The sequence below is a fragment of the Lepisosteus oculatus genome, chromosome 4 (genome assembly GCF_040954835.1).
Source record: "Lepisosteus oculatus isolate fLepOcu1 chromosome 4, fLepOcu1.hap2, whole genome shotgun sequence".
Classification (NCBI taxonomy): Eukaryota; Metazoa; Chordata; class Actinopteri; order Semionotiformes; family Lepisosteidae; genus Lepisosteus; species Lepisosteus oculatus.
Window position 1 is genome coordinate 58,470,223 of NC_090699.1, and position 462,059 is coordinate 58,932,281.

Sequence of the window (462,059 nt, forward strand, 5' to 3'; positions counted from 1 at the left end):
GGCAAAATACTTTCTCATGGCATCAGTCTTCTGTCAATGAGTTCACAGGTCTTTCTTGTAATTTATTAAAAAGGGGAAATCTTTAAAACGTATTTGTAGTGCAAGTTTCCTATTAATCATGTTTGTTGCTACTAAAATCGAGATTCCATTACCAAAGCTTATTTTCAGTAATGCCACCTAGTGCAGACACAGTATTATCACTTCTTTTTGTAATTTTGTAATGGACTGAAAAATGAAGGGCTGAAGTGTAGCACCCACATTCTATACTAGCTGGCCAACAACACTGCAGGTCAAGTAAGGAGGAAATGAGGGGGAACTTTAGAAAGGCCAGATTGAACAACATCAAAGTGGAATTTAGCAGGACACCAGGGTTAACTAACGATACAATGTCATGGATTCATGGGGACAGGACACTGTCATTCAATAGCGAGGCACACCCTCACTGCTGCTGCTGTTGTTGTTGTTGTTTTAAGTCCAATGTAAAATATGCCATGCACCTACTGAATCAGCTTTCCATCTCTTTATTGGTAGCCTAATGGACTTATTCATAGTTCATAAGCACAACCCCCACACATTGGCTGAAAAAGCTCAGCATTGTTTTCAGGATGTCTCTGCTCTGGCTGAAAGACTGCCTTTATATACTATGGAGTACAGAGGAAAACAGGCTTTGTGAAAATGATATATTGCCCTGTGTGCAGTATAGAGCATGTACTCTATACAGAGACCCTCAGCTGTCACGCTGAAATATAAAGCTGTAGTTTTCATGCCTCTGCTGACTTTGTTTCTGTGCTTTCATGTCAAAGCCATTTTACCAATGCCATTCCACTGTCCTTAGGAGTCTAGGGGCTTTCCCCTGAGACATTCTGTCGCCCTCCCAAGTCTATGAATTTCACAGGCTTTTGTGCACTATCACATTACACCATTGTGGAGAATGGGGGTTAAATGGTGCAGTTCCACACCACTAAGCTGTACAGGTTACTCAGGGATTAGGGAAATTCCATTGATTGTCCATTAATGTGTATCATTTGGGTTTCGATTAATCTGCATAAATATTTAATTACTTTTCCATTTCAAGGGCTTTAAGAGCTTGTGTTGGTTTGACACAAACTATGCTGGTCAATGCAGCTTCTTACCACTTCCTGAAACTGCACTACAGCCGCATAAAGGAAGAGTACCACCCAAGGGAACAGCCCCCGTATCATGCCATTAATCTCCCACGCATATGGTAGGAAAAAGCAATTCCAGTTACCAGGTGTGAAACACTCTGAATTAAAGTAAACAAGACTGTCTCTAGTTTGTCATCAAAAAGGAAAATACTGTAGCTATGAAATAACTATTAATCATTGTACAACCTCTTTTCAGGCTGCTAGAGGATGGAAGTTTAGTCCACAAAAATCAAACACTATTTTGTGTTTGATACTTTTAAATAGTAGGAGATTCAACTAATATTGTTTTTTCTTCTGATGTACAGTATGTGTCTTGGTAACCTTACTATTTATTTCCTTTAACGGTAGAACTTTTAAGGTTGGTCCAGACTTTAGGAACTTTTAAGTTGCAACTCAAGAGAATTGTTCTATATAAAGAAAATGTTTACAAATGGTTAAGCTACTTCTAAATGGTCATTTTTACCTATTCATTAGCCCGCACTATGTGTTCGTAATCCTATTTTGTCTCCCTGATGAATAGATAAACCAACTTCACATTTGAAATCCTTTAACAAATTAAATGTGATCTCAGATCACTGTCCATCTTCGTGTTTTTCATGTTAGAATTATTGTAAGCAAACAAAATAAGCATTTACACATTTGTTTATTTTATATAAATTGACTTTTGGAAGAAAAGGCTGGGCCTGGTTGCTAACAGGGTTTGAGACTTCAAAAGAAAATCAGATCATGCAAATTATATGACCTCTTTGCAATAAATGGCAAAGTAAAACTACTATAGAACAGTGAAAGATAGCAAGATGGCTATACATTTAATAGCCATCTCGCTAATTCAAGTGAGATGACAAGATCCCAAGTAATACGCCTGCATATAAGAAAGGTTTCTCTCTCCCCTAACAATGTTTTAGCTTTTGCCGTTTAGACTTGTTTACATGAACCCTTCCCGAACTTCATTGTTCTGAATAAAAAGCTTCTTCCACTCACTGTGACAATAATTACTAAACCACTGGATATTGTTGCAAGACTGGACAGAACTCCACTTTTGATCAGCATTTTGGGCATTACTGTTTTACTTCTGGATCAATAAGCCATTTACTTGCATAAAATGAATGAAAAATAAATCAAATCATTAATCTCTACAAATCTGAGAGGATGATTAAATAATACAGCTTGACCAACACTAGATATTCAACACATTGGTGTCTTACTCTAATGGCTTGGTCAGGAAATTATTAAAATACTTTTGATTCAATTAACTTACTGTATACTCCAGCATTTGCTCAAGGTTTCTATTTGGTCTAATGTAGCAATTGTAATGAAAATCAGGCACATTATAATAATAGCCACAATTATTCTCTTTTTAACATTTAGGAGAGAGTAACACAGTTTTCCAGTCTTACAGAGACATAAGTCTATGTGCAAAGTATATTATTTTTAAGAAGTACCTACATTATTGAGTTCTTATAATTAGCTCCTGCTTTATATAACTTGGGCAGCTTTTGAGTGGTCAAAAACATCAATGAATAAAACTGTTAATTAGCATTTAAAACATTAGTTATTTTACCATTTTAAAGTGTCTTAATCTAGATAGTAATTCAAGCAGGTAGCTGCATCAGCATGCATAGGTTGCAAAGGAACAATTGAAGGTTTATTCCATGCTGAAAAGAGAAGAAAAGAAACAATGTTTCAGCTGTGGAGCCTTCATCAGGTGTGAAGACTCCACAGCCAAAACATATTTCTTTTCTTCTTTTTTCAGCATGGAATAAACCTTTACGTATTAATTTATCTAGAGAGTGTGCATTACTTGTAAGTGAAATTAATTTGCAATTTAGAATACAAGATCAGCCTTTTTTTGAAGATCAATGGTAATTCAGTACAATTGTTTGGTACTGACCCCTGGCTGCAGAAATTTGTTCTGTGAAATGAATTAAAGGACACCTTTTAATTTGACATAATTTTGATGAAATACAGATGTGGATTTTACAAAGGTTAGCAAAGTTAATACGTACTTGGTGTCATTCAGAAGGAACACACCTCGCATTAATAAAATATCTACAGTATGTGACAACAGAAGACTACAAGCTTTATATGTATATAAATAAAATGTATATGTATAATGTACCAAAAGGCAAATTGCTACTTAATAAAGAAATGAAGTCTAAATACAAAACAATAAAATAAATACAAAACAATAAAAGGTAAATTATTAACATTAGAGACATTCAGCATTACAGAAAGATTGCAATAGTGCCAAGGGATCAGCAAAGTCAGTCTGAGGCATTTGTAAAAGGAAAAATCTGACGAAATGGAAGCTCTTCACTCAAGCTTTTAAGCCTATTGCTTCTCCAAATACAGAATACTTAGAACGGTTAATTATATAGAAAAGAAAAGGTCCCTATTGGCATTGGTGGTGCCTACAGTAAATGTTGTAGAGAAAAGATTGTTTATTTAGGATATTCTATTCCAATGGCAGGACATTAAGGCCATTGAAAAACTTTACTCTGTATTGCTATACAGTTTATATTTAGCTACAGAGGTTTTACATTATTGTCACATTTGTACTAAAGGCCAGTACACATCCTAATAAACAAATTCACACAGAGAACATCTTATATCATTAGTGTCAATGTATTGCATAAGGTACTGAGGGTTCTCTAGAGACAACCAGTAAGAGTAACAGATTTAATCTAGTTGTTTGTGATTGCACCACATTGTATAAAGGTTTTCCCACTAAGTTCTATATCTGCAAAACCAGCAAATTGTTCAGTATAATTAATTTCAAGGACAGGCATTCCTGAAGAATTGATAACTGACCAGGGCACAAGCATTATGTCAGGTCTTCTACATCAACTTACCAACTAATAAGTATTAAAGCTTTGTGAAGTAATACCTGGCATCCTAGGGCAGATAGCTTTGTTGTGCAATTCAATCAGACACTGAAAAAATATTCTGTTTGCTTCAGAAACTGGTAAAAACTGGGATGGGTGGTTGCCTATTTTTTACTTGCATCCAATATTGATCCAAGGGACAGACATACTGTATGCCCAGCTAATGTTCTCTCTTACCAGAACAATCTTGATCAGGAGCATGTGAGTCCTGTGTTGTCAGTGTTACAGGCCTCTGCTTGTTTCAGTTTCAAATAGTTACAAACAGGATCGTGATTGGTTGGACCTGAAAAACTGGGAGGGGCAATGTTTTGTGTTTAAATGTGCCTTGTCACATGTTACTTGCTATGTGTCTGTGTGTGTGTGGGGGGTTCTATTATAGTTCTACAATAGTATGTAGTCTAAAATAATGTAGAGAAAAGAAGCATCAGGCACAACACCTTTCACTCAGCTATAGATGGATAATGTTCTTAACAAATGCAAAGTGATATTCAGGAATATCAAAATACAGACGTCTGTACAAGTTGAAAATCAGGTCAATCACAGGTTTATCTCCCTAAAACCCAAAACCAGCTTCTCTCAAGTTTTTCATTACATACTCTGTGGAAAACACTGATCGGTGGGTTTCAGTTTCACCAGGTTTTGATATTTTGAATGCTTCATTTCTTTCTAATAAATAAAATGCCACTTTTATAATACAAAAGTGTAATTACTTCCTTTAACCCACCTGCAGATAGTGTATCCTCCCCACACACTGCTCACATGATCAATCTATAGGATAATATGCAGGCACAACAGCTATGATATGACTAATCATGCCACCTATTAAAAAACACTGATGAACAAATTGTAAAGGTCACTTGCATTGTGTCAGTTATGAGCAATGAAATACAAGTCTTTGAACTCCATGGCACTCACCAGCACTGAGAAGCACAGATATCTCGGAGAGTGTCAGAGCAACCTATGAGTTTTGAGGTTGGAACCATAGTATAGAACCACAACAGATTCTGGAATTGTGGTTACCGGCTCAAATGTATCAGAGCCCACACTAGGTCTGCGCTGAGGAATACAACAGTATAAAGCTTTACAGCTGTCACACATGGAGACATTAGAAATACACATTTCTTCTCACCAGCTACTGTAAGTGTGGATATATAATAGTGTACTAACTTTATCTTAACTAATTACAAAGCACAAAACCTATTATTTGGCAGGGCTGTTATTATGGATTGCTTGTCAACGTCAAAGAGTTGAAACTCTTGGTAGTTTTGTCTGGGTTCACAGATTTGTTCTATTTATAACCTATGGGATCATAGTGATCAACTGATTGAGATCAACAATTTCACAAATACAAACACCCTGCACATACAGTACCTATACTGCTCCCTACTGTGGGTACAGTCCTAGAAAAATACTTTGAATCCCAATTTTGTTAAAATACCGCATACTACTTGAGAAGGAACAAGCAGTCAAAGATGCAATGGCATACACTTTGTCATCTTACATTACTTTGATTGGTGATGAACATAAAATGTCTAATTTGGGAACTGTTCATTCTATTCTGCTAAGGCACTTTTTTTTAAAGAACATGAGCACAATCACATAATTAAAAGTCCCTCTTTATAGGATGTCCGCATAAAATAATAATAAAGATGCGATGGAACAGATGAACAGAACCTGTAGCTAAATCTCTTCATTGTCAGAATGAAAGACTTCAATTAGTGCTTTCATGTCAGACTTCAAAAGCAAAGTGCCTTACTTTGGTTGATGCTTGTTGCACTTGACAGAAACTGAACAATATCCCCTCATAGGGTGAGCTATAGAAACCTTAATAAAAACTACACTAAACATTTTTGCAGCCTTCGTTGTCTTCTTACACACAAACACCTAAATCAATTAAGTGTTATGTCAATCAGAGGAAGGAGAGAAAAAAAGGCAGAGGTGGTTTAATCCTTGATTAAAAAAACACAATTAGAGATGGGTAGGAAAAAGTCAAGCTACACCTTTTAATGGATACTTTATAAACATGTATTAAGTATAATTGCACAGCATGCTGGAGACATGCCATGAGTTGCTCTTCTAGAAGTGTTGTAATTGGAAAGTGTTTAAAAATAAACCTTTTATGTCATGCTACCAAATGAAATATAGGTTAATTACATAAAATAACTTTCCAATGACTTTGCTGGAACCCTACACACTTAAATCATCTGGAAATACATGTACAGTCTTATAAACAAATCTTAGAAGAACAATACATCCTTCCATTATCAGAAAGTCTCTTTTACCTGGTAAGTACTATTTGAAATAATATAAAGTCTATTTGGAATGAAAATAAGTGGATTATGTACTTTGTCAGAACAAACATTTTTAAAAGTTCACCTGTCATTGCCAAATGAGAGCTACTGTATGGCGCTAAATATCACCTGTCATTGAAAAACGAGAGCTAGGGTGGTGTAGATTTCCGCTTTTCAGAGGTCAAGCAGAACTGACAACAGTAGACATTTAGTTTCTGTATTGCAAAATTTGATGGATATGTAAGTAGAATGTCTAATCTGGTATATGAAAAAGTCAATGATCATGCTTAAATACTGTAGGTGGGACATACAAAACAGCTGGATTCATAGTTTACGTTTACAAATGCTAAATGGCCACTGTAGAGCAACACGGTGATATAGTTTTACCCTAGAATACTCATACTGCAATATGTATATAATACAAATAAGAAGCATGGCAGTTAGCACAAGCAGTCTCACAGCCCCAGAGTGACAAGCCTTTGGATCCTGTGGAGTTTGCATGTTCATGGATTTTCACCAGGTGCTGCATGTTGGGTTTAACTGGTCATTCCAAACTGCTCTCCAAGACTCGCAGAAACAGAGGAGCATGATAACAAATGTACTTACACTGGATTCGTTGACCTACAGTTCTGATTCTTATATATATATATATTAAAGGAGATACTAAAAAGTAATCAGTGGCTTTTATTCTTCAAAAGCAGTGTGTCATCCGGAAGAAAAATAAAAAAACCCAGATATAGGAGAAAGCAGAAAAGCAATGTTCAGTATACTTCATCATCACGCTACACGTCTACAGAAAAGCAGACGTTAATCGCCTGTCTGTGTTATACTGACATCAAGTGGTAAGAGTGAAGCAGTAAAGACGTTAAGTGTTTTCTAATTTCCTTATATTAACCGAAGAAGCTGAATTAAAAGGTTGTAAAATTAAAACGTAAATGTATGGGAAATAAAAATATGAGACAACGAATGTTTTACCATATGTTTCATTAAGTTTTTTCCTTTATGCGCACGTATCGCGTTTATGAAAATCGCCTCTTCATACTTTATAAGATTTCATACTTTATACATCCAGATGTCGCAAAACGCTGAAGATGAAACATTTCCTCTTACAGTTAAGTTCCTATTTAGTCAGAAGTGCTTGCATATTCTAAAATCAATCAGCTATCAGATAAAGACTGCTAATAAAATTCAACCTACTGTATACTAAAAAATGAAATGACTTAATCAGTTTAATACTCATCCAAGAGTATATATCCAAAATATATCCAAGAATTGCCTGATAACTCGCTTTCTAGTCAGCAGGAAATAGAATGCACTAGCATAAGCTATGCAATACATTTCAAAAAGCTCGGACGGCTTTTAACAAATCGTTTAAAAATGAAAAACTCGTGTAGCTTAGAGGGAAATTATAACATTATAACAATTAAAACATTGAATGCGTCTCTTACAAAAAAATCAAAAGGTTTATCAGTTTGAATATATTTTTTCCCCCAGTAATTCCCCAGTTGGAACACTGCGAACTCAGCATTTTATCTGCAAAAAGTTGATGGCTTGTCACGCATTACCTTAAATATTCTTTGTCTAGAACAGTTGTTAAATTTTATTCAGCAAACCTTAATGTACAGAGGGCACCTCTTCAATTTTATAGGTCTTTGGAGCTAAAGCTACACTCAAAGAGCAATACAGTACATGTGAGTGGACTGAATTGTCATTGCTAGATCTTAAATTCTCTGTGCACACGTGTATATCTGTATTATACTTCCTAGACCGAATTGCACTTAAGATTTAAAAGACCAGTTTCGAAGTTCTAGCCCATCTCTTGCTTACACCGACAATTTTTCTGATCAGTCCTCAAATGCGTATTTCTGCAATTTCGCTTCTTTTTGAAAATCATTCCAAACTGAGGCTATTAATGTTATGGCACCGTAGGTACTGGATAAAACGCAGACAAATGCAGTGTATTAACAAAACATATAATATTTGAATACCCACCTGATGCACCGGCAAATGTCTCGAGTTAAAATAAAGCGCTACTCTTTAATCTGGCAACAGCAAATACCAAATGAAACGTTAAATTATTGGTGTACTCAAATACAATATTGCGTATTTCGAACACACCCGAGCGTGCAAATTTGTTTTAAGCTTTCAACCTAATTGTACAATTAGTGCAAATGCTTGTACGAAAGTTTTTCCCCCGTTCTTTACCCTTTCTTGGGTCTTCTAACTGGCGTTTTACCATCAATGCGCATTAATCGGAGAATGCAATAACTCAGCTGAAGACTGCAGCTGGAGATCGTTAGAAAAGAAGTGCGCAGCTGCAAATCTCAGTCTAATTAAGAGGGACAACGCACATTCAATTATCCGCAGGATGACAGCTCCGGACTCGCCACGGCAGAATTTGAAGCACTCTTAAAATAGCTCGCCTTTCCCTGCATTTTCAAAGCGTTGACAGCAAAGTGCCAAAAAAGCAAATGCCTGTGTAAATATTCGCATTTTTTTAGCTCGTCACTGACAGGAAACGGGAAACCAAATTCCATTATGAAAACCTCTAGTAACCCCTGGCAGCTTGTTGCAATTTCAGGCGATTCATGTATTTAAGCGCAAGTCGGAATTTTTTTAAAATAAAGGATGTTGCGTTTTCCGAGCTCACAGATTTCATACTGTACACGAAGTGTTACCCGTGCATGTTTCTTAATTATTCCCGTATACAACTACCATGCACCTTAGTTAAGAAATTATGCAAGAGGAGATCAGATTGTACAGAGTATTCTCAGTGCGATGAATCAGAATTAAATAACTTCATAGCCACTAATACTGTATGCCCAAAGCTTCCTACAGCTATTTTATATTTACATCTGTTTTCAGGTCCTGGATAGCGATTTTTTTTAGATTGTATAGATAACCTTAAACATTCAATGCACAGAGCTCTGAAAAGCATTTACCTTCTCCCAATTAAGCAACGGATTGATTTCAACAAGGAAGAGCTCCAACATAACCCAGAGGATCAGTGCAGTGGATAATTGCTAAGATACTACAAGTAATGAATTTACAAATCCCACCCATGCACACTTTGTACCTATCTCTCTGCATATTTGTCTTGCTTTTTATCCCACCTGTATGCAAACCATCAGTTAATAACATTGGTGGCTGTGAACCCTTCTAGGAGACCCCTGGACTCACCCCAGCTGAGTCATTCATCTCCAAGGATGATAAATGTAATTGCTTGATTTTGTTTTCTGCCTGCAGTCCTTGCTTTCAATAATACACTAAAGTATATCATTTCCATAACTTCACAGTCTTTCCTTAACTTAATTAACATGTTGGCTGCATTATTTTTTATTTATCTATGATCAATGATGATCAGAGGTAGAAATCATAGAGTAATTCAATTTTGCTTCTTGCTTATGTCTAATTGTTTCCACTTAATACTCCTGAATGAGGGGTGTGCTGAAATTCAGGAATTGACACAAGACTGATAGCAATCACAAACCCTGATCCGAAACAAGATTTAAAACCACACCTATAATAGAAAAATGAAAGCAACTGACCTTTGATTAAGAGCTTGGTCAGAGGAGACATCTGCCCCACACAACCAGGGTTGATCTGAGTTGATTTACATGAGTAAACATTACTTTAATTCCTTTATTTCAATAAGTTATCATCTACAAGGATGACCTGAAGACCCATTTAATTCCTGGAACAATATGAATGAGGCACCACGATCAAGAGCCCACCTGAGATTTGAACCCACCACCCTCTTATTCAGACAATGCAATACACAGCTATACAAATGGGGGTGTTTTTAGGGAGATAAATCAACACTTTCATTCAACTATAACGACCTTTAAGCATTGGCATTATAGAACAATTAAGTGGGACATCAGAAAGAAATACTTAAGAAGAAACTAAAATTGTTGTCTGGCTAGGGACACCCAGATTCGTAAAATGTGACCACACTAAATGTAACACTTGGTTCACATAACCAAGATCTTTCAAAATGACACAGACAGGACTTTTAAAATGTTTTTTGTACTAAAAAGTGGATTGTGCCACATAACTATATTGCATATGTTTATTTATATTGTATGCCAGACGTAAAAAAAACCCATTTGCAAGACAGTGAAGACCAAAGAAATGGTCAGATCAAACAGTTCATGTTCTGATCAAACACGTACATTGGTAAGCAGCCAACAATGGCTGAACGTCAAACATAATACCTAATCATTACTAAAATAAAGAGAAAGTGAAATTGGAACAGGGCACATTTTTTACTGACACTATTTCATACATCATACATAGGTAAAAGAAAAAAAACAGTACTGTCTTTGCTTTACAAAGGATTCCACTCTTTTATAAAAGCATAAGGAAAAAAAGTGTGCTTATGAAAGCATTCACTCATTAAAAAATGCACAACAGCACAAGTCGACATGGTACAAGAGACTACAGAGTCTCTTCCATGCAAGTCACTTAACGGAAAATGGTTTGTCTTCAAGACTAAAACAACACTTCACAATTGGCAATAGCTTCTTCTGACAGTTCCTTTTTTTCCTGGAGAGGTTCTAAGTATTTACCTCACAGCATTGTAGTGAAGAAACAGGAGTCCGCTTGTGACATCTGATTTACGCAACCAATATTTTTCATCAACTGTCAGGACATATTTATCCTTTCTTCATAGTCAGCAAAAGGTGGTAAATCGTAAAATATCTGTTGACTTAAAAAAATATGGTTACATACAATGGCCCCCCAAAAATATAACAAAGCATTAAAAAAAATAAAAACAACAAAGGCCCCCTTTAAGTCATGAGCAGCTGGTTTAAAAAATAGATACATATTCATTGAAGTTTAACAGTTCTTTTACATAAATTAAGACTGTACTGATCCTAGTTCGTGAGCCTTGCCCGTTTTAAGAATGCAGCAAGTAGGGCACAAACTAACAAAGCACAAATTCTCATTAGTATTCATGGACGAGATTTTTAGTGTACTAAGTAGAAAAGGACAACAGGTGTTATTCACCCACAGGAAAGAGACTGAGCAGCATGGTCTTAAGTAGTACATCCAAAACAGTCTCAGGGATCCGCACACAGTCCAGGATCTTAATCCAAAGAGCACCTTGTCACTTCTAAAAGTTCAATATTAGACACAAATTAATTGATCTTGCACCTAGTAAATCAAAATGTGCAATGCTCTAAGTGCGTCTCCTGGTTTGTGTAAAAAAACAAATCAGCAGATTGAGCACTGCTAAAGAGACTTGGCAGAAAAAGGCTACAATCTTAACTGAAGACAGTCTACCCTCTGCCCTCTACCTTTTTTATTTTGTTTTTCTGGATGTGTTTCTAGAATAACCAAAACAAAACCTCCTGTATGGTAGATAACATTAGTACTGCCAAGACCTAAATTCTGTCAAAAGGACTGTGATGCTTACGGGGAAATAAAAAATACTTTCAGACAATAATCAATTCTGGCAAAACATTTCTTCCTGAAGCCACTGAAATGTATCCATTAAACTGGATCACAGAAACACCTGCACAAATCCTGCATAAGATACTTAAAAGAAGTTTAACGTTGTAAAGAAGTACAAGTAGTTCGACCTCCTGGAATAGTTTTCAATCATAAAACAATGAGGAAACTGAAATGCTAACACTTTATTAATAGAATGTAGAGTTAATTCAATTTATTTTTTAAAATACCTTGGTCAGTTTGTAAAATGTCATTTTTTTCCTGTTGCCTACAATCCCTCTCCCACCTCCATTCATTCGTGTTTCACAAAATGTAGCAGCACTTCCATTTCCCTACTCTCTCACAAAAGAAACCAGCTGCGCTTTTCAGCTCTTTAAAAACCTGTAGTCAGTCCTTGGTTCTTTGACACTACAAAAACGGCTTTAAGCGGAGTCTCTGACTATTACAACAACTAGATGCTCCTCTTCCAACTTTCCCAAAGTCCTCAGGGCTGCGTGGAGGTACTGCTGGGAGAATTCGCAGGGAGGAAAAGCGTACAACATCCCTGTGAAATCGCGGTCCTTAGGTCCTCCTAAAGGTAAACCAATCACTCCGGCTGCCTGTTTATTCCTGAGGTAGGTGACTAAGTTTCGGAGCAAGCGTCTCTGCAGTCCAGGCTCTGGGGGAGGCGCGTCCTTGTCGAGGGGACCCTGAACCGCAAGCAGCACTGCATAGCCATCCGGGACGCCCTGCTTGATGCGGCGAGTCACCTCGTCCAGTTTGGGCTGGTCCAGCCGCAAGCGCTGGGCGATCTTCAGCTGGCTGATTTTTCCGCCCGTGGCGTGGTCTTTCAGGAGGACGTTGAGGATCCCCGAACCGCCTTCCAGGAGGTGCATATTGGTGGGGAAGCAGCTGTTTTTGAGCACCAGGGAGCCGCGCCACGCCTCCGGCAGGGTCTGGGCGAATTCAGAAAGGGTGTTGGGCTTTTTGGTCTCGGATTTGGGCTCCTCCGCTCTGGACTCCTGCTCGCCGTCACTGGTCCGGTGGTTGCGCTCCGGCTGTTCCGCTTCTTTCTTTTTGTTCAGCGGGGGCTCGTCCTGGGAAGGCCTGTCCTCGGCTGACGAGTGACGGCTCCCATCGGGAGTGGAGCTTCCCCGGTCCTGGGCCTCCGCCGCCGGATCGGAGGGCCTGCGACTGCTCTTGTCGGGGCTGCGGTCAGGAGACGCCCCCCCGCCCTGGATTTTGAGGCGCCCCCGGTCCTCAAGGGGCCGCTCGCTGGACAGGCTCCTGCGCTTGCGGCGCTCCTCCCATGTTTTGCCGAGGGCCCGCTCGACATCCCGCTCCCCTGCCCAGCGCTCCCGGCTGCGACTGCGTGCCCGGCCCCTGCCGAAGCCGTCCAAGTTGTTGCGGCGGTCCAGGCTCTTCGAAGGGCTGGTCCAGTCCCTGTCCGGGAAAGCCCTCTCCCGTTCCCGCTCAGCAAAGAGCGCGTGAGGTGGCGTCCGGTCTCGCGCCCTCAGGTCTCGCTCCAGGCTCCGGTGCCGGCCATAGCTGTCTGGGAGGAGGTCGTAGTGAACTGGCAGAGGGACTGGAGGCTGGTACTGCTGAGGGTAGCTCCGGGTCTCCTCGGCTTTGGCAAAATCAACTCGGAGCCTCCTGTCCGGACCCCCCAGGGGAAATCCACGCATCTGGGCGCAGGCGGCCTGCGCGGCGTCCAGGCTCTCATACTGGATGTACGCAAAGCTGTCGCCCTTCACGTAATCAATAGTCCGAATGCTGCCAAAGCGGTCAAACTCCCTGGCCAGGGCTGCTAGAGACGTACTGGGACCTAGACCCCCTACCCAAAGCCGGGTGGTGGGGTTAGCTTTGCCGTAGCCGATTTTCACAGGGTTCCGGCCGATGACTCGGCCTGACATGGCTACCTTGGCCCGGTGGGCCATGTCCAAGTTCTGGAATTTAAGAAAGGCGTAGGCACCCCCCTGACCACGAGCTGGCCGCTTAATCACCACCTCCTCAATGATCCCGTATTTTTCAAACCCCCTTCTCAGCTCACCCTCTGATACATTATGGTCCAAGTTGCCAATAAACAAGTTCCTTGTCGCCCTTTGATCATCTTCAGGCATTAAATCCTCTTCAGGCAGCTGGTATGTGTAAGATCGCCCCCTTTCATCAAACATGCTATAATAGTCTAGAGCCCTTTCCCTTTCTCTGCTCAGCCCGAGTCCATCCACTGCATAATGCCTTGGTCTGGGCTCTCTGACGTTGCTAGCCCCTGGAGACAAGGACCTCTGTCTGTACTGATAGCTGCCATGCACAGGCACGTAGCCCACTTCTGGGGGAGTGCAGCTCCGCCTTCTTGGATAAACAGGCTCAACTTTAAGCGGCCGGTCGTAAAGCACTAACCTGCCTTTCGCATGCCTGGCTTCCTTGGCGTCCTCGGGATGCCTGAAATTCACATAAGCGATCCGTCCAAGCTCCGGTGTGTGGGAAAGTTTGATGCTGACGTCTCCAAACTTTTTAAACTCGTGGAAAAGCCCGTCCTCCACATGCTCATCCGAGAGCTGGGAGCCTAAGTTACTGATGAGCAAAGTCTTGTATTCCAAACTACTGCCTCCTCTACCCCCACTCAGAATCACGTCAGCGGCCACTTTGCTCTTGGGGAGGGCAGCTGTAGTCCGGAGAGGGGGGCGGCTATTAAGCCCGAGGTCATGATGATGCTGTCGGTGGTGCAAATCAGCAGTACCGCGGTCCTCTCTAACTCTGGGTTTTTCTCTCTCTCTGCTCCGGCTGCGGGCCTGATGTTTGTGATAATTTCTGCTCTCAGAGATCAGAGCAGAAAGAGGCGGCGCTTGGCCATCTTCTCTCCGACTGCCCTCTCGGTCCCGATCTCTCTCCCTGATCCGTTTGGCTGTAGCTCTTGCAGGACTGGAGTCCCGCTCGGCCTGTCTCTTCATGGTTTTTTTTCAAATGATGTTCAAACTTTTTTTGTGTGCCCTCCCGAAAATCGGTTTCTTAAGCTCCTTACTCCGTTTATTAAAATGCAACGCGCACGAAAAAAATATATATTTTTAAAAAACACTTAAATTATATACTAGGCAAATGCATTCATTTAGACTAAAAAAATATAAAAATTAAAAACAAATCAGCATCAGTGAGCCTGCACCTCACCGGCCATCTTGGACAAAAGGAATGTGCGCGCTCCGCCGGTGGGAGGAGCTGGCGTCGACGCTGCCGGGGAAAGTTGCCATGACATCACACGCCACCCCCATCATGTGACAGGGGAAATGGAAGTGTGCGGTAATGTGGACAGGTTTTGCACCTCGGGTCATTTCGGAAAACATTTCAATAAATATATTACGCAGAAAGTTATTGCACTAAAGGAGCCTGCCATTTTTAAATTAAATGTACGTTTACTTTTCTATAGACTACGTTAAATTATTTTTTGGCAAACGTCTCAATGGGTAAGATGTAATATCTTCAGTGCTATAATGAAATTCAAGAAATTATTATGCTTGAGGGGTAATTTAAATATATATATATGGTCAAGAGTAACTTTATCTACTGATACATGTTTTTCTGTAATTTATCTGTTTATCGAGAGAAATGGATGACGTCGGTCGTCTCGACATAAAAAAATAAAATGATGCTAGACAAAATAATATTTGATATCATAAAGATGTATTTCGGTCTACGTTTAGTAGTGAAATGTTTTGGTATTTTCTGAGGATTTCATAAGGTGAATTTAAGAAACTTTAATAGTGAACGTTCTTCGGGATTAAAAATTACAAATATTCATTAACGTGTGTTTTGAAACACCAGCATATGTTAGGAGTACAACAAAGATACCGTGCCGTGGAAATAACATGGTACTGTATGTTGCTTTGTAACACTGCTTGCTTAAACCATATGCATGTTACCTTTCAAAAATACCAAATGTGACCGCTGTCCATTTGTCAAAACAGCTTATATTAACAGGTGAATGTGCACGACACGTGTGCATATAGCAATAGAAAACACTGCCAGTCTATTGAAAATGTCACAAAATTGTTAATAAAAATTATTTGCGCAGTATTTTTAAAGTTTATTGAAAACGGATTTATCCACTAAATTTCTTGTAATTCTGTAATTTCCGGTGAAACAGTAATCAAAACAATAATTTACTGATATATGAGTATTTGTATTGTATATCATTAATTTAATACATGTAATGCCAAACATTGGTAGCTGTTGCATTCAAAGCTCTAAAAAAAGTGCATTTAAAAGCTTTTTACAGTTTTCTCCAAGTATAACAGTAAAAGACTTCACTCTGCAACCTTTTAAATAGTGTAAAATAACTGATCTACTGAAACACTGCTGTACTGGAGTTCTTTTGTGTTCATGTTTGTCTGTTTCTATTGTATTGTTCATAAAACAAATTGGGGATAAAACACTTTGAATTGAGATTAGTGAAAAATGGGCAACACTTTTTTTTTACAAAGTCAGAATCTATCTAGAATCTCATGAACAGATTATAGTAAAAATGTGTTTCCAGTGTACAGAAAAATGCAGAATGATCTGTAGCAAATATACATGGCTGTATAGTCTACTCTACACAATGGTAAATTAGTAACGCAGACAGAAACGGAGTTTAGTTAATAGGTTTGTTTTATGAAAATAATATGTTCATATTCTATGTATATACTTTTTGCATTTTCTCTGCAGTGCAGAAAACACCAGTTTACACACTTTTTTTATGATGATTTTTTAAATGACTACAAATCCAGGTTTTCATATGTATCCAAAAAATATATCTCCAAATATGGCAAAACCTGATTTGACTTATTTACAAGGCAAAAAAATGGTTTCAGTTTTCTTACCATTTAACTTTATGCCTCAGCAATATTTCATTTAAACCATTAAAATGTGTATGGTAATAAATATTAGCAGTTAATTCAGAGCAACTTCACCTTCTGTGAAATGCCATAACCTTGTAAGTAGTTTTTATGTACCTTATATACAGTATGCTTAAATTAGGATTGTCAAGATGACAGCAACTCATAACCATTCTCTACATTTTCACTTTTTATGTGTACAGAAAAAATCAAATGTATGCATATGTATGGAAAAAATATGGGAAGGTTTTTTATTAATGCAACTAATTCAGCATGTTACACCCATCATCTGGGAACAGCACTGGCGCGTAGTAAAGAACAGAGGGACCTTCATGGTTCTTCTGCACACGTATAGTCTAATTCACTGTATGATCCATCTCTCGAGTATTTTAAAGATTCTGTGCACAAACATTGTCCAACTCTTAACTGGACTGTTTCCGAAGATCTGCTGATTTGGGGCTTCTTACTCAGCCGAAGGCCAAGTCCCAAATAACGTATGATGTGGTATACACCAGAAAGCTCCATCTATGGAATTCACTGCACAAATCCATTATAAATGCTATAACTGCTGACAACTTCTAACCTAAAGACCTATTTTTAATGTATCATTTAATTATACCGTGGGTTTCGCAAAGTCAATTTGCTGGTCTACTTCTCTCACTTAATTAGTTTGTATGTTATGCTCCAACAAATTAAGCTTCCATAACAAGTGTTATTTTCTTCACTTCTCTCATTTCTTGTGTTTTTATACTGTAGGTCATCCAAGCCCAATTTCACAAGCCACACACACTATAATCTCATTCAGTAAAAGCAGTATACAGTATGTATATTTCCAAGCATATGTACAGCTGCTATCACATTACAGTAGAATTCAAGTTTCTTTGCAGCTTATATGAAGCAGAATCTGAAAACCTGTTGAAACTGGCGGGGAAAAAAAAAATACAGAACATCATAAAATAGAGACGATTTCAAAATGAGCTACACACATTGAAATGTGAGAAATTTCAAAGATTTTATGGACACCACTAAACAAGGGTTCTTTGTCCTTTTTCTTTTTTAATAAAAATCTTGCACATATTCCATATACAAGCAAGGAGTCAAAACAAAGATGAAGAACCAGTTTTTGCTTCAATTCCAAATAGAAGATACCTTTGTCATAATAAATTATAAAAAAGCCTATCCCTTTCACTCAAAACTATGGGAATGTACAGTCTGTCAGGTGGTCCATGTACCCCAAAATCTCTCATCCTCATCTGGAGGCAGGGGCATCAGAGATCTGTCCGTGCTTTGGCAGCATGCGGGGCATACTTGGGCATCAGCTCGTTGATTTTGCGGATGAAGTCTGATTTCTCGGCACACCCTTTACACGTCTCGCCCCACTCCTCCAGAATCTTCTTCAGGTCCTTCACTTTCAGCTTCTTCAGGTCGACTGTGCTCAAGTCCACCTGTTTATCTAGATAAACCCAGAAAGCAAGGGTCAAAGATATTATCGGTAGACCCCCAAAGAAAATCTCTCAGAAGAATGCAACATTTGTGCTTTTCCAAACAAGGCTTTTTTTATCCAGTGGTTTTAACTTTTAATGCCATTGTGAATGCAGGAATACTTTATCTGATCTATTTTCCACTTAGGAGGTTGGCTTATAGGGCTTATCTATGACAAACATATTCCTGTACTAAAACCTCACAAAATGTTTAGTATGGATCCAACTTATACCTCCGTTTTATTCAGTTGCATTCCAATGATTCACAAACTATTCAATTCATGTGCATCTTAGAGGCTTAAGGTAAAAGGTAGGATCACATATAGGAAAACTACAGTGTCATCTACACAAATGCTGCAAAGTAATCTGACTGCTATAAAAGTCAGGCAATTTGCATTTACTGTTTAGATTTAAATTATTCATAGTTTTGAGTGTATGATCAAAGAAACAAAAGAACATGGCAAGAGATTCACGGATATGCTCCAATTCCAAACAATTCAAACCATAAGGAGCACAGCTTTACTATTATGTAATTGCTAGAAATCAAAGGAAAACAAAAGCCCACAGTTTATTACAACACCAATTCCATGTGCTACCATCCTAGATTCATGTTCTTACCGTATCTGAGTTCACAGATCTGGCTGTCTTTTTTCTTCAGCTTCTCACAGATTTTTTCCACAGGGACATGATAGCTCAGAGGCTTGGAAACCTCATTGATGATTTTTGTGGCTGCATCACTTGTGGCTCCAATGTAGTAACACTAGAAAAACCCCCAAACAGGCAAGGTGTCAGCATTCAAATGGGTTCCAATACCTTTGTACGTACAGAGGTTTGCACCAACGTTCGAGTCCTTTGTGCAAGTTTTTGTAATGTTTGATACTGTATGTGAGGGAAGTTCTCAATCTCATGAAAACATTTTGGTTGTATAAAGGAGGCTTCTCAAACATAATGGAAAAACAACAGTAATGACAAAACACAAAATGTACTATTTTTCTTTGTCTGCTTATCCATCTGGATGGGGCAGCCTTAGAAATCGACACCCATTTCCACCATCCAAACATTGTTCAACAATACATCGCTGCACTCAGTAATTTCTTCAACAGTACCATATTTGGTCTCAGAAATGTTTAAGAATAGCCTTAGCATAACTTTTAACTTACCAGCCGGTTCTCTTTTCCCTTGGCCTCATTACATGTTTTCATCAATGCCTTCTCAATAGCTGCACTTGTGAATTCTGCATCGGTATCTTTCAGAGACTGGTAAAACCTCCCCAGGAAGTTGACGCACACTGTAGATTAAAAAGCAGTTTAGCATTAACCTCCATCGCTGGCAGGAATCACTTCTCTTCTATCAAGCTTAGATTCTGTATTCACGTGTTAAAAAGGCATCACAATCATGAGGCACATTCCACCTGAGTGCAATCCAGCATCCCACATGGTTTATTTTAACAGATTAACTGTACTAAACATGATCAAATTCCAGTTACACCTTAAAAAGCTAACAGACTCATATCCAGATATCACAAGTGTCTGTCTGTTTAAAACACTGCACCTGTATTGTTTTAGAGTACTGAAGTATAAATACTGTAAAAAGTTTTAATGGCCTTCGGTTTTTGCAATCCCTTTTTTTAGGGTTTTAAAAGTTTAAAACAGTCCAGGAACAGGCCTATATATTTTCGCTAATTTTTAATGAAACTCACTGCTGTCTAGAAACAAAGTTTGCTTACTTACATGGAGGTAAATATGGAAAGCATGAAAATGAGGTACTCGTTATTTAGAATACAAATCATTTGACGTGTATCCATGCATCCAAAGGCCCATACCAGTACAAAGCCCAAAGCACCAAATGAGTTGTGTAAGACATTCTAATGCACCTCTAACTGAAAATCTACCTTTAAAATGTTCAGGGATTAGGCCCTCAGAGACAGGAATTACTCAACCTCACCTATACTCATGTCTGATGTACTGTATATCTTTAAGTTTGATGACAGCATACATCATATCTTAAAATGGACAACAGTACATCACTGAAAGGGGGTTTACAGTGGAAGAGGTTAACATTCTGTATTAGACATTAGTTTTTATTGCCAATTTTTAGTGCTAAGACTGTCTAAACCCTCCCCATTTAGCTCAAACTTGCCTATTCAAAATATCCCCAAGGACTTCAAAATGGTCATTTGCAAGTTCTACAAGATCATGAACAAAATTAATGGGGTGTAAATGGCAGGACTCGTATTGATAAACAATAGTAAGTATTATCTTTAAAGTTTGTCAGTAGTTTGAAAAATGCTTTGGCATCCTGCTAAATTCTTCACTGGCACTGTAATGTTTTAGTAAGATAATCCTATACAGTACAGTCCCCTGGCATTACAAGAGTAGGCTAATTTTGGATTGAATAGAATCTAGTTATCCTGGTGATCCTGATTTAAGTGAAAACATTTTTTCTATTCGTGATTTTTCTTAATACACGTGGCTTCAGCATGTACGGAATATAACGCAATTTCAAGTATATCAATGTGTAGTTAATGCAAACAAATTATGTCAGCTTGAATTAAAAACTGTGCAACATAGCGTACAAACTGTCCCCGAGAGGAAACAACTAATGGAAACAAAAGTATAGATCCAGTCCATACTGTATACACATTTGAAGGGAAAGTCGTGACAGTGCTACTGTGGTTACATAATGACCTTTTGCTGCTTTGATTGTATTCGGGTAGGTGTGTGGCATTCTGAAATGGACTGCAGTTGATACTTTAGTTTTACAATGCGTTTCAGGTCTGTTAACCTAGGCTCCCGACCCATTGGACATACTGTACGTACCTAGCCTTTACAAAACACTGAAGCTGAACCGATAGTTGCCAGAAACGGCATAAGAGACATTTACAATTCCATACAACGTTCAAAAACAGGACCTGAAGTAAACATGGACAAGAGCATCACTATCACATAACTACGTTAGGCCCAACTGAGTTTCAGTCATTTAACGACTCGGATCATTAAAAACACACACTCACCTTCGCATTCCCCTTCCTTTAAAGCCTCACTACTGCTCGGCACTAGTACAAGCGCAAAAGCCACCGAAAGACCACTTAAACATAGCATCTTAACCGTTAGTTGTGTGCCACACAACTTTAAATGTCGCCTTTCCTCTCGATTAACTCCCCAATTCACAGCCGGTTTTCATCTGACACGCACAGCTCTCATTCAACAAAGCTTCCTCGTCAAAACCCCGCCCAAGGAGTAGCACCATTGGCTACGTTTGGATACATTCTCCACCCTTCTTTCCACTTTGTGCTTTTCGATTGGTTTAGCAGTACGGCTGCTCCACGAACTACATCTTGATTGGATGGTCTGGATGGATTCCGGGGGGCCAGAGTCCAGTTGGCGACCTCCTATTGGACAAAAAAACGATTCTCTTTTCGAGCGTAATGACGCAATCAAGCGTATATATCCGAGGCGTTGGTTACAACGGGTTGCTACTCACATAAAGAAGATCTCGTTATAGATTTTAAAAAATTATTCTTTTACATATAGTTTCACTGAACGAGTTTAAAGTAGGATATTTTGGAAAATTCCAGGCAATATTAATATTCCTCCTAGGCTCTTTGTTTAGGTGGAGTTCTTGTGGTCATATTTCCGTTAGTTTTATGGTGATATGGTGACGGTGTTGGACTGCTAGTGCCTTGGTATATACTGTAGCAGTGCACTGTCCTCTCCTGTTAAAAGCAAGAAAAGCAAGAAATGTCTGTGCGGTATATCTTTTTGATTTCTCCCATAGCAGCTCTTGAAATCTTGACTATAAATAATACAAGTAACATATACGTGCTCTCTGCTAATTTTGATTTTGGGGATGCACCATGACATATGTTGCCATTTTTCTTAATTATTACAACGTTGTTATGTCAGAATTACTCACGTGTCCTTTATGGTGCTTTACCTATTGTGTAGAATAAAATACACAGGTAAAGGTACCGTTATGTTTTCAGAAAACCAGCTTAACCTGTTGAAAATACCAAAAGAAGAATGGCGTAAAAACTTCAAAGGTGTCTGCTTTTTAGCAGTGGGTTCCACTACTTTTCAATAGCTGGTGATTTATACTAAAGACTCCCAAGTTCAGTCCTGTAGGTTTTCAATTTTAGCATTTATTAATGTTAGATTGAACTAATTATTTTACGTGGAGTAGTTGAACGGCTTGTCAGCTTTCCAGGTGCTATCTTTTTCAGATAAAAACACATAAAACCTTCAGAAAAGTAACTGGGATCACTGCCCTTCTTCACCATGATAAATATCTTAATTTGTGACATTTCATGTACACCAGGGAAATAAGGAAAATGCTGTTTTCCAGACCCATCTTAATACTGCAAGCCTCCGTTATTTCTACAACCAGATGGAAGAGTGCACTTTTATTTATATATTTCAGGATGATTTTTAAAATAGCTTGTGTAGAACATTCTAGAACCATTTCATGCTACCTTTCCCTACCCTGCTTTTCTTTTTTTAGCATACACATAATCATTCATTCATCTATCCATCCATTTTGTAACCATTGATCCAATTCTGGTTTGCGGGGGAGTCTAACCCCAAAAGCAACAGGCACAAAGCAGGACGCACCCTGGAGAGGACAGGGCAGACAGACACAGACAAGGACACGCCAATACTCACAGCAGGGTCAACATTCCTAGAAGCCTATTGACCTATCAGTCTGTCTTTGGACCATGGGAGGAAATCCATGTGAACATGGAAAAAACTTACAAAGTCTATACAGATAGTACCCCAGTTCTGGAACTGATTCGGCCCACTCGCTCTGGTTAATGATGAGGCACATTTATGAGAGTCCCTGACTTCAGTATTTATTTCTGTGTGTCTGTGTGAGCCGTGCGATAAGCTGGTGTCTGAACCAAGGTGTATTCTGCCATGTGCCCATTGCTTATCGGGATAGGCTCCAGCTCCTCGGTGACCCTGTACTGGATAAGGTGGTTAGAAAATCGATGGAAGGATCTATTAACCGTTAACATTAACATTAATGGATCTATTAATGGATCTACTAGCCATTAACATGCCTTGTGTGCATTAACTGAAAAACGACTTGGACCACCAGGTTAAATAAACTGGCATCTTACTGCCAATATACTGAAATTGCCCTGTGTTTTACACAGTACACATTACCTGCTGTATAAATGGAGGTGTCAGCCTTCAGCATGACTGTTTGCACCAGAGTCCTGCAAGATGAACAATGTCAAGCTCTGGGATATAAATACATTTGTGTTTGCTCTTTTTTTTTCATTAGTGTTATATTGTAGCTGTATCATTACTATATCAAGACTTTCCTTTTTGATATGGCTAGAGCCAAGTTTGAAAATGTTCACTAGCTTGGGCGAGATTTAGAATGGACAAGAATTTTGAGATGACCATTCATTAAAAACAGCTTTTAAACTCAGAGTCATCTTCATTAAATCTTACAATAACAAAAGGATACAGAACTGAGTCGATAAAACAAATCTTTAATGTTAGACATTGTTAATGAATTCCACGTCACAGCAGTTAAGTGAGTAGGAAAAAAAAACTATGTATTTACAACTAAAATCCACACCACAGTTTATTCATGCTAGCACGATATATACAAGAAAGTACCTTTTAGAACACTTGTACAAATTTTTTTGTTGTTTTCAAACTTGTCCTGCTGTTAAGATTTGTCTTAAACGCAAACACACAAAAAACAGTAGTGATTAGGCCTTTCAAATAGTCACAGAATTTGCGGAGTTAAAGTTTTTAGTTTTAAAAACACATTTACATCATAAAGTACAAGGCAGACAATTAATCACAATCTATACATGGTTTGCCCTTTTCAACCTTTATAAATACACAGCATTCAGAAGGAATATTTACACGGAGAGAAGCAAGACAGGTAGGGTTCTTATCAGGACTGCAATGATTCTGAAAGGGTTTTCACAATACTGGTGTTCTATATTTACAATACATTTGGAAATGTCTCATCTCATCTGGGTGAAATCTCACTAAGTCCTCATATTTTGTAGATGCATTATCTTCATCAGAATGTAACCTTCAGTCCTCTTTCAATGAAACAATCTACCCAGCTCACCCATTTCAATACTGTAACATACATTGTCAATCCTGTTTTATTCACTGTATATAATTCAGAATCTGTCTGATTTCACAGACTACTGAAGTGTCTTCAGTATATAATTAACAATACAGTACCTGGATTGTTTTAAATTATTTACTAATCAAAACAATGTGGCAACTATTCACTTTTCCCCAGATGAGTAGTTTCCCAAAGAAACATGGTTCATGGCCTCATTAATACTGCAAAAGCATTTTGTTCTTAGATCTTATGCATATAAAATTAATTTTAATCCTTAAACCAGGTATTAGTAATGGTTTTGAAAATGACTAACTACAGTACTAACTTGTTGATAAAAAGCGAAGATCAGCGCATTTAACTTTATGTTTGTCCCTTATTAAAACAGTAACTATTTAGATTCTACTTATAAACCTAAAATATAAGTAGAAATATATGTTAAATATAACTATTATGGCATATGAGATGAGAGATTTATATGGTTATATTATATTTATGGATATTGCACAGTGGTTGCCTGGAAAAAAAAAACTCCATAGAGAGCTATTCCAGTTTATGTGCGATTTTACCTCAGTAATCTGAATGTTCATACAGTTACTTATGTCTATGCTGATTTGCTTTGTATTGAGATAACATAGTTATCAAGTTATAGTTAAGTATGATGATTTGACCACATTTTATTTCCTACAGTACCTATTTCTCTGCCTGTTCTGTCATCCATCTCCTCCTAAAGTCAAGCTTTCAACATATTTACAGTAACTGGGTAAACATTAACCAGCTCCAGCTAGGATATTCCATAATTACACTATGTCTCTAAGACGTTGTAAATGTTTAATGTAAAATCAAAGGTTTTTCTTTCATAATATGAAGCTATCTTCCAAAAATAGTAAGGAGTCACATTAATAAATATTATTTAAGAAACTGAATTCAAAAGATTTTGAGGTTAAAATATAAAATTGCTGCTTTGGTTTCCTAACCAGCAGTTATCTAGGCTGAATCACTCCATTAAAAGTGATTTGTAAATAGATACAACTGTGTGACTTTGCATAGGTTTACTATATATGTCTTGGTAATAGTTATAGAATCTTGAACAAAAAACTATTTTTTTCACAAAACCTGTAAAACAGGTAAAGTTCTCCTGAGACATGTTCCTAAAAGGGGTTCAACTAAATACAATGCAATCAATGCAAACAAATTAATTTCCTGTTTTTGTATTATATTTTACCAATTCTGCAAGCAAATGCTGTTTCAAGTACGAGAAATACAGTATGTATGTCATCAGCTACTTGAAATTAACATTTTAAGGGGAAATAAGAAAGATTATGTGGAAAAGATTTTCTATCCCTATACTTGTTATTGTTGATGGGTCCATATTTGTAAAAGAACATCATAGCCTGCTCGCATTTGTTGACTCAACTGACATTAGCACACTTTTAAAAATTACATCACTCTTCACTTCATTCAGTACTATCTTCTTTAGAAATAATGGTGAGCACAAGGTATAAAGCTTAACTCAAGCAATGATACAAAAACAAACAGAAAAACTAACAATCAGGATTAAAATGTTTTTTGTATTCAAAATTATTTTTTTCATACAAATGAAAATATATTAAAAGCAAAATGTATACATCTAATTCTAGGGCTAATATTTTAACAATGGAAAACATACTTAAAAAAACTAAATACAACATTTTGAGTAGCAAGCCCTATTAGTTTTCCTCTAAAGAACAGCTCAAAGTGTTTCTACCCTCTTTTACTGTAATCTATCATCATTCAACTTTTCTCGGCCCCCTGTAGAGTCCCTATTCAGTCTATCCTCTCCTTTTAGAACTGATGAAGGAAGATATTGTTAAAAGCACTAGAAATTTGTGAATTGTCTACATGCTTCTGATAAATAAATAAGATGTGCATCAATTCATTATGATTACTGTTATAAGGTATGTTTAAGTGATCTATTAAGACTTCAGTTTGTCTCTTAATCTTAGCCAGCTTGTGACTAAATTTGTTGCCAGAGAAAATGTACTTTTATATTGAAAATCTGTATAGTTAGGTACATGTGGGAAGGAGGTGGTTGTTCCTAAGCATCCCAATATATTAAACAGCCCTTCAATAAATCTTTATTTAATATTGATGTTTGTTATTAATATCATTAAAGCCTTCAAGACTGAATAATGCATTTAAAAATACAGCTCTGAAATATAATGGACTCTGACATTTAACATATACCACTGATTTTACTGAACTGAAGTTACAGATGTACATATCATATTCAATTGCTTGCCTTTTACAAACTGTTGAATCTTCAAGTGTTCAGTTGGAGAAGAAGCATACAACTAGGGATTTCCACTGTTTTGTAATGTAGGGTAAAAATTAATATAAAGAACATCTGTTCAAGCCAATTTTAACCCTTCTTATACAGACATTATGGTATATACACCACCTTCAAAAAATATCAGTATCCTGTGCCCTCGAATCTGACCAAAATTTGCTAGCAAAAAATGGGCCACAAATATTGAAATTCTGAACTGTAGAAAAATATTGCTCTGACATCTTCAGATGACACAGGTACACAAACCCTAGAACAAGTGAAATTTCAATAGCTTTTCAAAGCTAGAATAAAGCCCCCAAAGTAGTCTTAAGACTTATCATCCATTCAAAGTTAACTTTTCATCTTCACATAATAAATAATCACTCCTCCTTTGAAAAAAAAATGTTTCTTATATACTGTATATATCAGGAAAAATATTTACACAAACCACAGGCCTGTAAAAAACATGTGTCATACAGCGCCTGAAGATGTGGCCTTGTCATATTGTTGATGGAGAAACATTATTCCCCTGTACTGTCAATGAATATGCATAGCCACTTGCACAACACGCCACCTTAACAAACACTGAAGGAAGCATGATGAGTAATTAGTATTTAAAAGTTCATTTAAAGAGCTTAATGGCATCAAGCAGCAGTTCATAGCATTAGCAGATTTATGAATGACATAAGTCCTTCCTCCAAGATGTAAATCAGATGGTCTGTTGTTACTGAATGGCATTTGCCCAGAGTATCTCTTATCAATATTTAACAGTTAAAAAATGTGTAATGAACACAGACAGAATATCAAAATTTGTATTTCTTCATAATTCTTTCCCTTAAACCTCAGTACGTTGTGCTGGACAGGAAAACCATAGATGGGTGTGGAGGGCATTAGTCACATTTTTGCACAAACAGAAAAAAAATGCATGCTCACAAAATCATTATACAAAAAATAGAAAAAAAAAGATATTTACGGCAGTATATATTTCTTATTCCTTAAATGAAATTCATTCACAAAGTACCTTTTGCCTTAAGCCAGTGTACCTTATCAGTGTACCTTTATACTGTAGCAGCTTAAAAGGGTTGCCTTAAGTCTTGCATAAACCATACATCCTCCTCAGTCCCTGGTATACATATATTTCTTTTCCTGTGGATGCCTAGATTTGTAATTGTATTACAAAAAATATACCATTACTTTTATGCATCACCAACAAAGAGATACCCCCTTGTCACCATAAAAAAAGAACACCAACTTGCTAATATACAAGGGAATCTAACCATAAAGCCTCTTTTTATATTTTACTTAAAAGTATCCCTTAAATGTAGTGCTATTAAATTATGTAAAACACCTTTGGTGGTGGGATAATCTCTTGTTTTGCAGCATGGCAGTAAGAAGCTATAAGTCATGATAATCAAATTCTGGAAACTGCTTAGTTTTGAGTGAGGAGATGACACTTCTGAAGAGATGTCCTCTAAGAATCTCAAAATGTACATTTTATAATTGTCAACACAATACAAAATAGAGTTGGAAATTGTCACTCACCTATGGTGTCTTAAGACCTACATTTCATTGTCAGATATGTTAGGTAAATGGAATTCATTTAACTTGTTCCAATCTTTCAAAATAAAATAAAATTGCCTGCTTAAATGAAAAACATTTTCTAAATATATTTAAGAAAAGCAAAGTTTTTAGCACTTCTGCCTGAATGACATCAATGTCACAATCTTACCGCCATTTTGGCATGCATGTGAATACTTAACAATACTGTAATTTAAATTTATTGTAAAGAAAATAGACATCAGCGGGTGAGCTTATTCTCTTATAACGTCTAAGAGTACATTATTTTACATATGCACTTCAGAGCGTATGCAACATATCACTGGATTTGTGTTCTTGAAAGATGAGGTAATTGAAATTTCTCATAGAGGAACATGTTTCAGAAATGTTTCTTTAAACGCAAGAATTAAATCATGATCTTCCTATTGTCTTTATATAATTATATTTCATGGGCTTATTCACATTCATTGTCTTGTTGCTTCAAATATACTGAATAAAAAAATAACTGTCAAGAAGATTTTTTGGTGTTCCAGAATGAAGTGCTTAAAGTGCAGATCTCCAGAACAGAACATGTGGAAACTAAATGGCAGCTAACATATCGTAGCGCTTCGGGGTTCACGTGGGTATGCGCTCTTGCCCTGCCGCCTCAGGTCGGCCCCCCACCGAAGCCGGGACTCCGGCGTCACTCAACAGGGACCTGGCCACTTGAGCTAAAGGGAAATCTCCCCTCAGCCCGGCAGCTATTCACAGGGAAGGGCGGCGACGTCACCGCGCTGGTAAGCCAGCTCGCACAACCTGCAATGGTGGCCGTATGCGTTACAATATCAATATCTGTTTTCTTTAGCTATCAAAAAAAAGCTATCTTGGTTATGAAGACGTAACCAAGGTAGCCCTTTGTTTTGTATTCCCTCACATAACTGCCCTCGGAATCACTCTCAAAAGAAACATTCAATATTTTAACATTTCACAGTTCCTTTCATTCATGACATTATTGTATTTTTTGATCAACTGCACAGAATATAAGAGACTGATAATTGATTACTCAGTGCTTGCAGTTCCAAACCATTAATGACAAATCTTTGACCCTTCAGGATATTACATTGGTGACAGCTTTCATCTTTTCGAGACCAAATTAAAATATACAATGTAGTTGATCTTTGACTTTTTTTTAAATGATTCAATTTTGACACTTAAAAATAACACTGAGTTACTTTCTATATCCTCATTCCAAGTTCTGAAGAAAGCACCAAATAATAGATAGCCAATCAGATCACTGAAGAACACAGATGTTGATTTCTTATCAAATTCACTAAGCCACTTAATCCGTTTAATCCAATGCACAGTTTTTTTTCTAAGAAAGAAAAAATAACCAAATTAAAAACTTGAATCCAAAACTGGAGACATTCACCTGACTTTTTTTTTTTACAAGAAAACATATTTATCTCTTCCAAAAAAATAATTTAGGTGGCCTTCTGGGATCAATAGGCCTAGTGAATTTCTCGAAGAGCCTAACTTACAACATAATTGTGCCAGAGTGCTTGAAGGATTCTGGCGAGCTCTCCAAAACGTGAAGGTGTGAGCGCAGGACAGAGGAAATCCATCACCATCGGAAACTTCCTCTCTAACCCCCATACGTATACAAACCTACAGGCCTACTCCTCACTAATGCCGTGCTCCCAGGCCACCTTGGCCTGCTCCTCCTTGTTGGTGAGGAGAGGCTGGGAGATCTTGCGGGGCATGGGCCTGGGCCGAATGTCCTCCTCGGGGATGCACCCCTCTCTTAGGTAGGGCTTGGGGGGCAGTGCTGGAGGATCGTGGTGGTGGTGATGGCCCTCCTGGGGGTTGACACCACCGGGCGCGGAATGGCTGCGGCAAGGGGGGGGCTTGATGGACTCGAGGACGTCGGGCTCAGAGATGCTGTAGCGGACGGGCAGGTAGGGTGACTCCACATCCTCGTCGGTGGTCCAGGCCTGGCTGGGCACTGAATCCAGAGTATCAGTACGGGCAGGTGGCTCCGAGGACTGGCCGAAGTTGCTCTCACTCAGGGAGGACACGCCGCTGCTGGCGCTACCAGACAAAGTAGAATTACTGCCATCCAGGCCGGACTGTGGGCTGGTGGGTGAGGCAGGTATGGGGTGCAAGGGAGACTATAAGACATTAAAAACACAAAAAATAGCCAATCATCTTCAATCAATCCTATTACAAATGAAAGCTCCTCTCTACCCCTGGTGATAAAATGGACAATTATATGCAAGTCAGTTTGTTTCTTTTCATGTCTCTTTTAAATAATGTTTTGAAGGCCTTATAATATTTGTTGCATTACATTTTGAACAACATATTTACTCAGATATACAAAACCAGTTTTAAAACATCATTTCTCCTGTAGTCTGCATCATCTTTTTGCAAAGTATACTGTATGAGTGTCAGTAACATTTAGAATGCATCTAATGCCAGACTTACAACTTTTATATACAGTACCAATGCTACTTAAGGTGTATGTCTAAAGCCAGGTCCGTATTTTGCCAATTTTAGATTGTATGTTAAATATATTTTTAAAAGACTTGGGTTATAAAAACAGAAAATATTAATTGTATGTATGGTAATGGTGTTTAATATATCACTATTAAGCCTCTCTTATCCAATTAAAAATGACTGTCTGTAGGGCATGGCTCAACAGGGTATAATTGGAGGGCAAAGGAAAAGAAGAAAAAAAAACATCTTCCCTCTCTCGTGTTGATCCTAATATTTTAAAACTTTGGAAAAGGGAATTTTATTCATGGAGAAACAACAGTGGTTCAAATATAAGTGTTACACAGCTAACAGGGAGGCAAATTTAAAGCAGAATGACATCAAAACACTAGCACTAGAAAGAGAGTCACTTGACTGAATGCCAGTACCTAGTGAAAAAATGCAAACCAAGATACTGCATATTGCTCATTTTTTACTTTGGCCAATACAAGGTTGAGATTCCTGCATAGGGATTTTATGTTTTTTAAAAGCAGGTGGTTACACCACCTACAAAGAATGGGCAAAGAATGTGGATGGGCTGAAACAAGACATTCAGAGATCTGTGAGCAACACAAAACAGAATGTAAGGTACCACATTAACAAAACAGGAGAGAGAAGCAGCTGCTTTCTTGTAATTGTTAATTGCCAAAACCATAAACAGAAAAAAATGGAAACAACATAAAAAACCCAACACTGCTGTTTTTCTCTTTAGTGTATGAAAGCCACTACAGTGCCAGTATGTTACAGTATGTTTATTCTATATGGCTGTTTTTCTATTTTCTCATGGGTTTAATGCACTACCTCCATGTGACAACTCTGCTTTAGTGGTCTCAAAAAAAATATTCTTCCCAGAAAATTAACCATTCATAGCCATTCTTTTCTACATTTTCTTCAGTTTTTTACAGTTCCCTGGGATTTAATTGGTTATTGGTCCATTTACGTATTCTTGGAACAAATCTTATGTAAATATTCTTTCTAAAACTGCTGTTCCTCTCCTTGTTCATCAAAGGTGATTCAAGAAAACCTGTTTCTTATTCTTGAAACTGCCTGAGTGACACCCAGTTCTCCTACGGTTCATTTCAATAAACTGGATTGCCTTTAACACTGGCATCTGACTGTTGTTTTACATGAAAACATCGACAGATTTACCATCCTGAAGCTGCGTATTTGTAGTCCCGCTGACATTAAAGATCTGATCTTTATAACTTAATACTTAATACTTATTCATAATGAATAAAGACGTGAAAATAGTAGCTTATAGTGGCAGCAAAAGTGGTTTTGCATTGCCACTGTCATTGCTGACGTTGAGTAACGTCCCAAAACACTAAGTATCAAAAAAGAAACTCATTTTGCTCTACTGATGATATCAGGTACATTAAAGCATGAGTAAAGCTACTGAAATGTGACGTCATCTGTCAAGCACTGGGCACATGTGAGAGCAGGTAAGTGATGATCTGACAGGACAGCGGGGGTCTGCACAAGGGTGTCACTGCATGAGAGAGGGTACCTTTCTTAAAGAGCGCGCGGGGAGAGCTGGAGGGAGATCGCTGATCTGGTGGTGGAAAGCATCAAAGTGCATCGAGAAGTGCCCTAAAGGGGGAAAACACAGCAGGACAAAACAAGGATTGGAAAAAAAACACAAACTAACAAACTCTGGAGAAGGACCTTTAATGATCTGTCGGTAATGAGTGCCATCAGCTAAGGGGGACAGCGGAAAAGGACTGTGGCAGGTGAGCACAGAATGAGAGTCCTCCCAACTGCCCAGTTGAAAGAAGAGTGGACACAACACAGGGAGCTACCACACAACAGGGAGGTCTGCACTGTGAGAAGCCTAAAGGGACTACCATTATATAAGGTCAAATCAACTACAGATCAGTATCTTGCATTGAATCAACTCTTTAGTATGTATGTTTCTTGCTATTACAAACAGAATGTCCTATCATTTTATGAAATTTTACAATATTATATATATATATCATATCCCCATTACTCTTATGTTTTTTGGGATGCTTCTGGCCATTTTAAAATGTTTAAAATAACAAGTGAGGAGACCCGAGTGGTGAGCAAGTTGTTTTTTCAAAGTTGAAAGGCATGAGGTGTCATCCAACTTGGTACAAGGTTAAGGCAAAAGCAGCTAAGATCCAGGTCCAATCAATTCAATTCAGAACTGACTCCTGTTTTACACAGACTGCTGAACACACCCGCTGACGTGTTGAGATTGTAGGAAGGTGTTGGGCCGTCCAGTGTAAAAGATAAGACTGACGTACTGTGATGAATGTAAAACCCACAGAGTTAGGCTTAAACCACTTCCAGTAAAAGCAGGTGAGGAGAGTAGCCCACGCCAGCTGTCCTGGGCTGCTTGGGCTGAGGATCTTACCAGGAGGAACGCTACGCGGGGGGACTGGTGGCACCATGTGACTCCCCACATGGGCTGACAGGAAGGGCAGGGCCTCCCGGGTCCCGCTGTCCAGACTCCAGCTGCTGGGAGCTGTGGGAACTGCTGCAAAATACAACGTAATATCCTCGTAATTAACCTTTATCCAAAGCAACTTATAACCTGTTAAAACACTGTAAAATATAGACCAAATACAAGACCAATATGTACTTTATGTCAGACTAACTAACTGTAAGCACTGTGTTTCATATGTTTTGGGAATGTCCAGTTATCCACAACTTCAGGACTCATGTCTGTACAATGCTGGGCAAACTAATTGGTATACATTTCAAACCAGATCCTTGCTGATGTTTGTTCAATGATGATTATTCAGTTAACCTTATTATAATTTGGACAATGCTGCTCTTTTGTGGCTTCAAAGCAGTAAAAAAAACAATTCTACAACTCTGAATAAGCCCTGATATTTTGCCAGATAAATGCTGGATACTCACATTTCAATATATTGCAGACTTAGAATGTACAAAGCTAGAATTAATACAATCCAAACTTGGGAAAGGATTTCCACAGCTATTAGAAATATACTTGATTTTTAAAACAGTAAAGTCATACTGTTTATAGTGTATTCTAAGTTACTGTGTATTTAAACTAGCAAAACAAGAGCTCTGGGTAAACCTGTATGACTGTGTTGGTATTGAAATGCAAATTATGATGTGGAAGTTTGTATATATTTGTTTTGTTTTTTGTTTTTATTAGTCTATTTGGAAAAATTAAATAAAAATGTTGATCACAAAAATACTAAAAAATGTGATACGCACACCTAAATACCATAAAGTCACATAAGTGAAATTAGTGAAGTCAAGTAGTTAATATTATATATTAAGTAGTTAAGCACAGAACTGTTGGCAGAACACAATCTAAACAGAGTGCTAACCATATAGGAATTCTACTATTTTAAACAGTAACAACAAATAAAGGCCACCTGAGACAGAAATACACAAGAGCAGAAAACATTAGTGCGGGGATTGTACTTAAAAAGAAAAAAAAAGATTTTTCCTGTGTTAAAGGAATTCCTGGAAAAAGCTGAATGTAGCGGATTAACAATAATGCCAGAAAGCTCTTTATGTAGAAGCATTTAAATGATCATACACTGTACCAGTTACCCTGTTAATGGACAAGAAAAAAGGCAAAGAAAATAATAAAAAAGTACCCTTTTCTGCTACTGAAAGGTTGGGGTCACTGCAGGGTTTGCAAGGGCCAATCACCTGCTGAAGAAGGGCACGCTGGAAATTTGTAGGCTGGAAAATATTGAAAATATGATTAGATACAAAGTGAGAATTCTAGTCTAGATGAACAGATCAAATATGCACAAATGAGCAAGGAGTTTACAAAAACAAGAACACAGGCCTATCAGTGCATCTTTATATATTACCAAATTGAAGAAGAGCCACAGATTCATCTAGAAAGTTTCAGTTTATAGTTATTCAAATTCTGGAAGGCTCCATTGCCTTAAATATGCTTAAGTCTCACCATACAAAAAAAAGCAAAACCCAAGGGATTGTCCAGATGAGATTTAATTTTTGTAGAAGTGTGTTTGCTCACCAAAACTGCTAGCCTGACTGGAACAATATCTTTCATCCAGTCAATGCCAGAACAAATTACAGATTTTAATGGACATCGTGGGGGCATTTTGCACATTTGGTTAGTAGGAAATGGAATGACAAGCAAAATGGAGGAAGCAAGGTATAACAAAAACATCCACACAGGGCCTCACATGTAACATGCTGTCAGCTGTTTTATCTTGATGGATTTCATTATCCTTTTTGGGGACTGATGGCTCTTTTCTGGAAAAACATACGCACACACAGAGAATGGCAAATCTACGGCTGCTCAAAATCATTGTCTCACTGTGTAATAAAAGGTGCCTGGTTTTCCCTTCGGATGCTCCCACTGTACCTGTCCGTTCTCAGTCATGGTGGGGTACATGGCACTGCTGGGCCGCTCGCGGTGGGGGGGCAGCAGCATCAGCATCTCCCGGTTATGTCTGTATTTGTCTGGAAGTGAGGGGGAGCCTGGGGTAAAGAACAGCAATTAAGGCTCAACCTCAGTGAATTATGGGTCTAGCAAAAATAGGAGTGGGCTTCCAAAACCACCTCACTGAGAGAGCCATCGGCATCTGGAACAAAAGATCCAGACACACTGCTGAAGCTGACTCCCTAGAATCCCTCCAGAATGGGCTTGAAGATGGCTTGGATGGATAAGGCGCCTTCAACTAAGCAACATGAGCCAAGGAGTCACCTCTTCTGTGCCTCAAATGTGTTTTAGAAACAGGCGTTGGAGATTTGAGTGAAGTCTATTACAAAGTTGAAGAATTAAGTATGGAAGTTAACGTATTAAGAGACATTTAAACTATATGTATTTTTCTCTCCTAACACTCGTTCGTTTTATCAGGAAACAGTTAAAATGTTCGGGTGAATTAACCAATTTAAGACAGGGGGAACCAGTACTGTATGTACAGTATGTCTGCTTCTATGTAGATGTAGATATTTTTGCCAGAACATGACTTCTCATGTGTGAGGAATTTATTGAGCCTGGGTGCCAGACTATGGCACATCCCTGTGTTGAGCCACATACAGGGTAATGCTGGGTTGTTACCTCTTGCACTGGAAGGGGCGGAGTTTATCATCTGTGATGGGGCAGAGTGGGTTGAGCTCAGGCTAGAGGAGGAAGGGCTTGGCTGGGAGACAAAATAAGGAATAGAGATTAGCAAACTGAGAATTATTTTCAGCAACATTCATGGCCCCACAGCGTGAATTTGAAAGGACATAAGAGTCAAGAAAGTGTGCTTATCGGACATTCCTGTATGGCAGAGATTAAGGCAAACGATGGCTTCGATATGCAGTGGAAATCTTGAATTTCCATTTGAAAACACAATTTTGAAACTGTAATATGATCACACTGCATTCATTTTCTTCCTTAATCATGAACTAGTTTCTACAAGGGCAGTCTGTGTGAGGAGGTACGTAATATTTCCATCCATGAATCTGATTTCTCCCTGCGTCTGGTGAGGGTGTATGTCGGCACCTGCATGCGGTAGAGGTCTTCAGGAGTCTCTCCCGCCATCCCATCCGTCAGGATGACCAGGTTCCCTGTCTCACTGGATGTGTGGGAGGACAGGGAAGACGAAGAGTGCCGGATTGACCCTATCAAGTTCAGTGGGCTACAGGCAGGAAGATTCGGGAAGTGAGAGAGAAGGAGACAAAGTATGGAACAGATACCACCCTTAATTACTGTATTTAAAAGCAAAGTACATACAGTATTTTCCTGAAAGTTTAGCGCTATATCTTCAAATACTGATGGACATTGAAGCATTTTTTTGTATAATCTTTTTTTGGCATATTATACTAAGCCCAATTTGCATTTGGGACATTCTACAGTATATCAGCAGGTTCTTACAATAGGAGATATTGTGTTACCAGTACAACTACAAGTACTACTGCTACTGTACAGTATATCTCTCTACTAGGGGCAGTTCCATACCATTGGATGATGTTCACAGATCCTACAGTATATACAGTATGTCATATTTGTAACTAATCTATAGATTAATATATGTTAATGAATCGTTTCAGGTTGCTCATTTTCAGCATATTGGAAATCGATTTTTCAATGGTTTTACTATAATTGAAAGAACCCTATATTTGACTTAATTTAGAAATGTATGTGTATTAAGAGAAAATGCACAGATTTAAGTAAATTAGAAAATTATTTTATTTTTACATTATTCTAGAAAAATATCTGGAGTTTATTTTAGGTGATATTTTTTACTGGCACAATGCTGTCAATAAATTACTCCAACAAAGGGCAAGATAACTGCAGAGCAGAGTTCTGGGGAAGGACTCACCTGTGTCTGTGCACTAGTTTGATGCTCTCTGGGCTCATTGGGCTGTGGGAGGCCAGGATTCCTCGGGGAGTACTGTTTCCAGAGCAAGCAGGACTCAGCTTGTCCAGGCCAGGTAGGCCCTGCAGGGCAACATAAAAACACTACTCTGAATATTCACATTATTCCACTCACAGACACTCCAGGGACAGAACTGATGGCCAAAAGCACAACGTTTGTAACTGACAGCACAACTTACATGGCAAAGGCTGCTTCTCATCATCTGAAACTGATCTATCAGCTTCTTATGAAGGGGACGCATTTCTGGGTGCACAAGCTTCTCGTGGACTGCCAGTCCCACTCCCAGGATGTGAACCTAATATAGTCAAAAGACCCTTCCTTTAATAATCAGAATGGCCTGTAGAAGACCTGCAGTAGTTATGTGTACAAAATAAAGTAATTACAGCTAGTGATGCACAGTGATCCACACTGGAGTCTAAAGAGAGACTCTTTCAATACTCCAAAATCATTGAAATCTCTGGAAGGAAAAGAAACTAGTGCAAAACGGGTTTGTGAAAAGCAAATGAGGAATGTGAGAAATATACAATTTTCCTACCAACATAAAAACTGCTCTAGCATTTCAAAGCAAAAAAATTTAAAAGACGAGCAAGGCTGTTAACATTCTGAAATGGAATGGATATAAAAGACACAATTACCTGTTCCTGCATGAGGTCTTTGAGCTGTGTGATCTTCTCCGTGTCCTCAGGGTGACTGGTTATGTACTCCTTATCGAAGAAAGCCTGAGAAAACATCAATTAACTCAGCGAAGCATAAATTACCAAACCCCAAGTGCAAATTAAATCATTATTAAATCCTGCTCTGTTGACCAACTGGGACAATTGTTATTCCACAAAATAAATAAAATAAAAATGTTCCAAATATGTGAAAAGCCTCAGCTTGCATTTTTTTTCACACACTCTATCTCACTTGCTTCATCTTAGAACCAAAACAAGTCTGTGTCTTGTTCAACCTGACTAAGCCTTTCAATGCTGTCTGTACTCTTGTGAACAATTAGCTACAATGGCCTTTTTTCCTCTCATCCTCCTTAATATCACCATAGTACATCAAATGAATTCTGGTTTTACTCCTTGTTCCTAAGTATGCCCCATCGTGGATGCTTTCTTTCAATCACACCACATCCACTATGTGTCAAAGAAATCAAAGGATTTGTCAATATGTAAAAAGAATCAAGTAGTATAAAGGATCTTCCTTGATTATGTGTGTAAACTCAGCAATGTACATCCATTTTTCTCCACCGTGGTCTTGTCCGACCAGTCTGCCTGTACTGTAAGTGCTGAAAAAGATGTTCAGCTGAGCTCACCTCTTGGTAGCGGGCAATGCCCCCGTTGACTGCAGCATCGATCACCCCATTGAGACACATACTGAGTAGGTTGATGTTGCCGTGGAGCTGCTTGTGCTGGTACTGGCTAATCAGGGTGCGAAGCTCATGGTTTTTATTTTCTACCACGTAGATGGCATTCTCCAGAGGACTGACCTCCACCTGAAATGCATGGTTCACCACACAGTGCGGACAAAACTGTTAGAATGAAGAAGGGCAGAAAACGTCTCTCTTGAGTGAAACTCCTGATTTGTCTTCCCCTGTTTTAATTTCTAACACATTAAGTCATTTTTTTTAGAAACACACTATCTGTACTTGTGCACACAGGCTTGGCAGTAAGACTGATGAGGTAGTTATGACAATTCAATATTCTTGTTTTCTAACGGATAATATTAGGACACATATCATGGCATACTGTAGCAGCAAGGGTTCTAAGCATTCTGAAAATATATATACAGTATGAAGCCAAAGGTACCGTATAAATACACCTCTCCTTGAGGATGTGCTTGTGCTTGCTGCACATACCTCAATCAAATAAAAACTAGACAGATATAAATATAAATGCAAGATCACACATTGCAATGATGCAGCTTAAATGTATGTCCTCCATATCAGCAGCAACTGTGAGTTAAAACAACGAAAAGCTTAAGACATTTATTTATGAGTAACAAGTAGTGGCTGATTTAATGCTCACTAGTTAAAGGGAAAAACAAAAAAAAACAAGTTTTGGCTATTCAGTTTTTTTCTTTCATGTTTCTTCTAAGACTGGAATTAACCTCGGATTGATCCTTTGCAACTTGTATGCCAATGCAGCTTCCCACTTGAACCACTGATAATACGAACAGCTTTCAACAGTCTGTAAATAAAAACCCCATGTCCAGCACTTTAAACTGGAAGTGATTACTAGTACAACACGTCAAATGCATTATGCTGGGGATATGCACAAGCTGATTATTCGTATCAGACAAATCCAGATACTCTCGAGAAATCTTGGCAATTGAAAGCGTCTTTCAATAAGTATCAATAAGTGTGAATTAAAACATTGCAGGCTTTATCCAGAACATTACAGACAAAATCCTTTTGTCTATAAATGGATAGAAAAGACATGATTGCAGTGTGAATTCAAAAGGAGTAATCTCCTTAAATCCGGCGAGAATACTGAACAAATTACTTTTCTTTTGTTCTTTTGTTGCAAATCAGTCTTTCAGGAGTGCCAGATAAATGGTGGTCACCATTTTCAATGCTGAATATTCACATTCATCCTTTCACACTCATTTTTTAGTCGCTGTGCTTCATTCCAATGGAAACAAGTGGTAGCAGGGAAAGGTCTAATAAGGTGTCTATGTGACTTGTACCAAGTTCATGAGCAAACTGGGATTGTTCTAAGTGTTTTAAACAGGTCCTATACCAGAGGGCTTTACTGGTTTGTTCCACTCACCACCTCTCTCTTCTCAACCTCAAACCACCGGGAAATTCCTGGGAGCGGGTGGGTGAGAATCAGAGTGGTCCGCTCAATCCACAAGCTCTGAAATCACACAGGAGCAGGTCAGTCGCTCAACAATGCTTCTTCATCAGATTTCCCCCCCTTCCAAACATTAATATAACACTAATCTGCAAACAATAATATCGACGTGGTTGAGATTACACCACTTTTACGGTTTTTGATTTTGTAAAATAATCACCTAGCAGGATAATAGAAATCAAATCTGGTATTGCACAAACTCCACTTCACAGTCTAAGTCACCATGTAGATCAAATTTAAAAAACCTTAGTCTTTGAGTGCTAAATTCCACATAGAATTGTCATTCATTGACCAAATGCCTCTGGGGACAGGGATATGCAAATCCTTTGGGCATAATCACACAGCTTAATGAACAATATAATATTCCTATTAATTTCCTATACATATGAAGAAATTGTCCTGCAATTACAATTAACAAATACAATGATACATACTGTACATAAGAAAAAAATCCAATGCCTATTGCAGTTATGTACTTTGATGGACAAAAGGTAGTTCATCCCAATGCTATGCAAGGCATGGATGATGTCTTAACAACTGTATATATTGTAGTTAAACAACAAAAGTATCATATATTGCTTACAGTACGTCCTTAAAAGAATGTAAATATATTAACGTGGGTCTCTAACAGTCCCTGGTTTGAAATGTTTTGTAGTCTTGATGATTTAAGCGCAGTAGATACTGCACCATGTGAGATCTCTAGTCCTGCCAACCAGCAGCCTGCAAGTGTGAAGGCTGCTTTCCGAGGTACAGACCTTAAACTCGTTGTCTCTGTCTTTGGGGCCCTTGTGGAAAGGCCGGTCATAGCGGAAGCGGCGCACATTGTTGACACGGTAGAAACTCTTGATGCGATCAGGAACTCGGTCCATCTGGAGCACGTCCACACTCTCTGGGATCGGGGTCACCGCATAGATCTGTAGATCTGAAGCCTATGGTCAAGGCAACTAGCATCAGAGTCACAAACTCCAGAGAGCACCAATGACAGACCAGGCGATATCACCTTGTCCCAATAATGAATGTCATAATCCTGTTTTCACACAAAATCTCTTGTCTCGTGGTACAAAAATATTGGAATAAACAGGGTCTTTTGTGGCAGACTCTGCTTTGTTCTCTCCTATGCATATACTATAATGTACTCATTCTTTAAAAGGGCCTTGTATTTGTTTCAGTACAAGTCTGTTTCACCCACAACTGCCCCTAAAGTGTACATTAGGATTTACAAGACATTTGCTATGTCTCTGCAAATTTCAGTGGATCAAAATGGATAAATGCCTAACTCAGCAATTAAAATTCAAATAAATTTCTTTTTATAGCAGAAATGATGTCAAGCTTTCAGCCTTCCTATAAATCAGGCAGCTTATAAGAAAATGGGCCAAAAAGGATACACTGAGCATCACACTGCAGAATGGCTTCATCGGGCTGATTGGGGTGCTGCATTGCAATAGCCTGTGGGAATTCTCCCAACATCCTCTGCTGGAAAGCTTCAAGCCGCTCATAGTCATGTCCCCGGCAAACAAACTCCTTGTTCTGTACCAAGAAGAAATGGAGAATGAGGCAGAGAATTTAGCTTGATCACATATTGTAATTTAGGCTTGGGAAACTTAGACTTTTACAGTCATTTGAAAGTTCCAGCTGGTGCTTCATTAAGTGACACTCAGCAGCGGGGTCAGTCTGAGTTTAGATTCAAAACCCTGCATTACATGGAGAGAAGCTAAAGTTACCCATCCCTACTGCAATATGTCTAGCCCCACCCTTCCTTTAATTTTTTTCTATTTAAATTTGAGTCCAGTCATTCTGACACCATGTAAACTGCTTTGAAAGCATTTACAGTATCTGACTGTATTAACCAGGTCTTAACTGTGATGTTTGGTGTGTAAATAACCAAACCAGTGCTAGCTCTCAAACATGATGGGGTCATGGGGTTGTGTTCACTCACCCGGAGGAAGAAGGGGAATTTTCTGCCATAAAAGCCAACCCTGAAGAACTCGGGCTCAAGGCGCTGCTGCTCCATAATATTGTCATAGTAGGCAGCTTCCATTTTCTGTTTTTGGAAAAAAAGCGAAAACAGTTTCAGCTGTGAAATAAATATTTAATTTCAAATTTCATACAGCAAAATTGTAAGATAGTAAGATAGGCACATTCAAGTAACCTAATTGTCAATATTGCAGGGCTACAGTACCTAACGAAGAAGTTCAAGTAGGTAGCTGCGTGGGCACACATAGGCTGCAAAGGAACAAGTTAAGGTTTATTCCATGCTGAAAAGAAAAGAACACACATGAAGAAGGCTCCACAGCCACAATGTTGTGTCTCTTTTCTTTTCAGCATGGAATAAACCTTTAACTGTTCCTTTGCTACCTAATGCAGGTTTTGCCCATTCCATTCCAGAACTGTGCTACAAACAACTCCTTGATAATTATTTTATTTCATCAGGATCAATGTAGCAAGTAATGACTTCTGGAATGCAACAGTTTGAAAGGGCCATTTACTGAAAAGTCCAACCACTGAGGACAGCAGCATTCCATGTCGGAATTCTCCCAAAAAATGGGATTGTAAGCACATGCTTAAAGAGGCTTTTTTTTAGATATATCATAATATCAGTAGTTCTTCTTCATCTTTGAAAACATCATTACAAATAACACTTCAGTTAAGTTATGATTTTGCAAGTCTATCGCAACTAGCTATGGTATCGCTTACCCGAATCCAGCTGAGACTCTGGTAGTCATACAGTGCTTCATACTGGAATGCCAGCTCCCGGCACAAGGGGATTCCATATTCCCAGCACTGCATGAAACACAGGGAGTACAAGTCACTCTGGGTTTCCTCACCCGTTAACCGATTCATAAGTCTCATCAGCACAAAAGTAAGCTGGCTACCTGTACATGACCTCATTTTATTCAGTGCAGTCCAAAGAAAATGATAAGAAATTAAGTCTTAACTGAATTATATTATCAGTCCAAACTAGGTTTCAGTGTAGATCTAATTAAAAATAACCATTTAATAAATAACCAAAGTAAAGAAATGATGACATGATAATGTCCTTGCTAGTAATTTGAAATCATGAATGCTGTAAACACAATGCTGTGGCTATAACATGCTTGTAGATTCTGTACAATACACTTTATCTTAAACTTATGATTCAGTCTATAACTTACAGCTCTTGTTTAACCATTTCCTTTGACAAAAAGGCATTAAAGGCATTAAATGGAACAGCCCAATTTTGACAGTCATGAAACCTAATGTGATGTTATCCATAAAAGTAATGGGAGAGTCTGTGGTAAATACCAATGGGTTTACAGTGCCAAAAAGTCAAGTTGGCTTGCCTTTTCAGTTGTAGAGAAACACATTGCAAAGGCTGGTGCTTTAGTACAGAGGTTGTTCTTCGCCTCAGTAGTTCTGACAGTTTTACTGCATAAGTTGCTTTCCTTTAACCTCATTTCCACTCTTCAGTAAATAAATTCTATAAGGTTGGAGTCTGCCCATGCTTCAAACCTAGAACAATACCTCTCATGTCATTCCCTGTATCACTTTTCTGTGAGCTGATGAAAAGATCTTACAATCTTACACTCCCTGTTGTACTGTTCTTTACATCAAAGACCTCATCAAAGTGGAAAAGCTGAAAAATCTTTTTCTCTCAAAATTGAATACAAAAATAATAAATATGACAAGTTTTTACAGACATTTATGGACTTTAAGTTGAAGCTGTGATGATTATGGGTGCTATAAACTCTTCATTTAAAGTGGAAAACCTAAAGGACAGCACTTTTTGGTGTGATCTTATAATTGTTATTAGAGATCTCATAAACAGTGGTGCAGTGGTTGAGATTGCTGCCTTGCTGTGCTGGGGCCATGGGTTCAATTCCTGGTGTGCTATCTGCATGCAGTTTATATAATCTCCCTGTGTTCACATTTTGCGGTTTCCTCCCACAGTCCGAAAACATGCTGGTTGGTTTAATAAGCTTCCCAGTTTAATAAGCTGGGAAACTTGTCCCTGGAGTGAGTGTTCGTTTGTGTCTGTGTGTGCCATATGGATTGTCTGCCTTGCACACTTTGCCTGCCGGGGGTAGGCTCTGGCTCCCCTGCAACCCTGCAGTGGGTAAAGTGTTTAGCAAATTAGGGAATGGATGGATTCTACACATGGTTCAAGTGACCCTTCCAGTTTGAGTTTCCAGTATGAAGGAAAAAGAGGAAGGTGGAGAAGCTGTAGACTACATAGGCCTGTCGTGAGGTACTGTACCTTGCCCTTGTTGAAGTAGTGGATGACTTTTCGGCAGAGGCCCTCCTTGCGCTGCCACTCGCTCTGGGCCGGGTAGTGCAGGAACTCCCGCAGAGGCCGGTCCTCCCAGTGGAGCAGCTCCCAGTACAGCAGAAGAGTGAAGGCAGCCTCTGAACAGGACAACACCGCCAGGCAAGGCAGCAAAGGGAGGGGGAGAATGATTGAGAAGGAAAAAACGTTTTAGTGGGACATACGGAAAAAGATGAGGTCGAAGAGAGGAAGACAGAGGGTAAAAAGGAGAGAATGAGGGAAAGTGGAAAAAAGAGAGAGAAAAAGTAATAATGGGACAGAGAGACATAAGGTTTGAAAAAAGGATGAATTGGGTGGGAAGGTAAAGATGAGAAATGGACAGAGAGTGAAACCAGTAAAATGCAAGAAAGGAAAACAGAGTGTACGTGAAAAATGGATGGAAGAAAAGGAGAATGGATGGTGGCAAGAAAAAAAAAGAAATAAAGGCAGGGTAATAGAAGGGAGAGAGAATGGAAAAAGAGACAGAAAATACACACAAAGAGTAGAGAAAGACAGAAAGGGTTTTTCATCCACAATGAGTGCAGATTTTAAGGATTGTGAAGAATTACACCTCTGTCCTCTCTTACCTGTGTAGTTTTCTGCTTGCAGGTGCATATCACACAGCTTGTGGATATAGCGAATGTACATCTCTTCCTTATTGATCTCTGATTTGTAGAAGTTCTGGAAAGAAAATGAGGGTGCCTGATTTATTCTCAAGGCCTCTTAGGGTGATTCTGTAGTTTAAACACATATTGACAGCAATAATTCCAAGTAGGCCAACTGAGAAGTGTAGAATATATGGGATAAAGTCTTAAACAGGTAACAAAATATGTTTCTTTGACAAGGGTAGACTTTCTATAGGCACTGCATATGTGAGAACCTAGTTCCTTCAAGACATCTACCAGCTAGATGGAAGACCATTCAGGAGGGAAACCATTGGATACTCTACCCAGATGATTTAAGTATTTAAATATACACACATTTAACAAAATACATTTTTATGTAATATGAAAGGGTTATAAATAATTTTAACATTCAAAAACATACACCTAATTTCTTCCATTTGTTAGAATTTATTACATCTGCTTATTTTTAGTATTTATTAAGTAAGTGAGAGTATTACAGAACTGTCCTACTCAGATTTAAACAAAATATGAAATGCTTTTTCTAGACTAATCTCTATGAAAAGGTATAAGAATGTTTCAGGACAGAGGTTATTAATATTCAAGTGAAAAAATAAGAAGTTGGTAAAACCGTGAGTCTGAAATTGTTTTAATAGTCTCTGTAGGCTGCTTGTAATGCAGAGAACTGAGCAGATAGAAATGCTAATGAACGATTCCTTCCAGCTATTATAGGGAGTATTTGCAACACATGGATGCATGGTAACTGTGATGAAGTTATACTGTATAGTAGCATTTCTAAAACTACACAAGCGATGACAAACGGAAGTACAAGAGATCTTACCAGCAGGCTGACGGTACACCCAATTTTTTTGTTTTCAGTTTCATCCCCTTTCATGCAGTCCCTGTGGAGTTTGAATAGAATTGGAATTCATTTTTTTTAGTTCATACACACTTCACCTATATCTGTTGAATTTGCCCATATTCATATTCACCCACTTATGAGCTACCAATAACAAAGCTTCCATGGACAATATTAGCTGGCTTCCCCAAAGATTGCTTACTTACTCTCAATAAAATCTTTGATCGCGTATCTTCCTTGGAAAAGGGTATATAACCAGTTTCAACTTCTATTCAAATACTACATCTTATATCACAACATATTTAGTAAGGTTTCTAATACAGATTAACTCCATCTTTAAATGGAACAATATACATATTTATCATAAGTATACTGCATTTATTCCTAGACAAATGGTAACGTAATTCTCTAAAACTTGACTGTTTCTTAACATTTTTTTGTTGCTTATGTGTTAATGTGATTCAAAAGATACAAAGCTGAAATTTATGTACTAAAATAAAACATTTAAAAGGAAGCATAAATAAGCAATCAGGCTCTGTCAGAGTTCCAAAGAATGTGGGTAACATATGATTTGTTTGACAAAAAGTGACATTTCTTAAATTTCCCTTTAGGATTAAGCAGGTGTAAATTTAATATAGTGAATGCTTTACAATAGGGATCAATGTCACTAAATCGTAGTGCTATTAAATCTTTTCATTTATCCTCAAATCTTTAGCCACTGTTAAGTCACAGATTTATTACACTGGAGTACAGAGAACCTGACTAAAAATAAAATCTCATTAAAATCACCTTATTATTATGTCTGAAGGTTCTAGTGTACTTTAAATGCGGTTTGACCCACCTGTAGTCAAGGAGACGCTCCATGAGGCGAGTTACCGAGGTAACAAAAGAAATGCCAGTTTCCCTCCAGGTCTCCTGTTCGATTTTCTCCAAGAGGCTGGCGGAAAAAAATAGAAACAAGAAATAAACGTCTTTGTACATAAAACAAATAAGGCTCTCAGCTTAACCAAGACATGAAGAAATACATTTAAGATACCCAGACTGAAAGTTGTCGTCTTACCTAGGGTAAGGCCCAAATAGCTGGGTTCTATTTCCACGCAGCAGAAGGTAAAGCAAAAACAAGGAAGTTATGAAAGCAGAAGTGGAAAACAGATTAATACTCTTACAACAGAGGATACTGTGAATATTGGTGAGCACTGGATGACAGTGCTGTAGTCAGGCCTGCAGACAATGATTGTTTAACAACACCCTTACACTTGAACTATTGGTGTACAGATTGTTAGAAACTAATTAATCTAATGCAACTAAAGGGTAAAACAAGCATTTGTGGATTATACCATGACATGGCTAACGGTCTCTCGGATTGTGGTCTATCATTGATAGACTGTACTGTCTTGATAGGATGCCAAGGTGCAGTGCACTGACATAACCCACTCTCTACTGATGGCACAAAGGCATCGTTCTATTGATAAGTGTGGTACATTGGTTCCTTTCTACGTTTTTCTAGGTTTGATTTTTTACCAGGTTAGGTTTGACACTCAACAAGTTAAATCACCTCATTACCTGCATCCTATCAATTCTTTATGCAAATTCAAAAAAGGTCAAAGTAACTCGATGGTATCATGGTAAGTTGTGAATAATCAATTCATTAAAATTATATAAAAACATTATATTAATAACCAAATTCGGGATATTTTGTTATCTGAAAAACATGCATGCATGCAGTCCTTCTTTTTATTATACCATAATGAAAAATCAAAACATATAGATGTGAATATTTAAATTTTCTAAAATACTGATGAAATGTTATTTGGTAACAAGGTGAAATTTTTTTCTGTAAAAAATAGGCTGGTCTCTTGAAACCATAAACATACTGAAGAAACTGAAACCTTAATAATAACTTCCAGCTTAAGTTTTGGAAAATCATAGGGTCTGGTTACTATTCCAACTAAACGCTCAGCTACTTCATTAATCAACTTGTTTGAATGGATTAAGCAGAATTTCACTCATATCTCTTACACTTAATGCCATGTAAAACCTCAAGGGATCTTTTCACTCTAAAATGCAAGAGCAACTGGAATCTCCTTCACTCCATTTTTAATGCCTTTAATATTTAGTATGCAGAAATCTATTGAAATCAGTTTTATCTGTATTTTAATCAGACACCTGCTATTGTACTGTACATGACATCTCAGAGATATCTGAATCAACTTGTTTGAATGGATTAAGCAGAATTTCACTCATATCTCTTACACTTAATGCCATGTAAAACCTCAAGAGATCTTTTCACTCTAAAATGCAAGAGCAACTGGAATCTCCTTCACTCCATTTTTAATGCCTTTAATATTTAGTATGCAGAAATCTATTGAAATCAGTTTTATCTGTATTTTAATCAGACACCTGCTATTGTACTGTACATGACATCTCAGAGATATCTGAAAGATGTGGATAACACCATCAGGAATAGCCACTGTGCCATAGGTGGAAGCATTTTGGTAATGGCCACTCAAACACTATTCATGGTAATTACAAACACTGACCATGGCTGGACTAGGTTTATAAAGACTGCAGCCATGTCACCCTGCAACTCACAACTGACAGCCCAATTAAGCTAAGCAGGTGTGAGCCCGGTCAGTATCTGGATGTGAGACCTCCTGGGAGGTGTTAGTGGGGCCAGCAGGGGGTGCTCACTCTGTGGTCTGTGTGGGACCTAATACTCCAGTATAGTGACGGGGACACTAAAATGTAAAAAGGTGCTCCTCCTAATAATCCCCATCTATTAATTGGCTTCATCACTCTGTTCTCCTCCCCACAAATAGCTGATGTGTGGTGAGCATTCTGGCGCACTATGGCTGCCGTCACATCATCCAGGTGGTAGTGTGTTTCCCCATTACCTGTAAAGCACTTTGAGTGGAGTGTCCAGAAAAGCACTATATAAGTGTAAGGAATTATTATTTTAATACCTCCTGTAATTTGAGGCACTGTGGGAAATATACCTTGTGCGTGTCCTCCCAGTGTTCTTTGAAAATGGTCATTTTCATCAGAACTAAACTAATTTCAAACCTTCGCTGGACTGTATTGTGACTCCTCGAATCCCTACAAATAAAACTTGAAACAGTGAATGTAACCCTGGGCTTGTTCCAAGGCTTTGCTTACAGCAGACTGAAGAGCTCGCGGTAGTTCTCATCTCCTTTGCCTTCTGACACCAGGCTGTCCAGCTTATCAATCAGTTCTGCCTCCACCTGCAGACACAGCAAATGCACGGACCAATGAAAACACACATTTAAACAAAGACTGAACAGCCCAATCAGGGACTACAGTAGTTACACTGATAAAACACACAGCACTATAAATTAATCATGCTCTTAAAAACTGCTGACTCATGTAGTCTTGCTTGTTTTTTTTTCCTTTTTAATAGCTATAAGATATACAGCCAGAAGAAAGAAGTCAAAAGAAAAACTATTTGCATTATTTGGAACCTAACCTTTTTGCTATAGGAAGAAAGAATAATACCACTATTTAAAATGATGTTTAAAATATAATGAAATCTTATTTTGCTAATGAACGTTTTACCAAACATTTCACAAAAGTCCCTGCAACGCAAAAGCAGTTAGGGCTGAAAAATTATTTAAATTCTGGAGTGAATGGTAGGTGGTAAGAGAGCTCCAAAATGGCTGCCACATTCTACCCAGGTGTAGCTGCACTTCTGTGAAAGGACATATTGGGCCTTAGTATGAAACCGTCTGGAATTGTCTGGGATTTGTGATGAAAGGTGTTTGTACAGTAGCTACAGTATGTTGGCATTTTTTATTTTTGAGTAGGCACACTAAACCTGGCACAACATATTGTGAAAGCTAACTAGATAACACAACAAAAGGGAAAGTTGCGAAAGTTCACAAAACATCTTGCCAGTGCTAATTTTTCTTCAAACAGAAAAAAGAACAAAAAGGCCGCATGGCTCACTTGTTTGAAGTTGCCGTTCTTCCTCTGCTCCCAATCCATCATATCATGAAAGATAGGAATCATGATGTTGCGAACCTCATTCTGTGGTACCAGTGTGACACCCAGGAAGGGTCCAATCATGCCCGGGATGAAGTGGACTTTGTTTTCACCTGCTTGGACAGATCCGTAGCTGTTTAATTATTTGAAGCTTAAGCATATTAAGGATGTCAAAATACATTAAAAAAACACTTGTTGCAAATCTATGTATCCATTTTCTAACTGCTTCATCCAAGTCAGGGTTGCGAGGTCTCAGCTAGCAATGGGTGCAAGGCAGGGTACACCCTGGATGGGACACTAGTCCATTGCAGTGGAATACACAAGGAAGTACTTAAAAAAGTAAGTTTTAAATCCAGATTATTATTTTACTGAAACACCATGATGAATTAATGTTAAATATTTCTGTATGACACACTTCATAGCTGGAATCCGTAGATGGTAGCAAATGCAACATAGGCAGGCATATGAACATTCCATGCTTTTTTATCAAATGCAGAACTTTGATTTCAAAGAGGTTATGTATAGTGTCAATGCATCCCCTAAAACTTATTCCAGCAGTGTAGAACTCTAAGCTAGTACCAATCACATTTTCTTCATACTGTATAAATAGAAAGCTAATTCATTTTAATTGAAAAAGTTTAATTCAGTAGAATCTCCTCATTATCTGAAGTTGTTGCTTGTGAAAATATAAAATCAATATTACAGTAATTCTATTCAGTTTTTAATAATTAAATGCAGAGTATTAAATAAATGTTTCACGATTAAAGCTGTTTTCTCCTTAATATGCTTGCATTCCTTTTAAAAAGACCTCACATCTGCACTTGTAGTTTAATCTGATAATTGTTACAGAAAACAAGCTGCTGCACAAACCTGTCAAGGTAAAAATGAGTTGAGGACCTGTGTTGGATACAATCGAACGGAGAAGTGGACATACGGTATTACCATAAAGACTCGTTTGATGGCACTGTTGCTCAGCTTTTGGTGCGGTTATGTTTATACTTCTCTACCCAGTGTGATTTCTACTTCCTTTGATGTGTTACTGTGCTAACAGTAAAGCAAAGCACAGTAAGACTATCACACATGAAAGGGAATTCTTCAACATTTTTTCAATTGTTTGTCAGAGGCCACTTATACAGTACCAATAACAAGTCATTAAAAAATCCAAAACATACAACTTCATTAGTACTTTCCTAGAACATATTGCTGGAAAACATAACAGTATGTTATTACAATGTTTAAGAGTCTTATAGTTCTAATTTAAGAATGTATATTTAGAATTCAGATTGCAATGGAATATACTTCAAAGGAATTCCAAAGTGGGCTGGGTGTGTTAATACTGTACTCCCATATATTTTAAACATGTCTAATATATTAGACAAGAAATATATAATATTAATTAGTGCTGTTGTTTTCCAGTGTGCATTTGTTGAAAAATCAAGTATCACTGACAAATCTGTTTTCTGACAGTGATATAAACTGTAAAAACATAATAATTGTTTAGATATGTGAGCATATAACTCTTTCAGATATGTGTGTTGTATTAAACAAAAATTGTAAAGTTCTATTATATAAAACAATTTAAAAAAGATAAGAAAATAATGAGTAAACTAAGGCAGTGTTTTGTTTAAAAACATTAAGCAGTTCAGGACAATCAGCAGGTCTGTTGTATTTCAGAGAGATGACCTTCACTTAGAGCTGTGAGATTCTTCACTTAAATTGTCTCACCAAGATTCTGCCACATGCTGAACAGTTCGTATGCCATCATCACTCTCATGTCACCATACCTGTCAGGGTAAGAGAGGATGTATAATAATAATAATAATAATAATAATAATAATAATAATAATAATAATAATAATAATAATACATTAACACATTTAGCCACAACCTGACTTTACTACACTAGCTACTAGAAACTAAGTTTCAATGGTAGAAGCTGGGAACTGATTAATTATTGTACCATAAACAGGAAAAAGAAAGATTTATCTTAACTATACCTCATCTTTACTACTTTGCTAATTCAGCGTTAGAAAATCAGGATATAAAAACAAACAACGCAAGGTCACATTTGCATCATAATGCTGTTTACGTATGCAAATGCACTCACATATTTTAGGCTAAAGATAATTTAATTAGGTGACACACTAATTTTTACATGTGTTTGTGTTAAGGTGATAAAGGAGTTGGCCTGTCTTGTGAGCAAAAGTTCATTTCAGGATTTAGCAGGGGCAGCGAAAGTGTCCTGGAAATGTCTGGCACAGGTGATGCTGCTACCAGTCTTGATTTGAAGCCTTCCTGACAGAGGAATGATGTCAAACTGCAACCTTGGAGTGCTCCAAGGAAGGTGCTGTGATACACTGTTTCCTACAGCCCATACGCTGCCTTGATCAGCCTGGGCCAAAACCCCAGGGGGTTCCTCTCTTTCCTGTGTCGCCCATTAATCTCCTGTCTCCTTTTGCTCTTGTGTGGCTGGTGGAATGTGAGAACCAGCAAGCTAATGCGGTGAACAATGGCCTCCCGTAATAAAATCTGGCATCTGTCCCTTGGCTACATGTCATGAGCCAATCAGAGAGCTGGCTCAAAGCCTCCCTGATTGTCCTGATACAGAATGAACACCCACAGGCTTTGAAAATTGCTCCTTCCTAATGCACCAAAATTAATTTCCCCAGAATCCTCTATTAGAATCACAGCTAGTATGAAAGATATGTGCATTTGTCATAATCAGAAAAGCTGATCACATTTTTATTTAAAACAGGTTTATTTTAAGCAGAGGAATGCACGTTTTTCTACTTTCATCCACTGACATCAAGACTCAATGAACAAAAAGTAAAAAGAAACCAAGAAAATCACCTTGAAACTACAATTAATAGGTGAATGCAGTCAAACATCTGAAAAAGGCTAATCTTGTAATCAAAGCTTGTGATGCAAGATCAGAAATGAAACACAATGAAACCATGACTGGTTGAAAAACACTTTACACTCATGATCACATTTAAAATCATCTGACCCAAACAGATGGCAGATCGAATCCCATGTATAAGATGATGGTTTTAAAACTAATTAATTATGATCAAGATGCCAAAGCCTGGAGGCCCAGGCCTAGATAAATTTTAAAGTCAAAATCTGAAGAAAAAAATATGTACAGATGGACTAGGAATGAGGCGAAAATTGGTCAGATTTTCTCGCTGCATCCCTTGGCTGCAAAACTAAGGTTATCCTGGGAAAAGCTTACTCATTTCCAGTTAGTCTCTGGTGGGCATGACTGACATAAAGAAGACAATGGAAAGTCAAGACGCCAGAGTCTTACTTGTCCAGGACTTTCTTCCTCTTGGCTGGTGTTAGGGTCTCCAGCTGTAGACTAGGCTGGTTAATGTACAGAACAGCCAGGCTGAAATACGAGTTCCATACCTATCAAAGTAGTCAGGACCACAGGGTTAGGGATTCAGTTTTGCAACTTTTCTCAGCTGTATCTGCTATAGACAGCAATTTTCTAATGAAGTGGGAGACATATAGAATTCATCGACATTACTAAAAAAAATACATTTCTAATCATCTCTCCCTGAAGATATACTTTTTTTAATTAAGTAACAATGAATGTACAGTACTCACCTTAATGATAAGCTCAAAAGATTCTTATTTGTTAACTAGGTCAACAGCAATTGCTAGGTATAATAGTCTCTGTGCTTTACTATTTACTGGTTCTCCTTATAGTACTATGATACATAATAATATACTGTATATAACAGGATTTTAGATTCAGCGCTAACTTTGCCATCAGAAATGTCTGTAAACTTTAATGTTAGTCTGTGTGTCAGTTAGACTACTGGTTAACAAGATCTTAAACTAGCCAACAGCATCTTAGAATACTTTAAAAAAAACACAGCTGAATACCTTATTATAACCTGCAATTTGGTTGATGAAGAACAATTTGATCCAAAGTGAGATGGTGGGGGTTAACGCTGACTACAAATCATACATTAATTCAAACACTCAGGTTTCAAACTCGTACAAGGCTCAATGAAGCCAAAACAAATTTTACAGATTTATTTCTACTCATGAAGAAGCCATAGCGTAACACAGTACTTTTAGAAATCTCAGCATATTGAGATGACTAATTTAGACTCTTACTTTTGAGCCACAAGCAGTGAAAATCTAGCTTTGTTCTCATCCCTAATTTAGATAGGAAATATTTCATAGCTAGTGCAAGGTGCATCACAGCATTGTATCCTAGCTCCAGTTTTAATCTAAAAGCTGAACCACATACCTTGAAATCAAAGTCTGCTTCAGTGAAGTTTTTGTGTAGTGCTGGAGAGAGGTACTGGACAGTTGTGACAATGATACTGCAGACAAAAAACAAGGGGTAGAAAAAAATATATACAGATTCAGGAGTTAGAGTAGAGATAATTTGAGATCGAGTGGCTAACGTTTCCTGCCATGCCTATCTAAGTTTAAATAAAGTGAGCGTGCAACCCTTTCCAAATGGGAAAAATTGTTTTAGACACATCAGGCAAGTGATTAATCTCACATACTAAAATGATGAGACTCCCAAGATTATAATAATAAGCCGCCTTGTGTTTAAGAAGAATTATGAAGGATAGATCACATTGGAACATTGCTGCGATCAAATGTCTGCTGCACAAGCTGTACATATTTGCTCGTACGTCACATTACATTAGTCATTACTGTGACTAGTAAGCGGGAAGTGCTGTATTATGTCACAATTTGTCAAGTCTCACACTCACCCGTGGCAAGACCAGGGGTGTGTGGCAATATGGCGATTTACAGTACTTTCACAACAGTCAAGATTTTGGGCTTGATTTGAAATTTTGTAAAATGTTTTCTATACTGTCAATGAATGTATTTTGTTACCAAGATATAGTTATCGGTCTGAGAAACTGTGACTACATTTTGTTTTATACACAATTTCTTTCTAATGATAAAAAAGCAATACAAATTTAATGTGAATATTATGTACTCATTTTCTGAGTTAACTTAATAATACCACAGCACCTAAAATTTGTCCCTTGCCCTGTAACTAGAATCTGATACTCTATATCAAGAACACGAGAAATAAACACAAGTAAGTTAAAATAAGCTTCCCTGTAGAATGGCAGAACAATTTGTTTTAACCCACAGTACTTTCAAACCCATGGTTAGAATAGATGTATTCTGAATGAGTGCCTGTAAACATTCACTGTAAACATTCCTAAAAGCTGGGACTCTCTTCCTATATAAATTTTCCTGATAGGACTGACTTACTTGCTTGTCAGGAGTCGCATCACCATCCAGTCTCGTGGAAATATGCTTAGCTTCATTAAGTTGCGAAACACACAGAATATCTTCAGTAAGAACTCCTGAAAGCGAAAACATGTACAGTGTGTATGTAAAGTTGCCTTATAATAATATAATGCCTTATAATTGAAGCCTTATAATAAACCCAGTATACTCAGCTCACAACTACATTACTTTCACAATTATTTAATCAGCATTTTATATTCTCTGCAGTTTACCCTCCCAACTCTGCTTGTTAAGCTGATTCTTATTGAAAGGAATGGTTTCTATGCATCTTTAAGAACACCAAATACTCCCACTTTTCAGTACAATCATAACATTTTGAAAGGACCTGCCTATTGTTAGAGCAGTCATAGTTGGACTTGCAGTTACGTAAGTTCTGAAAACATGACTGGAAATAAAAAACATAGGCCTAAAGCTAAAGAGTGTCAAATTTTATCAGGATCTAGATCACCTTGAGTCTGGTTACAATTTGGATGGGGCGCATTTAAGAAACATTCACTTGATAGTGGTTAAAATCATAGCTGATCAGTGGGGAGTACTCTTCCAGATCAATGCTACCCCATGGTGACAGTTGGAACTTTATTGTTGAGGGTACAACATCAATTAATTCAGAATACACACTGATTACTGCCTCACCCCAAGCAGTTTAAAGCATAGCTATTGGTTTAGCCGGGCTAGAAATGCAGCACTTAGAAATGCACTTCAGTATGGAATGGGCTATGTACTGTATAGTGTAGATTGCAAGTACTCACCTTCAGTTCCTCTTTGCTCTGGAAGTTGTCCAAAAGGTGTTGGAAATGGATATCTGACATCTGACGCAATAAGGAAAGGAGGCAAGAAACATACTCTCCCTGCCAATTACAGTAAAAGCAAAACAGAAATGTGTCAGTCATAATAAAAGACATTGTCCACAGTAACCACATTTTGGAGTTGGAGGGAGTAGGGGTTTTGAAATGGTTGAAATGTTGGTGGTGGCTTTAAATAAATAGAACTACACCTAGGAAGAGATCAACTTGAAGACATCCAACAACATGAAGCCATCTCTGTCCCTATTTACTACTATTACTTACTAGCTTTAACTGGTTTTGATGGCTGTTATGCTCTTTTTTGTTTCTGACACATTTCCACATTATAAAAACAACTTTTAACATCATGACAGGTATCTTCTATTCCCCTAAAATAACATGATTCTGGTATATTTCTATAGATATATTAAACATTTTTTCTTTTTTTTTCAAAATGGTTTTGAAACTAAAATGAAACAACCTTTTTATCAGAACATGTTTTTCTCAAGGAGTTATGTAAAGTAATCAAAATTAATCAGCATGGAGAATGAGATGATTTATACTAGCATGATAGTTCTCCCATTATCGGTAGCTAGTTTCTATAGTATGGAATTATATCCAGCAGGAGAATCAATTTTTAGCTTTTTCTGTAACTTCATCTTCATTTCTAGGTTCAATGTCAGAAATAGTGTTTACATTAGAGTGTCCAACCCTGCCCTTGGAGAGACCCAGTCCACCAAGTTGTATAGTCTTAAAAATCCTTAACTTCTTAAGGTCTGGGACAATTTCATTATTATTTATTAAAGAGGTGGCCCATTCATTGAAGTATCATCTGGAATGGAAACTTAAAATATATTTTAAGTCTGAAGGACCAGTGTTCTCTTCACAGGAATATTAATTGCTTAATTGATTGATTGTTTAAACAAGTGTTCATAATCTTTAAACAACAGGTGAGTTAGGGTGACCAATTCAGCGAATAACTTGATTGGTGCTCTCTAGTTCCAAGATAGGAGACCCCTGGGCTAGAGTTTACTAGTCTGTACATTGATGAACTGTAATATGCATGAACATGAATGAAAATGGATGTACTGTACCTGTATAATATAAGATATTTAAAGATATCTTAAATATATCTTATAATATATTTTAATATACTAAAATAGGTATTTTATGTTTTATTCATGAAACCTAATTTTGAAATTTATTTGAATTGTTGTAGACCTAGAAGCATGCACAAGTTCATTATAATAAAATGATAAGAATCATCTGTCATTGTAATGCTGACATTTTTAATATTTTCCTTGTCTCTACAGCAGTATAAGTTGCTATGCAACTAAAAGCAACCTGTTTATTTTTTATGAGATTGAGTCTTGAATGGTTTGCATTGGGCCATATCAATACGAAACCAAGCACAAACATGTCAAACGATTATATAATCATCAGCATGAGCACCTGTGTGCAAAATGCTCAAAATCAAACAATTAGATACTCTGGTGTCAAACATTATCCAGATGGGATAACTAAATTGTTCAAGATCACAACAAAGGACCTGAACCTATAACCTTACAGTTAAGGTTTTCTTATTGAAGTATAGCTTAATGTAGGCTGCTCATTTTAATACTGCAGCATTATGTACAATAGAAGAAAAAATATCTATCGGCAGTCAATCTGAGTATGCTTTTGTTGATGGTTTTTCATTTAGAAAATACACCTTTCAACAGATAATGACTTTTATAAATTGAATGGGAGTTTTTCATTTTCTTTTTGGTAGTAAGGTCAACTGATGACCGCAGTTAGGAAGCACTGGCCTGGACAATGACAGCTGGGCAGCAAAGGGCTGGCAGGGGATGAGGAAGCAAGCAGGAGAGCCATGCAGGACGCTGTAGTGGTGGCTGTGAGGTGGTGAGGGCAAGAAGGGGTTCCACGGGAGAAGAGAAGAAGAAGAACTGGATTGTTAGTTACTAACAGTGATCTCAGCCGTGCACTGCGGGCAGCGCTGGCCTCTTACCGCCTCCTGAGACTGAGATTTACTCATGATGGTGAGCAGAGTTTGGAGGAGAACATCCAGGAGGCTCTCCACCATCATCTCCACCTCCTCCTGAACAGATGTCTCCTACAAGACACATACAGAGGGGGGGGGTTGTGACGTGGGCCTTTACACAGGTCCCCACGCTTCTGACACAGACACCCTGACCCAAGCACGCTTCAACTCTCATCACAGCCACACAAAATCACTGTCCTCACAGTACTCCCACACCTGACTCAAGAACCACTTCAATACTTGAAATCACTATTGGATGACTAATAGACATTTCATAAGCATGAATGTATGCAGACCTTTTTCGTGATCTTGAGGCTGGTATTATGAGGTATTTCAGTTTATTGCTTGAAAAGTTCAATGCCACAAAGAAGGAGCTGAAAGCATGATGAAGGACTGCTTGGGGATGTTCCAGATTATACCAGGATAAAATCAGATTATACCTGTCTCAGTGTGCACAATTTGTCTTATAATTTGGCACTGCCTGAGTGCCAGTGTTAGAATATAACTATCTCTAGGCACAAGTTAGATAATGGAACACTATATCTGAGTTATTTTATGCTGATGAAATATTATAGCTTTGCAACTATGTTGATGTATGTTACTGTATTTGTTATTTCAGCCAATGTGATGTTTTGTATTCAATATAATATTAGACTATATAATATAAAATAGACTCACTTTGTTTTTTGCTAAGTATTCAACTTGATTGTTAACATTTTTAAAGCACAGGAGTAGAATTGTATCTTCCTATGTGAAGAATATTCCTTTAGAGAGCAAATATAAAAATTAAAATCAAATTCAAAAAGACCTTTGAAGAACTGACTTCAACTCTGGTATTGTGTCAGTAAAATGTGAGCCTAATACAAGAAGAATCTCATCTCAGTGAAAGCTTTTTTCTTGTCTTAAGTTACTTAAGCACATTATACTCAAGCTACTATAAAGTGAGGTCTATTTTGAGTCCCCAAAACCTATTAAACTAATTTCTTGCCTTGCAAGCCTGCAGAAAGAATAGACAGATGAATAAAATCTAAAAAGCACTAGAATCTGAATTGAGTTCCTGAAGCCCAGCTTCTGGCCTGTGGGCAGTAAAAATAGATTATGGCATTTTTATTAGGTTTTGACTTTGACCACTAAGGTTTTAATCTGATAATGCGAAACAGTTAAGTTTGCCAAGTGATGTGATGAGTGCTATATTCTTGGAAAAAACTCATTCAGCACATAGAACTGTTTTTCACACCTGAGTAACACAATAACTTCAAATTGATACAGGTTAAATCACAATTTTATTTTTCTTCTTAAATGTGTTTTTATAGTAAATATTTGTAAACTGAATTTGACCACTGTCTTGTGATACACAAATAAGTTTTGACTGTACTTGAATGGACAATTTTAATCAATACAAAATGGAAATGAGTGATCATCTTTACCCCCATGTTGCAGCATTTCCTTTCTGGTTTGAGGGCTGTCTTCCAGGACAATAATGTCAACATCCACACAACACATGTGTGGCCACATGTCTTGGCCTTCGCAATCACCAAACCCGAACTCGATCAAGAATGTATGGGATACTACTGAACAATGGATAACAGTGTTTTCTAACTATATCAAGTTATAGTGAATGGTACATCCCTCCTGCAGATTTTCAGACGCTGGCAGACTCTGTGCCATGCCACAGGCTATACTGGTTACACATGGTATCCCAGAACCATGTGAAGTGTCTTTACATTGCTTTGTCCACCATGTCTACATGACAGCATAATGATACAAAATGATACAGCATAATAATAAATAATAATAATAACAGTTGATTATTTGTATTCTTGGTGCCTTGAACAAAAAATGATTCTTAGAAATGTTGGAAAGATGAGGCCCAAAAAGCAGAATACATTGGGATGCTGATACAAATCAGGACATCACAATTTGTGTCAATTTGGGATACGCCCAGTGATAAACTGTCCATACCGGCACCTATCTGTCTCCAATCCCAAGAGGCAGGCATCTCGACTCAGAAACCTGGCTGAAGGTCACCTGTCAATAAGCCCTTGACAGGGTGTGGATTAGCCACCAATGAGGAACCTGCTGTGTGGGAAGAACGCTACAACTGATGATGTCACAACCACTGAGGATGACACGAATTAAAAAGCTCTGCACAGCTCAGGGAATTTTTCTGCCTCTGTTGCTCCCTCTCTTTATACTCCCAGGAACATGACAGGAAAAAGAATCACTGAGACCACTGTTCTCCGACCTGCAAGTGAATCATCTTAGCTTCAAGTAAACTGCCAGATGCAGAGAGACCCGTGTAAACTAGAATTCTTAATATCAATAATATTACTTACATTTGTGCATTTCTATCCACTTCTACAGTGCAACACCCACCTGGGTAATGTGCAGTGCCCGTTATACAACAACAGACTCACTGCACAGCAGATCGGGCAGAGACGTGAGAAATTACTTTACAAACTGAACGTAGGAGTAATTTTTCAATGGTCCAGAGTGTGCAAGCCAGGAAAACATGATAAATACTCCTACACTTTCCTTTAATGAACTGTGCCATGGGACCTTTAAAGACCATAGAATATGCTGGAAATTCCAGTCCAGAGAAATGTGCCGCCTCACTCATCACCACCACTTACCAGTGAACTGGTCTTGATGATGGAGAAGATGCTGCTCAGGATGCCGGAGCATATGAGCAGCTCCTTCTGCTGCCGGAGGTGCAGGTGGATGTGATGTAGCACCACAGGGAGCAGAATTCTTCGCGACTCTGTAAGACAGAGAACAGCACACAGTGACACCAGCCTCAACATATTACCATATTTACCTAGGTACACAACTGCACTGACGACTATCATAAAAATACCTCACATATCCAAAGATATCTAATGTAGGAGAGAACTAATGAATGTTAATTAATGCCAAAGTGAAACCAGGTAGTTGCTCTTTGCTTAGCTGAGTACAAAGTGAGTAAAATATTGAGTAAGATAGATCTATATGGATTCTACAGTATATGCATTCTGCACAGGTTTGAATATATAGTTTACACTGGTTATCATCATGCAACACCAAACAGCAAGGATTTTTTTTATTAATTTATCTTTTTAAACGTTCACTTCTTGTACTCTTTGGTCTGTCTGCCATTTAAAAAAGTTAATAAAATATAGTGTTCTTTTAAACTAAAATGAATAAATTGAGCAATGCATGTTTAATGCCAATGTTTTATAAAGTAATTGACTTGTGAGGAGAGTTGACTTGTGATGAGACAAGCTCAAAACACTTTATTATAATCTGTAATATTTACAGAGGGAGTTTCAAAGGATTTTGCTACAGAGCAGAGTCTGCTTTTCATTGAAGGAAACTATAAAAATATACCAGTCAAAGTGGAGAGAAATAATTAGACTGGAATGCAGGAATAAAATGAATGTTTTTCAATTCTACACATTTCAAAATGAGCTGTACCTGGAGAGAAATATACTAAAGCACAGTTTTCACGAAGTGCAGTGCTTTGAAAATTCTCCTGTGAATCTTTGAGCTATTATGTGGTGGTGTTGCAATAGTGTATTTTTAAATATGGTGATTAGGCATATTATTGCTTAACAGTAACAATTTAAATATTATATTATTGCTTTACTTGTAATTAAGGTTAAACAGAAAAAGAATTAATGACCATACTATTCAAATACCAACATAAAACATCCACACTTAGTTTAGTGGACAAAGAAATCCCTGACTTTGTTCACAGGTGAAGTCAATACTCATTCACATGTTACTGAATGTAGTTCATACATGTTACTTACAATATCTTCAGTAAATGTATCACAGCTCTACATGTACTATGTTTACTCTGTGGTCTGTGTGCATTTTCCAAGTCACTCTAGAAATGACCAAGGCAAAAGTAAAAGTCTTCTTTTATGTGTAAAGTAAGATGTCAACGTGAATAAATCTTCCGCCCCTGAAGCCTGAGGTACCTGGGAAAGAGAAGAGTCGGCTGTCCACGGTTCGAGCAATTGATTGCAGCTTGACCACATCCATGGACTGTCCAATGTGCACAGTACTAGGCATACTCCCGAGAGTCCCTCTCACAAACTCTGCCACCTCTTGCACAGTGAACATCTGCAGTAGCTCATCGAAGATGGCTGGGAAAGAGTTAAGAAGTGCAGCCTGGAGGGGAAGAATGAAAAGAAGAGGCAAGCTATTGGGCTGGTATATGCCATGTTCTATATCCAATATTCTGCACACCTCAGGGTGTTATAGGACTGTTGGGCCATTGGCCGCATTTCATAATTAACAGAGCAAGAAGATATTTCTACCATGAAGACTCTTAATGCACTGATGAACAAATGAACATTATATATAATAGATTAGGTCCCATATGGGTGAATGGTATATAAGCAAATGGAGAGTTTCACTCATTTTTTCAAATGGTTATTGCAGGAAATCCCCTGTCTGGATACCTGTGGTTAATTTTAAATGGTTCACCCGAAGCCATTAATTTTTAGCACCAATTTAAAAAAAGCAACCATATTTTTACTCTTCTGAAAGGGTAAAACTTTGATTACATGTGTTTCCTCTTGGGTTTTAACACCAGGAAAGAAGAGTCAGGAACTTTCATGAAGAAACTGTATTATCAACTGTGTTGCTTTCTGGTTTATTGTTTTCACAAGAACAAGGTCCACTACCATACTGCTACTACATAGGCCCCAAAGAACTGTTGACAGTTATATCCTGTATCTTTACTAACAAATGCATATATCAGAGATTTTCTGTGACATATCAGCTCCTAAACATTTCTAAATTCTCTCCATTGGCTTCTGTAGTACTTGTTCAAATACAATATATTTTAAAAATACCTCTTTTACATCTATAAAACAATCAATAACTAATTCATTTAATTTCTCCAGAAGGACATAATGGGTCTGATCCCAGCTATAACTTTGATTGTGAGCAATGTACTGGTTAGTTCGAAATATCTTCTTGCATTTGACCGCAGTCCCTTCCTGAATGGCCCTCAGTCAAATAACACAGTCCATTCCCATTGCGGTTATGTAGTTCTCCACCACTGCATCTCGCAGGATGCAGTGAGCTTTTGGAATGACATGAGAAGTGGGAAAAGATTCTGAAGGTTAAACAAACGGAACACAAAAAAAAAGCGTGTGGTTAGATATTTGTTTTGGAGGTAGGGGGTTGGTGGTTCGGGAGTGCTGAATGGTGGGAGGTAAATTTTGCATAGAGGACGCCCTTGCGTTTACCGGGGTGCAACACAAGGGGGCACTGTTACTTACTGAGAGAGGCGAAGGCCGAGGAGCGCTGCCGCTCCAGGGCTGTATGCAGCTCACTGCTCCACTCGCCTGTCCTGGCGGAGGCTGGGGGCCCTGAGACAGATTGTGGGAGGACAGCGGGGGGGAGGGGGAGTCAAAAATAAATAAGGGGTCACAAAAAAGGTCAAGGGGGCAAATAAATATATTAAGAAACTAAAAAAAAATAAAACACCAACTTCGTAGAAACAGAGAATGGTTACAAATGAAAATAAAAAGAATTTGAGGGAAAACAAGGATGAAATAAAAACAAAAAACTCCACCATCTGCCCCATTGTACAGACGGAATTGAGATTCACAGGTTTGATTCATGTGCTTTTGTGAGGTACACATGTTTGGAAATTCATTCAGGGAAATGAATTTGTTCTTTTGTTCTGTTTTTTTTATTTGCTGTTCCAGGAAATCCTCTGGAGGCTGGTATGGTATGACACAAGTTCTCAGGTCCAAAAAACATCAGAAAAAGAAGAAAATAAAAATACTCTGGCAAAATTAAAATAAAGACCTGCAAAGGAATTTCTATTGATAATTGTACCACCATTTGCTTTACTTGAGAAAAAAATGTGAAAAATATCAAGTCATTTAATTCCACACCTTTATGCAATCAATACTTATTTTGTGGAACTGAAAGTGGTATTCCATTATCAAGAGTAGCAATACTTCTGTTAAACCAACATAGCACACCACATATCCACACCTATTTCAAATTTGCTGTGTTGTACATCTAAACAAGTATAAAATAAATACAGAGGCAGGGCAACTGACAAAAGAATCCATCAAGAGCAAATATTTCTTTGGAAGTAATGGAGCTATTGTTTTATAATTGTCCATGTTTTAATGATTCATTACTGAAAAAAGTAATCAGTCAGGTGTCAGGTGAACTTGTTATGGCATAAAAGGGGGGTCTGAAGCAGTTATTCAGCAATTACTATAACTGGCAGTAGTGTGCTTCCAAAGATCATGCAGAGCATGGAATATCTATAGTAAATATGTTCTATGTACAGTAAAAGCTTGCCCATGCATCATCTATCCAATCATATTTTTGCTGAATGAATGGGTGTAAAATTTATTTTACAGTAATGAAGCACTCACCTTTCAAGCTAATTGTTTGAGCTTGACATCAACACATGCCAATCGCTTACTCAATACGACCAGAGGTTGGGGAGCTTGTTCATTTTATGTAACAACTCTCAGTTAATTAGCTGCTTATTTTGTGTACGTGCATAGAATAAAATTAAAGATGTCTTGAATTAATTGCAGTGGAAGAAATGTCTTTTTAGCTTTTTTAAAAGCAAGGGGAGGGAGCCATGAAAATTCTGCTTTTTCTGAAAGATATTTATTTGGCAAATCTTAATGTACTGAGACTGCGTAATTGGTTCTAAGGTCAAGCAACATGTTTTTGTAAATAAACTCTTGTTTTGGACAGCTAAGGCCTAATAAGCAAATTAACACAGGGTTAGATATAAACACTGGTGACTTATTTCAATATTTTGAAAAGTAACAAGACATTTTATACTCAACCCACCCTAATAAATGGTCAATGAATATTAAATAATGAGTTTAAGAATAATTTTAAGAAAGCAACAGCTTAAGGCCAAACAAAACACTACATTCAGTCAATTTACAGTGGCAAATTGTATTTAAGGCATTTATTTTTAACTTGATGGATTTATAAAGCTCCTTTACCTATTTGTTTTTAATTAAGGCTACAAACTACCTGAAAACAGTCAGTACGCTGACAGTGAAAGCAGGAGATGATCTTCTCCATGTGAATTCTCTGGATACGTCTGGCTCAGCACAAACTACTATATATAGGATTTGTTAATGTTTTACAATAGTTTGAAAAAAAAAGCTTGTCCAGAGGGTATATCTGGAAAACAAGTTTCCATCTGTCCCTAGATTGTCAGACCCTTACAAAGCCACAGGGAAGTTAACAGACCACTGACCTTAAATTCTGAGGATATCTTTACACTATTCCTAAATACAACACTTTGTACTGCTGTCAGGAGGCACTTGCAAACATCCTCTATCCCTGAGGTCTAGATGAGTCGAGATGAACTTAAGAGATCATGGACTAGTTGCTAATTTAGGCCTTAAGACCCATATAAAATACAGCATACAATTTAATCTCTGACAGGCCTATTCTCTTTAATATCTCATAACTGGATTAATCCCATTCACTGATAGTCCTGGGGTTGTGCCTACAGTACGTCTTTCTAAGCAGAATTAAATAGCTGAATTGATGTTTTTTTGGTCTACCCCTATTAATTGTCTTAGTTTGCTCTACATCCTGTAAATAAACTTTTATGCAGCTACAGTATCCTTAATATATTACGACATATGCACACCCGGAGGCCTTTTACACAATGTAATAAACATTATTATTTTCCTGGAGAAATTCATGGGCCTCACTTCTTACTGTACTGTTCACTTCCTGTACTGTATGCACAACTTAATACAAATGCTGGAAAGAATATCTAGGGAACCAGCACAGGAAAGAGCTACAGTATAATTATTTAAAAGTATAAAATACACACCTGAACTAATGTAATATAATTTTACATCCCAAATTACAGAATGAGTTTAGCAGTTATACAGTTAGTCCAATGTTTCTTGCATTTTGCATTTGCTTGCATAAACAAAGATTGCATTTATCTTCTAATTCATACAGAAGTACAAAATGAGTCTCTACTGCCTACAGCACACAAAAGTACATTACTTTAGAACAAAGGTATTCTCGGAAAGGCAAAGGAAAGTTTTTAATTTACTTCTTTAGGTTTACTTTATGTTGTAGGCTCAACTGTATGGGCAGAGAGAATTGTGTTGTGATTCAGCACAAATTAACACAGCAATGTTATTCCATATGCACCAAATGATTACATGTAGTATTTTCTGAGTACACATACTCATCTCTCCAGGAAATTTATACCACAAGAGCGAGCTGCAATATTCAGCTGCTATAGAGATGTAAAAAATCAACTAATTACAATAGCTCTGTATAAGGGGAAAAAGACAAGCCTGTATAGTGTCTTAATCAAATACCTTGTAAAATATTAGCTTCTTATGTAAATAAGGTATTTCACCCTTTTAAAATTCCAAATATACTACTGTCATACTAGATATGTGCATACTAGTCGTTCTATGAGTATAAAACCACACTAAACTCCATCTATCCATCTGCAGCTGTGTTTCCCTTCTGGGATGTTCTCCTCTTATGTAGCTTCCCTTCTATTTACATTGTCATTATCTAATAAGAAGTGACAATGCTTTCAGAACTACCATCTACATGTACTGTATGCTAGATGCTCAAGGCTTTTTACTGATGCAACATTTTTTCTCTTATAACAGATTAGGTGAGCTATCCTTTTTTTACTGTTATTAAAGATGTTAATAATGACGAAGATTATTTTAAAGATTTTAACATGATACATTTTTCAGAAAAGCCAGGAACACAATTTCCTGTTAGATTTGTCTGTAATGAAAGTATTGCTTCTGCCTCTGTAAACTATACATTTCTTATTGTATAAATACACTTGTGGTGTACAGTACTTATACATTTTTAGAAATCCTCCCACACTGCAGAAAAAAGCCTATCAATAAAAAACAACTTTTAAGGATTCTGTCAGTATTTGTTTTTGTTGTGTCAACTGATCTTACAATTATTGTAACAGTTGTTACAGGTGCAGTAGCAGTTGTTACAAATGAGTACTGGAAATACCACTCATTGTGGTAAATACCACAATTTTAACTGCAAAATATTTAACTTTAAAAACATTAGGTGTCAGGTTCAAGCACTCAGTTTTTTACCATGACTGCTGTACAACTGCTGAAAACACATTCCTTTTGTGTCTACAATGCTGATTAGGAGCAGGTGGTATCCTGTCTGAATTTATTTAATTTTCATTAAATAAGGCAGTTTGTTAATACCACCCTGCTCCTTTTCTAGCAAAACTAGTGTCACTTTTAGCATTTTTAAATCACATTTTCGAGACACGAATATTGAGTCTTGCAGCACTTGCTCACAGGGTTCATATAATCCTTCAGGACCATCCTTTTGGGAAATTTTGAGCAACACAGATCATTGTCATCACATCTCCCAGCCAACCAATTCTCACTCCCTTAAGCAGTTCCAAGTAAATATATTAACAGACTGACCACATAGAACTGTACAATATAATCATCATATATATGCAAGACAAGTGAGTTTTCTTCCAGACAATATTCAAGAAGCGGAATTCAGTCTCTTATTTTCTAGAGTTAATTCTAGTGTTGTCGGGAGTGGGATGTGGTTGGGGATAGTGCAGCACAGGCAGAAAACGAGGAGAGCTATGAAAGCACACACACACTTACCTGTGTGAAAATGAGTGTCTCTGAGCTTCGGCTGTCCAGGCTCAGAACAAAGCGGATGGACTGGAAAAGCTCCTGGATGCTGGCACGAAACTGCTCCTCCTCCAAACCACAGGTGGCTCTGGAGTACAGGATGCGCGACTGAATGATGAATTTGAACAGGTACTCCAGAGCCTGAGGCAGAGGAAAGCAAAATATCACCACAAGTGCATTGGTGCCAAATTAAATCAAAATCACTGCATAATAATTTTTAAATAAGATTATTTTTGAGGTTTATCTGGTGGCTGGCTCCAACTACAGTAAATGTACCCATCTGCCTCTGTACATACTGTAACTGATGAAACTGCCTTTAAAAAAAAAATGGAAGAAAACATTGTAATGTTTTACTTGAATGTTGCATAATGGCTAGATAATCCCTTCATAACTGCTATACAAGTTGTTACAATCACATAATGTGTTATAGGGACATTTGCAAATGACATAACTGGTGTATAAGAGATCATGGCATTTGTTTAAGCATTATTTAGAGCATTTAGTACAATGTGATGCTAAAACACATGCCATGACCTCTTACTCAAAGGAATGCAATGATCCTGAAAAAAGACAATCCCTGAGTGGTTTTTGGTTTTTGCAAGGCAAGTGAGACTGGAGTATGGAAAGGGCACGCAGAACATTAATCAGAGGGATTTGTGCTGCATTTTGCCCTATTTACAGCCTACAAACAGTCCTTTGTAGGAATGAGGAAACCACCGGGGATGAGTGGGTTTTCTGCTGTACCTGCGCTGCTTAGCGTCCTGCGTGTTTGTGTCTGTTTGCTTTGGCACAGGAGGGGAAAGAGCCAACAAGGATGGCGTAGTGGCATGGAAGTCAGCATTACTTCCTCACTGTTCTTAGGCTCTGGGTTTGATTCCAGCCTGGGGTGCTTTCTGTCTGGAATTATCTTAGTATATCAATTCTGCTCTTGGCTCTTCAATAAGCAATAAGATGGATCTACAGTAGTTTTGCTGATCTCACGGCAGCTAACAACTATGGTGCTATATTGAGAACCTCTGTACTCCCTTCCCTGGTGTCCTGCTATTATGTATAGTATTTTTACATGCACTGCATTTTCTTGCACTGCATTTTCACTGCCAGAACTGATATGAAGATAAACTATCCAATTTGTTTACTTTTTTACTTGCGGACTTTACTATCCTCAAGTTGTTCCATGACGCTAACGTAACTCTGTTGCCTTTAGAAGGTATCTCAGTGGTCAGAAACTGTATGATGACATTAATTCTGTGGAGTCAATTTAATGTTGTAGGTTTTTCCTCGCAAAAATAAACACATTTTTTATAATTGTTTGACATCTGCAAGTTTACTAAACTTTTTCATTTCAGGTTTTCTCTGTATGGTGACAGAAAAAGCAGAACATTTGTGTAAATCAGAGAGGAAATGGACAAATGTCATTGTTGGACTGAGAAACATAGCCGCCAACAATAGCTCATGCTACAAAGAACTGACTGACCTAGAAATCTTCAATATTAGTGGGACATAGCCTTGTTCCCAACATACCCTCATGGCCTCCTGGATGTGGTCCTGGCGGATAACCTCAGCAGAGCGATCCATATACCACTTCAGACAGCGGATCAGCTCTCTACGCACAGGACAAAGGAAAAATCAGCACAGACCTGGGAATCTCAGCATAGGATAAACCATCATTCACAGGTTCTCTGTTTTATAAATTCCCACTTTACTGTTATTAATATTTATTAAAATTATATAGCTAACAAATTTGAAATGAACTCATTTGGAATCATTGTTGCAATGTTGCAAAGCTTAACCTGGCGTCCGAATTCAAGACCTACCCTGGTAGAGTTCTGCTAAATGTGCACCACCACTAGGGGAATGAATCATGGTCATACAGTAGTCACCAAGTGTCATAGACTTCAACAAGCAATGTCTACTTCACTGAGCTCAAAAAGCACTTGAAGAGAGTGCAATTTCACTTGCTATGACATTGGAGAGTCCCTGCACCCTTTACTTTGGCCACTTTACAGACCACTGAAAACAACAAATAAGAGAACACAGAAAACTACTAGTTAAGAACGTTTGTTACCAACATCATTTGAGCACACTTGGCATGGGGCAAAATTATATTGCATTGCCATGCACAGAATAAGAGGCTAAGAGTTGTTCATATCCACTTTCCGGCTGGTGCGGAGGGTTAATTCAGTGGTTCTTAACATGGAGTACATGCAACTTTGGTGGTACGAGATGCCCTGTCTGGGGGTGTGAGAAATGTCAGAATATTTTAGAAGGTCATTCACCAAAAAACACAAATTAAGCACAGGCACATAAGTACAGTACTTTGTTTCATCAAACCTTGGTATTTTATGGTAAATGTAAAAAAAAGTTAGGGTGTAATTTTTTACACGTTCTTAATTGTACTGTGAAATTATACTAATAAATATATAATTTTATCTCTATCATTTTATAGTTATGATATACAGTATCTTAGGATTAAAGAATTTACCTACTTCCACAATTTAAGCTAAGGGATGCAATAACATATTTTGAGTACCAAAGGGTTGGCCGGCTGCAGTAAAGGTTAAGAACCACTGATTTAATTCTTAATACTGAACTGAACAGGGGACTGATGCTTTTGACGGTTTGATATCTGTTTCAGCTACGTAGTGTCCTCTGAACAAATGTCATTTACAGACCGTTTCCAATTACTGGTTCATTTTTCTTATTTCTCATACTATAATTCAAATCTCACGCAAAATGCAGTAATAAGAAACAAATGGAAGAAAGAAATGAGCTCGGTCATGACATGTATCCATTTAATTTTAATGCAATTGCCATTCGAAAAAGGCTTCTCTAAAAGCTCAAAAAAGTAACTAGTGATAATAACTTACATCACTTCTGGTCAGAGCAATACTGCAACTGATAGAAGATTTGTAAAATAAATTTTCTGCCCCTAGTAAATGCTGCACTGTAAGAAATCACTTGTTTTGTATCCTAATGCAAGTACTTACTTATAAGCCAGAGCTCCAGCAAAGTGCTTCTGGATGTAAGTGTCCATGACAGGCCGGAAATGATAGTATTTACTGTCCCGTAGCAAATTTATGATGAACACCTGGTACATCGAAAGACACATAAGACTTCAGGTCAGATCACCATCAGTTTTGGGATATACTGTAAATAGTTTGAGATGAAAGGCCTGGATTTTATCGTAGTACCCAGTGGGGTCTGAGGTTGTCACTTCCCATCACCTCTCTACTCCTTCCCTTCCTATCTTTGAGAGGAGGGTACAGTACACATGAGTAGAACATACACTGCCCTAGAAACAAAATGACACAGAACAGCAAAGTGGTGCTTTGTTGACAGGTGCGCCATGGTTAACGAAATAACTAAATCAATGATGGACGAGGCACTCCTAAAGCAGCGTATACCAGTCAATCACCCATGCCTTCAAGATCATGGTCTCAGACGTGTGAAGGCAAGTCACTACAGTAAGTGACAAAGTCAGTCATGAATGCCATGTTCGTGTTACCCTGTTGAATCTTTGGTTGCTAGGCAGTGTTCTAGCTGTTGAACCACCTGAAGGCCATAACAAAAGTGTGAGATCTGATCCATCTGTCATGTGCTGGCATCGTTAAGCACAGACGCTGTGGGCATTTACAACCACTGACTTTGTGGTGGGCCTCGTAACGTCTTAGCGCCGCTCTAATCACGTTTCTGTGAAATCTGAGGTGGTGTGAAACTGTTTATTGTATCAGGAATGAATGGCATATGATAGTAAGTGGAACAATATAAAACCACAAACACTATTAGGGAGGGTAAACAGCTCAAAGCTGCTCAAAACGTTCTCAAAACTGGCCATTAGATACTGGATAAACAAAATGTCGTCTGTTCAACATCTTGTTTAAGCTTTTGGGTCCTACTACACCAATCATGTAAGAATCCTATCTCAAGTTAACAAAGTTAGCATTAATTTAGCAAATACTGTATAAGTGGTAAATATGAAATCATTTAGCTGTATCATTAAGCTAAAACGACCCACATATCTTTATAAGCTAAAAGAAAAGAATAAGTAATAGGTTTCTTCCATGCTGAAAAGAGAAGAAAGAAAACATAACGTTTCAGCTGTGGAGCTTTCTTGGGGTGTAAGAAAACCCCAAAGAAGGCTCTATAGCCAAAATGTTGTGTTTTCTTTCATCTCTTTTCAGCATGGAATAAACCTATTACTTGTTCCTTTGCAGCCTATGCATGCTGACACAGCTACCCACCTGAACTAAAAGAAAAGAATGCCTAGTTAAGAACTAATAAGCCATTACTAAAAAAATGTATCCAAACAGATGAGGCCGTATGCAAAATAGATCTAGGCTGAAATTTGTTCATACTGTAAGAATATCAAAGACAGTGCTCCGATTATATCAATGAATCATTGATATGAACTGTGCATCTGTTTAAATTCTAAACTGTCACTTTAGGTTCTGAAAATAAATATAATATACAATGAATGTAAAAAATAACTGCACACAAGCTTTCATGCATAAGATTAAACTAATTAATCTGAATTTACAATCAAACAGGTACTGCTCTAGCAGTCGAAACAATGTGGCTAACTTCATTTTAAAGTAATTTTTATAAAGGTCTTTGAAAACTTGAAAGGAGTATGGTTATAAACTCCTCTCTAATTACTTTCAACTATAGATTCAGTTAAAAACTACCTGTACAGTATATACAGTACCTTGCAATGTAAAACAATATTCTCAACACAGAACAAAGACTATTTTAATTATTTTGTCACTGAATTATTCAAAACATTAAATATTGAAACATGCTTCAAAACTGTGATTTCTTCTTTCGAAAATAAAACTCCTGCCTTCTAAATATTAAATTGTTTCTTACCAATGATTGAAACACAAGTGGACCATATTTGTCAGTGTTGTCATCCAGAATGGAAAACAATGTGTCTAAAATATCTTGTAGAAACTAAAATAAAAAAGGAAAACACATGAAAACATTTTTTAGCGACATTTCATTTTTTTCAGCAGGAGAAGAAATTTCTATCCTTTGTTATACTGACAATTTCAAAGAAAATTATTAGTGGCCACGTCTTATTTTGCCAAAGAAGTATGCTGTTGTTAAATAAAGCATGCAGGAGATGTCGACCATCTGCAAAAACTAACTGCAGTTTAATTTTACTCCATCATTATAATTTCAAGTTAACCCCTCCAGGTGGGAACTGAATACTGAAAGAAGCTTCTCACTTTAACAATCTCTTCACCACTGACGAGCCGCAGGCGACCCAGGATGTCCATCACTCTGTCTGGGTGAGCCTTCCACTTCAGCAAGGCCAGGAGATCCACTGAAGAAAGAGATACTCGGTCACTGCAAGCAAAGGCTAGGATATCTACCTGTGGGACAGTTCTAGCTCAACATTTATCTCCTCCAACAGAAACCCAATGTGCGGGAGTCTCTAGCAATTACCATTCTGTGTAAGTTTGGTGGAGGACAGCTGTGTGGTGATCCAGAGTGTCTCCTTGGTGCTGCGCTGGAAGATGAGGCTGGAAGGGATGTTGGGACAACCATTGAAGTCCTCTTTACAGCAGGGCAGGCCCAGGTAGAGAGCATGGTTACTGAAGGTGGTGTTCTCGTCACACTGTCAACACCAAAACAAGCCCATTCAAAAACTGACCACTGGCAAGGCTCAAAAGAGGTCTTATACACAGCCCTGTTTCAATAAAACAAGCATGCTTGATAGATATTATATGCATAATTGTGACTAAATGGGAGAAAGAATTATGTGCATATGGAGACTCATTCATTTAATATGGCAGGACTTTGTACTTTATGTATTAATTGCTTGATAACTGACCACAGTACTGAAACCCATCCAGTGGTATACAACATAGGCTTTGCCAGAGGTACTGTATTCCAGCTTTTGTGCTCTAACCTTTTTCTATTGTCAGTTCTTTTAGGTTTAGGCTTCTTATGATTCAAATACTTGTAGTTTTAATTGCTTTGAAGTGGGTTTGAGTCTTGTCTTGTAAAAGATAGTCACCAAGGCAAATAAGGATTGATTACCAGTAGGGATACCAATAAAAAAATGCTATATTAATGAGGTTACGCAAAATGTCTCATATGATCAGAATACATTACTATTTTCATCTGCTGGAGCCACAGCAGAAATATTTCTAATAATGAAGCTACTAATACTATTTCTATCTCTAATATTGGATATTCCTAATACTACACAAAAGTAGCATGCACTGAGTTACCAAAGTGAATCTAACTCACTTAAGTTGCAAAATATGTCAATTAGACTTTCAAGACTGTGTATGATTTACTGTTAAATTTACATGCTCCACTTCATATGCAGGAAAGTAAAACAAAAAAAAAATGTTACCAAAAGCATGTAACAATAGAGAGGTCCTGAGATCAAATATCTCAAAACAATCCTTTTTCTTTTTCAGAGCCTGAATTCAAACGATTTGGTGGCAGAGTGTTTTGATGTTAAAAGCAAAGACCACTACTAGTACATCAACCTTTCAAGAAATCTGTGTGCTGCATTAACTGTTTTATATACTCCTTTACAAAACAGAATCTAACATAGACATCATAAAGCAAACCAGACACTTTGTTCTAATTAAACCTTGCATTTCCACTGTCCTTATAATCAAAGTAATCTTCACTATTTATGCTCACCTTGTAGACATAAAGCTCATGGCTTTCATCTGACAGAGTTGTGCCATCCTCTCTCATCAAGGGCGTGAAGGCAAATCCAAACAGCTTCTTCTCTCCCTTGTCTTTCGCTATGACAAGCACAAATAAATGTAATTTAAAAGGATGAAAAACTCTTTGATTGCTGACTTACAAATACAGTGTAACTCACTTCAAGTAGATCCCAAAAAATACTTGACATTAGAAAATGATTACTGGAGGTCCCTTACTTTTTAGAATTCCAAGATAAATCCTAGAATAGTTAAGGATTTACATGGAATAAAATGAGGAAAAACAGAGAAGCTCAAACAACTCCAGTGCTGAGTGCTAACATGAAGGACTGAAAATGAATCGCAGACTAACATGACCAAACAGTAAATAAAAAACTTTGTCTCATTTTTTTCATATATTGTTTTTGTTGTTCACAGTTTTGTCTGACAGAAAACCAAAGACAAGGGTTTACATCTCCATGCATGTGTCAAATATTTTCCAAGTAAAGCATGCTTCTGTTTTCCAGATTTTCACTGTGGTTTGTTATTTTTCCCTACACCTCCAATCAGACAGAAAAGTAAGGTAAAGAGCACAGGGGCCCCACTTGAGCAGTGTCTGAACTCGAAGCGCAGGTGAGACCCACGGAACCGATCGACGGGGATAGGCAACTTGATGACCTCGCTCCAGCGGGGGCTGTTGTTGTGGTAGAGCACAAAGGATCGGTGTTCACTCATACTGGGCTCCCCTGACCCCAGACTGATACAGTCCTGACACAGGGCGAGAGAGAAATCAACAATGTAGGTAGGCGTCAATATTTATTTCGGGGAGATAAAAGGAAATCTTACCAGCGGACAAACGTTTACATTCTTACATATGCATAAAATATTGCACGTCTTTGTCATGCAAAGCTCGGCAAGCTCTATAATTCAATCTGCCTCTTTCAAATGAACATGGCTCCAACAATAACATTTTGCAGATCTATTGAAGTGTCACATAGCCTTTCACCAGGCTGTCAATTATTGCATTGTAACAAAATCTTGAATATGTCCATTGACATTTAAAGATAAATAGAAATACTAAGACTAATGAATAAGATATGAAATAATGGAAGTCCATGACAATACAAAGAGCAATCATAAATTCCCTCAACTTGATCTGTCATTTTGAAGTAAAATATGCCTTCATTTTAGTGTAAAATATGAAAGGTTTCAGACAAACATTGATGCTTCATATCATGAAAGTGGTAAACCACAATGAACAGAGGTTCCTGTGAGGCAGGAGAGAGGCCACAATATCAAGGGCAATAATGGATAAACATTAATCAATATTAACATGTAGCTGACCTTACAGTAAAATTAGAGGACATAAGCTTATTCTTAGACCCACTCACTTATTTATTTAAATTGTTAAGTGAGTACACTATGACTGGAGTCCTGAACATAACTTGCAAAAATAACAATTTAAACATCTCTTACTTTAAGTATTTCTCCATCTGCGTAAAGGACGTACACTGTGATCTCGACGTTCTTCTGAACACTCTTCCCCCCTCTCTCAAAGTCACCTCGCTCCAAGGTCAGGTAAAGGTCATTTCGAATGTCACCTAGACAACAGTGACAAATTACTGTATGTGAGACAGGTCTCACCTCCATGGGAAATGAGAGTTTATCAATGAAAATATTGCATGCCACCAAAGACTTGATCCTGTTACTTTTTTTTAACGCAAATAATAAACAGAGCATTGACATTGGCCATCACTTCGATGAAGCGTAGAACGAAAGCATTGCAGAGCCAGGTGCAATGGGTATTAAGAGTGACTCTAGGCCTTGTGTGATTCAACAGAGAAATCCACCACATCAAATGGCCGGGCCTTCTGTTATAGGATAATTCAACATTATTCAGGTTTTAAAGTTTAGTCTAAACTTTCTTAATTAGTGATCCCTGTTACAAATACAAACACAGAAATGTAAAAGTTGTGTATTAAATCACAAATTGTTTTTAATTGTAATATGGAATATGAAAATAAACATGGATACTGAGAATCTAGGAAGTACTGAAAACTTATAATTCTGTGAGAGAGGAAAGCTGAGGTCCAGTATATGTGTATATAATGTTCATAGTAATAGGTTTTTTCCATGCTGAAAAAAAAGAAGAAAGAAAACAACGTTTTGGCCGAAGAAGGCTCCACGGCCAAAACATTGTGTTTTCTTTCTTCTTTTTTTCAGCATGGAATAAACCTATTACTTGTTCCTTTATAATGTTCATAGTTTACAATACATTGTGCTACAGTATGTATAGATCCCTGCCATATTAACATGGGATACATTGCTGCAGAAATAGTATAACCTTGTCAACAGTGTGGGACACACACACCTGTATCTAGCAATATGACTTTAATAGTTTTGCAGGATTTGATGCAAAACCATTTATCATAAGAGAGGTGAACATATAAAAAATATAAAAATGAGTCTGAAATTGAACTGCTGAGTAGCAGAGGCTGTTTTGCTACTGGTTGCAAGAGGGCTACAATAACCTTCTATTCAAGAGTACCCAAAGTGCATTGTTGAACTGTTTTTTAACGTCCCTCATAAAACTGAATCTAACCTACAATATGCATCATAAGGCAAACCAAGATGAGATGGTGAGATAATGTCAGATGATCAAAGTAATGGCTGATATTTTTCCAGATATGCCAGCATTATGGGTAGAATGCTCATTTCTGTTTGGCAGAGCTCTGTAAATCTTAAACTAAGGCAAATAAAAATAAAAAGAGTGTAAATATAGAGGCAATGTTAGAAGCTGGTGATTTAGTTCATGGGAACATGAGCTGTGTTTATCCAATCTTCTCCAGGGACTAAGACGAAAACCGAGAAGAATAACAGAAAAGATTCAAGTGGAGTGGTATTTTAAAAGAATTAATTTACTCATTAATTATTTACCCCAGGCAACCACTTTGGAGCACATCCAATTAATTGTAAAGGTCACTGTCATCCTTCTGGTGCACAGTCTGAAATCCCTTACTTGTGCACTCTGTCAACAAGCCCTAATTATGATCATGTTCAATACAGCCCACTGAAGAATTTCTTTAAACACCTGTTAAACCAAGTGAATTATTTCTGCACTGAAGCACCATGTTATTTTTGTTTTCCCTCAAATGGAAAAAAGTAATAATTAAACAGGCCTCTTCTGATGGAGTATGAGCATTAAGTATCAAAATATAAGGTACTTCTTTATTTACTCCTCAGATCAAATTAGTTTCTTACCTTTACTGAACTGCAGGGGATGTAATCTATTCAATGAGCTATGCTGTAAATTCCATGTCACAACATTTACAAACAATCGCAAGTTATATCCTTTGTGAAGCCTCATGGGGCTGAGTCCTCAAGGGGTGGTGCCTTCACTGTGGACTTCTGCATTTTTTCTGAATCACGGGTGGTTTGACAGGACCACAGCAATCACTGAAGCAGTATCAGCTCCAAGGAAGATAAATAGAGCGCCGAGCAGAGAAGGAGACATTGTTGACAAGGAGCTGTATCCTAGGAGGAGCCCTGTCAGATCTCCCAGCCTTTAACCAACACAGACCCAAATATGTTCCTCGTTTGAAGTTTTGCTACAAAACCCATTATTATCCCCCAGCCTGGAGAAGAACCAGCACTGGGGTTATTTTTTCCCATTGAGTAGGCTGTTATTTTTCCCCTCAGCAGGGTTGTTATGAATGATTATTTTTACCAGAGGACAAGACTTGCATAAATAAAACCCTTATTTTTCTATACAAATCTTGTGTGTGGGTTGTGTGTCCATCTTCGGGGCCCACCTACAACCTGCCCCATTGTGGGTTGGTGCATGCAGCATATATTCTATGAATTCTAACAGCTACCACACCTCTATGTAAATGTACATTACCTAAAAGCATCAAAACTCTAAGCACCAAAGAAGCATCTACTCACTTTTTAATTAAATTATTTATCTTTATTTCCCCAACAGGCATACTGTCCAATCCACAGTAAGTGATTCAGGTGGGCCTACTGTTTGCCAACAGGGAAAACTGTTGACTGTTTTTACTGCACCTATTCTTTTTTCATTTTCTTTTACATCCTTTTGGGAAACAAGTCATAATTTTGAGCTATTAAAACAATATGCCAACTGAACCCAGCTACACTTACAATACACTTATAATAATTTACAGTATGATTTATTTATGTCAGTAGGTATTATGCCGTCACAAGTTGTAACATGACCTTAGACCTATTATCCATGTTAGAATCAGGATTATGAACATTTCTGACTGACACAGTTTTCTCTGATGTATACTGCATTGTTAACAATATGTCTGGAATATCTTAGATCAGTGTTTCTAACTGACCTTTTTGGACTGAAGATCCCTTTTCCGGCCAAGCTGTATCGTTGTGCCTTTTATTTATACTGACATAAAAGCAAACTGATATATAGTAATTGTCAATGTATTAAAATATGAAAAATTATGCAATGGTTTAGCAATAAGTTTACCTTGCTTTGCCTATGATTACTCATAGGCCATCCTTTGAAAATGAGATGATTCTATCAATCTCAGTGGCATTTCCTATAGTATGTCCAAAGCATGTTATTTGATTCTGCAAGGATCTGCTATATCTGTGAAGCTCCTGCTGCTTTTTATTTAAACCTTGTTTATAAGGTAACTGACTTCATAACTGTAATAGCAGAGTTTCCATTTGACTTTTTCCAATTGCAACATGCAACACTTTGAAAAAGGTTAGAAAACTGAAAGACTTATGTATGTACTGTGTATATTTCTACAGAAACAGCCCACCTGTTAGAAAGGTTTTACAATGGGACAATGTATCTCATCTATCACACAAATTGTACATTTTGCAAAAAAAAACAAGATTTGGTTTTATTTCTTTATTTCAAATGTTCTTTGCTCTTTGAATAGAGGCATATTACCTGAAATCTCCATGTTGCTGGAGAACATGATTCAAATAGGTCTTTAGACCACTGGAGCATAATGTTGGAATGTGTGAAGCAACATTAATTAGTTAATGGACATAGATAAGGCTCCAGGAGTGCTTTGCTCAGAGGTATGTTTAGATCTGCGAACAGCAATTGAACAGCAAATATAACCCTACCTAAGGTAGTTGTGATTTCAAATTCAAAACACTGCTTCCACATACTGTACCTACAATAAACTGAATGATCTTTTTTGCTTTTATGGAAATACAGATACATATCATCTTACTTTCAAATATAAGAAAATGTTTGGGGTCACTGTCCTCTCATTCATTGATACCATTCATGTACATTAATGCAATATAACATGACCAAGATACACATATTTCTAGTTACCAACAGCACAGACATCAACAATAATCCATCCATCTCTTTATCAGACATTTTAGAGTGAAAGCTCTACAGCATAACTAGAAATAGTATTGGAAATAGAGTTATAATACATATATTCATTCTAATATTCACATATTCTACATGTATAATAAGTACTTTAATTTTTCAGCTCAGTTGCTTCAGAAACTGCAAAAAAAGTTTTTGTCTGAGTCAATTATCTTTTTTATATAGCTAGTTTCTGCTTTGTAATGTACAGTATGTCTCTAATGCATCTGTTCCATCCCAGAGTAAAACAAATTAAAAACACTCACTTGCTTTTCTGGACTCAGTTTGGGATTTTCACCCAAGTGTGATTAGTGTCAGAATTTTTAAGATGCAAATGTGCACTGGACAAAACCGAAGTGTTCTTCAACAAACCCAGTTTCCTTTGATACCATCATTAATATGAAGATCTTGCTCGCTGTATCACCTGAAAGTACACAGCCACCACCACACTCATTCAAGGCCCCTCAGGACAATTCCGGATCACCCAGACAGCATGTTGTACCTCCAGCAACCTTATTTACTGTATCTCTTGCAGTAAATGCCCAGCCATCTACATTGGAGAAACAGGAAGGAGACTCGGAGACCGCTTCAGAGAACACGTCAGGGCTGTGAAGATTAAAGATCTCTCCAAGCCCATTGTTTCTCATTTCACCTCTGACGGCCACGACCACACTAATCTCTCCGTCTGTGTTCTCAAAGACGGTTTTCCGAACTCATACATCAGAAAGACCACCGAAACTAAAATTATTCTGCAGTTAGGATCACACATTCTCCCTTCCCTTAACGACAGATTACTGTTCTTTTAAATTTTCTCCATTCATTGGAAGTTTCATTTCACACCTCTCTGCACCCATTCTGACTTCACACCTCTTGATTGGCCTCTCTTTCTGTCCCCTGCTCCCGCCTCTCACTCCTCCTCCCTCCCAACCTTTGTTCTCCCGCTACTTTACCTTTGCCTACTGCCCTGTCTCTCTCACACCTGAAGAAGGCTCCATGGCCGAAACGTTGTGTTCTCTTTCTTCTTTTTTTCAGCATGGAATAAACCTATTACTCGTTAGTATGAAGAAGGTGAGTTTGGGGTGTTACATAAGATAGCCCTCATGCTGTTCTGGTACTGGTACAAGAAAGAGTAGCTCAATAACAAGCAAGCCAGAACCTCCTGTAGCTGTAATGTTTCAGTGAAGAATTCAGCTTGGAAACAAAATCAAACAAACTGTTGCTTTTCTATTAGAAACAAGGAACATTTCAAATGATACCTTCAGTTTAATCAACAAAACAACTTGAAATTCAAAGTCTCAAAAGGCAAAAATTCTGAGATGCAGTCAATGTGGAAAGTTCTGATATTGTAATTCATACCCCAAAATATTTTTAAACCTCAAACCTTATAAATTATTTCCTAATACTATACTGGGCTGGCAGTCCAAAACTATAAGAAAAAGAAGTTTATAAATATTATTTGGTCAGTGTGCTGACTACAATAACATCATAAAAATAGATCCCTAAACACAGAAATACAAGACACAATTACAAAAAACCTTGAATTCTAGCAGTTCGGTTCAAAGTGACATTTTGTTTGTAATTTATAAGTATTGAAATTAATGAGAAAGCTGGGATAAGTACAGTTGATAACATGCTGCATAACAGTGTCGCTGGCAACGTATTCATGTACATCTCATTGGCAATAAAAGAGAAGAAGCAGTTCTACTAACACAAGGCATAAGGCCATAGGTGGAGTGAGAAAGCATTGCAATCTTTGTGTGAGAAGTGACTATATTGATTCTACTAGGATTGTACTGGATTAAGGGCCATTACCACACATCACAGCTTCAGGCATATGATTAAAGGTTTTCTGAAGGGGTTATTCAAAGTAAACCACCATGATGTTAAAGTGTTTCTGTAAGGCTGACCAAAGCATCAGTTTCACTGCATTGGCTCATTCCATGCAGACAAATCACTGTAGAGGTATAAAGAGGAACGAGCTGACACAGAGCGAGCGAGCCAGAGACAGGCACAGGCACTTACACCCAACTATCTTCATTTCTGCACCATGGAGACAGACAGAGTGGACAGTGGACAATAGAGGCACCAGGAGAATCAAGAAAGAGAAACAAAGATCACTGACAGGTTGTAGATAGGGATCCCCAAACCAATACTTTACTACATGAAATCCAGTTTCTAAAAGGCTGGAAAACTCAGGTTTGATAATATTAACTTTATTCTAAATATCTATGGACACCTTACCAAACATTTTAGTATATGAAGAGCCCCATTTAAAAAATAAATCTAGGACAAGTGGGGATTGGCAACACCCGCAGGTTTGAGAGGCACTAAGACAAATGTTTTAAAACAGAAACTGGAGTTTTCACATGCAGAGAAAACCGGGCTTATCTAATATTGAAGGAAAGGGAGAAAGTTAAGGATAGTGAACAGAATATTGATCAAGCCAAAGCTAAATAAAAATCCAGTAACCCCAATGAAGAAATGTTAGGAACAGTGACAGCATGCCAGTGCAGTTCAAGTCCTGAGTTAGGGGATTAATCAAGTGTACCATGCTGTAGAAAGCCAGATTGCCTACAAGCATCACCCAGCTTCCTGCCTACTCGCAGTTTTGCCTTTTTGGAATTTTGAAAAACCAAACAGGAAGAGGGCTCATCAAACTGGAGAACCTTAATTTGCTCTGCACTACAAACAAATTGACTGTGGTTAAGGTTCCTAAAATCTGAAGCAAATTAAAACTTAATAACAGTAACTTGATGCCCAAGTGCATCACAAATACACTCAGTTAACATTATATTGTATGGGAGCTAACCACAGGGAATGGAATTTGAAATAGTAGCCCAGTGAAATAGTACCAGCCAGCTGCATCAGGATGTGGTAATGACCTTTTTACTGTTCCCCTCAGTATGAGAAAGCCAGGGGCTGCTAAGGCACAACAAAATCATAATCCATACAGGAGCACATACTGGCAGACAGTTGGGGCAGCAAAACGTTATTTCAGTCAAACATCCTAAAATTAATTTGACAGCAGTCCAAACTGCTAGGATGGTCCACAATATATTTTTTATATATTTTTAGCTACCTGGCTTCAGATTTTATAAACTTACTTTAAGTGGTTGGTAGGGGTGATTGTGAAAGTTTTCTAAAGCTGAATTGCTGAACTGGAGAGGTTATTACTGTTTATACATTGACTCCACATTTTTTTATAATGGAATTTTCTCAAAACACAGTTTAAAAACTCTTAACACTATTAATATCTGCTAAGCTTCTTCAACTTCTTGTTAAGCTTTTCATTCAAACACGGATCAAAACTTTCATTACTTTTTATGAGGGTTAGTAATTATAATATGAGGTACATTTTATTTAAGTGAGCATTCTAATTATAAGAATTCCATTGTTAAATATTAAGAAAAGCAGTGTTTTCTATACATTTCATACCATAAGCCAAACAGCATGCAATCATGGCGAAGTGGAGTAAAGCACACATAGATTAAGATACTGTACTTGTGGGGACTACCTTACAACAAACATTCTGTTTTTATCTATTTTACTGCATAATACTAATATTTTCGACACTTGAAGATGTTAAAGACAATCTTCTTCATAAAAATACACTGTGGAGATGTCCCCATGTGGCCTACTTATCAGGAGACGCTATCTGGGGATCATCAAATTCTGTTGCCATATTTTTGTATATGTAAATTCTGTAAATTGTAAATTCTTTGTAGCCATATGTCCCCTAACACACAGCAGAAAAGTGGTTAAAATACACTCATGCCAGCAGGCAGTCAAACAGCAGCCCTAACACCACCCCCGAGCCAAAGATCCTATTTCTCTTTCTTACCAGGCATGATGACGTCAGGGAAGCCCAGTTTGCGGGTAATCGCCACACCTCTGTTGAAGATCATGGGGTTCTCTCTTCTTATCTGCTCCATCTCCCCTCGCAGTAACTGTAGGGAGATGATAAGGCCTAGGGAGGGTGAAAGAAGGTTTTAGCACAAGTCAAACCTGAGACATCTACAGGCCTCAATGATTCTTAATTGTTGGCAATTGTGGCTTACCACTACCTTCACCTAAAACATACAAAATTAAGCTACTTCTGGCTCTCTGTCTGTTAATTTATCTATGAGCTCATGCTTTTCACAATATTGTGCAGACCAGAGTGAACAATGCAATTCTTGAGACAGGTGCATTTTCATATGCCCAGATTAGTTAGAATTGTGTCCCAGAACATACTGTAGCATTTTAAGAAAATGGCAAACAATATGACAAAAAATGTTCTCATAGTTTATAGTCATTTGTTATTAGAGTAGTCAAGATTTTATCATTTTTCATGTGGGTGTAAATTTTAACCAGAATACTATACTTAGCATTAGGTATCAGCAGTAAATGCCTTATATTCATTAATCGTAAATTACTGCCCTTAGTCCATGAAGATTCATTGGATAAGTCACACTTAAGACAATTACAGACCAATCCTGCAGGTCTCAGGTAAAAAAAAAAAATCAGGTAAAATATTTATTTTTTCATGAAAAACACCTACACATTTCAACTGCTAATGTTCTTGTTGATTAAAGAGATGGTGTTTAAGAATAAAAATGTTACAACTGTATGATCTAAATAATTTTATACTGTGTAATTTCTTTTCTTACATGTGCTGCGTCAATTGTTTGAGCAAAATTCCCTTAGTGATCATAACTAACCAAGCAGCTGGAAACTTAGAGAACAGCTATAAAAAACAAATACGTCAGCTGAATGACCACATACAGTGTACAAATGCTGCCCACAGTTTATTTAAGCTTTATTATAATTGTTTGCTCTGTGTCATATCATCAGCTGCTTCCATTTGTATTACTTGATAAAGAATGCACAGATGAAATTAGGTTTCTGACTGTGATCATCAAACAGCAACAAAATGGAAGTCTTGACAGCTTAAGCACTCCCCACTGCATTTTTTCCTCTTTCCTGTAGTTCTGATAGCTGACTGCAGAAAGAACACTGACTCTTTTTAGATACCTACAGAGAGAAGCTTTGCTTCATTGCGGTGTTTCTCACAGGGGAGAGCACATTCACAGAGGCATTGGATTTCTACTGAGTTCCGCTACCAGCAGAGGAGAAGGAAGTGTGTCTCCTGGCAGTTATTAAATGAGACAGCCAAGCTTTATGTTGTGTTCATTTGTGCAGTCTGCGTAGCATCTTCCTAACTACAAAAAGCATTGCAAGAAAATGCAGTTATTTGCATTCAAACTGCATTTCAGTGCCTTTGATCCTACTGAAAACTGGAGGCTGGAGAATGACTCTTACTATTGCATTATATTGCTGATATTTCTTTGTCAGTATATGTAAAGCCATATTCATAAAATATTTACAACCTATATCTGTACTTTTGCAGATATTATGGGGCCCCCATACTCAAGATTTTTGATCACGTGTTCTTTTATTTTAAAAACTGATTTATTTTAATGTTGGAGTTATGTATATTTTTTTAATATACATAATATACATACAAACATAAAAACTGGATATTGCATATAAAACATGAACATATCCAACATTATACTGTACATGACTGAAGACAAGTTCATGTTTATTTGCTGTTTAAAGCAGTATCTGTAATAATGAGGTACTAGCTGGAACAAATCTGAATGTGGAAGAGGTGGTCTAAGGACAGTTTTAAAAACTGTAAAAATATGCAACACAATGAAGATGTATGTGCTATACAAACCTTTCTGCATGATAATGTCAGAGTCCTTTTTTGGATTTTCTTTTTTTATTAAGCTCTAGTTATTTTGATTATTTTTGGCAGAAACTGACAGATAATACAAAAGGAATTAAAAGAATTGGAATTCCTATGTAAAAATATCTCTTCAGCATTGAAATTGGTTTTTTACCTATTAATTTTTCTTTGTAATATGATAAAGTGTCCGTGGGTAACCCATTGAAAGCCTGGAACATTCTCTGCAGACTGGGATACTAGAAGACTTAGAATCGCAAACGTAAAACGAGTCATAGATTCTATAGTGCAAACAACACCAAGGTATGGGAAAAGTCTTTAACAACCAATTATTTAACATTATTAGAGTTTTGTTATACCTATTCAGCTTTAACTGAGGAAACTTATTTGTTACAACTGTCATCTTCCGTATAATGCAGTGCACACCATCTAAATCTCCTGCTTCTAGTCAGCAGCAGAATCTCTGATCTCAGCCCATTTAGCCCTGTGGCCTTCTGAAGTGCTTTACTGCAGCCCTGGGATCACATACATTTTTAAAGTCAATTAGATGGATATCCATCTGTGTGTTTAACTGATGTGACTTCAATTGTGCGTCAGTTTAATGCCCTCAGCAGTGAAGACGCATGACAGATCAGCTGGGATGGGATCCGAATGGAATATTTATGTTTCCTCTCTTTATATTTGAACATAAAGCTCAAAGAAGTGCAGGTGGGCAGACCTGTCCTTTGTAATCAAGGCAGGCCTCTCAAAATAAAATGTGGCAGCAACTAAATCTTACATCTATGTTGGATATGGAGATAAGTACAAAACAATAACTTGATCTGTGACAAAATTATCTGAAAATAGCTTTGATATTTGTAGTAAGCATCTTACACTTGGGTGAAGCCGACTGCAAAAAGCGTATGTTTGCATCCCGTGTTTCTACAGAATACATAAAGCAGTTTAAAACATGAAAGAGTTAGAAGACATTGTCTGTCCCTTTTATGTGAATAGGTTATCACTAATAATGCACTGCTCATTAGTATGTATGTAAGAAATTATAACAACAATTACAAGACAAAAGGAAACTAGGGATAAATACTGTAGGTTGTGTTGCTTTTTTTTTCTCATCGTCAGTAGTTAATGCTGTTAACTACTGTCTGTTAATTATATTTGCAGGTATTTCCCGCCTTCCTATGACATGTCTATATATAGCAGACAGTTGGATCAGCCTTGAAAATAATAGTTATGCAGAACACCGCTGTAGAATTAATTGGGTCTGCATAAACCTGTCAAATGGAATTACTCAATGGTCACATCATTTTCTCTTCACTGTCTGCTGTGGCAGTTGGTTACTGACCAGAGCAAGTTTGATAATACTGTCTCTGAGTTCGAGAATAACAGTCACTCTAGCAACCAAACAAAATAGATGGGCTGAATGACCTTCTTTCAATAGTAACCATTTTTATTGACATGTTTTCCTCTTCATTGCTCAAATGTTTCATATCTCATTTAAACGAGTCAACAATTTTAGTGTTATCACTACCTATCAACAATTGATTTTAAAAAGTTCATCTTGTTTTATGTTTTTGCAAATATCCCTGATTCTATTTTCATACTTTCACTACTGCTATTAGAACAGTGTTATTTATGAAGCATCATGTACAGTATATCACACCTTCAATACAGTTCACTCAGACAATGACTCCAATCTGTTGTCCTCTCCAAAATACACACACTTACTAATCAGACATTTCAAATATATTATCGGCAATAAGTGCTGCTAAGAAATTCAATGATTACTAATAATGATTAATTACTAATAATATGAAAATAGCTTGATATTTTGTTAACTGGGAAAATATTTTTATATTGATTTTAAATACTGTATACAGTATTTACAGTAGGAGGTGTGTGTTCTTAAACAGCTTATGTCATACACATAAAGGTTCTCCTAACCTAACGCAATGCAATGAAAGTTACCGTAATTGGTGCTGGGTGCTGTGTACTTGGTGCTTGATTTTCTGATGATGTTTTCATGGATCTGGTACCATTCATTTTCATTATTACAGCTGAAATGAGAAGAAATATAATTTAGTGGTGAACAATACTCTAGTCAGTATTAGGCTGCATAGTAATAGAAAAAGATATTCCCAATAAAGTTGTTTTCTTCCTCTCCTGATTAATATCTCTATCTATTGCATTACACCTAAGACCCAGTATGTCAATAGAAAGGAAATCAAGATTCTCTGATTCTGACTATTTGAAAGGCCAGGTAGCAGCCAAACAGAAAATACATCTGAGGCTTTCATGTTACCTTTTCAGATGGATCTAAATTCTAGTATTCATTTTTTTCATGCTACAGTATACCAAATTGTGTAACTCTAGCATGCTCGGAACAAGAAAAAACAGATCAAGTATTCAATTACATGCCATGTCCTGTTATATTAATTTATCCTTACTCAAAAGACAACCTATGCCTGAGGGTCTCAGAATAAGTCCAAAATAACTTTTTCAGAATACCGCACTGCTCATTTATGGTTTTCTAGGATTTTAGAGGTGGGCCTGCAGTTCATGACCAGAAATTGTGTTGGGTGAATTAATTATGCATCGTGATTCCTAAGTACATGTAGTTTCTTACAAAGGCTAATCATTACATTCTGTTCATCTTTGCCCTTTGCATTCAAGCAGTTTCCAAGCAACGGATTCCTCCTTATGTAAAGTAATGACAACATCTGCGACACATACTAGCTTTATATAAGCAGGAAAATAAACAGCAGTATTTATATTATAGTATGCTCTGGATAAATCAAACATGACAAATACATTTCTGTCGTATTACTGGTAAAAAAAACGCACACACACAGATTAGAAGTACAAAACTGCTTCCATTAACAACAAACACATCACAAGCATTTGCAGTTAAGGTAGACACATTACTAAATGGCAGTCGAAAGAAAACAAGGTCAGTCCTCTTAGCAGTGCTGAAAAGGGAAATTTCCATTTTCAAGAAGTTAAATGGTCTTTGTGCAGAGCCCTGCCTTGTGGATTGTAGTACATCAGCATGGACTGGTCTTTATTAAACTATGTTGCTTTTGGTGAATCATCATGAAACAAGTTCCAACTTTTTTTACCATTACATATGTAGACAGCATCATCATTTTGGGAAATGATTGAAAAGTATAGTTCAAAAAGTACAGTACATCAGAGTGCAATTGACATTGACATTTAGTAGGTAAATGGAGCACTATGAAATAAAGGGGCCACATACATTCAACTTAAAAGAGGACATATTATAAGGTTTATTAAACATATTGGCTTTGCTTATATCACAAGTTCACATACTGTAGCTAGGATGTACAAAATGTAGCTTGTGATTCATAAAGATTTAAAGATGACAATAATTGCTTACTAGTACTGTATATTGCTTAAATGTGATGACAATACAAATGGACAAATTTGGATTTTCTCAAGAACAAAGTATTAAGTTCTTCTCACAATGCAATATACTGTACAAAGCAATGGTACAATACAGTATATAGTAATATCTCCACATTTGTATCATAGATGAGGGTGAGACATTTTGAAAAATAAATCAGTGGGCAAATAAAAAAAATGAAACCTCCAAAATCAACAAACATAAAGAATGATAATAATAATGAATGAAAAGATGAAGAAGCCAATTTGGCACCTAAAGCTAGCTGCTGGTCCTGTAGTCCAGAATCACAGACAGTTTTTCTGTTTTTCACAAACTGAAAGACTGGTATTACTATATACATGCAGCTTTAATATTAAGCCTTTTGCACATTGTTTGCACATCGTTGTTTATTGTTGCATAATTATTATGAGGGAATACATCAATACATCAATACATCAATCCAGAAGGTTTCTTAGTGTTTACAGATGATACAATCAGAACTGTGTTCATAAAAATGAAAAAAAAAGTTCTTCCTATATATGTTCTTGTACAAATATACAGTACAGTATGTAATTGGAACATAGCTATCAGGAAAACAGTAATTTATCTTTTCACTGCCAAATTGTCCAATGATCTAGATATTCAGTGAATACCCATGTAAGAAAAACAAACCCATACTTAGAATAAAAATGGGAAAAGGAAGAAAAGTATTTTCCTAAGGGTAGATCCTTGGAGCTTTGAAATTCTAAAATTTGCAGCAATTATCAAAACCAACAGGCAAAAAACATGTAAAAGGCATAAAAGATAATTGGCTTCCTTAAGGAAATGATGTTGTTTTAGACTGGCATTCACAGCTAAGGAATGACAGTGGCCTGGCTGTTAATGAATTACTTTATGTACCCATTGCTACAAAACAACACAGCATGGGCTTCTAATTGTATAATTGTGAAATCTTGGTAATGCGTATTGTGATGAGGTTTTTCAAAGTGTTTCAGGGCCCCCTACTGTCTTATCAAAGCCATTTTCTCACGGCATTGTACACGAAGGCCATGAAACGAATGCTTGTTTGGAAGTGTGACTCATTGATCTGAAATGCAAACAAATAGTTTTTAATTTTATTCAGAGTCCCTGCCTTCAACTGTCTTGTAGTGATCCATGTAGAGACCATCAAGTCTTGATTAAGCTCATTCTTCTCACTTTCTCATTTTTAACCATGATATCCAAGAAGGCAACATACAAACAGCTGTATGAAGGGGTCTGGTAGGATCCCAGGAATCCATTAGTGAAGCTGTTCATCTGCACAACTAAATGGCTGTGGAGTGCTACCTTTTAATAGTACTGCTAGAAACGTTACAGACATTCTTTTCTAAGAGAGCATTTAGAGAACCTTTTGCAGCATTCTCATTCAAGGTCTAATGTTTAATCACTGCCATCCAGAAAAGCCTCTTGAATGGCACACCATTTTTACTTCATACTGCAAATGAGTTGGTCATTATTACTACCAATCTACTGGAAATAATTTGGAGGAGGAATATAATTGCCTCCTGTCTGAATATACAGTAGGTATTTTTGTATAACTAATGTTTTTTTTGTTTTTTTGTTTTCTAAATGCCATAATGAATTGTATTGCATCATGAATTTAAAAAAAATGAAGTAACTGAGAAGTTGTTGAGTTACAAAAGCATTCCTAATACATATCTTCCGAGTACAACTGTTTAGCTTCACTTTTTTTTAAATTTAAGACATACTAATATTTATACTTTTCATGCTGACTTTTCAGTCCAGATCACTGGTATAACAGCATGCTTTTGGTTATTTTCATTAAAAAATAAAGTAGGATTATCACATTGTAGTTTGGCCTTTGAGATCTCACAAGCTAAGCAAGGCTGGGAATGGTTAGTAGTGGGATGGGAGGTCTCTAAGAAAAGAAAACAGGCTGCTGTTATCAGTGGTGTAGGTGGACCAGTAGTTTTCTGGAGGAGGTACCTTCCTTTGCTGGTGAGCAGGAGTGTCCAGGCTAAATTGCACCTTGAGTTTGCACCATCTGGCCAAGAGCCTGAGTGTAAATCCCCCCTTAATTCAATTGGGGAAGTAATTTCTCATTTATTCATGTGAGCTGCTCTGTAATGAGGTTTGCAGGGTGCATAATTGCATAAAGGTTATGACACCCCGCTGGGTTATACTCTTCAGTAGTGGTTAAGTGAAACCCTCCTACTGTATATGTAAAGACCTTTGCGTTCCATCTATCCATTTTCTAAGTGCTTTAATTCAATTCAGGGTCGTGAGAGAGCCAGAGCCTATCCTGACAAGCAATGGGAGTAAGGTGGGATACACCCTGGGTGGAATGGCATTTCACTGCAAGGCACAATCAGACACAAACACAAACTGACCATGGTACTACCAGGTCCACAATTAAAACCAGACCCCCAGCACTGTGAGGCAGCAATGTTAACCACTATTAATAATAATAATAATAATAATAATAATAATAATAATAATAATAATAATTCAGGTGGGTAGCTGCGTCAGCATGCGTAGGCTGCAAAGGAACAAGTAATAGGTTTATTCCATGCTGAAAAAAAGAAGAAAGAGAACACAACGTTTCGGCCGTGGAGCAAGGCTCCACGGCCGAAACGTTGTGTTCTCTTTCTTCTTTTTTTCAGCATGGAATAAACCTATTACTTGTTCCTTTGCATAATAATAATAATACTTGCTTACACTTATATAGCACTTTTCTGGGCACTCCACTCAAAGCGCTTTACAGGTTATGGGGACTCCCCTCCACTACCACCAATGTGCAGCATCCACCTGGATGATGCGACGGCAGCCATAGTGCGCCAGAACGCTCACCACACATCAGCTATCAGTGGGGAGGAGAGCAGAGTAATGAAGCCAATTCATAGAGAGGGATTGTTAGGAGGCCATGATTGATAAAGGCCGATGGGAAATTTGGCCAGGACGCCGGGGTTACACCCCTACACTTTTCGAGAAATGCCCTGGGATTTTTAATGACCACAGAGTCAGGACCTGGGTTTTACGTCTCATCCGAAGGGTGGCGCCTGTTTACAGTATAGTGTCCCCATCACTACACTGGGGCATTAGGACCCACATGAGCCACAGGGTGATGCTCCCTGCTGGCCCCAGTAACACCTCTTCCAGCAGGAATCTTAGTTTTTCCCAGGAGGTCTCCCATCCAGGTACTGACCAGGCTCACACCTGCTTAGGTTCAGTGGGTTGCCAGTTGTGAGTTGCAGGGTGATATGGCTGCTCAAGTTTAGCTTCACTATTAGCACTGTTCTTATGAAAATGCACGGATATTATTTAACAACCTGCCAAGGTAGTTTATAATAACTTGAGTTTTGAGGAGCCAAATGGTTTTACCATTTCCAATTTTCAATTTTTCATCACTGCTATGCTATCTACCAAATTATCACCTCTTACATATTCACTTTAACCTCACCATTCATAAAATGCAGGTGCTACAACAAACACCAAGATTCTAAAAGAATTCTGAATCAAATTTATTCCTGATTGTTAAAAAACATACTGCAGCATCTACAGTATGTGCTGGAAGAGGGCGTTAGCCTTGAATAAGATTATTACTGCTATGTGGATAAGTGAAAACTATAGGCAGTCTCATTAATATTACTTCATGAACCTCCAAACTGTGTCAGATTAGCAGCTGACAACTTATTTCATTGGTGATGCATCATAACTTTAAATGGTTTATGTGAGCTTACGGTGTTACAAAGTGAAAGATTTACAGAGGTGATGTAATTTAATCAGTAATGTATTAAATAATAGATGTAGAAATTTGTTCAATGGAGAGGTCAAAGATGTTTTCTGGTGTTGTGATGCTTTTTTGATTAAGCTTGTGAAGCTAGGAGTCTCTGTGCTTCTGACTGCATGATAGAGCACAATATTGTGTTTACTGAATCCAATTTTAACAACACAGGAACACAAATTCAAGGTATGTGCACTCACAGCTTCAGTCAATGATGACAAACAATGCTGAAAATATCGGGTATTCCAGAGGATCCTTTAGTACAAGGATGTAACAAACCCCTTGTTTATAATACGGAATTACTATGGAGTAATTTATGTTTTATTTAGACTGTTTCCACGTTCACTGTTATTCAAATTAATTATTTTTGGTAGGCACCTGTTTCTATTTTTTGTCTTTTTTGTATGAATAACATGATAATTCTACTTCAGGAGTTTTTTTTTCTATGACTACAAGACCTATGTTCCTTGCCATGATGAAAATACACAAGAAAAAATGGAGGTCAATTGGTGGATGAGACTGTATATAAGGCACATTTACTCAAATGTGTAACATCTGAGTCATGTTCTCTAGGGTGTTGTAGCAGTTTAATAGCAATCAAAAAGATATACTTCCACTAGGTGTCCTCCTTCTTCAGCCTATATGACAAAGGTCATGGGCATTGTCTACTCTGTGCGCTAAAAAGCGAAACGTTGTGTGATCACTGCCATCACACTCTGTTGTCTGGGTACGTTGCTAGGAGGATGGTTTCCCCAGCTGTTTGTCTCAAAGAACTAGGAACAGGGCCCTCTTTCTCAGTGTCATCTGCAGTATGCACAATAAACAGCGGATTAGCAACAGTTCAATTCAACAAGAGGCAAACTAGTCTGGACTGCCTTACAGTGTCTAACATCTTCCCTCAGAAAATGCCAGTACACAATGGGCAAAAAAATGCCAAGTACTGTATACTTACAGTACAATGCTACATAGCAAATTCAAAATAAAACTCTGGTTTCCTACAGTAAAATTAATAATATTTCAGTGCAGCACCATCAATGGTAAAACAAAGGAATTCTGGTTGCTGCTGCTTTTGAGCTCTGCTACCAAATTCAGCCTAAGAAACTGCATTGCCTCTACAGTAATTCTTGGTCTAATGTGGGTTGGATTTCCTTTCTAGCTGACTTCACTAACATGGATATATTATTACAGCCCTTTCCTCCAAACCTCAAAACACCTTCTGAGTATTAGTTACACCTTACTGGAATCTGAGAACCTCTTGCAACCACAGTCTAGCAAATTCAGTCTCCTGGGAGAAATTTCAGAACTAGAGAAAACCTAGGAAAAGGAAGCAGGTTATTGTACTGTACAACCATTCACACAGAGGAAGTGCACATACACTCAAGATCTCTTTAAAGGATTTGCACATCACAGGGCTCTGGAAATCTGCAAAGAAGCAACAGCATGTTTTATAGCAATTTTTATATGTTATATTAGAAACTAGCTGTACTGGATGATACATCTAGGAAGGCCACTAAAACACTGATTTTTCTCTTTGCGCATGACATACACTGAATATGACATTCTGTATATTCTAGAAATGGCTATGTACAACTCCGTCTGATCCTGGTTCATTCTCCATATAACAGAAAACCATTTCTCCGCATAATTCTATTTTCTGTTATTAAAAATCATATTTTTGTATTTTGTGGAGACAGCCTTGGCCCAGTTTCCGTATAACACATTACAAGTTATAACAATTATCAGTCCACACAAAAATGAAGTAATATCTGGTTTTGAAGAATGAGGAGATACAGTAGCACACAGCTTAAAGATAGCAAGATCTCAAATAGCAGTGTTCAGAACTAATCTGGAAGCTGGTGAGAGTCAAATAACAAGAAAAATAAAACATAAAACTATTAAAGAATTTGATTTAGAGCTTATGGATACAATCTGAAGTCAATTATCAAATGGCCGGATGAAGGCGAACTTAAAGCAATCGTTTGAGGTTAGCTAATTCCAGTCACAGTAAAGGTTAAGATTTATTTTGGGACATAAAATAATGCTTTACCACATACTGTAGAAGGTAAAGGTAATTGCAGTATACTTTTAGATTTCAATCGATAGGGATCTGAAACACTGATTTTGAAATTACAAGGTTCTTGAGATGGGCTGACAGAATAAATGGTTTTCTGCTAAAAAATGAACATGAAAAAGTGGTAGACAAAGACATCAAAATATTTTAATGGCTTCATTTTCAGATTAAAAGCATAACTTCTGCATCTATTCTCGCTTGCATGGAGGACAACCCATCCACTAATGACAGAAATGTTTGAATTTAAAAGTCATCAGCCATATCATAATAATTCAATACTAATGGTTTAGTTTTTGTGAATTGACTGTGTATGAACCTGTTGTGCATGGATCTCACATCAATGAAATTGAAGTTAAACCTCAAGGAGAAACCAAAGTAGTTTTTGTATTTAAAACTGTGAGTATTTGCAAAAGCTGTAGTAAATTATTTTAATTCAGCCTGCAGATTCACCTGGGTTGTATTTGCTATTTGCTTTACCTTGCAAGTGAAGACATATTTGTTAGAGTAAATCAAAGAATACGGTTGACAATATGCTTAACAAAGAAATATATTTTCACTTTTTAATTAACTAGGTCTAGATGTTCCATGTAACCCTTTATAGCAATATGAAACATTTTAATTATTTATATTTCATATATTAAAGCTTTTGTATTTAACATACAGTATTTAAGTACTTTTTATTTAAGATATTTAAGCTTTTGTTTTAATATTATAACAATTTGTACATTGATAACAACAATAATATATATATATATATAATTTGCTTGTTCCCTGAAGGTATTTTATACATTTATAAATTACACATGATTCACAGAACAGGTCGATGTTTCAGCAGAAAAAAAACAGAAGGTAATACTGTATGACATGAGCAGACTTAACATTTGCAGTAACAAATATCCTAATGTATTCATCCTTCTGCTGCAGTCAATTAAAATATTCAATAAAATGTAACAGGTCTTTTAATATAGCTAAAATAAAACGATACAGTACAACACAGTCATGAAAAGCAAATGCGTAATGATGCAGAAATGCATCATCTGCACAAAATGTATAACAGGATACCAAATCATTAAAAACCTTACAAACATGGTGGGTTGGGGAGGCCGTTGTGAGGGCCAGTCCTCACACAGACTAAAAGGCTTAGCTGAGTTGCATTCATCTGGTGCCAGAGACACTCACGTGTAAACTTTGAGGACAAAGTCTTTTTCCTCCTTGAGCTCGGAGATGGACTGCAGCACATCAGTCATGCTCAGCACCGCGCAGCCATAGGGGCGCCGATACTGCACGTGGGGAGGCCCTTTCTTGGAGTCATTGAGCAGCATCCGCCCTGCAACCACAAACATAGAGGATGACTTTCTTCCCCCAGGGGCCCTGGGCTTAGTGCTTCCGCACAGATGCAGTCTAAAGACAGTGCGATTTCCCAATGCTAGTTAAGAAGTCTGGAATTACGACACAAACGTGGAGTAAATCTTACTCATTTCATTAGTACTGCATTATATTGAATAATTTAATGCTTTTAACCTCTAGATTAAAAAGCATTTAGCTCTACTTATTTTTAAAGATTAAAGTCTGACAAATAAGTCCACTGAATTATTTGGGTTTTTGAACAATTATATCTTTTAGCGGACTGATTGAATCTACAAGCTTTAGCTTCAGCTTTTTTTTCATCAAAAATTGATGATAGTATAAACTATTCATACTCATCCGTAAGTCCTTTACTAACCCTGGAAATTGCCCATGCCTTACAAATATTGATTAGAGCTACCATTGTATAGTTAATGCATTCAAATTATCAGCTACTAAATCATTTACATTGTATAATTACTTATATATCTGGTATATTTTCGACCATAATATTTGGGTGCTTTTTAGTCTACCACCAATAAATGTACATATGTTTACAACTGTATTCATTTTCTATCAATTTACAGTGCAAAATGTACTGTTTACGTAATTTTCTTTTCGATAAGACAAAAATCTCCAGGGCGTTTTGTGTTTGGATTGTGATTCAAGAGTTACTGTAGATCTTTAAGATTTATGTCACATTGCAGTGACTATCTAATGCAAGCAGCTCATAAGGTTAAAACAGTCTGATTTACAATACGTACAGTGCCTTGCGAAAGTATTCGGCCCCCTTGAACTTTTCAACCTTTTGCCACATTTCAGGCTTCAAACATAAAGATATAATTTTTTTATTTTATGTGAAGAATCACCAACAAGTGGGACACAATTGTGAAGTGGAACGAAATCTATTGGATTTTTGAAACTTTTTTAACTAATAAAAAAATGAAAAGTGGGGCGTGCAAAATTATTCGGCCCCTTTACTTTCAGTGCAGCAAACTCACTCCAGAAGTTCAGCGAGGATCTCTGAATGATCCAATGTTGTCCTAAATGACTGATGGTGATAAATAGAATCCACCTGTGTGTAATCAAGTCTCTGTATAAATGCACCTGCTCTGTGATAGTCTCAAGGTTCTGTTGAAAGCGCAGAGAGCATCATGAAGACCAAGGAACACACCAGGCAGGTCCGTAATACTGTTGTGGAGAAGTTTAAAGCCGGATTTGGATACAAAAAGATTTCCCAAGCTTCAAACATCCCAAGAAGCACTGTGCAAGCGATCATCTTGAAATGGAAGGAGTATCAGACCACTGCAAATCTACCAAGACCTGGCCGTCCCTCTAAACTTTCAGCTCAGACAAGGAGAAGACTGATCAGAGATGCAGCCAAGAGGCCCATGATCACTCTGGATGAACTGCAGAGAACTACAGCTGAGGTGGGAGAGTCTGTCCATAGGACAACAATCAGTCTTACACTGCACAAATCTGGCCTTTATGGAAGAGTGGCAAGAAGAAAGCCATTTCTCAAAGATATCCATAAAAAGTCTTGTCTAAAGTTTGCCACAAGCCACCTGGGAGACACCCCAAACATGTGGAAGAAGGTGCTCTGGTCAGATGAAACCAAAATCGAACTTTTTGGCCACAATGCAAAACGATATGTTTGGCGTAAAAGCAACACAGCTCATCACCCTCAACACACCATCCCCACTGTCAAACATGGTGGTGGCAGCATCATGGTTTGGGCCTGCTTTTCTTCAGCAGGGACAGGGAAGATGGTTAAAATTGAGGGGAAGATGGATGCAGCCAAATACAGGACCATTCTGGATGAAAACCTGTTGGAGTCTGCAAAAGACCTGAAACTGGGACGGAGATTTATCTTCCAACAAGACAATGATCCCAAACATACAGCAAAATCTACAAAGGAATGGTTCACAAATAAACGTATCCAGGTGTTTGAATGGCCAAGTCAAAGTCCAGACCTGAATCCAATCGAGAATCTGTGGAAAGAGCTGAAAACTGCTGTTCACAAACGCTCTCCATCCAACCTCACTGAGCTCGAGCTGTTTTGCAAGGAAGAATGGGCAAGAATTTCAGTCTCTCGATGTGCAAAACTGATAGAGACATACCCCAAGCGACTTGCAGCTGTAATCGCAGCAAAAGGTGGCTCTACAAAGTATTAACGCAAGGGGGCCGAATAATTTTGCACGCCCCACTTTTCATTTTTTTATTAGTTAAAAAAGTTTCAAAAATCCAATAGATTTCGTTCCACTTCACAATTGTGTCCCACTTGTTGGTGATTCTTCACATAAAATAAAAAAAATTATATCTTTATGTTTGAAGCCTGAAATGTGGCAAAAGGTTGAAAAGTTCAAGGGGGCCGAATACTTTCGCAAGGCACTGTACATGAAGCAGCAAGAAGAACCTAATTTAATTATGTCTCTGTTGAACAGGCTTTATTTTATTAGATAACAACAAACCCATACAAACTCCACAGGAGACTATATGAAATCCCCACGGTAGCCATCTAAAAACAAACACTCTAACAAACCTGGATGATCCAAAGAAAGCTAGAACAGATGGTCACCATAAAAGACATACTCCTGTTTATTCTGCTGGATTTAACACCATTGTCTCATTTTGTTCCAGTAATAATATTGCACTATATTGGAATTTATTTTATCCAAACTATACCAATATATTTGATATACTTATTAAGTGAATCTGTGTAACTGTTTCTAGATTTAGGAATCCAAAGAAGCCCACTTCTGAGTGCTGTATCTCTGCATGTTTTTCATTTAGGCAAATTAGAATTCTCTCTAATGAGCTATTAGAATTAACACTGACAGTCTTAGTTTTACATCTGAAATTAAACTTGCACAAGGGTCCCCCACAGAGAGAAGAATATTAGTTTCTTTTCCAGCTTTGCAATCGCTTGAGCAATAAAGAACAGTACCATCTCACTGCTTTCTGCAATACAGCTGTGTTCTGACAGGGTTCTGATTAAACTATCGTTTCATATAGCAACTAATCAATTATGAAAAGCAATCAATCAGCCAACCGCAAGCCAGTGGCTTCAGTAAGTTGGAAAATATCAAATATAATTCAAAGAAGCCTATTACTCCCCATAACATTAAGGGAACATCATGATTCCCTTCATCAGAGAAAAAAGTAAACACGTTCATTGAAAATTTAATACAAAAAAATGTCTGGTTTCAACTGTGTAAGATACTTATCAATATTTTCACAGTGCAATCCACCTTGGAGAACAAAGTACACTTATCGCTTGAGGGAGGACTACAAATTGCTGTGTAATCCAAGTGAAATTAAACTCTGTCAGTTATGGAGGATGATAAGTCCATTAAACAGTAAGTGCCTACTCTCCTGAAAGTTTCAATAATTCAGGTAACCATTTCACAATGTCAGAAGATATCCATGAAAGGGATCCTTTCACAGGTAAAGACTGACAAAAAAAAAACAAATTTGTTCCTGTCAATGAATAGACGATAATATTTCACCTTACCTATTCTGATTACATGAGAAACTATATACAGATCCCTTTTCATGTCCTTGTTGCTTAGGTCCTATGAAACAAACATAAAAACAATTTGTTAGTTATTATTCTCCAGGCAGTGCATCATTATGATCTCTGCTTCATGTTTTCTAAGTTGTTTACCTCTTTGGGTGGAGCGCTGGAAATGTGACTTCATTTACTAAATACAAAGGTTTGGAATTGCCTTTATTGAACTTATCTAGTGATAGAGCTGAAGCCTCTTTTTCTGTATTTTGCAAGGGTACAGGCTTAGAGATAACAACTTGAACAAAACAAAAAGAGGAAAACATAGCAGACTGAAACATATCCACATTGGGTTGCACTGCATTCTACATCGTGCACACACAGTCATTCAGAAATAAAATATTTAAATCATGGACATGAACAATTTGCAAGAACAAGATGAAGTCCCTATTTCTGAGAATTATCTTTTAATCCAGCTGGGCTTTGTTCACTTGCTCCTACTGGAAGTGAAATTAATACCACAATTACAGTATGTTTCACTATTATTTAGCACCCACCCTTATCAAAGGTAATTTATAGTCTTAATACAGTTTAACATTAAGTGTAAGTACAAAGGCAACAATACTGCAATCAAGTGCAATGAAATTAATAACGTGACAATTATAGTATTATAAATCGAGCACAAAAATGCAGGAAGCGTAAAACAAATTTAAAAGAAAAAAACATGAGCTGTAAATCCATGTCATGAGCTGAGAATCACTGCTACTGCTACTAATAAAAAAGAATAGGACTGGAAATTATTCTTGAAATTCCTACAGAGAAAAAACAGTTACCGTGAAGAGGGCACACAGACGGTCCACTTTCTCTGGATTTTTCGGTCCTCCATTCTTGTTCAGTCTCACCATAAACTTTTCACTGTGAAAATACAGTTAAACATTTCAACATTTACTGCTGTTGCTGCTTTATAATATACAGGTATATTATATAGATAAAATAGCCATGTTTAATCATCACCGGAACTACAATGAAAAACGTTTGCATATTTAAACAGTTTATTTACAATATGGAAACATTTGGTTTACTGAACTGTAAAGTAAGCCTTACCAATTGGACATCCATGTCAAAATAATAGAAGCAGCTTTAACTTTTTGTTTTGTCAAAATTACAGTACTGTTGTAAAAAAATGACAATACAAACTTTTCTCTGTACTAAATGTATATTCCTATCTAATCCACAAATGTTGATTTGATTTATTGTTTTTTAGGATGTGCAAAGAAATTAAAATTGTCATGCACAACGAGTCTTTCTTAGACAATTACAAACCATAGTCTGACTGAACGCAATACATTGGATATATGTTTTTGAAAAGCAAAACCATTTTTAGGAAAGCCCCCAGATTCAAGACTTACAGTAAGGCTGAATGTTTTTTTTCCATAATGCAGGAGACATAATCATTTCGTGATATACATGAAGAGCAATGCCATGAAAATGAGTATAATGAGGGTATGAAAGCATTTTGCACTCTTAAAGATGGCAGCCTTTGAATGGGATTTGGATGTGAAAACCAATTAAGACTTTTCCAAGCCTCGCTGAAGGAGAAGCAGTGTGCATGATACAGTAAGAGATGAGGGTTTAGGTGCTAGATATGGGATGCCCTGGTGCCCGTGGCATGAAGTAGCTGTCATCACAAAATGACGATGTGTGGTGGATCAAGCTGTGTCTCTGCCAGCAGTGGGCACACTGCCCGCTTTCTTCACTGTGCGTGCTCGAGACAATTGAGGCCCCAGTAGGGAGAGTACATGCTGGTCCAGTAATTAGAAGTCAGACAGAAGTTCTGCTTTAATGAAAAAAAAAGCTGGATTCTATTTGGCTTAACAAGATCTAATTAGGAGGACACAAAAGGGAGACGGCTGTAACAGAGGAGGAGAAGTGGGCGCCAGTTCCTCCCACACAGCAGCCAAAGACAGTCTGGATGTATTAAGGTAAGCACTGGCAGAAAGCCCATCCAAGGCAGCATTAATCAGTTTTTAAATGTGCTGGAAAGTGCTGCTCATACATTACTAGTATGAAGGGAAACACATGAAACAAACTTATTGTGGGAGGCAATATTCCTGTTGCCGATTCTGTTATGCATAAGTATGATTTTGCAAAACTAAACCTGGCTTTTGCTGATGTAATTATGTATCACATAGCAGCATAAACATTTTCATAACAGGGCTATATCTTGTATAAATGATGGCCTGGCTGACAAAACACAAGTTGATTTCAAAGATGTATCGGGAATTTGTCAAGATTCAGCTTTCCAAAATGTATCTTAACAACTGGTTGTGTTATTCAAACTTCACCCTGTTACTGCCAACTGTGCCACTTTCTTTATAATCCCAAAAATATTTTTCCAGTTGATTTGATAAAGACTAATTTTTAAATTCTACACAAATATATTCATCAGATGGAAGTTAAAAGCCTTCGGATTTTAAACATATATATATATCTTAATGGGAACTTCAAAGTCTTTTTGGAGCCAAGACCTAATTATGCCACAAAAATGATTTTAAAAATAAGTCAAATACCATTATTCATGGTGATAGTCACAAAAATTCAATTATATTTACAAATCTTTTTTATAATGTGAAACAGCCTTCAATGTATTTCCTTTGCATTTAAATCAGAAACTATGCTAATATTTTCACAGAGCAAAGAAGCAATAAATTACTTTGCCAAAAACATTACTAACTTATTATGAACATCTCATATACCAAATACTGTACTGTACATCAATTCTAAAGAGACATCAGCAGAACACTCTCTGGAACGCATCTCAAATGAGTCAAATGCATCTTTGAGCAGAGGTGATACAATGTGTTCTACTGACACTTGCGAGTTTTTAGTGTAGGTAACTAAATTCATGAGATTCTACATTGCTCATATGGACAGCCTTCAAAACTGAGGTTTACAGTACAACATTTTACATTTACTTCTTTTTAAGATCTGCTTACTATGAAACTGTTCTTATTTCTCATGATTTCAATATAATGAACACAATAATTTAAAAAGTAAAAAAGTATGCATTCATAATAGTCAGTTTCTAAAAGCAATTTGAATATCTATATTTACTTCAAGAATGTGTAGGTCCCCAGAATTCTAACTTCCTAAAACAGAGTCAAATCCTACCTTCTAGAGTGTAATTATGGGCAGCTTCAGCAATTGACGAGGAATTATCATATCACTTAGAAAAAAAGGTCACAGTGTTTTTGTTAACAATCTGGCCCTCCTGCCTGAAACAATCTGTGGTGATGCTGGAGGGCTTGTTGATTTTCTGTCTCCCAAAGAGAGGTTAATATGTCCGGATGTGGGGCTCCCAGGATCAGCAGGGGAACCGGCTGAGTGTTATTGGTGGGAGGGTGACATGAGGATCCCTTAGTTTTTCAGTCCCACGCTGAACACTCGGGGCCCTAACAGCTTCAAGCTGAAAATCTGCCACTCACGACTCAATTATTTTATTACTAAAATCCTACTTTCCCAATGATAAATTGTGTCCAGATGAGTTTTGTTAATCACAGACAGACTTGGAATTTTGACAATTTTCTATATTACTTTCTTAAAGCACTTGTTCCAACATTTGTTTCTAGCCTCTGCTATCGCTCTTTTAAAGTGATAATGTATCCCATGATCTTTAAAAGCTGAAAACACGAGTTTTGTGCAAATCAGCAACCCTGCTCTTCTCCAACTCCTTGAAAAATGACTTGCCTGCAAACCCAGGAGATGTTCCTAATTCCATTATTCATGAAAAGAATATTAAAGTGCTTTATTTAATATAAAACAAAGAATCATCTACAGTATTTGGGAAGTCCTTCTGGCATGAATGTTAATTTTCAGCAGAAAAAGTACAAAACTTTACTACCCAAAATACATTATACTCCAAATCCCCTTGTCAAGACTTACAGTATATTAAGTTACCAAAGAGGATTTGTGTCTTTTATACATTGAGTTTATAAACAAATGAAATAAAGGAGTTTTGGAACCAGTAGAGAAAGAGCATTTTTGTGGTGTACTGTATACAAGGTTTAAATGATTTTAAAAATAATTTCAGACAAGTAAAAACTGTAACATCATTTTTTAAACCTTCTGCATCACAAGACCTTTTCATTATTGTATTGTAACACACTATATGGAGTATATTAATAATACTGGCCATATACAATTTCTTGTATTAGGAATTTCTCTTTTAGCATGCCCCAACTTGCTCTCCATGAGACACACAGATATAGACAGGGAGAGAAGCTTGGGGTCAGAGTGCTGGGTTAGCCATTTTGTACGGCACCCCTGGAGCAGTTGGGGTTATGGGCCTTGCTCGGGGGCCCAATGGAGTAAGATTCCTCTGCCGGCCGCGGGATACGAACCAGCAACCCTCCAGCCACAGGAGAAGATCCTTAGCCACAAAGCCACCGCACTGCCCCCATATCAACATGGAGTTTGTATGTTCTCCCTGTGTTTGCATGGGCATTTCCTCCCACAGTCTGAAGACATACTGGTAGGTAAATGGCCTTCTTGTGTGTAATTGTGTCTGTGTGTGCCCTGCCCATTGCTTGCCAGGATATACTCTGGGCCACTGTAACACTGAACTCAATAAAGCAGTTAGAAAATGTATGGATTATAACCTAATGACTGTATCTTTTAATAAGAGAATGAAACCTCTTGCCTTGTGGGTATTATTGCTATTAATTCAATGTGACCAGCAGGGATATTGCTTGCAAAGACTAAGTGTTCCGAATTGTCTTGGGATAACCAATGTAATAAAACTTTCCAAATCACAGATAAAAACTTGACAAATGGGGTGGTGGTCTTATGTTTCCAGAAAAAGGTATAAAACAAAAATATATCCGTCTAAATTATAAAACGAAAAGCATTTCAGAAACAATGTCATACAGTATATGCACATTCTTCATCCTTGAGCTGACAAACTCAGATATTGAAATACTGACATTTGGTCTTTGTTTCATAAAAAAATGTGTTTCTTTTACAAACAGCAAAAAAATACCACTGCAAATCTGGAAAAACATGACTCACACAACTAATTTAAGACCACCTCCACATTACTCGGTTGTTCTCTAATGCTAATTAGGTCCTTCATTCCTTCCAGAGGAAGCGAAGTGCTGAATACTCCGTGTGTTGGATTGAATTAGGCTGCATGGCTATCATTGACACTATGGGCACCAGCACTGCTGTGAGTTCAATCAGGGCCTCAGTAGCAGCATTGCTTGTGAAGAGATTGTACAGAGGTCCTTGTGTCATGTTTCAGTTTCTGTGGTTGTCCTTGCTTTTGTATGCAAGAGAGAAAGCGTCATTTATCCTCGTCTGGCAAATAGAAAGTCTACCTAATGCTTTTTTCAGATTCAGACTGTTTGGCATTGATGTCTAGGAGTAATCATTGCAAATACTTGTACTGTACATTAATGTGGATTGCTTGCCCTACATGAAGGATATTTGTGTATAGGGAGAACCCCAAAACCTAGCAATGGCCATTGCACCTGGCCCCTTCCAAAACAATGTTTTTCCAAAACATTAACATTTTCATATCACTCAACAGACAGGCTATTATTTGTATAGTATTATGCACTGCGGTGTTTTAAAGTAATTTAATTTGAATACTGTAACTCAACTTCTTGTTTTACTATAATATCATCATATGCAAGTAACATGCATCACAACAATAGCTGACTACTGAAAAACACATCACAGTTTAATACTTAATCTAAATTTAAATATAATTCCAACAAATGTGAAAAAATAATTTTTTTCACTATTATATACATTTAAAGAAAACTACAAAATTAACATAAAACCAGATTTTGTACATTTAAACTGACTTCGGTGTGGGCTCACCCTACAGGGGGCAGTACTGAAACTAACGGTGGTGGGGAAAAAGAACGAAAAAGATGTTTTCACTGAAGCAGTACAAAGGAAAACTTTGCTGTAATGCCCACTATTACAGACACATGGTGCTGAAGAACAGCTCCCAGCAGCTGTTCCGCCCCACCTGCTCTGCTAGGAATTCAGCTAGAGCCTCGTGCTTTATAAAGCTGCTGTACTGGTCGGGAGCCAGACAGTGTGCCAGTAAGAGGGGGCTTACTACTGAGCTGTGCGTTGCTGCAGGGCTTCACGTCGCTATAGCAACACAAATTATCTGCTGACAAAAATAATACAAATCAAACCAATTTATTGTACCTTTTGCAGCCTACTACAGGCCATGGTTAGAGTAAGATTAATGTGGGAGATGTGGTCATTAATGCCAGCTCATATTCAAGGGGCACCACAGGAGCTACACACTTTGCTTGAGGTAGAAAATCCCCTGGGTGAGGAAATAGAGATGTTTGCTTTAAGTTGCCCAGTAATGCACGACTCTAGTATCATGCTGCTTCCAGGGGATGGAAGTGTGGGATGAGAATGAGGAGGCAGATACCAAGAATACCAAGGTACTTTTGTAGAAGGAAGATGGGACAGCGATACATGATACTAGTGCAATGCTAATACACATTTCAGACAGAGCTGTGCTCACTGCAGACGTCGTAAAAAAGGCAAAATTATTCACATGAAAAGGACAATTGCAAATTGGTGGTTGAAAGATTAGAATTGCAATCTCCCTTTTGTTTCACTTCTCACTCGGTTACTATAATTACCTCTTTGGTATAACTACACTGTATGCCTTCATATAAAGCTGTTTTCCAAGATACACTGAGGATCACAAAAATGTACAATTACAACTACATCAGATTCACAAAGCTATCAGGAACATGACCAAAAACTAAACAGGTGTATGAACATTTTAAAGAGGTCTGGCCTTTGTGTAGTAGAAGCATTAATTATCTAATGATTCATTCTTAGACTCACTTATTTTAGTCAATAATATTCAAGCAACAATACATTGAAGCTACACATCCCACAGTATTATGTGGATTTATCAGTTTTCTTAGTTTTAACAAATGATTTAGTACTGTGAAACATAATGAAAGGAGCTATTAATAATGTTATCTTAGTTTTTCTCAAGAACACAGACATTAAACATCAAACCAGGCACTTAGAAAATTAACATTTTAAAACATTTTTTTCATCTGAAGAAACCAGCAGAAGGGGAAACTTGATTTGTTTTGGAAATGCAGATACTGTATGAAGACTAATAAACAAAATTCAAGCATTCCTAACAAAGTTAAAGTCCCATACACTTTCTTCTCAACATTATACTTGAAGTAGTTATTTTGTACAATTTTGTACATTTTAGAACAGACTTTTGGTTGGCCTCATTATCACTAATAAAGCACAAAAGGACACTGTCTAAAACAAATAACAGAAATAATCACCATGGTTATAGGTACTTTCACATTAGAGAAATTTCACATTAGGTAAAGGTCAAATGGATTTTAACTTGACACCATATTTTTTTCATTCCCAGGAATGAACATAGCATGACTCAATCAAAGCCCATTTCAGTAACTGTTGCCTGTTGAGATAACATTTTTTTCTTACCACAAGGTATTTCCATAGCAACCACATTTCAGCCCAGAGCTGAAAATGAAGTAAGTTATTACTACTTCAACAATTCTGAAGATATCCTGTCTTGAGTCAATCAGTGCGAATCTATTTGTTGAATCTAATTCCTTCTCTGCAAACAGAGAAAAAAGAACTAGAGAATTATTTTTATTTTACAATTTTTTAAACTATTTGACCCTTTCTCTGGTGGCATTTCCACCAGATGTTGAGATATCGTATCAGCTCACATGGTCCATACTCATTTCAATGCTTACTGTAAATTACAATAAACCAAAATCATCAAATCATCCCAGAGAACAATTCCGTTCTCAAACTTGGAACACCAGCTTCTAGTACAGCTGTGTGAAGAATGTGCTGTTTCCAAAGAAGAGACGTTACAAGATTTTTCTGAGGTTGAAAGGGCCTAAAGCTACCCACAGAGAGAAGAAATCCTCTCATAGGTAACACAGTAGGCTTAAAACAGCATACATAAACAAAGCAACGCAACCTCTAATCCCTGCTGCGGAGCTGGCATTTTGTCAAAAATTTTATGACTTTTATTTGGACTGCCTCTAAAAATTCCTGCTATTGACAAGGGATACATTTCTTCAGGCAGATAACATTTCTATATTCCCCACTCCATCTTTCAACCTTGAACTTCAGTAAACAACCTGTCATTCAGATGTTCAAACCATAAAGATATACAAGTGTCTCAAAATGATCATATATATATTTGTCTATCAGTTATGACACCAGTAAATATCAGGTACAATACTATTCTATCACTCCTTTCTGTTGTTTTTTCTATAGTCCCTACCATGTTTTCTCTATAGATAAACATGGTAGGGACTATCAAGATAGAGCAGATTTGACCAAATAAAACTAAAAACCTTTTTCTTCTGGAAGAATTGTAGTTCCAAATCATACAGACCTATCAGCCATATCATACGCCAGCAGCCATATCACTCTGCAACTCACAGATGGGAACCCACTGAAGCTAAGCAGGTTTGAGCCTGGTCTGTACCTGGATAGGAGACCTCCTGGGAAAAACTAAGGTTGTTGAAGGAAGAGGTTTTAGTGGGGCCTGCAGGGGGCGCTCACCCTAATAATAGCGCTCACCACTCTATCTAATACCCCAGTATAGTGACGGGGACACTATACTGTAAACAGGTGCCGTCCTTCGGATGAGACGTAAAACCTAAGTCCTGATTCTCTGTGGTCATTAAAAATCCCAAGGTGTTTCTCGAAAAGAGAAGGGGTGTAACCCTGGCGTCCTGGCCAAATTTCCCATTGGCCCTTACCAATCATGGCCTAATAATCCCCCTCAATGAATTGGCTTCATTACTCTGCTCTCCTCCCCACTGATAGCTGATGTGTGGTGAGCGTTCTGGCGCATTATGGCTGCCGTCGCATCATCCAGGTGGATGCTGCACATTGGTGGTAGTGGAGGGGAGTCCCCATTACCTGTAAAGCTTTTTGAGTGGAGTGTCCAGAAAAAGCACTATATACAGTAAGTGTAAGCAATTATTATTATTATTATTATCACTAGCAGTCTGTTTCAAGGGCTTATGATTTTCAGTATTAACCAGTAAAGAGAGATAATTCTCACTAAATAATTAGGTATGAAAACAGGTTATACAATAAACACCTGAGAAACACCACAATGAGCTATTCAATTTACACTCCAATGTGGTTTTGAAAGTATATTTTCATATATGCAATCTGAAAACATTAACCTAGGACCCCATTAATATTGTAATGTTTACGTCATCTGACCAAAAGCAATATGCACACTGAGGATTTGAAATCTCAGAAGAAGAAAAATCACTAGACATACAAACCCTATAAGAACAGACCCATAATTACAGATTTAACTGTGGACAGCAGCAAAGTAAAGAAGATACTAGTTCACTTGTATCATTGAGCTACCATAAACATTGTGCTTCAAATCTGCCATAGTACCAGAGTTAATGAGTACCTACACTTCTAAATGCATGAAAACCTTAAATATGGAATATGGGAAGTGTTTTCATTACATTGTATAGGCATATTGGAGTGAAAAATGGAAAATGTTTTTTCATTTGTTTCATTCAAAATCGGTAACTGTATTATAGTAATTTTGTTTGAAAATAAATGTACTGAAATGATTACTTGAAAGGAATGTGTGATGTCAAGAAGAGATGCAGCATACCAGTATAACAAAATATTGAACTTGAAAATAGCTTTAACGAATATTATAGTAGATTTTACACTAGACATATTGTAACTCTCAAAAATGTAGATTGTGTGAACATCTTATTACAATAAAAAAACTGTAATAACTGAATATAAATTTCAAGGTACTGTATCTGTATAAACACGTAAAATAGCTAAAAACCTGATACTGTTCATTTTGAAACATCATTAAAAATATTAGAACCTTTCCAAAAATTTTACTGTATCTTGCCTCAATGCATCCCACTGAGATTTGTTATCAGTATAAGTGAAAAGTACTTAGGTAATAAAGTGAAAGATTAAGAAACAATAAGCTCAAACAGCATGCAGGCACCAGCTAAAGGTGTTTCACAGCTGATCTTTCACACTGAGTGGAACTGAGTAATGCAACTGAAATATTTGCACATTAGCATTCATGCCAGCGTGTTTTGATGTTGCTGCTGCTGAATTTCCAATGTACAGATACAGAACACAAAGAACAGCAAAATGACTAATGATGTTAACAAGCCAGAAATGAATACAAGCAAAGCAGTGAGGAGTTTACTGCTGTTTTACAAATTTCTAAATTAATTCTGGCAGTAAGAGACAAGTTGTGGTCTATTTTTCACATGATTATAATGTTGAGGGTTGACAACAAGGTGCCTGGACACTAGAAATGGTTTTACTGATTATTTTCAGTTGAATCCCAGGTTCATGAGGTTAGAGAATGATTGTGACAATCCTTTGTGGGTTTGTGTGCCTGCAGAAATTCCTAAAAACATGAAGATACACTCTAAAGCTGACCAAGGAACTCCACAGAGAACTGTCGTGATGGAACATGGAGAGTCATGAGCATAAAGGGAAGGTAATGAGTCCTTTCTCTCAACAGAAGTCAATTTCCCCTTTTGCACCTCAGATGAAGATGCATACAACAGGCTGTAATTATCCGCCGTGGCTAACTACACAGATATTCGCCTAACCAGTAACAAAATCCTTGCTTGTCACAAATGTGGCCTTCTGAATCTGATGAACCCCATTATGAGACATTACCTTTATTACCTTTCCTGTGTTTCAGCAGACATTTCTTGTGGAAATTTAAATTTTTCAATAAAGCAAATCCCTTTTCATGCTACATACAGTATATTGATAACGCTCCAAAACAAGATTGACAATAATTGTTCAAGCTTATTTTTGCAAACTAGCTTATGTCTAGTACTATCAGTGTCTCACAAGAAAACATTATTGACAATGTTTTCTGGATATGCATTGTTCATTGCTACCAGAAGTATGTTAATTTTGATATTCTTAATTGTTCTTAATAATTCTTAAATGCTTGTACAATTCTTAATAGTTTTTGCGCCCTTGCAATTAAAGCGTACTAGATACTGAGACGGGTTTGCAGCACTGCATTTGTGAAAGGTTTCTCCTCGCCTCAAAATGGGTTTTACTGGCTAGCAATTCAGACTGTCACGTGACTGAAATTATTAGACATAATATACGAAGTGGAAAAGAGGGCCCCTGGCCTGTGAAGAATGGAAGTACAGGTAGGCGCACAGTGATAGAACACAGAGAACCCACTCATCAGTCCTATGTGTCAACATCTGTTCACACCTTTGGCAGTTTCAGATATTACAGCAACCTGACTAATATAACACTAATCATGTTCTGCAAGCCTTCAAATTTAAAAAAAAACTACAGAAACCCCAGAAATACTTTATTTACTTTGTTGGAGCTACCAACAGGTTTGACAAGAATTAATAATGTGCTGGAACATAAGCAACAACAATAACAGGAGAATGAAAGGTGCAATATTTCAAGTGCTTTTTAAAAGCATGAGCTTTGTTTAATGTCTTAATACCTAGTCAGTTTTTTGACAATTTACATTTATATGAATGGGTTACTTTTTCCTGTTTGGTGAACTACATTTCTGCTTATATCCTCACCCTGTCCTTTGCATGATAAAACACTACTGTACAGTACTGTATATCAGTGAAAAAAAAAGCTGTTTAGGTTTCTAAAGCAATTACCACTCAGGTACAATATTCTAATCAGGTACAATTTAACCCTGGTGCCAGGATTTAAAAACACCTACTGTCTTTTCCCTGAATGGGAAAAATGTGTATACTGCAATCTTTTAATTTTATTTCAAATTTTGTTTATGCCTAAAAATGTAGGCCTCTCCCTACAGCAGTCAGACAGATTCTCAGTGTTTATGACAGGTAAGTGTTGTCAGTACCTGATCTGCTTGCCCTCCCTGACGTCATACAGCGAGAAGAAGACATCAGTGTCCTCTCCGATGGTGTTATAGGTGAAGCTCTTCAGACTGAGGAAGAGGTGGTGAGGCACGGGGATGCGGCACGCCTCACCATGACGTTGACGCACACTGTCTCCCTGTTCCAAAGAATAAAAGAGTAATGTCACATCTCCACAGCATGGCAAATAATTTTTCTATCCATTAAACTGCTGTTGATCTGTAAAGAACCTAAAGTGGTTTCTGGAATGTATAAAACATCCATTATTGCCAACACCAATGCCAGCCTTACATTTGTTTTAACTTAAAAAAAAGTTAAGGCTGAAAAGAGAACCTCATCACAGTAGCGTGTAGCCATTTGTCAGTACACAGTGGAAACGTTGTGCATTTAATTTACCATGTTCATTAGAAACCAAGATAAATTAATATTTCAAAAATCTATATTAATGATGTACAAGACACATTCCAGAATACAAAAAGCACAGAAGACAGTCATAGTCAGTGCTGTAGTGTATTTATTGGCAAATTGCACTGGGAACCTTATGCTTGTGTAGCATGTTCTGTTTAAATCAGAGATGTCAAAGACTGGTCAGGATGTGGAGGCTTGTTTTTTATACACTGAACTCACCTGTGATGTGCTTTGCTGGACACTGTGCCGACTGGACAAATGCTGCAAAACACAAACCCAAAGAAGCTGTTTTAGTCTAGTTCATCAAGCATAGTATCAATTGCATGCAATAAAGTACATAGCTAAATGAAACAATAGATCAGACTTACATTTTTACATTTAAAATAACTGAAAAGTTCAAACTTTGAATATAACAACTTTGGAGTTATATTACAAATGCTGATAGTTAAAAAGACTGCAGCTGCATTCTGATACTCCATGTTGATCCAAGCTTCTGTGTGATCAAAACAACACTGTGACCTCTGACAAGTGTGACCCTGTTGCTCCCTTGGAATCAATCCTAGCATTCTCTTGCCAAGTAATACTGTAACAAATGATAACATAGAGGAAAAGTGGTGGTAATGACAAACTGCAGAGATTACCTGTGCATTCGGTTCAGTGGGAGGCTGGACTCTTCTTTCTGAATTATTAGACACTGCTAGTCTCATTACACAAAATCTGTCTGCTCCCTTGCAAAACTTACTGAATCATATAATTGTACAGTAAGAGCTTACTTCACAGTAGACCTGCCTAGACCATTTTCTTTAAACGTGTCTAATTGTTCTCTATGATTGGTTCAAGTCATTGTCACTCATATTCACATATCAATAATAGTTTTAATTTTTGGCCTTTTGCATATCACTATGTGTAAATAAAATCATAAACTGACTAGATGTAAGTGTATATATGAGGAAGCTTTGAATGAAATTCCAAACACAAGCAGCTCTGAACTAATGAATTTCAGAGAAACATGTAAGCTTGAAATACAGTAACAAATGGCACAGCATATCCAAACTGGAAATCACAACATGAACATAACACCACAGCCACACTTTAATTATTTTAAAAACACTGAGATGTCTTCATTATGACATTTCAAAAAGTTACAGTGGCTGTAGCTTCATCTATTTTTAAGACATTAAATAATGGAATGGACATTTCATATCCAAGAAAAAGCATTTATCTAACCTGAGCTGCCCCTTGGAACTATCAATTTCAATTCAGAGAAATGGGACAGTGCAGAGTAGGTAAGGTGAGCTGTCTCCTGCTACCTGGGGCCTATGGAGTTATGGCTTACTTTCAATTCCACAGAGCCACGCAATTGGTTATGTTGACAAATGCGGCAGACTGTATTCCCACCAATGTGATTAATTGGAATTCTGCCCTTTTTCCCATAACAGGACCTGTTAACAGGCTCTCAATCCTCATCTGCAGGACAGAAAAATGTAGCTTTTCAGAGAGGGGTCATATACTAATCTTTCTAGCTTGAGCATAAAGTTCCCTGTGCAATTTGTTAAAGCATATGAGTTTAGATTTCCAAATCCACCATTGTCAGTTTTTGATTGCTCAATATTCATTTCATCTCGTGTTCCTTTCACTTATATAGTACTGTATAATCTTAAAGCACTTGGAAAAATAATGCAGCCCTCACTTCATGTAATTGTTCAATTATAATTCAAACTAATCATTTTCTTACAAAATTACAATTAGGATGGGTTGTCACGATGTCGCTGTGTGATGAGCGTTAATGTATAAAGCAACATGTACAAAGACATACTGGTGAGTTATTTTGCTTCTGGTAAAACTGACCCTGGTGTGAGTGTGTGTGGATGTGTTTGTGGATGCGATGGACAGGTGTATGTTGCTTGCCAGAATAGGCTCTGGTTCCCCCATGACCGTGAATTGGAAGAAGTGATCAGATAATGAGTGGGTGAATTACACATAGGAAACACAGCAGAAAACAATTTAAGACTAGCTGGGAGACTGTGTCTAGAAATGCAAGGTGTGGCCTAGTCAAGTTGTTTTACTCTACATGAGAGATATCGAAGCTGTCTGGTGTGACTTTTTCAAAAGTCAAGAATAAATTAACAATTCAACTTTGTTTAGATGTGAATACTGTACATGTCTGATGGACCTACTATCACAGCAATACATTCTACTATTACTTGTATCTCTTTCTGATCCTTCTCACCCTCTACTCACTAAGTACTCACACCTGAAATAGTCATGACAATAATATGCTATACATTATCATCTCTCCTCTTTCGTGCCTGCGTTCTCTCTTATAACTTTTTTTCTTTGTTCTCTGGAGGACCCAGTTCCCTGTGACACCGGGATGGCTCCATCCCTGGTCACCTTTCAGCTCATAAAAAATGCTTTGTGACCACAAACTATATTTCCTTTAGCATTAAAACAAAAGACTCAGACCCACCTAATAATTTCATGCTATATCCAGGAAACATTATAAACATTCGTTTTTAAATGTCTTTGATACTTCATGTGTTTTAATTAAGGGATTCCATTCGGCAAGGGACTCATAAATACTTGTATTTCTTCTACAGTATCTGACCAGTGAGAATTTTAAACTGCTCCATTTGGCCCAAGAAAGATACATGAATACTGAAGCCAGAGTGGTCTCACATGAACCTTAAACCAAGAGTAGACAAGAAAGTGAAATAGTGTTTTTGGAAGCAATCATGATTTGGAAGCATCTAAACAGAGAGAGAGAGAGGACAAAATGAGATCCAGAAATGGGCAGATGGAATTCTTAAGGCATCTTTGGCAAAAAAATCAAAGTAACCAGCCAGGAACAACACAAAAGTGGGCCAGCAGCGACTTTAGCTTTGGCCAGAGTAGCTGGTTTCAAGATCTCCTTTAAAAGTGTTTGTAATGGACATGTACACTTCATGTTAGAAATCAGCAAAGGTAATGTTCAATCTCAAAACTCTAGGCTATTGGCACACACTTCATTTTTTTATTCCTTGTATTTCCCATTTGTGAACAAGCATTTTGACACTGAAAACAAAGTACTTCCTGCAAGGTAAGAATAAAATATTGATACTTTGTAAAACAAAAATAAATCCAACATACTGTAAGGGAAAAAGGGCACATGTATCTGACCACAGCAACACAAACAAAACTTGTCAAACAAAATATCATTTTTGCAAGTTACATAGAACATTACATAGAAGATTTAGTCCTAAGTAAGAAGGGTGACATCTTCTCTGTATCGTTAGTATGAGAAAAAGAAGAATGTGGGAAAACTATATTAGCAATACTGAGTTAACCTGCAGCTAAGGTGTGAGCTTAACCAGCCCAATTATATAGTAACAAAAAGAGATACAAAATGGTGGAAGGGCTTTTGAAGTTGACAGGTGCGCATGGCTAGCATGTAGACTTTTCATCAGCTGTTCCCTAGCTGGGATAGCAGCAGGTGAGGGCAAGCTCTGGGCTTGTTTCCAGTAGCACGCAGAGGGTCTGATGAAGGTAGAGGGTACCCTCACTGGGAGGGGGACAGGCTGAGAAATAACAGGCTGTTCTTTGCCAGGCACCATACTGCTGGCTGCTGACTGGCAGTCTGCTACCCACAGGAGTGGACAGGCATTGGAAGTAAAGATGTGAGAGCGGAGCAGTACTCATTTATGTTCACGGTGCCATTGTCAGCACAGGGATCACTATTATGTGTTGTAGTGGGGTATATTAATGTTTAAATGTACACATCACAATCCAAATTAATCCAGAACACCAGACACTATAAGCAGAACTGTCTTTGTGATCCACTTCAGTTTTTATGAGCTCTGTAAGTTCAATATCAAATCAGAAAAATCAATAAATTCATAGAAAATTAATATATATATAATTGTATTTTAAATGAACAGTATTAGTCAATCAATGCACATTTGCTCACATTATAACAACTTTGAAATATTCTTCTTGGTTTATATAAAAGCCTATTGGCTCTATTCCCAATATGGAACAAACTATTATGCAACAGTCATGGTAATGACATAAGAAATACTATGCAGACAATTAAAAAAAAGGTTTAGTCTAGTTTAGGAAATTTGGAATTCCCAAAAGAATCTGAGCTTTGTTGTCTGGACTACTGCTCTCATAAACAATTCAGTCTTTCTGAAAATACCATTGATGTGATCCCAGAGTCATCCCAGACACGCTTGGATTCAATGTCAACCACAAATACTAAAAGAAAGATCAGGACAATACTGGAACATGTAAACCACATGCACACAGAAAAAAAGCTCTATTATCAGAAACTGGCGTATCAAATTTAAAAAATACATTGCTTTTGTAGCTGTGTTGAGATTGACCAATGTATTGCACGATAACCTTTTTGCTTCTGTAATCAGAAATAATAATGTTGTAACATTTACTTCAGACTCCTAGGAGTACAAGCAGTCTGTTTCCTAGGGGTCTAAAATCCTGCTAGCACAGAGCTGTACTGAGTGGGATTTTAAATTGAAAGCAATTCTTTCTATATAACAAATATTGGCATTTATGATTCAACCTCTTCTTATAATCCTACTGTATATGGAAAATCTCAACATCTATATTTAATAACAAATATTGACATTTCCTTAGTTAGTATCTTTTTTATGGAATTTTAACCAGGACAAAATACATCAAGATAAAGAACCAAGGTTTCCCCTACATTACAACCCCAAGATAACCCTTTCCACATACCCTAAATCACAGAGCCTAAGAACTATGGCAAAATGTAATAAAGGTGCAGGCAGTCATCTTAACAATAAAACCAAAACCAAAATAAAAAATAAGAAAACTATCAATTCTTTCTGGACTTCTATACATTGCCATTTTAGCTATGAATAAGAATGTGAAATGTAATCAAGAACTCCATTTAAAATCGGTTATTTAGTTTTCTTCTGAGTGTGTCTCCCGATTCCAATGTTTTAAAGACCTAAATATGGATGACACTTGATGTCTTCATACTGAAATTGCGCACTATAATTCTAAAGACATTTCTTCTCTAGTGCTTTTTTGGACGAGGACAAAGATACAGAAAAGTACTTATGGACATGGAAGATTTTGTTTTAATCTGGAAGCAAACCAACTGTAAAGGTCTTAACTGTACTTTATGTGTCTGTTATATTTTGTAGCCTGCAGGAGTTTGATAAGTTTTTTCCTCGCAAAAAGAAGAATGTCTGAATTTTTTTGAGATAGCACAGAACATTCTGACGCCCACAAATATAACACCTACAGAAGGCTTTAGTTATTATAGGATTTTGAAGGCATTCACAGAGGGAAGTAATTTGCTGCAGACTGGGTAAGATATATTTTAGGTGGTATCTAATGTGTTTCTTCTTGTGTGTGAATTTTTTAAAAAGACTGCTCCATATGTTGATGAGTGTATGTGTTCATAAATTAACATAAGATTCATTCCTACTGATCTGATGCAGATACAAATACTACAGCAGAAGAAATGTAATGAAAGAAGTCTCGCAAAGTGATGCACAGGTTGAAGTTCACTTAAAACTTTTGCTACTAAAGGTTTTAAGTGCTTTATATTTTTGCAGAATGAGCCTTATTAGGGGGTCACTTGACATGTTTTATAGTTCCTTACTGGCCTTCTGTGATAATCCAAAGCAAGTTTAAATACCTTCTCACACTTTAAAAAAAATACATGGAGTAGCCTGATCTTATAAAGCCATTATTTTTCCAATCCATGTATGATCAATCAACACCGATCTGCTAGAAGTTCCTATACTACTCAAATATTAGGCAACAAGAGTCTCAATGTCTAAGAATGAAATCCCCACAAATTAGAAAAGAGAACTTTATTCTTTACCCATGGTTTAATGTAAATCTGCTATGTGATACTTGAGTAGGATAAATAGTAAATACCTGCAAAGCTGATTGAATATTTAATTACTTAAAAAAAAAACATTTGCAACAAAGGAAACCAAATCAAGCGTCTACACATTTCTCTTTCTGTAAAACCTGCCTTTCTTTTCCAGAGATTTTTGGTGACAGACTGTTTCAGGGTACACAGTATGTCTCGATAACAATGTCTATGAGAGGGCAACAAAAACTACTATCTGTCATTGGCCTCACACCTAACAAATAAAATCAGCAAACAGCTTTTTATTTTTCCCTGCCAAAGCTGAAAAACGGTGCCAAGCTCTGACCGCTATCATGAGGAAAGTAATGATAATTTTGGCTTTGGACAGGAATTTTTTGTAACAAACGTTTAAAGGCTAAATGATCTTTCTGTGCCAGTCCATTTTAGCCACCTTTTCAGATGGCGAAAACAACGTGGAAAAGGAAGTACGGAATTAAGCAAAAGTATGGTTGTGTACAAACATAAGCATCAGAGAGCGCTGCATTATTATATACAATATAAAAAGCTTACTGATTTGTGTCAACAGTACTTTTGTTTCGTTTCTGGTGCTGAAGGCGCACCTGATTTCGAGAGCTTTCTAATCTGCTGAAATCAAAGCTAACTGCTTTAAAACGTCAAAGAGTCTCAATACAATCCCTGTAATACTTTTAAAGTAAATGCCCAGGAGTTATAAAGAGAATTCTGAAGCATTATGATACATGAAAAAAATAAAACATTACAATAATGTAAAATACAACAGCATATTGAGGTAAAGGTGCAATGGCTTCAAGATTGGATACTAATGATGCAAAATTAATTTATGAAAACTAAGACAGTGTAGTGAAAAACCTTCATCTTTTTCATCTATAGAGTCACAGGTGTGTGCAAAGGCACTTTATCACCCAGAGCTTGTAAAATGAAATTGATAATGGAATTATAACTTCTTTAAAGTCTAAGAAATTTTATCTTGCTCATTTAGAAATTATAATGCAAATCTAACACAGTGATTTTTATTTTGATATTTTATTATTTATTTTTTACTTTGATTCTTGCTTGTACTCTCTACGTCTGCTATATTACTTTTCTGTGTTGGCCATTATTTAATGGCTTTTTACCCTGCACGGAGATAAGACTGCACCATAAAAAAGCTAAAAATGGTTGACTGATTTCTCTCTTGACTCTTCCCACTGGTCTGTACATATGCCAGCCTGATTTCTGGAGAGTAGGAGGGACGGAGTACTGTAGGCAGGAGCGATCAGCAGTTGCTGTTCTCCTTAGCAGTTTTATTTTGGAGAGGGAAAGCTCTGCTGTTAAAATGTATATTTAGTCCCATCAAGACCACGTGTTCTTTCAGTGAGGTAGATGGAGCAGGTGGTTCTAATTGTGTGGCACTCATTTGATTGTTGCTTCATCTCTAAATAACAGTTACTGTGCCAAAGTCCAGAGCTTCTCCAAAAAGAGTGCCTCCATGAACTGTGTTACCCTTTTTTCTTCCAGGAGCAATTGGCAACAGCAGGACAGCTCTCTGGAACACAAAGTATAATTCAGGCAAAATATGTCTGAAAGGCTTAGCTAAACCTCTTTTCATTTTTCTCGTACTCTAGGGACCTATTCTCCTTCATTCCAAGGCCTTCGTTATTGTTGGTAATGAAACTAGACTGCATAACACATTTATTTGCTCTGCATGTGATTAGAAAACAAAAATATAAAATTGTTTAAAAAGATTAAAATGAATTGTTAATTTTACTATTTACATGTTGGCTTAACACAAGCCACTTTGCTTGTGTGCTGCTGTATACAGTACATTACAAAATGTATTATAAAATGTATTATACCCATTTATGATGATACTACATGCAATGCAGGATAGAAATGTTTAATATACAGTAGGGACCAAAAGGACTAAGGAGGTTATGCCTGTTTAAGTGTTCTTAAAATAGTACATACATTTAAAATAACAAAATGATCTAATCACACTTCATAGAAATAACAAACCATCTGCATAGATTTGAGGTACTGAAGGCTTTGCTCCAATGATCAATTAATTAGCCAACTGGTAGCACTAGCTGACTAGTGATGTCTGAGCTACTATAAAGGACTCTGCCTTTGTTCTGAGAGAGATGAAAGGCCACAAGGGTTCCTGACTATTACACTCAAACTGGGAACCTAAGGAGTTTCAAGGAAGCACCTGAATATGAAAACAAGACCTGAAATGAGAAAAAAAACAACACAAATCCTGATGGATATAACAATATTTTTGTTTAATTGTTTGGCCCTCAATAGTACAGTATATTTCTTTTTCTTTGATAACAAAAAATAATGATTTCAGTCAAACCCTAATCTCCATGATTTCCTGGTACAGACTCCTTTAGTCCCAATTTATAAGTAGAAAAGCAGGTACCAAATTATGGTCTTCAAGGACCATAGTCCTGCAGGTTAAGTACAGTAGATCTCTATAATCTCCAGTTTCTCAAGAACAAGGAAAGACTTCCACTTGTTCAGTTAAGCAAATAATGAGTTCAATTAGATAATTAAGGGCCAAGGTGGAAAAATACTAGAAACATTCTTGTCCTTTCCTTGCACCCTTGAGCAGAAGGGATTATACAGTATATAACTGAAATTTACCATGTCTTTCTTTGGGTAATCAGGGAATGTAATTCATATTAATTACATCCTTAATGCATTGCTTTCTTTTGAAAGCTCATTTCCCACACTAATAAAAAACAACCAATATACAGCAAACAGAGGCTGATATGAGGTTGACATGAAATGCCCTGTGCCAATATAGACAACCTACTGTACGCTGTCCTGGGCCTATACTAACATGGAATGGGGATGGATGATAATGTGCCCTCAATGCTGCAATGGCCTCACTGAATGTATACACAGCAAATGAGAAATGGTGGGTTCTGAGGGCAGGATCCCTGTATCCACGCTAATTAAATATTTCATTGAAATGCCATCCAAATTACATTTGAGGCTGAAGATAAATTGTGAGATATTTAAAGTCAACAGCTCCAGACTGTAACAGTGCTAGTAACTGTAGCAAGTCATGCAAATGTCTTCAAAAAGATGAGTGAGATGACACCATCTGAAAGCTACAGAAAAGTGTTGCCAAATACTTGGAAGAGATCAAAAAAGCATTGGACCCATACTGTCCCAAAACAGGTCCCTGCTCATAATATTACAGCATAGCTTTGCGACCTAAGACATAAAACTTCTGAGATTCATCTGTTGGCCATTACTAATACTACCCTGTACTACAGCATGGTTCAAGCATAGAAATCCAGCAGCAATTGAAACAAAATTATGGAATAAATTAACAAGGCAGTGAATACTGCAACGTGCACTGTACTAGTGTACTGTTGCTCAGTTGTTACTTGCCTTCTGGCAAGGATTGGTAACATATTTGAAGTCCACTGGTACTCATTTCATCTGTGATCCCAATTATTGAACTAATGATTTGGATAAGAAGTGAAATCACCTGTTCTCAGGTCTTGATCAGCTGCTAACTGACAATTACATGTAAAGCCCTCAGGACAGGAATGGTTTACCCTTCCTTTATACAAATTTTTAAGAGAAGGGATTGCAGTAGCAATGGTAGTCATATTAACATCGTTTTGAGATTTCAGTTAAACTACAAAAAAAAATGAGGTTGTTCTATACCTCAAATAACTCAGTCCTACTCAATTCTGAAGCTGCACTGAAAAGCTCATCAAGTCAAATCTGAGGAGAATCATATTTTCATATTTTCACTTCAGGTGAAATGACCTATTACTGCAACTGTTTTTTTTTTCCTCAAAGAAGATGACTTTGCAGCAGTCTCTGTATGTTTTACACACCATTTAAAGAATTTGAGAAATTCCCAATGCAGTCTAGCAGAGTGCTGCTTCTTCAAGTCTACGCATAGAACATAATTAAAGATAAGCTGTGTTATTCCCCTGCGTGACATTGCCTTCTTAGATTCAGCTCTGATGTGCAGTAAGAAAAGCTTTTACAGGTAGAGCTTACTCCACTGTTAAACTGTTTTCAAAGTCTGCGTGGTTACATTGTAAAGGCTTTGTGCTCACTCAGCAGGTTGAGGAAAGGGAAAAGACAGCTCTGACAGTAGATGTGACAGGCCTTTCGGCAATATGAGAAAGCAAAAATGTGAGCTCAACTCTCTTAATCTCCCGAGGTATGGCGTTATTTCCATCTCTGCACTTCACTGACACTTGCAAATGGTGAAAACTCGTACAGCTGACATCAATAAAAGAGACCGATACGACAAATTAAAATAAAGAAAAACATTTAATGATGATCTAAACACAAAACTGTATCCACTAATCTCAAAGGAAATTTTACTCATTTCACTGATCTCAAAGGAAATTGTCCCTATTTCATCAAGAATTGTATAACTATTACTGGAATTTCTAAATACATGTATCACAGCTTTACAAATCCCTAAGATTGTTTTCATAATTATAGAAGCAGAGTTATAAATGTCATTTTGTTGGAATTATATAAATTATAGAAACAATAACAACAAAGCTGTGTACTGAAATGTATGACAGTTCAGCTTGCATGTCTTGCAACAGAACAGTCTTAAAATTTCTAATTGTGTACTTGTCTCACAATGCTGCTGATAATAAAAACATACATAAATCAGGATATGATAGTCTTTCACTTACATATAAAGAGCATAGGAAGTAAAAATATGCAAAGTTTTAAAGTTTCTGGTGACTACTGCTAGAGAGAAAAACAGTGCAGAAAACTGAAAGGAAATAAAAAAATGCAGATTTTCAGATTTATCCAACTGAATGTTAGGTTAAAACAGTGAGCCCCTCAAAATGCATTATACTATGAGTACCACAAGAATCCTGAGATATTCATCTCTGCTCGTTTCTGGGAAGCTGGACAAATGTCACCGTTTTCATTAAAATGCCATAAACTAATTTCCAATAGCAGAGAACAAAAACTTGCAAATTGATAAACATTGTAGTTAGGGATATACCTTCCATTGAAGGCCAAGAAGGACTGATGGTTGCTAAGCAACCCTTAAAGCGTCATTAGAAATCCTTAAAGATGTGCCATTTCATTTCTCTGTTATTGTCAGAAGTCACAGAACGGCCATTGTCTGCTGCCAGTTTTTGACACTAGCAATATTTACAAAAGAGCTCTAAAGGGACTCAAAACTATATTACCTTAAACAATTGCCATGTATGTACAGTACAAAGCAATAATTTAACCAAAAATATTGCTTAAATGTCTCTATCTTAAGCAGATTTTATCAATCCAATGTCTTGATTAAAAGTAGTACTGTACATTACATTTATAACGTTTTATGGCAATATCAAGCTTGATGCATTATTTTGACTACTATTAAGTACAGTAAAGGGAATATAAGACACTTTTAAATTTCCATTTCAGCCTCATCTAAATATTCTTTGTCTTCATCTCAATCCACCGCAGACATGCAGAGAGACCGATGGTTTTTTCAAAGGTCACAACTTGGTATCAATCACTGTTACCAGCTCCACTTACCATTTTATAAAGGTCTGAGACACTGATCTGGTCGGCATCCACCATCTCGAACTCCTTTCGTGGAACAAGATCGAGGCCTAGGTGCCTGTCAGAGACAGAGAAAAATATTTCGATCATTGTGATAAGATTGAAATAACTTGCATGGCTGTGGCCAATCCCAGATGGACACATCAATGTGTGACAATAAAAGTGATTTCTCCCACCTGTTGCTGAAGCTCAACATTCTGAATCACATGTTGCTTTGGTTAGTATTAGGATAAAGCATCTATCATGCTGCCAACATTATGCTATTTAGATCACCACCTACACAACAGGATTGCCTTTTCAAACACACATCAACACCTGTCTCTTCTCACCCTGCTGGGGTGTAACTTACTTGACCTCCTATGCTGTGTCAATTTTTTGGCCAACAATTTTACAGTAAGTTTCCATACAATAAAAATTAAAGTAATGCAAGCAAATGCGAACAGCTGTGATTAGTATAGAATGTACAGGGACTTGGCACAGAGAACTAAAAGGGCAAATAGAAGTTGGCAGATGTTCAGCTGTTCTTCTTTTGTCAGTGGAAACAGGTGCATGTTGTCTAGTTATAAGGTTCTGTGCCTTGTATGCTAGTGCTGTATGTCACAAAACAGTACACACACATAATCTTTTAACAAACTGGACAGTTCCTTTGAATTAATCTGTTTTCAGCTACTATTTCAACAGTATCCAAAAGAATCACGACTTTGGTTACTACAGACACTGCATTTATTTAGCAGCAATTAAACAACCAGCACATTAACATAGGGTGGGTCAAGGCAAATTAATTCATGTAATGATGAAAAGTGCTAATGAGAACTAAATTACCAGAAACATGAAAAAACAAATGAATTTAATCAAACAAAATAACACCCACAGGTATGTTTGGACATTTGTGTGTCCTGGTGTGGGTTAATTCACTTGTGTTAAAACCAAACTACAGAATTAGAGATGCCAATTGGATATGCACATTGACACAAACATTCCAAGAAATGCAACGTCAACAAGCAGGTTCAACTTGAAAGAATATCCATGTATCAAGCTGTGCCAGCATCTAATGCGTGGTTTAATATTACTCCAGTTTGTACAGTAGGTAAGTCATACATACAGTAGTTTGCAGTGTAACATCAGAAAAAAGGCAGAAAAGGGTAATTTGTGGGCAGCATGTGCAGGATTCTTTTGCAAGGTATTTATGTCCCACAGCCGGCAGAGGAATCCTACTCCGTTGGGCTCCTGAGCAAGGCCCTTAACACCAACTGCTCCAGGGGCGCTGTACAATGGCAGACCCTGTGCTCTGACCCCAGGCTCTCTCCCTGTCTGTGTGTCTGTGTGTCTCATGGAGAGCAAGCTGGGGTATGTGAAAAGATAATTCCTAATGCAAGAAATTGTAAAGGGTTAATAAAGTAATGTTATATTATTATACTCATCTTTAGCTTTTCATATTACCCCAAATTTAAGGGGATTTATATATATTGAGTCAATACCTGTATATATAACACCAGTTTCACATCAAAGAAACAGCATACAGCAGTTCAATGCAATTAATACAGTTTTTATAAATATAATCTTAAGTAGTCAAAAGCATGCAACGAGCTAAAGGATTATCACAAACTAAAGTCTTACATCCCAGTCTTTTAGGTACAGTAACAACACAAATAAAAACTCTCGTCCAAAGCAGCATGTGTCCAAAACACTCCAAACCACTTGAATTGCATACGTCATCCCTCTCAGCTGCACCTGTGGAAGCTGTGGAAAAGTTAAATTAGCCAAGAGGCGCACTAGCTATATGTAACCAACACACCTTCAGCCAATCATTCCTGCACATCAGCAGTACGGCTAGTTAAAAAAATGGCCCCTTGTGGTCATTCTGGGGAACACTTACTCTGAGTTAAATATGGAGATCGGGTTACTGCTACTGTACATTACATCTCAGAGTTTATTTCTAATAGTGTTAAGAGTGTTCATAATTCCAAATGTTTCTGATTTTATGTGGAGCTTTCCTTTTCCAAAGTGAAGGATCTTACCTACATTTAAAATATACCCTTTATTAAGTTACAGCTTTTTTTGAAAATATTACCATTTGCCTACAGTATACCTAAACCTCTGTGAAGAATACACCAGTAATTCCCTGGATTGTCAAAGAATCCACCTAACTTGTGAGGTGAGGTGATGAAGGGAGCAGTGAATCTATGCTTCTGGGACATTACACACTGACCGGAAAGCAACTCACTACTCCCATAACTGCTCCTTGAGTTATAACCTTTTTAAGTTAACATTTCTGGGTTTTCTTCTGGGCTTACAATTGCCGAAGGCATTCATTCATTATCACATTCTGAGATTCATTCAGCTAAGTATCTGCATGCCTCTGCTTCTCATGCTAAATGGGTACAATGGGAAATATTTAGCTTTTGGATCATTATAAAGTTTGTTGCAGACGACACTCAAGCTATTTTTAGTTTTAGGTAAAACAGCAGAGGATATGAACAAAAATCTCGTTATGCACAGGCATTTATGGTACTTAAAAACAGTTTCAGTGTTAATTTGAAAATTTCAGAGTGATTTAAAAATGGTGTTACCAGCTCTGTGTAATATAAATGGTACTCTTAAAACACAGGAGACAAATTACTTTTAAATGCTTCCTTTATTTCAAGGGGCCATTGGGTGTCCCTTAGAATCGATTAGAAACTTTAAGCTATAAGGAAATGGATGTGTCAGCAATCAGTCTGCATTGATTTAACCATTCCAAGACAAAGAACAATTACTGTTCTCCCTCTAGACTAAAACGCAGGGATTTTAACTGTTATTCAAAATGAGGGAGTACAACCGAAACAGAACTAACGAATCTTTAAGATATTGTTCTCTTCATCCAGCTTCTAATTGAATACATTTTAGATCCTGGGTTGGTATTCAATATTTGGATGAAATGCATCATATGTGAAATGGCCACTGTTGGAATCTTTGTACAAAAACAAGTATTTATTAAGACAGGCCTGCAATATTGTAACATTTTTTATATGTTAAGTGTTAAGTTAAACACTGTTACAGTACTATTGCTGTTGTTACTATTATTGATTATGGTAACAAGGTGTGATTACTAAGACAGCATCACTCTGAAAAGACTCTATCTGAGGAATAACAGAGTCCAGAATTTAAATATTTATGAACATTGTTTGTTTTGTATGTTGAACTGACTGAACTGGGTTTGTCTCAGTGTGACACAGACTCCTACTGCTCTGGGAGTCTAAGATGGCCTCTTTAGTTGAATACATCGGTAGCTTTTTCCAAATTCATAGCTGAAATACTCATTTTTGCTGTCTCTTCCTTTTCTGATATTTGGGAGGAGGCCGAAGGTTATCCATCCAGATGCAACACATCTTCGAAAAGTTTTTTAATATATATATTTAGTTCTCAGTTACATCTCCACACATCTGTTTGGCACAATGGACATTCGTACATTTTTTAAGGACCAAATACTGAGAAGATGAGGTCAGCGCAATGCTGGAAGGGTAACAGCACACTGTAAGGCTTCACATTTAATACATTTTAACCATACCCACAGTGAGCAATGCCAACCCAGACTAAATAAACATGTTCTGCTGGGTTTCTTCCTAGGAGTGCTCACATTAATTAGCATCTTTTCAAACACAGTACAATCTGACATCCAAGGCGTTGCTTTAATTGATTGGAAGATTTATTAGAAGTTATTTATTCTCCTACTGAGTGTCTAGAAATGTATTTTTATTTTTTTTAAACTAGTTACCTCCATGCTACTGTTACTGTACCTCACCTAGCAAATTAACTTTGTTGTCACTTCTTTTGTAAGAAGCTTTAGTGAACTAAATTGTCACACAATGAAAATATAACAATTCAAATTAATGTAGTAATAAAAAGCTCACTGGTAAATGTTTTTTGCCTTGTGTGGAAGATTCTCTGTAGTGATAAAGTGGTGCACCCACATGGGTGATGCATAGTAGCCATTATGAACCAGCAGGCACACAATACAGCACCGTAGATTACATTAGACAGATTAGGCAGTGCAATGAAATGAAATCCTAAGAGAACCAGCAGCTGACAGATGTTTCTATTGCCTTAATTCTTCATAATCCTGCTTGATGGTGTTCAACTGGAAATAATTTACACAGAACTCAACTCCTCCAAGATATATCTTGATCTAAGAAGTACAAAGATTTCATGAATTATGAATTTACCATATCCTTGTGTAGAGATACCACTCCCTAATAAACAGACACAAACAGACCTGCACATAAAAAGTAACTAATCAGCATTGCTCAGCTGGCTGTTGTAAAGTGAAACACCACTATGACTATAATTTTAAATACACAACAGATTAAGCATTTTTAATGTACACACTATAGGTTTTTTGTCTTTGACATCCCATGAGACTTCAAACACTTTAAGTAATATCTTCCATCTAATAAATCATGGAACTCCCAGAATTCCAAAAGGACACATCAGTCTGATGATAGAAATTCTGGCAGCTCTCAAAGCAGTCAAGAAAACCTTATTGCTACTAATTTGAAGACATATTCGCTGTATAGTGGTTTGTTCATTGGGAGTCAGGAAAACACAAAACAGACTTGACTAATTACCTAGGGAGAAGATTAAATAGGGAAATTGAGCAGCAATTATGCTCCTGACCTGAGGAAAGCTGGGTGTCTATACCTCCTACAAATTTTGATAAAGTGAAGTCTGTGCTGACAGTTAATCCAATACCTAATAACTCTTACTAATAACTGGAGCTGCTGTGCAATGTCTTTTATTTCCCCAGACACAAGCATCCTATTTTGTTGTCTCATCTTCTTTATTTATAAGGAGATCTATACGATTAAAGCATCAGCAGTGAATACATAGTATGAGCAGGAATTACAAGGCAGTGCTACCTCCACAGAAATGATCAGATCAACTCACAGAATGGACTGCGTCAAGTTCAGCAATGGGCAAACAGATAAGAAGCCTGCACTGCTTCTGTAGTTAGACTTTTTATGTATATTGATATGAAATCAAAACACTGACTGAAACAGTTTATAATTGTCAAAATATGCAGATATCTGAATGTCTAATTTTAGTACTGCACTGGTTCCTGGAAAAAACGGAAACCAAGCTGTTTCTAGGTAGCTGTGAAATGAAATTTTATTTCAAGAAAGTGATAAAATGTTGTTTTAAGGCAAACAAAACAGATGATCCTCATCCAATGCCAATATTGTTCTTTTCTTAACTGCTACAAATATGGAGTTTTTTGAGAGTCATAAGCAGGCTTGCAATTACAGAAATCATGCTAATGAGAGAATAAGATAAACCTGAGATTATTATGAGTTTCTAAAATATCTGTGAAAAACTGTTGACATTAGAACAATTACAAGATAGTCTTTAAAAGATTTAAAAAATCTCGGGGGCAATAACAGAAAAAGCACATTAAGCTTTTTAAGAGTCTCATCTTCACTGCAGCCCTCTGCGACTCTCCTGATGACTCATCCTCTGAATAAAGCGGTGACAACTAAAACAGTGAAAACAGGAAGTCATATGCTGTGTGTGTCAGTGCAGTTTGCCAAAACTGCCTCACTGATGCATTCTAATCTCTGAGCTATGGGTCTAGATGCCTTAGCTTTACCTAATGAATTTGTACTGCCCAATCCAGAAGCAACAGAACAGCACCGTACAGGACAACTCTAACAGTACTAAAGATACTAAAGGCAAGTATATAATTGCAAGCCATTCAAGAGTGAAAAAACAAAAAAGCGTGAAAAGGTTACTTCTACAATTAGAGAGAGAGAGGAAGATTATAGATCTGGAGTAGTAGATTATATCTTTGAGCATCAAAGTCTGTTATTTTTGCTTATATAGATAAATGTCTGTCTATGGTTCTGTAGTAAAATGAATCTTGTTAAAATAACGTTGATCAGTGTTGTAGGAACCAAAAACAGATAATTTTGAAACTGTGAGAAGAGCATCTAGTAGAACAAATACTGTAGGTAAGAGAAAATTAAAATTGTGTGTTCAAATAATATTACCCTGAGTAATGTAATGTAAAACTGAAACAAATATATACTTGCAGTATGGCTCCTGCTAAGAAAAGCAAAATCTGGGGCTTCCACTAATCTGCATGTTCATAATTTGAGAATACTGATAACAGACATGTTGATTGCCTCTGATTTAAATAGCCTTCACCCTTCATGTAAGGCTATTCTTCTTTAACAAGCGACATCAGCTGACATAGCTGACATTACTGACAGAGTGCGCAGGCCTCTCTATCCTGCCATTTTCCCACCGGTGAGCAACAACAAAGTGGCGTACAGACACTCACTCATTGCCCCAGTCCAGCCGCACAGTGATATGCCTCTTCACGTCTCGAATCTGATCCTGGGTCAGGTGACCCGAGAGCAGCTGCCTGCGGAGGTCAATCAGCTCATTCATCACGTGGCGCAGCTTGTAGAAAAGGTCCACCTTGTGCTTCTGTATTGAAAGGAAAGAAACAAAACAATATTGTGTAGCTCAGCAGCAAACCCCTTACTGTATGTGCTATATAGCCTTTTCATAGTGCATAATAATTATCATCCATTTCTGACTTTCTGAATTTGTATTCTGTCCTTTATGGAAGATGCAGTTTAGGTAAATAAATCAGTTCAATACAGCCATAGATAATGAAGTCCTGTTTCACATTTATTATTTATGTAACTACTATAACTTTGCAATAACAAGGTTAATAATATACAATAATATTTTCATGTCACTACTGCTAAAATGATGGAATATTAGTTATGTATTTGGTATCCACTTATTTCTATCCTAAAAATTATGTACATTGTAGTAATAGAAAGTAATGAAAAAGCCCAAAGCAATGGGGCTTCCCTGTCATGCATTAACTCTATTAACTCTGTCAATCAAGTGTCTGAATGCCACTCCATTTCATGAGGGAAAAAGAAGTGAAACAAAGCATGGAATTTTAAAAGCCTTCCACATCACCACCTACAAATTATGTACAAATAAGATAGTTTGTGTCTTAAAATTCAATCTATTCTGTCCAAAAACATGTAACATACCGTATTTAAGACAAGAGTATTCTTAACTGATTAAGAACTTAATGTTTAAATAGATTACAAACTTACATTACTACTTTCATTTATCAGTGAACAAACCAAATATATAATATGCAGGCCAACATATACTTAATGTGCAAAAACCAAGGCAAACAACAACAGCAAACAAGATATTATAGAATGTAAAGAGTTTTTTTTATCTGTCAAGTCATAAAAAGGTACAGTAACATACTGTACAAGGAGAGGTTATTTGCCTCTTTTCTGCTAAGTTTAAGCCACACAACATTTACATTCATTTCAACTTAGTTTATTCTGTCCATTTTGTGTGTCAGTGAAAATAAAAACATATCTCTGCATACAAAGAAATAAAACAAAATCTAATTTTATGCAGACAGCTGCAAAATATTTGATTTGTCAAGGATAAAATAGCTGTGTAGGGCAATTCTGTGTTCAGTGAAGATGTCCAGGCTATTGTAAGAGTACTGTCTAAAGTGGTAAATCCAGTTTCCAAAAGATGTTGAAACAATGCCATTGAAGCACAGAAGTAAAGAAGTGTCCAGAATCAAGCTTTATAAACTTTGAGAAACTGTTGGTAAACACATCTAAATGCATCTGATGTGGAATTAAACTATGTTATCCCTTACCCAAAGCCTGGACGTCTGTATAGCTGTTATAGAACTGATGTAGTACTTGGGTGACTGAAATGACCCTTGGTCTCCAAGATCATAAAAGGCAGATAATGTCTCTCTCTAGTCTGAAACCATAGTTTCATGGTTAAAGAAAATGATCAAATAGCAAACTGTATATCAAGACAGTCACCTTCTTTCATTGATTGAAGTAATGGTAGTTTTCAAATTTCATCTTAAAAATCTCCTTTTAAATTTTTCAATTGATGTTGGTGTTCGTAATGAGTGATGCAGTCAACTGCTGTCTATATGAACAAATACCCCCACTTCAGGATAGCAATATACTGTATAGTAGCGTCACCTTTTTATCAGTATTACCTGGAATCATATTTCAAAGTAGTCTGCCAAAATGGAAAGATGGAATAACAGCATCATTGCCTATTAATGATGTTTAACATTTTTATAATGTTCTTTTGAATAGCGTGCAAACGAAGATGATAATTTGTCTATATGAACATAAAGCACATTTATTAATGACTGATAGCTAAAACAAATACAACAGCATTTTACTGATATACTTTGTGACTGTTATAGTAGGTCTGTATGAAGTACTGTACAAGAAAAGATTATACTGTATACAGTATATGTTTTCTACTGTATTATACATAACATTCAGGAGGAGAATGAAACCAAGATAGAATATTTAGAAAAAAAAACTAATTTTAATGAACAATATTGTCAATACCCCAGATTAATTAGGAAATAGAAACCAAACAGGTTTATATATTTTCTCATATTCTATTGTTCTAACTCCTTTTTGGTTGTGGAGCATTCTTCCTTTGTTTCAGGCATCAGTTTGCAATGCCAAAGCATATGAAAATGCATTATAACAAATGTGCATTTCAGGCTATTGCGTTTATTTAATTTAATAAAAGCGACTTCTCTTTGTGCTTTGCTAAGAAGTCACCCCCTTCCCTGAAAAGAGCTTTAGTGAGTTTAAAAAAGACCATCCCAATAAATCAGAGGTAAAACATCTTTGATGGGATTCAGAATTCAATTTGGGCATGTTTTTAGGCTGATTTCTAGACGTTTGACTGCATATTTGTCACATTATACATCTAACAATATCTGGAGACTTGCAGAAATGGTGAAGGAAATGTTAGACGTTAATAGTTTGAGGCCCTGCAGACCTTCTGAAACAGAATTAACAAGCCCATTAAAAATGTTATGATGGATCCAAAGTAGTGTGTGTAGTATTATGCATCATTTAAAAAACCTCCACACAAGGATGATCAGGGCTTTTATCAAGATAACTCCCTAAAGGACCTGATATTCGTGTAGCTTAATTTCAATAATTTACAAAAAAAAATCTTCCTTTCTGTATTTTAATTATGGGGGGTAATTATAAAATTTAAGATTCATAGAATCATAGATCTGTGCAGGCTCAATCTGACCATAGGGAAAATGTATTTGTTCTGAATATAAAACTGCAGGGAATAAATCATGTTAATATTGGGTATGGTGACCTACATGATGAAATTTCGCAGCGGCTTTGGTTAATTTTCATTAAAAAATATTTAGCTTTCTGCTGGATGCTCACATTATCAGAAATTTTAATAAAAGTCTGACTAATTGTCCCTGAATAAAACTCAGTTTGTAATTGACACAATCATTTAACACATACTGTAACAAGCCTCTTTCAATAAAGCTTCACAGTGTATGTGAACAGACACATCTTATCCATGTATATTAAAGACCATATTCATCAACCACAATAAGGTGCATCTTAAGGAATAAAAATAAAAGAAAATAAGACAATGGGTTCTTTATTATTTTCCTGAATATGTAAAATGTGAAAAGATAAGATAAGATAATATGCATACAGTATGTTGTTTGCTGAACCACTCAAACCTTATGCCATTACATAAAACATGAACTACTGTATGGTGTTATGAAAAATGGTATGAGCTGAGATACTTCTTATGAAAGCTGCCTTTCAGCACAAGTGTTTTCTTCTCATCATGGAGGCATTCCTAGATAACAAAATAAAATCCGAAGGACACCAATACCAAAACATTTTAGCACAAGGCAAAATTTATTTGCTTTGTCAGAGGAAGAAAGATAAAGATTAAGCACAAAAACGGCATTGGCTCTACTTCATCTTTCCTGTTCAGGCTTCTGGTCATGTTTTCAGCCTGTGAAAGCTTACAATATTTAGAATTTCCAAATTACAGCAAAAATAGATTTTTTATTAGATGTTAATAATAGACATTATGTTATTTACTGCCATAAAGGGATTTATTTTTAATATGTCCCATGTTTTATGACTAATCAATTTCATGGCACATTACATTTTCATATTTTTAGAAAACTCAAAATCAGAATCTTACTAATAAAATCGTGTTTTGCAGTATTTTGTCTACTTCAAAAAACAATATAGCCAGTCTTCAACCTGCATGGTGTCTATTTCACAACTTATTTTCAATTGCACATTATTATAAATTACTCTTATGTTAAGAGATGTGCTGATTATTGACATGCTCCCTAAGATAAGGCACATACTCCTATGCCAATATTTTCATAGCAGACATAGCAGGGCAGTTACTGATTTTTGCAATTTATCCATCTTATTTCTATTTACAAGTGTATATACTAGAGAGAAACATTTGGTATTCACAGACGGGGGACTAACATGCAATTTTTCACACACAGTTACAGGTGACTATGGGGTAAAAAGGGTATTTAGATTGATACTAAGACAATTAGTTCTTGATCATGAAAAGGACCAATAGAGGTAACCATTCAATTCAATTCAATTCAATTCAACTTTATTGTCATTAAACTTACACAGGTGCATAGTATAATGAAAAGTGTTTCTCATTAGTCACTCAGGTGCAGTATATAAATAGGACAGAAGATAAGACAGTAGACAGTAACACAATAGCAATAACAGTAACATGTAATAACATAACATAAATAACATGTAATCAAGTAATCAAAACTGTGCAAAATTCCGCAAACAGAGAAAATATAACAGTACAAAAACAGTGCAAGGTAATTCTTGGAACAGTGCAAAAATAGTATGATTAATAGTATGGTGGTACCATACAGTACTACCTACAATTATATACTCTGACCCGCCTTACTGCTTAACTCTCCACAGCTGTCATCTTTCATTGTGTTATAGTGCTTATTCTGACTAATGGCCTACGTAACTGGTACGTTTGAAGGACTCAGAAAATAATAGTCAAATATTGTAAGTTGAATTGTTTTTGTAAAAGATATTTCCATTGTTTTGAATTTCATTTTAAGCCACATTACACTTCACCTAGCAATTTATACAATAGTTCACCTGCCTCCAGACAAAAATGAATAAGAATTACAAGCATGTGCAATGTAACAGTACCATTGTGTTAATGATACTTGAAAACAAGCATATACTGCACAGTGCTGTTCAAGTATGCATGTGTTCCAGAAATGGACAAGGAATCATGTCCAATGCCCTGAAATCTATTTCAGTCTGTTGGGTATCCATCATGGATTTTCCTCTCTGCTCACCGCACAAAAACTCAAATACATCCTGAGAACAGTCTGCTGATTCATTTTCACTATTGTCACTGAAGAAATAAACTGTGGGTGTCAGAAAGAACACGGTGTGAGTCATAAACAAAGGAATTAAGGTTCTAGGATTTCTGATAATAAAACACTGCAGATGCTGAAAGCATAAACGTTTGTAACTGAAAGGTACGGTATACAACAATTGAAGATTAAGATTGTATCAGGGTGCCTACTGGAAACGGCAAAGAAAAACAGTGTATTGAAGTACAAAAAATGCAGGATTACCCCCTTTAATTGTGAAAAACCATAGTTTTCCACAATTTAAACAAATCAATAATTCAAAATCGGCTGTCCATGGTTTCAACATCTTCTATCATGCTTTACTATACTGAACCATGAGGAAATCATAGTTTAATATTGTTACCTGATTTCAGAAACCTTCGTCATACTATGGTATTCCAATGATTCTGCCCATGGCCCAGTTTAGTAAATTTTTGGTAAAACCATGCTAACAAAGTCAAATCCGGGGAAGCAATGAGGACCCCCTGGTATTACTGCAGCTTTTCAGAAACAACCCTACTGGAGGATATTCACAAGATTTATTCTTTTCTTTTTCAATTAATGAACCATACATTTTAAGCTGTGTTCTTATTGTACGTAACACTACTTCAAATCAGTCATTAGCACTTCTAAATAAATCCCTGGTAATTGCAGTCCCTTTGAAAAAGAAATTAAAAAGGCCATTGTTTTCTGCGTGTTCCCATAGCTTGAAATTGAACTCAGAACTTCTCCCTCAAGTAACCAGAGCTCTTACAGAAAAGGATGAGAGCATTTCTGCAGGCTGTATAGCAGGGCCTGAGGGCCACACATCATCCACAGGCCATGCTTTGGGCAATTTAGATATTATCCTTTTACTGTTTCCTGAGGCTGCCTGGAATTGCACCCAATATTCGCTAATGTTATCACATAGTTATACTTATTAAATATACAGTTTATGTGGAAGATTTTCACCAAGGCCAAGGAGTATCCTTGCATGAATGTTAATTATGAACACAGTCAAAAATTAAATGAAATGTCAAATCATAAATCAAACATTAAACACCTTTTGACTGGAAATTACTTGCTAACAGCAACTTTGTACACTGCCAAATCTTTAGAAACTGATGTCTGTCATTCTTCATCCACTTAGATATTCATTTGATGAGGGCAGCTTTGTGTCGTTACATACTGGACAGTATTTATTTCTGAGAACTCTGTATATTTTAAATGAGTCAATTCAGGCAAGTCACTGGTAGTCAGCATTGTTTGTCCTCTGATTTTCTTAAGAGGCTTAATATCCATATCGACAAGGTCAGAATGTATGAATTTGTTTTGGGACAACAGAGCATGAATGAAGAGTTAATTAAATTATACAGTAAGTAAGACAAGACTAATGCAAAATAAAGTAACAGGAAGTCTTATAAACAGTTAAAATCACTTTCTGCTTTTTCCAATTTCCAAGAATGACAAGAGGATAGTTAGCTTTCTGGCAGAGTGCCTGAGTATTTAAGACACTTTTTAAAATTAAAACAGAGAAGCTTTCTGTAATAATTCAGATACAGACCCCCTGAGTTAAACTTCGCATTTCAAGGAATTTAGCCTACTTTTACTGAGTGGGCAGAGAGATTGCATTCAGCTACCTATAATGCACTGCTACAGTTCATGGACCCTGGTATACAGTAATTATTTAAATAAAAAATTGCTTCAGGAATCCTCCTCTTTGTAATTATCTATTTCAGATACTTGGTTAAATGATGTTGGTAGAATATTAAAAACAAAAAATTTAAGTGATTAAATGTGCTTCATTCACATTGTGATGAACAATGTTGCCTTACAGGAGGTAAGGATGCACAGTTTTGAAATTGAAATAGGTTTACTTTGAAAGATTTCTCACTATCATATTTTAATGTGTAACTTGTGTGAACTAACAACAAACCTTGCAATGACGTCTATGAAACTATGTGGCCTATCAGAATCCACTCAGAAATTCTGGAAATAATACAGTACTACTATATATAGTCGGGCATCTGTCACTGTCAAACACTTGCAGAATATTTTTCTTTCAGTCCAAGTTTACCAAGAAGTTTTGCAGCATGGAAGTTTTATTCTTATGACTAAGAAACACAACATCTAAAAACAGAATTTCATCTAGCCATAGGTTCAGTATTTATGTTTGTGAAGGCTGTTACAGAATATTAAAGAAGCCACAAAATGCTGAATTACATAATGCACAGAGAAATTGAAACAACACAACACAACAAGTTCATTAGATTCCAATTCCTACAGCAGGGGTGCAGTGTGGGCTAGGAGGAAATGAACTATGTGTCAACGGATTGTACAATAAATATCAGTGCAGTTTCATTTTTGGAGAGGCAACAACAAGCAGGACCACTATGTTCAAAGACAGAAGTGGTGTTCATAGGCCCTATAATTATGCAAGACTGTGAGCAAAGCCTTCCTCATACACACAGCTGAACAGCTCCCCAGAACCATGAATCATGTGACTTTAGGCCTTTCCTTGCCAGAGTTGTACAAAATAAATACATAAGACAAAAGATGGCAATAAGCAAGCTTAAAACAAATTTAAGTTTAATCTCAGCAATAAAGACGGTGCCATTTCTTTTCTTGATAAATATTTTATTTGATATTGTATTATAAAAGGTGCAAAGGAAGGACATTTAAGCCATTTTCCTAACATTTTCCTAAAATCATGTGGATGTAATGAACTGGAGCCGAGTAATCCTAGTTACGAGCACCATTTTATATAATCTATCTTATATTTAGTTATCCTATTTACTAGCACAATAAAGCATCTCATTTTTTAATCATCACAAAAAATGGATATGATTTATCAGATTTGGTCAAGATGTTTGCTGTCATTTAATTTTAGGATTTATTATCTTGCATATAAAAAACACAAATGATTGTCCTCAGTAATTAGTCATGTTTGCTTGACCCAGTGCAGGCATCAAACTGAAATACATTTTTTGAAGTTTTGTATGTAACTAGTGAAGAAAGGTTGTTAATATACTGTACACTGTGACCTTCCTAACACACCACATGGAGGCAGTCTGACGTTACATTGAAGAGAAGAGATTTCACCACCTACAATTCTCTTGGGCTTTCCTGAGATCTCCTGTCTACTCCACACCCACCACAGAAACGGTTGTTCTTGAGATGTGATCTTTAAAATTGGAGTTGGTAGCGCAACAGATGAAAAAGCAGCCAACACCTCTGAAGCTGGTTCTTCTGAAACACAGCCAGCCAGGGATTATGTGTAGTGGTTACCAAAGGGCACTACCCCAGATGAAAGGCCCCTCTGAGCAGGCAGAGATGCCAGACAAAGACATCCTTACCTCTGAAATGGGCTTTCAACTGGAGGCAGAAGTAGGGTGTCTCTTTTCGGTTATGCAGGCAGATGTAATAAGATGTAAGATGTAATAACATATTCAGACCTACTGTATATAGTGATGCATATAATATACAGCAATTGTAATTCCTATATACTGTACTCATCTAGTACTGTACAGTATGTACTGTAAGCACAAGCCAGACTTTATGAAAGTGATTTACAAGGAAATACTATTTGTGATTAGAAATACAAGGGGTTTCACAAATTCCAATGAATTGCCTGAGAAATGAATTAGCAGTATACTGCACATCAAGTGTTCATAAAAAAGGATCTGGCTAGTTTAGTAAACCATGCACTACACAGAAGACTTTTGAACTGAAACTCTTCTGCACTTCCTAAATAATTAGTTTTTTGCTGAACTTTTATACTTTTTCCTACACTGTACTATTAAAATTATCCAAAATAATGAACAAAGAAATTTTACTACCATAACAATGCTCAACTCCAAGCAAAGTGGTCCTTAGTTTAAGTATTGGGCATCTATTCAAAAACACTCTTCTTGATAATGTATAACACTTAGTGATAAGATACAACTGCATTTGAATCTCCTCCAGCTTGTGCTTGTTGCTGTATTATACAGTATGTGTAACCTTTTAAGCCTTGTTAAGGTTACTTATTTGAATATATCCTGATGACATCCTGGCAAAGCCTTGTGTGTGCTGAAATGTAGATGTGTTCTAATAAACATTATTTTGGAGTACAGAATCTTTGAGTTAAATGCCAAGGACAGGGAAGTGTGATTCTATTAACAGAAGATAAATTTCACCTCTGTTGGTCTTATACTGGTTATTAGTTTGACACTTACACAATCTTGGGTTTTAAGTGTTTCCAGGAAGTGCAAAAGCAATACATATGTCCAGTGTCCAGTGATTGAGGCTGCCACACTGGGAATCCAGATGAATATTTTATGAAGGGACAAAGTGGCTCCTGGGTGCAAACCTCATCCCTATATAATTAATTGCTATGGCAGAGCCAGGTGACATTTGTCCCTTCAGGTGATAGTGGCTGTAATAACAGTGAGCACAGATCAGATAAGAGATGTAGGTCAAGTTTGTAGCTTTTGTTTCAGGACAGAATTTCTGAGGTCCTTTAAATGAAGAATCAGGCACAACATCTGAAAGGTAAAGAGTGCACTTTTATTTACAGTGTAAGGTTGGTCAGTCACTCAGTCACTTTCTTCCCTCTAGCGCAGTTTGCTCAGACAGCAGATGTTGACTGAATCTGGAAGCCTCAGTTTCCTAGTAAAAACTAGGACTTAAAAAAAATGTCACCCAACCAATTATCTTATACCAATTGGTCAGGTGATTGAGGATGGCATGTCATTCCCCACAGCTTCCTGGGAATGTAGTTTAAACAGGAACTTTCAAATTGTCTGAATTACCTTTCTCTCACACTCCCCATGATACTGTACATAATAAACATTGTTCATTGTTGTTTGCATCAATTCTGGCATATCACACAAGAATTTCCAATATCAATTTGTTTGGTGTCCACTCTGTTTAAAGATTAAAAACATAATAAACTAACAATAAACTAAACAGTCCACAGACTTCTTTTGCAACCAAACCTTTTTAAAACAAACATCTGCAATTCTGAACAACTCACAGCAATTTATTGAGGAACAATTGTAATATCTGTGAAATCTTAGAAACAAGTATGGACCACATAAAAAGAACTGTCCAAAGACATAGTTACAATATTATGTAATACCTATTACATATTTATTACTTATAGTGTATAACTCAACATTTTGACTGGACTTTCAAGCTCCAAGCTTATTCCATTTTTTTCTTTTTGTAACTTTCAAACTATAATGCATGTCATGAAATACAGGACTACAAGCACTTTAATACAATTTGTATGCAGGCTATATTCAGTTCTCTTGTAGTAATGAAGCTTAGCTTTTGAAAAAAATGGAAGAAACTCAGAATAAATGTCAAAAGGGGAAACATGAGTCAGTTTAGCACATCCCGTCAGGAATGGTTGTGACTTCTTAAAATCTGGGAACCAGGACACTGAAAGCTTTGACAGCCCCTCTCACAAATGAGAATACACAGCAGGCGGCATGCTGTATTAGCTGCTGAACAGATGTTAAAGCAACATGGCAAAACACTGTGCCTCTACTCTGGAGCCAAGCTACCCTGTATAGTACTCTCAGTCAAATGGAGGTCAGAAAAAATGATTTCGAACAAAAACTTTCAAAATCCAAGGATAGCAGGCTTTCATTAATGCACAGAGTGGTGATGGGTTTTAGATTGCAGAACTCCAAGATCTGTGCAGTTTGAGTGGAATAGCCTGCAGCAATAAGGTGATTTGTTGAGTTAATGTGAATATGTGGCAACATTGATATGCAAGATCACATCATAAACTGTAAAGAAATCAAAAGCCTTGACTAACAATAAAAATAGTATTTAATTGATTAAATCTTAAATATTAAAAAATTGCCAAATTCTTCCAGAACAAGATAAATAATTGTTCTGAATGATAAGAAAAAATGCCATAACACAACATTTTTCATTCTACTTGAATTTCCTTCTCTTTCAATTGTCGGATAGTGTATGAATTTCCTTAATAAGGGAGGAAAATACTGTATATGTATATATATATCTCTAAGAGGTCTCAGAGTATAATGAGTCTGTTACAGTGACATTATTCCCAGGGTTGTGAAGTGTATGAATGGTTCCTGTGAGGGGTTTGGCCCCTTGCCACTGCAAGTTTGATGCTCTTTTTCAATTGTGTCTGACAGTTCCAACCTAACATCCAGCAGCTTGGTAAACAAACTTACTTAAATAAGCACAAAGATGTATTGAGAAACATACCAAACAGAAAAAAAGAGAAATTACCACAGACTTGTTTCTTGACCAGGAAGACCTGTATTTCAAGGATCTGAGCTTATGTTCTTCAAAAATCTTTCAAATAAACGTGACAAAGTATATTCCTATCATTTTATAATTTCATTTCATTTTTAATTTTAATTCAATAAAAATCATTATTTACACATTTACTCAGTGAAATCTCATGCAGCCATTCCACCTGTACAAATGATACAAGGGAAAGGCATTAGGCGCTACAAATCTTAACGCCATTTCCAGCAAAATGTACTGCGTCAATACCAGGCTACACAAAGAGCAAGGTCATGCTCCCTATTCTGATTAAAATTATTACAATAGATTGAAGAATCTTTTCTTTGCAGTTACCACCTGATACATTATCATAGGTAAAAGCTGATGAAGCGCATCCACATTCCAGAGATATTTAACAACACGCCAAAAAACGTCTGCTTTTAAAGCAGGTAACAAAATTTTAGGGCTCTGTAAAAGCTAAATGTCTGTATGCCACTCTTAAATCAGAGTAACAACTCACAAAGGAACTGTGAGTTTCAGTAAAATCAAAATGAACTAAGAGCTTGATGTTCAAAATGAACACAAATAATCTTTACACGCAAAATAAATGTAACGGGTTGATCTGATAATTACATCTGATGCAACACATTAAATTACAACAGAATCACAAGAAAATCAGAACAGCACAGAGTGATTTCTACAGGAACATGAAACCTGCAAAATTAGAAAAACCTGTTGATTATGTATCATTTTCAATTTTTTTAAATTCAAATAAAAAAATATTTTCCTTTTTCTCTTATATTTCTACAGGACAATGTAATTAATGGGGGTCTGGAGGTACTGTATGGCACTGGAATATATAATTTAAATGGGATCTCTATAAATAGCTTAAGGCTAAGCAGACACCTTAATAGATATCAAGGCGCTTTCACAGAATTGTTTACCAGTGGGATTTCAGTAGACAGGCTGGATTTGTAATGGAGACTTATACTGATGTAATAGACTTTGTTTTAAAGAGTACATTGGTCTCAGGAGAGACAAGGAATTCTACAGAGAGAAGTGCTATACAGTACTTTCTACAAGCTGTGTCACATATTGGCCACATGATTAGCCATTCTAGCCAGTCTGGGTTCTGACACTCAGTGTCTAAGAAACACAGGGGTGTTTGGTCCTTATATTACCCTTCTTCTTAGGTATTTTAATAAAGGATGAAATATCATTCCCCCAGGAAAATTAAGTTAGTTATTTATCACACCTGGCACGTCTGGATTTGGATGTTCTCAGGGAACATGAGATAAAATTACCTGTGTTTCATCATCCTATCCGTAAGGTAGCTTCATACTAATGGTGACAGATTTCTGTTTTAGTTCACTATGCGATATACTGTACAACATGCCGAAATAATGTACTGTATAGGATGTAAACCACACTGTATTGCTCAAACAGTATCATCAAACCTTCTTCTAACACAAGTTAATCTGCCCAAGAGGCATAGTCCAGAGTTCTAACTCATTTGAAAATAAGCACTGCCTACTGAAAGAGCAAACTTGGACTTTTCATCTGCCAAGGATACAAGAATCAAATCAGAACCATGGACAGTTCTCAGTCGTTCTCGGTGTAGCTCTTTAAAAAAGCAAACATACAAATGCTAACTTACAAAAGCAAGATAAGAACATAGTTTGAAAAATAAAATAATAAACAATAGACAAAATGTTCTGCTATATCTTTCCTGGTGATTTAGCATTATATTTTCAAAAACACAACAGTACTCTTTCATCTTTGACACTGATGAATGTTAAAACTCTGATTAATTTTGCTTTGTACATTTGTACAAAGAATGTACAAAGAATGTATCTTAACAAAATACATATTTTTGCCCTCTCAAAACAAAAATAAATCTTACCACTCACTCCTTCAGAACTCATAAATGATGTTTTTTAGAACAATATATTTACCCCTCAGGGGTTAAACATATTAATCTCGCTATAAGTATCTCATTATGAGAGTGCATGACAATAAAATTTTAATCTATAGCTAACAAGCAAACATAGAAATTCAGTTCATTTTCCAGAGGAAAAGAACTTTGCAAACCCAACAGTGCCTAGTTTAATTCATGCCAAAAAATATCTGCAGTGTGTGACAGAAAAAACATCGATCGTTTCATTATGGTGGCTGGCCCAAGAGATCTGGTGCTGTAGTGGCCTTGATGAATACCTTCATAACAGCAGCACAGGGTCAGCCTTGCACACTGAAACTTCCACTGAGAACATGGATTCAATTCAAAATGAAGGATCGGCAGGGGCTGAGGGGTGTTACCAAAAAAGTATTCTTAAACTGGCACCGCTGGCTATCAGCTAGTGTCACCCTGATGATAAAAATCAAACATACCATATTGACATAATCTTCAATTTCAACATTAAAATCCAAAAACTATGTAAGACTAGTCAATGTGGTCAAACCTTTCAAACGGGAAAATATTTACTAGACACTTTCTGTACCCTGATGTCTAGATTTAAAGAAGGGGATCCAGGGTTCAGCAGAAATATTAAATCGGTAAACCTTCACACACAATGCAATTTGATATTTAAGCCTTGTCTACTTTCATGTCTTTAAACCAACACGTAAAGTATATGAAAATAGCTGTGTATAGAGAATGTGATTTTTTTTATGATAATGGTTATGTAATCTAAATTATACAAATGATAGAAAACATTCTGAGATGAAACATATATTCGAATATTCCAAGGACATCATGAAAAAACCTTTTCTTTTAAAACTTTTAAGTCTTAAGATATGGATATGCTCTTGAGAAAAAAAATCCTTTAGATATTTTAAATAACATTTTCTATCACAACAATAAAAAGGTATCTGCTTGAAAAACTGTAAATGGGTAACCTTGCACAAATACCTGTAGATTTGTACTGTACAGTATTAATGAGCAAAAATAAGTTTAAAACATACAAATTTTGACGTCTGTAAAAACTAATGGTCATGTAAATGACAAAACAATTAAAAGAAGAGACGTTTACAAAAGAAGGATAAACACTGTTTAATATGTCCTTGTTACGACCCCTAGTGTCTAGGGGTAAATAATTCTTTTGGAAGCAGGTGGGTTTTGGTGAGGGACTAGGAAGCGTGATAACAAGGGTAAGGAACTAGAGTGGTGCCAAAGAAAAGAAAATAACAAACAAAATGGAGCTGGCTAGGACAGTGAGGGAAAGCTAACCTGACTGCGAAAGAAAACCCGAAACACACAGTCTTCGGCATCTTCAACACCCTAACTCACCTCCCCAGACTACCCAAAACCATACAAGACAAATGGCACTCACCCGTACTAAACTAGTGTTACTAATACAAAGTCAACTAAGTGTGTAAAGTGTACCCAACAACCTAAACTAACCTTATATACAAAAGTTCACACAAAAACACAAGTGAACCAGGAATCCAAATAAGGGAAAACAAGAGCAATCAACAGGAACTGGGTATAAAAGAACACAAAAGTTGAACATGTAACACATTAGGGCATGGTAATGACAAAATAAGGATAAACACACAAACAAACGAAAGTACAAAGAAACTAACAGAAAACCAACAAAACAACAAAGCTGAAACAACAACCAAAAGCGAAGCGAAGCGAAGCGAACGATAACCAAAACCAAGCGGGACCGAAGTCAAACGAAAGGCCTGTTCCTTCAGAAAACCTCCATGTTATATGTTGAATAAGATGTGTTCTGATTGGCTGAGAGCTAATTGATGATGACATCATAATGAAACAGTGGTGTGATGGTGGGCCAATGGGGGAGGGAGAACAATCAAGGGTCAGCAGAAGTTCCTTCTTCAGGAATTATATCTTAAGTTACAACAGACATCCTATTGCAGAACACATAGTGAGCAATACTGTAGTTGTCACACAAAAAAAGACCAAAAAAATCAAACAAAGCACAGTCAAGCCTCCAGTTCCCCTGCTTTGTTTCTGCTGCCGAGTGGGTGTTTAGCACCATCAGATTTTACCCAGAGGCGTATGATGTACTGGACTGTTCATTTAGAGCTCCAGCAATGTCTAAGTAGTGAGAAACCCCAAATGAAGAACAACTTAATGTAGAGGATGGAGATACGTTATAATAGATTCAGACCCCAAGGTTTTTATTAAATACGTTGCTTCAAGGATGAAATTGCCCAGAGTATGGCAGAACAGGATCTTGTATATGGTTTAATTAAAGAGTCACTGCCAGGAATAAATGTCCTGTTTGTCAGAGTTTTTACCATGGATGTTTTCAAGGACAGATCAGAGTTGAAATATTCTGGTTATATAGCATCACTGTATCAAAGCTAGATGTGGAGGCTGTGGAGATATTGGAAGACTTAATCAAGATTATACTGAACATTATTGCAGCTGTTGAAGTAAGTCACACTTTACAGTAGAGTTGGTAACTTAATCACACTGGGAGCAGCAATCTGAAGATGACAGTCAAATCCATAACTGCTCGTGTCTTGGTAATCTTATTAGTAAAAGGCCAGTATAAAAAAGTAAGATTTAGCTAATACATTTTTTAAAGAAAGACTTAATCAATTTCTAAATATAATAGTTGAAATGTGAAGCTTATGTCATGCAAAGTAGCTCTAAATTAATTCACAGACAAGGACTGATGTGAGTCTAACAAAATCCATTTTCCTAGTCTTTCAGTTAATTTGCTTCTTCATCACTCAAGCTAGTAAAGGATACAGCACATACAGCACCTGCACATTTATACTGCTGACAACAGAAATTAATACCTTTGATGGGAAACCAAATGACAAAGTATGGTCAAGAGGCACCATTCGTAGACAACCAACAGAAAACAAAAACATAATCTGAATACATGTGCTCCAGAGCTTATCTAAAAACAGGTAAGAGTATTTCCTATTTCCTACTGTACAATTCCTCATCAGATGTCTTTTATTCTTAATGACCAGAAACCAATTAAAACACTACGTAAGATTCACTAAAGACTGTCTTGATCAAATCTTCTTAATGTACTTCCTTGAAATATTCAATTAAACAAAACAGGAGGCACTGCAGAAGGAGGCCCTGCACAGAAATGGTCTTGTGTCTCTTGAACAAACGTGTTTGAGCTGCTGTTTTGTTCAGAATTGTTTCTCTGTGATTTATAAGAAAAATCTGGATGGGTTTCTTGTACTGATGAACTGTAAGTAACCAAAAGAACAAGACTAGCCAAATACCCTACTCTATTTTGACCAGTTTTGTTTTGTTAAGTCCTTCTTAGTCCTATTCATGTATCTAAACTAATTTCTGTGAATCATATATACTGCATTAAAAAAGAAATATAACCATACTATTGTAAAACAATTCCCAAAATAATGCTTCTGTAATAGTTGAAGTGAGCTGAAAAATGTCCACGTTTGATTGACTGGCTGACATAAAATAAATCAGACGAGTTCCCTATCAGACATGTGGCCAGCTGACCACAAAAAAAGGAAACCATGAAAAAAAACCTCCTCACAGCTTCACCACAATATTGTTTCAGAATTCTTGCAATGCTTTTTCATTTCCCTGCTGCTGTCTCCCTTGGCAGTTACACTTATCCGAGTGACAGGCAATCTGGGTGATAGCTCACTTGAGCTAACCATATACTGTAGGTTCCCAAGCATCCAGTTGCTCTTGTAGCATGATTCAGAATGTTTCAGAGCCTGCCTTCCTTCCCTTCTACAATCTGACAATGGAGTGGGCATGTACGTTTTGCTTTCAGGTCTACAGTTTACGTATGGCAATCCAGGAGAAAAAGACGACTTACTGTATGAAAAAGTTAAAGTTTACAAAGTGTGAATTGTGTACATAAAAAATATGAGAAGAATAGTAACCAGTACCACTGCTGTTTGATGAACAAGAAATCCTGCACAAATCCTGTTATTCTATTAAGTGCGTCCCTCAGAAGAGAAAGCTTCTAGTTAAGAATTTCAGGTACAAACATTTTGAAAAGAACGTCTTCTGTCCAAGGTGACTAAACCCACTTGGCTTTCATGTTTTAATACTTTCAATATAAATTAACTTAGTTCCTTTGTGAAAATATAATTTGTTGCTGGATTTGAGGCTTGTATTCAAACTGCCATTCCAGACACACAACCAAGAGTCAAAGGGCAATAATGACAATCCTGGGAAGTGGCACTACTTGAATAGACTTATCTTATCCTGTGAGACTGTTAAAGAGTGTGACCAACAAGCACGTTTTTCTAAGTATGTTATTTTTCTAAAGTACAAAACCTAATGAATTAGGATGATTAAGTGCAGAACTAATAGTGACACCGCAGATGAAATTCCAAAAAGTTCAAAGGGCCCTATTTTAAATCAAGACAATTGAGGTACTTGATTTCAAGCTAATTTATCAACATCTCACTGAGCTACAGGATCACGGAATAAGAGACATCTTAAAAAAATATAATGCTTTATTAATTTCCTACAAAATGTGAGAGGATCACATTTTACAAACCTTTTATCTATACTTGATTTTGAAAAGCCTAAACATGAAATATAAATATTATGCAGACCTTTCTTTCTCATGGGTACCAATTTTTTTCTGATAATATGCTAGTTTACTTTATTTGGACTTCCAAACGAATCACCTTGCCAAGAGTGTAACTTCATCAGCATTTGCCCTTGATTTGCACATTTCTCACTGTAGGAGACCTGCCTTAATTTCTCTGACACCCCTACTGGGCACATAAACCAGCTCTAATTAAACCCTCAGAAAGTGCTAAATAATTCAGTTAGAGCTTCCATGGATCAACCAGGGAAATCTACAGGATACCTTAAAGCACTTATCTGCCCTGCAAAAACACAAAGTCCAGCCTTTCTATTTTATTTAAGCACAGAGACTCTGAGTATCTATGATCACAGCAGTTTACATAAATCAAAGTCCTGGTATGATGCAATTTAATTTTGTTTCAGTCTGTCTTTCTAAGTGTTTTTAACCACAGAACATCACTGTTATAAAGTAATACTGGTTCATTACAACAGTAATTGCTTAGAACTGTATTATGTTTTAGCATTAGAAGGTAAGAAGGCAGGTAGATGCAGAATGACTTGTAATCTTATAAAATAGAGTGACAGTAAAGCTCTTATTTCAATGGATTAACAACATGAGGACATGGCAGAAATGATCACACTTATTGCAGCTTAAGGCTTCTATTTCTCAGCTTCTTTTATCCAGTCATTTCGACTTAGTGCATTACAATGCACTAAGAAGGCAGATTACACATTTTACAGAAGGCACCACTGCTAGCTAAAATATTTATCTTCTTAAAAATGAATCTGAATGACAAAATAACCAATTTATAAAGACTGTGTGTTTTTCTGCTAATATTTCATTTATGGTAATATAAGGAATACAGTATGTAAAAAAATCAGAATTAAAGGTTCATTAGTGGTTTATTGAGTAAAAATGTTCACTATTCATTTCATAATACAGACATGATGAGTTTAAGCCTGGGTCATGTCATGAGCAGGAATTCTCAAGCGACAGTGCAGCTTCTCAGGAACAAGTAGGTTTGCAGTGATGTCATCAAACAACAAATCACTTCTCCAATCAGCACCAACCCCCCTATCAGGCACTATGAAGCCGACAGCACGTCAAATGATTAATGACTCTAATGAGTCATTAGAAGGAGAATGTTTTCCCATTCTCATTCTGTCTGTGCAGCACAGATGTCATATGAGCTAAAGCATAAAGAATTTAGAGATTTATGGAGATTCTGAACAGCATGAGTATAAATTACAATCATTTAATAAATGTAAGGAGCAATGTAAGAGATATAGGAGCAAAGCACACATGTACAGTTTGCTGTGGGTGCTTTAATATCGCTCTGATTATATTGCACAAGTACTCTGTGTTACATTGTGGAAAATCATTCTGTCATTCTTCCAAGGGTAAAATGTCAGTAATATGGGGGGTGAGGTCCTGAAGTATATTTCTATTTAATTGCCAGGTTTACAAGAGCTTGCTCTTATAAAACAGCTGAAAGATATAAAAACACAAATGCGATGTTCCCAGTGTTATTTTAGTATCCCTTGCTTTTTTTAATTTTATACTGCTCAACAGCTTTGTCAACCAAATCAAGAATGCAGATCAGTAATGTTTGCTGATTTGACTGATGGAATGCTTTTGGAAGAACTGGGATAGAAGAAAATTAAGCAAATGTGAGCAATTTTACCAAATTGCAGTCATTTCACAGTGACAATTAAAAATGAACTCATTTACAACAGGAGACGTCCATTTGCTTCTGCAATTTTAATGAGCTACTGTAAGGCAATTTCACTTTCGTGCAGAAGGAATAAAAAAAGGATTCCTGATCACTTTGATAATTGCAAGAAGTGTTTGGGTGATGCAAATGCAATCAGCTCAGTTGGCCAGGATATAGAAACTTTCTTTCAGCTAATGGCCTTTTCCCTAACTTTTCAGTTGCAAAGTTAGGATGACACAAACTACCAAAAATCAGAAAAAAATAAATATGCCAAAAACAAAATTAAGAATCTGAAGAGAATAAATGTGAGCTCCATAAAAACAGAAGAGAAAATAATAATTACTGATAAAATTATTTAAGTGAACAGGGGTACACTTGAGAAAGTAAACCAGTATTTTAAAGAAAATTAAAACCTTTTGTATACTAAAATATCCAAGCCTACTTTACATATACTAATTCAGTAATATATATAGAGGTAATTTTTGGTATTTATAGAATGTAAAGTATACAGGTATATCAAACATTGTCTAAACATTTTTATTTAGTTCATATTTTCTCTACCATTTCAAGGTGGGGTAAAATGTACTTTAATCTTTTCAGAACAGAACAGAGTTAAAATTGCATCTCAATATGCATAAGACTGATACATGGATTATAGGCAGCTGTTAATTTAAAGTTCACAGTCATGGTTCTCTAAAAGTTCAGGTAATTTTACTAGAGAATGACTTCACTTTTTGTACACCAGTATTCAGCTAAAAGTATTAAACTTAAAATCACCAAGCCCGGTGTTGAACATTTAGCTACATGAACTTAGTGTAGGCAGGTTATCATGACCCAGACTCTGAGGAGTAGCATCTCCAGGCATAATGTGATGCCTTCTGCAAAAGGCTAACAAAATAAAAAGAACATTTCAAAAGAACTCCCCATAAAAGAAAGGGCAACAAGAGGGAAAAAATGCAAAGACAGATTGTCTTTCTATATGATTCATGAACACAGGGGATTTTAACTAAATCAGTCTCCCAAATGCACTTGTCCTTTGTGGAAAATATTTTTTTTTCCCTACGGATCAAAGAGAGAGAAAAAAATTATATCCTTTACCCATGGCTGAGAGATTGGAACAAAAAAAACAGACATAATAATATTAAAAATGTCAAAGAAACTTCAGGACATGCACAGTTGTCTGTGTCACTATGAGTCTTTGAACATTCATGTTCAATTATTGTAGTCCCACAATGGTGTGAATGCGAAAGCAGAGGGTATGCTCGGCAGCAAAATGCTTTTGTTGATGTCTGTTAATTCATGTAGTTAGCATATTTTCAGTACGTATAGACCGGACACATCTCTTAATTTTGGTTCTTGCTGATTTATAATTCTAGTCTATACAGCTTACACAACAATGCATATCTGTACTAAAGTAGCTCTAGTAGGGAGCTGCATCAGCATGCATAGGCTGCAAAGAACAAGTAATGGTTTATTCCATGCTGAAAAGAGAAGAAGGCTCCACTGCTGAAACGTTGTGTTTCTTTTCTTCTCTTTTAAGCATGGAATACACCTTTACTTGTTTCTTTGCATGTCCGTACTAACATTAAATATAGATAGCTGGATTTCTGCACAGAGTTAGAGTAGATTGCATAAAGACAGAAATGCTCATGTGTTCACTGCAATTTTGTCTGGTAACTGCATTACAGTTTATTAAAAATGCACACAATTGCAGAAAAATTAAAATCTTCTATAATGACCACTTATTGTTTCATAAACACATTCATGGTTTCATAAGATTGCATTGTAATTGGTATTTGAACCTTGAGGTCTGTAGCACACTCCTAGTACCATGCCATTTTAATGTATTTTTAAAATATAACCCAAATCGATACTGAGCCCCTTAATTCATCTAGGTTAATATCCAGTACATTCTTTTTGATATACAGTATAGTGCTATAGTGTAACTCTACCTCTTCCATCTTTTATCTCTCACCTGAATGTTGTGTTAAATGTTTTTGAATCTTCCAAAAACCAATGAAAATGAAGCCTTATTCAGCACACCATGACCTCAGCCAAGCACTGTGTTCACACAATAGTGTTTTTGTTCACAATTGCCCGGTGCAGACAGCATCCGCAAGAACACCAGTGATTTGGCCTCTTAGGCCACTCTCTGACCTGTTAGCCATGTATTTTAATTTGTTTCATAGGGAAAGTCTGATGCTTATGTGATTGTTGTTTGTCTCAACGTGATGGTACCCTGGAATCTGCTGCTTTGTATGTGCCCATGTCCTGTACAGAGTAAACGTATTGGCTGATGCAATGTCAGGTGGCCGTATGATAAAAGACTGCTGTACCCCTCTTTCCCTGGTAACCTGGGACCAACCTCTTTGTCTCAGCTTCTCCTTTCTGGTGCTCTGTCAATGTGGGGTGCATACTGTACTTCACTGTTTTGCATTTAATTACAAACGTACAATATATAGCTCTATTGAACTACTGTACCAATGTACAATACTGGACAACAGCAACTGTACATAAGATATTACACTCAACTCTAATGAAGAAGAGGCCCTGACTCTTCTGTTTTTCATTAAGATGAACAATTTTTCCGCTACTGTCTGAATCACTGTGAACAGCTGGATCACTGCTCTCCATTTAACCCATCAGTTTTCCCCAGAAAACATGCTGTTTGTCAAGGCTTCCTTTTTAAAAGGAAGCTATTACGTTTGCATCACACCCGGCTGGGTTCTTTTTCTGTCTCCCTGATAATTATTACCCAAAGCCTCACAACAGCCTCATTTTATCATGTAAAATATTTAGGACAACAAGAGAAAGATGTTTGAGACTTTGGGATAAAAGATTAAAATGCAGAAAATGTAAAACTAAAAGAATTCCCGATGTTCTGCACTTGTTTTCCTGGGGTAGAAAATACCAGGAAAACTGATTTTCAAAACCAAGTAGCTAATGGTACAGTCAATATATACTTCCTAATTTATGGTAGTACCTAAACCTAAAATATTTCTACAACTAATTACAATACAACCTTCAGGCTGGCCACATATCAATTTAATAATTGATTTACGATGTAATATCTTCACTGTAGTTTTACCTGGAGCATGGTTAATGAGAAGTAGCATTACAGTTCTAGTTACAGCCATTAGTGCTGTTGTGACAGTACTGTGGTGTTTTTTAGATCAAATGAAAGGAAGATAAATATTATCAAATAATTTTTGCCTTTGGCAGAGAGTATGAAATGAAAAAATATTAGTTAGGAAAGAAAAATGCAGTACAAGGCCAGATTTAGCAAGGCCTTTCCAAGTAGAGTAAAAGTCTTTACTCCTCATTTTAAAATAAAGATGTGATTTGTTTTAGAAACAGGAACACACACTTAGAACACTGGTAGATCTTACTTTAAGGAAATAGATGTGTTGTCTCTACAAAATCACTGACAATCAAATCAAGGCATATCACTTTTTTGCAACCTTTGATTTAAGTATATAGTGTATGTTACTTCTGAACAATCTGGTCAAAACTAAATACCAGTGAAAAATGACAAAATGTGGAAAAGTCTTATTGCATTTTGGGCATCTTTCAGCATAAGTGTTCTGTAGAGCAAATTATTGCTCACCAACACAGTACTCCATGAGAACTGCATTAGGACTGCGGCGGTTTTTGTTTACAGACAGGCACAGTCCAACTGATCATTATATGCACTTCTTTGAGAAGTCTATGATGGACTAAGAAAATTAGTAATTAATGTGTTAAATGTGATCAAAACATGAGCCTAAGATCAGCAGCTGTAGAGAGGTTAAAAGCATTTAATCTTTTGTGATGAAATGGGGATAAAACTGTCACAGTTGTTTATTATTATTATTATTATTTTTATTATTATTTTTATTATTATTATTATTATTATTATTATTATTATTATTATTATTATTATAACACTATCATTAAAGAATACTGAACAGGGTAAAAAAAGGAACTTTCATAATGATTTTGAAAACTAAAACTTCTATCCCAGAGTGAAACTAGTAATGTTTTTAGGTTAGCTATTCACCTGAATTCAACACCAGCTTCTTTGTAATGTTAGCCATTTTGATTATGAGTATAATATGAGGATATGACACTAAAGTTACAGTCCTTCCATAAGGGACATACTGTTAAACCACAAAAGCACAACATGAGAAGTACAGTAGCCTGCCTCCTATAGCCACATACAGTAGCTGTGCTTGTTCACTTTTCAACAACAACAGCAAAAGGCTTGGAAAGAAGCATGCAATTCAGCAGGGACATCTTTTGTAGTAACTACAAATATAAACCTTTGTCCCACTGACTTAAGGTTAAGTGAAAATCAACATAAAGCCAATCTAAGACCAAAGACCATACTGAAACACTGTTCCAGGTGGTTGATGGCCTCCCTGAACAAAGTGAATCAAGAATCTCAATTACGTTTACAGGCATAAAATGAAATTCACTTACAGTGACTACATCTGATCTAAAGCTAGCTATTCTTTTATTCCTAATAAGACATTGCTACCTCAATTACCCAGCTGGAACACTGAGACCATTGCATTATCAGGCTGCCTGTGAGGCAAAGCAATAATCCAGTGCCAGGTCATGGCAGGCAAGACTGAAGTCCAGAAGAGGCCTGGTAAAGAAATGACACATCACTTACAGTACGTGTACCATGATTTATCTCCACAAAAAATATTAAAGTAAAACACAGAAGTGCATTGTACTTTTTTTTTAACCTAAGGCAGTTTTTTCTTTAATATTCTTCATCTTCAATCAAAAGTATGCCATAAAAGAGTAAGTACTTACAGTTTAAAATCGATTAGTTTCCTTTCTTTCTTTAAGTGCCCCAGCTGGTTACCCATAAACATCAGCCTCTACCTGACGTGGAAAATAATGGCTTGTCAAATTGCTCTCGGTCCTTTTTAATTCCACTGGATTCTCTCTCTTATTAGGATTTCCTTCTATTATGTATGAAATCAAAACCAGCTACGCAGACCATGCTAAAACCTCTCATTTACATCCCATCTGTTTCATTTTAAACAGGGAACAAACTGCAAGCAGCTTGCCTCTTGTTTTTTTTCCCTAAACTCCTATTTTTTTCTGTCTACAGTAGTTACCTAACTACCATTGCATGAAGCTTTCACCAGCCCACACACTCTTCCTCCCTCGCTGTGTCAAAAGCAGAACTGCAGAAGCAGAGGGAAGACATCATTGGTCGGCCAGGGTGCCAGTTATTCAACGTGCTAAACATGCCCACAAACATGCCATACACTTCTCTGCCTCTGCGTGTCAACCAAAGGAGGATGCCAAGGCACCAAAAAAAGGTATTTCCAACTGCAGTAGCACATAGCTTTGAATTGCAATCTTATCTTTATTGACCTATAAATATTGGCAAATGGCCACCCTGAACTTCTCCTTTATCCTATATCAAAGAATATTAAATAGTGCAACTGAAGTGTGATTTGTATGCAGGTGTCCTGAAAAAAACAAAGCTATGCAGGACAGATCTACAAAAAAATCTATGATTCTCTCCTGACATTGAACATTTAATCTAGAGATCAAACCTTAAAATCAATGGTAAAATCCTTGAGAATGTTTGTACCTCACCCTGAGAAAACGCTTTTATCATTGTTGAAGTTGTTTTTTCATTCAAGTAACTTTGCTGTTTTACTAACAAAACAAAATAGATTTCAATGTATAAGTTCTATAAAGTCAAGGACAGCCATGAATGACCAGAGAGAGGACCACTAAGCATTTTCTAATCTTCATCTTCTTACATACAGTACAGCACTGAAGATTTTTCAGGAGGAACATTTGAATCTACTCTTTCTTTGCAGAACAGTTTAATTCCTGTCTCTTCATTTCAACAGAGAAATGTATATACTGTAAGCAAATTTAAGAGGATTGATTGAGCAGTATGGAAAAAGGGCAATGTTCTTTTTGGGGTGGGATTTGGGGATAAAAAGTCACACACAACTTCCAAAAATTAACAGTACTCGGTAAAAAAAACACCCCATGAAATGTGCTACTTGAATCAGTATTTTCTGGGATTAGGATCTTTTTATAATTCTTAATTATTAAAAATTGCACTGTAGAATGTTATAAGGCAAACAAATAGCACACTTTAACAATAAAAAGGAGAAAAGAGAGCAGTTGACATGAATACTTAGTAAGAATTAATATTTATGTTTTATGATACAGTAACCAGCAGGCTTGGTACTTTATATACAGCACTGTGCAAAGCACCATTTTTATGTATGAACAGAATGTAAAATATTTTATAGTTTCCTTTTATGTAAGAGAACAAATGTTATGCTCCAGGCATAACAGTAGGTCAGGATTTAGAGAAAAGTATTAGCAAATTACAGAGACAACTTTATGGTGAGTTAAAAATCAGATTAGGAACAGAACTAATACCTTACCCTGCATCCCCATGTTCCCTGACAGATTCAATTTACCATTTATATTTTAACATAGCAGATTTATAACAGAAGTGTTTTCGAAACTGTGGAGCACGTGAAACTGTTCATTGAAAGAATCTTCTAGGTTGCTTTTACAGAACACTGTGTTTCTGAGGAACATTGTGCTGCAGCAACAGGGAAAAGAACATCTGCAACAGATGAGTCACAGTAAATGATTCACACTATACTAGTAATTTTGCAGCAAATATACAGTACAGTGGCAAGAAATAATGCCTGTGTCCGGGAAAGCCTTATCTAAAATAAAATGAATCAATTTAGTCAATTAAATGAGATAATTAACACTGCAAAATAATCAGGCTTTTTGTGGATTTTTCAAAACAGAATCATGAAGCATTACTAGCTTAAAAAATGGTGCTCTTGATTTGTACAAAAAAGAGCAGTGTTATGTTAGAGTGGAGTTATTAACTATCACAATACAATACTTGGAAGCCTTATTATGTCACATCCAAGGCATCGACATGACAGGCAATTTAATTGCCATTTAATTATCCTTCTGTGTGGATATATGAATATTACAAGAAATTTGTCATGAATAAAACATTTCAAAAGGTGAAGCCCTCCTTGCATGATCTCTTTGTCTGCAAATGGATTCCCTTTGCTTGTCTAAAATAAGCTGCTGTAGTGAATTTTGAGATTTGAAAGTGCATGAAAGTGTAGGGGATTTCTAATGACTGCTTTTGCTGGAGCCTGATCAGCCAACAACAATCAGTAAGACGCACAATTAAATGAACAAGCAAAGCAAAGATACAGGGATGTGAAGCAAGCTGAGGATCCGTGTGGTGAAAGGGTTCTGGTAGGGCAGCCATTCATTTGTGGACTGTGTTGGTTGGTGTGTCTTCTCAGCTGGACAACCTCCAAAGCCTTTTCTTTACAATTCATTACGGCACCACTAGTTGCCTAGCAACCTTAAAAATCAGTACAAAGCATGAAAGTGAAAATTCCAATCCCCAGCAGAACAGCAAGGCTGTTCATATGTTTGTCTTTATCTACAGTATATATGGAGATTTGTTCTTTCTTCATGCCTTAATGCAGCTTTTTTTAATCAGAGGAAACCAGCACTGAGGACTGCATTCTCGAGCGCAGCAGCAATTCCCTCTATGTACTTTGTATTCTCAGTAATATTCAAAGATGGTTATCACAGGAAATGCATGATGTTCAGTGAGAATCTGCATCAAGGAAAGCAAGGTATAATGTGAGACTGATCTATGCTCTAGGGATTGAGTGGATCAACTCTCAGTTCTTCCTAGAAACTATCAAGCCATACTTACGTATTCACATTTGCTACTTGCAGCTCTGCAATTTTCAACTCTGTCTTCTTCAAAATCTGTCAGCTACAGAACGTTTCTCAGCTGCTCCACTGTTCTAGTCTATATGGTACTGTACTTGCCAAGCACAAAACATTATCAAACAACGAAAATCCAGACAGTGTACCGGAAAAAATCTGCTTGAAATCTGAAATGTATAAAACACAGCATGAACAGATCCACAACAAAATCCTATTCAACTGAACTCAAATAATTTGTCTTTTGAAATGATTCCAGTAAACAAATTAGAAAACAACCATACAAATATCTACATTACAGGAAGATAACCTCTCCTGGTGCCAATCATTCTAATATCTTAGATTTACTAAATTTCAGATTTTCAGATTTTTTTTCCTCCATAAATATAGATTGGAAAAATAAATCCTAACTAAGGAATAACTCTTACTATAAAGTTGTTTTTTTCCCAGTTTATTTTTGCATGCTTTTGGGTTTAAAGGTTTCTCAAATAGTATTGCGAAACCTTTAAACCCAAAAAGCTCTAAAACAAGTGCACTAAATTCACTTGTCAATACAGTGGTATGTTTCACTTGGAGAGCAGCACTGAAAGACATTTATACTGAAAATACTGAAAGTATTTTTATCATTGGATTAGTAAAGTGCAGCAGGAGAGCTGGATGTTGCAGAGTGCTGCAGCACAATGCAGTATTCAAGTGTGTAGGAGGCTCATCCTTACAAGCTGAAATAATCTGTGGGAAAAGTACGCAGGCCGAGAGCCATTGAGGACCACTTTCCACTAAAGCACACCAAAAGCCAAACCATGGGAGAGGTGGGTGGAACTTTCCTCTCTGCTTTAAGTTAAATACACAGGTCATACAGTACCTACATGCTCATAATGACAGTTCTACATGCAACTACAGTATATAAACCCCTAGAGAAAGTAAAAGAATAAGGCAGTCCAAATGAACAGCAAAACATTTAGAAATATTCTGAATTCTAAATGTTCACAATTCCAGAATACCAATATTATACCATAGACAAACAGCCAGGTCATTCTCAGTAGCCTGGCAAATCAAAATGTAATATGCAGCAGTATCTTTAGAATGTGAACAATAAAAAGTAAAACAACATACTGATGGAAAATGCTATACTATTAAAATCACTACTTGATCTATGAAGTCAACATAGATCATTACAATCATTAACTCTGGTGAATCCTTCTCCTGTGCTCACTGCCGTTAAGGAAAGAGCTATGGTCTGAATTTAACTGATATCACTCAAAACAATTCTAACTTGGAAGAAATAAGTAAAAACAAAACAAAGAAAGTGACTGTTGTTAACAAATAACTATTTTGCTATATGAACAGATTTATACTGAAAATTAACACAGTGTACACATGGTGAACACAGCACTTTACACAATACACAATGTAATGCAGCAAACCATGGGTGAACACTGAACTACAATATTTAAAATGAAATCAGATTACTGTAAGTTTACAATAATAATCAGGCTATGAAAACAATCCACGGCCTTCGCTTGCACTGCTCGATTTATGCTCTGCATGTAGAAGCAACCTGCCAGTGATATTGCAGTGTAACAGCGTCACTGTCTCTCTGACTGAGAAAGATTTTTTAAATCTACTACAATAAGACTGGCCATTGTGTCTGTTAAATTCACTTAATATGTTTGAGCTTTGTGGCGTGTGGGTGTGTGTGGGAGAGAGGGAATGAGTGTGAGGAGAAAAGAAACAGATGGAATGTAGAACGGAACTGCAGGCTGAGAATCTGGCAAGGGAGAAAGAAAGAAAACAGTAAATATGAGATACGTAGAAGGACATGATTCTTTGGAATTTTCTAAATGATAACTTGAAGTGAAATCCTGAAGGCTTGTTAATTGATATTAAATAAGTCAGCATCTACTGACTTTTTAAAAGACCATTTGCTATGTAATAAAAAGGGAGATTGCAAGCAAAGAAATATCCTCTTCTCTAATTTTCAGTTCTCGATAATCTTACTTTCCAAATACTTTAACATTAGTGACTAATAGCCAAGAATAAAGTATTTTTTCTGTTCTTACCTGAATTCCAACACAGATTTTGATAAGTGCTGCAAGTGTGGCTAAGCCACAATCTGCGTGAGAAGTCTTAAAAGGGTTGCCATGGTTTTTAAACTGTAACAGAAAACAGGAGGCTGCCACTCTGGTTTGACTACCCGACAGCATTAGGATCCCATTAACAGAAATGCTGATCCAAATTACCGGAGACCATGCCTTATTAAGCAAAGGTGCAGGGTATTAATGCCCATACAAATTTCTTTTTGATGCCAATTATTGTGTCCTGGACACACATTATAAGCTAATAAAGCCAGCACTACTGCAGCCGTCAAAAGAAATGTTTTTTTTTTCCAAGAACAAGACCTGTAGCTTCTTTTGTTTCCTTTTTTAACACATGCAGTTTCAATTAGACAAAGGCACAATTGTGGGCCAAAGCATGAACATTAAGCCTACTTCTAAAATAAAGGACAAGATTGGCACACATTTCTAAGGAAATACATGTTAAAATTGTATGCTTTAGAAAATTATTGGCCTATTAAACAGCACTAAGTAGTAATTATTAGATAGTTGCATGGACCATTAAAATGAACTTTCAGGAAGAGATATTGTTGTATGTTAAATATTTATTCGCTTTTCTTTGCCTATCATGTTCAAGAGACAAATGCTTGCCAAAAATCAAAGTAAAAACCATTAGAATCTAAACAGTTTGCTAAGACTGAGTGGTGGCTGATATAAAACAAGTAGGTTAGCAGAAAGTAAAAATGTTTGTGGAAGATACAAATGTTTCAAGGAAGGTTCTGTCTTTTGTCACTTCATAAAACTGACTTGGTTGAACATTCCACTGTCAACTTTCAGACCAAGTAAAAAAGTTTAAAAATATATATAAAAGCTAAAGGCTCTTCCTATTATAGAGTCTAGATTTAGTTTAAAAGAAAAATGTTTAACTAATCCATTTTAATTTTGTAGCAATGTACAGAATTCCTATATCAAAATGCCTAAGTAACAAAATGGAAATATACAGTACAGATCTACTGTACATACTGTAATAGTTATTTACTGTACATGTTCCCAGACAAAAGTAAAGTTTCTAGAATTAGAAGGTGCAACAATACAGAAATTAACTGCAGAGTTCAGTAAAAGTTCATGTGTTTCAATATGAACTGGGTTTAACAAAAAGCTAGCCATGATACCATTTTTTGCAGAGAACTGCAGGCTCTGTGTTATCAACACTGTGGTAGAAAGGAGTGATTTACTTGAAAATTACAAGTTATTAAGCAAAATTGAGGTAAGGAATTGGTTAATTGCCAGTGACAGAAAACTTTATTGGTGCCATGAAGAACAGGAATCTGACAACCTTTAAAATTCTGCCTTGTGTCCACATTCCCCTGATTATCTCCAATGTCAGCTGAAAGCCTACAGCAATGTTACTGAGCCCAGTTGTGTGATGGCTGATTTTCGATAACTGGGAGGAGAAAGTGCAGTTGAACACCAAATGATTTCATAAAGACGTACATAGTATGAACTTTCTACTACATTGTTTTATTTCTCCATAGTGTGTTACTTTTTTATAGGCAATGTTATGTACTTTGGTCAAAGGTGATCAGTAATTTATTTTCTATTGGTCCTGGTTCTGTTCCCTTGAGCCAAGAACTTAGACACCAGCAAACCTAGCAGTATAAATACATTAAGTGTATAAACGTATATGAAAATAACAACTGTAAATAATTGTAAATAAAATAATACTACTCTTTATTTATTCAAAATGCATGGTGAATTTCCTGTACCTGCCTGCTGCTTTCAGACTAACTGAGCAGCATTGGACTGATGTCATGGCCTTTCAGGTTTTGGGTGGATGGGTGTGAGCAAGGACTGTCAGTGTTTTGATTATGAGCACAAGAAAAGCAACGGGCCCTCTTACATGTGGTGGAGGCAATATGGATAAACGTTGTGTACTGTGGTGGCCTTGTCAACACCACTAATAAGGAAAAAGATCTTCTTGGCATTACTCTCAGCAACAGTCCTTGTGATATACTGCAGGGAAAGCTCTGTTTGGATTTGTGTTTGAATTGAACAGTATGAACTGCATGTACAGTATTAAGCTTTACACATTAAAGTAGTATTAATTTATATTAATACTAAAGTACTGTATGTTTCTCTTTGGTTGCATTATTTGCATTGTCATTCACTATCTAACAATATGACGTGTCAGTCAATACTTGCTATTACAAGGTTAAGGAATCATACTGTTTGCAGTGTGAATAAAAGTGCGGCTTAACTATTTGTGTTACAGCAAGGAAGGGCCAGAAAACAAGAGAGCAAATCATAAGCATGGTTAATTGAAAATGAATAAAAGTAGTTTAATTTATTAGGACTGATGGGTTGTCCTTAATCTTTCATGTACAGTAGAACCTTTCTTCTTCCTTCTTGTGCTGTAATATGCAGTAAGAGAACATGGCCCTTGATTTTCCTGCAAGACTAATTAGTTCGAATACTGCTATCGTAAACAATAAATTTACTGTAAAAAATGTATAACAATTTAACATGAAAGATAATAACATATATTGTATGAATTGAAGGTTTGTCAGAATAATATTGCTTGAATTGTATTTTTCTTCACCAGCATACACACTTTCTGTTTCTGAACTACAAATTGTATTATTTCTTATTCAATTGTTACAAACTGATGTAAAGTATTTTTAGGCAGTATTTTTAACTATTTACAAGACGTAAGCTCCTACATGTTCTGCTTGTGTGAAGTTGAAAACCGACAAATGTCAAGACATGAAGTAAAAATTCAACATCAAAACCTTTCTCCTTCTTATATACTTATTACTCTACAATATTTGCGCTCAAACTAAAAACAGAAGCACTTCTGTTAGGAGACAGGTGCTCTCCCATTATGCTCAGTGCTTTGAAAAGGCTTTTTAGCATCAGAAAAACAAGCCCAACTCGGCTTCCATAATTATAGATTGTTACTCTGTCAGGCTTCATAAAAATAATAGGGATTCCATTTATCTTTGCAATGTATTTTCTTTCCACTACTTAAGGGTAAAACATCAAACACAAAAGATATCTGCATAAAAACTGATGTGATTACAGATGCTTCATGCAGTAGCACATGTAATAATACTGCCTGTCTTAATGTTGTTGGAAAAGTTAAAGCAGCCACCGAATCACTTGTAATATGATATGATTATGTGGTAATAAGGTACACTTTACATACTGAAGTCAGATTACTCTAAAATATTATGTGAAGCATGATTTTGTTTCTTTATGTATGTGCTTCATGTTTCTTTATTAAAAATACATTTCAGATTGTTTTACTCATTGAATCCAAGTCTGATGTCAGACATGAGGTGGCATACCTCTGTCCCAAAAGAAAGCATATATCTTCTGGCCACTTGGTTTTTACAGTATGTTTGTTCAAACACCACCATAAACCGAATGAAATTACCTCCTTTGGCTGTCCAGTCAACATCCCAAAAGACTGTCAGCAGTGTGTACAGTATATTAAACAGGGTTTCACACAACCTGTACCACCAGCATTGAAATCTGGCTCTTGAGCAGGACAAAGTGCACTGCTTCACACATGGGTTTCTGTAATCATTAGAGGTAATTGTGGTGGGGAGGAGTGAGAAATGGAAGCAGATGGAGAAAAGTTTTATTTTTTTTACAGTAAGCTCTAAGCTCCTTCCTATAGAGCGGGCACAGAGAAAAAGGTAGAATTATTCACTTGATGAAAGGAAATCAAAACTAAGGTGGGTAGTAAAAGTGCATATACACTTTGAAGAATAAGCGAATAAGGCTGCAGTCTACTCTTATGTTAGAACAGATAGATGTTAAAACTCTATACTGTATAGTGAAACTGAAGACTTGTAAGATTTCACAGAATCATGTCATCTTAACTGCACACAGTGTAATCAAAACAATTGGAAAGTCCACTTCAGTTTTAAAACTGGGGAAAAAACAGGCTGTAGAATTTGAAAAAAGAAAACAACGTAGAACACATTTAGAATAACAGAAAGAACGCTGTTCTAAGAGTTTCAACTGGAAAGCCAACATGCTTGTTATGAGATCCAAAGAGTTCAGATTTTTCCGTAGTTGAGATTATCGAGATCCGCATATAGAGATTGAAGTAAACCCAGTGCCCTGCAAGGCTCTTCTGGATAATGACTGTCTGCTCAACAGCCCAGGCCTCTGTTCAGCTTCACTGCACTGCTTGCAAAGCCTGCAGGCCCTTCACAAACCAGTTTTTCTGTGTGTCCACAGAGTACTCACATGGAAGTAAGCACAAGTGACAACTTATCACTTTTACTCTCCTCAGCACTCCCTCTGCATGGATTTATTTTTATTTTAAACCCCCTTAATTAAACTGCAGTCTGTACCCAAGGTCTAAACTCCCAGTTGCCCTGGCACAGTGACAGCTTCTTTCTCACACTGTTGACAAGGCTGAGTCCTGGCTGAAGCCTTTTACAGTAAGCTGACTGGACTCGAGGAACTGTGAGTGCTGACCACTCACTTTTAACCTTTTGCTGACATCACAGCCAATGGAGGATAGGAGTCTGAAGTAGAATATCTAAGTCTAGAGGCTTATAAAGGCTCCCTAAATGTCCAGCTATCCTTCATGTTTATTATTTTATTTTATCCTTTGCACATTTAGATGAGTGACCATAGAAAGAACCACACTCTTAAAGTGTTATTTTGGGATTTACTGTATAATCATATATCTTTGTCATGGGGTTTAAATATAATCCAAATATTAAAAACACCTTTGCAGAACAGCTTTAGCTTATCATGCCAGTTTTGCATTTTATTTAGAAACGCTTTTCAAATCACAGCAAAAAACATGAACATAGCTAAATTATAAATTGATTCTATAGCAAAAAACAGAGTCTTTCCTTTAATTGGTTTGGTCAATAAGTTCCACGGATGTGGTATGGAGAGAAGGCACTGACACTTGCTGCATTCTGTTGAGTCTGGTCTTCAATAGAATAAGATCAATCACAGTTTAAAGACCAATCACTGTACTTTTACTAATACACAATTTCAGAATTCTGGACTTACCGAAACTTTTTTAGCACCTTATTAGATGTCCTAGTAAGGCACTTCAGTAGCCTAATCTTAAAGATATAAAGGCGCAAATCAGTATCTTAGCTTTAGATGAAACACTGTAAGTGAAAAAAACAACAGATTTGAAAAAGACAAATATACAAATTGGCTCGTGCTTGCTAAATAGCAGCTGACCCGATGAAGGCAAGTACCAGTGGTCCCTAGATAATTATTCATGCACTCCAGTAGGTTACTGTGATTGACAGTCATAAAAGCTGCACTTAAGACCCAAAGTAGAAAAATGTTAAAGTGACCGAGCATCAGAAGCCAGCAGCATTATGTCATATTGCAAATGTCATTATTTACTCTTATAAAGCAATGGAAAAAAACATTTTGAAAAATTGATTTTCTTCATGATTTCTTTTCCAATATGTCTTTTTCAGCTGTCTTCACAATTTATAACAACAGAGGATAATAACATATCTTTCAGTGCACAGAAGAAAACTGAGACACGATCACGATTTTCATTTTCATTTTTTATGATTATATGCCAAATCATCATTATAATAAAGAATTTAAGACCAGAAATCTACTTTTTGGGATCTATGTCAGTATCAATGAGGAATACATAGCACAGTGGATAAGTCCCTAGATTCCTAACTGGGTTGAAATCTCTGCTGCAGACCAGCTTTCATACCCTGAGTGGTACTTTACCCTAGTTGCAACAGGTTACCCAGCCCATCTGCAAGTGGGGGAGTCACCTGCTCTCTCTAACATGACAGAAACTGGAATAAGCTCTGTTCCACTGAGCCAACTGGCTCACTGAATCTAAAATCTGTTCAATACTGAAATTATTTAAAAGAACTTCTGTTGAATCAGGAAGTGTTCAACAGCATCCTCTTTGGAATATGAAGTCATCTGCTTCCAGATATTATTAATACCAGGCATCTCTGAAGAATTCAAGAAAACAATGGAGATGTTATTTGCTGTTTTTAACAGGTCTTTGGGACTGTACAAAAGTGTAAGCCAGAACAATAGTTCCATACTGAGAGGAAAATACTGTTGGAAAGATTTGATGATGATTCCTCTTGGAACAGTCTATATGGAGATTAGGTTGTGCTGACTGAAAATAAGCATGGTCAAGATTTTTATGATACCAAAGAGCCATTCTATCGCAGTGGAGCCCAAATATTTTAAAAGGAATAAAGGCCAAGATTAAAGCCTGGCTTCTCTGCAAGCAGTGGACTGTCAGGACATTTATTTGCAATGCAAGAGAAACACCACATTCATAAATAATGTACAATTAATTGTCTCTACTTATCAGCATCTTTCTTTTTTAATTTTGTCTGAATAAATCAGGAATTATGGAACATCATTAAACCAGCTTTTTACAGCATTGTTTGGCTTGAAAATTTCTAAATCCATTAGAAATCAGTCCAAAAATGATTTGCCATGCCTTGTTTGCTTTCTGTCTCGCAGTGTCTGGGCTAATATGCTTGCCTTGCAGGAGCAATAGGCCAGCCAGCCAGATAAATCCAGAAAGTGTCTTGTAATTGGTTCAAGGATTGAATTTTAAATACAGTACTTTTTATTGTTGACAGATAAATAACTTGCAAAGGGTAAAGCATAAGCTTTTAGATTCTATGATGTTATGTACAAATAGTACATGAGGGAACAAAGGTCTTGACTGTTTTTCCCACAACAAACTGTACTACTCTCATATAAACACAAAGTAGATAATGTTAATGACAGCATATGGTTAATATTGCAGGTTAAGATATGAAAAGAGAAACATGTGCTCCAGTAACAGATAAAGGACTTCATTTATAAAAGGGTTTTTAAATGAAGGTGTACCTTATCCAATGATATGTTTAAAGATAAGGTGCACCTTATTACATAAAAACTGTTGATGTGAAAATTATACACAGTGATGCACCCATGCAAAAAGAAGCCTTGAAATAGAATTCTGTATTCAAATTGTTGAAATCCAGAGAGGTTAAAGGGATTGTTCTACTGCACATATTCCTGTTTCTGAGCTTTCTGCTGTGATATTTATTTTTATTAAAGACATCGGTCTAGCCATTTGAAGAGTCATCTTTCAGCTGTTCAAAAACTGTGGGTGGGTAATGAATTAGTGCTACTTTCCTTTCTCTGGCATCTGAAGAATGAATCAGAAACAAAATGGAAATCAGACTGAAAATGTCTGCCTGTTTTCTCCTTGAAACAACATACAGTATATGAATATTATATTAAACTATTACCTTGTACATTATACTTATTATCTTGGTATAGGACTATTAAAGTATTTCAATATTTGGTATCCATTGCAGAGTTTAAAACATAGAAAAAATGTAGTTTTTTATTTAGAATTTAATTTATCATGTCATTTGTACAGTACCATTGTAAAAGTGCTAATATTCCTACTGTCTGAGGATTCAGTACCATGACTTGAAAAATAATGCAAAAACAAACAATGCAACTCAAAATGGCAAATATGTTATTTCAATGACAGATCTATTTTTATAATACTCAGAATATCTTTTGGTCTCCCAGAGAGCTTTGTGGTATCATCTCAAATTATGGTCTCATTTATGTCAGGTACAGATTTGTTTTTTCATACCTATTTTAAAAGAAACCAAATTGACAATTCTGGAGACTCAAGGAAGGAATGTGATTTAACATATTTTTTTAAAATTACAATTAGGCTTGTATTTATTGCAATGTACTTGGATGGAACTCAAATGTATAGTTAATTGGCGGGAGTGCAAAAAAAACATGCATGTTGTAATTATGTAAAGCTATAATCATGCTGCTTTAAATCTACTGGCCAGCACTTTTCATCTTGTTTAGAATGGCATGATTGTTTATACGGTGAACATTTTGTTAAATAGCCTGATGTCTAAATTCATTCAAATGCTTAATCCAGGAATATTTAGTTTGATTTTACTTTATTTTACTTTCAGTAAGATTCAATCAAAGTTTTATAACTACATATGACAGTTCCAAATCACACTGCAAGTGCTTGCTGGTAGGTTCCTATTTGTTAGAAGGGATATGTTTCTACCTAATGGGTTGGCAATTTAAATCTGGGAGATGGGTCAAGTTTAATCTGCTTCTTTTTCACACACGATCCCGACCCAAATCCAGATACTAAAAACATTTTTTTTGTGTTCTATGATTTCTGAGTTGTCCCAATGATGTTCTATTATTTCAGTGATTTGTAAGCACTTTATTCAAAACCAGATTGAATCATTTTTTGTTTTTCTATACCAAAAACAAACAATATGTGCTTTTTGATGTTCTTGACACTCTATGATCTATACATACTGTATGAAGCTTAATCCATTACCAGCAACAGAAAGCAAACACATCTATAGCCAAAGCATCAGTCGGGGTACATGCAGACCAGTCATATAAATAGCTGTCTGCGTACTGATTTTCTGTGTTTGGTGATTGCTGGAAAAAGATCTCGTCATGTCTGACAGCACCATAGTACTCGATGCAAATTTCTGCAGGAGGCTATGACTTTCATAGATCTCTCTCTTCATTCCACATAATAACAAGTTCTTCTGGAGTTGCAGAGACCATGGATTAAAAACAGAATGAGTTGAGAAATAAATAAGTAGGGTTATTTACAGTCTGTTGGACAGACTGCTCAAACCTGTACTAAGATTTCATATCCTCTGCTTGAAACTATGAGCAGTTCAAGAATTGCAGTGATGATGCACAGTAAATAAAATTGGCTTCCACTGAGCACTTCTGCTGAACTCTTTCAACAGACATTTAGCTACAATTCTATCAGGGAAACCATATGATACAAAAAGCACAAAGAGAAGGAGCTTATCAGAACACAGATAATTAAATTCTAACATATTAATGAAATGAAATTCAGATAAAAACACCTTCTGTAATCCAAGGTGTTATTTTCCATTCAAAGGTTGTTTAAATAACTGCAATACAGGAATGAAAATAAGATAATTCAATTTCAGCTGTTTTAGGTTTCATAGAGCTACTACTAGGTTCTGGATATGACCTTTATTATTTTATTTTGAACATATTTGCATACACAGACAAGGACATACATACCATTGTCTGATGTATTACTTGCATATTGAAATGAAGATATAATTGAAACCTCCCATTTCTGATCGCAACATAAAGAATTAATGTAAAAGAAGGAAGACAATAACTACAGACACACTTTTGCTAGTATTAAATTTTAATTAAAATTAAGACCACTGACCAGCAGTTTTATAAAATGACAATCTCTTTAGGTCCTAGACCACAGTGTGATTATGTAAGATCAGAAAAACTTAGATTGAAAAGGAAGGGCTGAGTCAGTGTTTGGATGAGTTAATTAGAGGAACTGCCCAGAGTTATGAAAGTTCTTTTGGATATTAGTTATCTTAACTATTCAGCCTACAAGAACAAATTAGAGATAAGATCTAGAAATAGATTTTAATTATTCAGCTCCTTCATTAAAATATGAATGAGAAATATAAAAGAGAACCCAAGGCACACCTATAGGTGGACAGTAGTTATATAATAAGAAGTTACAGTAAACTGATATTTGCTATTTAATTATATTTTATTATATAGTCCAAACATATAGCTCAGAATGACTTGCAGGATCAACTGAAAAAAATATTCTAAGGAGAATATTAAACTGTAAGGAAAGCTGAATAAAAAAAACAGCAGTACTAGAAAACACACAAGTCTCCCTGAAATAAGAACAAATTTATATTCAGATCAAACTCTAGAAAACAGTGGCTCAAATTATTTAACATACAAATTTAAAAAGAAGGAGAAAGAAATCACTGTAAAGAACAATTAAAAATGAGCAAGATCCATTTCAAGAAGATGAGTACAATGAAATGTAATCACAAGATTTTAAAAGACAATGAAATAGACAAGAAATAACGATATAAGGAGACAAATGTTTTTATTAGTAATCACAAAACACCAAATAATTGAGTCTGTCAGAAATAATGGTTTTTAAATGAGAGAAATGGCTAATGTAGCACTGCGAATATTTCACACAGGTGTTTATTAAGCAAGAAACTGACAACATGCCTCAATCTGAGGAAAGACAAAGAGCTATATGAAACAGTGCTAGCATAAAAGACATGGAAGTGTTACAGGTACTACAATTGAAACAAATCTCTGGGGTCTCATGGTAATTTGCCATTTGTGCTTAAGGAAATCAGAGATACTATAAGCCATTAGAAGACCTTTTTCAACATTTACTCAAGATGGGGGTACTCTACTCTTTGACTAGAAATTTGGTAATGTAACACTCATTAATAAAAAGGGCAACGTATATGAAAAAAGTAATTGTATATGTATAAATCTAATTTCTCTTACAGTACATGTAAAGTTACTGTTAAGGTCTCATTATCATAACCTTATTGTTTGTTTCCTGAAAACAATAAAGTAAAATCAGTTCTACAAAAAGTTACATTATGACAGTTACAGTACATTCATTTCACAGCATTCAATGTAAAGTGGTACTCCACTACATAATTCTAATTAAACAATATTACAGTATTTAGTCTTCATAAAATTTATAGGATAAAAAAGAATAAAAAGTTGTTAAGAGATGATTTTTACAGACCACTACTGCAATGATGCAGACTGCACTTGAAGCAGAGGTGCCATTAGCTACAGTATGTCTACCTTCTCAAAAAGTTGTAAACTTCACATACAGTACAATATAAACAATATTTTATTCCATTCCTATTAACATTTCTGTTTGAAATTATACTTGCATGCCCTGTTATCGTATTCCTACATAAAAACACTGAGACACTGTGAAAAAAATCTGACTCACAAAAAAGCAAATATCTTTAAAAAAACAGATATGGAGCTTCACAGAGGTGACTACAGTCAAAAGGAAATGCTTTGGTAAGATCCACATCAGCTAATCCAGTAGTGGCACAAGCTTACATTACTTCTTGTTTCATTACACTGATAATCCACAATAGAGCAGAAGCAAAAACAATCAAGAAGAGAAATAAAAGTTGCTATCACAGTTTTATACAGTATTTTTTTTTTTTTTTACAGTTATGGGCTTATCCCTAAAGAAAAGATGGATGGTACTTTTAAACATGAAATACACAAATTGTTCTGGGCAAACCAACCTCAAATTTCTTTAAGAAATTCTAGGTCCTCTTTCTCGGTTGTGCACAAACCTAACACTCTTGAGGGAATTAACTAGACTGACAGTTTGCCCTCAGGGGAAGTAAGGGCCTTCACAATACCAGCCATTGGCTGTGTTCCTTCCCTAAAATTATAAACATGACCTGTACACTCAAGAAATGTTGACCTGATGACCCCAACATCTTCTCCATATCTGCATGATAGTGTGTACCTGCATTCCTTCTTTTGAGAAGCTAAAGCCAACAGACTTGTGAAGCTGTACTCACCACATAAAGCTGCTTCCACAAAACGGCCCATTCCTGAAGAGTTGATGTCACCTCAGTCACAATGGGGTCTTCCAGTGGGACCACCGTCTCGTACTGCCTATAAGAAGGTGAAGGCACACAGAACTTTGTCACTTTGATGTAGCTGTCTGCATTTGAGCACCTTGCCTGTGATATCTGTTCTTCATTCTTCACGGTGGATGAAATAAGAACCGAAAAACGTACAGTATATTTAATGAGATTAAGCTTGGATTATCCCTCTTTCAATGTTGAGACCGGTTTCCTATTGCACTGGTTATATAATGCTCCTGAGGGAATTAACGAGAATATGTTACTGTTAGTTCCCATGTACTGTATAACTAGATAAAAGATGCGTGAAATGTGAATGGTGTTCTAAAATTTGCATTTTAGTCAAGCACATCCGCTCCGCCCGTGACCACTGTCTCTCCTTACTAAAAACATATTTCTGATTTTATTCCTGTTCTATCTCCCTCCTCTCTCTATTGTTCTCATGTTAAGTTTATCATTTGTTCTTTAAATGAGTCTCCCCGTGTCCTTCTTTTATCCTCTTTAATTCACTATGTAAATGGATCTTATCGGTCCTCCATTTATCTCAGTGCTTTCCAGGTTGTGCCTACAAGTGCAGCCTAATTAAACAGAATTGGTTTTTCACATGTGCCAAAAACAGTGATCCTGCAAACCTATAAACAAAAAATAACTTGTTGAAATCAATCACCATACCTAATTACAATTACCATTATTTCACAATTTCACAATTACCACTAAGATCATTCAGTTTTAAGGACCATAAATTTAAAAATGGCTTTTTGCTCAAGTTAATGCAAACCCCAGGATGTGATGCTTTCTATAAGCCATTCTTGGAGTTATATAGAATTTTCTGGGATTTTTTTACCTCAATCTCATGGTTTTATAGCAACCTTCTTGTCCTCTTGCATTTAGAGTTAACAAGTAAGTAGTATTTGTCGGCTAGACCGTCTCGAAGATGAGAGCAATATTTCTATTGGAAATATAGCAATATTTTATAGCAATATTCTATTCACAAACCTGTTTTCTTTCTTTCTGCAACATGTCACCAGAAATTCCGAGTCACAGAACATGGAGCTGTGCATACAGTATCTGGATATTTAGTCTGTTTTGTGATGTAAATTGCTGGTTTTAGACTTGAATGTGTATATTTTACTTTTATTGTGATTTGTAATGCACTCATAAAAGCTGATTCTATCTAACCCTGAAATATAAAAATAGCATTGCTAGTACTTTATTTAACCAATAAACTTCCTAACTAACTTTAATAGTTAGGAACCCTCCATTTAAACCATTGGTGATACAAAATAATAAACAGGTGAGGACAACACATAACACAGAAACAAAGCAACCAAAACATAGATTAACTTATTTCAAATAATAAACCAGATACAAATGTGCAAAGGCTTCCAGGATAAGAACAACAGGTGAGTGATAAAGTTTTCTGATAGACCTCAAAAGAGGTCATGCGACTAGGTCAAGCGCCAGCTCTTTGTCACACTGCCATTTATGGTCAACATGGTGGTTGATTGTGCTTGGTGGTTGATGCTGCTTCCCCACTGCTCTCGAGCACTGTGTTTCATTCCGGGCTGGGGCGCCTTCTTTGTGGAGTTTGTGTGGTCTCTGAAAGACTCCTTTCAAAGACACATCAGCAACCCATATTGGTGTTTCTAAATTGCCCCTGCATGAGATAACCGTGCTGAACTGGAGTTGCACTTTGGGTGCAATGATCAAATGATCAAATGACAAACCATAGATTTGTTCTTGTTTAATTTTAATAGAATGTGATACATATGGAATGACTAGAAATCAAACTTTAATTAGGGCTTTGGACTCCAGACCTAGAGAATGGGTTCAAATGGTGGGTGAGGTGCTACTTTTGTACTCTTGATCAAGGCCATTCACTTAAATTGCTTAAGCAAGTGCTCTGTTGTATAAATAGATGCACTCAGACCATTGCTGAAAATGGCTGATCATGTTCTCAATATCTGGATATGTAAAGTGTTTTATCTAAGCCTTTCAAAGTGATTTTCTTCAAAATGCAAATGTTTTCTCAATTGAAAAGGTTCTGTGCTTTAATGATAATTAGCTTCCATGGATTTACTGTATGACTCAGATTATATCAGTTTTTTCAAAGTCTTAAAGCTGTAAAATACCCCACAGTCTGATCTAGTTGTTTCAATTACCATATTAGCTTAACATTTGTAATAATTAAGATATTTAGCTAGCAATTCTTTGAAATATATATTGCTTAAGTGTTACTGTTTGGAGATTTTGGTGTGATCCAATTCATGTTTTAAAGATAACCCATAGAGTTTCACTTTTACAGATTAATTTGACTGAAACCACAATCACAGGAAGGTGCAAAACAGATAACCCTCGCTATTGATTTCACTAGCAGGAATCATGATTTCCGATTTGCTTCTTTGAGAAGGCCAGTGTGTGAACTTCACAGCCTCTCACATGAAGGTTAATAACAATATACTTAAATACAAGTTTAAATCAAAGTGTACATTTTATGAGCCATACAAAGAAGAGTTATAGATCCCTTTTTTATATTCTTTTTGGTCAGTTCAGTCTGTAAACTGCTTTGTATGTGTATCCCATTAATATTAAATGGAATAATAATTTATTCTGACATAAATCCATCCAAAACCATTGTCAATACAGTTCTAAGGAAAAAAGAAATACAGAAATTAAAATGTGCTATTATGTTAGGGGTAGGGCAGTTTCAGGGTCGATAGAGAAGTAAGTCCTTCTAATCTTCATTCAATCTGAGCCTGCAGTTATTTGACTTTGTAGTTGTTAATTGGAACAAACGAGGCATTGTGCCCATTTTTTAAGGCAGTGATGATTTGAGAGACCTAGAGATTCTGCAGGACTACCTCCCCACAGGACCAAGCAGCTTTGTTAAATTTATCTGAAGCATATAAAAATGCCCCAGATATTAAGTGCCATTATTAAGTGCTTTACATATGAGATATTATATTTCAATAGTTTCCATTACATTCATCAGGTGCACCAGCTGTCAGGCCCAGTACACCTAGAGGGCGCTCTCCTTCTCTCCTGTTCCTAGTTCCCTGTGATTATTCATGTCTTTCTGGTGTGTCTTGTTGTGTAGCCTATTTTCTTCCTGCTTCTGCTCTGCTCCTCGCTCAGCATTGAGGTTCAGATGTCCTGAAACCCGCCTAGCACCAGGTCGCCCCAGGTCCACTACCTGAGGGCATAGGTTTCTATACGGCATTTTCTGAACACCTGAGCCCGGGCTAACCCCCATCTCGCTGCTATGCATAGGATCTATTTCGCTCTCCTGCCATTCCACAGTTCATCCTTTCCGACATCCGTGACACCAACTTTTAGGTTCAGTGGTACTTATTACCCTTATTCACTGTTGCATGCTACTGAAACGCCATTGTTTATTAATGAATATGAAAATAACTTTAACATTTGTGAATGTACAATGCTTTAAGTTGTTAATACATGAGCTACTGTCACGTAATCACTACAGAAAATGAACTTTGTGCTTGTTCAGTCAGATTTTTTAAACAGCAATCACATTCTATAAACTTGTTTTATAACATCTGTGTGCATCTGAGCTCATAAGCCACCTTATGAAGTCAACTGTGTAATTGCCTTTAATTCTATTAATGAAACTATTGACAGCAAATGGGCTAGATGGCCTCCTCTTATTTGCAACCATTTTTATATTTCCTAGACTCTAAGAAAGTGTGAAGCTCAAACACTATCACACTGCAGTGACAGAACAGCATTGATAAAGGTTTCATAGCCCAATCAGTATGCCTTTAGTTTTCTACAATATCTTGGGAACTAGCTCATAGGTCAAAATCTGAGCAAAACCTATCCACGGTCATAGCAAAAACAAGACTGAATTTAGGACTGACTTGAGTGTGTATTTAAAGCTTTGTCTGTTGATCCTATAGACAACATGTTCCAAGCCTAACTTCTTCTGGTCATATTTTATATGTGTACTGTATGGAAATAATTGAAAATATTGCAAAGTGTAACTTTGGAGGAACTGGAAATTAAATGAAAAACACACAATGGCCAGTGATTAAATAAAGTGAAACTTTGTATCATGTAATGTTTGTAATAGACTGTAGACTATTACAAGACTGTCTTTAATAATTACTGAACACAGAGTACCTCCAATAGTTGTTCATCATAAATAATGGTCTTGGCTGCAAACCATCTCAAAAGGCCACCCTAAATAGTAGAGTTTAAAAGAGCTACAGAGTTTATGAGATAAACTTTTTAATAGAAATGTAAAAACTTAAAACACATTTGAATAGTATTTATTAATTAAAGAGATCAGGGAGAAATCAAAACTTTCTTCAGTATGTTTTTAAAACGCATTCACTATACCAAAAATGCAGTGTTCACATAGAACAACACAGTTTTTAAGCAGATTCACCTGCAATCACCCCCTTCTCTATGAAACAAAACATGCTTGAGTTTTCTGTTGCTTGATGTTTTCTTTTTTGCCTTTACAGAAAGTAAAGAAGATGAACTACCTTCTCTGAAGTTTTATGAACCTTTTCCCTCATTTATCTTTACAAACAACTTCTTTGCCTGTCTGATGCTCGCCGACAACATAAATCTTGATATGGCTGTCAATAAAAACCATTTCTGAAGACAAAATCCCTTGGAAAACACCGGCAGAAATAAATCAGCAATGAAGAGTCTTAGCAATGAGGAAGGCGAAAGGGAAGAGAAAAGTGGGAGTAATAATGAGCTAAATGAATAAATCATGCCCTCAACTGCACCTTTTTTAAGTTCATTTTATAAAATCAGGTCCTTATAATTCAATAAAGACACTTACCCTCTGTTAGTTACAATCGCCTTCTTCAAGTGAACATAGCTGACTGGAAAGATCCCCTATAAAATAAAAAGAGAACATTACATTTATCACGTTGCAAATTACTGCATTATCAGCGCCATCCTTGAGAATATAAACGTCCCTTACATTGCCAGTGTCACTGCAAGCTTTTCAATAAATCAATCCAAGCAGAAGATTATCAGGTTATCTTCACTGGGACTTAAAGTTGAACCCTATAACAGTCTCTTCTATTCTGCTCTGTTGCTTAAGGCACACTGCATTTATATTTTAAAAATGGGTATTCCTTTTCTAATGGATTTTTTTGGAGTATAGGATTTTATAGAAAATGAATGTATCAGTACAGCCTAGAAGCACAGAAAAAAATAATTCAGGCCTAAGACCTTCAGTTGCAGGTAAAGTTAGGGGTTCTATACACAGCTCACCATTGTAACAAAACATTGTATTATTAAATCCCAAATGGATTCATTATCTGTGGCTTTGTCTCCGTTGTGTGTTTTTTTTATGGATGTTGAGAAAAAGATCACCTTGTAAGAGTACACATCCGTGCTAAATTCTGATGCCTATCTGAATTTCCTCTCACTTCTTATCTCATTTGGTCCTCTGGATATTTAATATTTCAAGAGGAAAAACACTCCCGATGAGAACAGTGGGGACCCAGCAGTCAGGTGTACAATACATGTTCCTAGGTCAGAACCCTATCCGTTCCTCACTTGATCCGACCAAGGTCAACAGTCATTGAGAAAAGCATTTCTATTTGATGGCAGTTTGCTAAGGGAATATTGCAGTTCCTTGTGCAATGAAGCATTTGACAAAATCGTCAAATCATCTTCCATTCTCTGCCTCAGTTATCATTCCGTAATCTAGTCTCCCAAAGGAAAGCAGGACACGCACACAGAGAAATATCATCTTTTTACATAAGCTTATGAACATTCAATTGTTTGGTCAAATTGACAGGCAAGCCCACCAATGTGTTGTGGCTCATTTAAAAAATTGACATTTTGAGTAAGATTAATTTTGTACTACACAAAAATATCACACATTAAGTTAATGTAGTTCATGAAAAAACTGCCAAGATTTTGACATTTCAATATATTATTCAAAAGTGACTAGATTTTCATGCAGCAGAAAAACTACACTGAACAATATAATCTAAGATAAGATGTTTCTCTAACCGTTACTTTAAATTTCATTGTTATCTATATATGAATAGGGCTGCACTGGACTAGAGGAATTTTATAATAATTAGGGTAGCCCACAGAAAAACATATATCAGTGAATCTTAGTTTAAAAGCAATATTGCAGAGTTTTGGAAAAATTATTTGAAATGTTAATGTTTTACTAAGAATGGAGTCTTATTTTGGAGAAATAAAATGTTATATTTACATTTATTTGACAAATGCTTTTATCCAAAGTGACTTATCCAAAGTTTATTTTTCCAAGATGAAAAGGATCCATAAGATGTAAAAAATATGACAGAAAAACTGATTGGGTAGAAGCAATACCTTTGTGAGAAAATTAAAGTGAGCATGTAAAGCAATGAAGCAGAAAAAACTACATGTACTCTATTACCACCTCTTTTATACAGCAAAAGTGACATAATGCAAATCCAGTACTGTCTGGATCCTCTGCTCAGTGCTGTGAGAGAAGTGTACAGGTAATGTCCTCTCCGCATCCTGAATCAAGGACATTTCTATGGCACATGAAGCAGTTTCCTTACAGAGAGCACTATGACTCATCATAAACAGTAGCAAAGCAAAGACACAATTGTCTGAAGGCCAGGATTTTAAAAAAGAAATAGGAAGCAGCCTTTATTTTCCGTGTCTCCACAAATGTTATAAAGTGATTTGTGCTGTACTAACCTACAGTATAGGTCACGGGTTTGAAAGCAACAGCTGATACACAGAACTATGTAAAAAAGGTTGTGCATCCCTGAAGAAATAATCCTATTCTAATGAAAAATACTATATTATAGTCACTGATTTGGAAGCTGTCTCTCAGGTGTGACAGCAGTCCAAATAATCTATAAACAGTTAATATTGTGATTATCACGTGATGAGCATAATCAAGGATAGCTTACTGTACAGTATGTTTCAAGCTGGAAGATTCCAACAAGCTTTTGCAAATCACTTTAAACATCAAAGAAATGACATTAGGGCAATTCTAATATGTAACAATTACAATACAGGGCACATTCAGGACACATAGAAAACAGAAGTAACAACACTAGACAGATGGACTATGTGGACTATATGGCATGCACATGTACTGTATAATCACCATGGTTAGCAACTAAAGAATTAATTCACAGACAGCCATCAACAAGCTTACAGGAACATTACATTCGTAACTGACTTTTTTTGTGACCTGCATCTACACCCTTGATGCACTAGGGTCAAGATGCAGAACATAAGGACTTTGCCACTTCCACCACTTCTCCATTCCAAGCATAATTTTCAATCAAGACACTGCATGTTGGTTTCCAGAAAAGGCATTTACTTTAAATATGCATTGGGTTTCTCCGTTTATGGAAGCATTTTCCACACCATTATTTGTGAGAGCAGAATAAATTTAGAATACATTAAATTGTATGTTTTCATGTTTCATAACTTCATATTCTGATATGAAACATCATATTGTTTAATGGTACACATTATGTTACCCTTCCAAAAACATATAGATAACCTCAAAAAACATCAACATTCAAATTCCATAAACTATTCAAGTTTATCATGACTTTTTATTTTATTTTGTCTTCCAATCTTGGCATTTGTGTGAAGTAATGGCAAACATCCATCCTCCATCCAGTTTCTAATCTCTTGAGGGTCACTGGGTAGTTGGAGCCTATCACAACAAGCACTGGGTACAAGGCAGGATACACCCTGGTCAGTATGCCAGTAAATTGCAGGACATATGCAGACACCAACATGCAAATTCAAACCAGGGTCAGCAATTACTAATTTAGTACTAAGTAAGTTAATTTAAGTAACTAAGTTAATTTACTAACTTAGCACCAACTGTTACAAAACCCCTTGAAAATAAAAATAAACCATAAAGAGTAAAACAACCCCTGCATTTAATCAGATATACTGTACCATACCTCTCGGAACAAAGTGGCAACAGAAGCAGTTTGTCAGGAATGATCACGCTATATACAGTATAGCAGTTTCTAAAATATCTTTAAAGACAAGAAAAGGGTAATCATCTATTGTGTTTACAGAAGAAAAAAACAGCATGCACATCCTATTGTATTTTATACTTATTTTAATGCATCCATATAGTTTGTGTGGAGTGTGAAGTTTCTGCACAATATACAATATCAAATTCTAAATATTATAAATTGCCAAATACTAATCCAGGTTTGGATTTTTATACGAATAACTGAAATTATTTGTTAACAGACTTCTTGTGATATGTGACTGGCAGGTATAAAGAATTATTTATCGACCTAAAGTAGTGAAGGCAAACGTGGAGCCATAAACTGTACATCATACTAGCTTTGCATGATGTGTTCGGATCAAATTTCTATGTACAGAATGAGGTCCTCAGATAAATTCTCAGTAGCCTTTTGATTTGCTGTTTTTTTCACTGACCAAGTGTCACGATTGTTATCCCTCCTGTAGAGGGTGCTCCGACCCTTTTTTGTATTTTAGTTTCATTATTACGTTCCCCTGTCCCTTGTTCCATGTGTATTATTTAAATCCCATGCCTCCGAAGTTCTGGGCTCAGAACTTGTTCCTGTCTCTCTTTGGATGGATCTCCCGGCTATGGACTTTTGGACTGCTTCTTGGTTTCCCCTTTCGTATTGTTTTGGACTTGTTCGCCTGCGCCACGCCCCCCTGTCAATCATCTCGCCCTGATCCCGTCGTGTTTCCCTGTTGCCCTTCTCCAGTCTCTTCTGGATTTTATCGGCTGTATAGGGTCCTAAATACACACTACACAGGAGTCTGAACTGGCTTTCGCTAAACAAAGACTCCATGAGGTCATACTATTTCTTTGATTTACTTAAACAAACAATGGCTTGCAGTTCATAAATATACAGTATCATGTACATGTCTGTTTGTTAAACAGTTTCTGCAATTCTGCATACATTTCTACAGGGTAAATCCTAATGCAAGGACACGATCTTCAGTAGCACTTACAGCATCAGCTATTGTGTTCTTAATGCCAAATATCCAGGATGGACAGAAGGCCTAAAGTTGAGTCATGTACATATGGACTAGTAGCATGTCTGGGAAGATATTAAACTGGCAAGGATTGGTAAAGTGTACAACAATGAAAGTAAAAAATGAAAAAATAGGTCAATAAAATATTAAATGAACTGGAAAAAAACCTTTCTACAAACCACACTATTCCAAGAATCACCTTTGGAAGCCAGGGTGGCTATGTCTGTTCTTGGAAAACAACAGTGAAATGTTTACAACACTCAATTAATCTTGAGTAATCAGGCTGAATAACACAATTAATTTTGTCACCGGCTTGCAAGAAACATACAGTAAAATAGTCACAGATGTCTCCCAACACCAGAGCTGGTTTCACATCTCTTAACTTGCAAATAAATCTGCACGGCTGAAATACATGTTTTTGCGTAAGTGTTCTCCAACAGCAGCTCAACAAAGCATTTTTAAGGCTCAATAACCGCAGGCCAAAAAACAGGATGGTTCAGGAGTCTCTGCAGTGCAAGAAGGAAGAGCACAATAACACAACATAAAATGCAGCTGAAAATCATGGCTTTCAAGGAAGATAATTTCACCATTTTGAGAATTATTTCACTTTATAGTCAAAAGAAAGAGCTACATTTTACAGCGGAGTTAAATGCCAGAAACTAATCAGCCATAACTGAAGCCTGACAATTCAGGGCAGCTCATGGTTTCAAGAAGGAAATTCACTCAAAGCTCTTGGGAAAATTCAATATTTTCATAACATATACTGTCTTTTTTGGATTTTACTTCATGTAAATAGTTTAAGGTCTATAACTGTCCAGAAATAGCATGTATATCTGTTCTTCCACATAAACATTGCTTTTTAATTGTTATTCACCTCGTAATAGCTGCTTTGCAAAGGCATCTCTGGTGTGAAACAACAGGGCTCCTGGGAGCTAGAGCACCACAATGCAACTGCTGTGATTAAGGGGCTTGCTGACAGGTTAGCTGACTGCAGGGATGGTGAGTAAATGCTATTGGCAGGGACACTGCTGTAAGCTTCTCAGGCTTTTGTCTTTTGCTAAAAAAAAGATATGGGCATAAAAACTCAGTGGTGCTTGCTACGCAAAAACATACCATCAAATCTGCCACTCTGCTGAGTAACCAAGAGATAACACCTTGAGTACATTTTAACAATCACCGCTGAATATTGCAAACTCTACATACAGTATGAATGCCGTACCTGAGCCACTGAATATTGCAGTAAAAGAATATAAAGTAAAAGAATATAAAGCAAAAAGAAAAAAGTTCAATTGAAATGGCTTCAGGGTAGATAGAGCTGGTAGAAATACTATATATGGACGCGGAGAGAAAAAGTACAATATAAACCAGTGGAGAATAAGCAAATTTACAGTCCCAATTATTTTTATGTGAGCAGAGGCAAGATTTCGATTTAAATTTAATTTCAGCAACAATTTCTGAACTGGAGGCATTATTTAAAAGTCTTCTCCACCTGTGAGTTAAAGCGCAGAAGAAATCCTTGATCACAAGTCAGACTTTATTTAAATGCGTCTAAATTCTCTGTGCTTGAGTCACTGTCCAGTGATAAGGAGAGAAAAGAAACAGGTTGCCCTAGGACATAAGATTACAACGAAAAAGGCATAAGCCTGCTGTATTTAAGACGCTTGTACTTTTCCACACTTAATCCTTTAACATGTGTCTTTTGGATACAGTACTGTATATTAAGGTGCAGAATAGAAAACATCGGTGATGTGAAAAGGAAAATAAATGAAAGAGAATTATGTCTTCTAAGCTGAACAGTACAGGAGATGCAGTTTTGCTCTCTGAAGCTTTGGTATTATCATGTTTACTGGAGAAGGGTACTGAGCTTACACAGTTTTTTCCGTTTCTTACTGTAGGTGCCAAAGCCTACACCTGAGGTTAATTCACTCCAGTGAAATAAAGGAATGGCTTTTAAAATAACATTGAAAATATTAAAACTTGAATTTCTTGTAAACAAACCTAAGAAACAAATCAAATCAAAGAAATAACTCTTTAAAATTGCATTTAAAAGAGACAATGCTAAATAAAGCACAAAGAACTACCCGATCATAATCCATTCATCCCTAAAGTGCATACTGTTTACAACCTATGCTCATACTTCAATGTTATAAGAAGATAGTTTGGTTATTCAGCTATATTGGGATTCTTACATAGAAACATTTCAGTTTTCCTCCAGTTTAAATTCACCCCCACTTAGATATCATCACTTTCTTAAATCAAGGGTAGAAACAAAGCCATACAGCATGACTTGCAGAAAAAATGGTTTTATTGCTAAAAATGGTTCTTATATCTTTTAATAAGGAGTTAAAAGATGCAGTTAGCAGTTATTATCTGCCTTTATTATCTGCCTTCATTCTACATACAGTACAAACTGTAATATCAATGTAGAAATCAATTGTGTGGTTTAAAATAACTTTCTAAAAACATTTGTTGAAAAAGGAGAAAATATGCAGTGTTGCAGTGATATACTGTACAGAAGTATACTACAGTACTGTGTGTACTATAACAAAAGTCTTCAACAATACTGATTCCTTTTCTAAGTTCACATTCTTGCAATCTACTGCAAGTGTCCATTAAAATTAAACTTCTGCTTGAAAGCATTTCACGATGACGATTAAACTAGTCACAAACAACATGAAATCACACAGGAAACATGGTATACAGTCAAACCCATCATAAGAGACCACTGAAGGGGCATTCAAAATCTGGTTACTTAATGCAGGTGATCTCTCAAAACAGGGCTCATAATTTCAACAATAATAAAGAAAGACAATATGTGAATGTTATAAAGCATGAGGTGGGATACTGTATATGATCAAGCTTTATGAAACATTATCATTATCAGTATAGCTTAGATAATGTTTAGTTAATGAAGGGATACAGTCATTAATGAACAATAAACAAAGAGAAAATGTTCTCGATACTTGATCTTGATTATTACAAACAACTATTGAAACATAGTTTCATGTACAGTACTCATGTACAGTAACTTGGTGTAAAGTGGCACCGCCATGAGAGAAATGCTTGCATGTACAGTATGTACAGTATATGAGCAATTATTTACAAGCTGTAAAGGACCTATGTGTGATAATGCAAAGCTGATAATGCACATACTAATGTGAAAGCTGGTAAAATAACATAACATAAGAGAGAATGAATTTTCTTCTGCAATTTGTTTTATTTATAAACAATGCAGGAACAGAAAGAATAGATTAATTGCATCTTGTCCAAATGAAAGTATGTAATTTAAAAAAACATTATTATGCCTGAAAGACTGTGCACTGTAAAAGTAGCTATTATACCTCCAAAGCAGATACTTTGGTTTTTAGCCAGTTGTTGTTTTTCTTCTTTATTTCTATGAAGCCTTCATGTTCCTGTCAGAAAGCTTGTGTTATGTCATTTAACAGATGCCTTTGTCAAATTTATTGTGAAGCTTCAATTATAATCTGAAAGATTTCCATTTTGCCCATGCACTGGTTTAATTAATAGTCAATCCCTAACATTTTGCTGATGGATGAAGTCATCTTAGTACAGACTGTGAAGGATCAGGTACTAATGCCAGGTATTGAACAGTTCTTAAAACTATTCAATAGGAAAGAGAAAACATTTGAAAGACCCAATGCAATTAAAAAAATTCTAGACAAAGAGACAATCTGAATTCTTGTTCTGTCTTATATATGACACTGCCCTCATCCTGTCCAGCCATGCAAAACAAAGAAAGGGAAAGAAAGGGATCAGAAAAGTAAAATTGAAAGTTAAAATTTTATTATTTTATTACTTTTTTCCTTTTCTCATAGAAGCAATGCATCTTTGAGATATCATCTTAATACATCTCAGAATTCTCTGGGATTCCTATAGTAACACTGACAGTGTTGAGCGTTACATGTTTCTACAAGTTACTATTTTTGCTCTATTTTACCGTGATGACCTGCTCCAGTTTCATTTATACAATAGTCACTTCTTATTTATGCTACCAGTTTAGGAATGAAACCTGTGGTCCCTCCACAACCTACACAGAGCGACATCTCATCTGAAGTCCTTGCAGATCCTATTTCCATTACAACAACATCGCTTGTGCTCAACATGCTCAACATTGCTCTAAGCTAGAAGCTTAAAAGCAACTAAGCACCAAATCCAGTGAAAGGATCTGGTTTCAAAACAACTGAGAAACAACACACCTTTGGAAATCAAGCACCTGCTCCTAACACGAGAGATGTGCGTGTTTTCAAACAACCACACACGCAACCACAAATCCTAAATTATAACAAGCTAGGGGCTGTGTTTTACAGAACCAGACCTCTTAGCTGTTCTCCTCTCTTCATCTTTTCAATCTGGTAGTACCAACAGAGGACTGCATGCATTCCACAACTTGACCCCACTGGTTTTTCAGCAGGAAAACACTGCATGTGGGAGGGTGAGTGTGGGTGGTGAAAAAGAAAAAAAAAGATAAAGAGCTTTTGCAAAATCACATTATTTTAATAAGGGCAACACACTAGAGAGGACAAGCGAGAATCATCATGAATGCTCAGTTCCCCAAGAGACCTAAAAAAATCATTACAGCTGAAAAGACTTGAAAAACAGGTTTAAATCTTAAATCTCAAGCAGAGACCAAAGTGAATTGTGGCAGAAAAGATAAATTGCCAAACATTTGCAAAACAGTGGCAGGGTTTCATTTAATTTATCATTACAATTGCACACCACCATTTACATGTCTTACTGGAGTTTTTCCATCCTTAGACTACACAGAGAGCTCCCATTTTTGCAGTATATGTAGAAGGCAGCATCTTTGTGTTTCTCAATTTTTAAATACTGTACATATAGAAGAGGAAGATAAGAGAACACATCTTAGAAATTCTCAAGAAGTGTCATAAGAACAGTTCTGCAAGAAAATACATTCTAATACAGCAAGATTAAAAACCAGTTAAATTGATCATTTGTATAAAATATAAACAAAAAAAGAGAAAAATAAATAACATTAACATTACCATTGTTAACATTAACATAAACACAAATATTATTTCACCCTTATTTATACATTTTGAATACTGTGGAGATTTATAACTGCCCAGAGGGTAATTTACATTCCGTCAGGGGCACTGAAGAATATTTCTAGAGCCTCCCAAGAAGATACAGGTAGTTCATTTTGGTAGTATGTGTTGGTCTCAAATTTTAAAAACCCAGTTTAAAGGCCAAGAGAGAATTAAAATTCTCCTTGAATGGAATAAATATCTAACCTATGCTACACCTTCTGATCCCTGTGGCATGGAGCACAGGTATTTCAAAACCGATAAAGCAGAGGAGGCAAGACGGGTACAGATACAATTGGATAGACATATACTGTATATTCCAAAGCTCAGATGTTAAAATGGATGCGATACAATAGTTTTGCCAGAATCAACTATACTTTCATCATTTTATCTAGCATTATACAAATTACAAATGTGCTATTTGTTTGTTTGCTTGAAGGGTTACAAGTTGACTTCCCTAAGACTGCCTGGTTAGGGTTATTTTTGTCTTTAAATAGTCGAGGTGTTCGTATGCTTGCGTGTCCTGTGATGGTCCTGTCTTGCGTGTACTCCCACCTTGTACCCTATGCTTCTAGGATAGGCTCTGACTTATCATGACCCTCAACAGAATATAACTTGTATTAATGATGATTATGGGACATAATCATTCTGGTAATGTGAACTATATCTTTTCTGGGCCACAGAATGGAAACAACCTCCATCTTCCTAAATCAGTACGACAACACAGACCATCTGGGATCTAACTTGCTCAAGTAATAAGCGATAGGTATTCCCTTAAGCCCTGTGACATCTTTCTGAACTGCTGAGGTTTGGCACAGGACATACGGTACGCCTGCCAGACTTCAATTGCTTCTACTCTAGATTACCTGAGACTGGAGGCAAATCATCACAACACCGGTACTAATATAACAGATTGAACTTTATCTGACCCAGACACTTGATTTGTTGCCACAAGGTTCTGGATAGGACTTAAGCAGATATACATATATTTTGAAAGACACCTATGCCTTCTGGTCTTCAACAGCTTGCACAGAACACAGGAAGGGTTTATTCCATACCTGATGGTAATCCTAGGAATCAAGAAGCTTAAATGTATTTTTTTATAAACCCAAGGCTTACAGTAAGGATTAAAATCCGCACTGCATGGCATTCCAATTTGAAAAAGCATTATTATTGTCTGTTGAGATACATTTAATCATTTTCTTTAGGAAATCTGAGGAACAAAATAATTTAATAGATGTCTTTATCCAAAGCAAATTCCAGAGACTCCAATTACGAGCAACATTCCAACAGTTATTGTTAATTACTGTAAAGAGCAAATGCATTTCTGTAAAGAGATTTTAATACTCTGAAAGAGGTGGCAAATCCCTTACTGTATTTTGTGTGATGTGATCTTTTGTTTTGACATTAGGACATGGCAGTGTACATACTGTACCACTGGTTATCTTTCAATTTCTTTTTCCTTTAATCCACCAAGAATGTTCACTTCACAGGATGTGATATTATCTGATTAACTTTTCACACCGGGAAAAATGTCTTATAAATCTCACTTTTAACTTTCTTTTCTATTAGTTACTACAAAAAAGTTGCCTAAGGCATCCTTATCTTTCCTATTTTTTATCCTGTACGAATTAGCAAAAAGCCCTTCATACCTCATCTCTGTATTACTTACAAAGGTCATTGAAAACATAAAACTTTTCAAGCAGCTTTTGTTTTGTGAACTTTAAACATGCAGGGAAAATTGTTTGTAAATGTCATGCTCAGATAACATCATCAGAATTTACAAAACTTAAACAGAAAAATAAAATAATCATTATTTTCTGAAAATTGGGATTTGTTCTTTGTAATACTGTATACAAATATAATTTGCAACGATCAGTTGTTTCAAAATCTACTTTCCAGAAAGGTTTCCTGTACCACATGGGGTAGATGAAGACAGGTAAACATGCTCCTTTGACATGCCCACCTGCCACAGCTGTTCATCTCTTGACTGAACGTAACAGGAGACATAGGAGACATAACTCCAGGGGAAGAGCACATGTCTCACTGACATTTGTTCAAGCTGGCAGATACCCAGTTCACCTGTGTCTGGATTTTGCCAGAAGCAGGCAACCTGACCAGGTAGCATCTACTTCAGCTGAATGGGGAAACCCAGTCACACTTGGCTAGTGACCCAGGTTCATACCAAAGACATCTGCAGTGAGCAGCTCGATGAGCACTCTTGCCAAATATTGTCCGTGTCATGAAGGAACAGGTAAATATATGTACCTGTATATACTGTATATATACATTGAAAAACCTTCAAGTACAGTAGCTGATTTATAAGCAGAAAAAAAACTTGCAATGTGTAAAAACAGATTTCTTATTGATATGATGTACTTTTGAGAGTCAATGTACATGCATCCAATAAGGTACTATAGTATTAAGTAACACTTTTACCTTTTTATATTGATTACGGCTAATATGGCTAGCCTGATACTTTTTCAGTCAAGAGGAACTACTTACTGTACTGGTAACAATTATATCACCTGTATCACCAGCTACTGTTAATGCTTAGCTGTACTACAGTAGGAGCAAATGCAAAATGGAATTAATCACCAGTAATGCTAAAAGCAGCTCCCCCCTTCTGTTCATTTATATGCAGTTCTGTACTCCTCACATTTAGTTCAGCATGTTAACATGTAATTTGTTGTTAGTTTTTTATAATACTATTTTGTATCTACTACATAATTCATAATAATATTTTGAAGGGTTTTAGCTCATATTTTTTCCATTATCCCAGGATGTCTTTGCAGATCCAACTCAAAAAACAACTTATGCAAAGTTCTTTTTGACCAGGAATGGCATTTTTACATCAAATCTGTTTTTATTAACCACACTGGTTTGCAATCCTGTGTTTAAAATAGCTCCTCTACCCACTAGGTTTAATATTATTAAATACTACGAGGCCCACATTTCCTGAGGATAGGAATAAACTTGCAGAAGAACATATTATTTAAAACCACATTTAAAAAAGGATTCTAAAGCTTTCAGTTTTCTGGGGGAATGTATTGGACTATGATACTCAGAGACATCGGGGATTTAAGTTTCCTTCCTATGTGCTTTTACATGAGGCTTTAAAATAACTATTATGCATAAAATAATAAATGCTTTACAAAATATAGTTACTAAGTCATATTTTGCATTGACTGAATCAGATATACAGTGGGTATAGAAAATCACCATCCCCTTTCAAAATGTGTACCTTTTGTTGTATGACACAAATTAATTTAGGCTTGTTCCATTTTTATTTACAGACAGTAACCCAAATTAGCCAAGTGAAAATACAATTCTAAAACATTCTGAAAATTAATTAATATTACAACAGCAAAATTCCTTATTTGGATAAGTGAACAACCCCCTTACAATTGCATTTGTAAACTTGTTCAGGTATAACGCATCACCTTACAGATAACAGAACATACTAATTGTCTCCCACCTGTGATCAACTGTGGTGATTTTGATTAGTTCAGAATAAAAGCAGCTGTTTCTAGAGGATTCCACTGCTTGGAAGTGCTTTTCAAAGCAAAGAATCCACTATGGGCGGAAAGGCGCTTTCAAAAGAACTTTGAGATATTTTTGGAAAGGCACAAGTCAGGAAATGGGTATAAAAAAATTTCAAAGGTTTTAATTATCCCGTGGAGCACAGTGAAGACTATCATTAAGAAGTGGAAGGCATATGGCACCACCCAGACCTTGCCTAGATCAGGCCGTCCCTCCAAACTGGATGATCGAGCAAGAAGGAGACTGATCAGAGGCTACCAAGAGGCCGATGGCAACTTTGAACGAGCTACAGGCCTTTATGGCAAAGACTGGTGATTGCGTGCATGTGACGACAAAAACACTCCACAAATCTGGCCTGTATGGGAGAGTGGCAAGTAAAAAGTCACTCCTTAAAAAAGCCACATCAAGTCTAATTTATGTTTTGCTAAAAAGCACCCTAAAGAAAAATGAGACCAGAATTGAACGTTTTGGCTGGAATGCAAAACAGTACGACTGGTGAAAACCCAATACATCTTACCATCCAAAGGACACCATTCCTACAGTAAAGTACGGTGGTGGCAGCATCCTGCTGTGGGGGTGTCTCTTCAGCTGGGACTGGGGCACTTGTCAGGATAGAACGGAAGAAGGATGGTGCAAAATACAGGCAAATTCTTGATGAAAACTTGCAGCCCTCAGCCAGGAAGTTGAAAATGGGAAGATGATTCACCTTTCGACATGAAAATGACCCAAAGCACACCACCAAAGCAACCGTACAGTGGCTGAATGTCCTGAAAGGCTGAAAGGAAGGTGAATGTCCTTGAGTGGTCTAGTCAGAGCCTTGACCTAAATCCCATCGAATCTCTTTGAAATGACTTGAAGAGGGCAGTCCATCAACAGTCACCACGCAGTTTGACTGAGCTTGAACAATTCTGTAAGCAGGAATGGGCAAATATTCCTCCCTCTAGGTGTGCAAAGTTAGTAGAGATGTATCCAAACAGACTTAAGGCTGTAATTCAAGCAAAAGGTGCTTCTACCAAATATTAACTCAGGGGGGTGTTCTCTTATCCAACCCAGTTATTTTACTTTATTTTATTTTTTCAGAACTTTTGCTTTCTTTTTTCATTTGGATATTGCAAGGTGCAATTTGTAAGTAAAACTGGAAAAAGTCTGATTTTATTTGTCTTCTTTTTGGGCTTTAGGGCAACAAAAGGAACATTTGAAAGGGGGTGGTGACTTTCTATACCCACTGTACTACTGTAGTGTTGTCCCAAAATGGTTCCCAGATACGTAAAAGAACTCCTCTGGGTTCTTTCGCAAGGGTAGTACTATAGTACTATTTCACCTATACATCTGTTCATTCCTCAATGACTCAGAAGTCACAGAGGTCAGAGATCACATGGAGCCAAAAAAATTGGTGTATCTCAGTCACACTTGGATAGTGACAATGAGTGGATCAGAGTTCTGCCTGCCTTTACATGGAAACCCCATTCCAAATGGTTTCCTCATGTTTAAGTAATTTTTAAAAGCACGTTCTTAACTGATACCAAAGTATCGTGATTCAGGATATCAGTTAAACAAATAAGAAAAAATCGTCATTAGTAAATTGGATGCTTATATATTTTAAATATCTGACTAGAGGCATGACTGAGCTGGGACTTCCACAATAACTCTTCACTGCCTACAATAGCAGAAGGCTAGTATGTCCAAGGTGAAACTAGATTTCTATTTCAACGTGTAATGGACGAGGAGGATCTTCAGTGGCCCTATTCTCTCTGTTTAAAAATCGATACTATACATTGGAAGTGCTTGACTGAACAAGCTGAATGATATTAACTTACTCTGGGATGGCTAATCCTGATTTACAGAGTATTTTGCACAGTAACTATATCAGGGGATTTTCATAATTGCACTTCAATGTTCACCGTGAAACTTTTTTAATGAAAATAACAGCTCTCACCTTATCAGCTTATTGAAGTTGATCACAACAGAAGACGGCAATACATTGCACTCCTAATAGTGCCTCATTCAGAGTGTACATCTGCAGATGCTTGCACAATAGAATCTGCCTTATTTAGCAATGCCTGTTCACAAGCTTACTACAGTACATGCTGTGTTCCTTTTAGTATAGAAGAACCTATTATATCTTTGAGAAGTTCATCCACACTGCCGTATAATGATTGACAAGCAAATCTACATGCATTTAAGATTGTTCTTAATTACATTCCAAAGCACAATACAGGAAATAAATTCATGCCTTGCCTCAGAGAGCAGTTATTTGTGGTTCTCATGAAAGAATCAATGTGATTGGAAAGGTGTGTATATTTTTAAGTAAACGCAAAAAATTGGTGTAGACAGCTTCTGTCTAAACTTCTAGTACAAATGTCATTCCCTGAAGCTTTTTTTATTTTAACACTTTAATGGTAAGAACCTATAATGACTATTACTATTTTAAACCTGCTTCTGTAAACAAAAACTGAGCAATTAAGCCACTTTACACCCTTGTTAAAATTAGTTTATGTCAAATTTTCCTCTCAATGGAATAACACCAATATTTTACGTGAAGCTTTCTTTTCTTCAGGAATAAACTGGCAGGCATATTCTTTGACAAAAGACTTCATCTTGATTTGTATAAATATATAGTATGAGTTACCCATTCAGTCAAATTGACGGCACTCAATGCAAGGACATTTTATACAATTAGGTAATTGTAAATGATGGAACAAGGCAGACAGCACTGTAGGCTTTTTAAAATTAAAAACTTAATGCTTACAATGCAGTTTAAAAATGACTGCATGTTAGAACAATTGCTCATATTGCCATGTTATCAGTGATAAAGACAGCTCCCTCTGGTGACAGCCTTTGAAGCAAAATGAAAAGTGTTTAGATTAGAATTGCACGTATGAAAGAGAGTTATAAGATCATTTTATTTTCTTACCCTGGCAGTAGGTTTCTTGATGGAGAACCCTCTGTACCACCCTAAGAAAAAAAAATAAGAATTTACTGGAGACATTAAAATTAAATTTTGCCTTAATGATTTATTGTACGTTTTCAATATTGTTTTACTTCGTATTAATTACAAACAGATTTGTACAGTATGTGCGGCAACCGAAAGCACCCAGTATGGTGAAGACTATCCTTCAGTGCTCTCAGCTGCTGACTTTACCTGTGTCTAAACAAAAATTAAAGACATTTAAAAACATATATTATTACTATAAGAATACACTACAAATGTACACATGTACAGATGAGGACCTTAAAACTACAGCTCACATTGCAGATTGAATAATTAAATTAACAAATGGGAAAACCTGCATTGAGAGCAAATTATTATGCCCAGGTTGAGCCTGAACGCAGCAGGGAGTCCAGATATTGTAAACATATTCTTCAGTTTATTTTAAAGTTCTTCTAATTTTGCAATTTATACTTCAATGTAATTTCAGTCTATTTTTCTAAATATATTTGTATGTATAGGGCATTGTGCTTTGTACCAAAAAATCACACACTGCAAAACAGAAAAAGGTCTGAATATGTTAGACAAGGTTCTTTAATTCACACAGCACTGAAAGAAAGTTAAAAGACACAGGTACAAAATTACTTATGGGGATCCTTTACTGTTCATATCTTCTAAAATAAATTAGATTAAAAAGTATATACAGGTTTGAATTGACACCTTACACTCACTGCATTGCAGTATATTGAACATGTTGCCTGCCTCTTATGTGCTCAACCAGTAAATGTATGTAACAAAGACAAAGGAACTGGTGGTAAATTTCAGGAGGAAAAAGGTCAAACCTACTCCTGTCTACATCCATGGGAGTGGCATGGAGATGGTGGACTCGTACAAGTACCTGGGAGTGCACATCGACAATAGACTGGAATGGTCTAAGAACATCGAGGCCATCTATAAGAAGGGACAGAGCCAACTTTACTTCTTGAGGAGGCTCAGGTCCTTCAATGTATGTAGTAAGATGCTACATATGTTCTATCAGTCGGTGGTAGCAAGCGCCATTTTCTACGCATTGGTATGCTGGGGCCCTGGGATTAGAGCAGTGGATTCTAAAAGGCTGAACAAGCTCATCAGGAGAGCAAGCTCTGTCATTGGGTCTGACCTGGACCCCTTGGAGGTAGTGGCTGAAAGGAGAATGGTGTCTAAACTAGAGGCCATCATGGACAACATCTCCCATCCCCTCTATGACAGGCTTGTAGAAATGAAGAGCACGTTCAGCAGAAGACTGATTCATCCACGGTGCGACAGGGAGCGCTACAGGAGGTCATTCTTGCCTTCTGCCATAAGACTGTACAACGAATCCACCTTGCGTCTGGGCAGAGGCAACATTGACAGTGACCTGTTTCTGGACTGAACGCATCTACACATCTACTGCTACTGTACATCTGTTCTCTTTCTTTTTCCCGTTTACAACCGTTTTTTGTGCAATATATGCCAGGGACCCGTGCAGTACATTTATATTTATATCTATATCTATATTTACATTCATATGTATGATACGATTTTTCTGCGTACTGTTCTGTTCTACTTTGTTCTTTGTGTGTCCGGACTGTGAGTAACTCTTTTAGTGCACCCCTCACTGTACTGATTGTATTGTATGTATTGTACTATTATTATTATTGTATAATTTGTTACACTGTGGCTGTGTTGTCTGTGTAAAGCTGCTGTTGCACTGCAATTTCCCTCACGGGATCAATAAAGTATTTATCTAAATACAGTATGAAAACAAACTTGGAATGTATTGCATATAAGCAGACCCCAAAATTCAATGCATTTAAACTTTTTTTTAAAGAAAGCTTAACCCAGGTTTATGCTGATCATGCCTCCCAAGTAATCTGAAGCATTCTAATGCTGTTGGTTATCCAAATTAAGAACAAACAATTCAATTACAAACTTTACTAATACTAACTGTATTATCTTTGAATAAATAAAATAAAATAAAATAAAATAAAATAAATCTGGTCATGAAAATGGATCAGTTATAAAGTTTAGAAATACAATTTAATGTAACCCTAAGAAGCAGTTTTGCTACTGTATAATTCCATAGACATGAATTCTATTCCATAGATGTGAAAGATTAATTATATTACAGACCAGATTCTATACTGTATATAATAGAAAACATTTATATTCATCCATAGGTACAGTAATATTGTGACTCTTTCTATACATGACAGCTTCATATGTGAGAAAAAAATGTCTCATAAGTAGATTAGTTTCTTTAGAATGGCCTAATCCTCAAGATTTCAACATGCTGATTTCCCCGACTGTATCTTTCTTTGCATCTATTCATAGCCAGTGAGCTGAAAGGGAAACTAGAAAGCTCTAAACCTTGATTAAAAATGCTCCATAGCTACTGTTCCATTTTTATCTGAATGGCTTTTAGCCATGAATAATAAAACAGAATTGTGATCTTGTTAACATTTATGCATCATGAACCAGAAGCTTTGTTTCTAAAACTGTTTTCCGAATGGAAAATGCACAGAATTTATTTTCACTAAAACAGAAGAGTTGCACAGTGGATATCTCTGGCACTTCCTCTGCACCACAGATATATTTTTTGTTATACTGTATTTAGCTTGTCTGTTCAAGGAATCATGCAACAGGAGCCATCAACACATGTAGTATTGCTTTACAAGTCATGCTGATGCAGATGAAATGGCACAGCCTCCTCTCATTGGATCACAAGAGTTTCATTATCAAGTTCATTGTCATTATACTCATATACAGGTACCCGTATATGGTATAACAAAATGCTATTTAGCTAGCTCTCGGACATAAGTAGTACAAGAAAAAAAACAACAATACAATTGTATAACAAAAGAAAGACAGAGACAACAGGCAGTGTGCAAAAAACAACAACAGACGATGTGCAAAAACAGCAACAGGCAATGTGCAAAAAAAAACAACAACAGGCAATGTGCAAAACAACAAAAAGGTAACAGGTTATGTGCAAAAATATGAATAAACAGAATGAAATAAAGGGATAGAAATTATGGGGAGTGAGCTTTTGACATGTATGGTAGAGGTAGATTTTCAATGTGTGTTTGGGTTTTTGGTAAGAAAGAAAGACAGGAAGAAGGCACTGTGAGGTTCAGATCATAGGTGAGAGGTGAGGTGAGAGTGAGAGAGGCTGGGAGTTTAATAGTTTGATCGTGCGGGGGTAAAAACTGTCTCTGAGTCTGGTAGTCCGGGCCCGAATGCTCCGGTACCGTTTTCCAGATGGTAGCAGATCATAAAGTCTGTAGCTGGGGTGTGTGGGGTCTTTGATGATGCTTAGAGCTTTCCTCAAGCACCCTCTGTCATAAATGTCCTGGATAGATGGGAGGGCAACCCCAGTGATGGACTGGGCAGTTTTCACCACCCGCTGTAGGGCTTTGCAGTCAGCAGCACTGCACTGCACTAAGTTTCTTGACTAGTTTCTCTGGGATGATAGTGTTAAAAGCTGAGCTGAAGTCGATGAATAGTAGTCTTGTGTATGTGTTCTTTTTGTCCAGATGGGATAGGGCAGTGTGTATGGCAATGGAGATTGTGTCATCTGTGGATCTGTTGGACCGGTAGGCAAACTGGTACGGGTCCACTGTGTTTGGAATGGTGTCCTTAATGTGCTTCATGACCAGCCTCTCGAAGCACTTCATGATGACAGGTGTTAGTGCCACTGGTCGGTAGTCATTAAGACATGTCACTGTGGTTTTCTTTGGTATTGGGATGATGGTGGTTGTCTTGAAGCAGGTGGGGACCAGAGACATGTTGAAAATGTCTGTGAATACACCCGCCAGTTGATTGGCGCAGGCTCTGAGGAGGCGACTGGGTATGCCGTTGGGTCCTGCAGCCTTGCGTGTGTTCACTTTTAGCAGAGATCTCCTCACCTCATCTGCAGACAGTGAGAGCAGCTGGTCAGCTGCGGAGAGTGCAGTTCTGATGACTGGTTTTGTGTTGTTGGCTTCAAACCGAGCATAGAAGGTGTTGAGCTCGTTAGGCAGGGAAGCATCATGGGCAGGTGCACAGATTATATAGCATATATTGTACATACGTAAGGTGTGCCCAATTTATTTTCCCTGTTTCTCTCCAAGACGATGCTTGAGTGAACTAAGAAGGGCGGGGGTAATGTGAGCAAGCTGAGGCTTGGTTTTAGTCTCCTCCTTTTAAGAGAGTAAATTGGACACATCTGCCTTGATTGAATGGTCAAAATCAAAAGAGAAACAAGAATGAGAGGGCAAAAACAGTAACTATTTAAGCTCTTTCTACTGTGTATACAGGATGTGTCTTTAGCATAGAACACAGAAATTGCTTATTCACACAAAGAATAGCTTATGCATCAAGCTGTTTCAAAGTTTTTCTTGATGTTTCAAGAAATAGCTGGCACTCTGTATCAAATATCTGCTAGTAAATTAAACAAAAAAGACGGACAGAATGGTTCCCCTTCCTTTCAAAATGTTTTGTGGTTCTAGAAATCTGAAAAGAAATTACAACTAATAATGTAGGTTTTAAAATTAATACATTGCTTTAAAACAAAACTTAAACAAAATTCTTACTAGATCCTGCCACCTACAGTACAGTACACCTACAGTAGATCTGATCATTGCATCCCTCAGGTTTCTTCCAGATTTAATAATAGCTTCACAGCTATCATGGCTATCACCAGTTCCCTCTTCACCTTTCTCCCATTCATTCCCCAAACCAGCAAACTAAAGACATTAATTAAACTGTCTAAATCTGTCTAAATCAATTTGATACTCCCCTTTGATAGCTTGAAATGTTGTTAGAGTCACAGGACATGCTTCATCACAATAATAGAAAAAAAGTATCAGTAGTACTGTATGTTAGCACACGTAGGGAAGAAAAAACCCTTGTATTGTGCTGTCTAAAGACTTTGACTCACATCACTAGTAAAGTGGGGGGAAAAAAAACTGTGACATTCGACTTTAAATTGCTGTAAAGCCCAGGAATAAATAAGTGGTTTTGAAGTTGGATTTGCTCATGCACAGTCATATCCACAAGGGGCTCCCCTGATGGATGAATCTGTGGATTATCACAACATGAGAAGTTATCAAAGAAACATTAGTCTGATGGAGCCATAAAGGCACAAGTCTCAGAAAAAAAAGGACAAGCAGTAATTATAGGAAACAGACAGACGTAAACAATTTAATCCTCAAACAACCATGACCCGAACCGAAACAGTTTCATCCAGCTCTCTATTTTACCTTCAGCATTGATGGTCCGCAATTCTCCTCCATAACCTGATATTCCCACACACAAAGTGATAAAACAGATTTTTTCTTCAGCAATGGTTTTAACTGTTCTTTTTCATCATGAAAAGGAAAATAAGAAATTAAAATTATATGAAATCAAAAATATAAAGATTAAACCTGTTAGATGGCACCTTCTGGAATATTTACTGCAAGTGAAATTGTATAGATCCGTACGTAGTCCTTAAAACAGGTGCAAATGCGCAAATGCAGCATGATGTTGAGTGTTTTTGTGACTACTGTATGTCCCAACACATTATCCTGGCTATGCAACTAAATGCCTAACAGACTAGCTATGGGAGACGTATTACATGTACAGTCATGGTTCCTTTCAACTTCAAGATGGAAAATGCATGAGGTGATACTGTGCAGTTACCGTGTCAATAGCTTGATGTTATGCATCTTAACCTCTTTCACAGCTCAACTTAGCACTCACCACAGTGCACATCCAGGGCCTTGTATTATGACTCTACTACACTGCAGTAAATTCTGATGTAAATGGTTTTGGCCATGGTGAAGGATTTGGAAAAGAGGGCAATGAGTTTATTAAATATATATATAAGCTAGATTTCACAGTGAGTTTGCAGAGGGGACCATCTTTAATAGATGAAACTACAAAGAAGTAAAACAAAATCTGTCTGCCTTAACACCTGAAGTAAGCTCAACAACTGAAATTTTCTTTTTCTTTAAGCTCTTCACCATGATATTAACCTTTATCTGATCCTTTGCAACCAATGCACACTCACGTACTGTAGCTCCCTGCTAAAACTATATGGACACTCAGGAGTTTAAAAGAGGCAGAGAATTAGAAAAGGCCATTGGACATTTCTGATATATTTATTCATAGAAAAACTGCATTCTGTTTCATTAACTCATAAGAATATGTATGGAAAGACAAAGGCACATAGAATGTCCCAAGCAGATATTATGAAGTCAGTATTCTACCTTGCTTGGACCAATTAATAAAAATTCAAGATTTATTTGACTGCTTTGTCTAATTGTTTGTAGCACTAACACATTTTTCTTTTCATGTTATTCATTTAGTGGAAGACATTATAATAAGTTTAACTAGTTAAAATGTAATTAAGCAATTAATGTTTATAATCATTTTACAATAAAAAAAACATTTATCAACAAAATCAGCATGTTACCATAGCCATCTTAATCAATGGTTCTTACTAAAATCCAAGAGCTCTGCTAGAGCAACACAATTATGTAATTAAGGTAGCTCGTATCAACTTTATTCATTGTTCAGTGCATACTACATTTGTGCTGTATTTTCAAGACTTCCTACTTTATAATTGCATTATTATACTGTTCACTTGCGGTTTACTACATTAAGGGGAAACATGCTTACAAGGTTCCAAATAATATATAGTAGATAAGTAGGTGCAGGTTTCTATAAAAGGGTTTATTATGAGAATTTCACCATACTTGTACAATCCCAGACTCTCAAGAGAGACCAGAAAACACCAGGAACTTGGGGCTCATCCAGATGTGTATAAGATGGCATCTCAAAATAAGTATTCAGCTGTACACAACTGCCTTCCAGCATTACTATTTAGTAAAAATGGTTACAACAAAATACAGTAGATATTTGTTTGTTTTTTTCTACTTTGCTCTTGTTCCATTATCCTTTCATTCAGAATTTAATAAATGTTTTTTCTTTCCAGTTTGCAAATGTCAGCAGGTGAAAATTAAACACATAAACATTAAGAACATAAAAACCCCACACAGACAAGTACCCAAGACCAAATCTAACCAAATGTCCCTGGAACTAGAGTATGGCTAGTGTCCTTCTACTATATTCCACCCTTTAATATACAGTATACTGGCATGTGCATTTTCTGAAATTTTCATTATTCTAGTCTTTGGCAAAATGATCGATTAGTAACATCAAAGCTGTTTTGTACAGAAGCTCAAAATGAGAAAAGATCATTGATTTGTTCTTCACTGAAGTGTAGTCTGCTCTATACTGACTATGAGAGACTATAAGAAGCCATTTCCACAAGACATTAATGCTAAACACCTTATTCAAGTATTAATAAATGATTAAATGCATTTATTAAGCATGCAGTTTTGGTTCTGGTCCACTGTTTTTCCATCTGAACAGGAAACTCAGAATGATAGTTGCATTCCATCACAGTAAAACTGAATTTATTAAGAATCAGCACTGTGGAAGAAATCGCTGTGTAGTAATTCCAAAGTCTATTAATCCAGAAGGATGTTACTGGTAAGTAGATGTTTTGAACAAGAAGAAAAACCCTTTAAGATTCACATTCTACAGTAATACTGTTTTGCAGATGCTACAAATCAATATAAGCACTCACACTTTTCATGCTAAACATGCTCAGACATTTCAGGGATTTCACTGACACAAGCACAGGATGCACTGGAGCCCTGTTTTTTTTTTTCTATAGCGGATAGCAAGTTGACTCCCAGCAATTTGGGCACCACTGTAGAAAAACCTACTGCATACAAAACATTTAATCAGTAGTTCATTGTTGAATGAACAGCTATGATGCAGTCACTATAGGCTCAAAAACTAATAAAATGGTAAGCAACTTTGAGGTTTGCAATACGCATACCATATCTGTCAATATGGTAGTACTGTCAATGGCAGTATACTAAAAATGTGTTTTCCCAGGAAAAAATCTATCTGGTACTTGCCCTTTTTTAATTACTTTGTCTTGTCACAAGCATGTATGTTTTTCAGATCAGTTGTGCCTATATGTTCTATGCTCATTACCAAATTAAAAAAATACAAGTACAGAATGCGAGTTATGAAGAGATGCATTCAGCAATGCTGTAATTGCTTTAAAGAGCCATAGGCAAAAGATGTAGTTATGAAATGGAAGGGATTGTGTGTCAAAAACAATGGATCAAGACCTTAATCGAATCCCACATATCATCCGACAAACTGAAGCAAGAAATCAAATCACTGATCTGTCGTCCACTCACTCAGGCCTGAGAGAGAGCATGGCTGTTTGTCTTACTGCAGTACATTCGAAACAAATGGAAAAAATGAACATTTTTGGTTTTCTATTTTAGTCAAAGCATGAATGGCTATGACAAGAACCACAATGACATGTTAAAACCCAGAGAGAAAGAAGCTGACTTCTGAGAGCTATATTACATCAAAGGCACAAGATGCTGGGCAAACAATCAATAAGGAATCAAACCCACCACAAGAAACTCAATGGTAATCTTAGCCTGTAAGCTACACTGCATTTCCCTGAGTGGAAGCTTGCCCTGGTTGCTAATCTTTAGAGATATATACAGATATTTCAATTTCCAGCTCCCCAGCACGTTATCTAGGTGTTGTGGAAAATATTTCCATCGAAGCAGCTGAATATACAGTATTAGATTAAAATTATGTCTGTTTTTACTAGTGTAGCTTCAAGCAATTATACTATAAAGAAATTATACTGAAAGCTCACAAGGTGAAAAGGATCTCAATAAGAAGCAAAGATAATCTGAATGCAGTTGTAATTAACAACTGCAGATTAATGGCAGGTATTCCTTTGCAATAAACAATGCTAATGGTCCTTTACTTCATTAGATCAAATTTGACTGGATTCCTTTCTGTTTTCTTCAGACCTCAAGGTTAGATTTGTACTGCTACACTAATTCATGTCATTTGTGTGTTTTTTTGACATTACAAGATCTTCCTGTTATTTTGCATTTAAAAAGTGCTACAGTATGCAGCATATGACTCTGTGACATTTCTTCAGAAAATTTCTTCTTTTCATTTCTTCAGAAAAAACAGCTATCCAAAAACTGCAAAAGGGATTATGCTTTTATTCATATATATATATTGCACCGATGCCAATGATGTACTGTAGTTCATTTTATATCTACTGTATGTTCAAAATAATAGGAGATTTTTAATGCACTACTGCTATTTTGTATTGTATAAGAAAAAAACACCCAAACAATATCCTTCCATATACAGTACAATGTTTTAGTGCTAGAATACTGAATCTGGAGACCAATTAATTGCTTCTACACAGTTTAGATCAGTCTCTGTATTCATCTGATTATTCTCTACTCTCCTGCAATTTCTGCATCTCTCCATTTGTTTCAGTAACCTAAGTCCAGTGATGAACTGTAATGTAACAGGATAGAAATAGCTCAGCAGCAGCCTTCCCCTGCTGCAGTCTTTTAGCATACGGCTCACTGCTTTGCTTCATGTTGCATGCATGTGTAACACTAACTGATGGAGAGGTAAATTAGTTAGCACTGCAAACACTAAGCTTGATCAATATGCCCTGCTCAATAGTTGTAATCACACTATTTTGTAGTGCTAAAGCTGTCCACTGTATAAGAAACACACAAAGGTGATACCACCATGCTTGTCCAAGTACACGTACAGTATATCAATAAGATTACATGAACAATGCACAAAATGTGACTTTCCAGTGAAAATGGATTCACCACTATCAAATTAAGATTACAAAACTACATTCTGACATTGCTAAAATGTATCTACTTTCCATACTTAAATTCCCTCCAGTTACAGTACATTTCAAGCTTTAAATATTCACTAGGAAGGCTAAAAAAAGGAGGTTTATACAATTATCCCTTAACATTTCTCATTTACTAGAATTCTTCTAGAAAATGTGGCAGAAATTATATTTGCAATAATTATAATAATTATTTTTAAAGATCAGGGAGTAAATGATCTAAACGTGAGAGACACCTTCTTCTCACACAGACATTATTTACTGTATGCCTGTTTGTGTCGCCTGTCCAGGCACCTGTGAAGCGTAGTTCAGGACCCTATGCAGACGGTATTATCCGGAAGTAAGTGTAAACGGACACGAGGAGGAGACGACGATCAGGGCAGGTTGACAGACAGGGGGGCGTGACAACAGTGATCCGGTGCTCGGGGGGCGTGGCGAAAGGCAAACGAATCCAAACAGTCTTAGGGGGAATCCGGGGCGCAGTCCAGGGTCCATTAACTGGGAGATCCATCCAAGACGAGACAAATAAGGTTAAGATCTGGAACAGGGACAGGGAATAAAACCAGGGTAACGAGGCCAGGCGCCCTGAGCCCCGGACTCAGATGATCGGGACGCCATGATGAAGCCTATGCCGTCGGATCTCTCCTGAACCTGCTGGTAGGTGGGCTTCCGGGCGTCCATCTTTCAATGCTGAGCGAGGCATAGTGAAAGCACCCACCTTAAATAACGATGGACAAACAGGGGGCAGGTGCATGGGATGAACTAAAACACGAAAGGGTCGGAGCGCCCTTTAGAGGAGGGATGAGGATTTGTTTTCCACTTACAGTATATGTCAACTACCCTAAACAGAAGTTTAATACTATAAAGTCATGAATAAGACCTGCATGGCAGTTTTAGGATCTGAAGTTAGTGAAAGTTACTGAAATTGTCATCTGAACTAGTGAACTAATATTCAAGTAAAACACTAGAGGCTAGCAAAACAGAAAAGAACAATTACAGATGAAAAACAAATTCTGCTATGTAAACATTGTCAAAAACTGTTAGAATCCAGCAGCCTAAGTTTTCTTGATTTATTTTTGTACTTCTCATGAAGGCAGTTAAGCTTAGAAATATGAAGGATGTCTTTTAATATTCTTCAGAAAGAAACATACAGTTCTGGATAAGATGATTTTCTTCTGGCTACATTGGGGGCCATCAGAAACTTGAACAGTTGTTTTTCACTCCTGTGCTGAATTAACCAGGTCCAACACATTTAGCTAAGCTGCTGTAATTGCACCAAATGATCACTTCATGCAGCACTATCAGAAAGATGAGACTTCACCAATACTTTGGTGTTTTTTTTTCTTCTGTTCCCGCACTGACTTTATTCATGCAGGAAAAAGAGGAGTCAAAACAACTAGGACTAAAATGTCTCAGTACTGTCACTGTAGGCCATACTGTATCTGGCAAACTCACCAATTTAAGTCTTTCATCTTCCTACATTCACAGAGACTCCACAAACATCCCCATTCTTATGTTTAAGAAATCAAGGTAGATTTTTCGAGGCTGACAAGTGTGTGCTCTTCGGTCATTACAACTCCAGCTGTGAGTCATTCATAATAAATAGCAGTAACAGGACAGATAAACAAATTTACTTGCTTTTTATGTTAATTGAACATTAAAAAAAAACTCTGCACATGGATAAACAAAAAATGTTAAAGTGTTCTACTGTAATTACACGACTTTCATCACACCTGTACAATCTCAGCTCACAGATGACCGAGTGCTTCAATCATGCCCAAGTGAAACAACAGGAGGCGCCTCTAGATTCTGGGAGCTCTTCTTCTCTGTTCAAAGCACAGCTGCACATGGCACACACTGCACAGAATGGCAATGTGGAGTGCATGCGTTCCCTGAAACACCCACTCTCCACATCTGCTCCTCTGAGCCCACTATAGCAAACAGGCACAGAATCTGTCACCAGACATAATGATGAGAGAAGCAACTGAGAGATTTTTTTTTTTAAAGCGGAGGCACTGGAAATGTAAAAATTGCTTTCATTTAAATAAACAAAAAAACAAAATGGAGAAGCTCAAGTCATTAACTTTTGGGGCAACAGGTAACTTCTTATAAGCACTCACAAGTGCAGGGGCTTTAAAAAGTTTAGAAAGATTTTAGAAAATGACTGCCATAAAACAAAAAAAATGCCATTTTACTTTTTAACCTAATTAAATGATAACCTTAACAACATCAGCATTGCTCTTGAACTGTAACTGGAGAGGAATGACCCATACAAAATTCAGATAGTTCGCCCAACTGTAATTATAGCACTATAAAGTATATCTGGTCCTTATCTGTGTGTGTTTTACTGCTCTTGTAATAAGTGACTTTATTTTTATGGAACCTAAAAATTACTGCAGCTTGTGTCCTAGTATAACATAAATCTAGACCGGAGAAAAAAAGCTCTCCAAGTGGATGAAGTGTACTAATCTGTTCAATACAGAACAATTGATCCATTAATTTACTCTATATAGAAAGCTTTTTTTATTGTGAGCCCAGTGGTCTCTTCAGAATTTTACTGGGAATTTCAATAAGGCAAATGCATAGTATTGGACACCCAGGTATTCAGTATGAACAAGAGCTAAATCTACATCTGGATTTATAGTGCCTATGTAAATATGTTGGGGATGGTTAAGCATCCTTTTGTTTTATCATTTTGGTTACTAAAGAGTTAACCCTTGTATCCTGACAAATTCTGCTCTGTGCTTCCACAATCTGGCGTCCCCCCTTAAATCAACCAAGTGAAGCAATTTCTCTTTTCTCCACCTGTTGTGTAACAGGCGTATCAGCATACACAGTAATGGCTGCTTTGCATAACTTTGGGTGCTTCAGCACTTAAGTTGTACAGTAGATGAAGTGGATCCCCTCCTACAGTATATAAAAAGTGTTTTAATATCCTTTTGGATGAAAAGTGCTATGTACTGTACAGGCAAGGTATTTTTTATATTTAAGCACAATTAAATTGTTGGTTTCAAGGATGCTTTATAAATAGTTTTTTTATTATAAATTGGGTAGAGATTCGTTGTAGAATTTAGAGAAGTTTAAAAAAGTGATTTATTGACAACTTATCAGCTTCTTTTGCAGTTTTCTGACTCTCCTCAAACTCATTCGTGAAAAACCTTAAGAGGGGTTTTAAAGAAGAGGGGTGTTTTTAATTTTCAGACACTGTATGATAAGCTCCACCTAGCGCTTCTAAATCCAATTTAATTTACAGGTCACTCAGTATTTCCCATTTCTCCTTTACATTATTACCTTACTAAATTTAATGGTTTAAATCATACATTTAAGTCCTCTTTAAAGCAGCTATGCACTTACTCTACAAATACTTATTGGAGCCACCATGGTGAAATTCTATAAATCTGTTGGTTTTATGTTTATGCTTTCAATGCCTATAGAAACTTGATCTCTAGAGATAACCATGGATTAAATTTGCAGTCGTTTAATTTAATTTGCACAGCTCAAGTCTCATCTTTTGTCATGTATGGTTTTGCAGAATATGCAGTCTTAATTTTGCCACTTCAAGATTATTTTAAATTATATTATTTTAAATCATATTTTGATGAGATGTCATCCTCAAACTTTTTTGGTTCATGTCATCATATCAGCCTAAAATAACTACAGTTTTTTAAATTATTTCTGGTACCTATTAAAATAAAAGGTAAAGGTACAGCTTTGACAACACAATTGGGCAACCTTTTCCTGAATTCCTTAACCCTTTCTATAAAAAGTACCTCCTGTATTCAGCTTTCGAATGCACTTACTCTTCATGTTCATTTGTACTCTCTGGTTCTTACAGTATTTCACTTGTTTATTCTGACTTTTCTTAATGCCATTAGGAATTTTTAATACTTGAATGAGGCCCTCTTGTAGTCTATATATATATAGAGTATATAGACTATATATAGTCTATATATGAGGATTATTGCTTTTTTAAAATCTGGGAATGTACAGTATCTTGTTATTCTCTAGAGAAAAAACATATTTCTTGTAATGCAGTGATCAAATTGAATAAAATATTCCAAAGGAAGCCTTACTAGTGCATTGTACAATTATTTTTTGTGAACGCATATTTGAATTTTTCACTAAATATACAATAACATTGGTTTACTTTAACATAACATCCCCTTGTGTAGATGTCACAGTGACAGACTTTTAACTATACTGTATGTCATAAAACATGCTTGCCTTTATTTCTTTTTCCCTAAATCACCTGTTAATAAAGCAACTACTCAAGGTTACTACAACAATCTTTACTTGAAGATAAAACCAAGAAATTAATCTTGTTTCTTCTTTAAAAATTCAACACTAAATCGAGTTTAGTGTTTTTCAGAATATTCTTTTGGAATTTGATCTGATACAATAGCTGGTTAGGGAAGTAAAGGTGAAGATCTCTGCGCTCTTGAGCTGTCACAAAAAAAGCAGCAGAGATGACAGTTTTGTCTACCCTTCACTCTTTTACCGAACCAAAGGTTACTTTTCGACACATACTAATCACCACGTGTCATGACCTCACACAACCTACTGTACTTCTCTCACAAGTCAGAATTGACAGAATACAGAAACTTCATTTTTAGCAATGAGATATTCCATCATACAAAAGCCAATGCAAAATTAAACAGTATTAAAATATCAATTTTTAATTTATTTTTTACAGGGACTGTATGTATAATACAGTAATGTGATGTACTAACTCTTATATTTTTTTCTTTTAAAAAGCATATTTTCACTCTTATGATCTGGGCTCTCATAAAGCATTGAAATTAATGTTTTCTCACATCTTCTCAGAAGAAAAATAACTTTTTTTTATTACATTTGAATTTTTTATGATAAAGACTTGTGTGTGTTAAGTATATATACTACGGGACAGTAATGTTTATGCTTTTGCTAACAACTGTAATGATGTAACTAGTGTACTGTAAAGTAAATAAGCAGGAGTGTTATTTTTTTCCTACCTATTGTTTATGCATTTGCTAATACAGTAGCTTTAGGCATGTTACTTCAATAATGAAGCAGGAATGTTATTGTTTTCATACTTGAGTACCATTCTGTGCTGTATTAAGGTGAACTATTGGTGTTTGAGGGAACATTTTTTTACTTCTGGAGCCAATCAGAGATTACAACACAGAAAGTAATGGAATTTCAATTCTATTTATACAAGTTTTTCAATGAACAAATTAAGCTTATACTGTATAAGAAGGGAATTTGTATTTAAAAACAACACATTTTTTGGAGACAGCAAAGTTTAAACAGGTTGCACACCGCCACAGGCAATGGAATGATTTTTTTTTTCTCAGATAGTCCATTGTAGTAGTTATCTCAGTCACTACAGGAGGAAAATGCATTAAAGTATACCAGAACATAACTGCATACTCTTAGCACTATGGCTTTTTTCAGAGTGTGAGCTGATGCCCATTTTAGTCTTGTCTGCTTCACTAGAGTCACCAGGTCAATGCATAAAGGGCCAACATTATAAACAGACAACACGGGGTACCTGAAGCAAGGTTTAAGAAATATGGCTCTATAGGCTTTAAAACTAACTCAAGCAAGGTTTAAGAAACATGTTTAAAAGCTGAAACACTTTTAACTTGTATAACGTAGGCTTATTATATTTCAAACACTCAAAGACACAACACTACCCAGTTCACCATTTTCCCTGAGGCTGGCCCTAAATGCTGATTAAATTAAAAAATGTGAATCTTTTAGAAACAAAGAGCACAGCTCCAGACAAAAACAGTGGTAATAATAGAGCTTTCTTTCTCTTGTCTTCAAACACCAGTCAGTTAGGGAATAAAAACATAATTGTTTTCACTTTTCCCTCAAGAGAGCTGTGTGCAAACTCAGCTCAGAATGAACAGTGAGTGACAGTATCTTCCTAGCCCTCTGTGGACAGTTAAGCACATTAGCAAACTTTGAAGACAATTTAATAAGAGTCCATGCCTGCTTCTGGCACTGAAGACTGAATGGCGCCTAGGTCTGAAAAGCCACACTGACAGCTGGATCTCTGTAGAGGCAGTTCTGTGGCAATGCCCTAGCATTCAGACCAATATACAGTATGACTATATAAGTGACTTTTCACTTTTTATCAGGGTTATCTGCATTGTGGGACACTATGACATATTGTAAAGTGTCACAGGAGAGGGTAACCATTTATACTTGAAGCTGCATACTATACTGTAGGTTAATGCCATTAAGTGCAGAGTGTGAATACTAAACGCATATCAGGGTATTTATTCCCTGATATCTTTCCTTCCTGAGGACATTCATTATGTACTATACCATAACTGAATGAATGTGATCTATTATGAGAATTTTTCAAATATATGCAGTGTCTACTATATTCACTCAGGGAATATTCTATTTCCTTTCTCTTAGTTGTCTCTGAATGCCCAGGAAGTCGTGAACCACAGTAACTGTGCATAGAAATGATCTATTTTGTTTATTTAGAGATTCTTTTTTCTTTCCCACTTTTACCACCTTATTATGCATAATGGCAGTTATCCACAACACAGCATGCAATATATTTACTGTAGGTGTATGCCACTGGTGCACAAATTCAGTACTACAACACAATTTGCCTTCAAAAAGATATAATGAGGTACTATATGAAATGATTCTTTGAGAAATTGTTTATCATTACCTTCACACTTTTCTAGGATCTGTACAGTCTCTCCAATCTCCAGAGTCAGGCCCTGTGACACTGATCCACGGAAACTGCAGATCACTGTGAAAGGAAACAGAATATTAAGTCAGAGGAGAGACAGTGGTTGAACCTAATAGGCAACCATATTCTAATCTTATATTTTTGATACATCATATTGCTAATCATTTTTCAGGTTTGGGATTATCTTTTGAGTGGTATAATTGACTAATGTATTAATACACAATGAATACTGTTCTTCAGTAGACATTATTTAGTGTGGCTGAAACAGCAGGGACAAAGATAAAGATATACTGTAGGTATTATTTAGCCTTTGCAAGGTCATACATTTTTGCATAATAATGAACAGTAAACACTTAAATAGGATATTTTTGTAGTTCTTTATTTAACCAGAATTATCAAGTGCAAATTCTCATTTAAATGTAGAGTAAGCAGAAAGATTCTGAAAAGTAAAATCTTGAATAATTCACCACATAATCTGCAGTAGGTTTGCTGTATATGACCACAACTTTATATTGTGTTCCCTACACAAAACGGGGGTCAAACATAGTTCATACATGACAGAGGAGAGCAGATTGCTTTTGGCAATTCTTTGCAATTAGGTTAACTGTCAACAGCAAGTATTTTTTATATATTTTGTGGTGGTTGATTTTCTGTTGAAGAGGGAGAAATCAATCTAGTTGTAGGCCAATATTTTGAGCTTCTAGTATTAATCACAAAGGTGTACGTATAACAATATTGTTATTTTTAATATAGTGGATTGAAGTTGGGCAGCATGGTGGCGCAGTGCTTAGCATTGCAGCCTTGCAGCATTGGGGTCCAGGGTTCAAGTCCTGGGGTGCTTCCTGTGTGGAATTTGTAAGTCCTCCCTGTGTTTGCTTGGGTTTACCCTAGGTGCTCTGGTCTCCTCCCACATTCCAAAAGCATACTGGTAGGTTAAGTGGCTTCTGGGATGTGAGTGTGTGCATGTCTTATCCAGGGAGTATCCTGCCTTGCACCTATTGCATGCTGGGTTAGGCTCTGGCTCCCCTGCAACCTTATATTGTACTTCCCCCATAAAGCACACCGGATTCTATCCAGAAAATGCATGTCATTCATTTTGACAGAACAATGAGAAGATCTGAGTCCCACATACCACTGGTTTAAGTTAACAATACTACTACATCAGGCAGAACCGGAGAGCATTTAACAATAAAAATTGCTTCAATAACATCTTTAGGAAGTAAAAATCAAAATAAATAGAGGGGTTGCTGCTTTTGTACTGCTGTTTAATACCGAGCCACCTAGAGTACAATCTAATAATTTCACATTTTAAAGAACTGAAGGCAAATGCATAACAGATTTACTACATTGGATACCTGTGGATTTACTTTCTTATTCTTTGTCATACAGTTAACTTTTGATGACCTAAGACTAAATAAATTATAACACCTTTAAAATCAGGTACAGTATAATGTATTGATGTAAAATGCATGTGGGGAAATATTAAATCCTAAGGTATAACACAAAACAATGATACGAATTCAATATCCAATCACATGATATGGGGATTTACATGTGAGAATCCCATTAATTCTTAATATCGGCGCTATTGAAAAAGCAATCGCTTAAGCGGTACAACTGAATAAAACTTTATTTCACTTGCTGAGCACTGATCAGAACTTGCTCATCTTATTTTAAGTTAAAAAATTCTGATGTTTTTTTTTTCCTGTGGCTCATATAATTTTCACTAACATGTCTTTGATGGGTGGGAAAGGGATGGAGCTAGTGGGTTGGCCCACACAAACAGTACATGGAGAGGATATAAGGACTCCACACAGGCGGTGCCCCATTCTGGAAGTGAACTCGGGACGCCAGTCCTGTGAGGCTATAGTGCTATCTGCCATGCTAACACGTCTATCCCTAAACACATCAAAATAAAAAAACAGCTCCATAATCCTAATTTCCCTAAAAAGTGATGTAATCAAATAATGATTGACTAGGATTAACAGCAAATGAAAAGAAAAAGAGGCCCCAACAAGGGCTCCAATCAAATAACTAAGAATGGGGACAAGGACACAATACTGGGCCTTTCCTGACAAGTCATCACCATAAGCTTCACATTTATACTGAAAAATTAATAAACATATTGAGCCAGATTATAAAGATGATTCTATAAAAGCCAGTGTAATAAATATTTTCAAACAAAATTATATAACACATCCCCTAAACCCCTAAGGCAAATTGTTCCAAACCTGTCTGGGCGCAATTACTTAATGTACTGCCCAACCCCATTTTAAATATGTAACAATCCTGTGTCACAGGGCAGAAACATGTACCTGGGACACAGAGAGACTGTTGAAAGAAATTTCAGGCCAAGGTCACTTATATTCTTTGAAAAAACTGTACCTGAAATCAGAGCAATGGGCCTTGCACAGAAGATTGTACTGAGTAAAATGTGGTTCTGTTTGGCTGAATTGTGGCACTCCATTCCATGTTCAGTAAATCCCTGGCAAATACTTTTTGATGAAACCAAGTGTACAAATGGAGAGTCTAGCCATAACCAGAAAATGTATTGTGCAGATTACTGCACTACACTATTTGGAAATACAAAAGAAAACTGAAAATCTTGGACAAAGAAAACTGCAATGGAACCCCACTAAAGCATTCAAAAGCTTCAGAAAAGTAAATAAAAAACCTAATAAAGTTCAAAATCAACACAGAAACACAAGCCAGAAGCCACAAGTGGAAACATTGAGGAGATGCATTCAAAACTGAGAACAGCAGGCACTTTTTAACACCAAAGCTGATAACCTTGTATCTATCAAGAAACATCTGGATGAAATCCACAGATTACTTAGATACTAGAAACCAGAGGAGCAAGATGGGCGGAAAGGACCCCTCTTGTTTGTAATCTTCCTAGCGTTCTCATGTTGGCTGTAATTAAACCAGTGGAAGACAAATAAGCCTGTGAGTATTGTCATTTTTAACAATCAGCGTTGACATTGCTGTAATAAGAATGTATAAATCACCACATCACATTTAAATAATGGCTTATTTCAGTTTAATTTCAACAGCCATCCCTAACCGAGATTTTTTCTGTAGGGCAAAGATGTGTGAGTGAGAAACTATTAAGCAATAGGGTGACTGGTGCATACAGCAAACGTTCACACATGAATGACAAAAGTATTGCAGCAAAACAGTACAAACCAACACCATAACCCTCTTTATTGAAAAGGGAGATTGTCCAGAGAATAAAATCTCCCTTCTGGGTCTTTCCCAGGACAGTCCATCACTTCAGCCACCAGCCATATCTCCATGCAACTCACAACTGGCAGCCCACTGAAGCTAAGCAGGTGTGAGCCTGGTGAGTACCTGGATGAAAAAAACTAAGGTTGCTGCTAGAAGAGGTGTTAATGGGGCCAGCAGGGGGAGCTCGCCCTGCGGTCTACGTGGGTCCTAATGCCCCAGTTTGGTGATGCGGACACTGTACTGTAAAAAGGCGCCGTCCTTCAGATGAGATGTAAAACCGAGGCCCTGACTCTCTATGCTCAAGATTTAGAAACCGGTCTGAGAAATTGAGACTACAGTTTCCTTTTAAAAATCCCAGGGCGTTTCTCGAAAAGAGTAGGGGTGTAACCCTGATGTCCTGGCCAAATTTCCCATGGGGCCTTACCAATCATGGCCTCCTAATAATCCCCATCTGTGAATTGGCTTCATCACTCTGTCCTACTCCCTACTAATAGCTGATGTGTGGTGAGCGTTCTGGTGCATTATGACTGCCGTCGCAGTGGATGCTGCACATTGGTGTTGGTGGAGGGGATCCCCATTACATGTAAAGTGCTTTGGGTGGAGTGTCCAGAAAAGTGCTATATAAGTATAAGCAATTATTATTATTATTATTTTTATTATTATTATTATTATTATTATTTTTATTATTATTTTTATTATTATTATTATTATTATTATTATAGAACGAATCCAGGGCTAAGCATTGTTAAAGTAGAAGAGAGCAAAAGAACATTAATATTTTACAAATGAAAGGAGGCTATTAATGTAAATACCTTGATTGGTTGCTAGTATACAGTACAAGTGATCTGACTTCCACAATTGACTATATATGGTACATGTTCCAGATGACCAAAATTCTTGTAACCCTCTCAGTTGTAAATGCACTTCTGCAGAGTTTCTTTTATAGATACCTTAAGTATCTGTATTTCAATTGGTCGTACATTATCAAATGTACTCATACCTAAGGTCATTCTATTTGAAACTCTGGATAATCGAAAATTGTACTAGTTGTACTATATGATGTGTTGTGCTTCTCAACATATTTTTAGATGTTACAAAAAATAAAAATGAATGCATCGATAAAAATCAAAATCTCTCTAAACAGCAAATAACTAGAGTCCCAAAAACATAATTTGAAATAATTTTGGTTTAAATTTAGTAACAGATTTTACAATTCCAAAATTCCTTGAGTAGCATGTAAAACATCATTTAAGCCTCAAGTTGGGAAAACTGCCATTAGAATAATAATAAAATTAAAAAGATTAAGTGGCAGGAGCCAATAGAATAAACGACAGGGTGGATAAAACATTCAAATTATCTCTTGAGCTTTATTAATGTAAATCTCTTTCTGGAACAATTAGTGATGCGCAAGAGGATGAAGCACAACCTGGGCCTCTGTTTGTTTTTCAATGGAGTCCGGCCTGCTGTTTCTCCTAATCAAGCTGCTGAGATGGAAAAGTTTGTGCCGTATCTAGGCAACCCAGTTACCATTGTGAGAAATGGAAAGCGTTGGTGAAAAGGACCCTGAAAAAGAATTCCATCACCTTGCTTCTCACAAATATTTAAGGCTTACAGTAATCTCTGGGCAGCACTACCTGTCTGCAGTTTACACATTCAGACTGAACAGGAAATAAAGACTGCTGTTTCGTGGTTGCACAATAACATATTTTGTTGCAGAACAGTGTGTAACAGGTTACTTCAATTTTACTGACAGAAAATCTAAAACATTCTGTTTATAGTGTGCATAGCATGCCATCTGTATACAGTATATAGGGCACTATATTCAAAACACTAAAAGGAATAATAGGGATCTACTGTAAGTGCTTAAGGATTTTGAATATAGGGTTCACTTCACAGAGTACACTATATTCAGAATGTGTGCTATAAGTGCCAGAGTTTCTGTAATAGGCCAAACATACTCCTCAAAACCTGCCACAAATGACAGGCTCTACTAAAAGATATTAGGAGCCATATTCACCGAGATTATCCTGGGACACAAAAATGTACTGTTTTCTTAAAAATTAAATGGAAATTAAAAAGTTAAAAATGATTAAAATGTTAAATCATACAAACTACAGTATGATTAAACTGCCATACTGACTTTGGAATTTACACAATTTACACAACACCTGTGTTGTGCTGTACACATTTGCTATAGGTATATTGCATACTTTGTAAGGCAGTATTTGTAAGACAAAAACAGCACTATGTCTATTAAGTATCTCTAAAGCTTGTTTTGTCAATCTGTCACTATTTACAGGAAGGACTCCAATAAGTACAGCCTCAGCCTTTTTGTACTGAAGGCATCAATGTTTCCTGTGTCTATTCAAAAACATAGTGGAAAAGGACTCCATCTTGGAAGCACTGTAACTTATTTGCACATTCAAATCTCCCTCAGCCGAAAAAATACAGAAAAACATACAGTATCTAAAAGAACTATGCATCTAGAGTAAGCAACAGTATAATTCACAGATAAGCTCAGGGGACTTTGCAGGACCAACCTATACACTAAAATAGTCTCAGAATACTTGCCAGACCATTGATAGTTTGACGATTTGAGAAACAATAAATTCCACATCAAAATATAATTTAGTACAACAGGTATTGGCTTGAGTATTAGTACACATTGGAAACATTTGCCTGCAACTTCAAGATGGTATACTTTTAGCAATTATTGTAAACTTCACAAATACCCTAGGATATTCTATGTAAAATAATTTTTCCATATTTGTAGTATAGGACAAAAAGAAAATGGAAGGGTGAGTCATTCTTAAGAGAAAAGCATTATTCTTGCTTGACATGTTGTAACAAGGTTAGTTAATAGATTTTATGACTTCCCAGTCGACATTTTACTTCACCATCGTATTGAAATATTATGAGATGCTGAGAGGCACCATCAGTCAAGGTTATTTTGAAGAGTCACACCACATATAGGTATGTCAAGAAGGGTCTCTAACACTTACAGATAGTACAGTCAGATATACTGTATTTCCTCACTAAATTAGAGGGGTTGACTATTAATGCTGATCAAAAAACTAGTGCTGTCTAATAATGTATCCTAAAGAGGTCACTATTGTCTTACCCTGAAACAAACATGAATTAATCTCAATTACTGTCAGATATTCAGATGTGTCACTGTCACCAAACAGCGATTTGACCCCTAATTAATCTGAGCAAGTACACCCATAGTCTTTCTAAGAGTATTTTCATTAACCTCCTGTTGCCACAATGAATTTGTCAGCTAATTTAACTGGTCATATTTGAAGATTTCAAAATAATATATGTATTAACTTGAAATAATATCTGACAATTTTAATATACAAAAATATTGAAAGATTGGAAATATTTCATGAAAACGTATGTACTATAACTATTTTTGTTATATCAGGCCTGTTATGAGGGAACAATACAAATATTTTTCACAGTATAAACACAACATTTTAATTAAGATAAATAGCTTGTCACATTAGCATTTGCTTTAAGGCTTGCCAACACTTCATATACAACATGTCCACGCCATTGCTAACACTCAAAACAATATGCAAAAATAATTTGTGAAAAGAGCTTCAGTTATAATTTGGCCAGCTATTAAAAAAGCAAAGAAAACTATACTGATAGATGTCTGTTGTAATCAGAGTGACCACTGGAACTGAAAAACAGCAGAACACTAAATGAGCTTTAATCTTTGTCTTCAGAAAAAAACAACCTACTCACACTATTGCTGCAGTCTTTCCTGGTTAAAAGCACAACATTTATTTAGTAAGTCTGAACAAGATTAGGTATTTGCTGTTGAATAATTAAAGAAAAATATTATTTTCACAACAGGATTACCACTTACTGTACATCTACTAGTACTGTAGCATTAAATACTACACACTCTATTCAGACTACCCCTGAAAGCATTATGCCTTCTTAATGATTCACAGTTGTTACCATGGACTTCAACAACATCTTTAAATTGCAATAGAATTGTTCTGTCACAATCTGTCACACTGTGGATATGTATGCATACAGTATATATACAGTACATACATGTATGTGAGTATATACAGTATCTGTATATACTGTACAGTATACAGTATAGTCACACTTTCTGGATGTCTGTGTATAGGACATTAACATTTAAGACCACACAAGAATTTAATCTAATCTTAAAAACAGTGCTTTACAACAGAAAAACAAATATACATTAGCTGTTCTCTCCTTCTTAATTATGCTATTTCAACCTGACTTGATCAGCATATGTCCCATATCACATTTGATCTCATTCTAATCTTGTTTAATTTAGATACAACAGCTCAGGCAGACCTCCAGGTAATACATTAACATGATTAATGTAAGACACACTGATACCAATAAAAGAGATGTCACTTCCACAAGAAATATACCATAAATATTTCTGTACTCTCAACAACAGACTGATCTAGGAGAGAACAGAAAGCTAAAACGTGTCAAATAATTACTATATTCAGCTTAAAATACTTATATTAATATCAATAATATTAAGTCTCACCAAGGGAATGTTAAGTAAAGGAAGGGACATTTTTTTCAGTTTAGGAATAATACGTACTATATATTGTACAGTAAATGTCATCCAAATGACCAGTGTAAAAGAAATACAAGAGACCAGTTAGCGAAGGTTTTAGAAAAATATTAAACTTATCGCTCACAAACATGCACACTTCTCATTAACTCTTTAAACACTGCCCTCCCACATCTAACCTTAAAAACAATAACAAGAACAACACCTTATAAAAGAACAAGAAACGTCAGAGGAATAAATACCTTGTAGTGACACTGAGTCTTAATGGATCTTAATCGATGGCATGAAGTCACTACCTTGTAGGTGAGATTCCAGCAAAGAAGACATTGTTTTTATCTCTGAACAATTTTCAGAAGAATGACTGACCAAGGCATGAACTTCAGATTTGCAAAATGCAAAACTGTGCAAAATGGGTTGATGAAGCCAAGAACAATTCTGTAACAGCTGAACAATGAAATTATATTCAAAATCAAGACCTACTGTTGAAAGCTACAGTATATAGTATTCCCATATGGGTTCCTCATGTTAAAACCAGTTTAAACCAAAAAATACAAGCATACTTCACATATAGTACTGTATCATGTAGTATAATATAGAAGTATTCAAATGTATTGCTGCTAATACATGTCCAGATTTAAAATACATTAAATTAACTCTTTTTCCAACAATTTATTAAAAATAATCTTTAGTCAAGACTTTTTACATAACTCTGCATGTTTCTGTAAAGTCATACTCCGACTGTCACAACTTAAGGCTGAAAAGTCAAAAACTAGATTCATTAAATCAGTAACCCTCCTAGATATCTCTGGTGCCAGTTGGCTGGTATCTGGTTGTTGCCTATGAGTCCCAGACACCCCCTTCTGAAAGATGGTCACTTTCAATCATGAGGCACATGTTTTAGTAGCAGGTCTATGTTCTGCAAAAAAAAAAAATCTGTCTGCAGGGCTGAGTGGAGGAGACCTCCTTGAACCACACTTGGTTAAATGCATCTGTTTGTGACTGAGGTGACTGGGTCACCTGAGCATATGCATCTACAGAAGCATTTTAGTGCCACTGAAGAAACATGGCATTTAAAAGAGATACTGTAGCATTGGGTTTACACAACTTTTTTGGGTTTATAAGAGATAACATTATGTTAAAACGTGATAATCAATTCGTTGAACAATACTGTTATTGCTGGTCAAGTGTTGAAGCTTTAAGCACAAACACTCAAAAGATTTTAGACTACAGTATGCTGACATCATACATTTGAGTTTGGAATTTTGAAGGAAGAAGAAACTGTATATCTGTGTCCGTTGGCACACGCATGAATGTAAAGAAATAGAATGCCACAAAAAAAGAACAAATTCCAGGAGAGCACACTACTCATTATACAGTTTTACACTGTTGGCTTGTGACCAACAATACTGTGACCAACAATAACAGTAACAGTAAGCCAACAGTACTGTAGATGTAACTCTTCCTGTCAAGTCCTTGTAAACGTATTCTGCTCAATGTTTAAAGAGTAGGCAAAAACCTATGTACAATATATTTTTCAACAGTTTCACATCAAGAATAACAAACATTTAGAAAGCCATGTAATTTCTAATTTTCACAGAGACAGTGAAAACAACGAGCGTTTAACCCAGGGATGCGCAATCAAGTGAAGCTCTACTTCATGTACTGTATACAAAAGACAGTACACATGCTCCTGAAGAGTGTGACAATATTCTTCTTATGTTAAAGTCAATGCTAGTTTGTATGGGACAATATTATTGCATATACTGTATATTGCAAGATATTAATATAGTATGCAATATAGTTCACAAATTAATTTTTGTGTTTTAATGCAATGTTATCTCGAAAATGCAAAAGTATCTCATTTTAACACAAAAAGATTCTAATTTAAACATAAAACTGTCTTGTTTAAATGCAAAAAATATTTTACTGTGGTGCTAATAAGCTTCTATAGATGAATTCCGTTATTTCCAAAATGTTGAAATATTCCTGTTTGCTTCTTTTTGGTCTTTCTAGGGAAATAATTCATTGTATTGTTTTTGTACACCGTTTAGCTTCATCTTTTTGTATTCTGTATTTTAACAATACACATTTGTTCACAAAAAATAACAACCTTAGCCCTAAAAAGCTAATGGTTTTCATTAGAATCACACTAATTTAAATGGATTGTCTATTCATTTAATTTGATGATTAAATGTAGACAGCTTGAAAACCTGATGGATTAGGGTCTGAGATCATTCAAATGCACATGTGTTTTGTTTTGCTTTGTTTGAGCAGAGCTATATTAAAGTCTGATTCATGTTTTCTGTACAAATGCTTAGTACGCAAGCTGTTAGGCTGTCATCCCAAAAAAATATTGAATGAAAAAAAACATTTGACAAAAAATGAAATGACCTTCAGTGTCATTTCTGTAAATCTGCATATTGAAAAGCTATATTTACTTTTCATCTTTTGTTATCTTTTTACATTTTTATCAAAGGTCTGTCCAATACATAACACTAGAGGGCACTGTGTATAATCATACAACAGAAGCTCAGTCCAGGGAGTTTGAGAGCCCACATTATAATCATAAAAAGCAAAACATGGATTTCGGCCTTTTAAATTAGTGGGATGGTAAATTCCAATTAATTCTACCTGAATATGAGTTCAGGTGTACTTAATAGATAATTGTATTGTAAAGTGACCATTATTTGAGACTACACAGTTGACACAGACTACAGCATTACGACAGTTTCTTAGGAAGGGTTTTCTTGTATAAATGTAGTATACATGAGGGAGTTTAAAAACATTGAGAGTTCAATAAAAAGTGCAGGCAAGAAAACATTTACATTGTAGCTACTCATGGTCTACAGTTTGTCAAATGCAATCTTTCCTCCTTCAGCACCCTTTCTTAACAGGCAAAGCGTAGTGAATACCGACAATTGAGTAAACTCCTTTTGACCCTGGAGAACTCTGAACCAAAAGGTAAAGTAATTCGCCAAGCATGGAAAGTTCCCTGCAGCATTTGTTTTTGATGACAAATCTCTCTGAATTTGACATGTAAAATAGAATGTATTTTATTAAATAATCCACACTGTATGTATACTGTATATGTGATATACACATCTATACACACATTAAGTAACATAAAATAAATACTGTACATGAAAACATATAATTAATAAATACATACTGTAACTAGAACAAAGGCTTAAAAGATGAATTCCTGATTGATTCTCTCTGATAAAAACCCTGGTGCACACAGAGAGTGTGGCTGTTTTTAAGATCGGCCGAAGAGTGTATTAGGAAATGGACCAAGTTATCATACATTGGCCTTCATTAGCATTACAGAAACAGATGTGGGCACTGCTTTGGCTCCTTAATTAATTCAGCACTAAGGTATGCCTGAGGAAACAAGAAGCCAGAAGGCCAAAACCAAATGACTTAAAATAAAGCAGTGATCTTGCTTGTTGTTGCAGAAATTATGAAAATGCAAGAAACTGAACATTATTTATTCTTTTCCCAGTCAGTCTTAATTCTGATTAAATTCTTATGTGCTCATGTGAAACAAATGCACTGCCATTTACAATTAAAATTCTGACTCTTCACACAAATGGGAATGACATTAAGCCCTTACCTAGCCTGCACTCGAATGAGTGAAGAAAAAGAATGAGATCATTCTGCAGTCTGGAAAAGCTAAACTCACATCATCAGGAGGTCATATACTCCTAGTTATATTTTTTAAAAAGCAGTCACATACTGTAGCACAATTAGGACATCGTTTTCCCTCTATGGAGAAGACAATCCACTTTCCCTGATCATCAGGGAATAAAAGCTGCTGTAAGGGATGATGGATGCTTTGGCTTCTTATCAGAGATGTTATCCATGGCTTGTGCAGAATGTGAAGATTGTGGACTCCACACATTGCTTTTCATTTTTGCTCATAACTGTTAAGCTTGTATACATGAAATTCATCCATGCAATTATTTACTTTATTGCCTATCATTAACTGTTTCAATGAAGTAAGCTTTTATAAATTAGCCACTACTTAGACAGCCCTAACCTTCTAAACAGCATCAGTATACATATAAAACACGTCCCCTAATAACTCTAAAATTAATAATAGCTATTATGAATTTTCAAAAAGGCAGTTCTGAAGCCGTTATTACATTATCGACAAACTAAGGCAAAGTAAGGCAATAAAATCTCATTATTTTTTATTTAATAAATTATTATTATTATTATTTATTAAGATACATTATTTTCTTAATCACTTTATTATTTAAAAACAATGAACATTTATAGTTGAAATACAATATTTAACCCGATAATGATTTGATAAATATCATCAATAATCATTTAAAGAGTTTCAACATTACCTATCGTCCATTCATCCATATTTTAACCACTTTATCCAGTACAGGGTAATGGGGAGCTGGAGCCTATCCCAGCAAGCAATGGGCACAAGGCAGGATACTGCCTGGATGGCACTCCAGTCCATCACTTGGCACACAGAGACACAAACATGCCCAGACTCACACCAGGGCCAGTTTTCCCAGAAGCCAATTAACCTACCAGTATAGTATGTCTTTGAAATCAAGTGAACACGGGGAGAGAGAACACACAAACTTCACACAGATAGCACCCCAGGTCCAGAACTGAACCTAGAGCCCCAGGGCTGGGAGACAGCCATGCTCACCACTGCACCACCATGCCTCCCATCACCTATCTTTTGACTTTTAAAATTAGATATAATTAAAAGGGACGTTTTGCGAAGAACTTCTGATTCCTGCATTATCAGTATAAGACATGAAAATGTGCCATTCAGCTTCTTTTATAAACGCACTTTAAATTTCCTTTCACAAATTCCGTTTCATGAAATAGAAAAAAGCCACGCGCTACAAAGAGGTTTTGGATCATCAGCAATTTGCAAATAAAACAGGAGCTGACTGCTTGTCTATCTCAAGACACACTGGAGGACTTCCGCTCAGACAAATGTGATTGAAGGTGGGTCAAGTGTGATATGATACAAACCTAAGGGGCTGGCAAGTCATTACACTGGACAGACAGGAAGAGCCTGTTCTTAACCTTACAGAGAAGCCAAGAGAAGATCTAGGACTCTCACACCACAGCTACTAAAATTTCCAGAGTTAGACTGATGGGCACAGCTGAAGGAAGTGGTGTCACATTCTTCTCTATATTTGCAGCGGCCGTCCAAGTAAAAATCAGAGAAGGCTGGGTCCTTGCTCTGATTTGCAACTGCAGACAGCTATTGTGTGTACTAATTATATCTACTGTATGTTACGTAAATGTGTTTCTAGTAATTTAATCACTACAAGGTACCATAGAGATTTGTAATAATTTTGTGTTTTTTATTCCTTTTTTCATTTAAAAGTGTTTTTGACATTGTGGTTATTGTTGAAAACAAACTGGCAGAGTGGAAGAAATCAAAACCTTGTTTTTAAAAGGATATTTCAGCAACCAGATATCCTTTCATGTATACAGTAATATCATCATTGGCAATAGAAACTAAAAACACACTTGAATTTTGCAGCCCTTATTCAAAGTTTGGATTCTCCACATTATTAAGGCTACATGCATACAGTATACACTATAATAAAACCAACTGTATCCATCGGTATATATTTGTTGTTCAGTGACTTTCACCGTTCTTCCTCATTGTTATGATTATCTCCTGGAAAATTAAAACTGATCCACCAAGAAACACAGCCAAGTTTAATTTACTTTTGTAGTGTCCCCCCCCATAGCCAAGAAAGTGAGCCAAGGTTATATCTCACAGATACAGAATAAGTCGAGCATGTGACCTCAGAGGGCCTTGCTTCTCAGGACTCTCTCCATTGCCTAATATTGTCTCACAACTGCAAAGCTCTTGGAAGAAGGCAGAGACCGTCATCTCCAATTTCTTGTAAGTGGCTTTTTTACCGCAACTGTTGGCCCTGCAAGACATTAGTTCTCTGCTATGAACATGTAACTAATGATTTGATAAAACAGTTATAAATAACTATTACTCTTACACCCCAGGTTTAGGGTTAGGGTATGGTTCAGGCTTTGGTCAGGATACAACTGTAATTAAAAAGTTAAACTGCAATAATATAAGAATTGAAACAAGACCCATTTTGTTGCAAAAAATGCAAAAGCGGCAACATAAATTGGTATTAATTTGATAAACACAATATAAATTCTACATTCTTAGTCTTTAAGTACAAGAGTCACATTAATGGCATCAACGTATTGCTTATTACTAGAAACAACAGCCAAGGAGAACCTAAAAAACCCTGGCCTGACGGCACCTACTGGATGAAACAAAAGAAAAGGGGTGGATAACTGAGCCTGATGCTTTTCACACCTTACCTGGCAGATCAGATGAGCCACATGAATGGAAAAAGAAACACTGAAGAGAAAGAAATGTATGCTTGAAAACAAGCATCTACCACAGGAAAGAGAAGGAGGAGCTCTCTCAGTGAAATCCAGGGAAGAAAAATAAAAGCAGCGCTTGACACTATAACCCAATAACAGCAAAAGAGTTTGAAATTTGAAAGATGGTTAGTACAGTAGCGTATCCTGCTCTCCTTAAGAAGCCAAATTTTCATCTTATTTCTAAACCAGGCATGGGAATACAACTCCTGATTTATGACAGTTTAAATCACTTCACGAGGTTCATACTGTTGGCTGAAGGGTAAGGCACAAATGTCAGTAACAGAAGATGGACATTATACAACTGCCATTATTTTACACACAGAGACACATAGGTAAAGCAAGATATTCCCTTTATGATTCATCAGTATCCACTATACAGGTGTCTGAAGGTTGTGAAATGTGTCAAACATCTGCATTATATTTTTTTTTCCATACCAGCTAAACAGATCCTACCACTACAGCACAGTTTTGGAACAGAGCAGCATTGCTTTTTCTAATTATATGCTTAGAGCTGCCAGACAAGTCAGTGTGTCTGGACAAAATTAGACCATGTTTTTCTTATTTGCTATAACCAGCACACAATAAAAAGCATTATAATAAAAGTGACAACAGTGTTCTGTTAAAACAATAGATCTTAAATAAAACAGTGAATTCGAATGAATAACTGTTATGGTGCGTGAAAGGAGAACCTAACAGCTCAATAAAGTGTCTCAGAAAGGCGAGAAAAGAACTTTCAATTTAAGCATTAATATACAACAGCAGTTTGAAGGAAATGACACTCAGTAACTAAATGATAGTAATGGAAATCGCTAATTAATATAAATGACAAAGGACTTGAGAGGTAAAATAGTCAATCACTCCTTTTATTTGAAGTAAGCTCCGTTGTAATGACAGGACTTGACTGGCAACATGTATCAATGAAAAAAAAAGGAAATGCTCCATCCAGCCAACTGGAGATTTCTCTTTCAATCTCTGGGTATTACTTTCAGAGCGGGTTACCAGGGATTACGGCTCATGTTTTCGAACCAATCAGAGAGCAAGATTTTTCAGGAAATTGAAATATAAAATGGGGTTTAATCTCCTGAAGCAGTAAACAGCACGCACCAGGGAACACAACTCCAGACAGAGCACATCTGCCACTGTCCAGTGTTCTTTAATATGCAAATCATTCCTTTAAATGCCTAAAGACATCACCATTTTGCTGTGTGCATCTGGCATAGATATATTATTGTATGTGTATGCTGTGTACAGTAAGTGACGAATTCCATCTGCGATAATTAAATGGAACTACATGGAAAGGATGAAACACAGACTTCAGCTCTGTTGTGCTGATTAACCTTTGGATGTATAAAATTTTCATAACCATCTCTCCACCTCTGCCCTTTTTTCCCCCCATTAAAGTGGCATGTTGAGTCTGGAAGACGATGTCTATTGTTCTAGTAATCAGTGTGGTTAGAGACTGTTCATATTTATTAAGAATTCTGATGGTGATGCTGATGAACATGGAGACTGCAATTAAATCATTTTTTCTAAGTAATTGAGTAACATTCTGTATATATCATTATTTATGGTGTGAGGGGATTATAGATCTTTTCTTGGGTTTTTTATTTTACTTTAATGACAGAGTAAATAAACAGGGAAAGTTTTCAAAGGTCCTTCTTGACAATGACTTACTGTTATAAACTTAATAAATATAATTTATTTACAGCGAATGTCTTACAGGGACGACAGACTGCAATAAATATCCTGACACTTCATGAATTGAATACATTAATAATTACAATTTTATTTAGATAGACTTAATTTACATCCTGTCAATTTGTTCTATTTCTAATAAATCAAATCTGGGAAATGAGATACTGTGTCAATGTGGTTTGACCTTTCGGTTTTGTAAAAAATTCCAACACCTTATGAAAGGCCACACTTAAAACTTTCATTGCTTTTCAGATGGCACCATGTGCTTTACAAACTACAGTTCCTAATTTTCAAATTACACAAATAATTTTCATCTTGAACCAGAAATGTGTGCAAGATCATTGAGGGATGAGCCATTTTGTGAGAAAACCTACTGTACATTAACAGAATTTGTGTGTCAAAGCCCTGTTGCAATAATGTTTACTATTGTAACTGGATTAAAATTAAAGTAATCTGATCAGGCTTGAAAGTTTATTATGTTAAAAATTGCATTTCATGGTCCTCTGTTTTGTACTTAATTAACCCCAGCCCTCAAATAGCATTACAAATGACAAATGTTATTTGTAAATAATGCAACTATTTGTTGTCTCAGCACCCTGTCACAGTCCCAAATCAGACACAAGTTATTATCAGTTTTCCCAAATCAAACGGTGATTCTTTCACTTCCACTATTCCATTTTGAGCTACACAAAATATATTTTGGCCCAATAATTTGATACAGATTTTTTTAGTATTGGCAGATGTGGACAATTTGCCACTTTTTAGCAACTGCTTTAGAGTCCGCAGCTGTTTTGCAAAATATCTGCCACATTTATTTTTCTCAACCGAAATTGTGTGGGGGTGATCGTTTCCACTGGTACATCAGCATGAGATCATTGGCTATTTGCAGCAGCTTCAAAAATAGCAAAACCCCCTAAACCCTTGGTGGGCATGTGTTCGTAGTGATGCAAGCACAGATACATCGCATGACCTTCCAAAGGCAACACATTAGTGCAAACAAGAAACAACTCTCAAGACAGGCATTTTCCAAAGTAAACCACCTTATTGTTACTGACAAAAATGCCATGATTGACAACACAAATTTAGTTTTTAAATGAACAATAAACGCAACCATACTATCACACTGCCAGGAATACTGTGCCTTATATACTATTGCATGAACACCAGTCTTGTGATTAATACCCTAAAACAAGGAAACTCACCAGAAAAAGATGCAGAAGTAGCCTCTGTGAGTTGCAATAACATACATCTATTTAATAGTAGAGAACATGACCCACGTTATTAAAAACTCAACCACCTGCCAATTGTAAATTAAAGTCCTTATTTTCACTTAATAGTACCTCACCATCAAGAACTGGGCTTGCAGTTTACAGTTCAAATTTCAGAATTAGTTTCACTTAATTTTCATTTTTTGCAGAGATACGGTATACAGAGTACTGTACAGTTCTGAACAGTCCACAACAAATTATCCTGTTTCCTTTCTAATGCATTTTATTTGAAAAGCAAAAAGAGGATAGCTAAAAATCCACTTGAAAATCTGAACTCATGAGTGTAGCTTATCAAGGAATGGACTGCCATTGTGGGATACAAAAATTATCTTTTGAGCAAAATCCTTCAAAGCTGGTATCAAGCTATTATGATATGATTGATGCAGTTATTACTGTGGAGGCAGGCAATGTGCATTTTTTAATATCAGCAAACTTGTTCCTCCTTCAGATTTTTAATTTTGTATTGAATGTGTCTTTTGATAGTCCCAGACTATCTTCATGTGTTTTCTTCCTTCTTCTCTTTAAAGAAAATATTATGTTTGTTATAGTTTTTAACAAAAGCTCCAGCTCTTTGGACAACATCTTTACATTCAGGAAATACAAAGCTGACATTTGAGCTTTGGACTATGAGTGATCTACAGTAGGCATTGTAATCTAATTTATTCAGCAGCAGTGTTGGTAGTGGAGACGTAATTACCACCACATTTTGCATCCCCTTTTTCCTTTGGAACATAAAAAATCCCCAAACTAATATCTCAACAAATTTATTAGAATCCCTGCTATAAATGACCATCTTTTTTTTGACCCCCTGAGACAAGTTCCAACGTAATTTGTGGATTTTATAGATTTGCTTGTCAGTTGTCAGAAACAACTAGTCTAACTCTTGTTAATAAACTGGATTTCTGACCTGTGTAAATTTCTGCTCACCAAATGAGTACTCAAATTGATCCTGTTTGCTGCATTGATTATTTGTTGGCAAATTTCAATTTCAACACTTGTTGGTACAAAATGTTTGCCATGTTTTACCCCCAAAGTAACTATGTGTTAATACAATAAAAAAAAAGTTAATTTCAGTGTTGCTGCTTCCTCATATTCTTGTTACGATGCGTAGTTCTGGACCTTTTGCAGACAGCATAATCCGGAAATAAGTGGAAAAGGACAATGGGGAGGAGAGGACGAGGATGAGGGCAGGCTGACAGACAGGAGGGCGTGACGGCAGTGAACTAATGCACCCGGGGTGTAGCCAAGGCTAACTAGTCCAAAGGAATCCAAGGGAAAATCCAGGGCGAAGTCCGGTAGTCCAGAACCGGGTGATCCGTCCAAGACAAAGACAAGACAAAGTTAAAAAAACGGAACGGGATTCGGTGCATGGAGAGGGAATAAAAATGGGATCAAGAGGCCAGGCGCTCTGAGCCCCGGACTCAGCTGGGTCAGGTCAGGATGCCAATAGGAGGTCTATGCCCTCAAGCTGCGGATGTAGGGTGACCCGGTGGTAGGCGGGTCTCCGGGCCTTCGTCTTGCAATGGAGAGCCGGGAGTAACGAGACTAAAATGTGAAAGAGCTGGAGCTGGAGCGCCCTTAAAAGGAGGGATTACAATCGTGACAATACTGTAGAATCATACAAGATTATTCAGTTGTGTTTAACATAAATCATTTGAGTAATTATGGATCAATACCTTAAACAGTTCTGGCGTTGTCTGCCTTTATGTTGAGCAAGTAAAAATGTGCAGGACACTGGCTGGCCAGCTCTTATGATACATACAATACATAGACAGAAATGTGCTGTATTAGATCACAAATAAAATGACCATGTAACACAGTGTAGCCTCAAGGTCTTCTAATGCAGTATTTTTTAAAAAAGCTAAAAAGAAAACTGCACAAAATTGGTTTTAAATGTGCATGGAGTGAAGGCTACACACTTTCTGATGATTTCTTCCAGCCAGAAGGGATACTCCAATGATTTTACGACAAGGCATACTGTATATTACATTCAGAGGACCTTTAGAATAACGCCCATTCCATATGCTACTGCTGCATACAACTTGTTTGTTGTGCAAGATAACTCAATCTGCTATTCAGATGAAGAGCTCACACTTCATTTCAGCAAAGTGTCTGCTGTTCTGGGAGAATAAATAATAAGGTACTGCATGTCAGATAAAGAATGCTCAGATGATTTACCCTACTTAGGGTATTAAATCTCTCATTAATAAAATTAAACATGGATATGTCAGAGGCAAGGACCAGGATTATTAATACAGGAAAAAAAAACAGATGGCAAGACATTTGTTAGCAGAACATTCTTTCACAACTACATGTATAAATTCTAATATATAGAGGTTTGAAAGAACACTGCTGACTAGAAGATGATTAATATCACTACAATGATACTTTTTATAAGATTCTAGATACTATTACATTAAGGTTGCATAGTGATTTCATGTTCTAAAGATAAAGGATTCCAATAGGACTGAAAACAACATAATTTGATAAAAATGGCCAACCAAATTTGTTCAGCATTCACTTACCACTTTAATTAAAAAGAGAAGAAGAAAAAAATATATTGTCAAAATCATATACATGAAGAAAGAAATGCTTTTTAGATAATAAATATGTCTAGAATAACATTTTGAAAACACTAATTGAGCTGTAATTGATTCATTTTTGAATTATGTTTGGGAAATTCAGCTTTGTTTGAAAATGGCTATTGCTCATTAATGCATCCAAGGATACAAGCAGTATTATGGGGGATTATGGCTGGATTAAGCAGGGAATTCTGATGGACAGGCCTTGAAAATCCAGAGAGGTTATAAGGGTCCAAGTTACCCTGAGTGATTTATATTCAAGTGTAGGGTTATGCTCAATTGGTTATATAGTTATATAGTATATAAAATAGTTGCTTCTTTTGTTTGCATAACAACATTTCTAGAGTTCAGGAACAGATTAGCACTGTTGCAAGACTGGATGCATTTCAACAAGTAATAATCTTGTTAAAAAGGGCAACAAGTAGAACTGAAAAGGTATATACCCTGAGCAAATTCAACTTACTACACACTGCAGTTCACAAGAGATAATTAACTTGGCATCTTAGTATTTCAAATAAATTGAGAAAAACACAACAAACAGCTTTCTAAAATGAGAATCATAGGCCTATACCAAAACTATCAACTTCACCCTATGGGAACTCATATTGTAGGTCACACAAAAATACTGGGAGAGACAGTAGCCTTAGTGTGTGAATTACACATGATTCTTTACCAGTGAAATTGGTACACCCTGCAATGGTCTGATGATTTCCATCTACCTGGTCCACCACTATAGAACAATGCAAAAACACAAACAATTGTATGTCAGAGGTTGCTACAGTATAGTAATAAATATTAAAAGTGTAAAATTGCAAAATGACGACATTTAGATTAATTTGATTTTACATATGAAATTTTAAAGGGTCTTAAGTAAATACCATGTTATTGTCATGTGTATTGTGCATATGAAGCTTTAAAAAACATTTAAAAATAATACAGCCACCTGAATCCAATATGTATGACAAGGTTGCTGCTATTAGAAAACTATCATTAGAATCAGAAAATTCTACAACAACTTAAGATTTGGTTTTTAGTTTTGCAGTAGTTAGTAACAAACTAATTTATACTTTCATAATGATAATATCATATTTCAAGATTGACAGGGTTTCTACTGCATCTTTCACCATAAGCGTTCATTAGAAGAAAATGCAGAAACTGAGCCTCTTAACCCCTTTTCAATATGGATGCACTGAAAAACAAGTATTAAAAAAATATGGAGCTTAATTTGCATGTCTCTTTCAGCTCTGCCAAGATCAGCTTGTATCGATATATAGTTACTATCCTGGTCTGAACAAATAATACAAAATCACAGGCCAATTCTCTGTTGAGCCAATGACAATCCTTGTAAAGTCGTACATGATGAATTTCACTGAGGAGAGAAAAACTGCCCATGCCTTGTCCACTGAGCCTCATCTTCCAAGCAGTACATCTGATTTTACATGCTAAAGCTGCCTTTTTCTGTCTTCATATTCCCAATACATCTGGCAATTAAAACATAATTTATTCATGATGTAAAACAGGAATACTGCATGTTAATAAAAACCTGTGAGCTTCACTTTATCAGAACGATGCTTGTCAATTCAATGCCTGGTTGTTTTCAAAACTTAAAAGAAAGAGAAACATTGAAAGGATCATGGGATGTTTATTTCAAAAAGGCAGATAAGGACAGTGACGATGATATTCACAATTCTGGAGGTGGTTAAGGGAGTTTTAGTGTATTGTATTTCACAGAATTCATTTCAGCAGTGTAAATGGAATGACGTCTTTATTTCAAATGAATTTTAGAGAATGGTGTGGGTGAAAGTGAAACAGAGGATTCGTCAGCAGCCCCATACTGTGAAGTCACCTCGTGCAATACTTAACAAAACACGTCACAGTACAGCTGAAAACATAAATTTGGCAACAAGGGCAAGTGATCAAGAGAAAACTCAGTAATGAAACAGCTGAAAAGATTTGGAGAATGCAAAAGTAAAGTTGACGAAAAGCCAATAGCAGCATGAACATTTTTTTCTCCCTGGTGTGCAGCTCTGAATGTTGCTGTTGATAGGTTTTTAATCAATTATCCATGGTGCCGGATTGAGGTTTTTCTTTAATGTATTTTTTTAATCCAATTAAAAGAGCCCAGATCTTGAGAGGAGTCGGTACACTCTTGTTGCTAATAATTTTTGCAATCCTTTTTATATCTAGTATCCAAACCTTGGGTTTGTAGAAATACAACTGATACTTCTAATAGCAGTAGGATAAAAAGAATGACATTAAATTAAAAGGTTTTCCTTTATTCCAGAATTAGCAAGCTTTAATCAGCAGAGAAAATGCTTTAACATTTTCTCGTATAAATGCATATTAATGTTGCTTTAAAATGGTGTCTCAACAACTTAAGAAACTTTCATTAAAATGGCATCTTTGATTTTTGTTGCTACAGTATATATAAAATACCAAATGACTTGGATGCATTTGGAAAATTTGTGAAAATAGAAAGGAACAGGAAAACATGCTGGAACAAATCCATGTACATATGCTGCTTGCTTGAATAACACAACATACAGTCCTGGTAAAACACCAGTGTATATTTTAATATGAAGGATATACAGTATTAATATTATTAGTCTCATTGAACTGCAACTATATCCTGTGCTTTATGGTTGTGCTGTCAGTGGCTGCCAGCAGCCATCAGAGATTAGCATACACCTACTTTACCTTTGCCTACTGCCCTGTCTCTCTCACACCTGAAGAAGGCTCCACGGCCGAAACGTTGTGTTCTCTTTCTTCTTTTTTTCAGCATGGAATAAACCTATTACTTGTTCCCATACACATGGAATGTCCCACCATGCCAGTAAGATCATGTGGCATAGCAGCTGAGACACTGGTGCATGCACTCCAAAAGTATTGAAACTAGGGGTACACGATGTTTCGGAGGCCGATATATAATTCTCCGATACATAGGAATATTTAAGAATTATAATCGCTCCGATATTGGAATTACTGCTGATAATTATAACCGATTATGCGGCGCCCTATTTTTTTTTGCACAACTAGTTATTTTATGCGCATGCACTGACGCACTAGACTGGGTACATTACAGTTGCTGCCTTTTCACCATTTCAGCAGAGCACGACAGAATTGCAATTTGCAACAAATGTTCAGCCGAAGTACAGCGAGGAGGAATCAAAGTAAGGAGCTTCAATACCACCGATGTAATTAGTCATTTGAAAACTCTTCACTCCAATGATTTATTTAAAGAATATGAGGCAGCTAGCATTAGCAAGAAAACAAAAACAGGAGCAAGTGCAGTGATGCCTATCCATTCAAACGGGCATTTGAAAATTGCAGGAAATTTGCCAAAGCCAGTCCGAAGACTAAAACAATCACAGGCAAAAACGTGGAGTTTATGGCACTTGATGACCAACCCTTTTCGATTGTGGAGGATCAAGGATTCTGTCAACTAACTCAGCATTTGGAGCAGATACTCTCCCAAGCCGTCGCTACTTTTCTGATGTCCACACATACAGTACACAACCTGATCAAAGCTAACGTCTGAGACATTAGCTTCACAACAGACATATGGACTTCTGACGTTAGTCGTTTTAAAATGCAAAAAAAAGTAAAATTATCGTTAACCGGTATCTGTATCGGCCACAACAAGCTGTTAATTTTTGGTTATCGTTATCGGCCAAGAAATTCCATGTCAATGCATCCCTAATTGAAACTGATTCAATTTATAAAAAGGAAAACATTTTTCTACACGTTCTAACCGGAAAGCAGCATGTAGACAAGCAGAGAACAAAAGGATTATGTAAATGCACAGTTTTCATTAGCCCTTCAGCTCAAGTTAGCATCCCAGATATCATTCAGCTGCCCCGCTCCATCTCCTTTCAGCCCCTGGAGCACTGAATTTGATTCTGCATTAGAAATTATGAAGCATCTGACATTAAACCAATTACAAGGTTTGTCCTTTCTTTTATTATTCAACCAGTTGAAAAATTACACAGTCTACTCCTAATTATTCATGATACCTTTTATAATTATCTCTCATTATGGCACTGCCTTCATGGAGACCTCAGTTGTCACTGCAGGTCAACAGGCCGTGAACACAATGAAAAATATCCTATGATGCACGCAATGCATGTTTAGACATATTTTTCTAGGATCATGTAAAACGTGAAAAAAAGTCAATGGTAATGTTTTACAGAAGTGCTAAAAAATGAAAAAACACTTTATAATAGGGGTGGTTCAACAGGCAAATCACTGCAGAACACTATATAATACATTGTTGGCTGAGAGCACTTTGTGAATCATATAGTAGCTAAATGTCTGAGGGCCAGCAGGGTGTGTCAATCACAAATAAAGAGGCAATTGGACAGGTTTCCACTTTTACAATCAAATAGAAAGCAATACAACTCTTAAAAGTGAAACAACTTTAAATCTTACTTTACCAGGGCCCATTTATTGTTAATTTTACACTGCTGCAAAATAAATACAACTACAATAATAATAATCCCTTACACTTGCAGTACATAGCGCTTTTCTGGACATTCCACTCAAAGCACTTTACAGGTAATGGGGACTCCCATCCACCACCACCAATGTGCAGCACCTACCTAACTACAGTCAGCATCGACATATTTCAGACACCACATCGTACTATTTTCTCCCTCACTGCCTTGGAATGAGATTAAAAAGGGAGAATAAAAAAGGTTATCATTAATTTACCCATAATCCATCTCAACAGACACACATATACTGTATGGGTATTTAACTAAAGCATTTTGAGTGCCACAAGTGAAAACATTTTAAGCAAAAGATATAGAATTCTCAATGGAAAAACAAACTGTACTGTTGTTTAAAACCACATCCTCTTCTCCACCATTGTACCCAGATACACAGCTACAGTAGATCATCTGAAGCAATGAGAATAAGGGGTGTTGCTCAGAGATTCAAAATCAAGGTGTGAATTCCAAATTACAAATTTACAACATACAGGTAGTGTCCCGAGTCCAATACTGTTACCACTACCACCACGTTTCCCCGTCACGTGTGGCAGGTGCTTTCAAAAGAAAAAACCTGCCAGATGAAATGTAGAAAGAACAAGCATTGGAATCTATGCCCAACAGAACAATATTTAAAAATGTAATTTGAATTCCACATGAAAATAATCCAATCATGTATATTTTGCTGTGCAAGAAATAAAAAAAAAACAGAAAAGAAAAACTTAATTGATCCAAACTGAGAAAAAATTCTCATAGTGCTAGGTGAATTTTAAATGCCACTGTCTGTAGTGGAGCTCCAAAAGAAGGGAATGAATTGCATTAACACAGCATTTTTAATCTCTAGGGTTCCCAAACCACTTTATATACTGTGTACTGTATAGGGGGAGATCCATTTCACCCACCACTGAAGTGTAACACCCACCTGAGTGACTCACAGCAGCCATTATGCTCTACCAACCTCACTACACGCGAGATCAGTTGAAAAATGAGAAATTAAATCACCAATTGAACAAAGAGGGAACAATGGGAAGCCCAGATTCTGTGCGCTCAAAGTGGAAGCCAGGGTTAACATACCCTATGCTTATAAGAGTGCCCTAGGATCTTTAATGGCCAAATAGTCAAGTCTTAGATTTAATAATTGAGGGCACCTCCTACAATATAATGTCTATAAATAACCATACTGGGGCATTGGTTTGGAAAAGACTCCTAGTTTTCCTTGGAGATCTACCATCCCAATATTGACCAGGTGTAATATGCTTAGCTTCTGAGATCTGATGAGGTTACTGCATAAGGCACAATCAAAGTGTCATTGACTATATAAACCCTCCACACCTCCACACCTCAAGCGACACATCTTCAAGTAGTGAGCACTTTTCAAAAGTGACTCAACATCAGCAGTTGCATAATCCATTGATTACTTCCTGGAATTCCACTAAACCATTCAGAAAATAATTATTGCTACAGGATAACTAGATTACCATCAATATATTTCTAAAGAATTCTGGAATATTCATAACCTCAACATTGTTTCGTTACATTAAAATCTTCTACAAAAGAACAAGTAATAGGTTTATTCCATGCTGAAAAAAAGAAGAAAGAGAACACAACGTTTCGGCCGTGGAGCCTTCTTCAGGTGTGTGTTTTTTTCAGCATGGAATAAACCTATTACTTGTTCCTTTGCAGCCTACGCATGCTGACGCAGCTACCCACCTGAACTACTATCTTCTACAAAATACATCTTAAAATGTTGGAGGAACAAAATCCAGTAATCATTTGTTTTTCCCAAAATTAATTATTAGAAGAAGCCACAGTTTCTAATCAATCTACTTGCACGAGTTACATAATTATACACATTTGACTGAGGTCAACATCTGCCTCTTACTCTCAATTCAATTAAATTGGCTGCCAGGTGGTAGTGTTTTATAGACAAATCTGATAATAAAGCATGGTCATTAAAAAGGAAGGCCCAGGTTTTCAAGAAAACCTGACCTAAGCCTGCAGCCTGAGATAGGATTTTGGGCTTCTGACTAGTTGTTAAATCAGGGCAGTATGTCTTTATGGAACAATTGGAACAAGGGTTCACAGATCTGTCTGACTGATCTCTTGAGTGCAGAGCTGCCAAAGGTTTGGTTAATGAGGTCAGTGGCACTTATCTATAAAGGCAAGTTGAGATAGAGAATCTATTATATAGATTAATGGTATATAGTCCCTGCTGTGCACAACAAAGTTGTGAATTACAAATTGACCCATGCTATACATTATTTGCAAATGCATGTAATACACAAGAGTGATTGCTGTATATATGAAATTAAATACACTATGCAATTCCATACAACATTATTAATTCTTCATGTTAAATCATATGTTCCTTTTCCAGGAAGAGTAAACTCATGATTGGTATGCTGGAATGGAATTAGCACTCCTGTTGCCAAGTAGCCTATAGCTTTTGTTATTTTTGTTATCCCCCTTGTCTAGTTTTTATGTTACAGTATGTTCAATATACATCCATAATGATCTTCCAAATGACATGACAAAGGGTAAAACACCTTTTCTCTGAAATCTTTGACCCAATTAGGATCCATTTTGCTTGAGATGATACAGCCAGGTTAATTTCAGTGGAGTGGTATTAATACTGTCATATTAAATATTTCCCTATTACTGAAAAATACAAAGATCCCACACTTTGTGTAAGCCTTCACTCTGTCTATTTCATTTGCACAGATATCATGCTATAAACTAAGGTGTTATACTGTCTGAAGTCCTAAAACAAGCTACAGTACTGCACCACTATTAGTCAGGGATTAGAACCGGTGGACACAGGGGAACTCTCTTCTGGATCACCATCACATCTTTATAACAAAAATGAATGGAATTCCTCATTTGAAAATTATCAGTACTCTTTCTTTTATTATGATATTGGGATAGATTGCACTCACATTTAACTTCATATAAAAGGTAATCAATCGTGTACATTTTCAGCTCTTCAATGTGGATTATCTGCAATGGGAGGTAGTACTGACAAGTTCAAAAACTACTAAAAAAATGTACACAATATTTGTGACCACTGTCTGATTGGACCAGTCCTTACACTCTAATATTTTGACATCACTTGAAGCAAGCACAGGGTTTCCATAAAAACATCAAGGTTTAGTTTATCCCAGTGTTCCACTTAGACACTGTTAACAGCAATTTTGGACCCATAATTACAATTTGGTATTTTAGTAAACGGATTCACAAAGCTCCAGAAAAAATGGTATTCCACTCTCCTGCTTTCCATAATCATAATCTCCTTACAGATAATTCCCTTTATTCTACTTCACTTTGGAATGCTAAAGAGCTGCACAATCTGGCACATATTTTAATGAGGATAGTCTTCCGTTGAATCAGGACTTGCAATTTCAATACAAGGCACCTGGAACCTCTTTCTTTTTTATTTACATCTGTTTTGCAATGCATTACTAAGGTGTGCCCTGGGACTGGACTGGATTCCTCTATCAACATTTTGTTACAGGCTTTATGCCTGTATGACTTCATAAATACAAATATGAATGTAACAAATGAAGACTTTTTCTGAAATATTTGGGACATAATACAGCTGGAATGTCAACATACCAATCACTAAGAGATTCAACTTCTTCACACATTATACAAGACTCTTAATAAACACTTAATTGGAAGGAAGTCCCTCGTGCTTTGTCCTAGGGGTATCTTTTGACACGTGCTTTGGGACAGTCCAGGTGTTAAGTTATACTGTAGGAACAAGTTTTAATTTCTTTCTCAAGGATATGTGTTTTCATTGTCAAGATTTCTTTTTCAAGGATATTCCTTGCTTTTCCAAAGTACTTTTGCTAAATGATGACTCAGGTGTTGTTCTCTTACAGCACAAGTAGTACAGTAGGTTTGGAAGACTGATCTTACAATAGCTTAACAGAAATTGTTGCCATAATGGAAGCCTCTTTGTTCCATCCCATGTAATTCCTTGTCAGAATTCATTTATTCTTATTTTTTTCATATTTTCAAACATCATTCTTTGTCTTTTAAAACAAGCCTTAACTGTAAGATATTGCAAATAAAGTTTTTTTTCCTGTGGTTTAAATTAGATATGTATTACTCTCTGCAAAAGCACATGTATTATTTTTTCACTTGACCAGATATTTGATCACTATAATAGAAGAGACAAAAAATGATTAATTTTTCATATGTTTTGTTTTCATTTCCAAAACATGTTATGTTGTGTGCATTGGGGTTAAGATTAACCCATTTAATCATTTTTGGTCTGCAAAACTGTACTCAAGATTAAAGCCTCCTGACTGACTACACATTATGGTTGTAGAGATTGCAGAGCTGGATCAACTAAGCTATGAAAAGTGTCTTGAGGTATGCTACAAACATGTCATGCCATTTTTATCCTAAAAGATTACTTCTGACGGGGAACATTAGTCTGCAGATCTTTCACAATAAAAAGCCTTTAAGACCATCTTAAATGAGGTGGCAGAAAGAAATGCTTACAATTCATCTTGCTTTGACTGTTCATGTTCTGTGTCTGTAATATCTTTCTCTATGAATACCTCACCCTGGGTTGACCTTGATAGAAACATCATATATGGTTTCTCCAGCTTCAGCAGAAAACTTCGACAAAGGTGGGTCTTTGTTTTAGCTCCAGATTTCTATCTGCCCTCTGAAGGTTTCCAATTTAATAAAGAGCATTATTTCATATCAATTCCAAAAAGAACAGATTAACATTGACAATTCTAGACCTTAAAAGCATTACAATACTGTATGTCTCTACAAATGAAGGAGTGGGACTGGAAATGACATTTGAGGACAAGATTAAATTATTATTTCATAAATAAAACTGGATGAATAAACCAAATGAATTAAAGTCATACTAGGGCTGCACTGAGAGGCAGTAGTTAGGGTTCTGGACATTACTGGATGATTGTAGGTTCACATCTTGGATGTACACTTCAGTATATTATACTAGAGTTCTTCACTCAGTTTTCAACACTGGAATGCTCACCCATTTAAACAGGTACAAATGTAATAAGTTCCCTATGAAAGTTAAATAAATCAATTATAACAGAAATCAGTATTCTTCATTATGAGGAATATTCATATTTAATGTAAGTGTGCAGAGCAAAATGATAAAAACGAAACTGCTGTAAAAACAGACCCAATCACTTATCAAAAGACCCAAAGGATAGAACATGTCTGCATTTAGATACACATCAAGTTCTGTATGCATGCCAAAAGAACTTCTAAAAGGCAAGCTTTTTAGCCAGGCAGTCAAGTTTTCAGAAGCATCAGAAACCATCTACATGAAGTAAAATGGATTGTGGTAGAAAAAATGGTTGTAAAGTGGTTTCAGAATACTGTGTAAGAATATAATTGTCCCATCTGAAATACTTAAATTATTTATATTCTCCTTCAAACAAAATGTAAAAGAAAACAATATCTTCTTTAACAGGAAATTGTATGAGCCACAAATCCTTATTATAACCCCCAGGTCGATTCCATTTCTAATGGAACTGCTCTGAGATTTCTTATGTTCAATATTGCCCTTATGTCAAGCACCCCCAGTTGCTCCTTGATCCCACCCCACTTCCTTGCATGCTCCCTTTTTTAGGAAATAAAGCTAAAAAGTTGCCACCTGTCTGTGGTTTCGTTCTCCAAGCAAGAGTTTTGTTGCCAAACTGGAAGCTCACAGCTTGAGGATGCAGATGGTCATCATGTATCATAAGTGGACCAGTAGGCTAAGTCACCAATACAGGCTTAAATCATGTTAATCTGCATCACAGATGAGGTTACAGGGTGTTCTGGGGCCTGGCATACATTTCTCTCAGCCTATTGTATATTTATTATAAGAAAAGCTAAAGACTAAGGGAAGTCATTTTCACAACCATGACTGTCCACAGTCTCCAGCATTAAGGGAAGATTACACGTGTCATTTCAAGTTCAGATAAATTCATAGTAATGACAACCCCTTCTCTTGCAAAATACATGCTAAATGCTGAGCTCTCTAAGACAGGATATGGTTCTTTAATTTTGGTCAAGTGTCTTTATATAACAGGCTAATGTCATTGGCTTGATTAAAAATTCACTAGGTCATTTTGGCTTTCTGGCTTCAGAACAACAGTCCACTACAGCATAATCATAATGAAACTTGGCAAGTTAGTAATTGCAACAAATGTCCAAGTCTGCAAGCACACAGAGAAAAACTCCAATGCCAACAACCAGTCGACCAACTGTCTAATATGACTTTGAAGAGAAATTTCAGCTAAGTTAAAAGATTTTCTCCGAAACACCCTACCATTCCTACTATCTCGCCTTTGAACTAAGTTGCATTAAGCTTTCTTTATTTTTTTTCATTAGTTTCAAAATACAACAAACACAACTTAGGCTATTATATGTTTTTCCACTTTTCAGTCCTGATGAACTCCTTGGTTAAAATAGCTGTATAGTTATTATGTATAGTTGATGAAGTGCTGCCCATTATGTTGTTTACCTCTGCACAGAGCAAGCAAAGGATGTAAGATTTTGCACAGAATACTTATTTAGACTAAAATATACATGATGAATCACCATCCCATCCAGAGTTATGAGAATTATTCAACATATCGAGAGGGGAGTAACCTCATTCAACAATACAAAATTTCTCATTAGGTGTAAGATTAAGTTGGAAAAAGTCCATTTTCAGATCAATAATAAGCTCATTGAGAATAAGAGCCTTGCTATTTAATGAAGACATATTTAAGAGAACATATTCCTGTAAAGTTCCTTAGCAAAGACAACTAAGAATTAGAGACAACAGGCCTACATTTTTAAGGTTTTGAATATAACCTAGACAGTCATAATCCCCTGTCCAGTCCTGGGGTGAATATGACAGAATAAAACAGTTAGAATTATTATTAATAACCCATTGGCAAGCATAAACACTGTCTTGATACAGACATTTGCACAAAATCACCACAGTGAGTTACTCTGAACCTACGCTGTTCAAATAAAAAAGCATGGGGGTAAAAAATTCAATGACCTTGAAACACAGTAAGAGATCATGATTATTAGTCCAAAAATGAATGACAAAAAGTCTATACAAATACCACTGATGGTCCAAGCTGCAAAGACAAGCCAAGCAGAATTTCCCCTACAGCCACCCTGAATTGGCAGCACAGACAGTCAGGCCACCAGAAAGTAGCCAACGCTATCCACAGCACCAGCAGACTGTGACAGCAGGTAGCAAACTAGTCTACAAGGGGAAGAGTGCACTGCAGCGGACAGCAAAGAAATCAAAGAAGGAATGTTGGGAAATAGGCAAGAACCCAGAGCAGAAAAGAAGGAACATCCTCAATTAGAAACAGAGCTCTTAAACAGCACAATGAGCCCACAATACACAAACCACAGTAACAGCCCAGTAGATGGCCAGCAGCCAATGGCCACTGCAGATTAACAAGGCTCTCAAATTAAAACCGGCACAGCCAGCCTGCAAACACGGTAATAGCAACCTACAGTGGTAGCTAAGCAGACAGACAGGGAGGCAGACTGCGGAAACATAGAAGATGTTCACAGCAGCTAATGACAAGCAGCAGAAAGGCAGCAAAAATGTCTAAATCACAAAACGCTGAAAAAGTGGACGTACCACAACTCTTTCCCAAAAGACAGAAACATAATGAGAAGCTGTATCCAAGACACACAAAAGTATAACGAACAATGATGAAGACCACAAAGAACACCTATAAAACTCAAATAGGTTAAACTAAAAAAATAGGAACAGTTCTGGTTCAGTAACAAGACAAGCACAAGCGTCCTTATACCAGAAACAGAAGATGTTAAAAGAATTCCTAATCAATATTATTAACCTTATTAGAAGATGTACAGTATGAGCACATAATAATACTAATAATAGACTTATCTTTGGGATTTTACAAGCTTTTGAATAGAAGGTGCAGGGCAATTTACCCAGTTGGAAATAAATTATATAATACATTAAAATAAATAATAAACTGAAATTTGCTATTAATTAAACTGCCATAAACAGACAGACCACTGAAGCCAGGGATTATTTAATATGGTTTAACCTTGGTTAAAAGCATTACTATAGTAACCAGACACAGAAGACAATAGCAACACTATCAAAGTATAAAACATCTCCCACACATAAAATTGAAATTACATTTATATAGACTGCCTGCCAAACTTCCATATCTGTCTTATCCATTAGCATCAGTCACAGATGAAAATGAGAACATTTTATGGGGTTATTAAAATTCTCATGAAGAATTTCAATGACCTAACCACCAACCTCTTTCAAACTCATACTTTGCAGCTGTATTTCTTCATATACTGTAGCTGTGCAAGGATTTATTTTATCATGCTGTATAAATGAGGCATTCAATTACACATTAAATGTGCAATTGTGTCCATGTTCCACTGACCTAATGTTTCTCTCTGATCCCATGCCTCCCACAGACATTTTCAGATTATAAGGAATCTCTCCTTAATATTGACATATCTTTATCGTTAATTAATCTAGTTTTTGAGCAAACGTCTACACAGTGTGTGAAATGTGTTGTGCTTATTCAAATTCAAACTATGCGGGTAGAATATGTGTTCTCCATTTATTACTATTTAAAAATGCACAATTCTGCATTTCAATTACACAAAAAAAACAAAGCATAAACAGCAGCAAAATGATGATGACCAGTAAATTTTACATAATGCAAAGCAAAGCTGGTAGAAAAAATATAGAGCTGCTTAGCTCTTTAAACAAACACACACAGGATACTAAAGAACTGTGGCATACATTTGATTCAAGGCATGGAGCTCAAGTGGCTAATGTAGCCAAAAACACATATCTGGAAAGCAATGAGTGCTCAACAAAATTCCTTTGAGTGATTTAGACAGAATGAAAACAAAATATCTTCAGGACAATCAGTTTTACTACAAGATTTACTTATATCTTAAGACAGAAGGAGGACGATCTAATAAGCTTGCCTCATACTTACTGTGTCTATGTCATGTTCCATCGATTCTGCACAGCAAATAACGAACAGAAGGATATACTATTTAAAAATCTCTTTGTTCTCTCCACACTCACACACCATAAACAAATATAAATGCTGGGTAACTACAAAGCTGCTTCTAGATCTTGTCAAATCTAGTCATACTATATGTTAGTTGAATTAAATATCCACACATCTTAAGTGAACTTCTCACATAATGCAAATAGTTCACACATACTGTATTACAAATTCCTTCCACTAGTTAATATAGTTGTATTACATATTATCACCTGTGATCATTATTTTTTACTATATATAACTTTGCAAGGCTTATGTTGCTTGTGCACGTAAACAAAGAATTAACTTTACAGCACAATTTTTTTTCAGTTTTTAACTCAATGTTTCTATTGGTTTTGGTGCTGCTCACCCTTTTACGAACCCTGTTCTCTGGAGAGTAAGGTGAGAAAACTTCAAAGGATAGTGCTGAGGCAAAAAAGAAAAGGCATTAATTAAGACACACGGGAAATACTAAAGTTGAAAAGCTTTCAAAACCTATTAGAACATATATTCCTCCTTTAAGGAGATTCCAAATTAAAAAAACCATGGCACAAATGCCCAAACTTAGGTTTCTTCAACAAAGGAGCAAAAAATGTAGGTAAGACTATATAGAACCAGTTACAGTATATATCAACTGTTAATTTAAAACAAAATGACTAATTTTAGTAGAAGATTGCCACAGAATTGTATTTCTACATAAAAAGGAACTGTTATTGAGTGAAAAGTGTAAAACAATGCCAATCGTCTGAGATTTCCACAGCTGTGTTTCTAACAGTTTAAAATGTACTTCTCTTAAAAACAACAACTAGAAGCATCTATTTACAATTATCAAACATTATGCTCATGCACGCCTACACACAAAGAATGAAAAATAAAGCAAAATGGCACTCCTTGTAAAAATGAAAATGTGTGTGGCTATACGACTGTAGGCTAGGTTACTGTATATGCCATCAAGGACTCATAAGTATTCAGGCTAAACCTTGTACATGGCTTATTTTTTCCATAATCCCCTGCTTTCTGATGTGCATGTGAATATTCATATTCTTCATTTCAGACTGGCATTCACTACCTATTTATTAATTCATCAATCTGCTATTTTTTTGTGTGAGCACGGACAGGACAAGACTGTAAACTAGACTGTGCCAAGTGTTCGCTGGAAATAGGAGAAAGATGCCTGCTGTGTTATCCAGACTGGTGATGAAGGAGTGAGTAAACAGGATGTATCAGAGAGCACAAACTATACAGGCAGATGGCATTCACACATTCACAGATTAACAGAGGGGATAAAAGAGCTCAGCATCCTGCAGATTGGGGTTACCTTGAAGTGAACAGGTAGAGCAGCACGCCTGTTCTTTCATATTGATGCCATGAAAGATTCCAGCAGCATAAGCCCTCGATCTCAAAGTTTTGATCACAAACATTTTTTAATTAAGTACAGTAGATGTTGCAGAATTTCAGTTTTCTTTAAAGGGGAGCTTCAGCAAGCATACTGTATATGCACAAAGACCATTTCAGCCTATGAAACAGATACCTTTGGCACTAAATGTTAGACACTATTAAATGCAGGGATGTAGATTGGGTCCTAATGCTAAATTGATAAATATCAGAATTTAGAAACTAGTTAAGAAAACTATACTAATGAAGTAGAAAAAAGAATGTATTTAGGATTTTATTTTGTAAGATCATGTCCCCATTTATGCATATTTATTCTAAAAATAGTGACAAGTCTAAAATGACCAAAAAATGCTGCTGGCTTGCATATGGTCCTAAAGTACTGTACTGTACATCACACAAGTGAGGTCTTAAGTGTTTCACTATGTTTTAGTAATGCTACATGAATTAAAGTCTTTATTACAGCCTTATTTTACATTTAAATGTAAACCATAATTTCCTAATATTATGGTGCTCTGTATATTCCTTGAATGCAATCCTTACACTAGATTGCTGTCATGGGACTATGATGACTCAGTAGAGACTATAAGTTTACAGCCTCCCACAGAATGGTTCATGTTCTTCATTTTTTTGTTGAAGAGTGTAATCTGCATGAAAGGTTATGGTAGCACGGGTTGTAGTCAGACACAAGAGTAGGCAGGCACTGTGATAACAGTAACTCTTCAAATGCAAATCAGTCCTTGACTGAACCTCCTCCTTCCTTAAACTAATGTACTGCTACATTCCAAGTGTGTTAGCTTTGCAGTGAGCCTTGGTCCCTGCTTACAGCGACCAGAAAACAACCAAATTTTAGAATATACTGTATGCCCTAGCTTGATTGAAAAGCAGCTGTTAAATCTTACAATTTTAACCATGTACAGTATCAGCTTTTGAAGATCCCGTTTAAAGAGAAACACAGAAAGATTTAAAACTCACAATAAATAAAAGAAAAATAAAATCTGACTGAAAAAAGTGAAGCTAAGGAAATAGAACACATCAAATATACAACCTCAAAATGTACCTCTTATTAAGATGAATGTGCCTCAATTAAGTCTAATGATAGAGCTACATTCTAAAGTAGTATTCACTGTACGTGAACAATGTTTCACAAGAAAAAATTGTGAAACATATTGTCAAAACATCTTTTTTTCACCTCAGAAACATCGCTAGACTACGCCCTATGCTATCACTAACTGTGGCCGAAAAGCTGATCAACACATTTGCGTTCTCTCGAATTGACTACTGTAATGCTCTACTCGCTGGGGTATCTACTGAAAATTTACTTTGAACAAACTGCAGTATGTCCAAAAGTCAGCAGCCAGAATCATGACCAGGTCTAGTGTTGTCATTATTGTGATTACTGCTGTTGTCATTCTGTAAAGCACTTTGAGAAGCCACCTTTAAAGGCGCTACTGTATATATTTTATTATTATAAAAAAGCACTCTAATATTCATCACAAGAAAAACTGAAAAATAATATCATAATAAAGCAATATCATAATAGTGGGATTTTGCATTGAAATACTATCATAATAACTGGCATTATTTATTTTTATAGACTTTAAGTATTAACAGATTTCTTACAGTCATGAGAAGGTAGAAGAGATAAGACAAATCAAAACCCGAACTAATGAAACTAATGGAGATACTGTAATTCCGGTTTACTCTTTTTAGAGAATCCCAGAATCGCCTTAATATGATAGGAACAAACTGCCACTGTTGTGTGAGTTTCCCTCCCAGTCAGGTTCCAGAGAAATCTGCTGCAGGAATTATTACACATTTCCCTGTAGAAAGTTAAATAAGGAAAGGAATGTGCATTTGTAGCATCTGCATAAAAAACAAATCTGCATATTATCATTGCCAGAGGGCTGTGCCACATATCCAGCAATCGCATGGCGTAGCTCATCACATCATTCACTTCTGTCTTACTTCTTTCTTTTTTCAACAGAATACACAATACATGAAAACTTGCCACTTTACAAATAATGACAAAGTACAGTGTTTCTTCAAGGATATAATCTTAAAAAATATTCAACATGCAAAAGGAAAATACAGCAAGAGACAGCGAAATGAAAATAACTACTTCCATCTAAAATATGACTTGAAATAATTTACCCTTGAAGAAAGACTCAAAGTTCACCTACTGCAGGACTCTGAGTTTTAAACTAGGTTGATAAATACTTATTAGAGTTACAGTATTACTGGATATTATAACTGAAAACTCAAGTTCCCAAGTGTCCCTACTGGAAACACCCCTCCTTACTGGTTAAGTCCCCTGTAATCCAAACATTATGGGTTCAAGTGATTAGCAACATAAATCATTAGCCTCTAATATCATTAGTCAGCTGTAACCTGGATTCCCTGCAAGGCCAAGAGAAGGCATGTGCCTATCCCTCCCGTGCCGGTGTGTGAGTTACAGTAGTAAGCCAAGTAGACTGATAACTGGTGATTAGCTCGTTATTTCAGAAAATTACTTTTTCAGATGTTCTCTGTGTCACTGAATCCTCCTGGTCATGTGAAGAGATTGAATATATAGAACATTTTGCAACTACATGAAAATCACGTATTAGCCAATGTGAGTTTCATGTTATACAGACATCTTTCCCCTATTTACCAATTGCATTGAGCTAATTCGTGTTTTGGAAACGTGCGTAATAGCAGAGATCACTGTACTGTATACTGAGGGATGAAACCAGTCAGGGATAATAGATATTACTCTGTATTTTACATATACTGTAGATATCAAACTAAGTCTGAAAAAATATCAATAAAAGATACAGTAGGTATAAAAATACATAGGTTTTTAAAATGAAATGTAACACACTTCACACATATCTGTAACGGGCTGCAAATCTGTGACTTATCAATCTCAAAGACCTTTATTGTGAGATCTGCGTGGTAGTGGATCTATTGAATGCCAAAACTCACCCACTCTGTAAAACTCCTTCTCATAAAATCTGCAAAAATGTGCTGAAGCCTTTTCTTAGCACAATACATTCTTTTAGCATTCAACAGCGCAGTTGCCTGAAGGAGGTAACAGGCCGAGTGGAAGCAATGGTTTTTAAAGTAGCCTGTGGATCTCATGAATTAGCGAAACACACAGACTTTATCCCATTTTTTACACGAATACCTGTAAAGAAAATAAAAGCTTCAAGATACCAAACACATCACAGTGCAACATTATCCTACTCTGCATTCTTACAGTCCCAGTAATACTTGTTTTTTTACACACAGGTACTGTACCATTCATGGCACCATAGTTTTGCAGTTTGTGTGGTGTAGGACCTAGGGTTTTACAATAATGAAATATCACTTAATCTGAGAAATAATTCTATCAGTAGTATGCCTGATGTATGTTTTGTAAATACACAGAATTAAACATGTCGAAAAACAATATTTTCTGTTTTATGGTACTTGTCAAATTTGTATAACTTCTAAGCAAAGTACAGTATAATTACTTATATGCAGCTGGAAGACTGTCTAACAATATTTGCAAATAAGGTATTTTTGTTCTTCTGTTCTATTTTGCCTTAGGCACCCTGACAGTTTACAATTTATGCACAAACAAAATACAAAAATTACTTTTTAATAAACATGTAGTTTATTTTTGAATAAACAACAAACCAACAGTATTTAATATTTTGAAAGAGGATTAAAATCAAACCTCTCTCACTATACCTAGGGGCAATAACACATTATGTGGCAATAAATGTACATCATGTTAAATCCCTCAGTACTAAAAGAAGTTTGTCTGCAACAAATTGAAATGTGCAGTAAATTCATCATGTCTTCTGATCTCAAAGTGCAAACTTTACTAGTGTAAATGCAGAAACAAAATGTAAAAATATATTTATGCATGCAAATTTCTTCAACATAACTTCTATTGTAAAACCTTAATATACAGATATGCATTTATCTTTAATTTCACATTTAAACATTAGTAGCGGATATTAAAAACACCCAAATCCAAGTTAAAGCTATCTGAACATAATGTAAACACCGGACAAAACAGGAGTTTGCAATAAGTATCAAATGTGTTACATTTAAAGCTTGCTTTGATGTCAATAACAAGTATTTCATTACTACTCTGGGATTTCGGCTAATACATCTGGGAATTCTGGTAATGGTGTTTGATGTGAGCTCCTTAATAGACACTGATTCGGCTATTTGAGCCTTCATTATCATAATCTTCCTGAGCAGATTTCTGAAAGCCACTCCCCTGACAAAATATAGTGTGGTTATTTAAGAACTGATAGAAATTGTTGTAAGTGAGAAGGAGGAGCACCTGCAGGTTCTTAAACGGTTTAGTAAAACTGTACTGTTCTACATAATTCAGTGCAGAGATGGACACATTTGCTCACATGAACACCAGACATCACTTTCTTGATAGAAGTGCCTTCACTATTGCAGTCACTGCAGTTGGTGTGTGGACACTTATGAACTTCTAGGTCATCGAGCGCAGAACTGAAAGTGACTTAAATACCATTTAATGACGTACTGGCCAAAAAACTGACTATATACCTTAGTGAGCCTGCAGTTATATCATAAAAAGATCAATGAAAAAGAGAAGCAACAATCAGTCCAAAACCTGTTCCTACTAAGCTTCAGACACTTTCAAAAAGCTAAATCCAACTTAAATGCACTAACAGAGAACTCCAACAGATTTATCTGTATTTTGCTTTTAATACAGAAAAGGGGTGTCTAAACCTAGTCCCGGAGCACCAGGATTTCCACAGGTTTTCAAGGTCTCATTAATGCAGCAGGCACCTAAGAAGCTGGGAGAAGTGGTTAAATTGGTCCAGTTAACCCAATAAGAAGCAGATGATCATCATTAAGAGCTGAGCTAGAATACAAACAGGCTGGCGCACTGGCCCTTCAGGATGAGCATTAGACATCCCTAATATAGAAGCACAGAATTTTAAAATTAATGCTGTATAAATTCAGGCTGCACAAACAAACCAGGATCCCTCACAGCATAACAAATCTGGAATGCATTGTTCAAACAGTGCAGTCTAACAGTGCTAAACCTCTTCAAAAATTCCCAATGAAGCACTAGAGACCAAGACTTTGAGCTCAAGAGAAAACATTGGCAGATGTCTCATTGAAAAATACTGAATAATAAAATTGCTGCAAAGTATCCAAGCAATTCTCTGCTCTGAAGCCTGATTTAAGATGAACGAAATACTTCCCCAGTTCAAACCGGATCAAATTAATGAGCCCAGGATGCACAGCCATAGTCTCGCCTGTGAAATTCCAAATATGCCAACGTGCTGGCAGCCTTACATTACTTTAAACCTAATAAAAATACAAAAAGTAAAGGAATTCATTATCATGGGAAGAAGAAGAATCAAAATATATATTCCATTATTTCCGTGAAAGTAACAAAAATAATTATTTTTCATATCTTTATTCTGAAATTGGAGAGGCCACAATGAAATCAGCATCCTTTAATACTAGATGTCTAGAAGCAAACTACTGAATTGGTCTCATAAGCCACTTTGACCTAGACACAGTGTACCCTGAGTTTTTGACCTGCTGATTTCATTATAATTAAGTACTGAGCCACACCCCATTCTGGGTATGTATTAAACTATTTGACAGAAACAGCAGTTATGGTATAGGTCTAATTTGTGGCAGGAGATTACCCTACAGAATATCAAAGGTAGGGCACTTGTTTTTCAATGATAGAGAGAAGACAGGCAGTAGAACACAATGCCTTGATCCATGCTTCATTTCTGACACGTATTGTATTTTAAGAAGCCTGATATGGATCAAACAGACAGACACAGGCATTACAATGACAAATGTGAGTCCCCCCTCATGTGAAGAATATCCTCCTCTATTTCAGAAATGGAAAGCAACACTTCTAGCTGGACTCTGTGATTATCAGCTTTTCCCCAGGAGCCCGAGAGAAACAGGCTGAAAGATTTTATGTATTAAAAATAATGTTGCAGCACTCCTGACCATGCAGATGAGATTTTAAGCAGGTCAGCATAATAATTCTTTGGTCCATGTCTAATTTCATGTCTTTTTAAAGGAATGTAGTACTGTACTGTATGTGTCTGGCTATCTGAAACCAGCTGTTTGACGGTAATATGTAGACTTTCAAGTAGAAATGGAAAGTGGTACCCAACCCAACTGTCAACACTATTCTCACTAGGCAATTAAATCCATCCCAACCAGAAACAACATATTGGTGAAAACTCAGTTTCTTAAAAGAAGACTTCAAACCTACTGCAAAAGAAAATCAAGGACAAAAATGGAAAGAAATATTAACTTTCACATTCTGAATATTCTTGTTTTGCATTCAAATATAGAACTACTGATTTGAATTGTTTTCAGGTATTTTTACAGATACCCTTAAAATAATGTTATGTATGCACCTTAAAATATTATGATGATTATTTCTAAATAAATTAATAAAGTAGCTGACACCTCCATCAACCTAGAGCAAAGGCATTCATTGTTTTACTCTCCAAAAATAGTGAAAGGTGGTACAATTTTCATAAAGACTCCCATTTACAGTTCTAGTGCAGAAGTGACTGTGTGCTTATAAAAATTATAATAAAAGATGTTTCTACCTGAAAAACATTTAATATTAACTTGTCAACAACAATTAAAAAATAATATATAATATAAATTGAGGACAACTTTTTGTAAAAGGTTTTTATAAAACAAACATTAAAGGTTTAATCACCTTTCTATCTACATTTTCAATTTCATATAAATTGTAGGTAATTTGTATTCATAATAATTTTATTGTATTATGTATTACCATGCAAGAGAGTAAAAATAAAGGAACATATGTGCAAGAAAATTAAAACTTGATGTTTTATGTTTGTACATGCAGTATATGATACTGTATGCAAATATAACTGTACATACACTCATATGTATCAAGATAGAGTACAAATTGATCAAGATAAAACATATTTAAAAAGACAAATGAAAAAAGGAAAGAGAAAAGCTATATTTGTGAAAGAAAATATAATGTTTTTACATGCCTACATTCTTTCTTGCAAGATTTTCATCCTAAAACTTCATACTAAGTGTTGAGAAAGGCAAACAAATTATGCTCTCAAGCAAAGAGAAAATCATTTAGTGTTCACTTGGACAAGAGAGAAAGTAATATATTTAAGCACTGCTATCTGAAAATAAGCCTCCTTTGCAAGTTAAAATCATAAAGAAATTACCACAGGAAATCCTGAATCAGGTGCTTCTAATTAAAAATAGGCTAATTAGTCTTTTTCCAGAACATTCAGACAAAATGGTGCTTGATGGATATTTAGACTGCTAATGAAACAAGTCCACATAAAAAGACTGATTGACTCAGTAGGATGGCATGATCTTTCATTTATTCGATTATAGAGGATGATTGATCACAAGTGTCCCATCACTTCACTCTTAATGGAAATCTTTAAACTTGCAGACTGGAGGTCCTGGCAAACAGAACTATCTTCAAGCAAAAGAAAGGTAACAAAATTACTGTATCACTGTACCTTTTATGAGACCATGACAAATAGAGTACATACCATGTCATGTCATGCTCAATATATGCAAAATACTAGAGCCATCCTCATAATAAAGTATGTAATAAGTAGTTTATAAAACAATGTTCTATATTTGAATATGATATCACTATCACTATTAGGATTTACTTCAGGAGAGCTGAAATAAAGTACTTTAAATTATGACTTTTTTAACCTCTAAAATGTTACACTCATTATCAATTTTGTTTTTAAAATTATTTAAATAATTCAGTGGAGAACAATACAAACTAGTAATATACTGAATATAACTAAAATATCAATAATAAATCATTTCAGCTTTCCTAGGAGTTATTTGTAAGTCTGAATAATAGTAAAAAAATAGATTAAGTGTATCAATATCTTGTGTGGACAGCTCTGGTACACTTTTATTCTGCATATATTTTTTAAAAACGTTGACATGAAATAAGGCAATACTAACATCTGGCCAAACTAAACAGTTTGCAGCACATATGAAAGGGTGGGAAAACATAATTCTACATAACACCTTTCTTTTACATACTACATTTCCTCCTACTGGCTATTTCAAGATAGAGAGGTGATGTGATGTTTAGAGAACAAAGTGTTTGAATTTACTTCCATTTCTAACTTAGCCAAAGCCACACAAACATACAGGTATCGCAGCAGAATGCAAAAAACATTGCATCAATGTTGAAACGGTTTTAAAAATTCCAAAAGTGGAGGTAAATTTACAGCAACTTTCAGACATGAGTTAGCATAAAAGAAAAAAAACACATTATGTGGAAATACAATAAATAATATTCATATATAGTAAAATGGGATAGAAACAACACAGGCTAACAGAACAGTTGGTACAATACACAGATTTATCAGTGTTTGAGCAGGTGAGTATTGAGGAAACAGCACAAGCCCGAGAAGGTGGTGAAAGAGACCTTAAAGTACTGACATTTGTGCTTCATTACATTCTCCACAGGAGACTAAACTATTTCTCACCAAAATGTTTGCAGTGTGCGGAACCTCGCTTTCATCACACAAACTCCACGCAAAGTGCGATGTTAATTAATTCTGCATGTCATCCTAAGGTTGACAAGCATGCAAATTAGGTATTTTTTTAGATGAATTTTCAACAAACTTCCTCAGGAAATTGCTAGTGATTCACATTCAAAGGGAAATGTGCAACCCTTAGCTTGGGATAGTGAAACGTCTGCCAGGATTAAATTAATGCAATTCAAATTCACAATCTTTGATTTAAATCAGAAGGTTCTCCAGTGGGTGACTGCTGATTATTTGGTAATATATGCAGTACGAGTGTGTACTGTATATACTGTATACAGTATGCATCACTTATACATGGCTGTGATGTTGTTATTACTATGAAAATGTAATAACTTTACTCACAAGTGACTCATTTATCAACATTGAAGACAGAACAGCTTCTTCCCAGGTCAGGGACAGCAACGATACATTTCTGGCTTCATCGGGAAGAGCTGTGCCAGTCATAATCTGCTCTCCGGAGGTTCAAAGAGGCTCAGCAGGATCCATTTAACTCTGAAGCAAACAAGCACTTTTCTCAGGAGGGTCTAGCCCTTTCTCAGTTTACACTTCAATGCACCATTTTAGATTTTCCGAAGTCCGGAAAATGCAGGATGGGCTTCCAGCCTAAATATTTTTTAAAAATATTTCTTTAATACAGGTTAGCTCCAATATTTAACATATTTTCACACCAAATTGTTTGCTTCTCTTTCACATGGTTCCTATAAAAATCTAGAAATAAATACTTTTAAATGAGGTAATCCTGACTTAAATTTAGTATCTTCCATTACGGAACTACTGAATTCCATAATACAGAACTAATAGTAGTCCAGCGACTAAGATGCTTTCCCAAGTGATATGACCAATGAGTCTTTAAAATTATTTTCCTTTTAATGTATTCAATGTGATTATTACATCTAAGACAAAAATTGATCTCAGAAAAGTAACTGATAATCAAGATTGGAATGCCTTTACAGTGGGCTTACTTTAAATCCACAATGGCTCAGTGAGGGAGAAATATTTACTTAAAAATATTTGTGTTTGAAGCTCTGTAGGCAGAACAAAGAAAAACATCTTTTCACACATTGGGGAAATCAAGAACCAAAGACATATGTGATATAATGTGTGAAAAACACTTTTCCCTCAGCTACAATGAGTCACTCATAAACTCCTCATTCTGTACCAGTCTGGAAGACAGCTTTCCTCTGCTTAATACAGTATATAGGTTACTTTTTTAGACCCAGAGGAGATCCCACACATTCCATTCTCCATTTGAACATTCAAAGTTGTTCTCACACATAATCAGCCATTATTTCACTTTATATTTCCGAATGTGCATATGAAAGACATTTCAGGATGTTTAGTCACAGATCAAGAAAACAGATATTTCTAAAACAAAGCCAGCAATAGATATACTATACTAAATAATTTATTTCAGGCCTAAAAAAGTGTTGTGCAGTAAAGAACAGGACATGTATTAGAAAGGTTTGGCATCTAACCTAACCTTCTAACCTAACTTTACTGTATGTTTATTTTAGCCTACTGGCTGTAGATATTTGTTTGTGGCCTAGTTAAGTGTTTTAAACATTAGAAGAACATTCAAAAAGGCCTGAAGAAAAACTGAATTTGTGATTTTATAAAAAGTCACAGTACGAACCAGTGTGTTAATCCTAATCTTTCAAGAATATCAAGTCCTTCAATTTTTCCACTAGAAAACTTCTTGCAAAGGGAAAAAAAGATGAAAAAATATCATGCTTGTTAATAACAATAACATTATGATAATAAAATAACAGTCAACAAAAATTCTTAAACATTTATACCTTGATATCATGGCCCTATTATTTTACTGTATAAGCATCTGATGTGCAGTCAATCAAAAAGGAGACCAACTGACCGAGACAAAGGAACACACTATGCCAAAACAGCTGAGGGACTTATTCACAGGCTCCTGAGCTTCATGTATCTTTCCTATTGCACAAGACATAAACGGGGCTGCTATCTGTGAGCAAATACCGGTTACAAATTTTCCATTCCCTGTGTGATATTTATATTGGTAATCATATAGTATATAGATTTTGTGTTTATTTAGATTTCTTTTTTAATTTGAATTTACATTAAAATATATCAATATAAGAAAATGCACCCAAAACCAGTAAATTATCATTTTATAACCAACAGCTTTGATGCACATGCTTTTTTCTTTTTGTGCTTGAATTACAAAGCAGATAGCTAAAGCTGCTTTGCATAAGGTTACAACCCCACCTGTTTATTACTATCTGCTAAAATGCTACGTTAATACACTGGCTGCCCACAAAAGAAATTCAGATTCCATTATGGTCATTACAAATCCATTATAATAATGCAGTAGGAAGAAGCATCCTACTGGTTGAAACACCCATTTAGACTCACTAAGCTTGAATGAAGGACTCCGCTGCCCTTGTTAAACTCCAAGAAACCCACAGGCTTATAATATTATCGGTCTTACTGCAGTAATGTGGAAAAGGCCTTTTCTAGCTTCTTCTTCAAAACCTTACACTTAACACCTAATACCTTTCAAAACATTCGCATTATAATTTGTTTTTTAGATTATTACTGTTTAAACAAATACAAAAGTAATACATGCAAAAAGGGTACTTGTACAAAAAAGTAAAATGGGACTAATTATGTACATTTTGAAGAAATCTTTACATAACAAACATTAAAGCCTTCTTTACAAATCAATGTATAATCTCTACCATCACTACTGCAATCAACACAGTTTCCTATATTGAGCATTTTCACATATTACTATATAATTAGATGCCGACAGGATATGTTTACCATGACTATTATTTGTAGTAAAACTTTGACAAATTCAGTAACTATGGGCATACTTTAGAAATTCCATACACATAAATAATACAAGCTACTGCTGATGTACAGGCCCTCAGAAGTACAATATAGGAGAAAAAGTTATCATAGCTTTTTTTGGAACATGACAACTCAATCTATGTTTTTCAAGTCCCAAAAAGCTTCCAAGAGGATGGTGAACAAAAGATTGCTGACAGAGACCCCATTAACACATCTCAGGATCTGCCTGGGATGGTGCCCATAGAGACATATTCCACTGTAGAGCCTAAGATTATACAATGTCACATTCATTCTTGCGCCTTCTTCACCTGACAGGCATCCATGTAGACACTACTGCAGACGTCAAGACAGAAAAAAAAAACTACAAAATGAGATGCTGCAGCACACAAAGAAACATTAGCGATGGAAATGTTTTTTTATTACCCATATTGGTTTCCAAAGTTAAGAGAACAGACACTTCACAAGGCAGACGAAAAGCTCGGGAGAATACCACATGGTCCCCTGAGTCTGTTCACCTGATCTCTTTGTCAGTTTAACCAGCAGCGAATCTTGTGTACAAAGCCTTGCTAACACATTATAATCTGAGTCTTGAATGCTGCAGAATGCCCCAATTAACATTATAGTTACCACATGTATGTTATTTGTTTTTATTTATACTTTATTTTGATACAACATAATTTCTAGCAATAAACACAATTCATATTAACACGAATAATGTGTTTTAATAACCATAATTAAACCTAAATAAAATAAAAAACAGATACTATGTATAAAGTACAGCCATTAGCTATAACCTTAATAGTTAGATTGCTATTGAATAGTGTGGTGCTTTTGTAGCCTCCTTTGACTCTTGGTACTTCCAGGGATGAAACACTCTGCCTTGAGCTGTGGACGTGGAAAACAGATGCTGCATCTATAACTCTATCTGGGCAGTCACATTGTAACTATTTTACAGCTACAGAATAAGTCAAACTGAAAACCCAATCTAGCAGATATTTTTACTTTTCAAGAAATGGAAGTAATATGGCACAGCAGAGAACAGTGCCATCATTTTATCATTTTCAAAAGTGAGAGCACTGATGAGCTAAATGGCATACTGTAGGTCAACACATGCAGCATGATGATTCTTACCAAATATATTTAGAAACAAGTTAGACTGTGAACAACCCACTTGTAGACAGCAGCAAGCTATCAGCAATCACTGTCATAGAAAAAAGAGCTGTTAGTGTTGGTATGAATGTAGCTAGCCTTTAAAAAGTATTCTTTCTTTAACCTGAGAAGTAGGCTATGATCATTCATAAGACACAAAACAGCCAAATATTTTGACATGTTATGCCTCTGTACAATGAATTGAATAAAACAGGATGGATGATATTTTATGTATTTTGGGTTGCAAACTCACCTTTTCTATGCTGTGACTGGAATCTTTTTCTATTCAATCCTACTAAAAGATAAAATATATGTATAAAATGCATTGAGGTGCCAAAAGAATCAAGAATGTAAAAAGTCTGGTCAGTATCCTGTGTGCACATTCTATTTGGGTGGAAAGTGTTCCAGAGTTTTCTTCATCTCGTTATTCCATGCTAAAGTAAAAATACTGTCATGCTACCATCCTACTTTGTCTGCAAAGGTACATAACATAGTTTTTTAACAAACTTTGATGCGTTTCGCAACGAGAAATCTAAGTCAACAGTTTAGCTGAAAACATCAAATAAAAGGCAGTTCAAGCTTTGGGTTTGCATCTGCATAGATCCTTTTACCTCTGAATAAATTAATACATGTGGGTGTGTGCACTGTTTGTACAGTACGTTTTATTTTATGAGAACTAAGACAAATGATAAATTTGCCTTATGCTGGACATAAGAAACCATAAAAGCTGCTCACCCAATTGAACTGATCATGCATTATGGCAAATAAGCCTTTCTCTTTGGGCAGCCCCCTGACCTGTTCAATAGATAAAGGAGAACCGATTTACAGACCAGGGGAACAGACAGACTGTAAGCAGCCATTAGCAAAGTCATTGAGTTCCAATCAATACAAAAGGGGAGAGGTTACATTACAGGAAACAATTATGTGTCTGTATAATAGCTGACTCCTAAATTCTATTTCAGGAGAACAGAAAGCGGGTCATGTATCAATGGAAGGTGAAGAAGTCACACAGTAAACTAAAGACAGAAGACCTTGATTCTGATTCATTTAATTCCCCCTACAATTATATAACAACATCGGGATAATAGTAAGAGTGCAAGTAAGCAACTGTAAATACTTTATTATACAAAATTGTCTAGTACAGTATACCAATCCAAGATACACTGTAGATGATCTTCACAGAAAGGGTCCATTAATAGAAACCACTAAATTGTAAATTGTAATTTGTTATTTTCTGAGAGGAGAGGAGAGATCATTTTGCAACTCACTATTCTCAGTCTTCGAGCTCTCCTCCATTTTGTGATTGTTCATATATTTAGGTGTGATTTACTTGTGCTTTGTACAGCTTAATAAACATATGAAATTTGCCTCTAGTTTCAACTCTAATCCAAGGGCATTATTTTAATTACTCCAACAACAGATTTCACCTTTCACCTTTACAGTGAGAAGCTTTATTTGCTGTGGATATTATTAGGTTTCTGGGACAACAGTAACATTTCAAAGTGCTGGATAAGACAGAAATAATCACACTTCCTTAAATATCCCCTTTAACACAGATACATCAATCACTCGTTTTGTCAAAGCTCTGCCTTAAGCAGATACAAATATAGTTAGTCATTGAGTGAAGAAGAAATAAATGAAAAATATACTAACCACAAAACTTTTACTAATTATTTTTTTTAATCAACAAAAATTATTTTAGCAGATCATTTTTTTCATAATTAAAGACTTGTTGATATGTACAGTCATTTTCCTCTGTGCTGTCTCAATTTCATCTTGCATCTGTAACTCCTTTTAGAAAATGGCAGGTAACTTTAGCAGCAAAACATATCCTTTGCAAAGGTCTTAGCTTTTCTATACTGAAGTCAGATCTGACTTACCAAGACGCAACAGAGTGTTTTTCTTCCTCTGTAGTGCTGTACTATTGATAGTTAATTTTGCTGCCAATTTAATTCTGTGCATTGTGAGCCATGAAAAAAAAAGCTTCATTGAGACCTGTTGAAACATAAATCCAGTGGCATTTTTACAGTATATTCGGGGGTTGTTATGGCGATGAGAGGCAAAGATGCTGTGGGTTGTATACATGTCAGATGCATTCTCCTTGCTTTGTCATGTGGAGCTCTGAAATTCTGTTGCCGCCTAAACACTCAGTTCAATGTTTCAGGGAAATCACCATAACAACGGCGGGGCTTATTCTCAGAATCCCACAAACCCCTTGCTTTTCAGGGTCTGCACTGCCGATAACCTTGCTCTACATTGAGGGCTACCCGATTCAAACACAGACAATGACTAATCCTCAAGGGCATTTTGTTTAGCCAGACCAAAGTCTACCCCACAGCACACTGAGCAAAGAAGTGAACTGTATTTCACGGTTTTTGTCTTGCAACGTCTCGGAATCAGCATTTTCTATATCTCTCCTCCCCAATTTGTACAAAAACAACAGTTTATGATGACAAACATTAGTAAGCTTAACTTTATTGCTAAGACCCATGTACTGGCATAGAAGGGATAAAAGAAACGCTGTATATGCATTCCTCTATAATGTGTTCTGCTACATTCCATCTGGTTCTTATCCAATTGTAATCTCTACAGAAGCTACAGCATCACCACTCCATCAAATGGAGGAGTAATTCGGATCCCAATGACAAGACTGCATACTCATACACCTGGCAAAACACAGATGCCACTATTACACAACAAGTCAAGGATACATTAGCCGACTTTAATCCTATCTTACCCAAAACATGACACCGTTCAGAAAACTGTACAACATGCAAGCAGGGAATCATTGTAGCTTTCAGCCAACAATGTAGCCCAGACTCTAACTAGCAATTTCTTGAGCACAGGGCTCAGCCTTTACTACCAGAAGAAATAAAATGTGTACACCATAGATACAGTTGTTTATAATTCCTTAATCACACATTTCAGAAAAAGTCAATTTAAACAACACTATCAAAAAATCATCATAACTCAAATACTAGCATGGAGCAATGGCCCATTAGATGTATTGGGTATTTTTTTTAATTCAATTTCCCCTTTATTTTCCTCTAAATCCATTCTTGATTAAAAAAAACACATTACGGTCAATAACTCAGCTAAGGGGAAAACTATACTTTACTATACTTAAAAAAAGAATTTTTAGACTTAAGGGGCTTTATGCAACAGGACAGAGATCTTCAAAGGACATCAATCTGTTTAAATCTCAGTCCATGCAGGAGATTTGAGATTAAAAAATTGCTCTGGTTGAAAATGAAGTTTCTAAAATAAAAAAAGAAAAATAATGGCTTGTAAAGTATGACAACTTTTGCAGTCTTGTACTTCACAAGATTATTAGGCCAGTTTTTTTTTAATATAGGGACACAGTAGAGATCTATACACAGCATATGAATGTTGCCTTGTAACTCTCAGGAGAATATCTCTGTATAGAGGCTGTTTAAAATAGCTAGTGCACTGAAGGATTACATACTTCATCTCTTCTGTCTCACTGCAGGATTTTGTTCCACCTGTACTTCACTGGCATGGTAAAGTTCAATCAGTTCATTCACAACTTGTACGGAATAAAGACACAGTAGGGGAAAGTCATTGATTAGAGATTCCCAAAGGCACAGTTCTTCATGCAGTTTAAACAATCATGCTGACTACATATGAAGCGCTCAACACAAACCTACAATAATTTGGTGTAATGATGCACTGCGGATGGTGAAAACATTAACAAACAATGGCCTGTATCTTCAGTGAAGCCTTATACTCCCAGGCAGGGAAGACTATGTCAACGTAAATACAACCCAAAATATCCCAAATATTTGTTATTCAATGGTTTATATTAGAGCAGCAAGGTGATGCAGTGGTAAGCATTGTTGCCTTGCAGCACTGGGGCTCTGGGTTCAATTACAGGCCTGGGGCGCTATCTGTGTGGAGTTTGTATGTTCTCCACATGTTTCCATGTTTCCAGGTTAACTGGCTTCTGGGGAAATTGTCCCTGGTGGAATTGTGTGCATGTCAATGTATCTCTGCCCTGCCACAGACTGGCTTCCTGTCCTGAGTGTACCCTATTTTGTGCTCATTACTTTACAGGGTAGGCTCTAGCTCCCCTGCAACCCTGAATCAGAAGAGGCTGTTAGATCGATGACTTGTATTAAAATCACAGTAGAAGATCACACACACAGATGGAGCTGAGGTGTTTTGATTTTTGTTAATGTCACCTCCCCTGTATTGCTCACACACAGGGAGGTCCACTCAGTGTGTCCACGCATTATCTTATTGTGAAACTCCACAGCATCTGCACTTCCAAACTGCTTGTTCAGTAGTCGAACTAACAATTTAAATGTCTATGAACAGTACAGTATACAAACACAAGCAGAGGAACTGGGAATTTATTTTAATTCTTCAATGGTTACAGTAAAGGAAAAAGTGATTTATTTGGTCATTTATACAGTGAAATATGCAGATTCTAGTTGTCAGTTATTCTGTGTGCAGGATGCAGAATATACAGTACAACTATTTGCCCTTCACTGCTCAAAAAGGGAATGTTGCCTAAATTGTCCTAAATGCAAAAGTTTGAAAATAAGTGATAATACAGTTTAGAATCTTGCCTTTTGCAATGAATGCACTGCATATTAAGAAATAAATCCAACATTATGGGGGTATTCCTGACTCTTACCCCAGTTAAGCCTGAAACCATGCTCATTGAGATCACCATCGAACACAACATTTCTAATAGTAGAATACTCTTCCAAAACTAGAGTTTTACCCTTGTTGATACATTCTCTTTAGCTTGATAAGCTTGGTTATCCCTTTCAAATAGTTATTTTGTTTCAGTGAAGTATATTTTGCACTCAAATGAGTGGAAGGCTGCATCAATTTTTTAAAGAAATTCTAAACCCTAACCCTAACCTAGCGCAAACCCATAGCTAGGGTTAGGGTTAGGATTCCTGCAAAACGTAGATACTTTTTGAGGTCACGGCAGTGTTTTAGGACAGAAATGATATTAGGAAAAGTGTTATTTCAATGATATCTCCAAATTTTTTTTCTTCCATAGACAGTATGACTGAAGTGTGGTTCTGCTCTAAATAAAATTGTGCATTTTCATTGCGCAAACAACATGAGCTAACCCAGGGAATTTTGTACTGTGGTCTTGCAAAAACTGATGCAGAGGAGCGATATATATATTTACAAAGGAAACAGCAGCACTGAGGTTGTTGATAAGAAAAAAACTACTATTTTGTCCACAGTGGATCTCATGTTCTCTAGCAGGATAACACGTAATGGCCTCCAATAGCTGCATTTACAGTAGCATCACTGGAGAACAGGAAATCAAATTGTACACAAATTTAAGACATACTGGACAGCAAACAATGAAAAGAGAACAGTAAAAAAAGATACTGAATGCACTATACTGTACATGCCTGCAAAAAACATCTTACAGATTAAAGAGAAAACTAAGTACAAAATTCCCCTAGGATTCCAGTGATCAAAGCAGTGATTTAATTTTTGGGATTCAACTTTCAGCTTCATACAACGTTTGCAAAAAGATGATGCTTCAGGCTTCAACCTTTAGTTGCACCAGTCAGATCAAAGAACTAAGATTTGCTTTTTAATATTCTAGAAACTTCATACCATCTTGAAGAAACAAATTGATTAAGAAATCATCAGCCAAGCTCGGGCTTGCAGAGCTCCTGCGTGGTTACAAACTGCTAAGGAAGGTGGAGAATATCGTAAAAGACAGAGGAACCGCTAATAGGGTTCTATTAAAGAGACTCTTTGACAAATGCACTGCAGACTATTGGGATGCATTGGATGTGGTAAATATCTGATTACATTATTGTACATCCTGATTTGTAAACAGTACTAAAGGGAAAAGTGTTTTTCTCTAGATATATTCTGGGGGAAAATGAATCCGAAGCGGGAATTAACTAATTTTTAATACCTGTACATCCTTGATTCTACTGCATTCTGTTTTAGCACATTTCTCATTATATAGCATTAATTTACAACAAATTTATATTTCAAAAGGAATTCTTTATGAACTTAAATACTTCAAAATAATACAAAATAAAATAAAATTCTGCTTTTATTGAATGTGGGATGCTGGCTTTATAAGTTGGTTTCAGGGTGAAATGTGCTTTTTCAAGGTGTGCCCCCATGACAATGAAATATACTGTATAGAAAATGCTACAAACAGCATGAAACAAAACCTCAACCAAATACCAAACTAATACTTAGGATCTCTATTGCATTTTTCAACAAATTTAAGATGTGAATTAAAATGTCAATAATATATTGTAATAGGCTAAGGTAGTTTGTGTCATAATTAACTGGGAAAATCAGTTAGTTCTGTACTCTTAGAAGGAACTGTACTATATGAGTAAGATCTCAGTAAGATCTATGTTCTACAAAAAAAGGACACTTAAGTTATAAATGAGTTGCAATAGACATACTTACACACTGAATGTTTTTCATTTAAAGGGTAGCACATGATGCTGGTGAGAAATATTAAAACTTGGCTTTGACAATTCTCAACAATTAATATATTGGACTAAACTAATTTTTTAAAAAGCAGATGAAAGAAATACTTTCATATTTTTAACTAAGAATTTTCACAGTTTTCCATATATGATTTGTCAATAAAAGAGCACTAAAAAAAGGTGATAAAAAGTAAAAAATAATTGTTACAAGTAATTATTACAACCACCCATTTTGCTACAAAGACAGCCCCTAATGTCATGTAGAGAGCTCAGCACAAACTCCCAACAATCTTCCTCATTTGCTGTTGTCCTTGCAGGTGCTGATGGATAGTAGGATCCAATGTGATAATACTGTAGAGAAACAGAGGTCTTCTAAAAGGCATTAGTGTAGACAAGCTGCAGTTGTGGTAAGAATGCCCTCTTATTATAAGCTTTTCAGAAGGATGTCACTGTACTGAATAAAAATGCCACTGCTGCCAATTTTGAAAGACTCCATTCAACATGGAAAGAACACAACATTAAATGAGCATCCTAAAACATAATGAAAGCATATAATTGAAAAGGAGTTTTACCATTTGAGTACAAAAATGACCTTTATCTATACAGCTGAGCAGAAATGACTTGATGAGAACTAGTTTTGCAGCTGCTACTGTTTATCTACTATCTTAGAAAAACTGAGCTTACAATAGAAACAGTCTGACGTATTTATTCAGTAGTTCTATTCTCCAATGATGCACAACTTAGGTTGAACATAGTGAGTGTATTTGTAAAAAGGACAAAGAATATAGGCTCTCAACACTTAATGAGAATTTAATCTGAACCTGACACCTAACCAAAGCCAAAGTGGAAAAAATTCCCCCCAAAAAATGTCCCTTACCACAGAGTCCATATAATTCACTACATGCAATGGAATATAGCTGAGTTAAAACACTAGAGTTTTATCTTACATCCTACTAGTTATTTTATTCTTTGAAGACCAGATAGCATATTAAGAAAAGAAAAACTGTCCTCTACATGTTACCACTGTTATACATAACCATATTACAAATCCACAACAGTATTAAAAATATTAACCTTTTTGTACCAAAGACCTGCATAGGCAATTTCCACCTGTAATGATGTCCCCATAAACATTTTGTAATATTTCCCAAAGTTAATAAAGCAGAAGCCTGGTTTATGGTTTAAATTCAAGCTTACCGCTTGGGTATTGTAAACCATCAGATTTGTATACAGTATGTGTTACTGTGTCCACTCACCTGACAGATACTGTATATCCAAGAAAAAAAAGAAACAGAATTTTTGTTTCTGTTTTAAAATTTTCAAATTGTGTCCTCTCAGCTGAAAATGCTTGTAGACCTTGCCCTACAATATATTTATTAGCTTGAATAAAAACTTGAGACAAATTGAACAAATCCAAAAACAAATACTATCATTTTTTTTTGTGAAGACAGGACCTGGAATGATATTGCTCAGATACCCAGAAAATGTATAAAAATTCTGAAATGCAGATCTTTTTTATAAAGCACACAATAGAAACAGTGCAGATATATACATGAGCACAAAACAGTTTAACACACACAATACATAACCATGGGACCTTCCCTAAAAGGGCTAAAAGGATAAAATACTGTCACTACCCTGTACTGCAGCTTATAAATAACTTGGAACATGCAAATCAAAAGTACTTAAGAATACAAGATACGGTTTACTTAGGAAAAGATCCACAACCTTTAGACATAGAAGGCACTATATTACAGAAATACAGTATTGATGCAATTTCATCCACCCCATTACACTGCATCACTAACTGTAAACTGTTGTTCTTAAAAGACTGTGGGCATAATGTTGACATCCACCGTGTCAATAGCATTCCCTGCTTCCCTCAGGCATTTTAACCTAGCCTTGCACAAGTCCCTTTTTCCAAGGCAGAATATAAAGGAGTTTCAAGCTTCAGGACCTTGGACAGCAGTGACTAGATCGTCACGTAGAGCACGTTTTGCTTTATTGCCTCATAATCATATAAAAAATTTACTTCCCTTGTGGTTAAGAATCCCGGATAGCAGATAATTAAAATATAACATGCTTCTCTGAATTTAGTTAATTATCTGCAAAATTCAATAGAGTACAAATATATTTAACAATATAAAATGAGAAAAGACAGGAACCAAGCATAATCAAGATCAGCTGATACCTAAAATGTGTTAAGTACTGAAAATGCAAAGAGCATACCACAGCAAAGTACAAATACGTATGCAGTGGATTTGGAATAAAACGTCTGGATCCAGACTAGGGTAAATTTTTGAAGTTCTTGGAGCTTCAAAGCAATGAAAGAACTCTGGAGTTTATTTAGTTCTGCTGGGTGTGAAATACATTGATCAAAGGAATAATCTGGCTTATTTTGGTTAATTAAGTTCTTATTAAATGATGTCAATCGACAGTACAGGACCAAGGAGCGTAACATAAAACAGGTAGCTTTTAGAGTTTGAGTTTGAGAACACAGGATACAGGAGGAGATACAGGAAGAGACTGGAGGGCAGAAGGCGAGAACTCCTTGTCTGGATCATCCATAAAGACCAGATTTGAGTTAAGTATTTGACTTGTTAACAGAGCTGGCCATTCTGCTGTTTTTAGTTCAGGGAACTCTGATTCTTCTGTATAAAGAATCCCATGGTTAAAAATGGTCTCTCCTTGTTTGTGAACGCATTTCTAGAACAGAGAGACAGGTTTCCCATTCACTTTGTAGCATCCCGATCTATATACAGATCATACTCTCTTGGTTTAGAAGACATCTTATCTCTTCTTTTGGCCTTTGCTGGCATTATATGGGATATGTATATCTGATAGCAGTCTGGGGTTTTCCTGGGTGGTCAGGATGTGCAGTAGGCCTCTGGGATGCCTTCTTTCTAAATAATATAACTTGAATGTTGAATGTTTATGGTGTGTGTTATTTAGTGTGTGTATTAAACATTTGTTTCATATGTTAAAATGTTTTACAATGTTGTTAAACATTTATTTAACCCAGTGTGCCTGAATTACTATTCTTTTCATCAAAGCTATGCCAGAGAACAAAGAAAAGGAACAAAGTTGCCTCCCATTACACCAACTGCTTGGGTATATTCTTGGCAGAAACCATTTACATGTTGTGGGTTATGATTTTTAATTTTAATTATCGATTCATACTCTTAGTCATTTCTAATATTTCTCTAGTTTCCTAACACCATATTTAGTAACAGTAATATAAAAAAAGATCTTGAGAGCAGATGTCAACCTAAAAATTTTTGAGGCATCATCATCAACTTCTTAATGAAGTTAGGAAGCAAAGAAAGGGCTGGACCATAGTGCATTCTTGGATGACATGTTGTGCACCTACTTAAATCTCCACTATAAAGGCGATCGAAGAAAATCTAGAAACAGAGTACATTTCTCTATGTTTCGTTTTCCAAAAACTAAGCAGAGAAATATGACCATTAAAATGTTCTCTTGAACAATTTGTCAAACAACTTCCCAGGCTTGGTCATCTCTATCAATATGGCAAGAAGCATATGAGCTACCAAATCTAAAGCAGTGCAAAAAAATTTCCAATGTGTTTTTAAAGAGACAGATTGTGATGGTTTCTTTTAATAGAAAAGCAGAGGATGCTTCCAAGGAGAGGGTTACATTATTGTGTGGAAACATCAAAGAGCTGTTTAAAAACTAAGGTAGTATCAATTACGTGTATGCTAGTTCATTACCTCCCATTGGCCATACTCCACAGGATGTAGTGTAGTAAAACCAGATTGATTTCCTATTTCAGGACTATGTAAAATGGTCCATTTACATCAAGGAATCCTAAAAAGAATCACACAAAGAATGTGATCTGCAGCTACTGTACAAGCACCACTATTTTTAATTGCAGTGCTTAGCCTACTTCTATAAACTCGCTGTACATTTGCACATTTAGTTATATGGTAGTACAAAATCCCTTTAGTATGTAGATTCTGTATCTGAAAGTGCCAAAAGGTAAAGTATTGAGCTAACCACTCCTGTAATAAAACTTAACTGTAATCAGACTCTAGATTACTGTAACAGAGGGGCAATAATCCTACTTAATGGATTTCATGACCTGCAATGTAAAGTATTAATCTTTTTTTCTTCATGTACATTCCAGATATGCTACTCCTTTTGAGCACGGGATTTTATACACGTTATAATAATCAAGGATTGTATAACATATTCAATCCATCAGATCAACACCCAGGATTAAATACTGGGAAATAATCGTCAAAATATATATTTTTTCATTTATGATTCTTCTTTCATAGAGGCCATACTGTTGCCGTGCATTCTTGCTAGTGATGATTTCACATTACAGTATATACAAAGGATAAATTCTGCAACTGCTGAGTTAGTCAAGAGAGAGATGTGTTTTTGTTGATATTCTTGTTGAGTATCTTCCCCAAAACAGCTTTTTTTCTGATATCAGGATCTCTCCATATAAAGCTATTAAGTAAAATGACCATACAGTAGGTCTTGATGAGGAGCCCCTTCCTCTTAGGTTACAGAGCTGGCTTCTCAAGGAGCAATAGCATTAATAACATTTATATTGTCCTCTAAACACACTTCACTTCTTTCTCTTTGCTCTTCTCGTTATACAGAGAGGTGGACAAAATGATAGCACCCTCTTCATTTAGACACAAGTACTACAAGCACTTATGATAGAGTGTAGGAACACACCAGAAGTGAGGTCACTTACACTTTATCAAGGGCACTATAAATGCTGAGAAGCATACCATAAAGAGTAGAGCTAAAACTGACTGTTCCAGAAAATATTACCTTCCAAGTTTACCCTCAAGATGGCCATAGAGATGAGAAAGTAATCACCGTTTTGATGCTTAGTTACTTTTATGGGAATTTAGAATGATTCAACGGGCCTCCTTTGCAGTAAGTGAGGAGCACAGATACTTTAGAAGAATCACTTGTCACCAACAAAAGGTCATCTTTTAACTCCCTAATTAGTGTTTAAACATAATTGGCTTTTACATCTTAATTGATGAACAACTGTACTGTACATACAGTATGACCCATTCTTAATCTTAACATGTATCTACACATTGTTTGACTTGCCGATGATACAATAATATTAACAATTAGTGTATTTTTGTGCATGAGGCTGTTGTTCTTTCTTCTGACGTTATTTATAGTTATGGGTACATATAACCACTCAGTAAAAGTAATACAGAAAGGAGAACCTGACCTTATTTTGTATTCAAAATCAGTTTTCCAAACTAAAATTAAATTTAATTCCAATTTTAAACTGATGAGATGAATGAGTTTGCAAGAAACCAACCTTTAAAACTAACAAACTTTTAAAATAAAAAAATATATAAATCAAAACCATTATTGAATTTCACGATGTCACTTTCAAAAAAACTCAGCGCTACTTAGATTCTGAAGACAGTACAAAGTAGTTGACCTGTTGCAGTGGCAATTATGTATTTCAGTATTTTACAGAGCTGCTCTCCGGAGATCATTTATCATTCGGCAGAACTCTCATCTCAATATCTAGCGAGGCATAAGTTCGATATTGACTAATGAATCCATTCATCAGCATGCACCATCATTGTTTCCCAAATCCAATATTCAGTGACAGTGCAGTACTGTAGACCCTCTTTATATTTGGTGTCTTGGTCTGCACATAATTGAAGGTAATGCTGTACCAAATTAAACTAATACAACCAGCCACATATGCAAAAGTAAAACAGAATACTAAAGCACTTCTAAATACTGTGTGAAGTGTATATAAGAAATCCATTGTGTCATGGTGAAAAATATAATACAGGGAAATTAGTCTACAATATAAGGTCAAGACCAATTCATTTGGAAAACTATACCTTAATGTGCTAATTATACATGCACAAATACAAAACACTATTCAAAGCAAATGAAGAAGGAAACCATCTTATTATCTGGAATAAATATTTCTCTTTTTAATTAAATTGTACTTCACTTTGCTAATACATCAAAGGCATCCTTCAGAAATTTTATCAATGGTTCTGCAGACTGTAATATTCACTAATCCTGGCCTACAATGCCAAGTTAAGTAGCAAATTTACAACTAATTTTAATCAGGCTCTGCAGAACTACATTTTAATCATCTTCCCCATCTCTGCTTGTATATATGTTATAGCTCATATATACAAGTACAGATATAAATGAGCCTTTTATCTGAACTGGTATTAGTCACACATGCTTGACCTAGCATGACACATCATCATAAATAGCCCTTTACTTAAAAAGTGCTAAAAAAATATTAATCATTATCTGCAGTCCAGTTTGGGATTAACTACATCCAGGATTTAATTAATTGGCAGCTTTATCTCCTGTGCCATGGGTTGTTTTTTTTTTTGCATAGCTCCAAAATAAACCACACAGATTAATATTTTTAGAAACTTACTGTAAATGTACAATGTTAAAAGACAAAAAGTAATGGTAAATGTACAAAGCTGTAGGCAAACCTGAATAAAAATGATTTTTAGTAGTTTATTTCTTCAGTTTCAGCTAAGACGAGCTACGGCAAGTATTTTCTAAAGGTGGTTATCCCACTTAAATAATTCTCTGTCTCATTTTCAGTATCTAGTGAAATGAGTGAAATACACAATAGACTTATTCATACATGTCTTTACTGAGGTTGCTTTTGGTAAGAATTTCATACAAATGTTGATTTTGCCTTTCCTCTAAATATTGTATGTGGAAAGCAAAACTTCTCAGCTAGACAACAGCTCCCTAGTTTTTGCCACGTCTTTGGTATGAATACAGAAATGCTTAGGAGGCCTACAGTCTAGCAGTGAATTCTGTCTGCCCCATTGCATCACAAAGGTCCATTCATTAAGTGGCAGTGTGAATAGCTGTTTTTGCAATATGCCAGAAACTTCTGAACGATTTGGAAAGGCTCCATGAGTTACCTCCCACTTGAAGCTTGGAATGCAAACACTTCTGTCCCAGTGAAAAGTGGATTTGTTTACAGCAAGGCCACTGTTTTTCTTTATCTAACCTTGGTCTGATTCATAAATGTTTGTAGCACTGAGCTGTCTATGTATTCTGAACCTTTCCTGACTTCATGATGATATTCATAATAAGCCAAATCACTGCAAAAGAAACCCATGCTTTGAGCATCATAGTGATACGGAGAGTTATACAGTACATTCAGTATTCAAAATAAATACACAGGCAGCATTTAAAATGCTTCAAAAAGGTAGTGATTTTCTTTACAAAGTCAGCAGCTATGTCCCTCTTGAAATTCAAAGATTCAAGGTTATCAGCCTTCTATGGTTTTCTTTCTTGTCTAGAACTTGTTCTTTGCATGTTAGAATGGATTCAAATACTTTTTAATTCTCTTTTTTTAGAACCTAGAATTAGCAAGAAACAAACTGGAGGACACAAGCTGGCACTATGTTCTAGTGCATTTAATACAGAGAATAGGAAGGATTTTGTTTTTACAAAAAGGGTTGTGGGGGTCTGGAACAAGTACTGGAAGTACTCAGCCATACTGTTGAAGCCAATAGCTCGGCTTCTTTCAAGAAATGGCTGGAAGAGATTCTTGCATCTGGTTATAGCAAACAACAGTGTAGACAGGTCGAATGGCTTCCTGTCTGCTGTATAATGCTCTTATATTATACAGTCTACACAGGTTTCAATGTATTTGTTTTCTTTTACAAGATAAGGAAATGAACACGGCTCTTTATTAGTGTTGTTAGTACATGTTTGAAAAAATTATTTAGCACCACATGATTGTGTATAAGATACAATTTATTTCATTCTACAATCACACATAATGAATGTATAGTGACTTCTGTTGACAGAGAAAATATTGAGCTTTCAAAGCTAGGCCTTATGAGCCACAGTATCCCTGTGTCATCTAAAGATTACACAACATGATTCCATTCCAAACTGCCTATTGGCCAAACTGCTCATTAACAGTCACAGTGCAATTCTGGACAGCATTATCACAGGAAGCATTAAGGAAATGTGAATGGAACACAGTATTGATCTACAAAAGAGAAGAAGGATTACAGTGTTCTATTTGACTTCCACTGTAACACTGTTTGGATGGCAGCCCTAAATATTGAACTGCCAATTTTAAAAAGTAGAGGGATCATTCATAGGTTCCTGTGACTAACTAGTCTTGGCTTTTCTTCATTATGTACAATCTGCACTTCTTGGAAAAGGGCCTAAAGTGTAAAAAAATACCTCCAAGTAAAGATGAGGGATCTTTTTAATGGAGCACTTAACCTTATTTTTTGCCAGCGTCCTTAGCATTGAAATTTCAGAAATCTGTGATGGATTTCCTATTTTGTATTACCTCCAGAATAACCTCACAGTGTGGTCTGTTTTTGGTCAGAGCAGTGACGTGAATGCCAAAGAGGTGCTAATTTATATTTAAATCTGTGTGCTTCAAAGATCTGTTTGACAGATCTTTGAGCAAAGAGGTCTTAATCATAGATTACAGTAGAAAAGGCCAATAATCTATTCAAATTTCTACAGTTTTTAAATTCCACACAACAATCCCCAAAGCTGTACGTTTCCATTTGAAAACTGGCTCAGTGAAAGTGTTTACTGGCCTGATTCACCCAGATTTTCTTTACTGCCAGTCCTGACCTAAAACTGGGCTAGATCAATGCAAGGTAACACGTTGTGCTCATATAGCTACTCTATTCCCACACCACTGCTAATTCACACTGGAAGGACTGTCTACAAAGTAATATCTTCATTCTATGATTAACAATTCCTTTTCCCTGCATCGATCTAAAGAGTCTGAGTTTGAAATTACATACTAGCAAGTCGCAGCATAAGATCAACCCTCAGCTAGGTCAGTTTGACACTAAAACCAACACTCCAAACTGCGTTTATGGGTAAAAGCAAGAAAGATACTTCATTGGTAACAGAAAAAAAAATTAAACTTGACCAAAATATTGCAAAACTTACATAAAAATAAGTTTAAAAAAAATCACCTGTCCCTTTTTGCATTGTGAGCAACCCACAATGACCCTAAACTCTTCTATGAGGAAAACAGCTCACTATGGTTTACATTCCATCCACATATCTTACCGTAATTTTAAATGCCTTTGATCATTGCAGTATGACATGGGTATTATAAGCAGATAGGGACAATTTTTCCCAGATGATGGAACGACCCTGCATTAAACAGCGAAACCAGGGCCTTGAACTTTAAATTTCCTACAATAAGTCAGTAAAACCCTGATTCACGTACCTAATTTCTTAGTATGCTCAAACCTCTCTTGTTGATTAGCACATCAAAGTAAAGTTGATACGGTAAAGCAATGGCAGCCAAGACAGCTGCCTGCGTATCAAAATGTGCAATTTATCTCCCGATGCCATGCAAGGACACACACACATGTAACCAGGTGAATCAAAAGGAAAACCTTTCATCACATGGAACTTAATATGCTATTCAGGCATATTCATTCAAGGGAGGCAGACTCTACTTGTTGTATATAAATATTAACAAAGGGCAAAACATTCATTCTTAACTGTTTATATATCCATATAAATGAACACAGTACTGTTCTGAAATATAGTCCAACAATATGAAACTGGTCTGGTTATCTTACACAAATATTTATTTTTCAAAACATATATGACATTGTTCCACTCCTAATGTGTGTTTTTGATAGCAGGTAGGCTCAATCACATCCTTCAAGAATCTCAGTTACTTACATGTTCATGCTTTTTGTTATTACTGTATGTATGGAACATAAATATAAATAGACTTGTTGCCATTTCATTCCATTCATTGCAGCATTGCATGTTGTTTTTTAATAATCTTTAATAATCTCATAATCTGTCTGCCACAACACAAAAAAAAATGATTTGAGCCCACTTTCACAAAAGCTCAAAATTGCATTTTTGATGGCTGGGGACAATCAGGGCCAGCCCCTGTCACATCAGGGAAACAGGAATAATTGAGACATTTCTCCACCGAATTGTAAGGATCCTTCACTTATTTTTAATTTGCAGTCTATGTGTATGAAACAAATTCTGGAAAACTAACCTAAACACGGTGTAACATACATTCTCAACATCACTGATTAATTTTCCTTCAGTTCAAATATAATAATCAGCCTAAATAATTTGGTGCTTCAAACTTTATTCTTAATCACAAAGAAATAACATTTTTTCTGCTTTTACTGTCTCTATTATATTTTGACATAAGATTCCTGGATTCTCTCTAACTCTATGCAGTGCACACAAATATACTGTACTTTAAATATATTGCAAATATACTTTAAACTCTCTATCAGGTGTTTTCTTTTATATTTGAAAAGTCAGCTGAGCCTAAAACTTCAACTTCAAAATTTACAAACTCATGGTAGAGGATTGGTAAGAGGACAGTCTAAACACAGAAATGCAATCGGTGATAGTGGCAGGCACTTAAATGATTTAAATGACGAAGACTACAAACCACAGTTTCGACGCAAGTCACTGCCTTCATAAAGCACTATTATTTGTAATATTTGCTTAATTATTTCACTTAATGAATAACAAGTGAATGCATCTTTTATTTAGATCTGAATACATCTGTGGATATGCCCAAAGCCTTTTTTGTAACCAAAGTCGCTATGTACAGTATGTGGTGATTTTCCTTAAGAAACTAGGAGGATAAATGTGTAGTAGAAGATTTCAGTGAAACAGGAACATGTTTAGCTACCATACCTTTTCAGATACCTAAATTACAGTGGTGTTCTAAACATTTCTAAGCCTTGATCCTTAACATGGAAGTATGCACTGAAGGGTACACGATTAAATGCTATTTAATTGAATGGCTGCTTTAGTTCTAGGTGATTAAATTAGTTTCCATCTTGCATCTGAATCCAGCCATGTAAAATATGACAAAATTAATCAGAATCTGCCACATCTGCAATTATGATCAATTCACAGTGGGCTATTTCACTCAGCCATTCAGAAAGAAGAGACAGGCTTCTAGAATCCGACAGGCAAAAAGGCATTCAGAGCTTTTCGGTGTTGTTTTTATACAAATGAAAGAAATGCAGCACAAAATTATTTCAATAAGAAAGCAAAAGAGGATAATACACATTTGCAATAAGAAGTAACTGAACACCTTCTAAAAATGATTGATTTATTTTATTAGAATACCCTTAGTTGGCTAAAGCTGAAATTGCCATGATAAGACAGCAAAGGTTAAACTAGATAGTTAAACTAATGTAATCTTGAGAAACAATTCCCAAGATATCACCCAGTCATATTAACTTATTGTATCACACAAACATCCCATAGTTTATCCACCATCTGTTCCATAACAAATGGGAAGTAATTACAGACCAACCCTCTACATTCTTCACCTGTACACATTTATTCACGCATATCAGCACAATAATGCAATACAAATAGGGAAATTATAACCTCAGGATTTATTCTTTTCACAAATGAAAATTTATGCTCAGCAAGAAATGCTCTTGTGAAACAAGTCTTTCCATTTTAAACTAGTTGTCCTCAAGAGCTGTGTGGGGATTCCACATCCTGGGGCTGTAAATGAACATTCTGTACAGAAGATTTAATACAGACATACATGTTTTGGGAAAGTCATAACAAATAAATAGTTAATGAAGATGGTGGAATGAAGGAATTCATGGTGGTGAAGTAGGAGCTGGATTTCTGGACCAGTCTCTGGTTTTGTTTTTTTCAGTCCTTGTCAGGTCAATCCTCACCTACGGTCAGAAAGTTTGAGTAGCGTCCAAAAGAATGAGATGATAGGTAAAAGCAGCAGAAAAGAGGTTTGTCCATAGGGCTCCAGGGCTTACTCATGACATGGTTAGGAGCTCAGCAGTCTGGAAGGACACTGGAGTAGTCTGTGGCATTACGTGGGGGCGTGCCCAGTGTGGAGCCGGAGCCTTGCCTTTCTAGTACCAGCTGTCCTGGCTTCTAGATGATGAGCCTCAGCTGGGCAGGTCCAATAAAGGCACACTGGACAACCCCAACAGGATGAGCAGGGACATCCCCGGAAGGGGGGAATTTTCACCGACAGTCTCGGAGGGGATTGAAACCACGTAAGGTTTTTTTTTCATTTTTCTTCTTGCCTGTCCCATCATGCACTTTCACTGGGGCGGGCATACACACGCATTTTTGTTATGCACTCAGTCCTTGTTTTGTTTTTGCCTTAGGCACCCTGCTCACCAGACTGGACCCCGCTAAATAGGGTCAGTCCGGTGTGGTCACGGCTGTGCTAGGGGCTCTTTTGTTTTCCCAGGCTGGACCCCATTAAAAAGAGTGAGCCCAGCCTGGAGGTAATGCAGCACAGCAGTACTCTTTCTTTTTGTTATTTTTCTGCTTTTTTGGTATTATTTTTGGTCCCTGCTAACCTCACTGGGGGCGTCAACTTTTTCCCCGGTGCTCATCACAGCGCCTCCCACTCCACACTGTCACATGTCTCTGCTCCTCCAGATTGAGGTTTCTGGTGAGGATGCCTCCTGGGTGCTTCCCACCGGAGGTGTACAGGGCACGGCCCACAGAGAGGAGACCCCAGGCCAGACCTAGGTCCCGTCTCTCAGCTGGCCTGGAGCACCTGGGAGTTCCCCAGGAGGAGCTGGAGACTGTTGCAGGGGAGAGAGAAGTCCGGTCTACTCCTCACAGCCTGTTACCACCAACAGTTCACGGTTAGAAAATGAGATGAGATGGCAAAACAAGCTTTTGCAGAATCTTGTGAAAGGATCCAAGTGAAGGTCTTCAGCACTTTTTTTTTTTTTGCCATTCATGGAAGTCACCATCAGAGACAGCTACAGAATTTAGCTGCTGACACGAAATGTGAAAGTGTTCCAGCCACCTGATGACCTACAATGGTTCTCTTCTGGAGCAAAACACTTGCAGTTTTTAATCCTTCCCATATTTTTGCTTCTACTTCAACCCCATTGTATTTTAAAAAAGCAATCTGCACATATACTTTCCCATTAAGATTCCAATTTATAAAGATTATTTTTAATCAAGTCTTTTTAAAAGGAGCTTTTCACCACTCCTATCTCTCAAGGGTGGTTATGAGATTAAAACTGCCATGAAACATCAGAGTTAATTTGATTCAAATATCCTTCTTAAACTGTGGTGTGAGACTCCTCTGTAACCTTCAAGTAAATTAAAATGAATATGCTTGCCTCAAGTCAAACCATGATTCTAATCTAAACTGTGCAAAAGCTAGAACTGGTGTAACTAAATTTGCTATGCCTTGACACAATTAATGACAATAGCTTTCGTTACAGCATATACTGCATAACCTATCCCAACAACAAAGCTAGACTTAACCTGAGCACTAGAGTTGCAATGGCATAGATAAAAAGCAATAGATCTGTCTGATCACTTTTCTGCAGAAAAACTGTAACAAAGAGCACAGCTGTAAACCAGAAATGATGTCCACACTCCACTGCACTATTTACAGTACTATGAAAACACAGAGACACAGACAGAACACAGGGAGAAGAAATATAATAGTCATCTCACTGAAAAAGGCTAGACTCTTGCATCGATTCAGTGTTACTTTCCAGGCAGACTATGGAAAACCTTAAGTGACAGTGGAAGTCCTATAACAGTTTTCTGTTTTCATAATAGAGAGCAAAACATACACTGAAAAAAAAACAACCAGGCTTATCCGTTCTGTGGTCATAAAATAAAAATACCTAGGCTTATGAGTCAATGAGTTAATCGTCTAGAAAACATTCACTGATCAAATTCCTTGAACAAAAGTATGTACCTGCTAGGGTTATTAAAGAATCACATATTTGAAAGAAAAAAAGTTGTCCAAGATGACTTTGGGCTATAATTTTCAGGAGAATAAAAAAAAAACAATCCATCACCCTATTTTCCAAACTTCTTTATCATTGTCGATATTATTTTATTATTATATTTAATTAAGATACAAGCTCTTCACTAGTGCTTTCTCCTGGGATGAACATCGGTCAGCAAAATGTCTCAAGTATTCAATTGGGGTCCAGACAGATGTAGTTGAATACCCTTCCTCTTCTCCAAGTAGTTAATGCTGGAGAGATACACGCAGAGGTAGCTTGCTGATTGCACACCCTTATTTGCCAAAGCGTAGGCGTCAGTGATGAAGCTGCAAGCATTCTATAGTCGTGTGAAAGAACGTGTTTATTTTATGCTACAGTATGTCGTACAGCTAGAAAACCAGGAGATCACGTACTGCGGTTATCCTCTCAGACACGCGCACACAGGTTTCCGAACGCTGCAATATTCCCTTTCAAAGCACATTTTTTAAATACTTAATTTGTCTTGAACAGTAACCTCGGACAAATTTACTGCAATACCGCAGGTTACATTTAAACTTGATTTTTAGACTCGTCCTCCGTGCTCGATCAATCATTTATATATATATATTAGACACCAGAGGGCGCTAATCATGTTAATTGTGTTCATTTGAATGACTCAGACAGGGAAAACAATATTACAGTACAGAATTGCAATTTTGTTTCAAAGTGATAGGGAATAGGAATATCATAGTAACTCATAGGAATTTTCGTTTTATCACAGCGCAAGTAGAATTTCCCTTCATGTTTTTCAATCTTGGTTCTCTTAGCGAACAAGCCTGCGCATCAACACCAATTTCATTCACTGCAAAACTGTACCAGCTTTATTCGCTTATTTGATTCCTTTTTTCATTCATTGATTCTTGCTTTTTAGATCGGAAACTGTACTGTAGCAGGGCGCTACCCTCTTTCAGTAGACGGAATGGGAAATGGAGCTTTGAAATACACTGACGGTTTGTGCTGTACAAAATAAAGATCACTATCACTGTGAGAGGTAGATGCGAGGAAGTATGGACTACTGTTGACCGATGATTTGATTTTCCTCTTTAAGTCGTAACTAAACTGCTTAGAAATTATTAATCGAACACCTCGAGACACTTAAACATAACACGAACTGAGGAGGAGCAGTTAAACCCTACTGCAAGTGTTGGAAATAGTATTAAGCCGATGTATTTATGACGACTGCAGGAATATTTTATCTTTCTTCATGACACTTGGTTCCAGAGTGAACTATGACTATAATTTAATATCAGAAAATCGTTTTCACGAGAAACGGGAATGGTTTACGTGAGATTTCTTGGATATTTTATTATCGATTGCTCTCCAGCCCAGAGGAGCGCTAATGATCTTCTTGTTTACTCATAGTGCATTACTCACAAACACTACCTAGACATTGTAGGGTCTATGTCAAGAAAACTAAATTCTAATAACCGCTGCTGTTCTCGGTGTTTATTATACTAAAAGGGTTCCTTTATAGTTTTTGTCCATACACCTGTTTGAAAGAAAGGTGTTTTTAGCGTCCCCTGACGGTTTGTTTGATATAGCACTACACTTTTGCCGTTTGTAAAGCACAGAAAATCTGTTTACTGTATTCAACACCTTGAACTGGCTTGCCAGATAACATCTTTACACCTGCACAATTAACAGCAATATATATATATATTGCTTATGCATGGGGATGCCATGTTTCTCTAGAAACACAATCTAACCTGCAGAACCAGAACATAACCAGCATCAGCTGAACTCTAATAAAGATTACATCGTTAAAAACATTAAAATATTGATTATATTTTGAAATCCTGTTTAATTTTCGTATACGTTTTCAATAGCAGTACATGCTTTATCGCTATCAGTGATTTCATTTAGCTTGTATGAGAATAATAAAAGATACCACATTCAAAATTCTCATAAAAATACAATTGTTCCAACCAGATTTTAATCTACGCCTACAAACCCAAAACTAAAATTAAACCCCGCAACAGCATATTTTTATTTGAATATTATGAGTTTAATGTGTTTTTTTATAAATCAATAGTTGTGAATGGACGAAATGCCAAACTAAACAAAAAAAATCAAAGGATTGCTCAAATAAGCGAACAATATTAACTTACCGACGCCAATTTTTTCTTCTTCTGTGGGAGTCCACATGATCCTGGTAAAATTCCCAAGAAGCCAAAGCGTGATTTACTCGTTTTCATGGAAGGAAAAATAAGTCAAAGTTGCATAAACCTCTCAGCTCCCCGTAATCTCTTGTAATTCACGTTAGGAGTATGGAATAAAAATGTTATAATGAATTATTTTTTCTGAAAACGGAGCATTTCCTTACACTTCGCCCGTCTATCCTCGCTCTGTCTTGCTAAAGTATATATTATCTGTGCAATGTTGTTATCCGTAATCTCTTCCCAGCTGTGTACGGGAATCTGTTACCAACCCTGTCACTACTGCAGCATCTCCGACAGTCTGAAGCTGTAATGTAAAGACCGTGATTTTATTCGCACGCACGGTAACGCATTCCTTTCCCACTCTTTTCTCGAGCTAACTTCAGCAGAAGCTGACAAATTACAAGTCGACTCCCCGTTGCTTCAAAAATAAAATATTTCCAACACTCTTTTTTTTTTATTTTATAAAATGTCCCAATATATACGGGAGCTGTAGCAGGTACTTGCTATACAGATCCCCGCAGCTGCGCCATTTTTCCACTGCCGTCACATGACGCAGCTTCTCAAACAGTCCATTTGTAGGGCTCCCGGGAGAAACCCTCGAACAAACCCGTAGTCACACAGGGCACAGCCCTGCTAGCGGACACGGCTGTTTCAGGGTATTAACAGCGAAGCGTGTGAATGATTGAACAGTTCTGAATGTATCCAAAGGGTGTTTATTATCACTTTTAATCATTGTTTGTAGCTACACTTGCAGTTCGAATGATGTACACAATTGCTCTCTATGGAATTGTAACATACTGTATACATTTGTATTCAAAATGTAAACTTTAGAACACAATTTGTTTCAAGTGTGGTGAAACAAACTATTTTTTTTCTTTAAGCCAAACAACCACAGACAGACGTTGTGCGGTAAAGTTAAAAGTAACTAATGCTTATTCAAAAGGCGGATTATTGCGCTTTTGTTGGCACTAAGAAGCCTTCACTCTGTTGGCGTCTGGAGCAGAAGCAAACTACATAACGTACTGTATACAAGGGAAAAGATCATTGTTTTTTTTTGTCAGGAGATCTTGATGTATCCAAGATAAACTGTATGATTCATGTGTTAGAAGCTAGGCATAATGTCATAATTGAAGCCTTGTCGTACAGTACATGAGATATGGAATTGTGGATTTAAAATAAGTAAAAGATTTAGGCACAATGACATACTATCCAGGCTTTGGCTCTGTTACAAAAAGCGTGTTGCTGTGGAGTAAAGAATAGAAAGGACGACCTGTTGCTGAAAGAGCATGTCGTACTACAAAGTGGTTAGCATTAATTACCTCACAGCACTGGAGCCCTGGGTTCAATTTCTGACTTTGGGTGCTACAGTATCTGCATGGAGTTTATACTGTATGTTCTCATGGGTCTCCTCAGAGTGCTCTGGTTTCCACCGACCGTCCACAGACATGCTGGGAGGTTAATTTGGCTTCTGTTAAAAAGTAGCCCTGGTGTGTGTGTGTGCTCTGTGATGGACTGGTATCCAGGATGTAACCTGCCTTGCATCCATTGCTTCCCCACAGCACTGGATAAAACAAAACATATGGATGAATAGAGTTGTACATTTGGGAAACTTATACAATTATATCTTTTCCTTTCAGAACAAGGTGGGTAAATTGCAGTGGGGGTCAGCTACACTCTAATTTACGTCAGTGAACTAACTACTGTACCTAATTTTGCCGGTTTCACACATTTTTCTTGGTGGTGATTTCTATAGTATGTTTTTCTTGCTCATCAGTTTTAATTATGGTCTTGGGGTAGAAGTGTTGATAACTATTGTTCTAACAGTTCAGTAGACAAAGAATGTGTTGTCAGGAGGTTTTCTCTAATGTATGAGATCCTTTGTTTATTCAATCAAAACTGTACAATAACAGTCCTAGCTGATAAATAGATAATTTAAAAATACTGTAAAAAGGTAATCCTAACTCCAATTCAAACCATAGTAGATATTGTCGAGGTTATGTTTCTGAAGGGTGTTGCCTTAATGACCAGCATTCAAATGATTACTTTTGATTTTAAGCTCAGTTTTCAATACACTTTTCTTCCCATTCAGACCTCTAAAGGACACACCACACAGCTTACTGAAAGCAGAATTCAACCTAAAAAGCAGTTCAAATTATCAATGCTGTTTCCACCTCAAGCCAAGTTTCTGAAGTCATCATCTGGGTGGAAAATACTAAGAATATCTTCTCTTGTCTATTGTTTTATGGGTCATCTGTGATTGCTCTTCAGTTGGAATTTGATCCCATAAAATTGGGTTCCGCTCCTGCACAAAATACATTTTCATATATCTGCTCTGTGTTCACTGAATGTGCAGCTACTGTATATCTTGGGGCATGACGGAAGTCATTGTCTGCCGGCTCTCCAGAAAAAAAAACTATAACTACGGTGATGGACAAGAAAAATATTTTCCCTGCATGTATGTTGACAATGTGTTGAAATAAATGGATCAAAGGATGAATAGTTCAGTGAAATCTGCATGGATCAATGAACCAAAATAATGTTGGTCTGGAATTAATCAAATCTTCCAGTGATCTCAAACAATAACACTAATATTTAAACTCAGATAATAATAAAGTGAATATTTAATTGTAGCTTTGCAGTGGGATGACAGATGAAGTTTCGGGAAAGCAGGAAGAAGCCATCTAGTGACACATATGGAATATTTTAATTGATGGATGGGTTTAACACATTGACTAAATGGCTCTTCGGTTTGCCACTTACCCTGTAATTAGTTTTTGAAAACAATATCTGTGTTAGTGTTTGCCTTTTAAGTTTAAAATAATAAATCCTGGCCCTGATTGCACCATTTAGACCTCACATTTAAATTCCTAAATGTTGTAGCCCTGATAGCTGTATGTCAGCCTATCTTATATAATCTTTCTGGGAAACAGACTTTAAAGTTAATTGAAATAATTAGTCTGAAAAAGAGACTTGGGCTGAAATCTAAAATCAGACACAATAAAATTAGGAGATATTCCACATAGAAAAATCCGTGAAGAATTCTCTTAAAGTGTTATAAAGAATCCTTCAGCATCTTGCACAATATTTTGAAATGTATGCACCAGCAGAGGAATTGAATTTTCTGCATAAGCATACAGCCAGAGTAAACTGGGATTCTGAAATGTGTCTGTCATATTGCAGTTCTCATGTTAAGTACAGAATTAAAATTTTATCTCCATGAATGAACTTTTTACAACTATTGAAGCTGTTCCAAGGAAAAGGTGGATTGAGAAAAATGTTGTTTTATTAGATGGACTGCTGATTGGAATGCGTTTTTATTTGTGTTCTGCTTTGAGATCTCCAGCCATCCACTGCTGATCTTGTTGTTGTTTTTCTTTTCTTTTAGTGAAATAGTGACTTTCCAAGAAAAGTATGTCCCTTAATGAAAAGCCTGATTCTTAAAAAAATAGATGTTGTTCCACTCCATGATTCTTGTAACGGACTGCCTTGTATTGTACCCCTCATCCTGTAAGAAGAGGAAAAGCAGAAACGAAATGGCTTGAGCTTCCTGGAAAAAAAAAAAGATTTGTATCATTCATTCCTGGCCAAGTCTGTCAGACTTCAGTCCTGTGATTGCCTCCATCAATCATAAGTAAACAGCTTGCTTGCATTGCATCTTTGATTGGGAAGATGACTGAAAATGAGGCTGGGTTTGCTCATGAATAAACCAGAATCAACGGCTTCAAAAAAACTGCCAAAGTCAAATACAAGAAGAAAGAAACATGTGTTTTCCTTTCTTTTCAGATTCATTAACTTTGCACACATTCAGCCTTAGTTTCCCAACAAATTGACCGACTTTTCATGCCTTTTGTAATTTGATTACTAAAGTTGAATTAAGGTCCTATAGCAAAGACCAGGGTCACCCATTGGTGCAGTATTGAGCAGAAACAGACTGTAAAGGGTTAATCCTAGACATAGAGATGTTTTAATTCCTCCAAAGACCTCAAGCAAATGATCTTGTTTCTAAAGGGTAATGAAACACCTTGTATGAGCTGATTATAAAGAATTTCTGTTTTTTCCATTTCATTTTTTGCCCTTTTGAAACTGGTTCAATAATGTGTTATACTCAAATCTCCAAGCTGTGCTAATGTTAGTAAGGTGGGAATCCCTGAGTACATTCCCTATTGTTCTCATTACCGCGCTGTTGGTTTTTTTTTTTCCTTCTGTTTTTCTCAGGTTTCAAAATGTTCGTGAACATGTTTTTTTTTTTGGTTATTCAACCACCTGCGTATAAGTATATTGCATCGTGATGTAAAATAGCTGCAGCTCCACAAAAGCCATTAGTTGTAAATTGAAAACCTGCAGAAGACATGAAACAAGTGAGTCAGCTCAGTGAAAGACTGCATCATTGATTCTCTTCACTGCCCAAATAATGGCCTATTTTTCTTTTGAGGCAGAATTATCAACATCAGCTTCTCTCCTTTATGCGACTCGCTTTTAATGCTTCTTAAATGATGGCAGTGGATGGGGATTTAGTAGTTTCATTTTTGTTTCTCACAAGACAAAAAGTCAAAAGATTTCACATGACCAATAACCCAGTGTTTATATATTCTATGTATTCAATTCGATAATATCAATAATCTTTTGTGAGCTACTGCAGTGCCTTACTTTCACCTGGTATTTTCTCAGTTTTAATGGGATGCAAACAAAATTAGGAAATTAAACTGTTGCTACAAACGTGTTTTAAACGATTAATAACAAATACATTTTCAACCCTGTGATCCAGAAAAACATTTTCCTTCATGTTTTTGTAGAAGTATAAAGATGTTACTCGACTTTGTGACAAAACAGGTGTGGAAACCAAAACATTGTTTTAATCTTTGTGTTCTTGTTCTGCAGCTTTTGCTTAGTTTAATAGAAATCAGATAGTTAAACAGATGAATATTGCAACATTTGTCTTAGGTATGGCAAAACTATGCGTCACGACACTTTAGAGAGTATATGAAAAACAGAATGGCATATTAAAAAATCTACTAGTATTAGAAGTAGTACCAATATTTCTTTGAGTACTATGGTAGACATCCTCAGGAACTGAGATTTGCATTTCTATATTCTTTATACACCCCCACATGCCCCTCATGGGGAAAAAAACAGTCGTCTTTGCCATTTTTGAGCTGTATTCAGTGGCCATAATCAAACAGTGGTAATCAGTACGGTCCTTCAGGCACCCTGGTTTTGTATACAGTAGTTGCTAGGTATGTCTTGTGTAGAAAACCAATTGAGAAAAAGAGCCTTTTTCTCAATCCAACTTTTTAAAATATGACCTAAGTCATTTAAATGTGAATTGGCTGGAAATCCAAAATTTGCAGCAGCCCCTATCATACCGTATTCATTTTTTTCTAATTTTTTATACAAACATTTGTTCTGTTGTGCATATACAGTATATATACTGTATCTGCGAATACTACAGTATATGTTGCTCTAGGGATGACAATACTAGCTGAGGTTTGGGGAGCAGATGCATTCTGGGCCACCCTCAGCGTGACCTTCCTTCCTGCTATCCTGCTCTGCCCTGAAAAGCACACCCACTTCTCAAACGAGAGGATAATTCATTTTCCAGGCCTCGCCGTTCTTGCCCTCTTATCTCAAGTCTGCCTACACAGGTGCATAATTATTCTGAACTGAGTGGTAGTTTTGCAGAGCTCTCAGTTCTTCCAATCGTGCTCATTTCAGGCAGATTGCAGCAGTGCTCTCTAAAAGGTGAAAGCCCAGAAATGCAATTCACTCCTCAAGCCTATCATATTCTACATTACCAAGATCAATTTTTTTTTAAAACGCATGAACCAAAATTACCCTTGTTTCACTGCTTGCAATTTTGCTTGTTACAACGGGCACATGGCAGCAGTGCTACATTTAATCAAATCCTTTTCTTATTAAGATCCAAAGGGATTCTTCAGGTGTGGGGATGATGGGGAAACAGGGATGGAATAAATGCTGATAAACAGGAATCTATGACATTGTTAGACGGTGCCAGGAAACCATTTTGGAAACTGAAATTGGTTAGCCTCCAAAGCCTGCACGCATTTTCTTCCGCTCTGTTCTGTAGAGGAGACATTTTCCCAATGAGAGGTTTATCTTAAATACACAAATGTGTCTAATCACAGGCCTGTTTAATTTAATCTTTGCCTTTTGTTTTAACTTTGCAGCCAGGGTCTGGCTTGTGTAGACTGAATGATTTTCTAAACAGGGAAAGTTTCTGAATAGTGTCAGTTGGACTTGTTAACGTAATATTGGTGATTGGCTTTTTTTTCCTAGAAAACCGCACAAAGGCAAAAAACTTTTCGTTTTCAGATAAAAAGTGTGTTTATTCTTATAATGAGCTGTCTATTTATTGTATGACATTTTAGTCTGGTTTTAAAATGTCTGCTTTTGGAATCAATCAAATTCTCATTTTTTATCGAAGAATCCAGAAACATACATGACTTTCTGTTTACTCAGTTTTCAAATGATGTAATACTGGCATATAATTAATAATAATAATAATAATAATAATAATAATTGCTTACATTTATATAGTGCTTTTCTGGACACTCCACTCAAAGCGCTTTACAGGTAATGGGAACTCCCCTCCACCACCACCAATGTGCAGCATCCACCTATGGATGACATACAACATCTACCAACACTTCATATGACAATTAGAAGTGTTGGCATGAAATTAAACTAATTGTTGCAGCAGGTTTGCTGTTATTTCAAGCTATGCAAGTAAATCTGGTGGTATTAAATGCAATTCTGTTGTTAAAACAGATAACTGTGACAATTTCCAGCTTATAAACAGTAATGGGTCAGCAATGAGCTAAATCCCATTGTAAAAACTCTTCTCAGATGATGATCATAGAGGTCTTAGCACCAGGCGAGTCACAGAATTAATCAATTTTCCAGGCTAAGGACTTCATCAATGTAAAATACCAACTTTTTATGATAAAGGTAGATATCAATTGAACCTTGGACTTGAGGCACCTATCAGTGCCATGCTCAGTGCCATGGTAAAGCTACCAACAGCTGTACCCACTTTTAGCTGTTAGATTTCTGTTTCACTTGTGTCTGGCACCTCAGAAATCACACAGCACATTTAAAATGTTCCTATTAAACTCAAACAAAATACCATTTTATAAACATTTAGGTGAAAATATATTATTTCTGATTTTGTTCTTCAACTATGTTTAACTCACTATAAAGGTGCACACACAAAAACATTTCATCTTGTCCCAGTGCGTTTTGCCTCTCCAGACAGGAGACTAAATGGTATTGGGGCTCTTAGGGCACACATGTGTGGTGACATTCTTCCCCTCTCTGTCAGTTTGGCTTATTTTACCACATCACAGCAGGTGACTCATTTCTTGTGATTGGATGGCTAAATTAATTTCATGAAGAGACCATTTCAGATGTAATATCACCTATATCTGAAAGCTCCTGTGTGCTACAAGGCTAGGCCGTCATCTTAAATCTTTCTCCATCGAAGCCTTGGGTGTATGTACGACACACAAAGAAGCAGCACAGTGCAGCCTTCTCCTGAGGGCCTAGCACACACCGCTAGGAACAGTAGTGTGCAATCGTGTCACAGTCATGACAGTCCCTATGGCGGAGTCTGCATAATTATTGCTTACACATGGCAAAAGAGAGCAGTGTAATTGGACGCTGTCCTACTTTCTTTATAAGACCCATCAGTGGACATAATCTTTCAGTGAAATGGACGTGCCTTTGGATGTTCTTAAATTTAACTCAGAATAATCATTTTTGACATCTCATGAAGGATTTATTTCTATTGGTTCCATTGCAGCTCCTTGTGTGGGCTAATTTTGACTAACCCATGAGTTGCCTTTATACTGTGGACATCAAATTAACAAATGGGGAATTATTCACCTGTTCATTACACCAGGGTGATATAAAGTACAGTACAATACTTCTCCAAGGTAGGTTATTGGTTGTCTTGGCATCCTCTTTGACTCGCAGACATATTAAAAAGTTTATAAAAATACCTGAATTTCACTTCTTGAAATGGACTGAAAGTCACACAAGGCTACCACACTAAGTACTGACCTTAGAAACTTTAGAAAGGTTCTTAACCTGACCTTCTATTCTATCACAGAATAGATTTAAGGTCAGCATACTACAGAGCCAGTGCTGTACAGGTCACAAGCATTTTCACAAAGGATTTGCAGATATTGATATGAAATGTCATGAACTTGAACTGTTAATAACCAATCTTCCTGTATTGCAAATTAATAATTAGGGGGGAAATTAAACCTCCTCTTTATTTTCATTAGAATTGATAAATCCATTATGTAAGCAGGGTCTTGGTAGAGTAGTATAGAGTCCAATGACAATGTAATAGTAAAGATGCTCAGAATTGTACTTTTTAGGAAGAAAACTATCTGCAATTTAAAGTACAAGCTATTATATATTGTATTCATGCTGATGCTCCTTTTCATATTTTACTGCTGTAGTGAAGAGATACAAAAGACATTAAATAGAGCGACAGAATTCCTAATTACACACTAGGATAATTTAATTTAAAAAAATCTTCTCCTGTAGAAGATTTGTGTGATTGAAAGTGACAAAGATTGACAATGTTTAATCTGAAATGCAATCTCAGGTACTTCTTTAAATGCCAATTCCTTTTCAAACCTGGCAATGTGTCACTCCATGTCAATGGATGACTTAATACAAAGTGACTTCAAAAAGTCGTTTGACAGAGCCATTTATCTAAACTTCGCAGCAGCTCAGTGAAAGTTCATCCACAAGTGTTTTTTCTTAGATTTTCATGAAATAAAAGCAACTTATTTGACAGCCTCAGTCTATGCTGAGTTTCAAAAGCAGTGAAACACAGAGTTTTCTCATTTCTAATATACTGTGATGCTGAATGTAGAGTGAACATTCATGTATCTGTGTTTGCTTTGGAGGTTTTAATGAAATATTGATTACCTGATTATGTAAAACAATGTTTCTCAACCAAGTTCTGTAAAAGGTTTGGAATACAGGGTACTGTACATTGTTTTTGGCGTACCCACAGATAAAGCTGTTTCTAACGTAAACATAAACATGACAAATTTAAATTGTTATGCAACATAGGCTTTCAATATTTTGTCTATTTCTTCTTATGGGTTGATGTGATTTCTCATATTAATTTAATGGCAATGAAAACTTCACCAAACTGTACTCACTAATCCTACACACACCCTAAAGCAACAGAAATCAGTAATTTCAATCACTACAGAGACAAATGACTAAACAAGCATTCCTTAACACAGCACTAAAGCAGTTCATATTCCCATTCAAAATCACAGGAAAAGGATTGAAAAAAAATATTGTGATAATTAACTATAATTGGATTTTATATGGCAAACTTTTCACGATATTAAAATGGCATTAGTTATACAGTAAGTCAGTAACTGTGTACAGGTTTGCATCATTCATAAAGACTACTGCCCAAAAAACAGGCCAGGAATATTCATGATTAATTGTATTACTATTGGGTACAAGTATTATTGATTACTTATGAAAAGTCTTAATTAAACATAATACGATATGGGAAGAATCAAACTTCCATTTCATCGTGTGTTAAGGACTCAGATTTAAGTGAAGCCCTAAAATCACAAAAGCCTTTATTTTGTGTTGGGTAAAAAAAAAGAAACATTTGCCTTAACAGCATTTCGATCAACTGAAAAATCTCTCACTGCTGCCAGAACAGCATGCCGAGTACATAGCCAATTCAATTTACAGAAGAATTAATTTTCTGCCGTGATATTCAGATTTCTGTCTTAGATGCTGACTGCCTTAAGTCTGCTGACTGTCAGCTGCAATACAGACAGACCGGTGTGTGGAGATGCGAATATGCTACTTGATATGAGCTCTGTCAGTGTCAAACATTTCTAGGACAATGATGCCATTTTTATAGAAGGTTGATGCCTCAATACTTTGCAGTTGCGAAAGTCACTTTGCAGCATGACCACTCGAGGAATTAAATGTATTTTCAAGATAAAGTACAGTTTCTATGGAAACTCTGCATAGAAGAAAAAAACTTGATTACTAGCAAAGAGATGGGAATCTTTTATAGAAATCGTGTTTCTGGAAATGCTTACCAAAGAATTCAAAATGTACCACAACATTTAGAACATGAATTCGCCATGGTGATGTAACCGCCAAATTGCAAGGAAAAAAGGAACCTATATAAAGCACACTCATGTTAACTGCACATGACTGAAAAGCCCTTGTGTATGGCCATCATTATTAATTTATTTGGATGACACTTTTCAAAGCCTATCCCAGCAAGCAACAAGCAACAAGCAGGATACAATCTGGACAGTACACCAGTCCATCGCAGAACGGACACGCAGACACAAACACACACTCACTCACACCAGGGCCAATTTTCCCAGAAGCCAATTAACCAACCAGTGTATTTTTGGACTGTGGAAGGAAACTGAAGCACTGGAAGAAACCCACACAAACACAGGGAGAACATACAACCTCTGGAATTGAACCCAAGGCCCCAGAGCTGCAATGCAGGAATGCTAATCACTGTGCCACACTCATAGGGGATATAATTTAGATTAAAACCGTACAGCCAACAGTTTAGTAGCCATTATACAGTTTGTTTGCTTGAGAAATTTGTTTTATGTTCCTTGATCAGGTATACAGCCAAACTGGCCATTAGAACTCACAGTGGTCTTTTCTGTAGTCTCGAGCCCCTGCCTTAAAACCGCACTGCCAGACACTTAATGCAATTGCTGATGTCAAAGAACATTGAGTAAAGTGAAGAGGTCAAAATGAAAAATATTTGCCAGCTATAATCTGACAAAAAATACATCATTTTATCCTTATGTTCAAGTGCTTCTTCAAGATTTATGGTCAAGACCTCTACAAGACACTTCTACTCAAATGTTTCCAATTGTGTATAAGCCTTAGTTGTGAGCAAAAGGCTAAGTATTGATTAATTTTGGAAGTAGATGTGGGTGTGTCTGATAGTTGGAGGACAGGTGAGGTGCTTTTGATAGGGTCCTTTCGGGGTGCAGGGGATGTAGGGGGCGGTTGGAAAGGTTGGGCAGCAAGATGCTCTCAATGGGGTTTTGATTTTCATGTTGTTCTGTTCCCTACTGTTTTGAGTTCTTAAAAGTACAATAAAACTGATTACCGACATAGCGGTAAAAAGATAAGACCCAATTTCAAGAAATAGAAATCTGATAGGAATGCCAGGGAAATCATTAGAAATTCTTAATGTGTAATTTGTCAAAAGCCTGCCTTTTAAATGATTAAAAGTTTTAATTGGAGGATTCATTCCAGGACATGAATCTGACTGCCATGTTTTCATTCAACACAATTTAACCATTCGTAACATCTAAGGACCATGCGTCCCTAAAACAAAATAACTTAATTATAACCCAAGTAGATTCCAGGAATAGCAAGTACAGTTTTGCGGTACGAATCACATTAATTGCTTGAAAGTATTTAATACTTTTATCTCTCGGGTCCTCAAGAGGGAGATGGAGTTAAAAGTTTTGGTAGACTCCACCCTGACACATAAACCCAAGTCACGCCGGAAAGACCGAAGAAAATCCAGGAGCCACACGAAATGTGTTTTCATGCCTTGAGGCAGAATCTTTTTTTCAGTTAAGAGTCTTCCCTGACAGCTTTAATTAAGCTAGTATGAACAAGGCCAGGCAGACATCACAAACAAATCTGGTGTCCCTCGATATTAATCATTACACTGCAGGACTCCATTTAAACCTGTCAGGAAAAGGGCAGAAAGTAATAGCAAGGCCAGCCCATTTCTTTTTGTATACTTCAAGAAAGAGAACGATGACGAAAACAATGTATGACGGCATCTATTCCCATTTTGTGGTATTCTGAAGACTGTTGCCCAAGAACTTTGATTTTTTTATTTTTGTAAAATAGATTTATCCCATAATATCGGTGCTTCAACTAGTTTCATCCTTTGCTGGTTGTTTAATCTAGCTGCTTACATATACAGGTATTTAACTTCAGATACAGGGATTCAAATGGAGATTGTGACATTTTGGTGGTAAAATTCAAGGGATGGATTAGTGTGTGTGTAAGATGGGCAGGTCAAAGTCTGTCACGAGCTTAATTAGATTACAGATCTTGTCCTGGCTTCCACAATATAAAGTACATTTAATGGAATCAAGTATGATGTGCTTGCATCTTCTCCATTTCTTATTAGTATTTTAACACACTTATAGGGACCTTGCTTTATTATGGCAAGGTACAGTACAAAGTCTACTGTTAGAAAATAATTGGGCCCGGCTTATCCTTCCTCGGTAAAGACAGAGGCTCCTTTCTGTTTCATCACTATTGCCATATAGCATAAACATCCCACTGTTTATTTTCCAGAATAAGCTGTCAGTTTGGCAAACAGAATTCTCAGCAGCACAGCACACGCAACAAAATATTAAAGGAGAAAATGTAGGGCAGGGACTTCAAACTCATTTCCTGGAGGAGCTTGTGTCTTGTTTTTTGTTACTACCTGAGTACAGTTAAACAACTGACCTAATTCTTTTCTAAAATTGGGATTCCTGAGATTTTTCTGTTGGTATTTTAGAGTCGATTACACAAAATATTAACTTAATTAAATGTACATTAACCTATAAATCACCACAGCGTCTGGTTAGAAGTACTCCAATCATGTAGCTAATTAAATAATGACACTAACTACATAACTGAGAACATGGGTAGGAGGGACAAAATCCAGCGATATAAAAGTCCACTGATATAAGTTGTCTGCAAACTAGCCCTTTCAATAATTCTGAACTGCCTTCTATAATACAAAGCACAGCTCAATGCACACAATGACTGTAAGACTGAGAAGTCTTACTGAAGGCCTGCATTCCCTAGAGGGTTTAAACAATAAACCAGAACAATAAAAGATCAACTCTAGAAATCAAATACCTGTGGAGACTGAAGGAAAGATTTTGTGTCTGATCATGTCCATTCAGAGTTTTCTTAAGCACATTGTAAAATAACTTAATTTAATATTTTATGTAAGTGTTCATAAAGATTCCATAATATTTTAATAGAAATTTTAGGATCACCCTACTAACACCCCAATTGAAACCAGCAAATTCCGATACAGTAATTCTAATTAATACTAACATTTCAGCACGTCCTGCAAGGTCACAGATTTTAAACACCTCTTCTGCAAATCAGAACGTCTTGTGACTTTGATTTAAAGGAGTTTAATGTGTTTCCTTGCCCCACCTTGTCTTCCAACTTGGCAATGACTAGTTGCACTGCCATGTACCAGTCAGTTGCAGGTACAGCAAAGAAGAGCATTGAAGATTTTTGCTGCTTTGAATGTAGCTGTAGAAGCTGAGTTTTAAGTTATTCATAAAAGAAGCTGGTGAGGTGCTAGGGATACAGGGATGTGCGTTTGTTCATGCACACTACAGAGTATTTAAGTCTACAGGACTGTTTCACATCAGGATATGTTCCAAACTTAATAATCATCCATTCATACTTAACTGCTTCATCCAATTTTGGGATGTGGTAGAGCCAGAGTCTATTCCAGATGCAAAGCAGGGTACACTCTGGACAGGATGCCACTCCATTGCAGACATAATAATCTTAAAAATAAAATTTAGCTAAAATAGAACTGGGTACGTTTTCCAACAGTAAAGCATCTGACAAATTCAATTAAATTACCATCATCACTCTTCCCTTAAGCTCAGCTGTTGCATTCAGGAGCCTACCTTGCTACATAATTCCTGTTGATGTACTCTCACTTTAGTCAAGGCAATTTTCAGAAGCCTCGTGTAAAACAAAAAGAGTCTTCTCTACTGGCTTTCAAATGTGTTTTTGAACAGGCCAAATAAACAGAAGCAAAATGGAAGCACACTCCTTTCTAACAGAATTCCCTGCTACAAGTGCACCATCTAGGTGAATTTCACAGGTACCACAACTAGGATTTACTGGATTTGCACTGTAAACATTTTCTCTAGTTAAAAATACCCTTTTCATGGAGTCCTCTTTTATGGAAATTAATCACAATGGTTTTCCTAGGTCTCCAAGATCTATATGTTGAATATTAAAAGAGGCTTCACTTTGAAGATTCACAAAGTTATCTGCACAGCCATTTTATTTAACATAACTGTAGATTCATTATGCTGATTAACATCCGTCATTAACCTGGTTTATATACAGGGGGATCTACTGTGTAAGTCACAGGCTAGTAGCAAACGTGGCTACCATTGGAAGCAATCCTTACTACTGTGCATGCTTGTACATTTGTGACATGTTGCTCCGCACCAGGTTGCAGATGCTGTCTCTTGGTATTCTGATCCATTCCTCTGAAAGGTCTTCCAGTCCTAGACGTTACACATCATCCTAGTACATCTTAGAAAAGTTCAACGGGGCACACTGAAAAGTATAGCATCCACAACTCACATTCTCATTTAACATGAAAGATATTACATGATTTCAGTGCTGAAACTGATCGTCCAGCTGCAAGTCGCATCATGTCAGAATGAGCCCTCAGGAAAGGGGAGCAAGTGAGGCCCATGCCTATATCAAGATATCCTTCAGCTAGGACTACAGGTGCATCACAGGTCTAACCAGACCATCACTTTTCAACAATCAATTAGTCTGATTTCTATACACAGTGCCCTAATTGTTGACATTCACAAAACATCAATCCCTAAAAACGAAAAGGTTTCATAATGGAAGACATTTGAACCGTAGCTCCAACATACCAGTGGCACATAGAAGTCATTCTCTTGATAAGTGGTCAACAGTTGTTCCTTTCTGTGTTTATTATTGATCTTCACCAAGCTTGAAAGGCTTAACAGATTAAATCATCTACATGTTTACCCTAGCTGTTCATTTACCGAAGAGGCGATTTAGAGTTTCTGTAAAAAGCTAACTGAAGTATATCATGAACATATAGTATATCATGAACACATACAGGCATGAACAATCAATTGATACAAAGCTCATAATCAATATCTGAAACCTACAGTATACATATTGTCTGAAAAGATTCATAGAGGAGTGAGTTTTTATTGATGCACAGTATATTGTAGCACTTGTCTATAGAGTATATATGGCAAAATAATCCATTTGCGTCTAAAAAAATCACTCACTGTTAGTGATTTCTTAGCCAATAGTTTAAAAAAAAAGATCTTCATCTTGACCGACAGCAAACATGAATGTGGAGTTGCAAGTATGAATCTTTTATTTATACTAGGTAATTTTGCTACGCGAAGCAAGCTACATAGAATTTACCAACAAACTCAAAAATACAGGAGACATCTTTGAGAAATTTTTATTCACTTTATAGTAAAAATATTTTAGATACATTCTGTACAAGGCCTGTTTAAAGATCTCTAAAGACGTAGCTCTTTTTAATTACAATTAAACTCACACAATTAAAAAAACACCCAAAAAGCAAAGGGACAAATCAAACAAATGAATCAAGATCTTCCACTACTCTTTCTGACAAACCCTTCACTGGAGAAGATGGTGTTCTGCAATTTTGAAGAGTTTAATCCTAAAAGGAGGCCTGTATATTAATTATAATTCCAGCCACCGGATTTCCACGTGTGACTAAAGGTCAATTGCGATAAGAAATAAAACCTTATTCTCACACTTCACAGCCCAGCTGACATCTAGGGCCAGTGTTTCCAGAAATAAAATAAATCCACTTTCAAAACTGCTAAAAAGTTCAGAAAACATTTTTTGGACATTTTATGCAACACTCTGTTAATAATAAATCCAATTAATTGTGGGAGAAATTATAATCATGTAATCTATGAGAAAAGCAGTTTAGTTTTTGTACTCTGACACTGTGATCAAAAAGGGAAATACAGTTTGCAATATCAAGCCACAAACTATTTACTAAAGCTGAATTAGTAACTCAAAGCAGTTCAAATAATTATCAAAAAGGCAAGATGTTAAGTCTCCTCAATGCAGTGTTTATGAAATATTTTCTATGTGTACAACTTTAGTAGCACATAAGAAAACATTTTAATCTGTCCCCTCTGCTAGCTCTTCAGGCTGCCCTATGCCTTTATCACAATAGAAGTAAAGGAGCTCAGAAAAGTTGCAATTCTTTATCAGTGACAGTGAATGGTCTGAATAAGCAGTAAGATTTCATCAGCGACAAACATAAGGTCAGTAAAATCAGTTACTGGTTGAATTGGCCAAAAATAATAATTTTTGTGTCAGAAATCAGTTGAATAGTTTACTTTTGAGATACGTATTCAACGTGTTTTACAAAATGACAAGCAAATCCTGGTATTTCAGAAATGAATCATTAAAAAAAACATTCATTTCTGATAAGCAACAGCACTAACAATTTACGTCAGCACTGTTTTTAGATTTTACAAGAAGCTTCCTTGAGCTGATGGCATATTAAAATAATAACTTGGATTTGTACAATTCTCTGAGGGGATCAGACAATTCACAGAAAAGTGAAGTAAAAAATGATTTTTAAATATTTTAATACGTATACCAAAGAAACATGATTTTGAACTACCTGCATTTCCCCTAGTACCTGTACTAGTGACAAAGATAAACAGACAGGGAAAGAGATAAAAACTATATATTCTATGACCACATTCTGAAAGTGAAGCTTACATGGAAAGCCCTGTTGCTTCAAAATATTCAGAGGTATGATTTATGAACATTACACACGGTAAGAAACATCAACCACAAGCAAGCAATGTGGACCTATGTAGTCAGAAATCTGACTTCACAGATGCTCCCAGCTAAGCCTTGGAACAGAATGCTCAAGAGTGGAAGCAAGTCAGACTGCAGAAGAAATAGGAATTCAGACAGTATCATTACAGATACAGAAAGGGAAAGGGAGTTTTCCATTATTTGCTAGTTTCTCAGCCTTAATCTAAATACCCTGTATTTCATTTTATGTCCGTTTTCAAAGAGGAAAGAGAGTGCCAGATGGGATGACCGCTATAATTTTAGCTGCAGGTCCAACTAGGAAGTACAAGCAATCTCTTCCACTGTGTCAGAACGGGACCCTCACAGCTAGGCTGCAGCAGAAAGGGTAGCATTGCCACTCAGCCCCAACATAGTTGGGCAGGGATTGTGACAAACCTACTGGCAATATATTATTTTTAGAAAAGGTAACATTTCAGCCTCCTCTCATTACAAACAGAAATGTATCAGGAAAAAAAAATTTCAGTGCGGAGCTGCAGTGAAATACTTTCTACAATAGTTCTCATGGAATAAGAACAGTCCACAAAATACTGAAAAAAGTGTAAAATAATTTATGTGAAAAAACAAAGCTTACGTTCTTCGGGGACTCATTTTTCTTAAGCATCAACACCACTTATGACTTTATACAAAACTATTATCTTTCTTTTTAAGAAACTCTAACAAAATATTCCAACCTGTTTTCTCCCTAGATGCAGAGTCCCCTTTAGCTTTAGCCCCTGATCCTCTTTCATCCTCTTATGGGTCCTTTGGTCTGGGAGACTCCTGGAGTCTGTGTGGAAATGCTTATGACACCTCAGACGTCTCAGACATCTCATCTCAGACGAACCTGTCTTGCCCCCGTTTCCTTTTGCACTTTTATTTCGGTTACCATTTTTGCCATGCTCCACAGACATTTCCCAGGACTTTGTTCTTGGAATCCAGCAGTGACCTTCCCTGTGACGTCTTCATTCGTTAAGAGATAAGATAATATCGTCTTCCAAGTCTGAGTAATCCGAGCTGTCCGCTGGAGAAAAGGGAAGGGAGGAAGCAAAAAAAAAAGTTTGAAAAAGTAGAAAAAATAAGTGAAAGTGGAACACAGAAGATCACAAGCTTTCTATTGCCTGTGGCCAATCCTTAGATTTGATGTCTAGTGGTCCACTCTTGACAGTTCTCTACAAAAATGCTAGAAATTCTTTCTCAGATACCAAAGCACAACCTATAATCCCAAAACAGCCCAAGGGCAAATTTTATTGATGTAATCCACACAACACATATTTCTTATCTTGTACGTACCTGAGCTGCTATAAAAAAAAAACTACCGTTAGTAAATATTATCAATTCGTCATGTATAGTTGAACATCATTAGAAATCGATTTGATTTACTCAGATGGATCTAATAGTTCCATTTTTAATGAAGTTTTCATCTAGAGTGCTTTGCCTTTTGGGGCCCCACATAAACACATTCAGTTGACGTTGGTTCAGTGTAATTGGTGTTGTACCATGAACCACAGCTAATAAATTTAAAAATACTTACATTTAAAAATGGTAAATTATTGGCAGGGCTTGGATACCTGATGTAATTTTCAAAGGTCAACTGAAATATTTGTGTGAGTACCCACAGACACAAATGTTTTAGTGATTATGATAATTTTCTCAGTTAAGAAAAACTTGTTTTCATAACTTCAGATTAAAAGGGAAATAGTCATTAGATTCAGTGAAACGTTTTAAGGATTTACTGCAATAGCCTTTATGCTGGACACATGCAGTACATCCTTCTTGAGTGCCCATAAACAAGTTATCTAGAACCAGCTGAACTGTCTCATCACTGTTCTGTCCAGTAAGAATTTTAAGCAAAAAAATCTCAGATTTCTCTTTTCTTCCAAACTCTGAAGATAACCATCATCATCCCAGTCTTGTTCGTTCCTAAACACCACACAGATAAAGAGTGAACAAGTATTAAGTACCAATACTGTATACACTGCAAAGCTAATCTATTTCACTGCTGTAAGCGCTGTAGAATAATCTGAATTGACAAAGCAGAAAAACAATATTGAAGATTTTCATTTATGAGATCTCTCAATACAAATTTACTCAAACAAGGTAACAGGTCTGAACTGCTCAGTTAATGGTTTTTATTAAGACCTGCCAGTAAAATCTGAAATGGTTTTACAAAAAGCTACATGATCGTCTTGATGTAATGGCTTATTTGTTCTAAAGCCTGAGGTTTTCTGGGACCTAATATGAACCATATTTTAACCATATTTCACAGTATCTGACAATGAAGTGAAAAGAAAAAATTGTAATTCGGTGCCGCTGATCCACCTTGAAATAAGTTATTTAAAAATGTGTACCTCAGTACTTGCGAGTAATGTCTTTGCGAAGGAATCATTCTAGAAGGCCATAAGAAAGCAGTCTAAATTCTAAAAGATAAAGGCTACCATCATATACCAAAGACCAAAGCAACCAACAAAAGCTGCAGGTAACTTTCTTCCCTGAACTCTGGTACTCACAATTCTCCAAGATTAGCTCCACGTCATCCTCATTATCATCTGAGTCATCATCATCTTCATCCTCCTCACCATCCTCCCCATCTTCCCCCAGCATGCGCGTCACCTCCTCATCATCAGAAGGAGACAAGTCCTGCTCTCCATCTTCCTCCTCTTCCTCCTCACCACCATTTTCATTCTCCAGTTCTGCTAGGAGAGGGTCTGTATCCATGTCATCCAGATCATCATCAGAGTCTTCATCGTCGTCATCATCATCCTCCTGGTCCTCATCTTCCTGTTAAATACAACAAACACTCTCAGACAGAGGGTCATCATTTCTCTTGTTACACAGGTTTTGTATGTTGATCCATAAAGTGTGGACCTTTAATTTGTCTTGTTCCCCAACAAAGCCACATTCAATATCAGGTTGAGTCTAAAGTCTCCAATAGTTTTTCAAATTTTAATTTAATATGGAATATACACTTGCATTTACTTTACTAAAACTGACTTTCTGTTATGTTGTATCAAGGTCAATTTGCTATTGCTAAAAAATAAACTGATGATGGGAATGCTTACCTGATCTTCCTCGTCCTCCTCTTCCTCAGCCAGCCGTTGCCTTCCCACCTCATAGAGCCGACAGACAGTGTCCATGTTCATGGAATCCTGATTCTGCAAAGCACAAAACCATGTCTTGGTGGTAAATCTTTGATGCGATGCTAAATTCTTTTTTGCATCTGCAAATGTGTGCATAGAGGAAGCACCTGGCTGAATCAGGAAAAGTGTGAGGTGCTGAAAACCAATCCTTTGCAACAGCTGGGAAGCTCCAGCCAGAAACAAGCATTTTAGTAACATAATAACATGTAAATTATTTCAGTTTAATAGAAAATGAATTAACTGGTTGCAGGAAAGGTAGCCCAGGTCTGAACACAAACATATGCTTTATACCTGTAGTGTGTAATAACATGACCTTCCAAAGTGCAGAGGAGGGATGCGTCATTTTCTAGCTATAGTAATTTCCAGATGAACAAGGTAACATATATGACTGTTTTACAACAATTTAATTTCATTACTATCCAGCAACAGAATTAAAAAGAGAAAGAGATCATCACTGTGGACCGTTATTTAACAGTCCAGTACAAATGAATGTGGAGGTAACAATGTACATATGCCTTTTCTTCCTGCAGATACTTTGAAAAGTCGCTTGTTTATAAATTGCAAGACAATATTGGTTCAACATTATATTTACAGACTATATAATACTTACCTCAATAACAGCCAAATAGCAATCTTTGGTGTCAGTACACAGGTCAAAAATATTTCTCTTCACATCAATTGTTGCTAAAAAAAATTGAGAACAAAAATAAGTTTGAAAAAGTCACTATTATTCCTTTACAACCTCACTTTTGATATTATTGGTCATAAGCTAATAAACTGAAGTGACTAATATAGAGGAATTCTAAACATGAAAAAAACACAGCAGTTCTTCCTCTAGACCAAGTTCCATTTTTATTAAAAGATTACCGATGGGTTTGTAGTCTGTGGCATCAAACGTCCTGAAGGAAGACCCAAAGGGACTTTTCATTTGTTGTTCCATCATGTCGTCCTCATCATCTGCCTGCAGCATTGCTGAGTTCACAAGAACAATAATTGGATAATGTTAAATACAGTTGGATGAATATAAATTCAGTTTCATCACACTCTTTCATAAACAGGGTGAATGTTAATGGTACACTTTCCTGTACAAAATGATCTCCTACTGAGACAAACTATAATTCAATACCAGGGTGAGTCTATAGTCTCCGAGGACAAATGGTAAAGTACAGTTCACACCAGAGTCACACTGGCTCAACAGACCAGTTTATACTCATTTCCAGAGCAATAAGTGGTCTATAGAGTGACACACAAAGTGCTTCGCTCAAGGTACAACAGATGTGTCTTTGATGGTGACTTAAACTCACAACCTCTCAGCCCAGAAGCTAGAAACTGTTTCTCTCAAACAGGTTTTTACTTTTCATTACTCTTACCTTTATGTCTCCATCACCGGCACCTGAAAACCAGAACCTTTTAAAATTGAATTATTTCTATTACACAAACCAGGCAAATAAATGTAGGCCAGTTTTGGGTTTTTTTCTGATAGATGGACACCTATAAAAAAACGCTGTGCTCTTTGCACTGTGCAAAACAATGCAGGAAAGCACAACTGCAAAAGTGTGAAAGTTTAAGTTTAAAACTCACCTCCATAGATAACTGTGCCACTGTTATTGAAGACAATTCTGCACTGGTCTAGTGCAGGGACTGTGTGTAGAAGATGGAAGGTTCTCAGGTCCCACTGAGACAACAGTTAAGGATAATACAGTGTCTGAATTAACTACTAATACTTACCTAATGCTTTAAAAGAATTGAATTCAAGCATTAAAGTAGCAGCATTTTAAGGTTCTTGAAAAAGTCTGTGATCTTAATATTTCTTTCTGCTCTACAGTTCACCATTTCATGATTGACCACCATAAGGAATTTCAAAACTGTGTCTAATTATAATTCGAATCAAAATTTAAAACTACCGTCAGCATAAAAAGTGAAAGGTAAAACACTAAGAAAAAGATACAATTTCAGTGTTCACAATGACCTCTAGTCCATTGGGATGGAACACTCCACTGATGTTCATGTTGAATTTGTCGAACTTATGGATAGCCTGTGCAGATCGCACATCCCATAAAACCCCATCATTTAACACCAGGTCATCCGTAGGATTGAAAGTTGCACAGTTCCTCTTATAGTTATTGGCAAGATCTGTATTGTGCAAAGTGAGGATTTTCTGACCAGACTGGATGTCGTAGATCTAAAAACAGTATCACAAAAATTATCCCAAAAGCTGGTTAAACCAATTGATATTGCAAATATCCCTATACAGATGCAGCAAAAAAGTTATCTTATTGTTTTAAAAAAATGCTGTCCATATTACATTTTCATTATTATACAGTTTTTCTATTATAGTGCAATAACGGCAGGCTTTTCAAAAAGCAAAATTCCACAGAATTCAGAAAAAAAGAAGCTGCTTATACAATGGTAATTCATAAAATTCTTATATGGAGTTATGGTGTGCTCTATTTATACAAATGCATGTATGTAATGTATATCAGAATGATGAACATGAATGACTCACATGAGCAATATCTTCCTTAGTGCCAATGACTCGATCTTGAGAAAGTTTACTGAATTCTACATAATGATCATCTAAAAAGGAATGCCTGAAAAGAAGAAGTTAGATTTGATTTCAGAAGTATGCTGCAGTCAATTAATGATGATCAAATAATAATAATTTCATATAGTCTAAGATGTACAGTCTAACCCAGTATTATTAATTAAATTAGCCCTAAGTCCACTTTTGATCGCACAAAAAATAAAAATAGACTGCTTTTTATTCTTTCAGCAGGAGGAGATCTTTTCCTACTGAGGCCTGTTTTTCATTAATTTTTAACACAGATGCTCTGTCAAGTCAATCTTGTTTTAAAAAATTTCTTACACAAAACGATCGACAACACTGAACCTAGCAAAGCGCTAACAGGCCCTGACAATATCCGCTCAAGTGAAGTACTTACTTCATGTCAAAGACCGATTTCATACCCCAGAGAGCAGAGAGAGGATAGGTCCAAGAGGCTGACGTTAGCAACAAAGAGCCGTCCTATGGGACAGAAAAGAGAAGAAATAGATTTTTTTTTCTAAAAGCTCAGAAAAAAACCGACTTGAAGTATTCTAAAAGATAAAGAAGCAAAAAAGGCACTGATAACAAAACCTAGTACAGCTCTTACCCGGGAGGGCTCAAGGTGAGTAATGGCAGAGTTGTGACAGCTGTAGCTGGCCTCCTCCTGGCCATTGAAGACATTGTAGAGCTTTAGCTGGCCAGTGCAAGTCCCAAGCATCAGGAATCGTTCCCGAGCAGAAAACGCACAGCACATGAAGCCACTCTCATCCTCATCCGCTTCCCGGAACACCGAGATTGGACGGAATCTGGCATTGTAGGAGAAGCACATTAGCATCACATACTATACAAAAGGACACGAGGGCTCTTGCTTAATGACTTGCCTGAAGTGTGTTTAGATGCCATATTACATCACAACTTTAACTGTAAATGCAATGAATCAAACTCAGTTTATTTATATTTTGATAAAAATGGAAATCTGGAACTGCTAATTATTTTGTTTTTATATGCTCTCCAAATTTAAGTCTGAAAAGTGTTAAAGCCTTCACTCATTGTACTCATTGCACAGGGGGACCACTCCTCTGACACACCCATGTGAGTGCCATTCATCTTTTTCATTTTAACACACACAGACCCTTACTGGAGAGACTGCCGACTGGAGGAATGGTGCATCTCACTGATGGCACCGCAAACTTGGATGGACCTGGCAACTCACAATCCTCCCCCAAAAGATTTTTACTCCAAAAGCAAAAAAGACCCTGTAGTGACTAATGCCCAATGTAAGCACTGTGTCAGCTGTCTAGCTAGTCTATTTATTATTCTTATTTTATTTTTTATTCCTGGACAAATTTAACAAATCATAATAAAACAAATTATATATTAAAAAAATGCCGATGCCTATGAATCATAGTCTGAATAACGAATACATTTGAAAATGGGAAACAATAAAATGCGGTCCAAATGCATTTACTTTCCTATGAAAATGTTTTGTAAGCATTTTTTTAAAAAAGGCAAAAGGTAATTTCAGTACATTAAGCAGGTCAAGTCATCACAGCAGTTGGAAAAACACAACTCAGCGAGTCAGAAGAACTCGTCTAAGCAGCAAGGTTCACAACTGCTTAGTAAAACCCTTAGAAAGTAGAGGTGTGTATTCTCTGTCTTGACTTCTTAATGTACTTTCACCTGGGATATTAAAACTTCATCAGCAATAAGCAGAACCAAACTGACACATAATCAGGCTTAGATCTTCGTAAGAAACAAATCTAGCAATCAATTTGTGCTGCAGATTTTGTTATTATAATAAAAAACCCTACCGACTGAAAATGAGATGTCTGTCAAAGCAACCTCCATCCACCCCTCCATACTTGGGGTAGACCACCCTGTGAGTGAGGCGGGAGGTGAAGTTTGTGGGGGCCTGGCGTCTCTGCTTGGGCTCGGGGCATTGGTGTGGAGTGAAGAGGGAGAAAGGCGGGCAAGTCGTGACAGGGTTCTTGCAGCGGGCATGCTGCTCCCGGAGGTATTCGGTGATAATGCTGTCCAGGGTGGGGGGAGAAGGCAGGTGACGGTCCAGTTGTTTCTTCATGGCTGGACTTTGGCTGTAGGCCCCGTGGTCCGACTTCTGCCGAAGGACCCTCGGTTTCTTGCTGTTGCAAGGGGATGGGCGCTCCCGTGTGAAGACTATACGGCCAATCAGAGGTGAGCCGTTGCTGTGGGGGGCTGCAGCAGGTGGCTGTGTCTGCGAGGTAGAGGGCCGGACTTGGCCGTGGCTCGAGGATGGGGTGGCAGAGATGGAGGAGTGGCTGGCTATACGCGAGGTCACTCCATTAGGCAGACGAGGAGTTCGAGGCAGCACTGCTGGGGAGGAGGCAGGTGCTACCGCTACAGGACTGAAAGCGGAGGAGGAATGAGAGTGTATGGCCATTGGAAGATCAGCCTCTTTGGTCAGGGCAGAGGCAGTGTCATGTAATCCTTTGGTAACAAGGTGGTTCCTAATGAGTAGCAGGAGCTCCTTCTCGGGGAAGGAGATCCGAGACTGTGCCACCACGTTGGCTTTCTGCAGCCTGGCCAGGGAGACATCTGTGCCAATCAACAGCGGCTTCCCTGACACGCGTTCGATGAGCTCGGCAGCATACTTGCAGAACTTGACATGCTCACTGCGCTTGTCCTGCAGCACAGGCTCCTTCATCAACTGCTGGATTTGCCCGCTGCTGAAGAGAGGCAGCTTGCTAATGATCTGCTTCACTGTGCCACTGCGGGACAGCCCAACCAAAGCCTTGCAGGCTAGTGCCCTGATCTGGTCTGCATCAGTGATGGGCATCTTAACAGTAAGGAGAGAGAGAAGGACCTTGATGCCATTGTTAGACTGTACCACATTCCACATCTTGGTGAGAACATTCTCAGTGCACTTGTTGTTTTGTGGCATCCGGCGTCGTGGTGTCCCCGAGATGAACTTGCCGATACTGGAGATCCTCTTATCTGGAGCACATACGCAGTTGATCACCACCTGCAGGGCTGATTTTTGGATTTCTGCATCGTTCACAAACACCTCTCCTTCTGCAACGCCGAGGATTATACTCATACCTGCCAGATAAAAAAAAAATACAGTCCAAACTAAGCTTCTGTTTTTTACAAAATGCCATCAACTTTATCATGCTTGTGATTTGTACCTCCATTTGTTTATATAAAATAGAACTATACACCTACTTGAAACATACTAATTTATATTGTATTGCTTTGGCAGTTGAGTTCCCATTTGGTACTTTAACTAATTTCAAACAAAATACAATGCACTTTGTTGAGTGAATTATGAATAAAGGGAAGAGTACATAATCACTGCATGCAGACGTGAAATATCTACATACTTAGCTTCTGCACAGATATAATATATTCATCAAATGCCTTTGGCACAGTCACCTAATGCAACACATTCCTTTTGTTCCACCTTTATTACAGAAACAACTATGAACCTGCACAGTGACAGTCTTTTTACTGTAGGAAAGCACCTGACATCAGGTGGCTTACCCCCATCTGTGACACCCCAAAGCTACAGACTAACATATTGATAAAAACATGAACATACTTCAACAGGCTATGCTTAAAATACATCTAATGGAAATGGTATCATCCTGTAGAATTAAAAAATATATGCACACTTTTTCAATACTTTGTATTGTATGGCTGTTGAGTTATCACACACTAGTCATAGTTGTTTGGCAGCCAATCCTGACCAGTGAGCAGTTTCAATTACAAAAAAACCTAACATACAAATAAAATAATAGTTACCTGCAGCCATCACTTATTAGTCTATTGTTTCGACACCTCTAACAGGAGAAACAATATATTAAATATAAATAAATTATTTGTATACAAATTTTATACTCTCTAGATAAAGCAAAACTTTACAATTATGTTACATAATTGTAATTGTGACCTAATTCACCCTTCATATTATGCAAAGAAAAGCTTTGAAACTAATATCTAATATGTAATTTGATTTTATTAATGTTTTAAATCCCGAGGTGGCAAAGAGTTAATGTAAAAGTATTCTTAATCTTTGGTTCATCCGTCTTTATTTTATGCAGCGTTTAGAAATTCAACAAGAACTGCACTGCATCTGAAGTCCAGGCAGCCTCTTTCGGATTTTAAATAATTTACAATCACAGTATAATTTATTCAGTACCAATAGGAACTAAACATCCTTAGATCTAGCCTTGCTTTATTTTTCTTGAAAGCCAGAAACCTCCAATGTAAAGAAAACTTCTGTCTGTAGAACATTCCTTCGATGGAAGAAACGAATGACTTTGGAGTGTACCACGACTGAAAAGATCTATAATGGGGCTCATGAAACTGTGACAGATGGAACCAGTTATCTAAAGTGTAATGTCTTATAACTGTGTAGAAATGTAAATTACAAATGAATAAGCTAGAATAATAAGCTTCTACTAAAAAAAATGCATTTACTATTTTGCCAAAAATGAGTACTGGTTGAAATTAATTTACCTGACTTAAAAATAGTCTTAAAAGTGTCTATGTAAATACCAAAACTCAATGGAACTCAGAATTATCTATCTACTTTTTATTTAATGGAAAAATATTACATGCTGTCAATATATACTGTGAACATTTCTTAGTTTACATATAAAATACATATTTTGAGTATGCATGAGTACTCTTTAAATTACAACTATTCTTTTAAATGTTAAATGAACAAATATTTAGACTTTTAGCCTAATTTATCCAAACTGAAAAGAGAAGACAAGCTATACTTATAGTAAAAAATCATCATTGTAAATATTTAATGTTTTTGCAGCTTGTGCAGTTAGAAATGCTGAGGGTGGAACAATATTCTGATAAACTAAATAGTGTTAATCAAGGTTTACCACAAGACAACCAAGGTTTTTTAAAATCACTGCATAGTATCTAGGTTATCTGGCAACAAAGAAACACTACCTGCTTAAAAATATAATTGCATTTACCATGTAAACACTTACAGATCTATGTGCACCGTATCAAACTGTAAATCTATATTTTACAAAACAGAAGTACAACCACTTTTCGAAAGCTTACTGAAAGAAGTACATTGAAGAGCATTCGGAAATAAAAAAGTAAAGAATTATCTATCTTCTAGTCTGGAATTTTTACTAAATTGCCCAAGTCAATTTTTTTTAATTGAAAGTTAGCAAAGTAATTGTTTCTTTAACACAACAAATGTTCTAGAAATGTTGCCAGTGTGTGGCAGAATAACATAACAAGAAAGAAAAAGCAGAAAGACAAAGATAACACTGTAAATACTAAATTATGCATATGGCATTGAAAATTACTGTGTAGTAGTTGAAAACTGAAAAGGAAGTGAAATTCTATCCCACAAGGTTATATGATCTGAAGCACTCCTTTCAGGAAAAGTGACTAAAAATAGGGAGACAAAGCACTGTCTCCAAAACCCCAGAATCAAGTGGTATTCGCAGTCATTTTGTAAAGGGAATAAGTTAAGGGGCAAAGACGAAGATTACTGACCCACAGTGGAAACAGTCGACCCACTCTCATCCAGTACATCCACAGGCTCAGCCAGAAGGAGCTGCGTTTTAGGGACCACAGTGAGAATCGCAAGGACATCCAGGGCATACCTCACTGTATCACTCCTTGAGAAAAAGAAAAGCAAAAAAGGAATGTTCAGAAGTACTGATGACATTTAAAATAAACCAAGAGCAGTCTGTAAAATATTCAATGTTTGCATTAAATATAAATTGACTGCATATGCAAGAGGTTGTTTACTTTTAAGATATTAACAAAAAAAACTATGTGAGGGTAGTTTAATTTAAAAAGTAATTTAAAAGTAATTTAAAAGCAGAATCTAAGATTCAATTATATATGTATGGTAAATGTCATACGACAAAGGTACAATATAAAATGAATGACTTCAGAAATATGGGACAAAGCATTGTTAACAGAGCTACCTTCCATAGTAGGTTCTCCAATCACAGGCTATGGAGATGAGCTGAAGCATTAGCTGGATGCAGGACAGCTTGTGGAAGACCTCAGCTGGTTCCCAGTACAGTCGCACAGGGCCATACTCTATTAGAAACTCCATCATCTCTACCACCTGATCGTGGGTATATGTGCATGCCTGAAAAAACAAGATTGTAGATGGAAAAAAAGCATACACGCATATCAATCTTTTCTGATCCTCCGACACAGACATAGTAATTTAATTGATGATTTGTTTTATTTTTGATAACACTCCGTTTAAATAGCTGACCCCTGTAAAGTCCTTAAACACAGTTCACTTCCTTGCTTAAAAAGGATATAAAGATTATGACAGACCTACGTTTAATCAAAATATGGACCATCTGCTAGTTTCCCCAATTAAATATTACACAAACAAAAAATTCAGCTTTTTAAAAAAAACAAGAAACTATGAGAAGCTACGAAAACACTCTTTAAAACCTTAAGGGCCTATTAAGGTACATTATCATTTGTTTTTTAACTGGTTGCAGCATACTGCTTCTGTCCCAATTATCGACTATTTATCAGTTCTATTAAACAGCTAGGAACAGCGGGTGGAACAAAACCCCCCAAAATATTTAGGCATTCAAGGATGAGATTTGGGGTAACCATGAGCGACAATGGTAAGAGGTACACAATAAAAACACACCTTGTAGTATGGTTGTGGGTGAACAGGAGCACCTCCCTCTGTCCGCTGCAGGGACTGCTTTACCTGTTCTACTTTGATAGCCAGGTGTGCCTCAAAGTACCTGCGCAGAGCCATGCAGGTGTGCTTTGCGGTCTGCCGACTAGAGAAGATCTCATCATCACTCAGTAAGGCTCCCTGATCCTCTAGGTTCAAAATCTCCAGGGTACTCATCTGGACACAACATAAAAACACATTTCATATTTGTGTTAAAGTTTGCTATATTAACAGCTATAGGGGTCAAACTGTACATAATATTTTTATTGTCAGCTAAGACCATCATTTCTATCCTGAATTTAATGCAGATTGATGGCATTAACCATACTAAATGTTGTGGCAGTCGCTAATTCTTAAAAAAAGTAGTGGAAAAACATGTACCAAGTTCACAAGGCGCCTCAGGCCGTCCTGTTTGTCAAAGAGCTCCAGAACAGCACGGAAGGAGAAGGAGATGGAGAAGAACATGGTGGCATGGCAGCCCCCAGAGGCATGAGAGCACTCCAGCAGCCAGAGAGTGTAGCCAACCACATCTGAGAGGATACTGTGGGGAAGCATGCACACCTGCCACAGACAACAGCAAATATCAAGGGGGGTCTCTCAGGGCCCACCACAGCAAGTGTAACAAGGAACATGGAGGAAATTAAATAAAACTGCTTACTGGTTAAATCTTCACTCCAGACAACAATTTCCTAGCTCCTTTCACAACTGAATTTAATGTAAGCACTGCTTCTGAAGAAGCACAATGCTTGTTAATTATTAAATGTATTAGACAGGGTAAACAATCTATAATTCACATACAGCAAACAATTTGCAGTGGAACTGTACATTTCAGCTTCAAAATGAACAGTTTCATTTAGATTTTGACATGACACACCTTGAAGATGTTTATGTGTTATTTCTGTTTTTTAAACAAACAGAAACAATGTCATTTTGTGCGTCTCAGTACAAGTCTACACGTTACCTGAAGATCTTTCTGTTTAGATTTTTTTAAATGTCCTATACAATTTTGATAGAAAAACCCCTGCCTTCAAAACATTAAACAGTTGCTGATCTTTCAATTTCAGACTTAAGAATATACGTTTAAACTGAAAACAAAATTTATAACATTGTAAAAAAAAAACAAGGTGTTCATAAATTATGACCATAAACTGCGGGTCTTACTCTCTCCATTGCATCTTGATTGTAGGCTAAGTAATAAAGACACAAAGAGACCCCTGTAGCAGCCATGGAGGGTCGAGGGATTTCCAGTAATTTCTGCACACCACCATGGGCTACAAACTCGGCAGCAAACTTCTTGTGAAGGAGCAGGGAGGCCAAATACTGCAGACAAAACACGCCCATAAGGAGAGGATCTCAGCACAGTGTTTTCATTATCGCTTATCGTGAAGTAGGTCATTCTTTTTTCTGCATTACTTGACTATACATTAGACTACAATTAATATTTCAGTGGACTGAGTCAAGGGGAGCTGTAAGCAGAACAATTCAGAAACTCAAATGGCTTTAACTTAATAAAGAAACAAACTACATTTTAATCAAGACAAACATCCACCCATGCTCAGAATTCCTAGTACAGAAACATGCATAAGCAATTCTGCAAGGCAGGACTACAGCCTCGACAGGATGCCAGCTCATTACAGGGCACATGAACACAATTTAACAACATGAATTAAAATATCTAGCAGGTTTATGAAAAGTAAGAGAAAACTGGAAACCTGCAGAAATCAAACCAAGAAGTTAAGAGCTGTAAGGCAGTAGTGTTAGGGACCAATACACCAACACTACCCAAATGAACAACATGTTTGTTCAAAAAGGAAAAAACTACAAAGGGACACATTTTTGTTCTTACTTGTTAGCCTGGTAAGATGTAATGCGTTATTCTACATAGCCATCTTCTAAATTATTGATTAAATAATTTGCTCTTTATCTTTATATTCAGATTAACCATTATTAATGTACTATATACTATAATATATTAATAAACTTATACATTAACTAATTGAGTAAGCTTGCATTTATTATTCCAAAAACCGTCAATAGTCAATGGAAAAGCAAATATTGAATTGCTTTTTATGGAAGAAAAATACCGAACATATCAGTGAAATAATGAAAAAAACGTAAAACCATCAATCACCATTAATAATGGCAGCTGCATGTAAAACAGGATTTTATTGTCAATTTTGCAACCATCTATTGTATTCAGACAGTACAGACAATACCTTAAGAGCCTCAAACGTTAACTGGACATCGTTGGTCTGCTTAAGATCAATGTAGTACATGAGCAGCTCCCGAGCCCCAAGTTGCATAAACACTGCCAGCAACTGTAGATAAAAATAAAAGCACCACTCTGAACAAGAGAAACTCAAGTAAAGCTTAATGGAATGAAGATAAAAGTGAAAATTCACATACCACACCGGAAGAGTATCTTCTTTTGTGTGTTTTCTATATTAATAAAAATTACATAATTTCTATTGCGATCAGCAATTTACAAATTCTTGTGACCCAAAAGAATACTTTGAAAGAAAAAAAAATGGTGGCCTACCTCTTGGTACTCCCCTAGAGGGGTTAAATATTGCAGAATCAGTCTCTGCTCTATGGCCGGGGTCAGAGGGTAAAGGTGATAGTTGGTCCCAATCACCCAGGGGGACATCTCAGACCAGCTGCTGTTGGAGAGCTCACTGAAAATCCTTTCAGGCTCCGAAATGGAGAAGTTCAGCTTCTGCTTTGCTTTCCTCCCATTCTCCCGTTCCGTCTTCTTCACAGATGTGTTCTTTTTCCCATCAGCTTCGTCCAGCTCGGGCTTGACAGTGGAGCTGACCCGGCTGCTGGTTTTGTGGCGAGAGTTCAGGTGAAATTCCACATCACTGTCTTCCAGGCCCTCTTTCTCCTCCTGACCGTCCAGAGCTGTATCATTAAATTCCCCATCCACTGCCTCCTCATCAAGGGGCAGCAATGGCTCGAGAGCCTTCCTCGGGCTCGGCCGCTTGAACTCCTGTCTGCTCTCTGCATCCTTCTCCTGGAGTTCACGTAATCGCTGCAGCATGAGGGGCACCTGTGAAGATATCGAATAACAAAAAAACTCAGCATTCATCATTCCCCAAACAAAAATATTCCATATCTAAATTCCATTTCCTTCTAGCATTTTACCTACTGTAAGCATTTATCCACACCTAAAGAAGGCTCCACAGCTGCCTCTCCTTTCTTTTCCTTTCAGCATGGAATAAACCTTTACCCATTCCTGTGCAGCCTATGCATGATGATTCAGCTACCTATGTGAACTTCTGTATCCATCACTTTTTTTGACGGTTTTTGACAGACATTTTTAAAATCACTCAACATGTGGTCAATTCCCTATTGGGGTAAGCTAAACTTTTGACATTTTGTGCTTTACAAGGGCAGCTGGAAGGAGGGTTGCACTAACCAGCAGTGAGTTCTCTTCCCTGTAGTTGGCAGCTATGTCTTGGTTCTCCATGGCTCCAGCTAGGAGCCCAGTGGCGTAGGTCCTCAGAGGCTGCTCGGCTTCCTGGGCCCACTTAAATAGCTTCTCCACAATGCCCTCCTGCAGTACCAACAGAGGTCAATGAATGACTTCTTGAATTTCTATGTCTGCTGATATAACAACCTCTTTCTTAAAAGTAAAAACGGAACTTACTTATTGGCTGGAAAGTACATTATTCATCAACAGTTTTTAACTTAACATGAACATAATACATAATGCATAATAACAGGCATAATGCATCATGCTTCTAAGAGGGAAACAAATTAAATTTTCAGAGCAATCATAAAGCAGTTCAACATTTGGTAGCAAATGAAGCACAGAACAATGCAATGCAGTGACACAATAATTGTATACTAATAATGATAACTGATGTATATAAAAAAAACAATCAGAGATACTTAAATTAAAATCTTTTGGAATGTAAAAACATTTTAATGTTGATATAGCATTAAAGGTTTATGTGTGCCATGCATGGCGATTGAGACTATGATATTCTATTCCCCAGTAATCAAAATTTAATGACCAAAAAACTGATTTGTACAGTAACTTAAAGCAAAAGTAATCTTGTGGCAGGCAGGAGGTATTCTGAAACAATACCTTTTCCTGAAACACGACAGCAGTCTCCAGACCTGGCATGATGTTCTGGAGGAGACGACAGGCAGCCGTGTTCAGAGACAGCTCACGGCTTGTCATCACATACGTGTTTACCAACTGCAAATAAGAAATAAATATCTGAACTAGATGCATCCCTAAAAAATGAAAGGTATACTTGAGCCCTGTTTTTACAGTACTTACACAGAACAAGAAAGTATAATCATTTTTTAGACCGCAGCAAAGGGTTTTTCATTCTAAATATATAGTGATGTAAAGTATACTAAGCATTAATTTCAGAGGCTTCCAACCACAGGTGACTTCACGTTTTTGAGCATTCATCTATAGACCTTACCGCATTCATAAAGTCATCATTCTTGAAAAGGATTTTAAGTAAATGTCCCAACATGCACTCTGGATCTGCTCTTCCTAAAAAGAAGCCAAAAAATAATTCAATGTTGGTAAGCTTTTTATTGAAAAAAGAAGAGACGATGGAACCAGCGACTCACAAGTATTAGCAAGTAGTATCGGAGTATCAGCTCAACTAGGAGGCATATGAGCGTGTGGCACACACTTCATTTACTACACAAATGTTACTGAGAATTAAAAGCATGTCAACCACAACAAGCTGGACACCATGAACCACTTCAAATGAGCAGAACTCCCAAGATATTTAGTTTTAATGTTAGCAACACATCTGTAAAAGCAAGATAAATGGCTATGAAAACAATCATGAAAAAAATGTACTACTCAGATATAATTTACTTTTGATTTTATTTTCTGTAATTGTGACAGTTTTCATACACCCAGTTTACCCCACCCCCTACTCAACCATCAATTCTTAGCTAAATAATTAGTTTAAAAAGCTTCTGTAAGTTAATTGGCTGTTTTCATCAGAAACCTTAGGTATATTACAAGTTTGTACGGTAACGGCTGTTACCAAGAGCACACTCCAGAGGTTCTTTGTATTTGAATAGAGACAAACCATAACACAACTCCACATTTTCTGCTACTTTTTACAGGAAAAATATTATGAGCATAAATTTAATGTATGTTTATTAACCCATTATATTCACACCTTATATATATTTGGTGGAAATACAAATGTATAAGGTCTTCTCCAAATCCCATTTGACCATACTTTAGATGCCACTTCTGATACAGTCACTTTGCAACGCAAAGAATCCTAAGCGATATATGTCCAGTGAAGCTTGTGGAAAACTGGTTAAGATGGTAAACTGCTGAATATGCCATAGGTTAATCATATTTAAGGAGATGCAAAGTACCGACTCACCAGGATGCCTGTCATCAAAAGGATCAGGGTCAGCTTTATGATATTCCTCTGTTTCTCGCTCAATGAGCTCAGAGATTCTGAAACAATTACACAAACTTTAACATACCCCTATCACTTTTAAGTATACATATAAGGAAGAAAAAAAAATCAGCAGTAAAAAGTCACATTGTCCAGTCAGAAAGGTCACAGAGGACCAGTCTTTATGGTGTTTATCCTTTTAACTTGCATTACACACTTCTACAGTAAATTCAAAGTGACTACTGCAAATGATGGTTCAAGATTTAAATCCCATTAAATCTATTACTTACACAAATACTACCTACCGTAACTTGCTTTTGTTTTGAAATTAACATAAATTCGGGTCTTTATATATATACACTTATTCCGAGATCTTTCAACACTGGGATACCATTTTTGAATCCAAATCAATCTTTTACTACCAATCTGGAATTCTAAGTCAAGGAAAAAGAAAGCATCTATATGTGCAAATTAGAATTATTAAAGAATAACTGTTAGACCTTACATCTGTGTCAAAGTCTCAAAACTGTGTAGGAACTGATCTGTTAGACAGGTCATAGCATTGATGTAATCACAGCAGTTCCATTTGTCGTGTGTAAGAAATTAAAGGTATCCTTAGAACCACAGTGGAAATATACAGTTTCTTCTTCATTCTCAATGGGGAAAACGTTCCAAGTTTCTTTATTTTATGATGAGGTTAAAAGCCTAAGGCTGACATGTTAAGTCTCTGACCGCGATATCGCGGCGAGACTAACAGTTTCCTGCTCCCTCTGCTTACTTGGTGAGAATGCTGACCAGGTCCTGTGTGCTGCCCTGCTGCTCCCTCTCCCACTGCTCCAACAGGGAGGACAGCTCTGCTTTGGAATCCACGCTGTCAGAAGCCGACGCCGATGCTGAAGCCGAAGCCATGGCCAAGCCTAGGACCGAAAAAACAAGTGGGTTTTTTTTTCCCCCCTCACTCTTACAAACAGCCTTTCATATTTAAAACCAGCACAGACATTTGCATAATTAGATAAGGAAACACAATACCACAACTACTTCATTCTTGGGACTTTCCTTTGGTACAAAAAGTTTAAACTAAGTTCTATTTAAAAGGTTTTCTCTTCTGTTTTCTTTAAAACAGGTTGTTAACCACAGAGAGTGCTCACGCAAGACATCATACAGGTAAAGGTTTATTTGTTGCAGCCTACGCATACCGACACAATTACCTACTTAAGATATTGTACTGTACGTGACAACAAAATTAATAATCAATACCATTCCTCGACCTTGTGAAACACAAAAATGTGTTATATAGACAAGGGGAAGGCACTGAGCCTTTTTAATTCTGAACAGAGAAGGTTATCTGGAGTAATTCAAAATCCTCAAAGGCACCGACAAAGTCAACCCAACAGACTGCTTGAAGAATGAACACTGAAGCACAAACTAGAACGCACAAGTGTAAACTACATATAAGCGCGTTTAAAATAGAGAACAGGAGGCACTTCTTTACGCAATGGGTTATGGGAGTACGGAACAAGTTAATTAATGTCCACTTCTAATTGCAACAGGGTACAGTTCAAAGTTAAGAATCTAGTAGGAGATGAATGGATATACAGTAATAAACTTGAAGTTTGTCTCATTAGACCTTTCAAGTAGTCACATTAAATTCTCCACTGCCAAATTGTCCACTGAAGATTAATGAATCCATTTGAGCTCAGTTTGTATTCTTTGTTCATTATTTGTTTATTATATAGATAGATAATAAACAAAAAAAAGTATTTATTTGGCTTTTCTAAACAGTTTCTACTTAAGACAGTGTCAGGACTGACTACTGTTAAACATTTAAACTATTGCCTAACAATCTCCTCCCTTCTACCTGAAGTAACAAAATTTTACAGATGGAATTTACAATAAAACACGCCTAAGCTCAATTTACACTTTACATAACCCCAAAAGCCTATGATATGGCTTATAATGGATTCAGGAGTTTGTCTTTCCATAAGAAATGCAATTCTGTTACCATGGAAATCTTTAAGGCGCTAAATCACACACACCAGTTGCTTCTGTTTTTATTACGCTTAAGCAAGCACATGGAAAAAAGCATAACTTAGTGGACCTCAAGTAAACATGCTTTTCTAAATATATACAGTATATTTCTGATACTGGATGTACCAACTCATTAAATTCAGGTGTTGGTCACAGTTCATTAATTTTGATCAGTTGCAACTTCCTTTATATATGAAGCAGTTACAGTCTCAACCCCAATTCAACTTTAGACTGAATAACTCATCATATGAAGAGGTTCCAAGCTGTCTACTCTCCCTGCCTGAAGTAAACAGCCACAAATCATTTCCTCATTCTGATCACCATCTGGACATCTGCACAAAATATAACTATTAACATTCAACCAGCCTCTTGGAGTCTGCCGACAGTGTCTTCAAACCAGTGAAGACACAAATGTTTGAGAAGGACCATAAGCAAGTGCCCAAATCAAAACGAAATTACTGCGGATCTTGCAGGTAATAATATTCTAATGAGTTTCTAGTTGAACACTGCAAATGATGCATACACAAAGCAGTTTGCCACTCAGTAAATTGTTTGTTATGTTTTGGCAATTTCAAAATCCATCCATCCATCTTCTATCTGCTTCTTCCATTTCAGAGTAGCAGGGGAGCCCGAGTCTGTGCCAGCAAGCTACAAGTGCAAGGCAGGATACACCCTGGATAGGACGCCAGTCTAGCGCAGGGCAAGGCACACAAACACAAACATGAGCGCACTCACACCCGGGCCAATCAAACTACCAGTATGTTTTTCGGACTGGGAGGAAACAGGAGTACCCAGAGGTTACCCACACAAACATGAGGAGGGCATACAAACGTCACACATATAGCACCCCAGGTCTGGAATTGAACCCAGACCCCCAGCACTGTAAGGATGCAAAGCTAACCACTGTGCCACTCTAATTTCACAGTACAAGGCAATATTCAGTTGTTTTGGACCAAATGTAGTAAAGTAGTAAACGTAGAAAAGCTGTTTTTTTTAACAGACTTTTGATATCTCTAACTGACTCTTTTGCCATTTCTGAAAAGCATACTTTTTCAGCTTTTGTATTTATTGCTAATATTGCAAATATTTATAAACATTTTCAAATGATTAAAAGAGTTAAATATTTAGGCCTGCTTTATTGAGATACTAATTAGGCACAATAACAAAAGACATTTACTCATTTTCAGTCTGCATGGGTGCAAAGAATGATTTGATATTCAATGTTACTGAAATAAAAGCTTTTCTATCCCATGGGGGTTATGATGAAAGCACATTATGATGTTACAAAAGTATTACAAAAAAACTCAAATCGCTTTATGCCTCTATAAAAGCTGTACAGTTAAAAACACTTTTAAAAAAGTTAAGTTATTTTTCAATTACATTTACATTTCTAGGAAATTCCCAGAAAATTGCTTTGCTATGCTTTAAAAAAAACGGATTAGGGACATCAATTATGCAAAACTTTCAAACATGTATTGTGGAGTTACTGACAAACTGTCAATTATGTATTATTAACTATTATCGCAAGCTCGTATATAATATTACATATAAAAAATCCACAAGACCGAGTTTTGCTATCGATTTACGTGTAGAATGAAAAGTGTTTTATGTATTGAGCGTTTTTGTTCTAACGAGGTTATTTCTCACAAAACGAATGGTTTCCCCTTCATCATCAAACGATCTCGGCACGCCAAAACGCTGGCACGTTTTCCTCCGTTTTGTTTTGTGCCTTAACACCATTACAACATAGCTTTACGGAGCAACAGATCAGCAGACACCAACGACAGCGGCGGTGGCGAAGCAACAGTTAATTCTTTCTTGGCAGAGGCCAAGTTAGTAACATACCGTATGACATCGACCCAGCACGACTACCTCGGTACAGCACTGACAGCGCTATATCACACCAGTACAGTGGACTCGATCGGCTCCATGCACTCACACCAGCGCCGCTGTGCACAGAGCTGGTGGGCCGCTTGTACACAAAGTGAACAGTGGTGGACAGGAAACCACGTGTTGAATTGAATACCACTGCACACGTTAGGGTTACGGTGTATAGCCTACAGGAAGGTGCCAACCAGCTTTCAGGACAGCGCGCTGACCGGCCGCGGTCAGGTTCATTTGGGGTAGCTGGTGAACAAGCTTCCAGAGTAAACGAACAGCTGACGCAACTCCTGAGATTACAAAACGCCGAAGAAAGCGGCGAAAACCAGGTTCCCGCACTGCTAAAACGGCTTTATGCCGAATTTTGTACAGAGCCAGTATTTTGTAAAGACTTGAGTCCAACCCTTTATGCAAGGGGGTTCTTCACATGTGTGTCTTCGCGGTGAATGATGAATTCTCTCCTAACAGTGCCCTTGTTTCACCGCTTTTTAGTTAAACAACGAAAGCAACGCCAACATCTTCTCTACTGTATTGTGACCCATGTACCCTTTGGTGGTTGTAAGCATGAACGAGAGCCTGACTGCACACTGGTCTCTGACAGACACAGGCTCACTTCCATATCTGCAGGACTTACCTCACAGTCCCTCTCGGCCTCCCCCCCCACACACACACAAACCTCCGTGGGTATCCTCTGCAGCCAACTCCGGAAAGAAGCGTTTGCGCGTGAAATCTTGGGAGTCAGTAGTTTGTATATGTTACGTTTTTCTCACTACGTTTTGTGATCTCACTGATATCAGTTCCCGTGTGCGCCAGGTTTATTATGGCCACCACGTTCCTCGCGTCACCGCTTAGGCGACACCACGCGAGGACTTTTGACGTCAAGAGGACAGAGCATGCGCGTCTCAACTCGCTGTGCACTCTGGGTATTGTAGTACTGCTGCAAAATAGGCAAAGCGAAGACGTTCCGTAGCAATAGTAGAAAACTGAGTATCGGGGAAAGCAATTAACACTTTTTAATAAAATCGGCTGTAATGTACAATGAACACCACAAAACATTTAAACGTATGAAACATTTTTACTTTGTACTGTTAATAATTAATCAAGAGATAACTGCAATAATTCCGAAAGAATACAGAGATCAGAAGTGTCATGGTCTGCGGCCCTAGAAAAAACGGCCAGCAGCTGGCGCCCTAGGTAAAACATTTTTTTCTTTACTTTTAAAAGTATTTTACAACCTTGGTTTGATTATTCAGTTTGTTCCGCTGTCTATCCAACCAATGTTTCTGAGCTTAATTAAAACAAAGACACAAAAAGTTTCAGATTGTGTTTGTACACAAACGTGTAGATAATATTTGTCCAATTTAAAATAAAAAAATTCACAGCCAGAATGTCCATTACATTTTTATTACACATCCAAAAGCGTTACAAACTAGCATGCTATAGCTACCATTATTACCAAATCCAACATAGAAAGAAATAATAAAACTGATGAATGGAGTTTAACGAGTATTTTTTTAAATCACTCAATACTGTTAAAACGCCTTATCTTTTGTATTACTCACTAGTTCTTTTGTACAATTCCAAAAGAATTTCATGTTGTATCGACATGTTTTTTTATTTTCTTGTGTCCATGCTGACTTTACTTCTGTATGCAATTCCGTATCTCATTTGCGGTTTTCTTTACAAAATATGTATATCACATTGAAAGCCAAATACTGACTCAGGCTGCTGTTTAAACTGCATCTGTTTAAATCTTTCGACAACCAAGTAAATACTGCAGCAGTATCAAGGACTGCGAAGGAGAAATTCACTTTGAAACTCTGAATCCCTGTCTGTCGTCCTTCATAAGAAACCTGTTGTGTCTTTTTCATAATATTATGTCTATTTCTTCAGAAATTTCTTCTTAAACTGCTTAGTGGTGAGGTTAATCTAAAAAAATACATTGTCCCACAAAAGGCTCAAAGTCTCAAATTTTAACTTGAAAAGCCCATTTGCAAGAGCTTTTGCAGATGAGCGTACCATATTACCACATGGTCCAATAGAAAATGTCAATTACGACATCAAAAACATTTCCTAGTTCAAAGCGAAGAGACTTAAAATGAAGTTATTAATAATAACAACGACAATTAAACAACACAACACATTACACAACATGCAACATAAATGTTACACCATTTACAAAACAAGGCCTAAATTCTACAGACCCAGAAACCCGGAACACTAACCCTGTACCCTGAAATCATATACTGTATATAATGCCTAAACATGTGAACGGGAGAAACATTTGACGTCTTAAATTGACATAAATTGACACACCCGAAGACCCGAAGCTGCAAAGCCAAAACGTTGTGTTCCTTTTCTTCTCTTTTCAGCATGGAATAAACCTTTAATTGTTCCTTTGCAACCTACGCATGCTGACACAACTACCAACTTGAACTAAATTGACATAATATAACCCAGTGCTAAATATCCATTCCTATAATCCTGTATGTCCAAAGGTAAAAGAATCTACTGTACAGTACCTATTCTAAAATGCATAATCACCAAATCCAAGAACAGAACATCTCTCTTCTTTCTGTTAGTTCCCTGTCTCCCTCTGTCTCTTCATCCCCTTTCTCTGACCTGTCTCTCTACTGTGTCTTGTGATATGTATCTGTGTTTTAAATGTTTTTCTTCAGTTTCGATTAACCAGAGTATAAGGTTTTCTTTTATCCTCTGTCTCTCACAGCTAGGTAAACAGCTCCCTTTCTACCTATTGTTTTTCGAGATGGCCTTAAGTTCTAACAATATTATGAAACGTATCCAGTCAGTTTTAATGGCAAAAGCATCTCTTTGTCCTTATTTCTTACACTTAGGACAGTTACATGAAAGGAAAGATTATTATTATACAGACCGATATATCTAAGGTTTATAAACGCTAAAAAAGTCCATATAATGGATTGATATACTGTATCCTTGCGGAGCGCAGCGACAACGCGGCTAGACTGACGTTCATATTTTACTGACTTGTAAGCGACATGGTTATACATACAATATATAGATTGTTCCTGTTTACATTAAAATAAAATCCCAAAAAGAAAAACATATTCATAAATTTACAGAGTCCCTATTGTCATCCTGATAGGAAAACAATCAGTGTTTACGCGCAGATTTAACTTCTTAACCCGACGTTTTCCGTTCAGTTCTGCTAAACGAGTTCTTTTAGCGTTTTACTGAATAGGCTACTGTATAAGATGTATAGGAAATCTACCATTCCCTTCCACCAGAGGTACACTAAAGATCATTAAAAAATAAAGAAATTACAAAATAAATTATGTCCGGTTTTTTTTTTGTAATTTTTAATAACACACCCAAGTATTAATTAAATGTACCATTCAATCAAAAATACAATATAGCTCAATTCAAGGACTACAAGTTGACTATACATTACAGTGATACAGTGTAGTGTTGTTTTGTGCTGTAATGTGCACAAAACAGACCGTTTTAGTTCTGTTTACAACACAATTAACTTATTCCAGTTATTATGTCCTTTAAAGTTTTGGTTTTATCACAGTGGGAAAACTCTGAGAAATATTATTAAGTGCTAAGTCAGAAGTAAAAAAGTAGCTGTTACAAATCACATTTTCGCTGTTTTACCAGAGATTACTTATTTATGAGGCTCAATAGCTCTGAGATGAGCAATACCTGAAACAGGAAAGATGACTCAGGGTGATGCTTGTCACCCCCACCCCGAAGGCGAATGTTTCAGAAACAAAATCATAGTAGACATTTGTTTGTGTTAACAGTTTGCTGTTCACTGTTAAATAAGTTTGACATCCGAATTTTAGCAGATTTCATGTGTGACACATAAGCTACTGTAAATAAAAAAACATTTTTTCAACCATTCAAAATTGTTTAATGGTAGACGTTTAAAAAATTGAAAGTGTGTTTTGATCTATATATTCAATATGTATCAATATCAATGTTCAGTTTGTCAGCTGGGCGGAGATAAATACATCTCTGAACACAAGCTGTTTAAACCGAAGCTTTTACTCTTTCAGTAACCAAATACTCAGTATTCCATATACTTTGATTATTAGTTTCAGTGGGGAAAAATACTGGCACAGTTTGATGCATGGTTGAAAAGAATAATCTAACCTATTATTATTATTTCCTTTATTAAGTAGGAACTCTCCATAAATTGCACCATTTGTCATGTGTTTTTATAATTAAATCGATAGTGAAGTTTCTTTTCATTCTTCAACAGCACAACAGAAATTCGTTCTGATCACCGCTAACGAATCACCTGCCTGCTGTGGACTTAAGAAAAACACTAGGTGGTGCTACTGCCTCTAAAAATCCTACCTTAAACTTAAATTACTGTACTTTGAAAGCACGATTCTTTCAATACTGACACAATGAGGAACGTTTTGCTATTTTTATCACGATGTTATGAAGAATCCAAAAGTAAAAAGCCTTTTTAGTCATCCCTATATTATAAATACCTTAATTAAACTGTGTGCATTAGATGGTTTGAAAAAATAAAATACCCAAAAATCGATTCATACAGATAAAATAAATGCAGAGGAAAATTGGCAATAGCTAATCTTTATATTCAGCTGCACAAAGTGTTTGCAGATGTTCAATAATTCATAGCAATAACAAAAAAGTTAAACTGATTCACAAAATGACATAAAGATAAAGCAGTATTCATGGCCTAAATCAATCCAGTATTGTAAAAGCAATATATTATCACTCTGTGCATCCATCAAAGCAGAAGTATTAAAGTAAAGTAGAATATAAATAAATTGCTTCTCTGATGGCATTTTCTTTCAAAGAAATGTAAAATATTAAACCAATGCTTCAGTATGTGTTGCCAGATTTAGGCTTTGTTATAAAATGTATTTTCAGCTCTCAACAAAATATTTGGTTCAGTACTTATTTTCCCTTTCCATTAATCTACCATTTTGCTAAAATATAGAAACAGATAAGTAATTACTTATATATACAGTAGTGAGTAGCTTATGTAACATTTGCATGAAGGTATCACTCTGCTGGAAAATGTGTTGCTTCTTTAGAACACAAACCATTTTGCACATATTGTATCTCTGCCATTTCCAAAATGAGAGATATTTATTACATTCAATATAAATGTAAGCTTCGTCCTCAGTTATGAGGAAGAACAGAGGAATGTAATATTTCACAATACACAGTGTACTAAACCGTTATTCGTCGTGTGACTCAACAGGCCATTTCGGTTGCATATTTTCCAGATGTGAAAATATCTGAGTTACATAAAATGGCATCGCCTTTAGTTGCTTGCATCCCATGACTGAAAAAAAAAACATGTCCTACAAATGTGAGCACTATGAAGTACTTTCAAATATCAGCAATTTTTATATCCACCTTCATAAAGTCCCAGTTAGATAATATGGGGCATATTAAAACCCATGTGCACCTAGAGAGGGCATTCCTGGAAATGAAGGGAAGTGAATAAACCAACTAGCTTTTTTCAAAGTGGGCTGGTATGGGTTCGCTGGCACTAACAAGACCAGTCTCAGGCTGCTGGATGTCTGAAGGTCAGTACCCTATCTGCTCAGACAGTCTATTCTTCAAGTCATACAGAAGCAGGGTGTCTGCGGACTCTCCCTTTCTTGTTTTCAACTGCCTGTTTCCACTTCAGATTGCGCATCTTCTGCTTGCGTTTCTCCCTGAACCACAGCTGCTCGCAGTATTCGTCAGCGCTCAGCCCCGAGACGCTCATCAGCTGCACGTAGTCCTTGTAGTGTCGCTGGATCTGCTCGATTGCAGAGGAGCTGTGTCGCATGGGGGTGCTTCCTAGCCCTGGTTCCCCACTCCTGTCCTTGCCTGGGTGAGCCGTAATCTGCTGCTGGGTGATGACGTGGAGGGTGTAGTGGGTGATGGGGTGGGAGAAGGCGTGTTCCTCAGCCAGGCAGGAGTAAAGGCCTGCGTCTCCTTGTTCCAGCCGCTGAATGAGGATCCCTCTCTCCATGGTCACAAACCGCTCCACACTCTTCAGCTGCAGCACAGGTTTGGAGGGGAAATGAGTAACAAGAGATAAAGTCACGGCTATTTCAGTTTTTTCCTTCTGCCTACCACGGCATCTGTTTTCTATGTTGCGCACACAGCACCCTGAATTCGTGTCCTGGAATGGAAAGTTTGTCCCCCAGAATAGTCAGTGATGATCTCTGAGGTTTTATTGCGAAATTCTGACTGAAGCCTCAAGGAACAATACAAAACAAAGTGCAAGAGTTTATGACATTGTCACACAAATAACTCATTATAGCCCACAAAAAAACTCCATAACTCCCTTATTCCCTGTTCTTTGTTGCAAATTACTTGACCTTCTTCCTATTTATCTTCTGAGTTAGAGTTTGATGAAGTATAGTAATATAGGAACGCACCTCTTTGCTGTGCTTTCCTGGATGGTGCTGTACAGTCCATCTGATACTGGTTTGCTGGGACTTGGGGACACACTCCAGGAAAGTGGAGCTGGTTTCCACCCCATAGATCACCTTGTCCTCCACTGCATCCAAACCTGGAAACACAGCAAGTTAGTATTCTCAGCATTTAAACTTACCTTTTCTAGATGTTCCTAAAACTGAGACTAAGGTGTAAAAGTGTAAGACATTTAGCAGATTAAATATAATACCTTGAGCTAATGCCAAAGAATATCTAGAAATTACTGAAGTAATACTTGGAAGCATACACATATTTAAGCTCCTATCAACTTTTGTCAGCTATGCCCTTTAGTGACTTGTTGTGTCCGAATTTGTCCACTTGCTTTTGTACATAAAATACAAACAACAGCAAAACTGCTAATCTAGTACAATATCATAAAAAGAGGTGAAAGTAAGAAGGTGTTACAGAATACATTCAGGAGAATTGGCGCAGGTCCAACATTTTAACAAAGCCATTTGATTTCTACATATCATATTCATTGTTTAAGCACTTTCTTACTTTCCTCCTCTCAGTTTCGTTTTGCATTCCAGTTAGAGGTGTTACTGACTGAGGTACTGTATAAACTGAGATTTCACACTAGTTTGGTCAGGTTGTGGATGAAAGATTGCTTCAGTTCCACTCCACCCCACCCACTCCACCCACTTCACCACAAAAACCTAATCCACTTAAATGTGGAAGGTTTAGGTCTCATTAAGTATGCTATTTAAATTTCCTAGGAACCTTATTTCCTCATTTCCACATAGCAGTGAGAGGTGATAATGGAGTAATAATCAGACATGTACCGGCAGGAAAATAAGTTACTTTTCAGTGCTGTTTGGAAATGAAGGATAATAATAATTACCATCTCCCAGATCATGACACTGGCTCTTGGGGTCTCCATATTTGACATCTTGCCTCCGTGCACGTCTATATCAACAGATGATAAAACTCAGTTGACACTGATTGAAGAAATCAAATTCATGCAAAAAACCAGGTCAGACCAGCCCTAATCAATATCCTGTTTTCAGGATAACTGACAATTTAAACTATTTTTTTTCTGAATTAAACCACTGGGATGACTGAGACAATACAAGCAGAGAAGAGTTAAGTGTCACAACTGAAGAGTCAAGTGTAATAATGATCCATCCAAAGTCACCGTATTAGAGAAGACAGACAGTCCACAAAACAATCTTTATGTACTGAAAGTATGTAAATGAAATCAAATGCAGTTCCCCTCCCCTCCATGTCATCTTGACACTGGAAAATCAGCTGGAATTTTTTAGGTGTTTCGAAAAAGAGTAACCGAAAGAAAAAGTCATCAGTATAGCATACGGAACGGTTGTCTTTTTTGTGCTGTTTGACGACAACACATGCAATACAACCACAGCAGCCAATTCTAGCAGTACAGATGTGTATTTAACAATCAGACCTTGACATTCAAGTCACAGCGCTAACAACGCAGATCAGGAGACAAAGTGGGACCTCTTGTCTCTCTCCTTACCTCTTGTTGGTGGGGAAGTATCTGCTGCAGGAGGTGCCATCCCAAGCACAGTACGGGTCCCTGGCAAGGCAGCAGTCGGCACAGACCGTCCCGTAGAGGTCACAGCGATGGAGAGACACCTGGGTGACGCCAGACTGGCTGCTCACGTACAGCTGTTGCTGAAGAGAGAGGGAAGCTGAAGTCACAAGACATTGTACTGCAAAGCAACACAACCCCTACAGACTGGTGCAGAAATTCTATAACAAAACCCCAAAACCTGGTGTAGTGATGCCTCCATACTCAATCCTGGAATAATAACACATCCATAAAACTTTGTATTATTTTATCTTTACACTATAACATACTATAGGGCATTTATAGAGTACACTTGGTATTATATATCAGTAAAACAACACAGAAACTGTTTAAAAGATCAATTTAAAATTAAAACTACAGCTCCACGAATTTGGCCCCCCTACATAACGAATGAGGTGGATTTCATTGCGTGTGTGAAGGGGGGCCAACTTCACGGAGCTTAAAAATACAACAATGTTCCATGCTGCTTAATGTACCTTAAGCAATTACATGTACTAGCATAATTACAAACATACATAAAAATTTCATTTTCTTTTAATTTAGTTTTCGTTTTGTATAAAATAATGTTTCATTTTCAGTCAGAACACCTTGGGAACATTTTTTGGATTTGCAGCATGTCATGCAAGGAATGTCTCTTTGGAATTTTACACAGTGTGATCGCTGTCTCTAACTACAGAAAACTCACCCATTTTGTTGAAAGCACCATGCTGAGGACAGACGTTGGTTTCTAGTAAAGAGATAAGAAAGCAAGTCTATGTGAGTAGGAACAAGTACAGAGGCACCATTTCCACTAACCACTAATAGCAAAGCTTTAAAGAAATTGTGCTCCACTGTGCAAAATTTGCTTCAGTTTTTCTCTCTTCATATAGATCCATTTTTAATAAATGCTTTATCCTTAGAGCATCACAGAGAGCCAGTGGCTAACTCAGCAGATACAGAGCACAAGATGAGACTACACCCTAGATGGGATGTGAGTCCATTGCAGGGCACAAAAAAATGTGCATTCACTCACAAGAGGTCATTTAGAATCTTCAGTTCTAAATTTTGGACAGCGTGTCTTTCAAATGTAGAAGGAAACAGGAGAAACCAGAGTACACACACCCAGGCACGCAGACACAGTGAATATGCAAACTCCACGCAGAAAGAGACTCAAACCCAGGATGTAAAAGTGGTGACAAAGCAGTGCTAACTGCTCTTTCCAAATATAATTTATTTAAAATCCAAACATCATGTCCAAGTGAAAAACATTAACATTTGTTTTTGCTGTCAATAGTCATTTCTTTCAGCAAATCCCTAGTAACATTTATGATAATGATTAGATTATACTTTTTCCTGTCATTGTGCTTTATCCTGTTCTGATTGTGTAGCATGATTTTAATTTCTACTGACAGTTATGCATTTTGTAAAAACATACCTTATGGCAATAACTCAGAGCTAACAGAGAATAAATAACATTTGGCAGGTATTTTAATGTTCCAGAGAACTGATTCTGCATTGGTTTAGGAATGGGCTCTCATAAAGCCAATTTGTTTAATTCTTGCACTTTATGACAACACGTTTTGAGAATCTCATTGATTTATTCTAGCTGAAATAACAAATTAGGAGGAATATTACACGTTGAGGTTAATTCCACACTGAAAAGGGAAAACATTTTTTAAGTCATTTTTATAAAAGAATCAGATGGCACAATATCCAAAATGTTTTTTTCTTTCTTTCTACTTTTTAGCATTGACCTCTACTTGTTTCCTTGCAGTCTGCACATTGTTCTAGCTCTCCAGTTGAAAGTCTGTGTGGTAATCATTCTCATAAGGAGGAACCAACAACGAGAGCACATTAATGTGGCCCCTAAAAAGTGGAAGAATAAAGAAGATTAAAGATCTCACCTGAAAAAGACCAAGCTCTTCCAGAACTATCTCCTCTGTCTCCCAGTTATCTTTTGGAATGGCAATTATTTTGAGCACCTTGCCGTTGTCTAAGGGGAACACAGAAAACATTATTTTCCATTTGTAACCCCAAAAGTATAATTTGTAAATGTACTTGAGAGCCAACGTCAGATAATTTAATCAAATCTTAGAAAGTCATTTTTAGAATCATTCCATATCCATTGGTAAATGCACCCACAACAAACAAAAAATCTAAATTCTTATTCCTGACTAAAGCAGCTGTGACATTACAGCCAGATTCTCTTTTAAAGACAACAGACTGACCTGAGCAATGTTTGCCTTTAGGCCATCTGTGATGTACTGAGACTATTCACTTATTAATGGCAGAGTTCAGGGACAGAGAATAAAATAGACACACTTTTTAAGAAGGTCATAATGATCCCAGAATTCACTTTGGATTATCGTGGGAACTGTCAGCTCTCTAAAAAAGAATGCATGCTCAAGAGTGATTGATTCTGACCGCTAGTTCCTGTGTGATGTTTCCTCCTTGTGACACATTTTGATTTTCATTGTCAAGTGGGTTACACTTACTAAGTTTAATATTTTTTTTAAAATGTAAAACACAGCTAATTCAAGCTGAAATAAAATTGTTAAATTCTGCTCTTTTTATAGCACCTAAAATATTAACACATAAAAAAAAGAAATCCGAATATATGTCTAATAACTGTGAATTATAATGAAAACTAAGTCAGTGTAATGTCTTACACAGCTTGTAATCGCTGAGAATAAACACATACATTTGGTATGATTTTTAAAAAAACTATTTTTAATTCTGCTATTAATATTTGCATTATATTTAACAATTACAATAAAATAACATCAATTAAACTGTACATACAGCAACAAATAGGATATGCCAGTAACAGTAAAACATGGTTTCTATTTAGCTTGTTAAATGTGCTAACAGAAGCACTTTCCCTCCCTGCCTTCAGGAGCTCATTCTACAGTCTGGGTGCTAGACAGGAAAAGGCTCAATTGCCAAAAGAGCACTGCTGAATTTTTGGTATTGATAAGAAGCCAGAGGCAGGTGATCAAGGGCAATGCTTAGTAGTGTACAGATAAAGCAAATCACAAAAGTAATTAGGTGCTAATCCATGTAGGGCTTTAAAAGTCAGAAGTAAAATGTTTCACTTCTCTAGCACTTCATACCTAGGTTTGGTTAGAATGTGGACTGTACAAGCTGAATGCAGTAAAAAGTCCTAAAATTAAAGTAAAAATATACCTTGAGATGCTATACAAAATGAAGTTAGAATTCCAACAATATATCCTCAGTAATCAATCTTTTTATAGTTTAATTCATCCCATTTACAGTGCACAATCCACTTAATGAGTTTAATATACAGTACAATATCAAGCTAACCACCATTTTAGATTTAAAAAATTGATGATTTAAAAAAGTGATTTACAATTAGATCTTTAAGGAGCATGTATTTTTGTGCACCTTTTACTTTATTAAATATCATTGTAAAGCACAAAAATACTGAGCTAGCTGTACACATGACTTACAAGCTTGAGATTTATTATTTCTACTACTACTATTAATACTATTACTAATATTATTATTATTAGGAAAGGATTTCATGTAGGATAAGAATTATTAACCTTTAAATGACATTATTCTTTTAATGTGCACTCTGTCTTGATGAAAGTGGGGGCTTATAGGTACAATAATTTAGAGCAACATAGCAGGGAATTTAAAGATCAGAAACCTTTTTACTTGATTGACCTGGGTTAACCCCTGACCTGAGGTCAACTCTCGGAGGTTAAATATCCTGAATCATAAATCAACATGAGACATTCCTTTTTAAAACTCACTGTGCTGAATAAGTGATTCTGGCTTGGATTGTGAGCAATATTCTGTACACTTCAAACATATTACGGATGAAATGTTTGATTTTGACCAATCTGTTATCATTAAGATGCAGCAAACTTCTGCTAGATTTGGAATGACCTGACTCACCTGGTTTTTAAAGTGAAGCTTCAAATTATCCAACATGACACTCCAAACTATTTTACTAAAATACCTTCCTACTGGATAATGATCAAATATCCTGTGACAATTAAAGCCATTCTTTAACTGATGCCTGAAAAGATAGAACTTCAAAACTAAAAGACATACTGTAATGGACCAAAATGTAAATAGACAATTCCAATGAAAGAAGGTGATGCACCAAGGACTATCACAGATGCATAAATAAATACTGTACGTAGAAAAAAGTGCACCTCTATCATTCAAAGAAATTAGCTAATATTTGTGTGCTTGCTCATATTGTATTATGGACTGAAAACTATAATATTCAGATTCCCCGCGAATTCTGCAGGGTTTTAATTATCACTCAGCCAAGACGTGTAATTCCAAGTTTAGAAATTTTTACATCTCATCAACCCCACAAAGACCCCTGCAGGTCTGTTGCTATCACCATACCAGTTCCCAGATACAGGACGTCGTACTGCCCATCCTCTGCTTCCACTCTGTCCACCACCACCTTCTTGATGAGGTAGGGGGCGCCAGTCCTCATGAAGATGGGCCGCCTGTTGAGGGGCAGCACCGGCTCCCACATTAGATGATGACCTCTCATGAAGCTGATGACATCGTCTGGGTAGTCCCGAGTTGATTTGTGCAAAGGGTCATAGGTCTCGCTGGGACACTACAAACAACAAAATGGCTTTTTTTAAAAATAAAAAGCAAAAGTGTGCTTATTGTAGTCATTGAATCACAAAGACTCTTCTTACCTTTCTACTTTCATTGATGAACCATTAATTATTATAAACATGTTTAAGCTTACATATATATTTTTTACTTTTCCAAGATAAATGAACATGCCACAGTTATTTGCCAATTTCCATTTTCTTATGCATCAAGTCACAAAGAACTCAGCTTTTTTTGCAGACTGTCAAAACATTTCTAATGTACTACAGTATATATACTGGAAAAGATATCCATAACAAATGTACAGTACAGTAGTGTTAAAACATCTATAAAACATTAACTAAAAGAGGTGTAACTAGCACTACATGTGCTGTAAAAGCAACAAATGTATTTTCTGAACAGGACCTTTTCTTAAAAGCAACAAATCTGAACATGTATGTTATTTGGTTTCTGGCTCAATATCTTTGGAGCTTGTCAATGGAATTTCAGAAAGCTACCATTATGGGTAAGAAAATTATGGACATTTCGAGAAGCGTCTGTTGGTTTCTTATTGTAAAATAAGACTACATCTCCCTGCTGAGAAAATAACAAAAGATGCAGAAGAAGCATATTCGTTCAACATTCCCAATCCATAGTAAGTATGCACTTGGTTTTTTCCTGAGATGATAACAACACAGCCATGTCTCCGAAATGCATTTGTTCTCAATGCTGAGATTGCAGGATTCGTTTTTAAAATAATGGCTTAATGTTTTTTCTCTGAGTGGAATAAAGAGTGGAGGAGAAAATGCTTTATCATTATGTTATTGGATATTGTTTTGTTTTGTTTTCCTTCATCAGAATATCCTGGTGTGAAGAGGCAAGGAAGACATATCTCTATTCTCACACTTTAATGTCTTCCCAGAGATTTACATGTCTCAACTGGTGGGACTCTCTTCCCTTTGCAAACACTAACCACCCAGTGACAGCCGCATACTTCCTGCAGATAAACTCACAGTGCCAGGTCTAGGGTATGGAATCCTTCCTTTGTATTCCACCCAGCGGTAGTCGGGCCCTTCCTTGTGCGAGAAAGGTCCACTGAAGGCAGCGCGGATGGAAGCCATAGAATACACACACACGGCTGAGCCCCTGAACACAGCACTGCAAACCGAAAGGGAATAAACTTGAGCCTTTTTGGCACTGGGAAAAAAAAAGACAGCCTTCAAGAGCTGCTGCTGCAGACATGCTTCTGGGATGGGTGCCTTTCAGGTTATTGTAAGCCATGAGTGACTTTTTTTTTATTTTTCCACAAAGAAAAATACTGGGAAGGAGAGTGCAGGCATTTGATTGATGGCCTTTTATTGCTGTTGCTTGGAACCACAGAGGCAAAGCTTAGCTATGCAAGAGACAGCTAAAGGTTAAGTAGTCACTCTTTCCTAACACCACACTTTTTTGTCACATTCTTGCTGACCTGTGATTCGCAACGACCCCTCAGTGAATGGGTCTGCATACACGGACAGAAAGATTTGGTTCCCGATGTCAAATAATCATTCTTGTACACACAAGTTATTGATAAATAAAGTGCCATCAAATTAAAGCTAGCCGGGATGTTACAATATATTAACCTAGTACATTCACATTGCACAATTTCATTTTTATGAATAATATGCACCCATAAACTTTTATTTTTCACGTTCTTTCAATTCCTTTTGCTTCAGTTTCCCACTCCAGGCTTCACAGCACAACAAACCTAAACCATGGATGCACAAGCGATTCTGCACATCAAGTCACAAGGGTTACTACTGTACAGTGAGCTCAGGAAACCCTGGTTGACTTTGACCCCAAACAATCCTGGGAGTGATCATCCAGTTGTATGTTGTTACTTGTGACCTCCCAAGTCATAGTTGCCTTAATTACACAGGTCAGATTCAAACCAGCAATCTTTGAACTATATGTGGCCCAACCCTGTCATCTGAGTTGAGTGGCTCAGGTACAGTAGCTTCCCATCTAACCAGAAGACATTGCGGCAACATTATAGAACAGCTGCTGTTTTCTGCAAAAAGACTGTGGTAATCCAGGAGACATTATTAAAACATTTTTCAAAGCTGCACTGCAGCATTAGGGGAGTACTGCTTGTAATATTTATGATCAGTTTGGGGATTCTGTAGCATTTGCACATACTGATATTGTGAGCATAGCAATCCCAAGAAATGTCTCCAAAAATATATACACAATATAAATTTTGTCTGTTTTTGGAACTTTGCTGCATTGCTTCATTTAATTGTATCTAACCCTTTGCGTTGAGGTGGAGTGAAAATGCAGTGTGCTTTGCTTGCTTTATGCCTGTTTTGCTAAAAACTAACTGAATGTCCAATTACCTCTCTAGGAAGCTGAAACACACTGTGATTAAGATCATACTGACAACCAGGAGTTTTGTATCACAATTTTACAGGGTGACCTAACCTCTGATAAAGTACTATCAATGAGCTGCTTGCACCAAGCAAGCTGTTCTGCATAGTGTGGAAAGAAACCAACTTTTTTGCAGTTATTTCTGGATTGGTTTAAGGCCGTTGTTAGTTTTGGAGCTGAACAGGAGAAAGATGTGAGACACGCATCAGAGAGCACTGTCCACTTGGTGAAGTTAGCTGCTTTAACTTTTGAGACACTGCATGTTTCTCTAAATTTCATCCTAGTTGCTATAATTAATTTTGCTTTTCTTCATCTAGAATGCAGTTCTTATTTGTTACAGTGATATTGGAGCCATTTTTTATATCTTACATTATATCATACAATCACATTTCTATGTACATATAGTACTTGTGGAAACCTATTTTGACCCTGAAAAAACACAAGGGCACTTTGGATGTATAATGGTATGTGCATCCTGGAGGTAAGTCAATGCATCATAGCGCTGGTAACAATATGGAGGGGTGTTTTTTTATATTAGGTGCCTGGAGGATGTACGCATAAATTAAAGGTCTAAAGATCAAAACCTTCTTATATTTCACCGGAAAATGTTCCAACCTGAAATCACTACTTGTTTCAAGTTGACTTCTGAGGGTTAAATATCCTGGCTCATTAATCAACCAGAAAGAAAAAGCTCACTGCATTGTGACAGCCTCTGAGAGTCAGGTATGTGTCCCTGAACTGGCAATGTGGAACTGAGAACCTTGAATAATGTTCTACAGACGAAAATGCTACTTTTAAACTGCAGACACAACAAAACTATTTAGTATTTGACTAGAGTTTTATCTTCTGTATTTCACCCTCTCTGCCACAATTTTTCTTCCTGCTTTCAAGACAGCAAACATATTTTAAATTACCCTTTTCTGTACGTTACATGCTAAATTTGAATTGTTTATCTTTTCATCCTCTAATTATTTCCATTGTGCATAATACAAAGCCATTGATGTAAATGAATCAGAAATAGAGAAGGTGCTCTGAAAGATATGGCCATCCTTAAGCAGCAGGTCTGATTTTCTTTTTTTGTGAATTGTCACCCACCTGGATGTGGAGAAGACTCCATATATAAGAGGATTTTGTGAATCTTTCGTCTCAAGAAGAAAGATGTCCTCTAGAACAAAAGCACAATATTGTTAATTTCAGAACTGCTTTCTTGCAGAATCACCAATGCAGGAATCAGCTTTTCTGTACAATATGGAATTCAGAGAAGAACAACCAATCTATTTGTAAAACTGAAAAGGGTAACCAAGACAGATATTTGAAATTATTTATTTACCTAAAGACTCTAAAATGTAAAATTTGACAATGGTCTTTAAATTGCTGAAAGACCACCCTCCCAATATTTCTTCAAAAATCTTATTTTTAATTATTTATTACCTAATTCATCGAAGTAGGTGTCCATGCCATCCGGCCCTGGCACAGAACACACCAGCCTTGCTTTAAGAAATGTCGTCCAACGGTTAATCAGGCTCCTCTTCCCACCAACATCATTCTGTTTAGGGAAAAACAAGGGAAGCATCAATTTCACAGTCCAAACATTTTCTTTGTCCAGACTGGGATAGATTAGGCATGATATTCGGTTACACTCTATTTAAAGGATGCCTTTCTTCATTGTACTCTCCTATATTTTCTGAGATCTGTCTGGTTCATCAAGTATTTCTAAGTAACAATGTTTAGAAAATAAATCCAGACATTGTAAAACATTTTTATATTAAATGTGGAAGTCTCAAAGAAAAAAGTGTTAACAATCTATCCAGACCAAAACAATTTCAGACATTTAAAGTTTTGCAAAAACAAAACAAATACAGCATACTATGTATTAGGTGTGGAATCCTCACATTCATGAATCAAAAATATTATTTTATTTTAAAAATTACAGTCTGCTTTCTTCATCTAGCCTTTTGTGTATGATAATGGCGTATGATAATTCTAATAAAATACATTAAAAGTCTAGTACACATTCCTCTATCCAAGCCAAATAAAAAAAGACAAAAATACCTCTGGGCACAACTGACCCAATGAATTTTCTGAAAATATTTTTTGGCAAAAGTTAATCTTTTCTTCCTGTTCACTGGTTCCTGGTTGCTGACTTAATAAAGGGTTTCTTTTTAGAATTCCGACCACTTAATTCCTTTTCTCCTTCTATTCACTTAATTCCTTTTCTCCTTCTATTCATTCCATCTGAGCTGCGACCATAACACCATATTATTCCAATAATTGCTCCCAAGTAACTACAGTAAATGTAGTGCTCCCTGGGTGCTGGATTGTAAAATGAACAACACTGAAATACTGCACTGCAGTACTGGGGAGATTTTGCTCCCAGAAACAGTTAAAGAACAATTCTGTAAAAAAGATCACCAGTAATAGGTCCCTTTAAGTCAGAGTTGATAAGGGGAACCAGATTTCTGAGAAGGCAAAAATACAAAGTTAAATTTATAATTTTACAGTTCTCAATTTTTTCCTATGCAAATCAGCACAGATTTACAGTACAATTACTCATAAAGCATTCTGCAAACTGAACATTCACTATTTGAGATGATTGACATGAACAACACTTTACTACTTAAGCCAGAAAAAAAACACACAAAATAAAATGACTATTTGAAAATGCTGTATAGAAAGAACATAAGACCGTACTGGGAGCTCCAAATGGAGCTCCTAAACCGGTCTGTCAGAGACGCATAGTATCTGCTCATGTCTGGGTCTTTTAACAGATAGCTTTTGGAAATGCTGTATGTGATCAACCCACTTTTGGATGTACAGTACTTGGTGTGATTGTTTCACAGAACCAGCCAGTCCTTCTCAACAATGATTTTCAAGTTAATTAACATAAATTAGGCACAAAATAATTTAAAAATCTACTTTACAAAGTTAAACAGAGACTGAGAAAAAGACACACAGTCAAGGGTCTGCACAGATCAGAGGCTCCAGGACTGAAACAATTACTTCTTAACTGTCCTCATCCACAGGATGGCCAATTCCAAATGCACAGAAGGATGTTTTATTGTCCCATTTTTATTTGTGTTTATTAATTTAGAGAAGTACGATCCTTTGCTGTACGTTGTGATAATCAGAACCAATAGGAGAGCATCTGTCTGCGTTCAAACAAGACCAGCAATAAAACACCCGCCTACATTCAAGAAAAGAAAAACTGCTTACAAAATGGGGTTCAAGTTGACACATACAGTAGAGCATTTGTTTTTTGGCTCTGTTTGAGTGTTCGAGGTTTCAAGCTTTCATAATGTGCCAAAATCTACTGTACTTTGCAGTTTTCTGCTGAAGGAATTTTGCCGAATGCATTTTGCAGTCGGAATTTTGCTGCTGAAGGAAAATCCTCTCACTACTAGAATATCTTGCTTTTAATGCTTCCCAGATCTGGAATCATCTTCTGAATTAGACATGCAGATCATTTATATTAGGCATTTAATTTTTATATTTTTTGCGTTGGGTGCTCTGTGGCATCGTTTCACTGTGGTTAGTGTTGAGGTCCTAGGTTCAATTTCGAAATTGGGGTGCTATCTGTGTGGAGTTTGTATATTCTCTCTGTGTTTGCTTGGGGTACTGCTGTTTCCTCCCGTAGAGCAACACAGAATCCAACACAGACTGTTCTTACTGTTCTTACTGTAACGCAACGGGGGCTCCGGCGAGCGCCCTTGCCGCATTAGGTCGGCCCCATCCCGACTGAAGCTCGTACCCGGGACTTCCGCGTCTCTCTGCAGTGACCTAGCCCCGTGAGCTAAAGAGAGATCTCTCCACAGCCCAGTAGCTGTGGTCCTGCTATCACAGGGAAGGGCGGTGACGTCACCAACTCTGGTATGCCGGCTCCTACACAGTGCCTGTCGGCCATAAGCGTTACATTACCTTACAGACTCGTGCCACCCTGGTGTATATGCGCTTGTCCCACTGGATTGATTCCACTGCTGTCTCCTTGAAGAAGAAATACACTTTATCATCATCTGGGCTGTGTGTGTCCGGAATGGAAAAGGAACCAATGAACTCTGGCTCTGTAGGAAAATGAGAAATAACAGAGAGAAAGCGGGAATATCTTAGTATACCTACAGTAGTTTTGTCAGCCTTTTCTGACACGAATCATAACATGCATTCACGATATCAAAGTTTCCTACAACATTCCATCATGCAAATGAATTTTCTGTAATACTACTTGTTTTCAGATGGGTTTTACTGTATGTCTAACAGTTTGTCTGTGTTTTTTCTAGGTATTTAGTACGATGCCAATAACATTTTAGATCAGCTAAATTTCGTAAATCCACCTTTTCTCATGTTTATTACTGATCTGATAGTATCGTGTCCAGGTAAACCTCACGGTGAATCTGAATCTCAAGTTTCTCCTCACTCCTTGAGTTCCATACCATTGAGCCACTGATCTTGATTGGCCTCAGTCCGAATGTAATGCTGGCTGATTCCCTGGACAGGGGATCGAAAAATGGCAGCATTCGTCCCCATAAAGTCAACTGACGTTCCAGCATAGAGCTCTCCATCTATCAGGAACAGAAGCACAGGTCATTTCTAAATATCTGATGAAAGTTGGAATTAGTATTAACGATAACAACTATTCACTTGTTGTTGTTGTTCACTGAAGATTAAGGTATGAATTAAAAATAAAGTTTTTGGGGTACTGAAATGGTCTGATATAATCTTTATAGGTCAATCTATTTGATCAATCACTAACACAAAGACAATGCATTCCATTTCTCAGTTTTTAATCCAGCAAAGGTCCTGGTCACAGCTGGTGACAAGTAATGAAATAACCCTGTTCCTTTATTTCAGGGCTCAGCATGTACTCTGGATGATTATCCATCCTGGTTGAGCAACGCTGGATGCCTTGCATTGTTTTTTTGTTAAATGTGTCTCCATGTGTGCTTTTAAAAGTCCTCGTAACTGCAAAGCCTGTCCCGGCCTTTTAACTTCACGGTCTATATTTTCTGTAACACACTACAATTACCTACCATATGTTCTCTGTAGCAAACTGCAAGTGGATTGGAAGTCCTCCAAACCATAACAACAAAAAAACAACCCATGTTCTTTAATTTACAACCTGCCCCCAGAGCATTTTGTGTAAATATAGGTTCAGACAATTAACTTAAGCACAGGACAATGGCAGGCAGTGGAAAGTACATACCACAGTTAGGCTATTTAAAAGGATATATTGCTCCTAGGAACCCTGAATATTTTACTTTAAAGACAAGGCCACTCATGAAAATAATGGATGATTTAACCCTGTTTAAGAGACTTACCTGTGAGCTTTGCTGTGAATGGTTCCAGAGGGCTATAGGGACATTTCCCTCGCCCAGATTCCACAGCATGACGGAGCAACCGAAATGTGGGTTCCTGAAACAAGATGGCAAGAATACGAATTCTATGCAATGATACTGCATGTCATCGTGAAGAGTTTTTGCAGCACAGCTGAGCATAGAGTCTTACTGTAATGTAAACTGAGGAAAAACTCTGCTATCATGCAGCCTCATTAAAAACAGTCAAACCTAAGATTGTATGCACTCTGCAAATGAGGACCTACTGTAATATACAATAATATATATTGTACAATAATATACAACAAAATGTTGCCGTTAAATCTTAAACATCAGCAGTGTAGAGTCCTTTGCTTCTATAGAGGAGTCTTTCCAACTGAGGTGTCATGCTATTTTGTGTGTCAAAGAAAACACTTTACACCACATTCTTGGTAATTGAATCTTGATAGGTGAATGAAACATTTCAGACCCTAGTGGAACTAAATAGCATAAATAAATATGAGGTAATGTTTAAGCTAAGTGACACAATGCCAAGCATGAAATGAAAGACACACTGTCCCAGTGGTCTGAGGTAGCTTGGCACCATGCATCCTACAGAGTTTAACTCAGTTATTCACACACACAGCTAATATTAATACCATAGGTGTGAAACTGTGGAAAACCTGAGTAGATCTAACTTGTCATGTTCTTATTTTGATGGAATATCTCTTTCTGCACAGATGTCTTTTTCAAAATATCCATTTTAGAAACAGAGTGCATATTCACACAATGCATATACAGAATAGACGGGTTACTGCAACTGTACAAAAACTGCTAAACAATTCTACGATTGACAGTAATAATCTCCCTTACCTCTAGATTGTGGCCAAGGTCAATATAGGTGCAAAGTGGGTGAAAAGCACCTGTTCCACAGGTATACACGTGGGTTTTGTTAAAAGGCTGTAGGAGCCTTACATGATTAGAACATTCTGTCTGCAAACATTTAAAACAAAGCTGTTAGTGAGAGACAATTTCAGAGGACCTATATATCAGGAAATACACAGTTACAACGTCTGTGCGCTGGCAGCATAGTGAATGTGATTTTTATTTTTTAAATTTACTGTCATGAAACAGCCCAAAGTTGGTAATTATAGTGGCTTAAAATAAATTATGTTTGTGAAAAACATTTGCAAACATTTCATTTTGATAGCCTGACTGCATAGCAACATTATGCTATTATTATGTTATTATTACATACTGTATGCACTGTATATACAGCTCTTACACACTTGTAAATTTAAATTTAAATAAATTAATGTAAATGTAAAACTTAAATATCTGCTCAAGATGCAGTGTGTGTAATGTTGAGAGATACAGACAAAATTAAAAGTGAAGGTTCATCTTCAAAACAGTTATCACGACAGGTGACACTATATTCTTAACATTCAAACACATGCGGTAAATGTTTGCTTTGTCATTTTAAAGCTCTTCAAATGTATACAGTGTCTTTTGTTTCTTTCTGTTATCTGAGATCAGAAATTAGACATGAATTATATAAAAAGACTGTAGGGTTTTGTGTTAGTGAATATGTTGTTTTTATGAAACAGATGTCAAATTTTACAGTACAAACAAGAACCCCAGGGCTCCAAAGACACTATTAAGCCTTAAACATCTGTCCGTAGCTTTATGAATAGTGAGTGCTTCAAGCCTTATTTCACTTCATCACTGCTATAATTTTGTTTTACCAACTAGCCTCTAAATTCTTTGATCACTATGTTTGCTGCTGTGCTGAAGTGAAAGCAAATGTAGATTTGCCAATAACAATCCATTCATTGCCATTAAAAGCATGCATTCATTCCTCACCTCTGCATTCTTTCCTGCCAGTTTGCAGTGTTCAATGTGCTCTTTTGCAGCTGGCCAATAGATCTAAATTAAGACGAACAACAAGCTATAGGTCTGTGACAACTTAGAAAAGGTTACTTGGTAGATTAAAAAGGCTGCTATTATGATTATTATTATTATTAGTAGTAGTAGTAGTAGTAGTATTAACGCTGGTGCTTTAATCTAAAGTGGCTTACAGTTCACTTAAAAAATAAAAAATCATCAAATATCACAATAGTATATCTATTATCTATTCTAAGCATCTTGTATTCTTAATGGAATCACTATACTTCCAAATGTTTTCACAACTCCTGAAGGATGACCAAATTCAGCAATTCCAACAGCAAATGGAAACAGACGGTCACTGTTGCTAAATAAAGCCATAGGAAGAACTGGAAGAAAACAACCTGGAGACAATTCTTGAAACTGTTTTTGATAAAGTTTCATATTGATATGAACAAGTTGTAATTCTTACATTTTTTTTAAAAGGTTTAAATATTTGCAGTAAAAATAATAAAAAAATAAGGCTAATACAGTACATGAGCAGCATGTTAACATACAGCAGGGCTACTCATTTCACAGGCCTGCATTCCACTCCATAGCTGACTGTGGTTTGACCAGTATATTGCTATATTGTTCCTACTAATTATAATTGTTATTAAGGATTTGGTTGTAGTAAAAATGTGTAATTGAATGGAATACAGAGCCCACACGTTGATTAGCTCTGATACATATTCTACATTAGGACTATGCACACTACAGATTTGTATTATTACATTTATCACCCTGTGGCCTGATCTAGTCAGATTTCAAAAGCTAAGCAAGACAACGGTCAGTACTGGGATGGGTGACTGTAGATCTGTAGGTGGAATATGGGCCTCTGGACACACCACAAGGTGCAGTTCCAGATGTGATACCTTCTCACTTCTCAGACTGTTATCTAAGCTTATATTACTTCTGCACTGATACAGTTGAAATCCCAACATGAACTTTAAATAAACAAACGGGCAGGGTGTGTTGTCCTGGATCCCTAACATCCATTAAGTCCTTGGTCCCCACCTTGCGTGCTGGCTCATTTAGGTTATCAGAGCGTAGCATGAAGATGTGATCTTTGGCCCCAACCAGAAGCCACCCACGGTCCTCATCCAGCAGCAGGGCTTGATAGCTTGAACTCTCTCTGTAAGCCCAGAAGGCTGCTGAATTGTTGGATGTCTGGAGATCTGAGGACACGAGAGCAGGAGATTAGATGAAACTCCCATTATTAAGAAGTTCTAAGCTGTTTCAGCTTTGCCTCCTCTTGCACGAATTGTGCTTGTAAATGTGAAAAGCACATACATCTAATGTTATTTTAAATATGGTGCTAGCTTACATGAGCCTGTAACACAAAAGGGGCTCAGCTACTTTGCAATGACAATGACAAGGATCACAGAGCCACATATTATCTAAAATGCTCCTTACTGGAGCATGCCGTAGCTATCTATAAAAAATATTTTTAAGTACATGTACTACAAAAAGGGAGAATACTTTTCCTTATCCAAAAAGGTTTTCTAGCAAATTCAACACCTATTCATTTATTTTGTTATTCTACTTCAGCTTTCACAGGAACCTCTGCAATCTGTAAAAAACAAACTTTACAGAAAATGTAGTGCTTGCAATTTTAATTACACAGAATACTGCCATTTAAAACATCTGTTACCTCATTAAAAATGTGTGTATTTTCCCTGGTCTGGCATGCTTTACAATATTAAAAATCATATATATAAGATATAACACAGATTTACCAATTTCTTTGTTACCCAAACCAAATGTCTATCTCAGAAAAGTTTGTAGCACAAATCAGGGAGTGAAAGCTAATGGTCAACATTTTGGAAACAGTCCAGTCAATTGCAATTAAGGAGCCAAAGACTGCCTCCAAATTATAAAGCCATACCAAAAAGTGTGGTGTAGCCTGTTGAAACAAAATGAAATAGCAATGCAGATAATGCTGAGATAACTATAATTGGCCAAAATATGATATGTATCCCTACATATTGATCACCTTTATAAGTCTTGCATCCTAAATTTAAAAAAGCAATAAAGTAATCAAGGGCAAAACATAATTATCCATTTAAATGATAATTTGTAATTACTCAGCTTTTCAGCAGCAGACTAAATTATATCTGTTGCAAATATTCACCACAATTTCACTGTGCCTCACTGCGGTTTTAACATATCTTTACTGTGTTTCAATGTACGCCTTTTTGCTTATAGTGTTTAATGTTTGTCTTTTTGTTTAACAGTTCCACCAAGCAAATTCTGCTAAACTGATCAACATGACAGATAAATGATTATTTCCAGTAAGCAAAGATTCAGTGAAAAAAACTTTTCATATCGTTTTCAACTTTTAAGAACAAGAAATCTGTCGGCAAAACAATACTAAGTTGATAGCTCTCATGAAAGACAAGCTCTCAATATAGATTACATTACCTTATACATGAGCAAATCTATTTGCGTGTGCTGTGTCAAACACTCAGATCCTTTCCCTAGGGCCCATCAGTTTAACTAGGCAGAAAATGACTACCACAATCACTGCAAATTAACCCCGTATGCCCTGTCTGTCCATTTCATTTAGTATGTTGTTCTTCTGTTAGGCTCACTGGGACTCTTACTAACACAGCAGCACAAGACGTCTCACTCGGACTTCAAGGATTGTCAAACCGTCTTCTTTCATTTGTATTGCTTTGCATCTGAAAAAAGCATGCCCTTGTATGATTTAAAGCAAATGTATCACTTAAACCAGATTTGAAAAAAGCGTTTTTAAGAATCAAGGGTTTATTTCATGAAACAATAATCATATTTGTTTCCAAGGTTTGTTTTTTAAGTTAAGAAAAAAACAAAATGCAAACTTGCCAAAGGCAAAACACAATCATTGTGCATGTCAAAGTTGGAACAATTAAAGCTACATTGATGTTGCATTGCTTTACAACTCATAGTGCAAAATGTTACATTGTCACAATTTCTACTTGTATCTCATTTCTGTTAAATGTGATTTATTAGCTTATATGTATCACATTATGTTAATATGAGCATTATGTATTTTAATGACTGATTTATTTAAGTCAATGACGCAACTTGTGCATTACATGAAATCTAAAACTGACGAAAATAAATGACCACAATTTTGGTACCACACAAAAATGATTAACTGGTATATAAATTATTATTATAAGATCTTAAAAAGTGTTTTTTAGTTAATTAAAGTAATTATTTCTAATTCATTTTATGTTTTCTTTAATAGAAAATAGCCCAATCAATGTTCTGCAGTACTCAAAGAAACTAAAATATTAAAGTTTAACGTTTGTCCTGATCTTGCCACTGAGATGCATTCCTTTCACTTTGCAGGGTTTTTTTTTTCTTTGAAAGCATTACTCCTTGAAACAGTGAGACTGTCACCGCTGGCCTTGTGCTGCTAATTGAGATAAATGGAGATCTAAGACGAGGCCAGCGTGAAGCGAGGATGATGAAGCATTTGCTCTCTACTGATGGGCAAGTGATGACAGGGCTTCACATTCCTGAACAGCAAGCCAGAATTCCGAGTTACAAAACATCTTAGGAAGATGCATTTTGATACCAACACCATAATGTGTTTCACCACAGGCATTCCAGCATACATTGCTTGCAGCAGCTTTTGATCAGCATTGGGAATATTATAACAAATCATATGTAACGTACAGTAATATACAAGTTGAAGCTATGCATGTGAGGAAAAATGCATACGGAGAATGCATATCTTCTGGGATCCACACAGCGGACACTAGGAAAATGACACCCTCCTCAGATATGCTTTCTCCATTTTATTTCTTGAAGCATGATATAACAGTCAGCACTTAGAAATGGCAATTGTTCCTTCATCAGGAATAAAAAAATTACCTTTAAATATGCAGTATTAATAATCCAGGAACTGTGTTAATTTAAATGTTGCATAAATTTGACAACAAACAAGACCATTAGAAATGTATACCCCTATCCACACTTTCTAATGTATTTATTCTCTGTCGATTGTGATTTGAACACATTTGTGTAGAGGGAACATGGTTTCTTGGTGCTTGGTGTGCTGGCTCAAATCCCGGTATCATTGACACAGTAATCCCAAGCAATTAGGGAGAAACTCCAAGAAAAGCTGGAGTTACGGTACTGTAAAACTGTGATGAAATGTGCACATTTCTCACAATGTGTTTAATTATAAAAGCACGTTAAAAGCTAAATATGGAGGAAAAGCATAAATAGGTGCTAGAAACAAGATGGTTACGAATGCAAACTCAATCTAAAATTGAGTAACATTTTGTGGTTTCTCCCTGTTTTGCATGGGCTATTGTCATGCACAGCATTTGTTCTGCAAGAATTGGAGCATTCAAACCTTTTCTGCAGCTGCCTGCAGCAAACTTCTCTTAGAATATACCCCAGCTGTTTTAAGTTATCAAAGTACACCTTCCAACATTTTCAGAGAAAGTATCACATTGGACAAATCAGCCCATGTTCAGGTTGATTGGGAGGTTTTTTTACTTGAAGTTGTGCTTCTGAGTGCTTGATATATAAAAATCTTGATTTATCTAATCCTAATTAAATATTATTATTATTATTATTATTATTTGTCTAGAATTGTAACAAAGGGATGCACACAAAGAGTGCACTTTGAGGAAATACTTAAGAGAAAGACAGAGAACTGGAGCAGTTCCACATGGCACCATAACAAATTTAGGCTGTAGCTTATGCAAGGATGAAAGAATGAAAGAAAGTTACTATAAAACACTGAAACGAACATGCTGGAGACTTCAGAAAATGTAGATGTTTATCTTCAACTAAATTTACAAGTCCACAGTTCTACTTTTTTTAGAAGACACTTAAAAAAGATCCAACATGCATCAGGTCAAAAAATGGTTTGCTAACCTATCATTCACATTGCAATGACCCTGATGTTGGAGTCACATTCATAATAATGTAAACTGAAAAAGACAATGCTCTCAGGAGAAATTAATGTTGAACTGGTTTAATTCCTAAAATGGAATACTAATGTCTGTCATCAATAAGCAAAACTTTCCGCTGATTAGTTTCGATCCGCAGCTCTGTGTAAAAAAAGCCTGTCAATTTGTTTTACGAAAGGTAAGGCCGATGATGGCTTTAGGATTTAGCAGGTCAAAGGTGATTATTTAATTACAGCATGTTAAATATGGCTAGAGCAAATCTCCAGGATTAAATTCTGCCTCTGGCCACCCAGGAATCCTCCAACACAGACCATTTTACCCTTTGTCCCTCACTATAAGCAATACCCAAACGGCTTCAGAGTGAGTAAATAAATTTAAACCACAATAAACAATGTAATTAAGACAACTGTTTTTTGCCAGGTATTCAAAATGGTTGGGTGCCCCTTACAAAATAATGCCTGCCCAGCTTAACAACTGCATGTGCATTAGTGTTAGCATAAGGAATCGCTGCAGTGACATTAAGTCAGTGCTTAATGAAAAAAGTTTAAATACGTTTAAAATATGATTTAGAAGACAAGAAACTAAAAGGTAAAACTTCAAAGACCTTGTTAAAAGTTTACAATGCAAGTTTTTGTTTTGCACTTGGGTATTAGAACACTATTCAGTGCAGAACCCACAGTGAAGATTTTTTTATTTTCAGCTATACAAAAACAACGTGTATTACTACCCCAGGGAAAATGCTCTATTATTTGACTTACAGAAAGGAACACAATCTTTGATTTTAGAATTTACTCTGTTAAATACTAAAAAAATATATATCTGTAATCGTATTTTACAAATTATACAAGTAGAGTGAACAGAACCTGCGTTACTTGATGTACTTCAACATAACAAAAGTCTGGATTGTAATTCAAAACTTGTACATGTGGTGACTGAGGTTTTTCGTCCAAACAACAAACCCGTCTTCCTTTTTTCCAGTGAATTTCACTAGTATTTCAACTGAGAAGTGATAGGTAATATAGAATTATGCAGGTTTGAATTTGAGACTTACAAAAACAAAGAAGACGCAGTATCCGTATACAGAAGAAATGTATTTTTGCTTTCAGGTGATACTTTTTTCCACACGTCACTGAAAAACAAAACTGGCATAACACTGATTTCCAATCAAACGGACAGCACAGATAACTGCAGTCTTACAAGTTTGGATGTAGACTGAGCTACCCTTAGATTGCACTTCATTTCAATCCTCTGCAGAATATTTTTCTTCAGGAAGGAAGTACAGAAGGTTATACTTTACAAGGGCCAAACCTTAGGACAGCCTGATCAGATTATTTTTCTTTCTTCATAACCTGTTTAGTTTGAGCTTTTTCCTATGTTTCTTTTTCTCTAATGTGTGAGATTCCTTTCCTTGCTGCATTGGGTATTAGATGTTTTATTTTGTTTTGGTTTTAAAAATGAAAACAAAAAATGTTACATCAAGAAAGGGAATGTAACTAAGGAGTAGACAAATCTACATTTAGTCTATCTGTAAATGTCAAAATAATCTGTTGCAGTATTATGATTGCATCTTCCTAATTATGATTTATGCAGAAAGACTGATTTATTTAGAAGACTTGAGCCAATCATCAGTTCATTAAAATAGAGAAAGGACCTGTACATAATCGTTAGAGGTAAAATATAACACTACCATACTTTGTAAGTTGCTTTGAACCTCTCAATATCTCCTTTACTGTATAAACACAGTCTGGCCTTCCAGGTTAGTGCTTTGAACACTGAACAGATTCCACACCAGCTAAATGCCACTGAGCCAAAAATTACCCTGTTATCTGTCTAACAAATTGTCCATAATCACAACTAAAATGTAAACCTGCTGTCTCCCTTGATAACGAGCCACAGACAAGCCCTCTTAAGGCAGTAAAAAAAAATGGTGTGTGTTGAAGGAACTGTGGATTGCCAAACCAAAACACATCTGTATCTGTATCTGTATGGCACAGAAAAATTAAGTTTTTCATTCATAATAAAGGGAGAAGGTTATGCGATGCTTTCAGTCACATGAATGCGTCTGAGAAGTTAAAAGGTCCCTAATATACTTTTTACAAAGAAATTTAGTTCTATTTTCTAGCTTTAAAGACAACATTTTGAAAAGAATACAAGAGGTTTTGAAGTCAAAATTAATTACCTACTTTTCACAAATAGCTTCAGTCTTCATAGGTACTTTGAAGCTTACATTGTATATACTGTACTGTACAAAGTAAGGCAGCAGTGTGAAGTTGTGACTAGGAGCACAGACAAATGAAGAGGATTACTTACCCTGATTTGCTCCAGCAAATGGCACAAACAGGCACACTATCTATATATTTGTATATTTGTATATTTGTATTTGTACGGTACAATTATGCAACTGCAAGTCACTCTGAAGAAAAGTGTTTTATATTACTCAATAATAATTATCTTCAATCGATATGAATAATAATGATAAAATATAGACTACTTTCAATGGACCATAAGGTAATGTATTTTGTCTGCATTGTTTGATATAATTTTAGTTGAAAAAGAATTAGCAATATCTGAATAGCAGTGCTGTGTTTCAGCATGTGGAGATTTTCATGAAGGAACCTGAGTATATAAGTTTTTTTTTTAGAGACCCACACCAGTATATAATACTTCCCATAGAAAATGTTAGATCACTTTATCCAAACAGATTCCGAATCTCATGGGTAAAATAATTCTGATGTAAATCAGGTAATATTAGCATCATCACTGTGAATCTCATGGGAGAAATGGTTGATAAAGAGCAAAAGCCTGGATGTACAGTACATCAGCTGTCTCCAGGACACAGGGCTGATAATGTCATCCTGATTTTACAATATACTCAACATAGCCCCATATTGAAATAAAAAAACATATTTGGGGGTCTGTTCTCTGTTTACATAAGACCATTTTCAGAAACAGTACGTTGGGTGCATTTGTATGTCAGAAGTCAACACATACTGTAGTTTGATTAGTTGCAATAGATCTGTGCAGACTAAAGAATACCACCTGTTCACTTTTTCTTAAATCTCAAACAAACCTCTTATCTTTAACAAAGGTTAATCTGTAGACTAAACATCTTCACTCAAGCTGTTGATAAAGTACCACGTAAACTGTTAATTCTTAGATTAGTTAGGCATCTAACGTAATGCATGTATTTGGATTTTGATTGATTAGTTGTTCAAATAGTAGAAAACAGTACAGATAAGGGTGAAACCCTTTAGGGTGATTTACTGTAAGTGGTGAAGGACCAAGGGGGTCCGAGTCAGGGCTCCTACTCTTCTTATTTACTTTAGCAATATATAATCCGGTATGTTCACAGGTTCACAATAAGATATGTAACAAACACTGCAGAAGCAACGAAGGATTTTCAAAAAGACAAAATTCGAGACTGGGCAGCTGCCTGGCAAATGCCATTTCATGAGGAATGACAGCAGCCAAAGACTGTGTAACAGTAGAATTGTTTATTGTTTATTGGATTTAGTGCAAACTTTGGCTTAACCTGCTTGGCTGAGGGCCAACCTGCTGGCCAGAGGACATGGAGACTAAGAGCCCCATGCTTGGTGAAAAGGCATCCACCAAGCTTGGGGAGCTGCACGGGTAGAACTGGGGTGGAGGAGGGATGCTAAAACTAGCCAGGAAGAGGAAAGGGACGACGTGTGGTATGTATGGTAAGTGAAGCAATTACGTCACGATTAGTTGTGAGTTAAGTCAACTGAGCTTAATTAGTTCAGCTGTCTTCATCACTCTCAAACTTTCATTAAAACTCCACTTCATATAGACACATACAGTACAGTGAGTGCTGTAGGCAGTAAGCAAAATCATCCAATCACTAATTACCGTAAAGCTGCACAGTAATGTTTTGTAGCACTCTCAGAAGAATAAAAGGCACAAGGCAGGATAACAGGCTGGACAGGATTCCTGTCCATCACAGGGCACAAACTCAGGGGCACACAAGCAAATAGGGTCAATTTAGAGACACCTGTTAATCTAGCCAGCATTCCTTTGGAAAATGGGAGACAACTGGAGGTCTAAGATTATGTTCCTTATAGTTACATAAGAAGAAAACAAGCAAAAATATAAACCACTGTATATATATAAAACTTAGGACATTGTGTTTGAGGAAGAGACAAATGAGTGACTCTTTGCACTTACACTATGCATTGCATTTACACTATGCTTATTTTTCCTCTTGACAAAGTAAGCAATAAATGTAAAAGAAATATTTGGTAACAAAAAATCAAATCAAAAAGGATATGTTTTATAGTTGAATGTATAGAATTTAAAATAAGAGATGGCCTGTTAAAATTGTTCAATTGTAGAAAAGATTAAAATTAAAATAAATTTTAACTAATTAATTTAAAATATTGTGAACAATTGTAGTTACCATAATACAAAATTTATTGTCGATCTGGAATCTGTCCAGATAAGAGAGTGTAGTTACATTCCCAGGTTTTAAAAAAAAAAACACCCCACTCAGACAGGTTTAAAAAACTGAATCTTTTTAGTCTTCAACAGAAAGACTATGAGGGGACCTGATATTTTCAAGACAGTTATAGTCGATTGTTTTTAATACTCAATAAAAACTGGATAATTTCATGTCCTTAACCTTTCTTTGCTATGGTGTTCCAACATTCTGATTTCATTCCAAAACTATTTTAATTTTACATTTTTTTTTCAGTCAATCATTAAATAATTGCCATGCTTTCTTAATGACAGAAAGATATTTCCGACGTTGACAGAGCACAGATATCATCTTGTCGTAACTAGCCCTACATAATACACTGCAGGCATCTGGCATGCATTTTTAGAAGGAGGTTTACATCACAATGCCACAGTGACTATGTTAATGTTAAACAGGGCATAGCTGAAAACTGATGTTTCAACACATTTGATATAACTACTGTACTTTTAAACCCAAGATAATCAAAGTGTTTGTTTATCTGCATGATAAAAATGTACATTTCGGAAGCAAGTAAAAATACGACCACTCCACAAAACATTCCAAGGCACCTAAATTGTGGTAGCTGACCTGCAGGTACATGAAAACGAAGGTCTTGTTCAACTCTGTGGGTCCTAATTAAGAGATTTTGACTCCTGTTGACTTGGTAACAGGTAATCCATGTTGTCACTTACTGGTGATATCCGAGAGGTTCCAAGTCTGTGTTTTTAAGCCTAAACTTAATCTTCCTCAGCCAAGCTTTCTCTCTGTCCCATGTACATTGACATTTTCCCTTTGAAGTTCAAAAAGCCCTCTCCTGTGAAGCCCCTTTCCCCCAGGCAGGCTGAGGCAGTGTTACCACCCTGGCCCCAATTAAGAGCACAATCTAAAGGAAGCAATCAACCCTGTCTCTTGTGAGGTGACCCTCTGGGGCCTCCTGTCCCTGAGGCTCAGAGGTTCTGCTCCAAGTCAAAATTGTGCGCTTTTGCCACTATCCATTTTAATTGAAAAGAAGAAGTCCCCATTCTCACATAGTGAAACCTACAGGTTCATGCTCTTATTATTTTTATTTTACTTTCTAATTTCTCATATGATCTCCTCCCAAAATAACGCCCTGATAGCATTTATTGTTTATTATGTGTTCATTATATTTCAAGAACAGTAATTTTATATGGTTAACTAGGCACACAAAAACTGCAAATAACTGCACAGTTTTAAATTGTAGTGTACAGGCACCGTAGTCAAACAGCGAAAAGGCAACATAAGGGAAACTTTTAAACTTTGTTATTCCGACTTCTCAATATTTCAGTTCTGGAGAACAGAACCCGGCTGTGACCTTTCAAACTTTTCACACTAGCAGGAAATTTCCCTTCTGACAAGCTCTGAAAAAAGTGCACCATAGGCATTAAAGAACAGTTTTGGCAAAATACCCAACCAGACTGCATGACTCCACGGCTAGGGTTTCTACAAAATGTATTTTCGTTTAGCTGGTTTAGAAACATTTGGTACAGTATAGAAAGTCATCAATAAACTGTAATGAGTCTGTGGTCTAAAAAATATAACAAATGGCTCAGCTGGCATCTTAAATCTGAATCCTCATCAATTGTTTTGTATTTTTACCATCCTATATTGTATAATAATACTCTGCTAATGTTTCATATACTGTGTTCAGACTGTTCCCTGCCAGGATTCGATTATAATCTATCAAGTACCTTTAAGCCTTATAACCACCACACCAGGCTTCTTCCAAACAGCACTGAATTCTGACAGACCAAAAGGTCAGCCTCCATTTGCAGGAGAATTCAATACAAGTTCCTTAGGAAGTTACTCCACTGTCAAAGGCTCAAGTACTAAATGAGCCCTGATACACCACACTGTCCCTTTAGGAGATTCTTCTTCTGAACACGATATAAAAATGAACAACATAATCTAATATAATAATGAAAACAAGCTACTGTACCATATTATCTCAATGCAAGTCTAGAAGTGTATATCACAGTTTTGTCTCTTCTAATACTTGTTTTGCAGTAACTAGCAGTATTTCCTTCCTTTTCAGAGACTAAAAATGTAACGTCATTCACAGAAGCACAAGAGAAGACACTGAGCTGCTACAAAAGTGTTTAAATCTGAAGTCTTCCTCTTGCCAAAACACTTAGTCATATGATTACACCTCTAAAACCTCCTGACTTACGACTAATAACAGACCCTGGAGACAGATAATGTTTTTTTACACAGCTGGATGGGGCTGTCAGAGAAATTTGTCTCAAATACAGAAGTACATATTGCAGGAAAAAGACCATATTATCTTTTGAGTCATTTTGTACTGTGACCTTTCGATTGCTCCCAGGGGGCAAAGCCCTCGTTCAGCTTTTCACTCCCATAATAAATTATGTTGGCCCGGGACGATTATCTTGCCTTGACTAGAACATAGTGTGATAGTGTTTATTATTTTTATTTGTTTCAACTTTACTGTTGTTTCAACTTTTCCAGCCATTACTTTACACTGCTTTATGGTGTCATCCATTCCCCTGACATCCAGGAAAGAAAAATCAAATATTTGTCCTAAATTTGTTTAAATAGAAGAGGAACCAAGTGATCTCTTGTCACTTGTAACTTTTCTAAAAGCAACTCTGTTGTAATTCAGTCAGAGGATTCTTAGCAAAACAAAAAAACTCTACAGCTGTTTAAGAATCATAAATAACAAATAAACATGTCTCAATAAACAAGGTTGAGCTTTAAATCAAAGATCATAGCATTCACAATTCTATAGTAATTAATTATGAAACAATGACAAACAACCCTCATAAAGAATAAAAAAAAATCAATTATCATGAACACACATGGGATACAGTGCATGTGAGGTTTCATTTTTTAGTTCTGAGCAATGACATTTTCCTTCTCTTCCCTCACCCACTCAAAAGTAACACTATGCAGACAATCACTGTGATGATCAACTTTTCCAGACATTACTTTACATTGTTGTATTGTATCATCCATTCCCCTGGCATTCAGGAAAAAAATCTTTTTGTCCTAAAATTTTTCAATTAGAAGATGAACCAAGTAATCTCTTGTCACTGGTAACTTTTCTAAAAGCAAATCTGTTATAATTCAGTCAGAGAATCCTTAGCAAAAAAAATAATCTACAGCTGTTGTTTAAGAATAACAAATAAACATGTCTCAATAAACAAGGTTTGGCTTTAAACCAAAGATCATATCATACATAATTCTATAGTAATTAATTATGAAACATGACAAACAACCCACATAAAGAATAAAAAAAATAAATTATCATGAACACACATGGGATACAGTTCATGTGAGGTTTCATTTTTTAGTTCTGAGCAATGACATTTTCCTTCTCTGTCTTTCTTTCCTCACCCACTCAAAAGTAACACTATGCAGACAATCACTGTGATGATCTCTTTTAAATGACTGCTGCTCTGTGGCGGCTCTCATCAATAGAGACTTTAGTGGTCTTAATCCTGTTTGTTAGCACAGTAACTCTATCTGTGCCTAACAGGCTCAAGGAGAAAGAGGACCATTTTACAACCTAAATGCTATTTCTGATCCCAGCTTTCCTCCCAGTGGTAGAGCAACAGGAATCCTTACTGACTGCAAAAGGATGTCAGCAAGAGGCATCTGAGAGAACAGTAATGAGTAGAATGAGTATTCTAAGTTTTAACAACAATACATTTTGAAGAACTGAGGCTTCCATCTATAATTTTACATTCTGCCCATTCAGCCCCCCACAAAACGTAGGATAAATACTTATTTATTTATAATATTTTCCAGAAATAACATCTTAATTCATAGCCACTTTCTCTTTCTACTAAAAGTTTATCCATCCCTCCATTTTGTGATCAATACAAATGCAATGGGAGCAAGGCAGGATACATCATGGACAGGATGCCAGTCCATTACAGGGGACTTTTTTCCCAGAAGTAAATTAACCTACCAGTATGACTTTGGACTATGGGAGCAAATCAGAGCACCCAGAGGAAACCCATGTGAACATCTTGAGAACATACAAACACAACACAGATAACACCCCAGTATTTGAACACAAGGCTCCAGCACTGTAAGACAGCAATGCTAACCATTGTGCTACCATGCCACCCCTCTAGTATATGTCTTCTCATCTAATACCAAACAAGAAGTTGGGTCATTATTACATAGTTGCCTCTAATGGTATTGCTCATGTCAATCATTGTTAAAAAGACACGAAAACTAAAAAAAAAAAACATAGTTTAAGCATGCCCAGAACAGTTGATATAGGAATCCTGGGTCTGTCTTCTCAGGTAAAATTTCAGCACTCTGCAAAACAAGTTTAGTACCTCGGGGATCAACATTAGACACTGTCTGCAAATAAACAAAGCTCTCAATGAACCATCCCAGGGTTTTTTGTCAGTGTGTCAGTACACTTCACAAACCGTCCATAAACACAGTGGTACAGTATATTCCACATTTAGTGCAGGCCTAAGGCAGTTCAATGGGAAACCAATCCACTAATAAAATTCTGCACTGCAAGGCTTGCACCTGAGACATGTTTTTGTTTTCATGAAAACAATGTCTTGTTATGCAACTATGGAGACCAGCAGTAAGCAATAAGATCTAAAAATCAACTATGAATGGCATATTATTTAATTGTTAGAAACTGTTCTAATGAATAGGAATACATTTATTTAAAAATCATTTAACAAAAATACATGCATGGAACACATAAGATGAAAATTAAAAGAACAACTAAAACTGACCAAAACTGAGAATAAAAGAAAACATTACAAGCTATATTAAAAAGATAGGTCTTTAAGAAATGTTTGGTGCACTTCCAAGCAAAGGACTCCACAGTGCTGCACAAAAAAAGCTCTTTCACTCATTATGTGGAGATTGTTTTTAGGGACAAGAAAACCTGAAGTTGCAGTTCTCAGAGTAAGTGTTGGAATATATTCATAGAATAAATCTTTAAAGTTTTTTGGAGCTAGACTGTTTTTTATCTAGCTGTTTGTGATTTATAAGTAAGTAAGGGAATCTTAAATCCACTCAGAAATGGCATGTACACTATATGGTTTTGTGATTGAGAGCATGAACCTTAATCAGGTAATTCTGCACCAGCGGAAGGAAAATATTAAATCTATCCTTGGTCAAGGTTTCAATTTTAGATCGCCAGCAAAGACAATGAAATCAATGCAGAAACCACAACGGCAGGACTTAAGTTGCAAGTGCCTCAGAGTGTCATCAAAGCACCAGTGAAACCCAAAATCATGATGGAGAATATTCTGGCAAAGAGGCAATGTACAATATACTGTCTATATTATCATGCTGAGAATGTAAACATCACCACATTTCAAACTGCCAAAATTTGCAGATTGGCTGTTAATAACCAAATAAAAGCCAAACCAATGAAGGAATGTACCAATAATCCCAAAATAGTTTTCCATACAGGTTAAATGCTAAGTTGTTTGACAATATACATTTGACAAGTACGTTTCATTTGATTTGAACTCAGTACAACCTGTGCCATTAGTGTCTTTATTTAAACTGCTTTCTAATGGAGCAAGAAACATACCTAGACTCGAACAAAAGACTTTAAAGTGTTAATCCAGTCCAGAACCCACAGTAAATGTATTGTTAATGAATAAAATGTTACAAGCTTCTTTTCTACCTCCTGTTCTACCTCTGCCCTTTTTTTGTCTGCTATAGCTTGTTCCATTCCATGATTGCAAAAGAGTGATCTTCTGCAGGACATAAAGCTGCCACCCTATAAAAGCCTCTTTCCTTCCTAGCTTTGACATCTCTCTAACTTCCTGCCCAATTTACCCTTTTATAAACCCCACCCATTCACAAGGGCACATCTTTCACATCACAAAAGCAGCTCCAGTTTTCACCCTTTGATATCAGACCCCAAAAGCCCCAAAGCCATTGTTTTTGCTTCCTGTGACTGGGTCAAGAATTGTTTTTTTGCTCTTTCTAAACGCAATTTTAGAATCATCCTTCCTGCTGTCTGACCTGAGCTTTCCAGGCACAATCTTTTCACTTAAAAGCACACATGTCACAAACACAAAATTAACACAACATTATGACTTCTACAAGGGAATTACTTTCTTGAGTATGTCTACAGAACCTTTACACCTTGTATTAGGTAAAATTATAACAGTATCCTAGAAATACTGATGAACATGTTTTTCAAAAGTTCAGAGGCTGCGTGATCTGGAAATACCTTGATAGCACTTCTTGTGGAAGAAAAGGCAATGATATATGCATTAGGAAATGTACGTTTAGTCATAATCTTAATGTAACACTCCACAACACTCTTTACAATAATAGAAAAGTCAAGTAGTCTTTTTTTGCGTTTATTCCTGACACTGTTGCCTTGTCATCTAAGAATGATGTGTTTACAACACAAAAGATAACATTTTTCCAAGAAGTATTATTTCATAAGAAATGGAAAAAGATAAGGTTTAATATTATTGTTTTCGATTTCTGTACAGAACTATGAGATAAAACAGCTGATGTCATATTAAGTCTTTATATTTCCGTTAAAATGAAATGTTGAAAACAATTGTGTCTCTGTATGTGGGGGAGGGGTGTTTTAAGAAAAACTGTAGGTATACTGTTTAAAATCCTGTACTGTAAGTCCTGTAAAAAAGTCATATCTAAACTGCAGTTTCAACTAGAATTACAGAATATACTGTACAGGTATCATTCAAGTTCTACAGTTGCCCTAACAATTCAGATTTTAGCTATAATAGCAAATAAATCAAATTTCTTAGAATTTTACAGCTACAATTTACTTTAATAGACACCATGTTTTCATCTGTTGAAGTAGAAGACCAAGACTATGATTTGCAGTAACACTGTAACCTCCCAGTGCTCTGTTTCATTAAACTTGTGTTGATAGCTTGCTGTCTGCTCCAGTTGCTCTGTCGCCCCCCCACCCCACCAACCCTTGCCATTAGATTCATGGCCTATTTCACTCAGCCTGCCTTCAAATGTAAGAGATACTTAGAGAGGTCATGTGAGGGTCTCTGAATTGGCTCCTCATTCCCAGTTCAAGTTAACAAATTCTTTTCATTTTTTTAAGTGTCTTAGTGGTTTGTGATGATGACCGAGAGGTCTGTGCACTCACTGCAGCAAATCAGACAGACGCTTTAATTTTTTATGTCAAGCTGATGACTCTCCTAACTAAATCTCAGCCAGGGTCCAGTATTGCCAAAGGATTTCTCACTCAAAAAACTATGCATAAACTTAAAATGCTGTTCATACATTTCCATATCTCCCAAACATTTCTGATGAGCATCTGCAGCTCTAAACAGTAATGGCACAACTGCTCAAAACATCCACAAAATCTGTTCCTCTTTTCCCATAAAATAATAGATAATTAAAGGTTCTACAAAACTGATACCGGGAAACTGTATTGTAGGACAGAATGAGATGCTAAACCAAGAAGCTGCCCACCTAGTCATTAAAGTTCCTTTGGCACTGTTCTCACTGTAAACCCTAGTAGTTTGGCTAAATTCCACTGGGTTTATGCAATCACAGCTTTGTAAAGTTTCCCCTTTATTCCAAGTGCTGAAGCAATTCCTCACACCTCCACCTGATCTACTGTGTAGCGGGACTGGTGATACAGAATGGCTGCTGTACATCATTCAGGTGGGTGCTGCACTCCAGAGGTAGATGAAGCAGGTTCCTTCTCATGTGTAAAGCACTTTTGATCATTTGGGATGAAACATGCTACACACAGTAAATGCAAGTGGTTATTATTGTTAATTAATTAAAAACTCTGGGAAATATACCAAGTTAATCATCAGGTAACCCCTGCTGAAGCCTTTAAAAGCAAGACTGACGACAGATTTCTTTGCTTGGTTTCATCTTGTTGACCTCTACGCTGTACTGTTTTGTGTTATGTAAAAAGTATGTTCTGTGGCTTTTAAACTCAAGAAGGGCAAAGGCTCAGTGTTTAATTGCACAAGTGCCACTGATGAAGTGAAGATATATAAATGTGATGCACAGAGCAGTACAGGACAGTGTGATACAAGAGCTGCCTTCTCAAGTACATCCTTAGATCGCCTAGGTCGAGATGAACTGTGCATATTGTCTGAGAGAGCTTGTTAAGATGGTGCTTTTGAAAACCATATATTGCAATCATTTTTCTTGTTTCTCATAAATTTGTAAAGTGTCAATGCTGTATGACCAAAATATTAGAGAATGCAATGTGCCGTAAGTGTGACCCCTCCTGTCCGAAGTAATAGGAATAGCCCAATATGTCATATATCCCATGATTTGTGCAGACCATAAAGTAGATGGAAATCAGGCATTGTCATCAGTGTGTTCTGCAATGGCAAAGCAGACTTGGCAAAAATGACAGAGTGTCAATGGTTTACAAGCAGATAAAATGTTAAAAGAAAGAGCACTTCAGGCCACAAGAAGCCACTGAGTCACCTCTTGGAGAACCCATTGGCTCCTGTTGATTGGATCTATATCACTGAAGACATCTGTGAACAGATCCATGTAGTCAAAGCCATGTTGTAACTTAATGTGTTATTGGAAGATGAACCAATGCAATGTTAGCTTTTTTTTCCTACTTTTTATGCAGGGCTTTCTATTTGTTTGCATGCATTTTATGTATAAAGTACGATGACTAACTTTTGCACTGTGAGGGAAAACAAAAATATATGTTCCAAAACTATCAAAACATCAGAACTGAGAACGGTTGAACACCTCAGTTTAAATCTTGAAGCTATTCTTACCCACTAGTGGAAACTAGCTTTAGTGGGAAAGGATTTAGATTGCACTGAAAGGGGAAAATAACAGGCAGACAGATGGGGAACTGAGGGTGAACAGCCAGGAAGTCAGTTTAGGTTAAGTCAACATTTTGTAAAAGAAATAACATGGAGGACAGAAGCTACTCCAACCCAAAATTATTTATGTCCACTCCAGTGGGAAACAGGCACAAGTGACCACCCACAAAAAATGAAAGACCATTAAGTACTCAGGAGAGGGAAAAATATTTAGATTTGGTTAACCCACAGTCAAATTGTATTTGCATGGAAATATGGTATAAATCAGACATGTGCCGCCAAACATTGACATCTAGAAATTGGCTTCCATTTGGGGAGCTTTTGCTGAACTGTAAAGCAAAATCTGATGGTGCATCTGGGCAGCAGGGACATCACCTTTCATGATTTCATCCGACATCGGCTAAAATGAAAAACTTCCTTCACTCTCACACAGGGAAATCCAAACTTGGGCTCTGCTTTTTAATCAATTTCAGAGTGATCTCTTCGCCCATGCTGAAGTCCAACAGGGGGCATCAACCTTAACCCTTCCATTTATCCACAGCACCTCATTACCACAAAGACATGAGTGAGTGAACAGCTCATCACATGACAGCTTTGTTTCGAAAAGCAGATAACACACTTCACAGGTCAAAAGTCATGGCATGCACAATGTTTCCTGGGCATTTAAAAAACATCAGGCAAACAAAAACAGTGACAAACTGAAATGTAAAAGAATATAATTAAATAATTTATTGTGAATTTCTTTAAACCTAATCACGCAATAAATTCACGCAATAAGTCCAATTAAGTTGCAATTATCTAAGTCAGGTATTACAAAGTAGCATTTTTATAGGTATAATAACTTAATATAAACCCAACTGGAAATCATGTAATGTTCTGTTAAAGTTTTCATTTTTGATATCTTTTAAAACTGCAGTGCTTAGATTGCAACATGTATCATGTGGAACTAAAACCAACTGGAAGTATTTTTTATATTTTCATATTTGATGTCTTTTAAAACTGTTAAATTAAGTTGAACTCTTGAAATTAAATCTTTTGAAGACTACTGCAATGCTTAGATTGTAACATGCATCATACGGAATTCATTTGGAAAGCCAAAATCACAACCCTTAGGAAAGCAAAAGTCAGCTCTCTTGACAGCACATGCGATAGCGATAGTCATGATTCACATATTTAAAATTAGTTGCTGACTTCTATCCTTCATTCTTGCCTTTCCTTAGATTAACATTTTGTAAGCAAAACTGAAAGGCATTAATCATCTTCACAACAAAATGACACAGAAGCGGACATCCTGTTTTATTCTAACAGGATAAAAAAAACATCTCATACACAAAAAAGGTAAATGTACAATAAAACTTTAAACATTTTCACCATTCCTCAGCAAAACAAAATAATGAGCTAAGAAAGCTAAGAGAAGAAGTTGTTTAAAGGTTCAGCCATCTAAATAACCCTGTAATTAACATAATTTGAAACTGCAGTCATTTTGAACACAACATCTATGTCTACAGCTGAAATTCACTCATGGCAAAATGAATAAGTGAAACAAGTTGACTTCAAATAATAAACCCATTTTAAGGACTGAATACCAATACAGGGCCACACTTTGTATTGGTTTGTTTTAATTTCAAGATTCTTTCAATATTGCTTTTTTTGCATGTACAGTAACTTTGGAAAAGTCATCTATTGCAAGTGTTTAATATTTCTCTTTCAGCAGCTTTCTGCCTTTTGAGGTTAAACAAGCACAAACAGAGGAAGCTGACTCAATCACCAACGCATTAAAACTATCAGTACCAATTATCTTCTTGAGTTCAATTATGAACTGTACAAGTCAATTAAATTCCCCTGTGATTATGACAGCAGCAATGCATCACAGCAAGCTAAGCAATCTGACCTCTTTGCATCCCAAAAATCAGCATCAAAACTTTCTGCAAAGCTGAATGGGAGCCAGCTTTGACATCTACAGATGCTGTTAACTTTCTAATCCCAAGAATCCCCACTTCATCAGTTCAGCAAGGGTCAAACTCATATTGAGTAATTTGGGCAGCTTTCCTGGATTTACAGACCCACAATTCTGTCACACAGTAAAGAAGGACATACAAGAAAACCAAAAGGTGTTTTAACAGATGATAAAAAGCCTAAAAGGCAACATAAAGGAGTCTGGTAACAGTTAATTCATTTCATTCTCCATTTGTCTTTTATTTTTATTTTTCTGGCAAAAAGTCTTTTGAGGTTTTTATGACTAAGGACATAATTCAAAGAAAGTGAGCAGAGGCACATTTCCATTTTACTGTTTTATGGGTTGATGATAATGGTACCCATTGCTTGAACAAAGCGAAAATGGCCTGTTATTTGAAGGGAGATCAAGTTTTTTACATGCTGTTCTATGATCTCAGAAACCTGACTGATTTAATGGTTCTGAGGTCAGTCCCTTGTGATTGATGTGGTATCAAGATAATAACAGGCACTTCTGGGGTTGTGCTCTTAAAGCAGCTTTTAAGAGGTGTTTTTGTTTTTTTGTGGTGTTACCCATCATTTCACTAGAGTGTAATTCCATTATTACACATTGCAAACAAATCTTAGTGTCATCTAGGACAATAAATGGACTGGTATGAGAAAATGAAGCTAAGCAGAAATATATAATACAGGTCTTTGCAAATTAAAAAGAACACCCTCACCTTACCGAGGCCAAAAATATGTGACATGTCCAGTTTTCAACTTTCTAACTGTGATTACAATTATCATATATAAATCTACATGTATCTCTTCTATGTTGCACTAGGCATTAAGTCACAGATCTGTGTAAAAAAAGCTCATTTTAATACATATAAATATTTTAGATATACAGTACAAAATTATTTTTATCCTCTGTGTGGGAAGGGATCAGCCTCTCTTTCTGTTTTACTAGGAGAAACAATATCAGTCATTTGATTTTTAATATGGGTGTATCCAGAAAGGCAGACGAATCCTTCCAAATTTCCCTTAGGCCTAGGTAAGGCAAAACAACACCAAATATGTTCGTTTGACCTGTTTTGAAGATAGGATGTTGACAATGTTTACTACGCCATAGCAACAGTCAGGGAAACACTGTAATGTAATGACTCCAGACGTTACTTCTCTAGACAGCAACTCCATCCATTCCCCCTTTCTTTTTAAGAATTTGAATGTGAAAGCATATTTCTCATGTATATTATGCAACAAAAGCAATGACAATAAGTTCAGTATCAGTGGACACCAGAAATATCTTGCTTTTGGCAAAACACAAGGACAACAAATGTTAAATTAAGTTTGAACCAACATGCTTTTAGGTACTTAAAGACAAAGGAGGGAAGATTTTGAAATATAATTAAAAAAATAAATTGTTTGAAAAATAATAGCTTTGTTTCTGGCATCATGAGTCATGACAGCTTATAAATATAATGCCTAAGCTGAGCAACTCACAAGTATTTCTAGAGGTCACAAGACAACTAAAATCAAATGACTAAATTTACTATAGTATATTTACTTTGTGAAGTGTACCACAAGACTTTGTGTTCATTCAGGACAACATGTAATTTAATTATTCACTGCATAGTATGAAATGTAAAAAAAATCTGGCTGTCTTACACAAATGAAACAGATTTGTGACACACTGTCTGAAAATATTCATAGGACAGACTACTTTGCACTGAAGCGAATGTAAAGATCACTCCAGTCGGTGATCTCAGTGTTTGTCTAAGAATGTGACTCACCTGTGTGGGAAAGCTGTAGTCGTGCAGCTCCATGAGTCCCGGCAATCACAGGAAGGAGGTTCTGGAACACTGAGAGCAGCAGGTGCATGTGGAACAGCTTGAGGTGCTCTGTCCCCTTCAGGAGGAATATCAACAGTCCCACAATTCCCATGTCTCTTTCCCAGGGTGTGAGGTGTTTTCTTTATGACATCACCCTCCTGGCACGCAGGGCATCCTCACAGTGAGAAACTGAAAAATAGCAAAGAAAAGTGTATTCTCTTCTGAAAAGTACACCCAGGGTTCAGATGTGCATTCAAAACATTTGATTATCCGTTAAAACAGCAACACTCTGAGAATATGATGTTTTCATTAATACAGAATTATTAGAAAAGCACTAAAATGACAAAGACAAAGCATTCATACAGTATATGCAAGCAATGGTCCACTGCTAAATATAATTTTTGTTGTAACTTATACCAAGCTTGGTGATTAAGTGTGCAAAGCTCCAAAGGGCAAATCTTTTGAATAGACATACACAATCAAGGCGCACCTAAATCAAATCACAAGGTTTTTTTTTTTTGCCTTTTAGGATGTACTGTACCATTTGATTTAAAAGACAAACGTAAATTAACAGGAATTTCAACAACATCATTCTTGAATAGCCCACGCATACTATTCAAGAAAACTGATAGGAATGAAAAGGTTATTTGGAAAATGGATTGCAATGAAAACATCACTACTACTTCTTTTTTTGTAGCTTTAAAAATCTAAAAACAAATTAGCCTTTTATTCTTAATTCATCATGTACATCGGTTGGAACATGTCAAAATGTATGAGAAGTAGGTAGTCAGTTCTGCTAGCTAATTCAGTTTCAGAGACCATATAGACCAACTAAATGGTGGAATCTGGCAGGAAAAAAGGAACATCTTCTTCATAAGGTTAAGGCTGCTTTGCTTCCTGATGCACTGACAAATAAACTCCAGAAAAGGAACACTAACACCAACATCTCCATTCTACTGTAGCTGGAAGCTGAAGAGCACATATGCTACAGCCTTCCAGGCGATGTCCATTGCCAGCATTCCACAACACTTGATTTAATGATGGCTAGCCACACTTCAAAAAGAGTAGCACACTTAGGTCAGCAAGGTTTGAGGAAGTACTTAAGTTTAAACAGATAATGCAAGATACCTTTGGGAGCTACCAAAGGTCTTTAAAAGGATATGCAAGGAAAAGGAAATGTGATATTCAGCTCCTTCACTGTTAAATGCCAACTCATTGACGTCAAATCATCACATTGCAGATCTAGAATCTCCATTTGGATGTGACTGCTTCGATGAAAAACAAGCATGTAAGTCTGTTTGAACTACTGGAATACAAAAATGTATTTAATTGTTTTGACAACTTTTTGTACAATCTTTGTCGAGTTTGTTTTTGTTTTTACGACATAAAATTTTACATTTCATACATACAACACATCAAGACAAATATAAAGCATTACAGAAAATCAGTTCTATCTATGTGGGAATCAAAATGAAGACTAGTAAGACCGTTTCATAGTTCCCAAGAATTTGAGGCTATGGAGAAAACATTGTTTCTCTGCTGCCCTTAATTTCAAACTCTACCAATAGAAAAGATGGACAGGATAAAGTTCTCCAGCTCCAGTCTTTATCAGAATATTCTGATGCTCCTGTTATTGTATTAAGTGGTGGAGCCACATTCAACAAGAAAGTTCCTATATAGGTGTACATTTTAACTGGCTTGAATGTGTCATTATTGTAAAACCATTAGTAACCTAGATTAACATTATGATTCAGATTCAAACTAAGTAAAACCCTTTTAAACATGGCATCCAATATAATGGACATCATATGTTAGAGTATTTTTTTCATCTCACAGCTCATTGCATCACTGCCTTCTAATTCTAATCTGTTAACATTCCTAAAACATGTAACCAATTTCAATTAATTATGAAAAGTTAAAATGTAAAAAAATGAATTTCACAAATAGAGATCACTGCTTTACATGACCTGGAATGTCTGGCTGTTGGGAGTCTTTTAGAGTTGAATATTTGAATAGTGGTGATGAGACTGAAGATACTACTAGATTTGAGGCAGTTAGTTGGTAAGTGCAGAGTTGTAGAGACAGTCAAAGTAAAATATTAATAATGTGAAATGAATATTATATTTTTATTATCAATGTAAAGTTAATTATTTTTCTCATTTATAAACCCTACAGGGAAAGATGTTAAATAAAGTATGCAATACAGTATAAAAAAGTGAGAGAGATATACAGTATACACTGTGTATAGTTACTGAACACATAGGATTGAAATTTCCAGATGGAGATGGAGATTGTACAGTGCCAGGAAGAGACAGGGAGAGAGGAACTAACTGAGGATAATGAGGTCTTACTTTGCCAGCAAAGACAAAATCTAGTGACACCTTTATCCATTCAGCCCCATCACTACTCCCTGCTTCCAGCTGGGGTGGACAAATTGTCACAATCAAGTGGTTGGTGGTGGTCCGCTTATTGAGCCTTAAAAATTAGGACAGCAGAGAGAAGACCCTTACCAGAGGTCCAGATAGACATGGTGGATCACATGCCAAATCAAGACAAGGAAGGAAGCTACAAGAGCTTCCAAAGTGCACTTGCAAACACGTGATGGTTGTGGTTGTGATCAATTTATGATATAAATTTTTATTTGTTTAAAACAAATTAATTTACAATGGTATGTTAAATGTTTTCTAACTTGTTTTTAAACATTTTAATCGGAACAATACACACACACATTGCACATCATTATCTAGGTTTTACAGTCGTTCAGTCCCTATGTCCACTGTAATAGACAACAAAAAGGTCAAATAAAATTAACTAAAATATAAAGAATGGTTAAGGCGCATTTGTAGTAGCAATAAAAGGCAAGTAAATGATCTAAAATATTTTTCTCATAATTAAAATTAATTTCAGATCTGAATGGGGTCTTCTGATTTTTTTTTACATCTACTTCAATGCAAAGTAGAGTCCAGATGGATTTTTGCTTCCCTACACTCAACCATAGCAGATTAAACACTTCAAATGTGGAACAGGGTTTCCTTCTGAGTATTTTGTTTCACAAACACTTAAAAAAGTTGATGAATGTTTACTCATTATGCCTTCCGGCATGTAGGGGCAGCAACATCCTGTTGCTGTTACTGTTACATTAGTTTTGCCATGTGCCCAACCTCCAACATGGAGGACATGGCGCCCGATGTGGGACACAAACCCACTACCCTGAGATTATGAGTCCCATACTCTACCAACACAGCAAGCCGGGGCACACTTAAAAAAGTCATATAGAAAAGAACATCTGTTAGTCAGATGAAAGGGTAATTTCAAAAACTCTTCCTAGGATATTGTTAGTGCTTACTGATCTATTCACAGTCCCTGAGTTCATGCTTATGCCTGGTTTTCAACCTGGATCTGAATAATTGGCTTGACAGCAGGTGCATGTGACTTTAATAGATCAGTGCTCCTGTTTTGCCAGGCTATAAATTGTTAGCACCTGTTGTATAGTTCACCCTGAGGCTGAAGAACAGCATGTGGAATGCTACGCTTCATACTGTACGATCTACTTTTAAATAACTCCATAATACAATTACAATAAAATTGTACACAACAAACATTGACAGACTGTGACAGCATCTAAAAGTGTACAGATAGCTCTTTTAAACAATACTGCATTAAGAACTCAGCTTTCTAATGTGAACTTAGAATAAAATAATAATACTGATTCTTTCTATGTGTAGATATCCTACACGTCATTTGTAGCCTTATGCCCTGTAAACGTGTTGTAGGGGAGATAGAGACATCATTGTTTGAAGGCACAAAGACCAACTGCCTGTGCTTTTTCTAAGGGTAAACTCAGGGGCAATCGTTTAAAGCAGCAGATCAACTAAACCAGCATGTCTTCGTGAGCTGGGAGGAAACTGAAACACCCAGCAAAAGCCCATCCATATTCTATGCAGATAGACTCTTGAGGCTGGAATGAATCCCAGGACCAAGTACCACTGTGCCATCATGTTACTCAGCCAAGTTGTATCACTCTTCGAAGAACTTAAAAAAAGATTTAGGAAAATTCACACCATCTATACTCATTACATTTTAGACAGAGTGGAAAAAAAGGGCCTATATCTTGAATATTCTTGTTTCATAATAACATAAAAAACATGTTGCTTTAGAGAGACACACTGTAAAGAGGAAACACTTGGTATTAAGAAAGTCCCAGAATGTGCCCATGTGATATGTTGGCTTATTTTTGTAAAGGAAGCAGGGAAGGCTTCGTTGAATGCAAAGCTTCCCCAACACTCCTACTTGGTGAAAACTATTCTGATCACACCCTTTGGTTTAAAAGTTCAAAAGTGACTTAAGCACTAAAACTAAGGAAAATTCATTAGTCTCCATAAACTTGTTAAGATTGGAGCTGAGCCAGCTGGTAGAGATAGCAGGGCTTTGAAGAGAAGTGGATTTGAGCAGATGTTTTGCAGCAGCTGTTGGCAGTGGTTAGTCTAAAAAGAGAAACAAGCAAAGACAGCCCTGAATATTTGCATAAAATGTTCTGTTGTTAAAGTACCAGTTTCACTTAATGAATTCAATGAAGGATACTGGCAGCCAGCCCAGTGGATGGCTCCCCTCTGTCTCTTTTTTGGTAAGGGTTGATGGGAATGTTAAAGCAATGCCTTCTTTGAAGGTTCTTCAGTGACCTGCCATTCGATTGCTTTCAAGGGCATACACATAACAGCTTTTGAGTTAAACAATATCCCACTGCTGTGAAATTTTTACTTTTTTCCTCTAGTTCATTAATCATGTTTTAAGCAAACAATTAACTGCTACATTATTATTCACAAAATGTTCAGCTTCAAAAAGGCTCATTTTTATAGAGTGTTTGTTGAGGGGAGAGGGGTCGCTGTTGCTTCAGAGCATAAAAGGAAGTATCTTTGGGGTCATACTGTGTATTTAAGACATATTTAGTGAAGGGCAGGCTATCAAAGGGTAGAATGTATAGTTTCCTGATGTCTACAGTAAGAGGGCCTCACTTGACTCAGAAAACAATCCCTTAAGGCAATTTGTTCTGAACCCTCCTGTTAAATTTAACAACGTTTTTTTATGCGTGTTTTTGTTTTATTATCACATGTGCCTTTGTCCTTAACTCATTAATGCCTAGCATGAATTCCCATATGAAAAGGAGGATGAAGGTATGTATCTGTTCATTGAAATTAAGCAAATGGTGGTCATTTCTTTTCTACACAACGAAAAAAAGTATTTTTTCAGGTTGTTACTGTATATAGAGACAAGTGATTATTTGTTGTGATTGTGTATTACAGGGTTGTCTACTCTGGTAATGCACATCCTTTATATAAAAACTAGTTTGCATATTTGCAAACTGAAGAAGGTGTTTGCTGCATATAAAACACATCCATCTATTGTCACAAAGCTGTTTACTCCTTGCAAGAGGAAATATTTAACAGTATTTTTAAAATTACTGTAGACCTTTCCAATATTCCCAGAAGAATCAGAGTATGCAAACTGAAACAGAATGAAGACAATTTGGGCAGGAATGAGCAAATGGTATAGTTTTTTTTATATAAGAAACGGGGTCAGTCAGTCAATACAATCCCTTTCTGTTTTAATTAATTTTACACAGTTCACTAATGTGTCTGAGACAGACCCATCCAACAACAATTCTCCACTTGTCTAAGGCTTAAACTTAGCTTCGTTGCTAAGTCTATGTGGGATGGGGGAGTGTACATGCTTTCCATCCAATCATTCATAATGCAACAATATCATCCCTGCACTGCCACAACTCTAAATCTCTTTTTTTGTCCTGTGGCTGTTACAGGACTCAGACTGACAACTCCCTCCACCACAATGACATTACACCAGACTGCCCACCCTCTGAGCTCAGTGCTTTAATGTGCGTATCATTTGCCTTCTTTTGCAGCAGACCTTTGCTTCAATGCCTCTTGCATCACTGTGAAAGCCTCTTTCACAGTCTCTTCAAGATGTGCAGACCAAAGACAGCTACTTACAATCACCTCATTCATTAGAGTTAAGCCGATGATAAACATCATAATGGAGGAGTATATCAGCATCATTCAGAATAATGCACTTCTCTTGCAGTGGCAATAACTCCTCACTCTCTGCAGTCAATTCAACTGCTAAAAGTTAACTTTGCAATTTGCAAACCACAATCAATGCAGTGATTCAAGGTATTAAAGTGTTTAATGCTGTATTCTGTGCTTTATCATAATTGCCAGACCACATTTATTTTTTAGAGACATGAGATAGTGTGAGATACAGACTGCAGAAGTCGGCGAGTCCAAGAGTTCACTTTTTGTCAGAAACCTCTCCTGTTCTGTCACGATATCCATCACAGATCATACAGTCGCATCGTCCACAATCACTTAGAGACATGGAGAATATTAGTATTGGAGCAATCCAAAATCTTTTCATGTTGTTACATTTTCAGTTTCTAAAATGGGATACTTTAAATAGGTGGGTAGCTGCGCCAGCATGCGTAGGCTGCAAAGGAACAAGTAATAGGTTTATTCCATGCTGAAAAAAAGAAGAAAGAGAACACAACGTTTCGGCTGTGGAGCCTTCTTCAGGTGTAAATATTAATAAACCTAAATATATAAAGTAATACTTTAAATATTAACTTTCGCAGATATTTCATTTATTTTCATTGCAGTGCCTTTATGTGTATCTAAAAGGTCTTGTTAGGACTGAAAACAAAATGATCACCTATCTTGACATTGCTTTTGATAAAACAAAATCTGTTAGTCTCATTTCTGTCAAGGTTTGAACTAATTTCCATGTGGGTTAGCTATTTTGGGCAAAGACAGAACAGCAAGCCTGAGATTTTAAACAAGCTTTTAATACTGCTCTTTCCTATCAAGAGAAGAAAACAAAAATATTTAAGGCGTTGTCAACAGTTAATGTTTTCTAAACAATCCTGAAAAGGAAAAAACTGCAAAATAAGGAAATCTAGTAAACTCAGAATTAGTTTGATACTGAATTCTGTAGGTATGCCTTTGGAATAGTTTTAATGTCAATTGACAATGGAAAAGAGAATATATAATGATATAAGTCAGAATTTCTAAGAAAATGTATTTAATAAAACTGTTATAAGGGTTACAACACATAATCCAGGCTACACAATTTCAAGAAAACTGAGATCAAGTCTCCATGGCCAAAACGTTGTGTTTTCTTTCTTCTCTTTTCAGCATGGAATAAACCTATTACTTGTTCCTTTGCAGTCTATGCTTGCTAATGCAGCTACCCACCTGAACTTTTATATTAGATATATCACCACTCTGGAGAAAATATATTAACTATAACTACAGGGCTTTATTGAATAATAATTTTTTATCTGCGGCATGTTTTTTTTACTTCTAGTAAACAAAGTAGAGTCTACTTTTCTTAAGTTTTTAAACCAAAAAATTGTTGTTGCTGCTTATCTTTAAGAATTTAAAATTCTTCTTTTAATTTAACCTTTTTAATCATGTCAGATTATTTGGGGCAACTCAAAATTTGGGCAAGAATGATTGAAAAGTTATGTTTTCACTAAGGAGCCAGAAAGCATGCGTTTGAAACAAAGTCTTCAGAGGAATGCTCTCATCTAAAACTTGAAAGTGGCACATTCTGAAGCTCAAAGAGCCTACCCAACATCAGTTACCCAAGCTTTGAGACAAGACAAGAGATGTTGTCTGGTTTTTGCCAACAGCATAAAGAAAGGAGCTCTATACAAATAAAGTCTCTTCATGACAAAAACTGAATAAAAACAAAGGCACCTCATTTGTATCCTTCTAGGCCTGTGAAAGGCACCTCAAACCTAGGACCCATCCACAATATCCTTAGTCAGCCAATAAACAAGCATCCAGCTGTACTGCTTTGTTCAGTCAAAGACATCCAAAGCTATACAATGATTATAAAAACTGAAGAGCCTTTTCTTTTTCTACTTGTATTAAACCTTCTTTGATTCTAATTGCAGCTTTTTAAAACCCCATTGTTTAAAAAGAAGAGCTGTCACTCAAACCGCAATACAAATGCTAGAGATAGGGTGAGTCTAATTTGAAAAACACAGTGAAGCTGCATATCTGGATTTTAACTGTCCTCATGCGTAAGTTGAGAAAAACACAACTAAGTGCCAGTTTTGGCACAAAGACAGAGGTCTTTTAATGTCCAGTGTTGTGTGTTAAATGCTGGCACCGGCACACCTTAGCAACTCACATAGAGTGCCAAGTGTAACACATTTTTCCTGTAACTCAGCTCATTGAAGACTGAGCCAAGCACCCTGCAGGTCTTATTAAAAAAAGATGAATGAATTTTTAGTTGCTTCTCTTTCTAAGAATGTTATATATATGGCTGCAAATGAATACCAATAACAAATGTCTGCTTATAACAAGGTGTGAATATACTGTAAATATCAATTATGCCTGTCAGCTACATGAATGTGCCAGTATGATGTCCAATATTTCACCAGCACTACACACCAGTGGTGTACACATTACAGACAGCTGCCACTGGTACCCAAATACACTGCTTCTCCTTCTTGTAATGGTTATTGCAAACCATCTTTCATCTTTCAGAACAAACCATGAGCACCATGATTAAGAACCCAAGAACAGAAATACTGACCTCCACTTCCAATGAAGGAGAGAAACAAAAATCTATGGTTCTAAAACTACACTTTTACTCCAATATAAAATACAGAAGAAAAACATACTGTATATTTAAAAACAACTTAACCTGATGTGAAGATGTCACGTGATGAATGTACTGCACTTCCGTTTAAAAAGCAGCGTTTCCACCATCTCATCAGATTTATGAGAGCTAAAAAATGCCTCAATTTGGTCAGTTTTGGAATGAGATAACTTCAAGGCAAGACAAGTTATTACTGTAAGTGGATCTGGTGGCTTTTTTCCCCTTTGGACCTACAGTACCAATGGCTTAATATAGTGACAAGGGACACTGCTGTAGGGGATACTATCCTTAAGATAAGATGTTAAATCAAGGTCCTGTGGACTTAGTCATTAAAGTGGTGTAATGTTAACCCTAATGCCCAAAGTTCTAACATTGGACTGCACAGTCTGGCCTACATAAATTTACCCTTAATTCAATTAGCAAAGCAATTGTTGCCACCCCTACCCAAATACTGTAATAATGATTAATAATTAATAATTGCTTACACTTATATAGCGATTTTCTGGACACTCCACTCAAAGCGCTTTACAGGTAATGGGGTCTCCCCTCCACCACCACCAATGTGCAGCATCCACCTGGATGATGCGACAGCAGCCATAGTGCGCCAGAACGCTCACCACACATCAGCTATTAGTGGGGAGGAGAGCAGAGAGTAATGAAGCCAATTCATAGATGGGTATTATTAGGAGGCCATGATTGGTAAGGGCCAATGGGAAATTTTGCCAGGACGCCAGGGTAGCACTGTAGGTTCTGTATTTCAGTGGCGGAGAAAGTGTTCTCTTCATACATTTACATCTATATGTAAAGCACTGTGGGATCCTATATAAATGCAAAGAATCATTACTGGTATTAATATAAAATGCTCCCTTTTTTAATTAAACATTGTTCTTCTATATCATATCGTACAAAGAGTTATTTATTAACCTGGGCTATGTCTCTTGATAGTAATAAAGTCAATTATTATTTTCAAACTACATGAAAATATAGAAAGAGAATTTTAACTTAAACCTACACTTTCACTGGAACACCTGCACCTGAATGTAAGGCAGAGGAAGTAAATATCTGGGTGAAAAACATGAAATAGAAATAAAACAAATTTATTGTAGCACATACTGTTCAGCAGCACTCTTAGTCAAAAGAAACAAAACAAGGAATTCACATTTAAAGAATTAAAAGCTCTTAAAGAGATATGCATGAGCAGCTCTCCAAAATAATAAATAAAGATTATGTTCTTAACATGTAATATTAACTTCATACCTGCATTGTGAAAGGATTACGGATTTTGCAAGATCTGAGAAAGGGAACTCTAAATCTTCAATCTGTAAAAACAGAGATAAAACAGGACCAATCCTTCCTATGGCCCTCTTAGTTCCAATGGATTTGTGCCTTATATTTTAAGTGTACTTCAAATTCCTCCTTTGAAGTCCAAAAAACCTTTTAAAAATGAAGTATTATTGGTAGAGAGTGTGGGGAGAGGATGGGGGCATATGTTTGTGGAGCTCATTTTTACACCCACGAATGCCACCTCCATTGACCTCTGAAACATGAAACTCCACTCCCAATGTTTCTTGTGTCCTGTTTTGTGATGTGGCTCTGCCAAGTAGAAAATAACAGTCATTACCACCAACACCCCTGCAAGGCCCAGACACAGCACCTAATTAGCAGAAGATTCCTGGGCTCCAGATGCCCACATCTTTGTGACAGAAAAAACAGATTTATGCTCCTCTGCCATTAAAGGGTCTGCAGCTTTGAAAAGAAGCAGCCTTTCCTTTAGAGGGAAACCCGATAAGAGGACATCTCTGACGCTATAGGTGATTCTGGTAGCATCACATTTCTAGAAAGAAAGGCATCCAAAGCAATGTTTCCTCTAATTCTGAACGGCCTGTGTGCACACATATTTCAAGTTGTGCACATTTTTCCCCCAGTGACAAAAACTTGTACGCACTAAAGTGAGTGTAATATTGAATTCCAAACCTGAAATATTTTTTTGTTAATATAGTCATTCTCATAGAAGCATAGAGATCCAAAAGTCCAGGACAGCGATTCAACAAGCCCAGTCATAGAGACTGAGTGTCGAGCGAGTATGAGCAGTGAGGTACGAGACTACGAGAGCATAGATATCGATTATCGAGGAGCAGTAATAATGCACACAGCCAAGTTGGGCCTCTTGCAATTTAGCATTTTTCAATTGACAGTGTTTATTTTATTATTATCATATATTTTTTTTATTTAATTTTTTGTGCGCAGTTCAATTGCTAATGTGTGCAGATTTCAGAACCTGTGTGTGTGTGCAGAAATGCACAGCTTAGAGGGAACATTGATCCAAAGCCAGTTTAAAGAGCAAACAGCAAATTCACAAAGGAAGAATACTTAAATTTGCTCTTTCTGCTGCATTCTTCTTGAAGGTCTACTATCATAGTAATTCATTGATTGAACTTAACGTCCTTTTTTTAATAGTGCCTTCACTGTCCTTGTCTTAAGCGTGCTCCTCCAGTTCTTAGCTTTGAGGTTAGCCTCTGAAAGAAGGAGTCTCCAACTGGTTTTTGTGGATTGAAAATATGCAAGGACATAGTCTCTTTGAATTACAACTGATATTCTAAAGGTTTGAGAAAAAAAGCTGTTAATATGATGATATTGTGTACTGCTTACACTGTTATAGCATATACAGTACTTCTTGGAATGCTTTGTTCAATATTTTTATATATTTATGTCATGTCAAAACAAGCACCTTTGACTACAATGGTATTCCCAGGTTTCCACACCCTTGCTATAAATGGCATTTGTCTGCATAAGCATCTGCCTCCGGCCCTGAAACCAAGAAACCAGATACTAATGGTGTTTTATGTGCCCTTTTTGAGCTTGGTGTTGTGTCACATACATATGTATGACTGAATTATCCTTCCACACTGTACCGTTAGTGGGTTATTTCTACTTAGATTTCAGGACTTAGCATTGAATTCTCATGAGAAAAATGCAGACCAAATTTTTCTTGTACTGTACAAGAAACAGAAGATATATGTTTATTTCTTTTCTATTATTAGCTCATTAGTATTATTTGGCCAAAGTGAGATATTTACAATTGATTTATTTCCTAAGACACACATTTTATAACTATAGACCATTCTGAAAGGGAACACTTGTACTCTGTAACAAGTTATTTTCTGCCTTAACAATATTAATTACAACATTTTTTAAATAAGACAATTTCTATTTACTAGTAGTGCTAAGTACAATCACCAGTGAGCGATGATGGATTCAGCACTAGAAAAGAGAAGAAACTTCATCCAGAGGTCTGGGTGTTTGGAATGTAGCCCGTAATACTGAAATAAGAGATTTTTCTACTGCCCAGGAAAAATTCTGGGATCAATTATCCACTGAGGCTTCAGTAAGCATTCCTCCTGTTAGCAATTCTTTATCTTTTGTTGGTATAAAGTGAACATTTTAGAATTTAATATTGCATCAACCCTTTTCCGGACTGCTCAGCTTTCTGACTTTTTTAACAGCAAATGAAAGAAGTTCAGCATAAATTGTGTAAAATCAGTAGACCCTGGCGAGTGATTGAATAGAAAAAATAGGTGGCCCTTTTTCAGCACTGCAAGTGTTTGTAAAATTCCACTTGTGTCTGTTTTCTGTCTAAACACATTGCACAATGTTGTTAAGGATGCCTTCATACAATTTTCACTTTCCAGAACCACTTGTGGGACTGTTGTCATGGAAACACTAGCCAGTGCCAGCCAATCGCACCTGTTATCATTTCCTTGTGAAATCTTTCTGCTCTAGGTTTGGCATACTGTAAAGTCATAAAAGTCACAGTTTCACATCCCATATACAGTATGCCTTAACTTAACATTTTAGCCCAGGAATGCTAGCTACATGGTCCATGCGAATATTATACTGTACCTTAGACAGGCTGTTTCATTTGCTAGCATTGCAACATCTGTCCCAGGAGTTCCAACTCAATTCCTGGTGAGCCTAGTGTGGCCTGGTTTTTGTTTCACTTGAGCTCTCAGTTACTGTACATAGTTGGTCTACATATTTAATTAACTACATACAGTAATTGTAATACTTATATCCAGGCTACAAGGTGTTTTATAGGTAACTGTAACTTTAATGGAGTTAATGAATAAGTAATAAACTGTTAAAGACTTAAAGGAAAATCCCACATCCCACGCCTAAGAATATATTCAGTTTAATTGTTTCATTATTAACTCAGGGTGGAACAAAACACAGACACTAGGCCCTCCAGGAATTGCATTTGAAATCCCAGGTCTTTCCATCTGTAGTTCATGTTTTCTTGCTATCTGAAAGAACATCACTAGTTTTGCTTGAGATCTGGAAAGGTTTTATTCTTTCACAGTGACCTTTTGCTCAGGCTCTGTCTTTCAGAATCCAGTATGTGCTATTCCACATCTTGTTTTTTCATTCTCATACACTATCAGTCTTACTAGACTACCATTGAGAATACAACCGTGATTGTACATATTAAATGGTTTGAGAAATAAGACCATAGCAAATCCAGCAATGGGGTATTCACAAGCCATATTTGGTATTCTTTCCTTTTAAACATGTTGAATGACGTCTGATATCACCATAAAGCATCCAGTAAAGACGCTTCCTCAGTCTTATCCAGCTGGAAAAGGCTACCAGCAAGACTCCCATTGTTTCCACTCAAAGCAGTTTCTGAGGCATATTTCCGGTACCATCTGGGAGCCAGAAGACAACAGTGTCTGGGAACCACAAGAACAAACTCTAGTGAAATGCTCTGTTAAATCAGCACAAATGTATTTGTCTAGCAGGACCAAACTGAAGACTTACAGAGATCTTTCAAAGCTTTTTACTCCAATGTAAATTTGGCTCCTTTTCATATGAAAGCGATAGTAAACATTTAAAGAAACCACTAAAAGCTATGTAATACAGAGATGAAATTTACTTAATTTACATATAATTTATTTGGGAGTCATGGACTTAAAAGAGCAAATTTCTGCTTAATCAAAAACTTTGGAAATAATCATACTAAATATGTTAATAACCATTTCCATAGTGTTTTTATTTAAGCCACTTTTATTGAGTGTGTTTAAAAGTGGTGTAACAGAAATCCGTATTTTATGACAAAAGATCAGTTTTCAGAAAGAAATCAATTTCTTATGTGCACAGGCAAAATGAACTGGCTGACTTGCACACCAAAGTGAAATAACTGTTAAACAAATTGGAAGAATTTAATAAAGATATGTGTCATCTTACAAGATGTATTATCAACCACAATGTCTATATACCATAACATGCACATTAAACCTGCTAAAATTACTAAAAATCTTTATTTTCCAATAGGATTTCTGCTTCATGAAATTATCTGTGTGTCAGGGTTGCTCCTTGACACATGACAGGGCTTCAAACATCAACAGAAAACTACTGTATGTCTTATAATCACAACAGTATAAGCTCTTTCTTTCTAGGGCTTAATGTATATTCACCACTTCCACTGGACAAGTCAGAAATGTCTTGATATAAGGAACCTCTTACAGGAATAGTGCATTAAGGACAGTACATACAGGATCTTCCTTGAATGGTAAAAATGGACCTATTATTCTTGAAAACAATGCTGTACATTGACCTCATAGGCCTGCCTGAGATCCTGTGGGGCTCCTCACTTCCCCTGTTCCCATGGCGGACAAGGACAAAACCACTGGAGACAATCCCTCTGACTCACAGCGAGAAGACACTCCTCAGATCCTGCGCCACTCTGTCCTGCTGAAACGACTCTTCCTGTGCGACCTGCGTATCTTGTTTATTTGCTGTTGTCTTTTATTTTGTCAGATAAAAAGAAACCTTTTCTTCTGGTGAACTTTTCGACACGGGAGCACTCTTACCACCAGCATGTAGGGCCCATCTGTCTGGAGTCTTCCAATTGTGCTTTTGTTTGTTTTTTGCAGTTGTCTTGATCTTTTCTGACAAGGAAGCCTTTTAGATTTCTTTCCAATAATAATACAAAAAAATATTTCAGAGAATAACCGTGTATAAATGAACCGTTATGTACAAATGTACCATTGTACTGTTTCCGCCTCATGCGTGTATATTTTACATGGAATTGAATTGCAGTCCATTATAACCAGGAAACTAAAGGAGGAAGTCGAAATTATGTGTAATTTGAAACACAGTGCAACATTTAACTGCGTAAGAAGTAATGAAAGTGTATAAACGGCTCAGCAGTTGGTAAATTGGCTAATTCAGATGCCAAAAATGTGCTCTCAAAACAAGGCTGTACAGCAACTCTGGAACACTAGCTGAATGCAACACTCCACTTAAAAATCTTACAATCTTCTGGCGAATGATAAGCTATTCCTTCAATCAGCCAACAGTAAATACAGCAGAAAACATTGAAAATGGAAGTATTATCTAAATTCATTAAATTAAATAAATAAAGTATTGTCTAAATTGTACTGACTAGACCAAAGCAATTGAAAACTCTACAGCAGGAGTTCTGATCACTTTGAACACAAGCAGAATCCTCAATGAACGTTAATGCTATTCACTTCAATAACGTCTCAGTTGTGCAACACTTGTGTATTTCCAGTAGCGTCTCAAATGTAGAATGACCTGGGGAAGCTATCATTCCTTTCCAAAGCTATCTTAATTATTGGAGCACATGTAAACGTTTGAGACTTCAAAGCAAATCTTTCTATTCCCATACCATACAGGCTAACATATTCATTTATTACACTTCAAATTCTACAGACCCAAGTATGCCCTTGATCTGTTAAGGACAGTAAGATAAAGCACAATGAAGTGGCGTCAGGGTCTGGAATGAACATCTTAAGTGAGCCATTAGATATCCATATATCTCCATTCCTGCCTAGGTATCACTGCAATCCTTCTCAAGACTGATGAGTTTTCCTGACCTCTCTCTTAGCCCCTACACATGAATTAATACACAATAAATAACAGAGACAAAAAAATGTACTCTTTTATCTGTGCCACTTCTATCTGGCTAAGGACAGCATACTTTTCTCATTTGAATTCATGCTAAAATCTGGTTTACATTATGCACATTCAAAATATTGAACTTTTTCCAATTTTGTGTCAAATTATGATTTATCTGTACAGAATCCCACAATTTGCTACACTCTCAGAATTGAACGCTTGCATGTAGATTGATGTAGTCAGAGGTTATTTACTGTATTTTAGGAAATAATGCTGGATTTTTAAAATAAAAATGAGATTTGTGTGTGATTTGTTAAATAAAGTGTTCTGACTTTAATCTGCTTTTCTCTTAAAAATGCATATTTTTTTTAATGGTAGTGTAGCCAGTCTTTATTTGGTATAATGACTGGTTGTATCACTTGATGTGCTGAATATAATAATATCTATTGCTTGTACTTATTATTTTCTGACTTTATTCCCTTATTAAAAGGAAACCAAGGTTTTTTAATCAACGCCATCACCCTGTATTGTATCACAGTGCAATGTGTTCTATATACACTAATAAGCATTTTTTTAAAAGCATTATTTATTTGAGTTTAAATTGTGGGGACAGAATCATTGGCATGATATTTTTGCTAAACACTCTTTGGAAAAATACTTTGTTTTCTTATGCAAGCCTGATTATAAGGTAAGGTATTTTCCTTGAATTAGGGAAACCATTTCCAGACAATGCAGCTTGTCTAAATGTATACCCAAGGGGATGGGGATATATGTTGCTTCGGGCTAGGATTTGCTTAAATTAGAGGGTAACGTTGATGTGTCTTTTAAGCTAATTAAGGTGTGACATGGAATGTTTTGACCTGTTTTTAAGTTGTTTTTAGTAGAATAAGAAAATAACAGACAGTGGTAGAGAGGGGATTAATTAATAGTGTATGGAGTAATTTGCACTATGTTGAAATATGTCGGAAATTTCCCTTTCTCTCAAAAAAAAATTATTAAGTCAATTCTGAGGTTAATTTGGTTTGTAAATTAAACAATAACAAATTGTATGGTTAATCAACAAAGAACATTCATGACATTACACATACTGTATACTGTAGTTACATATATTCTAATGCATAGATCAGATATTTAAAACTAAGGTGATTATTACAGAGAGATGCTACTGTATGTTAAATATGAATGAGCATTTGTCCAGATCTTTTACTTAGCCCTTCATACACATACAGTATAAGCTTTCAGCATGAAATTATTCCTCAAAACCCGCACAACACTCTATACCAGGGGTGGACATTCTGCCTCTGGAGATTCAGAATAATGGTTCACTCTTCCATCATATATTTTTAAGCATTTGGAACTATATTAATCACTAAAACAATCCTTCATTTGTTATACTATATCCAGTAAATTAGAGATCACTGTACACCAATATATCATCCCGTAGCTTTCAAGATCAACAACTGGTCATTCCTGAATCTACCCAACTAATTCACATTCACCAATTAGTTTTAAGTCTTCATTACTAAATGATTTAAGGGTGATCTATAAGACTTTCTGGACTGTGGCTTTCCTGAATTAACATTGACCACCCCTGATCTAGACCAAGCTACCACATACTGCAATGCTTACAGTTGTGTCATATACTGTACTGTACATATTATACCGTTCTTTTGGCAGGTCTCTCTACTTGACTTTGCAATCACTAGAAAACAGATTTCAGATTTCAAAATCATGTAATCTGTGTTATAGACTTATTTTACTAAAGAAGCTAAATCAAATGAACATGTTCAAGTAGGGATCTGCATCAGCATGCGCTGGCTGCACAGAAACAAGTAAAGGCTAATTCCACACTGAAAAACAGAAATGAGAAATACAAGGTTTCGACAGCACAGCCCAAACCCAAAGAAGGTACTGTACTATACAGGAAAAATTGTGTTTCACCTTTCTATTTTTCAGCTTGAAATTAAATTCATCGAATCACACTAGAATAAGAAAAGAAACTAATTGTTAATTCAATTCAAATTTTCTGGTACAACAAATAGAAGAAAAAGAAGTGAAATTGAACCAAAGCCCTTAATCTTTTAACAGGTCTTCAGCTTGTAAGCAATTGTTTTCATTCACAATAGACAACATCTTGAATATACAAGTCCTAAGCTCCTGTAAACAAAGAGGGGGCAAGATGGAAAGCAACATGTAGAAGACAATGGGTTTCGTCACCTGCAGCTCCTGCTGGATCTCTGCGCAGTGATCAGCCTGCTGTCATTTATCTTTGTCTTCATGGTCTAAATATACCATTTGGTTTGATATTCGATAGTTCTGACTGGGCTCACAGAAAAAGAATGTTATTGGAGGGGCCCTGTATTATATATGAATATTCATCAGACACAAGTGCTCATTTTATTCTGGGAGGACGCTGCAGTACACTGAAACCAAAAAGGTCTAGAGTTCAGAAATCTTTTTCCATTAACACACTACCTCATGGTGCCGTACAGGAGATCTTAAATGACCTCCAAACTGATAAAAGATTAGTGGACCATAAATTGCATCAGAGTGGAGAAAATGTGCCTGATATCCCATTGGGTTCAATGTAATGTATTAAAGGTTCTTCATTCAGGCTAGAATAATTTGGTCACCAGCTTATCCACTCTCCACAAACACAGACAGTTTATCAAAGGACAATGATGCTATGTTTACTGATTTTCTGCTCATTGTCCAGGCATATTGTATGGAATTCCAGAAATACTGGAATTTGAAGACATCCTGTTCATAACAGGATAGACGTAGTTTACACTTCTGACCAAGTAACCACTTCCTTAAAGGGATAGCCAGAAGTGCACGTGAACAGCTGCTTAAGCCCTGATGACTGAGTCAGCGTGCCTGGCTTGAAGAGCACTCTTCAATAGCTGTGTTTAATTCTGAAAAGAAACGTCATACACTCAGCCTCCGTGCTGTATGTGCTTTTCCTGGGGTGCACTTTAATAGCAAGTACATCCATCACTTCTGGCATTTAAACAAACTCCAGGAAATAAACAATATGATTTGGCTACCTTTCAGCAGTATAATGTTTGTTGACTTGGAACAGATAAGAAATAAGGAATTGTAACAATGGCTGAAATATATACAAAGATCTTTAATTACTCAGGAGACAAGAGAGATGAGATGCTCTTGGTCTACAGCTTCATACCAGTTTAACCCACATGTACTGGATACAAATGAATGCTTGGTGTATTCTTAGCCAACAGGAGGACATATTAATGCTCTCAGCTTAGTGGAACTGGAAAGCGGACCTTGGAAATCTGTTCCCAGTTACCAGCTGGCTTTAAAATTACAGGATATCTAGAGGTAGTTTTAGATTTTTAGAATTTGCCCCAAAACCATAGTTAAACTAAGTACAGCCAACATTTGAAGCAGGTCTGAGTACACCCATTAACCATTCAGTTGCTTTCTGTAAGGAATATGTTTAAAATAAATAATTAAATGCACTGTTTATTTCGAAACTCGCAGTTGTGCAGTTCTATTAAAAAATATATTGTCCCTGTCTTGTACAGAAAACCAAAAATCACAAAAACACAATAGTGAAGGCATTGTGTAAAGAATTAAAATATCCAGGTTGTACTTACAGAATCCACTAAAGATTACACAAAAGACAAATCTTACTGTGAAGGTCCAAAGTACTGTTAAAATATAGTTCACACTGCAACAGACTAATGTGATTCAGGCATATGTATAGAGATGTCAAATACATCTATGACAGCTTTATTAACTGCTATCATTAATAACAATTTCAAACAACCTCAATAATAGACAAATGATTTCACCTGGCTCTAGCTTCAATGAGAAACATAACTTTAACACATTCTGTGTTTTGTTATGATGATGAAATGACCTTGTTCGGTCGATAGTGGGGGTTTTTCCTCACCATGTGTGATCCAGGACAACTGATCAAAGCAGGCCAATTTACCAAGAATCATCTACCATCAGCCACAAGAGTCAAAATAACCAAATCAGACCAAACTGCAGTCCTCATTACTGAAAATTCCTGCCATGCTCGGAGATTAAGATGTTATGAAGCACCTGAGCTGACCTTTTTAAGAAACATAAGAAAGTCTGAAATGGGGAAATGCCATTTGGCCCATCTAACTCAGTAACAAAATCTTTCAAAAACACACTTTGTTGTGCTTTAAACTATAGGGTGAGATTAAGAGAAGTGCTCTATGTGAAACATACATTACAGGGGATCAGAAATGTTATAAACATGAGAAGGCCATTTGGTGCTCGGTAGTAGCTAATTGATTCAAATGTCTCAACAAACCGTTTCTTGAAAGAAGCTATGGAATCATCTTCAGCGATTCCTAGTTGGTTTATTCAAGACGTTGTCTACAAATGCCAACTGTGCCAGAGAATGAACTTGGTTGCTCTTCTTTGGGCTTCTTCTAGAGTAGGAATATCATTTCCATATTACGATGAAAAAACTGTACATAGTTTCTACATGAAGTCTTACTCATTCACTGTACATTTTAACATAACTTCCCATGATTTAAATTCTACACTTTTATATATATATTTTAGCATTCTGTTTGGCCTTTTTATTACTTTAATACCACATTGTTTAAAAAACAAAAATGATGTGTCAGCAATTTCTCATTTCTCAAATTGCTTCTTCAATCTCAGCATTTTCCTCTTTGTGATTGTAGATTGTTTTTGTATGTAAAACCCTGCACCCTTCACATTAAATGTCTTCTGGCAGATGCTTGCCCAGTACTGAATTTGATATAAATATATTTTAAATTAATGGAAGCTTCCAGTTTTTGCTAGTTCTCCTAATTTTGTATAATCTGTACACTTAACTATAACAAAACCTAGACTGCTGATGTAATGTGCCTGTGGTGGAGCCTTCCTATTAAAACAAATGTCAGTAGAACAAATCCATAAACAGTCTAGGGACTCAATCTATAACAGTTCAACAGTTCACGTCCCAAATAGTATAAGAGATATTTCAAAACTGCATCAACATCTACAACCTTCAATTTAAATATATATGCAAGGGAAGTTGTGACACAGGAATGACCACACTGGTCCACATTTTGTCCACAAGATGCCACTGGAATCCCAGAAGGCTGACAATTACTTATTTAAAGCAAAGTCACCAGCCAAGGCTTAGAGAAAGGGATGAGACAGAGCCTTATCAGCAAAGTATAGAAGCTGAGCATTTGAATGCAAAGGAATGGCTAACTTCAATCTAAGCATAATCCCTTGGCCACAGAGTGTGTGCTGGTTTTCATGTGGTCTTTTCTGACGGAAACAGTCCAGGGACACCAGTGACATTCTTTTTGGGTGGTCTCTCTTGGTGACCAGGTCATCTGTTGCCCCCGGACACCAAACTCAGCAGGGGAGGAAGGGAGCAAAAAACTGTCACAAAAACAACTAAAACTAGTGTATGTCTTCCCTGACAACGCCTGTTCAAATGCCTGATTGCACAGTACACATTACGGTTATAATGTGCCTCTTGTTGGAAGAGAGGATGTTGTATACAGTGGACCATTGCTTTTATAAAATAAACTAAAATGGCAACAACACTCCAACACAATCTGCTAGTTATACCTTTGTCACAGACAATGTAGAACAATATAGACAAAATAGAACATTTGGAACTAGAATGCCAAAATGGAATCTAGATTGTAAGATAGAAGTACAACTATTACTGTACAAAACATTAAAATTAGCCATAACTATACCAGAATCAAGATCATTATATTACCTTCATTTGCAAGTCTATATCAGCCCACCTTCCCAAATGATCCTTTTCAAGGGTATCAAGGGAGGACAAAATCTATCACTTAGCCTATTTCACTGAAAACCTATAACATATACTGTGATTGTAGTTAAGGGATTCACATAATGAGGCATGTGGTAATGACATATTCCAGTTAGAGAAGGTTACCATGAATGGTATCGAAAGTAAATACAGGAAATGCTACATGTTTAATTGCTCAATCTGATGTTAACAACACATACTGAAAGCTGGAAGGACTTTTAGGAAATACATTCAATAATAAAACAGCATATGCCTTAAATACACACCCCTTGGTTCAACAGCTTAACATACTGGTGCAATGTACAGTATTTCATTATATGTAATTTAAATATATTACATATATGAAAGTATAAACTTTTATGAATAAAGACTTCATGTTGTTGCCATTTAAAGTATCCAAGTTTACATGCTCAGAAATCAACATGGAGTTAAGGTTAGCTGGATTTCTAAAAAACAGAGAACCATGCCAAATGAACCATGAAAAAAAGATGTCATACAGGCTGGTCTTCACACTTGTCTGATCATCAAATGAAGTCACTTCCAAACTTTTCTATCTTTGCAAAAGGCATTCCTTTCATAAGAAAAATGTATGTTTCTACAGTGAAGCATCAATATATGAGAAGGCTCTGGGCCCAGAATCACAAATCTGGTTATCATGACTATTTTTATTTAATTATGATTTTTGCTGCTGGCTTGCTAGTATAACCGAAGAATAACAGGGAAATGTTTGAGATGTAGCTATCTCTCTCATAGTCAGTCATATATGGCTTGTGATGAGTACAGTGCTCATTGCCATATATCTAGAATGATAGATATATGTTAGGTGTCAGATAAGTGGGCATGACAACAATGTGCCTTCCAATAAAGTCCCTTCGGTAATTGCCCTAATAGTTTATCTAATCAAGGTGACATGCCTCATTGATGCATTAGTCTTTCTGCTTAGCATTCAAATTATAATTATTGGACTAAGGCAGTTGACGTTTATTTCTTGATAGATTTCTCTCCGAATTTCTGTTTTTCATAATTTAGCACAGATGTTTGAACAAGACGTCGACTAGCCTTGACACAAAAATGTATTTGTATTTACTTCACATTTCCTGTCCATTATACTAGTACACATTTTGTTCTAGCGGAGAAATATGATATAGGGTTAAGCCTATAAAAAAAGAGAGAAAATGATTTGGGAGAAGGTCATAAAGAGTCCTCAAATACTTCACAGAGAAGTATAGCAATAACCTTCCCCAGATCCTGCCTCCTTCCTCACCCCTTCCCTACTGTGGGCCCTGTCAGTTTGTGGTGAAGAAAAGCAGGCCTGGGACTGTATGGGCCCTCTAAGGGAGAGGTGGCAGCATAGGGATCATCACAGTACAAGTCTCAGGAGGAGGTTCAGGGTTAATTCAAGGAGAAAAATAAATGAGCATGAGGCTTTATGCAGAGGAGCTTGACAACTGAAGCAGAATTGAAGACTGGCAGGATCCTTTACGTAAACGCAGAAGACTAATAATAATAAACTAAGGTGCTGGAGAAATGGAGTGGGGCACTCAAAAGACACAGGAGACCAATATGAAACACACACTGTATGATCAGATAATAGATCTGCACAGATCTGCACGTGGCATTTAAGGGTCCCTGTTTTACAGAGCTTGGGCTGGAGAACTGTGCTGCATATGTGGGGAATACAAACAAGGAAGGAACACAAACTTTTTAAAGGCATTTTTCTTGTTCTCCAGTGTTTATAGACATATAAAGACTTGTTTATATTTCTCAAGGACTAACTTTATTTTACAAAACTCATCTTATAAGGCCCTGCTCTTGTCTTATAAGGCATTTTTTTTCATTTAATGGGAAAAGAATTACCTTTGGCAATAGTTTTTGAGTAACAAGCTTGTTGAAAACCTCTACCATTCTTTTTATTTCGTTAATAAAGCAGTCTTGACATAACATACACGTAAAGCAAAAACAACTTTATATTATATAGCAAATTGTGTTATTCTTTATTCCAATTTATAAGATTTTAATGATTTATCTAAAACTCTGACCATTGTTTCTTAAGAAAAGACAGTACAATTAAAGATACCCCAAACAGAGATTCCTCCTGTCAATGCTAACATAATATTGTGATGTTTTCCTGCTGCGCATCCTTAATTCCAAGCATATGTAAAGGAACATCAGTGCATATGTTAAAACTGTACAGTCATTGGGTAAAATCCCATTAAAATTTTTGTGTACAACATTTTGGTCACCACCCTACAAAAAAGATGCTGCTACTCTAGAATCAGTCAAGACACTTTTAACAGCTCAGAAGTATCTCCTTATGTGGCAAGCTAAAAGAACTGAGTTTTGTAGTCCTGAATAAAGAAAACGATGAGGCTACTTGATTCAAGCATTCAAAATGCTCAAGTGCATTGAGAAAGCCAACCCAGTAAACACATTCAGACTCAACAGTGAAACACCAACCAGGGAACAAAAGTGGATGCATAAGTGCATTCAAAACAGAGAACAGCAGGTAGAGGAATGTGGGGATCTAGAATAAAGTACCAGCTGTGTTGGTGTAGTTGAAACACTAGCTTTACCGTAGTAAGAAGCAACTGGATGAGGTCACTAGATCCCTTAGGTACATTACTAGCAACCCAACAAGCTAGAAGAATCAAATGGCCTTCTCGCATTTATAACCTTTCTTATGATCTGTAATGTATTTTTCATGCAGAGTACTTGCCTTCCTCCCACCCTAAGGTTCAAGGGGGGTGTGCCTTCAAAAGATTTTGTTACTGAGCAGGTTGCTGGCAGAGTCAATGAAATTGCTTTCAACTTTTGCCTGCTGATTTAAAAAACATCTTGCAGACACACTTCAAAAAATTATCACTGCAGCTGTGAACCCTTTAGAAATGATCAATTATGCACTCATCTGACACATGAGGAAAAGACAAAGAAACCAGGGGAAATTCCAACATTTGACATTCATTTAGCACCCTATCTACTTCTAACGCGCTTTCCCCCTAATCACAAAACAAGACTGACAAATAAACATTATTTTATACTCTTCTTACAACTCATTTGAATCTGGGAGGGCTTATGTGACAGCTGCTAGAAAAGACCTCACACATTCATGTGAAAACTGGGAATTCAAAACTCGGGGTTGTTTTATGATCTGTCTTACTTACATCTTAACCCAAAACATGTAAACAGATGATATAAAAATATTCACGAATAACCTGCAGATCTTTATAAAGCAAAATTTATTAAATATCAAAGTGCTCAAGAATGGGCCACATTATGAAGTGTTATCAAACCGTTCTTTCCCACTTCCTGTTGCAGAAAATGAATTATAATCCCCAGGAAATCCAAACTTCTAGGCCTCAGTTAAAGTCACATCTGCCGGTGTGTATTTTACATTACTTTCAGGCATGTGCAGCAAGGTATTCCTAAATTGCTTAGTGATTTGTTTAGCCAGCAGCTCTTATTATATCTTTATATGTTGTTTGTAAACAAATAAATAATTTATATATATACAAAATCTATTAAAATACACCAATGATTAAAATGTTTGAAAAGGGGCCACAGAATTTTATTAGTTAGTACTGGAATAACCTGCATTATTTCAAATAGTTTTTTAGATATTTCTGTTTGGGAACAAGTTGATCTGATGTCCAATTCTTGCCACTCCTTGTTAACTTCTTTAGTGGTAACCCCTTAGAAATAGTTCAGCCAAGCACAGATAAGTAGTCAGAATAGTACGATAAAGCACTGACAACAGCAGATAAAGAATGGTAAGTATCCTCGATGTGGGAGAACTTGACAAATTAGTATGCGTGTTTAACATTGCAAACTCTTGTACGTACTTTTTTTTTATGATGGAAATGCTCCCAGCTCCTTTCCTTACAATCCTTTTCAATAGAGGCCCCAAGAGAGAGAAGTGTTGCGGTCAGAGGGAGCAATTTAATGCATCGGCCCACTTCATTCGAGTGCTGTGAGTACAACTCCCAGAAGTAGCATTTTAAAGATGTCGACAAAACACCAGCTTTCTGGGATGTCACTGAGGTGGAGAGGTTTGTGAGTGGGGGAGGGCCAGAGGGCGACAAAAGCTGTCGCTTTGGATGCAAAATATAAAACATAACTTTGCATAGCCCCCCCACCCCCCAGAACTCCAATTAGAACCAACAGGTGGTCCTTTGTATAAGCATAAGGACATTTATAAGCAGCCTGTGCTGATGATCTTTTACTCCACAAGACTCATCGTCATGATAGAGCTGCTTGCCAGTAAATTCGTTTAGAATCCTTACCTTTTTATATTCACGTTTCACATTTTGCGTTTAAATGTCATCCATTTGAGTTAATTCTACCAACAGCTTGTGAATGTGACAAATAAACAATCGTCTTCTTGAGCAAGGTTTAATTTGACCAACAGACCATCAAGTTACACACAAAAGGTGTATATCTGCAAATTCCTGTTATTTCATTGCTTGTTCTGGATGATTTGTTTCTTCTTGGATTGTTAAATGCCAAGATCACTACTGTGCTAAACAAATCATTCTATATTAACCATGCATTTACCACTGAGGTGTCTTTACACCTGCTTTTTTTAATAAAAGGAAGCAGACAAGGTTGTAAAGTGTCACATTTTTAGGATGCACACACAGAAGTCCTCAGAGACAGATTTAATTTTTCTTTTTCTTTTTTACTTTTCCTAAGTTTGCATCCTAAGTTTTGAAAACAAGCTAAGTGTAGGAATTCTAAATAAAAAAATAGCAAGAGATTATATATATATACAGTATATGAAAAGGCTATTCTTCCTGGTCATCATTTTTAAATTGTCCTATATATATATGATGGAAAGTGTTATACATATAGAATGTATTCTGAATTCTAACTGACCTTATGTTTGCAGAATAAGCAAAGTACTAAGCTGAAACAATAATGCCTAAAATGAATTCTCCGATCTGGAAGAGAGAAGAGGAAGGAGAGAAGTACAGTATATGATATGTGTACTGGAAAAAAGGTCTTCATGTTCTCCAGAAGATTTTTTATTTTTATTTTGAGCAATGCTAACTTGCTTTTTCTCTATCATGTAATCATGTCTATCAACCTATGGAAATGTTCTCCAAAGCTATTTTTTCCCTAGAATTGTTAGTAAGCATGAGAAAATGCACAGACAGCAACACAGTTTGTGGACCAATTTAAAGTAAATGAAATAACAGGAAAAGGAAAACAATATGCAGTTCTAAGTTCAATACTAACTTACTACTAAATGTGTGGTGTAGTGCAAATTCCCATTTCCTCACTTGGTGAGACATGTCGGACAGTCCATTCATGAACTGGTTACAAATCAAATAAAATGAAAATGAAAGGATATGTTTTTGGGTTTGTATACTACATTAATTGAAACTGATTATACAATGTCTTCTTAATTACTTTACAGGAACATTGCATTGCATTGACTTTAATCTTTTGACATTATCATCAATCTTTTAAATAGCAATTTTTGGATATATTTTTATTTTCCTAAACATGAGCCTCCGGTGAAATGTACATTGTTTCTTGAATATGATTTACTTTTTATTCAAAATAAGAAAATGACACCAGGCTGTGGCCAATGTGAAATCATGGATATTTCAACATACTTTATTCCTCTACTTCAGTATTCTAAGTTTAAAGAACTTTCCATTTGTGAAGTTACAGTAATGTTTGTGCAATAGTTTACATTCTTCTCAATACACATGCCACTGAGGAAAACAGCTAAAATTTCCAGTCTAAAAGTCCAATTCCAAACTTGCAAGAACTGGAATAGAATCTTTGAAGGAAAAAAATGTCAGATGGTCATGCTTCTAGACAATTCACACTTCAGAAACTCCTGGCAACAAACCGTGTCGACAACTACAGCAAGCTCTCCACTGCCAATGCTGTTTGACAGCTTTGTTAAATGGGCCCTAAACATTGTTACACAAGTGTAAGAACACATGCTAAGAATTCAAGCTGTCTGAACCTCCCAGATGGTTAGTGCATCAGCTCCAATAAACCAGAAAATAGCTGAAAGAAAGCAAAAACTTGACCTCAAAGATCTTTTTTTTGCTTTCTCTTTCAACCTATTGCTTGAAACCCGCTTACCTGCTTGCATTCTATAGCGTGTCTGTCCGTCTGGCTTGGAATAAAAACTAGACAAATATATTCACTCTCAGACACCTACAGTACATCACATCTTCCCCTGGCTAGGGAGGGGTCGTCATGGAAACCGAGTTAAGGCAGGAGCATGGAGGTTGTCTTCATTAGCAACAGGTCTCGTTTTAAGCAAAAACGTATATCGAAAAAATGCTTTCTTTTAAGCGTGAAATGAGATTTCCTTGATATGCGGATCTTGGTGCTAAACCGTTATATAAGCGTAAAAAATACATTAGCTTTGGTTTTTATTATGTTTAACAAATAAAGCACTATTAGATTAGCTGGATTTCCGTATTGAGTTAAAGTTGTTTTTGATAAGCCTACCAACTTTAAGAACTGAGTATATCACTAGCAAATATTTGTCATGGAAAACTGAAAAGAAATAATCCATCAAAAAAAAAAGAAAAACAAGTGCTTTAACGCCTAAGGGAGTCGCTCTCTGGCGCGTCCTACTGTATCTTGCCTAGTGCGCTTTTCAAATCCAGTTCAGTATTAGGGCTGCCACGATCTTGTCATCGCTCTCATCTAAAACGGACAGTAGCAGAGCTATTTAGCCCTAATCGTAACATAACCCGTAGAGATTACAGGATTACAGGTCCGGTTTCATCTTTCTTTCCAAAAAATGGACAATTACAAAATTCCTAAAGTTTGTCGGTATTTTCGCAAGCAGGTACATAAAATTGGCAATAATTCATTTTTTCTCCTCGTCATTCCCCAAATTGATTATTTAATATCATAATGGCGCAGATTTGATCATAACCGTGAAGTTTTGTCTCAAGATAAACTGTAGGGAAAAGCCATCTATTTCACATACCCACATAAAGATGGATTATACTATGCAGAACATCTCAGCATTTGACCTAACACTAACCCTATCTACATTTAAATCTTCAGTGATGCCAATCTTAAGTAACATGCTGCCCAAGTATACTCATCATGTTGTTTCATCATGTACATGTGTTTAAAGCGAAGAAAGTTTGTGCTGTTTTTGACTAAGCATATTACCTTAAATACAGTTTCTATTGCATTTTTATTGAAAATAAACTAGTTACTGGCTGAATATTATACATTCATGTATTTTTTTTATTTTAATAAAAAAGATATATTCTTAGATGTACAACTACAGTATTTGTATACAGCCAACGTTCTTCACAGAAAAAAAACATCAAATTAAGCAATTACTACTAGTATCCTCCCATTTGACGTACTTTCACTTTGTAAATACATTGTGCAATTCATTCAAAAGTCTTTATGTCATTAGAAGTGTTTAGAGACGACTATCGTTAAACAAGCATGGGAATGTTTCCTTTGTGCATCTAAACATTTCTCCTATGAAACTGCAAAAAAGTATCGGGGAAAATGCTTATAGCTGAAACACAAGTGCAACGTATACACTGGGTTATGAACTTTATGTATTTCGATAAATCGAATACGATTCTACCATTCTTAGTCAATAATTCCCAAGTGAGTTAAGGTACTATTTATAGCTCAAAAACACATTCAATGTTATTCTGTATAGGGCTAACCAAGCAACACGAAGGTAGTAGCCTACAGGATACATTACATTAAAGGTGTTACTTTGTCAATTAAGTTATTCACCTACTGAATTGTTGAGTCCTGCACTTTAAAAATACTTTAAATTATGAGACAAAGGTATCAAGGATCTTTATCTGTACAGAAACTTTGCCAGATTTGACCAATCTTTATAATTTCCTTTTTGTTCTGATATTTAAATTATACATGAAAAACGAAAGTCTTAATTCGCATTTTTACAAACAGTAATAAACTATATCAAAAAACAAAATAAACTTACCCAACTTTTTGTTTATAGGAACCGGTCAAATGCACCTTTTTCCTCAAGTCCTATTTCCATACAGAACCCTTTCTGAAATGACATTACCCGTACACAGCTCACCCAGCAGCGCTGTGACGTTTTCCTTAATTGTTTCTAGGCTCATCCCCTTCCATAGTACTATAAACAAAACCTACACGTGTCAAGAAAACCACTCCTTGTATATGCCTTACAAACCTATTAACAAGTGTATAAGATCTTATACGTGTGCAATATGCGCACTACGCATTTCTTCCATATTACGCGTCATTTCGCACAGGTGTCTAAATCCAGTAGCACACACGGGTCACAGTTATATATTCAAGCGTTCTCTATGCTTTAAATCTTGACAGATGTTCTCATTATTCCATGTATTTTTCATAGAAAATGTGTTGTGAGTTTCGGATATGGTAAAAAACGGTTGTTTTTGATAATTTCGAAGATTGCTTGTTTTCATCAACAAGGCAGGTTTTCCAAAGTTCAAATAAAACATTAATGGAGGAAAACTGCAGTGTACCACATTTTAGTGAAAAGGAAACGATGCTTTAAAAAATCCCTCACTACAGTTTATTTTTCCGAAGATCTTTTAGCGTCTCTGATGAGGTCCGCCTGTTAATGGATGCGGACAGAAACAATAGCATAGCGCCCTCTAGTGGGGGTTGTATCGGCTTATTCTGTTACTTGCCGTCTGTTTCTCGAATAGTCTCAACTTGATTCAATATATTCAAATATTTGATTTGAAGAAACAGTGAATTTTATTTCAAGGACATCAAAGGGTACAATTATCATAAAACAAGTAGCTATTAATATGTTTATTTTTAATGTGTACCCATAAAAAAATCTTATCCCATACCACCAAAGGATTTTTTAATTCAGTGAATTATCATTCACTGATTAATTTGCTCTAATTGTTTAACACTGTCAAATCAGTGACTAACAATACCCATCAGATAAAAAATGCTCTACATTTTATAATTATTTCTATACTTACCAATTAAAAACAAGGGACTCTTTTAAATCATGATAGGTCTCAAAAACAAATACTTTAGAATTTTCTGAACCTTTATGTACATAACTTCCACACTGCATATCAGGAGACACACAATGACAGTGGCCATAAAGAATGAAGCACAATATGTACTGTAAATACAATTCGTTTTATTACAAAAACTTAAGAAAGTTAGACAAACATTTCAAGGGCACATGGAAACAATCTGACAATCTTACAATGTTCTTAAACATTCATATATAATGTAAATTGACATTTTTTTAATTTGGAGAATTGACAAAACTATGACATTTATGGTGTAATTTATTTGCACACAGTCGTTGATGTGACTATAGTGGCCATAACATTGTTTCATCTGAAAACATGCCTTAAGTGTCTTGCACTTTTGTTATCATTTTCCAGACAGTTCAGTGTATGGGAAAAGTCTGAAAGAAAGTTACAGAAGATATTCCAAACACCTTCAAAGGCACTATAATGTGGAAAATAAAAGGAACACATTCAGCACTGAAATCAGGAAGCACTTCAATTACAAAACAGCTGTAGTGGTTGATTCTGTTGCACCCTTTAAAAGCCATAAGCTAGTGCCAATCAAATTAACAAGATAGTCCTCTCATTTTTAACCTTTGTGATGTTTGTTATGTTCTTAAGTTCTAGGTAGATTATTTAACAGTATACAGGCATATTTTAAGACGGCTGCCAATATTCTGGTAAACAACAATTTCTAACAAACAAAAATCACCTCATTTTCGCACTGGAGTGCACAAACCTTTCTTGAAAATGTGTCGTACATTTTTCAGTTTCCCAACATTTGCTTTGCATTCTCAATGCAATGCTTCTTTATCCTCTTATATATTTCTACCACAACAGAAAAAATCTACTGTAGGTGAAGCCCCATCATAGGATTAGTGTCTTACAACAGTGCACTATAATACTACCATAATTTGCCATAGTAAACTATTATAATTGTGTGCACTTCATTACATCTAAAGCAGGCTCTATACAGGATCAACTTAGACATGGCTAGATCAATTAATACCAAAATATTTCACAATAATGCATTCAAGCTCTAAATGAAACATGAATGTGTGAGTGGGTATGTTGAAAAAGGAGTATTTAAACGGAGAAAATGATAATCAAGATTTGCTTTACCACCCTAACCTTTAAATAATGTCAAAAAGAAAGAAATACAGCTTCTAGGTAACATATATTGAAATGTTGTGTACTAGTAAGAATCAATCATTTATGTAATATTGAGAGTAACTATGATAATAATAGTATCTGTCTGTATTGATTATGTACAGTCATTATATGCAAGTAGCCCCACCTCATAGAAAATCACCAAATAAACTGAGGAGGAAATTTAGGAAGGCCAGATTGTGCAAACGGAATTTAGCCAGGACAACTGGACAAATGCTCCTGATCTTGTGAACAAAAAGTTTAACAGAATATGTTGAACACGATCAGTTATAAATAGACCACAATTCAAAAGGGGAAAACCAAGGTGAAACAAATACCTCTGAAATAACAGGTCAGAACATACTTGGTCGTTGTGCAATAATCCTGTGGCTCCAAAATCCTCCTTAATGCTACACGAATAATTTTGAAAATTGGCCTACTTAGTGCTGCCTCCCGAACCCACAAATATGGAAGGAGGTGGACTTGTACTGCTGCTGCCCGATTCACACCACAAGCACCACTCACGGACAGGCGGAAAGGGGTTTTCACAACAGTACTGAGCAGAGAACACAGGGCACACAGTCTCTTGCAAGTCACTAGAGGGCGGCAATAATCTATGTAAATACACAAAATCCTTAATTCTCCCATCCTATCTTTGAATCATTATATAAAAGTACATAAAAATAAAGTATAGATTATAGATTTATGATCAATGTAAATAAGCGTATTTATTTCAATGATAATAAATATCAAATCCTCTCTTCTCAAATGAGATCTGTCAACACCTCACAAAATACAGCAACTAGTTGGGTATTTTGGAGCGTAAACTTGGTTTTCAATCCCAAACACGAAATAGGTGTACTCTTGTCCCTTGTAGTCATAGAAGGCGTGGGTCAGAGGAAGCAGTTCAATGGTCTGGCGCTGCAGAGAGAAGAGACTTAGTTTTTTTTTGGAATCTCTTCTGCGTTAGGAGGTTCGTTTTAAGAAATGCGATTACCCAATAAAGACCAGTGACAAACATCTTTTATTGTTAATTACCCAAATGATTTTAATGTTTTTTTGTAAGGAATTGCAGTAAAATAGTAAATATTAGTACATTATTACCAGGCTGAGATATGCAGATGATGCTTGAAAACCTGCTGTTCTTGTTAGAGTTCAGTTATAAATTTGTAATAGACGCATGTAAGAAAACATTTTTGCATTTCATTCTTATTTAAAAAAGTATGTAGATGTTTAAAAAATCCAGAGACATCTATTGGAATTATATTTCTGTGTCTAAGGCAGATCTGCTACATTTAAAAGTTAAGCTATCTAGAAATTGAGGTTAGAATCCCTTGGAAAAGGTATGTAATTCTAGTTGGGTATCAACTTATATACTGTAAATGACACAAGTACAGGCACAAAGAAACCCAGCACTGGGATTCAAAGTATTGGTCCTACAGTAGGACTACAAGGATGTTATCACTATCGTATGAGTCATAAACGTTTCAAAGTCTCACATTTCTGATGCTGTCTGCATGTCATCACACAGAGATTAGTATAAACACCACTTTCATTTCTGCCATATTTTATGCATGAGCTGTTTGACACACTGCCAGTTGCACAATGGCAGACCAAAATGTAACAAGACTGTCTATGTGATATATATGGAGGGGGGGCAACTCTGGCTCACCTGCTGCAGGATTCGGTTTATGGAAGAAAATTTCATAAGGTGCTCCTGAATTCCTCTCTTTGAGGCCTCGCAAATCTCCTCGTCTGGAAAACCTACAATGGGGTAAACCTGGGGGAGAAGGAAAAAGAAGAAAACTTTCTGTGTGCAACTGGGAACCCTCAATCAATCAATATGGGTGAAAAACACTAACAGGAGTACATGAGGGAGGAAGGCAAAACATCAGCAGCTGTATCACCCTGTAAAGCACAAATAATAAAACAAAATAAAAATCAATACTATACTGATTTAAAATTTGGAAATATCAGTGGTGTCTCATAGGCACATTATTTACAATGGGTATTTGCGTTTCATTGCTTTAGCACATTATATCTCATGTATTTACATCAGATGAAATAACAAGCTTGTATATTTATGAACAATGCACAGGAGCAACTTTCATTTGCTGTGTTAATTGTAATTGTTAAAAAATAAGTCAATAGATCAATAGAAAGCATAAATATTCTTGTATAGTAGTTTTTTTGGGGGGTTGCTTGAACAAACCACAAAACAGAATTTACAGGTTAACATTGACGAATAACAACAGAAAGAACAAGCCGAAATTTCGCTGAAAATAAGAAAAATAAATCAATGTTCAGCTATGAAGCTTTCGCCTGGTGTCACAAAAATGCAGAGGCAACTCCCTATACTAAGATCACTAATCCCAGAGCCTGACTGACTTGCTTTTTTGTCTGTCAGCATCACAATTTAACTCAGAAAGGATTATTTTATGGCTGCATGTTTATTGTACTAAGCAGTTCAAAACTACTAAACAGATAAAAACTCATTTAGGTAGAATCACGTTACATGTAGTGTACAATAATCATAAATACAATAAATTCAATCATTTGAGTTAATAGTAAAAACATACTAAAATTAAAATGTTTTTTTCACTACTCTAGTAAAGACTCAATGACTGCAAAGTACCATTTAATGTACGGAAGACAGAAAAATATAAACACCAAAAAATATCAAGCTCTACACATTTATCACAGAAAGACTTCAATCTCTTAAGTGCCTCTCAAGCTGAGGAAGGCCTGGCAACATCTAGCCCCTTATGAACCATCTCTTAAGATATACCATTTTTATTTCTTTTTTTGTTTCCTTGACAAACACTTAATCAGCTCAAGGAACTGGATATCACAATCTGAAAATGACATTTGCATGCACTGTCCTGTCTGCCAAGTGATAAAGACCTTGAATGGCTTCCTTACCAAGATGCTTTCATCTACAAAGAATGCATCCCCAGTCACTTTTTCAAATTTCTTCACGGGAAATTCAGGAATCCGATCCGGCACATGTTCAAATACATGGTTTTTCCTCAAGACAGAAACAAAGCATTGGAACTGATTTGTGCTATAAGTAATTGAAATTTATGTAGGTGGTTGAAACTTAAATGTACCCTTTACTTTCTAATGTCACTGTGTTACAGTCAGCTGCCTGAATTAAAGCTCTGCAATAGAGTGGATCGAAAGGACATGCAGATTCAAAAGACACTCATAACCAAGTACATGGAGCTACATCAATGAACCGGTGCAAATATATGACATTTGTACCATGTAACTGTAAGCTGAATGAAGTGCATCAGGGTTTTGTGCCCATGACAAGATGGGCATATTTTATGACCTCGTCCATGGCAGAAGCTGCATCTAGGGAAAAAAAATCCAAGTGTTACAGGACAAAATTTACAGTTACAGTTTTTTTCCAAGTTAGTTTCTGCAAATGTCCTACCTAGCTATTTTAAATGCATTATTCTTTCACTATTTGCCCATAGTGCTGAGTTGGAACTGTTTTTACACCAAAGTTACAATATTGCAAGCTTAGGCCAATATGGAGCATGCATTTTCAACTGAACTATTGTGCTAAAAAATTCTATGGATAAAGTGATATAGGTCAAAGAACAAATTATATTCAAAAGTTTTACATTTTTCATTAAGAGTGTTCTTATACAGTTGTGAGCTGCAAGTGGTTGACTTTAGTGCTTGTTATGTTAGGAGGCATCTTTAACAATAATAGATTATATAAAAATGTGTTTGTATTCATAAAAGATACATCTCTTAGAGGCAATCTGTAGTGCAAGAACTGTCTCTATTGTTGTTGGTGAGAGGGTCTCTGTGAACTTTGTACATACTTTTTCTGCTGAAGCAGCAGTGTTTTATAAGGTGGACATTCAGAACTGATTTGAACTGGATTGGAAGGAATGCAGGACACAAGGCCTACTATACAATGCTATATTGTGTTATATAGGAACGTGTGCAATGAAACTAAGTCACCAATTGTCTTTGGCAAAGAGAGGCGTGACAGATAACAGAAAAATATTTAAGGACTGTGCGAATTCAATCACTTTAAGAAAAATACACCAAGCATCTCTGTGTGTTTCACTCCCATGCGCATGAAATAAGAACTTCTTTATCTTCTGAGACAGACTCCTGACTATCTTTTAAGGGGAATGGGAAACATTTCTCCAACCCTATATTTTTCAATATTCGAACTTTTTGGGGAATATGTAATTCCATGTTACAGTTACTTTTACTTGCTGTAGAAGAGGTACTTTGATACCTATGGACTATACTGCATGATACCGTCTCGCTGCTTCACAGGGAAACTGGGATAACACAGCTAGTACTGGAGCACTGCAAGTGGCCTGATGTTATACTTACTGTACATCAGAATAATGCTATCTAGTCTATAGCATAAAAAGCTTTATATTTATATATTGTGAGTTCTGTACTCAAGATACAATTCTCAAGATAGACATATAAAACAAATAAAAGGGCAATGAAATACATACACTAAACCCATCATCAAACAACCTCTATTTGCTATAGTACCTTTCACAACAGTTTGCCATTGAGAGCTTTAGAGAATTATATAGCAGTAAATAAAATAACAACCTTACAGATACAGTATTTCTACATCTGTAATAAATAAGTTTCCAACAAAAGCACAGCATGGGGCCAATACATGATACACCGTATTCTAAAATGCAAGTACAACGTAAGAAAGTACTGTAAAAAAACAATGCACATATTAATCATGTTTGCTGCACACACAGTAAAAGGCTTTTTACCTATTGTGCCCTCTCCCATGGCAAAATGTGCATCTTTTATTCTGAGATCGAATGGTTCCATGGCAGTGTATGCACCGGGTCTAAAAAAAAGAAATGATCTTTGATTGTTCATGTAGCAAAATAAAAACTTAATTGCTGTTTTTGCCCGTGTTTTTGAAGAACTTGTATATGTAGGTAATTTTAATGAACAGGTAGAATGTTATTTTATGATGTATCATACAAAAACACTTCCTTAGGTATCCTTCAGTTACAGCAAAATTCTTCTTTAAGTATCATCCAGAAAAAGCTGTCATTTTAATAAAACATGAAATGCTTAAGCGGTTAAACAACAACCTAACAGTAAATAATACTTCTAACAAACATGATACGACCACAAATAAACTTAAGGTACCCAGCAAAACCTTGGTCAGCTGGATTTGACTTTTTTTAACATGTTTGACAGGCAAACACAATAAGAATAAAACAAACATGATAGAGAAAACTATTTAGAATAAATACGTCTTCTTTTTAGTTGTTTAGTTAAACTGTATCTTATTGTATTTTTGCATCCCTATGTTGTTGGTTCACATTGTCTTTGTAGGACCCTAATGATTCTTATTTGTTCAAACTGTTTTTCCATTTATTAAAATACTCTGTTTATCATACTTCATTAAAAAAAAGCAGTTGGATTTTTTTACTTTAAGGAGCCATACTAGAAAGCATCATCCAAACTAATAAAATGTAGAAAATATCTAGAAAATAAAAAACATGTTCTAGATTGCAAACTGATTCACAGAGGGTTCCCTGTGGAGCAGCACTTGAAAGCTTTCACTCACCCTTCCTCGGCCATGGCAGTGACTGCATCTAATTCGACCTCGCCCGTAACATCGGTGACATTCCTGGAAATAAGGCTTAATGAATTATACAGGAGTACCTCCAAGAGTGCAGTCACCACTAAAGGAAGAGTTAGCTTTCACTCTCGCAATGCAACATTTCTAAAACTAGCAACACACCACGCTTAATGTTCTGTGCAAAACAAATTATGGGATTTCTAAGGACTTTCTTTGGTCTACAAACCTATTGCAGTGTTCCATAAAAAACAGCTGACTTAGAAGTGTTCACAGAATTCATACTTTCCTGTTATCTAATTAGTTTTACTTGAGTACCTGCCTGTGCTTGAGGCAACACGAACAAGTGGTATGACCCTTAACAGGACCAGCAATCTTATGGGTTTCAATTCCAGTTGAACCTTTTCTGAACTGAACAAATAATTTGCTTATTAAGATCTTTTAATTTATTTTAACCTCAAAATGTTAATCGTATACGGTAACTTGAAATCTCTGACTGTTGAAAAACTAAAGAAACTAAAGACAAAGACATCTGCTGGAAAATAGGAAAACAGGTGACATGCTAACCAGAGTCTAGTGTGCTTCTGTTCCTAGATGCCAATCTGGCAACTTAGAACTCTCTACAAGTATCCAGGTATCCACTGTTCCTGCAGTTGAATCACACCACCTCCTTATAAGGTTACACTTAAGGGTGGAGGCAAACGTTAATTTTCAGCGTGAGACTGTGTATAAAGACGCTGCTCTAGTTAGCCTGGGCTGGTTTTAAATGGTTTAAAAACAAGTGAAAGACATAGCTGAATTCAGTTTTTATTGGCTGGAGTATCACACCCTACCTTGACAAATGAGGAGTGAGGCACTCGGACTTTCTGCGTTGCATCCGTGTAAGTGGGAGGGACTTCCACTGCCACATCCCAGGGAGGGGGGCTCATTCCGTACTGCGGACCATCCACAAACTGATCTGAAGAGGCAAAAGAGGGGCGGGTGGACACACCACAAAGAACCCACAGCAGTCACGGCCAGTAAAGGTAATGAGAAAATATTCTAAGTATTGTATACTGTATGCATGCGACTACATGAAGATGGAAGCCATACTGAAATGGGTCTTTAAGGGAACAGCTCTTGTGCAAAAGTAGCTGTATTGAACTTAAAAACAGGAAATGCTGCTCAGAGAGCTGGAAAGGCCTGTAGACTACACACTTTACAGACAATGTACAGATAGCATAATAGTATTAGAACAAAGCATTTTAATTGTACATGTCATCAAAAACTAAAGACAAATGTATTGAAAAAAATTCTAGGAAGCAAAAAGAAAAGAAAACAAAGCTCCCATATGGCTCAATCAGTAAAGCTGATTGAGTCCTGGTATCAGTAAAGCATGATATCTGGACTGTAGAAATCAACCTGAACTTGGTTGGAGTTGAAGCCTGGGTCATGTCACTTGCCAGTTGTGACTGGGTCTCTCCAAGTACTGACACAACTGGCTGAGGGGTTGCGTAACCTGTGCCATGTTAAAAGGTGAGTGGGTTGAACATCATCATATTGGAGGAGTCTGCCTACACTTTCCATTCTCCCCCGTGTGTGGCTGCAGGGTTGATAGCCAAGAGCCAAGATGGGACACACACACAACTAGCTCTTCCAAGTTCAATAATTGTCAAGACTCGTCTCATCTCTAGGACACATCTCTGGGACTGTTTTATTTGAAGTCGTCAGAGGTATTAAGCTAATCTTGCCATGCATTCTTGGAAGATAAAAATTGTCAAAACATTCCTTAAAGCAATATGATGATATAATAATTGCAAAGCAGAAACTGAAAATAGCAAATTACACAATTTCATAAGGTATACATAGTGTTTCTGACTGCCTAGATGCAAAACATACCAGTATAAGGTTCAAATTCCCAGGCACTTGCTCTTGATTCTGTATATGTTTCCAAGCGATACTGGAAAGAAAGATAAAAGGTGTATTGATGTGTTGTTAGTAAAAATAATTTTAGAAACAGTTTTTATCTCATGATTTCAAACTAAATTTGGAATTGTACCTTCCTATTCCTGTCACCTCAGAGATCAGCGGTACAGTATTGTTTGGCTATGTTGGAGACATAAAATAATAGCTCACTGCCTTCTCATGGTCCATTTTTCCAGGTAGGGGTAGAAGTATGCTCCCATGTATTCAAGTAGGTGGCATATAAACCAAAATAATACACGAGCAGGAAATGCAGATTCACAGGAATGGTGGTCATCACCCACTTTCAATTGCAACCCATAGTTTAAGAACATATGTGCCACAAAGACTAAGCAGAATACCTGTATCTTTGGTGTGACCTCTCCCAAACCAAAACACACCAAACATATGGATGGATGAAGTTAACTTAGGAAAAAGTAAAAGTGTACATGTGTATAGAGTGTGTTTACCATGATTTCACTTGCACTTTGCTTTTACTGTAACACAACAGGAAGATTTTATAAAGGCATGAAAGCTTGAAACTGAAGGTCTAAACTACAAGAAAATGGGATCAACCCGGAAACTCCAAGCAGAGGCTTTTACAGCATGTATCCACTCAGAGGTCATTTGAAAGAATAAGTTACATCATTTTCAAAATGCATATAACAACAAAAGATTCTTCCAAAACGTACAATAGATAAAATGACTCAATTTGAACAAGTTCTTGAGCTCAAAATACCATTTTGCTCTTTAAAAGCATTTTAAATTTTTCAGAAGCACCATTTATTTGTAGGCTCCAGTAATAAATCACAATCCATAAGCAGAAGGCACTAGAATATTTTTCACTAATTCCAATCAAAACTCTACAGTAAATTGTACCCGGTAAATTGTGAAAGGCTTTAAATCCTTGAAAACCAGCTCCCGAGCTGGCTTGCTCCTGTAGGTCCATTTCTTGTCAACAAACTGCAAAAGAGCTTCTCTTGCGATGTCCTCAGACACTATAGGGACTCTGTAAAATAGAATAAAGATGTAAAGCCCAGTGTAGAATTTGCATCAGTACGCTGATCTTTTGTGCACTGCATAGCAGCAGACTTCTGGTTAGTTTGTTGATTCCCCAACGGAAATCTACATTTGCTTAAAAAAAGAAAACGTTAATATGCATCGAAACCTATTTCCAAGGCTGTCTAATTTGATTAGCCACCTACCGCACTTGAGGAACTGCTGCACTCCTGTCATTTTCTGGAATGGGCATCCTGTCAGCAGGAGGGGGATACATCTTGTCTGTACTGTCTGTACAAGAAAAAGCAAACCATGAATAAACAGAACCTGTTTCAATATACATCATGACATGAGACTACAAACGAGCCCTCCTGGGTTTCCAGACAAAGCTTTGAAAACGGAGTATTTTGGATTAACTGACATCATCAGTTACAAAACAGTGTCTGAAACTTTCTACAACACAAGGACTCATTCAAGCGAATGTCATCATGCAACACAACAGTCAGCATTGAAACCCACTCACTGAGGGCGCTGGCCACAAAGGAAATTTGTTTACATGCTCTTCTAAAAGGGGTAAACTAGCATTATTTTTTGTGTGCAAACATTGAGCGAAAACAAAATAGTTTGCCTGCAACTGACAGCAGCTAAAACCTGTTACAACAAGGCGAGACCAACGAGAAAAATCCCCAGCAACAAACTTGCTCACCCCCATCTTTAGGCGTCTCCTCGTACCCAGACACATCGTCCAACAGGCCTACCGGAGGAGCAGTGGGACCTTCTTCTGGAATATCGGGGTCACATTCTCCTTTGAAAACAAGAGGGGTACAGTAATTACCATACACCCACTATGTGGTAATCTATTACAGATAATCATTCAAGTATTATATGGTTTATTCCACAAATATCCCACAATAATTACTGCAATGTCTATTACTTACCATAGTAGATTTGGGGATTTTTTTTAAATCCAACGTAAATTGTGCTTTACTGCACACTGCATGGCTTCACTGCCTTAGCTTTCTTGTATTAGAGTGTAGCATTTGTTAGGTTTTTCATGGTTACTTCAAAGTTGGTTTCCAGGCTTTTAAAAATAAGTCAGAGTGGAATAAACAAATTTCACCTATAAAGGGGATGATAAAACTGCAATAGGTCGTACTACTATTACATTTATCATACAGAAATGGTCAACAAAACTAGAGGATCATCCATACAGTAGAATTCTAGGGGATAGTAAAGGTTTAAATTTAGAATAGTCAGGTCTTGCTTTACTAAATTGTTAGAATTATTTGAAAAACAAACAGCAATGAAGGATACAGAGCATACAGTATATGATCAATTTAGATTTTCAGAAGGGTTTTGAAAAAGTTCCTCAGACAATATTATCTCTAACAGAAAAAGCAATAGGCATCCAAAAGTAAGGGTTTCAGAATTTTCAGAATTGTGTATTCGTAATATTGTGTTTTTCTTATATTTATAAGCTGATATGCATTAAACACAAAAAGCTACCCACCCGTGTTGTTGAAACTGATACCGACGTATTTCAAGAAACGGCAGGGTGTGTTTAACTGCCGTTCTCGAATATAACTTTGTTTTTAATTCTTATGTTAGTTAAGATCACAAACTGGAAATGGGAATGTTCGTAATAAAAACAATATTATTACTATGTATTACTTACAGTATGTATTATTAAACTACTGTGGACAATAGGCCCACATTGCACAAAACATAAAAAATATCGACTGCTCACCTGTACGTTAATTATGCAAATAGGGAGTTAAACACTTACCTGTCATCGAGCTTGGTTTAAAAAAAAATCAATACTCAACTTTAACCCAACTTATGGTATCCACTTGTTAAGAACTTCCATAGTTTCACGTGACTCACCGATTTCTTCGTCTTTTCCATCCATGTTCAGCTTGAAAACTTACAGTAGCTCTAAAATAAAAAAAAATCCACTTTCACCTTTTCAGGCACTTTCGGGAAACGTGTTGTGCTGCACCCCCAATCAAATCACGTTCAACACCCACTGCTTGTATTTGATTAATAAAAAGGCGTTCTCGTTCTCGCATCTGGTTTAATTCGATGCGACACTGGTGTTTGTATTACAGTCGTAACCACCCCTGTCCTTTTGTAAATGGTGCTGTTCGCCGCCAGTCATTTTTTAGCAGATAAAAGAAATATGGTCAGTCAGAGCTTCCTGTCTCGTAAAACAAAGTAAACATCCGCGTACGTCGACTGTTTCAAACACGTGTGTACGAGATTTGTTCAAACTAATAACAACTGAGAATTATTCTGTATTATTTTTCATACGTACTGTATATACTATTGACAGTTATATATTTTAAATTATCCACTGTAAATGCAGTGTTTTATGTCAATTGTCTATATTCGCTTTGTGAGTTTACTTAATTGCTTATTGACTCATTGGAACTTATGTTGCTAATTCTTCTGCTTTCGTTAGTAACGTAAGTAATCAGTTCTGGATGTTATGCGTGTATGCGTTTTAATTACAACCCAGAACTTAAAGAGCTAAACTAGCTAGTTAATGCCTTAACTGGACATATTTAACAGATTTTCATTTCTAGAAGTACTGTATATTTGCACATAAACAGTTTGGAAAACACAAGGAACCGTTTATTCTTCTAGAAATGAAGAGCTTTAAAAAAAAGGGTTGTTAATTACAATCTATGTCACAAAAGGTCAATACCCAAATAACAATTCCATGATTCTGATCAAGCAGCGGAGAAATCCTGATATAAACACTGTATAGCTCCAAGAGGTCACAATGAATCCCTGGCAGACTAGGTTTTATTTTACTGAGGGAGGCAATTGCTTAATTTTTTCAAATGATTCAAGTAATTGGGGAAAATTCACACTTTCACTCCAAAAGTTTATGCATTGAAGGGTTTGATTGCTGCTGTATATAGGAGGTCACAAGCATCATTAAAAGTATATTTTAAAAGATGTTGACATCTTAAATATGTTCAGAGAAGCCCAGAAGCCTGTGACAGCACATACAGTACAAACTACATGGACAGTGAGTAAGGACAGTGAGCACAGCTGTGGTATTCTGGTTATTTATAGAAATAGGAAACCAAAAGCAAAAACCATTTTCTGTCTGCATATCAAGACAGATTCATTTAAAAATAAACCAGTCAGAAGGGGTATTGGCCCTTTATTAAGCATTTGTCCTGAAAAAAAATTCAAAGTAAGAATGTCCGTTAAATCCATTGCGAAATCAGGGTAGAACTGAGATTCTCTAAAATGAATTAATTCAATTAAAATTCATTCATCTAGTACTCCTCTACTCAGCCTTGTGGCAGGACTGCTTTATCAGTATAGCACTCACAATCATTAACATATATTTACCTGAAGCCTGTTCCAAAGGCCTACACACCTTCTGGTTATTCTTTAAGCTGACCTTAATTATTAATAATCTGCTTGAGCGGATTATTTGCATGTATTTTTCTCAACTCAAAAAGTTTTGAATTTGATTTTAATTGGGAAATACAATAGTTAAAAGGCTAGCTCCAGTAGGTATAAACATCTGAAAACAGTCACACAGTTCAGATTAACCCTGTTATTAAGGCAATTACAAGTTCAACTGTCCCTTTGATAAAAATGCAGGTAACTTCGTACCTAGGGTGGAAATCCATCCCTGTAATATGTTGCATACAAAATGAGGGTCATATGATAAAATTGTCTAATTGATGGTGACAAAGCAGTGTTATACACCGTAGTAGAAATGGCCTTGTAAACTGTCAGGCTTATATCTATTGCTTTTAGAAAGTATTTTTAAAAATAAAGAAACTGAAAACCAGTTCTGAAATTCCAACAAATGGAAGGACCACGATTTAAACAGTGAATTAACAGGAACGCCTCACTATAGATACAAGAGGAATGTGATTTCCATATTGTTATGTTTATTGTGTCATGATATAGTGAAATGGGGCACTTGAGCATTAAGTCTTTTCTCTTATAGTAACTAAAATAGAGTTTTCCTGTGTCTTTATACATAGAAGCCAGTTCAATTATTTATTCTTTGGATAACACACTGACTTACACCAATAGAAAAGGTCTCTTTTACTGTTTGGCCTGACAAACACATATGCCATAGTCAACTGAACTCATATCTGTATTTTTTATTTCAGTCTATAAATAGTGTTTCTAGGTTTAAATTTGTTTAAATAAAAATAAAGCCAAACCCCAGCCTTTGTCTATTAACGGTGTAAATGGCTCTGAGGAAAAGGTGGAGAATTCTTTCTATTGTTAGCATTTCAAGAAATGAATAGAACAGAGTGATATTAATTGATAAAGTGTAAAATTGTCCCCGAAAAAGCATTAGAAAAATGATTTATTGCTGTATTATTTTTATAACAAAAGTGGTGACATACAGGAAACACTGCCAAAGTATTAATGTTCCATAAATAAACTGACCCATTTAATCACTGTTCGTAGTAACTAAAAATAGCTATCATTCTTCCAGTTCAACAAAAGAGAAAGCTAGGAAAAGCCAAGTATTACTTTTTTTCTCTTAAATTAATATGCTGAGGGTAAATAAAAAAAATTAAAAAGTTGTTTTATCAGGAAATCAGTCTTACATGTAAATACACAGTAAATGTTTATCAAAATCAATTTTTAATGCTTGCTAGAAAATCTGTCAAGTGATTCATTTTAGTCAGTTTAGAAGATTCAGTTTCAGATCCATTCAATTTCTTGAAAGAGAAGGAACACAGGGTGCCTAGGGGTATCTCTAAATAGACTGTAACTACTTTGCATCACTCCAAGGATTTGGTCTGTGGTCTGTGGAAAACAAGCTGAGCTAAAATCAGACCCAAAATGGGTGAAAGGTTTACCAATGCTGCTGGTGTCTGTAGAATTTTTCATGGCAGGCAGCATAGTTAATGTCAATCACAATTTGGGCCTGAAAATAAAACATTTAACATACTGAAAATGTTCATTTTTCTTATACCTTACTTCCTTCAACAGATGAACCACTTTTAATCATGTGGAAACAAGCATAAACCTTAAGAGAGGTTAAAGTTTCTTATGTTAATAAAACATTGTAGAGTCTTGGTGGAACGTATACGTATATACCCTTACTTATTTGGAAATAAATCTGAGGATGAATTCATACCTTCATATTAACAATAATAGTTAAAGATGATTTCTGTGAGAGTATAGCACTACCAGCTGCAAAGTGGAAACAAATGACTGTGTCCACAAGCAGAAATGAGAAGTTCAATGTAGATGCTAAAAGACTTCCTAGTTCAGTGCCTAAAATCTCATGAAAAACATGTGACTAGATAAGAAAACAAGTATAACAAGTCCACCAGTCAATGTACCTATAATATGCTACTGAATGTGCATACATTATATACATACTGTAACAGATCCCTAATTGTGGCAGCAGGGCTCAAGACACCTTCACACATTAAACAACAACCAAAGTTAACCAAATAATTCAGTAATAAAAAATATATTCTAGGTAGCAAGCAGACAACCCCTCTAACTTAAACCCCAGTGATGCACCCCGATAAACATCAAATTACAAAATAATGCACACAATTAAAACCATTACTTGATCATTAATAATGTCACACAGTGGTTAGTATTCTTGCCTTGCAGTGCTGAGGCCCTAGGTTCAATTCCTGGGATGCTATCTTTGTGGAGCTTGTATGTTCTCCCCATGTTCATGTGGGTTTCCTCCTGGTGTTCTGGTTTCCTCCCACAGTCGAAAGGCAAACTGGTAAGTTAACTTGTGGGAAAACAGGCCCTGGCTTAAGAGTGTTTGTATCTCCATGTCCCCTGCGATGGACTGGCGTTCCATCCAGAGTGTATCCTACCTTGTGCCAGTTGTTTGCCAGCATAGGCTCTGGCTCCCCGCAACCTTGTTTTGGATAAGGTGGTCAGAAAAAGGATGGATGGATAGCACACACAGGTAAGACTTTTGACTTACATGAACAAGTCTTAAGATGATTTTGGCGGCCTCTAGTGGCCAATCCATGGTCATTACAGACCTTTCATGGGGCATCCTGCCACAGGGCATGTATCTGGAAGCCTATGTACAGTATGTAGACATGGATATCATGGATATTGTGGACTAATGATTTGTTCTCATAAAAACTGAGAACTTACAGGCGATTTACAGCCCCATTACAACATCTGTATAAAACAACTTGGTAGGACATGTTGCACCTGCTGTACATATTTCAAATTCAAGCAAAATGATCTATATCCTTTACATTCAAAAGTAATTCAGCCAATATTACAGCTCAATACAACTTCTTTGCTGCGTGGTTTGATCATAAATTCAGTGTTTTACAGACCTAGATCAGCATTAATCATCCATAATGTTAATTTACCTAAACAAAGCATAGAATTAGTGCCAGTCAAGTTGTGTGAAACTTCCCCCCAATCTTTATAACAGAGTGCAGCAGCATGTTGCAGGGTAGTCATCTGTGTAGACCTTATGCTCATTTCCATATACAAAGAAGAAATTAGCATTTTCTTTCCAGATGTAGTGGACACGTGTGATGGGAACCAGTTCAATGGTTTGTCTCTTAAAAGATAAAAAAAATAAAAGAGAAATGTGGTAAAAGAAATCATACAAAAAACACTCCACAAATTGCTAAGATGCACTTACAATTTTTATGCAAATATTTATATTTATACTTGTATTTTTATGCAAATATTTTGAAAAGTCCATTCATACAAAGTAAGCTGAGGTTTGGGGCATATACATTTCAAATCAATACTATTTTTGCGAAATCTGTTACATAGGCTTTCTATTTGTTTTTGTTTAGAAAGGCACAGACTACATGGAAGTTGAGTTTATTTTAAGCCTTTTTAGTATTTGTCAAAAATTCAGTCCAAAACACAAATCTGACCAGAAAAAAGGAGTAAATGCTTTTTGATTTTGATTTTTGGAACTAAATGCAACTTAAACATCTAAAATCAGCTTAACTAAGATGTCTAATAAAAGAACACGAGCAGTTAAAAATGAGAGAAAGACATTCAGCTCGCTTAGCTCATTTGACTGTTTGTACTTAATTGATACAAGGGTCACAACTAGCTGTTTTTTAGAAGCCATGGTATTCGCTTCAACAACATGGCTGGGTAGCTTGTTACATGCTCCCACCACCCTTTGGATAAAAAAGTGCCTCCTGTTCTCAGTTTAAAATGCAATTCTGCACAGTTTTCACAGTCCTACGGTTATGACACAAGACTGACTCACTATTAATGAGTAACAATATAATGCCATATCATATCTAAAACTTATCTATAGGTCTGAGCTGAATTTACAGCAATCTTGGCTCACCTGTTGCATGATACGGCAGGATGATGAGAACTGGGCAAAGTGCTCTCTCACCGAATTTTCTGAGGCCTCGTTAATTTTATCCGCGGGAAAACCCCTGATAGGACTCACCTACAACAAGAAGGAGGAATGAAGCAAATAAAAACACTAAGCTGTGTCTCTCACACTGTTTTCTTTATTATTTATTGATTTTATTATGATTAAGCCAATGAATCCCTGAGGAATATGACTCTATTGTCACAGGATCTCAGAGCCTAAGTAAGATCTGGCATGAGCAGTGGTGAGAATTCAGAGTTGTAAGGGAAAAAAACGTTACTAATGGAAGTAGATAGTACTATTCACTATAGATCTAATTTCCAAAAGGTAACCCGAGTCAGTATGAACATTGTGCTGTAGGAGGTTCTGTCCTTCAGATGAATTGTTAAACCAAGGCCCTAACTACTTGATCATTAAAAATCTAAGTGCCCTGTCCATAAGGATAGGGGTATTATTTAAACCCTTCTATAGAGAACTATTATAATAATTATTAATGTGCAATTTTCAGTTTAACCTTATTCTCTAATAAGGAAATACAATACAAAACCTTCACTGTAAACTGATACCAGAGAATACTTCCACTTTTCTTAGGGAAAGAATCACAATAGACAAAGGAAAAGTAAGCCATTCTGCAATAAAGCTGAAATTCTGGCACAATGGCACATGAAAGCAAAGTCACATAAAGTAGGGCATTAAGTGACATTGGATGATTCACGTTACAAATTAAATTCGAATATATACTCGCATACTGACCACTTGTAAGAAATATGACAATCGAATGACAAATGTTCAAACTTCAGCTGAAACATAAGAGCTGCAAAATCAGACTGGAAAAAAAACAATCACTTTTTGAAGTTATGATGAATAACAGGACAACTTTCAATGCATTGCTCTCCAGTGCAAAATTTAGATTCCAATCTTCTGGAATCTAAAATTTTTAATTATATTCAGGTAAAGAATATTATTTTTCGTTTCCATACTTATCTCCAGCTTGAGTGGCATTTTCAGATACAGTATGTTCAGATTCAGAAACAGTTATGTTCGGCAAAATAAGAAAAAAATCTGAACAGGAGCAGAAAACTTAAATTTCTAAGAACAGTTACATATAGTACATGACTGGTTACAAACAGAAGGATGCTATTCAGTCCCTCTACCTAATTTGTTTGTACAGTACAATCGTATCTTGAAAGAACCAGTGCAGCAGCTTTAACAATGTGAAAAACAAGCAGACAATTAACATTACTGTATTTAACAAAACGGTGTCTTTCTTACCAGTGGATGTGTATCAGAGAAGACTTTTTCTCCAGAAACACTGAATATTTGATCCATTGGGAAGCCTGACCGAGTGTCCACTGCATATTCTTTCACATTGTTTTTCCTAGTTAAAAGGCAATTGGAAATAATGATTTACAAAACCTTATGCTCATTCCTAATATTAGAAAACACACACCCCTTACATCTTACATTATAATACAGTGGAATGCTATTGGAACATGACAAAAGTTACAAATGAGGATAAAAGGTTGTGTACCATGAAGTTTATTCACTGTTTTGTGTTGCAGAATCCTGTATTGGATAAATCAGGTGGCCTCCTAGAGAATTCTAATAATGCATTTTTTTCCCCAAAATCCCAAAAGTTGGGTTAATGGGACAGAAATTGCCAGATGATGGACTTCACAGACAGTGCTCAGTTACAAATGTTTTGCAAGTGGGCATGCTGGGATTAGATAAATTGTGAACAGATTGAGACAAGGAAGATAGTCAAATCTGGTACACACAAAAATAAAATTATAAGAACAACTCTTTTACCATTTCACTGTTAGCTTGATAAAGCACAGAAGCTTCCCTTTTCCACTGCAAGTCTTACACTGGTGTGATCCCCTTCCAGAACAATATGAGCACCTAAAAATTAAAAAGTAGAATAAATAATAAGTATAGAGAGTCCATTATTAAAAACTAAGATTCATTCTCTAAAGCAGAACTGCTTATTTAAACCTCCTCAGATTTGTTCACCTTAAGATTTTTTTTTATCAGCTTGCAATTTCAATAAACAAATACATAATCTAGAATCAACTAAAATATAGAATACCATATATTGCACAGCAAAGTTTTACTTATCCATAGTTAAAAAGCTCAAACAGGCTCACTTTTTGTGCTTGGTGCGTTTACAGAATAGAGGTGAAAACTGGCCAAAACTGATCAAAAAGTGGGAATCAAACTATTATGTGGGCATAAGTCTGAGTCTCACCGGACTCGCCCCCTGCCGCTGCAGGTAATGCATCTATCGGAAGAAAAGCGCGTCCCTGAACCTTGACACCCACTGCACTGAATCTGTAAGACAAACACACAGAAACCAGGGAAATAAAAACCTGCATCACTACTCCCGCGTGAGTCGAGATCAGAAGGACTACACTGTTAATAATTACAGTATATAGCGCTTATACAGCGCTTTTCTGGGCACTCCACTCAAAGCGCAGTGTGTGTGGGTTGTAACGCCCCAGTACGGTGACTCGGACGCTATACTGTAAAAAGGCACCGCTCTTCAGATGAGACGTAAAACTGAGGTCCCGACTTTCTGTGGTCGTTAAAAATCCCAGGGTGTCTCTCCAAAAGAGTAGCTGTAGTACTCTGGCGTCCTGGCAATATTTTCCCTTTGGATTTTACCAATCATGGCCTCCTAATAATCCCCATCTATGAATTGGCTTCATCACTCTGTTCTCCACCCCACTGAGACCTGGTGTGTGGTGAGGGTACTGGTGCACTATGGTTGCCGTCGCATCATCCAGGTGGGGCTGCACACATTACCCCATTACCTGTAAAGCGCTGTTAGGGGAGTGTCCAGAAAAGCGCTGTATAAGTGTTAGGAATTATTATTAATTTCCCCTGTATCATACTGTTTTTACAATCAAATAAACAATTTTCCTACTCTAGATAAGAAGAACACATTAGGACCCCCAGTGTTAATATTTTGTATGAAAAATACAATATATTATTATTAATGTGGACCGTATGAGTTGATGTATGGCGTCTCACTACTGTACATACCCATCCAGATGACACACAGTGTCTGCAGGCAGTCAGGCCCAGTCCCAGACAGGTATGGCATCCCTATATATAAAAGAAACAAACACCATGTTTAATGCAACAGTGGATAATTACTTCATGGATAATCTAATTAAATTATGGAAATACACTTCACACGAAATGGACATACCCTTTCAGCTAAGCAAAACCATTTTGTATAAAGAGACTTGTAGTGTACCAATGGATATAATAAACTATTTACTATACAAGTCCGAATGTTTTTATCTGAGAAAACAAAAAAACAAGGATGACATATTTGCTAAATATCTGATTAAACAAAGGGCACGAGAACAGGAAGTGTCCTGGAATCAGAATTGCAACTGAAAGGATACAGGGGAGAAAGAAAGAGCACATATTTACCTTGACAGACGATGTGAAGGGCACTTTCAGAGCTTTTGTGTTGTCCTTAAAGAGTGCAGGGGTTGTAACAGGAATGTCCCACGGCTTTGGAGCCACTCCACAGTAAGCATCCGCCACCTGACCTGGGAGATGAACCAGTGAGGCAAACGGAATGAACTGCCCAAGCTCTCAGGACCAGCAGTGGCAGCTTGGCCTGTGCTAGTAAACTACATTGTAGCAATGCGATTTTAATCAGTTTTTGTTTCCTTTAGATTGTTTTTTTTTAACTTCCTGTACTGGAACATTTTCTCCATGCAGCTGGATAAACAGAAATCTGCCCCCCCTCCGTCTGTTGTCATATTGTAGATAAGTCAATGAGATTCTTATCCTACAGCTGATATTGGAAGTTTTTTGGGGATATTCTTCAGTCAACAATTTAAAATCTCAGAACTGGAGACCTCCGTGTTGGATCTTGTCTTTAAGAAGCTCTAAAAGGCAATTCTTACCATTGTAAGGCTCACTATCCCAGTTTGTTGATCTGGATTCAGTAAACGTCTCGAGTCGGTACTGTGAAGGAGAGAGGAAAGGGACACTTACAACCAGATGAGTATAAAATGAACCAGCACTAAAGCTCTGTCTATTCATTAGTAAATAATAGTAAGGCTATACTGCACTTACCCTAAAGGTATTGTGAGCCTGTAAATCGGTAAACACCATCTCTTTAGCAGGTTTAGTGCTATAGCAACACTTACTGGAAGCATACTTAATGAAGGCTTCCTGAGCAACACTTTCACTGATGGAAGGAATTCTGTGAACAACAAGTATTGGAAGAATCAACCTATATTGTTTAAAAAACATTGCAGCCCCATTTAAAACTTGAACATCAACCAGTCCAAAGCTCTTAAATACTATCCTAAAAGAAATTGCCTCTTTTCCATAGCTATTTGACATCAGTCTCTACTTTTATAACTCTTCTTCACAAATCAAAATATTATAAAGGATATGAGGCACTAGAGCCTTTATCTAAATGCTTACTTAAACCACAATGTCAGAGCAGACAGCAACTGTCACAAGATAAATACATTCACAAGAGGCCTTAAACTCATTAACGTTTTCATATATTGTAGATAAGTCATTTATGGTCTTTCTCTATCCTTTATACAGAAGAACAACCCACATAAATTTGATCTATAAGAAGTAAAATAACCTATATTAAATTATAAGTGTCCTAAACCAACCATGCTCTCATATAATTATGTACAAGCCACCTCTAGCTGCAAAATATTAAAATTTAATAACATGTATTTAAAACAAAAAAATACTATCACAAATAAAACTTTAATTACTGTACTATATTTCCAAACATAATTTGCAAGTCTGTGTACAGTAATAACTTCTACCTGGATACACACAGTATGAATAATGTGTACACCTACAGGAGACCTACTGTACAGCACAATTTCTGAACCCATTTCATGAACTCTAGCCAGTGAAAAGTCTTACTGCCAGGGTGCTTCAAGAGGCTGGGGAGTTGGCATTTGAACTGGCACGTCCCCAGGGTATGGTGGGGGAAGGTCTTTTCACAAGGAAAAAAAAAACACAGAAAGGAGTTAAGAGGGTTCCTATACAACGCTCTCCAGAAGTGCAAAGCAAAATACTTTAAAAAATACAAATTCAGAAAACAGATGATTTGCTACAGCCTTTTCACAACAGAAAAGATGCATGGAATTTCTATGCTGGTAAGGAAGTCTGTGGGTGTAATCAAGTGTTTAATAAAATGTCAGCCTAAAAATCTTTTGTAGTTCTGGTATCTGTATATTTTATCAGACTGGTCACCTTTAGAGACCATACAGAGGACTGACAGTATACAGCTGTTTTTATCTGTAGCCTTTCTTGGAAATGTCCACCTATTTTAAAATTGGAATAGCCACTGAGCCAATGTTTTAACTGCAGTGAGACATCTGACATTCAAGGATAACACAGCACACTGTGCATCACAGCTCTCATACAGGTAGAACACTGTGATAGGATAACGGGCAACTAAGACTTAATGGAAGAACCAACAGGATTCCAGTTTCTGTTTCACAGAAATATATCTATTATATATATATACAGTGTGGTGTACTGTATATACTACACTGCATCTCATATGGAAAATAGTCAGACACAGTCATCTTGAGATCACCATACTTTATTTTAATATTGCTGTAGCAAATGGTAATTAGTAAGGTTGTTTTTACCATCACTAAACATTAAAAGGCATTAAACTAGAATGCCCTTTTAAATATATAAATTTAAATGATTTAGTTCTCTTTAAGACGAACTCATACATGAACTTTGCACTTATTTTTTATTCAATGTCAGTGATATTTGTAAAGCACATCCCTTTTATTGCTTTCTTATTCCCATCTTAGGCAAAATATATTTTTGCACACATGAACATAATACAGTGATCAGAGCTTGTTCCAGTTCTTCAAAGGGTTTGTGAAATTTCTGAGGGGGAACCACAGTGTTTCATTTCTTTCATACCTTAAGAACATAAAGAAAATATAATACTTCTTTAAAGTAAATGTTCTTGCTAAGTTAGTTACAAATATCTCTTATACATACAGTATCTTTTAATGGGGACTATTCAGTTTCCTAATTCACAACCAACCAGCAGAATGAAAAGAGACTACATGTTAATCTGTAAACAATTTTAAAGGTGAAGGCCCACTGAGAAAACAGTAGGATTGGCAGTGCACTTACCACCCCCTCCTGCTCCAATTCCTTCATATCCTGGAACAGTATCCATTGTTGCTGAAGGCGGGGCTGATGGTCTAACAGCCTCTGGCTGGCCTGGTCCTGCATTAGCTCCTAATGACATTAGAACACAGCTGACAACTCCTATGGCACTCTGGCACAGTGGTAAGCATTGCTGCCTTCTAGCTCTGAGTTCCTGGGTTTAATTGTAGACTTGGGATACTACCTGTGCAACATTTATACATTCTCCCCACTTTTGCATGGGTTTCCTTTGGGTGCTCCAATTTCCTTCCACAGTTCTAAGACATACTGGTAGGTTGAGTGGTTTCTGGGAAACTCGGCCCTAGGCAGTGTGTGCATGTTTGTGTCTGTCAGGCCTTGCGATGGACTTGTGTCCCATCCATCCATTCAGGGTGTACCCTGCCTTGTACCTATTAAATGGTGGGACCGGCTCTGGAGACACTTCAACCCAGTGCACTGGCTAATGCAGTTAGAAAATGGATGGATAATTCTTAAGCTGTCCATGTACTCACATACACACAAAACACAAAATACGTTTTTCCATCACATTTCTAAAGCAATCTGGTTTTGGGACTAACAAAGTGGGCCTTTTGGGTTGACTGGCCGTAAATTAGAACATACCTAATGAGATTTAGTGGTCTAGGTTTTAGAGCATTCTGGAAATTAGAAATAAAACATTTTTAAAAAAAGCTCACAGACATTATGCCTTTGACACAACACTGAAGTAACTTTTGGCTTACAAGCATGCACCATCCAAGACCTGCATTGACACATGTGTTATTGGACTTCTTCACTCTAGTCAAGGGTGCTCATTCAAATTTGACTATCATGTAGAATCTTTTTTTAAACATTTGGAATCTGAAAATATTCTATATCATACAGTATGTCTAACCAATTTGGAATCACCATCTGACTTCAAGACCACATCTGACAGGAAGGTCAGTACAAACAGGAAGAACAATTCATGATGTCACTGCAAGTTTGCAGGAGCCCAGAAATTTGCAGGTGTCAGTATTACAATTTGGCCATCTAAGACCCACCCCGTGCCCGGCTCTGTCTGTTGTGCGCCTCCACTTGAGGACTCCCAGGCCCATGTTCGAACCAGCAACATTAAAAATTAGCAAAACATTACAGCAGTTAGTAATGACCAGACTGTACCTGCATTTTGGGCATCATGGTGCTGCTGGCCTGGGAATGTATATTTTGGTACTTCCCCTTGGTCACTGAGAAAAAGAAACATGAATATTTACATTATTTCCACCCTTTGCATTTAATTTTAAATAAAAGCATCTGCTGAACAGCTGTTCATATTAATATACACTGCATATAAATGAAGATCAAAATTTACTTTGCCAAAGTTAAAAACACAACTTCACACGCATCACATCAATTAATAAGAAAGACTATACCTTGTTCATGTTGTATGTTTACTGAAGTGCAAACTAAACTGTCATGGCACATACAAATGTTTTAGGTGTGGTAAGATCAACATAGGAAGAAACACCTGTTAGAACACGCTAATAATCTTGATATGGGACTGGTCACAGTTTAGCTGCGGCAATGGTGTGTCAGAGTCAATGTTTGAATCACAAGGTTTGAATGTTATTATTTTATAACAAAGAAACTGGAATCAAAACATAACATTAAAGAACCAAAAGCATATTACAAGCTCACAATCAATCAACTATATAATTGCCTGAAAGCTGGCCAAAATATCAGTTTATCTGTAAGGATCTACATCTTTTACATGTTTATAAGCCAATATTGTTTTCCCTTTAGTATAGGAGAAGGTTAACCGTTGCCAGTTCCTCATTACTTATTTAATCTGATTCCTCCCAAGACCCATAGACATTCACAGCTAGGGCTCCTGGTATAATACCAAATACCAAGTTAATTTACAAGGGTATGTAAAGCTATGCATGCGTGTAAAAGTGAAGTATGTTAAGCTTCCGCAAAGCCTAGTACGTTTATTTCAGCATGCAGGCAAAAGCAAATCACTTCTTTTCCATAATGCCACAACCACCTACTGTATTTAGCAACTTCTCAAAAGGAAGGGAAACCACACAAGTCAGTGAGTTACACAATGCAAATTATTTCGGTTTTCGTCCCGTAAATGTCTGAATAAAATGTTAAACGGGAAATGTTTCTTTTTTAAGTACAAATCCCTGATAAATATTTACAGGCAGAGAAGCTACAGTATGTAGAATGTACCCGTGCTGAATATCCTGTAATTCGACTGTCAAATAATTTGTTTTATTATTTGATGCATCCAAACAGCAGTTTAAAGAGGTTTCGAGGATGATTAGCGAGATACTCAACATTCGTAGAATAACGATTTAGCTACAATGACTCAAGATTAAAAACACACACACAAACATTTTATTACTTTGTGGTGAAGCTCAAAAACGCAGTTTTATTTTTCAATCACGAAAATAAAAATTTGCCGAGTATGCACCTTGTGGCTATGATTAATTTTTGTAGTGGCCCATTATACTCATCCGGGCCTTAGACAGAAGAACTTAACTGGCACCATCGTCCACCTCGATTCTGCCGTCTAAAGTTATTGCTTCCTGGTTATCTTCCCTTCTTACCAGATTCAGAGTTCATAAAGTTTTCTACTGGCGTAATTTTCAGTACCCGATAAGACAGGGTTGAACTCAAGGCTTATGTTTTGTTTCGTTTTAAGATTTATCTATGCGCTTTGGAAAGATACGCCGACAGCTCAATAACCCTCAACATTATTTCATTTTCAACGGAGCAAATTAATCAAACGTCGTTTTCCCAATCAGTCTTATTTTATGCGCGTAAATAACATTAAGAAACCCTTTGTCGTCTCAGGAACCTAGTGCGGTGCACGCCGAAACCAGTGAAGTGTCGGAAGTTAACAACACGAGGAATAAGTGAATAACTAAAAAGATTACCTTAACAAAGGTTGTTTCTCCATTGTTTTAGGTGATCGTTGGTCAATCGTACACTACTATTGCACTGAAGAGGAAAGTTCACCTCCTGCACTCTTTACACGCCTACCCACTACTTCTGTTTCACTTTTTGCCTGTTGAAATCGAGTTTTTCCTGAAATAGAAAACAAGTGCCAAGACTGTCTAACTGCGCAATAGTTTTATGCAAATTATCTCAGATTATAAATTGGTGAAAATGTTGTCACTAAAAGCCTAAAGAAATGCAAAGATATTGTTACTTTCTCTGGCTGGACGTCTCATTTTCTAAACTTTTTCTGAAGAAAAACAACTAATTAAATATAAAATCAAACTTGGGGTATATTATTAATTTATGTAGTACAACTATCAATTTTATTATATTATATTATAGAACAGATGCACAGGTCACCAGATTCACAATTTTCTTACATCAACCACGTAAGAGCGTTGTTGTTGTTGTTGTTGTTGTTGTTGTTGTTGTTGTTGTTGTTTACCATGTTAAACGTTATTTCTTGTTTTGGACGACTCGTTTCTGCAGCCACACCCCACAACCTGTGCACTTATAAAACGACCTAATTTTGGGAAGTTTACAGAACCTGCTGAATAGTTTAATTAATTAATGAGTTTGGTCGATCTCCATACCATTTGTAAGTACATATAAGTAAAGAAATGAATGTTGGGAAGTGTTTTTTTATAACTATACCCTTAAATGACGTTGATTTTAAGAGATGTGAAGTCAATTTCCACGCACCCTATGTGAGAATTTGTACCACTTTTGCTCCTTAATAAATAATTTACTGACTTTGGAACATCAGGTCTCTCGTCATTGATAAGCCGTGTTAACAGTGTGTAAACCAATTGTGACAAATTAATTCAGAGATAAGAGCCTAAGGTAAGAGTTCGTTTTGATTTTTGAGCAAAATACTGTACGTATTTGTCAGGTTGAGTAATTCTACTGAGAAAGGTTATAAACCCCAACAAACAATATTTAACACTGCAAAATAATTTAAATGGAGTGGGGAATGTTTCTGACTCACCAGGTTAGGTACAAAAGTTTAATATGCATTAAGAACACTTTCTGCATGGTTCAAATTGAAATGTTTCAACATAAAAATTAAAGACAAAACTATACAGACATAATAAAAACACGAGAGAAACGTTTATTGAATTTGATCACATTTTTTTTAATTACTGTAAAATTACAAGGAATTAAATGTTGGCAAGGCATGGTTTAAAATGTGCAGGATTGATAGTTTAAACTAAGCAATCAGGCAAAAATGGAAGAAATAAAAATATTATTTTCAGTCTCTCATTTGTACATCAAGACATGGATATCAAAAGCTAGACCTTTAATTGTCATAACACTGTATATATCATACCAGGAATCACATGGAATGCAAAATACATAACAAAAACAAAAAAATCAAAACTATTTACCTGCCGATAAATTCCACTGCAATAATAATTTATTATATCATTTATTAATATATTATTTATACAACATTTTGTTTTTGATTTCCTGGATTAGCGCTTTACAATAACAACATAAAAATAAGAAAGGCAGAGCTGACAAAACAAAATTAACTACTTAAAAATAACTAAATGCAATCCTATATAAAAAAAGATCTGGAAAAGGAAGTTTAATCAAACACCCTGCAGTTTCCAGGCTACTACAGTAAATGTCTGTACATTTATACTGCTCATTCATTGTTTTTTCTCAAAGTACAGTGCTTTGCTCAAGTACAGGCCACACTGCTTTTTCGGATATGAGGTTTTATGAGTTGATAAGCTGATTAAAATACAGTTGTCCCGCTATGATGTAATTGTGTTTAAAATTCATTTGGGTATTGCTAAAAAGTTTTTAAAAATCAGATCCTGTTCTAGTATGCCTAGGAATATTCCACTCCATATTATGGGCTGTACCGTACAATAGTGAAGCTCAATTCTATCTTACACACAATTACCAAGGGATGTTGAAAGTTCCATTTCTTGCAGACTTGCATGAGGCTGAGTCAGTACATACAGATAACATTCAGATGTTATACAGTAGCTGCTACATTAAAGCATTTGTGTCACATGGTATAATGTAAAAAATGTACGTACTGTATATTTCACATTTTTCTTTATGTGAACTACACATCCAATACTGTACGAAGCAATGCTCAAATATGATCAGATGCTGTTCATCTATATTATTTTTATATTTGGTTTCATTCACCCACAGTATAACAGCAGACCTCAAATAATGCTAACTTTATCCCACGTCTGAATACACTGTGTAGGCTAGAACTGGGCTACATTACTGTGCAGCAGCACTTGGCTGGGTAGTCATCTGTTTTGACTTTATTCTCCACGCCATAGACAAAGTAACTGTAGGCTTTTCCATCCCATGTGTAATTCACTTTAGTGACAGGAATCAGGTCAATGGTCTGTCGCTGAAACAAGAAAAAATCATCCAGAATAAATATATTAACAATGAGCTCTCAATGGGGAGCAAAAAATGAGTTTAAGTAATTATTTAGTTTAATCTCAATTATTAATTCTTGCTGTATGTGTCCATTTCAGAGTACCTCATCCAAAATTATTTAAATTGACTTGAGGAAGGCACATATTTTCAGATGTAGTGATCTTTTTTCGCAAGTCCATTCCAACACTACTTAAAATTATTCCTTTCCGTCTTAGTGTTATATTTAGTGAATTTGTGATTTGCTGGATAGAGGTGTCTTCTTTTACCTTCATATGAACCCAAACAGTTCAGAAAATCAATTTTGATTGTGAATGCTCTTTTAGAATGTAAAATAACAGATTTTATACCTCAAAAAATATTTATTTTTATGATAACGTCAGTTATATGATACAAGAAATTAATAGCTACAGGTGAAATGCTTGTGATTTTAAGACGATATTTTTACAAGACATGTAATGTTAAGACTGTAAAGACGAAAATGTATGATTAAAACTTTGTCAGAATGAGTTGCTTTTCAGTTTAAGAATATATGGCAGTAATCCAGGCTGCTGACAGCAGTTACCATACATTTACAAAGTGTTCTACAGCGCATACCTGTTGAAGAACGCGAGATGATGTGGAGTATTGCGTTTGGTGTTCTCTCACTAATGACTGAGACGCCTGACAAATAGACGGGTCTGGGAAACCTGTCACAGGATACACCTACAAGGGAGGTAAGCATTTTTTTTTTAAATGGCCCATAGTGAAGTTTTCAAATCAGAAGAAAGTGCTAATGAAAAGAAGCGGGCATTTTACTTTACCATGTACTGAGAGTCCACAAAGATCACATTTCCAGACACTTTGCTGAAGGAGTCTGCTGGAAACCCACTCTGCTGTACTCCAATATGAACTGAAGTGTTGTTTGTCCTAAAGAATATCAAAGGATGAAAGGCATTAATTGGAGGGAAACTAGTTGAAACCAAACAGGAACAGTTTTTCAAACACTTTTTTTGGGAGGGCTGACTCATGTTTTCTGATTCAATTGTAAACAATCTCTCAGATTTAGGGAAAAGCAAAAACCCAATCTGTAATTCTTCTTGTTAGAAAATTAGAATCACTACAGTAATGTCTACAAAAAAGTGCTGATACTGCTCCACAATAAAACTTAGGAGAAAATTCTCAGTTGCAATCTTTAAATAAGCCACAGTGAAATTAACGAGAGAATTTACATTATGTGCTGTGAACCATTGGGTGAGAATTGTTCAGGGAAAGGTAACAGTATGTCTTATAAACAGGATGATGAAGATTTAGGCAGGTAGGTTAGGTCCCCTTTTCAGGCCATAAAGGCCCATGGGGGGCAAGGGCCACCATTGTTCTCAACCATCTGACACTGAAGGTAGAGGTGATGTGGTCAGCATCACGCTCCGGCCAGCCTATGACCCCCAGAAGGATTAACTCCCGGTACTCATTTGGAAAGCAGGCTGAGTGGACCTGGGAGCCCTCCAGAAGGAATTAGAGCAAGCTACATCACTTGCCCCTACCTGGGATTGAACCCGGGACCTTCCGGTCAGGAGCTAGACACCTTGTCTGAGCTACCACAACTCCACAGATTTGCAAGGTACCCCATTAATTTATAAACTTAGCATTATATCTTTGCAGAGAAACTCTTTGCAAAACTGATAATCTCAAACAAAGGGACAATTGGTAAATTTCAATTTAAAACCAGTATTAAAATCCCTTCCTGAAAAGACACTGCTGTTTGGGTTTAGGAGAGGGGAGGCATTTGCAATTCAGCTTCACACAATTGGCTTAAGATATTATCGCTAATAAGGGATTGGTGTTAATCAATAAACCAATACATGCACACAAAGGTCCCAGTGGTTAAATACGTCAAAAATGTACCATTTTACTGTGAGTTTAATGTAGACCAGGAGCTGCCGACTTCCTGAGCAAATGTTGCATGGTTCTGTTCCTTGGCCTCCACAAAACGTGCAGCTTCAGAGAAAGTGGAAGATTAGTACGGTATATTTGTGCAGACTTCCCCTAACTCGAGGCCAATGTCAGGTCTTGATACTGATTTGAAACTGCATATTTCCAGCGGAGAACAGAGACTCACAGTATGAATGAAAATGAAAAAGAAGTACTGTATTTCTTTCATAAGTGGCAGTGCTTAAAGAAACTGAAGGGACAGTTTTCTATTTTACACCGAGCTTCCAGTTTTTCAGTTTCCTGCAGAAGAGCAGCAGATAATGGCACTCTTAAATAAAGCTCTTTGACATGTAATGTTTTTTTTAAACAAACCACTTCTCCAAACTACAGCACTAAAAGGAACATAACCTCATAGATTAAATAAAGTTGGTGAAAAATAGAAGCATCTCAATTCTGTGCAGTACTTACTCCTCATATCCCCTGCCATTGCACTGGGAGCACATATTTCCCCCAAGACGACACCCTGAGCCATGACACACCCAGCACTGTTTCTGTTAGGAAACCATGGACAGCAGGACAGACTGTAAACGGTTGACTTTAGTCTTATACTTTAACACATTTCTCAATTTACACCATTAATGAAAATGGTATCAATCCCTATATTATATCCTACTACCTTGGAGACTAAAATTCAGTAACATGTTTGCACTTGGCACTAAACACTTAATTTGCATTTATTATTCACATAATGTTCCTTCATGTATCCAAACTGTTAATCCCCAGTTTTCACAAAGATCACGTTACCTGTTAAATACTCTACTCACAGTCTTAAAATATACTTATAAAAAACCTTGTACGCACTATTACCTGAAAGCAGTGGTGTGCCACTGTCACACACATTTACCCAAAACAGATGGTTAATAATCTGGATGAACATCAGGTTCTTTTATATTAAGAACTAGCTGTAATATGCAACCAGTTTAAAATGATAGTTTTGAGATATCGATTACATATCCCACACTAGTACAGGGAAAATGCAGAAACAGAAAGAATGTTCTTACATTTCCAGCTCCAGCACACTGTTTACATGGAACTCTACCCATTTCTATGCAGGCGTGACATCCCTAAAAAATAAAAAAAACACACAACTGGAACCTCCTGTGTTTAATGTTCTGTAAATACAGAATATTCAACTGAATGAATGAGCACTTTTAAAAAGATGGCAAGCAGATATCAAATCACTAACTAAAGAGAAACTTTTCTTAGTCAGCTTGTTAGAAGAAAAACCCAGGTCTAGTGCCGATGACTTATTAAACGCTGGATTCTTTTCAGTTAAGTAACGCACGGTGATGCAGAACAGAGAAAAAACACATATTGTTTGTGTATTACAGTTAAGGAAATACCAAATGGTAATTATTTCACATTTATAAGGTCATTAATTGCATATGAATACTGCATGGAGATAAGCAGCCAATTGTATTACAAAACTTTTTTAGTGTGGAAGTGATTTATGACAATGAATGGCTTCCTCTTATTTGTAAGGTTTTATGAGCCGCTGGGCATTTTGTTCAATATACTTGCGTTAAAAAAGCTATATGCTTGGAGCTCAGGTTGGACCTGCTTAAATTATTCAACAGAAATCTTATAGAATTGTCAAATTATTAATTATTAAAAATGATTTTAATTATCAAATAATTAAATTGTTAAACAGCAATGTAATGTATGGACTAATTAATAATATTGAATATACATGTAATTACTGTATATGGCAGTATTTTTTCTGGTTATATTTTATTTCATCCCTAGATTTAATAAATTATATTGCAACAGCATTAAGACCAGAATTAAAAATGTATTCCTACACCTATTATCCTTCAAATTCTAACTCATCCAATGTGTTCATCTACAGTATCATTCTGAAAGTCTACATTTGGCTGTATCACATGAATTTTGTTCTTATAATACTGTAAATGTGCCTCTCCCAAAAATGAATGTCAATGACATTTAAATTAGTTTCGTTACACAGAATTTCTCAATGAAGGCTTTATTGTCTGAAGTAAAAGTAAACAATAAGCCCTGTGGTGCCACAGGGGTTGTGGCCATCCTCTTGGTGTGAAATTAAGCTGGGAAATTGTGCAGATTCCTCCCAGTATGAACATACCTTGACAGAGGAGGTGTATGGGACTTTGACCTGATAACTGCTATCAGTAAACAGAGCAGGGGCCTGTACTGGAATATCCCATGGTCCAGGAGCAGGCTGAGTATAGGCATCTACAGGCTGGCCTGAGAGAGACAAAAGTAGGACTAAGACTATATAAAGGTTCCGTTTTATTTAAATGTCACACTGGGGAGACATATGTTTTAGTGTGAAATATGCAATGCAAAGGGTAGAGCTTAATTCCACACTGAAAGGTAGAACAATATAGAAAAATGTAATGATATCTTTCTACTTTTCAGTGTGGAATTAACCTCTACATGTTCTTAACTAGGTTGGCAAGCTGAGATCACCCAGATCATGGCACAGGATGAGCTATATTCGTATGCAGAAGCTGATCATAGGAAAATTAAAATCACAAACTGATTTTAATGGGTCTCTTGTTTAAACTGATGCTGAAAACTTCAGAAGCTGACTTCTTAATTTATTTTTCAAACTCGTTTGGCATAATTTTCATTTTACTTGCATCACCACGATGTCCGGAAAATCTTGTTTAGGATGCAGTCATACAGGAAGCAGTTGTAATGTTATGATCAGATGGGAAATTTATTTAATTCATTAATGCAAACTTTTCTATTGCATAAATGTTTTCATGCAAAATATTATTCTTTAGTATCAGAGGTATTAAGACAAAATAACAATCCAACTCTTGTTTGGACAAGACAACAGAAAGACCATTCTCCATTTTCACCAGGCTGTAATCAATATGTCAGACGCAGATGAAAGACATATCTCAGCTATGAGAATCACATTTTCCACCTACAAATTTTTATAATTTGTCATGTAAAGCTTTAAGATATGTGCCTGTGCACTGTCATTATAACGTTAGCATAGTGAAAGAAATGTATGACTCATCTGTTAAGTGGCTCATAATTTCCTCCTAAAGCAATATAAAAAGTAACAGCTATAAGTTGAATGAGAAAAATTAATCTGAGACTTTCTCTCATGGTTAGCTAAAAGAACCTAATGAACATTGCAGATGTTCATTTATTCCTTAAAGCGGTTTTGGTCCTTATCATGCTGTTTCACCACCGCCCATAACAATGAAGGAAAGGTAGACTCAGTGTCCCAGTAAACAGGCTGTAATGTTTTAATATGACTTTGTTCCAGACGTAGAAAATACTGTCCTTACCCTTTGTTGCAAACTTACCTGGGTTACTTTAGAAACATGCTAGATTGAAAAAGGTGACAGGTTCATTTTTTAAATAGAATATTATAATGTATAAACAGATTTTTTATTTTATAAACAGGATCTATGCAAGTCTGTAAGCGTTACCATGGTATGGTTCATGGGCCCATTCCGTTGACCTGGATTCAGTGAAGGTTTCTAAGCGATACTATGGAAGAAGGAAAGACACCTATAATGATCTGTAAAGACATCTGAAAGACTGTGACAGCGCTTAAGGCTTTCATATTTGCCTAAAGAGTTTTCAATTTCTTTCCGTACAACTATGCATACATGTATATGTATGTATATACACATTACCTAAATATTTGACATAAATTCTCTGCTATTCAGACTCCTGTTACTGTCTAATATTATCCATTAACCATTTAGCCTAATAATTTACCTAGATTTTTGTAACTTTAGACACTCAGCAAATAGTAAACTCATATATTGTTGCTTTAATGTGAACTATTTTTTTTTTGATATAGTAAGGGCAATATTAAGGAGTTTGTTGAGTGAAAGCAGGTTTTCAAATTATGAGCTCTTCATCCTAGACTGTGGACTCCTTGCCACAAAGTTAGCTTGCATTGGGCAATATTTAAAAAAAGCTAAGATATATTTCACACAAAGAGTTCTGAATAGCATTTAACAATGTAGTCACCTATCTCTTTATTTTACCAGGCAAAAGACTGAAGAATTGGTATGCTTGTGTAAGCAATTTTCCACTTCAATCCAATCTCCTGAGTTAGCATGCATGTGTTTTATTATGAGTTCCAGAAAAGAGGCCTAGGTTGAAGTCTTGGCACTTACTCTGTATGTGTTGTGTGCTTCAAGACTGCTGAATACCGCTTGCTTTGCTGGAGTTGAGCTGTAACAGCACTTACTGGAAGCGTATGACACAAATGCAGAGCGAGCAGTCTCTTCAGAGATTGATGGAATGCTATAAAAATGGTAGAATTATTCACTTTGACATTTCTTCACCAGTCATTTGGCTTACATCTTATTTTTAACTCTATTGTGGGTTAATGATGTCTTTCAGAACAGAATACATTATGCATCTTTTAATACCATTACATACAATAGTTAGGGTAAGAGTCTAAATTCTTTTTCAATTTGATTCCAACTCAAAATCCCAGTTCGAGTGATGTAAAATATGTGCCAATTCTAATTAATTTTTTGATGCAGTTGGCTGTTATTGAACAAATGTACAGTATATGAATCTTATCAGTATATGTTCAATTCGTCAAGAACACAAGCACCCACTAGTGAATCACGACAGAACATTACGAAAGACATTTCATTTTGTTTTTAACAGAACAAGCAGAAACAGATTAGGCAAAGAAAACAAACTACTGATAAACAGAGCTTACTTCCACTCTTTCTGAGATGGTGGAGGTTCTGTTCCAGGGTTAATAGGCCCAGGGTTGGGTGGAGGAAGAAATTTACCTGTTTATAATAAACAGAAAAACAGTGTTTTGAGAAATTTTAGCATAGTACACAGAATGCAATTGCACCAAGCAATTAACATTCTTAACATAAATAATTTGCTTGAAAAATCAAACTCTTTTCGAGAACATCATGAAGAATCTCCAGTTTATGTGACAAAACAGTCAGTTCTGGCATGTTGATATATCCTTGAATTTTTCAATTACAGTATACTTGGTAGAATGTTTTCTGAATTAGTGAGTACTAATTTTAGATGACTAAAAAGAAGAGATAAACTGGAACAAAGCTACATAGTAGGGTGTACTGTATAAGAACAATAAATTAATACCTTAAAGGATAAAACTTAAACGGGCAAAAACTTTTGTATCATATACTATTCTTCTCTGCAGGCTAAAAACAACTTTAAGCAACTTAATTTAATGTTTTATTAGCTCTAATGATTATGCAAATGTCTTTTGGTTTTCATATTTTAACTTTTTGTAAAAAAAGAATAGTAAAAAATGCACAATGTCTACAAGATGTGAATATTGTGTCAACATAAACACCTCTTCAGGCTCAGTGCGTTCCTAATTTGTATTCATGCAGTAGTTCATGCTGTGCTTTTAGCATATTCCCTCATACAGTATCAACAGTCAGTCTCAATAAAAATTTAATTCTGCATTAACAACTCACACACATAGTTATGCAAGCATTTTTCAAATAGGGTTATTTAATCTACATTTAATAAGCCTCTGTTCTGTGGAAGCTATCAAAAATGTCTGGCAGCAAATAATAATTAGAATCCCGTTATGAATCTTAACAGGAGATGTCTGAAATGTACAGTCATCACTACGCTGGCTGAAGTGAGAAACCATAAATACAGCTTACTTTTCCAGGTTTCCAGGTATGATATCAGATTGATATAAAGCACAAACATTATGTCCTACAAAACACACGTAAAAAGCCTCCACAAACTGTCATGGTCATATTCTGCACATGTTCTGCCCTTGGTATTGGTTAATTGCTCCTACTTGACGAGTCTTATTTTGATACATCACTTAATTCCACTGAACTTACCACCACTTCCTATTCCAGTTCCTTCATAGCCAGGAACACTATCAAACATCGCAGGTGGAGCAACTGCTCCTTCGAAATTTGGCGCCTGTGGGGTAACCATGCCTATGGGGAAAGGATGCAGTTAATGAAACAGCCACCATCTTGAAAGCTATTTTAACAGACCTCAACATAATTTTGTCGCTAGTTAGCACGCAATGTTACATGGGCCCTATTAATTTGTGATACAAAGTGCTCTGTATTGACATTTATTAAGAAGTATTCTTAAGATGTATTAAGGAGTGTTGCAAAATTTTCATAGCTCATTATAAATACTTTTTATAAAAGATAGTTCTTGTTCCTGAAACATACAGAAATTCTGGGTGTGGTGTCTTTGAATATTTTTTCCTAATTTTCCACAGCATATTATCTATTATAATAAGAGCTGCTACTGAATTGCCATATACAGTATATATAGGGTTTATTTCCCATGAATGTTGATTTAAATATGTAACATTTACCTTCATACTTGTATTTTTTCCAAAGCCTTAAAAAGAACAACTAATAAGACTATAAGTCAAACTATCCTATTACAGCCAAGGGTGAACTGTAAAAACATTATTATTATTATTACATTATTACATTACATTACATTATAAAATAATAATGGTTTCAAGTTTCAAAGAAACAGTAAAACTTTGACATTTATTACCTTTTCTCTAGGATTCCTGCAATGTTGGTTGTTGTTGCTTGAAAATGATACAGTTATTACAAAATAAACCTGCCTACGTACTGAGCTCCTCCTACTCTAACTGAAATTTCCTACATTGCCCCATTTTTAGAACTCCACCATAAAGGAACTAAAATGCAAAATATTTTTTCCCAATTTTATGGTGGAATAGCAAAGATGTTTACACAACAAAACTCTACCAAGTGTGCAGTACAGCATATCACATGTTTTCACCAGTTTTAGTTTGTTAAAATCTGCTTCAGCATTAGCTTTTTAACTTAAATGTTCTCTTTTTGTCTCAGTTCCAGATTTTAGGTCTTGAACATCTGCCACAAACGAAATGAAAGAAGGTGGATAAGAATGAAGGGAAAGTGATTTTGGTTTCAGCCAAAAAGCAGAGAAGAGCTAGATTTAAACCCAAGTCAAAGTTTGCCTAGTGAAAATAATAAATTAATAAATTGAGATCACCCTCACCCTCCTAACATATTGGAGCAAATATGTTATGCTCCAAGGGGCAAAGGTCAGATTAAAGTGGATGATGTCATACCAACTCACTAAGGCATGTTGAAAGCCGAAAAGAGGAAAACCGGTAAAGCCAAATACTCAGAAAAGCTGTTCAATAGGTGTAAAAATGTTGTATCAGATGTTATCCAGCTTAGTTGTGTATAATTCCAGAAAGACTATGAACAAGTGAGATGAGACAGGGAATGTGACGGGGCAGTTAAAATGTGGCAACTGCATACTTACTTAAAAGTATCTTTTTTTATTATTCTTAATAATAGAAGAAAAAATAGTGTTCAGTCTAACATGGAGCACTACAACTACTGGAGACAGACCATGTGATTAGCTTCAGGTCTGTGGAAATGTGAAGAGAATGCAAAAACTTTCTGTTGAGCTACTGCAATAAAACTGACAACTGACAGCATAAGGCAACACCAGTGAAACTGTTGTGGTTCCTTATGTCAAATTTTTTGCCAGCATTCTGTTACCTGGAGTTCCTGAAACTGGAGGTACATATGGTCCTGGATGAATGGTCCCATAGGAGGAAACTGGAGCACTGAAGAAAATAAAGGGTTGTGAGCTGAGTGGTCTAGTAACACCATATGCATTTAGGGTGTAGCTGGCAGTGTATAATCTGCCATTATCATGCCACTATATGATGCTCTGACATAACAACCCTAGCCGTTTTTTGATGAATGTCCTCTCAAAACCGATCCAGGTTATGTCAGAAATACAGCATTTAACTAAGTTTTTTTTGTCAAGAGAGCCATTTTTAAACTGATATTTGGAATTTACCTGGGCATGAGCTGTATGCTTATGACAAATCAAGGGATAGTATCACAATGCACTATCTATTCAATTATTTTTGAAAAACAAAAATGTATTTGCTTTTCCTACCTCTTCACATTTTTGAAATTTCATTGGTAATGACCTCAGGATTTCTTAAGAAATTTAAATACCTCTGCATGTCTTAAAACAAATATTTGAAACTTACCTTAAAAATGGCTTCTTATCCATCTCTGCCTGAATCAGTTCCTGTTAAAGAGCTTGTGTTAATGATTTCTCCCGACTTCCTGTTATAGAAGTTAACTGTTATAGTTAAGTTGGCTGAAATAACATGAAACAAAGATAAACAATATTTACTCAGAAAATAAACTTGACCACATAAACTTCATATAGATCATGATTAACAATAAGATAGTGTATATGTTTAATCAGTCGTTATGACAACTAATATGGATTCTGCCTTTGCACTTATACATTATCTACCCTACCTGTAATCTTTCTCCTTTTCATTTAATTTTTAGAAATAATTTGCCGAAAGGAATTTCATAGAAGTTGTTAAAGTGTACTGCCCATAACAGTACCCATAAATAAAAGAAATTACCAAATGATAGATACATTTTCATGTCTGAAAAAAAGAAAGTATCTGCTGATTTCTAAAGAGAGGGAGAGACAATTAGGAGCTGGGATTTTTCTTTTAAATTTCCATTTGCACTTTCACTTACACTTTTAATTTCCCTTTAGTAAAGATGCTCTTAGCCTGTTACACAATGATACACCTTGATACATTTTCTAGTACTGACATCTCCACTTATTGAACTATACGACATAAAAAATAAAAAAATAAAATGGATACTAACCCACTCAACTGATCGGAAGCTGTATGAGAACTTCTGGTTAACTGCTGCTGTGCTGTGCTGACACAAGTTTTCTGCATCAACGTTCAGTTAGAATGTGTGAAATTACCATCTCTTAATTTCCTGTCCTGTGGGTTTTGCGCAAAGGTCTATGCAGGCATCAATCTGCCACCTGTTCGTACGCAACAATAGCTCTGAACAGGTCTCATTATTGGCATGTACGCAACATACAAGTCTTGCATTTGTCCACTCAAGAACACTGCGAACTGTGAGGGGCAAGTCTACTTCCCACTACAAAAACTACAATACTGTAGTCTTTCCTGTGAAATCGGGAATTGTGAGTTTCGTAGCAATTACCGAAAAAAAACATTGCCTTGCAGTAAATGAGGCTCATCTGATCTATTAATCTAGTTGTATTATTTAGGGCATGACTGACAAACGTGTTTGAATTTTTGCCTGCTGTTAATGCACGTCTCCTTAGGCTACAACCTTTAATGACAAGCAAGCCAAAATAATAAAGGGCAAAATGTTTTCAAACTAATTTACAACAGTTTCACTAATAATGCCTATAGTTTAATAAAACAATGAAACCCGGTTTGTCAATAAAGAATCCCTTAGCAACCAGTTATGTAGTAAACTCCGACTCTAAATAATTTTTATTAAACCTGCAGCACTTTCATTGTGACAGGTCCTGGAAGATAACAATATTGTGGAGAGTGAACAGTAGCAAAACAATAAGAGTGAAAACCATTAACCCAAAAATCCAACTGATTTTTAATAACTAGGATACAATTAATAATATATTCGAGTTTAAGTCTTAAAGATATCGCCATTCTGGTTTTGTTTTAATTGCCTTAAATTACATTAGTTGAGCTGAAGGGCGACTTCCTTTAACATTACCCAGCATGCCCCTTGCTCTCTCTCTTCTTCCGTGCCTTCTGTAGAGAGGGCACGTAATCTGACGGTGAGTTGGGAAAATCTATTATCATCTTTTATATATTGCACTTAATTAATCTACAATGGACATTTTATTTTAGTAAAACCTTTAGTGTTTTTAAGATTGTGTGTATTTTTTATTTTGCACTGATATATGTATGAAATAATAGACTTACTTGACAGATCTGACTGGCCCGGTGAATACGTGTACGTCACTTGAGCGCTGTGCACGTTTTATTTTGTGAGGCTAAAATCGTTTTGGCTTAGCGTGCGTATAGTGGTTAAGAAATCCCCCTGAATGCAATAAATACGTGTTTTAATATTTAAACTGAGTTAGTTTGACCCCGTAGTGTGGATAACTGAGCCCAGTCCTAGAACACCGGGTTTTGTGTAATGTTAGGAAGTACAGCGATTTATTGAATGAACACGATTTATATTTAAGTGTGAGTTATATTACACGACTTCTATTTCAAACAGTTTACAAAGGCGTTATATGAAATAAATATTTGCCTCTTTAAATGCACTGCATGTTGATGTGCATTTCGAGTTGTACGGCCTACGTTTTGATAGTCAAAGTCAATAAGTGGAGATTTCAAAAGCATGATGACTTTAAATTCTGGAAGTCTTTGCTTAAACATTACTTTATAGTATTATGGCCTTTTGGGTTTTATTTAGCTACTAAAGGTAATGTGACGGTACGTGGAATCTGCTGTTTGTTTTGTGGCTAAGGTAGGCCTCAATCCTGTTAGTCTTCAGAATTCTTTAGAAAATGGATGCTTAAACATTCCTTTAGTTTGTGAAGACAATAGGAAACAAAATAACTGGTACAGTTAGCAGTATGAGCTTCCATCTGTTAATTTACCTGCCAGACTTTGCATTAACATTGGCTCTGTCTCTAGGTAAGCACGATGGCAGCCCTACGACCTTTAGTGAAGCCGAAAATTGTAAAGAAGCGAACCAAGAAGTTCATCCGCCATCAGTCAGACCGTTATGTCAAGATCAAGGTAAGCTTGTCAAATTAATTTTAAGTATTTGCAATGCTGCTCTATAAATGATTCCTTCTGAATAAATCAAATTTGGAACTTAATTCCACAGAAGTGTAAAGAGAGCTCCATACAACTATCCATTTACTACATGTTAAGTAACTTGTTTAAAATGTGGCACAAGACACGAACAGTGCTCCTTAAAATCTATGTAAATGCACTGTCTTAAAATTAGAAATATTAGTAGTCCAGGGAAACATAAAGCTTATTGTCTTGCTTGTTCATCCATCTTGCTGTGTCCAGTTAAATCTTGTGATTTAATGTGTTTTTGACCATTAAACATCTTGAAAACTGCTGAACAGTCACAGTCATCATGCTCTCCGGGTTTGTAATCTTGTGTCAATGTGATTAATAAAATAGACCGAATTGAGGAGCATTGCAGGAAAATGTTTTGTGTTGAGAAGTTTGTTTTACTTGTTTAGACCTCTAGAAATATTTCAAAGATTTTCTTCAAGATTGTAGTTTACCCCCTTCAAATCTACTCTGCTGGTTGATCATTAAGACAAGATTCTGCTTTGTGCTCTGTGAATGTTTTTTTGTCAAATATATGCTCACAAACTTAAATCGCTACACAGAACATGGTCCAGGTTTTTTCTAGCTATGTGATATTGTATTGTGGGGTTGACTACATCAGTTCTTGTAGAGCAGGAATAAATAATGCAAAACTATTAGGGACTCATAACGTAACAGCCACAAAACATTTAAGGTTTCGGTTCTGCTAAGAATTTACTTGTTTGCAGTTTGTTTAAGGCTGATGGCTGCAAAGCATCTGAAGAAATCTGCATTTAATACAGAACAACTTTCAGGTTCAGAGATATTTGAATCCAAGTATCTAGACATGTTTTCTGGAAAATATTGGAGAGCCCAGCCACAGAAGACTTTCACTCGAATGACCAATTTTTTTAATCCTATCTCCTAGAAAAACTGGCGCAAACCCAGAGGTATTGACAACAGGGTTCGTAGGCGATTCAAGGGCCAGATCCTGATGCCAAATATTGGTTATGGAAGCAACAAAAAGACAAAACACATGCTGCCATCTGGGTTTAGGAAGTTTCTGGTCCACAATGTCAAGGAGTTGGAAGTACTCATGATGAGCAACAAGTAAGGAGTTATTCTTGTATCATGGATATGTGCCAATCATATCCGTTTGTTGGCAAATACATGATACTGGTCTATTAAACAATTGCTTTAAATATGCTTTTTATATTATTTGGTTAAAGATAAGATTTAATTCAAATAGTTCTGCATATAATAACGCTTTATTAACTGGACTTGAAAATCCATTTTAAATCAATGTGTTTGGAAATTATAGGCTTACCTGTATCTTATGGTTCAGCTAGACAGTGCTTAATTGTTTTTAAATTGGGAGTGAATGTGTGTAGCTTTGCCTCCTTGATCGTCCCTCAGAGTCAGCGATACTCTTCAGGTTCAGAACGAGGAGGCAGAACACTGCAGTGCGAATACCCATTCCATCTCTTGCTTCTGTCATAGCTAGAAGATGGAAGATAGCCTGCAACAAGTGTTCCTTAATACAGTCTTTTTTTTTTTTTTAGAAAAGGTGTGTGTAGTTTGGTTTGATGCAATGTTTACATAAGTTAACATGACATTCTACTAAAAATGTAACGATTTAACTGGAATCTGTAAATATTCTATTATTTTTACATTAATTACATTTTAGAAGTTTGGTGCTTCACTGCTGTGTATGCACAAAATACTACATTGGTTGAAGTACAAGATGTTTCAAAGTGGAGGTTAACACAATACTTCCGTCACTTTTTTTTCTGTAGGACTCACTGTGCAGAGATTGCCCACAACGTTTCCTCAAAGAACAGGAAGATCATCGTGGAGAGAGCGGCGCAGCTTGCCATCAAGGTCACCAATCCTAACGCCAGACTACGCAGCGAAGAGAACGAGTAAATTGGGACATTATGCACTATCAACAGTGTCGTTTAAATAAAAAAATAAAACTTTGATTGCTTTTTTCTCCCTTCTTTTGAAAGGTCTGGTTTACTGTATATGCATAAATTTATTGGTGTGGTGGTGCTACAACGAAGACCACCTGGGGGGAAGTCTTTAGAAGTTGTATACAGTATTTGCAGCCTTTGTTTTATAGCTGATGCCAGTTCAGTTATGGCAGATATAATGGGTTTGGTATTTTTTCTTTACTTTTCTACTTGCCCAGTTCCCAGCATGTGCTTTTTAGATGTTCGTTTAATTATGAACATATACTAAAGGACTGTAAAAGGTAGGCCTTACTGACCACATAGTTGCTAGATGCTTCACATATAGGAGGACAGCATGTATTAAGTACCTTTATGACAGCATCCGTACTTTAATGCAGAGTAGAAATTGTAGTCTTGATGTGTCTGAAGAGGTCATGTACTGTTTACTTGTGCTTTGGTTGTAATAGGTCTCAACATTTCAGGTGAATGGTAAGATATAAAAATGTTGTTCTCTAGAAAACTGAAGGGTAACTTAAGGAATATAAGAATAAGTGGTCTATAATTTTAATCCAAATAGGTGTATGTTCATGAATACTGAATTAACTACCAATAGAAACCTAATTGCCATGCATTGTGTTAACTATAACAGATAACTTTTTTTGTTGAAACTAGGTTTGAACTGGTGTGAAATCAGTTCAGGGCTATTGAGTTTTTAATTCAAAATGGTAAAACTAAACATTAGATGCATGTAACTGCATAGTGATGTCATGCTTAGGATGTTGGTAAACAATATGGAACTTTTGGAATCACATTTGGCCTTTGTATGGATCTAGTAGCCTTTTCTGGAATATAAGAAAATCTGAACACAAGGTGACTTGATTCACAACTACTACATATTTGCAGTAAGATAAGGCTTATCTGCCAGTGTTTCTCTAATTTTCTAGCTAGTTTTATGACTGATCTGAGTTGGGCACTGGAATACTGAATCAGTACAGCAATGAAAACGTATGGGTATTGGAATCTTTTAATAAAATAGAAACTTTTTTACATGATAATATGCTACATATTCTTTTTGATTACCATCCCTGCCTGCTGCTCATAAGAAAAAGACATGGGCAATGTATTTTCAGAATACATAAAACAAAAGGCCGTCAACATGTTTTTAATAGAATGTTTATTTGAATTATTTTTCAATGCATTCATAACTTGCTGTCTGTTAAATCAAGTATTTTATTCATTAGCTGAATATAAAGTCCATTAATAAAACCATGCTAAATAGGTCTGTAATGCTTTTGCAATGTGGGCTTATACTGTACTTTTAATCTACATGATTATTGAGAGAGACATTAGTGGCATATTAATATTGTGCTTCACAAACATTTAAATATAGATATAAAATTAAAGCCATTTTCCTCAATCTAGTTTTTCTAACCTAATCTTTTATCTTAGAAATTTAGAAGTTTGGAAGTTAAAAGGGTCTCAGTTTCAGGGGTGTGTGGCTCTTCTTGTTTTAGTCAATCTTTTTGTTTAGTTTGGTAAGGAAATATGTTTGCTGAATAACTAGGTAAAGTATTCTATTTTAAAAGAGAGTTAAACTTCCTGAAAACATTTTTTCCTCTCTGGACTTAACTTTTTGCAATTCCTTTTTATTTTTATACTTGAGAACAGCCTGGGTTTGGTACAATGATCTCTAGCTGGTATCCATTGTTTCTGTAACACTGGAGGCGGTGGTGTCTCTCTGGATGCTCTCGAATATGGAGGCCATCTCGGAGCTGGCTCTGATCTGGGCAGTGAACTCTGCCATGACGGGACTCTTCTCCACTTCATGAATGGTGAGGAGGGCCGCCACAGCCCGCATCGCTGACCGCTTCAGCTCATCCTGTTTCTCAAACTCCTGCTTCACAGAGCCGGACTTCACCTGCACCAAAACCAACACACAGACTGCCCTCATACAGTCGTCTGCTGACACCTAGTTCTAGTGACTATTTCAAACTCGGCAAGGAAAACTAGCGTCAAATGACACAAATGAAAAGTACATATTTTGTACAGGATGTTCATTTATACAAAGAGCTCAGAATAACTGGAATGAACCAGGATACATTTTAGTATTATGCAGACATTTTTCTAAAGCATACTCAGGAAGACTGAGAAAACAACTGTTACTTTGCTTAATTCCAAGAAGCAGACAAGTCATTAATTGCCATAAATACTTTTAATACTTTCTTTTATAAATGAAAAACATCTCAAACAGCAAGTTTAAATGTTTTATGATATTGGAGCTAGTAATTGAGCTCTTGAAGGAAGCAGTCCTGATTTATAACTCAGTTGAGGAGTACTGAATTTCTGAACACTAATAGTCTAAGTCAAACTTTCTATCCACGAATACCCTTATGTTTTAAAAATAGCTTTGAAATGTTCTCCCATTAAGTTTGGTTAAATAACCAAAAGGCTAGGGTCCTTTGTTGTCAGAACTTACCATTTTTATTGTTTAATTTGTCTTTGCTTTTAAAATCTGCACCTATACTCTATGGCCATACCTTAGCAGTGCAGGTGGCTCTCAAAGGCTCCACCAGTCTGTCCAGTCTTTGCATGACAGCACTGGGACACAAGGTGCAGAGCCTGGTTAGCATGATGAAGGTCAGCATCTGAAGAAAAGAAGGACAAAATCATCATAGCTTCTTCAATGTTGTTTAGGACATTGTCAGTGATCTGGTTAAGTATGAAAGGTCCATATGTCACATGAAAGCAAAACATCAAAATGAAAACAAATACACAAAACTAATAGTCTTTCAACTGGTTTTAATAATTATTTAATTTATGGCAAAACATTCACCTATTGTTAATTTTGATATGATTATACAAAAGCTAGTTGGGAGAAAAAGTCTGTTTTCTCTATTTAGCACCTAGTTCCAAACCTGTAGTATTTTAAAACTCATTTCTAAGTTCTCCAATCATGTATAATTACCGATATAAAAAAGTCTAGTGAGTTTTGTAAGAAGACATTATTGAAACACCTGAACAAAATTATATTCAATCTTTTTATTGACAAAATGGCACCGATATTAGAGGTTCTGTTCATCATAATTGTAAACATTTCACCATGGAAATGCAGCACATTTCTTTTGAGGTGCAGAAAGTCTCCTGTCTCTAGTGCTTAAAATATTTTAGAGCACATTGAGTTAAATGAGGGGCTGCTTATTTTATGATACAAAGTATATATATACACTATATAGAACTCACTTTAAAATTCGTTAAGATTTTTTATGGATTTAGTTTTTCCTGTTCAGAGGATTAGTGTGCCATCCACTAAAAATGCTGTCCTTTAAAAGAGTCTTTATTGAATAGCTGATGAGCTGGATGTCATTTTTTTCCAGTTGATTCTATTACATTCTACTATAGCGTGGTTGTGTTTTAACCTACAAATGCAAAACCCGTCCTGTTATACCCTGATATCATAATGATCCTTCAGGCCATCTTCCACATGGTTGAGGAATTCAAAGATGTCCAGGCAGTCCAAGCAGCTGTCCAACAATGTGTACATGCACTCAAAGGCTGCTTTCCTCACATCAAGCCCATCGTCCACAGTGTGTTTGAATGGACCCATCTCCACCTAAGACACAGAGCCAAACAGTAAGGGTTAAATCTGGCAGCTGCAGGATTTAGAGGTCACTAAAACATTTGAACTATAAAGATATGGTAACTGTGGTTATTTATTAACAGCCTTTCCTATTCTAGTATTGAAGTGCTCCTGTTAACACCTACAGTGCAGCAGGGACACTTAAATCCTGGGAGTTTAAATCCAATTCCAGTGGAAGTCTGTGATGCATCCAGTTCCTTAAATGTACAGTGCAACCAAATCAAGTCTCAGGCAAGCACATCATTAATCATACAGGATGGGGCAATCAGGCTAAAATCCTTCAACAGAATGGGTCAGGAGGTTTGCTCATTCCTGTATCGATTAGTCCATTACTTTACTGTACCTCCCGAATGAGGTCTTTCCTGGTCTGGGTTTCGTGGTACAGGTGGGGAAGCACAGCACCCAAGAGGTTACGAATTAAGGAGGGTTTGTTGTGAGCTGCAGAGTTGAACATCACTAAGGCCACACGTCGGACATTCAGATCAGGGTCTTGCAGGGTCTTCAGAAAATCACCTGAGAGCAAATGAAATATTTGAGTAAACCCATTTTGCAAAACATCCTCCCATCTGGTGTTAATGATGTGTTCAACTGCTGTTTCCTAATTTACTTTTTATTTGCAGGAGATGAAGATTTTATTATTACACTGTTTTGGCTAATTAAATATATCTTTTTACAATTTTTAGACATTTAACCCTCTTTGGAAACCAGATAAATGAGTGAGGTTTTAATTTGGTTCAGACAAACGTACCGATGCAGTCCATCAAAAGCGAATCTATGGGAAGTGGGTGATCCACAATGGTAAACTTTATTGCAGTGACTACAGTGCTCCGAGCATGTGGTGAACCTGAAACATTGAGAAGGAAAAACAAAGCCTGTGATTCACTGAATGCAGGTCCTCTTTTTTTAAAAACAATAAGACTGATTGCTAATATATAAACATGACAGGAGACTTTTGGATTTGGAAAAAGTTTTAAACCCCACATATACTATATATTTAGATGTATACTGTACCTTAATTATCTACTGCAGAGGAATCCTCTTCCTATATTGTATGTGTAGAAGTTCTAAAGTTAACTGTTAGCCCAAAGCAAAGATTTCCTTTATCCTTTGGATAAAGCATATTTGTCATATTTTGTCAATCAATAAGCCTTGACTTACAGATCAATGTGCTGTAAACATTTAATGAAATTTGGAAAATAGGACCCCAATTCAGGTCCTTACGATTTTCAGTTCTGCTGAGATCCCTTGAATGAAAACCTTAACTGAACTTTTAATTGAGAATTGAATTAATTATTGCATACTATAATTATTGCCATTTTCTTTAATTATTGTACATTTCCAGCTTCTAAACAGTATTAGTAAAACATTTTACTCCCAAGTTGCTCCCAAGATTTGATCATTACATGGAAATAATAATACAATAGGTCTAATTAATCAAATTACTAGTTCAGTTTTAGGGTCAATGAGCTAATGAAAACCTCATTTGGAATGAAAACCAGAAGATACCAGGGCCTCAAGGCCAGTATTTGGGAGCTCTTCCATAACTGCAGACTATTAAAGTTAAGCTAAAGTTTTATCTTGGTTTTAATCAACCAACCCCAGATTACATAGCTAGATAAATCACACAAAATAGTATCTCGTACCTGAGGACAGCTGTCTTTTCAGCCGGGGAAGTAACTGGGAGGGGTTGACGAGGGTCAGTTTTCCAAGGCACTCCGCAACTACATTGCGTGTTCCTTCCTCAGCGCACTCACAGTGCTTAAAAAGAAGGGCCCAGATTTCCTCCACATAGGGCTTCAAGCTGTTGGCCGAGGATGAACTGATGACGTCTTTCAAAGAATGCAGCAGGAGGTACTGCCTCTTTGGTTGGCTTCCGATTTCTTTCAGCATGAAGGGAAGGTATTCGTTCAGGTTCCCCACGCAAACGTTGCCTAAAGCATAGGAGGCAGATGATTTGACTTCCTCATTTGAGGAAGAAAAGGCCTCCAGGATGACAGTTTTTAGCTCTTTTTGCCCTCCGAGGTTCATAGTGCGTCCCACCTCTGCCAGACAAAGAAAAGCCAGGATTTTCACCGAATCAGATGTCTTTGTGCTCTTAACATCTTGGATGAAGTTACCAACCATGCCCGTGGCCTCCTTGGGGCATGTTGAGCAGAGGGCTGCCACACATTTAGCAACAGAGTAGTAGGATTGCCTGTGCATGACAGCGTGCACATCACTTTGTTGAGGACCATAGAAAGGGCCTGTTAGCTCCTTCATAAGTTCATTGAAACCCATGTTGCTTGTTTTGGTCACAACTAACACTTGAAAGAAATCAAGAATGGCATTGAGGGCCCCACCTTGCAGTAAAGGAGAATGTACCAAATAGAAAACTTCGGACAAAACAGAGCCACCAATTTTGAAGAGAGAGGAAGGACAGACCTTTGCCAAGGAGGTAAGAAGCGTAATGGCCACTTGCGAAATGTGCATATCACTCTCTCCAATCAAAGGTGGAAGCTCATTCAAGATGGACTGTATCATGGCAGGCTTGAGACTGTCATTGTAGTTTTTAATGATTAGGTCCAAAGCCATCAAAGTGCTTAGTTTCAAGGCACGTTGATTCTTTCTCAAAAAAGAAGCCAAGATGGGAATCGCTTCAACTAAAATGGGTCTCAGATTAATTTTCAAAGGGGAAGCTGCAATTATGGTAAGCATCTTCACCACAGTCAATCTAGTTATCTCATTTTTGAGTCGTTCAAGAAAGATCTGAAGAGTGGGCTGGAGGTCATCTTCTAGTTGGTCTCCAAGGTTGCACACCAGCTGTCCCATGCAAGAGATGGCTCTTTCCTTGACCTCTTGGTCAATATCTGTCGCTTTCAGTCTCTTTAAAGTGCTGGAAAACAAGTCTTTCACATAGGGCTTGGCGTCAAAAGTGGAGGGTTTTTCCAAAGGCCGGATGACTTTCACAAGCTGCTGAGTCACCAGAAGAGCCTCGGATGTGATCTTGTAAAAGGGATCGCCGATGCAGGCAACCACTGGAGGGAGGATGAGCTTGATATGAGAATGAAAAACCTCAGGAGGATGAGTACCAAGGAGAACATTGAGGAAGGACAGAGCATCAATTTTCATGTTGGAGGAACTGGACTTGTCAGTCAGTGAATACATAATCCCTGCAAAAATAATACAGAAAAAAATCTGAAGTTTTTAATTTAGCAACATTTTGTTTCATTTAATTTGGACACCCAAATTAATAAATCTAAAAAAATAAAGCCAGCAAGCGACAGATTTTTTAAACTAAAAATAGTATGAGGAAATATAATCTAAGTTTCATATTTTATATGACAGAATTACATTTGTATTTAAAAATTCATGTATACAGTAAATAATTCAAATGTTAATACATGTATAAACCATGTAGAATATCCTAAGGAAATTATTACTGTTAAATGTCAAGCAGCAACTTCAGGTGACACACTCAGATTAGATGCAAAAAGTTAATTAAGGTCATGTTTGATAGAAAATGAAAATGTGACACTCTTATATCTAGACATTATGCAATGGTGTTATTAAGGTGGTAACCTTAACTGAATTGCTAGGAATAACATATTTATGTTATATATATTATATATCAGTATGTATATTAAAATAGTCAGAGCAAAACCCCCTTCCTTACCAGGGATCAGAGATGGAATATGGTCACCCAAAGCTCCGGGTAATGCATTTGCCAGTTCTGTAAGCAGATTGAAGCAGCCTTGTCTGGACTTGATACTTTTTTCTTTCAGTTGTTTGTGTAAGGCCTTCACAATGTTTGGAACCTAGAAGAAAACTGCCAGCTTTGAATTGGATTTTCCGCGGACTAAATAACAGCTGTGTGGCAGGACCCAATTTCTGAAACCTAAACAGGTGGCGGAAAGAGGAGTCTATAAGACCTTCCTGTTGTCATTGTAGACTCTAAGGATGCTTTTGAATGCAATGGGCAAGTAAGGGAAACATGAATGTTTTTTATATAAAGATGAGTGTTAGTACTTTGTAGTAACCCATCTGCTCTGGGTTGCACAGTGTCAGAGGATTAAAAACTCCATGTGAAACTTTAATTGGAAGGCTAACTCAAAACACAGGCCAAACCAAACCTTGACACTATTCAAAATAAAAAACAAAACCTAACCTTACGAATAGACCGAAGCTAAAATGTCATCCTACAAAAACCCAAAATGATACAGCCCACCTAACCTTTGTAACTTTCTCCTTACTGTGGCATAAACATAATCCAAGAGCAGCATTTACTGTAAATGTAATCCAAATTTTTAAATAAGACCTGTCCTATATCAGATTTGGACGATGCTACTTATGAGTGGAGGTTTATAAAAGAGGAGTTCATTTTTTCAGTGACACAAAGGTCTAGCTAAATCTCAAGACGTGAAGAAATCCAAACGAGAACAAAATTGTTCTCACCATCAAGCCTCGCTGGGACCAGGTGTTTCTAAACATTTTAAAAGGGTGCCATATGTACAGGAAGTGTCATTTAAGGTTATTATAAAGGGCCAATATGTATGGTAAAAGGTCCTTCCCAGTCTTAAAGCAAGGCTCTCCTGACCTGTTTCTTCAGTATAGCCAGAGAGGGATCCTCCTTGCCTCCGGGGTCAGATCCCTGCAGCCAGCCCTGCAGGGGCCGGGCCTGCTTCAGAAGGGAGATGTAGGCCTGGAAGATATCGCTCTTGACGTTCTCCTCGCGCTCCTTGAAGCGGGCCACCAGGGCTGGGGACACAGTCCGGTAAAGCTCCTGCAGCATGTCGTGACGCGTGCTCACCACCGCCTCCAGACACTTCATCGAGGAGCGCCGCACTTTCCAGCTCATGTCGTCGTCGTCGCTGTACTCTTCGTCTGTCCCTAAGGAACAAAGTGCGTTATTTTTTTTTTTCAATTCTTCCCGTCCTAAAGGGCGGGTTTCCGCGTTTCCTTGCTTTGTTACTCTGTATTGGGGGTCCTTAAGATTCCTCCTTGATTTCTTGATTTTTCCTAAAGGAGAACTGATTGATTCACACAAGTCATCCAGACCTCAGCTGTATTGAAAACCAGGAGACGCTCTGCCGTCTCCAGGAACAGGGACATGGACCTTTCCTCTATATAACCTTCCCTTTAATAATTTCTTAAAGAGTCTCAAAACCACAACATTGTCATTTCTTTTTTGCTTAATTAACATAATCAAGGAGCTGAAGTTATTTGTCATCCCTTTGAGAATATTTAGAGGTACTGTAGGTAGGTAGGTCCCTTTTCAGGCCATCAGGGCCCATGGGAAATGGGGGGCAGGGGCCACCATTTTTCTTGACCATCCGACACTGGAGGTGGAAGTGAGGTGGTCAGCATCACGCTCCAGCCAGCCTATTACCCCCAGAAGGATTAATCCCTCGGTACTCATTTGGAAAGCAGGCTGAGTGGACCTGGGAGCCCTCTAGAAGGAATTATAGCAAGTTACATTGCTTGCCTGTACCTGGGATTGAACCCGGGACCTTCCAGGTAGGAGCTAGATGCCCTGTCTGAGCTACCACACCTTCATATTTAGAGGTATTGTATATGTAAAAAATACTTAACCTCATTATTCTTTGAACCCAATGTATGAATGTACCATTAGACAGGTAATGCAAAAGTAAAAGAATAAAAAACAACAATGAATTTATGCTTCATCAAAATATCACAGTCCTTTTATGTTTGTTAGCTTAGGGAGTCACACTGTACATTTTTTTAAAATAAGATTGTCATGATGAATCCAAGCAATACAGCACCTTGATCTTCATCTTCCCCATTTTCAGTATCCATTGACTCGTCCTCTTCCTCATCGTTGTCATAGTTGTAGTTGGGGTCATAGGTGATGTACTTGAGACACAGTTTGATGATGGTTGGGATATGGGGAGACACTTCCTTTGGGCACCTTTATAACGGGATATGAAATATTGGTTATATTACAAATGAACATGAAGACAGAGTATAGAGCTCTGACTCTAAAATGCAAAGCCCAACATAGAGAAAAGACCAATGTGAGAAAACATGAACAGTATGTTTTTGCTGTGTTGTTTGCTACCGAAGCATTGACAGTTGGCTACAGTACATTGCATTACCTTCGGACAAATGCCTCAAAGGCCTGGAAGCAATACTCTCTCAGTTCATCATCCTCCACATTACAGTACTTCACCACGGCCGGGATAAGTTTCTCGAGGTGTTCCCCTGAAACACATAGACAGCACTTGAGTGGGGCTCATACTGTCCCTGTAAAACATGGACAGTTATCCTTGTATATGATACATTGATTGGCAATGTTATCCTCACTTCAACTCCCCAGTACTTTCAAACACAAACTACAGCAGCAAATAACGGTGACACAGGACTAAAATGGCATTTAATTCCAACACATGTCAAGCACTATAACAGTTCCTAAATCAAAAATGTTTTGATATAGTACGGTACAGTATTGTATAGACTTCAGTAGGTAAGTGAAGCCCATTATATATTTCCACTGAAGAATCATGAACAAGGACAAGAAAGTAGTTATAGCAATTGGCAACCCAGTTTGTATTTTATCACACTAAGAAAGTATGTAATAAGGCATATAAAATGCACATGAGGAAATTGCTTACAGAAAATAGCAAGGCCAATAATTATGTGATCTAAAAGTGGCTGAATTAAAGAATAATGGGGAGTTGTTGTCTAGCTTTGGCAACATGTCCCATCACTGAATGTTAAATTTTATCATTTAGTTTTGATTGTGTAAACACAAAGTAGCCTTAAGAAGCAATAAGGAATTAAGAACTGCCATTAAACTTTAGATTCTTTACTACTGAAACCAGCTATGTACTCCAATTCAGATATTTCTGTACCAGGTGATATCTCAATACAATGTTTCCTCATTTGTTTAGTTTGTTTTATTAGCAAGGAGAAAATGAAAACATTCGTAATTATACAACTTATTATTATTATTTTAAGAATCTTTGTTTCTGTCCCTTTTTTTACCACTGACTAGTAGGAACTATTATATGTACACATTGTATACATATATTTGTATATAGAGCTTATCAGATTTCATTAAAACATTTCAGATCCAGATCTGTTAAAAGACAAGTGGTTTAACAAAAAATAAAAACCTGAATTGGAAGAACTTATTTACTCTTAAGAGACGCTGTCTTACCCACTCTGTGGCCGGCCTGCCTGCTGATGGCAGCCACACACTGGATGTAGGTACGTGTGGTGGAGGTGGAGGCGTTTCGGGTGAGCTCGGCCAGCAGGTGATCCATGAGCTGGGTGAAGACAGGACTGCTGCAGCTGGGGACCAGGTGGCTGAGAGCAATGATGCCCCGCTTCCTCACTGCCAGGCGGGGGCTGGTGAGCTGGGGCAGCAGGCTGCTCAGAATGGAAGGGTGGAAGATCATGAGGGTCCCACTCAGCCTGTGGGCAGAAAGGATATAAGAGATGAATATGGGGTCAGGAATTGACAATGTCCCCCGAGACGTCCAGGGTCCAGTGTTGTGCATACTGCTTATATTAGCACAATACTGTTCATCAAGATAAATAAGAGCAGATGATGAGTTTCAAGGTTCAGGCTGGAATTATAGGTAGAGCATCTGAGTGTGTTGAAATACACACCATTACTTGTATACTGGCAATGGCCTCAAAGGTCTCTGTATTAGACTGAGAAGAATGTAATTTACATCTTTATCAAGGAAAATAACCACCTACAGTATTCAGATCATTATTTAAAGCAATAATGAAAAAGTCAGCTAAGGAAATGCCTTGCTTCAAAGCCTTTGTGTGACCTTTCTTCTCTAATAGAACAGAACTAGCAAAGCTGGTAAGTGCTATAAAACTGTTTTAAAAATTATTTTTTTAGTCAGTGCTTTAAAATAATCATTCCAGAGACATGGATAAGAGTGGAGATGCCAGATAAAACTAACAAATAGTGGAAGACAATATAATAAAGTTTCATTTAAGTAAGATACAACTACAGTGAAGATTTACAAATCACTTCTGTGACACAGAGTGAACGTCTCCTACCTGCTCAGCATGTCTGAGAGGATATCCAGTGCCTCCAGCTGTATGGACACATCCTCTGTTTTCCCAATGGTTGATGTCAGCTGTGTTGTTATTTTCTTACACACATTTGCTGTCAGAGCAGACCCTGAAAAATGTAGTATTATTTTTACAGATTCCATCACTGTACGTTTTTGGAGTAAAATGTTAACTGTTTGGTTTTAGATTTTTAAATTTTAAGATTAATTTACTTGATAACGAGCAGTGGATTTTCAAAATTACAATTTCAAATTGTTCACTTGGAAGTTCATCATTATCCATGGCATCTTGGGTATGCAAACATCTCTATGAAATCTCCAACCCCAGTCCTAATACCTGCAGTAACACTCACCCTAACACAGTTAGTTTTTGGTGAAATCCATGACATCAGGATGAACAGCAGATGGCTGAAAGAATCAATACCTTCATTATAGCTGATCGTAATAAGATCATGAAATCTCTTACCACTGGAGGATGGAGGAAGCTCAGCAATGACTGTTTTCAGGCCCATACTTGAAGTGTCTCGTAGTTGCTCTTTATCTGAAAGCATGTTGGAACACAGCGTGTCCACAATGGTCTCCACCTGGTATTCTTTCACCTTACTCACCAGTGGGCCCAAGCTTAAACACACAAAACAAAGAACAGAAAAATCAACAGTAACAGCTGTCTGTTCATTGCAAACATTTTTTTTCTGTGTGATACACTGGTTTAATTTATCCTGAATGTGATATATGCCCTTGACGTTTTTAGAATTTGCTCCAGTTTAATATTTAGTCCAACTATTGTTTCTTAGGAAAATTAACACAACTCTTTTCAATGACCGCTTTCTCTCTTGTTAGATTTGCACCTTGACTGTTTACATGAGTTTCAGAAAGTCAGCTCTGGAGCAAAAACCTCTTTGAAAATCACACTGAATGTCGGTTGTTTATAATTCCCTGTCAGCGGTATGGGATTTAAAGGATTGTGGATACTTATTAAGCTCACTCACCATTTGACTGCAAGGTTCTGAACCTCTCCATTCTTATCTTCCAGCAGCCTCAGGAGCATCGCAACCACCTTCTTCTCACTGTCTTCATCTAGCTTGATGGAGTCTTTCTGGAGCTCCATCATCAAGTCATTGGTGGCCATGAATCTGAAAGCAGATACCCACCACTGTCATAATCAGCACCACTACTATTCCAACAGGCCCCTGACACTTTCTTCTGAGATGTCCAGACCTCCGAGGGGCGAAATCCAAAAAGCAGAAAGGGAGGGTTTGAGTGAGGTGATGGGTGTTACACTGTTCACAGGGGTAACAGCAGTGATGTCCACACGCAGCTCTGCATAACCTAAATCACGTCATCATTGTCTCAACAGAAAATATATCAATCTCACCCATCTCTTCAGATGATGAAGCTTTCAAAAGACCTGCAAAACCTGCAGACACCCTCGCCTTCTATGACCAGGATTATAGAAACATTGGGGAGTCCTTTTATCTAAAGCAGTCATAGAAATCTCATAGTTCTCACTTCTCCAATGATCTACTGTGTAAGTGACTTCTTCTGCATAATGACTAATACAAGTCACCCAGCTGGCTGCTTTACACCAGTGGTGGGTTAAGTGGGTTCCCTTCTTCATGTAATACACTTTGGGATCCTTTATATTTAAAAGTAGTAGAAAAATTCAATGAATCATTATTATTGATGTTGTAAATGGTTTATATGTCTGCTAATACTCTGTTTATAAACCGTTGGCAAGGGTTCTGAACTGTCTTCAGTAATGAATATAAATAATGAATACACAAGAAGAAGAAATATATTTCAAGAAAACAAAATGCATGAAGGATTTTATCCTTTGTATGAAACAACTGTCATCTAAATTAGATGTGGAATTAGAGACCACATAATACCAGTCACTCTGACATTAAAATATGTTTTACAACTATCCATTTCCATAAACCAATGTTGTATGTTTATTTTTCAAGTTAATTAATTTTACTGCAGGCAAAAAGTTTAGTACCACATAATATTCATATCAAATTTCCTGACGTTTAAAAAATATTATGGCTAATAATCCCACACACTTAAATCCATCTTAAAATGTGAGGATGGACTGAAGCAAAATGTAAGACGCTCAGCTGACAGACATTTCCAATGTCATTTCACCTTTAATTTAGCTATGCTCTAGGTTGCATTAAAACATGCAAACTAATACAGTCTTACCTAAAATCTTTATCAGTAGATGTCATTTTCTCCAGTAGGTTGGAGATATGATAAGTCACACTGGCCATCTTTTGAGTTTACCTTTGAAACTTGTATTCACTCTACAATCTTTTAAGTAAGTATAGCAGAAATTTCTTTTAGTTTACATGGAGAACATGGCGAGGGAGAGACAAGAGTGACGCTTCAGGGTAAGAACAAACTGGAAAACCTGATACTCGGCACGCAGCGATATAAATAGCTTACAAATTGACTCGCTACTAGCACCGCCAAGTGGTATTAACGCCTATTGCAAGAAAGTCATACTTTTTAGAACTCACAGTACGGTCCTGTCTTCCAGGTAGTGTTTTAGTTTTACGTCACCTTTTAATTAAAAAAGAAAATTTACTATGGTTATTTACGATTATTTGTCTATGTAATAATATAGGTAATATGTATGGCTCTCTTGACATAATGGGTTTGTTTTAGTAATTAAAAACAATTGTTCGCCCCTTTACGTTGGAAGGAAATACTTGGTCATGTTTGTATTTGACGATAAAATGTATTGCAAGAACTGTGATAATGCCACTTGTGTTAAATGTGAAATTACGCCATGTAGACTGCGAACTTTGTAAACAGAGTATCAATGTTTGCTCGGAACTCTGTATCGTCGCTCCTTGTTGTAGCCCGACAGAAGGAGTGGGGATGCTCCCGGAAGTGGAGTTGAGTTAGAGAAGAAGTGGAGTTGCCACGTCTAAGAGAGGAAAACGGCTGGAGCGGGAGACAAAATTGACTAAACGAGATATTATAAATCCAATTTATTAATTGTTTTTAATAAGAGCGGTCATTTTAACAGTAGTCAGCACAAATATGGTGAGTAAATCTATTTTTAATCCTTGGTAGAAGTCTCATGATGGCGATTGCATTTAAAGTTTTTGATCGGTTTGCAGAATGTATCTCATTCATTGAAAAAAATGCTTGATTTTACACTTACGGTTATAGCTTCAATAACAGTTGAAGCAATATCTAGATTTCTGAAGCACGTTTAAAGACGAGGATGAATGTCATAAATCGTTGATTTACGAAACGACAATCGCCACGTCTAAACGTAGATGTTGGACTTTGAGATAACAGGCGCCTAAGGTTTGGAAAAACTGCCGACCTGTGATTGTAGAGACATTCCTGTATTGATTTATGTTTTCAGTAATTAGTAAACAAAATATTGAAAACAATACATAGCAGTATTGCGTGCAGTCGCTTTATAAATTTGCACGGCGTCTTTAGAGTCATATTGTTGTTTTTGCCTAGTTGCTAGCTTTGTTCATTAGGAACCACAGTTTAATATACTAAAAAAAAGGTTTGGTTTCATAAGTAACCTCTACATTGTAATATTAATAGTTATGCAATTTTCCCTCTTAGGTTTCAGTTATAAATACTGTGGACACGTCCCATGAGGACATGATCGTGAGTATTACTGCTTTTCGTAATTATGTGAAATGCTAAATAACCACTGTTGTGTGTTTAGTTGAGCGGTTTGAGATCGCTGAAGAATGCAGTTTCGTTATACTTCGTTAAAAAGTCCTCTATTAGTTATTGTCTGTTGTTAGTTGTTAAAAGTTTCTACTGTACTATACTTTTTTGTCAAGCAGCCAGGAATTGAAGGTGTCCAGCTGTTTTATGTTTCAGAATTTCAGCACTTGGACACTACCTGACCCTGTCTGCCCTTATCTTCTTTGCCATGTATTTTTTTCTCTTGCCAGCATGATGCTCAGATGGACTACTATGGTACCCAGTTGGCTACTTGCTCGTCCGATAGGTCTGTAAAAATATTTGATGTGAAAAACGGAGGTCAGATCCTGGTTGCCGATTTGAGAGGGTAAGTTCTGGGATGGTTTTCTCACCGTTACTAGTTCAGTGGTATTTTTCAGACAAGTATTTTGCTTCTTGGGAGATTTATTCCCAGAGGAGTCAGGTAGTGTCTGTTCTTAATCATCTGTTTTATCCTTTACATGAGGCAACCACGCACAATCCTTAAAGAGGCTGTGCTCCTGGGTGTAATTAGGTGGCGCTCACTCCTATGCCATGTGCCTCACTTGTGTTTTGATTGTGTAAATGGTTATTTTGTAGCTGTAAACTTCTATCCTTTCATGGAAACATTTGAGAACCTCTTTTGTTAGTTTTTTTTTACATTTCTGCTGATTATGAAAATATAATAATACTGAAGCATTTTGTCCTTACTTTCCTACAGTCACGAAGGGCCAGTCTGGCAAGTGGCCTGGGCTCATCCAATGTACGGGAACATTTTAGCGTCCTGTTCCTATGACAAGAAGGTGATCATATGGAAAGAGGAGAACGGCACATGGGACAAGATGTATGAGTACACAGGCCATGAATCTTCAGGTAGACAGACTAACTGACAGGCTATTGCTGCATTTCACCTTTTTGCGGACCATTTTAGTTTTTTTTCTATTTGCTGTCCAGCACTTGGGGTATTTTTCTTAAGTTAATGATAACTTCATATCACCTTTTTGTAAGGCAATATAACCATTGCCACAAATAGGCCAGACGATTACACCAATATCTTTTCCCTGTTTTAGCTTTTGAACGTTACCTTTGATTTCAGTCTTTACTTGTGAATGACAGAGACAAGATAACAGGTTGAAGTATAAGGCAATTCTCGTTCTGCATGCACAGTGGCAGAAAAGTGGAATTTACATCAAGCACGAACTTGAAATGTTTGTACATTTGTCTACAGAAGAAGAAAAACATGATTTTACATTGTACACATGCTAAATTTCTACCAGTACCTTAACAGGATAATCGCCACTTGTATTAGCAAAATGAACCAAAAAAGAGACCTTTGAAGTAATATTGAATAAGCTAACTTTAATTAAAATGGGTTAGTCTTGACAATGGATCTTTAGTGCCCTAAATACTGTTATTGATCTTTGGTAATGTCTTAAATGTCGAGTAATTAAAAGACTTGAAGGTTCTATTATGAAAATAAGATAAGGGAGATGTAATAAAAGCATGTGTGTATAAAGTGGTTGCATCTCAGTAAGTACTTGTGGTGCATGGTTGCCTTCTAAAAGCTGCCCTGTGTCTCTGTCTCGTACTTGAAGTAAACTCGGTGTGCTGGGGGCCCTATGACTTCGGACTGATTCTTGCCTGTGGCAGCTCAGATGGTGCAATATCGCTGCTCACTTACTCCGGGGATGGGCAATGGGACGTCAAGAAGATCAGTAACGCACACACTGTAAGGGGCCTTTAATTTGACTTTTAAGTCATTTTTTTCTCAATCTTAAGTGTCACTTGGTTAAAGGTTGTGAGTCCATAAGATCATCAAAGAATGTTTAGCTCTTTCCTTAAAGAACAACAATGAAAACAATAAAAGAAAGCTCAGCTTATAAAATTTTGTTTGTGTAAAACTGCATTTAATAGTAATTGCAGTAGCTTGATCAACAGCATATATATATATGAAATTATATATAAAATAATTCAAACGGTGTAAATGCCAGAATAAACTTGCAAAATAAACAATATTTGGCACTTATTTTCTCTCTCTAAGATTGTAAGAATTATAGTACATTATCAACTCAGTGGCCCATACCAAACATAGTGGATTAAAAAGCTGCATATGGACATTTTTATAGAATGGAGTATGGTTTTGTAATGTTAATTGTTCTTGTTTTGTTGCTTCTAATAGTGCTTAGTACTGAAATAACTGGAAATGTGAAATATCAAGTTTGAATCATTGAAATGATTTACAGTTTGTCTTCCATTGTGTGAAATTCATAAACTGGTGGTTGATGTTCAGCATTGTTGAACCTGAGAAGTTTAATGTTTTTTGAGATTCATTTCATTGTGGATTAACTGAAAACATTTTAAAAAGAAACTAATGAATATAACTGTCATTAGTTACTTATATATCTGTCAACATGGAACTTTCTTTTACATTTTCTATATGTGTTATACGTATGTCTAAAGCTAGTTATGTCCTTCTGTGTTGGGGCCTAATTCAGGAATGCTTAGCTTAAGATCTTAGGTGGGCTTTGTGTGCATTTTGCTTACTGTGTTTTGTTCTGAAGAAACTATGCTGATTTCCTTTTGTTCATCTCTGTTCCCTTTTACTGTTATAAAGGATTTTAAACACCTTCAGATGTGAATATGTGAACATCTAGCAACAGAAATATTAGCTGTGAATTGGACAGCACGGTTGGTGTAAAGCTTTTCGTGGCACGGAGCTGTGTGACAGATGTTTGTTTTTTGCAGATCGGCTGCAACGCAGTGAGCTGGGCTCCTGCTGTCGTGCCTGGTAGTCTCATCGACCAGCCGCTGGGACAGAAACCGAACCTCATTAAGAGATTTGTATCTGGAGGCTGTGACAACCTGGTCAAACTTTGGAAGTAAGTGTGGATGGGAGGAACACTGTTTTTTACTGATTAACCTTCATCACCTGAAAAAGATTCTCATCCCCATGAAGTTCAATGATTAATTTTTACAGTAGTGAACAACAGGTTTACGGGTTTTTCTGGGACAGACACTTATTTTAGAATAAAGTGCTTTTAAGATATTCTGGTTATTTCAGCTGTGCAGCACAGTAGTTGTATTTCCCATATTTATTCCCTAATATCTCTGAAGATGGTTTGTAACCTGGATGTCTTGCTGTTCTAGAGAGGAGGATGGGCAGTGGAAGGAGGATCAGAAACTAGAAGCTCACAGTGATTGGGTGAGAGATGTGGGCTGGGCCCCTTCGATAGGCCTTCCCACCAGCACCATTGCCAGCTGTTCACAGGTACCTTCTCTCCATAACACCTTAATCAACTTCTCTTTGTCCAGTTTGAAGTTTGCTGATGTCACTTTCTCACTGGTAACGGTGTCCCTAGCGATGACTTGTTGGAGCAGGCTGACTGAGGGTGAAGTTTGTCTGACAATCTGCAGTATCAGCAGATGCTTTGTCCACCTTCTGTTGACACTTATGGTCTTCTCTCTTTCTGTTTGGGGCCACAGTTGTGAAACGGGCAGGACTTTTAAAGATTAAGCCATTTTAAGCCTGACTATAATAAAGACAGGCTAAAAGTTCCATGCAGTTTTATCCTCTTATCATGATGCAGTTTTGTTTAAATCTTTTGCAAGGATCGCATTTATCATTAACGCACATTTAGACACTAAGATTGCCATTGTGAATAGGGTACCCTAGCCCCTCGAGTTATCTCAACACCAGTGACACTCGACTAACTGTGTGCCACTGCTCGGAAGTAGACTACAGTTGTCAACATTTAGTTCATACTAGTCCCTTTACAGATTGAGCTGCTTATTGTATTTCTTACAGGTTTTTACACGTTCAAAGAGGGGGATAAAATTGTTTTAAATCAAGGATTTTAGAGCTCTGAATAAGCATTGATCACAGTTCAACCTTTACAGATGGTGGTGATATATTTGTTTTCATTTTGCATTGTGCTAAGAACGGTTCTAATTGGTCTCATGATTTTAATGGTGGAATTTATGGATTGGGAAAAGGTATGTGTTTAAAAGTGATGTTTTTGAATGCATGTTTTTTCTTTAAACCCCCTTCTGCTGGATACTGATTCTGTCTGGATCCACTTAGGATGGCAGGGTCTTCATCTGGACATGCGATGATCCTTCAGGAAACGCCTGGACAGCCAAGCTTCTTCATAAGTTCAATGACGTGGTGTGGCACGTGAGCTGGTCCATCACAGGAAATATCTTGGCGGTATCAGGAGGAGACAATAAGGTGAGATTTGAACAAAAGTCTTTTATGAGCACAGAAATGTTTGAATAACCTTCCTAGCAGAGAGACATATAAAACTTTGTGTTGTATTTAATGCTAGTGCTATTTTCTCTTCCTAGTCCTGGTGTTGTTAAATGCTTGAGCACCCTGGCCAAGAAATAAAGGACTAATTACAAGGTGTTTCTATTCATCAGTCAGGATGATTTTATTGATCTAAAAATGTCTATGAAAGCAGCATTGCAGTTAATTGTGATGCAGTACAGTAATTCATTTGACCAGACATTCACATTTGTTTTTTTCGGTCTTGCCTACTTTCGTAAGTGGCAAAACGTACCTCAGCAGCTTTAGATACTTCTGAGCATTGTCAAAACCGTTCCAGGAGTTATGCCAGATTCTCTTTTCCGTCAGAATGATGGAATGATTGTGAAAGAGTAATTGATTCTGAAAGTGTACATGGCCAAATAAAAACAAAGAGCTTTCCAATAAGGCTTGGGATAGTGTGAAGTGTCGGAGCATATTTAATATATCTGTCACCTTTGCCACTTTCAATGGGAAATAGGAGAGACTGATAATAACTAATATTACTTCTGGCATTAAGCCTGGCATATAGTTAAGAAGCAAAAGGCAAGTCCTTAGATTTATGGAAGACATCCCAGTCTCACTTTAGCTTGGTCTCCATTATAACTGAGAATAAAAAAAAATGTTAATTGAATTCTAAACCATTATAAAAAATTACATTATCTATTGGTCCGCAATAGTTTTGTTACAAACATCCAATTAATCAACTGCAGATAAATATATATAGTAAATTAATAAAGCACTCATGAATGCCAATTTGTTATTTTTACAGTGTTACTGACATCACTTCTTATTTGATGAAGGAATACAATTAATGTGGTACATTAATCTTTCAAACTGTGTTTAACTGAGAATAGTGTTTCTTAATGTTTGGAGTAATTTCCCTCTTTGGAAATAGATTGCAGGAACTTTTTGTATATGTAGTAATAGTTATGTTTTCCACTTCATAAAATTTCCAAAAGGAAATACTTTCCATTATTAAATAGCTCTGCTAGACACCAGGCAAACCTGTACTTGCCACAGTAGCTTTTATTACAAAGGTTACAGTGAAGTGACAGAATTTTTTTTAAAAGCACATCACTTTTATAACTTTCAGATGAAACCTGAACTGTTGCTTCAGGCACACCTGGAAGTCAAAATTTAAGAACCACTTTTTACTTTTGTCCCTGGTCATTTTGCAGATTATGCTTTCTGTGTTTCTAAGTAATTTCTTTTTTTCTGACCTTTTTTCAAAGTGCACTTGAATTCAGTAAATCAAATTTCTATATGAACTAGCACAGGGTCCCCTTTATGATAAAACAATCTCTAAAGATTTTACAACTTACTGTACAAAGCAGACTGATAATTACATTACTCTTGGTGAGCAGTGATCTTAGCTGCCCCTTGAAAATGTATTTGTTGAAGTTATCAAAATAAAATGCCGATCAATGAAAAGTCTGACAGACAATTATTTATTTGCATTAGAGGGCTGTTTATGATGTATATATCAGTAACTTTGTTAGCTTGCTGTCTTTTTTGTGCTTTCTGATTTCCTGAAGAAATTGAGCAGATTAAGCTTTAAAACCATGAAGGAGATGTTTCTAAATCCCTCTTGCAAATGCAAAGTGCTAATACTTATTCTTAATTTTTTTTTAAACTTCTGGATCCTGTATTTTTATAACTTCTTAGTTATAACCTTGGATGCCTCACTACACTAAGAAAAGAATGTGCGGTATTTTAGTTTTATTTGTTTGATATCTACGAATTTTGAAGGTAAATTTGAAATTTGAAGGTATGTGTTGCTACAGCAGCTTGTTAAAATTTACTATTTTTCTGTGTATTTGCAAGGCCTGTATCACTTTTTTTATCCTTGCTGAATATTGGAACGTTGATGAATTATCCCTGAATTACATTTTTTGCTTACTTTACATATGCATGGAGTGTATTTGTTATTGTAAAGATAAATCCTGAAGCTGAGAGTAATCGTGTACTCAGTATTCTTTTACTTAAAAATCTAAAACCAATATTTAATGTGCCAAAAAATAGTTTAATGTTTTTCCATCAGTAAATATATATATGCCTTAGTGAATTTTGTTTGACATAATCAAAGTTATGTGTCAAAGTTTTTTAATGGTAATATTTGGCCATCTATCAGAACTTTTTTTCATGTGGTTTGTTTACAGCATATATGTGGTTGAAATTAATTAGCACATTAAAATAAAAAACAAAAACAAGCAATGGGGCAGATTGCTCATGAAATATTTTGTATTTGTTGAACAAGGGGTGCAAGTAGTGTCACAGTTTCTTTTGCTGGAATTTTGACCTTGAGTAGACCTTGAGAAAAAATAGACACCACCTGATGTAGAGTGTAGAAAAATAAAACTCAAGCTTGACAGTTCAAGCAGAGAGGAGCTCCTGTGGGGGTAACTGGTAGTGTCCAATCTTTCCCCTTCCCTCTTCTTTGAGAACAATGTGAATTTTGCCCTTGCAAATCCAGGGATTTCAGTGCTTTGACAACAGATTTTGAGCTGATCACTCTGGTGAACAAATTTTACTGGAAAGATGGAAGACAGCAGCAGTTTATAGGAATCATAATAACTGTGTAATGACAAAAGAATATTATGGTAATTATTTTTTATTTGGTAAACACTCCTACATTCTGTACTCTTTCAGCTTCAGTGAGGCCGGTACACATGTAATGGAGCTTAGTTTTTACACGATTGTCCTGTCCCTCTGTTTTTAAACTCACACTGAGTTACTATTTTGTGGAAGTCATTCCCTGTCTGGTGTGTGCTTCCCTTTTACAAGGAATCTTCCTGATTTCCTAATTTTCTCTTGATTTCACTGGGAATTCTTACCTTCCTGCATTTACACCTTGTATATTAATAAAATGTGCTTGTTAGTGTCACCTCTTTGTATTGAATTTTATCAGTGGTCGAAAGGCATCCATGTCTTTTCCCACTATTGCTCAGTTACAAATCTGATCCCCAGAGGTTGATGGGATGACTGCAGCACAGTGGCAGAAACCAGTTCAGTGATATGTGGCTCAGTGGCCTTTCTCTCTCTCTCCCCCTCAGGTGACGTTGTGGAAGGAGTCAGTGGATGGCCAGTGGGCTTGCATCAGTGATGTCAACAAAGGGCAAGGGGCTGTTTCTGCCATCACAGAGGGCCAACAGAACGAGCAGTGATGGGAGGGATGGCTTTGGAGATGCATTAAAAATTCATTGCCCCCGTCTCTCAGTGGAAAATACTATTCACAGTAGAACTATATTTGCTGCACATGCTACCCAACAAAGACGTCTTTTCCTTTTTGACGTCCCTCCATATAATGCAGCTTTCTGAAGGTGGCAGTCTGAACTTGCTGATAGATTTGATACTGCCGTAAAATTCTACTGTTGGAGATCCTACCACTTAATTGGTTGTTACTTGAAAGTGTCAGATATAATTTATCCCCCCCTTCCCCCCCCTGGAAATGTATGAATTATCTGTATATTTTTTTTAAATTTATTGTTTGTTTTGTCCTAAGGCTCCATTGTTTAGAAGGTCCAATAAAACTAACAAAAACAGAAAAAAATAGCCTTGTCCTGTTTATTGCGTGTAAAAATCCAAATTGCTAATAGTAGGAGTTTACACCTTGATGATGTCAATGTGTTATTTATAGTGGACTGGGTCCTAACGCCCCCTTACAAGCCCTGTTGATTATTCTGTACTACTTTCTTAGAAAAAAATCTTAAAGGTAGGAAACATTTAGGAAATATTCTTAAAGGTAAGCAACTTAGCTGGAGAATCGGTATATAATTTATAACTAAAATTAACTCCAAAATGTTTATGAACCCTCAAATAAATCTTTAAATCTGACGTACTACGTGGTATAGCAAATGGAATAACACTAATCAGTCGAGAGCAGATACTTCGTGACCGAATGAAAGCTGTATTTTCATGTGTATTTCCTGTACATTTCCCTCAAGAATGTTTGATTTAATTACTGCACCTTCAGAATCTTTATTAGAGAAACAGCACATAATCTCTATGAAAATCAAATTTCCAAGTTTGACAGAAAACCTATAGATGAGTATTTTGAATCTTACAATTTTTATATCTGTTTCAATCCCTTGAGTTGTGTCATTCTAGTTCATGATAATTTCAAAAAGCTCTTTTTAAAATGAATGCATTCCATTATTTTTACTGCAAGGCTACAGATTATTATTAAGTGCTATTTATGAATTGTGTAAAGAATTAACAGCCTCTTCTCTTGCTGTTTCCATAACAGCAAATATGTTAAGCCTGTGCGATTCAAGGTCAGTTTTATGGATCCTGCTGGAGTGACTACTCAGAAGAAGTGTGGACTGAGTGAATGTTTTATTTCTAAATGAGTAAATTTCATTGAAATTTCACCTAGGAACAAAATAATTATACAATGGAGGTAAATATATCTAGCTGTGATTTATGTAATCCCTGCAAATGTTAGTAAGTCCATTTCATTATAATAAAGATGGCTTTGTTGAAACATAATGATTGTTTTAAAATGTATTCGTGCTGAAGGCCATCCTAAGGTTTTCAAACCAGTTTTTCTTATAAAGTCAAGTGAGGGATTAAATGAACATTTGTCGTACTACCACAAATAGCCACAAGAGGATGCTCAAATCGCTCCTGATTGGCAACAGAAAAAAAAACAGAAGTTCAGCTGCTGTCAAAATTTCAATTTTGACTAATCTGTTAAATAATGTTTAAATGTTAAACAGTGAGAGCTTATCTTTTATATGTTCAGGTGGGTAGCTGCATCAGCATGCGTAGGCTGCAAAGGAACAAGTAATAGGTAAGAAAGAAAACAACGTTTCGGCAGTGGAGCCTTCTTCAGTTGTGAGAGAGACAAGGCAGTAGGCAAAGGTAATGTAGCGGGAGAACAAAGGCTGTGAGACAGGAGGAGCGAGAAGCAGGAGCAGGGGACAGAAGAAAGAGAGGCCAATCAAAAGATGAGAAGTCAGAATAGGTGTAGAGAGGTGTGAAATGAAACTTCCAATGAATGGAGAAAGTTTAGAAGAAGAGTAATCTGTCATTAAGAGAAGGGGGAAGGTGTGATCCTTGCTGCAGGATAATTTTGGTTTCGGTAGTCTTTCTGATGTATCCACGGCCGAAACGTGTTTTCTTTCTTCTTTTTTTCAGCATGGAATAAACCTATTACTTGTTCTTTTATATGTTACCCAGTTTGACTTTTTTGCATTGTTGGACTTTAAGATGTTCCAACAATTCTATACTCAATTGAAAAAAATTACTCTTCCTAAATGTGTTAATGCTGAAAGTCCTATTAATTGTGGGCAACTTTTTTTAACTGAGTATTACATCTGAGTGATTCCTGCCACTATAAAGCATGAAGATGAAACAATACCTATACAATACCTACTTTGAACTTTGCTTATAAACTGCTATGGCAAATTACATTCTCAATAAATATTTTTTTCTAAGGAAACAAACCTCTAATGAAAACTATTAAACCATATTTATGCTTCAATGCTATGGCTTCCCCTTTTGTGAGCAGAGAGACTGAATGTCCATGATCAGAAAGCCACTGCTGGGAAGGGTCAATTTCAAAATATCATTGATTCAATCTTCATTTAATATGGCGTCTTGTGCAAAAGAGATGCTTCCAAAAACTTAATGCGAATAGTTAAATAACAAATATAAAAGAACATTCGGCAGTAAAAGAACAGAAAATATAAGAAGTGGAACAGAAACAAAAAAATGAAGCTGTAAACCACTGGGTAATAAAAGGAAAATCAATCAAAATAGAAGTTAGAAAAATAAATATTCAGTCTAGTTATAAAAATGGTGAACTATGATGGGGACCTGTGTGACAACTGAAGAAGGCTCCACAGCTGAAATGTTGTCTTTTTTCTTTTCAGCAGGAATAAAACTTTACCTGTTTCTTTGCAGCCTACGCATGCTGACTCAACTACCTATTTGAACTTCTGTGAACTGTGATGTTTCATTTCCATAACTACGCAAGCATTTCCGCAGATTAAAAACCCTTTAGCTGAATCTCTCTTACCCATAGTTGTTTTTAAAAGTTTAGAAATAGTGAGCAGCCCTGCACTTTAGGGTGAGACTTGCTTCCAAGAGCTGTATAAATGTAAAAGCTCCATGAAGTAACAGGGGGTCAGGGCATGTAGGGCCTTAAGTGTAATACGGAGGACCTTGAAATAAATCTTGAATTTTGGAAGTGTACAACTTCAGGTGTAACATGGTCATTAACTAAAATGTCCTTCCATTTCACTATTTAAGTAGATCTGTGATATATGTAGCTTAATTTTTTATGTGTTAGAAATATTTAACACAATGTAATTTTTTGTAATTACGGTATACAGAAATTTAAGACATTATAAAAAAGAGTACTTTTTGCTTCATTGTACTGTCATAAATATGGGACCTGTTGTTATAATAAACCTGTGCATCAATATGTTTTTCCTGTCGTTTTTTGCTATCTTTCCCTTGAGCTTTCTTTCACCCAGAAGTGCTTAAATGTCGCTAGTAAAAATCCCAGTCACAAATTAGTCATTGGAATACTGGGGGACTCTTGGGGGACAGCTGTTTCATGATTGCATTAAACGCAGCTCCTATGTAATGAAACTACACAACCTGAGGCTCAAATGCTAAGCCCGCATTGCAAATTTACACTGCTTTGGTTTGGTGCCACGTTTAATGTTGTTTCTGAATTGTAGTTTCAATGGTATAAGAGGAGGAAACTGATAAGTCTCCTGTTGTGTAGCAGGTTGATTTACGCCAGGTTTTACGATCTGCATGCTCTTATGTAAGATGACACTAATTGCTTTCTTGGTGCATTTCAGGAAAATTTGCAAAGACTGCTATTCATTGAAAAAAAAATCCTAAAATATACAAAGGGATTCTTATCCGTTTCTCCACTTTGTTTCTGCAGCTCCTGCTTTCTGTCATTCCTGCTGCATTCCAGCGGTATGAGCACATTGATCTCCTATAGATTCATGAGGGATTTCCATTTGACACCCAAACAGATTTCATTCAAACCCTCTTGTCCTTTTTCACGTCCAGACAGCCTCTGTTTTTCTCACTCATTAGCTTCATGTTTATATAGTGAAAACTAATTTGATTTGGCAAGTCATTATGGATTTTGCATATTTTAGAAAATATGTGTACGGTATGTGTTTATTTTTGTGACCAGAAATGTAGTTCTGCTCTGCAATTTCAGTAACTAAGATGAGGCGGACCTGGAGGAAGGAGCTGGCTGCACTACAACTGACAATGATGATGTGTTCTGGGGGCAGTAGGATCTTCTGGTTTTCATTACAACTCAAGATTAATTACTGACTTAGATGGATATGTTCTAATATTAATTTTTTCAAGGTCAAATTCAAAGTTTCAAAGTTGATGATTAAGAAAACATTTAACTCAACATACTGTATCTCTTAAAAATGATTCCAAGTCTGGATAGAAATGCTAAAGTACATTTCCTTCAGTTTATCACCTAATTACACCATGTAAGTGAGGTTAGGGGTAGAATATAAGTGAAATGATCCTGCAAATGTCTTGGAATGGAGTTTGACACCCCTGATTTGTGCATGATCGTGTAATTTTTTATTTGCCATTTTACATGTATAGGGATTTTGCATGGAGCAAAGAATTATTCATATTATTCTTTAGTGCTTTACCCTTTTAATTGAATGTCACATCAGGAAACCAGGTGAGCTAGGAGCTCTTTAATTTACTTACTGTGAGTTCTGAGCTTGGGGGTGACTTCCCTCGCACTCCAATTCCATTTCAGCCTTTCAGCCACAGACATCATTCGCTTAATTGACCCTTAATGCCTCACATCTCCACATACTGCTGAAAAATCACTTAAGCAATTAAGATTTAATTTAATTTAAAACAAATGTTACAATTAAAGAGCCAGGGTTGCCTGTGAGAGCATCTTGAAAACACACAAGGCCAGCAAAAGACTGCCTAAAGCAGGAGCTTCTCTGATACAGTATGAGTGGCAGGCAGAGAGGCCTTTGATGACTAATGCTTGAAATGGCAAGAAAGGAGATTAGAGAATACAACAGCCCCCCAAAATCTAATTGGTATGCTGTTTTTTTAGAAAAGACCCTTTGATTGTACAAAAGTCTAAAGTCATATTTCTCAAGCCCTGTGTGAGGTTCAGTCGTCTACTGAGTACCCAGGGGAGTATTCTACAACAGTGTGGGCATGTGTACATATGTATGCACAGATGTCACAACAAGGCTTTTAAAGAGAGCCACTCATGCACTCAGCATGAGGCTTAGAGTGCCGTTCAGACACATCACATGATGTGCTGCTGAGCAAATAAGTTTCTACACAATTTGCCTAATAACTTGAACCCCCCACATCCTTATTAGCAGGGTGTAAACCTCTAAGATGATCTCAAAGAAACCATGTATGGACATTCATGCAGTTTGTGATGTGGTGACCTACTTTTTCATGGCTGTAATGCCACTCATGTGTTATTAACATCCCCTGTTGGGTTAGTGGTGGGGGTAGGGGGGTGATGGGGGGCATTTCTGACATACCTTGTTTCATTTATTGTCACTTTCTGTTTAGAAACTATGAATGTGCTGAGGAGGGTCAAAGCACCGATACAAACAGCTACACATTTCTGGAATGGCACTGAAGATGTTCCTTTACTCCTTTAGCCCTCCTGACCTGTAGGCATTTCACACAGGTTTTGAACATGATCTCTGGAACAATGAGAAAATGTTGTTTACATGTGTTGATGTTGATTGTGAAGGTGAATGGTGAAGTGTAGCTACTGCGTGACAACAGCATTTGTGGGAAGCAGTCGTACAAACCACATTTGAGGCTAAATCAATGCTAAGAAATGCATTTTTCTATCTGATTTATTATAGTATAAAAATGCACCGTTACATCCTTACATATAATTGCTATAGTCCACTTTTCCTCACACAGTCATGGGCTTCTCTTGTTATCTTGCATTTCAAATGTACCCTCTGTTTATAACCTTTTCATTTAACATTTGCAGTGAACGAGCAATGATGTCAGCTTGTGGTTTATCTTCTCATGAATAAGCACACAGTTAAACAAACAGTCGTGAATACAAAAAGCTTCTTTGTATTATGTGTTGTCACAACTCAGAGTTCAAAGTGTTGTGTTTGACTACTCTTTCAGCTGTCTAAGGCCTTCCACTTTCAGTACATTCTTTGTCCGGTTAAATTGAAGAGATGGAATTTTTGTTTGACAGGCGGAAGGGCCCAGAACATCCTGTGTGCACTGCAACACCTACAGTATCTCATCTGTCTCAAACA

At 36.5% G+C, this 462,059-nt stretch overlaps 11 protein-coding genes across 31 annotated transcripts; 2 read left to right on the plus strand and 9 right to left on the minus strand.

Moving 5' to 3' along the window:
* Positions 1-10,400: 10,400 nt before the first annotated feature.
* rbm15b (RNA binding motif protein 15B) lies at positions 10,401-14,942 on the minus strand. The gene has a single exon (XM_006630993.3). It carries the CDS (start codon positions 14,727-14,729, stop codon positions 12,222-12,224), a length of 2,508 nt encoding a protein of 835 aa, XP_006631056.1. The 5' UTR covers positions 14,730-14,942; the 3' UTR covers positions 10,401-12,221.
* Positions 14,943-16,872: 1,930 nt separating this feature from the next.
* manf (mesencephalic astrocyte-derived neurotrophic factor) lies at positions 16,873-21,338 on the minus strand. Its single transcript, XM_006630964.3, has 4 exons — positions 21,141-21,338; positions 19,288-19,415; positions 18,746-18,887; positions 16,873-18,099 (listed from the first exon to the last, which is right to left on the minus strand). Exons 1-4 carry the CDS (start codon positions 21,226-21,228, stop codon positions 17,915-17,917), a joined length of 543 nt encoding a protein of 180 aa, XP_006631027.2. The 5' UTR covers positions 21,229-21,338; the 3' UTR covers positions 16,873-17,914.
* A 2,269-nt stretch (positions 21,339-23,607) lies between these two features.
* Positions 23,608-277,432, minus strand: dock3 (dedicator of cytokinesis 3). 11 transcript variants are annotated; one of them, XM_069189413.1, is made up of 56 exons: positions 276,852-277,432; positions 207,151-207,234; positions 190,688-190,728; positions 174,984-175,039; positions 170,102-170,198; positions 129,385-129,533; positions 123,042-123,126; positions 111,845-111,886; positions 111,202-111,356; positions 100,082-100,163; positions 99,255-99,315; positions 95,576-95,723; positions 87,107-87,195; positions 83,255-83,380; positions 81,436-81,453; positions 75,510-75,634; positions 74,639-74,801; positions 74,029-74,135; positions 72,811-72,982; positions 72,591-72,688; positions 72,229-72,312; positions 70,350-70,450; positions 68,884-68,965; positions 67,333-67,503; positions 62,953-63,042; positions 61,639-61,831; positions 60,310-60,437; positions 57,602-57,748; positions 55,603-55,701; positions 54,815-54,909; positions 53,820-53,895; positions 52,863-52,963; positions 51,281-51,339; positions 49,520-49,668; positions 48,713-48,798; positions 46,617-46,643; positions 46,398-46,493; positions 45,539-45,599; positions 44,662-44,755; positions 44,027-44,175; positions 42,487-42,573; positions 41,729-41,833; positions 41,178-41,319; positions 40,548-40,714; positions 39,709-39,795; positions 38,253-38,432; positions 37,588-37,671; positions 37,131-37,247; positions 36,896-37,014; positions 36,076-36,211; positions 35,647-35,728; positions 34,900-35,063; positions 34,202-34,289; positions 32,977-33,099; positions 32,107-32,189; positions 23,608-30,238 (listed from the first exon to the last, which is right to left on the minus strand). In XM_069189413.1, the coding sequence occupies exons 1-56, from the start codon at positions 276,886-276,888 to the stop codon at positions 29,744-29,746; spliced, it is 6,282 nt and encodes a 2,093-aa protein (XP_069045514.1). In that variant the 5' UTR covers positions 276,889-277,432; the 3' UTR covers positions 23,608-29,743. The 11 variants fall into 11 exon arrangements, with proteins under 11 accessions (XP_069045514.1, XP_069045521.1, XP_069045515.1 ...); XM_069189420.1 differs by lacking the exon at positions 81,436-81,453 and having other exon boundaries at positions 32,977-33,096; positions 34,948-35,063; XM_069189414.1 differs by lacking the exon at positions 81,436-81,453 and having other exon boundaries at positions 32,977-33,096; positions 34,948-35,063; positions 36,896-37,035.
* A 14,770-nt stretch (positions 277,433-292,202) lies between these two features.
* Positions 292,203-316,138, minus strand: LOC102685523 (DDB1- and CUL4-associated factor 1). 4 transcript variants are annotated; one of them, XM_015348187.2, is made up of 24 exons: positions 315,961-316,138; positions 312,154-312,292; positions 311,358-311,434; positions 310,419-310,492; positions 310,070-310,183; positions 309,395-309,532; positions 308,516-309,025; positions 308,193-308,294; positions 307,138-307,296; positions 306,358-306,537; positions 305,944-306,153; positions 305,246-305,415; positions 304,806-304,930; positions 301,106-302,372; positions 299,902-300,100; positions 299,692-299,774; positions 299,256-299,340; positions 298,698-298,931; positions 298,331-298,424; positions 297,617-297,721; positions 297,360-297,433; positions 296,672-296,764; positions 296,120-296,390; positions 292,203-294,633 (listed from the first exon to the last, which is right to left on the minus strand). In XM_015348187.2, the coding sequence occupies exons 2-24, from the start codon at positions 312,282-312,284 to the stop codon at positions 294,575-294,577; spliced, it is 4,554 nt and encodes a 1,517-aa protein (XP_015203673.1). In that variant the 5' UTR covers positions 312,285-312,292; positions 315,961-316,138; the 3' UTR covers positions 292,203-294,574. The 4 variants fall into 4 exon arrangements, with proteins under 4 accessions (XP_015203673.1, XP_015203671.1, XP_006631057.2 ...); XM_015348185.2 differs by having other exon boundaries at positions 315,919-316,138; XM_006630994.3 differs by lacking the exon at positions 315,961-316,138 and adding an exon at positions 315,249-315,868.
* Positions 316,139-316,672: 534 nt separating this feature from the next.
* LOC102683378 (semaphorin-3D) lies at positions 316,673-389,220 on the minus strand. Of its 2 annotated transcripts, none has more exons than XM_015348190.2 (18): positions 388,842-389,220; positions 359,422-359,649; positions 338,523-338,683; positions 337,446-337,508; positions 336,456-336,575; positions 335,589-335,682; positions 334,704-334,832; positions 334,195-334,337; positions 331,711-331,825; positions 331,375-331,444; positions 328,887-329,031; positions 327,670-327,892; positions 325,185-325,273; positions 323,987-324,028; positions 323,227-323,378; positions 322,588-322,652; positions 321,689-321,822; positions 316,673-321,303 (listed from the first exon to the last, which is right to left on the minus strand). In XM_015348190.2, exons 2-18 carry the CDS (start codon positions 359,570-359,572, stop codon positions 320,881-320,883), a joined length of 2,319 nt encoding a protein of 772 aa, XP_015203676.1. In that variant the 5' UTR covers positions 359,573-359,649; positions 388,842-389,220; the 3' UTR covers positions 316,673-320,880. The 2 variants fall into 2 exon arrangements, with proteins under 2 accessions (XP_015203676.1, XP_006631137.1); XM_006631074.3 differs by having other exon boundaries at positions 323,227-323,384; positions 388,842-389,218.
* Positions 389,221-389,997: 777 nt separating this feature from the next.
* On the minus strand, positions 389,998-401,799 carry ssuh2.1 (ssu-2 homolog, tandem duplicate 1). Of its 2 annotated transcripts, none has more exons than XM_006630995.3 (12): positions 401,474-401,799; positions 400,296-400,394; positions 399,796-399,880; positions 399,470-399,599; positions 398,528-398,588; positions 397,483-397,607; positions 396,638-396,700; positions 395,823-395,902; positions 394,309-394,401; positions 393,967-394,072; positions 392,717-392,824; positions 389,998-391,965 (listed from the first exon to the last, which is right to left on the minus strand). In XM_006630995.3, the coding sequence occupies exons 1-12, from the start codon at positions 401,496-401,498 to the stop codon at positions 391,831-391,833; spliced, it is 1,110 nt and encodes a 369-aa protein (XP_006631058.1). In that variant the 5' UTR covers positions 401,499-401,799; the 3' UTR covers positions 389,998-391,830. The 2 variants fall into 2 exon arrangements, with proteins under 2 accessions (XP_006631058.1, XP_015203512.1); XM_015348026.2 differs by lacking the exon at positions 401,474-401,799 and adding an exon at positions 401,376-401,460.
* A 2,126-nt stretch (positions 401,800-403,925) lies between these two features.
* LOC102683587 (protein SSUH2 homolog) lies at positions 403,926-416,222 on the minus strand. 2 transcript variants are annotated; one of them, XM_015348366.2, is made up of 13 exons: positions 416,051-416,222; positions 414,288-414,352; positions 413,115-413,222; positions 411,870-411,942; positions 411,045-411,174; positions 410,873-410,933; positions 410,388-410,504; positions 409,989-410,051; positions 409,192-409,274; positions 408,753-408,845; positions 408,216-408,321; positions 406,911-407,018; positions 403,926-406,151 (listed from the first exon to the last, which is right to left on the minus strand). In XM_015348366.2, the coding sequence occupies exons 2-13, from the start codon at positions 414,303-414,305 to the stop codon at positions 406,011-406,013; spliced, it is 1,101 nt and encodes a 366-aa protein (XP_015203852.2). In that variant the 5' UTR covers positions 414,306-414,352; positions 416,051-416,222; the 3' UTR covers positions 403,926-406,010. The 2 variants fall into 2 exon arrangements, with proteins under 2 accessions (XP_015203852.2, XP_006631138.3); XM_006631075.3 differs by having other exon boundaries at positions 410,388-410,509.
* A 1,002-nt stretch (positions 416,223-417,224) lies between these two features.
* On the minus strand, positions 417,225-429,935 carry LOC102683799 (protein SSUH2 homolog). Of its 5 annotated transcripts, none has more exons than XM_069189424.1 (14): positions 429,176-429,935; positions 428,527-428,567; positions 428,021-428,088; positions 426,326-426,427; positions 425,194-425,269; positions 424,634-424,763; positions 423,932-423,992; positions 422,602-422,723; positions 421,502-421,564; positions 420,909-420,991; positions 420,414-420,506; positions 419,333-419,438; positions 419,127-419,234; positions 417,225-418,500 (listed from the first exon to the last, which is right to left on the minus strand). In XM_069189424.1, the coding sequence occupies exons 2-14, from the start codon at positions 428,547-428,549 to the stop codon at positions 418,360-418,362; spliced, it is 1,176 nt and encodes a 391-aa protein (XP_069045525.1). In that variant the 5' UTR covers positions 428,550-428,567; positions 429,176-429,935; the 3' UTR covers positions 417,225-418,359. The 5 variants fall into 5 exon arrangements, with proteins under 5 accessions (XP_069045525.1, XP_069045524.1, XP_069045526.1 ...); XM_069189423.1 differs by having other exon boundaries at positions 428,527-428,639; XM_069189425.1 differs by lacking the exon at positions 429,176-429,935 and adding an exon at positions 429,041-429,137 and having other exon boundaries at positions 428,527-428,639.
* A 110-nt stretch (positions 429,936-430,045) lies between these two features.
* Positions 430,046-433,122, plus strand: rpl32 (ribosomal protein L32). The gene is made up of 4 exons (XM_015348271.2): positions 430,046-430,136; positions 431,008-431,112; positions 432,071-432,252; positions 432,939-433,122. Exons 2-4 carry the CDS (start codon positions 431,017-431,019, stop codon positions 433,066-433,068), a joined length of 408 nt encoding a protein of 135 aa, XP_015203757.1. The 5' UTR covers positions 430,046-430,136; positions 431,008-431,016; the 3' UTR covers positions 433,069-433,122.
* Positions 433,123-434,251: 1,129 nt separating this feature from the next.
* On the minus strand, positions 434,252-447,148 carry cand2 (cullin-associated and neddylation-dissociated 2 (putative)). Its single transcript, XM_006630997.3, has 15 exons — positions 446,967-447,148; positions 445,754-445,897; positions 445,231-445,385; positions 444,751-444,874; positions 443,888-444,144; positions 442,824-442,929; positions 442,491-442,636; positions 441,305-441,597; positions 440,384-440,525; positions 438,375-439,880; positions 437,480-437,575; positions 437,075-437,244; positions 436,540-436,704; positions 435,632-435,739; positions 434,252-435,012 (listed from the first exon to the last, which is right to left on the minus strand). Exons 1-15 carry the CDS (start codon positions 447,032-447,034, stop codon positions 434,785-434,787), a joined length of 3,708 nt encoding a protein of 1,235 aa, XP_006631060.2. The 5' UTR covers positions 447,035-447,148; the 3' UTR covers positions 434,252-434,784.
* A 467-nt stretch (positions 447,149-447,615) lies between these two features.
* On the plus strand, positions 447,616-456,325 carry sec13 (SEC13 homolog, nuclear pore and COPII coat complex component). Its single transcript, XM_015348270.2, has 9 exons — positions 447,616-447,815; positions 448,362-448,406; positions 448,703-448,818; positions 449,191-449,342; positions 450,065-450,198; positions 451,215-451,348; positions 451,617-451,737; positions 452,551-452,697; positions 455,829-456,325. Exons 1-9 carry the CDS (start codon positions 447,813-447,815, stop codon positions 455,937-455,939), a joined length of 963 nt encoding a protein of 320 aa, XP_015203756.2. The 5' UTR covers positions 447,616-447,812; the 3' UTR covers positions 455,940-456,325.
* Positions 456,326-462,059: the final 5,734 nt, after the last annotated feature.

What these genes read in the sequence shown, in the direction of transcription:
- cand2 (XM_006630997.3), bottom strand. Translation starts at nt 447,034, where the DNA reads ATGGCCAGTGTGACTTATCATATCTCCAACCTACTGGAGAAAATGACA. An exon ending in TGGGGAAGATGAAGATCAAG is followed by an intron (nt 441,598 to 442,490) that starts GTGCTGTATTGC and finishes TTTGTTCCTTAG; the next exon opens with GGACAGACGAAGAGTACAGC. An exon ending in AGGATCATTATGATATCAGG is followed by an intron (nt 435,740 to 436,539) that starts GTATAACAGGAC and finishes TCTTTTCTTCAG; the next exon opens with ATGCTGACCTTCATCATGCT.
- LOC102683799 (XM_069189424.1), bottom strand. Translation starts at nt 428,549, where the DNA reads ATGGATAAGAAGCCATTTTTAAG. An exon ending in GGCCCATGAACCATACCATG is followed by an intron (nt 422,724 to 423,931) that starts GTAACGCTTACA and finishes TGTCTCTCTCAG; the next exon opens with GCCAGCCTGTAGATGCCTAT. An exon ending in CATACACCTCCTCTGTCAAG is followed by an intron (nt 421,565 to 422,601) that starts GTATGTTCATAC and finishes TTTATTTTTTAG; the next exon opens with GGATGTCACGCCTGCATAGA.
- LOC102683378 (XM_006631074.3), bottom strand. Translation starts at nt 359,572, where the DNA reads ATGGGAATTGTGGGACTGTTGATATTCCTCCTGAAGGGGACAGAGCAC. An exon ending in ACTACAGCTTTCCCACACAG is followed by an intron (nt 338,684 to 359,421) that starts GTGAGTCACATT and finishes TCGTGTCCTCAG; the next exon opens with ATCTCCAGACATCCAACAAT. An exon ending in TGGTGCTTTCAACAAAATGG is followed by an intron (nt 323,385 to 323,986) that starts GTGAGTTTTCTG and finishes CTCTCTCTTCAG; the next exon opens with CAACAGCTGTACGTGAGCAG.
- LOC102685523 (XM_006630994.3), bottom strand. An exon ending in GGGAAGAGAACTCACTGCTG is followed by an intron (nt 309,026 to 309,394) that starts GTTAGTGCAACC and finishes ATATCTTCACAG; the next exon opens with GTGCCCCTCATGCTGCAGCG. An exon ending in AGACATCTCATTTTCAGTCG is followed by an intron (nt 300,101 to 301,105) that starts GTAGGGTTTTTT and finishes CTACAATGCCAG; the next exon opens with ATTCCGTCCAATCTCGGTGT.
- sec13 (XM_015348270.2), top strand. An exon ending in AGATCAGTAACGCACACACT is followed by an intron (nt 450,199 to 451,214) that starts GTAAGGGGCCTT and finishes TGTTTTTTGCAG; the next exon opens with ATCGGCTGCAACGCAGTGAG. An exon ending in CCATTGCCAGCTGTTCACAG is followed by an intron (nt 451,738 to 452,550) that starts GTACCTTCTCTC and finishes GGATCCACTTAG; the next exon opens with GATGGCAGGGTCTTCATCTG.
- rbm15b (XM_006630993.3), bottom strand. Translation starts at nt 14,729, where the DNA reads ATGAAGAGACAGGCCGAGCGGGACTCCAGTCCTGCAAGAGCTACAGCC.
- rpl32 (XM_015348271.2), top strand. Translation starts at nt 431,017, where the DNA reads ATGGCAGCCCTACGACCTTTAGTGAAGCCGAAAATTGTAAAGAAGCGA. An exon ending in ACCGTTATGTCAAGATCAAG is followed by an intron (nt 431,113 to 432,070) that starts GTAAGCTTGTCA and finishes CCTATCTCCTAG; the next exon opens with AAAAACTGGCGCAAACCCAG. An exon ending in GTACTCATGATGAGCAACAA is followed by an intron (nt 432,253 to 432,938) that starts GTAAGGAGTTAT and finishes TTTTTTCTGTAG; the next exon opens with GACTCACTGTGCAGAGATTG.
- manf (XM_006630964.3), bottom strand. Translation starts at nt 21,228, where the DNA reads ATGCTATGTTTAAGTGGTCTTTCGGTGGCTTTTGCGCTTGTACTAGTG. An exon ending in AAAGGAAGGGGAATGCGAAG is followed by an intron (nt 19,416 to 21,140) that starts GTGAGTGTGTGT and finishes TTTAATCTACAG; the next exon opens with TGTGCGTCAACTTCCTGGGG. An exon ending in AGGGAAAAGAGAACCGGCTG is followed by an intron (nt 18,888 to 19,287) that starts GTAAGTTAAAAG and finishes GGGTTTTTCTAG; the next exon opens with TGTTACTACATTGGAGCCAC.
- ssuh2.1 (XM_006630995.3), bottom strand. Translation starts at nt 401,498, where the DNA reads ATGGATGGAAAAGACGAAGAAATCG. An exon ending in GCAGCAGTTCCTCAAGTGCG is followed by an intron (nt 399,600 to 399,795) that starts GTAGGTGGCTAA and finishes TCTATTTTACAG; the next exon opens with AGTCCCTATAGTGTCTGAGG. An exon ending in CATGGGAGAGGGCACAATAG is followed by an intron (nt 394,402 to 395,822) that starts GTAAAAAGCCTT and finishes TTTTTTCCCTAG; the next exon opens with ATGCAGCTTCTGCCATGGAC.
- LOC102683587 (XM_006631075.3), bottom strand. Translation starts at nt 416,073, where the DNA reads ATGGAGAAACAACCTTTGTTAAG. An exon ending in ATCAAGCTAACAGTGAAATG is followed by an intron (nt 408,322 to 408,752) that starts GTAAAAGAGTTG and finishes CCTTTTAACTAG; the next exon opens with GAAAAACAATGTGAAAGAAT. An exon ending in TCTCTGATACACATCCACTG is followed by an intron (nt 407,019 to 408,215) that starts GTAAGAAAGACA and finishes TTCTTGTTGTAG; the next exon opens with GTGAGTCCTATCAGGGGTTT.
- dock3 (XM_069189412.1), bottom strand. Translation starts at nt 276,888, where the DNA reads ATGTGGACTCCCACAGAAGAAGAAAAAATTGGCGTCG. An exon ending in AGTGCACGGCTGAGATCACT is followed by an intron (nt 55,702 to 57,601) that starts GTTAGTAACTAA and finishes TGTAATTGGCAG; the next exon opens with GGAGAGTATGTTTCTTGCCT. An exon ending in CCGCGCGCTCTTTAAGAAAG is followed by an intron (nt 30,239 to 32,106) that starts GTACCCTCTCTC and finishes AATGTCTTATAG; the next exon opens with TCTCCCTTGCACCCCATACC.